Raw genomic sequence first — 576,716 nt, 5'->3', positions numbered from 1 at the left:
TAAACTTCTGAACATTTGAGAATGATATCCTCTATCGTCATGAAAGAAGTCCAATGCATAAAGGAAACAAAAAGGCAGCGAATACACGCTGTTACCGTAACTTTAGAGTCCACTTGGCAGTCCGTGCCTCCTCCCGTAGTGCAGTACAGCCAGCTTGACTGGGAGTCTTTAGGGCAGATGAGCGAGACTGTAGTAAAAGGAGTAATCCAACCAAAAGGCAGAGTAAAGAGCCAGAAGTAGTCCACGTTTCTGCCAACAGTGAAGAGCAGTTGGCTGACTGGGGGTCTTGGGGCAGATAAGCGGGACCACAGAGTTGGGGCAATCCTGCAGACAGGTAGAGCAAACGGCCAGTAGTCCGGCCGACCGGCGAAACATCAAAGTCCGGCCGACGGGCGGAACCCAAAGCCTTCGCTCCACCTGCGCGCAGAACCCACCCTCTCTGGAGACCGGCTAGGGGATAGTGCGGGCAAAATAGAAGGCAGAAGGACTGATCAGAGGCTGCTGCGGGGCCAGCAGGCTGACCGAGGTCCCAACTCCGGGAGTCCACACGGGAAGCAGGTCCTTGGGAAAACAAATAACGAGGCTTGCGAGGTACAGGAAACACAACAAGACGCCAGGAATTCGGCGTGGAGCGGCAGTTCAGGAATACTCGTACGCAAAGCGCGATATCCGGGGGAAGTCAGGCTTTTGAGCCTGCCTGACTTCCTCGCGCATGCGCAGTCCCAAGCCACCATCTAGGGTCAGTGGTGACCGCAGCCGTGACAGTACACCCCTCCTAACGATCCCCCCACAGGTCTGGGTTCATTCGGGTGCCTCCTGTGAAAAGTACGCAACAACCGGGGTGCATGCACATTACTAGCAGGTTCCCATGTGCGTTCTTCAACTCCGAACCCTTTCCAATGTATCAAATATTGTAGCTTGTGTCTGACTCTCCTAGAATCTATGATCTTCTCAACCTCAAATTTAGGTTCACCATCGATGACCACTGGAGCAGGAGTAACATGAAGGCGAGTTCCTGGTTCTACTGGTTTCAATAAGGAAACATGGAATACTGGGTGTATCTTCAGTGAGGCGGGGAGGTCTAGTTTCATGGCTACCGGGTTCACTACCTTAAGTATTTCATACGGGCCTATGTATTTGGGTTTAAACTTACAAGCCCCTCTCAGTGTCATATTCTTAGAGGACAACCATACCTTATCTACCTGTTTGTACTCGAGTTCTGGCCTTCTGTGTGCGTCTGCTCCTTTCTTATATCTAGCCTTAGCTTTCTCTAGACTCGTTCGGGTTGTTTTATGAAGAGTTTGAAGTTCTTGTAGGAACTCAACAGCAGCTGGCGTCAAACAGGAGGAGTATGTGGGACTAGGTATAGTTCGTGGATGATAACCATATGTGCACAAAAATGGTGTAGATTTAGTTGAAAAATGGTAACTATTGTTGTAGGAGATCTCCGCTAACCAAACCAAGTCATCCCAATCCCTAGGGGAGTGCAAGACCTGATATCTAATGTATTGCTCAAAACACTGGTTCACCCTCTCTGTTTGTCCGTCTGTCTGGGGGGTGGTGACTGGAAGACAAACGGGCATCTATCTGTAACAAGGCACACAACCCTCTCCAAAACTTAGAAAGAAACTGAGCCCCCCTATCCGAAATCAAAACTGACGGAAGGCCGTGTAAGCGGACTACCTGTTGCAAGAACACTGAAGCTAGTTTCTGTGAGGTAGGGAGTCGTGTCAAAGGAATGAAGGGAGCCATCTTGGTGAATAAATCCACTACCATCAACAAGGTGTTATGTCCTTTCGCAGTAGGTGGTAAGTCCACTATAAGGTCTAGGGACACAGTATGCCAGGGACAAATGGGTGTAGGCAATGGTTGCAGCAATCCCACCGGCCTTTGTTGGGAAGCATTGCCTTGGGCACATTTGTGACACTGTTGAATGAATTGCTTAGTGTCTTTTCCCATTTCTGGCCACCAGAAGTGTCTTCGTGGGAATTATAGTGTCTTTTTGTACCCTGGATGGCCTGCGAGGGGATGTGAGTGACACCACTCCAAAGCTTGTCTTTGCAACTCTGGGGTAGGAAGAACCATACCTCCTTCTACGTAGAGACACCCAGATGCCTTGGTGGCTATGTGTGTACCTATCATCTTCTTAATGTCTACAGCGGCTTGTTTTTCTTGGACCCTAGCTAGGAAGTCTACTTCAGAACAGATCCCTCCAATTCTTCTCTCCCTGGCTATAATGAGGGGTGGTTTGGCTAGGGTCTCTTCATGACCATAGCCCAGACGAGACAATGCATCCGCCTTCCCATTCTTCCTCCCAGCTTGGTATTGAATAACGAAGTCGTATTCACTAAAAAATTGAGTCCATCGCAACTGTCTCATAGATAGGGCTCTTGCGGATCTTAGGAACTGCAGATTTCAATGATCTGTTAACACGGTGATGGTGTGATTGGCGCCCAATAAATACTGCCTCCATTCCTCAAACACTTTATTTATAGCCAGTAGCTCCTTGTCCCCTATGGTATAATTGAGTTCAGCAGGGGTTAGTTTGCGTGAAAAAAAAGCCACCAGATGAAGGATTCCTGTGCTGGGGTTGGCCTGCGAAAGGACACCCCCCACTGCTACTTGGGAGGCGTCGGCTTCAACCACAAAAGCATAGGCAGGATTTGGATGGCGCATTACGGGGGCCTGAGTGAACGCCTCTTTCAGTTTCTGAAAGGCCTCTTCTGCCTCAGGAGTCCAGATAAACTTTACTCCTTTTCTTAACAGTCTGGTGATAGGGGAGACTAGGTCGGAAAAGTTGCAGATGAACCGTCTATAAAAGCAAAGCCAAGAAAGCTCTGTGTCTCCTTAACTGTTTGTGGGGCCGGCCAACGGTGAATCGCTGCCACCTTTTGTGGAACCATGCTTAGACCCTGCGGGGAAATAATGAATCCCAAAAAGGCTACTTGTTGTGAGTGAAACAGACATTTTTCTTATTTACAGTAAAGCTTGTTATCTCTCAGACGTTCTAAGACGTTTCTCACATGTCTTTCATGTTCTTGCATGGATGAGGAAAAAATCAGTAAGTCATCAATGTAAGCTATGACATAGTCGTCTATCATCCCCTTATAGAACAGGGCGCTTCGCTTCTCCTCGGGTCATCCTGCTTCTGCAACTAATCTATGAAACGTGGTGATATAGGCAGCTAAATCTTTGGTTCCCTGCTTTTAATTCAATAATTCTGTGTCAGCTGAATGAGTAAAGGTGTGCCTGTCAAACAATTTTCTGAGCTCTCTTCGGAAAGCGGTGTAATCATGTAATAAAGGGTTGTCTCTCTCAATTAGAGGTATGGTCCAATTAGCGGCTGAGCCTCCAACATATGAAATAACAAAAGCCACCTTCGCCTGGTCTGTGGGAAAACAAGCAGCCTTGCACATAAAATGTAACTGACATTGACTGATAAATGCTGTGAATTTAGCAGTATCACCTAAGAAACGTTCAGGGGGGCTAAAGGAATGGTGTGGGGAGTGGATACATGTATTACTGAAGGAGACGCGCTAGAACCTGGTCGGCTTAAATCAGCGTCCACTCCTCTCTCTCTGCAAGGCATCTACTTGTGTGGCTAGGGACTGGGTTTCTGCCTGTAAGTTCCCAATCATGTTGGCCAAATCAGCCACGTCACTTGGTTCAGTTCTATGACGCTTGAGCAGAATATATTTCTTTCTATTTCGGGCTTTGCGTTCTGTCAGGTCTGTCAGGAGCTCACCTGTATTTCTGCAGAAGCGCCCAGGAACTGAAGACAAGGTCCGCTACCTCCCCTAACCACCTATCGCGCCTATCAAACTCTAAGCCACAATGGAGATTAGGGGAAGAAGGGAGACAAAACAAGGAAAACAAGGAGAGGAATCCCTCGGCGTAATTCACCTTCCAGGAGACTTTCATCTAAAGAAAACTAAAAGAAAAGAAAGGGTGGGTTAGGTGACAATGTATGTTTAGCTGTCTGCAACCGCTATATATCTGGCTGTATGCAGCCACTATTATCCCCTTTACTAGTACCTTAATCCTCCCTTCTTCTGAATAGGCCTGTGGAAGCGGTAGTATAGTCCAGAACACTGGGCTGTGTAAAAGAAGTAGAGGGAGTAGTACATAAGCACACTAGGCCCCTTAAGTATTACACTAGTAGAGTCTTGTTAATAATAATTCTGCTCACCATTCTGGCTAAACTACTGATTGGTGAATGAAGAAAACAAGTTACTTACCTGTAACTACAGTTATCCAGTATTGGTATCTTTCATAGATTCACATGCCTGAATCATTCCCCGTCGCCGAGGCGGGAGTCCCCGGTAAATAACAAAGTAGTGCCAAAATGCTAGTAGTAGTAGTAGGCCCAAAGAAAAGGCCCAAAGCCTGTATCTTAGCAGCCTATCTACCTCATTATGCAAAAAGAACCAAGAATTTGGTAACAACCAATCAGACACCAGCACCCTTCTAGAACCCTCTCAGCAGAGCCAGTTCTCCTCAGATTTTCGTAGCACAAGTGGTAAGTGAACGTCCCAAATTATATAGAACTGACTCTACGGGGAGGAGGGTGGGTGCATGTGAATCTATGAAAGATACCAATACTGGATAACTGTAGTTACAGGTAAGTAACTTGTTTTCTTATCCAGTATTGGGGTATCTTTCATAGATTCACATGCCTGAATCAGAATAGCGAGCAGTATACCAAGTATACAGTCGTTTGCGGATGGCGGGAGACTAGTGCTGATACTCCCTAATTGCATCCACAGCTTGTTAACAAGAGGTATAAGAAAAGATCTTAAAATTCAAAATATGCCATCTATAAAGAGAAAAGCATGTTAACATGAAAGCAAATCATCATTGTAACACATTGCATTGTTATGTTAAAGATATCAACATCTTACATATTAAAATATGAAAAAAGGGTACCTGAAGGTATCTCAAAGAAACAGATGTCGTAGTACAGCTTGCCCAACTGCTGCATCATCACGATGCGTAGATTGGAGGCAGTAATGTCTGGTAAAAGTGTGGACATTTTTCCACGTCGCAGCACGGCAGATATTTTCTAGAGTCACACCAGCAAACAATGCTGTAGACGCTGCTACTGTCCTCGTGGAATGGGCCTTGGGTTTCCTCAACAGAGGCCTGTGAGCCTTGTCATGGCAGAAAAGTATTGTAGATGCTATCCATCTGGCAATGGTGGATTTTGTAACCGCCTTTCCCAGAGTAGTTTGGCCATAAGCCACGAATAATTGATCAGACTTTCTGAGGTTCTTTGTTTTCAGAAGATAGAATTTAAGACATCTCTTGATATCGAGAGAATGTAAGGCTCGTTCCACTGGGGTGGATGGATTAGGAAAGAAAGTCTTTAACGTCACTGGTTCATTAAGATGAAACTGTGAAGGCACCTTAGGTATAAACGTTGGATTAGTTCGGAGGTGCACGTAGTCTTGAGTGAAGCGTAGAAAAGGTTCCTTTACAGTAAACGCCTGAATTTCACTCACTCTTCGAGCTGATGTTAAAGCCAGAAGTAAAGCAACCTTCCATGTAAGGAATTTTAGGTCAGCCTTGTGGATGGGCTCGAATGGATGCTTCATTAACTGCAATAAGACTGTGTTGAGTTCCCATTCCGGTGGCGGAAGTCTGACCGGAGGAAACTCTCGGAATAGTCCTTTCATAAACTGTTTAATTAAAGAGGATGAACAAAGAGAAGGGCCATGAGCACCCCTTCTGAATCTTGAAAGTGCAGCTAAGTGGACCTTGACTGAAGGGAAAGAAAGCCCAGATCTTGCCAGGTGTAACAAGTAAGGAAGGATCTTTTCTGCAGGGTCATCCACCGGGTGCACCTGGTTTGCTTCACACCAGCAGCAAAACCGTTTCCATTTTAGACGGTAAGTTTTTATCGTGCTCTGAGCTCGTGATTTTGTTAATATATCCCTACAGTCCTGAGGGATATCCAGGTCCTTAAACTCTAAGAAGTCAGGAGCCATGCGTGTAAATGTAGGGACTGAGGGTCCGGGTGGAGAACCTGACCCTTGTTCCTTGACAGCATTGTGGGCGTCGGGCGAAGACTGATCGGCTGGTCCTGTGATAGCAATAGGAGCTCCTGAAACCAGTATTGGCGTGGCCATCTGGGTGCAATCAAGATGAGACGACAGCCCTCCAACTTCATCTTGCGTATGACCCTCGGTACCAGGGGTATCGGGGGAAAAGCGTAAGCACAAATCCCTGACCATCGCATGGACAGGGCATTCCCCCTTGAGCCCTGTTGAGGGTATCTGCTGGCATAGAAGCGGCATTTCTTGTTCTCCTTCGTGGCGAACAAATCCAGCGGTGGTGTTCCCCAAGCTCTGAATATTCTGAGCACCTGAGCTTGCTCTAGCTCCCATTCGTGGCAATCTGATTGGGATCTGCTGAGCGTGTCCGCTAATGTATTGCAGAGACCTCTGACATGTTCTGCTCTGAGGGTTATGTTGTGGAGTGTGACCCATTCCCACAACTCCTGAGCTTCCGTGGACAAAGTTGCTGATCTTGTTCCTCCTTGTTTGTTCACGTAGAACATGCTGGTGGTATTGTCGGTTCGAATCAGAACCGAAGAACCTGCAATCCTTGGAAGGAAAGCTTGCAGAGACAGAAAAATTGCTCGCAATTCCAGACTGTTGATGTGTTTGTTTTTGTACTCTGGGGACCACCTCCCCTGTATCTGTAAATCTTGGAGATGACCTCCCCATCCTTCCATGGAAGCATCGGTAGTGAGGACAAAGTCTGGAATTTTCTGAATGAAAGTAAGTCCTTCTGATAAGTTGGGAACATGGGACCACCAACGTAGAGCGCTCTTCATGCCTGAAGTGACTCTGATGATGTCGTCGAAGGAGCCCTTCACCTGCTGCCACTGAAGGTGTAACTCCTCCTGCAAGGGTCGCATGCGGAGCCGCGCCAGAGGAACGAGGTGTATTGCAGAGGAGCACATCCCTAGCAGCGACGCGAACATCCGGACAGAAACTGACTTTCTTTTGGAAATTCGGATTGCTAAGTTTTGAAGACGAACCTGCCGTTCGTGAGACAAGAATGCCTTGCAGCGGACGGTATCTAACAGCACGCCCAAAAAAGGAAGGATCTGCCTTGGTTGTAATTGAGATTTGCTCCTGTTGATCGTAAGCCCCAGAGAATGGAACAGACGAAGAGATGTTGTCACGGCAGTCTTGACTGATCTTTCCGAAGGACCCTTTATTAGCCAGTCGTCTAAATACGGAAAGACTTGGATTCCTTGGGAGCGCAACACTGCTGCCACTGGAGCTAGGCACTTCGTAAAGATCCTTGGGGCAGATTTTAACCCAAACGGGAGCACCTTGAACTGGTAATGGGCGCCAGCCACTGTGAAGCGAAGATACTTGCGATGCTTCGGATGTATTGGGATGTGAAAGTAAGCGTCTTCCATATCTAAGGAAGCTAGAAAATCTCCCTCGTTGAGGCAACCTAGAGTTTCCGCCAGAGTGACCATGCGAAATCCCTGCTTCTTGAGGAATCTGTTCAGATTGCGAAGGTCTAAGATTGGGCGCCACTCCCCTGATTTCTTCTTGATGAGAAAAAAGCGGGAATAGAAACCTGTCCCCTTTTGAAGCGCAGGAACCTTCTCGATTGCGTTCTTGAGGAGCATTGTTAAAGCTTCTTTGAATAGTAAGTGAAGACGAGGGGGAGGGGGTCCTTTGGGTGGTTTGTTGGGTGGCTTGGTGACAAACTCTAAGGTATGACCGTTGTGAACCAGGTCCAGAACCCACTGGTCCGACGTAATTTCTTGCCACCTGGTCGCAAAAGTTGAAATTTTTGCACCCACAGGGAGGGGAAAAGGAGTGAAAGGCGCCCTGCAGAAATCATTGCTTCCGTGAGGTGTCTCTTCCCTGATTCTGCGATCTTTTTCGTCCGCCTTGACGAGAGAAACCAGATGTATTGGTCTGTCTGTAGGAAGACTGATATGATTGCCGATACTGAGGCTGGTACCTATTTTGTTGGGTATGATAACTTCCTCTGGAAGAAAATCCACGGCCCCTTGCTCCTCTGAAGGTACCTCTTTTGTATTGCAAGGAGCCCAACGATCTTGCAGTATCAGTATCCGTTTTAATTGCTTGGAGCGCATCATCTATGTGTTTTCCAAACAATGATTCGCCATCATAGGCCATGTCCAATATTTTTGTCTGGACCTCTGGTCTGAACGTGGTAGCTTTCAGCCAACCCTGGCGCCTAAGAACCGCAGCCCCAGCCAACTGGCGAAAGTTAGTATTCGCAATATCCAGTGCGCAGTCGATAGTCTCTGAGGCTGCACGCTCACCCTCCAACAAAATCTTTCGAGCATCTTGCCTGTTATCCTCTGGGATGAGGTCGATAAAGCTTGCCATTTCTGACCACATCTGGCGGTCATAACGCCCAATTATCGCTAGGGAGTTGGCTGCCCTGATGGAAGCAGCTGCCATAGTTGAAATTTTTTTCCCAATTAGATCCAGTCGGCGTCCTTCCCTATCCGGTGGTGTAGTGACCGGTGCTGCCGGATTCTTAGACTTTTGTTGGGCTGCCTGAGAAATAACCGAGTCTGGACGCGGTTGACCAGTGAGACAAGAGGGACTGTCGGCTGGAGCACGGTATTTTTTGTCAATCCGTGGAAGCACCGCTGGTACTGATGCCGGGTTTTTCATGATTTTAACCCCTTCTTTCCAAATATAGTCAATGATAGGGATAGCTCTCGTAACCTTCCTAGACTCCTCCTTAAAATCATGCAGAAAACAGTCAGACTGCTCAATGGTAACCGGCAAGCTGAACCTGGTCGCAGCTCGCTGCATAAGGTTATGGAACCCCCCTATATCTTCTGGAGGCGAATCAGATGGTAGAGGGGTAGGTGGCGAAGGCATAGGGATTATATATGAATCCCAAGGGTCTGCTGGGTCTGGCAACTCGCCCTCTTCGTATTCCTCCTCCGAGGTTGTATCCTGATGCGGGTCCTGTGGAGGATCAGGCAGTTGAGGCATTGGGGCTGGACCCTCAGGCAGAGGCAATGGGTCCGGCTGCGGCGCAGTCTGTGGAACCTGTGGACCGTTTGGCTGCGGTGGAAAACGCTGCTTATAATCTGCAAGCATGGCCTGTAGGTCTTGTATCAAAGTAGGAGGCAGATGTGACATCTCATTCCTACGAGTTTGTGTGTAGCAGGGTCTATGATGCGGAACGATTATGTCTTCCTGATAGTAATGCCCTTGATAATCCTCATCCTCATCGTCCTCCTGACATTTGATGTGCAGTTCCGAAGGATGGCGAGCAACCCCAAAGGGCCCTTCGTCCTCGTCGTCCACATAATCATCATCTTCACACTGCACAAGTTTCCAGGAGATGCGAGGGAGTAAGCGGTGAAATGTCCTGCCTTTGAAAAGACTTTAGTTGAAAAGTCCTGGTGGAAACTGGAGTAGATATCATCGTCGACGAGGTCGTCGTCGACGGGGCTGTGGTAGACGGGATCGTCGACGGGATCGTCGACGGTATCGTAGATGGTGCTATCGTCGTCGACTGGCTCGTCGTCGACGGGCTCGACGTCGACGGAGCCGTCGTCGACGGGCTCGACGTCGATGGAATCTTCGTCGACGAGCCCTTCGTCGACGGGCTCGACGTCGACGGGGTCTTCGTCGATGGAATCTTCGTCGACGATGGAATCTTCGTCGACGAGCTCTTCGTCGACGAGCTCGACGTCGACAGGCTTTTTAATGGCGGAATCGTCGACGGCGGTACTGCGGACTTCGTCGACGAGGACTTCGTCGACGACCCCTCGACGGTGGGCTTCTTTGAGAGGATAGTAATCTTCGTAGACATAATAGGTGAGGTAAGCGCCGTCGTCGTGAATGTTTGCGTCAATGAAGAAGCAGACGAGGTGACAGAAACTGAAGATTGAGAGTAAGCCAAAGATTTTGAAAGGCTTTTACTCACAGTTTGCTTGACTGTAGATTCCTGAGGAGAGTGCGCATCAGAAGTAGAATGATGCGATTTCTGACGCTTCTTCCCATCGCTGGAAGAGCTGTCCTGCGATCTAGCTCTCTTGCTAGAAGTAGAGGCTTTGTCATCCTCCTCAGCCGAAGAGGATTTAAGCCACAAAAGCACTCTCGCCTCCCTATCCCTGAGAGTTTTTGTAGGGAAGGTGCGGCAAATCTTGCAATCTTTTGCCTCATGTTTAGGGTAGAGGCAGTAGATGCAGTCTACATGTTGATCATCAACATGGACTCTCTTCTTGGTGCAGGTCCTGCAGGACTTAAATAAAGCCTTCTTGTCTGACATGCTGAAGCAAGTTGAAAGAAAACTGAGAGGCACTAAGGGAGACTCCCTTCCACACGACGTGCGGTGAAAATCTGAGGAGAACTGGCTCTGCTGAGAGGGTTCTAGAAGGGTGCTGGTGTCTGATTGGTTGTTACCAAATTCTTGGTTCTTTTTGCATAATGAGGTAGATAGGCTGCTAAGATACAGGCTTTGGGCCTTTTCTTTGGGCCTACTACTACTACTAGCATTTTGGCACTACTTTGTTATTTACCGGGGACTCCCGCCTCGGCGACGGGGAATGATTCAGGCATGTGAATCTATGAAAGATACCCCAATACTGGATAACTAATGGGTCCTAACCTTCTTCGGGAAACAAGCTTGATGTCTAAACTTCTGAACATTTGAGAATGATATCCTCTATCGCCATGAAAGAAGTCCAATGCATAAAGGAAACAAAAAGGCAGCGAATACACACTGTTACCGTAACTTTAGAGTCCACTTGGCAGTCCGTGCCTCCGCCCATAGTGCAGTACAGCCAGCTTGACTGGGAGTCTTTAGGGCAGATGAGCGAGACTGTAGTATAAGGAGTAATCCAACCAAAAGGCAGAGTAAAGAGCCAGAAGTAGTCCACGTTTCTGCCAACAGTGAAGAGCAGTTGGCTGACTGGGGGTCTTGGGGCAGATAAGCAGGACCACAGATTAGGGGCAATCCGGCAGACAGGTAAAGCAAACGGCCAGTAGTCCGGCCGGCCGGCGGAACATCAAAGTCCGGCCGACGGGCGGAAGCCAAAGCCTTCGCTCCACCTGCCCGCGGAATCCACCCTCTCTGGAGACCGGCTAGGGGATAGTGCGGGCAAAATAGAAGGCAGAAGGACTGATCACAGGCTGCTGCGGGGCCAGCAGGCTGACCGAGGTCCCAACTCCGGGAGTCCACACGGGAAGCAGGTCCTTGGGAAAACAAATAACGAGGCTTGCCAGGTACAGGAAACACAACAAGACGCCAGGGATTCGGCGTGGAGCGGCAGTTCAGGAATACTCCTACGCAAAGCGCGATATCCGGGGGAAGTCAGGCTTTTGAGCCTGCCTGACTTCCTCGCGCATGCGCAGTCCCGAGCCGCCATCTTGGGTCAGTGGTGACGGCAGCTGTGACATTATCAATGCTTTCACAGAACATGTATGACTGATGTAATGTGAAGTCATATGAGAGGTCATAAGCAATGCATGACGAATGTGCAAGTTATAAGTACCTTATTTAACAATAACATGAATTTCAGTGTTTTCCTGACAGTAAAGTCATACATTTTTTTTTAATATATATTTTTATATTGTTTTCCAAATTAAACATACACATAATCAGCAACGACATCAAATATATCAGCACTAATGCCGTATTGCAATCAGGATATCACATTACTAGCCCTCCCCTTCCAACTTTCCGCCCCTCCCCCCTTGTCTACTGGTGCGCCGTGAGGTCTTTACAATACAATCAGTCGCGAAAGTCTCCTATGCAGCTTTGTTACAGTGTCTAATTGGAACAGTGTTGTAGTGGGGGTAGCAATACACTATCCCTTAATCGGCAAACTTGGCACAGCGCTGGATCGTCAAGCCAGTCAGTCCCGTTGTCCGGGGCTTCCCATCTCCTCCCCAGGGATATCCTCATCTGAATCTGAATCCGGTGATCTAAGTACTTCCACTAAAGCCTCCCATGCCCTTGCCTCGTACTCTTTATCGCTGCTCCCGCGTGATGCGTGTCGCAATCTGAGTGTGCTCTCACTGCTTGCCCATTTAAGTAGTTCTGCCTTCCATCTCTCCACCTTAGGACCCTGGCTCGATTTCCAATGCATAGTTAACTTCCGTTTAGCCAATACTAGCCCTAAGTCTATAAATTTACTAGTAACTTTAGTTCTGGGAGTGACAGTAAAGTCATTAATGATGTTATTTCAGATGTCATCAGAGATGTTATAAATGATATCACATAACATGCAATTACTGATGTAATATGTTAAATCAGGTGAGGTAATAAGCAATGCATACTGAATGTGCAAGTTATAATTACTTCATTTAACAACAGCCGCGATCTGTGCAGGTAACAGCGGTGGGGTGGTGCAGCGGGGTAAGGAGGGATTTCGAGGGACGATACAGAGGGAAAATTAAATAAATAATTAATTTTCCCTCTGCATCGTGCCTCGAAATCCCCCCTATCTGGCCCCACCGCTGTTACCTGCACGGACCACGGCTGTTTAACAATAACATGATTTTCAGAATTTTCTGTTAGTAAAGTAAATAATTATGTCATTTCATAGGTCATCAGTGATGCTATCAATGATATCACAAAACATGTCATGACCGATTTAATATGTGAAGTCATATGAGAGGTCATAAGCAATACATAGTAAATGTGCAAATTATAATTACTTTATTTAACAATAACATGAATTTCAGTGTTTCAAAATGTTACATTATAACTTACATTTTCAACTAACTACAACGTGACTTTCTGTTTTTTAATGTAAAGTAAGATTTTTTTTACCATATCTAACTATAATATTACTTGAACCTGTTTTGTCCAGTCCAGCTGAGGCTAGTAGCGTGAACACACAATGCAGTTTGCTGTGTGCATTCTCAAAGCTCCCAAGAGCTCACTCATATAGCGAGGGTGTTAACTGAAGATATTCAAGGACATCAGTGGCGGCTCCTCTGCTAAGGCGGACTAGTGTCGCCCCACTGCTTTTCAGCAGTGCAAAAAAGGAAAAATAAAATGATAATAGCACAATGTTATTATCATTTTATTTTTACGTGCTGAAGCCAGTTTTGGGGCGGGGATTGGCTGTTGTCACAGCCAGGTGGGTGAGAGTGGTTTGTGCACTTAAGTGCACATGACAGTTGGGCCAGCCATCTTAGACCAGCCAAACAGTCAACCGCACTTAGCATGTCCTTCACATGGCTGTATTGCACAGTTTGGGTGAAGAACATGCACAGGCTCCCACTCCCTGTCTGAGCACCAAACCAGGCCGCTCAGACCAATCACGAAGCTGCTGTCATGCTGGTTACAGCAGCGCTGTGATTGGCTAGGGGTTTCTGGGAGCCTGTGTGCCTCCGTGCTTCCAGGACGAGAAGAGGATGGAGGAGAGGCACGGGCCAGCAGTTATATTTTCTGGTTTTTTTTTGTTAAAACCCCCCCTCCCTGCCTCACCATTACTACCCTGGAGTAGCCGCCACTGCAGGGCATCTGCCATTGTGAGGGTGCCTAAAAGGGCCTTGAGACCCTGTAGCTTTGAATGAGATGTTTTTTGGAAAAATATTATTATGAACAGGAACATAGTGACCTGTGTATGATTGGGGATGTCACAAATAGTAGATGCAGTGTGCCATGACTTTTGTGAACAATGTAAAAAGAACAATGGATGGACGGAATGCAGAACAATGTCATACATTCACCCCAGTACAGAGATCTGGGCCTAAATCCATTGTTGTTTTGCTCCCATACCATTCCAGTTTGAACCCAGCCATATGCAAATCAGTCTTGGCCCTGCTCCCAATGGGAACAGTCCAGCCCGAACTGCCAGGCCAGGTCCTCCCTGGACTGGAAACAAGCATCCTAGGACCTGCACAGCAATTTGTGATGCAACTGATGTACTAATCAGTCACACCATAGAATTTGGATTTGCAGGAGGTTATAAAACCTGCCACCTAATGAATATTATATATCATATTCATTATGCAGGGTGCATTGTGCTACACAGGATAATGCCTGGGAGGCTGAAAATAGAAGTCTGCAATGAATATCAGACCTCCAATCATGAATTTACATTCCTGGCAGGAATACATATGTTGGAAAAGCCTATGTCTCTTAAATGGAGATAGGCTGCTCTTAAAGAATGTTTTTTCCAGTCAGGAATGCCATCAGGTGGAGCATTCAATTGTCACCTTGACCACTGGCTAATTCTCCCAGGCCAGCACTGACCAAAGGGGAAGCTGTCCCATGGAGACATCTTCCCCTATGTGGATTATATATAGGTGTTGGTATCAGATCGGTTTGTAACCACAACTGCAGTAGCAGATCATCGATGCATGTCATTGCAAATCCCAAATGAGATGTGGGTGCCCCTTTAACGCCCCCTCCTATTTGAGATGCAAAACCCCTATTAGGAGTCGGAAAGACTATTCTGAATTGCAGAAGGAGCTTTGTACATTGCACAATTTCACAAAACCTGTGTTTGCTTGTCTTGCAACTGCAAAAGTGTTTTCTAATTAGGCTTATAGTTTTAAAATATGAGTATTCCAACTAGTAAATTAGTTCTCAGTGCTGCAAGAGTGTGGTGCGACAAGGATGTCCCAGCAAACTTGTACAAAGTACCAAGTAATTACCTCCTTGTGCATCAAACACTGATCAATTCCTTTACGCTGGCTGGGAGTTGTATTGTGAACTGTGAGGGAAGGTGATGAACAGCTGTTTTTACAGGCAGCCGCTGGCAGAGAGGGTAGGTGCTGAATGAGCCGGCCCCCGACGCAACCCAAATAGGGCGCAGGCAGCCACGGCAACACCTAGGAAGCCCTCGCTTACACTTACGAGGGTAACACTAGCTTGGTACGCTTTCTCTGAATCTGCTGAATAGGTCACTGTACCCCGCAGCTCCGTACCTCTCATTACCTTTCATAGACGCAGGTTACCCTTCCAATCTCTGGAACCCCCATCTTCACCGTGCACATCCTCCCACATAGCTAGGTCCTGAAGAAACGCCACTGACCCTCCCGGGCTAACTAGGCGTGAAACATGTCGACCTTTTCATAAGTCACACTAGCACCTTGCGCTTAATAGTGACTCCTTGACCTATCGGTCTTTTTACTTTGCCAGGGGCCCCATAACATTAAAGTAGCACTTTTTGGACACCCCTAGGCATTTTTATTCACACACTCTGCACGCACGCAATCACCTACCTCTTGGATCCACCACTATTTTTTAAGCCCACACACCCGCACTCACCTAACGGCTTTTCTCTTTAAAAGACCTCCGATAAAGAGACCCTTCGGGTCCTCATTGATTTAACTGTTATTGGTGGAGCACGGACATTGGACCACAACCAGCTCCTGGTCCCCCTCTCCCCTTTTTGATTCAGCTGTTTTTAGAAACATTTATTGCAAGGGGAACTGGAGTCAAATCGTCCTCCATAGAGACGACCCTATCTATGAAAGGAAGCTGATACCAGTATTTCCTAAATCCAAGCTCTTCCAAAGAGAGAGGTCCACGTCTACAAACAATGCATTATATGAATAATTCCTAAATCCAAACTTCCCCAAAGAAAACTCGGTGTCTCAGAACAAACGTTTTCAATAATGTTTGAATTCTCTGAAGACTGGTCCATGTCATGCCACACGGCTGCTGCACATGCTCCCAGGTCCAGCAGCTCTCACGGCCCCTGCACCACACAGCAAGACATACCTTCCACTGCTGTATTGCATCCCGTCCACTGAGCATGTAGACACTTTGCCCCGTGGCCCAACCCCCCGTTCCTGAAGTGGTGGGGTCAAGATGTGGCTGGACCAAGGGCCTTAGTGGAAACCTCCCCCAGAGGGGAGATCCTGGACAAGTCCTGGGTAATATAGAGATGAATGTTGGGTATGCACCTTTATTCCCTGGCTGAATGGCATTCAATCATCCCCACAAGGGTGGGCTTGAGCAGGGGATCTTTATTCCTGAAGAGCCTGCCCAGGGGTCCTCCTTGTTCCAGAATTCAAGAGAAGCAGGGAACAGCTACTGTGATACTGTGCCAGGTAGCGTTGGGGAGCAGTGAGCGGAGTCATGTTGGGGCGACTTGGATCATTGTCACCGGCAGGCAGTAGAGTGCGCTGACCAAATAATATGTAATGGCATTTTATGGTCAATATGAAGAATGAACTTGCACAGTTGATACAGGTCAGGGTGATGGGTCTTCTTTGCTTAGAGGTGCATTGTTAAGAGCATCTCAGACAGAAAGGTAGAGTGGGGGGAAAACAGAACCGAGCGGCCAGATGATGGTAAAGGGGGACTTGCTGGGTGGGTTTCTTGTGAGCAGGCCTACTTGAGAAGTTGCAGCAGCTGGACGAGTGATACGAATTGGGAATATGGGCAGGTTGTTCAGGGGAGGCATTCCCCTCTCCCCATTTCTCCTTTCCCTTTCCCAACCAAACTACAGTGCTACCTTGAGGTGCCAGGCCCAGAGGCCAATAATTCCTCAAACCAGGTTCCTTAAAGAGATGCCTTTGTTGATTAACACAATTTAGGGTTCTAAAAGTTCCTAAATCCAGGCTCCTCAGAAGAGAAGGGAGACCTATGTAAAGAAGCTAGATACCAATGGGGCGGGTAATGTCGACACCCAGGATCGTTGTGGCAAGCAATGAAAAGAATGGAAAAAAATTGTAAAGATTCACCAGGTATTGGAAAGTAAACCCATTGCATGATTTGCACCGGGCCATTAACGGGGGAAGAGTGACTGAACAAGCTAAATCGAGAAGGGGAAATGTGGTTTTACCTCTGCAAGTATCACAAATACGTCATCTGGTATCTTAGTTAAGACGGTCAGTGTGCAGTCAACACAGTGCCAAGCATGGCATCGAAATACCTTTCCCTCGGACACAGCCAGCCACAAGGATAAAACAGGAAGCCTGGGAACATAGCAGAGAAAGGTCAATCTACGAGGGCTTTGCACCACGTTGTACCCACCATCAGTTAACAGCAGCCTCTCCAAACCCCTCCTGTGATAGATACAGACACTCGTCTACAGTGTTGTACGCACTCTGAAGCAGTTCCATGGTCCAGGGCCTAAAGAATGATATTACTGAAATGATACTGTTCCTACATTATTACCTTGGGGGCCATTCAGGCCGCGGTGTGTACTAGCGTTGCCACCTTTCTCAGAAAAAAAATACCATTTGTTTACGTTTGCTATTCTCCAACAGCCAAGACCTGCTAGATGAAAAGAAATTGGGTAAAATTGTCAAGATTCTTTAGCAACTTGTAATTATTCTTCCGTTTCCTCTAATAATAATTCTGAAACCATTTAGATAGCTCTCAAATACTTTTTAAATTGATTTCTTTCTGTGTTTTTTTGTTTTAGGTTTATGTTTCAGAAGGGAAAAATAGTGTTTCACTGCTTTTCCTAATATTTTTACTGACCTGGACTAAAAAATACAGACGAGGCCAGTAAAAAAGAAAAACAGACTGCAACCAGAGGGGCTTATTTACAAGTCTTTTGCGCCACCAGTGCATCACTTCTATTGACGAACTGGAAGCACAGTGGTCTTGCCCATATTTACAAGGCCACGTACAGTCACCCTGCATGACTTTTCATGGCCTTGTAAATTTGGGCCCCTTTCCCGCATTACTCTGCGTGAAAGGGGCGTTCCGTGGGTGTTCCCATTCAACATCCATGGACCTTGACATATTCCCAGATATATGTTTTGTAAAGCTGAGAATGCGTCAGAACCCTTCTCCTCCCCAGGGTAGGCGTAGGAGTGGCACAACGAGGAGAAATACATTTATTTCTCTTCGTTTTTTCCTCTTTCTATGCGTGCTCCATTATGCAGCATGCATAGAAAGAGGGAAATGGCATCAATTATTGTTTTGTGCAGGAAGGTGTCCCTTCCTGCACAAAAATAATCATCCCGCACTACAGGCACCCCTGCAGCAGGACGTAAGGGTATCTGCGTTGGCGCACAGCTGCTGTTTGTGGCAGGGGTGGACAGGAAAGGCAGATGTAGTACATTCCTGCCCTTTTATTGTGATGCTCAGCAGTGCAGCAAGAAGGTCTGTTAAAATATAGTAAATGAGGCCCCTAGTGTTTACTCTCTCACAACAGATATTATTTTTCTTAGATGATTGACTTATACACTGTGATTGCCAATGAACTACAGAAAAGATTGTAATATTGAATATCAGGGCTAACAATATCGAGGTACAGAATATTCTAAAGAAAATATTAAAGGCCACTATATTGAAAGGCTAGTGCTCATAACAGAAGCATAGACTTACTATTCATAACTGTACCTTTATGTACATTGAGGATATCTATTTTGTTACAGTACGTATAAGTGGAGTTAGGTATTAAAAAATCTATATTTACCTTTCAATATTTTGGATTTAATCTTTTTTTCTCGATATTTGTATAACTCAATATTCTAGCTTCAATATTCGAGGGGCGTACTTGCTAAAACTAAATTCCGTTCAGCTGATTTGTAAGTCTCAATTTATGCACACCTATTTTACAGGGCACTAAGTTGTAGAGAATCTAAAAATGTTTTGTCAGTGTCTCATATTCACAAGTCACAATAATGTACATTCAATATTGTCTAGTTTCATGAGGAAAAATAAAATACTGACGCTAATCAGTCATTGTGGGGTCCAAAGGTCTCATTGTGGTACTGGTGCAAGCAGAAACGGTGCAAATGTAAATAAAAGACCGATAACACTGCTTGAAGATACGCCAGCTGGCCTAGATGAAGTAGTCCAATGTACAAACATGTAGACAGGAATGTGCAATATCACTGCGGTGGACTGAAATGTTCACCTCATTGGGTTGTATGTAAAAATACAGATTTAAAAAAAACTAAGGGACATATTTACAAGCCCCTCTTGCCACAGGAACGTCACTAAACGTTCCTGTGGCAAAAGGGGCTTCGCATTATTTAGAAAGCGACGTTAAGCCACTAAATGTGGCTTAACGTCGCCTTGTAAATAAGGCGCCCTGTCACGCCATACCTAGCGTAAAAGGGATGGGCAATGGGTGCCGCGGTGGGTGTTCTGCCTCAACACCCATTGTTTTTTACGCTGCCCCCTATTTACAAGGGTGGCATAAATAGGAGGCAGCGCCAACATTAAGACCAGGGAAAACCTGATCTTAACATGGCGAAACAAGGAGAAATGCTTTATTTCCCCTTCTTTTTGCTGTTTCTATGTGTGCTGCCTTGTGCAGCACACTAGAAACAGTAAAAAGCCATGCATGATTGTTTATGTGCAGGAAGGTGTCCATTCCTGCACATAAACAATCATTACAAAAATGACGATTTGTATCTTCTATGTGTGGTGCACAATGGACCACACATAGAAGTTTCAAATCGACATTTGTGATCGTTTATGTGCAGGAAGGGATACCTTCCTGCACATAAACACTCCTTTCCTCAACCCTTGTACATTGGTGCAAGGGTTCCTGCGTAGGTGCTAGACAGCTTAATTTAGCCAGCGCTAGGGAAAAGGCAGGGACGTGACAATTCTTTGTAAATATGGCTCGTCCCTGCGTTTTCGGAATGGCGGAACGCTGCGTTAGCATTTTGTGCTTAACGCCATGCTCCGCCAGTCCCTTGTACATATGCCCCTTATTTTACAAAGCATAGACTGCAAAATCTCAAGCTTACATAAATATCTCACAACAAAATGTAGACATATCTAATTTCCACATCCAGCCAAACTTAAACCTAACGGGATTTATTTACAAGCCCCTTGCGCCGCCGGTAAGTCACTGTGGGAAAAGGTGACGTACTGGCGGCACAAGGGGCGTATAAAACAGCCCCAACAAATTTTAGAACTGTCTTCCTTTATTATTCCAAACCACAGATGTTACAAATTTTCGGTACAAGTGCTTGATAGCGGGATTAGGTTCAAATCTACATTTTTTTGCAGTGAGATATGCATGTAAGTTGGTAGGCTAGGTTTTTAGAAAGTCCCCTTTGGGAGTCTCTATTTTCACGCGCTCCCTTCACTTTGAGTTATGGTAAGCAGCATGTTTTTGCTGACAGGGCAGCGGTGTCGAATGCACTTCATCTTTTTCCACACTTTAGGATTTAGGAGGTTAACAAGGCTCCTACTAAGGTATGTTCTTTCTTTCAATCAAATTGACAACACTTTCAAAGCTTCACTTTTTAAGGTGTGCTTTCCTAAGGAAGTTAAATAACAAAGGACAGAAGGACACACAAACACCATAGCTGTAAAGGGCAAGCAGCAAAGTGAACTGCACACACTGATTGGACAAATACGAAAATCACATGGGTTTTATCTTTCGGCTACTGAGAATGGAGGTCAAGGCCAATATTAAAATAGACCTATTTAAATAATGTTTTTCCTTGTTGGTGACTTGTAACAGTGTTTGGGGCAACACACTACTAAGGCCAGTGTGAGGCTTACGTTTTACCTGGGTGGAGCTCGTCCGGTTCTTCGTCCCCAGGGGAGGAGAGGGGGGTTTACATGTCTTGTCTGCCCTCTGGTACTTGTGCTGGAATTCATCCTGTGCAAAGACGCAAAATAAGACACACCCCCATTATAATGGAAAATAAACATATGTGACTCTACGCACGTACACACCAGGCGAAATCAAGGATAGCGAAGGTATACACACTCCAGGCGGCAGTATCATAAAACATATTTTCATCTCATTAGGCGTTACTGGAGCCACCTGCATTGAGAAATGTCATATCGCACTGACACAGGTACACACACTGACACTGTGATGGCTTGACCACGGTTAATGTGATGAGAGGCGATTCGTATTTCTTTAAAAAAAAAATCATGTTCATAAAGGGGCATATTTACAAGAACTTAACGCCGCCGCAGCGTACATTTTTAGACGGTACAGAGGCTTTTTTTAATCGCCGTATTTACAAGTTGCCGCTAACTCCAGCTAGCGGCATTTTTCTCACGTCAGCATGCATTTTTCTAGCGGCACTTATGTTAGTGTGAATTACAAAAGATGAGATGTAAGGTAGGCGTTCCTGTGTAAAAATGTCCCCACAACACACAACACGGTATTTAATGGATTTCCTTGTATGTCGCTAAAGACAAAAAACGGTCGCTAAGTATAACTAGAAGCATTTTTTTAACGTCAGAAAATACCTATTCTTAAAAATAGTGCAAACACACTTGGGACTCAATTTAAGTGGTTTTGGTGCTGGACAGTGCTGCAAAGAACCTTGCTGCGCTGCCCTGCGACAAAAAAAGGGCATGAATGCGCCCTATCAATAAGATAGGGCACATTCCTGTCTTTTTTCCCCTACATTGGCACACAGTGGTTGCCATGTGCCAACGCAGGCACCCTTGCGCCATGGTGCAAGCGTTGTGGAGCTGATTGATGTTGTGCAGGAAGGGATACCTTCCTGCACAAAATCAATCAATCTAGGCGATGACATTTATCCTCGCTGTGCCTCCCAAACGCCACCTTTGGGGTGATGTTAGATTATGTCGCATTCCCATGTTTACGATTTCCTGTGAATCTGGCAATGTGTCATATTCCATGGGTCTTGCGTAGGAACGCTTATAGCAACACCCATGGAACGCCCCTTTCACGCAGTTAATGTGTGAAACGGGCACATATTTACAAGGCCATAAAAAGCCATGTAAAGTTGCTTCACCTGGCCTTGTAAACATGCTATGGCACATTGAGCTGCCAGAACATCAAAAAAGTGATGTCAGAGCGGCGCAAAAGTGCAATCTAGGGCCTCATGAACGAGACCCTTGGATACTAGAAGAACTTCCATAATTCATCATTGGCAAGGTAATTGACGCCATGGACATCCTGTCATTGCAGCTAGGAGCACCAAGGAGACCACCACCCCTGTCATGTGTCTTGAACAACTGCTTCATTCCCTTTGGGTGACGACTGGACATGATCCCCTCTAAGTGCTGAACTCGGTAGACCGGAATGTCAGCAACAGGAAGCTGGAGACTAGGAACCGCAGAAATCCAGAGACTCTCCGGAGCTGCCTGGAATCGTGGAAGGTGAGACACACAACCAGTCAACCTTAACTTAGGTCATCTGCCGTCTGAGGAGTCCCATCTGGTGCTGGTGGCCGGCCTGACTCTGCACGGATGGCCACGTCGCAGTGAAGCTATCGTCGCTGGGGGAGTGTTCAGGGGAAGTGTCAGGTCCCATCTCTGAGTGCGATCGCGCATCGTTGCCGCCGCATGCAGCACCTTCCGCCTCACTTGTAGAACCTACTCCAGATTGGGGGTGGCTTGTAGTGGCGGGGATGCCTGCTCCTCCTACGCCTCCCACCACAACTGACTCAGAGAATGACAGCTTGTTGCGCAGACCCTTCAATCCCTGTCCACAGCACCTGGTGACTAGAAGATTCCAGCCAGGTCCAGACCTGTCCAGCCACATCAAAGAATTGTGTGTCACCATCTTAGACCACTTGCAGCCTTGCCAGGAAGAGAAGGGAGTATTTGATGCACAACTCTCTGAGGCATTGCTTAACCACTAGCGATGACCCACTCTGCCTCTGCACTCCGTGATGTATTCAGGGATGAAAAGTACAGTGGTGTCACCTTCTTTGACCTCCCCCAGCTTACATACCTCCCTCAGGACAGCGTCAAGATCCCTGTAGGAAGCGGAAAAGAAAGGGTCTAGGTCCTGTCCCCGGTGGCGGACGGCTCACCGGCACTAGATGGGCCCGTTCCACAATAAAGACTGGGAAGAATGGACCTGCTGGCCATAGATCACACAACCATGTCTCAGTATATGGCACTGTATCAGCCTCTTCTGCACCCTCTGGCAGAAACACCACCCTCACCTTTTTCTGCCAGGAGCAGCACTCTGCATCCTCCGTTCTTCTTTCTAGTGACTTCAAACGTGCCATTGGCTGCTGTACCTCCAACGATTGGGGTCCGGGTAATAGGGTGGACTTTATCCAGTTCTTGCTCATTACCGTGTACCATGTCAGTCAGCTCGCGATGATCTACATGCTCCAGGGTGAAGTCAACTGTGATTTTGTCGATGTGGCCCTCAAGGGAAGTGCAGGTTTGTTTGAGGGAGGTATCCACTGTGGGTGCGAGTTTAGTTTGGAGTCCAGGGTGTCTGCTGTCACCTGCCCCTGCAGCCAGCGACCCCAGCCGCTTGGTTCACCGACACAGAGGAGCAGCCAGGTGTCAACACCTCCCACATGTGCAGCCACCTCTTCATTGCACTGTATACCCAGGCACTATGTATGACATGTGGTGCAGTGTAGTGTGGCCAGCCAGCCCCTCTCCTCCAGTTAGGTGTATGCTAACCAGGAATCTTCATTTGGGCAGCACCAATGGAAATCCCCCGTACACCCAAGAGCGCACTAAAAGGGGGCGAGGAAAGGCAGCGCCACCTGGTCGCCTCCTCCAATCTCACAGTGGCGACTGGATTCGATGTTCCACAGTGCCCCAGCGAGTAACAGCAGACCAAGTTGCGCGCCATATGGCCTGGGCCCGAACAGTTCCCTGTGCCCCTGGCACCCACCACCAACTACGACCGTTATCAGGCCCTAGAACCAGTTATTGGAGTTCCCGACCATTCTTGTGCATTGCCCTGACGACGTGGGTCCGCTGCAGTGCAGGGATTGCTCATGGCAAAATGTGCACCATCCACAGGCGCTAGGCCTTTGCCCGACATGACCCTTGGGACTCCTCCACTCCCCGTCCCACCTTCTCCTCCCCTGGATATTGACACCAGGGCTCAATCCACTGTGCTTTCTCCAAATCTGGGTACAGCAGTCGCCACCAAGACCGTTAGGGAACCTACCGATGCAGGTGATGCAACAGGGCTCTCTTAGGCACGACGTCGCGGTGGTCCCGCCACACAAGTTTGGCGCAGCTCAAGGGCCTCACCCTCCACAGTGTGTAGGCAGCACCACCACCTCCGGCCTGGGAAGTGGAGAGGCGCGGCACACCATCAACAATCTCCTCCGTGCACCCAGGTGTAGTGGTGGTGTGTGTAATGGAATGAAAACCTCCCCACGTCGGCGTGCAGAAGCACCTCTATCGATTACAGCTCCAAGGGGAGCCAGGCAGTCTTCTCAGACAGGTAAGCAATGTGTCCCCATGTGACCTGCCATACTTCACCACCAGATAAGGGCAATCACAGATGCTTCAATGTTTACTGCAGCTGCCCACCAGCCCGAGACCGATGTGGCCCCCATCCACCATCAGGCCGCATGACTCCACAGCACCGGTGCCTCCCACTCCAGGTATCAGACGCAGGCCCAGCTAGACCTCCAGACCCCCGGGACTGTTTGCGCCTCCAGGCATCGGCCGCATGCCTGTCAGTGTTCCTCTAGCTGACTCTGAGTCTGGGCGGCAGCACCATCCTCCTTTTGTGCTGTCCGACGTGCATTTCACGCAGCAGCGGCTCCCTCCGACAGTCAGAAGCCCTGTAGTGTGCACACCATGAGGGGGTGGGGGCAGGGTAAGGACTCAGACTTCGGGCGCCCAACTCCTCGGATTGCCAGCAGCTCAGTGTGCCGCCATCTCAAATCTCACATGGAACCCCTTTGCAGGCAACAACCACTTATGGTGAATACATTAAAGACAACCTTTATTGTAAGCTATCCTAGTGGTAGCTATGGAGAGCAGCCTTCAGGCTAAGTCTTGAAGGAATGTAAAGCAGCTTGTTTTACCAGTCTATAATCTCTTGAATGACCAAATGAAAGGACAACCACACCAGGTATATATTTAAAATATATGTATTTAAGATAAAACACACCCCTCTAGTCTCTTTATGAGACTGGAGATCAAAGTACTTAATTTACAAGTTAGCAATCAACAGTAATAGCACAAACACACGTTTGGGCCCTAGGGGCGTACTAAACCATATACCAATAAAGTGGTATAAGAACCACGACTGGACTAGACACAAGGCCTAGAGCCTGTAGAATCGCTGGGACCCCAAGGAACCACCCAAGGTAGTGACACAGGGCTGTGTGCAGTGTGTAAACACAACAGCGGGTGCCCGTTAGCTTCTATGGGCAATGTCGCGGTTGGAAATGTAAAGATTGGGGACACTTAGAATCGAGTCAGGACCAAACCCTTTTGGACTTAGGAAGTTCTAGGGCTAGCACCCACGGGAGCACCGGAGTACTTGTGTTACCTCACCCAGGGAAGCCGGGTGCATAGGTGTCTTTTGGTGTCGGGTCGCGTCATCGTTTTCAATGGGAGCTGGCGAAGAAGTGCTGCTGCCATGAAGAGGAGAAGTGTCCGAAGCGATCCAAGCCTGGATCTAGGGTGGAAGGAACCTGAAAGCAGAGGGGACAGAGTCTGGTTCACTTACCAGTGACCAAGGGCAGGATGGACCAATGCCCACAGATGTTGGGTGCATCAGGTGAGTTGACGGGTGTCTTGACTCTTCAGCCACAAGGTCCAGGAGGCACTGATGATGACCAGGAGCTGGATTAGAGCTGTCCCACGAAGTCTGTCGAATGCTGCAGGGTCAGCGACCAGATTGTACCCAACAAGCCTTGGCAACGGCAAGTCACTGGAAATCAGAGAAAGGAGTGCGGTGCACACCAGCAAGGTCTGTGGGACTCACCCAGCAAGGGTAAGTTGGGGCACATGTGGAGCAACCAGGAAAGCCCAATCAGGAGTTGCCTTCGTGGGGACCGACTAGCCAACGGGCTAGCGATCGCGAAGGAGCCTCAAGCGGTCGCACTTGAAACTGGCCCACGGGTCACTCGTGGAGTGGAGGCCAGCAATCTTCGGAGCAGGAGGTGCTCAAGGCTGGGGCTACTCGAAGCCCAAACTTCGAGGAAGACCAGGAAGATAGTGTTGCTGCAAAAGTTCACGGTATCCAGGGGTCATGGTTCCACGTCACCCACGATAGCCATGGGCCTCAGCTTTGCTGTGGACTCAGGGTAGCCTCGGGGAAGTCTGGAAATCCACCTCTGGTGATGCAAAGACTTCGGCATCCGGCGGGAGTTTCAGCGATGCAGACCGGTCAGTTGCTTCTTTGGTGCCTGCCAAGCAGGGGAGTCACTCCTTGACCCCAAGGGAGATTTATTCCGTCTTCTAGTCGTGATAGAAAGTTGAAGTTCCAGGCTATATGTTGCAGAGTTTCGTCCAGGGTATTCTAAAGTCCTAGGGACTGGATTCCTATACTTATAGTAAGTTTAGGGGATGGACTAACTCTGAGGCCCCACCTATGGGTGGGCTTGGAAAGAGGGGTGGTTACACCCATTTCCTTTGTCCAGTTTAGTGCCAGAGCAGGGAAAGGTAGCCCCTGGACTATGCACAGGGACACCAAGTGTGCGCCCAGTGCAGGACTTCAAAGAACCAGAGAGTGCTCCCGCCCAGCCCCAATACACATCTGCCTGTCTGGGGAGGTGGTTACACCTCCCTGCGACAGGAAACCTATTGTCCAGGCCTCCCCTGTCGGAGTTTCGGTCAGCAGCAGGAGGCCAGACCCGTGTCTGTGGCAGAGACATCCATTTTGTGATGCCAGGGCTCAGGAAAATCTTACCGGGTTTAGCCAGTGTGAACATGTCTCTCCCTCTAGAAGGGTGAAATGCTACCCCCGCCGCCAGAATTGGCGGGGGAAGTATTCCAAAGCGTTTGACACCAAACAGGATATGTTTTGATGCAGCAATCCCAAAGTTAGCATTTACCGCGAGGTTATAATGCACTTAAGAGTATATGGTATGGCTGTATCACAGAACAGCCGTAGGGAAGTATTTCCGAAAGCTGCAGAGGGGCTCAGCTTATGCTTGGGCACCCTCTCACATAAAACCAAGCACTATGCCTTCAGGATTGTCAAGGCCTGCGATAGGAGTGGCTTATAGGTTTCTATGTGTCTGTATAGGGTAGTGATATAGGTAGCCTATACCACATTAAGGTTTGCATGCACACCCTTACCCAGGCTGCAGCAGCAGACATGTGGTGCCATTTTGGAGTGCTTCCCAGGGGTGGCATAATTCATGCTGCAGCCCCTGATAGGCCTCTGAGCTACCTATGCCCTATGTACATAGTATACCATATACAAGGGGTTTACAAGGCACTCCAGAATCCAATTAGATATGTACCTAATGTACATGCAAACCATTTTTAGAAAGGAAGCAGCTAGGCTGTGGTCCTGATTAGCAGGGCCACAGCCAGACTAAGGTAAAAAAAACAGTGAAACACCAGCAAAAAGTGGGGGTATCCATGTGAAGCAGATCCTACTCCCCGACAGGCCATTCCTTAAGTATATGACTAATAACTGGAGTAATTTCAGTGCTGCAAAAAGAGTGCATGCATGCTTAGGTATTGGCAGAGTGTTGGATACGTACATAGTGCCGGATGGGTGAATCGACAAGTGCATGGGACAGACAGAAGGATTCCTAGACTGCATAGGTACGGAGTATTTAAAAGACTGTATCAATGCTATATAGCTGATTAGAGGTCTGCATGCATAGGGCACAGAATATTGTAGCTGTACTAGTATTGGTGTGTCTATGGTTTCAAGAGTGGTAGTCTGTATTTTAGGGTGTGAGGAGGTGCATCAGATGATCACGTAGGTGATGTCATCAGTGATGTCATTTGAGATGTCATCAGTAATGTCATGAGTGATGTCACTGACCATGTCATGAGTGATGCAATATGTGACGTCATCAGCAGTGCATTGCGGGGGCGCGAGTTATAGTTAGCACAACTAACTATAACGGACGAATTTCTCTTGTTTTGTAAGAGTGAAATGTCCAACTAACTATGACGTCCATGAAACCTGTGGTTTTTTCAGTGAATTTCTGAGGTTTTTAAATGCTAATTTCTAACTACAATGTCCCTGAAACTTGTGTTTTTTTCAGTGAATTTTATATATATGTATCTCCTCTCACTCTTACAAGGAAGGAATCAGCACTCCGGTTGTAGTTTGGAAGTATTTAATCTGCAAAGGACGTTATCCACGCGTTTCGGCTCGTCTGAACCTTGATAACGATACAAGTCGTCCTTGTAGCATCCTTATTTAAATGTACAAATGCCTCCAGTTGCCGACATTAACAAAGGACTACATATTACTTTAATCCAAAAAGCTGTCGGCCATATTGGCCTGGTCACGATGTGAAAATTCAGGAATTGATAAATAAAGAAAACAAGTGTTAATATGCACACAATGTCATTTCAGCATATCTTGACCAGTGACCGCCATACCTGTATGTTCGTCAATGAGACTTATTCATAATAAACATACTTAGAATTGCAAACATCAACATAAACAATGGACTACACATTACTTTAAAGTGAAAGGCTATTGGCCATATTAATCTGGGCACGTTGCGATTTATAATGGTTCTTACACGAAAGAAAAGGAAAAAAGGGGTGTTAATATACACACACTAGCCATAAATAAAGTTCTAGCGATTATAGTTCCATTCCATTCACAGCTCATTTTAGATGTCATGAGTGATGTAACTGACCATGTCATGAATGATGTAATGTCTGAGATCATTAGCAGTACATTGCGGGGGCGTAAGTTATAGTTAGCTCAGGTAACTATAACTGCTGAATTTCACTGGTTGTGTATGAGTGAAATCTGAGTCTAACTATACCATCCCTGTAATCTTTGTTTTTTTCAGCAAATTTCTAGTTTTTTTTTAACGTTAAGTAAGATGCATATCACAATGGATGGTAGGGGGTTGGAAGCAGGGCCTGGCATTGTGCTGCCCCCACCCAAGCTTGCTGCTCCTGTCTTCCCTCCTCCTAGCCATCCATTGTACAAGTACATGACCCTGCTCCCTTATTACAGCCCTGTGTGGCCGTTGTTCTGCCACTGGCCTTCCCGCCTTCTCTGAACAGTTAGCTTGCTGCCCCATCCACCTCCTCCCTATCCTCTGTTGTCTGAATCCATGGACTAGCCTCCACCCTCCTGCCATGCATGGTCTGATGTGCTGCCACTGCCCTCCATTTAGCATGATGTACCAGTCCACTCCGCCTGCCCTCCATTGCCCTATTCTATGCTCCAGCATTGACCTCCTGCTTAGCCTCTGTGCTTAGCTTGCTGCCCCTATTCTCCTTCCCCCTGCCCTCCGATGTCTTTGTGCATGCCCCTGCTCCATCCATTTTGCCCACCATGTTCCATGGACCTGCCACTCCTATCTACTCTGAGTATTCTGTTGAGCTGCCTCTCCCCTTCCACCTGACTAGCGTTGTCAGATGACTGTAACCTGTCCCTGCCACCTCCACCCTGCTTGTCCACATTCCATGCCCCTATCCTCTTCCTCCTGTCCTCCATGGTCCATTTTACTGCCATACCCCTCTGCCCTCCCTGGTCTGTTGTGCTGCAACTGCTCCTCCTGCCTGCCCGCGTGGTCTGTTGTGAGGCCCCTTCCCCTGAACTCTCTTGTCTGTGCCCAGGTCCTGACCCTCCCTTCTATCCTCCATGGTCCTTTGTGCATGCCCCTGCACCCTCCTTCTTGCCCATCATAGCCATTGTGCTGCCACTAACCTTCCCACTTGCCATGCATGGTCTTCTTTGCTGCCACGGCCCCTCCCACCTTCCCTGTGTGGTCAGCTAGCTGCCCCTGACCCCCTCCCACCTTCCCTCCATGGTCTGTGTGTATGCCATCATAGTCTCACTGTTGCTCTCCATGGTGTGTCTTGCTTCAATTGCCCATCCTGCCTGACCTCCATGGTCATCTTGCTGCTCCTGCCCTGCCCCCTTGCCCCCAGCCCTCTGTTTCAATGTGCAGACCCCTATTCCCTTCCTCCTGGCTTGTCTGTTCCATTGTAATGCCCCTGATCCGTCCCTCCTGCCCTTTATGGTCTGTTATACTTTCTCTCCTGTCTGTCCATTATGGTCAGCTAGCTACCATTGCCTCTTTCCCCTCTGTTCTCTGTTGTCCATGTGCATGGTCCTGTCCCCTCCCTATTGCTTTCTATGGATTGTTGTGCTGCACTCCCGTCCCACATGCCCTGTGTGGTGTATTGTGCTGCTGCAAACCCTGATGCCTGCCCTGTAGGGTCAGTTTGGTGCACCTCTCCATGTCCCTCCTGTCCTCTGTTATCCGAGTCCATGTCCCTACCCCAATTCCTCCTGCCTTCCATGATCCAATGTACCATACGTGCTAACATTTTGAACTTGGTAAGAGGGAGATTTTGAAAAAAAACTGGGGTATTGATTTTCCCTTTTGACTTACATTGAAAAAGAGGAGATTGTAGACAGGAGACAGATCAAATAAAGCCCATTTGGCCTTAAAAAAATTGGACGTTTCCTGGCTGAATCGGGTCTGTTGGCATGTATGGTTGTACTACCACTGCCTCTTCCTTCTGCCCACAATGGTCTATTATATTGCCACAGCCTCTCTTGCCAGTCCTGTATTGTTGGTTTGTTGCCACTGCCCCCCTTTCCACTGCCCTCCATAGTCTGTTGTGCTGCCACTGCTCTTCCTGCCTGCCCAGTGTGGTCAAATTGTTGCCTCTGCACCTTCCTACCTGCCTTCAATTTTCAGAGTCCGTGCCCCTGGCCTCTGCCTCTCAACAGTATCCTAATGAACAACTAGATTGCTAACATTCTATATTTATTACAAAAGTGTGGAACACCTGACGTCATATTGATGTAATCAAAACTGTAATAACTAGAGCATTTCCTTTAGAAATTACATATATGAGAGGGTCTTATTTGCATCAAAATTATGGTTAGTGCTCTAAAAAACAGAAATGAGGACATATTTTCTGAGTTTTCAAATAGCAACAAAGCACTTTTAAATTATTTGTTATGTTTATGTTTTTTTTATCCAGTTGACCACTTGATTAAATGTTGCACTTAGGGGAGAAGATGTGGTATTACTTCCAGAGCTGCAGACTTTGCAACTGGGGAACCAGGTTGGAGTTTCTGCTTCAGATCGACATTCTGTGATTCTGGTCAAATCACTTAATCTCCCCATTTCTACAACCAAAATCAATTTGTTCTTATGTGATGTAACCAATGCTCATGTAAAGCACTCCAATACCTGACAAGTCTGCACTATATAAAACTGCAAAAACACAAAAAATGTTTTGCATACTTCTGTCATTGGGCTACATGTGGGCTACATCTGGGTGATATTTGTGCTACATTTGGGCTTTTTTGTCTCTGGTGGCCATCTTGGGAGATTTATGTGTTATGAAGTTTCCTAATTTCCTCATTTACTGCAGTCTCCTCAGTAGGAAATGGTTTCAGTTTTTTACTTTGATTCCATCAAGAAGGTATTCAAATATGTCACACATTTGCCATAAAGTCTGAATGTTAGCACAGTAGTTGCTCATTAGATCACTGTAGTAAAGCTACTGCTCACCACGGAAGTCTGCTGCTGGAATTAAAAGTGCATGTTTCAGTCTGCATGTCAGAATTTTTTAATGAAATAGAAGAGGATTTGAGAAGTCACTCAAAACGTGCCCTAATTTTTCTTTCTGCAGCACTAATTATACTTTCTATGGCAAAATAAACCCCCTCATTTTGTTCCTTTTTAAATTAAATGTTTTAAGAGTTACCACTTTATTCCAATCAAGATGGCTTCAGGTGTGCCATACGTTTATTACAAGTAGGACTGTTAGTGCTCTAGTTGTTCTTTGGAACACTCTGGGAAGCTGCAGTAGAACACAAAGGAATCAACTGACAGTCTCTGCCCTTGTTGAATGTACATGTTTTACTGAGAATGTCAGACTTCATTCTCACATGACTGAGAAAGATAATGTGAATTTACAGAAAATATGCTCTCAGTTTAGCTTATAGATCACCTTCCAAACCTCTGTGGGAAAAGCATGAGAAAATAGTTTTCTCTCAAACATGATTCATGATATCACAGCAGAAGGCTTTTTCACATGGTAAAATCACCTTAGAACATACCACAATTCCTAAAATGAGTATGGTACCATCAATAAATGATTTATAATGTAACTAAAGTCTTAAAACCTTCTATTAACTGCAATGCTTTTTAATGAGGTGCTATCATGTATATTGGTCCCAAGATGGCTGCCAGCACTTCTTGGATGAAGTGCTGACAGCCAATCAGATCTCACGATGAGATGTGTGGTTAGGCTCCGCCCAGATATATATATTTCTTTTTCCAATAATATTTAAAGAACTACTGAACTAATTTACACCATTTAACTAAAAGGCACGACTCTGAACCAAGGGCTACCTTTTTGCCAAATTTGGTGTAATTTCGTTCAGCAGTTCGGGCTGTAGCTGCGACTGAAGGTTCCTTTGGAAAAATGCATGGGGAAAACACGTTTTGGGACCCCCCTTTTTTCTCAGCCCATGCTTGCCGAATCACCCCGAAACTTTCAAGATAGGAGCGGACCAGAGCGCCCCACGAGTTTTGAAAATTTTGCAAAGATTCGTCAATCGGCGCCAAAGTTATTGGGAATAGAATGTTGCGATTTTCCTATGGTAACTAGGTCCTAACTATAACTACCTACTGGCGACCGCCAGTAGGTTATATATGTTTCAGTATGGCGGTGACACATTTATACAACTGAGGGGTACGGCCATGGGTACCTGCTTCACCCCCAGCTATGCGAACCTTCACATGGGCTGGTAGGAGGAGCAGGTACTCAGAACCGCATACAGAAATGAGTGGGAGGGTAACATCAGGTTGTGGGTAGACTCATAGATGACCTGTTCATCATATGGAGGGGGTCATCAAATGATGCCAAAATGTTTATTCCTTCCCTGAATGTAAATACTCTGAACTTGAACTTTACTGACAACATAAGTCCTCCCTCTGTACACGTTTTAGATCTTGAGATGTTTATAAATAATGAATGTTTGCACTCTCGCACTTTTAGAAAGCCTACTGCAGGCAATTCTGTGTTGTTGTGTAGAAGTTTTCATCCCCAAAAGCTAAAACAGAGCATTCCCTATGCGAAGCAGGTTTGCACGAAAAGAAACTGCAGCGAAGCAAGCTCCCTGGCACAAGCCCAGATAGAATTGACATTGAGGTTTAAAGAAAGAAGTTACAGCCAGGCCGTCCTTGATCAAGCTCTAGTTAAAGGAGATAGCATGTCAAGGCAAGATGTGCTCTTTGGGGAAAGCAAGAGGACCAGAAGAGATAATAATGCTCAAAGACAAGATATTAGGATGATAACCGGGTACAATGCCTATCATGCCAGGGTGAGAGCCTGCATGTATAGGTATTGGCACCTGGTTAGAGGGGATCCCATCCTAAGAAGTTCAGTACCCAGAAAACCGCTTATTTCATACATAAGAGCTAGATCAATGCGGGAACAGTTAGTAAACAGCAGTCCAGAACTGGTTGAAACTGAAAGCTGGCTCAAGGCCAATCCGGGCTTTAACACATGTCTAAAGTGTAAGGCCTGTAAGCATGGGGTCAATAAAAAAGAATTACAGCTGCCTCTGATGATCAAACCTTGGAGGATTCCCAGGTTTCTCGACTGCAGGAGTGACCATGTGGTATACGTGCTGCAATGCACGTGTCCCATGGTCTACGTGGGCAGTACCATCCATATGGCCCACGTCAGGATTCTCCAACATCTGAGAGCAGTCAAAAACAAGGACCCATCCTATCCGGTTGCTCGCCACATAAATGAAGTTCACAGAGGCAGGGTTGAGGAATTAACTTATTTTGTGATAGACTCAGTACCCAAAAAGAGAAGAGCAGGAAATCGGGAGGTCGAGGTGAGAAAATTAGAGTTGCGCTATATTTTAATGCTCGACTGCAAAAGTTCAAATGGCCTGAACTCCAATGAAGGACTTCATGTCCATTTACTATAATTGGGAATACTAAGTCGAGCCTCTCTAACCTCTTGCCATTGAGACATAGGGGGTGGTAATGAATAGATCTAGTCATACACGTACTCAGAAATGTGAATCTGCTGAATGCTTTTATATGACTATTTTGTAATGAATTTGGATAGTGTGTAAATTACATATAGACATGGATGCGATCATGAGATTAGATGGAAAGCCCTGAAGTGTTTTCAAGTTTAATTTAAGCATGAGGATGAAATCCTCCTCATTGTTTTAACCGGGTGTAGGTAGGCATGATTTTATTGAATTATTTAAAAAATATATAGTGTAAGGAAAAAAGGAAAAAATTTAGTTTGCACATAAGAATTATGAAGTAAAGGAGTATGCACTTGCACTTTTATACAACTTTAGCTAGTACTGTAATCCAATTGTGCACTTGCACTTCATCCTTAGTGGCAGCTATTATGAAAATCTGCATAATTTGCACAATTCCCATATGCATTGCTATTTTGCACTATACGGACATATAGACCTTAGGGTCTGTTAAATGCGATTTTGCACATAATCGAATCTAATTGTGCACTTGCACTTTATTCGCAGTGGCAGCTATTATCAAAATTTGCACAATTTGCATAGTTCCTAAACAAACTGCTTTTTGCACGATAGTAACTTTTAGACCTTAGGGTCGGTTAAATGGGATTTTGCACTTAAGCGAATATATGTATAGGGAATAAGCACTTGCACTTTATTTCTAACTGCTGTAAAAATCGCAAACTCAATTGTGGACCCACACTTTAATTTTATTTGACAGCTGTCAGTGCGTAATCTGCGCATTGTTCCAAAATAGATTAGCTATTGACACTCAAAGCAACAAATAGACCTGTGGAAACAAAGTACCAGCACTGTTCCCTATATGTGTGGTCAGGGGTTATTCTGGTCAAAGAGAGTAAACGCTGCTATTCCAATGCGCAGTAATGACAAGCAGTGCTAGATCAAATTTTATTTAGCACAGAGACAACATATGGCGCGCGCTGCTTCAATAACCAAAGCAAACATTAGGCTGTGGTCCTTTCCCCCTTTCTGTTCCCCCCCCACCGCCCTGTTTTTTCTAAATAACAACACCCGGTTATTATGCAGTATTTGTGCATTACGAGAATAGCTGCAAGCTAAACACTCAGGAAGGGCTTGTCCTCTAGTTACAATAAAGTTCATTGAATTGAATGTAGGAAAAACAAGCAAATGAGCATGGAGAGATAATACATGAACAAAAGTTAAATTGTAATAATAGACATGAACTCGCAGCGCTATTAATTAGTGTATTATTACACTTGAGCATGTATTTACTGAATGAAATTGAAAAAACAAATAACTAGAAAAATGATGTAATAACAATGAACTTTACCGATGGTGTGCAGTGTTTTGTCTATGTCCTGTTGCATCAAGTGATGGTAGGAAAGCACTTATGCATATTGGGAGTTTGGCTCTAAATGTGATCAAGGCAGGGATCCTGCCGGAACATGTCATAGTCCACAAATGTTCAATAAAGTAATTTTGGAGAAATTTACCTTGGGTCACTGTGTCATATATATATATATATATATATATATATATATATATATATATATATATATATTCACTGAAAAAATCATAGGTTTCAGGGACGTTGTTAGTTAGTTGGACATTTGACTCATATAAAAACAGAGAAATTCGCCCGTTATAGTTAGTTGAGCTAACTATAACTCGCGCGCCCGCAATGCACTGGTGATGACCTCACATATTACATCACTCATGATGTCAGTGATAGTATATGAGTCAAATGTCCAACTAACTATAACGTCCCTGAAACCTATGGTTTTTTCAGTGAATTTCTAAGGTTTTTTAAATGCTAAATCCTAACTATATCGTCTGTAAAACCTATGGTTTTTTCAGTGTATTTCAAAGGTTTTTTAAATGTTAATTTCATATTTTAATATTTATAAAACCTATATTTAAAAAAAATATATTTTGGAACTCTATTATCCTTTTAATTTTAAATGTGAAAAATTATGTAATTTTTTATATCTTCAAAAAAAAGTATGTATATATATATTATTTTTAGAAAATTAGACTCCCATACCGGTAGTGTACCAAGCTCCATCACCACGCGAATCCTATCCGCCATATTGTGAAACTGAAGGATGGGCATTTTGTATCCGACGGCTTCGTAGCACCGTGTCCCGCCTAACATCATATACGTATAAGGTTGCGCCAGCTCCTAGTTTGGTATGCGACGGCTGCGCGGTACCAATATGCATGTTACGTCATCTACATATAGGGTCGCGCAGGCTGTGCGTTCCGTATGCAACGAGTGCACGCTGCCAGGCCATGTGTTACGTCATAGATGTATGGTATCGCACCGGGTACGCCATTCCCTCATTTATTTTTTTATGTCTCAAAACTATATCTAAATAAGTTTAAAGTGTGCATGAGAGCAAGCAATAATCTAAAATATTTTCCACATTTATATATTTCTAACTGTAATAAACTTATTGTTAGAGTCGGGGATCTCTGGTTGGCGCAAGGTTGCCCTTGTGTCAAGCAGGAACACTCTCCTCCACGTCAGGGCGCAGGATAACCCCTCGCGAATGACCCTTGCTCACCCTCTAGGTGCGTGGCGTGAGCAGCCAAGGCGATTCCTCAGGCGTTGTTGGTTAAGCACTTACAATCGTACACACAGTAAATACATCAATCCCCCCAGAAACGGACACCAGACTTGGATATATATAAAAATACGATTCTTTATGTAAAAATAAGGTATATATATCTCAACAGACTTATCACAAGACCAATAACGTTTTCGCTAGGCCACCAGGTTATACAGCAGGCAAATGTTCTTGGTTCGTAGTTTCAAATGGATAGTTCGTAGGTTCTTTACTTGTAGTTCCAGTACTCACAGAGATCGGTTCCTGCGAACGGGGAAATAAGGCGTTGCGGGCCCCGAGCCCGATACTGGAGCTTCTTTCGTGATGTGGAGAGTCGGCACAGGTCGGTGCGACTCTCAGCTTGGGAAGTGTTCTTGGGTCCTCAATCAGCAGGTGTGGGCACGTAGGCAGGCGCGGCCAGCGACCCTTTAGCACGGCGGTGCAGGAGGGTCTCCACAGCGGGGGCGGCGCGGCCTGAAATGTCCGGGGATAGCGAAGCGGGGTCGCAGGGCACGGTCAGTGCAGCTGGATGACCCGGCGTAGATCACAGTCGTCGGACGGCTTCCGGCAGGAGGGGTGATAGCGCGTTCAGCGCGCTCCAGTAGCAGGCGGTGACAGGGATGCAGGCGGCCTGGCCCGGGGACAGAGAGCGGCTCGGGACGGAGCGGGGCTCTCACGGGTTTGAGGCAGGCGAGCTTCTGGGTGTCACGGCCCTAGGAGGGGCGATGAGGGGCGCAGTCTCTTTTCCAGCGGGATGCACACACGGCTCGAATTGGAGGACGAGCAAGAAGCACAGAGAACCCACTGTTCCTGGGGTTCAGTTCAGGGGGCAAGCTCAGATCAAGCCCTTGGAGAATGTTCAAGCACAAAGTAGCAAAGTCTTTTCAGTAAGTCTCTTCCTCTCCTCTCTCAGCAAGGCAAGCAGCAGGCCAGCTCCTCCGGCGTCTTCTTCTCCTTCTAGTCGGGCAGAGGTTCTTTGTGGTAAACAGGATTCTGATTTCTTAGGAGCCAGGCTCCTACTTTTATACCATGATTCTTTTGTTCTTTAGCGCCAGGGGGCCTGGGCCTGGCTCAGTCCAGTTCTGGAGCACTTTGTTATGGTGAATCTGCTCTTTCCTTTCAGCAGCAGGGCAGAGACATCAGCCGCCCCACAGGGGGTGGCGCCGGCTTTGTGGTGGCAGAGCACAGGTCTATTCAAGAGTCAAGGTGTACTCCTCCCACCCATCCAGGTGTAATCTCTCTACCCACCACCTGGCAGTCAACCTGTCTCTGGGGATTCCCCAACCCTGCTCCTTACTGTTGCCAGGCAGAACACATACACACAGCAGAGGCGGACTGAGATGGTCAGGTCAGTAAATACTAACTTTCTAAAAGTAGTATTTACAAACCCAGGATACTAAAATAAACTTGACTACAAGAGGTATTTTATTATTCTGAGTTCAGGCATACTAAACTTGACACTCTACCATGCTCTCGGAGTCCACTGGGGTCACAGCGTTGGCGTGATCCCAGCAGCCCATTCTGGCCTATGGAGAGCAGGTAGCCTTCAATAGTGAAAAACGACAAGGGCTGTAATTCACTACTAAGACATGCCACACACATCAGGGCATGTCCTACCTTATGCCTACAATGCACCCTGCCCTTGGGCCTACCAGAGGGGTGGCTAATATGTAGGTAAGGGAAGGTTTAAGGACTGGCAAGTGGGGGCACTTGCGCAGTCAGCGCGACGGTCCCGGACCGCGCACAGGGTCTGCGGTGGCAGACCCTAGACACATTTTACAAGGCCGCTTCCGTGGGTGGCGCAACCAGCGCTGCAAGCCCACCAGCAGCATTGGCATTCACAAGCCCTGGCACCCCTGGTGCACTCTACTGGGGACTGACAGTGAATCCAATAAACCAATCATGAACATCAATTACAGGTACACTTTACCTAGGGAGCACTTGCACTGCGGCACGGATTAGCCGTGGCGCAGTGCCCTGAGCGGACAACACCAGCAAAACAATCGAGGCACACCATCAAAAAGTGGAAGGGAAACTCATGCCAAGGTGCCAGGTCTAACACGTGTCCCCTCCAGCTGAAATGTGGGGAGAACTACCCTTGCCCAGGGGGTTCCTCGTCACTAAGGCGGAAATACCTGGACAGACCGTCAGCGTTGGCGTGATCTGTACCAGGACGGTGTTCCACCGTAAAGTCCATACCCTGTAGGGAGATGGACCACCTCAACAGCTTCGGGTTTTCACCCCTCATTTGCATCAACCATCTGAGGGGCCTGTGGTCCGTCTGAACCCGGAAGTGAGACCCAAACAAGTAGGGTCTTAGCTTCTTCAGCGCCCAGACCACAGCAAATGCTTCTCGCTCAATTGCACTCCACCTACTTTCCCGTGGAAGTAACCTCCTACTGATGAAGGCTACGGGTTGGTCCCAGCCCTCCTCAGTCATCTGTGAGAGAACAGCCCCTACACCATGCTCTGAAGCGTCTGTCTGGACTAGGAATTCCTTGGAGAAGTCAGGGGCCAAGAGCACGGGCGCCGTGCACATGGCAGTCTTCAGGGTGTCGAAAGCTTTCTGACAGGTGTCAGTCCAAATCACGTTCCTGGGCTGCTTCTTAGAAGTCAGCTCTGTCAAGGGGGCAACGATCGTTCCATAGCCCTTGACAAACCTCCTGTAGTACCCAGTGAGCCCCAGGAAGGCCCTCACTGCGGTCTGCGTCTTGGGGGGTTCCCAAGCCAGGATGGTTTCAATCTTGGGTTGCAAGGGTGCCACCTTGCCACTCCCCACTTGGTGTCCCAAGTACACCACGGAACCCTGCCCGATCTGGCACTTGCTTGCCTTGATCGTGAGGCCTGCTCGGCGCAGCGCCATCAACACTTCCCAGAGGTGGCGCAGGTGTTCAGGCCAGGTGGCACTGAACACTGCGATGTCATCCAGGTAGGCGGCACTGAACGCATCCAGCCCAACCAGTACCTGGTTGACCAACCTCTGAAAGGTGGCAGGGGCATTCTTCATCCCAAATGGCATGACTCGGAACTGGAAGTGCCCATCTGGTGTAGAGAATGCTGACCTCTCTTTGGCCCCCTCGGTCAAGGCGATCTGCCAGTACCCAGACGTTAAATCAAACGTACTGAGGAACCGGGCAGCCCCCAGCCGATCAATGAGCTCATCAGCTCTGGGGATGGGGTGCGCGTCAGTCTTCGTGACTGAATTGAGTCCTCTGTAGTCCACACAGAACCGGAGTTCAGGTGTGGCTCCCGGCGCAGCAGCCTTTGGGACCAAGACCACGGGGCTGGACCAAGGACTGCTGGAGGACTCAACCACCCCTAGCGCAAGCATTTTGGAGACCTCCTCCTTAATGCAAGCTCTGACCCTGTCAGTCACCCTGTAAGCCTTGTGCTTCACAGGTAAGCTGTCTCCGGTGTCCACATCATGGACGCACCAATCTGTGACACCAGGAACCAGGGAGAATCGGTCGGAAAATTGTCCCAGCAAGTGGCGGCAATCTTCCTGTTGTTCGGGCGTCAGGGTGGGTGAGAGGTTAACTCCATCCACTGACCCATCTTTCTCAGAGGCCACTAAGAGGTCAGGAAGAGGCTCGGTCTCCTCTTCCATTCCATCATCAGTGGCCAGCAGCATGCCCACTTCGGTCCTCTCTAAGTGGGGCTTAAGGCGGTTAACATGTAGGACCCTCAAAGGGTTCCTGGGAGTCTGCATGTCCACCAAGTAGGTGATAGGACTTTTGCGCTCCACAACCTCAAATGGACCTGTCCACTTATCCTGAAGTGCACAAGGCTCCACTGGGGCCAAGACCCACACCTTTTGTCCAGGTTGAAGCTCTACCAGAGTGGCATTCCGGTCGTACCACCGCTTCATCTCCTCCTGGCTGGCTTCCAGATTTGCCTCAGCAAGTTGCCTGAAACGCCGAGTCTGGTTTCGGAAGGCCAGCATGTAACTATATACATTCTGGGGAGGTTTCCTGGGAGATTGCTCCCAGCCTTCCTTTACCAAACTCAGAGGTCCTCTTACCGGGTGACCATACAGAAGCTCAAAGGGGCTGAATCCTAGAGACTTCTGTGGCACCTCTCGGTAAGCGAAGAGCAGGCATGGCAAGAGGACGTCCCACTTACGCCTCATTGGACCGTCCAGGCCCATGATCATGCCTTTGAGGGTTCGGTTGAATCTCTCAACCAACCCATTTCCTTGGGGATGGTAAGGAGTGGTGAACTTGTACGTTACCCCACACTCCTTCCACAGGGATTTCATATATGTGGATATGAAATTGGTCCCCCTGTCGCTCACCACCTCTAGAGGGAATCCCACTCGGGAGAAAATTCCCATCAGTGCCCGTCCCACCACGGGGGCCGTCACTGTCCTCAGAGGGATGGCTTCAGGGTACCGGGTGGCATGGTCCACCAAGACCAGGATGAACCTGTTGCCCAGGGCTGTCTTGGGATCCAGAGGCCCCACAATATCAATACCCACTCGTTGGAATGGCGTACCGACCACAGGGAAAGGTTGCAGAGGAGCCTTGTGCTTCCCTCCGCTCTTACCACTTGCCTGGCAAGTCTGACAGGTTCTGCAGTAGGAATCGGAATTCTTATGCATTTGGGGCCAGTAAAAGTGGGTGACAAGCCTGTCATAGGTCTTGTCCATCCCCAAATGTCCTGCTAACGGCACATCATGAGCCAGCCCCAGTAGGAAGGTTCTGAACTTCTGGGGTACCACCAGCACACGGGCTGACCCAGGTTCAGCAGCCTTAGGCTCGGAATACAGGAGGTCACTCTCCCAGTACACGTAGTGTGTTTTGGCCTGAACACCATTGGCCTGGTCTGCAGCCTGTTGCCGCATACCTACGAGAGAAGGGCATTCTTTCTGCTCCCTGCAGAATTCCTCCCTGGAGGGACCTCCTTCTTGCTGCCAGTGGGTCAGCTCAGGCAGATCTCCCAGTTCGGCAATCTGTTCCCCGGTAGGCGCCAGAGTATCCCCCTCAGGGTCTACTTCCTCCTGGGCCGTGAGAACTTCGGGGGCCGGTTTCCCGCGCCTCCTGCGCCTTCTCCCTAAGGCCGGTTCCGGGACCTCTCCCTCAGGCTCCAGGACCCTCTCAACACCCCTACTGGCTGCCATGGACCGGGTGGTCACGCACGCCCAGTCGGGTAGACCCACCATCCTCAGATGCGTGGTCTTCTCCACCTTTTCCCAAGGGGAACTCTCCAGGTCGTTCCCTAGCAGACAGTCTACAGGCATGTCAGTTCTCACAGCGACTTGTAGAGTACCAGAGACCTCCCCCCACTCAAAGGGAACTTGAGCCATTGGACAACGACTCTCTACGTTGTCAGCATTGACAACCCTACAGTAGGCATTGGGTACAATCTGCTCTTGAGACACCAGGTGTTGCCTCACCGAGGTCACGCTGGCTCCTGTATCTCTAAGAGCCTCAACCTTCTTTCCATTGATGGTCACCACCTGCCCATATTTCTTAGTGTTAGAGGGTAGGTAGGTTACAGGGACCATCTCACTGTCTCCTAGCGAGACTAGGGTCATCTGCCCGGGACCCCCACCCTCCTGGACTGCTACTTCCTCCCCAAAGTTAACACTAGCTACTTGCCGGGGGGGAGCACCAGTGGGTGCGGTCTTACCAAACAGGCGACACTTAGGATCAGAGGCAATGTGACCCGGGTCACCACACCTATAACAATTGAAGGGCCCCTTTGGAACAGGTCTACCTGTCGGGGCCCCGTTCTGCTGCGGGGTTGGGGGAGGCTGAGAACCCTTCTGCTGGTTCCCTTGGGAATTACTTTGGGGGCCTTTTTGGAACCCCTTCTGTTTACCCTTGTCCCCCCCACTCTTCTGCTGGGGACCCTGCCCACCTTTGGCGGAGTCTCCCACTTGACCCTTGTGGACCCTGGTGCTGAGCCAGCGGTCCGCCTCCTCAGCAAGCTTCCTCGGGTTGGACAGCTTGCTATCAATCAGGTGCTGGCGTAGCTCAGGAAAACATTGACTGGACAAGTGCTCCCATGCAATTAAATCAAGCAGCCCTTGATAATCATTCACTTTGCTACCCTTCACCCAACCATCCAGCGCTCTGCAGAAAAAGGTCACATATTCCACATACGTACTCTCAGGGATCTTCTTGGTCTCCCTGAACCTCTGTCGATATAGCTCCGGAGTTAACCCATACCTGGTCATTAAAGCTTCCTTCATATGGGGGTATGAGGTTTGGAGATCTAAGGGTAAATCTAACAGTGTGTCACGCCCTTCAGCAAGGAACCTTCCCCACAACCCCGCTCCCCAGTCTTTCTCAGGGACCCGGTGTGAGGACATGGCCACCTCGTAGGCCCTAAACCACTGCCCTATGTCATCCTTTCTGAAATACTCCTTTACTACATCTTTGGGGATGTACACCTTGGACTCTACCTGCGCTGGTGGAGTGCTGCCACCAGAAGGAGTGGTGTCCAAACTTTTCGCCTTCAGCTCCAACTCCTTCAATCTGATATCATGATCCATTTGGCGTTGTTGTGCCTCCAGGGCCAACTTCTGCTTTTCCATTTCCATTTGTCCTGCCAACTTTGCCATCTCCATTGCATGCGCCCTGTCGGCTGCCCTGTCTGCCAGCTCCTCTGGCGACCGGACTCTGCTGGGCTCCTCAAGATTGTCGGGTGGAACGATGTCCCCCGCATTCCGTGGGTCTCGTGACTCCTTCCAGGCTCTCAGCGCCTTGAGGTACTGGTTCTTCTTCCTGAATCCAGCATGGGGAACTCTGAATTTTACACTGTAGCCTTTCAATTGCTCCGTTGTGTAACCTTCCAGTCTCTCCCAATCCACCTCATCGATTCCAGAAATCACAGAGAGTGCTCTCCCAGCGGAGTGTGAGCCAGGCATGGTTGCAGTAATGGCAGATGTCTCAACAAAGTTCAACAATTAAACCTGTGGCTGCGTTATTTGGTCTGCTCTCACTATCTGGTGATTAATAATTCACTGTATGCAAATTACAAGTGCAAATCCGAAATCCCAACCGCTGCCACCAATGTTAGAGTCGGGGATCTCTGGTTGGCGCAAGGTTGCCCTTGTGTCAAGCAGGAACCCTCTCCTCCACGTCAGGGCGCAGGATAACCCCTCGCGAATGACCCTTGCTCACCCTCTAGGTGCGTGGCGTGAGCAGCCAAGGCGATTCCTCAGGCGTTGTTGGTTAAGCACTTACAATCGTACACACAGTAAATACATCAATCCCCCCAGAAACGGACACCAGACTTGGATATATATAAAAATACGATTCTTTATGTAAAAATAAGGTACAGACTTATCACAAGACCAATAACGTTTTCGCTAGGCCACCAGGTTATACAGCAGGCAAATGTTCTTGGTTCGTAGTTTCAAATGGATAGTTCGTAGGTTCTTTACTTGTAGTTCCAGTACTCACAGAGATCGGTTCCTGCGAACGGGGAAATAAGGCGTTGCGGGCCCCGAGCCCGATACTGGAGCTTCTTTCGTGATGTGGAGAGTCGGCACAGGTCGGTGCGACTCTCAGCTTGGGAAGTGTTCTTGGGTCCTCAATCAGCAGGTGTGGGCACGTAGGCAGGCGCGGCCAGCGACCCTTTAGCACGGCGGTGCAGGAGGGTCTCCACAGCGGGGGCGGCGCGGCCTGAAATGTCCGGGGATAGCGAAGCGGGGTCGCAGGGCACGGTCAGTGCAGCTGGATGACCCGGCGTAGATCACAGTCGTCGGACGGCTTCCGGCAGGAGGGGTGATAGCGCGTTCAGCGCGCTCCAGTAGCAGGCGGTGACAGGGATGCAGGCGGCCTGGCCCGGGGACAGAGAGCGGCTCGGGACGGAGCGGGGCTCTCACGGGTTTGAGGCAGGCGAGCTTCTGGGTGTCACGGCCCTAGGAGGGGCGATGAGGGGCGCAGTCTCTTTTCCAGCGGGATGCACACACGGCTCGAATTGGAGGACGAGCAAGAAGCACAGAGAACCCACTGTTCCTGGGGTTCAGTTCAGGGGGCAAGCTCAGATCAAGCCCTTGGAGAATGTTCAAGCACAAAGTAGCAAAGTCTTTTCAGTAAGTCTCTTCCTCTCCTCTCTCAGCAAGGCAAGCAGCAGGCCAGCTCCTCCGGCGTCTTCTTCTCCTTCTAGTCGGGCAGAGGTTCTTTGTGGTAAACAGGATTCTGATTTCTTAGGAGCCAGGCTCCTACTTTTATACCATGATTCTTTTGTTCTTTAGCGCCAGGGGGCCTGGGCCTGGCTCAGTCCAGTTCTGGAGCACTTTGTTATGGTGAATCTGCTCTTTCCTTTCAGCAGCAGGGCAGAGACATCAGCCGCCCCACAGGGGGTGGCGCCGGCTTTGTGGTGGCAGAGCACAGGTCTATTCAAGAGTCAAGGTGTACTCCTCCCACCCATCCAGGTGTAATCTCTCTACCCACCACCTGGCAGCCAACCTGTCTCTGGGGATTCCCCAACCCTGCTCCTTACTGTTGCCAGGCAGAACACATACACACAGCAGAGGCGGACTGAGATGGTCAGGTCAGTAAATACTAACTTTCTAAAAGTAGTATTTACAAACCCAGGATACTAAAATAAACTTGACTACAAGAGGTATTTTATTATTCTGAGTTCAGGCATACTAAACTTGACACTCTACCATGCTCTCGGAGTCCACTGGGGTCACAGCGTTGGCGTGATCCCAGCAGCCCATTCTGGCCTATGGAGAGCAGGTAGCCTTCAATAGTGAAAAACGACAAGGGCTGTAATTCACTACTAAGACATGCCACACACATCAGGGCATGTCCTACCTTATGCCTACAATGCACCCTGCCCTTGGGCCTACCAGAGGGGTGGCTAATATGTAGGTAAGGGAAGGTTTAGGGACTGGCAAGTGGGGGCACTTGCGCAGTCAGCGCGACGGTCCCGGACCGCGCACAGGGTCTGCGGTGGCAGACCCTAGACACATTTTACAAGGCCGCTTCCGTGGGTGGCGCAACCAGTGCTGCAAGTCCACCAGCAGCATTGGCATTCACAAGCCCGGGCACCCCTGGTGCACTCTACTGGGGACTGACAGTGAATCCAATAAACCAATCATGAACATCAATTACAGGTACACTTTACCTAGGGAGCACTTGCACTGCGGCACGGATTAGCCATGGCGCAGTGCCCTGAGCGGACAACACCAGCAAAACAATCGAGGCACACCATCAAAAAGTGGAAGGGAAACTCACGCCAAGGTGCCAGGTCTAACACTTATATTATGGTAAATATATTTTCTCAAAATCACGTCGGGTGCGGCCTCCTTGCGCGCTCGGTGCGCGATTGCCATGTGACCTTAAAAAAAGCTTTTGATTGGTTCATAACATTTCCCATTGTAACAGTTGGAGGACCCCACCCATTTTAGTCATTCTCTCAACACCGTTTGATGAGAGACACTGCTTACAGAGCTTTTTTGAAAACTTTTTTGCTGTGTACACATGTCTTATAGTACACACAACATGCAACGATCATCTTGATCAATAATCATGCTCTGTACAGTAGCCTTCCACGTGTGATAGCCATGCATCTGTAAACGTTACATCAAAAAACAAATGTGTGTTACACAATGCCCCTGGTGTGTGTGTGTGTGTGCGCGCATTATTGTGCTGCCTTTCAGCCTAGGTATTGGTGGCTCGAAGGGGTATCATCAGCCACGGGCAGAATGCACATCCTAGATCACATGTGACAAACAGTAAAGAGTAATGTGTAGATTTGTGTTGCAGTATGCTTTGTTGTCAGGCTTTACCAGCATAGTAGTGTGTCATATGTGAGACTTTCAGATTCACGTTTGACATGCATTGCTTGACTGTAATGAGCGTTATCACTGTGTATGACGTAGCCTCACTGCTGATCCTCCCTCCATCCGAGCACATTCACATGTGTGCGCTTCGCGATAGCAACACTTTCAATAATATCGCACACCATTGACACGTGTGTCTGCACATATCCACAAGCTTAACAACGACATGTGATGTTGTCCATTCAGTGTTTTCGGACAGCATCTCATTAGCGATAGTTGCCGCCCTCCCGGTACATGCTACATTAATGTAAATTGAGGATTGTGCGACGTCAAAACTGCAACAGGAACACACACATAAGTACACTTCCTGGCCAGGCAGGAACTGAACAACGCCCAGGTCCCCGGAATAATTATTCACACCCCTACGCTGGTCTGGCGTACGCAAGCCCAGCCCACTTTGCGTATGTATAAATAGGATAACGAAGAAGCCACATGTCCCAGTTCTTCCACACTGCTTCAGGTGATATGGCCGCATCCATCTCGCATATCACAATGCGCAATAAAAAAAGGGATCTATGAGGTGTACATCATTCTGGCAATCAAAACTACATCTGAATTTTGAGCCCTGCTGGCCGTCTTGTTTGGACACACACCAATGACAGCAGGTGAGCAGTGGGGCCTGGGTGCACAGGGGCTGCAATTGAGCGTGTTGCGGCAGGAGGGATGGGGTGAATCAGCCTAGGTGCAAACAAGCGATGTTGCCGTGCGTAATGATGTGATCTCTGACCTCATTCAGTCACATCTCTGTCTCATTTTAAGGACCTGCTGGACCGTACTGTAGGCCTGAGCCAGCGGGCAGCGCTGCCCTACAGACACGTGGCGTTGGCTTTTGGGGCACTGTAGTGAGCTGACTACTAAGTGTACATGCACTCAGGCTTGCACCACTGCATTGCACGCGTACATTATGCTTCTAGCATGCGCTCTGTTCCTTTGTATGTGAACGTTGTTATAACATTATTATTTACCCTTGTCTATCATCGTCCACTCCAACTCCTCTTTGAACCACGATTACCACTAACAGTTCGTAGATCGTACTTCAAGAAGGAAGGATGCACTCAACTGGTGTTCTCTCTTAAGCCTGAAATAAACCTTCATTTACCTTAAGATGTTTCCACCATTATATTATTCCTCCCTTTTCGGACACTGAGTTAGTTGCACGAAAAAGCATGCAGCAGGTGTTCAACCAGTGCTGATGCTCTGGCCTTTCTGACGCCTTCCATTGTGGTATCAAGACACCGTCCCAGACCGGAGACCTGCTGTGCCACCCTGAGAGGCACCCCGGAGTCGGAGCTCGCACCGGCACGTCGTTGGACACACCGGTTGTGGCAGGTGAGCAGGGAAGCCTCGGTGTGCAGGAGCTGCATTTGAGCACAGTGCAGGGGAAGGGCCTGGAGTCCAGCAGCCTGAGTGCACAGGTGTAGGCAAGCAATGTTGCCGTAGATAATAATATAATCTCTGGCCTCATTCATATCTCTGTTTCATTTTAAAGACTTGCTGGACCGCACTATTTCTCGCGGACCCCAGCATCCCAGACACACGGGTGACGGGAGGTGAACAGTGAGGGCTGGGTGCAGTAGGCCGACGCTCTGTCTCCTCCTCCCTCTGTTCTTTTGACTTTGTCTCCCCTTCTCCCTTCCACCCACCCACTCGCTCTCTCTCCCACCCTCACTTTCTTCCTTTCATTCTGACTACCTTTCTTTTTCTCTTGGACATGGCACACATACTTATGTTTCTTTTTTCTCTTGCAGGTTTTGTACACTGCTTCCGGAAGAGTCCCATCCACTTCTTTCATGTTTTACTGTTGTTTGTTCGAATAAAGTTGCATTTCTATTTATTTGTGTTGTTTTAATAAAAGTTATTTTTTTTACCCATAAATAAGTGAGTGTATGGGTCATCTTTTTCTGACAACACTTGTCTGTAGTTTATTGTGAAAATCGGCAGTTGATAGGAGGTTATGAGGGAAAACATTTGTAATTTTGCGGTGCACCTACCAAATACAAACCAACAGACTATTACATAAATGAAGTCTGGGTAATTCTACAACGGCAAGGGTTCTATGAGTGTATCACTTTATAACACCATGAGTTCTGCCCGTGTGATTACAGAACCAATAAGGCACTGCCTAGGACCACCGAGGCTTCAAGGACTGGCGAGGCCCACCCTGCATATTTTAAACCTTTTTTATTTTTAACAGTACAATCAATTAAACACATTCCGTTCCACCAATATAAAGTAAAAGTGCATTCCATTAAAAAATATTATTACAACATTTCGTCTGGTATCAGCATGTAAACCCCATCCTTCAGTAACATTACACACATTAATCTTGTATGTCCCCATCAATCTCTTCTTCGGATGTCTCCCCCGACTGCGCCGTGGGAGGTTCACAGACGTATCCCCGAAATGTATTCCATGCCCCCCACACTTTATTCCATTTACGCGGACACCCTCGGTTAATGTACACTGCTTTTTCAGTTAGCAGGGCTGCGTCCATGTCTTTACATTAAGCTGTGATCGTCGGTATCTCCTCCGAACCCCATCTTTGCGCGATGATTCGCTTTGCAACCATTATTCCTAATGTAACCCATTCCTGTGCCTGAAGCGTAAGATCATTTGGTCCCCAAACATTTAACAGGCAACTCTTGAGTTCCGGCATAAGTGACACCTCCTCCACCTGTGAAATTGTCCTCATAACCCTAACCCAGTATTCCGTAATTCTCGGACATTGCCATAGTGTATGACAAAAGGTCCCCTCATTCCCACAGCGCCTCAAGCAATACGGATGGGAAGCTTTCCCTATTCTACAGAGGGTGACTCTAGTATAATAAGTACGGTGCAATATTTTAAGCTGTACCAACCTAAGCCTTGAGGATATGCCCACCTCCCGCGGGGATGCCGTTGCGTCATGCCAGTCGGTGTCATCAAGTTCTCCGACATCTCGGGACCACTTTCCCCTGAGTGCCGTAGTGGGGTCCGGTAAGTAGTTGACTAGCTTTCGGTAGGTGAAAGAAGTGGCTCGCCTTTGCATATGATCTGTAAGTAATCTATCTTCTAAGGGGGTGGCTTCTGGGACTCCGGTACCTGTTGGCAAGGCGGCTTGCAGTGCGTGTTTTACCTGTAGATAGCGAAACATTTCTGAGGGCGCCAGCTCATATTGTTCCCGAAGACGTTGAAACGGGATTATTTCCCCTTTGCTCCACATGTCGCCTACCGAGGAGATGCCAATTGCATCCCATTGAGCAAATCCCTTACTGTTCTTGAGTCGCCCCAACCGTTTGGTATCCCATAATGGAGTAAGTTGGGTTATGACTCCCCGCCAGCCTAATTTAGTGTGTGCCTTATGCCATAGAGTGATTGCGTGTTTTGTGGGTCCAAGCAAAGAGGGGGTCGTCTCTCGTTGTACAGTGCCGACATCATAACTTCTGCCCCTAGTTCATGTCTATCAGCTTTAGAGGCGGGGTCTGTTTGCGGGGCGTGTATCCACTGATTGATAACCTTTAATTGTGCTGCCCAATAGTATAACTGTATATTTGGAAGCGCTATTTCCCCGTCATACCATCCCTTAATCAATTTGCCCGGCGCAATGCGTGCTGGTTTGTTCCCCCATAGCAAACTGGAAACCTGTGCCTCTATCACTTTTAAGTAGCATGGGGGTACCAGGAATGGTGCATTCTCCAGTGCGTACAGGAATCGAAGGAGCGCCATCATTTTGAAAAGCGCCGCCTTTCCTAGGAGTGTCAACGGCAATGTGCCCCAATGTATCACATCTCGTTTGAGACGCTCCAGAGGAGGCATGAGATTCCACTTATAGAAGTCATCCGAACTTGCATTTATGTAGATTCCCAAATATTTAAATGCGCCATCTGCGACTTGTAGTGGGCAATCCTTGGGGAGCTGAGGTGGCGGGCCACAAAATATAAATAAGACAGACTTAGACCAATTTATGGTGTACCCAGACGCCCGACCAAAAAGTTCACATATGTTGAGGAGCGCCTCAATAGAGCGACTGGGGGAGGCCATATATAATAGCACATCATCCGCATACAGGGAGACGCGATCCTCCCACTCCGCTGTCCATCTGAGTCCCCGAATCATCGGCTCCCATCTGGTCCAAGCCGCCAGCGGCTCCAGTACCAGAGCAAACAGCAGTGATGACAGTGGGCAGCCTTGGCGCGTGCCACGGGAGAGTGGAAAGTCCCTTGAAATGTGACCATTGGCCGTCACATGTGCCACCGGGTTAGTGTACAGTAAGCGTATCCATGCACAAAAGGTAGGACCAAAGCCCAAATGAGTAAGCACAGCAAAGAGGAAGGGCCACTCCACCATATCGAACGCCATTCGAGCATCCAGGGAGAGGATAACTGCTGGCTCTTGCATATATGGTATGCGGGCCATCACTCCATGTAGGAGTCTTAAGTTTAATGCTGTACTTCTGCCCGGCATGAAGCCTGACTGGTCTGGATGTACCAACATCCCTAGGTGTGGCGCAAGTCGCAACGCGAGGAGGTTCGCTAGAATTTTTGCCTCCGCATTGATTAAGGATATGGGACGGTTTTGGGATCGCCACTATAGTGACCAATCGTTGATCTAATGGGAGCTCACCGCTTTGTAGACTATCACGATACATATTTAGCAGGTGTGGGGCAATTGTTCCTGCCGCTTTTTGTATAATTCTACAGGTATACCATTAGGCCCCATTGCCTTCCCAGATTGCAGCGAACCGATCGCCAATTGCAGCTCTGCAATCGTAAGATCAGCCTCGAGTTGAAGGGCCACCTCTGGCGTTAGTTTGGGCATAGCGATATCTCTAATATATGACTCCGCCTCTTCCATGGTCATAGTGGATGGCGATGTGTAAACTTGTTGAAAATGTCGCGCTAACGTGTGCACTATTGTACGTGGGTCTGTTACTACTCGTCCATCAAGCGTACGAAGTCGAGCAATACATTTCTTCCCTACATCTCGCTTATCGAGCCATGCCAGGAGTTTCCCGGCCTTATCGCCGGTTTCATAAATCTTGTGTTGCGTTGCTGTCATGCGGGACCTAACCACGTCTCTGAGGTATTCCCTGTGTTCTTGCTGTTTGAGGGACAGGCGCTGGGTCGCAGTTGGGGAGGGGTCGTGGGTACATTGAGCTTCTGCCTCATGCAGATTAAGTTCTTGTCATTTAGTTCCTGCTGTTTGTCACGCTTGTGACCAGTGATAGCTGCAATGGCTTGACCTCTGATCACAGCCTTGTAGGCCTTCCAAAGAATGGTAGGAGAGTTGACCGATGATACATTTTCCTGAAAGTAAGTATGGGTGGTAGTGGTGATAGCCTTCTTGATTTTAGGGACTTGCAGATACCCAGGATATATAGGGTAGATACGCTGCCGTATCTTGTGGCTGCTTGTATATATTAAAAGCACTGGGGAGTGATCCGAAATGCCTCTTGGTATAATTTCTACGGTTGCCACGTTTCTTAAACATTCAGCTGAGGCAAAAAATAATCTATCCTAGAGAGACTATTGTGGACCCCCGAATGAAAAGTGAATTGACGTGTCAGGGTGTCAGTACCTCCATGTGTCAGTGAGTCCCAGTGCCTCTGCAAAGCCCCCGATATGGGAGACACCACGTGTGCACGGCCTGGCAGGGTACCGATCTAGGGTCCCATCAATGGTGTCATTAAAGTCTCCACCAATCAATAGTTCACCCTCCGGCAGATCAAGTAAGAAATCACCAAGCGCTGGGAGCGTAACTGTTAGACCTGGCACCATTGGCGTGGGTCTCCCTTCCATTTTTGCTGTTGCCTCATGTGTTTTTGCTGGTGTTAGACGCTTTGGCCACTGTGCCACTGCTGTCCAGTGCCACAGTGCGAGTGCTCCCTACTGTAAATGAATGTATTGATTATTGATTCCATGATTGACTAATTTGGTTTACTTGTCAGACCCTAGTATAGGGCAATGAGTGTGCCCAGGGCTTGTAAATCCAAATGCTGCTGGTGGGCTTGCAGCACTGGTTGTGCCACCCACAGACGCAGCCCTGTAAAATGTGTCTAAGGTCTGCCATTGCAGAGCCTGCGTGCAGTCTGGTACTGTCATGCTGACTGGGCAAGTGCACCCACTTGCCAGTCTCTAAATCTTCCCTTTTCTTCATATCAGACACCCCTATGGTAGGCCCAAGGGCAGGGTGCATTGTAAGTATAAGGTAGGACATGGCCTGGTGTGTGTGGCATGTCCTAATAGTGAATTACAGCCATTTTCGTTTTTCACTATTGCAAGGCTACCTGTTCTCCATAGGCCAGAATGGGCTGTTAGATTATTACATGTTTATAATCTTATCTGACTCAGAGAACATGGTAGAAATTCGAGTTTAGTATGCCTGAACTCAGAATGATGAAATACCTCTTTTAGTGAAGGTGGTTTTAACATTCTGTGTTTGAAAATACCACTTTTAGAAAGTAGGTATTTTCTTGCCTAACCTTTCAAGCCTGCCTCTGCTAGGTTGTGTATTCCTTTGTCTGGGTTTCTGTGAGTGACAGGGCTGGGGGATTCCAGGAGACAGGGTGAGGTGTCCCAGTGGTGAATAGAGAGATCTGCATCCAGATGGGTAGGAGGAGTTGCACCTGGGACTTGAATAGGGCTGTGCCTGCCTTCCACAATGCTGGCTCCACCTCCTGGGGAGTGGCTGATGTCTCTGCCCTGCACAGTGAAGGAAGAGAAGGAACCCTGTCAACAAAGTGCTCCAGGACTGTACTTGCCTTCCACAATGCTGGCTCCACCTCCTGTGTGGCGTCTGATGTTTCTGCCCTGCACTGTGAAAGGAAAGGAGAAGTCTGGTAAACAGAGTGCTCAGGAACTGGTTTGGACTGGGCAAAGGCCCCTCTCCCCTCGGAGAACAAAGGATTTTGGGGTATAAGTAGTGGGACCCTGATCCCAAGAAATTAGATCACTTTTGGAACAAGAAGAAACCTTTACTGAGGAGCGGAACCGGAAGAAACTGAGGAGAGACTATCCCTAAGCTGAAGTGCTGCTTGGGGGATTGGCCTGCAGTGGTTTGCCTGACTGCCAAAGGAAGGAGAAGAGACTTTCAGCCTCATGCATCAAGCCAAAATCCAGTCGGTAAAATACCGATTCGTTAATAGCTCCCGGTATTGAGTTAAAAATACCCAATCCCAATGCATCAACCCAAAAGCAAAAATCGCTATTTAAGGAATCCTTAAATAGCGATTCCTTAAATAGCGATAGCATTTAAGGAATCCCAAATTGAGATTCCTTAATGTAAGGAATCTCAATTTGGGATTCCTTAAATGCAATGCATGAAAGTTAAAAAATCAGCGAATTTGCTAATAGGGGGAGCAAATTACCATGAAGATGAACTGCATGGTAATTTGCTAAAAGTTTGAAAAATGCACTTTTGTGCATTTTTCAAAGTTTCATGTTGCGCACACACATGCCCTTAGAGCATGTGTGTGTGCAACATATGTGCACATATCAATTTCAGGGGTGCAATAGGGTGTCATTTTGACACCCTTGAAATTGCATGAGCAATTTGCGAGAACCTACTGGTACTCGCTATTTGCTCATGCAATCTCCAATTCATTCCTATGGGCCTGGAGGCCCATAGGAATGATTGGGATGGCATTCCTTAATTGCTACTCGCTATTTGCTAGTAGCAATTAAGGAAAGTTAAGGAATCGCTATTTGAATAGCGATTCCTACATGCATAGCCTTTTGCTATTCCTTATTAGCGATTCCTTATTTTTCGCTAATAAGGAATCGCAAATGGCATTGTTGATGCATGTGCCCCTTTGTGTGCTTATTTCAACTTGTCAGGATCTCCAAGGGCTTGGAACAGAGCTTGCCTCCTGCTGAAGTCTCAGGGACAACAGACTTCAACCCCCAGCACCCCAGAGTTCTTTGGAAGCTCCTGCTGCTGTTTTGGGGCCTTCTGAGGGACTGCGTGTCGCAAGGAGCTGGAAGCGCGACTCAACGAAGCCGAAGCGTGTCGCCGTCGCTGCTGCTGCCGTTGCACTTCTGATCAAGGGTGTCGCCGCTGGAGTTGTCGCACTGCACCGAGAAAGCGCCTCGCAGCGAAGAGGAAGCGTGTCGCCGTCGCTGCTGCCTGCCGTCGCACTTCTGAACAAGGGTGTCGCCGCGGGAGTTGTCGCACTGCACCGCATCGAGAGAAGAGTCTTGCAACGAGGAAGAAGCGTGTCGCTGTCGCTGTTGCTGCCGTCGCACTTCTGAACTGTCGCACTGTACCGCAAAGGAGAAAAGCGCCTCGCGTCCCCGAGAAGTGCGCCGCCATCGGAGCTGCTTTCTGAACAAGGGTGTCGCCGCTGTAGTTGTCGCATCGTGCGGAAGCTTCATGCATCGTGGGAGAAGAGTGTCGCAGTTGGAGCTGTTGCCGTCGCACTTCTGAACAAGGGTGTCGCCGCTGCAGTCCACGCATAGAACCGAGAACTTCTCGCATCCCCGGAGAAGCGTGCTGCATCTAGAAGATCTTCACGTCTTTATTTCTTTGCACCAGAACTTTGCCGCATTTCCATCGCTGCGACATTGCTTGTCGTGGAAGCGCAACGCATCGTAAGGTACATTGACTCAAAGTGTCGCATCTTAAGAACTGAACTGAACTAAACTAAAAACTACCATCTTAAAGTAATAGTATTAGTAAAAGTATTGTGTATTTTTGTCGTTTATGGTCTTGTGGTAAATCTTTATAAAGTATACTTATTTTTGATATAAAGCCTGTGTGGTGTCCATTTGTAGTCACTGGATTACTGTATGTGGTCACAAATGCTTTACACACTGCCTCTGAGATAAGCCTGTCTGCTCATGCCAAGCTACCAAGGGGGTGAGCAGGAGTTATTTTAGGAGTGTACCCCCTTACCCTGACTAGAGGCAAGGGTCCCTATTTGTCACAAGTACCTACCTGTGCCAACTAGAGACCCCCAAATCTAACAGTAACCGTTTGAAGGGTCGGGGGAATGTAAACCGACACAATATTGATAAACCTCCCCTCCCATTGACCAGATATGGCCGTAAAGTGGCCGTAGTTGTCTGTTTTTGTCCGATGTATTATTAGTGGCGACCCCATCGATCCATCGCTTTGCAAGTATTACCAGTTAGATGCGTCTCCTGCAATAGAGCCACCGCTGGAGGGCACCGTTTTAAACAATGCAGGACCAAGCCTCGTTATATTTTGTCCCCCAAACCGTGTACGTTCCAGGTAACCAGCGTTAAGGGGGCCTCCTGCGACATAGGGTGCGTCAGAGGCTCCGGTTTGGATGGGCTATGTGTTGTCGTTACTGTCATCCTGGGTACGTAGTGTCATGGTCTCTCAGCCACAGTATACTTCTTGACAAAAGCCCAGGAACCATGTGCGTCTTGTTTTTGGAACGGGTGCAATCTACTTGTGTTATGTGCATCATTACAAACTCTAACTCGAACCCCCTTAACTGAACCCTACCCACCTCCCACCTCCCTGCTTCCCTGCCTAGCGGACTTTGAACTACCCGCCTCCCCAACTTAGCAGAGTGCTTTGTTCCCCGAACCGTGTACTTGCGTGAAGGGGAGAGAGCTACGACCGACCATTTTGGGTCTCTCCCTTAGGTCAATCATGTCGTCATGTCGCCGAATACTCCATGCGATAACTTTTAGTCTCAGCAGCCACGTGGACCAAAGGATCGATATCCATGTTTCACATGGCCAAGTCCAAGTCCTCTTCATCTCCGAACCACCCCAAGCATGTCCTCTTGGCTAACAACCCAGTCAGAGTCCATTATCTTGGCAGGTTCAGTCCCGGTCTAAGTTTCAGCCATGTTCGGCGATGCCCTTTCCACTGTTGCCGCCGCATTTTGCACCCCTGAGACATCTGATCCCCCAGATGTCCTTCTATTTCTGCGCCCTTGTTGGTTGGTCCCTCCGGGCTTCCTCCATCCTTCAAGCCAATCCTGGGCCTCCTGTGGGGATGCACAGAACCATGTCTTTCCCTCCGCCTCCACTCTCAATTTCGCCGGGAAGAGCATGGCGTATTTCAGGTCGTGACTTCGCAGTTCCTTTTTCACTACTATGAAGTCTCTTCTTAGCTTCGTGACCAATGCCGTATAGTCTGGAAACATCATCACTGTGCTGTTATCCACCTGGAGGGGAGGTGCTACGCGGGCCGCCTGCAGGATTGCGTCGCGGTCTCGGAAGTTAAATAAGCGGGCTAGTATAGGTCTGGGTGGCGCGCCCGGCCGTGGTCTTCCGCCAGGCACCTGGTGTGCACGTTCCACCGAGAAGAAATTAGACAATCCTCGGGGCTGCAGCTTGGACTTGATCAAGTCTTCCACGAATAAGTCAAGGCCCGGTCCTCTCACGCTTTCCGGCACTCCCACCAGGCGAACGTTGTTGCGCCTAGAGCGCCCTTCTTGGTCATCCAGCTTGGCTTCCATCTGTTTTTGTGCCTGTTCTAGTTTGTGAAGTTGACGCTGCAGCACCGCTGTATCCGACGAGAGTGTCGCCGTCGTGGACTCCACTTCTGTCAGCCGGGTACTTATTTTGGAAACGTCCGCCCTTATCAGAGAGATGTCCGTGGATATAGTTCCTATCGAGTCCTGCATTTGGGTCAGTGTCAACATTATGTCCTGCAAAGTTATTTCCTTGGAGGCCTCGGACTGGACACCATCGTTGCCACTCTTTTGTGCCCAGTGTCAGTGGCCTGGTCACTTCGGTAGGTGTATTTTTCCAGCTTGCTTTGCTGCGGTGCGCGCTGGCCTCTACCGCCCATGATAAGAGGACTTGGTGCCGTCCAGGTAGCTGTCTCCAGGCAGGTGGTAGTCACCGCTGCCTGACTGCGAGGTTCCGGCCGCGCACGGCCTTTCGGTTTTCCTTACCGCCTGTAGTTGTTGGGTGCTATGGTTCTTGGTGGTTTCCGTCCTTTCCGTGAGACCTTCCGGCAGCCAATGGAAGCGGGGCCCCAACTGGTATAAGTCCAACCGCTCCGTAACCCCAGGTAGGCTATTTCATTATTACCGGGCTCTGGGTGGCATCATTACACCCTGGGAGAGCCACAGCTCTGCTGGCACAACATGGGCTTTAAAAGTCAGGTTGCTATTTCATAATCCCCGCCACCATTTCCACCGTGCTCATGCAGTCTGCAGGTAACCCCAGCCTCCGTGTATATTTAATTGCTAAGAAGGCTCTTCACGCCACTTCGTCGCCGCTTCCGAGTTGCAGACGAGCCCCCGCTTATCTCAAGCCACGGCCGGCCGCGTTATATAACACCGCAGGAACGGCTGTCCCTTTCTTTCACCGGGGCTCCTTCTCTCTCCGGACGGGGACCAACATCGTCTTTTCATACATCTGACCAGCAGGGCGCCTCTGGCCTTCAGCTACTGAACTCTGAGGTCCCACGTTGAGGCAGGGCCACCACCGCGGCAGGGCCCCCGCCGCCCGGCTCACCTCTGGGCTTCCGGCGCTTTCCACAGTAACCGTTGGGCGCTGCTACGCAAGGTCCCGGCAGCGATCATCACCGCGGTAATCCGGTCTCCATTCCTGGAGTCAAACAACGACCCGGCAACGGATTAAGGACAGGATAGTTAGGGAGAGACTCCACCGGCCTCGGAGCTCTCTCAGGCTGCGGCCATCTTCGCTGGCTGCTAGCCACTCGCCCTGCATATTTAAGTAAAGCCCCGAAGGTTGCCGATCCCCGGTCTTGAGTTGGCCTCGAAGCCCCCCGAACAGTTCGTAAACAATACCCGGGGAGGTGTCGATTCCCTAGTCTGCGAAACGTCTCTATGCCCTCCCGCGCCTAATTTACATGTGAGATTAAGGTCCCCAGTGCTGCAGAGACCCCGCAATATGATAATAGGATTGGCCCCGGAACATTACCCACCAGTGGGCTCATTTAAATGAACAAATGAGACCCTGCTTCAATTTTTTTTCTCCATTTTTACCATCCGGATACGCATTATTGAAGCAATATGAGGTTTTCCTCCTCTCGCTTCAAAAAAGAAAACAATAATTTACTATCACAGGGTGGAAGCAATGCTCCCGCCCTGTAATTGCAAACATAAATGTCCCGCGGATGCACACCCCGGGACATTGTATGACCTGCGCCTGGGAGGTGGCACTCCATAGGGCCATGATGCATTGGTTAATGCATAACTACAGAATTAGTATAAACGCATACTAACACTACTTGCACACGTTTAGTACAGGAACCAGAGTGTAGTGAAGAGGCAGAGGAAGCCCAAAATATAAAAATATAAATCCTACCAGAGGTAGGATCACATAGTTCGATGAGCCGACGACCCTGGGATGAGTAGAAACAGCTTCACCAAGAAAACGGGTCTGCAGCAGAACGCAAGCAAGCTCAAAATCTTGGTGAGTGCTGCCTTCTTTTTACCTTCTCCCGCTCGTCGCCAAATTTATGTAGTAAAGAGGAAGACAGTAGTGGATCCGATAAGTAGATTTATTGCAGGAAAAGAAGACAGCTTAAACAGCCACCAACAGGACCAGACAGCAAGACAACCGTCTTATCCAGCAACGTGTACTAATTCCCCAAGAATCCCCTCAGATAGGTATAACTCGCGCGCCCGCAATCCACTGCTCATGACGTCACATATTACATTACTCATGACATGGTCAGTGGCATCACTCATGACATCACTGATGACATCATCCTTGTGATAGAGTGGCGGTTGCGCGAGTTATAGTTATCTGAACTAACTATAACGGGGGAATTTCATTGTTTTTTTACGAGTGAAATGTCCAGCTAACTATAACATGTGTGAAACCTATGGTTTTTTAAGTGAATTTGCAAGGTTTTTTAAATGCTAATTCCTAACTATAACGTGTGTGAAACCTATGGTTTTTAAGTGAATTTGTAAGGTTTTTTAAATGCTAAGTTATGTATGTATTATTATATTTTTTATATATTTATTGTACAATAAACTACCTATGTATATGGTTATAGATTGACTGTATCCTGTAATATGGAATGGCTCGTATAGAATGTTGTTGTTTTTTTTTTTTTAAGGTTTTTCACCGTGCGCACACCCCGCGAATTTTTGAAAAAAAAATAAAATGTTTTTTTCACCCTTCGGGGTCCTTTAGGGAACCCCTGACAAAGGCTAGGGGGTCAGGAACCCACCTTTCTTTTTCACTGTCACACACCAAACACACAAAATGGCGGCCGACACTTCCTGATTTCGACCGATTCGAATGTTGACTGACATGTAACCACCAATCAGAATTGCGCACGCGCACGGTGCGCGCTTATAGATATTTATGTACTTTTAAATGCAATTTTCTCAGGAACTACTGAACAGATTGACACCAAGGTGCCAATTCCGATCCTGGAGAAACCGGGTACGAACCGTCGGACGGAGGGTTTTCTCTGTCCGACTCGTACCCGGTTGTAAAAGTATACAAACATGCAAGTACGATTCGTACGGAAACACCATTTCCGTACGAATCGTACAAAACACCAACCGAGGAAAATAAACATACAAATGACATCCGGAAAAGCGCCGATGTGACGTCGGTACGCATGCATCCTGCGTTCCACGAACCAGGAAGTACGATTCGCACCGACGTCACCCCGCACGGAGAATATTTCCCGGGAGCCAAAAACTGCCGGGAAATCAGGACGACGCGCACAAGGAGCACCTGTACGCGACGGACAGACATGGACCCGAACCTACGTGTCATCCCGGCCCTCATAGCAGTCGACCTCCTCTACAGGTACCGACGCAGACGCCGCAGAAGGTCAGAACAACACCCAGGGGCAAAGGGGGGGGCAGGGGCAGGACACAAACCCCCCACCCAAGTCACACAGCACACATGCCCTGGACATACCTAAACTCCAGGCCCTGGTCACTTCGAGGGGGTGGGGGCGTGTCCAGCAACGCCAGCGTCCGCCACAACAGAAGTGGACGACGACGCGAACCGGCAACACAACAATACAGGTACGTACCGTACCCATGCCTTAAGAGCGTGGGTACGAGTCATACCATGCCCACACCCACGTCACCCCACAATGGCGGTACGGCCCGTACCCATGTGCCAAAGGCCTGGTGACGGGCCGCACAAGCATTCCACAGTGTGGGCACAGGTACGTACGGACCGTACCCCCACCCGTGTATGTATGGAGCGTACCCCCACCCCAACCGTGAATGTACGGACCGTACCCTCACCTGCGTATGTATGGAGCGTACCCCCACCCCAACAGTGTATGTACGGACCGTACCCCCACCCGCGTATGTATGGAGCGTATGGACCGTACCCCCCACGTATGTATGGAGCGTACCCCCACCCCAACAGTGTATGTACGGACCGTACCCCCACCCGCGTATGAATGGAGCGTACCCCCACCTCAACAGTGTATGTACGGACCGTACCCCCACCCGCGTATGTATGGAGCGTACCCCCACCCCAACAGTGTACGTACGGCCCGTACCCCCACCCGCGTATGTATGGAGCGTACCCCCACCCCAACAGTGTACGTACGGACTGTACCCCCACCCGCGTATGTATGGAGCGTACCCCCACCCCAACAGTGTACGTACGGACCGTACCCCCACCCGTGTATGTATGGAGCGTACCCCCACCCCAACAGTGTACGTACGGACCGTACCCCCACCCGCGTATGTATGGAGCGTACCCCCACCCCAACAGTGTACATACGGACCATACCCCCCCGCGTATGTATGGAGCGTACCCCCACCCCAACAGTGTACGTACGGACCGTACCCCCCCGCGTATGTATGGAGCATACCCCCACCCCAACAGTGTATGTACGGACCGTACCCCCACCCGTGTATGTACGGAGCGTCATGGCCAGACGCAGGAGGGCTGTGTGCAGAGTCCTCCCAGCAGTGCCCAGACACAGGAGGGGTGAGTGCAGAGTCCTCCCAGCAGTGCCCAGACACAGGAGGGGTGTGTGCAGAGTCCTCCCAGCAGTGCCCAGACACAGGAGGGGTGTGTGCAGAGTCCTCCCAGCAGAACCCAGACGCAGGAAGGGTGGGTGCAGAGTCCTCCCAGCGGTGCCCAGACACAGGAGGGGTGTGTGCAGAGTCCTCCCAGCAGTGCCCAGACACAGGAGGGGTGTGTGCAGAGTCCTCCCAGCAGTGCCCAGACGCAGGAGGGGTGGGTGCAGAGTCCTCCCAGCAGTGCCCAGACACAGGAGGGGTATGTGCAGAGTCCTCCCAGCAGTGTCCAGACACAGGAGGGGTGGGTGCCTATCACTACCAGCAGTGCCCAGATGCAGGAGGGGTGTGTGCAGAGTCCTCCCAGCAGTGCCCAGACACAGGAGGGGTGGGTGCAGAGTCCTCCCAGCAGTGCCCAGACACAGGAGGGGTGTGTGCAGAGTCCTCCCAGCAGTGCCCAGACGCAGGAGGGGTGTGTGCAGAGTCCTCCCAGCAGTGCCCAGACACAGGAGGGGTATGTGCAGAGTCCTCCCAGCAGTGCCCAGACACAGGAGGGGTGGGTGCAGAGTCCTCCCAGCAGTGCCCAGACACAGGAGGGGTGGGTGCCTATCACTACCAGCAGTGCCCAGACACAGGAGGGGTGTGTGCAGAGTCCTCCCAGCAGTGCCCAGACGCAGGAGGGGTGGGTGCAGAGTCCTCCCAGCAGTGCCCAGACACAGGAAGGGTGTGCGCAGAGTCCTCCCAGCAGTGCCCAGACGCAGGAGGGGTGGGTGCAGAGTCCTCCCAGCAGTGCCCAGACACAGGAGGGGTATGTGCAGAGTCCTCCCAGCAGTGCCCAGACACAGGAGGGGTGGGTGCCTATCACTACCAGCAGTGCCCAGACGCAGGAGGGGTGTGTGCAGAGTCCTCCCAGCAGTGCCCAGACACAGGAGGGGTGGGTGCAGAGTCCTCCCAGCAGTGCCCAGACACAGGAGGGGTGGGTGCCTATCACTACCAGCAGTGCCCAGACACAGGAGGGGTGTGTGCAGAGTCCTCCCAGCAGTACCCAGACGCAGGAGGGGTGGGTGCAGAGTCCTCCCAGCAGTGCCCAGACACAGGAGGGGTGTGTGCAGAGTCCTCCCAGCAGTGCCCAGACGCAGGAGGGGTGGGTGCAGAGTCCTCCCAGCAGTGCCCAGACACAGGAGGGGTATGTGCAGAGTCCTCCAGCAGTGCCCAGACACAGGAGGTGTGGGTGCCTATCACTACCAGCAGGGCCCAGACGCTGGAGGGGTGTGTGCAGAGTCCTCCCAGCAGTGCCCAGACACAGGAGGGGTGGGTGCAGAGTCCTCCCAGCAGTGCCCATGGAACGCAAAGGGTGGAGTACCCACAGATACAATGCCCACAAATGTCAGTCAGGTGCACAAAGACCCTGCAGTACATGTACCACATGTGTGCGAGGCTGGGAGTACACACATGCATAGCGCCTAAAAGAGAACATGTCCACATGAAGTCATGTCAACAGTCTACATACACAAGTACAGTGACCACCAAGGATGCCACAAATGATGCAGGTGGAGACATCGCTCAGCATGCATGTGCAAAGTTGAAGGAGTCCGTCACACACCCAGCTGATGTAGACACAGCTCAGCACCACATATTGGAAACACCCTGCAGGGAAGATGTCAGGTTACACAGAGGAAGGAACACACCTTGGGACGATGTCACCATGCAGTAACTGCTTACATGAACAAAGAAACTTAGCTAACACCTTGTGATGGCACACAGATACCAGGGTCCCCCTATGACCAGCACACTACTACATTTCCCACACACCCGACACATGATCACCACCCAACATCATGTAGCAGCCCCACCAACAGCAATACCAGAAAAGCAGAAGTGTTCTAAGGGAACAAAAATGGCTTTAATCAGCATGATCTAAAATTGTTTGTTCGTAGAAAGTTCAATATTTACAAAGCCCATAGGGCAGTCCATGAGTCACAGCTGGATGGGGGACACAATGGGACGCGTGTCCCCTAGCTTGCCTGCACAGTTCAGACCACCCTGTCTTCCACAGGGGGGGCATCATGTGAGGGGGAAGGACCAGGCACCGCAGGGACAGGAGGGGCAAGGGCAGGCGTTGTGGGTGCAGGGACGGAGGACTCCACCACAGGGGATGGGGCAGCGCCAAAGGAGGTGGTGAGGATGGCGCTGCACACGGTTGCAAGGTCCCCCAGCGTCTCCCCTGCACCCGAAGGAACCACAGGCCCCAAGGAGGGGGGGGGGTCAAAGGGATGGGTCGCAGCGCTACTGGTGGAGGGTGTGGACAGGGGGGGGGCTCAACTCCCCTGGCGGTGTCCTGCCTCCACCGCTTGCGGGGTGGTGCCACACTGGGGCTGATGGACATACTGGGCAGGACTGACCCTGTGTCCGACTCTTGGCCAGGAGAGCTGAGGGGAGTGGATTTGGAGGGAGTGGATTTGGCAGAATGCGGACTCCCACTCTGGCTGCGTGTCTTACGTTTGCCCCCCGACCCAGTGGGTGTGCCTACTTCACCCTGTGTGTGCGTGCCAGGAGGTGTGCGCTTGTCCTTCCCTGCTGGTGTGGTGCCTGTGTCGGGTGGGGTGCGTGCATGCTGACGTCTGGGTGTACGTGGGACAGGCATGGGAGTGGGAAGTGTGGATGGGGCAGGGGTAGGGGGTGGGACGTAGCACTGCAGGAGACCCACTGCTGCAGTCAGTGTCGAGTCGATGGACTTCAGCAAGTTGCGTTGGTCAGCCTGCGATGCTGAAATGCCCTCAATGTATGCCTCCATGTTGTTCAGCACTCTGCTGTGGCCATGGAGGACATTACGCATCGCAGCCTGACCAACCTGCAACTGCCGCAGGATGTCCACAGACTCGGCATTGGCGGCAGCAGTGGAGACAGGGGCAGGGGGTGCGGTGCCTGGCAGGAAGGAGACACGTGGTGACCTAGCACGCCGGGAAGGGACACGAGCAAGTGGGAGGTGGCTGATGGCAATGGAGGGGGCGGGGAGAGATGTTGTGCTGCTGTCAGCTGTTGGAGCAGCCTCCGCCCCCTCGGAGAGCTCAGCCTCGGACCCGTCAGCTTCATATTCTGTGGTGGCAGTGGACAGGTCCTCCGGCTCACTCCCCTCCGCCTCAGTTCCACTCGATGTGCCAGCTAAGATGTCACTGCTGGCACTGGTGCTCGGTCCCTCCGCCCGGTCCGTGCCGGTGTCTCCATCCGTGTCCCCCGACGATGCTGTGGGCAAGGTGAATAAACAGGAATTAATCAGACACCTGTATACATATGTCACATGAGTCAAATCTACATAGGTTACAGTGCATAGCCTGAAAAGAAAGATGAGTAACATCTACAATACAAGGTACATATATAGGCCCTGCAACACACAGTTGGTTCACCCACCATGCCACTGAGAAACTATGGAGAGCATGACACATTTGCAAATGACATGATATGGATTTGGACAGAGGAGCCAGGCTCTGGGGATAATCCAGCACTGCATCTGCACCACACAGCGTTGCCGTAACTAGGGATGAGCAGGGACCATCTCCATGAACTTGAGGCACATGCTGCAAAGGTAATACTTAAAGACATGCCCAACATGAATGGGTCACTGCACCTTGAGTGTATGTCCAGACGAACATCACACACTGGCCAGACCGAGCAATGAGATTTCAGGTGTCGACATGTAGGCCTTGCCCGCACCAACCACCCCCTACATGAGACAATTTGATGATACACAGGAAGCACTTGCATCTCTTAATCTGGGAGAAATACACATGGGCTGCAAGAAACCCATATTGGACCCAAAATACCCCATGTGCACCTGTACAACAATCTCATTTACAAATGTCCATCATCAGATAATTGTAACAAGACACACAGGCACTGGCCACCGTGAGTATGAACGCGGAAAATTAGGTCAGGCTGTACAGTGTACACTTGTAGAACACGTTACGTAAATATACATGGTGCCAGGGGACAATGGCATAGAGCACATCCTATGCTGTAGACACTGAGAGTGTCCACATATTGTGATGACACCCCTGATACCTAGCAAAATATGCCCCAGGGGACAGTAGTGGCCACAATATTCCATGGTCCTGAATGGTAATGACTGCAACACAGGCCACCATCCCTGCACTCTGCGTATCGCACACTCATGCACATCATGTCACAGGCCACAACATAGGACATGCTTGCTGTAAGGCATTACACTTCAGAGACATACTCCTATGTCTGGACTCAGCATCAGTGCCAATTGACATGGACCCCACAAGTACTGAATTGGACAGGGCACAGGCAAGGTCCCAAAACCTGTTACACACCACCCCCACACATGATGCTGCAAGCATTGGTCACGTGGATAAACTGCCAGCCCAGATGACCTTGTGAAAGAGTGACTACACACAGACCAGGGAACACATGGCAAGGAGGGAAAGGGAGGAAGGACAGCACCGCTATACTGTGGGTGACAGGACCTGCACCGCACATTTGAACACAGGCAGTGTATCCATGCAACTGCGCACTTACAAATGCTGGTGACACACAACAAACACACATTTACCTACCCCCTTCCTGCTGCTGCTTCTCCCGTAAGCGCCTGTCCATGTCAGGAAAGACCACCGCCAGCGCACGCTTGTGGATGTGGGTCAGTCGGCGACGCCCATGGTTCTTAGGGCCCACAGGTGAGTCCCCCAGCAGGACCCGTGCGATCCTCCGCGTCCAGCACCGGATATCCTGCCAGCGTTTTCTCACCTGGGCCAGGCGCCGCTTGCGACCCTCCGTCCTCCTCACGGCACTGACGGCGTCCCTCCAAATCTGCTCCTTGGCAGAGGCGCCTACCTGTGGGGTTGAAAAAGTGAGACTACATCAATACACCTGCCACATGTCACAGAGACACACCTTAGAACAATTTTGCTGGTTTCAACAAGGCATAGTATGCAGCCTAAGCATTGCAACTTTGTCATAGGGACATTTTTCTCTGGGTAAGGGCAAATGCACCACGTGCCATTGAAAGTACACAGCTGGCATGAGGGGTACGGCACAATAAATGATCCAGACTCACACTGTGCATCAGAAGGTACACCAGGATTATGTGCAGCACCTCAAAGCAGTCACATGCCACAGGCCACTGACGCTACCTCAGCAGAGTACACAGACACATACAGGCACAGGACATTCACCTGCCATTGCCAACTGCAGCTACAAACCTCACTCTGCACATGTGCCACTAGACTGGGGGGGCTCACAGGTGTGGGGCTGGCTCTGCACGTCAGACACACAGCACTGCTCCCTGCTCACATCAGATGGGCAGGGTATATCCATCCCTCATGCAGCTGGGGTGCTACACTCCACATATGCACCCACCCACATGACAGGGGACTTACACACACACCGATGTCCAGGGTACGAACACATCATGTGGACACTCTCAGCACAGGTACGCTGAACAAACACACATCTGTGGGTACAGTCACCTGTCACACTTGGGTGACCACAGAATCACATCAGGACTGTAGCAACAACATTCCCAGGAGGATTAGCCAGGCAGAATGTGGCATGCACCATGCATTGATTGTCACAGTAAGCACTATGCAAGTGAGGAGTGCACACAGGAACTACAGCATGCTCTGGCTGGGAGACATTAGGCATTCCCCCCCTGGGACCCACCCTACAGTACAATGCATGTGTGTCACACCTGGACACAATGCCAGGAGTCACAGTCCCAAAAAAGGGCCACAGTCTGTGCTAGTGGACTCAGCACTCACCTGAAACCCTGGTCGGCCATATAGCATGGGGTACTGTGGGAGGATGACATCCAGCAATGCCACATTCTCCTCGGGGGTGAAAGGCTGGGCCCTCTCCACAGACCTTGACATGGTGCCAGGGAATCACGAGCAGCAGCAGTGGTGTGGAATCAAATGATGTGCAGGCAAGTGCTCTCTCATGGGACCTGGCTGCCTTATATCTGCCTTGCTGGCCTGTTTCATGCACAGGAGTACAGAGTCATTGGTCACTCACATTTGCATCCTATGTTTCCTCCAATCCATTTAAACCTACCCCTGTGAGGGGGTTAGATTTTTTTAGTATTCAACATGATGTAATTTCAACAACAACTTTGCAACAATGTTGATTATTTCAAACCGACTTTTGCAGCCCAGCTCATTCAACAAATTCAAAGTTAAAACTCGGTCTCCATGGCAACCAGCATGCATCTCTGGCTTCCTACTTGTCCCTCAAGTGTCCCCTATGTAATTTGGAGATTCACACACAGGTACGGTGCGTTCTGGGGCCATAGGGCACCCCAGATGCATAGCAACGGGCCGTACAGGCGTGTGTACGGTCCGTATCACTATGGATACGCATACGCGAGCACACCCATAGTGATAGTGAGCGTACAGGCATGTGTACGGTCCGTATCACTATGAGTACGCATACGCGAGCACACCCATAGTGATAGTGAGCGTACAGGCGTGTGTACGGTCCGTATCACTATGAGTACGCATACGCGAGCACACCCATATTGATAGTGAGCGTACAGGCGTGTGTACGGTCCGTATCACTATGGGTTTGCTCGCGTATGCGTACCCATAGTGATACGGACCGTACACACGCCTGTACGCTCACTATCAATATGGGTGTGCTCGCGTATGCGTACTCATAGTGATACGGACCGTACACACGCCTGTACGCTCACTATCAATATGGGTGTGCTCGCGTATGCGTACTCATAGTGATACGGACCGTACACACGCCTGTACGCTCACTATCACTATGGGTAGGCCTACGGCAGCACTCCCATAGTGATAGGGAACGTACACACGCCCTCAAAGCGAATGTATGGTGCCTTTCACACATAACAGTGGTGACAGGCAGCACACAGAAGGGAATAGAGCTGACATACTTGTCCATGGATGGACATCAAGGCATTGTCTGTGCAGTACTACATGTGTGGGGCACAGGTGTGAAAGGCTGTGATGTGGCACATTACTCCTGAGTTGTGAAGGCAACAGATGTATGATGAGATGTGTACAGATGTTATGTGTGATGGTGCACTAAGTGCCAGACATGCCCTTCACTCCTTTGACATGTGTGCATGTCGTACAGAACACTTGAGATAAGCGTCACTGGCATGGCACAGTCAACAACACACGCAAGTGTCCCCTGATGCCCGCTACAGGGGTTACCACACCTGACATGTGACTACCCACGTTGCACGATGTGACTATGTCATGTATGTGTGGTGTGTTCCCATTAGCTTGATGTTGGTGTTCCCTCACATGCATCTGCAGTTGCTGCAACCAACATGTGTCTGTATGTAGATGGCCATGGCACACTGTAACGCACACCAGGCCACATGTGGTATCGGATGTAAGGTGTGTATGTATGCATGGGACACGGAGTAGCGTAACAAGGACCTGTCTGCATACTCTCAATGTATGTGTGATCAGTCATGACATATACACCTTCATGGCAAGGTGTCTGGGCTGTCCTAGTGTTATGTCATGTGACCTGTGGCTCTAGTGTTCCGCTACCTGTCTCTGCAATCAACATCCTACATCTGCTGATATGTTGATGTATGTCACTCCTGTATTGCGTCTGGCTGTTCACTTACACTGGGACACAGCTAGTCCCATGCCATGGGATGTGGAGGTTCACAATCCCCGTGTGTAGCCGGGTCTTGGTAGGAGTGTCACCTGGCAGCCATACGTGTCCAGGGCATGTAGCACATACCTGACTCCGTATGTAGCATATGTGTATTGACAGATTAACATGTGCTCAGTACATATAAATTGTTTTTGCGGTGCACTCACTCTTCCTTGTCACTTCCAAATTACTGCAGAGCGCCGCCTCTTCCCCGACCAATTCCGGACTTGGCTGACATGCGGGAGAATGACTGTATACGCTGCTACCGCTTCCCCCAACCGTTGATTGAGGAGTTGACGGCAAGGCTGGCACCACACCTGCTACCGCTGCACAGGTATCCTACGGCACTGACACCCAAGCTGAAGGTAATGGCAGCCCTACATTTTTTTGCCACGGGTACCTTTCAATATACCATAGCTCATGTTGGTGGCATGTCCCAGACCTTGTTCAGCCGTGTGCTGCATGATTTTTTAGAGGCCATGTTGCTTCACCTGGATGAGTTTATCCATTTCCCAACTCCTGAACAGTTGACAGGTGTCAAGCGTGGATTCTATGCCCTGGGAGGGATGCCCCATGTCATTGGGTCCATAGATGGGACACATGTGGCTTTGGTACCACCACAGGCACAGGAGGTAGCGTACAGGAATCGCAAGCACTACCACTCCATCAATGCCCTTGTGGTGTGTCTGTCCAAAATGGTGATTTCACATGTCTGTGCTCGTTTTCCAGGATCAGCACACGATGCCTACATCATGAGGCGTAGCAGGGTGCCTGAAATGATGACGCAGCTGCGCAACGAACGAGCATGTGTTGTTGGTGGGTACACTCTGTCTGTCCTGTATTTTGCATAGACTTCCTGCCCAACTGCTTCTCCTGTCCTACTTTTGACCATGTGGTTTCCATGTAGGGGACGCTGGCTATCCCAACATGCCATGGCTGATCACACCTCTCCGCAACCCCAGCACGCTGGCCCAGCCCCGCTACAACACCGCCCATGGCCGGACAAGGCGAGTGATAGAGAGGACATTTGGCCTCCTGAAGAGCCGATTCAGGTGCCTACACAAGACCGGCGGCGCCCTCCCATATGCCCCGGTGAAGGTCTGCAAAATCTTCATGGTCTGCTGCATGCTGCACAACATGGCAGTTGAGAAAGCTGTGCCACTCATCCTGGATCAAGATGATCAGGACCATCCACCCGTGGAGGACGAAGGGCTTGGCAATGGGGCTAGTGATGTGGAGGATGTGGAGCCGCAAGAGGACATCCGGAGTCGGCTCATACGCGACTTCTTTGCTTAGTGGTGAGTACCAGTGTCTGAGTGTGCACGCATTGGTCCTTGTGTGGCATGTGTTGCAATGTGTGTGTCCATCTGCATGTATGCCACGTGAGTCAGAGGTGTGTGTGGATGTGTCAGTCGAGTGATGGTGCCAGTGAGGAGTGTACTTCCGCAGTCATAATTGTGACCTAGCATGTTGTCATCCTTATATGTGTCGAGTACATGCACATGCAAGTGGATGAGCTTTTTGTGGCTGACTTCTTGTGTGTCTCTCATCCCCAGGTACTTGCGCATGCCGTCTGCTGGTTGCATTGTTGTGGCACTGCTATTTCTCATGGACACGTCATCGTGTGCTGACTCAGTGTTACACGCACGGACAAGTTTGGAAGTCTCCTTAGGGTAAGGGATGCATCAGGGGTGTATTGGGTGTGGCAGTTGTTTACGATGTGTGCACACTGCCCCTGTCGATGTTTGGTTCCTCTGCAGACATGTCGCATTACCATGGGACACATGACATGTAGGTGGATTCACCTGAATAGATGGTCAGACTTGTTGACAGTCATCTGTAATGGGATAGTGGATTGTGGTGAAGGCATCAATGTGTGTGACACTGTCCTCGGACACATACGGTTTGCATTGGCTTGACATGGTGTGGGACTTCCACATCAGAGGATCAATGGTGTATGGCAGCCTCTCCGTGAGCAGCAGGGGGTGTTTAGCTGTTACCCGACACTTATGTGCCAGTTCCATGGATATCAAGCATTTGTGGTGCAGAAGGGGGGTGCCAGTGTTGGACCCACATGTTACTCCACATGACCTGTGTATGTGTACTCCGAGTTGCCTCTGCATTCCGGAATACATGACTAATAAAGGTGTCCCTATGCCTCCAAGGTGCCTCTTCTCAGTTAATGCTGGTGTGTTGCCACGGTGCATACGGCATGTCTGGCATGGTTCTCAGTGATAGTGGCTATGTGTCTATGTGTAGAGTAGCAAGATGCAAGCTGTTTGTCTGGGATTAGACTCTGTATTGTGCATGATGTCCATGACTGTGTGGGTATTGTGACATGTGCCATCCCCATGCATCCAACGTTGGCCAGGCCACCATTCTCTGCATCCACCTGACTCAAGCTTGCAGGACATGGTTCTGCCACCTGTCTAACACATACCTGGGTGCCCCCCAGGACACTCCACATGATCCCTGACCTCTGCGCAGGACTGTAGCTGTACTCAATATGTCTGTCGGCACGGTTGTGTGGCCACCCCCTCAGCTGGTTGGGCCCATCATGGGTGTGTATGGTGCTCCATGTCTGTCTTGCCTAATACATTGTGACCCATGTGTGTCCTGTGCCAGACTCAGGCCCCAGGGTATGGATGGTTGAAGTAACATGAGAACTCAGGCATGGTTAGACTTTATAAGACACATGTAATGTAATAATGCAAAATGTAGGCATCATCTCTTGATCGTGTAAGTTTTTATTTGGGTTGGGGTACGTGTTGGGGGGGGGGGGGGGGTATGACAAGAGGGGCTTTCCAGGTGTGTGGAATCCAAAGTTCACTGGGGCAGTTGGTATCCTTGCCATTGGAAATCATCAGAGTCCATGCCACAGTATTTGTCAATATTGGTCAGACAGTGACCAGCAAGTCCATGTGGCAGAGAATGTCATTTGCTGATGTGCTGCTGTTGGGCCAGTGGGCCAGGTGCCAGGCCAGGTGTCCTGGGAGATGGTGCTGTTGCGCCGACCCTCACAGTCTTTTCCGTGGACGACCCGCCCTCCTTCGGGAAACTTCAGAAGCAGGCTGTGACGATACTTGGGATGCTCCGTCGGATGTATCCTCCTCCTCCTGATCCCTCCCTGTGGGTGGTGATGTTCTTCGCCTGGTGGCACAGGGAGGGTTGCCCATGTTGTCGGCTATCCGACGGAGTGAACGGTTCATTCCCGTGAGCACCGTCACGAGCTCAGCCTGTCTGTCCTCCATCCGTCCTTGGTGTCGCTGTTGACAGGCATGTTGCTCCGCATGTTGCTGGGCCTGCTGGGTCTTGATCTCCTCGAGGGTCCCCTTCATCTCGTTGAGGGTGGACACAACCTGGCTCATGCCCGTGGTGTCCTGCCGGTATGTGTCCAGGATGTTTCTTACATGGGAATATACCGGTTCCGCAGCCAACTGGTCAGGCTCGCGCCTCCGCCGTCCTCCACTCCCACCACCCCTGCCCACTTGCGCCTGGTCTGCCCTTGTGGGCACATCGGGTCTCCGGGACCCCTGAGGGGTGGCATTTGCGTTGTCGTCTGCCTCCTCCTGGGTGCCCGGTACACTGTGTCCCTCCTGCTCAGCCTGGCTGCGTTGTGGTGGTGGGGCAGGGCTCCTGGGTGTCTCCTGGGATGTGGCAGGAGTGGGGGTGGTGGTTGGCACAGTTGTACCTGACGCAGGTGCTGCAGGTGGTTGGACACCAGAGGGGCCAGGTTGGTCGGGGTCGTCCACAGAGTGGTGAGAGTCGTCGCTGCCGGTGGGGTCGTCATCCCGCAGAGACAGGTCCTGTGAGTCTTCCCCCCCAGTGTTGGGGGGTGATCCACGACGTTGACCTGTGTGTGAGAGACAATGTTATTTTTGTTCCATGCAACATCCATGTTTCATTTGTTTCAAAGTTGGCCCTTTTCCTCTGGGTATTTGGATATGTCTTGCATTCCACTCACAGTGCACTTGTGCATGGGTATGTCCCTTGGCCACAGCTTTTGAGACTTTACCTATGTGTGACACAGTCTTACTTGCTGCGTCAATTGTGACTGCAGTCAGCAGTGGAGTGAGCAGGTGTGGCGAGCCATGCATTGGCGCCTTCCGTGTTGCACTGTACGTGGGCAAATGGAGTTGTTCCACACACTTATATAATGCAGGTAGCTGGCGTTGTGCTCGTGCACAGGTTGACACATGGCCCAGTGTTTTGCCATGGAGAAGAGAGGGGGATTCAGGCACTGGCCACCCTTGTCTACATGCACGCAGTCCACCTGCTGACGAGCAGACATTCCCACACCACCCAAGGCTGAATTTGTCTCCCTGTGTCTCCCTTTCTCACTCCCTCTCTGTCCCCCTCTCCCTCCCTCCCTGTGTCAGCCTCCTCCCTCTGCCGTCTCCCTGTGTCTCCCTCCCTCTCTCTCCCCCTCTCCCTCCCTCTGTGTGTCACCCTCTGTCACCTCAGCCCAGCTTCCTAGGCACACACTGTTTGCAGATCTTTGAATGGCCCTTGGCTTGTTCATGTGAGTTTGTTTCTGATCTCCAGGCACCCATTGGGTGTAGTGTCTGTGTCTGCGCTGCTGCTGTGGTGGTGTGTGCTGCCACTCTTTCACAGTGTTGGCTGTTCATTAGCTGCTGTCATGTGCAAGAAGTGCCTTCACCCCCATGTCTTCATGCAAGGCGTCTGCCATTTGCAGGCAAGTCTTTCCTGTGTGGGGACACACTGTTTGTCTGGCTGTGACCTAGGCCATATGGGCAGAGGGCATTGTTGTCTGCTTCTGAGTTGCACTATGTGATTTTTGAGGCCCACACTCCCGCCATCCGGGTTACCGTGTCTTGTGTTGGTGTTTTCTGTGGCCTGTGACTTGGCATTGTCTAGCTGGGTGCATGGGGCATGGTGGCGCTAGTGGCATGTGCGTGTTTATGGAGTGTGCTTGAGTCATGCGATAGCTTTGGGGTGGTTGCGTACATGATTGTGAGTTTGGTGGTGGATGACGTTCCCCCCATGTGAGGTGAGTTGTTTGTGTACTCACCAGGCTCTCGGAGTCCTTCTACTCCCTCCACTCCCACCAGCGGCAGCGTGGCCATCACCTTCTCCTCCCAGGGATGGTAGTGTATCGGTCTGCGGGGCGGCCCTCCTCCAGTGATGTTGGCCTGGTTGTGGTCGTCGGTCATTTTTCTCTTGACCGTCCTCCGCAGATCGTACCACCTGGATTGGCATTCATGCCTGGTCCTTCTGGTGGACCCAACAGCATTCACAGCATCGACAATCGTCTGCCACATGGCTGTTTTTTCGGAAATGCTGGTCTGTCTGACCAATGTTCCAAAGAGGTGTGGCTCGACTCTGATGATTTTGTCGACAAGGACCTCCAACTCTCGGCTAGTGAACTTTGGATTCTTGTTAGTGGGCATGGTGAGGGGTGTGGGTGTGGATGGTTGTGGGGGGTGTGGGTGTGGATGGTTGTGTGGGTGTGGTTGTGCAGGTGTGTGTGTGAGTGTGATGAGGGGGTGTTTGTGAAGGTGGTTGTGTGAAGGTGTGCAGGTGTAAGGTGTAGTGGAGGTTGTAGTATAGTGCAGTTGTTTCTCTGTGTGGTCTGGCAGCAGTGGGTCTGTTGCATAGGATCATGGTTTGTGTGTGTTGTGCCTTTTTATTGGTCCATTGGTGGGTGTGGCTGTGTTTGAACTTTGGGTGGGTGTGTTATAAGGAGTGGTTGTGTTTTGGGCCTCTGTTTGGGAGTTTGGCAGTTGCAGGTCAGTGAATAGGTTGTATTTGTGCTTGTTGGACATGTTTTGTGGCTTTGTGCGATGCGAATGGAGTGTTCTTGTGTTGTTTTGCTTTGTCCTGGTTGTGTACGTGTGTTTTTAGCGTCTGTACGGTGCGTACATGGGCCATTTTGTTGTACAGTGCTGTCCTTGTCTCTGGCTTGGTACGACTCGTACATGCGCGATGTTGGGTGAGGGTGCTGCTGTTGGGGCCTGGGGTGCGCTCCGTACTTAGACTGGTGGGGTGTGTGTTCGCTCCGTACATACGCGGGGGGGTACGGTCTGTACGTACACTGTTGGGGTGGGGGTACGCTCCATTCATACGCGGGTGGGGGTACGGTCCGTACGTACACTGTTGGGGTGGGGGTACGCTCCATACATACGCGGGTGGGGGTACGGTCCATTTGTACACTGTTGGGGTGGGGGTACGCTCCATACATACGTGGGGGGGTACGGTCCGTACGTACACTGTTGGGGTGGGGGTACGCTCCATTCATACGCGGGTGGGGTACGGTCCGTACGTACACTGTTGGGGTGGGGGTACGCTCCATACATATGCGGGGGGTACGGTCCGTACGTACACTGTTGGGGTGGGGGTACGCTCCATTCATACGCGGATGGGGGTACGGTCCGTACGTACACTGTTGGGGTGGGGGTACGCTCCATACATACGCGGGTGGGGGTACGGTCCGTATGTACACTGTTGGGGTGGGGGTACGCTCCATACATACGCGGGTGGGGGTACGGTCCGTACGTACACTGTTGGGGTGGGGGTACGCTCCATACATACGCGGGTGGGGGTACGGTCCGTACGTACACTGTTGGGGTGGGGGTACGCTCCATTCATACGCGGGTGGGGGTACGGTCCGTACCTACACTGTTGGGGTGGGGGTACGCTCCATACATACGCAAGTGGATGGTCCGTACGTACACTGTTGGGGTGGGGGTACGCTCCATACATACACAGGTGGGGGTACGGGCCGTACGTACACGGGTGTATATGCACGGGTGGGTGTACGGTCCGTACGTACGGGGGTGTAGATGCACGGGTGGGGGTTCGGCACGTACATACGGGGGCTGGGGGGGGTGTTCGGCGCGTATGCGGGCACATGTCTCCATGGTTGCTATGGGAGTTCGGTGTGGACGGTGTTTTTTCCATACGGTTGTGACATCGGACGCACGGGATGGATCGTACTTGCGCGGTCGGACTTCACTTTTCACATTTGTACGGTAAATCGTCCGGGGACGTGTCGGACACATTTTCCGACCCGAGGACGTGTGGGGAATTATTCCCAATGCGATTCGTATGGACTTTTTCCCATGCGAATCGTACTTGGCAGTTTGTACGGCACTTGTACGATTCGTACGGTAAAAAGACCGGATACGAGTCGTACGGGGAATTTTTTTCCAGGATCGGAATCGGCACCCATATATGCAAAAGGCACATGCCTGACCTGAGGACTAACTCTTTGCCAAATTTCAAGTAATTCTGTTCAGCCGTTCGGGCTGTACCTTCGACTAAAGGTCCTATGGGAAAATGCATGGGGAAAATTCTATTTTGAATAACTTTGGCGCCGGTTAATGAATCCTCGCTAAATTTTCAAAACTAATGGGGCGCTCCACTCAGCTCCTACCCTGAAAGACTCGGGGTGATTCGTCAAGCGGGGGCCGAGAAAAAAGGGGGGTCCCAAAACACGTTTTCCCCATGTTATTTTCCATAGGACCTTTAGTCGTAGGTACAGCCCGAACGGCTGAACAGAATTACTTGAAATTTGGCAGAGAGGTAGTCCTCAGGTCAGGCATGTGTTTTTTGCATATATGGAGTCAATCTGTACAGTAGTTCCTGACAAAACTGCAGTTAAAAGTACATAAATATCTATATTCGCGCACCATGCGCGCACCGTGCGCGCACGGTGCCGTGCGCGAGCGTAATTCTGATTGGTGGTTACATGTCAGTCAACATTCGAATCGGTCGAAATCAGGAAGTGTAGTCCGCCATTTTGTTTGTTTTGGGTGCGACACTGAAAAAGAGAGGTGGCGAACGTTAAAAGGGGGCAGGGTAGAGAGTTCCTGACCCCCTAGCCTTTGTCAGGGGGTCCCTGAAGGACCCCGAAGGGTGAAAAAAACATTTTATTTATTTTTTTTAAATCGCGGGGTGCGCGCACGGTGCGCACACGGTGAAAAACCTTAAAAAAATATATATTATAATACATACATAACTTAGCATTTAAAAAAACGTACAAATTCACTTAAAAAACCATAGGTTTAAACAAGTTATAGTTAGGAATTAGCATTTAAAAAACCTTGCAAATTCAATTAAAAAACCATAGGTTTCACACGTTATAGTTAGGTGGACATTTCACTCGTAAAAAAACAATGAAATTCCCCCGTTATAGTTAGTTCAGATAACTATAACTCGAACGACCGCCACTCTATCACAAGGATGTCATCAGTGATGTCATGAGTGATGCCACTGACCATGTCATGAGTGATGTAATATGTGACGTCATGAGCAGTGGATTGCGGGCGCGCGAGTTATAGTTATCTGAACTAACTATAACGGGGGAATTTCATTGGTTTTTTACAAGTGAAATGTCCACCTAACTATAACATGTGTGAACCTATGGTTTTTTAAGTGAATTATCTACTGGCGGTCGCCAGTAGATAGTTATAGTTAGGACCGAGTTCCCATAGGAAATCTGAAAATTATATTTTGAATAACTTTGGCGCCGGATGACTTATCTTTGTGAAAGTTTCAAAACTAATGGGGCGCTCCGCTCAGCTCCTACCCTGAAAGTCTCGGGGTGATTCGTCAAGCGGGGGCTGGGACAAAAAGGGGGTCCCAAAACGCGTTTTCCCCATGCATTTTCCCATAGGACCTTTAGTCGAAGGTACAGCCCGAACGGCTGAACAGAATTACTTGAAATTTGGCAAAGAGGTAGTCCTCAGGTCAGGCATGTGCCTTTTGCATATATGGTGTAAATCCGTTCAGTAGTTCCTGAGAAAATCAAAAGTAAAATCACATATATATCTGGGCGGAGCCTAACCACACATCTCATCGTGAGATCTGATTGGCTGTCAGCACTTCATCCAAGAAGTGTTGGCAGCCATCTTGGGACCAATATACATGATAGCACCTCATTAAAAAGCCTTGCAGTTAATAGAAGGTTTTAAGACTTTAGTTACATTATAAATCATTTGTTGATGGTACCATACTCATTTTAGGAATTGTGGTGTGTTCTAAGGTGATTTTACCATGTGAAAAAGCCTTCTGCTGTGATATCATGAATCATGTTTGAGAGAAAACTATTTTCTCATGCTTTTTCCACAGAGGTTTGGAAGGTGATCTATAAGCTAAACTGAGAGCATATTTTCTGTAAATTCGCATTATCTTTCTCAGTCATGGGAAAATGAAGTCTGACATTCTCAGTAAAACATGTACATCCAACAAGGGCAGAGACTGTCAGTTGATTCCTTTGTGTTCTACTGCAGCTTCCCAGAGTGTTCTAAAGAACAACTAGAGCGCTAACAGTCCTACTTATGACAAAAGTATGGCACACCTGAAGCCATCTTGGTTGGAATAAAGTGGTAACTCTTAAAACATTTAATTTAAAAAGGAACAAAATGAGGGGGTTCATTTTGCCATAGAAAGTATGATTAGTGCTGCAGAAAGAAAAATTAGGGCACATTTTGAGTGACTTCTCAAATCCTCTTCTATTTCATTAAAACATTCTGACATGCAGACTGAAACATGCACTTTCAAAACCAGCAGCAGACTTCCCTGGTGAGCAGTAGCTTTACTACAGTGATCTAATGAGCAACTAGAGTGCTAACATTCAGAATTTATGGCAAATGTGTGACACATCTGAATGCCTTCTTGATGGAACCAAACTAAAAAACTGAAAGTATTTCCTACTGAGGAGACTGCAGTAAATAAGGAATTTAGTAAACTTCATAACAAATAAATCTCCCAAGATGGCCACCAGAGACTAAAGAGCCCAAATGTAGCCCAAATATCACCCAGCTGTAGACCAAGTATAGCCCAATGACAGAATGTCCCAGAGTGTTCTAACGAACAACTAGAGCGCTAACAGTCTTACTTATGACAAAAGTATGGCACACCTGAAGCCATCTTGATTGGAATAAAGTGGTAACACTTAAAACATTTAATTTACAAAGGAACAAACTGAGGGGGTTCATGTTCCCATAGCAATTATGATTAGTGCTGCAGAAAGAAAAATTAGGGCACATTTTGACTTCTCAAATCCTCTTCTATTTCATAAAAATATTCTGACATGCAGACTGAAACATACACTTTTAATACCAGCAGCAGACGTCCTTGGTGAGCAGTAGCTTTACTACAGTGATCTATTGAGCAACTGGAGTGCTAACATTCAGAATTTATGGCAAATGTGTGACATATCTGAATACCTTCTTGATGGAATCAAAGTAAAAAACTGAAAGCATTTCCTACTGAGGAGACTGCAGTAAATGAGGAAATTAGGAAACTTCATAACAAATAAATCTCCCAAGATGGCCACCAGAGACAAAAGAGCCCAAATGCAGCCCAAATATCACCCAGATGTAGCCCACATGTAGCCCAATGACAGAAGTGTGCAAAACACTTATTTTTTGTGTATTTGCAGTTTTATATAGTGCAGACTTGTCAGGTATTGGAGTGCTTTACATGAGCATTGGTTACATCACACAAGATCAAATTCATTTTGGTTGTAGACATGGGGAGATTAAGTGATTTGACCAGAATCACAGAATGTTGAGCTGAAGCAGAAACTCCAACCTGGTTCCCCAGTTGCAAAGTCTGCAGCTCTGGAAGTAACACCACATCCTCTCCCCTAGGTGCAACATTTAATCAAGTGGTCAACTGGATAAAAAAACATAAAGATTACAAATAATTTAAAAGTTCTTTGTCGCTATTTGAAAACTCAGAAAATATTTCCTCATTTTAGTTTTTTAGAGTACTAACCACAATTTTGATGCAAATAAGACCCTCTCATATATGTAATTTCTAAAGGAAATACTCTAGGTATTACAGTTTTGATTACATCAAGATGACGTCAGGCGTTCCACACTTTTGTAATAAATATAGAATGTTAGCAATCTAGTTGTTCATTGGGATACTGTTGAGAGGCAGAGGCCAGGGGCACGGACTCTGAAAATTGAAGGCAGGTAGGAGAGTGCAGAGGCAACAATTTGACCACACTGGGCAGGCAGGAAGGGCAGTGGCAGCACAACAGACTATGGAGGGCAGTGGAAAGGGGGGAAGGGGCAACAAACCAACAATACAGGACTGGCAAGAGAGGCTGTGGCAATATAATAGACCATTGTGGGCAGAAGGAAGAGGCAGCGGTAGTACAACCATACATGCCAACAGACCCGTTTCAGCCGGGAAACGTCCAATGTTTTTAAGCTGAAATGGGCTTTACTTGATCTGTCTCCTGTCTACAATCTCCTCTTTTTTAATGTAACTCAAAGGGGAAAATCAATACCCCAGTTTTTTCCAAAATCTCCCTCTTACCAAGTTCAAAATGTTTGCAAGTATGGTACATTGGATCATGGTAGGCAGGAGGAATTGGGGTAGGGACATGGACTCGGATAACAGTGGACAGGAGAGACATGGAGAGGTGCACCAAACTGATCCTACAGGGCAGGCATCAGGGAGTGTAGCACAACAATCCATGGAAAGCAATAGGGAGGGGACAGGACCATGCACATGGACAACAGAGAACAGAGGGGAAAGAGGCAATGGTAGCTAGCTGACCATAATGGACAGACAGGAGAGAAAGCTGCAGCATAACAGACCATAAAGGGCAGGAGGGACGGATCAGGGGCATTACAATGGAACAGGCAAGCCAGGAGGGAGGGAATAGGGGTCTGCAAATGGAAACAGAGGGCTGGGGGCAAGGGGGCAGGGCAGGAGCAGCAAGATGACCATGGAGGTCAGGCAGGATGGGCACTAGAAACAAGACACACCATGGAGAGCAACAATGAGACTATGATGTCATACACACAGACCATGGAGGGAAGCTGGGAGGGGGTCAGGTGCAGCTAGCTGACCACACACGGAAGGTGGGAGGGGCCATGGCAGCACAGAAGACCATGCATGGCAAGCAGGAGGGTTAGTGGCAGCACAATGGCTATGATGGGCAAGAAGGAGGGTGCAGGGGCATGCACAAAGGACCATGGAGGATAGAAGGGAGGGTCAGGACCTGGGCACAGACAAGAGAGTTCAGGGGAAGGGGCCTCACAACAGACCGCACGGGGCAGGCAGGAGGAGCAGTTGCAGCACAACAGACCAGGGAGGGCAGAAGGGTGTGGCAGTAAAATGGACCATGGAGGACAGGAGGAAGGGGATAGGGGCATGGCATGTGGACAGGCAGGGTGGAGGTGGCAGGGACAGGTTACAGTCATCTGACAATGCTAGGCAGGTGGGAGGGAAGTGGCAGCTCAACACAACACTCAGAGTAGATAGGAGTGGCAGGTCCATGGAACATGGTGGGCAAAAAGGATGGAGCGGGGCATGCACAAAGACATCGAAGGCAGGGGGAAGGAGAATAGTGGCAGCAAGCTAAGCACAGAGGCTAAGCAGGAGGTCAATGATGGGCAATAAAATTGGGCAATGGAGGGCAGGAGGAGTGGACTGGTACATCATGTTAAATGGAGGGCAGTGGCAGCACATCAGACCATGCATGGCAGGAGGGAGGAGGCTAGTCCATGGATTCAGACAACAGAGGATAGGGATGAGGTGGATGGGGCAGCAAGCTAACTGTTCAGAGAAGGTGGGTATTAGGAACTTTATTGTTTTTAAAATAAGTGTCTGTGCGAACTACTTAAAATATGAACAAGTATGCAGCATAATCTCACTTTTATTCAGGAAGAAGAGGACGTTTGTGACTGTGACTCCGGGCTCACTTGGAAGAAACACCCCCTGACCCTCCACCCCCATCGCAAAATGTAATGTCCGTGAAAAGGGTAGGTGTACGCAGTGTTATATAGAACAAAGTCCTGAGAGCAAGATTGAAAATGAAAACTAGATATAGTATATGGTATAAACTATGCACCAAAAAGTGTGATATAAGATGAACCGGGGCGTGAAATATAATATGCAATACATTGTGCGCAATGACAGATTCATTGGAGAGCGCGAGATAGCACAGGCACTAGCTCGTGCTATGCGATATGCGCCTTGGAGTGTAATATGCACAGGGCAGTGTTGTGTAACCTAACTAGTCTCTAAAGTTGTAATATAAAATATGTCCTGGGGAGTGTAACGTTGCATATGCACTGTGACAAAGAGATGGATCCCAGATTGTAATATGTATGGCATAGCGCTGTGCGTTATAACATAGGCATCGAGGAAGGCACGTTAGATGGGGCAATATAACCCGTGCGAAGGCAAGTGTGGCACGACATATTCACGGGATGGTGTTACAGTGCACATGGGCTAGAGAGTGTCATAGCATACGCACTAGCTGGTGGAATACAACACAGAGGTGTGAGGCACTCGGCGGGCACTGGTGGGTGTAACACAGCATTGCGCTCAGCCAGGAGCACGCTGTGACTCTCAAGTGAGGTTCGACTCCTTTCCAGAGAGTAAAATAAAAAGTATTACACATCCGGCGGTGGACGTGTGTTTTATTAACCGTGAGGGGGGTTTCTTGCATAGTTTGGTCGAATTTTTGTTGAATCCCCTTTGAATGACTTGGTGTGCGTGTATATTAAATGTGCCCGTCAATAGCTACCCATGTTTGTATAAATAAACGACAAGGGTGTCTACTGGGAGAGTACCCACCGGCGGGGGAGCCGGGATTAGGCACAGTAGGGCGTCAGACACGTCAGAGCTTCACTAGCGGTGTAAATACATTCCATGTGGATTCATTCTATGCATAGTTGCCTTTTAATGATTATCACGCAAATCGTCATGGTGATAGGTACATACGGTTTGTCCAGCATGTCCTAAGTGTTTCTATAAATATATATATTTTTAAAATAATAAAAAACAAAGGCCGGCCCCGGGGGATGGGGTCCCCGGGGCCATAAGTGGCCTGAGGAGGGGGGCAACGCAGCCCCCTCGTAAAGAATAAAAAAAAAAAAAAAGGCCATGACCCGGGGGTTGGGGTCCCCGGGGCCGATTAAGGCCTTGGAAGGGCCAAATTAATTTTTTTTAAACAAAAAAATTAGGGTGCAGGCCCTGGGGGATGGGGTCCCCAGGGCCAGTAAATTAGAAATAGAAGGGGGGCCACACAGCCCTCCTCTTAAAAAAATAAAAAAAATAAAAGACCGGCATCGCGCCGGAGGCCACGCCCCCTCCTAGCAGCACTCTGCAAACGCACCCCCTGGCCAGTTGTAAGTTGGGGAATTAATTCCCCTTCAATACTGAGGGTCCCTGAGGGCCAACTAGCCCAATAGGTATCTCCAGTATGCGCCAGGGAGCTGCGTTGCAGACAGGTGTTCTGAGGCCACGCCCCTTTTTACACCTCTATGCAACGCAGCTCTGTGGCGCTTACTAGAGGTACCTAGTGGGCTAGTTTGACCCTAGGGACCCTTAGGATTCAAGGGGACTTAATCTCTCAACTTAGAACGGCCACAGGGCGCGTTTACACAGTGGTGAAGGGAGGGGACGGGGCCTGAGGTGACATGTGCAAACACGCCCTGTGGCACGTTTTAAGTTGGGGAAATAATTCCCTTTCAATCCTGAGGGACCCTGGGGGCCAACTAGCCCACCAGGGGCTTCCAGTAAGCGCCACTGCTCTGCGTTGCAGAGAGGTGGTGCAGGCCGTGCCCCTTTTTACACCTCTCTGCAATGGCGCTTACTGGACGTACCTAGTGGGCTATTTTGCCCCTAGGGATCCTCAGGATTCAAGGGGACTTAATCTCCCAACTTAAAAAATGGCCACAGGGCGTGTTTACACAGTGGGGAAGGGAGGGGACGGGGCCTGAGGTGACATGTGCAAACACGTCCTATGGCGCGTTTTAAGTTGGGGAAATAATTCCCCTTCAATCCTGAGGGCCCCTGGGGGCTAACTAGCCCACCAGGTGCTTCCAGTAAGCGCCACTGAGCTGCGTTGCAGAGAGGTGGTCCAGGCCGTGCCTCTTTTTACACCTCTCTGCAATGCAGCTCTGTGGCACTTACTGGAGGTACCTAGTGGGCTAGTTGGACCCTAGGGACACTCAGGATTCAAATGAACTTAATCTCCCAACTAAAAACGACCACAGGGCTTGTTTACACAGTGGTGAAGGGAGGGGACGGGGCCTGAGTTAACGTGTGCAAACAAGCCCTGTGGCGTGTTTTAGGTTGGGGAAATAATTCCCCTTCAATCCTGAAGGACCCTGGGGGCCAACTAGCCCACCAGGTGCTTCTAGTAAGCGCCACTGCGCTGCGTTACAGAGAGGTGGTCTAGGCCGTGCCCCTTTTTACATCTCTCTGCAACGCAGCTCTGTGGCGCTTTCTGGAGGTACCTAGTGGTCTAGTTGGACCTTAGGGACCCTCAGGATTCAAGGGGACTTAATCGCCCAACTTAAAACGGCCACAGGGCGTGTTTACACAGTGGGGAAGTGAGGGGACGGGGCCTGAGGTGACGTGTGCAAACACGCCCTGTGGCGCGTTTTAAGAGGTTGTTTTAATCACCTACCCTATTATATATTTAAACATTACTCACTAAGCCACGTATTCTCTAAGATACACTTAGTCAGTTATACAATCAATTTTTCAAAAACAAATCATCCATTTAGACACTTATATACCCATTTATTCTTTCATCGACCTTGAGATATACATATATAAAACATATGTAATTTTCAGAAAAACACACATTCACTGAATGATGTCATCAGTGATGTCATCAGTGATGTCATTTGAGATGTCATCAGTGATGTCATGAGTGATGTCACTGACCATGTCATGAGTGATGTAATATGTGACGTCATCAGCAGTGCATTGCGGGTGCGCGAGTTATAGTTAGCTGAACTAACTATAACGGGGGAATTTCAATGGTTTTGTACGAGTGAAAAGTCCAGCTAACTATAACGCCCCTGAAACCTATGGTTTTTTCAGTGAATTTCTAACTATGCCTACAGAGATAGGACATGTGAAGAAAGAAGAAAAAACGCACAGAAAGAAACAAAAGAAATGCAGAAAGAAGCAACAGAAGTCCTCAAAGACGAAGAAAAGTGCAGGAAGAATGAAAACATGCAGAAAGAACAAACAGAAGAGCAGAAAGAAGCCTTGTTGCAAAATCATCCTGCACCCTCAACTTTTTCAGATGGATACTGGTGGTAACTGAGTCTGACTAACCAGTCCTAGAGCCAGTGCTATGTTAAAAGATACTCAGAATACAGTGAAAACACCTACATACACTAGGGAACACTATGTGTTGGGGTCCCCCTGTGATCAGCATGACCTCCTCTGTAAGCCCCTAATATATAATAGGGCAGGGGATTAAAACTACCTCTTAAAACGCGCCACAGGGCGTGTTTGCACACGTTAACTCAGGCCCCGTCCCCTCCCTTCACCACTGTGTAAACACGCCCTGTGGCCGTTTTTAGTTGGGAGATTAAGTTAATTTGAATCCTGAGGGTCCCTAGGGTCCAACTAGCCCACTAGGTACCTCCAGTATGTGCCACAGAGCTGCGTTGCAGAGAGGTGTAAAAAGTGGCACGGCCTGAACCACCTCTCTGCAACGCAGCTCAGTGGCGCTTACTGGAAGCACCTGGTGGGCTAGTTAGCCCCCAGGGGCCCTCAGGATTGAAGGGGAATTATTTCCCCAACTTAAAACGCGCCATAGGGCGTGTTTGCACACGTCACCTCAGGCCCCGTCCCCTTCCTTCCCCACTGTGTAAACATGCCCTGTGGCCGTTTTTTAAGTTGGGAGATTAAGTCCCCTTGAATCCTGAGGATCCCTAGGGGCAAAATAGCCCACTAGGTACGTCCAGTAAGCGCCATTGCAGAGAGGTGTAAAATGGGGCACGGCCTGCACCACCTCTCTGCAACGCAGAGCAGTGGCACTTACTGGAAGCACCTGGTGGGCTAGTTGGCCCCCAGGGTCCCTCAGGATTGAAAGGGAATTATTTCCCCAACTTAAAACGCGCCACAGGGCGTGTTTGCACACGTCACCTCAGGCCCCGTCCCCTCCCTTCACCACTGTGTAAACGCGCCCTGTGGCCGTTCTAAGTTGAGAGATTAAGTCCCCTTGAATCCTAAGGGTCCCTAGGGTCAAACTAGCCCACTAGGTACCTCCAGTAAGCGCCACAGAGCTGCGTTGCATAGAGGTGTAAAAAGGGGCGTGGCCTCAGAACACCTGTCTGCAACGCAGCTCCCTGGCGCACACTGGAGATACCTGTTGGGCTAGTTGGCCCTCAGGGACCCTCAGTATTGAAGGGGAATTAATTCCCCAACTTACAACTGGCCAGGGGGCGCATTTGCAGAGTGCTGCAAGGAGGGGGCGTGGCCTCCAGCGCGATGCCGGTCTTTTATTTATTTAATTTTTTTAAGAAGGAGGGCTGTGTGGCCCCCCTTCTTTTTCTAATTTACTGACCCTGGGGACCCCATCCCCCAGGGCCTGCACCCTCATTTTTTTTGTTGAAAAAAATTAATTTGGCCCTCCCAAGGCCTTAATCGGCCCCCCCGGGGACCCCAACCCCCGGGTCATGGCCTGTTTTTTTTATTTAAATTCATTAGGAGGGGGCTGCGTTGCCCCCCTCCTCAGGCCACTTATGGCTCCGGGAACCCCATCCCCCGGGGCCGGCCTTTGTTTTTTATTATTTTAAAAATATATATATTTATAGAAACACCTAGGACATGCTGGACAAACCGTATGTACCTATCACCATGACGATTTGAGTGATATTCATTAAAAGGTGACTATGCATAGAATGAATCCACATGGAATGTATTTACACAGCTAATGAAGCTCTGACGTGTCTGACGCCCTACCGTGCCTAATCCCGGCGCCCCCGCCGGTGGGTACTCTCCAAGTAGACACCCTTATCGTTTATTTATACAAACATGGGTAGCTATTGACGGGCACATTTAATATACACGCACACCAAGCCATTCAAAGGGGATTCGACAAAAATTCGACCAAACTATGCAAGAAACCCCCCCTCACGGTTAATAAAAAACACATCCACCGCCGGATGTGTAATACTTTTTATTTTACTCTCTGGAAAGGAGACGAACCTCACTTGAGAGTCACAGCGTGCTCCTGGCTGAGCCCAATGATGTGTTACACCCACCAGTGCCCGCCGATTGCCTCACACCTCTGTGTTGTATTCCACCAGCTAGTGCGTATGCTATGACACTCTCTAGCCCATGTGCACTGTAACACCACCCCATGAATATGTCATGCCACACTTGCCTTCGCACGGGTTATATTGCCCCATCTAACGTGCCTTCCTCGATGTGTATGTTATAACGCACAGCACTATGCCATACATATTACAATCTGGGATCCATATCTTTGTCACAGTGCATATGCAACGTTACACTCCCCAGCACATATTTTATATTACAACTTTAGAGACTGGTTATGTTACACAACACTGCCCTGTGCATATTACACTCCAAGGCGCATATCGCATAGCACGCGCTAGTGCCTGTGCTATCTCGCACTCTCCAATGAATCTGTCATTGCGCACAATGTATTGCATATTATATTTCACGCCCCGGTTCATCATATATCACACTTTTTGGTGCATAGTTTAGACCATATACTACATCTAGTTTTCATTTTCAATCGTGCTCTCAGGACTATGTTCTATATAACAATGCGTCCACCTACCCTTTTCACGGGCATTACATTTTGCGATGGGGGTGGAGGGTCAGGGGGTGTTTCTGCCAAGTGAGCCCGGAGTCACAGTCACAAACGTCCTCTTCTTCCTGAATAAAAGTGAGATTATGCTGCATACTTGTTCATATTTTAAGTAGTTCGCACAGACACACATTTTAAAAACAATAAAGTTCCTAATACCCACCTTCTCTGAACAGTTAGCTTGTTGCCCCATCCACCTCCTCCCTATCCTCTGTTGTCTGAATCCATGGACTAGCCTCCTCCCTCCTGCCATGCATGGTCTGATGTGCTGCCACTGCCCTCCATTTAGCATGATGTACCAGTCCACTCCTCCTGCCCTCCATTGCCCAATTCTATGGCCCATCATTGACCTCCTGCTTAGCCTCTGTGCTTAGCTTGCTGCCCCTATTCTCCTTCCCCCTGCCCTCCGATGTCTTTGTGCGTGCCCCTGCTCCATCCTTTTTGCCCACTATGTTCCATGTACCTGCCACTCCTATCTACTCTGAGTGTTCTGTTGAGCTACCACTCCCCTCCCACCTGCCTAGCATTGTCAGATGACTGTAACCTGTCCCTGCCACCTCCACCCTGCCTGTCCACATGCCATGCCCCTATACCCTTCCTCCTGTCCTCCATGGTTCATTTTACTGCCACACCCTTCTGCCCTCCCTGATCTGTTGTGCTGCAACTGCTCCTCCTGCCTGCCTCGCGCGGTCTGTTGTGAGGCCCTTTCCCCTGAACTCTCTTGTCTGTGCCCAGGTCCTGACCCTCCCTTCTATCCTCCATGGTCCTTTGTGCATGCCCCTGCACCCTCCTTGCCCAGCATAGCCATTGTGCTGCCACTAACCCTCCCGCTTGCCATGCATGGTCTTCTGTGCTGCCATGGCCCCTCCCACCTTCCCTGTGTGGTCAGCCAGCTGCCCCTGACCCCCTCCCACCTTCCCTCCATGGTCTGTGTGTATGCCACCATAGTCTCATTGTTGCTCTCCATGGTGTGTCTTGTTTCTAGTGCCCATCCTGCCTGACCTCCATGGTCATCTTGCTGCTCCTGCCCTGCCACCTTGCCCCCAGCCCTCTGTTTCCATGTGCAGACCCCCTATTCCCTCCCTCCTGGCTTGTGTGTTCCATTGTAATGCCCCTGATCCGTCCATCCTGCCCTTTATGGTCTGTTATGCTGCAGCTTTCTCTCCTGTCTGTCCATTATGGTCAGCTAGCTACCATTGCCTCTTTCCCATCTGTTCTCTGTTGTCCATGTGCATGGTCCTGTCCCCTCCCTATTGCTTTCTATGGATTTTTGTGCTGCACTCCCGTCCCACATGCGCTGTGTGGTGTATTGCTGCAAACCCAGATGCCTGCCCTGTAGGGTCAGTTTGGTGCACCTCTCCATGTCCCTCCTGTCCTCTGTTATCCGAGTCCATGTTCCTACCCCAATTCCTCCTGCCTACCATGATTCAATGTACCATACTTGCGAACATTTTGAACTTGGTAAGAGGGAGATTTTGAAAAAAAACTGGGGTATTGATTTTCCCCTATGAGTTACATTGAAAAAGAGGAGATTGTAGACAGGAGACAGATCAAATAAAGCCCATTTGAGCTTAAAAACATTGGACGTTTCCTGGCTGAAACGGGTCTGTTGGCATGTATGGTTGTACTACCACTGCCTCTTCCTTCTGCCCACAATGGTCTATTATATTGCCACAGCCTCTCTTGCCAGTCCTGTATTGTTGGTTTGTTGCCCCTGCCCCCTTTCCACTGCCCTCCATAGTCTGTTGTGCTGCCACTGCCCTTCCTGCCTGCCCAGTGTGGTCAAATTGTTGCCTCTGCACTCTCCTACCTGCCTTCAATTTTCAGAGTCCGTGCCCCTGGCCTCTGCCTCTCAACAGTATCCCAATGAACAACTAGATTGCTAACATTCTATATTTATTACAAAAGTGTGGAACGCCTGACGTCATCTTGATGTAATCAAAACTGTAATACCTAGAGTATTTCCTTTAGAAATTACATATATGAGAGGGTCTTATTTGCATCAAAATTATGGTTAGTGCTCTAAAAAACTGAAATGAGGACATATTTTCTGAGTTTTCAAATAGCGACAAAGAACTTTTAAATTATTTGTAATCTTTATGTTTTTTTATCCAGTTGACCACTTGATTAAATGTTGCACCTTGGCGAGAGGATGTGGTGTTACTTCCAGAGCTGCAGACTTTGCAACTGGGGAACCAGGTTGGAGTTTCTGCTTCAGATCAACATTCTGTGATTCTGGTCAAATCACTTAATCTCCCCATGTCTACAACCAAAATGAATTTGATCTTGTGTGATGTAACCAATGCTCATGTACAGCATTCCAATACCTGACAAGTCTGCACTATATAAAACTGCAAATACACAAAACATAAGTGTTTTGCACACTTCTGTCATTGGGCTACATGTGGGCTACATATGGGTGATATTTGTGCTGCATTTAGGCTCTTTTGTGTCTGGTGGCCATCTTGGGAGATTTATTTGTCATGAAGTTTCCTAATTTCCTCATTTACTGCAGTCTCCTCAGTAGGAAATGCTTTCAGTTTTTTACTTTGATTCCATCAAGAAGGTATTCAGATATGTCACACGTTTGCCATAAATTCTGAATGTTGGCACTCTAGTTGCTCATTAGATCACTGTAGTAAAGCTACTGCTCACCACGGAAGTCTGCTGCTGGTATTAAAAGTGCATGTTTCAGTCTGCATATCAGAATTTTTTAATGAAATAGAAGAGGATTTGAGAAGTCACTCAAAATGTGCCCTTATTTTTCTTTCTTCAGCACTAATCATAATTTCTATGGCAAAATGAACCCCCTCATTGTGTTCCTTTTTAAATTAAATGTTTTAAGTGTTACCAGTTTATTCCAATCAAGATGGCTTCAGGTGTGCCATACTTTTGTCATAAGTAAGACAGTAAGCGCTCTAGTTGTTCTTAAGAACACACTGGGACATTCTGTCATTAGGCTATACTTGGGCTACATCTGGGTGATATTTGGGCTACATATGGGCTCTTTTGTCTCTGGTGGCCATCTTGGGAGATTTATTTGTTATGAAGTTTCCTAATTTCCTCATTTACTGCAGTCTCCTCAGTAGGAAATACTTTCAGTTTTTTACTTGGTTCCATCAAGAATGCTTTCAGATGTGTCACACATTTGCTATAAATTCTGAATGTTAGCACTCTAGTTGCTCATTAGATCACTGTAGTAAAGCTACTGCTCACCAGGGAAGTCTGCTGCTGGTATTCAAAGTGCATGTTTCAGTCTGCATATCAGAATTTTTTTATGAAATAGAAGAGGATTTGAGAAGTCAAAATGTGCCCTAATTTTTCTTTCTGCAGCACTAATCATAATTGCTATGGCAAAATGAACCCCCTCATTGTGCTCCTTTTTAAATTAAATGTTTTAAGTGTTACCAGTTTATTCCAATCAAGATGGCTTCAGGTGTGCCATGCTTTTGCCATATGTAAGACAGTAAGCGCTCTAGTTGTTCTTAAGAACACTCTGGGACATTCTGTCATTAGGCTATACTTGGGCTACATCTGAGTGATATTTGGGCTACATTTGGGCTCTTTTGTCTCTGGTGGCCATCTTGGGAGACTTATTTGTTATGATGTTTCCTAATTTCCTCATTTACTACAGTCTCCTCAGTAGGAAATACTTTCAGTTTTTTACTTTGATTCCATCAAGAAGGCATTCAGATGTGTCACAAATTTGCCATAAATTCAGAATGATAGCACTCTAGTTGCTTATTAGATTACTGTAGTAAAGCTACTGCTCACCAGGGAAGTCTGCTGCTGGTATTGAAAGTGCATGTTTCAGTCTGCATGTCAGAATTTTTTTATGAAATCGAAGAGGATTTGAGAAGTCACTCAAAATGTGCCCTAATTTTTCTTTCTGCAGCACTAATCATACTTTATATGGCAAAATGAACCCACTCATTTTGTTCCTTTTTAAATTAAATGTTTTAAGAATTACCACTTTATTCCAACCAAGATGGCTTCAGGTGTGCCATACGTTTGTCATAAGTAGGACTGTTAGCGCTCTAGTTGTTCTTAAGAACACTCTGGGAAGCTGCAGTAGAACACAAAGGAATCAACTGACAGTCTCTGCCCTTGTTGGATGTACATGTTTTACTGAGAATGTCAGACTCCATTCTCACATGACTGAGAAAGATAATGTGAATTTACAGAAAATATGCTCTCAGTTAGCTTATAGATCACCTTCCAAACCTCTGTGGGAAAAGCATGAGAAAATAGTTTTCTCTCAAACATGATTCATGATATCACAGCAGAAGGCTTTTTCACATGGTAAAATCACCTTAGAACACACCACAATTCCTAAAATGAGTATGGTACCATCAACAAATGATTTAGAATGTAACTAAAGTCTTAAAACCTTCTATTAACTGCAATGCTTTTTAATGAGGTGCTATCATGTATATTGGTCCCAAGATGGCTGCCAACACTTCTTGGATGAAGTGCTGACAGCCAATCCGATCTCACGATAAGATGTGTGGTTAGGCTCCGCCCAGATATATATGTGAGTTTACTTTTGATTTTCTCAGGAACTACTGAACGGATTTACACCATGTAAGCAAAAGGCACATGCCTGACCTGAGGACTACCTCTTTGCCAAATTTCAAGTAATTCTGTTCGGCCGTTCGGGCTGTACCTTCGACTAAAGGTCCTATGGGAAAATGCATGGGGAAAACGTGTTTTGGGACCCCCCTTTTTTCTCAGCCCTCGCTTGACGAATCACCCCGAGACTTTCAGGGTAGGAGCTGAGCGGAGCGCCCCATTAGTTTTGAAAATTTCGCGAAGATAAGTCAACCGGCGCCAAAGTTATTCAAAATAGAATTTATATATATATATATTATCTACTGGCGGTCGCCAGTAGATAGTTATAGTTAGGACCGAGTTCCCATATATATCATTTTGGAACATACATTTTTTTTTGCGTGAGTCGCGCACCCTGCGCGCCCCAGCACGTATATGACGTCACGCGGGACCCGCCACCGCGTAAGCATCTCGTACCGTAATGTGCATGTGTCGCAAATGCAGGAGTCATGGACTGGTCGCATAACAATCGCGCACATCACGTAATATTAAATTATATGATGTAACTGAAAAACACGCAGCCGTCGCACACCGTACGTGGATACTTCAAGACTTTTCTAAAATGGCGGCTAGAATCTGCGCACCCACCGTGATGTGTAGGCTGTGAGTGCGCAACGCCGAAAAAAAATTGGATTTTTAAAAAAAAAAAAGAAAATAATATAAATATATTAAAATCAAAAATGAAAACCAAAAAATTAAACAATATTTCAGTTTGAATTTTTTTTACAATTTCTTTTTTGCAATTTGTAGAAAAATATATAATGTTATTTAATGAATAAAATATTTATAAATAAACAGTTAAAAAACTGTAGAAAATCAGTACAAAAAAATAGGTATAACTATAGGTATAACTACTATCACACTTAGAAATTAGCATTTAAAAAACCTTTGAAATTCACTGAAAAAAACCATAGGTTTCAAAAACGTTATAGTTAGAAATTAGCTTTTAAAAAACCTTTGAAATTCACTGAAAAAAACCATAGGTTTCAGAGACGTTATAGTTAGAAATTAGCATTTAAAAAACCTTTGAAATTCACAGAAAAAACCATAGGTTTCAGGGGTGTTATAGTTATCTGGCCATTTCACTCGTCCAAAACCATAGAAATTCCTCTGTTATAGTTAGTTCTGCTAACTATAACTCACGCGCCCGCAATGCACTGCTGATGATGTCACATATTGCATCATTCATGACATGGTCAGTGTCATCACTGATGACATCTCAAATCACATCACTGATGACATCACTGATTACACCATCCATGTGACAATCTGATACACCTCATCATACACTAGTATAACCTTTCATCACCCACTGTAAAATACAGAGTACCATATTTGAAACCATTGACACACCAATACCAGTTACTACATACCCACTCACTGATTCCTAAGTCTACACACACAACTACCCATTCAACAACAGAATCATTTATACATGCAGTCACTAATTAATAGAACACTATCAAATGCACTTATACACATATATAGACATTGACACATCCGCAGTTATCTTAGTCGGTTATGCAGTCATCCTACTCACGCATGAAAAAAATTAATCACACTTACATTTACTCACTTACACAATTATCCAACAACACCTCATTTATTCAAACACATAGTAACTCATAGTTAATATGTTAAGAAATCACCATTACAATTATACACTCATTCATATAGTTACTCTCACAATCACTGACTCTTACACATACTTATTTATATACACCAACTCTCACATACAATGCCTTTTAATTTTTTACTTTGTTGAGGATGTACAACTAAAACATATATTCGCTCACCAACACACAAATAAATACACTCAGTCACCCAAACAACTGTTTCCACATGCACTCTTAAACCTATACACCTAGTCAATCAACCATTCACACATCTATGCATAGAGTTACACACACCCCATCCAACCACACACAAACTCAATGTCCCATACAAATACTCACCCAACTAATCAATAACTAATATACACACTCATGTAGTTAGTGACCAACTGATGCATCATGTTATACAACAACAGAGACAGTGATGCACACATTCACATAGTTTAGTTACTTATCCATGTATTAAGTGAAACACTTTTAATTACTCACTTAAACAGACAGTCAGACAGCTACTAAATCCTCCATCCAGTTACATATCCACTCAATCTTCAATACAGATTGGTATATATATAATACATATTTAAATTGCAAACTAAACCACATTCACTGGATGATGTCATCAGTGATGTCATCAGTGATGTCATCAGTGATGTGATTTGAGATGTCATCAGTGATGTCACTGATCATGTCATGAATGATGCAATATGTGACATCATCAGCAGTGCATTGCGGGCGCGCGAGTTATAGTTAGCAGAACTAACTATAACGGAGGAATTTCTATGGTTTTGTATGAGTGAAATGGCCAGCTAACTATAACGCCCCTGAAACCTATGTTTCTTTCTGTAAATATATATATATTCACTGAAAAAAACATAGGTTTCAGGCACGTTATAGTTAGGAATTAGCATTTAAAAAACCTTAGAAATTCACTGAAAAAACCATAGGTTTCAGGGGCGTTATAGTTAGCTGGACTTTTCACTCGTACAAAACCATTGAAATTCCCCCGTTATAGTTAGTTCAGCTAACTATAACTCGCGCGCCCGCAATACACTGCTGATGACGTCACATATTACATCACTCATGACATGGTCAGTGACATCACTGATGACATCACTGATGACATCTCAAATGACATCACTGATGACATCATCCAGTGAATGTGTGTTTTTCTGAAAATTACATATGTTTTATATATGTATATCTCAAGGTCGATGGAAGAATAAATGGGCATATAAGTGTCTAAATGGATGATGTTTTTGAAAAATTGATTGTATAACTGACTGATTAAGTGTATCTTAGTGAATACATGGCTTAGTGAGTAATGTTTAAATGTGTAAATATCTGTATCAGTCTCTCACTTTGTGTATAAGTGGCTGCATGGGTTGGTAAGTAGCTACATGAGTGTCTATATAGGTTATTAGTTGGTTTTTTGAGTATCAGTGTGAGTGTCTGAGTGTCTGTAGGGTTAGGTGGGGGTATTACGTAGTGCATAGGTGCATGAATGAGTGACTCACTATTTGTTTGTGTTGAAGACAGCATGTGTACAGGACTGTATGGGTGGATGAGTGTATGCATGGGTGTGTTAGTGAGTGATAGACTGTCTCAATAGTGTCTTTATGAGTAACAACATATGTTTTAAACTAGTATATGTGACTATTGGTGTATATAAGAGAGTATATGTGAGAGTGAGAGATTGAAAGAGTTCCTGTATGAATAAGTATGTGTTTCTATAAGTGATTGTTTAAAAGACTAAGTATGTGTAAGTTTCTGTAGAAGTAAATGTGGTGGTGTGTGTATAAGTGTATATGCAAGTAAATGGATGTTTGATTCTCTATTAGCATGAGTGACTATGTGTGTGAGTAACTCTATGGTTGAGTGGCGTTGTGTAACAGGATGTATAGGTGTGTGAGTACATATGATGAGTGAGTACATGTATGAGTGACTGTATAGGACTGTTGGTGAATGAGTGGATGTGTATGTGGATCTTAGAATTACTGAATAGGTTGTTGTAACTGGTATTGGTATGTCCATTGTTTTGAACATTGTAGTTTCTATTTTTGAATGTGTTTATCAAAGGTTATATTAGGGGAAGAGGAGGTCTGCCACTCTATCACAAGGATGATGTCATCAGTGATGTCATTAGTGATGTCATTTGAGATGTCATAAGCGATGTCATGAGTGATGTCACTGACCATGTCATGAGTGATGTAATATGTGACGTCATCAGCAGTGCATTGCGGGCGCGCGAGTTATAGTTAGCTGAACTAACTATAACGGGGGAATTTGAATGGTTTTGTACGAGTGAAAAGTCCAGCTAACTATAACGCCCCTGAAACCTATGGTTTTTTCAGTGAATTTCTAAGGTTTTTTAAAGGCTAATTCCTAACTATAACGTGCCTGAAACCTATGATTTTTTCAGTGAATTTCATAGATTTTTAAATGCTAATTTCTAACTATGCCTACAGAGATAGGACATGTGAAGAAAGAAGAAAAAACGCACAGAAAGAAAAAAAAGAAATGAAGAAAGAAGCAACAGAAGTCCTCAAAGACGAAGAAAAGTGCAGGAAGAAGGATAACGTGCAGAAAGAACAAACAGAAGAGCAGAAAGAAGCCTTGTTGCAAAATCATCCTGTACAATCAACTTTTTCAGACGGATACTGGTGGTAACTGAGTCTGACTAACCAGTCCTAGAGCCAGTGCTATGTTAAAAGACACTCAGAATACAGTGAAAACACCTACATACACTAGGGAACACTATGCGTTGGGGTCCCCCTGTGATCAGCATGACCTCCTCTGTAAGCCTCTAGTATATAATAGGGCAGGGGATTAAGACTACCTCTTAAAATGCGCCACAGGGCGTGTTTGCTCACGTCACCTCAGGCCCCGGTCCCTCACTTCCCCACTGTGTAAACACACTCTGTGGCCGTTTTAAGTTGGGAGATTAAGTCCCCTTGAATCCTGAGGGTACCTAGGGTCCAACTAGACCACTAGGTACCTCCAGTAAGCGCCACAGAGCTGCGTTGCAGAGAGATGTAAAAAGGGGCACGGCCTAGACCACCTCTCTGCAACGCAGCGGAGTGGTGCTTACTGGAAGCACCTGGTGGGCTAGTTGGCCCCAGGGTCCCTCAGGATTGAAGGGGAATTATTTCCCCAACCTAAAACGCGCCACAGGGCTTGTTTGCACACGTTAACTCAGGCCCCGTCCCCTCCCTTCACCACTGTGTAAACACGCCCTGTGGCCGTTTTTAGTTGGGAGATTAAGTTCATTTGAATCCTGAGGGTCCCTTGGGTCCAACTAGCCCACTAGGTACCTCCAGTATGCGCCACAGAGCTGCGTTGCAGAGAGGTGTAAAAAGTGGCACGGCCTGGACCACTTCTCTGCAACGCAGCTCAGTGGCGCTTACTGGAAGCACCTGGTGGGCTAGTTAGCCCCCAGGGGCCCTAAGGACTGAAGGGGAATTATTTCCCCAACTTAAAACGCGCCACAGGGCTTGTTTGCACACGTTAACTCAGGCCCCGTCCCCTCCCTTCACCACTGTGTAAACACGCCCTGTGGCCGTTTTTAGTTGGGAGATTAAGTTAATTTGAATCCTGAGGGTCCCTAGGGTCCAACTAGCCCACTAGGTACCTCCAGTATGCGCCCTAGAGCTGCGTTGCAGAGAGGTGTAAAAAGTGGCACGGCCTGGACCACCTCTCTGCAATGCAGCTCAGTGGCGCTTACTGGAAGCACCTGATGGACTAGTTAGCCCCCAGGGGCCCTCAGGATTGAAGGGGAATTATTTCCCCAACTTAAAACGAGCTATAGGGCGTGTTTGCACATGTCACCTCAGGCCCCGTCCCCACTGTGTAAACATGCCCTGTGGCCGTTTTTTAAGTTGGGAGATTAAGTCCCCTTGAATCCTGAGGATCCCTAGGGGCAAAATAGCCCCCTAGGTACGTCCAGTAAGCGCCATTGCAGAGAGGTGTAAAAAGGGGCACGGCCTGCACCACCTCTCTGCAACGCAGAGCAGTGGCACTTACTGGAAGCACCTGGTGGGCTAGTTGGCCCCCAGGGTCCCTCAGGATTGAAAGGGAATTATTTCCCCAACTTAAAACGCACCACAGGGCGTGTTTGCACACGTCACCTCAGGCCCCGTCCCCTCCCTTCACCACTGTGTAAACGCGCCCTGAGGCCGTTCTAAGTTGAGAGATTAAGTCCCCTTGAATCCTAAGGGTCCCTAGGGTCAAACTAGCCCACTAGGTACCTCCAGTAAGCGCCACAGAGGTGCGTTGCATAGAGGTGTAAAAAGTGGCGTGGCCTCAGAACACCTGTCTGCAACGCAGCTCCCTTGCGCATACTGGAGATACCTGTTGGGCTAGTTGGCCCTCAGGGACCCTCAGTATTGAAGGGGAATTAATTCCCCAACTTACAACTGGCCAGGGGGCTCGTTTGCAGAGTGCTGCAAGGAGGGGGCGTGGCCTCCAGCGCGATGCCGGTCTTTTATTTATTTTATTTTTTTAAGGAGGGCTGTGTGGCCCTCCTTCTTTTTCTAATTTACTGGCCCTGGGGACCCCATCCCCCAGGGCCTGCACCATAATTTTTTTTGTTGAAAAAAATTAATTTGGCCCTCCCAATGCCTTAATCAGCCCCGGGGACCCCAACCCCCGGGTCATGGCCTTTTTTTAATTTAAATTCTTTAGGAGGGGGCTGCGTTGCCCCCCTCCTCAGGCCACTTATGGCTCCGGGGACCCAATCCCCCGGGGCCGGCCTTTGTTTTTTATTATTTTAAAAATATATATATTTATAGAAACACCTAGGACATGCTGGACAAACCGTATGTACCTATCACCATGACGATTTGCGTGATATTCATTAAAAGGCGACTATGCATAGAATGAATCCACATGGAATGTATTTACACCACTAGTGAAGCTTTGACGTGTCTGACGCCCTACCGTGCCTAATCCCGGCGCCCCCGCCGGTGGGTACTCTCGAAGTAGACACCCTTGTCGTTTATTTACACAAACATGGGTAGCTATTGACGGGCATATTTAATATACACGCACACCAAGCCATTCAAAGGGGATTCGACAAAAATTCAACCAAACTATGCAAGAAACCCCCCTCACGGTTAATAAAAAACACATCCACCACCGGATGTGTAATACTTTTTATTTTACTCTCTGGAAAGCAGACGAACCTCACTTGAGAGTCACAGAGTGCTCCTGGCTGAGTCCAATGCTGTGTTACACCCACCAGTGCCTGCCGATTGCCTCACACCTCTGTGCTGTATTCCACCAGCTAGTGCGTATGCTATGACACTCTCTAGCCCATGTGAACTGTAACACCACCCCGTGAATATGTCATGCCACACTTGCCTTCGCACAGGTTATATTGCCCCATCTAACGTACCTTCCTCGATGTGTATGTTATAACGCACAGCGCTATGCCATACATATTACAATCTGGGATCCATATCTTTGTCACAGTGCATATGCAACGTTACACTCCCCAGCACATATTTTATATTACAACTTTAGAGACTAGTTATGTTACACAACACTGCCCTGTGCATATTACACTCCAAGGCGCATATCGCATAGCACGCGCTAGTGCCTGTGCTATCTCGCGCTCTCCAATGAATCTGTCATTGCGCACAATGTATTGCATATTATATTTCACGCCCCGGTTTATCTTATATCACACTTTTTGGTGCATAGTTTATACCATATACTACATCTAGTTTTCATTCTCAATCGTGCTCTCAGGACTATGTTCTATATAACACTGCGTACACCTACCCTTTTCACGGGCATTACAATTTGCGATGGGGGTGGAGGGTCAGGGGGTGTTTCTGCCAAGTGAGCCCGGAGTCACAGTCACAAACGTCCTCTTCTTCCTGAATAAAAGTGAGATTATGCTGCATACTTGTTCATATTTTAAGTAGTTCGCACAGACACACATTTTAAAAACAATAAAGTTCCTAATACCCACCTTCTCTGAACAGTTAGCTTGCTGCCCCATCCACCTCCTCCCTATCCTCTGTTGTCTGAATCCATGGACTAGCCTCCTCCCTCCTGCCATGCATGGTCTGATGTGCTGCCACTGCCCTCCATTTAGCATGATGTACCAGTCCACTCCTCCTGCTCTCCATTGCACAATTCCATGGCCCATCATTGACCTCCTGCTTAGCCTCTGTGCTTAGCTTGCTGCCCCTATTCTCCTTCCCCCTGCCCTCCGATGTCTTTGTGCATGCCCCTGTTCCATCCTTTTTGCCCACTATGTTCCATGGACCTGCCACTCCTATCTACTCTGAGTGTTCTGTTAAGCTGCCACTCCCCTCCCACCTGCCTAGCATTGTCAGATGACTGTAACCTGTCCCTGCCACCTCCACCCTGCCTGTCCACATGCCATGCCCCTATCCCCTTCCTCCTCTCCTCCATGGTCCATTTTACTGCCACACCCTTCTGCCCTCCCTGATCTGTTGTGCTGCAACTGCTCCTCCTGCCTGCCCTGCGCGGTCTGTTGTGAGGCCCCTTCCCCTGAACTCTCTTGTCTGTGCCCAGGTCCTGACCCTCCCTTCTATCCTCCATGGTCCTCTGTGCATGCCCCTGCACCCTCCTTCTTGCCCATCATAGCCATTGTGCTGCCACTAACCCTCCCGCTTGCCATGCATGGTCTTCTGTGCTGCCATGGCCCCTCCCACCTTCCCTGTGTGGTCAGCTAGCTGCCCCAGACCCCCTCCCACCTTCCCTCCATGGTCTGTGTGTATGCCACCATAGTCTCATTGTTGCTCTCCATGGTGTGTCTTGTTGCTAGTGCCCATCCTGCCTGACCTCCATGGTCATCTTGCTGCTCCTGCCCTACCACCTTGCCCCCAGCCCTCTGTTTCCATGTGCAGACCCCCTATTCCCTCCCTCCTGGCTTGTCTGTTCCATTGTAATGCCCCTGATCCGTCCCTCCTGCCCTTTATGGTCTGTTATGCTGCAGCTTTCTCTCCTGTCTGTCCATTATGGTCAGCTAGCTACCATTGCCTCTTTCCCATCTGTTCTCTGTTGTGCATGTGCATGTGCATGTGCATGGTCTTGTCTTCTCCCTATTGCTTTCTATGGATTGTTGTGCTGCACTCCCGTCCCGCATGCGCTGTGTGGTGTATTGTGCTGCTGCAAACCCTGATGCCTGCCCTGTAGGGTCAGTTTGGTGCACCTCTCCATGTCCCTCCTGTCCTCTGTTATCTGAGTCCATGTCCCTACCCCAATTCCTCCTGCCTACCATGATTCAATGTACCATACTTGCGAACATTTTGAACTTGGTAAGAGGGAGATTTTGAAAAAAAACTGGGGTATTGATTTTTCCCTTTGAGTTACATTGAAAAAGAGGAGATTGTAGATAGGAGACAGATCAAATAGAGCCCATTTGAGCTTAAAAACATTGGACGTTTCCTGGCAGAAACGGGTCTGTTGGCATGTATGGTTGTACTACCACTGCCTCTTCCTTCTGCCCACAATGGTCTATTATATTGTCACAGCCTCTCTTGCGAGTCCTGTATTGTTGGTTTGTTGCCCCTGCCCCCCTTTCCACTGCCCTCCATAGTCTGTTGTGCTGCCACTGCCCTTCCTGCCTGCCCAGTGTGGTCAAATTGTTGCCTCTGCACTCTCCTACCTGCCTTAAATTTTCAGAGTCCGTGCCCCTGGCCTCTGCCTCTCAACAGTATCCCAATGAACAACTAGATTGCTAACATTCTATATTTATTACAAAAGTGTGGAACGCCTGACGTCATCTTGATGTAATCAAAACTGTAATACCTAGAGTATTTCCTTTAGAAATTATATATATGAGAGGGTCTTATTTGCATCAAAATTATGGTTAGTGCTCTAAAAAACTAAAATGAGGACATATTTTCTGAGTTTTCAAATAGCGACAAAGAACTTTTAAATTATTTGTAATCTTTATGTTTTTTTATCCAGTTGACCACTTGATTAAATGTTGCACCTTGGCGAGAGGATATGGTGTTACTTCCAGGACTGCAGACTTTGCAACTGGGGAACCAGGTTGGAGTTTTTGCTTCAGCTCAACATTCTGTGATTGTGGTCAAATCACTTAATTTCCCCATGTCTACAACCAAAATGAATTTGATCTTGTGTGATGTAACCAATGCTCATGCAAAGCATTCCAACCTGACAAGTCTGCACTATATAAAACTGCAAATACACAAGAAATAAGTGTTTTGCACACTTCTGTCATTGGGCTACATCTGGGTGATATTTGTGCTGCATTTAGGCTCTTTTGTGTCTGGTGGCCATCTTGGGAGATTTATTTGTTTTGAAGTTTCCTAATTTCCTCATTTACTGCAGTCTCCTCAGTAGGAAATGCTTTCAGTTTTTTACTTTGTTTCCATCAAGAAGGTATTCAGATATGTCACATATTTGCCATCAATTCTGAATGTTAGCACTCTAGTTGCTCATTAGATCACTGTAGTAAAGCTACTGCTCACCACGGAAGTCTGCTGCTGGTATTAAAAGTGCATGTTTCAGTCTGCATATCAGAATTTTTTAATGAAATAGAAGAGGATTTGAGAAGTCACTCAAAATGTGCCCTAATTTTTCTTTCTTCAGCACTAATCATAATTTCTATGGCAAAATGAACCCCCTCATTGTGCTCCTTTTTAAATTAAATGTTTTAAGTGTTACCAGTTTATTCCAATCAAGATGGCTTCAGGTGTGCCATGCTTTTGTCATAAGTAAGACAGTAAGCGCTCTAGTTGTTCTTAAGAACACTCTGGGACATTCTGTCATTAGGCTATACTTGGGCTACATCTGGGTGATATTTGGGCTCTTTTGTCTCTGGTGGCCATCTTGGGAGATTTATTTGTTATGAAGTTTCCTAATTTCCTCATTTACTGCAGTCTCCTCAGTGGGAATACTTTCAGTTTTTTATTTTGGTTCCATCAAGAAGGCATTCAGATGTGTCACACATTTGCCATAAATTCTGAATGTTAGCACTCTAGTTGCTCATTAGATCACTGTAGTAAAACTACTGCTCACCAGGGAAGTTTGCTGCTGGTATTCAAAGTGCATGTTTCAGTCTGCATGTCAGAATTTGTTTATGAAATAGAAGAGGATTTGAGAAGTCAAAATGTGCCCTAATTTTTCTTTCTGCAGAACTAATCATAATTTCTATGGCAAACTGAACCCCCTCATTTTGTTCCTTTGTAAATTAAATGTTTTAAGTGTTACCACTTTATTCCAATCAAGATGGCTTCAGGTGTGCCATTCTTTTGTCATAAGTAAGACTGTTAGCGCTCTAGTAGTTCGTTCGAACACTCTGGGACATTCTGTCATTGGGCTATACTTAGGCTACATCTGGGTGATATTTGGGCTACATTTGGGCTCTTTTGTCTCTGGTGGCCATCTTGGGAGATTTATTTGTTATGAAGTTTCCTAATTTCCTCATTTACTGCAGTCTCCTCAGTAGGAAATACTTTCAGTATTTTACTTGGTTCCATCAAGAAGGCATTCAGATGTGTCACACATTTACCATAAATTCTGAATGTTAGCACTTTAGTTGCTCATTAGATCACTGTAGTAAAGCTACTGCTCACCAGGGAAGTCTGCAGCTGGTATTCAAAGTGCATGTTTCAATCTGCATGTCAGAATTTTTTTATGACATAGAAGAGGATTTGAGAAGTCAAAATGTGCCCTAATTTTTCTTTCTGCAGCACTAATCATAATTTCTATGGCAAAATGAATCCCCTCATTGTGTTCCTTTGTAAATTAAATGTTTTAAGTGTTACCACTTTATTCCATTCAAGATGGCTTCAGGTGTGCCATACTTTTGTCATAAGTAAGACTGTTAGCACTCTAGTTGTTCGTTAGAACACTCTGGGACATTCTGTCATTGGGCTATACTTGGGCTACATCTGGGTGATATTTGGGCTACATTTGGGCTCTTTTGTCTCTGGTGGCCATCTTGGGAGATTTATTTGTTATGAAGTTTCCTATTTTCCTCATTTACTGCAGTCTCTTCAGTAGGAAATACTTTCAGTTTTTTACTTGGTTCCATCAAGAAGGCATTCAGATGTGTCACACATTTGCCATATATTCTGAATGTTAGCACTCTAGTTGCTCATTAGATCACTGTAGTAAAGCTACTGCTCACCAGGGAAGTCTGCTGCTGGTATTCAAAGTGCATGTTTCAGTCTGCATGTCAGAATTGTTTTATGACATAGAAGAGGATTTGAGAAGTCAAAATGTGCCCTAATTTTTCTTTCTGCAGCACTAATCATAATTTCTATGGCAAAATGAATCCCCTCATTGTGTTCCTTTGTAAATTAAATGTTTTAAGTGTTACCACTTTATTCCATTCAAGATGGCTTCAGGTGTGCCATACTTTTGTCATAAGTAAGACTGTTAGCGCTCTAGTTGTTCGTTAGAACACTCTGGGACATTCTGTCATTGGGCTATACTTGGGCTACATCTGGGTGATATTTGGGCTACATTTGGGCTCTTTTGTCTCTGGTGGCCATTTTGGGAGACTTATTTGTTATGATGTTTCCCAATTTCCTCATTTACTACAGTCTCCTCAGTAGGAAATACTTTCAGTTTTTTACTTTGATTCTATCAACAAGGCATTCAGATGTGTCACAAATTTGCCATAAATTCAGAATGTTAGCACTCTAGTTGCTTATTAGATCACTGTAGTAAAGCTACTGCTCACCAGGGAAGTCTGCTGCTGGTATTGAAAGTGCATGTTTCAGTCTGCATGTCAGAATTTTTTAATGAAATACAAGAGGATTTGAGAAGTCACTCAAAATGCGCCCTCAGTTTTCTTTCTGCAGCACTAATCATACTTTTTATGGCAAAATGAACCCCCTCATTTTGTTCCTTTTTAAATTAAATGTTTTAAGAATTACCACTGTATTCCAACCAAGATGGCTTCAGGTGTGCCATACGTTTGTCATAAGTAGGACTGTTAGCGCTCTAGTTGTTCTTTAGAACACTCTGGGAAGCTGCAGTAGAACACAAAGGAATCAACTGACAGTCTCTGCCCTTGTTGGATGTACATGTTTTACAGAGAATGTCAGACTTCATTCTCACATGACTGAGAAAGATAATGTGAATTTACAGAAAATATGCTCTCAGTTTAGAGGTGTAGAGGTAGAGAGGTAGAGAGTAGTAGAGAAAGAGGTAGAGAGTAGAGGATGAGTAATAGAGAGAAGAGAGTGAGTAGCAGAGAGTAGTAGAGAGTAGTAGAGAGAGTAGCAGAGTGAGTAGTAGAGAGTAGTAGAGTGAGTAGTAGAGAGTGAGTAGTAGAGAGTAGTAGAGAGTGAGTACTAGAGTAGTAGAAAGTGGGTAATAGAGAGTGACTAGTAGAGTAGTAGAGAGTGCGCAGTAGAGTGAGTAGTAGAGAGTAGTAGAGAGTGAGTAGTAGAGAGTGAGTAGTAGAGAGTGAGTAGCAGAGAGAGAGTAGTAGAAAGTAGTAGAGAGTGAGTAGTAGAGTGAGTAGTAGAGAGTAGTAGAGAGTGAGTAGTAGAGAGTAGTAGAGTGAGTAGTAGAGAGTGAGTAGTAGAGAGTAGTAGAGTGAATAGTAGAGAGTAGTAGAGAGTGGGTAATAGAGAGTGAGTAGTAGAGTAGTAGAGAGTGAGTAGTAGAGTGAGTAGTAGAGTAGTAGAGAGTGAGTAGTAGAGAGTAGTAGAGTGAGTAGTAGAGAGTGAGTAGTAGAGTGAATAGTAGAGAGAGTAGTAGAGAGTGAGTAGTAGAGTGAGTAGTAGAGAGAGAGTAGTGGAGTAGTAGAGAGTGAGTAGTAGAGAGTAGTGGAGTAGTAGAGAGTGAGTAGTAGAGATTAGTAGAGTAGTAGAGTGAGTAGCAGAGTAGAAGAGAGCGAGTAGTAGAGAGCAAGTAGTAGAGAGTGTGTAGTAGAGAGTGAGTAGTAGAGAGTGAGTAGTAGAGAGAGTAGTAGAGAGTGAGTAGTAGAGAGAGTAGTAGAGAGTAGTAGAGAGAGTAGTAAAGAGAGTAGTAGAGAGAGTGTAGTAGAGAGTAGTAGAGTGAGTAGTAGAGTGAGTAGTAGAGAGTAGTAGAGAGTGAGTAGTAGAGAGGGTAGTAGAGAGTAGTATAGTAGTAGAGAGTGAGTAGTAGAGAGTGAGTAGTAGAGAGAGTAGTAGAGAGTAGTAGAAAGCGAGTAGTAGAGAGTGAGTAGTGGAGAGTGAGTAGTAGAGAGTAGTAGAGAGCGAGTAGTAGAGAGTGAGTAGTATAGAGAGAGTAGTAGAGAGAGAGTAGTAGAGAGTGAGTAGTAGAGAGTAGTAGAGGGAGTAGTAGAGAGGGAGTAGTAGAGAGAGAGTAGTAGAGAGTGAGTAGTAGAGTAGTAGAGAGTGAGCGGTAGAGAGTAGTAGACAGTAGTAGAGTGAGTAGTAGAGAGTGAGTACTAGAGAGTAGGTAGTAGAGTAGTAGAGAGTGAGTAGTAGAGAGTGAGTAGTAGAGAGTAGTAGCAAGTGAGCAGTAGAGAGTGAGTAGTTTAATTTAAAAGGAACACAATGAAGGGGTTCATTTTGCCATAGAAATTATGATTAGTGCTGAGAAAAGAAATAATAGGGCACATTTTGAGTGACTTCTCAAATCCTCTTCTATTTCATTAAAAAATTCTGACACGCAGACTGAAACATGCACTTTCAATACCAGCAGCAGACTTCCATGGTGAGCAGTAGCTTTACTACAGTGATCTAATAAGCAACTAGAGTGCTAACATTCCGGATTTATGGCAAATGTGTTCCACATCTGAATGTGAGTAGTAGAGAGTGAGAAGTAGAGTAGTAGAGAGTGAGTAGTAGAGAGTAGTAGTAGAGAGTGAGTAGTAGAGAGAGAGTAGTAGAGAGTAGTCAGTCAGTATCAGTTAATCAGTGTCAGTCAGTGTCAGTCAGTCAGTGTCGGTCAGTCAGTAAGTGTCAGTCAATCAGTGTCAGTCAATCAGTGTCAGTCAGTGTCAGTCAGTGTCAGTCAGTCGGTGTCAGTCAATCAGTGTCAGTCAGTCAGTGTCAGTCATTGTCAGTCAGTCAGTTTTAGTCAATCAGTGTCAGTCAGTGTCAGTCAATCAGTGTCAGTCAGTGTCAATCAGTCAGTGTCAGTCAGTCAGTGTCAGTCAGTCAGTGTCAGCTAGAGCAGCTCTGCTGACCTGATTCTCTGGCTCTAAAGCAGCTCTGCTGACCTGATTCTCTCCCTCTAAAGCAGCTCTGCTGACCTGGTTTCTCTGGCTCTACAGCAGGTCTGCTGACCTGGTTCTCTGGCTCTAGAGCAGCTCTGCTGACCTAGTTCTTAGGCTACAGAGCAGCTCTGCTGATCTGGTTCTCTGGCTCTACAACAGCTCTGCTGACCTGGTTCTCTGGCTCTAAAGCAGCTCTGCTGACCCGGTTCTATGGCTCTAAAGCAGTTCTGCTGATATGGTTCTCTGGCTCTAGCGCAACTCTGCTGACCTGGTGTTGTCCCTCTAGAGCAGCTCTGCTGACCTGGTTCTCTCCCTCTATAGCAGCTCTACTGACCTGGTATCTCTGGCTCTACAGCAGCTCTACTGACCTGGTTCTCTGGCTCTAGAGCAGCTCTGCTGACCTGGTTCTCTGGCTCTAAAGCAGCTCTGCTAACCTGGTTCTCTCCCTCTAAAGAGCTCTGCTGACCTGGTTCTCTGGCTCTAAAGCAGTTCTGCTGACCTGGTTCTATGGCTCTAAAGCAGCTCTGCTGACCTGGTTCTCTGGCTCTAAAGCAGTTCTGCTGACCTGGTTCTCTCCCTCTAAAGCAGCTCCGCTGACCTGGTTTCTCTGGCTCTACAGCAGCTCTGCTGACCTGGTTCTTGGCCTCTAGAGCAGCTCTGCTGACCTGGGTCTCTGGCTCTAGAGCAGCTCTGCTGACCTGGGTCTCTGGTTCTAGAGCAGCTCTGCTGACCTGCTTCTTAGGCTCTAGAGCAGCTCTGCTGACCTGGTTCTCTAGCTCTACAGCAGCTCTGCTGACCTGGTTCTCTGCACTCACGAGGCACACACCCGACTTCGCGAAAATATATTTCAAAATAATATAAGTTTATTATAATTACAAATATATTATTTTTATGAATATCTTAGATAATCTCTTGCCCTAATACGTATATTTAAGACACATACATATCATTTTGGAACATACATTTGTTTTGCGGGAGTTGCGCACCCAGCGCGCCCCAGCACGTATATGACGTCACGCGGGACCCGCAACCGCTCAAGCATCTCGTACCGTAATGCGCATGTGTCGCGAATGCGCGGGAGTAGGAGTCGTGGACTGGTCGCATACCAATCGCGCACATCACGTAATATTAAATGTATATGATGTAACTGAAAAACATGCAGCCGTGGCACACCGTACGCGGATCCTTCACGACTTTTCCAAAATGGCGGCTAGAATGCACGCATCTACCGTAATGTGTACGCGTTTTTTAAAGAAAATAATATAAATATATTAAAATAAAAAATGAAAACAAGAAAATTTATCAATATTTCACTTTGAATTTTTTTTACATTTTTTTGTGCAATTTTCTGAAACGTATATAATGTTATTTAATGAATAAAATATTTATAAACAGTTAAAAAACTGTAGAAAATCAGTACAAAAAAATAGGTATAACTACTATCACACTTAAAAATTAGCATTTAAAAAAACCTTTGAAATTCACTGGAAAAAAATATAGGTTTGAGAGACGTTATAGTTAAAAATTAGTATTTAAAAAAGCTTTGAAATTCACTGAAAAAACCATAGGTTTCAGGGGTGTTATAGTTAGCTGGCAATTTCACTCGTACAAAACCATAGAAATTCCTCCGTTATAGTTAGTTCTGCTAACTATAACTCGCGCGCCTGCAATGCACTGCTGATGATGTCACATATTGCATCATTCATGACATGGTCAGTGACATCACTGATGACATCACTGATGACATCTCAAATGACATCACTGATGACATCATCCACGTGACAATCTGATACACATCATCATACACTAGTATAACCTTTCATCACTCATTGTAAAATACAGAGTACCATTTTTGAAACCATTGACACACCAATACCAGTTACTACATACCCACTCACTGATTCCTAAGTCTACACACACAATTACCCATTCAACAACAGAATCATTTATACATGCAGTCACTAATTATTAGAACACTATCAAATGCACTTATACACATATATAGACATTGACACATCAGCAGTCATCTTAGTCGGTTATGCAGTCATACTACTCACTCATGAACAAAATGAATCACACTTACATTTACTCACTTACACAATTATCCAACATCTCATTTATTCAAACACATAGTAAGTCATAGTTAATATGTTAAAAAATCACCATTACAATTATACACTCATTCATATAGTTACTCTCACAATCACTGACTCTTACACATATTTATTTATATACACCAACTCACATACAATGCCTTTTATTTTTTTAATTTATTGAAGATGGACAACTAAAACATATATTCGCTCACCAACATACAAATAAATACACTCGGTCACCCAATCAACTGTTTCCACATGCACTCTTAAACCTATACACCTAGTCAATCAACCATTCACACATCTATGCATAGTTACACACACCCCATCCAACCACACACAAACTCAGTGTCCCATACAAATACTCACCCAACTAATCAATAACTAATATACACACTCATGTAGTTAGTGACCAACTGATGCAGCATGTTATACAACAACAGAGACAGTGCTGCACACATTCGCATAGTTTAGTTACTAATCCATGTATTAAGTGAGACACTTTTAATTACTCACTTAAACAGACAGTCAGACAGCTACCAAATCCTCCATCCAGACAGTTATATATCCACTCAAGCTTCAATACAGATTGGTATATATATAATACATATTTAAATTTCAAACTAAACCACATTCACTGGATGATGTCGTCAGTGATGTCATCAGTGATGTCATTTGAGATGTCATCAGTGATGTCATCAGTGATGTCACTGACCATGTCATGAATGATGCAATATGTGACATCATCAGCAGTGCATTGCGGGCGCACGAGTTATAGTTAGCAGAACTACCTATAACGGAGGAATTTCTATGGTTTTGTACGAGTGAAATGGCCAGATAACTATAACACGCCTGAAACCTATGGTTTATTCTGTGAATTTCTAAGGTTTTTTAAATGCTAATTTCTAACTATAACGTCTCTGAAACCGATGATTTTTCAGTGAAAAAAAGAAAATATATATATATATATGTATATGTATATATATATGTGTACATATATATATATATATATATATATATATATATATATATATATATATATATATATATATATAAAACATAAAATCCAATAAACAAAACATTATAATATAAATTATAAAAATGTAATATTTAATAGTCTTTAAACTTAAATTTTGCACTCTATTGACTGCAACAGTAGGGAAAGTGTTGGATAGCGGAGGGGTAAAAATAACTATTCCCACTTCAGTGAGTGCAACAGTAGGGAAAATGTTGGATAGCAAAGGGGTAAAAAATACTATTCCCACTTCACTGAGTGCAACAGTAGAGAAAGTGTTGGATAGCAGAGGGGTACAAATTACTATTCCCACTCCAGTGAGTGCAACAGTAGGGAAAGTGTTGGCTAGGGGAGGGGTAAAAACTACTATTCCCATTGGAGTCATTTCAAAATTAAAAATATCAACTACAACATAAAAGATTTAAAAAAACAAAAAAAGAAAACATATATAAAAATATTAAATATTTACAAAAGATAAAAAGATATTTTGATGTGAAACAGATCTAACAAATACCTAGAAAGATTTTTGTATTTATTTAAATAATTTACAAACAAATAATTTTAATATAAATTATTTATAATCAAAAACATTATTACATAAATGTAATCTTTTTTATTTCCTACCCTATAACACCATACAATTCACAACACACATCTAAATTTAAAAAAAAGTACCTCCATAATCAACATAATTATCAATTAAAGAAATATAATTAATTTAAAAAAAATTAAAACAGATAATGTATTTACTCCCCAAACGTTACCCCATAAAACCAAAACCTACGCACAAAAATAAAAAATAACAATTACCATAAATATGTATGAATTGATGAATTAATATTAATGATCAACTAATTAATAATTAATTAAACATACATTACTTTCCACCCTCTACCACAATAAACACCACAACCCACACCTAAAAACCATTACACAATTTCCATAACTAATTTTAATTGTTTTAATTTATTTCAATTAACAACAACTTATTTATCAATTTAAAAGATTTTACTTCCCACCCTTCACCAGTATAAACCCCACAACTCACATCTAAAATTAATTACACAATTGCCATATTTAAATTTTAATTAACTAACATTAACAAATAATTATTAATTATCAATAAATGACTTCCCACCCAATTCCCCTATAAACCCCACCATCCACTCCTAAAAACAATTAACATAATTAATTACCAATTAATTAATGAATAATTAAAAAAGCAATTAATAAATGATAAATAATAAATTAATTCCCACAATTAACACTATAAAATATAGATTAAACAAATATTAATTGATACAAAATAATAATACATTTATTATAATTAAATTAATTCCCACCCTTTTCCCCTATAAACCCACAACCCACTCCTAAAAAAATGATACAATTAACATAATTACCAGTTAATTCATTAATAATAATTAACAACCATTTAATAATAAATTAATTCTCACAATTAACACTATATAATGTTAATTAAATTAATATTAATAAATAACAAAGATTGAGCTTTACCGAGTGTAGAAAGAGAATACAAACACTCCTAATACTTTAACAAAAAAGTCACCAAAAAGTAATCGCCCATGGGCAACCACCTTTGCAAGTGGTAGGTCTCCTAGATAAGGGTCAACCTTTGTAAGCAGAGGGAGCCGTCCTTTAGTATGCACTACGTAAATTGCATTGCCAAAGATGCAGTTAGCACTCTGGAAACCCTGACATGACAGAAGGGTATATCACAGTGCCTGACATCTTCGCCCCTTACATAATTTCCAATCATATTTTTGCCAGGAAGAGGGACAGCCTAGTTTTGTGTCAAAGTACCTTTGCTGAGCTGAGCGAAGGCATTCTCCCAACTGACTTGGACACTAACGTCCTTGTCAAGAGACTTCCTGATCTTGTTGACTACTTAGGTCACAAACATGGAAGCCAGGATCCACCTGAATGATCTCAGGTGGTACAACTGGTAATACTTGTATGTGGACACAAAGATCTGATCCTTCTCACTTTGTCATCGGATATGTCTCCATTGTCTCCATCTGTCGCGTCCTCCCTTCCCAGGTGTTCCCAGCACCAAAGCTGTCAGTGTACACTAAGGGGCCTATTACGATGGCAGGCGAACACCGTAACGGTGAACGGGACCATCCGCCAGAGGTGCGGCGGTCCCGCTGTGGCCATTAGGATGCCACTGTGGTGGTGGCATCCCCCATCCACAATATTGTGGCGGGCGGTGCTCACAGCACCACCCGCCACAATGCTGTGGATGCACATTGTGCATTGGCATGCACAAGGTGACAGGCACTGCGCGGCGCCTGCCACCTTGTCCATGCCAATGTAGGGGGGTACCATAGGTATCCCCCATGTGCACCCCCAACACTCTGGGGGCCTGCAACAGGCCCCCAAAAGCAGAAACCGCATGCCTTTCCATGGCAGCAACGCCGCCATGGAAAGGCACATTTCTGCCAACATCATGATATGGATGGCGGTGTCTTGCAGACACCGCCACCATATCATGCCCTTTTTCCGCCCGGTCGACGAGTCGACCGGTGGAAAAGCGGCGGACGGTCTTTCCGCCCGCCACGGACCCCTCTGCCGTTCTAATATGGTGGGGGGGGTCAATCATGGTAGGATGGCGGGTGGTTTGCCCCCGCCGGGCCGGCGGTGGCTACCGCCGGCCCAGCGGGGGCGATCCACCCGTCATCCTAGTAGCCCTCTATATGTCTTACAATGGCTGACCGCACTTACAAAGCCTGGAGAATCGACTCCAGGGTTTGTAGGGTTAAAACAAGCACCCTGCCCTTAAAGAGCTTGCCATAGGGGTGACTTATAGGTTTTAAGTGCCGTGATCTCAGACATAAGGAAACTTATATATGTCGTGAGAGGTGCAAGCACTAACTCACACAGGCTGCAATGGCAGGCCTGTAGTCACAGTTTAAGTGGACTCCCATGGGTGGCAGAATACATGCTGCAGCCCATGGGAGAACCCTGGTGTACCTATGCCCTGGGCAATTCAGTACCATATACAAGGGACTTATAAAAGTACACCTTTAGCCAATTGTGGAGGTACCAAAGTATGTACCAAAGCCAATTTAGGGAAGAAAGCACAGATGATGTGGTCCGGATTGTCAGGATCCCAGTAGACTAAGTCAAAAACGCACTGAAACTAGACAAAAAGTGGGGGTAACCATGCTAGGAGCCTACCTTCCTACAGCCACACTTTTAGAATAGCTGCTTAGATTTTCTGAGATCCTTTGTTTCATCTAGGTATAAGCAAAGTAGTCATCTAACAGCCATTGAATGGACTGAGCATTTTGCTGTAGTGAACAGGTTGGGGGAAAGGGGTAATGTGACAGTTCAATGAACCTGAAAATCTGAGACAATTTTTGAGAGGAAGGAATGATGCTTCCACATGACTGCCCTATTCACATAAATAGGTGTCTTTTGATCACTCTTGGAGCGGAAGTGCCAATAGAAGGAATATGCTACTTACCAGTATGCATCTGTTCTTGGCATGTAGAGCTGCAGAGTTGTACACTTAGCATAGATCGCCATCTGGTGTTGGGCCCGGATGTTTGCAGTTTGTTTTTCTTCTTGGACAGTCTTTGGAAGTCACGAGTTCGGTGACTCCTCCTTCGGTCCGTACTGCGCATGGGCTTCGGCTCCATCCTCAGATTGTTTTTCGCCAACAGGGAAATGATGGAGCGTAGTAATAACAGTGAGAAACCCATGTGTGTTGTATCTAAATAAGATGTACTGGAACGGATACAGGTAGGTATCCGAATTCTAAGATTTCAGGAGCCAGATCGCCAGGTTGAGCTGAGCTGGGTCCGGGTGCCTGATTTCTCCATGGTTCTGGGTTAGGAGGCATGGGGATAGGTGCAGTTTTTGATGTGGTACCACTGACAGTTGTAGTAGCGTGGTGTACCACGGCTGCCTGGCCCACGTCGGAGCTACTAGAATGAGTGTGAGGGAGTGTTGTTGTAGCTTCCTTACCACTAATGGAATTAGTGGGAGAGGTGGAAAGGCGTATGCAAATCTGCCTGACCAGTTCATCCATATCGCATTGCCCTTGGACAATGGGTGTGGGTATCTGGCGGCGAAGCTTGGGCATTTTTTGTTTTCGTGGGTGGCGAAGAGGTCTATCTGAGGATGCCCCCACTGTTGGAAGAATGGGTGAAGAACTTGTGGATGCAGTTCCCATTCGTGTAGTTGTTGCGTTTGTCTGCTGAGCAGATCTGCCATGGTGTTTTGTACGCCTGGAACGTGCTGTGCCAGGAGAAAGATGTTTTGGGGAATTGCCCATCTCCATATGCTCTGGGCTAAGCGGGAGAGCTGGGGAGAGTGTGTCCCCCCCTGTTTTTGGATATAATACATTGCAGTCATGTTGTCTGTGCGAATGAGGACTGCTTTGCCCGAAATCTGTTTTTGGAAAGATTTTAGGGCTAGAAAGATCGCCAAGAGCTCCAGATGGTTGATGTGGAGCGATTTTTGCTGGGGCGTCCATAGACCTTGCATTGTGAGGTGTAGGAGGTGCGCTCCCCAGCCGGAGAGCGATGCGTCCGCTGTTAGAATCGACCTGAGGAACCGGGTCCAGGAACGGCCGCCCTTTGTAAAGGTTTGTGGTGTTCCACCACTGCAGAGAGTGATGTGTGCGGCCGTCCACCAACACCAGATCCGTCAGCTGACCCTGGGCCTGGTTCCACTGTTGTGCTAGGCACTCTTGAAGTGGACGCATGTGGAGTCTTGCATGGGGCACTATGAAGATGCAAGACGCCATCATTCCTATGAGCTTCATAAACACTCTTGCTGGAAGAGAGTGTTGGGGAAGGAATGTTTTGCGTGAGGCTTGAATGCTTGTGATTCTGGCTGAGTTTGGATAGGCAATACCTTTGGAGGTGTCTATAGTGGCCCCGAGATATTGCTTTGTGTGAGATGGTATGAGGTGGGACTTTTGGTAGTTCACCGTGAAGCCTAGCTGGTGGAGCAGTTGGATGGTGCTGTTTGTATGTTGCACACATTGGTGGTAGGACGCGGCTTTTATCAGCCAGTCGTCTAAGTAAGGGAAGACGTGAATATGTTGACGTCTGAGGTGTGCTGCTACTACCGCTAGGCATTTGGTAAACACCCGTGGTGCGGTGGTGACCCCGAAGGGGAGAACCGTGAATTGGTAATGTGGCCCGTCCACCACGAACCTGAGGTATTTCATGTGAGAGGGGTGTATTGGAATGTGAAAGTATGCGTCTTTCAGATCCAAGGTTGTGAGAAAGTCTCCCTGACAGAGGAGCGGGAGGACTTGTTGTAGGGTGACCATGTGGAAATGGTCTGAATGTATGTAGGCATTTAGAGGCCGGAGGTCCAGAATGGGCCTGAGGGTCCCGTCTTTCTTTGGTGTTAAGAAATATAGGGAGTAGACCCCTAGATTTTGCTGATCGACGGGGACCTGCTCTATAGCGTGTTTTTGGAGGAGGGAGAGTACCTCCTGTTTGAGCAGTGTGGAATGTTCTTGAGACATTGGACGGTGCCTTGGTGGGATATTGGGTGGGGTAGATGTTAGCTCGAGACAGTACCCTGACCGAATGATTTGGGTCACCCATTTGTCCGATGTTATGGACTCCCATGCGTGGATAAAGTTTTGTAGTCTGCCCCCGACCGGAGTGGGATGGTCTGGGGGGAGCGGAGGGAAGTCATTGTGTGGGCGGGGTGGCAGAACGGGTGGTGTTAGTTTTGCCCCTGCCCTTATTGTTGTTGCCTCTGTAACCACCCCTTTGGTTGCCCTTTGAAAAGGTATTTTGAGGAGGGGACTTGTAGGAGGTAGAGGCGCTATCGGTGGAGAAGCCTCTGCCTGTGCCACGAAAGGAGGAGCGTCGAAAGGAACGTTTAGAGGCTTGTGTTTGGAGTGCCCCCATAGACTTTGCTGTGTCTGTGTCCTTTTTCATCTTTTCCAACGCTTCGTCTACCTTTGGCCCAAAGAGAGTTTGTTGGTCAAAGGGGTGATTGAGTATGGACGCCTGGACTTCAGGCTTGAACCCTGAGATCCTGAGCCAGGCATGGCGACGAAGCAGGACACTGGTATTTATGGCTCTAGAAGCAGTGTCAGCTGCATCGAGGGCACACTTAATGGAGGTGTTTGTAATTAGTTTACCCTCCTGTATTAGTTCATGAGCCCTACGCTTGTGTTTCTCGGGAAGGTGCTGCATAAGAGCCTCAAGTTCGTCGTAGTGTGCTCTGTCATAGCGCGCAAGTAGCGCTTGTGTGTTTGCAATGCGCCACATGTTTGCAGCTTGAGAGGCGGTGCGTTTGCCAGACGCATCTAGGAGTTTGGATTCCTTGTCTGGCGGTGGGGCTTCTCCTGAGGACTGGGAGTTAGCCCGCTTTCTAGCTGTAGAGACAACTAGGGAATCTAAGGGAGCAGGGCCCTTAATGTATGCAGGGTCTGTGGGTGCCGCCTTGTACTTTTTCTCTATTCTAGGGTTTAGTACCCTGGCCCTGACAGGGTCTTTGAACACCTCTGCGGCATGCTTGGTGACACCCTTAAGCATGGGTAAAATAGATGTGGATTTGTCCTGTATGTCAAATGTGTCCAGTAAGAAGTCGTCTTCCACTGGTTCACTGTGCATGTCCACCCCATGGTAGTGTGCTGCTCTCTGCACTAAATGATGAAACCCTAAGGAGTCCTCTGGAGGAGACGGCCTGGATGGGTATAGGTCGTCCTGAGGCATATCGGGTATATCAGGGTTATTGTAATCCTCCCATGGGTCTGGGGTCCCCGGTGGAGTGGGATCCATTGGGGCGTCCGCCGGGTAATTGTCCGGGTCCCCGTCGTCCGGATCTGGGGACGGGGTCGGAGAGTAATGAGGTAAAGGTGGCGGAGACCTGGGAGGGGGAGGGGGTGGGAGAGGTGGAGGAGGCAGGGGAGGAGGTAGTGGGGAGGGCACTCTGAGGGGAGAAGTAGCAGAGTCCTTCCGTTTGGGCGGTGGAGGAGGAGCCGGAGTATCAAGGCGTCTTTTCTTGATAATTAAAGTCAATAGCCCAGTCTTTGGATCTTTGGACAGAGTCTTTTGTAAAGGGTCTGGTGTAAACAGAGCCAATGGTGCCGAATCGTCCGTCGGCACCGATGATTTCGGAACCGAGGGCTTCGATGGTTTCTGTGCGCCATGCTTTTTTGGGGCCTCCGGTTTTTTCGGCGTCGAGGGAGTTTTCGGCGCCGGAGCGTCGGTGCCGACTGATTTGTGTTTGTGTTTGGTCGGCGCCGAGAGTCCAGGCTTCGGCACCGGTGGCTTCGGAGTCGAGCTGGATATTACTTTCTTCGGTGCCGGATGCTGTTTTTCGGCACCGGGCGTCGGCTGGCTCGATCCCGAGCTGCCGTGAGACTTTGGAGGCTTCGACACCGGGCCCGAAGGTGGGGTGATAGAAGCTTTGGTCTTGGTTTTGCCCGGGCCAGCAGGCGAGGGTGTAACCTGAGTCTCTTTGGTTTTGGGCGCGGGGGTGGGAGGGGGCACAGTACTCACGACCCGCTGCGCCGGTGTGATGTCCTCCACGTCGGAGTCGTCGGCCTCGGAAGCGCTGACGACGTCTTCCTCCTGCTCGGTGTGCATTTGCCCCGAAGCTTCGGCGCCGTCTCCGAAGATGTCCGGTGGAGCTGCAGACGATGAGTGCGCCATGCTGCGTCGAGCTCTTCGATCCCGGATGGTCTTCTTCGATCGAAAAGACTTACAGGCGGGGCAGTCTCTGGCCTCGTGTTCTGGAGAGAGGCAAAGATTACACACCTGATGGAGGTCGGTGTGGGGAAATTTAGACCCACATTTTGGGCACTTTTTGAACGGAGTCCTTTCCATCGGCCGGGACCGGAGTCGAGGAGGGCCCGAAGGCCGGTGCCGATGTACGGGATGGAGAAAGTGCCGCTTCGAGAGATGAAGATGATGATGAAGAAACTCGAAGAAACGAGGATTTTCCGTCGAGGCTGGAACCGTAGAAGTTCGAAGCCGGAGCACGAAGTATCACATCCGAGCCCGATGGCGGAAAAAAACAATCTGAGGATGGAGCCGAAGCCCATGCGCAGTACGGACCGAAGGAGGAGTCACCGAACTCGTGACTTCCAAAGACTGTCCAAGAAGAAAAACAAACTGCAAACATCCGGGCCCAACACCAGATGGCGATCTATGCTAAGTGTACAATCTGCAGCTCATATGCCTCGAACATGGCTGTTTTCCTTGAAAGGTGCTGCAATGTAGCCTTGTGAATATGCTCAAAAGGAGGGCGTAATAATTTAGAGACAACTAGGATCAGTTTCCATTGGGAAGAAAACTTACTGACTAGTAGAATCACTTTCTGTAGTCCTTTTAAAAATCCTTGATCACAGGGATTTTGAAATCAGAAACCTGGCTTAGAGATTTTCAGTAAAATGTAATTGTAGCAAGATGAGTTTTAATAGAAGTCTCTTGAAAGGCTTGGGAAATTAAGAAAGTCCTCTTATTGGTTCAGAGTTCCTACAATATGCTCAACTGTTAGTGTGATGCCTCTGGCTAAGAACCAGTGCCTGATTGTCTGCACTTCCAGGGACAGTGGACTTGACCTTGTGCCCCTGTTTGTTCAGGTAGTGCATTTTTGTGGTGTTGGCTGTTTGTATCAGAATGCTCTTCATTGTCAGAGACAGAAGGAAAGTCTTGAGGGCTAGATGCACTTCTGTCCGTTTCTGCTAGCTAGGTGATATGAACTTTCCTTGTCCGTCCATTGTCTCTGAACTGACAGATGGCCTAGTCTCGATGAGCTCCCCATCCAGTCAAACACGCATCCATTACATACATACCAATAGACCCAACCAAGTGGGGGACTCACGATTTTCACGATTCTTGAAATCAAAACTGGCATTATTTCCACCGTCTTCCAGCTGAAATTGCCTCTGCTTCAATAGAAGTCAATGCAAGAAATACATTCTACCTATATTTTGTTTTTTTATTTTCTCACTTTTCACTTCTAAAATGTTGGCATGTATGCCATTATAATCACTTGTCATGGGAACTCCTGAAAGGGAATTCCTTTGAGTTGATTCTGACTGTTGAACCATCATGAGGAATTACCTGGCTATTGTAGTTAATTGTAGTTTGTCTTCCTAATTATCCTGTTTGTGAGACTATTGATCTTCAAGGCATTGCAGAAGGGGTCCCGTATGCAGCATTGCATTCGGGACAATCTAGATACAATAGGCAAAGAACTGAAAAGGAAGGAGATCTGCTAAGCTTTTGGGTTAATGGCATTCACAAGAAGGCACTTGTCTCAGATAGAGGAAACTCTCTCTTCCAAAGGATACACTTTTCTTTGTACAGTGTCGATTGTTGCACCTAGATAGGACAGATGGCGTATTGCTGTTGAGACTGATTTTTTGGAGCGTGATTTGAAGACAAAGTTCGCAGAGCAGCTTGGAAGAGGTTTCGGAATCCTATTTCACCTTCAAATGGCTGAGGCCTTCTTAACCCAGTCATCTAGATAAGGATAGACAAAGATCTGTTTCCTTCACAGGTGAGCTTCTACTCCTGCCATGCATTTAGAGATTTAGAAATAAGCAGTTTTATTACACACATGCAGCTGTTCAGTCTAATATAAGGAGAGACCCTGTGTACCTTGAGAATCCTGAATGTCGTCCTCTTGATGAACCTCTTTGTGAACCGAACATCTAATATTGGCCTATACTCCTGCTTTTAAACCAGAAAGTACCTGGAGTAGATTCCTTTACCTTTTTTGCAGATGTGGTACCATCTCTGTTATACATTTTCTCAGTAGGACAGGCTTTCATTAGCCAGGATGGAAGTTTGCCATTTTGATGTTGGTTTCAGAATAACTGGTGGTGGAATGGTCTTGGAACATAGGTAGTATCCACTGTACACAATATTTAGCACCCACTTGTCTGTTGCAATGGATTTTCTCTCTTCTTGATGTAGTTACTCATTCCCCCACAAGAGTGGGTAACAGAAGGTGGATATTAGGCTGTCATTATCTGTTTCCAGAGGAATGCCTTTCTCTGGAATTGAATGACTTTGTGGTGGTGGATTTTGTTTTAGAGGTCTTCTTTTAATATGAATATCTTTGATCTTGATGGTAGGGGTTCTGATGCTGATAACGCCAAAGAGGAGACTGAACCATCCACAGAAAATATTTTTTTTTCTATTTGCTTGTATTGTTGCTGAAGGAACTTCTGGAGTTCCTCAATGCTTTCAAAGTTTCCGCCTCATTCTTCATTTTTAGAATAGCCTCCTCACTATGTTGTCCAAACAAGGTAGATACAGAGAATGGAAGATTCATTATCTTCAGTTGTGCCACTGGTTTCATAGTGGTTACACTAAGCCAGGAAGATCTTCTTTGGGATACGCCGAAGGCGCGCCAAAAGCAATCCCGTCTGCGACCTGATGGTGACCAGTGTCAGGAACCCTGGCCCTCCGCACCGCCAAAGATACAACCCAGCGGCACTCCACGCACTCAACCCAGGCCGCACCAACAACTGCACGCTAGCATCACCAGCCGCCACCCACGGACCCTTCAGCTGTCACCGCTGCCGGCACACCTGCAGCACCGCCAGGAACATGGACCCAGCACAACCCGCCCGCAAGAACACAACAAACCGAAGACCCTGCAATGCATCCTCTTCAACGTCCAATCACTCCATAAACACGCCACCGAAATCTGGGACCTCCTCGACAGCACAACCCTGGACGTAGCATTCTTCACCGAAACCTGGACCAACACCACCTCAGGACCGGACATCACCATTCCCCAAGGATACAAGATCTCCCAGAAGGACCGCCCCACCCGCCTGGGAGGAGAAATCGCCATCGTCCACAAATCCACCCTCTGGCTGAGCACACTCCCCGAAGAGCCCACAGACCTGATGGATCACCTACACTTCAAGATACAGGCCAGCCCTACCACCACCCTCCCAGGAACTCTCGTCTACCGACCCACCGGACCCCACGGACCTTTTCACCAACTCCATCACGGACATCATCTCCCTGCAAGCCATCACATCCACCAACTACACCCTGCTGGGAGACCTCAACTTCCACCTTGACAACCAGCTAGACCCCAACACCTCATCCCTCCTGGACAACCTCCAGAATATTGGACTCCGCCAGATCGTGGCCGAACCCACGCACTCAGCAGGACACACCCTCGACCCCCTCTTCACAATAGGAAACTCCACCACTTTTAGCCACACCACCGAACTCCAGTAGACAGACCATCGATGCATCCACTTCACCTTCAGAACACCCACAATCCACAGACACCAGCACCTGCTCCCACGAAGAAACTGGACCAAAATCACCAATGACCAGCTCCCCACCTCACTCGGCAACTCCACCCCAACCACCGCGGAAGACGACGACCCCAACACCGCAGCCCAAACTCTGCACAGATGGATCTCCGACAGCGCCAACACCATAGCCACCCTCAAGAAGAACAACAACACACACGCCAAGAAAGCCAGATGGTTTACCACTGAACTTCGAGAGTCAAGACACACATGCTGCTGCCTTGAAAAAGGCCTGGAGTAACTCCAAATCCACAAAGCCCACAACAACTTCAGAGCCATTACCAACGCCCACCACCAACTCATCAGAAATACGAGAAAAACTGCGATCAAAGACAGAATCTCCACACACGGGCACAACAGCAAAGAACTCTTCAGCATCATCAAGGAGTTCGCCCAACCCACCAGCGAGTCTACAGACATTCCTCCCTCACAGGACCTCTGCAAGAAACTCAGCACCTTCTTCCACCACAAAAATCAAGAACATTTACAACAACTTTGACAAATACAACCAACACACTGAATCCTCACCAGCAAACCCAACACCCTGAAGCCAACGATTAACAGCTTGACAGCCCTCATCACCAAAGAAACACTGAAGACGATGAAGTCAATCCACTCCGGGGCCCCCACGGACCCCTGCCCCCACCACATCTTCAACAGAGCAGCCAACACCATCGCACACATGCTTCGCCACACCATCAACTGGTCCCTGGTGAACGCTTCCTTCCCCGATGACTGGAAACACGCCGAGATGAACCCCCTCCTGAAGAAGCCCTCGGCAGACCCCACCGACCTTAAAAACTACAGACCCATCTCCCTGCTCCCGTTCCCAGCGAAAGTCATTGAGAAAGCCATCAACAGCCAACTCGCCACCTTCATCGAAGAGCACAACATCCTCGACTAATCCGGCTTCAGAAAAAAACCACAGCATAGAAACTGCCCTCCTCACTGGAATAGATGACATCCACTCCCTCATGGACAGAGGAGAAACAGTAGCCCTCATCCTCCTCGACCTCTCAGTGGCCTTCGACGCAGTCTCCCACCGCACCCTAACACTCAGACTCCACGACACAGGGATCCGGGACAAGGCCCTCGACTGGATCCACTCTTTCCTCTCTGGCAGAACGCAGCAGGTCAGATTCCCTCCTTTCCTCCCGGACCCTACACCAACCACCTGCGGAGTCCCCCACGCTCTTCAACGTCTACATGGCTCCGCTCAACCCCATAGTCAGAACCGGTGGACTCAACATTGTTTCATACGCAGATGACACCCAACTCATCCTCTTCCTATTCAACGAACCCAACGCAGCAAAACATAACTTCAAAGAAGGCATGGAATCCGTCGCCAAATGAATGAAAAGCAGCTGCCTACAACTCAACACTGACAAAACAGAAGTACTCATCATAGGCCCACACCCCGACGCCTGGAACGACAGCTCCTCACCCTCGGAAGCCCACCCACCCCCACGGACCATGCACGCAACCTTGGAATCATCCTGGACTCCGAGCTCAAGATGGACCGCCAGATCAACTCTGTCGCATCCTCCTGCTTCCACACCCTCCGCCTCCTACGTAAGACCTTCAAATGGATCCCTCTCAAGCACAGAAAGACCGTCACTCACGCCCTTGTCACCAGCAGACTCGACTACGGCAACTCACTCTATGCCTGAATAAACAAAAACCTCACCCGCAAGCTACAAAACATCAAGAACACCGTCGCAAGACTGGTCCTCAACCTGCCAAGACACTGCCATATCTCCCAGTGTCTGTGCACACTCCACTGGCTCCCCAGCGAGGCTAGAATCATGATTCTCACCCACGCACACAAAGCCCTCAGCATAATTGAACAACCAACTCAAATTCTACGCATCCCAAAGGACCCTATGATCAGCCCAGCTCTCCTACGCCGTGGTCCCTCGCGCCAGAAAGACCAGATCGGGAGGCCGCTCCTTCCCCTTCCTCATGGCCAGAGCCTGGAACACCCTACCGCTCCAACTCAGACAGACATCACTCCCATCTTCACGAGAAACCTCAAAACTTTGCACTTCGACAGACCCCCACCTTGATGGACTGAAACCTGCACCTCCCCTCCTCCCCAGCGCCTTGAGACCCTCATGGGTGAGTAGTCGTGCTTAACAAACACATGATTAATTGATTGATACATCAGGAGAGTATACATTAGTGGCTTAGTCGGCTCAATTCACTGCTGCACTTATAACATGGTTTGAGACCAAGGAGCCTTCATTCAGTATTTCTATTAAATATTGCTGCCTGAGTCTAGGCTGGTCATCAATAAAGGACCTCATTGCTTCCCACATCTCTCTACGATACCTCTACGATACCTGCTTATGATGACAGTGGTCTGGTGTTCAAGTGGGTAGCTGCTGTCCCACATACCTTTAGATCAGTTGCATCTATATGCTTACCCTCACTCTCTGGAGTGGTCATTTCTGGTATTGAGGCGTGCCTGTGTCTTACAGATGTTATTAACACAGAGACCGGTTGTGGAACCGTCTTCAGAAACTCTGGATATTGTTGAGAAGCTCTGTGTTTTGTGATAATGTGCGGTGTTGCAGCCTTCATTGCAACCGGAGTGAGCAACGTCTCCTCTGCAATGTCCATCCACAAGTCCTGGTATGAGGGGCAAGAGTGGTTTCAGGGCAACTATTCAACTTAGAATCCCCTCTTGCTAAGACATCGTGCAACACTGTGACATCAATAGGCAAACGAAGGTAAGGAGACGCTGTGGGAGAGGTTGGCAATTAAGATGAATGACAATTATCTGTGTCACATGAGATGATCCATACCCTGAAGGAAATCTATGTCTCTTATATTGTTCTGTGGTATTAGGCGATATGGTTCGTCTACTCGACGAACGTCAATGCACCATCCTTGGAGGAGATTATTTAAGGGGGCATAAAGACACCTGTAATGGGCCCTCAAAAGGAATGATGGCTATCAAAGTAAGAACAAGAAAGTTGAGGTGATCTTGAAGAGCACTCTGGAATTGTGCTATGTGTTTTCCTTGGTGCTGGAGGGATTGACGTCAAGAATATTCCAATAGATTTGTGTGATGTTGAAATGCGTTGAGGAGACATAAGCCTTGGTGAATGTACAGATGAAACTGAGCAAAGTGTATCGAGAACAATGGTGTATTTGCCATGTGCACCGACACCAAAGTAGAAAAAGTTAACCAGGGCCGTTACATTAGATGCCGATTTTCAGTGATGTTGGGAATGGTGATGTCAATGCCTATCTTTAACATGCATCATTCTTTATTTAGACCTTGTCCTGTGGAAGTCTTTTCAGGAGTTGGCTGCTTCTCAGAGGTTGGTTGAGAAAGTGGCTTCTCTACTCTCTTCTTTTTTTTCTCTCTCGTTTTGAAGCACGCCTCTGAGTCTGATTCCTTACAAGTTGCTCAAAGTCCTTGTGGTCATTGTTTGACATATTTCACATTCTTTGTAAACCTGGGAGGCAGAATTTACAAACTTGTGAGGGTCTGACACTGCCTTATTATTTCCACAAGAGAAGCACTCAACAAAAAGGGAAAGCATTTCAGACAGACAAATCCTGTCAGAATCAGGAAGAAAATCCCTTCACTTACCAGCAAGGTGTTAACGATGTCGAATGATAGTGAGAAAGATTAATGAAACCCTTTCTAAAAATCCAGTAAAAAATTAGAGGGATGAAATCGCACATGTGCTCTGGGATCCTACTCACAAGTTAGTAAAAGGAACTGGCTCTGACAGGCAGCTGCCAGTAGAATACAGCTTGGGTGGGTTAAAGCTCTTGGAACAGGACTCATTCTCACAGTTTTCAATGTAAGCCTATCAAACTGCATTTTTGCATCACAGACACTGCAAGGGAGGCTTGAATTTGGTAATCTGGAGTCTGACAGTGTACACTTTGAGTAAAATCTTTCCCTTCAATAAGATTCCAAAGGGCGCTCTGCTCATCACGTGGACACTGCCTGAGTAAAATCTTTCCCTTCAATAAGATTCCAAAGGGCGCTCTTCTCATCACGTGGACACTGCACCCTATGTTTATAATTCTATGGACAAATACATCAAAGTGAAGTGTCCTGAGTCCACTTAAGCAGCAGGAAGTAAATCTAATGTTTATGGCTATCAAAAAATATGCTACGATGCAGAACACATAGTTTGCAACTGCAAAACAACATTTTACAAAGTATCAGAGCCATTTTGAGTGGTCCAAAAGACCGCTGCCTGCACCCCTATGAGTTTCCAAAAGGAAAATGTTTTTTCGAAAGCAGTACCTGTACTATATTGGAAACGGGCTGCTTTTGAAAAAGATGTGTCCCCTTTGGGAAGGCTCATGCAGAGATAAAAGTCTGTTGTCTCTTGCATACCTCCATTTGCAGGCAATCACTGAGGTTTTAAAATTGTCACCTGATAATGAATATTTATTAAGTGGGTTGTTTTACAACCCCCCTTGGGAATAGACAATTTTCGAGGAGACCTATTGATGCATAGGTCGCTTTCCAAATTTAATTCCCGTTTACAAACAAGTCATTTTGGAAATTGCGCTTCTCTGGTTTCAGAATAGGAGTAATATATATGACCTTAAGTGCGCTGTCATGAGGCACTCAATAACCAGACAGTTCAGATTGAAATTGAACTTATACTTGACAGGCAACCAGTCTAAGGCTTTCCTGGCTGCTAACAGGATTCCCTTTATTTAAGGGTAGAGAACAGCTCCATAGAGGTCAGAAGCAAAAACGAGGTGCTATGCTGCACAGCAAACACATATAGAAATGTATATGGAAGAGGCGTGGAGACTGGAGAAGTAGAATAGGAGGACATATATCAGGTAGGAGTTGATGTAAAGGGCCATTAATGTCAGTAGGATGAGAGAGGTGAGAGATGAGAAGAAGTGATGAGGGTGAGGTAGGGGGCTACAGGCTCCAAGGAATTGAGCATGACACAACTGGGAAGGTGGCAGTGGTTACAGGGAATGGCAGCTCTATAGCGAGGCCACATGGTTGGTCCTCTTTTGGCAGACTTTGTGGGAGACATATTGGGTGGTCTGGCAACTCTCCAACAGTACGACTTGAATGTCCTCTCTTTGTGCATTTTCCCACGGCATGGATCAGATCTCGATATGTAGAGCATCCAGCTCTCATCAACATTACGGCAACAACATCCCTGAATCCTGCTTTATAAATATCTATTGTTATGGTAGTCAGGTTGCACGATGCTGAAACTGGTGTTCCGAGTTCAATCCGCTTGCCGTGCTTACCTTCCCTTGTCATGTTTTCTCCAATGAATGCGGTACATGCGAATACCTCAGTTCTGGCTTTTGGAATAGCTTGTTTTGGATGCATAAATCACCCAAACTCTAGGCTCCTTGTGCATCTTCCCATTCACTATATCTTGGACAATCCTCACCACACATGCAATGCACCTCCAATATCCGCATCTGGATTTTCAATGGCTATCCAACAAGCCAAACACCATTCTCCCAAACTCCCCTAACAATGGGTCACACTTCGACAGCGCTCGCTAGGAGGTATGGCATCAGAATACAGTTGCCTTGATATTGCCTGATATAAATATTGTGTCCTAAATATTGTTTACAAAAATATCACTTCAGTGGATTTAATAATGGAAAATCGATATCCAAAGGAGCAACATTTGTTGCAAACCATAATTCGGCCACAGCAGCCGCGGTCGGTAGTAGGAGTAACTGCAGGGCGGTGACGTGGGGAGGGGGAGGGGCATGGTGGGGGGTAGTAAACTATGGATTACGGAGGTTTACAGGTAAGTTAACAAATACATTAATAAAACGAATTTCGTTGCGTGCACAGCATCGCATTTGGGGATGCAGTGCACGCAACAAAATTTGTTTTATTAATTTATATGTTAATTTACCTGTAAACCACCGTAATCCATAGTTTACTACCCCCCACCCTGCCCCTCCCCACGTCACCGCCCTGCAGTTACTCCTACTACCGACCGCGGCTGGGCCACAGTATTTATATCAGGCAAAAAATGTGTTCTTGAAATCCTGATATACAACCCGCTAGACAGAACACCCTTATCGTCATGCACACCAAACATCATCAAAGTCACATAGCAAGCACAGCACTGTCAAATGAATCCAACAATCAAATTACGTACCACATCAAAAGCCAGATGAAACCAGCTTAAACCTAATTGACCCTCGAGGGCACATCTCATCAAAAGACACCAAAGTATATCAATATGATGCACCGTGGCGCCACAATCTCCTAATCAGGGCCTAATTATCTCCTCTAGAAGCATTCTCTTTTTAATGTATATTGTCTGATGAGGATCATTAGGTTGCAGTATAGTGTTGGCCGATGTGTGAAAAACACTGTACTGTGGCTGAGCAATGGACAATAGATTTTTTCCACTGGAAACAAATGTAAGTGATCAAAACACGCTCCCATATATATACAACACAACCAAGATAACTCAAACGTTTCAAAACGTAACACTGAAAAACTGTCTACTAACCAGACACAAAACCAAACCAAAACAAAAAAATAGAAGTCAATGGAAGAAATACATTCTCCCTATATTTTGTTTTTTTATTTTCTCACTTTTCACTTCTAAAATGTTGGCATGTATGCCATTATAATCACTTGTCATGGGAACTCCTGAAAGGGAATTCCTTTGAGTTGATTCTGACTGTTGAACCATCATGAGGAATTGCCTGGCTATTGTAGTTAATTGTAGTTTGTCTTCCTAATTATCCTGTTTGTGAGACTATTGATCTTCAAGGCATTGCAGAAGGGGTCCCGTATGCAGCATTGCATTCGGGACAATCTAGATACAATAGGCAAAGAACTGAAAAGGAAGGAGATCTGCTAAGCTTTTGGGTTAATGGCATTCACAAGAAGGCACTTGTCTCAGATAGAGGAAACTCTCTCTTCCAAAGGATACACTTTTCTTTGTACAGTGTCGATTGTTGCACCTAGATAGGACAGATGGCGTATTGCTGTTGAGACTGATTTTTTGGAGCGTGATTTGAAGACAAAGTTCGCGGAGCAGCTTGGAAGAGGTTTCAGAATCCTATTTCACCTTCAAATGGCTGAGGCCTTCTTAACCCAGTCATCTAGATAAGGATAGACAAAGATCTGTTTCCTTCGCAGGTGAGCTTCTACTCCTGCCATGCATTTAGAGATTTAGAAATAAGCAGTTTTATTACACACATGCAGCTGTTCAGTCTAATATAAGGAGAGACCCTGTGTACCTTGAGAATCCTGAATGTCGTCCTCTTGATGAACCTCTTTGTGAACCGAACATCTAATATTGGCCTATACTCCTGCTTTTAAACCAGAAAGTACCTGGAGTAGATTCCTTTACCTTTTTTGCAGATGTGGTACCATCTCTGTTATACATTTTCTCAGTAGGACAGGCTTTCATTAGCCAGGATGGAAGTTTGCCATTTTGATGTTGGTTTCAGAATAACTGGTGGTGGAATGGTCTTGGAACATAGGTAGTATCCACTGTACACAATATTTAGCACCCACTTGTCTGTTGCAATGGATTTTCTCTCTTCTTGATGTAGTTACTCATTCCCCCACAAGAGTGGGTAACAGAAGGTGGATATTAGGCTGTCATTATCTGTTTCCAGAGGAATGCCTTTCTCTGGAATTGAATGACTTTGTGGTGGTGGATTTTGTTTTAGAGGTCTTCTTTTAATATGAATATCTTTGATCTTGATGGTAGGGGTTCTGATGCTGATAACGCCAAAGAGGAGACTGAACCATCCACAGAAAATATTTTTTTTCCATTTGCTTGTATTGTTGCTGAAGGAACTTCTGGAGTTCCTCAATGCTTTCAAAGTTTCCGCCTCATTCTTCATTTTTAGAATAGCCTCCTCACTATGTTGTCCAAACAAGGTAGATACAGAGAATGGAAGATTCATTATCTTCAGTTGTGCCACTGGTTTCATAGTGGTTACACTAAGCCAGGAAGATCTTCTTTGGGATACGCCGAAGGCGCGCCAAAAGCAATCCCGTCTGCGACCTGATGGTGACCAGTGTCAGGAACCCTGGCCCTCCGCACCGCCAAAGATACAACCCAGCGGCACTCCACGCACTCAACCCAGGCCGCACCAACAACTACACGCTAGCATCACCAGCCGCCACCCACGGACCCTTCAGCTGTCACCGCTGCCGGCACACCTGCAGCACCGCCAGGAACATGGACCCAGCACAACCCGCCCGCAAGAACACAACAAACCGAAGACCCTGCAATGCATCCTCTTCAACGTCCAATCACTCCATAAACACGCCACCGAAATCTGGGACCTCCTCGACAGCACAACCCTGGACGTAGCATTCTTCACCGAAACCTGGACCAACACCACCTCAGGACCGGACATCACCATTCCCCAAGGATACAAGATCTCCCAGAAGGACCGCCCCACCCGCCTGGGAGGAGAAATCGCCATCGTCCACAAATCCACCCTCTGGCTGAGCACACTCCCCGAAGAGCCCACAGACCTGATGGATCACCTACACTTCAAGATACAGGCCAGCCCTACCACCACCCTCCCAGGAACTCTCGTCTACCGACCCCCCCGGACCCCACGGACCTTTTCACCAACTCCATCACGGACATCATCTCCCTGCAAGCCATCACATCCACCAACTACACCCTGCTGGGAGACCTCAACTTCCACCTTGACAACCAGCTAGACCCCAACACCTCATCCCTCCTGGACAACCTCCAGAATATTGGACTCCGCCAGATCGTGGCCGAACCCACGCACTCAGCAGGACACACCCTCGACCCCCTCTTCACAATAGGAAACTCCACCACTTTTAGCCACACCACCGAACTCCAGTAGACAGACCATCGATGCATCCACTTCACCTTCAGAACACCCACAATCCACAGACACCAGCACCTGCTCCCACGAAGAAACTGGACCAAAATCACCAATGACCAGCTCCCCACCTCACTCGGCAACTCCACCCCAACCACCGCGGAAGACGACGACCCCAACACCGCAGCCCAAACTCTGCACAGATGGATCTCCGACAGCGCCAACACCATAGCCACCCTCAAGAAGAACAACAACACACACGCCAAGAAAGCCAGATGGTTTACCACTGAACTTCGAGAGTCAAGACACACATGCTGCTGCCTTGAAAAATGCCTGGAGTAACTCCAAATCCACAAAGCCCACAACAACTTCAGAGCCATTACCAACGCCCACCACCAACTCATCAGAAATACGAGAAAAACTGCGATCAAAGACAGAATCTCCACACACGGGCACAACAGCAAAGAACTCTTCAGCATCATCAAGGAGTTCGCCCAACCCACCAGCGAGTCTACAGACATTCCTCCCTCACAGGACCTCTGCAAGAAACTCAGCACCTTCTTCCACCACAAAAATCAAGAACATTTACAACAACTTTGACAAATACAACCAACACACTGAATCCTCACCAGCAAACCCAACACCCTGAAGCCAACGATTAACAGCTTGACAGCCCTCATCACCAAAGAAACACTGAAGACGATGAAGTCAATCCACTCCGGGGCCCCCACGGACCCCTGCCCCCACCACATCTTCAACAGAGCGGCCAACACCATCGCACACATGCTTCGCCACACCATCAACTGGTCCCTGGTGAACGCCTCCTTCCCCGATGACTGGAAACACGCCGAGATGAACCCCCTCCTGAAGAAGCCCTCGGCAGACCCCACCGACCTTAAAAACTACAGACCCATCTCCCTGCTCCCGTTCCCAGCGAAAGTCATTGAGAAAGCCATCAACAACCAACTCGCCACCTTCATCGAAGAGCACAACATCCTCGACTAATCCGGCTTCAGAAAAAACCACAGCATAGAAACCGCCCCCCTCACTGGAATAGATGACATCCACTCCCTCATGGACAGAGGAGAAACAGTAGCCCTCATCCTCCTCGACCTCTCAGTGGCCTTCGACGCAGTCTCCCACCGCACCCTAACACTCAGACTCCACGACACAGGGATCCGGGACAAGGCCCTCGACTGGATCCACTCTTTCCTCTCTGGCAGAACGCAGCAGGTCAGATTCCCTCCTTTCCTCCCGGACCCTACACCAACCACCTGCGGAGTCCCCCACGCTCTTCAACGTCTACATGGCTCCGCTCAACCCCATAGTCAGAACCGGTGGACTCAACATTGTTTCATACGCAGATGACACCCAACTCATCCTCTTCCTATTCAACGAACCCAACGCAGCAAAACATAACTTCAAAGAAGGCATGGAATCCGTCGCCAAATGAATGAAAAGCAGCTGCCTACAACTCAACACTGACAAAACAGAAGTACTCATCATAGGCCCACACCCCGACGCCTGGAACGACAGCTCCTCACCCTCGGAAGCCCACCCACCCCCACGGACCATGCACGCAACCTTGGAATCATCCTGGACTCCGAGCTCAAGATGGACCGCCAGATCAACTCTGTCGCATCCTCCTGCTTCCACACCCTCCGCCTCCTACATAAGACCTTCAAATGGATCCCTCTCAAGCACAGAAAGACCGTCACTCACGCCCTTGTCACCAGCAGACTCGACTACGGCAACTCACTCTATGCCTGAATAAACAAAAACCTCACCCGCAAGCTACAAAACATCAAGAACACCGTCGCAAGACTGGTCCTCAACCTGCCAAGACACTGCCATATCTCCCAGTGTCTGTGCACACTCCACTGGCTCCCCAGCGAGGCTAGAATCATGATTCTCACCCACGCACACAAAGCCCTCAGCATAATTGAACAACCAACTCAAATTCTACGCATCCCAAAGGACCCTATGATCAGCCCAGCTCTCCTACGCCGTGGTCCCTCGCGCCAGAAAGACCAGATCGGGAGGCCGCTCCTTCTCCTTCCTCATGGCCAGAGCCTGGAACACCCTACCGCTCCAACTCAGACAGACATCACTCCCATCTTCACGAGAAACCTCAAAACTTTGCACTTCGACAGACCCCCTCCTTGATGGACTGAAACCTGCACCTCCCCTCCTCCCCAGCGCCTTGAGACCCTCATGGGTGAGTAGTCGTGCTTAACAAACACATGATTAATTGATTGATACATCAGGAGAGTATACATTAGTGGCTTAGTCGGCTCAATTCACTGCTGCACTTATAACATGGTTTGAGACCAAGGAGCCTTCATTCAGTATTTCTATTAAATATTGCTGCCTGAGTCTAGGCTGGTCATCAATAAAGGACCTCATTGCTTCCCACATCTCTCTACGATACCTCTACGATACCTGCTTATGATGACAGTGGTCTGGTGTTCAAGTGGGTAGCTGCTGTCCCACATACCTTTAGATCAGTTGCATCTATATGCTTACCCTCACTCTCTGGAGTGGTCATTTCTGGTATTGAGGCGTGCCTGTGTCTTACAGATGTTATTAACACAGAGACCGGTTGTGGAACCGTCTTCAGAAACTCTGGATATTGTTGAGAAGCTCTGTGTTTTGTGATAATGTGCGGTGTTGCAGCCTTCATTGCAACCGGAGTGAGCAACGTCTCCTCTGCAATGTCCATCCACAAGTCCTGGTATGAGGGGCAAGAGTGGTTTCAGGGCAACTATTCAACTTAGAATCCCCTCTTGCTAAGACATCGTGCAACACTGTGACATCAATAGGCAAACGAAGGTAAGGAGACGCTGTGGGAGAGGTTGGCAATTAAGATGAATGACAATTATCTGTGTCACATGAGATGATCCATACCCTGAAGGAAATCTATGTCTCTTATATTGTTCTGTGGTATTAGCCGATATGGTTCGTCTACTCGACGAACGTCAATGCACCATCCTTGGAGGAGATTATTTAAGGGGGCATAAAGACACCTGTAATGGGCCCTCAAAAGGAATGATGGCTATCAAAGTAAGAACAAGAAAGTTGAGGTGATCTTGAAGAGCACTCTGGAATTGTGCTATGTATTTTCCTTGGTGCTGGAGGGATTGACGTCAAGAATATTCCAATAGATTTGTGTGATGTTGAAATGCGTTGAGGAGACATAAGCCTTGGTGAATGTACAGATGAAACTGAGCAAAGTGTATCGAGAACAATGGTGTATTTGCCATGTGCACCGACACCAAAGTAGAAAAAGTTAACCAGGGCCGTTACATTAGATGCCGATTTTCAGTGATGTTGGGAATGGTGATGTCAATGCCTATCTTTAACATGCATCATTCTTTATTTAGACCTTGTCCTGTGGAAGTCTTTTCAGGAGTTGGCTGCTTCTCAGAGGTTGGTTGAGAAAGTGGCTTCTCTACTCTCTTCTTTTTTTTCTCTCTCGTTTTGAAGCACGCCTCTGAGTCTGATTCCTTACAAGTTGCTCAAAGTCCTTGTGGTCATTGTTTGACATATTCCACATTCTTTGTAAACCTTGGAGGCAGAATTTACAAACTTGTGAGGGTCTGACACTGCCTTATTATTTCCACAAGAGAAGCCCTCAACAAAAAGGGAAAGCATTTCAGACAGACAAATCCTGTCAGAATCAGGAAGAAAATCCCTTCACTTACCAGCAAGGTGTTAAAGATGTCGAATGATAGTGAGAAAGATTAAAGAAACCCTTTCTAAAAATCCAGTAAAAAATTAGAGGGATGAAATCGCACATGTGCTCTGGGATCCTACTCACAAGTTACTAAAAGGAACTGGCTCTGACAGGCAGCTGCCAGTAGAATACAGCTTGGGTGGGTTAAAGCTCTTGGAACAGGACTCATTCTCACAGTTTTCAATGTAAGCCTATCAAACTGCATTTTTGCATCACAGACACTGCAAGGGAGGCTTGAATTTGGTAATCTGGAGTCTGACAGTGTAGACAGTGTACACTTTGAGTAAAATCTTTCCCTTCAATAAGATTCCAAAGGGCACTCTGCTCATCACGTGGACACTGCCTGAGTAAAATCTTTCCCTTCAATAAGATTCCAAAGGGCGCTCTTCTCATCACGTGGACACTGCACCCTATGTTTATAATTCTATGGACAAATACATCAAAGTGAAGTGTCCTGAGTCCACTTAAGCAGCAGGAAGTAAATCTAATGTTTATGGCTATCAAAAAATATGCTACGATGCACAACACATGGTTTGCAACTGCAACACAACATTTTACAAAGTATCAGAGCCATTTTGAGTGGTCCAGAAGACCGCTGCCTGCACCCCTATGAGTTTCCAAAAGGAAAATGTTTTTTCGAAAGCAGTACCTGTACTATATTGGAAACGGGCTGCTTTTGAAAAAGATGTGTCCCCTTTGGGAAGGCTCATGCAGAGATAAAAGTCTGTTGTCTCTTGCATACCTCAATTTGCAGGCAATCACTGAGGTTTTAAAATTGTCACCTGATAATGAATATTTATTAAGTGGGTTGTTTTACAACCCCCCTTGGGAATAGACAATTTTCGATGAGACCTATTGATGCATAGGTCGCTTTCCAAATTTAATTCCCGTTTACAAACAAGTCATTTTGGAAATTGCGCTTTTCTGGTTTCAGAATAGGAGTAATATATATGACCTTAAGTGCGCTGTCACGAGGCACTCAATAACCAGACAGTTCAGATTGAAATTGAACTTATACTTGACAGGCAACCAGTCTAAGGCTTTCCTGGCTGCTAACAGGATTCCCTTTATTTAAGGGTAGAGAACAGCTCCATAGAGGTCAGAAGCAAAAACGAGGTGCTATGCTGCACAGCAAACACATATAGAAATGTATATGGAAGAGGCGTGGAGACTGGAGAAGTAGAATAGGAGGACATATATCAGGTAGGAGTTGATGTAAAGGGCCATTAATGTCAGTAGGATGAGAGAGGTGAGAGATGAGAAGAAGTGATGAGGGTGAGGTAGGGGGCTACAGGCTCCAAGGAATTGAGCATGACACAACTGGGAAGGTGGCAGTGGTTACAGGGAATGGCAGCTCTATAGCGAGGCCACATGGTTGGTCCTCTTTTGGCAGACTTTGTGGGAGACATATTGGGTGGTCTGGCAAATCTCCGACAGTACGACTTGAATGTCCTCTCTTTGTGCATTTTCCCACGGCATGGATCAGATCTCGATATGTAGAGCATCCAGCTCTCATCAACATTACGGCAACAACATCCCTGAATCCTGCTTTATAAATATCTATTGTTATGGTAGTCAGGTTGCACGATGCTGAAACTGGTGTTCCGAGTTCAATCCGCTTGCCGTGCTTACCTTCCCTTGTCATGTTTTCTCCAATGAATGCGGTACATGCGAATACCTCAGTTCTGGCTTTTGGAATAGCTTGTTTTGGATGCATAAATCACCCAAACTCTAGGCTTCTTGTGCATCTTCCCATTCACTATATCTTGGACAATCCTCACCACACATGCAATGCACCTCCAATATCCGCATCTGGATTTTCAATGGCTATCCAACAAGCCAAACACCATTCTCCCAAACTCCCCTAACAATGGGTCACACTTCGACAGCGCTCGCTAGGAGGTATGGCATCAGAATACAGTTGCCTTGATATTGTCTGATATAAATATTGTGTCCTAAATATTGTTTACAAAAATATCACTTCAGTGGATTTAATAATGGAAAATCGATATCCAAAGGAGCAACATTTGTTGCAAACCATAATTCGGCCACAGCAGCCGCGGTCGGTAGTAGGAGTAACTGCAGGGCGGTGACGTGGGGAGGGGGAGGGGCATGGTGGGGGGTAGTAAACTATGGATTACGGAGGTTTACAGGTAAGTTAACAAATAAATTAATAAAACGAATTTCGTTGCGTGCACAGCATCGCATTTGGGGATGCAGTGCACGCAACGAAATTTGTTTTATTAATTTATATGTTAATTTACCTGTAAACCACCGTAATCCATAGTTTACTACCCCCCACCCTGCCCCTCCCCACGTCACCGCCCTGCAGTTACTCCTACTACCGACCGCGGCTGGGCCACAGTATTTATATCAGGCAAAAAATGTGTTCTTGAAATCCTGATATACAACCCGCTAGACCGAACACCCTTATCGTCATGCACACCAAACATCATCAAAGTCACATAGCAAGCACAGCACTGTCAAATGAATCCAACAATCAAATTACGTACCACATCAAAAGCCAGATGAAACCAGCTTAAACCTAATTGACCCTCGAGGGCACATCTCATCAAAAGACACCAAAGTATATCAATATGATGCACCGTGGCGCCACAATCTCCTAATCAGGGCCTAATTATCTCCTCTAGAAGCATTCTCTTTTTAATGTATATTGTCTGATGAGGATCATTAGGTTGCAGTATAGTGTTGGCCGATGTGTGAAAAACACTGTACTGTGGCTGAGCAATGGACAATAGATTTTTTCCACTGGAAACAAATGTAAGTGATCAAAACACGCTCCCATATATATACAACACAACCAAGATAACTCAAACGTTTCAAAACGTAACACTGAAAAACTGTCTACTAACCAGACACAAAACAATCACTAAGAAAACACCATACACTATCAACGGATGATTCCCCTAGTTCAACTCAAGGCCTTCCATGATCTGCAGGAACAGGCGCCCAGAGAATGCAACGAGATGCCTTAACAATAGTGGTTGGTGCTAGCAAATGTAAACAACATAACATCTCTCCCTTGTAATAAGACATGATAGACATATGGAATATAGTAGTGATTACATTTAAAATGTGTTTCTTACGCTGGGGTTCCTTAAGGAGCTAAATGTGTCATAAACATGTACCTACTACTATACCTCGTATGACCACCCTATTTGTGTACAATAAAGTTTACTACATGACTCCACCTCATCAAGGACAATATAGTCTGTGCCTGGGCATGCTTTTACAACCTAACACGCTCTTGGAGTTATAGCCTTGCGTCATTTCAACTGATCTAATTGAATTAACACACCAGAAAGCAATGATTTGTGAAAAAGTGCACCGGGCTCGAACATGGTGTCCCTGAAGGCAAAGTCCTCTGGTAACTTTGTCTATAATATATATATATATATGCCCTATGGGTTATGTGATACAGCTTCATCTCCTTGGAACCAGTTACTACTGCACCTCTCTCATCACCTCAAGTTTCTCGCATCTCTCCATATCAACCTAACCAACTGAGATCTTAAAATGAATGGTTGGTGGAGGAACATTCCTAGGTAATCAGAATATACAACAGCTTCCAGTGACATGACAATTAATCAATTTGCATTCTTGGAATTTGTGGTACTATACCGTCAATAAGAAATACTAAACTATAACACCCCGAATACAAAGTGTAGAGTGTTGGCTCACAATGTAGGATATGCCTTCTAACACTACTGCCAGTGTTGTGGGTTTAAAAAACAGTACTCATTCACAACATAACCTATGAGATGTCTGAAAAGCATTTCCCCTCTGTTTTAAAACAATCGGATTCAATTAAGTATTAACAAAGACAAGTAAAGTTGAATACTCTCTACACAGATCATTCCAGGAGATAATCTGTGAATTCCACAAACAGCATTTTATTACTACTGTACGACAGTGTAGTGGAAACTACAGCTCCCAGCATTCCATGAAGTCTCCCCCTAGACCTACCTTGCTATGAGACTGCATTGATGTGCAGAACAGCAACACAGAAATGACTCTGCTGAACATCCACAAAGCAGCTGAGTGAGGAGGAAAGAAGAGAGGGGCGCGGTAACCAGGGCAACCATCACAGTGGATGGGCTTGTGATGTCATGCCCTGTTCAGTTCTGAAGGTTCTCAACATAGAAACAGAACTGTCCCACAGCAAAATAGTGGAAAAGAAAGAAAGGATGCATAGGTAAAGAAAAAGAGAATAAAGGGAGCATACAGGAACAGGGTGGGACGATGATAAAATGGAAAACACATTTCTGTCGTCTTTTAACAAAGGATTTCGGGTGCGTCAGGCTCCAAATTAAATAGAGAATAAAAAGTGGCTAATTTTCGTGGCTTTAAAGTTTCAGTTCTATTAAGGACACAGAGGCAGATAGTATTCTCTCTCATTCGCCAATGAGTCTTCACAGCAGCAAAGTAAACACCACTAATCAACTGAGAGTCCCATGAGGGACAGAGAAAAGAGCTACAATACTTAAAACAGCCAATCATGGCAGCCCCTTCAAACTGAGATAACACCGCCCTGACTGAATCTTTCTTTTGCCGTGACATCTGGATTGTAACTTGAATTCTATTCTCTGGTCAGAACCGTTTTTAACAAAAACACACACTTTGGCCACACTTTGATCCTGTTTCTGTTTTTTTCACGAAAAACAAAAGGGATAGCTGCCAAAGCCAATTAGTTGCTCGTTCTCAAAACACAAACTGTTGGGGTTAGTAGAAAAGTAACATAATATTAATCAATGTGACGTCATTCAATAGAGTTGACACAACTTGCTTTTATAATGACTGAAATAAACACAACAACATAAAATTTAGCATAAAAGAGTGGGCTAACCTTACTTCAGTCAGTCAGAAAAACTTTATTTCGGCTGTCAGCCATAAAAGTTCATAAACACACAAAAAACATAAAACTTATACAATAAATACAAAGGAACTAGTACATAATTGAAAATGTATGTATAAAAACATACAAACATGGTCTAAAAAGGCACTAAGTTTGGGATGGATGGTATCACAAGGTTTACCTTAATGTAATAGTAAACGTCTCCTGGTTAACCACATTGAAAATAGGAATTTAGCAATCACCGTGACAAATAGGGGAGAAGAGTCACACTTCAGCAGCCTGAACAAATCTCTATAGTTCCTAAACCCCATGTTTTTTGCCAACTGGATAATCCATTTTCGACGGGGGATTTTGTAGGCTGCACAGAAGAATATAACATGAACCTCTGATTCTTCTTGATCACCACACCCAGGGCAGGTTTTGCTACTAGAACCAACCCACTTATTCGTTCTTGCAAATAGCGGGAGGGAGCCATGCCTGAATTGTATATATCATTTCTTGGCAATGACCGGGTGGATCAGATCTAATGCAGGCTCGAAGCTATAGCCATTTTTAACCTCGAGGAATACCGAGGTCAAGTTGGGACTATGCACTGATCTGAAAATCTGAATCAGATTATGATCCTCCAAGGTTTTTGCCAGAGATTTTTTGGAGGATAAGGGGCATGACTCCTCGGGTGTGAGCCAAAGGTCTTCTCTCCCTATTGCCCTCAGAGATTTTTTTACAAATGCTAACCAGGGAATGGCGCCTGATTTTGGAGTAGTCAAGATAGATCTCAGTTCCTCCCGAAATACAGCAAGTTCGGGAGTGCTCCATAGTCGGCGCCAATACATAACTGGTCTTGAAGCGACCATATTAGCAATGGATTGTATATCCAAGTCCATCCTAAGCGGCTGCATAGGAGTGCTCATAGGGAGTGCAAGTAATTGTCTAAAAAAAAGGTTTACTGACTTGGTTAAAATGTCAACTTTATTGTGGCCCCATAGTTCCACACCATAGGCCACCATCCCCCTTGCTTGGGCTTTGTATACCTCTACCAGGGGGCTAATCAACTTTAATGGGCTATTTTTGTACATCTTTATAATTCCTCCAGTTATCTGTGCAAATTTAAGGTTTACCTTTGAAATCTGGGGGCCCCAGTTCATTTTATTATTAAGAGTCAAGCCCAAATAGTCAAAGATGTCCACCCATTCTAAATGCAGGCCGGCTAGTTTTGGTGTAGGGCGGTTTGTGATGTCTGCATGGAGGACCATATATTTGGTCTTACTCACATTGATGACTAAATTCCTTTTCCTGCAGAATGAAGCAAATCCGTCCAGGACTCTTTCCATCCCCATGGGCGTCCTGGACAGGAGCAGGGTGTCATCTGCAAACATTAGTGCAGGTATTTTCCTGCCCGCCAACCTAGGTGCATCTATATCTTTTATGGTCAGTATGTCCTCAACCAGCCCATTTAAAATGAGAGAAAAGAGGGTGGGGGCTAGTACACAGCCCTGCCTCACTCCCTTCTCTACTCCAAATGGGTGCGTAAGTTCACCATTTAGTCCGAACCTTACTCTAGCAAAAGTATCTTTGTGTAATCGCTCCAGTAGGTCGCAAAGATAAAGGGGGACTCCCATCCCCTTTAGCAGCTCCCACAGCTGGCGACGATCCACCATGTCGAAGGCAGACTTTAGATCCACAAACGTGAGATAAAGGCTGCCCCCTTCTAAGATAATAGATTTCCAGTGGATCATCTGTAGCCCAAAGAGTTGGTCCACAGTTGACATTTTGGCTCTAAAGCCGACCTGGAAAGGGGTTAAAATGTTGGAATCAGGAGCCTAGCGCGCAACCAAGATGGCCGCGTAGGTGCGAAGCTCCCGAGGACCTCCGCGACCTCCTGAATTAATCCTGATTATATCCTGTCTTTGACGAGGGGACTGTGTCTGTGTACCCGAGCTGAGGCGGCGCCCGTTTTCCGTTTTCGAATCGGACCCCGGACACTGGTGGGAGCACCGATCGAAGATTGCGGCCTTCTCCGCGCCGGCCCCCCGGATTGGAGTTGTGGGGCGATCCGGGGACAAAGCGAACAACAACGGCGGGCAGGGCTGGGCGACTCGCGTACCCCGCGCTTTCACTTTCGCTTTTGCGCCCTCCTTGCCCTCAAGCGAGGTAGGGTTGCGGAGCGGGGTGCGGTGGTGTGGCCTTGCCCCTGTGCCCGGCTGACCCGCCGGCTGTGAATTGTCCTGCGGTGCAGTGGTCACCCCCCCCCCCCGGAACCCGTGAACTGGTTTATCGGCCCTTTCAAGGAGATTGGCACGACTTTGGGAGTGCGACATGTCCACAAAGCAAGATGGCGACCGGGCCAAGGTGAAATCGACCCACCGCGGCCCGGCACTTCAGTCAAACAGTATGGACCGCTACACCCTCCAGAAGGGATCCCCAGAGGCACAGCGTACATCCCCCGCGGGCCCGGCTGAGGCGTCTGCTCAACCCGCGGATCTGACCCTCCGGGACGTCATGGGCGCCATTGCCGAAATGAAGGCCTCGGCGGACCAGCGCTTTGATACTCTGGCGCAGAAGATAGACTCGGCCCTGGTGGAGGTGGGCCTGGTGAGAGCTGACTTGTCTAAAACAAATGACCGGGTCGATTCCCTGGCCCACACCACCTCAAGTCTCACTACAGACGTGGCGGCCCTTCAAAAGGAGGTGCACCGGCTTGGCCAGGCGAGCGCCATGATGGACCGTCGATTGGAGGACGCCGAGGGTCGGGCCCGGAGGAACAACGTTCGTATTGTCGGGGTGCCGGAGGGACGGGAGGAGGAGGCGGCAGATTTGTTTGTGGAAGACCTGATCCTCACCCATCTCCAGCCCCGGGGGCTGAGTAAACTTTTTGCGGTGGAACGTGCTCACAGGGTCCCCGGAGGAAGACCTAAGGTCGGAGCCCCGCCGCGGCCTCTCATTGCCCGGATTTTTAACTTTCGGGACAGAGACGCTATCTTGCAGACTTCCAGGCTACAGGGACCGGTCAAGCTTGATAATATGGACGTGAATTTCTACCCTGACTTTACTCCGACGGTCCAAAGGCAGAGACTGAGTTTTCTCGGAGTTAAACGTCGCCTACGGGACATGAACCTTAAGTACTCAATGCTTTTTCCAGCTAAGCTGAGGGTGGAGGTGGATGGTCGCACGCACTTTTTTGAACGTCCCGAGGCGGCTGGGGACTGGTTGGATACTCTGCCTGGGGATCGGGGCCGGGGGGGTGGGGGGGGTGCGGTTGGCGGGGAGGGCGCGCCGGATCAGAACTGAGGGGGTAATAGTAGGCCTTGCTCTGGACAACATTTTGGTCACCATTCACTGATCGTGTATGTTCCCCTCCCATGGAGGTCGTACGGGGTCCGTTGGGGGCTTTCCCTCCTCCTCTGGGGGACTAGTTAGTTTTTCATCTATGGGGCGACAGGCACACTGCAATTTGGGGGGGCTGTCTGGGGTCATGCAGGGGTGCAGGGAGGGGGGAGTTCTGTTGGGATGGGTGGGTGGGGGTGGAGTGTTGTTTGTTTGCACCGCAAGGCGAACCCTTTACTGTATTGTTGTTTTTGAGATGCTCTTTGGGGGACGATTGATGGCTTCCATGTATGATGGGGGTAGGGACCTGACTGTGTTATCATGGAACGTTAACGGACTGGGGGATAGGATTAAGCGCGGTGTGGTCCTGCAGTATCTGAAACGAATTTCACCAGATGTGATCTTCCTGCAGGAGACACACCTTATAGGTAACTCCTTTCATGCCATGAATCGGAGAGGCTATCGCTTGGTGGCCCATTCGGGCTTCACCTCGGGCTCGCGGGGGGTGGGCATCATGATTAAGAACTCGCTCCCATTGGAGATTGATGAGGTGCGCCATGATGAGAGGGGACGTTACACTGTCTTGGTGGGTAGAATGGAGGGCAGAGTGGTCGTTTTTGTATCAGTGTACGTTCCGCCGGGGTTGCAATCTACCACGTTTGCGGACCTGGGGCGCCTCCTCCTTGACCTCCCGGATGGGCTTCTGGTAGTTGGGGGGGACTTCAATGCGGTGGCTTCAGGGTCTATGGATCGTCATCCCCCCAGGGACCTCCCCCGGGCACAGGCGTGGCTGTCCGGCCTCTTAGATACACTAGGATTGGTGGATTGCTGGCGACTAAAGCATCCCGCGCAGCTGCAATACACCTTCCACTCGGGTGCCCATGGTAGCCTCTCGCGGCTTGATTATATCCTTGTTCCTGCGGCCTGTGCTGGGAGGGTGGGAGAGGTGCGCCATTTGGCGCGGGGTATTTCAGATCACTCCCCACTACTGCTGCATCTTGATGTCTTCCCGAGGGGGGAGGGCAGGGTAGCCCCAATCAACGCCTGGTACCTGCGCGACCCCACTATTCGAGCCGAATTGATCAAATCCTTGCAGCGGTACTTTGGGGAGAATGTGGGGTCTGTCCCTTCTGCCATCTCCCTTTGGGAGGCTTTTAAGGTAGTTCTTAGGGGGGAGGCCCTCTCCCTTATCTCCCATGCCCGGAGGCGCGAGCGGGAGGAGGTAACCCGGGTGGAGGCCGAAATTACTGAACTAGAGGGTGACCTGGGGAGCGGGGTGACGGATGCCGCATTGCATGTTCTACACCTCAAGCAGGCGGCCTATAGGGCCCTCGTCACGGAGGCGGCCAGGGGCCTCAGTAGAGAGCAACAGGGGCGACTGTATGATGTGGGTGATAAGGCTGGTAAATTGATAGCGTGGTTGGATAAAAAGGAGAGAGCGAGTCGTGTGGTTCCGTTGATCGAGAGGATGGATGGTGTATGTGTCACCGAGCCGGACGCCATTGTCTCCTGCTTCGCGGATTATTTCCGCGAAGTATATTCCCCGGTTTCTCCCTGCTCGGAGGAGGATTCCCATGCCCTGCTTCGGGACATCGCGCTGCCCTCCCTTTCGGTGGAGGACAGGGATTCGCTGGACGTTCCTCCCACCTCGGACGAAATTGCCCTTGCTATCCGCTCGGTCGCATCTGGCAAGGCCATGGGCCCCAATGGCATTCCTATCGAGCTGTACAAGCTGCGACCGGATGTGCTGGCGCCCCACCTGCGCGCGATGTTCCTGGCGGCCTGCTTGCGGGGTTCCCTTCCGCCGGACCAGCGTCTGGCCACGATCGTGGTGATCCACAAGGTGGGGAGACCCCGTGAGCGGGTCACATCCTATAGGCCTATCTCGCTCTTGAACGCGGAGCCCAAAATCCTCGCCAAGGTGCTGGCCAACCGGCTGGTCGGCGTGGTGGGCGACTTGGTCCACCAAGACCAGTCCGGCTTCATACCCCATCGTAACACGGCCCTTAATCTGCGACGCTTGCACGGGGTGCTCGCGCGTGTCCCGTTCGTGCGGGAACCGGCCATCTTGGCGTCCTTGGACGCCACCATGGCGTTTGATACGCTTGAGTGGCCATACATTTGGGCGATGCTGGCGAAGTTTGGCTTCGGACCGGGCTTCATCAGCTGGGTCAAGTTGTTGTATTCCGGCCCATTGGCGCAGGTGGTGGTGAATGGACGAGTTTCGGCCCCATTCGCACTGGGACGGGGTACGCGACAGGGCTGCCCCCTGTCGCCTCTCCTGTTTGCACTGGCCCTGGAGCCCCTGGCGGAGTGGCTGCGGTGGCACCCTTCCATCCGTGGTCTCCGTTGGACCCCCGAGCATGAGGACCGTGTGTCCCTCTACGCTGATGATATCCTTCTATATCTCGTCTCCCCGCGTAAATCACTGATCGTCCTAGTTGATGTCTTGCGCTCATTCGGTCGCAATTCAGGCCTCGTCATCAACTGGGCGAAATCCTGTGTATATGTGCTTGCCGGGGAGGCTCCGGTCCTACCACGGGACTGTCCGATCCAGATCGCCTCCCAGGGGTTTCGGTACCTGGGTATATATATTACTCTGGACCCGGAGGCCCGCTATGAGCGGAATTTGCTGCCCCCCCTCCAGCGCTTGAAGGAGGACGTGGTGCGTTGGCGGCGTCTGCCGCTTTCACCGCTTGGCCGAGCGGCCTTGTTTAAGATGATGTCGCTGCCGCGCTTTCTGTACGCTCTCCAGAACACCATGGATTTGGTCCCGGCGCGCTACTTCCGAGAGGTGGAGAGTTTGCAGCGTCGCCTGTTCTGGGACGGGAGGCCACGTATCGCCTTGGCTAAATTGACGCTCCCGTGGTACGATGGGGGGGTTGCCCTCCCGGATATTAAACGGTATTACTGGGCCTCCCAGCTAGCTGCGATTAACCATGGCCTTTACGGGCCTGCCCTGAACCCGGCATTTGAAATGGACAAGATGCTCCTGCCCGGTGGCGACTACAATCGGGCGCTCTACTCTGGCGCGCCGGACCCTCGCCTGACGGGACCGACGCGTGTCATGGTACGTGTATGGCACGCGGCTAACGCAGCTATGGGGTGGAAGGACCGTTTGACCCGGGCGTCACCGCTATATGCATCGGCGAGGTTGGGCTCCTTGTGGACCTCGAAGGGCTTCGAGAAATGGGACACGATCGGCATCAGCACAGTGGGAGATCTCTGGACGAGGGGGGGATTCAAAACTTTCGAGATGCTGCAGACGGAGTTTCAGTTGCAAGGCAGTGAGTACTTCCGGTACTTACAAGTCCGCCACGCGCTGGGCTCCGTCTTCCCGGATGTCGCGTCCATTCCGGAGTCTTCCCCCCTGGAGGACAGAGTGCTGGATGGCCATGTCCCAGACAGCACGATCTCCCTTATATATAAAAAACTGATTAACGACCGATCGGGCCTGCTGACTGGCCTCCGCGAGGCCTGGGTTGCTGATGGGCTGGAGTTGGACGACGAGGACTGGATGTCCGCGGTGGCCTCTCCGAAGGAGGTGGCCATCCCGGCTCGCCTTCGCTTCGTCCAGCTTAAGATCCTCCACCGGGTTTACGTGACGGGGCCAAGGCTTCTACGTATGGGCTTAGCTGAGGATGGACTGTGTAAGCGTGGCTGTGGTGCTTTGGCAACTTTCTTGCATATTCTGTGGGAATGCCCAACGGTGGAGCGATTCTGGCGTGGTGTGCATGACGTCCTGCGAGTGGTTACGCGTGTCGTGCTGTTGCCTGAAGCGAGGAGATGCTTGCTGAATGTGTGGGAGCCAACTGACTACTCGGTTCCGCAGACGCGGTGGGTGACTCTGGGATACATGATCGCTAAGCGTGACATTGCTCAATTGTGGGGATCCCAGAGGCCTCCGGCGGTGTCGGCCTGGAAAGAACACATGGATTGGTGTATGTTTCGCGAAAAGGTGGTGTATGTTGCGAGGGGTAAGCCTGGGGCGTGGGTGAAAATCTGGGGCCCCTGGAACGCCTATCGCGGGGGTATTTGCGAGCCGCCGCTGCTGCCGGCTGCTTCACCAGCTCCGTCCCCCTAGCCGACCCCCTCCCCCAGCCATGGGCATGTGGTTCCCCAGTCCCTGATCTGTTCTCATTCCCCTCTTCAGAGTTTGGCGATTGGTTGGGGTCCCCCACTTAAGGAGCGCGTGCTGTCACTTGGGATTGTGGGTTGCCTTGCGGGTGTGGTTGTTTTTGTGTTGTTGTGTCTTGACAAAAGGAAACCGTATTGTTGGTTTGGAGTTATGTGGCCTGCACTACTGATATCTCCTGATTTACCCTTGTTGCACTGCCATGAGATTTTTCTGTATGTATGTCATATGCTATTGCTACTCTAGCGGCCGGCCAGACGGTTGTAGGCCCATACTTGTAACTATCTGAGATTGTAATAAACGGTTTAAAAAAAAAAAAAAAAAAAATGTTGGAATCGTCCATCCATGTTTGCAATCTTGCTAGGAGGACACGCGCAAAGATCTTTTGGGCGACATCAATTAAGCTAATCGGCCTATAATTTGCCGGATCAAAGGGGGAACCCTTTTTATGAATTGGTATGATCTCGGCACCAGCCCAGGTAGAAGGTAACGGCATTCCAGCTAAAATTGCGTTAAAAAGGCCGTATAGATAAGGAACCCAGATGTCTGTCTCACTCTTATAAAGGTCACCAGGGATCCTATCTAGGCCTGGGGCTTTGTTTGGAAGGACTTTGCTAAGAGCCACTTTGACTTCGTTGAGAGTGCACTTTTGAAGCATTCCCTGGGTATGAGATATAAAAACATTGGGGAGAGGGGGAGTATGGTTTGCTATAAGTGGCTTGAAGGCGTATAGGTCTTCAAAATAGCCACGCCAGATTTGTTCCCCAATGTTGGGTTGGAGTGCTTGTTGGGAGCATGACGATCCGGTCTTGACCAGATTCCAAAACGACCTTGAATCCCTATTCCTCAGTGCAATGGAGATCTCACCCCATCTATTTGTTTCCCAGTCTTTTTTCGCTTCTTTGGTGATTTCCCTGTAATGAGCCCTCGCTTCCTTAATTAGTGTGTTGTTGGCATTCTTAAGATTTGTCAATAACAGAGACTTGGCTTCCCTACAGGATTTGTTATACCAGGTGTTGTTCCCTCTTGCGGGAGCCTTGCTTCTCCTATTTTTCCGACAGAAGTGGGACTCTAGAATACGACAGAGTTCTGTGTGGGTTGCTCCTATCATATCCAGATCTGAGTGACCCTCTATCAAGTTGGGTTCACTCAAAGTCTTCTCAAGGAGGGGATAGATCTCAGTATACATAGCACTAAGGTCCCTTTGAGATTGAGCGATCTTGTCCCATCTGACTCTACGAGCACCACTGGCTTTAACCAGGGGGGCTAAGGTGGAGAGATCATTAACAGGATGGGGGCAAATAGTAAAACCTTCCAAAATTGCTACAGTGGGATTGTGGTCGCTTTCACATCGTTTCTTAACTTGGAAGTCCAGAATCCTAGGCCACAGTCCCATACTGAGCATTATATAGTCAATGATAGAAGATTGGCCATTTCTTTCAAAGGTAGGGTTGCCTGGGTTATCTGCGGGAAACCTACCATTGCATGCCCTTAGCGAGAAAGTCAATGTTATTGAAGTAAGTTGAAGGACCAAGGGTGTCCAGGCCTTCGTGGGGTAGGTATTGGACAGGGGGATGTCCCACACTTGGTCCTCTTCCTGGGAAACTGGGCAGATTAACCCATTCAGGGGTTCATAATGACAGTTAAAATCACCGCCAATTATAATATGATTGGTGTTGGTGAATGAAGTCAAAAGTGTCTCAAGGTTAGTGAGTGTACAAGACACTTGGCCATAATTCACTGGGCGGGAGTAGATGTTAATCAGGCTTAGATCCTGATTACCCCGGAAAGACATGGCTAGACACATAATATCGGGTGAATCAGTGATGACTTTCCTGATTGCACATCCCAAATGTGTTCGCACCCAGATAGTCAACCCACCCGATGGCCTCCCCCTTTTGGACCTCACTGCAGCTTCCCAGTAAGTGGCATACCCTATACGATGGTGGGGCTTCAATGCCCAGGTTTCCTGGAAAAGGCAAAGATCGTGTTTATCAATAAATTCCCCCCAATCAGGGGAATCTAGCAAGCGTGATAATCCCGCCACATTCCATGATAGAATTTTTAGCCCCTCAACCTGGTTAATAGGGTGGTTAACGAGGTCAGTCCGGTGGGGAATAGAAATGTTCTCCAAGGGGATACCTGGGTTAGCCCTAGTATGATCAGAAAGCCCTAGTTCATTGGGAAGCCCTATGGAAGTCAAGTTGGTGTGAGTGATAGCAGGGTGGAGCACACTTGGCTTTGGAAGAGATGGCTCCACTATATTCAGCTTTATTTGGTGATTTGTCCCTTTTGTACAGCTTTCGCCCGGGTTAGTGATCGGGGTCAATACAAGACAGCTTCCATAACCCCCTTCAATGCTCAAGGCAGTCTCGACTTCCCGGGCTTTTTGACATTCATGTTCGAGGGAAGCATGAGAATGAAAAAGAGCGACCCCGTTCACCCTAGTGTTCATCAACATTTGCATTGGGGCAATGGGCCCGGAATCTGAGTCGGGGATGAGTCAATCGACTGAGTCCAACAGGCTAAACCTGTTGTGGCAAGGTATGTTAAAGTATGAGGAATGTTGATCTGCCTCTGGAATTCCACTATAGCCATAGCCCAACCCCACTATTTCCCCATGTAAGTTTGCTGTGACCCTCCTATGATTGAGTACTCCCAGTGGATAAAAATGTGATAAAAAAGAAGTTTGAATACCATCAACCAATTTGGGCCAACCCCCCTCCCCCACGTATTTTACCACCCTTTTGTCTCTAAAGTTTACCAGAATACAGTCTCCCCTTCTAGATTTCTCGCCCCGGCCTACCCAAGAAATTCTACGTAGCATCATAATTTCCCCATTTAAATTAGGTGGCAGAGGTCTATGTTCATTCAGCCAATGGATTACCTTGTGCTTCAAGGACAGGTATGGTTCGGGTTTGTGTGGAGGGAGTTCAGGAACACCTGTGAGAACCACAACGTATGGACTGCAATCTGGGGGGAGGTCTATTCTTTGTGAATTCCCAGAGTTAAGAGAGGTATTTGGGGCAGGATTTACAGGGGGAGAGAGTATAGGCTGGTGAGTGGGGCAGGCCAAACGGCCGATGTCACTTGTGGCTTCAACCTGTTGTGGGGGAAGGGGAAGAACAGACCTACCATCGTTGATAGGGGGTATATCCCTTTCAGTTGGGGGTGGGTTGCGATTAAGAGAAGAATTAACACCCTGCTCACTTGATCTAGTGTTAAGTGAGGTGGGTGGTTGATGATAAGGTGCCTTTTTAACTGAATCAGCAATCGCCTCCAGGTTGGGCTGGATAGTATCAGTTATCAATGCAATTTTGCCTTCTAGGATGGTTAAACGCTTGGTTAGTGGGGACAGGCTCCTATCAATTAAAGATGCCATTTTAAGCCAAAAAGCATCCAGGGTCAAGACCCACAAGTCTTCCTTGCCGGTGGTTATAGTAATAGGGGTCGCTACTGGGTCCCGGGTAGGAGTTCTGGATGGATCGATTTCCTTCAAAGAAAGGTTAAGATCTAAATTAGGTTCTACCATGCTTTTTAGTTTTTTCCTGTTAGGGCATCTCATAGAGACCCCTTCGCGTTTCTTCCCTTTCGTAGCAGGTGGCTTTACCCCTAAACATTGACTTCTCACACTCCGGTCCGACATGGACCTTTTTGTGGCACAATTAAAGATAGAACCAGAGGGAGGAGGTTCGGTCGATAGTAAGTTAACCTCTGCAGATCTTATAGCGGAACCACTGGGTATATTACAGCCAACAGAGGGGGCTGACTCTAATAATGATGCCTCGTCTGGTGAAGCATCAAGATGCACGGGCACTGATTTATCAGGGGAGGGGGCGGACAATATGCCCCCCAGTGAGGAACGTTTCCCTAAAAGGGGGTCCAGGGATAACCTGCGTTCAGTAGCAGTGATTTCATAGGCCAGGACATTACTTGCACGGGTAATAAAATTGTCCAGGGTCCCTGCCACAGTACATCCCTTGGGGGCCAGCCTCAATAGTCCAGTAGCCATGATGTTTTTATCTCGGTAAATACTGACCAGGGGACGTGCCCAACACAACCTCGTACAGTCTCGAACGGCCTCAAACGGCCCGCTCTTTGCCCGGTCTTCGCCCCGAGCTTCGTCCCGCACGCGTCCCGCTCACGCGAGAACAGGTGTCGGTTAAATAGGCAGGGGGAGGAGCCGGGAAGAGGAGCCAGGTGCGGGAGATGAGTGGACAACAAAGCACCCTGGTCCTCGCAGTCCCGTGCGCGAGGAAATGCACAACAAAATCCCCGTGTCCTTGAAAATGAAGTTCGTCCCCAGGCGGCGGTCACATCTACAATAAAAGCACAGCCGGTGAGTACAGCAAAGTCCAAAGCCTACGAGCGGCTCCCGCGAAGCGGGGGCCGCGAGGCGTAAAGTACTTGGCGGGGGAGGAGCCGGGAAGAGGAGCCAGGTGCGGGAGATGAGTGGACAACAAAGCACCCTGGTCCTCGCAGTCCCGTGCGCGAGGAAATGCACAACAAAATCCCCGTGTCCTTAAAAATGAAGATCGTCCCCAGGCGGCGGTCACATCTGCAATAAAAGCACAGCCGGTAAGTACAGCAAAGTCCAAAGCCTACGAGCGGCTCCCGCAAAGCGGGGGCCGCGAGGCGTAAAGTACTTGGCGGGGGAGGAGCCAGGAAGAGGAGCCAGGTGCGGGAGATGAGTGGACAACAAAGCAACCTGGTCCTCGCAGTCCCGTGCGCGAGGAAATGCACAACAAAATCCCCGTGTCCTTAAAAATGAAGTTCGTCCCCAGGCGGCGGTCACATCTGATCTCGAAATCTTCATTAAATCTCAAACGGAGGGGTCTCTGGTCATCTGGTCATCTGCTCTTAGCGATAAACCTCAACTAAGCTTCCAAAGATGCAAAAACCTTTGAACAGAACTGAAAATACTTTGTTGCGAAAGCTAAATATTTTATATTTCTATGCCAAGATTTTTTTTATTTCATGCCAACGCAGGAGGCTCGTATTATGCTTGTTTAAAGCCAAATAATCAGCATAGAAGTAAAATAAAGCTTTTTAATGGTAGGGTCAGAGAATCAATTTGCAGATTTTATGAGGTCTTCTAATCTGCAACCCAAAATAAATGAATTCAAGGCCGCGGCTCTTGATTTTGGATGAGCACCCAAAGAACTCAAATCGATACATGTTTTCCCATGCGCCTGCTTTTTACTCACCTGGTAACTAGTTTAAATTGTTTCTTAATTACATGATACAAATGTCACCTATCATTTGTTCTACAGTAGCAGTACAATCTTCACAGACTTGCAGCGCACCTCACACAGCTAGGAAACTTGCCAAGTTAGACAGTTTAAATGACTTTTAGTTCTCCTGGGAATAGCACAAAAGGTGCCCTCAGGTGCAAATACTCGCTCTGCTGAGTCAGTGCTTTAATGTCAGAAGCCCTACAGCAGGATATTAAACATAACAGCATAGGAAGCATCCCTGGCAGATGTTTGTGTCTGAGGCTCACATCTTCATTAGCCAAAATTCAAAGTACCAATAGACAACACTGGCATCCTATAATGCTGTGCGTTTGGGTCTTGGTGGACAAGATAATCTAATCCCATTCAGCCAGACGTCTTCCAATTGAGGGGCGGCTGTCCTGATGGCGGCTAAAATGATCTCAGAGAGAGGCTCCGGGCACGGCCCAGAGAAGCATCATGTTGAAAACAGTAGTTTTTAGTGAACAAAACAGTGGCAATGAGCCACTCTGTAATGAGCCATTCAAAATCATCTTTTGCCACTCGTCCTAGCTGGGAGTAGGTGTCAAAAAAGTAATAAAGGGGAAGGTGGTGCTAAAAAATGCTATATTATATATATTTAGGGTTGCCAATGTTCTAGAATAATTGTGAAAAAAATGTTTTTGTCATTCTGGGAGAGCTACAATAGACTTTCTTTTAACCCTGAGGGTGCAGCATTAAATAGTTTGAAGACCACTGCTTTAAGCAGTTTACAAACAAAGGTATGTAGGTATGGCGTACTAGCAAAAGGAAGGTGGCCCTCTGAAATGGATGTTCCAGCATTTTTGCCAGGGACCCCGGAAATTCTCCATGCCATCAGGTGAAGGAGAACTGATTCCACTTGAGGATGTTCCCAATCACAATCACTGAAACCAGAGGAAGGGTTATCAGAGGAGCCCAAATCATCTCCTGGAGGACTGGAAACCATTCCTGTGTTTTTGCAGATTAGAGTCACTAGGACTAGATCCACTAGTTGCTGCCCGGCTTAAGAGGCCACTCTTGGGACCAGCAGGAAAGGGGGGAATACATATTGCTGACTCCCATTCCACTTTTGTAGTAACTTGTCTGTGTTGCTGACTCCCATTCCACTTTTGTAGCAACTTGTTTGAGTTGCGGACTCCCATTCCACTTTTGTAGAAGCTTGTCAGTGGCCGTAACCTCCAGGTCTGGCCTCCAACTGGAAAATGACATAAAGTGCTGATTCAGACGTAAAGCAATCAAAAGTATGGAGCAGGGTCTCCAAATTGTCATCAATGCCTGAAAGATGATCACTTTCAGGCTCCAACCATAGGAAACCTGCAGATAGCAGGAATTCCAGTGTGCAACAACATTCACTTGACCCAGAATATATTCTGCTGTCAAAGATAATTGGTGTTGAAAGCAATCATGCCAAAAGTCTTTCCTGATCGCCATCAGAATCTTGGAGCAGATTGTATGCAGAATAAGCCTATCAGTAACCCTAAGCAGCTCATGTGCAACTCAAGTTCATCGAACAACCATCAAACTCTGGTGGAGGGAGCCTCAACTGGCACCCCAACACAATCTACTGGCATCTGATTCAATGACAGACTCTGGTGGTGTTCCAAAAATGTCTCTGCCATTGTGGGTTTCCATATGTTCCAGTCACTGCTGAACCTCTTGTCTGGATTCCTTTGGCAAAGCTATCAGGGGCCATATTACGTAAAGGGCGCACCTTCCCTGTTTGTGCCCGGCGCAACTTAAAACCGGTGTGCCAGGCACAAACAGGGAAAGTGCACCTTATTACATGGAATGTGTTGCCCCAGGGCAGCTGCAAAATTGTGCTGCCCCAGGGCAGCACATTCCTGTGAAGCCGCTCCGTGTTTTCACAGTGCAGGCGGCAACCCACCTGAACTTTTAAAGAGCATTTAAGATCCCTTTGCAGGCGGGTGCAGTCAGCGACTGCACCCATCTCCAAGGGGATGTCTGGGGGTCCATGGGACCCTTGCCCCCCTAGAAGGCTGCCATCAGGGGGCGCACTGACAGTGCGCCACCGTTTAGATGGCGCACTGTCAGAGCGCCTCCTGAGAGCTTCTGTGCCTCTGTGCCCGCGTCTGTACTACGGTGCAGGTGTAGAGGCAAAGGAATTCCCTCATTTGCATGGGGCAACCCCAGAAAGCGCTGGCGCCCATAAAGCACCAGTGCTATCTGTATTGCAGAAGGGGCTGCACAAGCGTCTGCGGCCCCTTCTGTAATATCAAAGTACCCCCAGGGTGCGCAAAGCGGGCACAAACTCCTGTTGTGCCTTTGGGACACGTATGTAATACGGCCCTAGGTCTGAATAAGACAAACCCTTTCAAAGCTGCTGGATCTTCAGTCCCTATAGAGGCCTTTTATTGAAGAGGGCCAGGAAAGAACACCTGAACTAACAATGCCAAAGGCCTATGATCCATGCTGGGAGCACGGTTATTGATTACAGAGCAGGACTGCTTTCAGCTTGTGTTTGATAGACATAAGCTTCAACATCAGAAGTTGGAGACCTGCTGCAACAGAATCTATGCGGAACCCCAGAAACTATCTGTTGCCAGGGAGTGAGTGATGATTGTGCCTCGCTGATGAAGAAGCCATAGTCCTGTAAGAGATTGAATGCCCATTGTAGATGAATAATTGACTCTTGCTGATCTGGCAACATGAGATTCAAGCGACCCAAGTAAATTATCATGCATACTGCCTTGGCCCTTGAGAATAGCATAATTAGCTTCATTAACTTGTTGAAGTACCAAGGAGCTGACGATAGTATGAAAGTTTGAGCTAGGACTTCATACTTCTGCTCTTTCTACTAAATCTTCAGAAAACGCCAACGCTGGGGAAATATATGGACAATTAAATATGCATCTTTGAGATCTAAGATCACCAGCCAATCGCCTTATCTTTGCTGATCTCTCAGTAGGATACCTTCCATCTTGAAGTGGTGATAAAGAACCTATGAGCTCCTGTATGGGAGAAATACTTTTGAATAATCACTTGATTCAAATATGACTGGCTGAATGGTCCATTAGCAGGTGCAAAGACATAGGTAAAAAATCTGGCTTTGACGTTTAGTGAAAAGAAATATAGACTTTTTATAATTAAGTTGTTAACTTTTTTGTTGGGACAACAAATTTGTATTCATAGAAGATGTTGCCCAGGGTTTTAGTAATATTCTCTTTATTTAAGAGATGGAGACAACCTAGGAGTTAATATTTAGTTGTTGTGCAGTCTTTGCAAATAACATTGCATACATTTATTATGTTTTTTTATTGTTTTTAGGCACATTATTAATTTGCTTATATGTAAATAACCCAATGTAAAATATTGATGTGGAAGATTTCCAAACAATTGTCCTGAAGAAAGTGGTCAACAAATTACACCATCGAAATGTGAAGACAAATATTAAGAACTTACTTCTCTCCTGTGTGTATAAAATATGGAATTGTGACCTAGTCAATATATTAATTATGCGAAATGAGAAGGGGTTTCTAAGCCTATAAGCTGGATGGTGTTTCGTTTTTACTCTTCCGGATATTTATAGATTTGTGAGTATTGTCATAAATGTGTTTTTATAAATAATAAATTATATATTTTTGTGTCTCTGTTATGTTTGTTAGTTGTTTTGCACAGCTGGAACAGCAGTATGATGTTATGATGTAATTTAGTCTCATTTGATATAAGGGGAGTTTTGTTTGTTGTCTTTGGGAAGACCCTGTGCCCTTGACTCTGAGGGGTAACTCGCAATTTTGTTCAGTAGATAAAGACTCCAACCAGTGAACTCCAAAGGTTCAGGACTAATCTGCCTTTCTTCTGGAAAAAAAATAAGTTGCTAAGGAGGCCCCTAAAACAGGCACGGCCGGCACAGGTAAGAGCGGTAGGGCGGGGCATGGGGGAGTCGACAGACGACAGGATAGGTAAAATGAATTAAAAAAATAAATAAAACCACTTACCTTGCACTTGTCACTTCGCCTGTAACGTCTCCAACACACACGAATCATGAGCTAGAATGCACCATTTGTGAACATACAGTTTGCAGATGACCCCCCCCCAACTTTGGAAAAAGGGATAATGTTGAACTGTGCAGTTGGAAGGTGGGATGAAGCTGTTGGCATTTCTGCTAGTGTCCCTTCTAAATCTGCCTCATCTACCTCTGGCCATGGATGTGAAGAGTGCAACTGGATTTGCTAGTCTCCTCGCCTACGTGCAACTAGAAATAGCTGGGGTGTTGAAAGGGGGCACAGCTACCTTCCCCAAAAAAAGGAAGAATTAAAAACTTTGTTCAAGGATGAGTGGGCCTTGTTTCCTAAAGGACAATTTGCTCACTGTGCCTATCCTGGAAGAATGATGTGGTTGATCAGGGACCCCTCATCTGTGACTTGGTCCAAAGTGGGAGCCAAAGAGGAACCGTGGGACTCATCATTTTCCTTAGCAGGAATCAAGGAAACCTGTTGTTTAATAAATGGTGTTAAGGCCAGTGCAATAGGTTGTTGCATAGATTTTTGCACTGTATTCTCAGTAGCCACTGAGAGACCATCATCTAGGTAACAGGAAGATTACTCATACATCCTTGGTTGTCATCCAAGGGATAGGAATTGCCTGAAGTCATCTTATATGTGCCCAAACCCGGTCACTCATCTAGAGACAAACTCACACTCCTGTGTTACAAAGCGTCACACACCCAACAGTAGATCACAACTGGGCCACAATGGCAAATAGGGATGAGCTTACCCCAAATTAAATAATTTCTAGCAGAAAATAGTGAGATATAAATCGAATGACTACGGTGAGTGAGATTGGTGTGCCAGTCAAAAGCCCTACATGAGTGGTGCGCGGTTTGAAGAATTAGTCCGTCATCCGACACTGGGCATCAGCCAAAAGGAAGGCAGGCTGTAATGCTTTTAATTTTGTAGCTATTTCCACCCTACTGCACTACAGTTAACTTGAAAAAGGATGCAGGTGGTCAGATTAGCCCGAGGCACTGCTCATAAACTGTCAGAGGCTGACAGGACGGTGTAAAATGGTGGGCGCCCAGTCGTTGCGCAGAGAAAAAGGGCTGCGCGTGACCTTTCAAACTGCCACGTGACCGCCGCATACCTTGCGTCAAGTTTAAGTTCGCGCACGCGCATTGTGGCATAACGCCCGCAAATGCGTACAAAGGCACACTAGCGAGTCCGAGATGGGGAGTGGGCAGGGCTGCTCCTTCCGTATCATCACAGAAAAGCGGCAGAATGAGGGAGATTATGCTTTCCAGAAAATAGCGGGAACAACATTAGCCAGTGCAAAATAAATCGCGTTTATGTAAGTACAGGGCTAAACATCTTTAACGAAAGCAGCATATACAGAAACAGAGCACATTTACCTTGATGTGAAGCAGTAAAGAAATAGGAAGTCAAGATGGCAGCTCTAGTAAAGAAATAGGCAGTCAAGATAGCAGCTCTATTCAACTAATTGTGTGTGTGTGTGTGTGTGGCGGGTGGTGCTGATATGTGTGGTTGTTTTAGGCACTGTACTTCCCTTCAGCATGCCTCATGGGACTTGTGGTTGATTAGTGTTTGTTTACTAGCTGGCAGCTAGTATCTTTACTGAGTCTCTTCAAATCTGGGCCTCTGGTCGTGCCAAAGAATGTGCTCCTCATAATAATATCAATATGTTTTTAAAAAGTTTGTTTTTATATCACATGAACATGCTTCTGCCGTTTCTAAGCACAGTAAATAATAGGCATTATTATTATTATTATTATTATTATTACTCAATTTAATAGTATTCAACATACCGACCTCATGGTAATAGAAAATGATTTACTCACTGAGCCATCTTATTGACCTTTGCAGGGAAGGGTAAGACATAATAGAATGATTGTGGTAACCTCCGGGACGTAGAAACTACATTGTAACTAGTAATTAATTTTAGGGTAAACAAAATATCCTCTTAACCGGTACAATCATACCTTTCAACCTATGGAGCATCTAAGGTGTTTGTGCAGGTGATCCCATTAAAGTCAATAGATGAGCAGACATTTTGAAGGGCCAGAAATAGAAATGTTTGGGTGCCCCGCTCCCCCCACCTAAGTACATATTGGGAAGTTGAAAACGAGCCCAAGGTGTGTGATACACATACATGCCAACACTTCTGATTTAAACTGTAAACTCCCAAGTATTATAGACATAAATTGCATTATTTTAGATTTATGCTGCTTAAAACTCACCCACTTCAATGCAAGTTGGTGGGGGAAATCAAGTTTCCAGGATTATTTATATAAACTTTAACTTTTACTTGTTCCTACATGTTGCCCTGTATAAGCACCATCCAACTAAATGAGTTGACAGATATGGTAGAACTTTCATTTCAAAAGGCACTGCATTCTGGGAGTTGTAAGTTACATTCAATCCAGTTGGAGCCTGAAATTATTAATGTACAAAGAAGATGGTGTGTAAAGATGTAAAAAGATTCCCAGAGCTTAGTTGTTTACAGTTTATTTGAATCTTCATCTATATATTAACCACTACAAGATTTAATGAAATGAGGAATAGAGAGGACAAAAGTTCCCCTCCCCCCGTGTTGTCTGTAGATTCCATAAAGATGTGTAGTCTGGACAGTGCCATGCCCTAACAATGACCTGTAAACGGAATTCCCAGGACCAGTGCCAGCTGTAGGGCAGTATGACCAGTACTGCTGCACCGGGCACCATTTGCGCTCTGACCAGAGAGGACAGAGAAGACAGGTTCAGAGTAACAGGCGAAAAAAAGAGCAGCATGCAGATATCTTTGTGTGCCAAGCAATTTTCAGGGATAACAATAATGTCAAGATGCCTCTGGTGGTTAGTGTACATGCTAGTGTTTTATCTAATCACAATTTTGACTCCTCAAAAGTAGCACAGAGAGTTAATGTACCTGCTGCAAAGCAACATGTAACATGCAGGTTATACATTTTTATTTTATATAACTAGCTCAGTACGTTATTACTTTTGTCACAGAGATACTTTTGTTACTTACAGTTCTTAAGTTGCAGCCCTTCTAATATAGGCCAGTGAGCTATGAACAGGCATCAAAGAGCTGCATGCAAACTACAAGGCATAGGTTTAAGCCTTATTTTTTCTCAATGATTCGTTTATTCTAAGATTGCTACAAGTACCTCTTCATGTAGCAATAGATTGTTATTAGTATAGACAACCACTGTGTTATCGTTTAAATGCAGCGTTTGTGATTATCAAGGCCAAGCACTCGTAACATGTAATGCCTACTAGTTTGGATGACGTGACTCCTTCCCCTTGTACCCCACTGTCCTATGTAAGATGTCCTATACATTGATTTACACACTTGTATGAATTCATTGTCTCTATTATGTGTCTGCGATGTCAAGGGTTCTGCACGCCTACATTGGGATGAGTAGTGATAAAAAGAAATCAAATAAATGAGAGAGGGACTATGGAGAGAAGACGGACACCGCTGGAGGGTGACAGTAAGGGAATCCATGGAGAAGGAGGTCACAGGGTGGGAGCCAACGTAGGTGTTGCACTGGGCACCACCAACACTAAAGGTGGCCGTGCTCAGGAATTATATGGTGTCCCAGTGGCTTGGAGCCACCTGGTTACCTTCCTTACCCTACTCACTCTGGAGTATAAAACTACTACTAAACAAGGACATCCTACCACGACCAACCCCTCCTCACCAACAGCTGCCAAGTGGCCTCTAGATATGTGGGAAGCAACCAACAGTCCTTGCTTTTTAGTCAACAATTTCCATGTACACAGTAAGGTTACCAGTTCACTCCTCGTCATCAGGGGAACCGTGCTTCCAACCCTGCGCTTTACATTGATAACATATTGTATTTTGTATTCCTGGGTCCTGTCAACTAAACAACTTCAACTAAAATACATAAAAGTATGATTTGAGAATAAAAGGAAACCCCAGTACTGGTGCATGGTATCCCTGCTGATAAGGAGTCATCTAGTAACCTAACTTGATGGAATAGTGCCAATGCCTGTTTCAGCCCATAATTTATACAGAGTGTGCCCTAAATATATAGGTTTGTCATTCTCAGAAATATTCTTCTTTTTGGGCATTCCAAGTCGATATTTAATTTGGGAGATAATTGCTACTCAGTACAGAGTTTAGAAGTTGCCCGTGGTCATATGACAGTCATTTAACAAGCCCAGGTGTTTTTACATTCTGAAACTTGTAGTCTTCTTTAGCCCATTATAACATTAGGACTACAGGTACCTGGATGCACAATAACAACATTAAAACATTTGGACTGTAGGAGCTATTCACACTTGGACCTGGGACGTTTCAGAGCTCCTCTAATCATAGAAACTCCCTTGGGGTCCATGAGGCTTGGGATGCATGCACATGTGTTTGGAAAATCCAATTACCAGTCATTAAGGCAGGTGTGAACTCCCTTTTTATTATACAACACGCTCTGTCTTTATTATCGATCTAGTAACACACACACACATACCTAAAATACACAGATGTCATAACAAAGACAATTATATCTATTCAGCAGATATTCACTTGCAATAAATACTTCTATATTGCATGGAGGCACAAGAACATCATTTTATTAACAGTGGACTTTCTACATCCCAGAGTAAAATATGTTGTTTAAAGCATATATAATGTTGCAATAAGTAGAAAAGGGTCTGTGTGAAAATACTTACAAAAAAGTGTGCCTATTGTATTGGGTGCATTCCAGTTATGCTTTAAAAGTTCTCTTCATAATAATTTTCATCCTCTGTCCCTATTACAAGGCACCTGGAAGCACATCTTCCAATTAAGAAACAACTGTGATGACAGGTAGTGCATGCATCTTAAAAATGTGGGCCTCGCTTTATGAGGGACTTTAGGATCCAAGACACAAGACCTTGGAGATTGGTGCAACACGTTTGGGGATTCTTCTAATGTCTGACTGCCCATTGTTTCTTTTGTTTTTAGGTCTCACCTAGCGAACGCAGCGCATGCACTGCTTCGCCTTGTTAGGTCTTTCCTAGCGAACGCAGCGCATGCGCTGCTTCGCCTTGGCGAGACTCTATTGTCGTCGGTTTGGTGCGCGAAGGAAGACAAACCATGTGCGTGCCCGGACAGGTGATGTGCGAGTGCATGGCGTCTCACACGCTCCCACCGCGTGCTTGAATTACCTTCCAGTACATGTGCGTGTACGACCGCATTGCGGCTCCTCGCGCGCTCACACGCTCCCATCGCGCACGCGCTTGATTTGGCTTTTAGTTACCCTCCATGCCCCAACCCCCCACTTGTTTTCTTTTGATCGGCAACATTAGTTCATCCGATCTTGTAACTGGACGCCGATGCTGTCTCTACCAGGTACCCCTGCTGCCTTCTGTATCCCAAAGACCTCACTGACGTGCACTAATGAGCACAAAAACAGGCGCATTGTAAAGCCTGGGAAGGGGCTGTTTTTGTGTTCGAGGGAAGGTTCCATCATAAACCTGCCCTGGAAGATCGAGTCTGAGAGATGTCTTCGGTTCAGCCACGTGCCATGTTTGTTGTTGGCCTGTCCTTCTGATGTTTTTAGCACCCAGTGAACTGCTGTCAAACAACAATATTTTCAGTTTATGCACAAAGCAAGATCGGACATCAATTTTCACAACACACAAAAACAGTATGGCACACCAAACTTCAGAGTGCAGTAAATCCGAAATCGCCGATCCATATTCACAGTGAACACAAATGTGTCAGGCACCAACATTCTCAGTGCACACAGAGAGCCAAATAGACATAAATGTTGAAAGTGCATATTGGGACGATATCAAATACCCATAACCTGGACAAAAAATAAAGTGTGTCTCGCACAGATATGCATCCTGGACACACAGGACAGGGTATTAGACAGAAACGTGCTCAGGGAAAACAGAAGCTGACAATGTCCTGAGTGTGCAATATCAGAAGCTAATATTCACGGAACATGCGGTGGATAAGAACAAACACAATAACCTATCTGCAGATACTTTATTTGTAAACTGAGTTGAGATTCGAATGAATGGATATTTTAAAGGGCTAAAGCAACTATAACAACCCAAAGTTCGCAATGCAAAGAAAAATTAACAAGCATTGGCATAGCCAATAGGTCTCGCCTTTGGGACCTTATAAGTGTTTAGCCATGCAACAGTTGCATAACTAAATACTTATAAGGAGACCTATTGGCTATGCAAAGCGGCCGCGAAAGTATTCGCAGTAAAGCGCGGCGCGCACGCCCGCGCACTGTAGGTCTAGGCTGGCCTGGTAGCACTTTTTGGAGCCCTCTCAATAAGTCTCGCCAGACCAGCGCATGCGCTGGGTCAGGCGAGACCTAAAAAAGAACCTGGCCACACTCCTCAAAAATAGTTTAATGCCAACTAGAAAACAAAACATCACAGTGACATCATTCATTGGAACCAAACACAAGCCACCATCGAAAACACAACAGCACGAGAATAGAATCGAGAATCAACTCATTATTGCAGGGAGCAACAAATAAGGCAATCATGCAGGGGACACTATTTATAACTGGAGAGCAGGCAGGGTGCAAGCCAGTCGTGCAGAGAAATGGGCGGAGTACCGGCCATTACCTGCGAATGCATAGATAGGCCTGGCTTATTAATGAATGCCTTGTCAGTTACTGGTGAGTTTAGGCACTCAATATGTAGTCATAAATGCTCTCTGACGCGCACCCTCAGTGCCAGGATACCCTTGGGGAGGGGGGCAGAAGCTCTCTACAAATCCACTGATTGATTGATAGACTGAATGCATAGAACAATGCATTTGTGAGAGTTTGAGCAATTGGCATTGTAAATGACAATGCCTTTTATTTATATGTTTTGAAAACCTGCATGTGGTGTGTAAGTTCTCACTTTGTACTTAAAGTCATTGCTTACAACAAGCAAGGTTGGCAGTAACTGCGCCTCTTTTACTGACAGCCTTACATCTCGTGAGCAAGGACTATAAGTACATAGTCAGTGTTTATTCATTGCTTGCAAGTTTTCTGAACACATAAATAAAAGACATTATCATTTACAATGCCGATTAGCTCAAATTCTCGCAAATGCGAGACCTATTGCATTGCAAATGCTTGTTTTAGTCCTCATCGCCTTCGATACCCATAATGACTAACTGGACCAGGGCCCAAGGGGTGTCTTTCATCCATACTATTAGAGGTAGTTGGTTGGGGTTATCGTCACGCGCATAGAAGAGAAGAATAAGTGTGAAGTCTGTTTTTTAACTCATTTGAGCCTGATGGAGCAGGTAAAACAAAATTTTGTATACCTCCTCTATTTTTCATGAAGTTAATTACGTAATCATTCTAAGTATTAACTTGTACTAATTAATTTGAAGTAAGATGACTAATCAACTCTTACACCTTGATAAACCTGAGATACACGTGGGACTAAAATGCTAATTGCATGGCAAAAGAATTAAAGATATTTAACTATGGTACGCAAACTAACTTTAGTGTTGCTTTTATGATGTGTTGTGCTTCCAGTACTGCAGTGGTGAGTATTATGGCTTTAAATGTCGCTACAGGCTAGGAAAATACTAATATACATTGGGAATAGAGTGGGATTAAACATTGGAATCTTTATTTCTATATTTTAATTATTGTTTTATTATCTGTTTTTGCTTAAGTTGGCATTCGGGCCTGCTAGACCGCAGTACTTAAAATAGAGCTCCTGTGATGCTGTTGTCATGTGAGGGCAATGACTACTGCGCAGATTCGGATCGCTCTGGAGATCTCCAAGTGACCTCAGCCCCTACACCACCGTGTTCCTTGTCAAGAATAGGAGCATGGAGGTTTGCCAAGTGATGAACGGTGTGAAGTACCAAGGGGACAATGGCTTATTACTTCGGAACTTTCGCCTGTGAACCGAAGGATACTGGACATATTTTACATTTTGCTATGCCAAGTCTCATGGAAAACCAGTTGGTCATGAGAATTTCTTGAGAACTTGCAAATGGAATCGAACTAGCCAATCAGAACAGTTTCTACCCCTAAAAGTGTTGCATATTGATCTGAAGTAAGTGGGGGGGAAAAGGGTATAAAAGACTCATCTGCCAAAGGGGGTGGTTCATTGGGCTGATCTTCTATGGCGTTGGGTCTGCGTTGAACTGATGAAGATTTCCCTGGTTTACCTTGGGTTTCTTTAAATTCGGTAAAGCTATTCCATCTGATTGATTATTGCTGTGGGTTGGACAGTTTATCCTGGAGATTGTAGCCGTGACTTTGAATATTGCACCAATGTGCTCGGAGGGTCACCAACTTTGAGATCTTGGTAAATATAAATGCAAAGCGAAAAATATATGCTTCTGTTCTAAAGATTTCATGTTTTCCGGAAATAAAACGAACTATGTTATATGCTGTAGCGTCTGAATGCTAATGCGGAGAAAATTATTATTAGATAAACAAAATTTGGATTAATAAGAAATGAGTTTGTGGTTCTTTTAATTAGGAACTGAAAATTAATAAAATGTTTCCTACGCTTTAATTGTGTTTTAGCTGGTTCTAAATCGCCATCAACCAGTCCCAACTAATTGGTACGTCGACCAAGTGGTGGAGTGCCTTGATGTCAAAGTCAGGATTCTTTAGGTGCAGATGTATATAATGTAAAGAAATTTACTCCCGACAGGTAATAAGGTACCCCCACATGTCCAGCGTTTCTTCTCCTGTGTACGGATTAGAGTGAGACAAGTGTGTTTTGGTGTTATGGGCCCCACCAATGAATGAGTGTATGGATGAGTGGTTGTGATGACGAGTCTGTGTCACAGGGGAAATATGTAAATTTGCCTTTTGCGCTGGAACAAGCCGAAATGATGATAGTGTAATAATTGGGCCAAAGTCCTACCCTTACGTTGTTTGATTTAACCATTCATCCATTTGAAGCCAATAGTTAACCTTCTTGCTATTCAAGCAGTCTGTGGGCCTGATTCGCAAAGGGCTGCCGCACTCGTGGCGGAGGCCCTGCAGTAGTGGGGAAGTCTCTGCAGTCGTGGGGGAGTCTCTGCACTCGGGCGGAATCTCTGCAATGAGAATTCTCATTGCAGAGATTCCGCAGCTAGTGTGGAGACACCCACACAACTGCGACACCTCCGTCACAAGTGTTGAGGTTCTTTGTGAATTGGGCCCTATACCTTTAAGGTATATTCTATTCACTTGGTTAATCCTGTCCTTACTCTGGGGCGGATTAGACTCAATCCAATTTTGCAGACCACGTCTGCCGATAAGCATCAAATAAAACAATTTGATTTTTCTCGTTTTTTCTGAAGTGCACTGTTCATTTTGCTGGATTCCAACAAGCATTCATGAAGGGCTTATCTTAAATTCTTGACTTATCACATCAGCTCTTATCGTACTTATGTCCTGCTGAAGTACTGTCGAAGCAAGGCAGCTCTTGAAGTCACATGCTTTTGGAAGTGGGCACTTCTTGCAGCAGCCTTCCTGAGCTCCTTTCAACTTTGATAACTTGTAAAGAGTCCACTACACCCTGGCCCAGGTAAACAAATGGTTCCTCTTATGTTTAGCCAGTTTACAATAGCATAAAGAGTGTTAAAAGATACTTGCTATACATAGGTGGCGTAGATTGGAAGAATCTTTAAATCCTTAGTTTGACATAGTAGTAGCTCATATCATTTTGCAACTCATTTATTTATCCTCCCAGTGTCTTAAAGTTCTGTTTCAATATTTGAAATATATGAGAGTCGCAGTATCCTCGCACCTCAGCCCAGCAATTCACTCCGCGGTGTAGTCCAAGAAGGGCCACTAGCACTTCAGTTCACCTCTACCTGAGGGAAGCGGCGGGGGTCACCACATCCAAAAGCCACACTGAAACTCACCCAGCCACTTCTGTGAGCTGTGTACCGCCGCCTCCCAGATTTGCCTGTCTCCGGTGGATAATTACCCAAAAGTTCAAGGGGGGGGGGGGGGGGCTGACTGTGAACAGGGCATAGCCAGACTTGGTCATCTACCCCTTCCACGATCTCCTGTAGGAGGGGGGTCAGCACATCAGGTAGATTGTGGAGATTATGTAGGGAGGTGCGATCGTTTACAGGCCAGGCACTGTTAGAAACGGGGTAGCGTGGTGCGGAGCAGGTAGGCCAAACTCGGCGCATTGTGTAAAGCATCTGTGCAGCACACTCACAGGCGACACACCGGGCACACCACAAAAGGAGACTCCACACCAGGTTGCATGAAAAATAACTTGTGTATTATAAAAACACATCAGAGTGCAAACACAGGTACATATCTACCGTGTCAGCCGGCACCGGGTAACCCTTCACAGGGGACTATTTACAAGGCAGGGCCAATCGGGCCGCTGCCAGACTCATCATCAGCACAGGTTGCAAAGGATAAATGTAAAACCACCCGTGATCACCACCAATAGCTACTTGTAACTAACTGAACTCAGCTCAGCACATTAGCATGAACCCCATTAGGCATAAAGCGTAAGCATGAGGCATAAACATAATCCAACCCTGTAGGCAGTAGGAAAGAAACATTATCGTGAAGCAGGAAACCGGGTAGGCATGAGGAGGTGAGCATCTGGCATCAACATTAGCCTACACACATATTAGGTCCCCTCATTAAGCCTAAGACACATTAGATCGACACAGTAGGCATAAAATGCATACATCACAGCATTTCTAGGAGCGTCATATTCTGCACAGGGTCATAAGTGTAACTGCATCATATCAGCATGAATCATAATCATGGGCACCAAACCCATTAGCATAGGCACATTTGCATAAACAACACTAGCAGTGGGCATGCCCAAAAACCTTATTAGCATAAATGCATTAGGAGAAATAAATTAGGCATCAACCTTATTGGCAGGAAACAATAGGCATGAAAACCCTTAGGTGCCGAAACACATTACGCATTCTATCAGCAGGCGTCACATGGGGCATAAACACAGGAGGTTACTCATCTGGCATAAACAGGCAGAATGATTACCTTACACCCCCCCCCCCCCCCCCCCTTGGCAGGGCACCCCCCTCCGCAGGAACTCAATAGGCCTAAAATCGGCACTGCAAACCTGAGGGAAAAGCATTAGGCATCATCCTAGGTACAAATGCATCGTGCAACCATATTCTGCAATAAATCATATGTGGCAATAGGCCTCGCCAGCATAAACCCAGGTCGCCCCAATCGGGGGCACAACACTCTGAAACTGGGCCCAGGCCAACTGGCCTCTTTCAGGGGCTCAGAAAACCTATGTCCTGCAAAGTCAGGGCTGGCTGCAAGGGCAGCGAAAACAAAGGTTTGCAAAGCGCTAGGGCAGGAGGGTCTCTCACTCCTCTCTTTTCTCCTGAGTAATCCAATGCCCCCAATGCGTTGCAGCTGCCCACTGTCCAGCTGGGTAAACCCAACAAGCACTGGCGCCAACAATGCAGCGATCGGAGCCCCACTCCGGGCTCTAACAGGAATCTGCCCTCAAGAACACTGGCACGGTGGAGCCCCTCTTCTGGGACTCTAAAAACGTAAATGCCCATTCGGTGCAGCAACCCGCAACTGCAGCGTCTCTGTATAGCCCCTGGGGCACTGTGGCCCTGTCCGTGGTGGAGCCCCACGGGGGCTCCAAAACAAATGTGGCTGCACATGGGAGCCCTACGGGGACTCCCAAACGACTATGGCCCCCAACGTTGAAGCAGCCTGCTGTCTTGCGGGGCTGCTCAGCCACTACCGACACCCTCGAGCTCTCCAAGAGCCCTCACACTCACCGGGTCTCTCGGGGGGCGGGGGGTCACCGGGGCCCGCGATGCTCCTGTCGTCTCTGGTGGCACCTCCTTCTCCGGCTGGCAGGCTCAGCAACCCGCGGGGCTCTCTTCACCTCACGAGAGCCACGCCCACTGCGGCACCGCTCCGGACTTAGCCCGGGCCCCCTCCTGGGACCCGGGACTTTGATGCAGAGCCCGCAAGGCTCGGACCTCCGGCTTCCTGTTGCGGGGCGGGACTTCCCCACAGGCGCTTCCGCCAGCGCCAATCTCAGCGCGGCTCCCCTGACGTCACGGGGAAGCCCGCGCGGCGCTACTGGGCCGGCGGCGGTGATCCTCGGCACCCGCTTCTGGTGCCCCGGGACTCGGGCCGGCGGCAGTGATTTCCAGCAGTTCCTCTTTTCCGCATGGAGGGGTAGGCTCCTTCCTAAGTATAAGCACACACGCGGGGTGGGCTCCCACTACCTTCACATGCACAAGGCGGGGTAGACACCCGTGAGCGATGACAACGTGGGATAGGCTCCCGCTCCTTCTGGCGCAATTGCGGGGTGGGCACCCGCTTGCTTCAACTGAACATAGCAGTGGCCAAATGCGGGGTAGGCTCCCGCAGTGCTTTTAAGTATACAGCTCTCCCCGGCAGCACGCTGGGATTTGCGGCCAGCAGCGCTCCACTGCTGAGCGCTATCCAGCGTGCGCAGGTCCTGGGCAGCGGCGGTGATTACCGGCTCCCAGCTCGCCTTCAAATAAGCCGTTCTCCCAGCCTGCACAGTGCCGCAGGCGTCACACGCTCCTCACCTCCTTCTGGGACAATGCACTATGGCGCTCTCCACTTCTGGCAATTTGCATATAGCGCTCACAAGGCGCTAGGTGGCTGGAAAGTCCTGGGGGGCTTGGATACCGCTGCGGTCCCCACATGGCGATAGACAGCTGGAAGAGCCTAGTCACTCCAAATATAGTGCCCTCGCTCCTCATCTCCTTGGAGTGCAGGCGGACAACTGATAGCGCTCACGAGGCGCTAGGTCAGGAGAGCAGGCAGGCACGCTTGATCAGATCAGCAGACAGTGGGCACTCATCAGTACAGGACATCAGTTCCTAGGAATGGTCATCTCCCATAAAGTGGCACTCCTCCTGGCATAGCAGTCTATACTCCAGCGAAGGGCTCTCACTGGCCCTGTGGACAGGGAGGGGTACAGATGGGCACAGGGGCCAGCACACAGGCCCTTGCGGCGGTACCTCCTAGCAGAGTGTCCCCTCTCAAGCAAAGTCCATGCACAGTGTGACCACAAATGGAGGCACAGCCCCCCTATATATACCCCCCCTCACCCCACCTACCAGAAAGGGCTAGAACCTTCTAGAAGGCTCCTGGCAGTTCCAGTCCCAACTGTCACTGGGTGGGAGGTGTAGAGCACCCTGTCACTTCGAACACTAGACCGCCAACCCACCGCAGGCAGGCGGCACAAAGCACACAGCAATGGCGTCCATTTTAAAAGTGACATTTCCTTCACTGGTGAAAATAAACCTCTGCACACCATTGCGCAGCATTCAATCGCGCACATACAGCAAAAAGGGTAGGGGGGAAGGTGAAAAAGATTGGGATGACCCTGCAAGCAGGGCCAAGTCCAACAGGCACCTTGCAGGTACGAGCTCCGTGCACTCTCCGCGGCCCCCAGGAATAAGGGTGAGGCCAACCCGCAACACACAGTGGCAGCAAGTGTGGCACAGCGCTGCTCAAAACTGGGGGGTCAGGCAATGACCAAGGGCTTCCTCAGCTGCCCTCGTCGCTCCACAAAGCCTGGTTGGTGGCACAGCAGGCAGGACCACCCAGTCGTCCACCGTGGCCCGACCAGGCCGCCGGATCACAGAGCGGGAGCGGAGCACAGAGTCAGCCGGCGAGTGACAGGGAAAGGATGTCAGCCTGCTTGGCTCTCCACCGCGGCCCGCAATGCAGCGCCGTCCCCAGAGGAGGCGGGGGGAGTCCCAGGCCGGCGCGATCAGCCACACCGTCAAGTACCCAGGAGGCACTGGGGTCCGCAATCAGCAGGTCCGCCGCGGCTCGAACTTGCCTCCGAGGCTCCAAAGGCCACGCGGGGCAGCGTCGCTAACTCCAGGGCCCCAGGCCTCTGCCGCAGACTATCCTACCTCTAGGATCGCGGCTCTGAGGGCAGCGACGGCCGTCCCAACATGAATTATGCTCGAGTCCCAGCACAGCTCGCACTGGCCGCACACGCCGGCTCCCGCCTCGGATCACGATCGCCACACCGGAGTTTCGGTAAGGCGCTACAGAGTCTCTCCCAGCGCCGAGCTTGTGTGATAATAGGGAGTAATCAGGGTAAATGTAGGAATTTGGACGGGCTACTGGGAGCTCGGCTACGGCACGTCTTCCATGTTAGACTGCCAGGCCACTACCCGAAACCCCCCCCCGAATGCCTGTGTTTTATATCATTTTAGTTGCAATTTGCTAATCATGCTCGAAAATATCCATAGCATTTCGTCTGAGCTGAGTGTTCTGTTTACATTTTTCTTATTAAGTAGTGAACAAAGTTTCATGGAAAGCTGATAATGTTCTTGTTTTTTCAAAAGCATACACTCTTGCAGAATGAAAAAAAGTCAAAGGACTTCAGGTCACTTTCGGATAATTGTTCAATTTGAAAGATCCAACAATGACTAAATATTGTTAAGTAAGTATAGCACAGGGTGCGAAGGGTTAGAGAGGTACTTCATGCCTGGTGACGCAGACAAGACAGGCCGCACGGAATCCCATCACCTACTTTGGCTGAAGGCAAACGGGAAGGCATTCAGCCTTCACTTGGATCGCTTATTGGGCCAGCTGCCAGGACAAGATAAGAATAGCAACCTCTGCTATTATACTAAACATAAAGCCTTATTATTGAAACCGGTTTGTGGGTGTGAACCTTCATTGAAACTCAAATTAGGATTTCCATTTGGTTCTATTATTAGCTTAGTAAATAGAAGATTGAAGTTGGAACTTGTAAAGTTATACAGCAAATATATATTGGAGTTCACATTTTTGCTCAACGTTGCACCCATCATTATATTTATCTTTTATTGTAGTTTCAATTCATATCATGTGCACTAGGATTGCATTTTTATTTAAAAAAAAATCTTCATAATATATCCATTGTTTCGTAGTGTTCGTGACTGTGTTATTTCTTATTGAAAGGGAGTTTGGATCCCACTTACTATCCCTGCGGCTCCTCATAGGATTGTTCATTACCTGAAACACATCTCACTCAAAAATTGCTCAGTGGGTTGCAGTCCAACTGTTTTTCTCACTCAGGCTGGCATATAGAATAGGCCTTAGTGCCAGAGGTTACAGAAAATCGAATTCTGGGTTGTGTTGTTCAAGAGGACTGTTAGATCTGTCAGCCTTAGGGTGGTCTTCCCCCAAACATTTTGCCTTCCTCCTACATTTTTTTTAAGCTCTCGTATTTGTTGGCCTTGGGCCTCTGTGCACTTTACCCCTGCTAACAAGTGCTAAAGTGCATGTGCTCACTCCCTAAAACATAGTAAAATTGGCATACACTGAACTGGCACATTTAATTTACTTATTAGTCCTTAGTAAAGTGGTACTACAAGTACACAGGGCCTTAACTTAAATGCTAGTGGTGTGCCTGCAGCAGTAAATTGTGCCACCTACTTAAGTAGTCTGTCAAACATGTCTCAGGCCTGCCATTGAAGCCTGTGTGCAGTTTTTAACTGCAATTTCGACCTGGCATGATACTCTTGCCAAATTTCATTTTTAATACATATAAGTTACATTGCCTAAAAGGTAGGGTGCAGTGCATTTAAAACGTTAGACATGTACTTTTCAGTTTTACATGTCCTGGTAGTGAAAAAAGATCTTTGTTACTTACCTGTAACTCTCGTTCTATGACCAATCCGGCAACAGAGCCCTTAGAACACTCCCAACAGAGGCATCTTCCCTCAGATTTTCACCACACATCGTGTGAAGGGGAGTCTCCCTGAGCTCTGCTCAGTTCTACAGATTTCGTGATTTTAAAATTGATTATTTTCTGTTCCAGAATGTCAAAACTTGTCAAGAAAGGACTGTGCCACTTGTGGTAAGGAAAGGCTTCACTAGGAAGATCCTCATGGAGTATGTATTTATTGCCTTCATCCATCCCACAAGGTGAGAGACTGCAAAATGTGCAGAATCTTTTCTACTAAAACCTTCAAAGACCACCAGGGAAGACTTTTATATGGTTGCAGAAATTAAAATCAAAAACTGCTGTTGTTTCTGAGGAGGAAAGTAGTGAGTCTTCTACTTCTTTACATACATCTCCAACCCACTCAGCAGAACACACGCTCGACCCCATTATTTTCACATGCAACAACATCTACATCAGCCGCACCTCCAAGTCGAACTGGAACGACCACCACTGCGTCCACTTTTCCTTCACCAAACCCACCATACGCCACCACGCCCACCGCAATCCTCGCACAAGCTGGAACAAGGTCACTGAAGACCAGCTTACCAACTCCCTCAGCCAAACCCCACCACCAACATCGACTGATGTGAACACCTCAGCACGCAACCTCCACTGTTGGATATCCGACTGCGCCAACACGCTGGCTCCTCTCAGAAAACCCTCAGGCAAGCAGCCCTCCAAGAGAGCCAGCGGGTTCTCACTCACCCTACAAGAGTCCAGGCGCACCTGCAGCAGCTCGAGAAAAGATGGAGGAGCAGCAAGATTGTGGCAGACCATGCAACCTTCAAAACCGCCATCACCGCACACCACCACCTCATCAGAGCAACAAAGAAAGCAGCCATACAAGAACGCATCAATGTCAACGCACACAACAGCAAAGCAATCTTTGCCGTGATCAAATAATTTGCCACACTCAGCACAGAAACAGCAGACATTCCCTCCTCTCAAGATCTCTGCAAAAACCTTGCCACCTTCTTTCACAGCAAGATCAAGGAGATCTCTGACAGCTTCGCAACCCACGACCCTCCACCCCACCCTCAACCACCGCATCCAATAGCTCCAGACCCCAGCAGACCTTGCCCAACTGGATCACCCTCCCCTCTGACGACACCCTCAGGATCATGAAGAGCATCCACTCCGGAGGCCCCTCATATCCCTGCCCTTACCACATCTTCAACAGAGCCGGCACCTCCATTGCACTTGAACTCTGCCACACCATCAATGGCTCCATCAAGTCTGCTACCTTCCCTGAAGACTGGAAGCACGCAGAGATCAACCCCCTGCTGAAGAAAGCATCTGCTGACCCGACGGACCTCAAGAAGTACAGACCCATCTCTCTGCTCCCCTTCTCAGCCAAAGTCAATGTGAAAGCCATCAACGCCCCCTCCTCAACCGAGGCGAAACTGCTACCTTCATACTCCTGGACATCTCAGCCGCCTTTAACACACCCTGTGTGCAAGACTCCACAATGCCGGCATCTGCAAAAAGGCCCTGGAATGGATCCACTACTTCTTCACCGGCTGAGCATAGAGTCAGACTTCCACCGTTCAACTCAGAATCCACAGAGATCAGCTGCGGAGTGCCTCATGGCTCCTTTCTGAACCCCGCCCTCTTCAACATCTACATGGCCCCCCTTGAAGCCATCGTCAGAAGCCACGGATTCAACATTGTCTCCTATGCCAACGACATCCAGCTGGTTATCTCCCTCACAGATGAATCCACAAACGCCAAGAGCAACTTCCTCAACAGGATGAAGGCAGTCGCCACCTAGATGAAGGACAGCTGCTTCAAGCTTAACTCAGACAAGACCGAAGTCCTTATCCAGGGCTCCACCCCTTCCGCCTGGGATGACTCCTGGTGGCCTGCAGCACTCGCCAAATCTGAGCCTTCTACTCTATCTACAGCCCTACCATTAAAACCTAGATCCTCCTCTGAACGCGTTTCCAAAAAGAGCACACTAGCTGGCAAAACTTTGTCAACGACATCGAAACCATCATCAACAGCATTTAGAATTAAGATATAGATGACGGCTGGCATTCCATCTGTAGGAGAGTAGGATCTGCTTCACATGGGTACCCCCACTTTTTGCTGGTGTTTCACTGTTTTTCGACCTTAGTCTGGCTGTGGCCCTGCTAATCAGGATCCCCGCCTAGCTGCTTCCTCTCTAAAATGGTTTCCATGTACATTAGGTACATATCTAATTGGATTCTGGAGAGCCTTATAAGCCTCTAGTATATGGTATACTATGTACCTAGGGCATAGTTACCTCAGAAGCCTACCAGGGGCTGAAGCATGTATTATGCCACCCCTGGAAAGCACTCCAAAATGGCACCACAGGTCTGCTACTGCAGCCTGGGTAAGGGTGTGCTTGCACCCCTTACAGTGGTATAGGCTACCTATATCACTATCATTGCACACACATATAAAACCTATAAGTCACTCCTATGGCAGGCCTTAACAATCCTGAAGGCAGAATGCTTGGTTTTTATGTGAGAGGGGGCCCCTGCATGAGCAGAGCCCCTCTGCAGTGTTCGGAGTACCTCCTCTGATGCACTTTGTGGTGCAGCCTGACCATATACTCTTAAGTGCATTATAACCTCACGGTAAATGCTAATTTTGGGATGGCTGCACGGAAACATGTCGTGTTTGGTTTCAAATGCTTTGGAATACTACCCCCCTCCCCCGCCAGTTCTGGCGGCGGGGGTAGCATTCCACCCTTCTAGAGGGAGAGACATGTTCACACTGGTCTACCCCGGTAGGACTTTCTACAGCCCTGGCACCACAAAATGGATGCCTCTGCCACAGACACGGGTCTGGCCTCCTGCTGCTGACCAAAACTCCGGCAGGGGAGGCCTGAACAATAGGTTTCCTGTCCCAGGGAGGTGTGACCACCTCCCAAGACAGGCAGATATGTATTGGGGCTGGGCGGGAGCACTCTCTGGTGCTTTGAAGTCCTGCACTGGGGGCACACTTGGTATCCCTGTGCATAGTCGAGTTCAAACCGGTTGCAGGGGCTACCTGCCCCTGCTCTGGCGCGAAACTGGACAAAGGAAATGGGTGTAACCACCCCTCTTTCCAAACCCTCCCATAGGTGGGTCCCTAGAGTATGTCCAACCCCCAAACTTAGTATAAGTATGGAAACCCAGTCCTTGCGACTTTAGATTACCCTGGACGAAACTCTGCAATATATATCCTGGACCTTCAACGTTCTATCCTGACTAGAAGAGTGAAGAAATCTCCCTTGGAGTCGAAGAGTGACTCCCCTGCTTGGCAAGCACCAAAGAAGCAACTGTCCTGTCTGCAATTCCGAAGCTCCTGCTGGATGCCGAAGTCTCTGCATCACCAAAGGTGCATTTCCTGACTTCCACAAGGCTACCCTGAGTCCACAGAGCAGCTGAGGCCCGTGGCTATCGTGGGTGACGTGGAACCGTGACCCCTGGACACCGTGAACTTTTGCAGCAACACTATCTTCCTGGTCCTCCTCGAAGTTGTGCTTTGGGCTCTGAGTATCCCCTGCCTTGAGCACCTCCTGCACCGAAGATTGCTGGCCTTCACTCCACGAGTGACCCATGGGCCAGTTTCAAGTGCGACCGCTCCAGGCTCCTTCGCGATCACTAGCCCGTTGGCTAGCAGGTCCCCACGAAGGCAACTCCTTTTCTGCTTGGGCTTTCCTGGTTGCTCCAGACGTGCCCTGACTTACCCTCGCTGGGTGAGTCCCTCAGACCTTGCTTGTCTGCACCGCAATCCTTTCTCTGAATTCCAAATGACTTGCCGTTGCCAAGGCTTGTTGGGTCCATTCTGCTCGCCGACACCGCAGCACTCGACAGACTTTGTGGGATAGCTTGAATCCGGCTCGTGGACTTCATCAACGGCTCCTGGACCTCGTGGCTGAAGAGTCAAGACACCCGTCAACTCACCTGAAGCACCCTACATCTGTGGACATTGGTCCATCCTGCCCTCGGTCACTGGCAAGTGACCCAGACTCTGTCCCCTCTGCTTTCAGGTTCCTTCCATCCTAGATCCAGGCTTGGATCCCTTCGGACACTTCTCCTCTTCACGGCAGCAGAAGTTCTTCGCCAGCTTCCATTGTAAACGACGATGCGACCCGACACCAAAAGACACCTATGTACCGGCTTCCCTGGGTGAGGTAATACCAATACTCCGGTGCTCCCCTGGGTTCTAGCCCTAGAACTTCTTAAGTCCAAAAGGGTTTGGTCCTGACTCGATTCTAAGTGTCCCTAATATTTAAATTTCCAACCGCGACATTGCCCATAGAAGCTAACGGCACACGGCCCCCGTGGGTCCCCTGTGTCACTACCTTGGTTGGTTCCTTGGGGTCCCAGCGATTCTACAGGCTCTAGGCCTTGTGTCTAGTTCAGTCGTGGTTCTTCTACCACTTTATTGGTATATGGTTTGGTACGCCCCTAGTGCCCAAACGTGTCTTTGTGCTATTACTGGTGATTGCTAACTTGTAAATTAAGTACTTCGAACTCCAGCCTCATAAAGAGACTAGAGGGGAGTGTTTTATCTTAAATACATATATTATAAATATATACCTGGTGTGGTTGTCCTTTCATTTGATCATTCAAGAGATTATAGACTGGTAAAACAAGCTGCTTTACATTCCTTCAAGACTTAGCCTGAAGACTGCTCTCCATAGCTACCACTAGGATAGCTTTCAATAAAGGTTGTCTTTAACCTATTCACCATAAGGGGTTGTTTGGACTGATACAGGGTGCCCACTATAAGTAGTGGACAGCATATATCAGGCCAACTTCTCACACCGTCGATAATCTCAGAGTCGACTTTCACCGTCCCGTCGACCACATGATCAACGACTGTATCCGCACCGATGAAGACCACTTCATTGACGACATCCATCTCGCCGACAATGTCCACCTCGTCGATGATAACAGCGACGTAGACGGGAACTGTTCCGACACTGTTGACGACCGCATCAGCGTCAGTACCACCATTGTCGAAGGCCTCATCGATGACGCAACTCTCAGAGAAGGCTTCATTGTCTTTGAATCTGAAACAGAAGAAGCCACCCATGTTAGGTTTGACTGCACCATTGATGCTATCGTCGAAGACTTCGTCAACGCGACTTTTATCATCACCAGAAAGTATTTGTTCTGAATGTACATCTCGTAGTAAGGTGTTCCACGCTACCACCCAGCCACTTTTTGGATCTTGAAGAATCAGCGGATAAATGAGGATCAAGGACCTTTTGGCGCAGTTCACAGTCCTTCTGAGTAGCACGTAAAGTATTAAGATGAAGAGAAAGAAGAAGACTAGATAGAAGAAGACCCGTTTATCAACGTCATCAATATAAGGAGCAATACCATCACTGTACTCCTGTTCCATCACCACAAGGAATGGTCCAGGTTTCTGCAGCTTTAGTACAAGGTTTACAAAGCATGCTTCAGGATTACTACAAGCCTGTTCCAACACCAGCTGAAGCGCAATAACCATCTGCAGTGGTGTCTACGCCTGCACCAGGTCACTGAACCATATACCGCCTCCACCTACTCCAAGAATAACACGACAATGTCACATTGCCATGACTCCTCGATGATGATGATGGAGATAGTGAAGAAGGTGAAATACCCGACAATCTAACCGTCACCAATGAATGGGATGATTACCTTTCCCTTCACCTACAGCACCACAACCTGTGGATTCTGCACCAGAGGATATTGGTAGTTTTCACACGCTAATGCAGAGAGTGCCAAACGCTTCCAGCCCCCCATCACTGTCAAGCAATCAGACTGCTTTCTGTATGATTTCAAAGAACAATCCAGAAAAACAGTCACAGCAATACCGTTTGCATTTTTTATTTGGGGAGGAAGGATTTAAAATAATAAAGACACTAGCTACTGTCACTGGTGTTCTTTGTAGGATTGACATGAAAATAAGGCAGTTTATCTCAAAAAGACCTGACATACTCGGAACAGTGAATTGTAATTCAAAGACCAAGGGTGCATATTCTTCAAAGAGCTACCCTCACAGGATAGTACAATCGTTACTTGCCTGTATGTCCCACTGTTAAAAATTCCCACTGAACTCCATCATGTACCACAGTTCACAACAAGCCTTTTTAAAGAGGAGAACCTGTCACCACAATAACTATGTAACCTTATGCGAAAAATGTGTGGAAAGGTTGGAAACCACCTCACGTTAGTTACACCAAAGGGGGCTGCTGGCATATGTTTACCAGTATGCCCACACTATCATCATCGGTAGCTTTCCACATGGAAGAAAAAGTGAAAATAAAGAAATTCCTCGTAGGTGAGAAATCAAAGAAAATCAGTAAAAAGACTGCACTACTAGTGCAAGAGTCGCCGAGTGCCCACCAGGTCCCAAAAACAATAAAGTGAGGAGATGCAATACTCAAAGTAAAATGAGGTACCGTTCACCTGCGCAGGAAAGTTTATTAAATGCAGTGAGCGTCCTCAAATAAAAATTGCATCTATTAGGCCATTCACAAATATAAAGGCCAACATGTTTCGTTGTCTACTTTCATTCTGGAAACTTCGTCAGGGCTGATATGGGACCATTCATCACCTCGCTTGTTGGTCACTCAGACCGCGTGGCTGCTGTAGTCCTTCGTACCTGCACACCACCGCCGTAGGCTCCGTGCCAAAAGGTCGCTTCCATCAGTCTCACTGCTTCCGCGGCATCTGCAATCGCCTAGTGCTCCGTCCTGATGATGTTCATCGAGCGATTTGAGGACGCTCACTGCATTTGATAAAATTGCCTGCGCAAGTGATTGGTACCTCATTTTACTTTGAGGGTTGCATCTCCTCACTTTATTGTTTTTGGGACCTGGTGGGCACTCAGCGATTCTTGCACTAGTCGTGACGTATTTTCACTGATTTTCTTTCTTTGATTTCTCACCTCGGAGGAATTTCTTTACTTTCACTTTTTCTTCCGTCTGGAAAGCTACCAACGATGATGGCATACTGGTAAACATATGCCAGCAGCCCCTTTTGGTGTAACTAACGTGAGGTGCTTTCCGACCTTTCCACACATTTTTCACATAAGGTTACATGGTTTTTGTGGTGATAGGTTCTCCTCTTTAAAAAGGCTTGTTGTGAACTGTGGTACATGACGGTGTTCAGTGCAAATTTTGAACAGTGGGACATAGAGGCAAGTAACGATTGTACTATCATGTGAGGGTAGCTCTTTGAAGAACATGCGCCCTTGGTCTTTGAATTACAATTCACTATTCCGAGGATGTCAGGTCTTTTTGAGTTAAACTGCTGTTGAGTGGGGGGTGACCTGACTACATACCCCCTGGTGCTCCTTTTTTGACTAAATGAAATATAAGGCACCAGAAGACTTGCCTGCCTGCCTGCCTTTATAGGACATCCAAAACCTGATTTGGTGATTACCCAAGCTGCACAACGCCGATCTAAAAATCCTTCACCCCAATCTGTACCACACCTGACAGAGAGGGAAGGCGTCTAGATAATATTGATAAGAGATTTACAGTAATGTCAGGAACAGCTGTCCGTGCAGCAAATTCTCTGGCTACTCTCGGGCGATATGATCGCCAAATGTGGTCGGACATTGCCTCATATTTTGGATTTCTGGCTAGAGGACAAAAAGTCTGAAGCTACAAATATCTTACAAGAATGGGAAAGATCAGCATCTAAGATCATTGACTGCACAATGGATATTGCATCCATAGGATTACGGCAAATAGCAGGATCATCTGTCCTTCAACACCAGGGTTGGCTCAAAGCTACGTCATTCTGCCCAGAAGTGCAAACTAAATTCTAGATATGCCCTTCAACTGCGATTTTTTTTTTTTTTTTTTTTTTTTATTTGGTTAACACATCAATGACAACAGGCAATAAAGTCGGATACTGAGACAGCGAGGTCTCTAGGAATGATCCAGTTCCATAAAACTCCTTTTCATGTAGCTCGTGGGTGAGGAGCATATTAGTATCGGGGAGGATAGAAAGGTATCAACCACATTCTTACCTGCAGCCGTTTGGCCCACCTATCAACAGCACCAGCTGTATTGAGCACCGCCACCAGCACTCTATCCCAAGCAACAGCCAAGAAGACAACAGGCTGCCTGTGCCAGAGATACCACCAGAAAGCAGTGACAACATCAAAGTGTCGGCTACACCACTTATACATCATCATTTGGTGCGAGCCAGAAATGTCCAATACCTACATCAACGGAGGAAGATCACTACGGAAAGTGGGTCCTGGATCTCATTGCGTATGGTCATACCCTGGAGTTCATTAAGATATCACCTCATACTCCACCAACAAAATTCTTGCCATCTCATCTTCATCTTCTCCGCAAGGATGTATTGGCTATGTTATCAAAGGGAGCCATAGAACAAGTTCCCCATCCTCAGAGAGGAAAGGGTTTTTACTCTTTTTTTCTTTGTAATAAAGAAATCAGGGGAGTGGAGTCCCATTTTGGATCTCAGGAAACTCAACAAGTACCTGAATAAACAATCTTTTCATATGATTACCCACAGGAAATCCTCCACCTCGTCACTGAGATATTTTAACCAGGCCGATCTCCAAGATGCCTATTTTCGAATCTCCATTCGCCCCTGGCATCGCTAATTCCTTAGATTCACAGTAGACGGCACCCATTACCAATTCTAGGTACTTCCCTTTGGTCTCAAATCCGCTCCCCAGATATTTACAAAATGTCTCGCCCCAATGGTGGCCTACCTGCGACAAAAAGGTCTTCAAGTTTTCCCATACCTCGACGACTGGAAATAAATGCTCCATCCTTCCAGCAAGCGTTGAGGGATACCTCAACTTGTCTGCAACTCTTTCAAACTTTGGGGCTTATGGTCAACTTTCTCAAAGCTCTCCTTTCTCCTTCAGCGAAAATAACCTTTCTGGGAGCAACTCCGGACACATTGCTAGACAAGGCATTCTTGTCTGCAGATAGGCAAAAGAAACTTTCAACTCTAGCCCACTCTTTCAAGAAGAAAGTGTGCTTCAGTTCGCCTGGTCAAGTCTCTACTCGGCATGATGTCATTGGTCATCCTCCTAGTGCCTCATGCGCCTCTCAAAATGCCTCCTTTCCAGGAGGAACTGGATGCACAGTGGCTCCAGGTGGAAGGACAATTCAACATCATTCAGATCCCCCCCACTGATGAATACAGTTATTCCTTGGTGGACAAGCTCCGACAATCTCTCAGCATGATTAACATTCCTTCCTTCCGTTTCGGAGTACATGATTACAACAGACACTTCTCTAGCAGGGTGAGGAGCTCACTTACAAGACCTTCAAATTCAGGGCAAATGGACTCTTGAACATTCCAGGATGCATATCAACTTCCTGAAGCTCCGAGCAATCTCGCTGGCTCTCCAAGCCTTCTTGCTGAGGATTCAGGGGTCATCCGTGTTGATAAGAACAGACAACACAACAAGTGTGCATTACCTCAACAGACAAGGAGGTGCAAGCTCTCTGGCAATGGGCATTACATCATAAAATGACCATAAGAGCAGAATACCTACCAGGACTAAACAACTCTCTATCAGACACTTTGAGCAGAACAGCCCAGATATGTCACAAATCGGAACTGAACCAACTCGTTCTGGATGCCATATTCCAATGGGGCACGCCCAAACTGGATCTTTTCACATCTCAAGAGAAAAAAAAATGCTGTTTTCTACCTCAGTTGATACCCTCACAAAGGGTCCTGGGGGAATACTTTTTTGATAAAAAGGGTCCAGGATTTAGGCCTATGCCTTTCCCATGATCCCTCTTATTCCTAGGCTTCTAAGGAAAGTAGAAAGGGAACCATGACAGTTGATACTCATTGCTCCACAATGGCCGAGACAACACTGGTTTACGGAACTCCCCATGTTGTCGGAGGACAACCACATTCAGCTGAAGCCCCAGTTGGACTTTTTGACAATGAACAACAAGCAGGTCCTTCATCCAGCCTCTTATTTCTCTGCATTTTTCAGACTGGCTCCTGAACACCATGAGCTCTAGCACCTAGCTATTTGAGAGGACTGTAAGAATATTCATGCAAGGGCCAGAGCTGAGTCTACCAACAAAACATATTGCCTCAAATGGAAACGATTGTGTCTGTGGTGCAAGAAATCTAATGTATATCCTGTCAGATCGCCTCCAGAACAGGTGTTGCCTTATTTGCTATCTTTAGCTAAATCTGGTTTGGCGCATTTCTCTGCCAAAGTGCATTTAGCTTCTATTTCAAGGTATAGATGAACCTTAGGATCTCATTCCTTGTGGTCTCAGATTAATTGGCGGCTTAACACTGTATTATCCCAATTGATTTAAAGCCTGTTTGAACCTATCCACAGGGCTGAACTAAAGCTCCCAACTTGGAAATTGGCTTTGCGGCAAGCTCTTACTTCTGCCAGAAGAGTGAGGGAACTCCAAGCTTTCACTATTGAGGAACCTTTTTTGCAATTCAAAGATAGCATGGTAATTCTTAGGACTAATCCCAAATTTATACCAAAGGTTCCCACTGATTTTCATCTAAATCAACCAGTTATGCTAAAGACTTTCTTTCCCAATCCTCAAACATAGGCAGAGACAGCTCGTCATGTTCTTGATGTTAAGAGGTGCTTAAAGCTTTACTGACATCGCACAAACTATCTCCTTACTACAGATCAACTTTTCATGGCCTACAGAAACAATAACAAGAATGGACCCATTTCCAAACTGACCATAGCACGGTGGATTTCAACAGCTACACAGTTTTGCTATTCTAAGGCAGGTAGACCTTTAAGACAGAAATCAGAAGCACATCCTATAAGAGCAGTCTCTACAACAGCAGCCTTATTTGCTAGAGTGCCCATCAAGAGTATATGCCATGCTGCAACCTGGAAGAGCAGGCACACTTTCACCTAGCACCACTGTCTGGATTTGGCACAGAGCACTAGTACAGCTGTGGGTCAAGCAGTACTTTGGCATCTTTTCCAATAAGGTGAACCTGTAACCATACAATTTATAATGTTGCACCTACCAACCACAGCCATATTTGTCTTATTTTATTGCTTATGTTTACAGTGCTAGCTATTCTGATTCAAGCATGTGAATCTATGAAAGATACCCCGATACTGGAGAAAGAACTTGTAATTTACCTGTAACTCCCATTCTCCAGTATTGGTATCTATGATTGATTCACATGAGACACACCCTCCTCCCTTTAGAGGCTCCCCTTCTTGGAAGATGGTGACTATTCCCACCAGTGCTTAAAAATCTGAGGGAAGATGCCTCTCTTGGGAGTGTGCTAAGGATGCTGTCGCCTGATTGGTCATAGTTCAAGTTTGGTCCTTTTTTAAAAAGGACATAGATAGGCTATGAAGCTGACGTTTGCATTGTCATTATAGCTCATGATACTAGTACATACTGCTTTACTATGGTATCGTGGGACTCCCACTTCGACAACTGGGAGCGATTCAAGCATGTGTATCTACGAAAGATACTCAATACCGGAGAACTCTTAAATATGTTTATCATTACTGCAAGGCCTATGTCTCTTATAGTAAAACATTAGGTTACATTATTACATTTAACAAGTGGGAGCAGGCAGAAAATAGATTTTGGTGTGTAAAGCAGTGGCGGCTCCTCTGCTATGGTGGAGAAGCGTTGCCCCACTGCTTTTGAGCAGTTTAAAGTAAAGGAAATATAAAATGATAATTTTGAGTTATCATTTTATGTTTCCTTTGCGGGCGGGGCTTCTCAGCTCTCGGAGAAGGGCAGGAGTGGTTTGCCCACTCTTAAGTGCGCAATGACTGTTTGGTCCCCCCAATCGGCTGCCCAAACCAGTCATGTGCACCTTCTGCATTCTCCATGCAGGCTGCATAACAGACTGTGTGGAGAACATGCCCAGGCCCCCCCCTTCCCTGGTTTAGCGTCAAACCAGAACGCTCAAAACCAATCACAACGCTGCATTGCAGCGTTGTAATTGGTCAGGGGATCCTGGGTGCTTGCCAATCACAATACTGTATTGCAGTGTTATGATTGGTATGGGAGGCATGGCTGTTCTTCCTGGCTTCCTGTTCCTCGAGTCCCTTGAGGGGAGCAGGAACAAGGCGCAGGGATGTAGGACCCGGCGGTAAGGTAAGTGTATATATAAATGTTTTCATTTATTTATTTTTTCATCGCGCAATCCCGCGTTCCCCCGTGACCTCTCTCACCTGCCACCACCACCCACGAGTCATACCGGTCACCACTAGTCTAAAGAATTGTAATTTAAGACCCTCCTTAATGATAAAAATGGATTTTAAGTCACAATTCTGAAACAGTCACTTTAAGTAAGTTTTCCATTTTCTTGTCCTAACCATTTGGTGCCTGCAGCCTGTATCATGGGTCACATGACTAGGTGTAGCTAGAAGTTGGTCATTGTGTATTACCCCCAGACAACAAGACAAAGGGGGAATTGTTGTTGGAAGGATGGGCCATCTATGAATTGATAAGGGCTGGAGCAGTCACCTACCACACTTGCACATTGCAAAGGCTCTATTTCAACACAGTAACAAAGGAGTTTCACACCTGTCTATTGCGCCCCCAAGACAAGCTGGGGCCTGGTCAGGGAGGCAGGAAATTCCAAACACCTCTGGGAGAGGAAACTTCCATTACCTTCTCCTACTTCAAACCTGGCACCAAGTACAAATATTGAACCCTCAGACTCAACTCTTCAGTACACTCCTGGATCTGTGGATAGTACAGAGGAAGGACACTCTCCTGAACAGCTGCTTGAGGCCTGCCCTGCTTTCTGAGAAGGAAGACTGGACTTGCACCCTTCTTTCCAGGCTGATGTGACTCCAAGGGTCAGCTGACTGACCTCCTGTTCTGAGCCAAAGGGAGATAACAAGCTTCTGAGGCCTCACTGCAACTGCCTAGCTAACCTGCTGCCTGGACCTGCAACTGGAACTTTCTGAGCACTGCTGTTCTCTGCTGGAGTGAGTTCCTGATCCCCAAGAGGTGCCACTCAGGTCCTGTACCCTTGATATGGCATCAGTTGAGCTGCTTCTTGAAGAAAAGGAGAAATCCTGAAGTGTTGTGCTCTTAGCGATTGTGAATGAGCCCATTTGCGCCAAGATCTTACTGCCCACACTGACCACCAACGCAAAGATCCAGTGAACCCAACTCTTTGTGCTATAGCGACTGCCAATGATGACCGGCGACGCAAAATCTGCACTTCGTGCTACAGCATCAACAGCCAGCAGTGACTGCCAACGTGAAGCTCCAGCAATGACTGCCCACGACACCCACCAGGATCTTTTGTGCTACAGCAATGACAGTATGCGATGCCTGGCCTGCTTTTCGTTCCTACAGCAGCGGCCATCCACGATGCTCTCACTTCTCCTCATGACCTACTCTCCAGCGCACGAAACCTTTCATGCCGGACTCTAGATGGTAACTTTTTCAGCTGGACTAACTTGTTCACTGTATCCAGCCTGTACTCCATTGCATTCCGCATGATATTGTGACTTTCGCACTGTCTCGCACAACCAGCTAACCTCGAGTGGCGCTTGGTTCTTTTACGCGCTATACTTACCTGAAATCTTTGAAACTGCGTATCTACAGTTCTACTGATTGAATTTTCACCCAGTAAACCAATTTCCTGCAAGGATAATCTAGAAAACCTATGAAAAACTGAGAGTAATATACAGCTCATCCGTAGCCCACCCAACACAGTTAGCATATCACTGAGAGCAGTGTGCAGTCCATATTTCCATGGCCCACTCAACACATGCAGGTGACAAGAAAGAACATCATACAACACATGGTCCACCCTACACAGGTGGCAGATGGGTGAGAGAAATGCATGGTTCTTATGTTAATTTCATGTCTATTTTACAAAGGCAGAACACAGGGGAAAATGATATAAAGTACCTTGCCAGCAATTTCTATTTAAAATAATGGGAATATTCTTCTTGTTGCTGCCATAGAAGAGGCCATAAATCAGAAGAGACAGCAATTTTCCCTCTGCATGTTCTCATCTTTGTCTAGACTGCTCCCCTCGCTCTCGCCAGATGCAGCACGGGGTCACTGGCACTATACTGTGTTTATTGTATCGAGAACCTGATATACATGAAGGGAGTAACACTAGGATACTCTTGTTTTAAACTACAAACAAATCTTAAGTGGACTGTGGTTAATCTACAGCTTTTTCCAGATTTGTGTGATCTCTGCTGTTATCTTTAATTTGTTTTAATCTGTTACTGGTTTTATACGTAACTGAAACCACCCTATTGTACACCGCTTGCAGGAAGATATGTTTGCATGTAAAACCCTCTGATACCCTTTTAGTCACGTCCACACTATATAAATCCACAAATAAATGAGAACAATAATTTCTTTAGAAGACTGGAGGCTACCATTCTGCATTATTCCTTTAATGCCATTCCACGCAGCACTTGAAAGAACATTACATCATAAAATAAAAGCAATCTAGAATAGAAGTGTGGCTCAATGATTAGAGCGGCAGACCCTGATACAGAGGTCTAGCCCGGGACCAGGGTTCAATTCACCGCCTCAGCGGGTCTTGGGCTCAAAAATTCCACGGACCTGATAATTCTCGCCCCGGTGCCTATTCCAATCATGGAGTCCCACTCTGCAACTCTGGGCAATAGCTTGCTTAATCTCCACAACGGCCCCCACAACGCTAAGGATGCCTGGCCTCCACCTTGGGGGTGCCCAGGAGTGGACGCCTCACAGGGAAAGCCAGGATGGGTTCCACAGCGGTATTCGTACAAGCGCCTTGAGACCCTTGCGGGTGAGTAGTGCGCTATACAAGTATCAAATTTACATTTAACATCCACACATTACGTCCATGCACTGAGCAATCTTCCTCTTTTAAATGCTGCTCCTCGCTTAGATAAGTACTTCTTTATCTTAACAAGCTTTTCATATTGCTTTTGCTACTAACATAGTTTAACATTACTTTGATTCCCAATCTATAGGAACATCTTCCCATTTATTCCCAGTTGTTTTGGTGTTATATAAAATAGCATTGAACATTAATGAGCCGGTTACAAAGCACAAGGTACAACGTGCAGGTCAAAGATTTGTATTTTATGTAGACAACTCGGTGGCCAGAAACTTATGCTGCAGAGATTCATGTGTTACCTGCGGGTCATCGGTTTTAATTCTTGTAAATTAGCTCAGGGAGTTATGATCCAGCGTGAAAGAACTGCATGCAAACTATAAGGCTTAGGAGTAGAAACGTACTGTTTTTCCTTAAACTTCCTTTATTGTAAGGTTGTTAAGATGGGTCCTTTAGATAGTAATAAGTACTTATTAGTAAGTGCTTGAGAAATGGTTATTTCTATAATTATTCATATAGACACATATATGTGACCTACCTATACCGCATGCATACCTCTTATATGAAAAGCTTGGAAAACCCAAAAACTTGCCTTCAAATCATAGCTTCCAGCTATCCCGGCAAGCAGCTAATCATCTGGCAGCATCGCAGGTGACATCCTGCAACTTTGTTCCACTAGGGGTTAATCTCTTTTTACTTCCATAGAATACCCTGGTGATCAGATATGGTGAATAGATATTCTTTAAGGCCAATTTACTGGGCTTATTCCTTTTAAGCTTTCAGTTAAAGCCCCTTTCAATGTTGGAGATTTTATTCATTTGGGTTTGCCTTAAGCCTATAACTTGTGCCTATTTTTTTTTAATAAACATGAGCCATATATATATTACGTCTGAGAAGGACAGCCTATAAGCTTACGCCTTATTTACAGTATGCCTGAGAAGGACAGGGAATCTTCTGAGAGCCCAGAAAGGAAAGTTAATGAGGAGATCTTTAAGTAATCATTCCAAATTGAGAAGCGTATCTGTGTACGCGAGACCATTGGCAAGTAATGCTCAAGAAGAAAGGTAAGAGTGGTTCTGACAGTGAATGGTGGTCTATTTCTGAGGAAGTCTCCAATTGTGGGGATAAAATAGGTATGAAAGGAAGACCAATCATATTGAGAAAGGGTCTATACCCTTACAAAGGAGGCCCAAGCACCTCAAAAGGGAATGGTGTCCTATGTGGCACAAAAAAGAGAGGTGTCCGATGTGGCACAATGGAGGAAGTGTATCCTATGCGGCACAATGGAGGAAAGGTGCCCTATGCGGCACGAAAATACGGGGTGTCCGATGCGGCACAATGGAATCATGGTGTCCCATGCGGCACAAAAAAGAGAGGTGTCCGAAGTGGCACAATGGAGATGGGTGTCCTGAGCCATGTACAAAACATGGATACAATGGTGATGGGTGTCTTGAGCAACACACAAACATGGACACTCAAGAAATCGAGTATGGGGAGGAGGAACTCGAGAGAGAGATGATGATGAGCTATATGAGGGGTATGTACTCGATCTCCAAGGGAATGTTGATAGAGATGACCTCTTCAGTGAGGATCAAGTTCCTTCTACCCCCAAACACGACTTCAAGAATCCATTAGGAGAGAACATGTTCTTGCTCCACAGTATTAAACATACCAGATGCGCTGAAAGGTGGCCATTTGAACATGTGGGTAAATTCTTTCAGAGGTGGATCGGATTGCCACTAGATAAAGAAGGGAGGGATGTCCTCAAGGTCAAATGTTCAAGGTCAGTCATCCATGACAAGTATGCTTGAAGCCCAATTGGCAGGGATCCTAGGAAGGGTCTTGAGAGATTTCTCAACAAATGACAAGATCACCTCCTTGACATTGTCGGCCCACCAACAATGATCATTGATGTGTCCGAAGAAGCATATTTTAGGGGCTTCTGTTAGACTTTGAGGCTGGTGCCTGCCCGCTATGGTTCTCCTGGGGAACGTGATGGCAGGGCTACAGGACGAAAGTGCAAGGCAGCTCTAAACAAAACCAACCCCAAGGTGGGTTATTTAGGTGAGAAAGAGACCACAGAGATCCCTAAGGGGCTCGTTTTCGGCAAAGACATGGTGAAAACCCTGGACAAGGGGCCATGGTCACACCAGATACCAGGGTGAGTACTATGTTTTCTCATTCTTCTTCTCAGGAAAGAGTGGGTGGTTGCCTCAAACATTTTACCCAAGTGTGGGAAACCTTTACACAGGATTCATGGATTTTAAGAAACCATCCAAGGTTTCCGATTAGATTTCTCAGAAACCCCCCTTTAGAGTACACCTCCAAAGGAGTTGGTATTGAATGCAGATAAACAAAGAGTAGTACACAAGGAGGTAAAATCTATTTTGTTAAAGGGAGCGATTTTAGAAGTGTGCAAAAAAAGAAGAGTTTTCATAAGTGTACTATTCCAAGTAGAGAAAAATGACAGGGTAAGAATATCTGTTTTAAACGCAAGAGATTTGACCCGATTCCTGGTGTACAGACATTACAAGATGGAAGGGATCCATCTTTTAAGAGGCATGCTGCTCAAGAGACAATTAGTTGGTAAAGTAGGATCTGAAGGATGCCTTTTTTTTTTTTTTTACAATTCCCATGGTGAAGAATTACCAACCTCATTTTTAGTTCACTAGGCAGAATGGACTTTACCAATTTTGTTCACTTCCATTTGACCTTCCTTCCGCATCATGGTGCTTCACCAACGTTATGAGTTAGCGAAAGGGACGTACATATGCTTTTCTTAAGTGGACGATATTCTGTTTATGTCCCAGTGTCAATCTCCGTTATTGTAAGAAAGTCTTCAGGTAAGTCTGAGGTTCATAGTGAACACTGAGAAATCGATCCTCATCCCTTCACACTTTCTAGAGGTTTTTAGGATTCACAATAGGTACGGTCAACATAGTTCTGCCTCAGGCTACAACTCTAAAAAAGCTTGAGAGGCTACGAGATCTACTATCTTCTTTAATTCAGGCAACATTTTGTGTTCTGTTACAGTATTTTGCAAAGGATAAAGCTAGGACCCTTTGGGGAGGTTTATGGTATGGTGACGAGTTATCTCTAGATCAGGAAGCAAAGAAGGAACTGGTTAGGTGGTTAGAGAATTTAGATGTCTGGTATAGCTGAGCAATCTTTGGATGTTTGCCAGACTTCATTCTGAAATCAGATGTAAGTTTAACTGGTAGGGGGACACCCAATGGGTGTACAGAAAACTGATGGAATATGGTCAAACTCAGAAAGATAGCATTATGTAAACTATTTTTAATTAACTGCAGGTCTTTATCCTCCCTAGAGTTTCAGACATCGTTTACAAGGCAGAGCATTTATTTTTTGTGAATGGTCTATGTTGGTGAGGTGGCTTATATAAATTTCTTCGGAGGCTCATAGTCCTTGGATCTTTCAGTTTAGCCAAGAAACCTTGGATGTTTTTGACTAGAACTCAAAATGCGTTTGTGGGCAGAGTAACTGTCTGCAGACTGGAATTCAAGAATTTTGAAGGATTACAGCGAGTGAAGATGGAAGAAGGTTTGTTTCAGGGAATTAGCTTGGTTTTGGGGTCCTCTGAGCATTTTGCACGCAGACTGACATTTCAACTGAAAAAGTATTACGGTTGGGTGCCAGATCCAGAAGCCCTAGCAGCAAATGCATTCATTCAGAATTGGCAGGGAACGAACGGTTACGAGTTTCCACTGGTAGCAATAACTGAGAGAGTCCTTCAGAAAGTGAGCACAAGAGAGTTGCTCAGTTATACTGATAACTCAGTTTTGGACTTCTTAAGTGTGGTTTCCAGTGATTTTGGAACTCGCTTGCGACATTCCACTTTTCTTCTTCCTGCTATGGAGGGTCTGTTGAAAGACGTAGATGGAAAGGAACGTCCTCTGGTACAGTCAGGGACTTTGAACTGTCTTGCATGGAAAGTATCAAGAGATCTTCCCAGATGCCAGGGTCCAGGAGCCTGTTAGTGGTGACCTTGGTGAATGAAAATGAACCTGGATCCCGTAGAAGGTCCTATAAATGAAGTAGATATCTTCCTGGTAGATCAGTGTGAAACTAGAAATGTTTATGTTTGCGCATCGCCCAGTGCGAGTTAGCATTCGCTGCGTCATTTTCTTTGCAGGCGCCATTTTAGGCTGTTTTGAAACCGATCTAGTTTAATTCCGAGAAATGCTCCAGTCTGAGTTTAGTTTTTGCCATGTAGATCTGTTTCTGTCATGAGTACACTGTTCCTATTGGCGCCTACCTTTCTCACTAGAGAGAAGCCCTCTCCCAATTGTCTTGTGACAGGCCAGACAGGCACAACCTTGGACTTCACAACTTTGTGTAATATATGAGCGCTGAGACTGTTTTCTTTGTATTCCATTGCCTAGCTGCACCTGCCTGGAAAATTCCACTATGGCCGTGTTTTAGCCCAGTTACGAAACGTACATAATGTATCTTTATGCTTGTTGATTTCAGTCCCTCTGTAGTACTCCTAGTGACTGGGCACTGCTCTGAGTGTATATAGTAAACAGTTATTGGTTTATATTCTCTGCTGTCTGACCGACTCTTCATTTGGTATGGAAGGCTGAGAGGTGGTCATTAGTGACCCTAATCGGGCCACTACCTTCAGTTGAACAGGGACTCCTTTGGATGATTGATCCATCCCCTTTCCGCAGACGGGGGAGGCGGAGGACATCGTTGGGTTGGTTTGACGGCTCAGGGATCCCTGCACAAGGGGAATATTTGCCCGCAGCTGCCCCTTCTGTCCTACCGGACGGTGCCTTGCCCAGTGGTCATCCCGACTGGAGTCCTGAACGGCGAAACCCTTGGATCTGACCGTTTGGTCTGAAGAGTCGGCAGTGGAGAATTGGTTCGTTTGTGCTACTGATATAATGTGAGTTTGTTTTGGTTCTTTGTGGATATGGTACCGTTGTGGTTTGAGTTTGGTACGGTCTGAGGACCGTTTTTGATAAATGTATTTGCAATTACTCTGCTAGGTAAAAATAACAAACTTGTTTTCCTTTTAAAATGCCTAGTCTCAGTAAAATCTTGTATTCGTATTGTCGTTCTGCAGATGCTCGATTGGAAGAAGCTCAGCCGGTGCCTCCTGAAGGCAGCCCTAATTTTGATATGTATGTGAAGCAGAGCCTTGGCCCTATTATGTTTAGTACATTATGGCACAAATATATGAGGGACAATGCCAAGTAGCAGTGGCCGTTGACGGGCACTTTTGATGTGCAAAAAATTGTTTTTTTACAGGAGCAATTATTCAGGAAAATAAGTAGACAGTCCATGTTTGACTCCCTCAGAACCTGGCAGAAGGAGGCTAAACAGAGATGGTTAAAAATGGAGAGAGATGCACATAAGGGAAAAATACAAACATTAACTCAAAAGGCTGTGGCATATGATAGGGAAAAGCAAGAGTCTGGAATTGAATGTGAAGATAAGAGATTTCAATTACATATTGAGAAGTCTTATTTGGTTAAAGAAGAAGATGATGCTTTTGTAGAGGAGTTGTTAGTTCTCATCCAGGGGATACTCATTAATAGTCATAATCTATGAATAATCCCCGCCCACGTGCGGTATCCTGGAGCATATAGAAAATACATATATATACATATATATATGCATATGTGGAAACATATACATGCAGCCTAAAATGTTTCATACATTGCAAAAAATGCTGAAAATTACATACGATTGCATTGTAATACCCCTAACCCATAAGGAAAAAAGGAAGCACTAAGCCAATTGTCACACAACAATGCTTTATTGCCATAAAGCAAACTTGTAATTGCAGGCATTTGCCTGTAGGCTGCAGTAGAGTATCAAGAAAACAAAGAAAACTGACACCTTGCCTTTAAGGCATTAGAGTAGGGGGACCATGCCTTTAAGACCTGCAGGAGACCCCTTGCTTCCATGATGCACCACAGGTGACAGTTAGGTCAGTTCTTTTTTCCGGCTCCTTCTATGAGGATCCTGGAGCTTGAGCTCTTCAGTTAACAGAGTTAACAGATCAGCACGGAACAGTCACTAGACGGGCCGCGGCCGCTCGTGTCCAGGAGCAATGGGTTTATACTCCGTGGAAACTGAGGGAGGTTTTAGCCCTTAAGGCTCATTTGCCTGACCCTAGGAAAAATCCTACAGCTTATTATAAAGAATTGACAGAGGCTGCCTCTTCTACTGTAATGACTCTTGCTGAGATCAAAATGTTTTTTGGTCTCCTTGTTACAGTTGATGTTTGGAGACAGGTACATACTCAAGACCATGTCGCGGAGTTGGGTGGTACGTGGTATGTGATTAAAGCATGGGATCAGGAAAGGAAGCCAGGTGATAAACCCAGAGCAGAGATACTTGCTTTGCCAAGTCGTATTATTACATATATGTATTCCCTTATTCCACCTAAGAAGGTAAGCTGGGAAAAATTGATGGCTTATCGGCAGAAGAAGGATGAAAGTGTGTCAGATTTCTTTCCCCAGTTTGAAGATACGTTTTTGGACTATAGTGGGCAGGATATGTCTGTTGAAGGAGGAGTTTGATTGTTCGTTGACCGATTTGTTTCTAATCGTCGTCCTGAAATTACGACTCGTTTACAGGCGTCTGAGAGTGCTTGGTCCACCTTTTCCCCTTCTGTTATTTTGAATATGGCTCAGTATTACAAACTCCGAGATCAGGAGGAAAAGGATAGGACTGATAAACATAAGGATTTGAAAACGAAGGTGCTGTTGCAGCAGACGTTTAGGGGAAATAGTCGGGGACAGGGTAGTCCTTCTATACAGCTTCTATGTATCAATAGAAAGCCTTCAACGACACCTTTAGGGCTGAATCAGTGTGCATATTGTAAGGAAGAAGGTCAATGGCGTAGCCAGTGCCCTGTGCTTTTACAGAAAGTTGCAGCCACTAGAGGGCAAGGTTCTGGTGGGAGAGGTCGTGGGACAGAGAGAGCTCAGACTGCCACTGTTTCGCAGGGTCGTTCTAATAATAATTACTTCGATGACCCTCATGATGGCCAGTATTATCATGATGATTACGATATGGATGAGGTGACAAGTATGTCCTATAGCTAGGACATCAGAACAATAGCACTTGTGTGAAGGACCAAGGGAAAAAAAAATTTGACCAGCAAGGTGTATTTCCCCTTTCAATTAAACATTACTACCACACAACACCTTGGGTCTCACAAAAGTAGCTAGCAGTTTCTCGAACTCACATTACAGTCAACAGTGACATCTCTTTAAGAGAGAACTCCCTTTCAAAACAGAACCCATCACTCACAGAAGGTGATTAGTTTCATCATTTGGGTCTGTCCTCTCCTCTAAGAGGTACCTTGGTCTATAGTTGTGGCCAAAGTAACACTAGTAGAGTAAAGAGCAGGAAGATGGCTGTCAACAGTTGGCATATGATGTACAGCAAAAGAGTTCTCAAAGAAAGGAGGATTCTAAAGAACTATGTGCAGCGCTAAATGATAATCAAAGTGCTGTAGATAAAAATGGCTGAAGGAACTCAAAAAATATTTATTGGCAGAGTCCCTTCGTCATGGTTAAAAAGCAGTATGGAGACAGTATGAATTTTTTAACTGTCGTCAAATTCCAAAGGTCGACATGTTTCTGCCCTAATTGATCATCCTGTATCTGTGCATTCTTCAGGACCAAAACTAGATTTACAGTTGCTGCTATTATGTGAAAAATCAAAATCACTTATATACAAAAACTTTTTTTTCAAATACTACACCGGTAATTCCTGGATTCAGATTGGTATCATTACCGGGCACCTAGGGGAAAAAAACACAAACAATGTAGAACTGTAAGTAGTCCATTGATATCCTGTTAGCTACTAGAGATGCCACTTAAATAATAAAGGCGCATTTGTTTAGTCTTGATTGTGTAGTTCACTATTTATTCAGGCAAAAATACACTCACCCATTTCTATTGGGTTGCAACCTCGCCTCTACCTGGTCACGAATCAGGGAAGGGGGCCCGCTCTGTGAAAATTCGAGACAGGATCAGAAAAAAACACAAAGAATAGTGTGTCTAACTGAGTCTCATCTAAAGACTAATCCGTTGCACATATTGTAAAAGCTTATTTGGTTTTAACAAAAAGAATAATTTTTGTTTTAATGTTTATCAAAAAATTAATTCTAAAGATGAAAAATGTTGTCTTGTATTAACAAGATTACAAATAACACCACTAAGTACTGTGGTGAATGTTCAAAGGCCCGCTTAATAGGAAAGGTATCAAAGCATAAGTAAGCAAGGGTTCATAGCTCTATTGACATTAACCCAAAGAGAGGTAAACTCTGAAAACGCAGTCGCTGCCAAGCACTCACCTATCCGTCGGTACCCCGGGGTGGTCATTGAGTAATGACCGGAGGTATCGACGCGTAGGGAGAACTCCGTATTTATAGGCCCATAAACAGGGAATTGTTCGTAGGTTTGTGGGGTCCTTGTTTAGTCCTATAAACAAGCCGTTTGAACGTCGGTGGCCCGTAGATTGTACTGCGCATGTGTATAGTTCTTTCACTAGGTTGTGTACATAGCTGCATTGTTAAGATGCGCATGATGTAAACATGCAATTGTACAGGTGTGTGGTCAAGCTGCTATGTCGAGAGCAGTGCTTATATAAATTTTTAAGCAATGCTAACTACACGCATGATATGTCAGTGTTCATGAACAAGGTAGCGGACTACTCAGGAGAGAATTGTAGTGCGCAAGTGTGTAAGCGAGCCATCACGACATGAGTGGCGCGCATGTCTAGTGTGCTTATGTGTAATAGTGTTCCTATATACTGTATATTGTGACATGCCCCTTCGACATCAGAAAAAGCGCACGTGTCAATCACGTATATTCAGTCTTATCACTATAGCGTGAAATGTTCTCATGCATATCCTATTCGTTATGGAGATGCTAATGTCTTCATAATCAACCAGTATTCGAATATCCGATGAACCAGTTGAAATCAAATCATTTAGCTTTTTACAATGATAGTGATCTATTCGGAAGACACACCCGTACCCAACCCCCAACAAATGTTGGTCGAATTTATATCTCATCAGCAATATAACTACATGGGCATGATACTCGCGTAAGGTGTTTATAGTAAAAGCCATGGAATTTCATCATTCAAACCCACTACGTAGCCTATGTACCTATCTCTGTTCCCTATACAATAGGAAACGTTGTACATCTGTTATGTGTACTGGGATATACGGTTGTTCTAGGACTAACCAGTGTAGATCTTTTTCTGTGTGTTTAAATGAGATGAAATGATTGGTAAGTTTAGTAGAGCTTTTTTTGCAACGTATTGTACTTTTGTGTTCTGAGATTCTTGTCTTTACTTTTCTTGAGGTCATTCCCACGTATCTTTTGTTGCACGGGCATGTGATCAAATAAATCACCCGCTCACTATTGCAATTCGTGTGTTTGTTGAGAGTCCAGGGTGTTGTTGTTCCTATTTCTACTTCTTTAGTGTGACATGTCTGTGGACACACCGAGCAAGAACCGCAGGGATAATGTCCCTTCACAGGTGGTAGACCCCATAATGATGCTGTCAAATCAGACTGATCCTTCTTTCTCGGGCATGTGTGCACCAACTGGTCCTTAATATTGCCACTCCTCTTAAAGGCAAAAAGGGGTGGAGGTGGTAATTCACCGTTTATCTTAAGGACCTTCCAGTTTTTTAGAATACTTTTCTTCAGGGCATTTGAGTAACCACAGTAGGTATTAACACAGGTTATTCTTTTGTCCTTGTTGGATGTTTCTCTCTCTGGTCTTTTTTCTATCAGGGCATCTCTATGATTGTTGTAGGCCCTTTTCATAGACAATTTGATTGTTTTCTTTGGGTAATGTCTATGTCTGAGTTGTTCTGACAGTATATTAGCATGTTCTTGATACTTTGAGAGTTCTGAGCAGTTGCGACGCACTCTCAAAAATTGTCCAAAGGGTAAATTTTCTCGTAATGCCCTTGGATGAAAGCTTTGAAAATGCAACAAGGAATTCCTCGCCATAGGTTTTCTGTATAATTCTGTACTTAAATATCCATTATCAGGACAAATCTGTACATCTAAAAATGGCAATCGGATCTTAGAAAATTCACAGGTGAACTTGAGGAACTCATTCCTTTCATTAAGCCAAAGATGAAATGTGTTGTTGGATTCGGCCGACCCTCTCCACACCACCAGAATATCATCTATGTACCGTTTCCATGTTACAATGTGACCTAAATATGGATTTGTCTCATTGAGTATTGTTGTCTATTCAAAATGATGTACATAGAGATTTGCTAAGGAAGGCGCGAAGACACTTCCCATAGATGTTCCGGAGATTTGGAGAAAAAGTTCTTCCTCATATTGGAAGAAATTTTCTTTCATGGCTAGCGTTGCACATGACATGATTAAGTTCAATGGTGTATGTAGGAAGGTGGAATCTGACTAATGGTTGCCCCCAACTTTTTGCCTGGTATTTGAATGGTTTTTTGACTAGTCTGGCTGGGATCCTGCTATCCAGGACCCCAGCCTATCTGCTTTCTCCCTAAAACTAATGTGAAGTACCCTAGGTACAAACTAATTGGATGCTGAGGATGCCCTGACAGTCCCCTGTAGATGGTACCCTAGGTACCCAGGGCATGGGTCCCTCAGTAGGCCTACCAGGGCTGCAGCACTTATTGTGCCACCCTGGGACAGCCATACAAACTGACACCACCAGACCACTACTGTAGTCTGGGTAAGGTGGTGCTAGCACCCCTTACAGGGATATAGGTGCCCTATATCCCACCCCATTACAACACATATACTCTCATAGGTCACCCCTATAGCAGGCCTTGGTAATCCTACAAGGCAGGGTGCTGAGGTATGTGTGAGGGGGGACCCCTACGTGAGTAGGGCCTCTCTGCAACCTTCGTAAAATCATTGCTGGGTTGTTTGTAGTGTAGCCATACCTTCTACTCTTAACCGCATTATAAGTCTATCGCGATAACTTGAGAATGGCTACACAGAACCATTTCGTGTTTGGTGTCAAACATGTAGGAATCATACCCCCAGTCCAGCCATGGGCATGAGGGTACGATTCCCCCCTGCTAGAGGGGCGATATGGGAAAAGCGGCAGAATTTAGATACCAATTTAAAAGTGCACAAGTAGCACAAAATGGCTACTGCCCGCCACCTACACGACCCTGGCTGGCTGTTGCTGGGGAAAACCCCAGCCTCGCCAGCTGGACAATAGGGCTCCTGTGGCAGGGAGGTGCTAGCATCTCCCCAGACAGGATAATGTGGATTGGAACAGGGTGGGTGCACCAAATGTCCTTTCAGAGTTGCACGTAGGCAGCTGCAGAAGCCTCATTCTGCATACACCGCTTGGAACCGGTTCAGGGGCATCCTGCCCCTCGCCCAGGCGGGAAACACACAAAGGGGAGAGGGTGTAGCCACCCTTTCCCGCCTCACCAGCCATTGGTGGACACTACTCTGGACACTCCCCTAATCTTGGGGATAAAGGTGAATAACGTGGCCCCAGAGCCTCAGATTACTCTTGAACTTTACAGTCTTGATCTTCGACTTGCTGCTGCCCAGCTGACGGAAGAAATCTCCCTTGGGGTAAAGGAGTTACCCCCCTGCTTGGCAGGCACCTGAAACACTGCAAGTGACCCGGTTGGAACTTCGCTGCTCCTTCGGACTTCGTCGACTCCCAGCACCCTGAGGTGGGTTTCCTAAGCATCCCAGAGGCCAGTGAGTGTGCCTAGCCGAGCTGAGCACCGTGGACCGTGTGGGTGCCGAGATCCCCAATACCCCAGGACACCCGGCCACCTCTTGCGTAGCACACGACCCTGACCAGTGGGGAAGTCGTGCTTTAGCCCAAACTTGAGCCAACCTTTAAGCAGCAATTGTGCCAAAGACCAGCGCCCTAGCTCGCCCCGGTGGCCCGTTGGCTCCCTTTTACGCATGCCAAATTGCTGCCTTCCGCGGTCCCTTGTCTCTCGACTTGTGGGCCCTGGCGGAGGACAATCTTCAACTTTAAGAGTTCCCCTGGTTGCTCCAGGCCTGCTCTCCTGTCTCCTCGAAGGAGACCTCTCACAGACCTCGTGGGTCTGCACCAGTAGCTGATTTGTTCATCTTGCGTGGGTTGCGGTTGCCAAGGCTTAGTGGATCGAATCCGGACACTAACACCGCAGCGACCCTCATCCGACGTGGGACAGTCGCCCTCCCGAAGCTGGCCTTCCTTGAAGCCTCCCGGAGCCCGTGGCTGCAGATCCAAGCTACACCTCTTTCCACTTGAAGCACCCGACATCGAAGGGCTCTTTGCTTTGAGCCTCCTGGTCACTTTGCCGTGACCCAGACTCTGTCCCCGCTGCTTTCAGGTTTTCCCTACAATCTTCACATCTTTGATCTTCACGGCATCATCGACGCTTTTGGCTAGCAGAACTTTTGAACATTTTCCTATAGAAAATCAGCCCGCGACCCGACGCCAGAATCGACCTATGCACCCGGCTTCCCTGGGGCAGGTAACAGTGGTACCTCGGTACTCTTGTGGTAGTGGGCTCCTCAAAAGCTTAAGTCTAAAGTTTTAACTTTGTACTCCTGCTAGAAGTATTTTTAAACTGTTTATTTCCAACCGCGACATTCTCCATAAGCTGTAATAGAGATCCCGATAGCAGCTTCTTGCACTGCACGCGCCTCCCGTGGGTCCCCTTCCTCATAACCTGGGGTGGATTCTTAAGGGGCCAGCGATCCTGAATGCCCTAGGCATTGCCTGTAGAATTATCGTGCTTCTTATACCACTATTTTAGTATATGGTTTGGTCCCCCCCGGGGCCCAATGTTATTAGTGCTATTTATTGTGTCTATCAATGCTTGTTTGATATTGTAACTTTGCCACAGCTTCATAAAGAGACTGTGGGATTCTGTCTAGAATAAATACATATATTTTATATATATACCTGTGTGGGCTACTCTTTCATTTGGTTATTCAAGAGGTTATTATGGTAAAACAATAAGCTTAACACTCCTTCAAGACTTAGCCTGAAGGCTGCTCTCCACAGCTACCACTAGGATAGCTTTCTTTAAAGGTTGTCTTAAACCTATCATCAATAAGAGTCGAATTGGACTGGGGCAAGGTGTCCCTATAACTAGGAGACAGCATATGCCAGGCCAACTTCTCACAGTGTAGTATTACCCAGATCTTCTCTCCTGAGTAGAGTCTCAATGACCATCAGTGTCTCATTTTGGGGAATGCAGGTATATAATGACTCAACGTCAAAAGTAACCAAATAATCAAGGTCTGCATCGAACCGCATCCCATCCAGGATCCGTAAGAGGTCTTTCATATCTTGTATGAAAGTAGGCATTTTATTGACAATAGGCTTCAAGAAGAAATCCACAAAAGTAGATAAAGGTTTTAGTAGAGACCCAATGCCTGAAATAATTGGTCTCCCCGGGGGTGGAGATATCCCTTTATGTATTTTAGGCAATACATAAAAGTATGGAACCACTGGATATGAGGACAGACCCAAATGATGATACTAATCACCTTCTGTGAGTGATGGGTTCTGTTTTGAAAGGGAGTTCTCTCTTAAAGCGATGTCACTGTTGACTGTAATGTGAGTTCGAGAAACTGCTAGCTACTTTTGTGAGACCCAAGGTGTTGTGTGGTAGTAATCTATAGCTAGGACAGCCAGGGACAGGGAGCGGGACCAGTTCAGATACCTGTAGATCAGCGTGGTCCTTATGTCACAGCGGATTTGCCTGGCTAGACTAAGGAATTTTTGGTGGACACAGGTGGAACGAAGAGTTCTGTTTCTCGACATATGGTCCCTGGGGCAGCCCTGTCTGGCCACAGTAATGTTTTGGTAGGTTTTTTCAGGTGTACCGTTTGTAAACCTCATTTCCCGCCCCCTTGCTTTGACTGTTTGTCCTTTTACTGTGGAATCTCAATTTTTGTTGACATCGAACTGTGGTGAGAATTTGATGAGTTTGGATTTGCTGAAGAAGTTGCATGCTACTATCTATTGTTCTCCTGTGGGTGGTTATATCACTATGGATCCGGATGTGAGTACTAAACAGTGTTTGTCTCAGGATGCACCCTTCCAGCTGAGTATGCTGATGTCCCACCCACTCTATGGGCTACAGGTGACATGATTGTAGGGCTGTTGTATATACCACCAGCTTCTATACAAGTTAAGGAGAATGTTGTTTTGCCTCGTATTCCTCAGTATGAGATACCGCAGGCAGGAGAACGGGCTCTTCATAATATTCAGGATTTTATACAAAAGGGAGTAGTTGAGGAAACATCTGGAAATATATGTAATAGTCCTATTCTTCCGATTCTTAAAGGGGCACCCTCAGGCTCCTCTGAGGACGGTGATGATGTTTATCGTTATGTGATTGATCTGCGCAAGGTTAATAAAATAGTGGTTCCCAATATTTGCACGTTTTTGACGATAACTCCTTCTACTGCTAAATTCTTCTCTGTTATTGATTCGAAAAATGCTTTCTTTAGCATTCCTACCCATCCGGACAGTAGATATTTGTTTGGGTTCACACAGGCTGGTAGGAGTTTTAGATTCTGTTGCGCTCCTCAGGGCTATACGGAAAGTCCTAATATTTATAGTGAAGCTTTAAAAGGTCAGTTGGATTCCTTGTCGCTTCCCTCAGGTAATGTATTGGTGCACTATGTTGATGATCTACACATAGCTTCTGATACGGAACAGGGTTTTAGAGATAGTACAGTTAAATTGTTGTTGCATTTGGCCCATCATAGACATTCATTTCTGTCTCTAAATGTCAGTATTGTCGACAGGAGTTCAGCTACTTAGGTCACCTACTGTCGAAGGATGGTAGGTTAACCCCGTGAATGCATCAGTACCATCGTTAAAATGCCCCTTCCACAAACTCAAAAAGATGTGTGCGCTTTTATAGGTATTACTGCCTATTGTCATCAATGGATACCTTACTATTCCCTACTAATTGCATTAACAACGAAAGAAGTGCATGAGCTGTTGCCTTGGACGTCCGAATGTCAGCAGTCTTTGGAACAATTGAAAACTGCGCTTTGTTCAGCTGCATTGCTTGGTACTCCTAACTAAGGCAAGCCGTTTGTGCTCTATGTCCATGAGAAGGCTGGCTGCGCGGTTTCTGTCCTAACACAAACATTTAGGGATAAGCAGCAGCCGTGTGCTTATTTCTCTTCTGTGCTTGATCCCGTCGCAAGAGCCCTCCCGAGTTGTCTGAGAGCGGTCGTGGCTGTGGCCACTTCAGTCCGACATTGGCTGGACTCGTACTTGATACTGACCTCACAGTTATGGTACCCCATGCTGTGGATATATGTGTAAAGAACAGAGGGTTACCCCTAATTGTTTTTCCTAAATCAGGGTAAGACAGAACTGAATGTGAAGAAACATGGATTTAGGAATGTAGGTTAGATAGCAGAAAACAGCATAACTCTTGAACCCAAAATTAGTAAGAACTAAAGTGCTTTTTATGCATCATTTTATTTTTATAAATTTGTAGAAAAAATATATATATATCCATATTTACAATTGCATATTTTGTATTTGCTATTCATCTGTAAATAAATCACAATTCTTCAGATGGTTTAACATGTGTAAAGATATTTGACACAGTTAACAAGGGAAATCTCCTCAATGTGAACTGAAGTACAAAGGTTACAAATGTGGTAAGCAGATATTCAAAGACTGTTAGACAAAGGGTTAAGCGTTGATATGGCCTTAGGATGTATCCACAATCCTACGCGCATTTCGGCATGTGCCTTCATCAGGGGGCCATACAAAGTTTTTCACCGGTACAATTACTTGTTACTAATTGACTAGTGATTTTAATTGTTCTGCCATAGAAATTGTTATGATAGGAGACTCATTATGATCTCTGGTTTGTTTTTTAACATTATTACGCAGCATACTCTTGATGGTTGTTCATGTTCTCACCTAGGTACCGGTGAAAAACTTTGTATGGCCCCCTGATGAAGGCACAAGCCGAAACGCGCGTAGGATTGTGGATACATCCTAAGGCCATATCAACGCTTAACCCTTTGTCTAACAGTCTTTGAATATCTGCTTACCACATTTGTAACCTTTGTACTTCAGTTCACATTGAGGAGATTTCCCTTGTTAACTGTGTCAAATATCTTTACACATGTTAAACCATCTGAAGAATTGTGATTTATTTACAGATGAATAGCAAATACAAAATATGCAATTGTAAATATGGATATATATATATTTTTTCTACAAATTTATAAAAATAAAATGATGCATAAAAAGCACTTTAGTTCTTACTAATTTTGGGTTCAAGAGTTATGCTGTTTTCTGCTATCTAACCTACATTCCTAAATCCATGTTTCTTCACATTCACCCCATGCTGTGGATACACTTTTGAATAAGACACAGCACCAGCACCTCACCAGTGCACGTCTCACCGGCTATGAATTGACCCTCTTTGCTAAGCATATTACAAGTAAAAGATGTACCACTCTGAATCCAGCCACGTTACTACCCCTCCCTTCTGAGAACGATGCAGTTGATAAACATGATTGTATCTTCAGGACGGAAGAAGAGACGAAGGGATAGGTAGACCTGACTGATGTTCCCTTATCTGACCCCCAAGGAGAACTTTATGTCGATGGCTCTTGCTTTAAATCATCAGATGACACCACAACATCAGCTTATGCTATCACTACGTTGCGCACAGTGGTAGAGACATCACGGGTCCCCTATCAGTCGGCTCAAGCTGCTAAGCTCGCTGGTCTCATTCGAGCTTGCGAAGTGAGCGAGGGACTGTTTGTCAATATCTATATTGACAGCCAGTATGCCTTCAGGGTTGTGCATAATTTTTGGTGACTCTGGGCAGAGAGAGGGTTCCTTACTTCCCATGGTACCAAGATTTAGCATGGGAACCTTATATTGAGGCTTTTGTCCGCTTTAGCGCTCCGCAAGAAATTGGCTATTATTAAATGCAGTGCCCACAGGAAGATTACTGATGACGTGGGTAAAGGAAATGCATTTGCAGATCAGACAGCTAAGGAAATAGCCTGAACAAAGATGAAACGCATGTTTGTAGCAGGTCCAGCTAGGTGGGTTCCTGAAGTTGTTATGTTTGAGAATACCCTTGAAAGTGTAAAACAGATACAAAGTGAAGCCACAATGGAAGAATTAGTGAAATGGCAGGAAAGCACAGCACAGTTGAATGAGGAAGGATGTTGGATTGATAAATCAGGGAAACAGAGATGGATGCTGCGGGATACATATGTTCTTCCTGTCGTTACTATGGCACATGGTCCAGCTCATATTAGTGCAAAAGGCATTTGTAAGTTGTTAGACCCTGTATGGCAGAATGACAATATCACTAAGACAGCGGCGCATTTAGTGAAATATTGCATGGTTTGCATGATGCATAATCCAGGGAAAGGTACCCCAACACCACCTGTCAAATTTGCACAGCCCACTTTACCTTTTGAGGTCCTTCAGATGGACTATATTGAATTAGAGAGATGCAACAATCTTAAATATGTTTTGGTGGTTGTATGTGCATTCAGTAAATGGTTTGAGGCTTACCCTACTAAAGATAATACAGCCATTACGACTGCAAAGGTACTCCTGAAGGAGTTCTTTCCTTATTTCAGCTTGCACCGAGTTATCTGAAGTGACAATGGAAGTCATTTTAATGCTAAAGTGATTCAATTGATTTGTGAGGGTCTCCATGTAAAGCAAAACTTCCATGCTGCTAATCATCCACAGTCAGCAGGTTTGGTTGCGAAGTACAATGGTACTCTCAAACCGAAGTTGGCAAAGATACAGGAGACAAACACAAGGAGATGACAAACGGAGCACTGAAACTTTTCAGACAGTCACCCCCAGTCACAGATCTGGGTTAAATACATCATCGTTCTTTAGCTCACTTCGCCGCCCCAGTTCAGACACAGCTATATGCAAATCAGTCTTGACCCTGTGCCTCATGGGAACAGTCCAGCCTGAACTGTAATAGTGCCTGCATGGCCCAGACAATAAAGCTACATCTCCTGTCAGAATGTGCTCACGTTCCTCTCAAACTGACAACAACCCAATTTAAAAAACTGAAGTTGGCAAAGATTCAGGAGACCACAGGAATACAAAGGCCAGATGCTTTACCACTAGCTCTTTTGTCAAAAAGAACGACAGCACATTCTAGGGCAGGATTGTCTCTTTACAAGGTCGTGTTTGGGCACCCAGCAAACGTCCGGGGCGTAAGGCGTCCTCGAAGATTTTCTGATATTGAATATATGTTTTGCTCGATTACCTTGGTCAGTTAACAGGAAGTTTACGTTCTATTCACCAACAGGTGCGAGAGTACCTACCGTCCACACCAGAGGCACCCGGCCACGATATCCAGCCCGGTGATTACCTCTTGTTCCGCAAAGTCTAGAGGAAGAAAAGTTTCGAGCCGCGCTTGAAGGTCCTGAGCAGGTTCTAGTGGTGACGCAAATTGCTGTGAAGGTTGCTGCCCGTAAGAACTGGGTCCATGCGACCCCCTGTCGGAGGTTTGTGTAGTGTCCATACTATGAATGGTCACGCGGTAGTTGGGAATGTTGTTGCTCATGCTGGGTTCTACGTTCTATGGTGGGGCGGTTGAGGGATGTGCTGTGGGGAACGGACCGTCGTGGTTGTGTAAGCTGTCTTCTCTGCCATGAATAAAACTACTGGAACCTAACGTGTGTCCAATCGAGTTGCTTCAGTTTCCCTTGCCCTTACCCTACGACCAGTGTGTCAAGGACGTGATTGGGGACTCGGAGTGCCAGCAGGAGCCCAGGTTTGTCCCCTTCAGCGATGCCCAGCTAACGTGGACGCAAACATATAAACGGAATGAGAATGTGTTGAACTAGGCTGTTCCTCCATAAATACGAGCTATCCAAGAGCCTTTGTTCACTGATCATACAGTGCCTGAGGCTACCAGGTATAATCTGCGCCCTCATCTGAGGGAAACTGCATCTAAGGAGAAAAGAAATAAGGGATGGACCGCGTAAGACAGGTTGTACTGAGTCATAGTACCAACGGAATTAGTTGAGATTAGTGAAAGATTTCTGCCTATTTTATTTTAGTAGTCTGAACATTAGATAGGGAAATCTGAAGTCTACCCTGAAGGTATACCATACTGATATACGTGGGATACGAGCTTAGGACAGAGCAAGCTCCACCGCCAGTGCTCAAGAGTGCCAACGTATTGATGGACAATAGGAGCCTGGACCAGTGAGGCTCTGACGGACACTGGGAACTTATATATTCTCCTTGCATTTTGATTCCCTCTTTATCATTCGTTATGCATCCTTTAGGTAGACAGATTGCTGAGGAAGAGCAGCCACTGATTCTTGTTGCTCAGCATAATATGGTGTGGACACGCAAACAGAAGGTAATATGTGTTGCTCTTGTGGTTTTGCTGTTAATGATATTATGTGGGGTGTCATGGGTTTTGGAAAATGATCAGGATGTGCCTTTACATACCAAGGTTAAGGTTATATTCCCAACTAGGAAGAAGAGGACAGCCCCAAGTAACGTATTTTTAGATACCCACAAGAGATTCTTTGTAGAAGAGACTGCTTGCTACCCCACCGAATCTGTTACTAGTTTATGGACTGCATATCCATTGTCACTTGTCAATTATACATATACGAGTCCACCGCAATTTATAGAAGTGAAGGGAGTCTTTGGTTTCGGCTATCTAGGACCTTGTTTATATTATAGAAAGCCTATGGGAATGGGTTATGCAGGTTGCGATAATATCACATATGGCGACAACTTTTATATGAACAGAATGTCACACTTGTGGCTTGGCATTACAAGGAATTGATGGTTGCCCAGGAGGCTGGTTATTATCCTGCTTGTTGTCCCATTGTAAATAGCACAGACACTTATGTGTATATCAATTGTTCTGGAATAGTGTTGTACAAAAATACGATCCCCTTAGTGAATGACAAAGATCCGAGTACTTTTGGAATGAACACCAGATATGCTGCAGAAGATTATGAAGGACCAATTTATGCACACCCGGGGTTCTACTTTCTGTCTAATGGTACATATTCTAACGTTCATAATGGCTCTTGGGATGGTGTTGTCTTTGGGCGTGCCCTGTAAACACGCTAAGCATAATGTCCACTGGGTCAAAAGGACTCTGACCAAAGAATTCTGTGAGGGAGTGACCGATATAGAGGTCAATAATTCTAGAAATGGGATCACTTTTGGATACATCCTTTCTTCCATTTCACTTTTGGTGGTACCTCTATGGCCAGGGGTGAAAAAGCTAGAGAATATTTTGGGTGCAAGTAGCAAATTTTATCCATTACTACCGTGGCAGCTTTGCGCGACATCACCACTCAGTTGAAAAGTATGCGAATATATTCCGAACAGACTAGATACGTGGTTGATTTTATTTTAGCTTCTAGTGGTGGTGTATCCGCGGGAGTGGGAGACCAATGTGTAGTCGGGATCAAGAATATGTACAATAATATTACCAAGCATCTTCTAGACATCCTCGAGAATGTCAAGGGAATGGAAAGTGGAAATTGGAGTTGGTCTCTTTTGGTGGTTGGGGTTGGGTTCTTGAAAAGGTAATTTACCTGATGGTGATCTTAGTGTTTTGTTGTGCTCTTATTCAATGCCTCCCCTTCTGTTGCTCCTATTTCTCCACTGTTCTCACCCCTAAAAGGAAAATATTGATTCATGATACTAATGCTGCAATTATGGTACAGAAAGAAATAGACGACCTTATGAATGTTGATGAGGGCATTTTCGAGACTTCTTCCCTCCTCACAGTTTCCTTCCCTGATGCTGAAAACATGGAATGCTCATATGGGTTATTTATCATTTTGTGGTTTCCTGTTTTACAAATTTTCTGTTTTGCTTGCTGCTGTTTGAAAATGTTTTAGCTCATGCTAAAAGAAGAGTTTGTTAATCTAGAAATGTTTTTGTTTGTGCATCGCCCTGTGTAAGTTAGCATTTGCTGTGCCATTTTCTCTGAAACCGATCTAGTTTAATTCCGAGAAATGCTCCAGTCTGAGTTTAGTTTTTGCCATGTAGATCTGTTCCCGTAATGAGCACAACAGTTCCTATTAGCGCATGCCTTTCTCACTAGATAGAGGCCCTCTCCCACTTGTCTGGTGACGGGCCAGACAGGAACAACCTTGGTCTTCACAACTTTGTGTAATATATGAGCGCTGAGACTGTTTTTCTTTGTATTCCATTGCCTAGCTGCACCTGCCTGGAAAATTCCACTATGGGCGTGTTTTAGCCCAGTTACAAAACATACATAATGTATCTTTATACTTGTTGATTTCAGTCCCTCTGCAGCACTCCTAGCGGCTGGGCAGACTGGGCTCTGCTCTGAGTGTAGATAGTAAACAGTTATTGGTTTGTATTCTCTGCTGTCTGACCCACTCTTCATTTGGTATGGAAGGCTGAGAGGTGGTCATTAGTGACCCGGGTGACCCTAATCGGGCCACTTCCTTCATCAGTTTGCAAGGGGCCTTAGTTATAGAGCTTTTATTTAATACAGATCAGCAGTCTGTGGGTCACAGTCTGATTAATGGCAAGAGTGTAGGGTATTATGTTTTGTTTGCAGAGTCCATAAGAGCATCAGATTAAGAAGACCTCCTAAACCAAGATATGAAACCCTGTGGTATGTTAATTTGGTGATTGTCCTTATTTACTAGATGGCCAGGTAAATTATATTTATATTAGAAAAAGTGTACTATGAAACTTGCCTCTTTTTTTTATGTCTAACCTCCTGTCGTAGAGCTTCAGATATTTAGGCACTGGAGGTAAGTAATATGTGCTATGACTCTCTTTGGAATAACGTTATCCAAGAGTTGATTCGTGCAAGAAATTGTATGTGGTCGATTGTATGAGAGAATATTATTCTCGAATGAGGGTTTCGACCTGATGGTATTGACCAATTTTTCATTTGATTTCAGAAACCGTTCAAGCAGTTACCACAGTTTCTATCGCAACATGGGTGAAATGTTCCATGCAGCAGACTGGTGTATTTGCAAAAGGTTCACACTCATTCTCTTTGGCTACTTAAACCTTCCAGAGAGGTGGAAGTATGGAAGATGTTATGAGAACAGATTGGTCTAATGCCAACTGAACACGTGTCTGATGTGGTATTAGAGGGCTACCAACATGCATAATGGTAGCCACCGGTCTTGTAATGCTTTAGCAACTCTCCAAATAAAATGCCAAGAGAATCTGAATTTCATTAAAGACACAGATGCTAACATTATCCCACCCTCCCGTCCCAATCTGGTGGGATCTTTTTTCTTGATTATATATATATTTTTTAAATATATATATAATTTGGTAAATAAAGTATTTAGAAATGTATAGATTTATTTGCGTGTGTAAGGGATTATCTTTGCATTTGAACGTTTTTATTGAAAACTTTGTTTAGATTGAGACTTTAACATTGCTTAGTCTTTTCAGATAATACTCAATGGCACAGTTCCTGTAAGAAGTTACACCACTGCAGTTTACTCCAACCTCGTTTAACAAGAAAGGAGGAAGCAAGTTTTCAATTTTAAAGAGGAAGATTGTTCAGTGCATGGGCTACTCATACTGTGTGGATGTACTATTCTAGATTGCTTTTGTTTTATGATGTAATGTTCTGTCAAGTGCTGCATGGAGTGGCATTAAAGGAATAATGCATAATATTAGCCTCCATGTCATTAATGAAATTTAGATTCTCTTGGCATATTATTTGGAGAATCGCTATTCATGTTCTTATGGTCCACCCAACTAGGGCCGGCTTTAGCACTGGTGGCGCCAATCTTGTTTGCCCACCTCCACACTCCCCACATGACCTCTTCCTTGGATTCCATCATGACCACCTAGCAAACGTGCCCCTTATCTCTCCATAGCCCCTCTCTCACATACATTTAATTTGTTTTAGAGCACTGGTAAAGGCTGACTTTACTAATAAGAATGTATATCTACCCAAACAAACACTTTTCAGCAACATTAGGAATATATAATGAAAGACTGGGGGAAAAAACAAAGTCCTAACTATTTTATGCAGTTTGCATGGAGCTCTTTGATGATAGGTCGCAACAGTCTCTGTTCTATATTAGGGTTGTATCATATGAACTGTGATGACAAAATAGTCTCTGTGACAAAAGCAGTAACCCATTCAGCTATCCACAGAAAACACAGATCTGTGATCTACACTGTATGAGTTCTTTGCAGCAGGCAAATTAACCCTCTGTGCTACTTTATGGTGAGTCAAAACTGCCACTAGACAAAACTCTGATCTCTCTCTCCAGCAGGAACATTAATCACAAGAGCTATCTTGACATTTTTATTGGTTGCCTGAAAACTGGAGGCACAAGGAACTCTGGAGCAGGTGTTTTTAAATCATAAGTTATTGAAAACACAGTGCCCCCCTGAGGTCAGGCTACATTTGCAATATCCCTAAAACCGTCCCTGCACCCAACACAGGAAGAGGCAGGTGAGAGCGGAGAATAGGTCATCATCCGATGGCTCAACCTATAAATGCAAGAACAATGTACAGTTAATGGTCTCACGGCCCACAGACAAAGGCAGAATGGAGGTAACAGCATCGACAGTTTATTATTACGATGTTAGGTTGTGCGGGGGTTCTGTTGTGGAGTCTGCTGAATCTCACATCTGCGCCACAGTATCTTCCTCTTGAACCTGAGGGCACACAGAGTGGGTGAGAGAGATTAGAGTTGGATTTGTATTAACTGGTCTTGGCTCAAAGTCTGAAGCTAACACAGGCTAAAAAGGGGTAAATGGGACGAGTACCCACTTCAGAGTGGATGTGTTCCTGCACAAAAATTGGTAGGATGGGCTCATATCATTAGAGAGGCTGCTTTATCTCCTGAGATGCCACTATACCTAATAAAAAGGCTATACCTCAGGAAAACAGCTATCCCACAAAAGAGGCCCCACTCCCTCGCAAAAGATGCACTATGTCAGGGAAGGTCATTGTTCCTTACTATAAAATACTGTGCTTCAGGAGAAGCCACGAAAGATTATATGACTCCTCTGAGCCTCCTAAAAGGCCACTTAGGAAAGACAGCAGTCGCCCTCGCAAAAGGCCTCAATTTATCAGAAATGGACACAATAGCTAAAGAAAGCCCACTCTAACTCAGAGGAGGCCACTATGACACGGGTAACACTGCACTCCCTCGCAAGAGACCACAATATGTCACAAATAGCTACATTGTCGCACAGAAGACCTATAGCTCCTGAGAAGCAACTATGCCTCCCAAACGGCCACTATACTAGCACTAGCAGTCCCAAGACACCACCTTAACTTAAAAAAGGCAGTTATGCCTCAAAAGACACCACTTTCTGATGGATACATCTGCCAGTGGATTCCTCACCTTGTGAATATCCCCTGCGCCAGCATTCCACTGAATTTTTCCTAGCTCTCCACGCCGACGTGGACGTCATAATACCACGGCTTCGCTCGCGACTCCGTATGACGTCACCGGAGCCATAAGAGAGCCACGTCGGCGTGATAACGTCAGTTCCCTGTTTTCCGCGCCGTCGACGCGTAACGGGTTTCTAGCACGCTCCTTCGTTAAAGAGTTACTTTGTAGTTATCTTGTGAGTTACTGTTCTTAAGTACTCATGTCTTCGTCGAGGAAGTCAGGATTTAAGACGTGTTGGGAATGTGGGGGTCACATGTCCATCACTGACCCCCATGAAGATTGCTTATGGTGTCTGTCGTCGGATCACGACGTGGAAGACTGTTACTGTTGCAGGAAAATGAACCCAAAGGCACTTAAGGAACGGGAAGCGAAGCTGTTTATGGCCAAGGCGAAGAAGGAAGGTAGAGGTCGCAAGCGGGACAAGTCGAAGCCGGAGTCGTCGACTTCGCACTCGTCGAAGTCGAGAAGACATAAGAAAAAGAGGAAGCATGAGTCTCGGCACCGATCGACGAAGAGTAGGGCTTCGAGGTCGCCTTTGCCTCGACGTCGCAGTAGGGACTTGGTTTCACCTTCTCCTCGTGTCACTCCGGAGAAGTCTCCTTCGCCAAAGGTAACTCCGACACAGTCTCCGGCGCCGAGGGATTCACCAGCTTCCGACGCCGAGCTGGATCAGGATGCTGAACTCTCTCCTGTGCCTGAAGGTGAACCAGTGAATCTGATAGAGGATCTGTCGGCTCTGACGCTGGTTACTCCCCGGCTGGATACAGGTTTGAATACATACCTGCAGGTCACGACTCCAGGGCCGGATCCGTCGCATTTTTTAAATGCAAAGTATGGAGTTTTTCAAAGGGCAGCCTTCCCAGCCGGTGCACCTTCAGGTCCCGTGGGTCCGCTGGCATTCAGTTTGGGCGTGCCACAACACTATGCTCAGGCACCTTTTATGCCCTTCATGCCGATGGCGCCGTCATGGCAGTTCCCGGCGCCGTCTGGAGAGCCTTCCTCCCAGCCTCGTCTGGATCGTGTGCCTTCGTCAGAGCCTCCCTCGACGCCGGCGCCGGCTCCAGCTGCGCCGCGTGTGACACTGCCGACTCCATCGGCTCAGCCGACTCCACGAACGGCGCCGCCGACGCCGTGTCCACGGATTTGTTCTCGAAGAGAGGCTCAGAGACTTATAGAAGAGGAGCAGTATCGTGCAGTGGAAGTGGAGGAAGGTGAATTAGACTCAATGGATGAGTTTGAAGGTATTCAGGAGGCAAGCGGATTAGACACCACTCCTGAGTGGGAACTTTCTTCTTCAAGATCTTCTCTGCCTCAAGAACTGGCTCCTTACCATTTGGTAATAAAGAAGGCTGCGGAGCTTTTAGACTTACAGTTGCCTTCTGCTGAATATAAGCCTAACTTATTGACCGAGGTTCTTCATTCGCCTTCCTCAATTGTTGAGCCTGTGTTGCCTTTTAATGAGGTCATCCTGGATCCGATTATGGATGTTTGGCGCAAGCCACTTTCTTCGCCTGCTGTTTCGAGGGCTGTGGCTAGAAGGTATAGAGTAGCTCCAGGAGATCCGAGCTTCCTTTCTTCTCATCCTTCTCCAGAGAGTTTGGTAGTGCAAGCATCCTTCTCCAAACAATCTTCGGAGGCTTTTCCACAAGCACCAGCTAACGGAGACTCAAAGAAAATTGAACAGTCAGCTAAAAAGGTTTTCTCATCAGCTAGTATGGCACTGAAATCAACTAATGCCACTTGTTTGTTGGGCTGCTACATTCACGCTTTAATGGACTCTGTAAAGCAATTGGCCCCCAAATTGCCTGATGAGGAGAAGGGTTGTTTCGTGGAGGTTCTATCAGATGCTCAGGCTGCAGCTAGGCAGGTAATCTAGTCAGGCCTGGATATGGCTGACTCTGTCTTTCACCTGATGTTCAGGCAACACTTGTTGATTTACCCTTTGATGGGACAAAGCTTTTTGGAGAGAAAGCGGATTCTGCCTTACAGTGGTTCAAGGATAGCAGAGCGACTGCAAAATCATTAGGATTGCAGACACAGTCGTAGGGTTTTGGCTTCAGAAAGTATAGGGGGGTCTTCCTTTCGCACCTTCTGTCAACCTCAACAGCAGCAACAGCAGCAAAATCCTCTCTATAAGTCCTATAGAGGAAGACAGAGGGGTCGACGTGATTCTGGCCGCAATCTCTCCTCCTCCTCAGCCTCCTCTGCTCCCAATGATGATACAGGGAAGCAGCCCTAGATCCCCCATCCTGGATCATGTGGGGCCTGTTGGGGGTCGGGTGTCCCATTTTCTGCAAGGTTGGAAATTGGTCACGACGGACCTTTGGGTTTTATACCTTGTGGAGAATGGGTACACCCTTCCCTTTCAGGAATTTCCTCCCCCTTACCCTCCTTGCCAAGGTTTTTGCTCAGAGGACCATCTGCTTCTTCTGCAGAAGGAGGTGCATTGCTACAAAAAGGTGCGATAGAGGTGGTTCCAGTTTAGGAAAGGGGTCAGGGATGCTACTCCCGGTATTTCCTGATTCCCAAAAAGGACGGCAGATTGCCTCCGATTCTGGACCTCAGAGTCTTGAACTTTTACCTGAAGCAGGAGAAATTCAAGATGCTAACCCTTGCTCAGGTTCTTCAGGCATTGCAGCAAGAAGACTGGATGGTGTCGATCCACTTGCAGGATGCGTAGTTCCACATCACAATCCTGAAGTCGCACAGGAAGTATCTCCGTTTTATGGTTGGGTCACAATACTACCAGTTTGCGGTCCTCCCGTTTGGCCTTACTACTGCACCTCGAGTCTTCACCAAGGGGATGGCGGTGGTGGCTGCCCATCTCAGGAGGTCGGGATTCCAGTTTTCCCCTACCTGGACGATTGGCTACTGAAAGCAGAGTAGCCGGAGATGGTGCAACATCATCTGCAGGTAACATCTCATCTGTTATTCAACTTGGGTTTTTCAATCAATGTGCCCAAATCTCACCTGGTGCCCTCTCAGCGCAACCTGTTCATAGGGGCGGTACTGGACACTACTGTGTGTCGAGCATTTCCTCCTCCACAAAGAATTCTCGACATTGAGGAAATGATCCCTTTATTCCACAATGGAGCGGTTGTTCCAGTTCTGAAGGTCCTTCGCCTGCTCGATCTGTTCGCCTTCTGCATTCTGTTGGTCAACCATGCAACCATGCACGCTGGCACATGTGCGTGCTCCAGTGGTGTCTCCGTAGGCAGTGGTATCAGCACAACGGGGATCTCAGGGAGTCAATCAGGATCTCCAGAGAAGCTGCAGCGGATCTGTCTTGGCGGAGCGTGGAGGGCAATCTGTCTCGAGGAAAGCCCTTTCATCTTCCTCCAATGGTGGCCACAGTGATAACGGATGCCTCCACCCTAGGGTGGGGTGCTCATCTGGGGGATCTGGAGATCAAGGGTCATTGGTTTCCAGAGGAAAGATTGTCTCATGTCAATCTTCTAGAATTGTGGGCGATATGTTTGGCGCTCAAGGCTTTTCTCCCTTCCCTTCGCCATCTGTCGGTTCAAGTCCTGACGGACAACACTACCGCGATGTGGTATGTCAACAAGCAGGGAGGAGTAGGGTCGTACCGTCTCTGCAGAGAGGCTTTGCGACTCTGGTCCTGGGCTCAGGACCATCGGATTTGCTTGATAGTGAATCATCTGGCCGGGGTGCTGAACGTCCGTGCGGACAGTCTCAATCGACGGTTTTCCGCCAACCACGAGTGGAGGCTTCATCCAGAGGTAGTTCAGCACATCTTCCGGATGTGGGGGACTCCTCGGGTGGACCTGTTTGCCACTCAAGAGAACGCGCATTGCCCTTCATTCTGCAGTCTCCAGTTTCCGATGCAGGGGGCGTTGGGGGACTCGTTTCAGTTGAGTTGGGGCACACAACTCCTTTACGCGTTTCCTCCTATACCCTTGATTCCTCTGGTTCTGAGGAAGATTCGCCAAGACCGGGCCCAAGTTATATTGATCGCCCCGGATTGGCCAAGAAGGGTGTGGTACACAGATCTACTTCACCTTTCGTCGCACCCTCCGCTCAGTCTCCCTCTCAGGGCAGACCTCCTCTCCCAGTCGGGGGGGGGGCAGGTTCTTCACCCCCACCTCAGAGCCTGCACCTTCATGCCTGGAGATTGAACTGGGCGACCTGAGTTCTTCCTCTCTCCCACCGGACGTAGTGGATGTTATATTATCATCCAGGCGACACTCCACTAAGTCAATTTATTCCTATAGATGGTCTAAGTTTGAAAAATGGTGTGGAGAGAGATCCATTGACCTTTTAATGGCCCACTTGTCTAATGTGCTTAAGTTGGCTCTTTCCTTGGCTCAGCAAAGTTGTGCTGTGGCCACGGTTAAGGGCTATTTATCAGCCTTATCGGCTTTTCTGTGTCTTCCAGATCAGCCGTCATTATTTAAATCTCCTATTGTATTAAAACCCCCGTTTTTAACCTTACATGCTGAAAGGACGGTTCTCAGTACCAGGGCTGCTTTTCTACCGAAGGTAGTTACTCCTTTTCATCTGGGGCAGTCTATTACTCTCCTTGTGTTTTATCCTCCCCCTCACCCTTCCAAGGAGGAGGAGAGACTTCACCGTGTGGACCCTAAAAGAGCAGTGAGCTTTTATTTGGACAGAACAAAAGATATACGTTTGGAAGATCAGCTCTTCGTGGGCTATGTTGGATACTCAAAAGGCAAAGCTGTGCACAAGCGCACTCTGTCCAGATGGATCATCCTAACCATCAAGATCTGCTACGCCCTGGCTGGTAAGGTTCCTCCTCAGGGTATTAGAGCTCATTCTACTAGAGCTAAGTCGTCTACCTCTGCTTTGGCCAGGGGTGTTCCAGTTGCAGAAATTTGTAAGGCGACGACTTGGGCCTCCCTCCATACTTTCGCAAAGCATTATTGCTTAGACTCTGAGATGAGGAGGGAGGGCGATTTTGCGCGCTCTGTCTTGCAGGACTTTTTGGTATAGGAAAGGTGGACACCCTCCTCCGGGAGGGGGACTGCTGTGAGAATCTATTCACAAGGTGAGGAATCCACTGGCAGATGTATCCATCGGAAGAACAAGTTACTTACCTTCGGTAAAGCTTTTTCTAGTGGATACAGTATCTGCCTGTGGATTCCTCACTGTCCCACCCGCCTCCCCGTTGTCCACCTTTGTATTCCTAAAAAGATTCCTTTTTTGACTGTTTGTTTATTCATTGTTATTTCTATCTAGTACATTTATAGGAAATGCTGATGATTTTAGCTTTCCTTTTTTGGCTTGTGTTGTATATATTGGTTCAAATGTTGTGTACTATGTATACTTGAGTTTGTGTCAGTCCACCTGTTTGCCTCGGAGGCACGGAAAAAATGGGTGGAACTGGCATCATCACGCCGACGTGGCTCTCTTATGGCTCCGGTGACGTCATACGGATTCGCGAGCGGAGCCGTGGTATTATGACGTCCACGTCGGCGTGGAGAGCTAGGAAAATTTCTGTGGAATGCTGGCGCAAGGGATATTCACAAGGTGAGGAATCCACAGGCAGATACTGTATCCACCAGAAATAACGTTACCGAAGGTAAGTAACTTGTTCATTACTGCCAAAAGAGAAACAACTGCATCTCAAACAACTGTATCTCATTTTGGCAGGCAATATTCCAGTTGTGGCTGCCACAATGAAGAGGTGGTGGGGAGAGTGGTTGGGGCGTGGGGGAGCGTGGGAGCGGGCTTAGGGGTCGAGGGGGTTATAATAAAAAATACATTTAAAAAAAAAAATCTTACCTGGAGCTGCCTCCCGCGTCTCACTCGGCTTTGTCCTTCCTGGTCCCAGCAAGCACTGGGGCCACGACAGGGACTCCCATCAATCCCTACGCTGCTCTCGCGTGACAGCAGCGCGGTGATTGATCTGAGCGGGCAGAAAAAAACGCCCTGCTCAGACCGGGGAGTCTGCGGGGTTTCTCCAACCCGGCTGCTCAATGCACCTGGGCTGGAGAAACCTTAAGTGGACTGCCAGCCAAACACATATGTGCACTTAGGGAGTGGAGTACACATCGCGCTACTCCTCCCAATGCCCCGCCCCTCCCTTTGCAAGCTGGCTCAAAGCCAGAAAATGAAAAATTAAATGATGACATTGTTTTAGTTTTCATTTACTGGCTCTGAGCCAGGCAGTGGGGCAATGCTCCTTTGCCATTGCGAGGAGTTGTCCCAATGCCAGGTGCTTATCTCCCACCACTGACCTGAACACTAATCTTGGCTGGAGGGCTATATCGAGAGCACTGCAGCCAGGCAACCTCGGTTGTAATCCTAGCTGCCGTTCTTGATCACAATTGTGCTACTGGTCGAATCATTTTACCTACCTGTGTCACAGTGACTTTTCCTGATAAAATGTGAGCCCTTCGAACCCAAACCATGCAAGGCTCATCAAGTCTCCTCTGCTGGACCAGTTCTCTCCTCCAAGAGTTTGCTACTGAATAACATTAGAAACCCTCCAACCCCTCTCCCTCCCCTGCTGTCAAGCCTCCAAATGTTTTCCCATGAATTACTCTTCACCACAGTTGTCTCCCCCTAATGTACCCTCGATGCATAGCATCCTTTGGTGGCATGAGCCCATACTAAAACGTTTTGAATAAATAAATGAAAATAGGAGAGAAGAAATAAGTGAGATGGGGAGGTTAATGAAAAGCAGTACCTTTCTCTATTAGAAGCATGCCCGTTCTGGGGTACCCCTGCCCCCGCAACTACCGCCGCCACCTTCACAATTCTTTTGGTTTCGATGCCTTCGACCTGTGAGGTATAAATAACATTGGAAGAGGTTCGTAGGATCAGGTTAGTATCATAGAGTTCCATATACCATGTCTGTTTCTGGGTATTCCGTCCATACACACGAGTAATCCGTCCTCAACACCATTACTGGTGGCCATCTCCCAGAGTACCCCATCCTACTTACAGAATACACTATTGTATTCCACAGTGCCACATCCTTATTTATTTATAGCGTTTTATATTGTGCCCTTATACCCTATCCTCGTCCCAGAGTACTGCTTGCGTATCTCTAAGCAGTCTTTTCTGATCCAGGATACTGTTTCTTTATACTGGAGTAAACATTATCCCAGAATACACTGGCCTAATCTCCAAGTACCCAGTTGTTATCTTTAAGTACTGTGTTTATTATCTCTAACTATCCTTAACCCAAGGTAGACCTTCCTTATCTAACGACAACCCTGTCCTTATTTAGAGTACCTGTCTGTATCAAATAGTAAGCGTCTTTATTTTGTGTACCATTTTTAGCCCAGAGTAGAATATCCATATCTCCATGTACCTGTTCTTTCTTTAAGTGCACCATCCATGCCCTTGAGTACAACATCCTTGCACTCATTGCCACAGTCCTGTTAACAGAGTACCCTACTCTTATCCCATAGTATTTTTCCCTTATCGTAGTGTATGCTATTATCCTCAAGTACACCTTTGTTATCCTAGAGTACCCTATGCTCAGTTTTGCATCCATACTGCACAGTATCCCTTTGGTATCTCAAGTACGCTCATATTATCCCTCAACACATCATCCCTAGCCCACAGTATTATGCCCTTACCTTACCTGCCCTTCCTAGAGTGCCCGCCCTAAGACACCATCCTTATGTCGGTGTATACTATCCTTTCTCCAGAGGAACCCAGTCAGATTCCCAAGTTATTCCCAACTAAGTGTGCAGTTATTCCTGAGTAACCCCATCCGTATTCCTCAATAACCAAATTCTTCTTCCTGAATAACCCCTTCCTTATTCCTCAATAACCCCTTCCTTATTCCTCAATAACCCCTTCCTTATTCCTCAATAACCCTTCCTTGTTCCCCAATAACCCCATCCTTGTTCCTCAATAACCCCTTCCTTGTTCCTCAATAACCCCATCCGTGTTCCTCAATAACCCCATCCTGGTTCCTCAATAACCCCTTCCTTATCCCTAAATAACACCATCCTTGTTCCTCATTAACCCCATCCTTGTTCCTCATTAACCCCATCCTTGTTCCTCATTAACCCCATCCTTGTTCCTCAATAACCCTATCCTTGTTCCACAATAACCCCATCCATGTTCCTCAATAACCACTTCCTTGTTCCTCAATAACCCCATCCTTGTTCCTCAACCCCATCCTTGTTCCTCAACCCCATCCTTGTTCCTCAATAGCCTCATCCTTGTTCCTCAATAACCCCTTCCTTGTTCCTCAGTAACCTCTTCCTTGTTCCTCAGTAACCCATTCCTTGTTCCTCAGTAACCCCATCCTTATTCTTGAGAAAACCTCTCCTTATTCCAAAGTAACCATGTCCTTATTCGAGAGTGTCAGTGTGGTGTTCTCGTGAACATGCATGCCTCATGTCACGCAATGATATGGCATTGTGTGGGTTCTAGAATGTAAGGGGTGAGAGTCAGTTGATGCCGTGCGGCAGACTGGCTGGGGTGCAACGAATAAACCTACTTCAAACTTAATTTGTGTAAGTGTATACTTTGTGGTGTATACCACAGTCAATCCATATTCCTCACCCTTATAAGGTGCCATGTTCTAATACCCGAGTACTCCCCCTTAATCTCCAGCCCTACTTCCTTATCTCTGAATGCGCTAATCTTATGCTAGAGTACTCCTTCCTTATGTCAGGGTGTATCATTCTTATATGAGAGTTTCTTTCCCTATCCCACAGTTCATGTCCTTATCAGAGTACCGTTTTATCATAGAGTACCATGTCCTTATCTCCAAGCACCTGTTCTTCCTCTCAGACGCACAGTCCTTATCCTTGAGTAAATCAATGTTATCCTTGAGACACCCTTCTTATCCCAAAGTACCCCACAACTATCTCATAATATCTTGTCTCTATTCAAAGTGCAGGTATAGTTCCCTAAGACCTCCTTATCCAAGAGCATTTTTTCCCAAGAACGTCATTATCTCAAAGAACACCCTCCTTCTGCGGAATACAGTGTACTTATCCTGACTGTTTCCGCCTTATCCCAGAGTACTTTATCCTTGGCTTCTAGTACCCCATCCTTCTCAGAGTGCCCCATCCCATCACCTTCCCCATTTCTTATTTTACTACGCTTAGTCCTGAAAGCTCTGTCCATATCCCAAAGTACTCTGTCCCCATCTGAGTAATAATTATTACTATAATATGTTTAATATAGTGCTTCCTGCTACACCTGCTGTTGCTAAATGTTGTAAATAACAAGTCTTACTCTTTCCTAAATTAATGGTACTCTGTCCTCATCCTGCAAGGTTCCCTTCTTTGGCTCTGAAGGCACTACCCTTGTCTAAGAGACTCCGTCTTTCTCCCCATCTGTGTCCTGATCCCAATTAACTACGCACCTTGATGCCCTGTCACACGTTCACTTGCGTACCTTGATGCTCTGTCACACGTTCACTTACGCGCCTTGATGCCCTGTCACAGGTTCGCCTTATTTCTACATTGCACAACCATGAAGTAAGCCTGCTGCACACACTCCACTTGAGTTACAGTTATTCACTAACCTTTTTGCCTAGTCACTCACTCTATTCCTCCCATTTCACAGTCCTTTTGTGACCAACCCCTTTACACAGCACATTACACACTCACCTTGCACGGTGATCGAGCTGCCCTGTCACATAGTACCCTGTTGCTCTGCCACACACGCTCACCCCATTCCCCCGTTACACAAGCACTTGATTGCCCCATTAGACACCCAGCCTGTGGCCTCAGCAGTTAGTTGTCTAATGGATAGTGTACTCATAGACAGGGTGAATACACACGGACCCTTAAAATGACACAAACAAGGGAGCGAAGAAGTGTACACAGATTAACGTAGAAACAGCACACTTGGGGTCAGGCAACACCATCAAACCAGGGACAAGTTCACAAGTTGATAGGCGAAGGTCATGAAAAGAATGCCTTCCCCTGAAGAAGCTATTCGAAATGACAAAATGCTGCACTATTTAAACAGCTCAAACTTAATTTGTTGCCTTTGTTGAACATTCCGTTTGTCAACACTTTACACTCTCACCTTATCCCACTGTATCCGCACAATGTTCATTCCCCTTCACTCACTCGCTTTGCCCTGCTCTTGGTGAAGCACAACGGGCCACACTTGCACAGTGCCTATCCTATACATGCACTTTGCCTTCATACACTCAACATTGCCTCTGTTACACACCTTGTTCCCTGTTACTTACTTTACCCCTCCCAGACGGGCGGGTGCCCACGAGCTCCCCGGTCATTAACATGTACACCACTGTCCCTTGTGGTAACAGATGAGATCAGTCTTTGATGAATCGAAAATGGCTGAAGCTTTTCTTTATTCACATAAATGATCAAACTACACAGTTCAAAGGTTACCAAGCAGAAATGCCATGATCGCCAAATTGACTGTAGATCAAGTCCAGTTATTAGTCCATAACAGCACCCTGCGATAGCACCCTGAGCGAATGCCCCATCTCAGCAAGGGTCTTGCATCCCCTGCGACCTCTAGGCTACACCTTGCTGCTAAGTGTTGTGGGCGGCCCTTGTGCTTAACCCGGGCTGCAAGTGCTGTGTCTGCCCTGTGCTGACCCCTTGCTGACCACTAGCCTACTCTCCGTGCCCTTGCTGTAAGGCATCCCAAGGGTACATGCTTGAGCGGCTCCTCCTTTGGCTATTGTGTTGCCTCTGCTGTCCCTTTGTGCTGTCCCCGTCATGCTGCCTGTGGTTTACTGACCTCAGGCTGCTCCCTCACATGCTCCTCTCCTTAAGCTCCCTTAGTTGAAGCCTAGTAGCTCTAGAGTCCCCACGATGTTGAGTAGGAACAGGCCCATGCCCACGTCCGTCAAGTATTCCCTGTCCGGTTCGACGTACCCCAGCGTTTTGAGGTTAATGAGTCCATGCCTCACGAAACCCCACCTGTTGGCTTTGCACACTCTGGGCATGGTGATGCTCAATTTTTTTTCTTGACCTTTCTACTCCTGGTTTATCCAAAGCCCCCCTCCATAAGACTCATGGTATGATCTTGGAACATACCAGCTCTGCTTGTCTAATGAGTCTGGCAATGGGTCTCAGTCCGGCTATCATGACCCTGATTAAACATCTCTGGTCAGCTAAGACGTTCCCTCCCAAATGCACTACTAATGCATCAGGCTTCCCTCTAACCTTCACCACATCTTGCACGATAGGCAGCAGGTGTTCCTATCGCATCCCTGGTTTGCCCATCCAGGAGACTGTAGTGTTGAAAAGATGCATTCATTCGTAATTCTTCCGCGCTGGCACCCACTATTGTGTCCTGGCGACAAATAAATGACCCAGTACCCATACCCTGCTCACCCGACCAGGGGAACCTGTCATGATAAAATACTTATTTAAGTCGGTCGGATATAGACCTAAAAGGCCCCTGAGGCCCACTGTCGTATCTGTTTGATGCATTCTGCATTCAAGCCGCTGACTGCAGCCGTCGTAGCGGCGCTGATGAGTAAGGAATGTGATACATATTATGTGGGAGTCCTGCTGCACTAATGGTCATTCTAAAGACTGCATTAAACTGAAAGCAGCTGGGAAACGAGCCATCCTCCCGGCAGAAAAGCGACTAATCGCCCTGGGCTCCATTCTTTAAGTAATCGTGCATGCAACAAACGGGGATGCATTCACTGTCTGCTAAGCAGTACAGGTGTGTGCACTTGCATCTGCCCTCTTGATCTGCTTTAGAGCTAAGCAAGTATATAGTTGTGGCGCTGTCCCCCACGTGCAGAGCTCTCATTTTTAGACATGCCGACTCAGGGTTGAATCTGGCCGGGGCTAACAGCTCACTGATCCTGTATGCCCCAAAGAATGCAAGTAAGAAAGCTGCCCAAAAGAGCAGTAGCTCATGCCTATGTGTGCAGATGCTCAAGAGCTCCTTGAACACTTTTTTCAAGGTGCTGAAACATATGGTGTGTCTCTTGTATTACTGCCTTGTTTGGAGTCACCCCCATCCTTTCATGGCTGCCTTACAGTAGAAAGTACTGGCTGGGTCACTATTACCTGCTAATTTTGCATAATAAGAAACCGCTTGATTGTGATTTTGCAACCAGGATCTAAATATGTTTTCAGAAAAGACCCACTTGTATAAATTCCTCTATGTTCTGTCTGGACACTTTGTCTACTCCCGGGCACCAGTTATAGCCTGAAAGGTCTCCCAGCCCTTTCAATACTTATTCGCTGTCTCGGGGGCTAACACATTGTCAACAAGCATGCTCAAATCAAACCTACCAGGTGCCAAAGTTCTCATGGTGCCACTGACTTGTCAGGGTCTGCATGAGGTGCCAACTCCCTGAATCTTTGCCACTGAAAACGAGACACTGCATCATCCACTGCACTCTCAATGCCCAGAATATGCCTGGTCCTGACCACAATATTAACCCAAAGCTGACTGTCTACCAAATGCCTTGCAAGTAGACTACTATCAAACAATGCGCTGTCCCCAAATTCAAAACTTGGACTATCGGTTGACTGTCTACCGATAAAGTAATTTGCTTGTTGGTGAGCTGTTCTTCCCATATACAGAATGCAACAATGTTGGGAAAGAGTTCCAGTACTGCCAGCTTCTTGGTGGTTCCTTTCTCATGCCAACTTGCTGGCCAGCAGGTAGCCGCCCAAGCCGAGCCTAAGATTGCCCGAACCAGTCACCCCCACCTACATCAGCAAACCGTTCCAGCTGCACTGCTGTAACCCAGGTTTCGCCGCCAGATCAAGGTCCCATTGAAATCGGCTAGGAATGCAGCCCATTGCTGGAGATCCTCTTTTACCCCCTTGCCTCAGCCTGACCCTCTGCCTCCTTGTCAGCCCTCTTGTTAACCATGCCAATCCCCTGGCGAACAGCCTCCCTACTGGTATCACCCGGTTGGTGAAGTTAAGCTTGCCTAGCAGCTGTTGAACCTCACCCAATGTAGCTTTTTTCAACTCCAGCAATGTCCTGATCATGTGTCTCAGGTCATCTACCTTTGCTACATACATCCTGCACTGGCCCTGCCCAGTGTCTAACTCAATGCCCACAAAGGACAGTTGTGTGGTTAGGCCCTCCATTTTAATCTAAGCCAGGTGCACCTCCAGTTCATCTACCATGCCACAAACTGTCCCAACAGTCCTGAGCATTCATCAGAGCAGATGCCGATGAACCGAAAATCATCAGGTTGTGTATACGGCACCCTGTTGAGTGATGTTCCCCCAGGGCCCACTCTAGAAAGCTGCTAAAGGCCTAAAAATAAGCACAGGAAATTGCACATCCCATTGGCAGGCATCTATCATGGAAGTATTCCGCCCCCAATTTGAAACCTAGCAAATGAAGCATTCTGGCTGCACAGATAGCAGGTGGAATGCCGATTCGATGTCAGCCGTAGCCAGCTGGGACCCTCTTGCGCTTTTCCTGATCAGGTCTATAGCATCATCTATAGTGGCATAAGATACTGAACAGCTATCCTGCTCCAGCCAGTCATTAACCGATTCCCTGGCTGGGTGTGACAGGTAATGAATGATTCTAAATTGACAGGCTCCTTCTAGGGTACCAGTTCTAGTGGTGATATCACAAAATTGTTGCAAGGGGGCTCTGAAAAGTGGCCAGCAACTCTCCCAACGTGTACCTCTTTATCCACTTTTTGCCTAGCCACTGACAGGTTGTCCCTCCATGACTTCAAATTTTTGCTAACCCACTGAGTTAAAGGGCCTTGGAATGGTATTTCGAACCCTACCCTACAACCTTCTGCCAGTAACTCCCTCTCATTGACCTTAGGATAGATGCCCACAATCCTCATCAATGCTGTAGTTCTTATGGGTGTGGATAAATGTGTGGGAGACCAATTGTTTGCTTCTGCTGCCCCTATTTCTGTGCCCATACTTTTTAGGTCGAGCCTGGGCAGCGTATGCGCTGCTCTGCAAGGCATGCTGTATTGAGGTAGGAACTTGAAGCTCTGCCCACTCTCCTCCCACATTTTTCATTGGCTTGTGTCATTATCCACTGTAAACTGTGGCTGTTCATTGGTCAAAAGGTTTAGTAGTCCCTCCTTAGTACCACCTTGTCTCATTTTGTAACCTCCCATGGGGACATCCCTGGTTACGTGTGTTGTTGCTCATAGGCTTTAATTACAGCCTCCAAGCACTATTTTCTCACATAGCTTTGTCAACACTCTCTCTCCTAACACTTTTTTTCATAGCACGCATTTGCAATGCCATAGGTCTTGCATTTGCGAGAGTTTAAGTTATTGCGATTGTAAATGACAATACCTTTTATTTATCTGTTTTGAAAACACAAAAATAAAAGGCATTGTCATTTACAATGCCAAAAGCTCAAACTCTAAAAAATGCAAGACCTATTGCATTGCAAATGCTTGTTATTGATGGAGTTTCTGTCGTCCCCCTGACCTTTGGCCTTTTTGCACTCGATGGCCGGATGTGCACCCCCGCAGTTGCTGCAACTGACAGGACTGTTCCCACTTGCAATCATCCATGTCATTCCTCCAGCATGCCATGCTGCAGCTTCTCACACACACACACATTGTTCCCTACACACGTACACTCACCTTGGTTTCCTCGTTGGCACTCAGAGTTGGACGTGTTCATGTTCTGCATATCGTTCTGTAGGGAGCTCATTGCGCACCTGGAGAGGAGACATTTTCAGGGTCTATGCTACTGAAAATCACTCTTTCCAGAAACAATTACATGGCTGGCTTGCTACCAGTGTGATGTTGGGGTATTGAGAGCAGCTCCCATTATGATGTCATTGCTATGAAGGCAGCTCTCAGCGTAATGTCACTACAGTAAAGGCAGTGCAAAGTATGATGTCATTATATTGAGAGCATCTTTCACAGGGATACCACTCTGGAGAAGGCAGCTCCCTGTGTGATGTCACTGCAGTAGTTGCATCTCCCACTATGATGTCACTGCTGTAAAGGCAGTGCACAGTATGATGTCATTATATTGAGAGCATCTTTCACAGGGATACCACTCTGGAGAAAGCAGCTCCCTGTGTGATATCACTGCAGTAGTTGCAGCTCCCAGTATGATGTCACTGCAGGAGCTGCAGCTCCCAGTGGGGTGTCACTGTCGGGAGAGAAGCTCCAAGAGTGATATTGCTACAATAATGGCAGCTCCCAGTCTGGTGCTACTTCAGTGATGGCAGCTTTCAGTAGAGCCTTCCAACAGTAATGAAAGCTCCAAACCTGATGCTGCTGCTCCCTGTGCCACAGGTCTGAGGGTGCACTCACTGAAGAGGCCCAACTATGCCGAAATTGGCCTGGTGCAAGTTGTGTTCCCATTTGGAGGGGGTGTGGCCAGGCAGTTAGGGCTGGACTGTTATTATTGGAGAAGGAATAAGGCTGTTTTCATATCGTTGTTCCTCGTCTAGTGCTGCGAGGACCAAAACACAATCGACTTGAATGGGGACGGACTCCAGAGCAGTCATCAGTGGAGGAGATTAATTTAAGCACAGGCCCCATCACTTTTTGGTTTTTCCTACAGTGGTAACAGCAGCACTCAGTATGAAGTCACTGTAATGAATGCAGCTCCTACTGTGATATATAAATAGCTGCGTAAAGGGTTTTAGTGTATAGGAAGTAATGGCGTTCAGCAAATTTACGTATAGTGTGTTCGTGCAACAGAGTGAGCATGGTGCTAAACAGGAAGGGGATGTGAGAAGTTGGCCTGGTATATGCTGTCCACTAATTATAGTGGGCACCTTGTACCAGTCCAAACAACCCCTTATGGTGAATAGGTTAAAGGCAACCTTTATTGAAAGCTATCCTAGTGGTAGCTATGGAGAGCAGCCTTCAGGCTAAGTCTTGAAGGAATGTAAAGCAGCTTGTTTTACCAGTCTATAATCTCTTGAATGATCAAATGAAAGGACAACCACACCAGGTATATATTTAAAATGAATGTATTTAAGATAAAACACACCCCTCTAGTCTCTTTATGAGACTGGAGTTCGAAGTACTTAATTTACAAGTTAGCAGTCAACAGTAATAGCACAAATACACGTTTGGGCCCTGGGGGCGTACCAAACCATATACCAATAAAGTGGTATAAGAACCACGACTGAACTAGACACAAGGCCTAGAGACTGTAGAATCGCTGGGACCCCAAGGATCCACCGTAGGTAGTGACACAGGGGACCCACGGGGACTGTGGGCAGTGTGTAAACACAACCCTGGGTTCCCGTTAGCTTCTATGGGCAATGTCACGGTTGGAAATTTAAAGATTAGGGACTCTTAGAATCGAGTCAGGACCAAACCCTTTTGGACTTAAGAAGTTCTAGGGCTAGCACCCACAAAACCACCGGAGTACTCGTGTTACCTCACCCAGGGAAGCCGGGTGCATAGGTGTCTTTTGGTGTCGGGTCGCGTCGTTGATTACAATGGAGGCTGGCAAAGAACTGCTGCTGCCGTGAAGAGGAGAAGTGTCCGAAGAGATCCAAGCCGGGATCTAGGATGGAAGGAACCTGAAAGCAGAGGGGGCAGAGTCTGGGTCACTTGCCAGTGACCGAGGGCAGGATGGACCAATGCCCACAGATGTCGGGTGCTTCAGGTGAGTTGACGGGTGTCTTGACTCTTCAGCCACGAGGTCCAGGAGGCGTCGACGAAGTCCACGAGCCGGATTCGAGCTGTCCCGCGAAGTCTGTCGAGTGCTGCTGTGTCGGCGACCAAACTGGACCCAACAAGCCTTGGCATCGGCAAGTCTCGTGGAAAGAGAAGAAGGACGTCGGTGCAGACCAGCAAGGTCTGAGGTACTCACCCAGCGAGGGTAAGTCAGGGCACATCTGGAACAACCAGGAAAGCCCAAGTAGAAGAGAGCCTAGCCCACGGGTCACTCGTGGAGTGGAGGCCAGAGATCTTCGGTGCAGTCTGTGCTCAAGGCTGGGGCTACTCGGAGTCCAAAGCAGAACTTCAAGGATTAACAGGAAGTCGATGTACCAGCAATAGTACGCGGTGCCCAGGGGTCACGGTTCATCATCACCCACGATAGCCACAGGCCTTAGCTTTGCTGTGGACTCGGGGGAGCCTCTGGGAAGTCAGGAAATCCACCTCTGGTGATGCCGAGTCTTCGGCGTCCAACGGAATTCGGAATTGCAGACCGGACAGTTGCTTCTTTGGTGCCTGCCAAGCAGGGGAGTCACTCCTTGACTCCAAGGGAGATTTCTTCCGTCTTCTAGACGAAATAGAAAGTCTAAGGTCCAGGATATATATTGCAGAGTTTCGTCCAGGGTAATCTAAAGTCACGAGGACTGAGTTCCCATACTTATACTAAGTTTGGGGGTTGGACATACTCTAGGGACCCACCTATGGGAGGGTTTGGAAAGAGGGGTTGTTAAACCCATTTCCTTTGTCCAGTTTTGCACCAGAGCAGGGGCAGGTAGCCCCTGCAACCGGTTTGAACTGGACTATGCACAGGGACACCAAGTGTGCCCCCAGTGCAGGACTTCAAAGCACCAGAGAGTGCTTCCGCCCAGCCCCAATACACATCTGCCTGTCTGGGGAGGTGGTCACACCTCCCTGGGACAGGAAACCTATTGTCCAGGCCTCCCCTGCCAGAGTTTCGGTTAGCAGCAGGAGGCCAGATCCATGTCTGTGGCAGAGCCATCCATTTTGTGATGCCAGGGCTTTACAAAGTCTTACCGGGTTAGACCAGTGTGAACGTGTCTCTCCCTCTAGAAGGGTGGAATGCTACCCCAGCCGCCAGAACTTGCGGGGGGTAGTATTCCAAAGCGTTTGACACCAAACACGACATGATTCCGTGCAGCCATCCCAAAGTTAGCATTTACCGCGAGGTTATAATGCACTTAAGAGTATATGGTCAGGCTGCACCACAAACAGCATCAGAGGAGGTACTCCGAACGCTACAGAGGGGCTCTGCTCATGCAGGGGCACCCTCTCACATAAAAACCAAGCACTCTGCTTTCAGGATTGTTAAGGCCTGCCATAGGAGTGGCTTATAGGTTTATATGTGTCTGTATAAGGTAGTGATATAGGTAGCCTATACTACTGTAAGGGGTGCAAGCACACCCTTACCCAGGCTGCAGTAGCAGACCTGTGGTGCCATTTTGGAGTGCTTCCCAGGGGTGGCATAATACATGCTTCAGCCCCTGGTAGGCCTCTTGAGGTACCTATGCCCTAGGTACATAGCATACCTGTTAGACCTGTCAGCCCTTTTGGCTGTTCCCTCCCCTTTTTTTTTTTTTTTTTTCCTTTTCCTTCTCATTTTTTTCCTGTCCACTAACTACTTTTTGGGTGTTGATGTAGAGGCTCTGGGCGCCTCATTCTCAATAGCTGAGGGAGAGGCGCAAGGTGCTTCACTGAAGAAACAGGAAGGGGGAGGTTAGTCTCACAAAATGGTGGTTCCAACTGTCACCTCAGCACCTGGGCCATAGACTGCCATGAGAGGTTCCGGAACCTTCTGGGCCACTCTGGCCAGTCAGGCCCCAGGTGATAAATAGAGGTGAGGGCAGGGCGGCCATTTTAGGACTTGGTTGAGCTGTGAGGTAGACAGGAGTAAGGCACCTGAGTGGGGAGGGGGCTGCGCTAGATAGGGAATTGACAGGTCTTAGGGTCTGCGTAACTTCCCTCATCAGCTGACACCACCCTCAACCTTCTGACCGGTCCCTGAGCACAGCCAATGACTTGGGGGGTCATCGTTACCCTGGGAGCCTCCATGTATTCAGAATCCTTGAAGGTCTGGACCAGGGAAAGAATCGCCGTCTGGAACTACCTTCCTCACATCCCTGTTGTTGCCTGGGGTTTCTAGTCAAACTGGCCCTAGCGACTGTCCACTGTCCCTGGCTATAGGGGAGGTGCCCGGGCCCTATTCTGCAGAGATTGGCTGGCTTACTCATCGGCTCTGAGGTGAGCCCTGCATCCTTAATTTCAGCCCCCTCGTCATGAATCCTTGCCTTGAGTACTCACCGCCGCTACCCCGGGGTTGAGAGATTGCCTGAGATCACCAGGGAGTGGCCTGTACTCACCAGGAGGTCTGGGGAAGGGTCGGGACTCCTTGGTGTGGGCCAGCGAGCAGCCGTCGCGTCTGATAGCTGAGGAGAAATTGCATCCCGGAAGTCGGGGACGTGACAGGCCCTGAAGCCGCCGTCCCGGTGTCACGTGAGAGGGGCCGAAGCACCGCCCCACTGTTGCCGGTAGAGGTTGAAGGCCGCGCCCCTGCAAGCCGCGCTGCTCCTGGCGGCTGCGGGCGCGCCTCCCCAGCAGACGCGGAGTTACCTTGAGACAGCGCCTGGCCTTCGGAGTCCATTAGGAACTTGTTGTTCATTAGGGAGTGAGACCAGCGGGCTGTGGGGAGTGGAAGAGCAAGGCTCCGCCCGCGGAGGAGACCCACCAGCAGGGTAGTCCTTGGGGGAGGTGGTCGAGGGGGTGTGCCCTGTGTTTCGCCCTCCCCTACTTGAAGAGATCTCCTTGCCAGCGCGGGGAGCCCCGTCTGTCCCAACGACGAGGGAACTCAACTCCTAGCTCTGCTGAACTTCCCCAACGGAGGACACCCTGAATACACAGTAAGCTGGGCATACAAAGAAGGGGGGAGAGCCCAGGAGAGCACGCAGTTACGGACGGTTGATGTCCGGTTATACCCGATTGCCGGTCCCTGGGAAAGCCAGGTTCTAGGTTAATTAAACGGGTACACTGACATAATCACCCGTGAGACTGAAGTCTACGTACTAAGAATCTTAAGTATAGTGTTGGAAATAGCAGTTTAATCTCTAGTAACAGCCAGAGTTCATGTACAATGCCTAAATGTAATGCATTAATGTCTAGTGCTAAAGTAATTTACATGTACACTGCCTAGAGGTCACCGATTGTTTGCCAGTAACAGAGTGAATCTCCCGCTTAGTTCCTAAATGTATTAGTTTGATTATTTGCGACAGCGTAGGGTCCAAGAAGTATAGCGGTTAGGGAAACCATCTGTCAAAAGAGCATTGTGTAGTCTAAATAACCAGCTGAAATCCAGAGAGATGTAAATGTTATGGGAAGTGCTGCTGTGAGGATTTAAAGTGGCGCTCCAGAGTCAAGGTGCTGGGTTGTTACAGCAGAGGGGGTGTAGATATCTGCTATACTGAAGTAACGAAGGGAATGGTACTGTCGATTTAAATGTAATGAAATGTTTTACCCTGAGATGTGAACCTGATTAACCACGTTTGAGAAGGGAAGATAAAGATTTCTGGTAAACTTTATAATTATTCAGTGTAGCGTCATTTTTCTGTGGTGTATCGCTAGAGTGTGAGTTGGGTGTGATGCAAGCACGATATGCGCTTCTGAGTAAAAGCCTTTCTACCGGAGCCAAGCTACCTCTAGGACGTTAGGTCCAACAAGTTGGTGTTCAGCCGTGGGATCCTGAGTCTGTGCTTGCATCCACTCATTAGCAGTTTAGCGCGCACCACGCCCTACACTTGACTGTTTTAATTGGAGTTTTCTCCAGGTTGTCTCCCTGATTAGAATTTTTCAAAATTGTCCTGTCCTGTGGTGTACTTCCTCTTAAAGGAAGGGTCTCCTATTGTGAAGTTTTCTTCTTCAGAGTTGGGTCCCACCTGGTAGGATGGAGTTTGAGTTGGGTAAGCTGGAAGAGTATACCGTAACCCAACTCAAGGAATTCTGCCAGGAGAGGGAGGTATTTTTTAAGCAGGGGGCGAAGAAAATAGAACTCCAAACTAGCTTGAGAGCCTGGGTTATGGCCCACCCTAGTGGAAAACGGGAGGAGGAGGGACAAGGACCGGACATTACGGAAGGGAGCAAATTACTTTTTCCCCCTGAGAGCGGCAACATGGACGTGGGACCTAGTGCCCCTTCAAGAGTGGGTAGTAGCGCTTCGGGGGGAGCCTGTCTTCAGCTGACTTAGTTGACAGGAGGGAGGAGAGGCAGTTCAAAATGGATCTAGCCCGCTTAGAGAAAGAAAGGGAGGAGAGGAGGTTCCTCCATGAGCTCCATTTAAAGGAATTGGATCTCAAGGCCCTACAGTTTGGAACCCCCAGCAGTCTCATTGGTGGCAGCGTACATAGAGAAATCACCAGGGAGCCCAGACCCTATCTGCCAAAAGATGTAGTCGCCAGCTATGGTGTCGGGGATGACATTGCTAAATGGTTGGCTGCCTATGAGGTCTCCTTACGAGCCCATGGGATCCCCGAAGCTCAGTGGGGGGGTGGTCTGTATAGGTATATGCCTCCGATGGGGAGGTATGCCCTGTTAGCTCTGGAGCAGCGAGAAAAGACCAATTACCCCACCATGAAGGTCGCCCTAATTAGAAAGTTTGGGTTGACCCCTGAGAAATACAGGCAGAGGTTTCGGGGTAGTCAAAAGCTGGCCACCCAGAATTGGGTAGACTTCCTGGACTACGCCAAGAAGGCCTTGGAGGGCTGGGTACAGGGCAGTGAGGTGAAAGACTACGAGGGGTTGTATGACCTGATTTTAAGGGAGCACCTCCTCGAGAAAAGTTTTCCGGAGCTGCGTCAACACCTGGTGGAAAGCAAGCTAACTAATCCTAGGAAGCTTGCAGAGGAGGCGGATATCTGGGCAAGTACCCGAGTATCCTCAAAAGGGACTGGAGGGAATTTCCAAAGGGCTGGTCAGGGCGCCCCCCAGAAGAAAGAGGGGGGGAGACAAAAAGAAGGAGTTCTCTAAAGGCCCCCAAAAGAGTTCGCAAGGGAAGGGATTAGGATTCCCTCCTAAGGTTGGCCCCCACAAACCCCCTTATCCTGACCGTGGTCAGCAGCCTAGGGTTGTCCGTTGCTATGAGTGTGGTGAGATTGGGCACTACAAGGGGGATGCCAAGTGTCCCAAGAGACCACACCCTCCCATTGGAGGAAAGACCCCTGGGGTGGCGAGTGTAGTGCTCAGGGAGGAGTTGCCCCTAGATAAGGGAGGTGAATGACCCATGTGCCCTCAAATACTAATAAGTACAGGCAATGGGTCACCATCAATGCCCAGAGGGTGGAGGCTCTGAGGGACACAGGAGCCAGCATGACTATGGTAAGGAGTCAGCTGGTGTCCCCAGAGCAGGTGGTTCCCAACATAGTCCACCCGGTTGTGATGGCTGACAACCGAGAGGGTCACTATCCGGTGGCCCAGATTCCCTTTGAGTGGGGAGGGGTTGCGGGTCCTCTACGGGTTGCGGTAAGCCCTGCCATGCCGGTCGACTGTCTGTTGGGAAATGACCTTGAACATACGGCATGGAAGGAGGTCGAGTTCAAGGCTCACATGGAGATGTTGGGGACGCCTGAGTGGACTTGTGCCAATACCCGGTCCGTGACTGCCCGAGGGGGGAGTTCACAGAGGTTGGAGCCTGGAACAAGGGCCCAACCAGCTGCCAAAAAGGGTAGAAGGGGCCAGGGGAAACCTACCCCGGTATCTGCACCTCAGAAGGTGGAGGGGGCCACTGAAGTGGTCCCGGAGTCCACAGAGGGGGAGGTGACTTCCCTGGAGGGCTTACCTACCCCTGCAGAATGTCAGGTGGAGGGAGGACCCACTAGGGAGGAGTTTTGTTGGGCCCAAAAGGAGTGTCCTACCCTTGAAGGTTTACGGCGTCAGGCCGAAGCCCAGGCAGCGGGTAACGATTCGGGGAACTTCCACATATACTGGGAAGATGGTCTCCTTTATAGCGAACCCAAGGCTCCGGTGCATGGATCATCCCGGGCCTTGGTAGTTCCCCAGCCTTACCGAGCCTTCCTTTTGAATTGGCTCATGAAATACCCTTGGCAGGACACTTGGGACAAGACAAGACCTTTGCTCGACTTGTCCCTCATTTCTACTGGCCTCAGATGAGGATTACGTCCGACACTTTTTGTAGGACGTGTGTAACCTGCCAAGCTAGTGGGAAAACAGGGGTGAAGCTGAAGGCTCCCCTGGAACCACTGCCTGTCGTTGGCACCCCCTTTGAAAGGGTGGGCATCGACATTGTTGGGCCATTGGATCCACCAACGTCTGCCGGTCGCAGGTTTATCCTGGTTCTGGTGGATCATGCCACCCGGTACCCAGAGGCTATCCCTCTGAGGACCATTACTGCACCGGCGGTGGCGCGGGCTCTTATGGGAATTCTCACCCGGATGGGGTTCCCCAAGGAAGTTGTGTCGGACAGAGCTACCAACTTCATGTCGGCATATATGCGGGCTATGTGGAAAGAGTGTGGAGTCACTTACCGGTTCTCCACCCCTTATCACCCCCAGACCAATGGTCTGGTGGAAAGGTTTAACAAAACCTTAAAGGGCATGATCAGGAGTCTGCCCGAGAGCCTGCGGAGGAAATGGGACGTCTTCCTACCTTGTTTGCTGTTTTCTTACAGGGAGGTACCACAGAAGGGAGTGGGTTTCAGCCCCTTCGAGCTGTTGTACGGACACCCTGTGCGCGGACCCCTCAGCCTGGTGAAGGATGGATGGGAAAAGACTCCCAGAAAACTTCCCCCGGATGTGGTGAGCTACATGCTGGCCTTTCGTAGCCAAATGGCTAGGTTGTGGAAGCAAGCTTCTGAAAACCTAAAAGCCAGCCAGACGGTCATGAAGGAATGGTATGACCGAAATGCTCACCTGGTGGAGCTGGAGCCTGGCCAGAAGGTGTGGGTGATGGAACCTGGAGAGCTTAGCGCCCTCCAGGATCGCTGGTCAGGCCCCTTTGAGGTGATTGAGAAGAAGGGTAAGGTCACATATGTGGTGGACCTTAAGACCCCCAGGCAGCCCCATCGGGTGCTCCATGTCAACCACCTCAAGCCTCACCAAGAGAGGCCCGAGGTCACTTTAATGATGGTGACTGATGGGTCAGAGGAAGAGGGAAGTGAACCTCTTCCTGATCTTTTTGCTTCCCAAGAGAAGGATGGGTCAGTGGAGGGGGTGATCCTCTCACCATCCCTAACTCCCGAACAGCGGAGAGACTGCCGCCAAGTTTTGGAGCAGTTTGCTTCCTTGTTCTCGCTTATTCCGGGAAGGACTCATCTGTGTACCCATGATGTGGACACAGGGGACAGCCCACCTGTGAAGTCCAAGTCCTACCGTTTGTCGGATAAGGTGAAGGCTAGCATCCATGGAGAAGTCACCAAGATGCTAGAGCTGGGAGTGATTGAGCCTTCAAGCAGTCCCTGGTCCAGTCCGGTGGTACTTGTACCCAAAGCTGCCCCGCCGGGCACTACCCCAGAACTCCGGTTCTGTCTGGATTACAGGGGACTGAACTCTGTGACCAAGACCGATGCTCATCCTATACCGAGGGCGGATGAGCTCATTGACCGGTTGGGAGCTGCCCAATATCTGAGTACCTTTGACCTTACATCCGGGTACTGGCAGATCTCCCTGACAGAAGGAGCAAGGGAAAGGTCAGCCTTCTCCACACCTGAGGGTCATTACCAGTTCTGTGTGATGCCCTTTGGGCTCAAGAACGCCCCTGCCACTTTTCAGCGGCTGGTGAACCAGGTCCTCTCTGGGATGGAGGCCTTTTCGGTTGCGTACCTGGATGACATCGCTGTCTTCAGCAGCAGCTGGGAGGACCATTTGTGTCATCTTCAGGCTGTCCTTCAGGCTTTGCAGCAGGCGGGTCTGACGATCAAGGCCAGTAAGTGCCAGATCGGGCAGGGGTCGGTAGTGTACCTCGGTCACTTGGTGGGTCGGGGCAAGGTGCAACCCCTCCAGGCCAAGATTGAAACCATCATGGCCTGGGAACCCCCCCAAGACTCAGACGGAGGTCCGAGCCTTTCTGGGCCTCACTGGCTACTACCGACGTTTCATCAAGGGATACGGTACTATCGTGGCTCCCTTGACTGAGCTTACTTCTAAAAAGCACCCTCGACGGGTAATCTGGACCGAGGGGTGTCAACAAGCCTTTGACACCTTGAAAAAGGCAATGTGTGCGGCACCTGTCCTCAGGGCCCCTGACTTCTCCAAGGAGTTCATCGTCCAAACGGATGCGTCGGAGCATGGCATCGGGGCAGTGCTGTCGCAACTCAATGAAGAGGGTCTGGACCAACCGGTGGTTTTCCTGTCTAGGAGACTACTCCCCCGGGAACAGAGGTGGAGTGCAATTGAGAGGGAGGCTTTTGCGGTGGTGTGGGCTCTGAAGAAGCTGCGGCCATACCTGTTTGGCTCGCACTTCCTGGTTCAGACCGACCACCGGCCCCTCAGGTGGCTGATGCAAATGAGGGGCGAGAATCCCAAGTTATTGAGGTGGTCCATCTCCCTACAGGGAATGGACTTTAGGGTGGAACATCGCCCAGGAGTGGACCACGCCAATGCCGACGGTCTCTCCAGGTATTTCCGCCTTAGTGAAGAGAACTCCCAAGGGATTGGGTAGCTCTCCCCACTTTCAGCTGGGGGGGACGCGTGTTAGACCTGTCAGCCCTTTTGGCTGTTCCCTCCCCTTTTTCTTTTTTTTTTTCTTTTCCTTCTCATTTTTTTCCTGTCCACTAACTACTTTTTGGGTGTTGATGTAGAGGCTAAGGGCGCCTCATTCTCAATAGCTGAGGGAGCGGCGCAAGGTGCTTCACTGAAGAAACAGGAAGAGGGAGGTTAGTCTCACAAAATGGTGGTTCCAACTGTCACCTCAGCACCTGGGCCATAGACTGCCATGAGAGGTTCCGGAACCTTCTGGGCCACTCTGGCCAGTCAGGCCCCAGGTGATAAATAGAGGTGAGGGCAGGGCGGCCATTTTAGGACTTGGTTGAGCTGTGAGGTAGACAGGAGTAAGGCACCTGAGTGGGGAGGTGGCTGCGCTAGATAGGGAATTGACCGGTCTTAGGGTCTGCGTAACTTCCCTCATCAGCTGACACCACCCTCAACCTTCTGACCGGTCCCTGAGCACAGCCAATGACTTGGGGGGTCATCGTTACCCTGGGAGCCTCCATGTATTCAGAATCCTTGAAGGTCTGGACCAGGGAAAGAATCGCCGTCTGGAACTACCTTCCTCACATCCCTGTTGTTGCCTGGGGTTTCTAGTCAAACTGGCCCTAGCGACTGTCCATTGTCCCTGGCTATAGGGGAGGTGCCCGGGCCCTATTCTGCAGAGATTGGCTGGCTTACTCATCGGCTCTGAGGTGAGCCCTGCATCCTTAATTTCAGCCCCCCCCCCGTCATGAATCCTTGCATGGAATACTCACCGCCGCGACCCCGGGTTGAGAGATTGCCTGAGATCACCAGGGAGTGGCCTGTACTCACCAGGAGGTCTGGGGAAGGGTCGGGACTCCTTGGTGTGGGCCAGCGAGCAGCCGTCGCATCTGATAGCTGAGGGGAAATTGTATCCCGGAAGTCGGGGACGTGACAGGCCCTGAAGCCGCCGTCCCGGTGTCACGTGAGAGGGGCCGAAGCACCGCCCCACTGTTGCCGGTAGAGGTTTGAAGGCCGCGCCCCTGCAAGCCGCGCTGCTTCTGGCGGCTGCGGGCGCGCCTCCCCAGCAGACGCGGAGTTACCTTGAGACAGCGCCTGGCCTTCGGAGTCCATTAGGAACTTGTTGTCCTTTAGGGAGTGAGACCAGCGGGCTGTGGGGAGTGGAAGAGCAAGGCTCCGCCCGCGGAGGAGACCCACCAGCAGGGTAGTCCTTGGGGGAGGTGGTCGAGGGGGTGTGCCCTGTGTTTCGCCCTCCCCTACTTGAAGAGATCTCCTTGCCAGCGCGGGGAGCCCCGTCTGTCCCAACGACGAGGGAACTCAACTCCTAGCTCTGCTGAACTTCCCCAACAGAGGACACCCTGAATACACAGTAAGCTGGGCATACAAAGAAGGGGGGAGAGCCCAGGAGAGCACGCAGTTACGGACGGTTGATGTCCGGTTATACCCGATTGCCGGTCCCTGGGAAAGCCAGGTTCTAGGTTAATTAAACGGGTACACTGACATAATCACCCGTGAGACTGAAGTCTACGTACTAAGAATCTTAAGTATAGTGTTGGAAATAGCAGTTTAATCTCTAGTAACAGCCAGAGTTCATGTACAATGCCTAAATGTAATGCATTAATGTCTAGTGCTAAAGTAATTTACATGTACACTGCCTAGAGGTCACCGATTGTTTGCCAGTAACAGAGCGAATCTCCCGCTTAGTTCCTAAATGTATTAGTTTGATTATTTGCGACAGCGTAAGGTCCAAGAAGTATAGCGGTTAGGGAAACCATCTGTCAGAAGAGCATTGTGTAGTCTAAATAACCAGCTGAAATCCAGAGAGATGTAAATGTTATGGGAAGTGCTGCTGTGAGGATTTAAAGTGGCGCTCCAGAGTCAAGGTGCTGGGTTGTAACAGCAGAGGGGGTGTAGATATCTGCTATACTTAAGTAACGAAGGGAATGGTACTGTCGATTTAAATGTAATGAAATGTTTTACTCTGAGATGTGAACCTGATTAACCACGTTTGAGAAGGGAAGATAAAGATTTCTGGTAAATTTTATAATTATTCAGTGTAGCGTCATTTTTCAGTGGTGTATCGCTAGAGTGTGAGTTGGGTGTGATGCAAACACGATATGCGCTTCCGAGTAAAAGCCTTTCTACCGGAGCCAAGCTACCTCTAGGACGTTGGGTCCAACAAGTAAAAAGGGCTTATAAGGCACTCCAGAATCCAATTAGATATGTACCTAATGTACATGCAAACCATTTTAGAGAGGAAGCAGCTAGGCTGATTAGCAGGGCCACAGCCAGACTAGGGTCGAAAAACAGTGAAACACCAGCAAAAAGTGTGGGTACCCATGTGAAGCAGATCCTACTCTCCTACAGGGGAGACCCTTGTGTAACCCCTCAATGTGTGTAGGGAAGACCCTACAGCAAAACAGTACAACTATATCCTGTGCACACATACAAAATGAAACAAGTGGATACAACAGTACACGTAAGCAATATGTACAGAGTTCTTGAGTGATACTGGATATTCTTTATTCTTTTGAGAAACTCAACCAGCCGACATGTGTTTCGTCAGGGAAAAGTTATCCCACAACTCTTCAGGGCTGTAGAAAGTTGTGTGAACGTAGTAAAGTCCCAAAACCGGTGATAATTCCAACCCGGCTGGGTACACAATTGGAAAGTAGAATTTATAAGACAGCAAACTTAGTCTGCAAGGAGTCTTGGTATTGTATTGTATTCGGAAAGCCGGTGATAAATTCCAACCCGGCAGTCAGCACACGTCATGAATGATTACAAACGGATCTGATGTGGTGGGCTTGGTTCTAATATCACAACAAAATAGTACCGCGAGTAGGTGATGAATAAGAGTCCAAATGAAAGTCAATTAAAGTTCTACGAAGTAGATGTCAAACCAGAATACGGTAAAGTATTAGGCCAAAACGATTGTCAAGAACGGGCAGAACACGTGTGTGTGTTCCCCATGTCTTTGTGAGTTGAGAAACGATCGTGCGTCCTGGCGGCACCAGTTCTATCGCGTGTGTGCATTCATTCATGACATGTGCTGACTGCCAGGTTGGAATTATCACCGGCTTTCCGACTACAATACACTACCAAGACTCCTTAAAGACTAAGTTTGCTGTCTTATAAATTCTACTTTCCAATTGTGTACCCAGCCGGGCTGGAATTATCACCGGTTTTGGGACTTTACTACATTCACGCAACTTTCTACAGCCCTGAAGAGTCATGGGATACGTTTTCCCTGACGAAACACGTGCCTACTGTGATATATCACTGCATGGAAAGCAGCTCCCAGTATGAAGTCACTCCATTCAACACACTTTTATATATGATGTCACTGCAGTGAGGTCAAGGACTTGAGAGCTGCTGCTAGTGTGACATCACTGCAGTATTTTATTTTCTAGTGTGATATCACTGTAGTGAGAGACCGGGAAAGTGATGGGTGGAACTGCTTGACTGAATCTGTCCACTGGTGATCACTCTGGATGCATTCCATGCCCTGCCTTCACAGAAGCGGGCAAACCATATTAAAATCGGGTTTCATCATGCACATTAGGAACAATCTAGCCAAAATGATATTACCCTCTGAACAGGAGAACAAGGAATCGTAGACCAATTTCTGCATTGTTTGGCCTCTTTAGTTAAGTGCAACTGAAAATATATATATATACAGCGACCATGAACCCTTGTCTAAGCAACCCCATACATTCACTCAACAGCAAAAAAGTTATGAACGGAAATGCTTGACTTAGGCGACATTTAGAGTTTGCTGTAAAATGATGGTGCTCTCACCCCATCAAACCTGTAGTTCTCCCGCTCTATTTAGATCCGTAGGAAATACTAGGGTTCCCATATGGGAGCCTCTGACGACTCCACTGTGAGAATGCTCAGGCCTGGCAGCCCATCTGCTAGAAAACCGTATGGTCATAGTGATCTAGGGATGGTGCGACTGTCATTATATTTCACTGGCCAGAGCTGCCACCTGAGGGATGGTGTCCGGGCAGGGAAATCTCTCAATGACTCCCACATGCGGGGAGAAAACTCTCTGAATGTCAGGGATCATTGTATTTTTTGCTATTCAAGAATAAACTCTCACTTTGGAAGGTTATTCTTGAAAAATAAAAAGTGACAACCAGTTCCAACAAACATGGTTCGCGCACATCAAAACATCAGAGCCTTCACTCCCATCAATAAAGCCGCAGCACTGACAGCTCCACTGATGGCACAGAGATCCCCGCCTGCCTGGCAGGGTCTCTAAGTATGGTGGGGCAGTCTTTCACCTGGAAGGTGGGGGTGATGGCCACCGGTGACCTGGTGGCATGGAAAAGCAGACTATCTCTCATACTTTAAATGACCACCTTAATCTAGAGATGCTAGATATCAAGTTTGCAGGTAAAAACGTAAAGAAATAATAAAAACCAAAAAAATTTGCATACTTAAAATGTAGGCTGTAAAAAGGTTGTGAACATAATAAAACAGACAAATGTGTATGTAAAAAAATGGTGAATAAACATTCATATATGGTCGCAGCCCTAGTGTTAGTTGGAGGGGTAGAGAGGTCCCACAGAAATCTAAGGAAAACGAATCATCGCTGAGGCTTGGACACAGATGTGTAAGGTGAGCATACAGAGTTGTATTAAGAGGAACAGAGAAGCTTATTTGGAGAAAAAAAGAAAGCGTGCGAGCTGGGAGACATGGCAGTGAGGGACACGGGAATGTCCAAAAACAGTCAAAAAGTAAGCTAATCAGAGGCAAGAGGTGGGGAAAACAGCAAGCTGGTGAAAGGGTCTCTCGATGTTTTTGTAATGAAGTTGTGTGTAGCACCCCCGCACTGTTACTTCTAGCGCTTGTGGAATGGCACAGAGGACACAGAATCTCGCGCAAAAGCAACACCCAATAACAAGAAAGATAAACATTAGCAGGCTGTACCATATATTTTCAAGCTCCTTGTCCATCTGCCGGCCGCCATTCCCTGGGCACTTGGAGACTTCCACGCAATCCGAGTCAGCAGAATTCCCAACCAACTGACGTAAGATCTGCAGGAGACCAAAGAAACCTCCACTACATATTGCAAACAAGGTAAACAAAAGTTTAGAATTAACTGAAGGCCCGGGAGGGAATACACACTGGTGCAGCGGCGATTCTGTCTCACAGTGTTTCTGTACAGAATTATAAACAAGGTTGCCAAAGACGGGGGTGTAACGCAGGATCCTGCAACCCCTGCAGCGCAGGGGGCCACAAACCTCTTAAGGTGCCCCAAACCCCAAGGGGGCCCCCATTCGGCTCATGGTCAACGAATATCTGTGAGATAAGCAAGACTCAGGAGCCTCTCGTCGCTTTCTGCAGGGAGGGCAGCCATTTTACGTTACATACTGACCAGAGGTGGCTGGCTTGTCCATGGTTGCTCAGCTCATGCAGTAAATGTGATGACATCTCACCGCATTTTGGGGCTTATTTACTAGCCCCTTGCGCCGCCGGTGCGTCACATTTAATATGGAAAAAAGTGACGTACCGTTTACAAGTACCGTGTGCCATGTCTGAAGGAGGAGGAAGGCTCTGCTGGCTTGAGGCCCACGGCGCATGTGTGAGGGGCGATCACAGCAAACCAAAATACACACACACGCCTCAAGCAATCTTTTTGTCACCTAAATCTGCTACAATGAACGTTGCCAATTGTGCATCTCATGCCCTGTCTGATACTAAGTAAGTTAGAGGAGAGATGGGAGTGAAGGCTGAATAGCCCACATGTGTGTATATGTGTGAATGTACATGTGGGAAAGGGTTTGTGTGACTCACTCTGACCTAATGTTATTCACATCTGACATACTGCAACTATTCAGAGAAACATTCTGGCTATCCCTCGAATATTGGTCACCAATCAGTGACACACCGTGGGCATTCATGGTGAAACTGTGACTATTCCTTTCATGATAAGGCCATATTCATGACATGCTTTGGGCATTAATAGTGACTTCTGGCTATCCCAGGCGTACCAGTGGTCTCTCCTTTACATATTGTAGGCAGTCAGCACAATATTCTGGCTATCCCTCTCATAAATATGGCCCAGTCTTCATACCTGTGACATTCAAGCCATCATTTAGTAGAGGCCGATCCATGACATGCAAAAATATGCGTGTCTCCCGCATAATAGGGCCACATCCACTACACAGGGTGGGCAGTTAAGATGGCACGCTAGCTATCCTTGGAATAATGGCCCAACCTTGACATACTGGTGGCATGCAAGGTGGTATTCTTGTTAAACCTGGCATAGTGCTAAACCTAGCTTCTTTAATATATTATAGGCACTCCTGGTGAAATCCTGATTTTCTTTCCCATAATATTAGTCTTTGACGTATTGTGGGCATGCCTGAGTATATTCCGACCATCCTCAATAACCTAGTGGCCCATCCACGATCTATTAATGGCATTCTTGATGACACTCTTGCAATCGCTTCAATAATGATGGACATCCATGACAGCATTTTCGCTATTTAAAACCTATATGTGACGGCCAATTCAGGCTGAGTAGGGGGAGACGTTGCTGATTGTTGTTCCTTTGCCCAAGAGTGCACATACTGCCATGGCTGTTATTTTTTGCCTTTGGTGGCATTTCATCACCTATAGTGGTATTATTAATACTGCTGTCAGAGACCTGAGCATGTAAGATTTATCTAGTTTAGCAGTAATTGCCTGTGAATCTGAGATGTGTCTAACGTTTGATTTTTCCACCTTGCTTTTTCCAAGTAGATTCTTTGTCATAACATATGACAGAGAATCTACTTGGAAGAGGCCGTATGGAAAAACAAAGTGGAGAATGATCTTAAATACTTTTGAAAAATGATAGGCTATATGTGATCACAAAGACAGAATTTTTAAATTTCCTACAATACCTTTACGTCTTTAGACAATATGTAAGAACATTTTGCTGGAAAAACCACAGTTATACGCCCATTTTTTATTACTGGGGCTGGCGAGTCTCATAGTCCCTGAGGAAGGCATGCCAGAAAAGCCTTGTATTATATCAGTAGTGCTCTTCAGATCCTCTTCCTTTCTAGCAAATGTATGTAAAAAGCGTATCTTAAGATTCATCTTTTGATTACTCTTTTTAAAAAATCTTTAGGGGGGCTACTGGAAGTCAGCCACCCTTGAATTTCAGGCAGATATTTACACCTCAGTTTTAAAGTTCACCAGCTTACCTTATCAACTTTAGGAGTGACACCTGGTGTCTTATTTGAGCATAGCATTGACTGAAGTAGTGGCTAGAGCAGCAAACACTAAAGCAAAGACACCCAGTGTTCATTCTCTGGATGGCATTAAATAAGGGCCTGAGGGACTTGGCACTAGTGAAAGAGTAACAGTGGTTGAGATGGTGGAGGGGCAGACAAACACTGATTCATCAGTGGCACCCACTTTCAACTCACAGTATGGCGCTGTTTGAAATCCTGGCACGGGCGCAGCAGTGTTTCTCAGTGACCAGTCACAGTGTGTGATTGCCTGCAATTCTGTAAGGGGGCATCAACACACACGTGCAATAGAGAGCAACAAGGCCCATTCACAACAGACACTGGTGTAGGTAATAAGCAGTGCAATATGTCGGCAACAAACTTTCATGCAGCAGTGATATACTTTAGACAGACACTCTATGGAACTGGCTGGTGTTTGTTTTGAAGAAAGCTAAGAGATACCAGTGCTGCAGTGACACCCACTGGCAAGTGAGAGTTGGTATGAATTAAGGTCCCGCTCAGAATATGTTAGGAGTTCTTATTGGGAAATGGACCCAAAACTAATACAGGGAAGGAGAAGGCACTGGGAAACCATGACGCACAGATAACGCTTCTCAAAAGTCTCCCTGAAATATTAATTTTGGGGGCAGTTTGCTCATATTTGTCGGCACAGAGTAATTTCTCACCTTTTTGGAGTTTGCCTGAATGTCTTTTATTTTTTCAATGTCCATCTGATGGTTCAGAATTTCGTTTTCTTGACAACCTGTAAAAAACAGAGTTTAACCAACGATTTTAAGTAGAATATTTGATTTAACAATTCTGAGATGTGCATATTTTTCGTCATGATACTGAAAACCAAGAGAAGATTGAGAGATACCTGTAGACAGTAGCGTTTTAACAGGTACTGGCAAAGCCTACAGGTTTTGCATGCGCAAGAGCTATTGGCTTTGCCAATGTTTTTCAGCCCTTTTGTGCACCAGCATGGCTGCTGTTAAGAATGGATAAAAGTTAGTGGAGAGTGGAGTGAAGTGTCGTAGAGTGGAGCGGCGTAGAGTGGAGTAGAGTGGCGTGGAGTACAGTAGAGGGGAGAGGAGTGTTGTAGAGTGGAGTGTCAGAACGGAGTGTCATGAAATGGAGAATCAAAAGTGGAGTGTTGTAAAGTGGAGTTTCGTAGAGTGTAGAGGACTGTTGTAGAGTGGAGTGCTAAAGTGGAGTGTAATTGAGTAGAGTGTCATAGAGTGAAGTGTCATAGAGTGAAGTGTCATAGAGTGGAGTGTCATAGAGTGGAGTGTCACAGAGTGGAGTGGAGTGTTGTAGAGTGGAATTGAGTGTTGTGTAGTGGAATGTCGTGGAGAAGAGTGGAAGAGAGTAGTGTAGAGTGGAGTGTTGTAGAGTGGGTGGCATAATGTGGAATGGCATAAAGTGAAGTAGAGTGTTGTAGAGTGGTGTGGAATGAGTAGAGTGGCGATGTACAGTGGAGTGGTGAAAAGTGGAGAGGTGTAGAGTCAGGTGCCGTAGAGTGGGGTGGCCTAGAGTGGAATGGCATAGAATAGAATGGCATAGCATAGAGTGAAGTAGCATAGAGGGGTGATGTGTAGAGTGGCGTAGCGTTGAGTGGTGTAGCGTGGACCTGCGTACCGTGGAGTTGCCTAGGGGAGAGGGGTGTAGCTTAGATGGGTGTAGAGTGGAGGGGAGTAGCGTGGAGCGGTGTAGAATGGACGTAGAGTGGAGGAGCATAGTGTGGAGTGGCCTAGAGTGGAGTGGCATAGAGGAGTGTGGCATAGAGCAGAGTGGTGAGGAGTCAAGTGGCATGGAGTGGCATCGAGCAGCACAGAATGGAGTGGAGTAGAGTAGAATGGCATAGTGTGGAGTGGCGTAAAGTGGAGTAGCGTAGAATGGAATGGAGTGGCGGGGCGTGGCATAGAGTGGAGTGGCACAGAGTGTAGTGTAGTGGCATGGTGTAGAGTGGAGTAGAGCATTGTAGAGTGTGATAGAGTGGTGTAGAGTGGACCAGAGTGGTATACAGTAGAGTGGCGTAGAGTGTCATGGAGTGGTGTGGCATTTAGTGTTGTAGAGTGGAGGGGTGCATAGTGGAGTGGCGTAGAGTGTAGGGGCGTAAAGTGGCATAGAGTGAAGTAGATTGTCATAGAGTGGAGTGGCATAGAGTGGTGCATGCATGCGTGGTAGTGCACTTCCATTACAGACAACACATTTTCAATTGACATGACCATCACATTTGCACAGACATACAGCTTTACTGATAAAACTGTACAGCGCACAACAGATTATGTGTGGAAATGGTATAATCTAGCGTATGGATTTGTTTCAATTGAATTAAAATATTTGTTTCCAGCACACTTCAGAATTACAAACAAATTTCCTTTATTTGTACTTTACTAATTTTGATTTATTCTGGAATATTTGCACAGTTTTACATACATTTATATTTTGTTGTGTGCTAGAAAACCTTTCACCCCAGCCCGATTGTCACATAAATCCTCGCACTTTGAAGAAACACCAGGCTCCCTCAGAAGACACAGCTTGACATTTGACTTCTGTCTCTGAATGCACAGTAAATGTGACAAGATATAAGTACAAGATTTAAAGGTTTGGTTACAGAAATCAAGTTTGTGGAAGAATTAAGTAAACAAGGTTTGGGCAATTTGTAGGGACAAACTCAAGCTGGACAGCCTAAAACAAATAAAGCTAGCAAACGAAAAGCAAGCAAATGTGAGTTAAAAACCACAAAACCAATGGTAAGCAATGAGTGGAATGCATTCTTAGGTCAGCTTTCAGAATGTCCCCATGAATTCTTTAGCAATCAGACAGCTGTGATGTCTGAAAGGGTTCGACCTAAAATGTACGACACTTTGTTCCCCGTACATTTGTAGCAATTTGCTGTGGTAGGTTACACCACCGTCTTGCCTATTACCTTCCAATATCCACATAATATGACGCCCCCCTTCTGGCTAGACTTCAAATGGATTCTATTATTAAAAATAGAAGTGAAGTGAGATTCTGTGCATGTGCAACCTTTCCCACACATACCTTAAGTTGTTTTCCACCACACCCTGTTTACTGTAACCTGTTTTCCACATAAACATACATGCCAACATTTCAGAACAAGAAAGTGATAGATTTTGAAAAAATGGGGATTGCATTTTCCCCACCGACTTTTATTGAAGCAAAGGCAATTTCAGTAGTGAGACAGCTAAAAGAAGGGCATTTTTGGCTTACAAAATCGGGTGTCTCTCGCCTCAGTTGGGTCTGTTGTTGTATAAGCATAAGCATTCTCAATTGCATTTGAGGTTCCTCTTTCTCCAATACAGCCCACAACTTGGTATTTGTGAAGCTTCTGATCCACTATCTGCTTTGTTTTCTGTACTACTTTACATACCTTTCGCCTTTTTAGGTCTCGCCTAGACAGCGCTTGCGCGGTCTCTCCGAGACATGCAGTATACACTTTAGTGTGGAAGCTTCGTTTAAGCTCCGCCCACTCTCCGCCCATCATTTTTATTGGCTTAGGTCAGGAAATGCTGCCTTCCAATTGGTTTAAGGCTTGTTAGTCCCGCCTCATGATGATTATGTCGTCATTTGTATCCTTCCAAGGCTACTGGCCCCTTCACTCGCGCACTTTGTTCTGGCGTGCAGCTTTATCACAGCGTTGCGCACGCGATGACGTGCTCTCTTCCTGGCCGGTGTTGTGTTGTTTACAGCTCCCCACCTGTAAGCGCTCCCCCCGCGTGTGTACGCATGCCCATCATGCTTTTCCCCGGCTCCTCGTAGACCACTCAGTGCCCAACTTGTTCTGGCGTGCAGCTTTATCATGACGTCGCGCACGCGATGACGTGCTCTCTTTATGGCCGGTGTTCCATTGTTTTCAGCTCCCCGTCTGTAAGAGTTCCCCCTGGTGTGTGCGCCTGCCCATCATGCTTTTCCCCGGCTCCTCGTAGCTCACTTAGCGCCCAACCCAATTGGCTGAAGAACAAAATGCAAACAATGGCTGCTTGTTGGGGCCCGGACTCTTGGTCAGTGAACTCGCGACCCAGGCGGGGTTGCGGGATTTGTGCTGCTGCTGCTCTGCACTTCCATATATCTGTGTCAACAGCCCGTTCCTATTAAGTATGTAAATAGTGACTAATCTCTTGTTTTATTAACCCTTTCGATGCTTGTGACGGAGCGGTTCCGTCATGCGCGTCGGTCGCGCTGTGCGGATGACGGAACCGCTCCGTCACGGCCCCACCCGCGCAAGAACCCTTCAGCACAGCGCGGTAATCCGCGCTGCGCTGAAGGGGTTAACATACCAGGCTCGGTTTGTTTTCCTCCTGATAATTGCTTTCGTTTCATTTGTTAATTTATAGTGCCTTGTTTTCTTTGCTATCCTGCGATGCTCTGGTGCATTAGGAGGCAGGAGCCGGTGTGCGCGAGGGGCAGGGCGGGCAGCGCGTGCTGCTTGTTTTCAACTCTATTCCCTGCTCCTCTGACCTCCAGCAATATGCCCAATGCTTTGCCGGGCTCCTCGTAGCCCAATCAGCGCTCAACCCGCTTGGGTGAAGAACACAATTCAAACAATGGCTGCATGCTGGGGCCCGGACTCTTGGCCAGTGAACTCGCGACCCTAGCAGGGGTGCAGGATTCGTACCGCTGCTGCTATATAAACCAAAGAGCGCTGGCCATGTGGATCAACTAAACACAGCTCCCTCTGCACCCTCGCCCACACGTTGCGCAGTAGATCTGGCCACACGGCAGCGAACGCACTTGCATATAGCCATGTCAACAGCCCGTTCCTATTAAGTATGTAAACATTGACTAATATCTTCTTTTATTAACATACCAGGCTCGCTTTGTTTTCCTCCTGATAATTGCTTTCGTTTCATTTGTTAATTTATAGTACCTTATTTTCTTTGCTTTCCCGTGATGCTCTGGTGCATTAGGCCATGGTGTTGTTTTCATTGGATTGGGTCTGACCCTAGATTAAATGCGTGCATGTATAAATGATGGAGGGGTGTTCAACTGCCTCTCTCCTAAACTGTCTTTTTGTTTTCTTCGTTTATGCACCCCACTACCCCTTTTCGTCTACTGAATCCTATCTTTTATCGCAACTTTGGTGCTCTTTTTAACTTATTTTAACTGTCGCCTGCCCAAGATCAGGAAGCAGGCATACCCAACCGGCACCTCCTCACCACTTTCCATCAGCCAACAGCAACCCCCATGCACGGCGTGCACACAGTACTACCGACTGCCTGTCTTCCTGCTCCCGCATTATTACCCCACGGTGCAGCCACAGTGGCTACATTCCCCGCGTGTGCCCCACAACATGTTTTTCCCACCATGGAGGTTTCCCACAGCCAGGTGCAGTTAATCAGTACAAGGACCCAAAGGTATTTGGCATTGCAGAATAAGAACGGACGTGAGACAGATAGGCTTTTTTTATTTATTTATTCCTGAGAATCCATTTTAATCTTCCCAGTCCTTGTCATCCACGTTGTCGGGGTCAGTCTACAAAGAAGCTGCTTATCTCCCGCGGTGCCATATTATTTAAAATTAGAGAGACGCATGTAATAAAACAGTATCTTAAGGGGGACTACAGCTGTTGACCACTTTCTAACTGCCTGTTCCCATTACTAATGCCAGGTTATGTCAGTAGAAGGCTAATGATGAGGGTGTGATGTGGATTTATGGCTAGCAGTGGAGTGCTGCTGGCGCTTCCCGCTCACCCCTTGTCATAACAGACGCTGTTTACAGCCCCGGGCCTGTAATCGACTAATTCATTGCTATAGGGTATTTGAGTCCAATGTAGTGAAAGGAAGCCCAGACTACAGCACCCACAATGCAATGTATTGTCACAGGAATGTCCACTGCCTGTAGTGGCCTAAGGTGACCACCTGGTTAGTACTTCAGTAGACCCCCTTGCTAAGGGTGGATTATTAGGGTCGTAAAGCTACATGTCAGAATATAGTAGTGGTGTTGTTGAAGGCTTTGGATGGGCTACTGAACTCTGGTGGGTGTAGGAAACAACTCTTATACTGCGTGCTAATTACGTGCACATGTAAATATGAAAGGGCGATTAGGCCTCAAGCACCTGCAACTCTGTCTCCTTGCCAATGGCCTAATAATCATTTACCAGTCCCAGGCCGGTGTGTCCAGGCCTTCGGTTTCCTTGTTCTAGTAAGTTCTTGCCCTGTTTGTTTTTCTGGCGTTGGTATTCCTATTCACAGCTCCTCTTCTCACTTGTAATTTGTGATCGATCTTAAATTGTAGATTGTGTCCCCTGGTCCTACTGCATCATCCACTGTGTTTCCACTGACATTGCTTTCATGCTCGTGAGTTCATTGTTGCTTTCAGACTTTTTTAGAGGAGTTCCAGAAATGTGTATCATTTTCCCATGTATTTATGACTGCTTCGAACTGGTGGCTCGCTGCCAAACCACAGTGTGGGTATGGGCAGTGGGTCTTGTGCAGCAGTTGTGATTGCCTGTGGTGTTCATTCAGTTGGATAGATGGGTATGTCGTGGAATGTGTTGTCATCTGCTTCATTAGTTGTATGGCAGCTTTTCTCTAAACCTAGTTCTTAGTTGAGGAGGGTTTTAATGAACAGAATACAAAATTCGTAGATCACTCTACTGAAAGCAAGTACGGACTTGTCTGCTTCCGCTTAGCGACTTCTTTCTTCTCTTCAACTGGCTCTATTTAACTGTCTTGATAGGAAACAACCAGTAGAGGTCAGTAAAATAGCAAAATTGCTTTCTGCTGAGGGACTTTCTTTTTAAAAATTTTCTGGCAACTGCCTCTATTTAACTTTCTTGATAGGAAACGACCAGCAGAGGTAGGTAGAATACCAGAATCACTTTAACATTCTCTAGATTCCAGTCCATAGAAATTGTCCTCCACGAGCACCCGTAGACAATAATATATATATTTTTTAAATCTTGTATTTTCAGTGATATGACCACTAAAGGTCCTGGTTTTATATTAAAAACAGAGCTTTGGACTATACCATTTCCCACTAAATGCAATATATCTCTCCATGTGTTCCCATAATTGGCGTGTCACGCAGTTTGGTGCTTACTTTCCCTCCGTGTTAAAGAATAGTAGATGTTTCAGCACCCAGGATTATGTGCTTCACAGCTAAATACATATAAGGTCCCAAAGGCGAGACCGATGCATTGCAAATGCTTGTTTTCCGTGTTGTCAGTTTATACCATTACCTTTTGTTATTCTTTCTAGGGTAGCCAACTTTCCATTACCATAACCGCAGGACACTTTACACATGTAGACACTTTGGATGCATGGAAGCTCTTTGTGCTTGCAGACACTTCAGAAGATATTTGTTGGGCAGCGGTTGGTGTGTGGGGGGGGGGGAGTATGAGTCACAGGGTTTGTTTGGTGGGTTTAAATCCATAATCCCCTCCTCTAAATCAGTTAATTTGAAAATATAAAATTCAACAGCATATTGAGTTTACTATGTTATAGTGTATGAGAGATTTTATAATCAACCCAGAAGATGCCAGGAGGTTTGTAGTAATACCAAAGCAACAGAAAACTGGTCTGGATGTTAATTTGGGGTAGGGTGGATATGGTGGTAAAGTATTAGCATTTGCTAAAAGCAGTACTACATTACAATCTCAGCTCTACCACTTAACCACACTCTTTAATCTTGGGTAAACCATACTCTCCCTATGCCTCTGTCACTAGATCTGACAATATGTGTGCACCTTGAGGGGGACTTAATGGAAGAAACACATGGGGCTCATTTATGAGCTTTGTGATGCAGTGCAGCGCAGCAAGTCACCTTGCTGTGCTGCACTGCATGACTGGTAAAGGGCAGTAATGTGCCGTATTTAATGGAATACGGTGCATTCCTGTGTTTGACATGCAGCGGCGCATAATGGGCTGACTAGCACCAACACAGGCCCCCTTGAATCATGGTGCAAGGGTACCTGTGTTGCATGCAGGATTGTTTTTGTGCAGGGAGAGAAATCTTTTGGCACAAAAACAATCTTGGGAGATATTCAGAAGAAATGAGGAAAAAAAGAGATATTTCTCCTCATTACGCCACCCTTGGGAAGGTGTAAGATTTTCCCCAGGTTTACAAGTTCTTATAAACCTGGGGATGCATCAAAATCTATGAGAGTTGCATGTGAACGCCCACACAATGCCTTCCCAGGGCAGAGTAACACAACTCTGCGATTTCCGCTGCCTTGCATTACTCCAGGTTTTTGGAGCCACTCAGAGCATAAGCAAAGTATCTTTGCATGGCTTCAAAAATCTGTCTTATGGTCTGCGTCGCTCTAGCGTTCATATTGCGCGGTGCAAGAGCAACGCAAACGGCTTCATAAATAGGCACTCAAAGGCATATTCCTAGCATGGTTTTCAGTCATACATTCAGGGTTGTTTTACTGCAGATGTCCAAATTCCCTATGACCATCTCTTAAAGCGACCTTGCCCTTAAGCTGCATTGTGCGGGACCCCTCTTCTGCCGCAGACCCACACTCCCAGCCACAGACAGGTACATCTTTCACAGGTCATATGTGACTGAAAAAGTGAGATGTGGTCTCCCTGCCAGGCAGCTTTTGGTGTCCAGTCAGGCAGCTAGGCGTGATCAGCAAAAAGAGGGGTATTTTCTTCCCACATGAGCTGAGTGCAGGGAACGGGACAAGCCACCCAAATGTGGTACAAACCTTCAAAAACCAGGACGATTATCACGCTAATCACAGTCCTAATATATGATGAGGTTCTACTGCTGCTTCACAAGCATTGGTAAGCATCCAATAACAAACAATGTTTTAAAGCATTGCGTTCTTCCCCTTTGATAGAAGCCCTGTCTGTTTTTTTACCTGTTCCTACTGAAGGTACATCTGGCAGTGGGGCAAAGGTACGGGTAAGGTTAACTAATGATGGTTTCTTCTTTTAGTTTCTGAAGATTTGATTTGAATTCTCTAGTTGCTGCTTCCGCTTTGCAGGATCCTTTGGCAGTTGGCAACATCTGAGGACACTGGCCAGTAAGAAGACACTGTGCAGGTGCATTATCCCAGAACTGTTGCCTGTCATGTTGAGCAGCTGCCAACCCTCATGTTACAAAGAAAAGAAGAGTTGCTTCTGGGTCATGAATAATTACTTCTATACAGAGGTCAGATTGGAGAACGTGGCTTCAAAAGAAGAACGCTGCATAGGAGGGCGAGTATTTCTTTTCTCTTGCTGACGCTATGCATTCAAGGGCCATGAACGTTCTATGATGTTGAGGAGTGAAACCTTGTCCCCAACTCATCTATAGGGAGGGGAGGTTCCGTTCATGCTGCAAACACTGTAAGAAGCATCAACGTTCTCCTTCTCCTGTTAAGCAACCAACCTCGCCTGTACCTGACTCAGTTCTGGCTCCTGTCTCTGAGCCCCAGTTTCTGTCCTCTAAGTGAGAGGAGCCTTAATTGAAGCCACAGTGAATGCTGCTCTACACACCGAATAACCCCTCCCTCCTCCTACTGTAAACCAATCCAGGACCCCACTGCGGACCCCACAGGCTTACACCGAGTCCCCCTGTCGCGGCTAGGTTCTCCGTCACACCCTCCACCCCTCGCCCAACACTCAGACTTGGCGGCGCGCCTAGATGATATATCTCTACAGTTGCACCTTCTCACTTCAGAGCTACATGACCTGAAAGCCCTCTCAATTGATCTTTTCCCAGTGATCAGCTCTCTCCTCCCCTCGGCAAATTGACCCAAAGCCTCCACTTGGGAGAGTGAGTACATGGGTCAGTCGTTAGCCCCCCCATTTCGAATTCTATTCCCTTTCCAAACTCCCCCCTCAGCCCCAGAAGATGTGAGACCCAACCGGCATCCACTGATCTCTATGACCGTCATATCTCCTGCTCTACCTGGTCCAAATCTAACATGACCCCACCGAGGCAAATACATTCCATCCTTTCCAACCCGAACAGAGAACCTCCCCGCAATCTGAGAAGCAGCAACACTGACAACCTCACCAGGGTGAACATCACCCATACTACTTCCCCTCCTAATCCACTATGTCTCAAATGTGTACTACTAAATTGCAGATCAGCCAGAAAACACGCCTCAGATATCTTCGACCTCATTCAACACAATGATTTAGATATTATCATCCTCACGGAAACTTGGCTAAATCTCGCTTCCACTCATATCTTAGACCTCCTAGTACCTCCCACTCATGATATAATCAGGCTAGACAGAGCTCTGAAGTTTGGTGGGGGCCTAGCCAGTATTCACAGGAACACACTATCGATTTCTCACTTGGAGTCCTCTTCCCCTTCCTCCTGTGAATACCTTTACCTCAGCATCTCAAGTAAGAACCTAATGATTTGCAAACTACACACCTTCTACCAACCTCCAGGAGACACTCTCCCCTTCATAGGGTAACTATGGAAATCATCTCTAGCAATGTCGACTCAGACGTGTTCCAAATCTTCCTTGGTGATTTCAACCTGCATTGGTCTAACCCCAACGACCCCACGGTATCTTGCCTTAAATCATTTCTAAATGATCTAGAGTTGACTCAGCATTGTGACCAACCAACTCATACTAAAGGAGAAACACTAGACCTCATCATCTCGAAAGGGCAGACCATCACCTTAGATTCCATAACCCTATGTGACTGGTCCGACCACCAAAGCATCCTCTTTTACATTAACAGGGGGCTGGTGATGAGGAAGGCTCAACCACTGAAATCAAAGAAATGGAAAAGGGACCTCAGATCAATAAACCCTGGCAACCTCGCTGCCCACTGTAAATCTGCCTTCTCCTCCCAAGCTGACTTGATCGAGGTGCAATCACTCACTGACACCTACAATTTGACCATAGCCAACATCATGGATGACATTGCTCCACTCCAACTTAAAAATGCCTCAACAAAAATATCCAAACCTTGGTATAATGACAACCTAAACACGGAACGCTGCAACCTTGGGGTAGTTGAACGCTCCTGGCAATCCAATCCCTCCTCGGACCAACTAAAACTCCTTAGAGATGTCAAGAGACTCTACAACAAACAGATCAAGAGCGCTAAGGCTGACTATTTTCAGACTCCAACTAGACCAAGTGGCTAACCGCCCCATGAAGCTTTTCAAATTGGTCAAAGAGCAATCAGTTATAGGGCCAAACCTCCCTAACCCACCCTCCTGCGAAGAATTTAATGCTTTCTTCACTGAGAAATCCAGACTCATCTCCACTGACCTCGCCTCTAAGAAGGCACTATTGCCCTCCCCTAGTGCCGCCTCACCCTTGACATCTTTGAAAAGTGCAACTCGACCATCACGAACACCAAGAACAATGTGTCATGGGGCACCTTTACCCCATATAGTGAAAAAGACATCCACAAGATTCTTCAGAATATCAACCCTTCCAACCACTTCGGCGACCCGTTGCCTCCGGCCGTCTTCAAAGAAATCAAGAATGCACTCTTTCCCACCTGGACAAGGATTGTAAACACTTCCCTATCTCAAGGCATGATCCCCGACTGCCTAAAAGCCGCTCAGGTATTACCTATACAAAAAAAAACAACGCTGACAAATCTGATCTCAATAACTACCGCCCATCTCCAACATCCCCACCCTAGCGAAACTCCTAGAAAAATGTGTTCCATCCCAATTTTGTGCTCACATAGAGAATTACCAACTCCTAGACCAGTATCAATCCAATTTTCAAAAGGGGCACAGCACCGAATCGGCCCTCATTCACGTTATGGATGACATTTTAAAAATGCTTGACCAAAACGAATCCTGCCTCCTGATCCTCCTTGACCTTTCCTCAGCATTCGACATGGTTAATCATGACAACCTCCTATCCATCCTGCAAAACAGAATAGGGTTTTCGGATCTGGTGCTACAATGGTTTTCATCCTTCCTTCATCACCGATCACAAAGATCATCATCTCACTCAACACTAACCTAACGTCTACTCAAAATTGGATAACGGAGAACCATCTCCTGCTCAACACCTCCAGAACTGAATTCCTGCTCATCTCCCTCCGAACCACATCCCCAAGTTAGACCTCTGGCTGACTCACCTCACTACTTTCAACTGCAATCCGATCATCATAGACTCAGCCAAATCTCTCGGAGTCACCATGGACAAGCACCTGAATATGAATAATCATATTAGCAATGTATGCAAGGGAGCAAACCACTTGATGAGAACGCTCAGAAATATGAAACGTTTCCTGCCACAAAGTGATTTCAAGCAGGTGGTCCAAGCTCTTGTCTTGCCGAGGCTAGACTATGGCAGTGCTACCCCCTGTGGCCTTCCCAAATACGCCCTGGTTCCACTAAGGGCCTCACTAAACACTGCGGCTAGACTGGTTACAGGCACCAAACGGAATTAGCACATATCCCCAGTCCTAAAATCTCTCAAATGGCTACCCTACGAAGCACAAATTCAGCTAAAGATTGCCGTTCTGGCGCACAAAGCCCTTCACTTCAATACTCCCAGGTACCTGGCGCAAAAACGTGAACTATATTGTGGGGAGAGAGCATCAAGAAGCACCACTACGTTCCTCTTGAAACCACCCATCCTTAGCAAAAAGAGACTTATCACCGAGCCTTCTCTGGTGCTGCCCCAAGGATATGGAACTCTCTTCCGCCGGAAGTACGCAGACTCTTCTCGACGACTGCGTTCAAATTGGAAGCTAAAAGATTCATAATGAGCAAATTCTTACCGTAAGAAGGCTAGGCCCACTTTGCTCTGTGTCATTGTTCCTGCTACCATGGGACTTCCATTTGATATGGCTCCTCTTTACTGCTTATTATTACCCCCTTTTGTTGCCCGCTTACACCTATTTATTGTATTTCTTTCCTTTTCCCACTCGATGTCCGTTATTGCATTTATGTCCTCCCTTCCATCCTATTGTAAAGCGCTCTGATATGATATCCTTCGGGATCTTGTTCGCGCTATATAAAACTTTATAAATAAATAAGGTGAGGAATGTTATGTCAGATGCAGAGGAAAAGGAGGATTATGATTCCTGAAGCAAAAATATTAAGAGAGACGTATTTGCAGAGGTTCTTTACAATGAGGGCTTTCAGGATGCTCTTCAGCCTTTCCAATCTTCTGATCCCACAGCTGTGGATGATGCATTTCGCAGATGAAGACCCATACCACGTGCAGTAATTTTCGGAAGAGTTTGCAAAACTTTGATGGTGGATTGCCTTCCCCCCAGCTTGGCAGGGTGCACCAACGTAGCTACGAAGATGCAGGTACTATAGATCGGGTTGACAAGAGAGAGAAGTTTGCCCTTAAACATGATCACTCAGGAGCCATCTTTTCCGTACACTCGGAAACGTATGGTGTCTAAACAGCCTGTTAATGAGGAATTTCCATTCCTTGCTTGTTCTTGAGGATGAAAATAAGGATTGTGGCACAATTCATCAAACTATGGAGAAATATCTGAAATTGGCATCTGTTAAGAGATTCGGATGGCCTCAAACCAGCAGCTCGTGTGGCAGGTTCTGAAGTGGTGCCAGGACACCAATATTGTATGTGGTCATGGAAGGGTGATGCAGCATCACTTTTGAGATTTACAATTTAAGTCAAACACTCTTTTGCTAGAAGTTGACGAGCTTGTCAAACAGGAGGCTAAAGATAAGAAGCTGATAAAGTCCTTTTATGAAAAAGCTCTGACATTACCCTGGAAGTGTCCATCCCTAGCGTAAAGTCTACAGTCTCCATCGCCCGCCAATGTGGATCATCATTATGTTTTGTTAGTGTTTAGGAGACTTCTATTTCTGACAATTGGGTGGCTACACACTACAGTTTTCCAAGATATAGGGACAAATAAAACTCCCTGGCAAAAGCAACTTCTCTAGAAGCAGGCAGTTCAACAGGGGATTTTCAACCTCTAACAAGAAGCCCTAATCGTCCAAGTTACCCAAGAGGAATGGGGGCTGAGAGTCTTCTAACCATCATAATATGTACAAGATCCAGAGCTAAGGCAGCCACAGACACAGAGTTGCAGGCAAAGATACTGAAAGCCTGGCTGGACTAAGAGAGTGCTAATTCAAGATCATCCCTCCAGTCAACAGTTTAGTCTGACTTGACCCATGTTCCAGCTTTGCCCCTCCCCTTCATCCTCCTTCAGAAAAAGAAAACTCTATTGCAGGTTTCTACCATCTCAACCTTTTCGGTTGAGAACTAAGAAAATCAGCTTACAGCCTGATTTATAATTTGGTAGACAGCCCGTCTTCCCCCAGGGCAACAGAGTAAATTACTTTGGCACCCTGATGGAGGTGCCACCTGCCAAATTATGAAATGTCCGCTGGCACAACAGGCATTTCAATCATTGAAAGGAACTGCCATAATGGCGGTTCCGGCCAATGCATTGCACCTTTGCCAAACGGCTCCTTCAAACATGACAGAACCATACCTCAAAGTTAATTCTTTTTTCTATTTTCAAAAAGAAAATCTCAAATCATGATTTTCTTTTTGAAAATTAAAAAAACAATGCCCTCCTCGCCATGGGAGTTTCCTCCCAGGGCAAGGGGAGAATTAAGCACTTTTCAGTGCCTCTAACCTCCAAGTTTATTCATGGCACTGAAGGAAATCGAAAATGGCTATATGTCTGCCCATCTAAATTAAGCAAACCTCCGACCGCCCTTACTCCGTCGAACCATCAGTGGAGTTTGACCACAGTGGAGAGTGAGTAGTCTCCGCTGTCGTCAAACTGCTCTGCCTGAATTTAAATTGGGCGATCAGACCATAATCTTTGCAGGGAGGGCACTCCATCACTGTTGCAACAGAGTTCTCTCTCTGCTAAGATATATATCAGGCCCTTAGTCTTTAAAGGCAAAGCATATGATTGATAGGGAATTTCAAGAGCAAACCTTGTTAGGAGGCATATTTTCACATTCTGTTCTAAAACAGCGTCACTATGTTGTAAAACGGAACTATGCCCAGGACCACCAAGAGTGTACCTGGAACTTCCTGTTGGAATGCAGACAGTGCTAAGCATGAAGCAGAGTGCTTGCCGGACACTGCCAGGGGGTGTCTTGTCTGCTCAGTTAATGCTGCAGATGGCTTAAGTTGGGTTAGAGACATTCTATCTAATATTAGGTTCATGGTGAACACCTCAAAGCACTTAGCTCTTTCCCTCTTGAAGATTCAACATTTAAGGAATTCACCAAATGTCTCAAGGTTCAACCCTTCCCTCTCCAAAATGTATTCACTCTTCTCATTGACAGACTACTCTCAGGAGGATTCGGGAGCTTTTGGTACCTCTGGCTTCTTGATTGTTTGAGGAGGTAGGTTTACATTGTTTCACCTCTACCTCTATGAGCTCTGAAACATTATCAGAGGCATGCCCACCCCTTGCTTCTGGACTAGTCTGAAGCAACAGTCAGCAATGGTCAACAACAGTTGGCTTACACCTCAGATCTTCATTGGGGTATACATTCCCTGAATGTATGACCAGGAATCTCAATCACCACCAATTCTTTGGAGTTGGGTGAAGGTGTAGCACTGTGGGTTACTGTAGACCAGTGGCCTCTAGCCAAAAGAGGGCAACATGCTCCTCAGCAGCGTTGGGCATCTGAAAGCCACTTACTTCCACCCTTAAATATTTATTACCACTTCTAGAAGAGAATCTTGTGATTAGCACAGAGTATGTGTACACTACATAAGAAATCAGAAAATGAGAAAGTGCTCACTCTGCTATCTTATATTGGCCTGTGAGGGGGGTGATGCTTCCATCACACACAATAGGTAGAGCAGAGGTAGCAGCAATGCAACCCCCAGCCCCCACTCACAAAAGAACACAAACAATGTGGACATAAAGGCTGCAAGCTTCCTTCACACACAGAATCAGAATGTCCCTCACATACACAACAGATACAGCACAGGCACCAGCATTTAATTTTTAATGGCCGACAAAATCTGTTGAGAACAGACAAAAGCAATATAAGCTTCCCTCACACACAGAACAGGGCTGCATGTGCAGCAGTAGTGCAATCTTTCCTCTGATGCAGAACAGGCAGCGTACTCACAGCAGTGCCATCATTTCTTCACACACAAAACTGGGACCTCGCAGGCAGCAGAAGTGCAACTCTCGGGCCCGTGCCCAAATGACATGTAAAATACTTGCCTAGTTTCACTTGAACCTGCTCCAGGTCAGCTCGCAGACTCTCCAGTTCCTCCCATAAGAATTTCTTGCTGTGCATCAAAAGATGGACAGGGGGGAAAAACAAAAATAGAGGACAGTCATTGGATTGAGCAATAGTAGCTTACAACAAATTATGTCACAGATGGCTACACAGGCGCGTGTCAGGGGTGGACGAGCAACAGGTGAAATGGAAGGCGTAGCACTAGATCTACCCACATGCATGATGGGTAAACTAGACCTACTCTCATGTGAGATAAGAAGCTCTAAGAGGAGATCTACACATAGCTGAGGCAAAATGATTCAAATGGAGATCTACCCACAGGTGTGTCATGAGCATATACTGGATCCGCCCACAGGTGTAACGTGAGAATCTAATGTAAGATGTGGATCAGCTGCAGAGGTGACGATGATCCGAGCAGCAGATATGGTATGCACCTAATGTGATGGGGATGTTGGAAGTGGATATCAGGTCTAATGCTTGTTGGATGAATGAACACAGTAAAGGAGATACTATTCCTCTCTTCTCTAACTCTTACTTTCAGTGAGTTTGTATACAGCACAAGACTCTAGCAGAATAATTCCTCTTGTGGATTTCATGTGTAAGATTTAGTTTTTGAATGGTGGTCATTAAGGGATTCAATACCTGAACCTAATTCTAATCATCAGTACTTAAACATTGGAATGATAACGTCTGTTTATTGCTTCGGGGTCTATTTTCTCCTGATTCACCCCAAACATATCCATTAGGTTGGCGCCCCTATTTTGAGGTCCCATGCTATGCGTCCATTATAGTTCTTTGAACAATTTTTTACAGGATATTTTGGTAGCTAGCATTTCCCAGTTCTCAAGCTTCCAAGTTTTTAAGCTTCCTTTTGCTTGCAAGCACCAAGGGTTTTTGGTTTGGTATTTTAGCTACAAATTCCATTCCATGTGCTGGCTTGGCAGTGATTAATTCTGTTCTAGTTCTAAGTTTGTGCTGAGTTGGTGGCCATATCTGCACATTAGCTCCTTCACATTCCCTTCAGGATTCCAATATCCTCACTATCTGCACCTTTTAGCATTTTCTCAATTTGTTTCCCACTACCTGTGTTCCTTGTATCCATGCTAAGCTGTCTCACTTCGATTCAAACCCAACTCAACGAGTAGCCTTGTTTCCCTCACTTCCCTTCCGCTCCATTCACTCTCTCAAATGTGTTCTCACCTGGCCCTAGGACCTAAAGTTTTCATTGTTAGAACTCAAGAGACCCAGCGTGGAGCAAACGCTCCAATATGGTTTAGTTGTGTCTCCAGCTGGTATTTGTCCTTGTGTATGTATGTGACTTTGTCCTAACTGTTTTTGTGCAAAGTGTCATCCAGGTTGTAGCGCAGTCGTCCTAGTGGAATCTCTAATATTCAGCAACCACACTGAAGGATTCCAAGTGACTAACTTTGCATTTTTACTAAACTTCTTATGAGCGGCGCTGAGTCCATCACCTTGGTATTACCTAGTGAAGCTTGCAGTTGGCGTTTAGCTTATTCCCTCTGTACAGCACGTCAGAGGGAATAAGCCACACCCCACAGCCTTGGTTCTTCTGCCTGTTATGTACCAGTCGCTGCCAGCCACCCTACACTTATCCTGTCTGCTGCTCCTTTCTGACATTTCCTTCTTACTGCAGTATGACCTTATCCCTAGCCCTTCATTGTCTTCTAGTCCCACTTCTATGGGTGTCATTTCTCTCCTTTTCCTGTGCTGTCTGTTCTAAATGTGCTGTCTGTATTTACATTTCTGTGTACTCTCATTCAGTTGCTTGGTAACAGACAGCAGACTAGCAGAGTAAAACCCCCTCCCCCCAAAAAAGTATCACCTCTCCTGGATTTCCTGGGACAGGTTTTCTACAGCTTCGTTCCTGTTGCATTGCTCAATGTCGGCTCTCTGTTTGATGTACTCCTGCAGGTGGGACACTTCTTTCGCCATGGACCGCCAGACATCTTGAATCTTTTGGTCCATGAGGCATTCCAACTTGTCTTCACTCGCTGGGCTCCCTATCCGCTTCACCTCCTCTGGGAACACATCATGACAGTGAACAAGACAGGAAGGATTGCAAGGTGGAAAGGAGAAAGGTTAATGAAAACTGTGATGGTCCTCAATGTTGAGAAGCTGTGGGGCAGGGGGTTCAGAGATGTTGATTTCAGTATGGAAGCAAGAGGCAGGATCAAGTCAGGCAAAAATAGTAGAGGAGCTGCGAGGATCAACAGATCTAAAACAATCCTTTGGGGGTGGGAGAATACATTTTGAGATGGGGTTAAGAAGAAGGAAATTATAACTAGACATGACAGAGTGATAAAAGGAGGGAGACTGAAGGTTAATTCGCAAAGGAACATATTACACCTATTTCACCAATATACTATGCATGGCGGTACTGGAAATGTAGTTAACAGTGAAAGCGGGTGCACAATTTGGCTGCAATCGTTGACCACAGTGACTTCAGCTGTGAAGGGAGTCTCAAGTTTGATCAAATGAAAAGGCTTTGACCAATCAGAACAATTAGTCAAATACCTGGGAGGTCATGGATGACTGGCTACAACACCAGTGCCTTCATTTTTCTTTGATGAAAAGGGGCCCTAGATGAGTGGCTATATATTGGCCATATTTCATGAACCACCACTCTAAATCTGGAATTACAACAGAGCTCCAAATCTGAAATTGTTCCAGTGCTCCAAAATCAGTAATTTTACCAGTGCTGCAGATCCGACATCCAACCAATGCTTCAAATCTTATATGCAATCACTACTTTAAATTTTAAATTCAAACAGCGCTCAATATGAAGAACAACCAGCAATACAAATCTGAAACCCAACCAACAGTTTAAATACGGAATACAACCAGCGCTCAGTGCGAAACGCAACTAGCACGGTTTCATGTGTTTATCTCAGGATCAATAATCACTTTGAATTTAATCAAGGGTGATTAATCTCAAAGCAATTAATCTTGGGCTTTCACTTTGAAAATTAATTTTACAATAATATAAGAGCTTTTATACTAGGAATTCTAAGATAAATCGCAAAATAACCTTTTTTCCATTTATTTATCAGAAAGTGCCCCATACCTCGTTTGCCTGTTTAATCTTTTGCTTTTTGCTTAACCTTTTCACTTCTATTTTCATTGTTGTTCCCTTTAATCCTTATTGTCTACCCACATCAAGCTGAACGTTTTCCCCTCTCAGTGGTTATGCTGTTCCAATTTAATGAACCTGAATTGTTTTGTATCTCAATGTAATTAAACTGACATAATGCCAAGTCACCATGAACTCTAAAATCCAACCAGGTCTCAAACTAAAATCCTTCAAGCGATCCAAACCGGAAATCCAACCACTGCTTGAAATCTGAAATCCATTCACCACTTCAAATCTGACATCCAAGTAGCATGCAAGTAGAAATCCACCAACTCTCTAAATCAGAAAGCCAAATATTGCTCCAAAACTGAAATGCAATTAATACTACAATTCTGAACACCAAACAGAATTTCAAATCAGAAATTCATTCACTGCTCTAAATCTGAAATCTAACCTGCACTTTAAATCTGAAATTCAGCCACAACTCCAAATTTGAAATAGAACCAGAACTCCAAATATGGACTACAAATAGCAAGGTTCTACATTTTTTTCAAAGGATGATTAATCACTTACATATTAATCATCATTATAATTTTAGGGTGATCAATCTCAGTATTTTAGGTTTTTTTTAAACAATTTTACAATAATTTAACGAATTTTAAATCTGGATCTTTGATATAAATGTCTAATTGTGGGGGTTCTATTGCCTTAAACTAATAATTTCCCATTTCTTTTTTAACCTATATTTTTCCTTAAAATATAAACTACCTTTTCTGCTACCATTACCTTTAACCCTTAGTACTTAACTTAGTGCTATTTCTTCTTCTGGAGTTTTAATGTCCTGATGTTTGTATCCCAAACTAATTAAACTGAGGTAATTGCGTGATTCCACCAGCACTCCAAATATGAAACTGAACTTGTACTCGAAATCCGAAATACAACCAGTGATCTAGATCTGAAACACAACCAGTGCTCTAAATCTGAGATTCAACTAGTGGCCCAAATTTGAAATCAAATCAGTGTTCCAAACCTAAAATCCACTCACTTCTCTACACCTAAAATCCAGCTACTGTTACAAATTTGAAACCTACCAATACAAGTTTCCTGTTTCCAATGGTTTGTCTCTGGGAAATGAATCACCTCGATATTAATCATGTGTAATTAATCCCTGGCTTCTATTATTTTAGAATTAGCTATACAAACATTCCTGGACTTTAAAATCAGGAATGTTAAGGGAAATCTTAGAATTTCCTTTTTTCTTTTATTACCATTAGGAGGATAGGCTTCCCTTAACCTAATACTTCCTTTTCTTTAACCTGTCACCTTCCCTTATACCTTAACTTATACACCACTATTTGGCTTCACCTTTAGAATTTACTTGCAACTTACTCCATTTTTTTTAAATGTACCTGATGTCCTCGCTTTATTACTTTTAGGATTTTTGCATCCCAAAGTAATTAAACTGTGATAATGATATGTCACCAACAGCTATTGAAATCCAACTACAGCTTAAAATATGCAATTCGCACAGCATTCGATCTGAAATCGAACCAGTGAATCAATTCTGAAATCCTACTAGTTCTCCAAATCCAAACTCCATTCAGAGCTCAGAATCTAGATTCAGCCAGTGCTCAGTCAGAAATCTAACCAGCTCCTCAAATCTAAACTGCAAACAGGCTCCACATTTTAAATGTAACTGCTGCTCAATGTGAAACCCAACTTGTGTTTTTATTCCCCAATCGAATCACCACTCCAAATCTAAAATCCAAGTAGATCTCCAGTTCTGAAATCCAACCAGCATTCACTCTGGAATGCAACCAGTGGTCCAAATCCAAAATGTAACTAGGGCTTCCAATCTGAAAACCTACCAAAACACTATTTTTTTAAAACAATTAACAAGAGTCCACGTGTTTGTCTCTGGATGATTAACTTTAAGAACAATCAAGGTGAACATTTGCATTGTTCTTCTCTGAATATAGGGTGCCTTGGAGACCCAGACCTCTGACACAATGTTTTCCCATTTCTTACTCTTTGAGCAAATTTTGAAGTACCTTGGGCTAAAAAGATGATTTGCTGTTTGGCTTTTCTCCGTACCCCTAACATCAGGGCTATATAAGGCCTTTTCTTTCAATCAAATGACTTTGTTTGGGTGAGCCATAAGACAGTTGCCTACAGTGGCCTTCAGCCCTGACCACAGTAAACAGATAGAGGATTGGTCCATATATTGACAAAGTGTTTGACATACAAATCTTTTCCCCACCCATGAGTGCAATGGTTTTGGGGAGAAGATAGGAGGGCAGTGTGTGGTTGGGATATGGCACTTACCTTCCAGACGTTGGATTTTGCGAAGTTGCTGGCAACTTTCTTGCTGGAGCATGGCGATGGACTGGTTCAGGCACTCCACCACCTCAGGATGACACAACGGACATGAACTATGAGTGGCGTTAGCACTGTTGTGGATAACTATATTGAGATTGAAAATAATGACCCACAATAATATTTATGCGACCTACCACTACACTGCAAAATGTGTATATAATTAATATGTATAAAAAATGAAGTTACTTACCTGTAACTCCAGTTCTCTAGCTTTGCCATCCTTCATAGACTCACATACTTGAATCCTTCCCCATCGTCAGACTGGGAGCCCTCGTAACAACTAAACCACAGCAGCGGACCCATACACTCAGTAGAATTACATTCAAACTTTTCTATCCTATCTACATCGTTCTACATGGCTCAAGCCCCAGCCTCACCCAGATGTTCCTCTGCCTTAGGCTTTCAACTGCCAGATGTTCTATATTGTGTGTGTATAACAATAAAGACATTAAGCCTTTTAACAAGGGGAGGTGGGTGGGTTGCATAGGAAACTATGAATTATGCCAATGCCGGAGAACCGAACTTACAGGTCAGTAACTATATTTCTTCTCCAGCATTGGATCTTTCATAGATTCATATGCTTGATTTCAGTTTATCAAAGCAGTACCATATATACTATACAAGGGTGGCTCATCCGCAATGGTTAAGTAGCGTCGCCCCACATGCACAAAGCCATCAGGTGAAAAATAAAACGATTTACTAAAATCTTTTTATTTTTCATTTGCCAGCTCTGAACCAGCGTGTGCAGGGAGGGGTGGGGCCGGAGCCATGGGAGGAGGACTAGTTTGTGCACTTATATGTGTGCATGTGTTCTTTGACTGGCCGTCTCAGACCGACCAAACACACATGGGCACTTAGGTTTCTCCAACAAGGCTGTATTGAACAGCCCGGCTGGAGAAACAGCACAGACTCCTGAACGAGCCCGCTCAGACCAATCCCCACACTGTTCTCATAGCAGTGCGGGAATTGCACAGGGAGTCTGTGATGTTGCCTCTGTGCATGCTGGGACAAGGAAGCAGCAGAACACAGAGGAGCGATGCGGTTGGCAGCTTTGTGAATACAGTATCACCTGATTTGTAGATCTTAAAAATCTTGAAATTGCGGCTAAATGGACTTTAACTGAATTAATAGATAATACTGATCTTCGGAGATGCAATAAGAAAGGGCACAAATTAATATGGTGCCATCTTCAATGGGTCTAACGTCTCTGCTCGTGCCCACACCACAAAACATTTCCATGAAAGATTTATGTTTTAATCTTGGATGATGTTCAGGTTTCTTTTCATTTGCTTATAGTCACAGGAATATTTAGATGACCAAACTCTAAGTCCTGATGAGCAATGCCGTTATGAGAAGTTACTCTGGGTTGTGGTGAAGAATTAGTGCCTCGCTCTTCGAAAGTAGGTTGATATCTAGCTTGAACAATGCAGCTATGCTTAACTCCCATAGATCTGCATACACATGCTGACATGCCCACACTGGTGCCACTGGAATCAACTTGCATCTCTCTCCTCGTTTTGCATATTACTCTCGATATTAATGGAAGTGGTGGGAATGCATACACAAACTTCCCAGTCCAGTTTATTGTAAAAGCATCTCCAGGGGTGCCTGGGAAAACATCTGCCTGCAAACCTCTTGCATTTGCAATTCTGATTTGTTGGAAACATGTCTCACTCTGGCGCTCCACATCTTTGAAATATTTTCAACTGTTTGTCATCTATCTCCCGCTTGTGTTTCTGCATACTGCCTGCTCAGCTGATCTGCTATGTCACTGTGCATCCATTGAATGTGCTCTATTGAGAGCTCTTCATTGTTGCCAATTTCCAAATATCCTGAGCTTCCTTTGAAAGAACCATTGGCTTTGTTCCACCTTGTTTTCAAATTGTATTCCTTGTTATCGTATTGTCTGTTCTGATCATGACATGCCGATTCCTCACTATGGGCAAAAAGGTTTTTCAGTGCTAGATTAAGGGCTCTCAACTCCAATAGGTTTATCTGCAAACGCTCTTCCTATTTTGTCCACACACCATTCATGTGATCCTTTTCTAAATCGTCTCACCATCCCACTAGAGAAGCCTTCATTGTCAGCCATAAATGTGGTTTTTCTGGTTGTAACACACAACACTTGAAGATGCTCTCTTCCTTCATCCACCACTGCAAAGCCTTCTTCATGAGTAGTGGTACTCTGATTACATTGTCCCATTCTCCAAGTGCCTGCTGCCACTGCTCGTCTAGCTTTCGCTGTATCACTCTCATTCGGAGGTGACAATGTGGTATCACCTGAATGCAGGTGGACATTGTTCCCAGCATTGCCTTGAGCAATCTCCACAAAGCATTTTGCTTTCCCAACAAAATAGCTACCTGTTGCTTTGCCTTGCTGCCTCGTTGCTGAAAAGGGACTGCCATCCCTCGCTCTGTCATTATTCTTGCTCCCAAAAGCACCAGATCTCTGCTTGGTTGTGTAAAGAATTTTGATTTTTGTTGTTGGCTTATCCTAGCCTCAAAAGTATTGTAATTGTGAAACTAGTCATAATCTTCACACTCTGAAAATTGTCCACTTCACAAGCTAGTCCTCCGGGTTTGGGTATACCATACCTCCCGCTCTTCTTATGTATGCTGCTATTAGAGGCATACACTTTGTGAAAACTTTAGGAGCCGACCTCAGTCCAAATGGAAGGGCATTTAAGATAAATTGTGGATATTTTCTGTGACCTTTGTGGATTGGTTAATTGAAGGAAGCATCTTCCAATTCTATTAACTGCATGAATCTCCCTTCCGTATAAAGGGCAATCTCTCTTCCAAATGTGACCAACCAGAAACTCTTTTTACTTTTCAACTTGTTCAGCCCTCTAAAATACAATATTGGGCATCAATCTCCAGATTTGGTTTTAATATAAGAAAGAACCTTGAGTAGAAGCCTGTGTTCTTCTCCTCTAACAGTACTCTCTTGATAGCTTCCTTCTTTATTTGCTCTAATATCTCTTGCTTCAATGTCTGCGTTTCTCTGGGATTGGTGGTAGAGATGGGGTTTTCTCCAGAAATTACAACATATGTCCTTGAATCACAATATCTAGGACCCACATGACCGTTGTTATTTTCTGCCATTCTTCTAAAAAATGCTGTCTTCTTCCTACCACTAACAGTTGAATCTATGAGTGAGTGCTGGCTGTCAAGTCATGCTGTTCCTCCCTTTGCTTCAACTTTGGAGGACTGGTTGCCTCTCTTATGCCTACCTTGAAGCATCAAACTCTACATTGCATGTGGCTGATATGCAACCTCCCTTTACACTTTTACAATGAACGTTTTTTGGTTGCATTACAATTTGGGTAGACCTACTAGCTCTAAGATTCAACTTGGGAATTAATTAATTTTACCTCAAACCGAGTTGATATGCAACTCTCTTTGGCTCTGTGGAACCCCTATTTTTAAACTCTGAGTGTTGTCTGCGCTTAGGTTGCGATTCATATCACGCTTTGTGCCATCCTTTCGATTGCACCTAGAGGAGTTTACATTCTAGCCCTCTAACAAACTAAATGGCGTTGTCCATCTTCTATGCCGATGCAGACGTCTTCCACGCTGGTCACGTGACTTGCTGGCCGGTTTCAGGAAGTCGAGTGTCATCGTCTCGGCATTTCTCAACACTACATAAACTCGGACTTTTCATCGTCCGATGTCTCCGGGCTCGGTGGTACTAATGAGGTTGATCTGCCTGGCTGAGGACTTGGATGAAGTGAGTACATTGTTTCACTCGCTATACAGTGATTTATGCCGGGTTGTGATGTTACAGGGATAGTAATGTTATGTGGTTTCCCTGTTTTCTTCTCTCCCGACTTCAGCTGTTCTGTAGTCCCGCCACCCACCTTCTTGCCTAAGGAGCAAAGTTTTTCATTTTAATACGTAAGCCTTGTTTATTCTCCATTTTACTTCATGTGCCACAGTTTAAGTGTCTGTTAATGGGCATAATTGAGGAGATTCACTCGTTTTATGCATGATGGATCGGAATGTCTTCTCATAAAAGATTTTGAATTCCTTCACGATTCTGTAAGCATGGATTAACGAGAGATGTTGTCAATGTACAAAAGTAACTCTCTAATGTTAGCACACCAGGTGTCCACGTGCTGTTAATTTTTCATTTAGAAATGTACTAATAGCGGTTAGATGATGCTGCGCTTTAGTAATACAAATAATAGAAGTACTCTAGATTGTACTCTGTTTTCTTCCAGATATCCTGAGGCCTTTGTGGATTTTTCGAGGCCCCGTATGAAACCGTGAGTGTATCCGGTTCTCTGAACCTTAGGTCAGGGTAAGCCTTAGAGAGCTTATACCGCCAAGGTGACGTTTTGTATTGTCTATTAGGTCCTGAAGAAAGCTTTGTGACTAACAATAACAAGCTGAAACATGTCGACCATTTGTTTAGATACCTAATAGGATGTATCTGATCAATAATTATCAGTATTAGTCATCCTACACTGTTTTTAACCAGTGCCTGGCTTGTCATTATTAAAATTGTTTTTGGCAAATTTTTGGGCATTTTTTAAACTTCACATTCCCTATCACATACGAGAATTCTGTTTGTCCGATATCTGCGCTCCGCTGTAACTAAAGCGTTGAAGCACACCAGAGGTGCAGTAGGCACCCCTGGTGGAACCCTATGATGAAGCATGTCACCGACTAGGTCGGTGAGTGAGGGTTCTACGCAAATATCTGATTGATTTTTTTCGGCAGCACTTCGTCAATTTACATATGCATATACATGTGTATATACTATTGTATGCTTATATGTGCATATATACATAATTTTACCACTGGTATTTTATGTACACACTCTTTTGTTGTTTAAAGTTCTAGCATAGGGGGAATAAGAGTGTGACTCAACCCTCTCTCTCTTGTTGTTTTCATCTATGATCCAGGCAGCGTGCAGCTGTGAGAGTTTTTCACTGATTTTTAGTGAGTTTTGACTAGATTTTAGGCTGTGGCACTAAAATGGAGAACACAGGGCTGTCTTACACTGATGCAGAGGTTGACGCTCTACTAGCTGATTCCTCTCTCTTTTCGGACCCTTCTATAGCGCAGACAATTTCTCAGACTACGGAATGGGAAAACTTAACAGAACAAAAACGAAGTCGCATTCGTACCATCCTTCATGGGACTATACTGACTGAATATTTACGTAATAATATAGCCCCCAAGGGTCTTTTGGTTACGAATGCACCTCGCATTTTCCTTGAAGACCCTATATTCAGGAAGGACTGGGCCCAGATCGCGTGGCATTGTACCCGTGACTGGCTTGTTTTAATCATTAAAACTGCCTTAAGACTCTCTGAGGCTTTGATGGTGGAAATTCAACTGACGGAAACGCATTTTAGAACGACTCTAACTGGTTATAAAAAGAAACTTGACGAGCTTAATAAGGAAATCACTGAATATAAAGATACACTAACTCAATCTAAAGCTCAAAAATTCCATAAAGATCTGAAACGTTTCTCCTTTACCAAGATTTATCCTTATGCTCATCCGGATTACATTCCCACTACAAAAAACGAGGATCAAATTGATATGACTGATGACAATGATTCGTTCTCAAGTGGCTCCAGTAATGAGAGCACAAAGTCTAAACAACGAGGGAGAGGCAGGAACAGATCTTATCAGTACCAACCTAATGGGCAACCTTCTCCCAATCAAGGAGGTTTAAGTTATCATAACCAGTTTCTACCCCCTCAATTTTCTTTTATGGGTTGGAATCCCGGTTACATGCAACCACCTCCTTTCCCACAGAATTCCTTTCGCCCTCCTTTTTTAGACAGAGGACGGCGAGGACGAGGGAGAAGGAGAGGAAACAATCAGGTACACTGGGAGCAGGAGGAGGGGATAGGCAACCACACACGCAGCAAGGCCGGGACCAGCAACCAAAGAGTTTAGTGACTAATCTATCCTCAGTTATTCTTACTCAGTCGGAGAGTGAGGTACTAGAGAGGGTATTGGGTTTCGACCCTACTGCACGACTTGATCGTTTCCGGCTACATTGTGAACTTTCAGAATTTTTTAGAAAACTAAAGCTGAAGTTCTTCTTTGAGAAACATCAGTCTGATATCACTGTAGATCATCCCAGTGACACTGGTTTACGTCTAAAATCGACTTTCACTCCTCCCCCCCCATCTGATTCCAGCAGAAATTACTGCTTTTGAGCAAGCGGTTTTTAATGATGTGGAGGCATTTCAGGACAAAGGTACTTTTAAGAACATGAGCTCAGTGGAATTCCAGGCCCTACAGTCTCTACAATCCAACCCCTCGATTGTGATAAAACCAGCAGACAAGGGGGGTGGTATTGTGATTCAGAACGCTACTGACTACGATCAAGAATGTAGACGCCTTCTGGATAACCCTAAAAATTACCAGGTACTACTTAGTGACCCCTCTCTGTGAGAAGTTGGCCTGATATGTAGTGCTCACTATTCTAGTGATCACTGTGTATCATTCCAAACAACCCTTATTGATGATTGGTTGTAAGTCAACCTTATAGACCAGCTATCCTAGTAGCGTGGACAAGAGCAGTCTTCAGGATAAACTCTAGAGGGCGTGTTAAGCCAGCTGTTTACCATCACATATACCCCTTGAACGCCAAGTGAAAGGACACCACACAAGTTGTTATGAAAATAAAGGATATTTATTTATAACAAGACTACCCTGGCTCTTTATGAGTCAGGGAGCTAAGCACAATACAAAACTCTTAGGAAAATACTTCTGGTTGCACAATCTACACAAATGCCCGAAGGGCACGAAACTATTACACTGCAAGTGGAATGGGAGAGGTTAGAAAGTTTAAAGTTACTGATTCCGGAGGAATCCGATCAGTGGGACTAAACGAAAAAGGAACTGGACACTTGTAGAGTGAACCTACGATGGAGCACCGAGATGCTCGAGTTACCTAGCCCAGAGGCTGCGGCTGCGTGGGGTTCAGCAAGATGTCGGGAGTCCTCGTTGTAGTCTCAGGAGCCTGACAGAAGAAGTTGCTGGCAGGCGACCAGTGTCGATGTTCAGCGAGATCCAAGCCTGGATCGGTGATGAAGGAAACCTGAAAGCAGAGGGGACTCAGTTCTCAACCGCTAGCCAGCGATCGTGTGGGTACCAGGAAGGTACCGGATGAAGTCACCTCGACCAGGTGAGTGGATGACGTCGGACTCGGCTGTTCCTCGGACCAGGAGGCGCGGCGGCGACCAGGATGGAGGGCGAGCTGTCCCACGAAGGTGTCTGCTGTCGATGATGCTGGGCCCAGGAGTGGGGCAGCAGGTCTTGGCAGTGGCAAACCCACGCGGTGGAGTCAAGATGGCGTCTGGGGTGGACCAGGAGGGTCCGAGGTACTCCTCTGTTGAAGGGGAGCAAGAGCCAGTCTGGAGCAACCAGGCCAGTGATGAAAGACTGTCGTGGTGCGTCGTGAAGAGGGCCACAAGCCGGTCGGCGAGTGGTCGGACAACGCGGTGAGCAGCAAGGAGCAGAAGGGCCCCCACGCAGATCTCGTGGATGCTGGGGAGGCAGACTTCGGTGCTGGAGCCGCTCAGGGTTAGGGCTTCTCAAACCCTAGGTGCACTCACTCGAGGGTCCCTCGGTGGGCGTGCTAGATAAGCGTCGTGCAGGTTCTGAAGATGGCCGGTCCCGCAGGTCTCGTCACACCTACGAATCTCAGCTGGGCTGACGATGTAGGTAGAGGTCAGAGATGGCAGGGAACCCGGGTCTCGTCGAGCTGGGCAGTCTTGATCCGTGGGAGAGACGTGCAGCAAACCGCAAGCGCTTAGGTGGTGCCTGCTGGTGCAGGGTGGCTACTCCTTAGCCACAAGGGAGAGTCTTCAGAAATAGTCAAGAGTTCCTTTCGTGGAAAGTAGTTCAAGATTCAGAATTATCCAATTTGGGAAGGGGACTCGCTCCTACCTTTATTCTAGGAAAAGGGGCTGGCCCGTGACTAGGTCCTACCTATGGGTGGGGCCAGGAGGGGGGTGGTTACACCCCTATCCTTTGTCCGGCTTCGCCCCAGCTCAGGGGCAGGGTTGCCCCCGAAACTGGTTTGAGCCGGGCTATGCACAGCGAGCACCGGGGTGCCACTTGCAATCACCTTCCTTTCAGCCCTGCCTACCTGGGATACACAAACCCTGTCTGGGATGGTGCTAACACCGCCCTTGACAGGAAACCCTTTGTCCAAGCTCCCCTCGCTGGAAGGTCTCCCAGCAGCAGGAGGTCAGACTTGTGTCTGGTGGCAGCATCCATTTTGTGATGCTGAGGCTTGAGTCAACTTTAACCGGGGTTCAAGGTTACTTCCATGTCGTGCCCCTCTAAAAGGGGGGAATGCTAACCCCGTCGCCAGAATTGGCGAGGGGTTCGTATTCCAATTCGTATGACACCTTACTCGACATGTGTGGGTGATGCGATGCCAGAGTTAGCAAGTAACCGCGAGGATTATAATGCATTTTAAGGTAGTTGGCACGCGTCACCATGGAACGGCTATTAGGACTTGGTTCCGCAAGCCGTCGACGGGCTCAGCTCGCGCCAGAGCACCATCCCACATGATTCCCCGCACTCTGCCTTCAGGATTGATAAGGCCTGCCATAGGAGTGACTGATAGGAATCCATGTGTCCATTTTAGGGTTAGGTATAGGAATACTACACCTACAGCAACGGGTGATTACACCACCTTGCCCCAGCTGTCGTGCAGCCAGTTGTGTCAGATTTGGGCGGCCATCCAGGGGTGGCATAATACATGCTGCAGCCCCTGGTAGGCCCTGGGTACACCGATGCCCTGGATACCTGTGGTATGCTGATACAGGGACTGATAAGGCGGCCCAGTTCCAATTAGTGGATGCACCTAATGTACATGTGTGTTAATTTCGAGAGAGAACAGCTAGGCTGTGGGTCTGATTGGCAGGCCCACAGCCAGGGAAAGTCGTAAACCAATGAAGCAAAAAGCAAAAAATCTGGGTGATCATAGGATTGCAGACCCTACTCTCCTACATGACCCCCCCCCAAACTTTGGGACAATAAGCTAACCTTGACCAGGTGAGTCTTCTTGCTCTAAGTGGAAATACCTGGAGAGCCCATCTGCATTGCCATGATCAGTGCCAGATCTATGCTCCACTGTGAAGTCCATCCCCTGTAGGGAAATGGACCACCTAAGTAGTTTGGGGTTTTCACCCTTCATTTGATTTAGCCACAAGAGGGGCTTATGGTCGGTCTGAATCTTGAAGTGAGTGCCAAACAAGTATGGCCTCAACTTCTTCAGGGCCCAAACCACAGCAAAGGCCTCCCTCTCAATAGCTGACCAATTCTTCTCTCTGGGGGTCAGCCTCCTGCTAATAAAAGCTATGGGCTGGTCATGACCATCAAAATTCAGCTGAGATAGAACAGCTCCCACACCCAACTCCGAAGCGTCTGTTTGGACAATGAATGTTTTGGAGTAGTCTGGAATCTTTAGGATAGGCGCTGTGCACATGGCCTGCTTTAGGTCATCGAATGCCTTTTGACAGCTTGCTGTCCACTGAACTTTTTTTGGCATCTTTTTACTTGTCAGATCGTTTAGCGGGGTCACAATGGATCCATAATTTCTGACAAATTTCCGGTAATAACCAGTCAGGCCCAAGAAAGCTCGAACCTGAGTCTGGGTGGTTGGAGGAGCCCAGTCCTGGATGGCCTGTATTTTGCTCTCCAATGGCTGAACCTGGCCTCCACCTACAAGGTGGCCCAGGTATACAACCTGTGTCTGCCCTATCTGGCACTTAGTGGCCTTGATAGTGAGGCCTGCCTTTTGCAGGGCCTCTAACACTTTCCTCAGGTGGACCAGGAGATCCTCCCAGGTGGAGCTAAAGACAGCGATATCGTCCAGATACGCCGCACAGAAGTCGTCCAACCCAGTGAGAACTCGATTCACCAGCCTTTGGAAGGTGGCAGGTGCATTTTTCAAACCAAAGGGCATTACCACGAACTGATAATGCCCACCCGGGGTAGAAAATGCTGTTTTGGGCTTGGCCTCCTCAGCTAACCTGATTTGCCAATACCCAGCTGTCAGGTCAAATGTACTTAAGTAGTTGGCCGAAGCCAACCGGTCTATAAGTTCATCTGCTCTTGGTATCGGGTGGGCGTCAGTCTTAGTGACTGCATTGAGGCCTCTGTAGTCCACGCAAAACCTCATCTCTTTCTTACCGCCCTGGGTGTGAGGTTTTGGCACAAGAACTACTGGACTAGCCCAGGGGCTGTCCGAGGGCTCAATGACTCCCAGCTCCAACATTTTCTGCACCTCTGTCTTGATGCAGTCTCTGACATGATCAGGCTGTCGATAGATTTTACTCTTTACGGGCAGACTGTCCCCAGTGTCGACCTCATGGGTACACCAATTGGTCTGACTGGGTGTCAGAGAGAACATATGTCAAAAGGATTGAAGAACCTGTTTACAATCCTGTTGTTGATGTCCAGAGAGGCTGCCACAAAAGACAACACCATCTACTGACCCATCGTCAGGGTTCTGAGAGAGCAGGTCCGGGAGAGGGTCACTCTCCTCCTCCTGTCCCTCATCTGTGGCCATGAGCAAGCCCATGCCCTCCCTGTCGACATATGCCTTGAGCCTGTTTACATGGAGCACCCGGTGGGGGCTCCGGGGAGTTCCCAGGTCTACCAAGTAGGTGACCTCTCCCTTTTGCTCAATGATTGTGTGGGGCCCAGACCATTTGTCTTTGAGTGCTGCTGGGGCCACTGGCTCCAGCACCCACACCTTCTGTCCAGGCTGATACATAGTCAGGACAGCCTTTTGGTCGTGCCAAACTTTTTGTAATTCTTGGCTCGCCTCAAGGTTTTTAGATGCCTTTTCCATGTACTCAGCCATCCGCGAGCGGAGACCGAGCACATAGTCCACAATGTTTGATGCCGGCTTTTTGAGAGGTCTCTCCCATCCTTCCTTTACCAAACAAAGGGGTCCCCTTACAGGATGTCCGAACAGAAGTCCAAAAGGGCTGTAGCCAACCCCCTTCTGCGGGACCTCTCTGTAGGCGAACAAGAGGCAGGGTATCAGGACATCCCATCTCCGCCGAAGCTTTTCAGGTAGTCCATGAATCATCCCTTTTAGGGTCCTGTTGAATCTCTCAACAAGCCCATTGCATTGTGGGTGATAGGGTGTGGTGAATTTGTAGTTGACACCACACTCCTTCCACATAGCAGTCAGATATCCCGACATGAAGTTTGCATCTCTGTCAGAGACAACCTCCTTAGGGAAGCCCACTCTGGAGAACACTCCAACTAGGGCTCGTGCCACAACGGGTGCTGTAGTGGTCCTAAGGGGAATAGCTTCAGGATACCTGGTAGCGTGGTCCACCACCACCAGTATAAACTTGTGCCCTGATGCTGTCTGGGGTTCCATTGGTCCGACGATGTCGATCCCCACCCGTTCAAAGGGTACCCCCACCACCGGCAGTGGTATGAGGGGGGCCTTTGTCGTGCCACCTGACTTACCACTGGCTTGGCAAGTGACACAGGAGCGACAAAACTCCTTCGTATCTTCGGACATGTGGGGCCAGTGAAAGTGTGGAACAATTCTGTCCCAAGTCTTATTCTGGCCTAAGTGACCTGCAAGGGGAATCTCGTGGGCCAAGGTAAGAAGGAAACCTCTCAGAGACAAGGGGACGACCAGCCTCCTGGTCGCGCCAGGCTTGGGGTCTCTTGCCTCGGAGTACAGGAGTCCATCGTCCCAGTACACTTTGTGGGTACCTGTGGCGTTCCCTGCAGCCTCAGCAGCAGCCTGCTGTCTGAGGGGTTCAAGTGAGGGGCAGTCTAACTGTGCCTTTCCCAGGTCTTCCCTAGAGGGTCCCCCTGAGCCCAGAAACTCAACCTGACCAGGTTCAAGCTCTTTTGGCTCAGTTTCCCTTAGTTCTTTAAGGTCAGCCTCCTCAGAGACTTGATCCACGACCTGGGGCAAGGGGGAAGGCGAGGCCTTACCCTTACTGCTCCTTTTCTTGGATGGTGTCTGGTCCGTTCTTCCAGGATCCAGCACCTGTTCAGTGGGGCATCTTTTGGCCTGTGACCTGGTCACAGCAAGGACATTTGCTGGCAAGCCTAACATTTCCATGTGAGTCCTCTGCTCCACTTCTGACCATTGTGACGTTTCCAAATCATTGCCCAACAGACATTCTACGGGGAGGTCTGAACTAACCACAACTTTCTTCGGGCCACTTACCCCTCCCCAGGAGAAATCAACAACTGCCATACTGTGATTGGTAGTGACATTGCTGGCATTGGTCACTAGGTAATCGGTACCTAGCATGATCTGTCCAGGGTCCACAAAGTTAGGCGTCACCATGGTGACACTGGCCCTGTAGGCCTGAGCCACTTTTCCATTGATCAAAGGCGTCTGCCTGTATTTGCCCAAAGTATTGGGACTGGCATCAGGGGACATATCCATATCCCCTGTACAGACAAGGACGGCCTGAGTGAGCGTGCCAACTAAGTCGTCACTCCCCTCAGTTCCCAAGGTTAACCCAACTAATGCCTTGGGAGGCGCACTACCACTGCTGACTGTACTAGGGGGTGCAGGTGCCTTAGGGGCTGCAGTGGCAGGAGTTTGCCCTCCTTTCTTGGTGCACTCACTAAACCAGTGAGTCTTACTTTTACAGTATTGGCACCACCTTTTTGACTGGCCTTCTGGAGTCTTCTTTTTCTGCTGTGAAGCCTGACCCCCACCCTCTTTGGTTTGTTGGGGGCCTGTCGAAGACTTCTGGTCATTTTGTTCGTTCTTGTTACTACCCTTTTGGTCTGCTTTCTTCTGACCACCCTGGTTCTGAGTCTGGTTCTGCTTGACCCTTGTTCTGACCCATCTGTCTGCCTTCTTTCCCAATTCTTGGGGAGAGGTCAGCTCCGAGTCGACAAGGTGCTGATGCAACAATTGGTTCTGACAGTTGTTTAAAATCTGTTCTCTCATGATAAGATTGTACAATCCTGTGTAATCAGTAACCTTGCTACCCAGCAACCAACCTTCTAAAGCCTTAGTGGCACAATCGACAAAGTCAGTCCAATCCTGAGACTGAATTTTCTGGGTGTCCCTGAACAGCACCCGGTACTGCTCGGTGGTTAAGCCGAACCCATCAATCAGTGTATTCTTCAGGACTTGGTAGTTGTTAGCATCCTCAGCTCTCGTAGTGAGGAGCTTGTCTCGTCCTTTACCTTCAAAGGAGAGCCACAGTATAGCTGCCCACTGACTTGGGGGGACGCACTGGACAGTGCAAGCCCTCTCCAAAGCAGTTATCCACTTGTGGATGTCGTCCCCTTGTTTAAAGGGGGGCACTATTTTACTCAGGTGTCTAGTATCTATACCCCTGTCTTTCTCTCTAATGAGAAGGCTGCCACCAGTGGGATCTAACCCACTCAATTTCTGCTCTCGGGCCAAGGCAAGTCTTTCTTTGGCGAGGGCAAGTTCTTCCCGCTCGATCCTCAGATTGACTTCCCTCATCTTCGCTTCGTGCTCCCTTCTCTGAAGGGACGTCATTCCTCTCTGAGAAGATGCCTGAGAAACATGTGTTCGAACAGATCTGTTAGAGCCTCTCGAGAGAGACCTAGCTCGTCCGTTCCCTAGGTTACGCCTGCTTGAGCGTGGGCCTGGGGCTCCCCCAGTTCCATTCTCATGCCTGCTTAAGTTGGTCCTTGTGAGCCTACTGACTACTACGGGACCTCCGTCTGCCTCGTCTCCTGCTAACTCTTCTTCCTCTTCCTCCTCACCATGGAGGTCGAGGTCAGGGTCACCAAGGGTTCCCTCTAAGGGAGGCATGTTCCCATCAGCATTAGGGGGGCCTGTGTTAGAGGACCTCCTAGCATCGTAAGTCTCTAAGAGACCTATCAGAAATGTGATGGTAGGGTTAGAACCCTGGTTTAGCTTCCTGGAGGCACACAGCTGTCTCATCTCCGTGAAGCTAAGAGTTGCAGATCGTGACATGACCTGTGGAGGGTCAATGACCACTAAGGGAGTCTCTGCAGACTCTCCGTGGACCGACATGCTTTCTAGTGAGGTGTAAGTGATGCACCTACCTACACTATGTGTTTACCTACTGATCCCTTGCTAAGAGTTGTAGTCAGGGTGTGCTAAGCCCTGTTACACTACAACAGCTGGTTCAGTAGAACTCAGAGTATTCTAAGTTAAGTTATATGTACCTGGGTACTTATGTGATCTTTCAACTTGATGTTCTTCGGATACGTGTGTGGTAAAACAACAGCAAGCTCAAATCCCAACCGCTGCTCACCAATGTGAGAAGTTGGCCTGATATGTAGTGCTCACTATTCTAGTGATCACTGTGTATAATTCCAAACAACCCTTATTGATGATTGGTTGTAAGTCAACCTTATAGACCAGCTATCCTAGTAGCGTGGACAAGAGCAGTCTTCAGGCTAAACTCTAGAGGGCGTGTTAAGCCAGCTGTTTACCATCACATATACCCCTTGAACGCCAAGTGAAAGGACACCACACAAGTTGTTATGAAAATAAAGGATATTTATTTATAACAAGACTACCCTGGCTCTTTATGAGTCAGGGAGCTAAGCACAATACAAAACTCTTAGGAAAATACTTCTGGTTGCACAATCTACACAAATGCCCGAAGGGCACGAAAGCATTTACACTGCAAGTGGAATGGGAGAGGTTAGAAAGTTTAAAGTTACTGATTCCGGAGGAATCCGATCAGTGGGACTAAACGAAAAAGGAACTGGACACTTGTAGAGTGAACCTACGATGGAGCACCGAGATGCTCGAGTTACCTAGCCCAGAGGCTGCGGCTGCGTGGGGTTCAGCAAGATGTCGGGAGTCCTCGTTGTAGTCTCAGGAGCCTGACAGAAGAAGTTGCTGGCAGGCGACCAGTGTCGATGTTCAGCGAGATCCAAGCCTGGATCGGTGATGAAGGAAACCTGAAAGCAGAGGGGACTCAGTTCTCAACCGCTAGCCAGCGATCGTGTGGGTACCAGGAAGGTACCGGATGAAGTCACCTCGACCAGGTGAGTGGATGACGTCGGACTCGGCTGTTCCTCGGACCAGGAGGCGCGGCGGCGACCAGGATGGAGGGCGAGCTGTCCCACGAAGGTGTCTGCTGTCGATGATGCTGGGCCCAGGAGTGGGGCAGCAGGTCTTGGCAGTGGCAAACCCACGCGGTGGAGTCAAGATGGCGTCTGGGGTGGACCAGGAGGGTCCGAGGTACTCCTCTGTTGAAGGGGAGCAAGAGCCAGTCTGGAGCAACCAGGCCAGTGATGAAAGACTGTCGTGGTGCGTCGTGAAGAGGGCCACAAGCCGGTCGGCGAGTGGTCGGACAACGCGGTGAGCAGCAAGGAGCAGAAGGGCCCCCACGCAGATCTCGTGGATGCTGGGGAGGCAGACTTCGGTGCTGGAGCCGCTCAGGGTTAGGGCTTCTCAAACCCTAGGTGCACTCACTCGAGGGTCCCTCGGTGGGCGTGCTAGATAAGCGTCGTGCAGGTTCTGAAGATGGCCGGTCCCGCAGGTCTCGTCACACCTACGAATCTCAGCTGGGCTGACGATGTAGGTAGAGGTCAGAGATGGCAGGGAACCCGGGTCTCGTCGAGCTGGGCAGTCTTGATCCGTGGGAGAGACGTGCAGCAAACCGCAAGCGCTTAGGTGGTGCCTGCTGGTGCAGGGTGGCTACTCCTTAGCCACAAGGGAGAGTCTTCAGAAATAGTCAAGAGTTCCTTTCGTGGAAAGTAGTTCAAGATTCAGAATTATCCAATTTGGGAAGGGGACTCGCTCCTACCTTTATTCTAGGAAAAGGGGCTGGCCCGTGACTAGGTCCTACCTATGGGTGGGGCCAGGAGGGGGGTGGTTACACCCCTATCCTTTGTCCGGCTTCGCCCCAGCTCAGGGGCAGGGTTGCCCCCGAAACTGGTTTGAGCCGGGCTATGCACAGCGAGCACCGGGGTGCCACTTGCAATCACCTTCCTTTCAGCCCTGCCTACCTGGGATACACAAACCCTGTCTGGGATGGTGCTAACACCGCCCTCGACAGGAAACCCTTTGTCCAAGCTCCCCTCGCTGGAAGGTCTCCCAGCAGCAGGAGGTCAGACTTGTGTCTGGTGGCAGCATCCATTTTGTGATGCTGAGGCTTGAGTCAACTTTAACCGGGGTTCAAGGTTACTTCCATGTCGTGCCCCTCTAAAAGGGGGGAATGCTAACCCCGTCGCCAGAATTGGCGAGGGGTTCGTATTCCAATTCGTATGACACCTTACTCGACATGTGTGGGTGATGCGATGCCAGAGTTAGCAAGTAACCGCGAGGATTATAATGCATTTTAAGGTAGTTGGCACGCGTCACCATGGAACGGCTATTAGGACTTGGTTCCGCAAGCCGTCGACGGGCTCAGCTCGCGCCAGAGCACCATCCCACATGATTCCCCGCACTCTGCCTTCAGGATTGATAAGGCCTGCCATAGGAGTGACTGATAGGAATCCATGTGTCCATTTTAGGGTTAGGTATAGAAATACTACACCTACAGCAACGGGTGATTACACCACCTTGCCCCAGCTGTCGTGCAGCCAGTTGTGTCAGATTTGGGCGGCCATCCAGGGGTGGCATAATACATGCTGCAGCCCCTGGTAGGCCCTGGGTACACCGATGCCCTGGATACCTGTGGTATGCTGATACAGGGACTGATAAGGCGGCCCAGTTCCAATTAGTGGATGCACCTAATGTACATGTGTGTTAATTTCGAGAGAGAACAGCTAGGCTGTGGGTCTGATTGGCAGGCCCACAGCCAGGGAAAGTTGTAAACCAATGAAGCAAAAAGCATAAAAATCTGGGTGATCATAGGATTGCAGACCCTACTCTCCTACACTCTCCACATCTAAAGGCTGTAATCCACAACCTTGTTGAACATGCAGAGTCCAGTAGGTTTATTACCAAACATGAGGCAGATGTCCTTACGAAAGGGGCAGAGAAAACTCCATACTTTTATACTCTGCCAAAAACACACAAAAACAAGTTACCACCTCCAGGTCGTCCGATAGTTTCGGGTATAGGGTCCTTGCTAGAACCCCTTTCAATCTATTGTGACTTCTTTTTAAAACCCATCATTCAGAACACCTCGACTTACTTAAAAGATACAAAAAGTTTTTTGGCATCTTTACAAGATCTTAGGGTAAATGAGGATATTACCATCCTCGTATCATTGGACATTGAGAGTCTATATACGAACATTCCCCAGGACGATACCATCAAGGTCATTGGGGAAGCTTTGGACTCGGTCCCTTGGACTTTTCAAACACCTAGACAATTCATTATTGACTGCGCAACTTTGGCACTTAAGAAAAACTTTTTTGAATACCAGGGAACATTATATCTCCAGTCCACCGGCACTTCGATGGACAGCACTTTTGCGCCGAGTGTGGCTGGGATGTATGTCTATGATTTTGAATGCAAACACATACTGAGTGCGTCTAACCCCTTTTCCTCTTATCTTTCATTTTGGAAGAGGTATATAGACGACGTTTTTATCATTTGGCAAGGCCCTGAGGATATTTTGCTTGAATTTTTCCTTTGGATCAATACCTGTGATCCTAATTTGCTCTTTACTCATTCTCACAGTAAGGATGAGATGGTTTTTCTGGATGTGGTGGTTACTATGACAGAAGGGAGATTACTGACTAGAACTCATTATAAGCCCACTGCAAAGAACAACCTTTTGACCTTCTCTAGCTTTCACCCACGACCCCTTAAAGAGAACCTGCCTTATGGGCAATTCTTACGAATTCGTCGTAATTGTAGTGAGGTGGATGACTATCGAGCCCAGTCAAAAGAGCTGACACAGAAGCTACGAGAGAGAGGTTATCCTGATAGGATCCTCTCCAATAGTTACAAGAGGGCTAGGAACCAACCTCGAGATATTCTTCTGTAAGACTTACCTAAACAGGCAACTAGCATTCCATTGACATGTGTAACTACCTATAATGTTGCATCAAATGCAATTTCAAAATCCATCAAAAAACACTGGCGGATATTAGAGAGCAATAACATCCAATGGGAGAGACCTTTGTTCTCGTATAAAAAGGCCAGAAGTTTAAAAGATTCCTTGGTCCACACTAGACCTAGAAATCTGAGGAGTTCCACTGTATCCTCTGTTCTTAGTACATGGGGTTTACCACCAGTCTCGGGGCATTTCCCCTGCGGTTCGTGTAGTGTCTGCTATTTGACCTCAGCCACTAAGACACTGAGCTTGGAAAATGGGAAGTTATGGACACAACGCGAACACACTAATTGTAATACCACTGATGTGTTTATTTAATCACCTGCCCCTGTAAGCTTAACTATGTGGGGATGACTACCAGGAAGGTCAAACGGCGGATTGGGGAACATCGTAGCAACATCCGCTGTAAGAAAAACACTACAAAATTGACTGAGCATTTTGGACGTTTGAACCACACTGTGGATGATCTACATTGGACCGTAATAGAGCAAGTCAAAACAGGGTCCAATTCATCGAAGTTACTGTTCGAAAAAGAACAGCGTTGGATTTATCGTATGTCCACACATCTTGTTGGGTTAAACGTTAATATCCCCTGGGGATCGGTCATGAGACGCAGCAACTGAATGCCTGCAGTAACACTCTTTGGCGAGATTTGCCCCTTTGCTAAGGTCTACTGGACTGTCTTTCCATCCAACTAACGAGGCTTGTTTGTAAAACCTCTATTGGGATTGATTTTTTATCACCCGCAGCTAAGTTATGAAGCATCAAACTCTACATTGCATGTGGCTGATATGCAACCTCTCTTTACACTTTTACAATGAACGTTTTTTGGTTGCATTACAATTTGGGTAGACCTACTAGCTCTAAGATTCAACTTGGGAATTAATTAATTTTACCTCAAACCGAGTTGATATGCAACTCTCTTTGGCTCTGTGGGCCCCCTATTTTTAAACTCTGAGTGTTGTCTGCGCTGGGGTTGCGATTCATATCCCGCTTTGTGCCATCCTTTCGATTGCACCTAGAGGAGTTTACATTCTAGCCCTCTAACAAACTAAATGGCGTTGTCCATCTTCTATGCCGATGCAGACGTCTTCCACGCTGGTCACGTTACTTGCTGGCCGGTTTCAGGAAGTCGAGTGTCATCGTCTCGGCATTTCTCAACACTACATAAACTCGGACTTTTCATCGTCCAATGTCTCCGGGCTCGGTGGTACTAATGAGGTTGATCTGCCTGGCTGAGGACTTGGATGAAGTGAGTACATTGTTTCACTCGCTATACAGTGATTTATGCCGGGTTGTGATGTTACAGGGATAGTAATGTTATGTGGTTTCCCTGTTTTCTTCTCTCCCGACTTCAGCTGTTCTGTAGTCCCGCCACCCACCTTCTTGCCTAAGGAGCAAAGTTTTTCATTTTAATACGTAAGCCTTGTTTATTCTCCATTTTACTTCATGTGCCACAGTTTAAGTGTCTGTTAATGGGCATAATTGAGGAGATTCACTTGTTTTATGCATGATGGATCGGAATGTCTTCTCATAAAAGATTTTGAATTCCTTCACGATTCTGTAAGCACGGATTAACGAGAGATGTTGTCAATGTACAAAAGTAACTCTCTAATGTTAGCACACCAGGTGTCCACGTGCTGTTGATTTTTCATTTAGAAATGGACTAATAGCGGTTAGATGATGCTGCGCTTTAGTAATACAAATAATAGAAGTACTCTAGATTGTACTCTGTTTTCTTCCAGATATCCTGAGGCCTTTGTGGATTTTTCGAGGCCCCGTATGAAACCGTGAGTGTATCCGGTTCTCTGAACCTTAGGTCAGGGTAAGCCTTAGAGAGCTTATACCGCCAAGGTGACATTTTGTATTGTCTATTAGGTCCTGAAGAAAGCTTTGTGACTAACAATAACAAGCTGAAACATGTCGACCATTTGTTTAGATACCTAATAGGATGTATCTGATCAATAATTATCAGTATTAGTCATCCTACACTGTTTTTAACCAGTGCCTGACTCGTGATTATTAAAATTGTTTTTGGCGAATTTTTGGGCATTTTTTAAACTTCACATTCCCTATCACATACGAGAATTCCGTTTGTCCGATATCTGCGCTCCGCTGTAACTAAAGCGTTGAAGCACACCAGAGGTGCAGTAGGCACCCCTGGTGAAACCCTATGATGAAGCATGTCACCGACTAGGTCGGTGAGTGAGGGTTCTACGCAAATATCTGATTGTTTTTTTCGGCAGCACTTTGTCAATTTACATATGCATATACATGTGTATATACTATTGTATGCTTATATGTGCATATATACATAATTTTACCACTGGTATTTTATGTACACACTCTTTTGTTGTTTAAAGTTCTAGCATAGGGGGAATAAGAGTGTGACTCAACCCTCTCTCTCTTGTTGTTTTCATCTACCTTGTTTATATCTCTTTCTCTGTTGCTTTTGTTGTCTTTGTTGGCCATACGTTCTATACTAACCAAATTATCCATACTGTCTAAAAAATGATCCTTTCAGTTTGTTACCTTTTCTTAGATATTGTCTTCTTAATCCTCTCTTTGGTTGCTTATACTGTATCTGAAATTGTTCACCCACCTTTACAAAGTCATTATTCCCATCAAATAGCATGTACTTCAGCTATCCAGACTGCTTCATGACAGTGTCATTTCTTATTTATTTAAATGCATATGTAGATGCATCCATTGGAGCATCTATCAATGTCACAGATGCTTGCTTACCATCCTTCAATATTGCTCTTGCCTTCTCCTTATACTCTTCAGTCAGTGTTTCAATAGACTGGGCCATGTCAGACCATAGTTACGTGTCATAACTTGCAACAATTGCTGATGCATTTGTAATTTTAACAGTATCAGCAGCAAACACATTTATTCTTTCCCTTGAGTCCCACTAACTGTCTTCCTTATCACTTGAGGCTGTACAAGGAGTCAATGGATTTCTTGACCTCTGCTATCTCCTGCCAAAAACAATGAATATGTCTAACTCATTCACAAAGCAGCCATCTGCAGTATCCGTTGCATTGAATTGTTGTCTATTCTTGCTAATTGTACAGATGCCGTTGCTGGATATTCCATCATGGTTCGACCTTCCTCACACAGGTGATCTAATACCGGGATAGAACTTGCACTCCATTGTGATTTCTCCTTAAAATCAAATAGAAAATAAGTTTTTTCCACTTCAGATGTAGGAAGACTAAAACGTTCTCATCCTTTTCAGATTAGAGCATGAATCCTTAAGATAATATCCAGCAGGGAATTTCTGTGCACTGGTTCCGGGATGGCATCTTTTGGAACTATACGAGTCATCATCATCATCATCAGGAGGTCCTTGTTTATCCTCCGTATCAACATCCTCATCCTGATCATCATTATCTGAGGTCAATGGTGAAGTTACACCAACAACATAATTACCTTGGCTCCCTTGTCTATTTTCCTCATTAAACATTAAATCCTCATTTATTTCTTTACCATGTTCCCTTTATAAAAATTGTCTTCTTTTTAATTTGACCATGCGGCTCCATTGGATGCAAATTTAGTGGTTGCAGTGTTTTCTAACATTCCAGTTCACAGTTCAGTCTGTGTTGGTTGTGGAAGCCTCTTACTGATATCACTAAACAAATCCTGCAAATAATTGAGCATTTACAGTGGAACTTGTACCAGCCTCTGTGATGGATAAACTCATTCATCCTTTCTCTTTTCATTATCTAACGCTCTTGGTGACCATTGCTATTTTTGTGTCAGACATCCATACTGACCCCCATATTCATTGTCATCATAATCAATGTATTTTGTATTCAGTTGTTCAGGATGAGTTGCTCTTCCTTGTTCCTCTGGACCTTCTTCACTGAAGTCCTTCATTTGAAGTATCAAATCCCTCATTGACGACAGAGTATTCACTATAGTCTTCTTTTCCGTCAACGGCAGTATAGGTGTCAACTTCTTCTAAGTTGTTGATGACATCTCCATCATCAATGGTTTCCTTGTCGACGGTAAAGACCCTGTTAATGGTACTCTCCTCGTCGACAGTGATGTTATCCTTGATGGTAACTTCATTGACAGTGGAGTCTTTGTTGACAGTTCCAAACCAATTTTTTAACATAGTCTTCAGGGACAAGCTGGCCACATCACCACTTTTGAAAATATTTTTTTATTTGACCACGGTGAGTCCTTCTTCACCTATGCCCTACCGTCACTGGCCTTCGAAGATGACTCATTACCAGTCCCTGAGGTTAGTTTATGCCTCTCAGCTGCAATCCCCTCATCACTAGAAATCACACTCTTATCTTTGTGCGTCTTGAACATCATGCTCCTTGCATCTTTCTCCTCCAGAATGCAGCTGACCAGTAGTGTGACCTTTACTGGCAGGGTCTGAGGGTCCTTTAGTCTGCTTAATCGTCACTTTGATTAACTCCTCTTTACTGGATATTGAAGGCTCACCTTGTTGTTTAGAAGAAGCCATATCCATCTTTTTCTCCAAAATTGTGAAGGCTAAATGTCTTTTGCGATCCTTCAAATTCTTTTATTTTTTTTAAGAGTTTTATATAGCGCAAACTTGACCCGCATCCAATTGGGTATCAGAGCGCTTTACATAGCACCAGTTACGTTACAAGAGGACACACCTTCATTTTTTGTTAGGCACAGGGAGATTAAGTGATTTGCCCAGAATCACAGGATGTTCAGCGTCATTACCGAGACTTTGTTGAAAAAGTCTCACACATGATACACTCAGGTGGCCTTTGGTCCAGATATAAACAATACAGACACTTGGAGTGTGCCTCATCAACATATATATATTTCTTTCCACAGGATTTACAAGCCGTAAACAAAGATTCCTCGCTTGGAATCTTAGTCATGTTGTTATTTAGCTTCAATTTATTGACAGTAACTGTAAAAACAAACCTCTAAATCAAAAGAGCCGTAAAAGGGTTCCTTATTCTGAACATGTGGTAGAAAATCTGACATTTGGAAGCCTCAGGCAGGGGAATAGCTGGGGAGGTAGGCTCTGATTCGCTGGAGTTTGGGTCATGTATAGAGTTGTGAATAGGACACAAAAGTTTTAATGTATTTCAATATTACAGTGTATGGGTACACTGCTGTGCTATAGTTGAATGACTTATAGCAGAATGGCTTTTTGCTGGATTGTATTTACCATTAAATATCTAAGATGAGTATTCATGTCCTTGAAAAAGGGCTGACCACAATCGTCTTGTGCCCACTATCCAAAAGGTTTTCCAGGAGACAGAATCTCTTTTGGCACCTTGTGAAAAATAATATTCCACTCTTTCAGACATGGCAAAGAGTTCCTCTAGCAAGCCATTTGTTACTACTGTGCACTCTCCAATAGGACATGAATGGCACCCCTATATTCAGGTTTACCTCTGTCCACTAACCCTGAAGACAATTGCTCCCAGAAAGGGTCACTGAACCTGTGGCAGAAACACCACAGTATCCCTGCATTACAGCATTCCTAATGCAGGCTGAGATGATGACCTCTGACCTCACTCTTGCTGTTACACCTTTCTGCTGATCTCTACCCTTGTACCTTCTGCTGGGCCTGAAGGTATTCTCAGATACCATAATGTCCAGATCGGGTTTGTGAACACCTGGACTGCATCTTGTACTTTAAGCAGTTCTCTAAATTCTGTTACTTGTTCTTTCTCCTAGTTCTGAACCTTATCTCTATTACCTGCCTCTTTATCTGAAGTTAACTTCGGTCCAGGTATCTCCCGCTGGGCCTGCTGTAGTTGGTAACAAAAGCTGACATTTCACCTGGATCTGATTACTTTATTCAAGGCTTAAAGCAGCAATTTACCCCATCTTGCCCTTATAGCTTTCAGTGACTTCTCACCCGTGTACCTGTATCTGCCCTTTAACAACTGATCATAAAGGTGATCTTTGATACCACTTTTTGTAAGGGGACAGCTTTCTAACCCTATTCAGCCCCCAGTGCGTTCTGCTGACTGCAATGAAGTAAACAAAAAAGGGATGGGTGGAATGCTTGAATTAATCTCAGCCCTTAGTAAATACTGAGGGCTGCTTCCCAGTCTAGCATCTTTTTTTTGCCCACCATGTCACCTCAGATTGGACAGAGCAATGTGAAAATCAGTCATGCTCCACCTCCAATAAGAATAGTTCAGCATAAACTGCTGTTAGAAATGGAGTTTCTGGTTGGCTAGGCTATGCACCTAAGCAAGGTAGAACCCACCACTCTAGTCAGGGCAAGTCAGTTAACACACCAAGATAACTTTGCTCAACCTCTGGTAGCTTGGCGCAGAGCAGGCAGGCTTATCTCCAGAGGCAATGTGTAAAGCATTTTTGCAACGTGCTGACACAGCAACACAATAAATTCACCACAAAAGAGATTCCACACAGGGTTATATAAATATTGTTTTCTATATTTTAAAGACATTGGGACCAAAACAACAAAAATACAAGGTACACTTGGCAGATATATACGTTTGCAAACAGTACTCCTTCTTCTGTAGAGAGCAAGATCAAAACGATTACAATCTCATATGTGTACAATTGGAGGTTTAATTTTAGCAAATATCACTTTAAATACATATAAGACACGTAAGGACTTTTCAAGTTATGCCATTTAAATAAGTATCACATTAAATGCCTAAAGTAACCATCGGATACATAAACTCCTGCACTTCTATTAGAATCTTTATGGTACCTTCCTAGTGCGATTCCCTGATCCTGCTCGGGGATCAACAAAATAAAACTCTTGGAGCATCGATGAACAATGGTAACAACGTTCTGGGTAGTTCAGGGTCCCTACACGGGTACAAAAGAGAAGCAAATTAACTTCTTCTTGGAGGGGGCACCAAAGCGGTGCACAAACATTCCTAAAAAGGGGGGTGGGGGAATTGGCCCCCCAGAGACAGTAGGTTTCTAATCAGCTGCAGCCGTTCAGGGACTAAACCAATGATCCCAGAGGCACTACACGAGAGCCTTTCTGCGGGTCCCACCAGGATCGGGGAAACTTTGAACAGCTCAATCGCCGCAAGTGTGGGGATCTGCGATCGGACCATCAGAGTTCTAATTTGCAAAGAAAGCACCTTCTTTTCCCTCTAAAGCAGCGTGGTGACAGGTGGACTGCGCTGGGCTACACTGGCTTTTTAAAGCAGTCTCAGTGGTCTGGGAGTTTCTCTGAAAGATCCCTGAGTCGGCGCTCTTGCTCTCGGTCAGGCCCCCACTCGGGGCTGCGGCAGAAGTGCTGCGTCGGCTTCCTCTGCCAGAATGGCAGGGGCACCAATGTCATGGGGGTGTCTCCCCCATTGCCCAGGCAACACATCTGGAAAAATTGTGGTACTCTCGCTGGTACACAGCCCGAGGCACCATTTCAGATACAACTCCATGCTACAATGCTGGTGCTCAGGTGAAATGAAGCCCTATTACCAAACAGAAAAAAGCACTGATTTCTGCTGGCCTCAATAGCCGCACTCACGGGTTTCCAAGTCCCATGACAGTTGAGGAAAAAGGACAATCTTTGATGGCCCTGAGATTCCCACAGAACAGGGGGCAAGCCAACAAGCCCTTGGAGAACACTTGGGGAAGAAGCAGGAAGCAGGTAGCAGGACAGCTTATCAAGGCAGTTTGCAAGGTGGCAGTCCCTCCTGCAGCCCAGCAGTCAGTAGGCAGCAGGCCAAGACAGCAAAGCAAGTAGCAAGAATGGCGGTTTCTCCTGCCAGCACAACAGTCCTGGCAATGTGCAGATGTAGCACCAGCAGCGTCTGGTTACAAGTCCCATGCAGTATCTAAAGATATGGGGTCAGAGCTGTGGTACTTATACTACAAAAATGCCTTAGATGTAGGGTGTGACTTCAAAGGAACCCTCAGAGGTGCACAAAGATCCATTTCAGTCCAGCCCTGGATCTCAGTAGGGGGTAAATCAGCCCTTTGGGTGAGGGCAAGACACAACCTATTCAGATGTAAGTGTGAACCACCTCTCCCTCAACCTGCCCAGGAAGATTATTAGTATGCAGATGTATCCCTTGTCACACCCAGCATATCCTGTGTTGTGGCTGTCTAGAGAGAATGCACAAAGTGTAGCTGTCACCCAGCCCAGACATGTATTGGAGACAAGTTGCAAAGCACAAAGAGTTACAAGCACAGAGAAATGTCCACTTTCTAAAAGTGGCATTTCTAAAATAGAATGTGAAATCCAACTTTACCAGTAAGTAGGATTTATCACTACCATCGTAATAATAACAAACATGGCAACACCACAACTTGCTGATCCGGAATTACCACTTAAAAGTATATAAAGGAATTCCCAATGCTAGCCTATGAGAGGAGTTGTCCTCACAGTAGTGAAAAATGAAATAGGCTGTTTGTCACTACCAGGACATGCAACTAATAAAGACATATGTTCTACCTTTTATTTACACAACACCCTGCCCATTGGGCTATCTAGGACCTACCTTAAGGATGCCCCATGTGTAATAAAAGGGGAATGTAAGGCTTAGCAAGTAGTTTTAAATGCCAAGTTGACGTGGCAGTAAACTGCGCACATAGGCCCTACAGTGGGAGGCCTGAAACAGGTTTGACAGGTTACTTCTGTGGGCGGCGCAAACACTGATACAGAAGACCCACTAGTGACATTTAATTTAGTGGCCCTGGGTATAAGGTATACCACTTTACAAGGGACATATAGGTAAATCAAATTTGCCAAACAGGTGTAAACCAATCATACACATGCACTTTAGCACTGGTTAGCAGTGGTAAAGTGTGCAGAGCCCTAAAGCCAACAAAAAGAAGGCCAGAAAAATAGGCGGAGGAAGGCAAAAGTTTGGGGATAACCCTGCAGAAAGGGTCAGGTCCTTCAACTGCAAAGCGAGATCCTCTCTGAACCAGAACCCAGGCAGACCAAGAACGGTTTTACCCTAGTTGGGGCTCTTCAGTCAGGTACAGCTTGGTTCCAGGGCCACAGTGAGCACAAGATCACCATCTAGGCATAACTGTCGAAGTTAGGTTGTTGCACTGAAGTAAACAGAAGAGTGAGGGGTGGAATGCTTGAACCAATCTCAGCCACTGGTAATTAGATAGGTCGTATTCTAATCCTTTAAAACAAACAGAAAACCGCAGGTCTGGAGAATCACACAAGACCTAAAAAACTGTAATACCGAGAACAGTTAGAGGACAATCTTCTACAGACGATACCTTCATAAAGAAAAATCCTTAACAAAGGATGGATTCCCATCACTCACCTAAGTGACATGCTTCATCATCTGGGTCTCCTCCTGGTGACATGCTCGTGTGACCAAGGGCTAAAACCCTCTCATGTGTAGAGGGGAGCTCACGGATGTTTTCAAAATTATATAGAACCTAATCAGGAGAGAGAAAGCTCTCTAAGGGCTCACAGATGTGAAGACAAGATAATGTAAGAATGATGGGCGCAGTGCATGAAAGTGAGAGTGAGGTTAAAAATGGATCACAAGAGACATTTTTTTTATTTGATACCTCTTGATATCCACATTAAAAACAGTGCAAAAGCAGTTTTGACAAAATAACTGCAATGATGACTTAGCTCGGTCTACATGTTTCAGCCATACGGACGATTAATCCTCTGCTTTCTTCAGGGCCAAATGAAATTATATTGCTACTGCGTAGTGAAAAAACATATAAAAACCATACAAGGTTGGAAATCAATGCAACCACTGTAACCTGACTTTCAGGTCTTCAAGTTCTCTGTAATCCATGGGATGCTGTTGTTACCTGTGGAAAAAATACTTATGTTCAAACAGCGAAACAACAGTATAAGTCTAGTGCATTTGTATAATATTTCTATGCTGTTGTGCAAGAAATCAATTTCAGCTATACAAAGTATCATCAGTATACAAGAACCCATAGCAATTAATGCTCACCCGTATCTCACGAGGAGTGGACCTCACCTCACCTGGCGACAGCTCAGGAAAAGAGGCCCCACTCTATGGAAAAAAGGAAGAACCGACAATGATCTGCAGACACCGAGATCTACCTCACGTCTGAACAATCATTAGCTCAAATAATCCAAAAATCTACGTTGTGCAAAAAATGTCTAAATGTTTTTTTTCTTTTTTTCTAAAATTACAGGAAACTAGCGGCGCAGAAATTCTGTAAGGCTTTGATGCATAGTGTCTCTAAGTATCTTTAAACTCAGACCAACAACCAAGATGACATCTATAGTACTTAGTGGTACACAGCCTCGATGATACCCCTTAGCATGTAATTATGTGTCTGTTTCACCTTTATCACAGAGGGAGACATGGTGAAGAAGTCTATTATGTAAGTTCAGTGGTCTCTATCTGAACATCACTAACTTCTGTTCTATATAGTAATGTACAACGGCATATGCTACTTTGGGGAGCATCAGCATTATGTAGAATTCACGCTCTCCAGTAGTGCAATGAGTGGCAATTAACGAATGAATAAAAAATGTTGTCTTATGACTAAGCAAGATAAATTAAAATTAACAAATTCATCTTAGTACCCATCGGTATAACTCTCATCTCTGTTAGTATGTTAGTGAGCAAGTTCGTGAGAAATAGTTCAAATACCTGGAAAGCGTTATTAAACCCGCCAAGGTTCTAGCTTGCAAGTAAAACAAAGCTGTGCTCGGCATAAAGTTAAAGCTGTGCTCGCATAGGGGGCCCTTACCTGTCCGTAGGTACCTCGGGCTAAAACTGAGCCGGAATACGGAGGTAACGACAACAGGGAAACGCCGATATTTATTTTCGTGTGATGTTCAGGGGTAGCGTATTGCGCGTAAGTGTAGCGCTTTGCGATGACGTCATCTGTCTTAGAACTACAGAGTGACGTAGATAATGATGGGAATAGTAGTTTTCTAGGTTAAATTTATTCAGCATACTGTGCTGTCTTAGAACTACAGATTGACATAGATTAGGATGGGAACTATAGTTTTTCAGGTTAAATTTATTCAGCATACTGATTTTGTTGTTTGATTAAATGACTTGAAACTACGCGATGACGTGGATACTACGGGAAGAGGTAGTTGTCTGAATCAATTACATTGTTATGGCTCCACTCTTAGTATCTGCAGTTATATTGAAGGACTGCCGTAGATAGAGATAGGAGTTGTAATTCACAGGAAACAGTGTAATTATTATGGCTCCACTATTCCTGTCAGCAGTGATGTTTGGGGACTGCCGATTAACGTGGGTACATATGGAAGTTATAATTCACGGGAGAGATATTATTCAAATAGATTACTCTATTTTTGCTCCACAGTTAGTATTGGCATGACAATCTGTCTTCATGGTGCCAGTTGGTATCGCTCAGCCGAGGACTACAGTTTTATTTGAAAGTAGTATCAGGGAAGCTGGCTCCGTGAGAAAAGTATTTTTGCAATTCGGTTGTTAGCACATGACTATATGATTGTATCTTGCTGGCTGATCTAGACATACAGCTTGCAAATGAATCCATTCTGGTTCAAAGTATGGTCCACGGTATTTCATCATTCAAACCATGTTTGTCACTCTGTAACTTGAACACCCATTTCTGCTCCGTGATAAACAGGAATTTGGTCATGTCGCTTATATGGTTTAGTATAAACGGTTTCTCAAGTACAGTCCAAGTAAAATCATCAGCCTTGTGGTCCTGATCTATGAAGTGTTTAGTCAACCTTGTTGACTGCTTCTTGCACCTAACAGTGCTCTTGGGTTCCAAAATCCTTGATTTAACCTTGTGGATGGTCATTCCTACATATTGATATTTGCAAGGTACATCCGATCGGTCGGGATGCTGTGGGATCTCTCAGCAGTCCAAGGACATTTTCCATGCGGGTCATGTATGGCTTGTCCTCAAACCCAACATTCCGCAACTATGGACATTGGCAACAACAGACCCTGGGCGCAGAAGAGTTTCAAGAACTGCAATAGTGAGAAACTGATCTACCTAATAACAGGCCTTCGCAAATATCAATATGTAGGAATGACCACCCGCAAGGTTATTCAAGAATTTTGGAACACAGGAGCACTGTTAGGTGAAAGAAGCAGTCAACAAGGTTGACTGAACACTTCATAGATCAGGACCACAAGGCTGATGAATTTACTTGGACTGTACTTGAGAAACCGTTTATACCAAACCATATAAGCGACGTGACCAAATTCCTGTTTATCAAGGAGCAGAAATGGGTGTTCAAGTTACAGAGTGACAAACATGGTTTAAATGATGAAATACCGTGGACCATACTTTGAACCAGAATGGATTCATTTACAAGCTGTATGTCTAGATCAGCCAGCAAGATACGATCATGTAGTCATGTGTTAACAACCGAATTGCAAAAATACTTTTCTCACGGAGCCAGCTTCCCTGATACCACTTTCAAATAAAACTGTAGTCCTCGGCTGAGCGACACCTACTGGCACCATGAAGACAGACTCTCACGCCAATACTAACTGTGGAGCAAACATAGAGTAATCTTTTTTAAGAAGATCTCTCCTGTGAATTATAACTTCCGTCTGTACCCACGTTAATCGGCAGTCCCGAAACATCACTGCCGACAGGAAAAGTGGAGCCATAATAATGAAACTGCTTCCCGTGAATTACAACTCCTATCTCCATCTACGGCAGTCCTTCCACATAACTGCCGATACTAAGTGTGGAGCCATAACAATGTAGTTGATTCAGACAACTACCTCTTCCCGTAGTATCCACGTCATCGCGTAGTTTCAAGTCATTTAATCAAACAACAGAATCAGTATGCTGAATAAATTTAACCTGGAAAACTATAATTCCCATCGTTATCTACGTCAATTTGTAGTTCTAAAACAGCTCAGTATGCTGAAAAAAGTAACCTAGAAAACTACAATTTCCATCGTTATGTACGTCAATCTGTAGTTCTAAAATGGATGACGTCATCGCAGAACGCCACACTTATGCGCAATACGCTGCACCTGACATCACACGAGAATAACTATCGGCGTTTCCCTGGTGTCGGTACCTCTGTATTCTGGCTCAGTTGTAGCCCGAGGTACCGATGGACAGGTAAGTGGTCCTCTATGCGAGACCAGCTTTAACTTTATGCCGAGCACAGCTTTGTTTTACTTGCAAGCTAGAACCTTGGCGGGTTTAATAACGCTTTCCAGGTATTTGAAATATTTCTTACGATCTTGATCACTAACATACTAATAGAGATGAGAGTTATATTGATGGATACTAAGATGAATTTGTTATTTTTAATCTATCTTGCTTAGTCATAAGACAACATTTGTCATTCATTCATTAATTGTCACCCATTGCACTACTGGAGAATGTGAATTCTACATCATGCTGATGCTCCTCATAGTAGCATATGCCGTTGTACATTACTATATAGAACAGAAGTTAGTGATGTTCAGATTGAGACCACTGAACTTACATAATAACTTCTTCACCATGTCTCCCTCTATGATAAGGTGAAACAGACACATAATTACATGCTAAGGGGTATCATCAAGGCTGTGTACCACTAAGTACTATAGATGTCATCTTGGTTGTTGGTCTGAGATTAAAGATACTTAGAGACACTATGCATCAAAGCCTTACCGAATTTCTGCGCCGCTAGTTTCCTGTAATTTTAGAAAAAAAGAAAAAAAACATTTAGACCGATTTTTTGCACAACGTAGGTTTTTGGATTATTTGAGCTAATGATTGTTCAGACGTGAGGTAGATCTCGGTGTCTGCAGATCATTGTCAGTTCTTCCTTTTTTCCAGAGCGGGGCCTCTTTTCCTGAGCTGTCACCAGGTGAGGTGAGGTTCACTCCTCTTGAGATACGGGTGAGCATTAATTGTTATTGGGTTTTTGTATACTGATGATACTTTGTATAGCTGAAATTGATTTCTTGTACAACAGCATAGAAATATTATACAAATGCACTAGAATTATTCTGTTGTTTCGCTGTTTGAACATAAGTATTTTTTCCACAGGTGCCATCAGCATCCCGTGAATTACAGAGGACTTGAAGACCTGAAAGTCAGGTTACAGTGGTTGTATTGATTTCCAACCTTGTATAGTTTTTATATGTTTTTTCACTACGCAGTAGCAATATAATTTCATTTGGTCCTGAAGAAAGCCGAGGATTAATCGTCCGTATGGCTGAAACATGTAGACCGAGCTAAGTCCTCATTGCAGTTATTTTGTCAAAACTGCTTTTGCACGGTTTTTAATGTGGATATCAAGAGGTATCAAATAAAAAGAAAATCTCTCACAATCCATTTTTAACCTTACTCTCACTTTCATGCACTGACCCATCATTCTTACATTATCTTGTCTTCACATCTGTGAGCCCTTAGAGAGCTTTCTCTCTCCTGATTAGGTTCTATATAATCTTGAAAACATCCGTGAGCTCCCCTCTACACATGAGAGGGTTGTAGCCCTTGGTCACTAGAGCGTGTCACCAGGAGGAGATCCAGATGATGAAGCATGTCACTTCGGTGAGTGATGAGAATCCGTCCTTTGTTAAGGATTTTTCTTTATGAAGGTCTCTTCTGTAGAAGATTGTCCTCTAACTGTTCTCGGTATTACAGTTTTTTTAGGTCTTATGTGATTCTCCAGACCCGCAGTTTTCTGTTTGTTTTCAAGTATATATTTTGGTCTTAAAACATTCTCTGAGACCCCCCACTCCCTTGTTTGGTTGTTTTCGTATTCTAGTCCACCATTTCTTTGCTCACCGTGCCACTACAGATTGGAACAAGCAATATGCAATTCAGTCTTGGTCCCACCCCAATAAGAACAGTCCAGCCTGAACTACCAAGCCATATCCTCTGTGAATCTGAACACAAGCAACCCAAGGCCAGTTTCACCCTAGTTTTAGATGCAGTATGGTTCCAGTGGCATGGTGAGCAAGGGCCCCATGTCTTGGCATACCCGTCGCACTTAGGGCCTTGCACTAAAGTAAACAAAAAAATGATGGGTGGAATGGTTGAATTTATCTCCGCAACCGGTAATTTTTCAGGTGACAACCAAGTCCACATTTTGTTTGGCCCACCATGCCACCTTCAGTTTAGACCCAGCATTATGCAAATCAGTCTTTTCCCTGCTCCAATAGAAATAGTCCAGCCCAAACACAAGCAAGCAGAGACTGTTTTCACCCTTGCTGGGGCTTTTCAGTAAGGTGCTCTTAGTTCTAGTGGCACAGTGAGCATGGCACTTACGTCTGTGCATACCCAATAAAAAACTTGATGGGTGGAATGCTTGAAATAATCCCTGCCACTGGAAATTACTCCGGTTGCATCCCAGACCACTGTTTTTGCACACCATTTCCCCTTAGGTTAACCTAGCCATATGAAAATCAGTTTTGGTCCTGCTCCAGTAGGAACAGTCCAGTTCAAACAGCCAAGCCAGGTCCTCAGGAACCGAAGCACAAGCAGCCCAAGAACAGTTTCACGCTAGTAGGGGCTATTCAGTCAGATTCTGCTTGGTTCCAGTGTCACAGTGAGCATGGGTCCCAAATCTAGGAATACCAATTGTACTTAGTTCATCGCACTGAAGCAAACAAAAATGCTTTGGAATGCTTGAATTAATCTCAGCCATTAGTATATAACTTGTGGCCACATCCCAGTCCACCATTTGTTTGCCAACCATGCCACCTCAGATTAGACCTAGCCATATGCCAATCACTTTTGGTCCTCCTGATAAGTCCCAAGTAGGGCAAAACCAGCCTATGGCTGCTAGAGGTACCTTCTGGAGGGGTCTCACCTAGCCGTTTGAGACCGAGTGTTTCCATGAGGGAGAGGGGCAGTACTGATTTGCACAACGTGGACTTTTGTTTAGAATTGCATGGTGTGTTAAAAACAATGGAATGGGGCAAGGGACTGCAGGTGACCGAGATTAATTCAAGCACTCCATCCATCAACTTGTGAAGTTGCAGCTGGCACCCGGAATGAGATAGGTATGCCCAGGCATGGGTCCATGCTCACTGTGGAACAGGACTCTAGTTATAGCCTATTGACAGGCTTCAAGTAGGGCGAGACCAGTCTGGAGGTACTTTCTGGATGAGGTTTCACCTAGCAGTTCGGGACAGACTATTCCCAGCAGGAACGGGGTCAGTACTGATTTGCATAAGGATGGTCTTTGTCTAGAGTAGAATGGCAAGTGAAAAATGATGGACTGGCATGCAGCCCGGAGTGATTATCAGTGGCTGCGATTAATTCAAGCATTCCATCCATCACCTTGTTGTTGCGGTTTTCTGCTGACTGCAATGCATAATTGTCGTACTAAGTTCTGGCACTGTAGCAGACCTCTAACCTCACGCTTCTTTGTATTTAAAGCTGATGTTGTATCCCTTACTCCTTATACCTTCTACAGGAACTACATTGGACACCCCTGTGCCTCTTGAACTTCAATATTACCTCAAGCTCCTGCTCATTTGATCCTTCTGCTGCTCTCTAACTCGGTGTCCCCTGGACTTTGGCTGACCACTCACCTCTGATGCCTCCCTTGCTTACCTTCTGCTGACCTCTGACCTCTACCCATCATGACTTCCGGTGATCTTTGTCCCATTAACCTGCAGATGGCCTATAATGCATGACCCACATATTTTGAGCTAACGTCTGACCTCTGCACTGTATACTTTCTGCCAACTGGACTTGTGTAACTTTTTTTGCTGGCCTCTGTTCTGCTTACCTCCCGGGAACCTCAGCCTTGCTTACCTCCCAGTAACCTCTACCCTTCATACCTTCTCCTGATCTCAGCCATTCGCACCTTCTGCCGACCTCCAGGTTCTTCTCTGTGTACAATCTGCTCAGCATGAAGTTGCCATTTTCTCCCTTCTGCTGACCTTGGCCTTTGACCATCTGCCCCCTGTACCTTCTGACCTCCATCCCACATATCTTCCATCAACCTGTGCCACACCTACTTCAGCTGGTCTGGAGCTGACCTCTGCTGCTTCTATCTTTGCCTGAACTTTTACCTCTCCCCCACCTACTTTCTGCAGGGCCTGACCTCTGTTCATTCTATTTTCTATTTTCTACCCTGTATATCTTCTGATCTCTATGCCTTATACCTTTTACTGGAATCTACCCCCTCATGCCTTCCACAGACCTTTACCTCTCCTACCTTCTAACCTGTGCAGCACCTACCTTCTGTTGGGCCTGAAGCTGTAGTCGGAGCTCCTCCACTTCATTTTTCAAGTCCTTCTGTGAATCTTCTGCCAGGTTCTGCAGTACACCTACAATAAAGAGCAGGCACTTCAAAGCGCTGTTTCCCTACATTATACTAATGGGGCAGAACTGAGGATCCCACGCTTGCATCATGGTGTGCTGTGCCCCTTGGCGTGGATAAATGTAAAGGGATTCCTGGGTGGCAGTATATTGTGACGTCTGCAATGTACAGTGTACTTTTCAAAGCACTATTTCCCCATGGAAGCGTAAGGGGGCAGGTCTAGGATCAAGTGATGACAATACCAGAAAGCCTTTCAGTTTTGCATCCTGGTGCATGGTGCCCACAATGAAGGGGCCTTGATCGTGGTGTAGCGACACTGCCAAACTCAAAACCCATTGGCAGACCCTCCCACGGTGAAGGCACTCATAAGTGGGCATCTGTTAATTGATGCTATAGAGATCAGTGCCTTTCAGAATAGGACACTGTACTGGCGGTGTATAGCTCATTCTGAGATCTTCCCAAAGCACCCGCTATGGAGTGCTCCCTCTAGAGACATTGTGGGTAGGTGGGCATACTGGGGTGGAGAGGCAGCAGGGCGTTCTTGCATTAAAATACCCATGGGTCTGCCAGCTTCTTGTGCCACCGGTCCCAGGTGGCATGCAGGCCCGGTATTCAAAGCACTCAGGTGAGTACCAAACCCCCCACTACTTTTTCCTCATATATAAGTGGTCTTCAAACTTTTTAAAGTGTGCCTTCCTTCATAATTAACAAAAACATTTCACACTTATTCTATTAAACTGTCAGCTCGAAATACATTTAGCAGTTCAAGCATTGCAGTTGTGATCAGTTATACAGTAAAAAATGCAATCAAAGGCATGACTAACAACAGACTTGGGGCAGCCTGGTCTCCATAGAGTGTAAGAATATCCAGTGTTATTCTTTTTTAGAAGTAGATGAAGAGACGTTGAGGCTTATTTGGACCCCTCCTAAACACCACTGACACCACTCCAAGCCAGGACATGAGTGACAACAGATGCTACTGATGGCTCAAACCAATTACATAGTGGCTCACTCCCGCTCTATATATTTCACTAAAAACATAGCACAATTTTCATTATAATGTTCTTTTTAGCTAGTGCACATAGCACAATTTTCATTATAATGTTTTTTTGGCCAGTGCCTGGCATCCCCCTTGAGCCCAAACCAGCGTTACCCCCATGAGGCCTGCCTCTCAGTTTAAAGACATCTGCCCAAGCTTAACACAGACATGATGGAAGTATCATTTTTGGCTAAGATACTTCAATCTGGGACTCCACCTGGTAGCCTATCGAACTTGGACCCACACCCCTGCCAGAAACCGACTCCAAGAACCTCAGAATAGTATTCAACAACCAACACACCATGCAGTCTCCGTCTCCTGCTTCCACACACTCAAGATGCTCACTAAGATCTTTCAAATGGCTCCCCACCAACACTCGCAGAACAGTCACTCAAGCCATGTAAAGACATGATATTAGCTAGAACTAATTGGTATAATTAAGCTCTTGCCGCAACCCAAAGGATTTTTTTTCATTTTTATTTCTGTTTGTAATGATTTTTATTAATAAACAATAAAGAATTTCTTTCTTTCTTTCTTCTTTCAGTCACTCAAGCCCTCATCACCAGCAACCTGAAATACGGCAACGCACTCTGAGCAGGAATCAACGCTCAACTGACCAAAGACTCCAATCCATACAAAACTCAGAAGCTAGGCTTGCCCCACCCTCCTACTCGGCACTTATATTATCCCACACCTCAAAGAGCTCCAGTGATCCCCAATCAACAAACAGGCACTCTTCAAATTCCTCATGCATACTTACCAAGCCTTACACAACATTGGCCCTACATACCTCAACAACCACGTAAACTTCCACTAACCTACCAGACACCTTTGCTCCGCCGGATTCCTACTCGTGCACAAACCATCACATTAGAAGAGCCAGGTTCGGTGGTCGTGCCTTCTCCTACCTCGCTCTTGAAGCCTGAAATGACCTGCCCCTGCACGTTGAAGCCTCCTCAGTTCCGCAAGAAATTGAAGACCTGACTCTTCACCTAGCCCCGATACTTTCTCGGCCCATACAGCTCCTGCTTCATCACCAGGTTGAATTGTGTGTATACCAATATACAGAACAAAATTGAACACTAACATATAAACTTGAATCACATCATTCCTACCTGCAGAGAATGGAAATCAGCAGCTGTGCCACCAGCCAAGGAGTTCCATCGTGGCCTGACATTTACCTGGAGAAAAATGTGCACATGGAGGCTGGATACCCCTTCCAGTATAGCAACACCCCACCTGCTGAGCACACACAGAGGCACTGTGAGGTTTTGATGCTGTCTGTGTGAAATGAAAAGTGTTGTCTGCAGTGTAAAGTTATGGCTAAAGCTTCAAGGGATATAAGTGCTGGGGATGTCTCCAAATGGTGTGTGGTACCATCTGTATGTACGTGTTGCATAAATAAAGCAATTTGTAATAGTTTGTGTGAGCTGCTGCATCAATAAATCGACTTTACAATTAGCGTATTTGCAAATCCTGGTATGACCAAATGCAGATGCAGTGAAACCTAGGGCTGGGGTCTGGGGTTTGGGGATGAGGGGGCTCTTACTGTACAGCTTCACTGTCTCCATCTGCGCTTCATCCTGTGAAAAATACAACAAAAAGCTTTTTATTAAGTATTCTCTGTATGCAGGCTATAAACAGGCAGCCTTTATTCAATACAGTCCATCATTAAACATTGCATTTGTCTCCTGCAACCTTGGTGGCTGCTTTGAATTTCAACCCATCAGCGTCCCCAGGGAAGCTGTGGCACATTACAGACTGAGACCTCCACATTACAGGACAATAACAAGCATTGGCAATGCCAATAGGTCTTGCATTTGTGAGAGTTAGAGCTATTGGCGTTGTAAATGACAATGTCTTTTATCCATGTGTTTTGGTTTGGAGTGTAGTGGATGTAAGTGGTGTGGAGTGGAAATATATGGGTTGGATTGGAATTATTAGTTGTGGAATTGTGTGGGGGAATTGTGTGGTGTGGAGAGGATCTGTGTAGTGGAATTATGTGGCATAGTGAATAGAGAGGGTGAGAGCTGCACTGAATTGATAGACAGAGATGGGTAGGTAGTTTATGCGTGAAATGCTGAATGAACTCCAGACAGAGGAGCAGAAAGAGTGTGTGAGAAAGAGAGATACAAAAGCGACAGACGCATAAAGAGGGAGCGCCTGTGTACGTAGAAGACATCCCAAAAGAGGAGGAGAGCATGGGATTGGGGGACAGAAACCTTGAAAAGGCACAGGAAAGAAACTGTACTTGAAGACCTAAAGTCGGCCACATGAGAGAGGCAAGAAGGGACCGTGAGAGCAAGAGAGAGGGGCGAAAGAGAATACGAGAGAGAGAGAGAAGGGCTGGTTCTCTTCCCAAAGAAACCTTATTAACCTCAAAGTAAGGCTGGTGTTCAGAGAAGCAATGACCAGCGGGGCACAGAGCATGCACACCAGATTGAGAGAGGCCTGTGAGTCGACAGAGCAAGGAAAGAGATGGGCAGGGCACATCTTCCAGTTTACGAGAATAAGTGAGAGCAGCACCGAGATGAGTGGGAGGGGCACCCAAAGGGAGACGGGGTGAGAGGTGCACAGCGTGACGGGGTACAGGAAGGCAGCATATGTGAGCAGACAGTACAGAGAGGAGACAGGCAGTGTGAGGAAGGGATGAGATGGGGCATTCGGAGTGCAAGATGAGAGGGGCAGAGGGAATGTGAGGGAGAAATTAGAGGGACAATGGGGGTGTGGGAAAGAGATAACAGGGTCGGTGGAATTGTGAGGGAGGAATGAGAGGGGATAGTGGGATTGCGAGTGAGGGATGACCAGGTTGGTGGGAGTGCACGGGAGAGACGAGAGGTGGCAGTGGGAGTGTGAGGGAAAGGTGACAGGGTTGGTGGGAGTGGCATGTCCCAGCTTCATTTGCCTAACCCTGCTCTTCCTCATGGGCCTCACCACCACAGCTGTTGGATTTGCTGGGAGGAGACATACAAAAAATACTGATCCTTGCCACACATAATTAGTCCAACTACCTTTCACTGCTAAGCAGCGACTGATAGTTTGATACAATACATGTACCCATATTTGGTTAAAATGTTTAATTTGGACTCTGTGTGTGCCTATATATATAGATGTGTACTCACAGAGGTGCATTCAAAGTCAGATTTAATCATTTTAAGCAGACGTCAGCAGGCATTTACATATATATGTGCACACACTGTTATTATCTGCGCCACCCCCTAAATATCACTTTTACTGATGCCACGGAATATACTAGATTGGAGCAGAAAACATCTCTCATCCCTCGCAAACGGTTTTATGGTTTCGAAAAAACATTTTCTACTGGAGCCAGTCTGAGGGGGACTACAAACCTTGCTAAAAATATTTAATACCCAATATCAGAAGGTGGCCTGATCTTTACTGTCCACTAGTTCTAGTGGGCACCTTGTATCAGTCCAAACAACCCCTTATGGTGATAGGTTAAAGACAACCTTTAATTGAAAGCTATCCTAGTGGTAGCTATGGAGAGCAGCCTTCAGGCTAAGTCTTGAAGGAATGTAAAGCAGCTTGTTTTACCAGCCTATAATCTCTTGAATGATCAAATGAAAGGACAACCACACCAAGTATATATTCAAAATATATGTATTTAGGTTAAAACACACCCCTCTAGTCTGAGACTGGAGTTTGAAGTACTTTGTTTACAAGTTAGTAATTATCAGTAATAGCACAAATACACGTTTGGGCCCTAGGGGCATACCAAAACATATACCAAAAAAGTGGTATAAGAACCACGACTGGAATAGACACAAGGCCTAGAGCCTGTAGAATCGCTGAGACCCCAAGGAACCACCCAAGGTAGTGACACAGGGGACCCACAGGGACTGTATGCAGTGTGAAAACACAACCGCGGGTTCCCGTTAGCTTCTATGGACAATGTTGCGGTTGGAATTTTAAATATTCGGGACACTTAGAATCGAGTCAGGACCAAACCCTTTTGGGCTTAAGAAGTTCTAGGGCTAGCACCTACATGAGCACCGGAGTACTCGAGTTACCTCACCCAGGGAAGACGGGTGCATAGGTGTCTTTTGGTGCCGGGTCGCGTCATCGATTGTAATGGAAGCCTGCAAATAACTGCTGCTGCCGTGAAGAGGAGAAGTGTTCGAAGAGATCCAAGCCTGCATCTAGGATGTAAGGAACCTGAAAGCAGAGGGGACAGAGTCTGGGTCACTAGCCAGTGACCGAGGGCAGGATGGACCAATGCCCACAGATGTCGGGTGCTTCAGGTGATTTGATAGGTGTCTTGACTCTTCAGCCACGAGGTCCAGGAGGCGTCGATGAAGTCCACGAGCCGGATTCGAGCTGTCCCACGAAGTCTTTCGAGTGCTGCGGTGTCGGTGACCAGAATGGACCCAACAAGCCTCGGCAACGTCAAGTCACTGGAATTCAGAGAAAGGACTGCGGTGCAGACCAGCAACGTCTGAGGGACTCACCCAGCGAGGGTAAGTCAGGGCACGTCTGAAACAACCAGGAAAGCCCAAGTAGAAGAGGAGTTACCTTCGTGGGGACCTGCTAGCCAACGGGCTAGTGATCACGAAGGAGCCTCGAGCGGTCGCACTTGAAACTGGCCCATGGGTCACTCGTGGAGTGGAGGCCAGCAATATTCGGTGCAGGAGGTGCTCAAGGCTGGGGCTACTCGAAGCCCAAAGCACAACGCAGCACTCGACAGACTTCGTGGGACAGCTGGAATCCGGCTCGTGGACTTCGTCGACACCTCCTGGACCTCGTGGCTGAAGAGTCAAGACACCTATCAAATCACCTGAAGCACCCGACATCTGTGGGCATTGGTCCATCCTGCCCTCGGTCACTGGCTAGTGACCCAGACTCTGTCCCCTCTGCTCTCAGGTTCCTTACATCCTAGATGCAGGCTTGGATCTCTTTGAACACTTCTCCTCTTCACGGCAGCAGCAGTTATTTGCAGGCTTCCATTACAATCGACGACGCGACCCGGCACCAAAAGACACCTATGCACCCGTCTTCCCTGGGTGAGGTAACTCGAGTACTCTGGTGCTCCCGTGGGTGCTAGCCCTAGAACTTCCTAAGTCCAAAAGTGTTTGGGCCTGACTCGATTCTAAGTGTCCCTAATCTTTAAAATTCCAACCGCGACATTGCCCATAGAAGCTAACGGGAACCCGCAGTTGTGTTTTCACACTGCATACAGTCCCCGTGGGTCCCCTGTGTCACTACCTTGGGTGGTTCCTTGGGGTCCCAGCGATTCTACAGGCTCTAGACCTTGTGTCTAGTCCAGTCGTGGTTCTTATACCACTTTTTTGGTATATAGTTTGGTACGCCCCTAGGGCCCAAATGTGTATTTGTGCTATTACTGATAATTGCTAACTTGTAAACAAAGTACTTCGAACTCCAGTCTAATAAAGAGACTAGAGGGGTGTGTTTAAACCTAAATACATATATTTTGAATATATACCTGGTGTGGTTGTCCTTTCATTTGATCATTCAAGAGATTATAGACTGGTAAAACAAGCTGCTTTACATTCCTTCAAGACTTAGCCTGAAGGCTGCTCTCCATAGCTACCACTAGGATAGCTTTCAATAAAGGTTGTCTTTAACCTATCACCATAAGGGATGTTTGGACTGATGCAAGCTGCCCACTAGAACTAGTGGACAGCATATATCAGGCCACCTTCTCAAATTGGTGTGCAGTGTGTGGGATTCCAGATTGCTATTGTTTTACCAGATAATCTCAATTGAATTGATGAACTGAAAACCACTAAAGGTACCTGAGCTACATATAATATCAAGTTTAGCTACAGTAAGTTCTACTGAACTTAGAGTTGTGTGTTAAGGGATAGCACACCCTTTCTACAACTCAAGAGAGTTTAGTGGGCCACACTAGTGTAGGTAGTGCAATACACCACACCAGATTAGTAATGTCTAACCAGCCAGGAACCAGTGGGTCCTTACCAGGAACCAGTGAGCTCCTTCCCCGTAAATATGAGGATCTCTCCTTTGCTCAGCTTAGGGCCTTATGTTCCATTAGGAAGCTGAAGACAGGCAAAAGTCCATCCACCCAGCATCTCATAAAGATACTTAAGCTGTATGATATCACAGGGCCTAGTGGGCCTGATGGGATAGACAGTGTGGGTGGGGCAGCAGGTGAGGGTGGGCCTAGGGTTAGTAATTCCCCTGACCCTACCTCTAATGCTGACCAGACTGGTGACAATGACCAGACTCTGGTAAACACAGATCTCCTGGATGAGGATGAGGAGGATGACAATAATGCTCCTTCCATTATTCCTCCAGGTAGACCTGAAAATAGGGCTAGAAGGGATAGATCTCTGTCAAGGGGATCTGTCCAGTCTAACTCCTCTATAGGGACCTCTGTCTCTTCTCACAGAGGGAGGGAAACCTCCTAGGAGAGGAGAGAGAGACTGCTGAAGTATGAGCAAGACAAGTTCAACCTCCGAAAGCAGCAGATGGCCTTAGATAGGGAAGCCCTAGAGCTCTACAGAACTAGTAAAAAGGAGGGACTAGAGTCCCTTGGTGGCAGCAATTTCCCTAGAGATAGGGAGAGGTCTTATGACCATAGAAACCCAAGTAAGATTGCCCCTCCCTACCAGAGTGGGGATGACATCCAGAAATGGATAACTGCCTTGGCGAGGGTCTGTAAAGTACAGAAGGTCCCTCAAGGTCAGTGGGCAGCAATCTTATGGCTCTCCTTTGCAGACAAAGGTAGAGACAAGCTCCTCACTGTAAGAGAAGAGGATGCTGATGATTACAAGGTCTTGAAGAGTGCTCTGATTGATGGGTTTGGCCTAACCACTGAACAGTATAGGTTGAAGTTCAGAGACACCCAAAAAGCTCAGGCTCAAGACTGGGTAGACTTTGTTGTTTGTTGATTGTGCTATTAAGGCTCTAGAAGGTTGGATATATGGCAGCTAAGTGCATGACTTCACAGGATTGTACAATTTGATTATGAGGAAGCAGATCCTTAGTAATTGTCAAAACCAGCTTTTACACCAGTACCTGGTGGACTCTGATCTGACCTCTCCCCAAGAATTGGGAAAGAAGGCAGACAAATGGTTCAGAACCAGGGTAAGGCCTAAGAATCAGGGGGGTGACCAGAAGAAAGATTGTACCAAGCCCCAAGAGAAAGGTGGGGACAAATCTAAAGATAAGTCCATTACAGGGCCCCCAAAGTCCTCTTCTGGGGCTGGGTCTCAAACTGCTTCCTCTCCTGAAAAGAAACCCTATTGCCATGTCTGTAAGAAGCCTGGGCACTGGAAAACTGAAACTGTTCAGATTGTAAGTATGTTTTCTCCCCAGAAATTGATCATTATTTCCTTTATTTAATTCCATTTCCATATTATTCACCACTTCTATTTTCATTCTTTTTCAGGTGATAGCACTGTTCATTTTGACTGATTTTATCAGTTCCTCTTTTTCATTTTCGTCACCTTTTTTATTATTTTTTTATTATTTTGTTTACATTTTATCTTGCACTATATCACTCATTTGATTAAATTTTTCGTTTCCTCTCACTGGTTGAACACACAGGATCAGTTTGCACCATCTTTTCATTTTTTACAATACACGTCATGGGTTGCAGGATTTTAATCAACATTGCCGGTTTGTCCACTTTTTCTTGTTGCAGTAGACACAACATTTTTTATTTTTTCATTTTTTATTCCTCTTCCAAGATGGCGCTTACACTTGCCAGCAGTGAGTCCCTCTTCTTTGTTTAGCTAGACTGTATGTCATCGTGTGCTACGCGATCAAGGCAACATTTATAAACAGCCTTTTTTTCACTTTGTTTCTCTTCTGTCAAATTCTACTCATCAGCGCTTTGGATTTAAGCGAGAGCGGCAAACATCCAGTGGTATTTTTGGGTAAGCATTATTCAGCTCTGTTAGTCATTCTCTAACCGAGAGTGTAGAAGTATGGTCACATTGACTGAGCGTCTTTCACTCATATCTTCAGGTTCCGATATTGTCCATTAAGGAGCAGTGTTTGGATTGCACTTTTTACATACCCCTTGGTCGTTGGACTTCACTTTGAGTTTCTGGAACCATAATCGTTCAGACTTTGCTGATTACCATTCTCAGGTATTTCACAGTCAAACTAGGTGTATTTCACTTTGTCCCCGCGCAATTTAGGCAACATTCACTATTTTGTTTTCAATCTACAGCCCCACAACAGTTGTCGCCCACACTGTTGAGCGAGTTGTTTTCAGTGGTCGCTTATTACCTGTAAGTTTATCTCGCACAGGGTGTTTTTTGTCTCACCACTTTTTGTTTTAAACACTCCACAGTATACAATGTACTTCTTTTTTTCAGAGCCATAGTTGGTAGAAACGTTCATCTTCAAATTTCTAATAGCCTACAACTTGCAGCTATCTTTAAGGATTTTTCTCACAAGTAAGTGCTGTATCACCAGTACTAGACAGACCCTTCACTAGTGTGTTTCACAATCTCGGTTCGGTCACTGGTTACGTGTTTTTATTCATCTGGCATTTTCACTTTTTGTTCGCCTGTTTCACAAAAAATTATTTTCACCGAGCACTAGTTTCCTTTTCTTGTTGCTGTTTTTCACTCTCAGTCGATAATTTTTCTGGGTTGAATACGTACAGGAACCACTCTTATACCTTGGTCATCAACGAGGCATCTGTAGTGTTTTTTATAGCTTCATTCAGTGAACGGTCACATAAAATGTATTTTGTTTATTTTCCTTGCAGTGCCCCCTGAAGAAGGGATTCATGGTAATCCCAAAATGCTTTGGGCGTGATTTGTAATTCCAACAATACTTGATTTCAGCTGCAGTGTTTATATATGTCCTTTTGATGCATACAAAAATGTTAACGTCACATTTTTTGCTCTTTGTGTATATATGTTCATTCTTTGTTTAATGACACAACATTATTTTCGGATGCTTGAACAAATGAATGAATAGATAAAAAGTGTCAATCCAAACTGTTTTTTGATGATTTTGGTCTCTTTGGTTAATGTATATACATGACTAACATATTGTTCAACGCTGTGCATCCAGTACACTGGTGGTAATCCACCTGATTCTTTATTTGTAACATATAGGTTGGCTACCTTTATTCTGGATCGCACGCTATCCTATGTATCAGCAGATAAAGAATTATCAATTTTTATTTAACTTATAGGTGTGCGCTAACTACCTCCAGTTTTCATTTTGTATCACAGAACAGCCATAAGGAAGGATTTCCGAAAGCTGCAGAGGGGCTCAGCTCATGCTTGGGCACCCTCTCACACAAAACCAAGCACTCTGCCTTCAGGATTGTCAAGGCCTGCCATAGGAGTGACTTATAGGTTTATATATATCTGTATATATATGTGGATATAGGTAGCCTATACCACTGTAAGGGGTGCAAGCACACCCTTACCCAGGCTGCAGTAACAGACCTGCGGTGCCATTTTGGAGTGCTTCCCAGGGGTGGGATAATACATGATTCAGCCCCTGGTAGGCCTCTGAGGTACCTAGGCCCTAGGTACATACTATACCATATACTAGGGGCTTATAATGCACTCCAGAATCCAATTAGAAATGTACCTATTGTACATGGAAACCATTTTACAGAGAAAGCAGATAGACTGGGTCCCTGAATAGCAGGGTCCCAGTCCAACTAAGTCATAAACCAGCAAAACACCAGGAAAAACGTGGGGGCAACCATATAGTCAGATTCCACCTTCCTACACCCATAATAAAAAGTTTTCCTAAATCTAGCAGGCCCAAGTAACAACCAAAGGCAGCATTGTGTGCATGTAAAATTAAGTGTGGCGATCATCTCTGGTCTGCATTAGGAAGCTACTGCACACTGGAGAGAAAATAATGTTTTTGATATAGCAGGAATTCGATCGAAGGTATTGGAACACATTAACACTAGCTTTATTAAACAAAGACATATTTATTTTTGTTTTGTAGGCACGGGGAGATAAAGTGATTTGCCCAGAATCACACAATGTTGAGCAACGTCGAACTCGAACCTGCTTCCCCAGCTCCAAAGACGGCAGCTCTAGCGTTTTTAATGTCCTTAATGGTTACACGTTCTTAGTGTATCTAAGCATGTTTTCCTGCCACACCTGAGACCATTGGTGATTTGGCGCTTTATAAATGTAAATTAACAATAACCTGTATTTACAGATTACAAAAGCCCGGATAATTATTTTCATTTATTATGTCCAGGCAGGCATGCGGTCAGTCTGGCACACGTCACGTTTTGTAAAATGGAGAATGAAAGTCACAGAAAATAATGCTTTATATGTGTTTTATCAAACTTTTTTTTTTAAATAAAAAGGTTTAATAAAATTAGAGTTAGAGTATCTCCAAGCATATTTTATGATACTTACTGAAACCAATAGTGTGTTAAAAAATACATCATGATTCCAAAGGTGGTGTAACGTAGAAGCAGACCACGGCATTGCGGCTGGTAAGTGGATGCACATATATATTTACTGCAACCAAAGAAAATGAGATGCATGTAAAGTACAAATAAAGTCAGGGGGGAGTCCGATTGTTCTAATGGAACATTAGTTCCCAATATACTGTTCTGTACTAGATGTCAACCTTTCGATCCTATGCAGGCAGTGCCCAAATGCCCCTATCTGCATGGAGGAATCTTCAGTCAAAAAATGGCTGTGAATATTCACGAAAGACGTCCAAAACAGTCCAAGTGGTGACGAACAAGTCCTGAAATGGAGAGGCTCTGATTCTTTTCTGGGTAGATGCCAAAGGGAATGAAGGAATGTCTTCAGAGGCTGATCATTACTCATGGCGCAAAACTAACATCTTTCAGCAGGAGCCAAAACACTGAGGTCAGTAACTATCTTTTGAGAAAAGGGAGGAATATATCCAGAGTGGTTAGGAGGGTGTTCTAGTGTTTCTTCGAGTCGCTTTTGGAACCAAGCCTACGATTTAAAAACACACCAAAATAAAAGAAAAAACGGAAGTGTATCTTACCCCAATACATACTTTCCAGTAAAATATCTTATTGCACCATCTGTAACTTTCATCCTAAAACGACTGACAAAATGAGTGCAATTCTGCTGCTAAACAAAGGGTAATTCAAACGCCTAGCACCATCCATGTCTGTAGGGGCGCTGCACGGTCAAAACAATTGGCTTGTGGTTTAGAGTGTATTGCAGTTCAGTATTTAGCAAGGGAACCTTTATAAAAAATTATAAAATAAATGCACCAAATAGTACCATTTGGCGGCAACACTTCACTAACTCCATAGCCCATGATCCGTAAAAGAGTCCAATATGGTAGGGCTTTTAGTCTTTCTATTAGTATAAAAGCCCTCAATTTATTGGATGTTTGCAAAACAACCAGCAAAGAAAACGGCAAGCTGTACAGTTAACCGAGTCTGGGGCAACTGGACCTAAATACACTACATGAACCTAGCTACTTACTAACAGGACATAAGATCGGGAGGGTGTTCATTCTCTTTAAAAGTGATAAAACATGTCAACACATCGAGCACATGGCACTTCACCCTCAGTATGCTAGACGAGGCGAACGACTGCAGCAAAACATTTTTCAAATAATGGGAATCGAAACTAGGACATGGCTGGGTATTGCAGTTCAGCATTTAGCAAGGAAACAATAATAAAAACAAGCGAGGCTCCTGCACAGACAGTGGTAGTCAGTTCATCTTTCAGCAAATCCAAGAAAACACACTGGTCAGAGAAACCCAACCACAATTTCTGGTTCTCCTCATATTCTGCTAGAAATCTTGCTGGCCAATTCAAATGTAATAGCTCTGAACCACAAAGGGCTGATATAAAATAAAAAAATGTGCACCGATAAAGAAGAGAACACGCAGAGTGCCAGATCGCACTTAGGAGCAGAAGCTGAATATCTAGGGTGGGGTTGGAATGAGGCCTTTGAAAGCCCTCCACTGCTTTTAGCTGAGCCTACTGTGAAAAGAGGCCCAGGACCAGCCTGCGCTGCCTAAACACCCATCTGAGCGGCCACGGGCTGGAGAGGTGGGCAGCTCTAGCAGCACCTCCCACTCCTCCGAGGCATTGTTGCCCCACTGCAGACCCAGGCTGCTTAGCACCGTGAAGGGGAGTGCTGGGGAATTGGTGGAGGGAAACTGCCAGCCTGCAGCACTGCCAGGAGTCCAGTTCCTGTTACAACTGGCGCAAACACCTACCTGCTTCAGAGCTGGATGCTCGGCACTGAGAATAGTGGAATCAAAATAAGTCCGGTCCGAGCGTATGTGAACCACATACAGAAGTGATTAGGTCAGCAAAGGGGAACCAGGAAACAGAAGTAAACAAGTACGCGTTTCTGTCCTCTTTTGTTCTGTACCACCTCACTCCGCACGGTTGCCCTGTAGAGCCAGTTGCAATGGGCTGGACCAAGCCATCAAAAGGCTGGACAAATGGGAACAATTAACCACAGAAATTAAAGGAATTTAGAAAGCCACACAAAGGAACGAATGGAAAGCGACAGGCGTGGTGAAAGCCCACAGAGCAGATACAGCATGTCTCTAACTAGACAGCGCGTTCACTGCCTAGGCGAGACCTAAAATGTAACATTACAGATTAGAACCCTGTCCATTTTCACACATTACAGACCAAGGTCATCTGAGAGACACAACAGACCGGGCCTCCCTGCTGCTAGACATTACTCTACTGTGGGACATTACAGACGGAGGCCTCCCCCTATTGTGGCTCAATACTGACAACCCTGCCTGCTCTGGCGTATCTCTGACTGTGGTACTTTCTATTAAAAGACATAAGAGACTGGGCCCGCCCCCTGGGACATCACAGATAATGTGAGACATTCCATAACAGGCACTGCATGCTGTGAGACAGTACAGACCAGAGCATCTCTACTTCGGGACATTACCAGAAGGGTCACTTTCAGCTTTAAGGATAGGTGCACAGTCTATCCGCAATATGGCCAGGGCGAGCACATAGATGATCAGGCACAAGCCCAACCAATTGCGAGGGTCGAAATGCACCAGGTGGAGCCAACACATTTTCTGAAAGCACGGCTGTCTGAATCCTGCTTCTCAAAGCAGATGCCATTCTTGGTCAGGCTATTAAAGGTTCTTTCCTGATCTGAATCACAAACTCACGTTTTTTGAGTCACTCAACAATAAAGAACGTCGGAACACTGGGAAATCAGCAGTTCGAGGCCATCTCCCTTACATGTAATGTTTGTCTCTCTCACTTTCTGAGACTTGTCTCAATGAAGATTGTTTCTTACCTCTCTTCAGTCAAGTACACCTATAGCCCAATGGACAGGTATTTTTCAGTAATGGTTACTTATGTCTGAAACTTGTGGTGAGCAAAAACATGGGCACTTCTGGAAATATCTGTTTCTGGCTGGACTGTTGCATATCTGTCCATGTTCTATAACTTACATCATCCAAATAATTCTGAAATCTTTAGTCTTGGTATCACTTCCTAATGCTTTCTCCATCATTTAAGAGCACTTTCTTTATGTTATGTGTATTTGTAAAGTGCACTATCACTCGCAAGGGTGTACTGGTGCTAATAAGTTGTGTGTGCCTAGCCCTGTCTGCAGTAGGTTTGTTAACTGAAAGCCAGGTCTTCAGTTTCTTGCAGAATTCAAGAAGAGAGGAGGAGGCTTTGATGTGGAGCGGAAGGTCGTTCCATGCTTTAGGAGCAATGTAAGAGAACGCCCGTCCTCCTGATCTGGTTCTGTATATGCGTGGGCTGAGTGCGAGTCGGAGTCCTGTGGAGCGGAGGTGTCTGAGTGGTTGGTTAGGCAGACAGTTGATGCAGGGGAATACGCAGCTTTGGTGCTGTTGGATCTCTCTGCAGTTTTTGATACCATTAATCAGAAACAACTGCTGGATTGTCTTGATGAGATAGGCATAATTAGAGAGCTTTGGCTTTGCTTGAGTCGTTCTTGACGGATCGAGAACAATTTGTTGCATTAGCCGATTTTAAATCGTCTACTTTTACACTCCCTTGTGGTTTTCCCCAGGGCTCCTCACTGCGTCCGACCCTTTTTAATATCTATGTTGCCCCTCTGGCACAATTGATTCGATCCTGGGGTTTCTCAGTAATTTCCTATGCTGATGATACCCAAATATTAGTATCTGTGGCAAGCAATTCTTCTGACCCAGCCTCACGGTTTTACAACTGTCTTCTCCAAGTCGGGCATTGAATGGCCTCAAATGGTTTGAAGCTTAATTCCAATGAAACTGAGGTCCTTCTTTTTGGAAATAATGTGTCCTTTTGGTTGCCCTCTTATTGGCCTCGCGAATTTGGCTTTCTCCCTTTACCACTAAGCAAGGTGATGAATCTGGGAGTTACCTTTGACTCCAAGCTCACGTTTGAGGGTCATGTTAACACCATTACTTCAGCTTCGTTTTACACACTAAAACTTCTTAGTAAAGTTTTTCCATTTATCCCTCATAATCTTTAAAAACTGGTCATCTCAGCCCTGGTGTTGTCCAGGGCCGACTATTGTAATGGTCTTTTTGTTAATTTAAGGAAAAAATGACTCACCAAAATTAAAATTGTGCAAAACGCTGCTGCTCGATTGCTGTTGGGTATCCCTAAGCACAAGTCTGACGCTTCTGCGCTCAGACAACTTCACTGGCTCCTAGTGAAAAAAGACATCAACTTTCAGGATCTTTGCATTGCCTTTAAAGCGACACATGGTGTAGGTCCGAGCTTTTTTAAACGGAATTTCCAATGGTATGTTCCAGCTCGGACGCTGAGGTCTACTTCTGCTTACAACATGGTGGTTCCCAAGTTCAAAAAAGCTGGCTGGGGCGGCAGACGTTTTCTGGTAGGCACCACCAGACTGTAGAACTCTCTCCCTTTAGAGCAAAAAGGGGAAACCCAATTACTGGCTTTTAGAAAATCATTAAAAACCTGGCTGTTCAATCACTGCTCTCGTGGGTCAGTTTCAGTGACCCTGTGTTAGCCAATGGGGCTACTTACTTTTCCCCAGCAAAACGACACTTTCGAAGTATTGCTGTTAAGGCATATAAATAGATATATGTCTTACTTAACAATATGCAGCTCCCTGCCATAGGATTTCAAAGGCCTCCCTTTGGAGAGTCTTATACAGGTTAAGGGAGTGGTGACTTTGCCATTTTTTTTTTATGGCAAAGTTGTGCTAGTAGTGTATACACTGTCCTTCCAGTCTGCAGGGCAGGCTGGGAGCCATTTTGTTCCTTGTCACACCCAGGGTGACACAACCAGAAATGCAGCCCTGTTTGGACACTCTGCCATACATGCCCTGGGTACCATGTACTAGGGACTTATAAGTAAGTCAGTACTTGCCAACTGGGTAGAGCTAATGCAACATATTTTTGTTAAGAGTTAGGAACACTGGCACTGAGGTCTGGATAGCAGGCTTCAGTGCACACTCGGAGTCGAAAAACGAGCAGCATCAGTCCAAAAATATGGTAGTGACCATGCGAAAAGAGGCATTTCCTTATATATATATATATATATATATAATCTCCTCATACTAAGAGAGAGAGAGTGACAATATTATCTGATATATACACAAGAGATAACTGCATATCATAGGGCTAAAATGGCAACATGGATTCCACCGACAATTAACAAATTACTGAAGTTTTAACATAATTATTTATCATGTCACTAAAACTCATTAACAGAATTGTATGTTATACCCATATTGTTCTTGTAACCGTTTGTACCCTCTGATTAAAAACTAACTGAAAAAACCTTAGTCAGCATTAAATTCAGTTGGCCTCTATTAAACAAAACCTAAAAGCACCTGAAATTTGCCAGGTACCAATTGAAACTTAACCCTGTCTCTCTTAACGTATTATGAAAGACACACATATACAGATCGCCTTTGGGTATTTACCTGTGCTGCTGGGGCCATGCACACAGGCTGACAGGAGGGACCGCTTTGACATGCCTTGCCGAAATCCCGAGGCCTGCGATGACATTTGTCCTGTGAAAGATCAAACACAAATATAAATTAAGATCTTAACAGAACGAGTGCAATGACCCACCCTCAATCTCCCCTTGACGTCAAAGAGCAACCATGTCACCAACCCTCGAGTGAATGTCATCTTGAGTTACCAACCACCAATGTTGATGGTTAGACCGTTGTTTATGCTGAAGCAGGGCTTGCACATGGCTCAGATCAGCAGAGGAAGCCAGTGGAGATCCCTAAGGGTGAAGTGATTTGGTTACATTTCCTGAGCTCTTTGAAGAGGTGATCTGCAGTGTGAAGGACACTATTCAACTGAGTCAGAGTTGAGCTGGTAATTTTCTTGAGTAGAGAGTTGCCACAGTCTAGGGGTGATCCCTGAATTGTGCTATGGAAATCTGTTCCAAATAGGAAGCGTTGCGTGTTTTGTAAGGGTGATCACCATATTAAGTTCTGCTCTTATAACAAAATATTGATTACATCTAGATTCTGTGCTATCTTCCACACTGCACAGCACTTATTTTCTCAATTGAGTTAAAGTACCTTGGCAACTGCTCCTTTTCGCAAAAATATTTGGTAAACATTTTGGATGTGCAAAGCCTTGCTGAGGTGCAGTGTGCAAGATCATTTTAGCATTTTCGCTCCACACACCCCACTCCTGTCTATGAAGCTAATATTAATATGAACCACTTTGCATTTACCCGAGAATTGCAATATTTGTTAGTCGTGCAGTGCCGTGGGACACCATCACATAACTGGTCCTCATCCATTTTCCAAGGTGAGTATCTGTCCTGTGATTGGAAATGAAAAGAAAATAAGTTAATGCTGTCTCAAGAAGGAGGTCGGATATTTGGAGAGATCTTCTTATTCCTTTCCACCATTCTTTACCACTGAGTGATAAGCACACTCTTCCCTCACATCAACCCTGTCTCTTCATTTACCTCCCTGCCTGGTAACTTCTGCAGCACCATTTCGCATCTAGTCAACACACCGCAAGATGCTCACAGCAGACTTGCTCTATAGTATTTATATCTCCACCATAACTCCCTCACGCCCACGATTTCATTCCTTAATCATCCTTCTTTCCAACTACCACAACACCAATGAACCTTATAGCCACCTCAGTCTCACTATCCGTCCCAGTACACAGCCGCCTACCTGCTGACTTACCCCCACTCCCTATGCCACAGCCTGACCCTGCCTCCTAAAGGCATGTTATCAAGCCACCGTCTGTATTCTATGCATGTTGATCTCTGCACCATAACTTGGTAAGCAGTTGGCATATTGTAGTAAATTCATTTCAGCTAGGATTCAGTTGTGGTCACAGATGTGCAGTGGAAGGATTAGTTTGGACTGCCCATAACCACCTTGTCTTGGTGTCTCTTTTGTTGATTTTGCCAGGCACATTTGCCACATTTGATACCGCGTACAACAAAGTGTAGATGGACCAACTTCTGGACGTGTCATTCTTGTATAGTCTTGCCACCATATGAGAGGGTGATGAGACCACAGAACTGAAACCACAGCAGGGACTCTGTCCAACTGTCCTGTTTTCCAGGTGACTGCTTTTTGAACTATTGAAAAATAATGGCACCCATTTCCAGCTTCTCCTGACATCACCTTGATAGTGGTCAGGATATACTCAGCATCTATCTACCTCTCCTTTCATATGGAGTAGCCACCAGAGTCACTTATTCAGAGATGGTATTAGGGCCTCCACAGCCCCTGTGGTGGAGGAAGCACCTACCACATGTGCGTAGATTCAGACAACAGACTTTATGTATACTAGGGAGGTGGACCAGAGGGCTCAGTCTTGGCAGTTAGGAAATTCCATTGTGGGTGGTGGAACTGTTCCCCTGCTGCTCAGCAACTTTTCTGCAAGGGACCATTTTGTTCTATGCCACAATGACACATGGATTCATCTGCATGCTTCCCAGGCAGAGTGTGGTATGTACGTGTGTGTGTGTATATATTAATAGGGTCAATGTATTGAGCACATTCACTTAGCACTAGGCCACAAAGCAAGGCCTTAACATGTAAGCAGTTTTCATAATTCATGCAAAGCATGCAGAATAGTGATTTATTGTGTGTGTGTAAATTGCCACATGCCTCTTGTTCTCTGCTGCTTGGTCTGAAAGTACATTTTCCATTCCCTTCATTGCTTAGTATTTACAGTGCCTAAAGTTAGAAGTTAAAACTTTTTCATGCAGAATAACTTGGAGTCCTCACTAACAGGGCTCAAATACTAATATGCAAATATTTCTGAATGCTTTACATGAAAGCATTGTGCTCAACTAGATTTTGCAATATGGGATTTTGAGTGTGAAGGTGCCCTCCATCCAGCTCAATATAATCACAATGTAAGGAAAGGAATACACACTCTTTGTAAGAAATTGGGTTATTAGTTGCAAAGGTTTTGAATCCTTTCCAAGTAATAAATCTGCAATTGTCTTTTTAGTGGCAAATAAACACCCTATTGTAGCACTTGACTCTATCGGGGTACGAAGCAGAGCAGCCCATGACCTACTCACAGGAGGTGGTGTAGACTGACAGTCCTGATTCGCTGGCATGCAACAACCCTCAAATTATTGCCCAGTCAGGGCTTTTGCTGTTGAAAAGGAAAAGTTCATTAATTACACACACACTGTTGGGACGGAAAAGTCCTCTTCAAGTTAATGGACGTGAACCCCTGCACTGAGTGGCCAACTCCACTGATGTCTGAATCCCTAATGCTGATTTGTGTTGTTATAGGCAAACACGGATCATGCGTATGCGCCATGTCATAGGCTTTCTCACGGATTGTGGTTTTGTTAAACCAGGATGGGTGCAGAAAGCACTACTCTCCCAGTGATGCAAGGTCACTTCCTTCGGTACAAGTTAAGCAACACAAGCTCAGTGGTGGCAGCATACCGTGTAGAGATTAGTAGGAGTGAACAGGTCCTTTTTAACCAGTGTCACTCAAGTGAGGTCTACAGGCTCACTCGGTTTTTAAAGGTTCCACTGCTGGAATGTTTAACTCACTCTTGGCCTACATCAGGTTTGTCTGAAGGGCTGCATAGCACAGAAGGAGTGTATCTGCACTGAACATATGTGTGCCTGGGAATTTGCCATACAGGGATAATGCAGTACTGAGTAGTGCGTGCATGGTGTATGTACATGCTGGAGGTGCATGTGCCTATGAGTGCTACAGTATCTGAATGATGTAGTGCTGTGCGTGCAGGATAAGTGCATATTCTGGTTATATGTGTACCTGTGAGTGGTTCAATACACGAGGGATACAGTTTGTGCATGGTAGATGCACATGCTGGTTTTATGTGCACCTTTGAGTGGTACAGTACATAAAGGAAACAGTGCATGTACTGGGTGTATGTATGCCTGTGGGTAGTACAATACATGGAGGGCACTAGGCTCCATTTTGGGAGTCCCAGGACTGTATAGTGAAACATGGAGTGGAGTTAGAGAGATCCACCCTCAGACAGATTTGTGGATTCTTGCATTCCTATAAGCTCGGTGGGACAGATTCTGGGGAGGGGAGGGAGGGCCATGCCTCCCCTGTACACTTCAACAGGTGCTCTTTGATTAAGTGAGAGGTCACTAGGAAGGGGTCTGGGTACATCTTAGGAAGGATATGGTCTAATAAGAAAAATGATAAACAATAGGCTAGGAGCCCTGGGCTAAGCTTCAGAGACGCTCCTGCTGTGACAGATGAAACGGAATAGAGAAGTAAATACCTCAAAAGAAGCAGAACCCTCAACATAAACCTTCAAAGACCCAGACCCTAAATCACATTTGGTGTCTGAAAATGGACTATAAGAAGGGAAGGTTGAGACCCTAAATATTGTCATCTGTTCAAGAAGCCAGACAGCATGTGTGAGGGTGGGTAGCTCGGCAAGACTTCTGCCTGTGACCAGGACTGGGGGCCAAGGCCTGTTAGTCTCCCTGCTGGGTGAGGGAACATCAACCTGGGATTCCAAGACCATCTGCCCTGGAGCCTGGAGCACCCGAGCCTGCCTGCTTGCCAAGACCAGAGTGCCCTGTGAGGAAGAGGGGAGTACTGGAGGAAGCATGGCCGAGTGGGAATCCCTGTTGAGCAGACTGTGTGTGCAAGATGTGAGGAAATGGCTGCTGCACCAATCAGGTCACTGGCCTGTGTAGGACTGAATCGGTAACCCCTGTGTGCCAGGAGTGGTCCAAGTGAAAACCGCCATGGACAAGACTGCCATGGGGTCAGGGCTGAAGCTTTGACCTGTAATGTTGTGGTGACCCTGTATGCCGGGGGGACCGACATGATAGAGATTGCATTGCGGTAAGGATTGAAGCCTTGTGTGGCAGCTGTGCGACAACCCCATATGCCAGGAGGGGCTGATGGAAATACTTGTGCCATGTTGATATGGCTGGAGCCTGTAGACTGCGAGCGGTGGTAACCTGTAGGTCACCAGGAGCAATGAGGACTGTAGCTGGTCCTATTTTGTTAAGCAAGTGAGGACGCAGGCGAAGCATTGTCACACAATTTCGCGATCGAGGATCAGAGCCTCAAAATCACTCCCCTATCGGGAGCGTGGAGACACTTACCTAGCCGGATGAGTACAGGAAACATCGCTCTGGACAGCAAATGCAAGGGAAAGAGAGTCTGCACCTACCGATTGCAGCAGTTAGGTTAGCGTGCAGCTGACTCACCTGAGCGGGACCTGGACTGCAGTGAGCGCCCGCAGGCGGGGCGTACTCCAGGATTCTGCGTACTTCAGTTCTACCGGAGTGGGTAAGACTTGTTTCAAGCCTATCAGACTCAGGGTAACTCACTATTAAGAGCCCTGCAGTGCTTGGGCACTTTTTACTTCAATTTAGGAGTCAGAGTGGACTCTTGAGCCACGGACTGCTAGTAGGGCATTCCCTGGATGTTGCCAATAGTGAATAGGGAATACCACAATAGCTAATGTGAGGAGGAAGTGGGACAGGGAATTGACATTGAAACACTAGAGTCTCAACCTCAAGGGGAATTGTGTTATCATTTGAAAATGTCATATTTTTCCTTTGTGTGGTTAGTGGTAGGAATAAAATACTTTTCTTTTTTCATAAAAGCAAACATTTGTCTGGATATTAATTTATTGCTACTGCTGAGTGGATTTTGAGTGGTGAGCCCATGTTCACAGATCTGTATCCACAGCTGCCCCTCTAACACCCCCCCCCCACCCCTGCGACAAGGAAGCCTTAGACTGCTCAACCACATTTAACACTGAGAGGCAAGTGCAGAAGAAGTACTCGTCCTAGTTACTCAGAATCCGTAATAGACTGTGACCCAGGACATCAAGCGTACAAGGCCTCAACCCTCTCGTTTGGGCCCTTTAGGCCCTGTGTGCCTGTGGCCCTCTGAATTGGGTTCTAAGACATACACTACTAAATGCTAGGCATTCAATTAAAAAATATATACATCAACAATATGGTGAATACCTTAGTTGACACCCTCATATTATATTATCATAGTCACAATACCCTCCACCTATACCAGATGCAACATCGCAATGTAAGCAGATGTCATTTTAAATAAGGCCTACTGGCCTTGTCAAGGTGTCACTACATAAGTATACTCAGCCGCAAGTCATGTTCCAACCTTATAACACCACTAAATCATTGAGCACAGTAGTGATAATCCATAGCATTCATCATAATGGTAAACATACAATGTTCAATATAAATATTGTCAATAAAGCTTATCAAATTCAAGACTATGTGTGCAAAGTCTTACTTTTACAATCCACAAGCCACAAAATGCAGTCATAGAAACAACGACAAGGGTCCACACCTTCCAGAGCTTCTGCTCAAAAGTACAGTCTCCAAGAGCTTTAAAACAATGGTAAACCTCTCCTGGGGTCTTAAGCCCCGGGAGACTTAGGGATAATTCTCTTAATAGTATTATGTGGGAGGGGGGAGCTGCTGTCCTTCTGCAGTCCCCCCAAATATTCCTTTGGAAACGTTGGTGGTACCCCTGCTATTGTGGGGCCATCACAAGCAAAATAACTTATATAAATTAACTTGCAAGGGGCAATATGGGGTGCATCAGGGCAAACGATGTGCATGTTTGATGAGCAGAAAACCACTCTTACATTGAGGCTTCATGCCACAGCATTCTTGTTTTCTTATCCTTCTTTTGTTTGTGAATGCCCACAGGTTGGGGGCTCATCGCGGACTGCAGGGCAGGTCCCCGCGACCCTGCATGCTTCCCAGCGCAGCACCCGCAGCCACGGAGGAGCCAGCAACAGTTCTTTCGGCCCCTGCTGGGGTGGGACATCCTTTTTCCTCAGCTCCTGCCTGTGGCGGGAGTTGTGCAGACTTTCCCCGCCCACTCCGTGACCTGAGAGGTGGGAGAGGTCAGAGGTCTGGAATCTGATTATGAGCTGAGCTAGAGAAATATGACAAATCCTAAAGTCCAGTAAGATGTGTATGTGGAATGAAGGAGACTGGAAATGGATACTCGGGTGCATGTTTTACCCCAGTTTGATACCTCACTGGACTTTGTAGTAATACAGTGAAAACACTATAGACCTTTAGTAAGCATTACCGATCTACGCTCATAATATCAGGCCTACCCCAGGGCACTACCAATACCTGAACAATCCCTTCTGCACCAGTCTACGTGCGCACAAATACCTGGCTGCATACTATGGTTGTCTCTAATGTGCAGCCAGCACACAAGTGTGCTCACGTGTATTTGTGTAACCAGTCCAGTAACCCTTACCCTATTTTATCTTCAAAGGCAGAAATTGGTGGTTAGCATGCTGTGGGAAAGTGGGTTTCTGTTGCCCCTTCCCCACACTGTTTTCCAGGTTTCTGATGCACTTTAACTTGATGTGCCCTAGGTCCCTGCCAATCAGGTTCCCAAGGCGTCTGTTCTCTCCCCAAAACTGTACCTTTGTACCCCAAATTGGCACCTCTCTAGCCACAGGTTAACCCCTTGTAACAGGTACCATGGGTACCAAGGGCACTGTGACCAGGGAAGGTCTCTAGGGCTGCAGCACCTATTGTGCCACCTTCACCTTTAGGGGATCTTCACCCTAACACACATACACTGCCATTGCAGGCTGTGTGTTTTGGTGCAGAGAAAAGTGAAGAATCGACATGGCACACATCCCTGTGTGCCATGCCTGCAACCCACTGCCTGGGGCCTAGGTAAGTCACACCTCAGGCAGGGTGCTCTAGCCCCCATGTGAGGGTACAATTGCATGAGCAATGTACCCCTACAGTGTCTAAGTCCATTCTTAGACATTGTAAGTGCAGTAAAGCCATAAAGAGTATATGGTCTGTGAGTTGGTCATTAAGAACTCCACAGGTCCCTGATGGCTTTACAGGAATCTGGGAAGTTTGGTAGCAAACATCTCAGCAAATTAAACCCACACTGATGCCAGTGTGGGATTTAATGTAAAATGCACACAGAGGGCATCTTAGAGATGCCCCCTGAAAAACAACCAGTCCTGGTGTAGTTCCTGAATGGCTGCCCGCCGTTTGCCACCACCATACAGGTTTCTGGACCCCGGGGTAGAGAGCCCCCACTCTCTGTGTCCAGAAACAAAAGCCGTCCTGGGCAGAGGTGTCATGCCTCCTCCCCCTGCCTTTTGCTGCCCCCCAGCAAGTGGTTCCACCGGTTCTGAACCCACTTTGGGCAGGAGGATCAGCGAGAAAACCAAGCTAGGAGGAGAGGTGTGGCCACCTTTGCCAACCATGCCCCTCAGGTGGGGGAGGTGAGGCGAACCACATATCTAAGTCTCCTCCATCTTGGAGATGAGGGGATCCAACCAATTAGGAAGAGGCTCATGCCCCCCTCCCACTGGAGAGTGGCATAATAGGGGGTGTACCCATCCCAAAGAAGGAACCCATTGGTCCCGACCTGCATACCCCTTTAACGCCCCTAAATTTAGTATTTAGGGGTGACCCTAAACCTGACTCGAGGAAGAAAGAAGGACTGAAGAGTTATGCTGACCCAGGAAAAAGAGAACACCTACTGATTTGGCCTCAGCCCTACCAGCCTGTCCTGACTTCAAAATGCCTACAGCGAGAACCCCGGGGGATCCAGCAGCCAACAACCCCCCAGAGCCTCGAGGACCTGCCCTGCACTCATCTAACAGACTCTGTCTTCCATGAGCACCGCATTTGCTCAAGCAAGATCTCAACCATGGAATCCGGATCCAGGTGGCACCACTCAGCAACAGATGCCCGCTGTCCCAAGTTTGAGTGGTCCAACACCACGAGGAGGTCTCCCAAGCGATCCTGACCTGAGATCTGGTGAGCCCCGACCTCCCTCAAGCTTCAAGCCGACACCTGCAGCCTCAACCTGAAAGGTCCCTGTGGGCTGGCCTGGATAGAGGATAGACAGGCTCGAGACAGTGAATAGGTACAGTACTTTTTCTTTTCTACTTTATTTTGGGAAGATATTCCACACAAAAAAAGAATTATAATGCAGTCATAGTGTGTCCGGTCGGGTCTACTCTAATTGTGAAACAGTCTCTTGTTCCCCATGCACTGGAGTCTCCCTTCCTGTGTTCCCAATACTCCAGCCTCTTGTTTCCCATGCACTGGTGTCTCCCTTCTACTCCATCCTCCCAGGTTCACAGGCTTCAGGCATCCCTCAAAGGCAAAACAACAACAAAATAATAGCCGTCAGATCGGAAGTTACACTGTTATCCTCTACCTTTCACCGTCTGCCCGTGAACGAAAAGAAAAATGGTTGTGAGTGAACTCCTCTCGCTCTTATTAACCACTCTCCCATGCAGGTGCCCTTCACTCATGTAGCCTGTTCTTCAGAGGTGTGCTCCCCCTCCCGTTTTAACCCACCTCCCCTTCGCAAACCCCCACACTTCGAAGGTCTCTGTATCCCCTCCCACCACCTCCTTATTATGGCCCTCCTGCCCTACAAGACTAGCCTAGGGCAGCGACACTCCTGGGCCGCAGCAGAAGGAACCCCCGCGTCCGCCTGCTTTCCAGGTCAGCGTAGCTCCTCTGCGTTGTCCCCTAATCTTGGGTTGGCTGCTCTGGAAGGACCTGTTTCTTCCGGAATCTATGTCGGTGATGGGATCTCAGCGTCTCTCTCCCCCGTTTCCTCGGTCACGTCCTCCTGCCGCTTCCATCCCGCTGGCTCCGACGTCTCCTCCCCTTCAAATGCTGTTCCGGCTCGCTATTTATCCCGTTCTGTAGGGGACATGATGACGTCAGCAGTGCAGACTAGACCACAGCTACTGTTCGTTCCGGCTTCTATTTCCCCATGAAGAGGAGAAGGAAGGGCCACCACCGGACTACAGTCGCCTGACCACGACCGTAGCTGTTAAGAAAAACCCAGCACCAAAAGACACCCCTGCACCCGATGCCCCACGGTCTTGGGTGGCCCAACCGACGGTGTCCAGGCATTCCCCAAGTTCCCAACTTACCTTTCCAGCCAGAGGTCGCCTCCAGGAAGCCCCCGTGCCCGAGCCCGCAGCATCTTTACTGAACCGAAGATCTCCATTGACATCCACGGGGTCCCCGACGTCACCTTGGCACTCTGCACCCGGCCGTCTCTGTGCCACTGGTTGTTCAGCTCCTGTGCTGATTGTTGGCCCCTGCAGTGCTGATCTTAACCCCAGGAGCTTTGCTCCCACACCCAGGTGACCTGCTCGTAAGCAGCCCCTGACCGAAGGCCCCCTTAGCCCCCTTGGCTAACAAAGGGCCTCTGCACTCTTCACCCGGCCGCCCCAGTCCTGCTGGTGTTGCAATTTGAGTGCCTACCTGGACCTTGGAGAACCTTGGTCCTAACCCCAAAAAGTCATACCTGCAAGTCGAGTACTTACCTTTAAAACCGATAACCATTTTTCTCCCATGGGAACTGATGTTACGGGTTTTTGTTCCAAAAATGTTCCAATTGTTGAACTCCTGTTTTGTATGGGAAGAAAGTAACTATGCTTCAAACTTACAATTTTTGTACTTACCTGTAAGTGACAAAGTCTAGGGTGTGATATCTAGGCATATCACCCGAGTAGTTGATGTATTCCCGCAGTAATGAGAAAGTAATCCAAAGTAATTACTGTGTAATCCAAACTTTTTCGAACCAATACAAACCTGTAGCAATTGCAAATCCATTCAGAATTGCACTTCTTGAAATGTTCTATGATTGAAAGTATATTTTACCTACCTATAACAAGACCTGCTTGGTTCTAGAAAAAAAACTTTTTATACTTACCCAATTGGTCTGGATTCAGTCTCTGAGCGTGTACCTTCAGTCTTGATGGAGTGAATACAATAAATGCCTAACACACCCTCTGGATAAGCCTAACTGCTCGCCCACACTACGACAAAGAGACCTGTTAGTACTTACCAAATTTCGCCTCTGCTGTACCTCTGGGGACTCCTTGGACTTTGTGCACAGTATACCTTACCTTGGTATAGCATATGCAGAGCCAGCTTCCTACACACACTCAGTTCAATTACAGTGAATTTACCTTGAATTTATGTATTTTTTTGCCGAGTTTTATATAGCGAGAACATTACCCGTCCGGGTATCAGAGTGCTGTACATATAGCAATCAAGCCATACATAATGGGAAAAGAGGAAAACAAATGACAATCAGAGTAGGAATAAGCATGGAGCGACATATATACAGTATATCATTAAGTAGAGCTGTTCTAAGATCCATGGGAGACTTGTTTACAGTACAATTCCAAACACCAGGCAGCAATCAACTGTGAAAAATCCTGGTAAACTAAATAGATGTCACTTGTCTGCTACACACTCCCTAAATAGAGAAAGACAGGGCTAGAAATAAGGCAATGGGGGTGGGGGGTGCTCTCCTTGTTGGAACATTTAACTGGTGACCCTCTGGTTCACAAGAAGTATGCAGTAGATAATACACCACCACATAATAATAAGATGCTGGAAGGCATAAATGGAGTTCTAGACCAATTAATTCAAGATAAGTGTTGATCAGTGTTTGGGGGTTTATATTTTCTTCACTTTGAGAACATTCATGATCACTGAGTTTTCTAACATTATGGTGATATTCATAATTCATCAGATTTCTTTTAGATTAGCCCCTTATAAACATCAATTACTACAAAATGTTAAAGTCTGTTTGTGTATGCTGGTTTTGTGGTTGTGGAGGGTGGGGGTTAAGGGCATCGTCCCTTATCAATAACCTGTAAGAGTAAGAGTTTTCCTGATTCTAAACACACCTGTATGCTTGTACGACACCTTTAAGCATAAGCCAGAGAAAAGTGTAGGGATTACTTGTCCATTTTCCTTTTCTCCATGGCGGCAAGAACCACTTTTGGGGGCTAAGACAATCTACCAGAATGCGGATCCCAAAAACAGGTGGTTTCACAACAAGCAGTTATTAACTTCTTGGGTGCTATGGATGTGCTGGACACATCCATAGCACCTTCTATCAGGCAGTAATGATGTGACCAGCTTGTCCTAGCACTAGAGGCAGGAACTCCCTCTTGTGTGAACACCAGAGGGATATTTTTGTTGTTTTGAGATTAGGCTGCTGAGGAAGAGCTTTCCTAGAAGCCTGATGCTTTTTTTTGCTTGTAATGGTGATCAGTGCACATGGTGGGCTGACTTCATTCCATTGAAAGTGAAAGTTAAATGAGTCGATCAGCTCGTTTCACTTCTATGGCATCAGTGATCAGGGGCATATCTTTGCCCACATGCACTGATTTGTATGGTGGTTAACATTGGAAAGGGGGAATCTCCCCTGCCCAATGTTATCCCTCCTTACTGGATCCTTGCTTGCTTGCCCAATGTTATCCCTCCCTATTGGATCCTTGCTTGCGGATCGCTACAGGAAGGCAATCTCCAAGCAGGGATCCACCATTAGAGACCAGGGAGGTATTTCTGATGAGAGGAGTGGCCCACTGGCAATGGGCTTGTGCCCTCCCCTCCTCCATGCCATAAAGGCCTTTCTGCCACCCCGGCCTTTACCTCCAATCTGATCCTCGTGGGGGCAGAAAGCCCTTTGGACACTAGAGAGTCTCTCTTAGTTGCCAAAAGGGGTAGGAGCGGCCTACCCTGACACTGGGCCAAGCTCCCACCCCCAAATAACCCCAACAGTCTTTAAACCCCCTTCTCCCCCGGGGCAAATAGAGGACTTTTACCTCCAATATACACCTGGAGGCTCCAATGAAACTTTAATGATTGCTCAAAAGTGGGGCGGCCTGCCCAACTATCGGGCCTAATACCCACTACGAAATGTCCCCAACAGTCGGCCCGAGGGAGTCAGAACAACTGTAGTAAGGGTAGAGCGCAGGGGTAAGGCGCAATGCCTGGGTGAGCCACACCCAACCCCAAGCATGCACATTTGGCATGGATACCTGATGTTCAAAAAAGGTTATGAAGCCGTAAGTACCCCAAACAGCAAAAGAAGGGCTTAGTACTCTTTGGGGGAGACTGCTTAGCAACCAAGGGATGGGATCTAAATCAATAATGGAGACATTATTTACCCACACCACGTGAGGGAATTCCATCTACTTTGCTCAAGTCCATGTTGTTAGGTTTTCTGCACCCATGTGCAGGCCACATGACTACAATCAGTGTGACCTGACATGAGGCATACCTAAGGGTCTTTAACTGAAAAATGTCTGAATCTTCAGTGCTGAGAACCCTAACTTGTAGGATAGTATTTTGGAACAGACTGAAGAGAAATGTAGCAAGCAGTCAAGAGTAAGATCTCTGGTAGAGCACACACCCCATTCAGATATAGCAATGATTGATTGAAAAAGCAGGAAAGAGGAAACAAGCCATCAGACCTTCTTCTCTACACCAAGGATCTTGAATGTAATACTAGTGCAGATCTACCAGCCCCCTTCCCTTCTTCAGCTCCAGAGGTAGCTCCACACATTTTGGGAGTCCAAAGCTTTACAATTTGGATGTGAATCAGTGTGAGCTCAACGCCCTGATTGGTGGTGAAGGGATCGAGGGGGGGGGGGGGGGATGCCATCCTTCAAATCAGAGCAAAAAATGTTGTTTGCATTTTGTGAGAAGGTGGCCTGAAATATGCTGTCCACTAGTTCTAGTGGGCACCTTGTATCAGTCCAAACAAACCCTTATGGTGATAGGTTAAAGACAACCTTATGTGAAAGCTATCCTAGTGGTAGCTATGGAGAGCAGCCTTCAGGCTAAGTCTTGAAGGAATGTCAAGCAGCTTGTTTTACCAGTCTATAATCTCTTGAATGATCAAATGAAAAGACAACCACACCAGGTATATATTCAAAATATATGTATTTAAGGTAAATCACACCCCTCTAGTCTCTTTATAAGACTGGAGTTCGAAGTACTTCAGTTACAAGTGTTTAAGCATCAGTAAAACCACAAATACACGTTTGGGCCCTAGGGGCGTACCAAACCATATACTAAAATAGTGGTATAAGAACCACGACTGAGATAGGCAAGGTGCCTATCACCTCTAGAATCGCTGGGACCCCAAGGAACCACCCAAGGTAGGGACGTCGGGGACCCACAGGAGCCGTATGCAGTGTGGAAACACAACCGCAGGTTCCTATTACTTTCTATGGGGAATGTCGCGGTTGGAATTTTAAAGATTAGGGACACTTCAAATCGAACTAGGACCAAACCCAAGTCTCAGGAAATCAGAGAGAGGACTGCAGTGCAAGGTCCGATGGACTCACCCAGCAAGGGTAATTAAGCACAAGTCTGGGGCAACCAGAAAAGCACAGTTAGAAGTGGAGTTGCCTTTGTGGGGACCTGCTAGCCAACGGGCTAGTGATCGCGAAGGAGCCTCGAGCGGTCGCACTTGGAGCTGGCCCATGGGTCACTCGTGGAGTGGAGGCAAACAATCTTCGGTGCAGGAGGTGCTCAAGGCTGGGGCTACTCGGAGCCCAAAGCACAACTTCGAGGATGACCAGGAAGGTGTTGTTGCTGCAAAAGTTCACGGTGTACAGGGGTCACAGTTCCACGTTACCCACGATAGCCACGGGCCTCACCTTTGCTGTGGACTCAAGGTAGCCTCGAAGAAGTCTGGAAATCCACCTCTGGTGATGCAGAGACTTCGGCGTCCGGCGGGAGCATCAGTAATGCAGACCGGTCAGTTGCTTCTTTGGTGCCTGCCAAGCAGGGGAGTCACTCCTTGACCCCAAGGGAGATTTCTTCCGTCTTCTAGTCGTGATAGAAAGTCAAAGGTCCAGGATATATGTTTCAGAGGTTCGTCCAGGGCAATCTAAAGTTCTAGGGACGGGGTTCCCATACTTATACTAAGTTTAGGGGATGGACTACCTCTTAGACTCCACCTATGGGTGGGCCTGGGGAGGGGGTGGTTACAACCCTTCCCCTTTGTCCAGTTTCGTGCCAGAGCAGGGGCTGAGTGCCCCTGCAACCAGTATGAACCAGGCTATGCACAGGGACACTTTGTGTGCCCCAGGCAGTGTCTCAAAAGCATTCACTGAATGCGCCCACCCTGCCCCAATACACATCAGCCTGTCTGGGGATGTTGTTACACCTCCCTGTGACAGGAAACCTATTGTCCAGGCCTCCCCTGCCGGGGTTTCCCCCAGCAGCAGGAGGCCAGACCCGTGTCTGTGGCAGTGGCATCCATTTTGTGATGCCAGGGCTTTGAAAGGATTTAACCGGGTCTAGTCAGTGTGAACATGTCTCTCTCTCTAGAAGGGTGGAATGCTACCCCCGCCACCAGAACTGGCGGGAGGTAGTATTCCAAAGCGTTTGACACCAAACACGACATGTTTTGATGCAGCCATTCCAAAGTTGGCATTTACCGTGAGATTATAATGCACTTAAGAGTATATGGTATGGCTGTATCACAGAACAGGCATAAGGAAGTATTTCCGAATGCTGCAGAGGGGCTCAGCTCATGCTTGGGCACCCTCTCACATAAAACCAAGCACTCTGCCTTCAGGATTGTCAAGGCCTGCCATAGGAGTGGCTTATAGGTTTATATGTGTCTGTATAAGGTAGTGATATAGGTAGCCTATACCACAGTAAGGGGCACAAGCACACCCTTACCCAGGTTGCAGTAGCAGACCTGTAGCGTCATTTTGGAGTGCTTCCCAGGGCTGGCAAAATACATGCTGCAGCCCCTGGTAGGCCTCTGAGGTACCTATGCCCTAGGTACATAGTATACCATACACTATGGGCTTATAAGGCACTCCAGAATCCAATTAGATATGTACCTAATGTACATGGAAACCAGAGAGGAAGCAGCTAGACTTTGATCGTGATTAGCAGGGCCACAGCCAGACTAAAGTCGAAAAACAGTGAAACACCAACAAAAAGTGGGGGTACCTATGTGAAGCAGATCCTACTCTTCTACACAACCCCCCCCCCCCGCCAAATATCAGGACATTAAACTAACCTTGACCAGTTGCATCTCCATGTTCTAAGTGGAAATACTTAGAGAGTCCATCTGCATTGGCATTGTTACTCCCAGGTCAATGTTCCGCTGTAAAGTCCATCCCCTATAGGGAAATGGACCACCTAAGCAGTTTGGGATTTTCACCCTTCATCTGTTTTAGCCATAAGAGGGGCTTATGGTCTGTCTGAACAAGTAAGTGAGTACCAAACAAGTATGGCCTCAACTTCTTCAGAGCCCAAACCACAGCAAAGGCCTCCCTCTCAATAGCTGACCAACGTTTCTCTCTAGGGGTCAGCCTTCTGCTTATGAAAGCTACTGGCTGATCCTGACCTTCTTCATTCAATTGTGACAGTACAGTCCCAACCCCCAATTCAGATGCATCAGTTTGAACAATGAATTTTTTGGAGCAGTCAGGACTCTGCAGAATGGGAGCAGTACACATGGCCTGCTTCAGGTCATCAAAGCCTTTTGACAGCTAGCTGTGCACTGAACCTTTTGGGGCATTTTCTTAGAAGTTAAGTCATTCAAGGGTGTCACTATTGATCCATACCCTTTGTCAAATCTCCTATAGTACCCAGTCAGGCCTAAGAAGGCTCTCACCTGAGTCTGGGTAGTTGGAGCAGTCCATTCCATTATGGTCTGGATTTTGCTCTGCAATGGTTGAACCTGGCCTCCACCTACAAGGTGGCCCAGGTACACAACCTGACTCTGCCCTATCTGTCACTTAGTAGCCTTGATAGTTAGGCCTGCTTTTTGCAGGGCCTTCAAAACATTCCTTAGGTGGACCAGGTGATCCTCCCAGGTGGAGCTAAAGACAGCAATATCATCTAGATATGCTGCACTAAAGCTTTCCAGGCCTGTGAGAACTGTATTCACCAACCTTCGGAAAGTGGCAGGTGCATTCTTCAAACCAAAGGGCATTACCACAAATTGATAGTGCCCACTAAGGGTAGAAAATGCTGTTTTTGGCTTTGCATCATCAGCTAGTCTGATCTGCCAGTAGCCAGCTGTCAAGTCAAATGTGCTAAGATACTTGGCTGAGGCCAAAGTATCTATAAGCTCATCTGCCCTTGGTATTGGATGGGCATCAGTCCTAGTGACTGCATTGAGGCCTCTGTAGTCCACACAAAACCTCATCTCTCTTTTTCCACCACTGGTGTGAGGTTTTGGCACAAGGACCACTGGACTAGCCCAAGGGCTATCTAAGGGCTCAATCACACCCAGATCCAACATTTTCTAGACTTCTGTCCTGATACAGTCCCTGACATGGTCAGTTTGCCTATAAATCTTATTTTTAATATGCAGACTATCCCCAGTGTCCACTTCATGAGTGCACCAGGTAGTCTGACTTGGAGTCAGTGAAAACATATGTCTGTACTGATTGAGAACATGTCTGCAATCAGTTTGCTGCTGGGCAGTGAGGCTGCCTGCCAAGGCTACACCATCAACAGACCCATCATCAGGGTTCTGTGAGAGGAGGTCAGGGAGTGGGTAACTCTCTTCCTCCTGTCCCTCATCAGTTGCCATGAGCAAGCCCATGTCAGCCCTGTCCACATATGGCTTCAACCTGTTGACATGGAGAACCCTATGGGGACTCATAGGTGTTCCAAGGTCTACCAAGTAGGTAACCTCCCCTTTCTGTTCAACAGTAGTGTGGGGTCCACTCCACTTGTCCTGGAGAGCTGCTGGGGCCACAGGCTCCAACACCCACACTTTCTGTCCTGGCTGATAAACAGTCAGTACAGCCTTTTGGTCATGCCAGGCTTTTTGCAGTTCCTGGCTAGCCTCAAGGCTTTTGTTTGCCTTTTTCATGTACTCAGCTATCCTGGAGCGGAGACCAAGTACATAGTCCACTATGTCTTGCTTTGGGGGCTTGAGAGGTAACTCCCATCTTTCCTTCACCAAACACAATGGACCCCTGACAGGGTGACCAAACAGAAGTTCAAAAGGGCTGTAGCCAACCCCCTTCTGAGGCACCTCCCTGTATGCAAATAAAAGGCAGGGCAAGAGAAGGTCCCATTTTTGCCTAAGCTTCTCTGGGAGTCCTTTAATCATGCCCTTTAAGGTTTTGTTGAACCTTTCAACTAAACCATTGCATTGTGGGTGATAGGGTGTGGAGAATTTGTAATTCACCCCACACTCCTTCCACATAGCAGTTAAGTAACTTGACATAAAGTTTGCATCTCTGTCAGATACTACCTCCTTAGGAAAGCCTACTCTTGAGAACACACTCAAGAGAGCTCTTTCCACTACAGGTGCTGTAGTGGTCCTTAGGGGAATTGCTTCTGGATACCTAGTGGCATGATCCACTACCACCAGTATAAACCTGTGCCCAGATGCAGTTTGAGGATCCATGGGACCAACTATGTCAATCCCAACACTCTCAAAGGGAACCCCCACCACAGGTAGTGGTATCAGGGGGGCCTTTGTAGTGCCACCTGCTTTGCCACTGGTTTGGCAGGTTACACAGGAGCGACAAAACTCCTTTGTATTTTCAGACGTGTGGCCAGTGAAAGTGAGGAACAATTCTGTCCCAAGTCTTGTTCTGGGCTAAGTGTCCTGCTAGGGGAATATCATGGGCTAGTGTCAATAGGAAACCCCTAAACTTCAGAGGTATAACCAACCTCCTGGATGCACCAGGCTTGGCGTCTCTACTTTCTGAGTATAGGAGTCCATCATCCCAATAAAATTTATGGGTGCCACTAGCATTCCCAGCAGCCTCATCAGCAGCTTGCTGTCTGAGGGTTTCAAGAGAGGGGCAGGTTTTCTGCTCCTGGCTCAGATCAGACCTGGAAGGGCCCCCTGTCCCTAAGAACTCAACCTGATCAGGTTCAAGCTCCTCTGGGACAGTTCCTTCTTCAGGCTCAAGATCATCTCCCTGAGGAGACTGATCAGTTTCCTGAGACAGGCGGGAAGGCTCTGCCTTAACCCTACTGCTCCTCCTCTTGTGAGGCACCTGGTCCATTATTCCAGAATCCAGGGCCTGTCCAGCTTTTGACATTTTAGCCTGTGACCTAGTCACAGCAAAGACATGCGCAGGGATCCCTAACATGTCTGCATGAGTCCTGAGTTCCACTTCAGCCCAAGCTGAAGTTTCCAGATCATTGCCAAGCAAGCACTGTACTGGTAGGTTTGCACTTACCACAACCTTCTTAAGGCCAGTTACCCCTCCCCAGGAGAAGTTAACAACTGCCAGAGAATGGTCTGTTCTGACATATACTACCTCCTTAGGAAAGCCTACTCTTGAGAACACACTCAAGAGAGCTCTTTCCACTACAGGTGCTGTAGTGGTCCTTAGGGGAATTGCTTCTGGATACCTAGTGGCATGATCCACTACCACCAGTATAAACCTGTGCCCAGATGCAGTTTGAGGATCCATGGGACCAACTATGTCAATCCCAACACTCTCAAAGGGAACCCCCACCACAGGTAGTGGTATCAGGGGGGCCTTTGTAGTGCCACCTGCTTTGCCACTGGTTTGGCAGGTTACACAGGAGCGACAAAACTCCTTTGTATTTTCAGACGTGTGGCCAGTGAAAGTGAGGAACAATTCTGTCCCAAGTCTTGTTCTGGGCTAAGTGTCCTGCTAGGGGAATATCATGGGCTAGTGTCAATAGGAAACCCCTAAACTTCAGAGGTATAACCAACCTCCTGGATGCACCAGGCTTGGCGTCTCTACTTTCTGAGTATAGGAGTCCATCATCCCAATAAAATTTATGGGTGCCACTAGCATTCCCAGCAGCCTCATCAGCAGCTTGCTGTCTGAGGGTTTCAAGAGAGGGGCAGGTTTTCTGCTCCTGGCTCAGATCAGACCTGGAAGGGCCCCCTGTCCCTAAGAACTCAACCTGATCAGGTTCAAGCTCCTCTGGGACAGTTCCTTCTTCAGGCTCAAGATCATCTCCCTGAGGAGACTGATCAGTTTCCTGAGACAGGCGGGAAGGCTCTGCCTTAACCCTACTGCTCCTCCTCTTGTGAGGCACCTGGTCCATTATTCCAGAATCCAGGGCCTGTCCAGCTTTTGACATTTTAGCCTGTGACCTAGTCACAGCAAAGACATGCGCAGGGATCCCTAACATGTCTGCATGAGTCCTGAGTTCCACTTCAGCCCAAGCTGAAGTTTCCAGATCATTGCCAAGCAAGCACTGTACTGGTAGGTCTGCACTTACCACAACCTTCTTAAGGCCAGTTACCCCTCCCCAGGAGAAGTTAACAACTGCCAGAGAATGGTCTGTTCTGACATTGCTAGCATTGGTCACTTGGTACATTTCACCAAGTATAATCTGCCCAGGATCCACAAGATCTTTTGTCACCATAGGGACACTTGCTCCTGTGTCCCTGAATGCCCAAGCTTCTACTCTATTATTAACGGCTGCTGTCTGTATTTGCCCAGGTTACTGGGGCTCACAAAGGGGGACATATCCTTGCCCCCATCACTGACAAGCACAGCCTGAGTTGGTACTCTGACTAGGCCAGAGTCCATCTCAGAAACCAGGGTCAACCCTACTACACCCTTATTCTGTGTATTTCCACCACCAATTGTAAATGTACTAGGGGAAACAGGTGCCTTAGGGGCATTGGTGGTGGTTGGAGTATTTTCTTTAGCCTTGGTGCAGTCACTGGTCCAGTGAGTTTTCTGCTGACAGATTTTGCACCAGGGCTTATTTTGGCCTTTTCCCTTTCCTGACTGGGAATCACCCCCTGAAGAAGATTTTTGGGGCCCTTGTGAAGGCTTCTGGTCTATACCCTTATCCCCACCCTTATCAGAGTTTTTAGAATCTTGCTTCTTAGGGTCACCACCTTGGTTCTGTACTTTCTGCCTCACCCTGGTTTTGACCCATTTGTCTGCCTTCTTTCCCAATTCTTGGGGAGAGGTCAGATCAGAGTCTACCAGGTACTGGTGCAACAGCTGATTTTGACAGTTATTAAGAATCTGCTCCCTCATTATCAGATTATACAATCCTTTGAAGTCACACACTTTACTGCCCAATAACCAACCTTCCAGAGCCTTAGCAGCACAGTCAACAAAGTCAACCCAGTCCTGATTCTGTGCCTTTTGGGTATCTGTGAACTTTAACCTGTATTGTTCAGTGGTTAGGCCAAACCCATCTATCAGAGCACTTTTCAAGACTTTGTAATCGTCAGCATCCTCTTCTCTTACAGTGAGGAGCTTGCCTCTACCTTTGTCTGCAAAGGAGAGCCATAAGATTGCTGCCTACTGACCTTGAGGGACATTCTGTACTTTACAGGCCCTCCCCAAGGCAGTTATCCATTTGTTGATGTCATCCCCACTCTGGTAGGGAGGGACAATGTTACTTAGGTTTCTATGGTCATAAGACCTCTCCCTATCTCTAGGAAAATTGCTGCCACCAAGGGACTCTAGTCCCTCCTTTTTAGTAGCTCTGTAGCGCTCCAGGGCTTCCCTATCTAAGGCCATCTGCTGCTTTCTGAGGTTGAACTTGTCTTGCTCATACTTCAGCAGTCTCTCTCTCCTCTCCTGGGAGTTTTCTCTCCCTCTATGAGAAGAAATAGAGGTTCCAATAGAGGAGAGATCCCCTTGACAGAGATCTATCCCTTCTATCCCTGTGTTCAGGCCTACCAGGAGGAATTAAGGAAGGAACATTATTCTCCTCATCCTAATCCTGATGGTCTGTGTCCACCAGAGTCTGGTCATTGTCACCAGTCTGGTCAGCATCAGAGTTGGGGTCAGGGGAGTTTCCACCTCTGGACCCAGTCTCAAGTGCTGCCCCACCCACACTGTTTCCATCTACAGGCCCACTAGGACTTGTAATGGCATCCAGTTTCAGTATCTCTATAAGATGCTGTGTGGATGGACTTTTGCCTGTCTTCAGCTTCCTAATGGTGCATAAGCCTAAGTCTAGCAAAGGAGAGATCCTCATACTTGTAGGGAAGGAGCTCACTTGTTCCTGGTAGGGAATCAGAGGTTCCTGGCTGGTCAGACATTACTAATGTGGTGTGGTGTATTGCACTACCTACACTAGTGTGGCCTACTAAACTCTCATGAGTTGTAGAAAGGGTTTTCTATCCCTTGACACACAGCTCTAAGTTCAGTAGAACTTACTTTAGCTAAACTTGAGATTATATGTACCTCAGGTACCTTTAGTGGTTTTCAGTTGATCAATTCAATTGAGATTATCTGTTAAAACAATAGCAAGCTGGAATCCCACACGCTGCACACCAATGTGAGAAGGTGGCCTGATATATGCTGTCCAATAGTTCTAGTGGGCACCTTGTATCAGTCCAAACAACCCCTTATGGTGATAAATTAAAGACAACCTTATGTGAAAGCTATCCTAGTGGTAGCTATGGAGAGCAGCCTTCAGGCTAAGTCTTGAAGGAATGTAAAGCAGCTTGTTTTACCAGTCTATAATCTCTTGATCAAATGAAAAGACAACCATACCAGGTATATATTCAAAATATATGTATTTAAGGTAAATCACACCCCTCTAGTCTCCTTATGAGACTGGAGTTCGAAGTACTTCAGTTACAAGTGTTTAAGCATCAGTAAAAGCACAAATACACGTTTGGGCCCTAGGGGCCTACCAAACCATATACTAAAAAAGTGGTATAAGAACCACGACTGAGATAGGCAAGGTGCCTATCACCTCTAGAATCGCTGGGACCCCAAGGAACCACCCAAGTTAGGACGTCGGGGATCCACGGGAGCCGTATGCAGTGTGGAAACACAACCGTGAGTTCCTATTACTTTCTATGGGGAATGTCGCGGTTGGAATTTTCGGGACACTTCAAATTGAACTAGGACCAAACCCTTTTGGACTTAGACAGTTCTAGGGCTAGCACCCTCGAGAGTACCGGAGTACTGGAGTTACCTCACCCAGGGGAGCCGGGTGCATAGGTGTCTTTTGGTGTCGGGTCGCGTCGTCGATTCCAATGGAAGCCTGCAAAGAACTGCTGCTGCCGAGAAGAGGAGAAGTGTCCAGAGAGATCCAAGCCTGGATCTAGGATGTAAAGAACCCGAAAGCAGAGGGGACAGAGTCTGGGTCACTTGCCAGTGACCTAGGGCAGGATAGACCAATGCCCACAGATGTCGGGTGCTTCAGGTGAGTTGTCGAGTGTCTTGACTCTTCAGCCACGAGGTCCAGGAGGCGTCGATGAAGTCCACGAGCCGGATTCTAGCTGTCCCACGAAGTCTGTAGAGTGCTGCGGTGTCGGCGACCAGAAAGGACCCAATAAGCCTTGGCAACGGCAAGTCTCAGGAAATCAGAGAAAGGACTGCGGTGCAGACCAGCAAGGTCTAATGGACTCACCCAGCAAGGGTAAGTAAGCACAAGTCTGGAGCAACCAGAAAAGCACAGTTAGAAGTGGAGTTGCCTTCGTGGGGACCTGCTAGCCAACGTCTAGTGATCGCGAAGGAGCCTCGAGCGGTCGCACTTGGAGCTGGCCCACGGGTCACTTGTGGAGTGGAGGCCAACAATTTTCGGTGCAGGAGGTGCTCAAGGCTGGGGCTAGTCGGAGCCCAAAGCACAACTTTGAGGATGACCAGAAAGGTGTTGTTGCTGCAAAAGTTCACAGTGTCCAGGGGTCACGGTTCCACGTTACCCACGATAGCCACGGGCCTCAGCTTTGCTGTGGACTCAGGGTAGCCTCGGGGAAGTCTGGAAATCCACCTCTGGTGATGCAGAGACTTCGGCGTCCGGTGGGAGCTTCAGTAATGCAGACCGGTCAGTTGCTTCTTTGGTGCCTGCCAAGCAGGGAAGTCACTCCTTGACCCCAAGGGAGATTTCTTCCGTCTTCTAGTCGTGATAGAAAGTCGAAGGTCCAGGATATATGTTTCAGAGGTTCGTCCAGGGTCATCTAAAGTCCTAGGGACGGGTTTCCCATACTTATACTAAGTTTAGGGGATGGACTACCTCTAAGGCTCCACCTATGGGTGGGCCTGGGGAGGGGGTGGTTACACCCCTTCCCCTTTGTCCAGTTTCGTGCCAGAGCAGGGGCTGAGTGCCCCTGCAACCAGATTGAACCGGGCTATGCACAGGGACACCTTGTGTGCCCCAGGCAATGTCTCAAAAGCATTCACTGAATGCACCCACCCTGTCCCAAAACACATCAGCCTGTCTGGGGAGGTGGTTACACCTCCCTGTGACAGGAAACCTATTGTCCAGGCCTCCCCTGCCGTAGTTTCCCCCAGCAGCAGGAGGCCAGACCCGTGTCTGTGGCAGTGGCATCCATTTTGTGATGCCAGGGCTTTGAATGGATTTAACCGGGTTTAGTCAGTGTGAACATGTCTCTCCCTCTAGAAGGGTGGAATGCTACCCCCCCCCCCGCCAGAACTGGCGGGGGGTAGTATTCCAAAGCGTTTGACACCAAACACGACATGTTTTGATGCAGCCATTCCAAAGTTGGCATTTACCGCGAGGTTATAATGCACTTAAGAGTATATGGTATGGCTGAATCACAGAACAGGCATTAGGAAGTATTTCTGAATGCTGCAGAGGGGCTCAGCTCATGCTTGGGCACCCTCTCACATAAAACCAAGCACTCTGCCTTCAGGATTGTCAAGGCCTGCCATAGGAGTTGCTTATAGGTTTATATGTGTCTGTATAAGGTAGTGATATAGGTAGCCTATACCACAGTAAGGGGTGCAAGCCCACCCTTACCCAGGTTGCAGTAGCAGACCTGTAGCGTCATTTTGGAGTGCTTCCCAGGGGTGGCATAATACATGCTGCAGCCCCTGGTAGGCCTCTGAGGTACCTATGCCCTAGGTACATAGTATACCATATACTAGGGACTTATAAGGCACTCCAGAATCCAATTAGATATGTACCTAATGTACATGGAAACCATTTTCGAGAGGAAGCAGCTAGGCTGTGGTAGTGATTAGCAGGGCCACAGCCAGACTAAAGTCGAAAAACAGTGAAACACCAGCAAAAAGTGGGGGTACCCATGTGAAGCAGATCTTACTCTCCTACACATTTGAAAAGAGGACTTCATTTCATGAGTGAATGGTCTACAAACCACGGTGCGAAGAGCAAGAATTTTAAAGTTGTATTTTCTGCTTTGCAGCGTAATGGTTGTCAGTATTGGGCGTATTGGTCCTAGCAAATAAAATCGGAAGAGACCAATCCCTTAACAATGCTTCTTGAGCACTGTGACCGGTTCGGTGAGCAACCAATGACAAGGATTCATTAATATCTAAACACACTGTAGACCTGGGCAGAAGGTACTTGGTTGTCAGTACCTCTCCATTTTGAAATTATTCTTTGGCACAGGCATAGATGCCAAGTAGCCCAATTTCATGTGTGACACATTTAGCCATTTGTAGCTTTGAAGCCAAAAGCACTTTGTATTCTGGAACTTGATGTTTCAACTTTGCCATTATAGGTACAGGCTTAAAATGTCAGCATCCAAAGGGATGTTGGCCAGAAAGTAAGGCTGACAGAGATGCCACAAAATTCATACCCGGGGAGACCCGTACGAGTCCACTGACCATTCAGAGACCTTCAGAGGATACAATCTTTGGCCCATACAAATTAAACAAGCATTGGCATAGCCAACAGGTCTCGCTTTTGGGACCTTATAAGTATTTAGTTATGCAGCACAATATCCTTGGTGCAACAACATCAACTGTTGCATGGCTAAAACACTTATAAGGTCCCAAAGGCGAGACCTATTGGCTATGCCAATGCTTGTTTTTATCGTTTTCTTGCTATACTCCAGAGATACCCAGGAAATGTGTCACTCTCGCACAGGAAGCAGCATTTAGGACGGTCAAATGGAAAACAAATGCATGTGCTATAGAGGGATCATGCTTTTACATGTAGGTAATGGTGGGAGGTACTGTGGTTCTAGACATCCTAATGTGAAGTGCGATCTATCTACACCAGTACTTTCTGACCTGTAGATTTAGAGCTACAGGTAGTTCAATATCTGTCAACCTTAGCAGTTTTGCCTCATGAATATGGCAGGAGACCGCATCAGTAAACTGCAGACCCTTGAAGTGACTGCTAGCGAAGCCATTGGCGGGCGCGCACACGCACACGCGGCCGCCGCCACCGCACCCCCACAGGGCAGCAGAGTCGCTCAAAAGCCTGGCAGGAAGTGTTTGAGCTTATTGAAAATGACTATCTAATAACCTTGTCCGATGTGGTAAATATTGTAAAAAATGTTATGCATATGTTAGTTACTTATGATCATCACAAACCTCTCAAGACAGAAGTTGGAGACCTGTGATCTACATGTGTACCAAGCAGTCTTTTCGTGATGATATTATGCACGGAGAATAATTGACCTGTCTTTCTACCGATGGAAATAATGGGGCAAGCCTGCACAGAAAGACTTGACCTGCTACCTTATGCTGACTCAGACAGAGGTGTCCACAAGCTCTTGGAACACAGGCAGTGGCCTCAACAGTGCAGCTCGAAGTGGGAGGAAGGTAAGTGTGGATCCGCTCACAAGCAACACAGAGGGAGTTTCAGTTCTTAACAAACCAGAGAGAATGTTGAGGCCCCTCAACTAATCAAGTCATTCTTCGAAAAGCTAAAGTGTAGGTTAAAGAGAGAAAGCATTGTTCTAAAGAAGAGAAGTTCCTTCCCACCAAAGAACAAAGGTGTAAGCTGCTGTACTCCGATTGTCCAAGTGAGAGCATGCGCTGCCAATGTAAAGAAGCAGTTGCAGCCACTGAACCAGAGAAAGCAGTAACAATACTGAGACTCAGATACAGCTCACAAACCAAAGAACATACTTGTACAAAGGGAAGAGGAAGTGCAACGCAATCGAGAGAGGTACCACACTTCCAAAACAGAAATGATTATGCCACTCCCAAAACAAAGAGGGGCGCTTCTCGTGGTTATAACTGGATAAGTGTTAGATCAGACACAAAGAACTGTGCTCAAAGAGTAAAGGCACCATAGCCTCTATATTAAAAATAAAAATGTCTCTGTTTTCTTCCTCCCTGAACGCTGATGCCTTTTGAAGTTCTGAAGCGAGCTGAAGGCACTGAAAGAGGAAGTCTGGAAGAAACTATTGAGAAATGTTGCTCCATCTGATCAAAGAAATAACGTCTGACAGCCCTGGTCAAAAGAAGAAATGGCTATTCCCTTGATTAAAAGAAACTTCTGTACCCACTGCCCAAAAGAAGAAACGGCTGTACCGCTTGTCTACATGAAAAGCGAGGCTATTACAGAGATGGTCTTAGTAGGAAGACCCCTCGTGAGACATGCGGAACAGCCACATGATATGTGAAAGTTGCCTGGCTCTTTGTACGGGCCCACTTGGAAAAAACAGAAAATGCTTGGTGTGCCGTGCAATAATGCATTTTGCCATTGGAATTATCCCCATACTTGAATAAACATGCATTTTTAAAAATATTTTTAATTTGCTACCACCTACTGGTGGTGTTATACGGAAGAGAAAAGAATTCCCCGAATCATTGCTGGAAACAATCAATGCAATGAAATACGATGTTCAAAATGTATTCACCAAAATTAAGCTTTATAAAAAATAAGAAAACGTGCGTTTTTCCGTTGCGATGACCGAATCAAAGAAAAATAAGCACGCCCGCGCTAAAAGTAAAAACAAAAGTGTCGGCAAAAGTGAAAGCGCCAGGAGCGATAATTGCTACCATATGGCGCCACTCGCTCCCACAAGTGAATCGCCAGATGTGCACGCGTTGCCATTGAAGGCAATGGAATGCGTGCACGTTTTGGCTGAAAAGCCGAAGCGATAGCTAAAGGTCTTTTGCCTATGCCCGCATGCGCGCTGCGTAGGCGAGACCTAAAAAGTACTGGACACTGGTGGACCACTATGCAGGGCACGCAATTTCAATGTAAGCCGGTTTCAACACTCCCATGGACACAGAAGACGAAGGTGCAGCGGGAGTCCGTGGTCTCATGGGATTACCTTATCCAAGCCAACTCTGCTCTTGGAGCCAAACGATTGTGAAGAGTTCTTACATGTCATCTCTCGCTTTAGGAACCTGTGTGTTGATGTACCCTGCAGAAGGAACCAAAATGTGAGAGAAGTCAGTATCTTCAGAAGGGACAGCACTACCAATAGACATTTGGAATTTAAGAATCAGGTTTGTGATACAATGTATGAATTAAGTGCGTATCCTAGGTAAATGTTCTCTCTTGTCTACATTTCAGTGGTCAATAGTAAATATCAGAACATTTTCGCTCTACAAAATTTATAAATGAAGGTCCCAAAGCTAGATTTGTTCCTTTATCTTTGTGTCATTTTCCACTATTTGGACTCTGAACTACAGCCCACCCAGCTAACAGTATTATTAAGCTATCACACAGATTTGAACTCTGCATTGTACAGGAATCTCAAGTAGTTTTAAAGTCAGCTTCAGAGTAGTTACACATATGAAGGAAATATAACATATCTCACCAATACTAGGAGACCTTTGAATATGCCCCCAATAGAAAGTAGATGAAGTCTCAGAACAGCATGAAACGCCCTACCTGACAGCCCCCTAACAACCCTGAACAGATATAAACATACTATAGGAAAACAGAAATTCAAGAGGCAAGGGAGAGAGGGCACTAAAGCTTTAAAGGTTTTAAGAAAAAACTCTCAACCAAGTCTTCTCTAGTGCAGGTTGTTCCCATCTCTAAAAAGGAATACCTAGATCTGCATCTGTGCTCAGGTTCTCTCTAGCCCACGCACCGTTTCTCTTTTGGCTATCTTTCTAGAGTCCTAATCCTAGCGTGGGGACACACCGGCGGTGAAACCAAGCGCTTTAAAAAATGCTAAAATCAAAACCAGGCACCAGAATATGAACCTACATCCAACCTGAGCTCTGGGAAGCCCCATCTTATGCTGCTTAGAAGAAACGAATGAGATATATATTGGCCACCAGAGAATTTATTTTCTCTCTCTCTGACTCCATTTTTGCACAAAATGAGAGTGAACTACAAAATATGTGCTTGTCCAGCTCTATGACAGTACCCTGAGGCAAGAATTATTATTTCAAAACCTTCTTTACAACATTGACTATGGATAGCAGCCAGAATAAAAACAATCTAAAGTAATCATCAAAATCTCAAAACTCAAGGGCTGAAACTACATATCTCATGTTTCAGTAGACCAAGCAATACAACAGTAGCCCCACAAAAACGCTTGAGCCCTTCCATCATCCTGTTTCTTTGCTTCTGGTGGCAGCTGAGACACACTGCCTTATATCTCCTTCAATTTTAATACTTTCATCATAACATACTGCTTCTATTAAATGAACGCGTTGTATTTTCTGTCACACTGACAGCAGCATCTGTGCAAACAAGCATTTGCTCAGGAATTGGAATCTAGCGCTGAACTTGTAATGGGGACCTTACTGTTATAGCTGTGCATCTCTTATTCCCTCTACAGGCCCTACTCACTGTCCATACCTCAAGGCTTTATGTTTTCCTCTAGCAGGGAAGGGTCAGCGACTGAGCGTTTTGAAGTTTATCAGCAGTCACTGGGATGTAGCATTGTATTACCACATCCTGGTTGTCAGGCTTAAGTTCTTCCCCACTCAGCTTGAGCCATCCAATGAATGAACAGGGCAGTGAGCTGGCACGGGGATGAGGAGTCCCTCCATGTACTAGATGTCTGGGGGAACTTGTGAAGGCGGGGCGTGTGCCGTCCATTTTTTTGTACCCATACACTGCTTGAGGGCCGTGTTGTGGGTGTAGGGCCAGCTCTAGGGCAGTTCTACCAGTACCATGGCACCAGGCTCTGACTTTGGGGGGTGCTGTGTTTTCAAATATATTTTGTATGTAAAAGCCCCTGATGCAGCTTCTTTGCCTCCAGCAATTTCCAGGCAACAATAAAAATGTCAAGATAACTCTGGTGATTAATGGGTCTGCTGGAGAGATATTGGAGTTTTATCAAGTGGGAAGTTTTGACGTATCACAAGGTAGAGCAGAGGGTTAATATGCCTGCTGCAAAGAACATGCACCATGCAAATTACAGAAGTGCATACAATGTAAATAGTTCAGTGGGTTACTGCTTTTGTCAAAGAGAACCTTATGTTACTTGCAGTTTATAAGTTAAAATCCTAACATAGACAGTGAGCTATTAACTGTCATCAAAGAGCTGCATGCAGACAGCAAGGTATAGATTAGAACGTTATGTTTCTTTACCAGGTCTTCCATTATCCAAATGTCGCAAACAAAATATGTGAGTAGGAATCAATTCTTATTATTAAAGAGATCCCCAACCATGGTGTTACGCTTTAAATTCTGAGTTTGTGCTTCTCCAGACCAAGCACACAAACTATACTGCCTACCAGTAGGGATGACATGTGACTCCTACACCTTGTGGTCCTCTGTCTTCTGTAACATTTCCTATACACTGATTCACACACATACGATGTATTGTATCTGTGTAAGGTGTGTGTGATGTAAAGTGCTCGGACACTCTACACTGGCATGAGTGGTGCTAAAAACAAAAGAAATGCATGTGAGAGAGAGTGGTTATGGAGACTTGAGAAACACTGTTAAAGGGTGGTAGGGAATCCGTAACAAAGGAGGTCATTGGGGGCACCAACAAACATTGTCGCACCGGGCGCCACTGGCGCTAAACCGGCCCTGTGTAGGTGAAAGGGCCAAGGCATGCTGAACTCAAATCATGGATTTTGTCGTTAAACATTTCTATGTTGTGAAACAAGGATTTGGAGTGGAGTGGAGTTTAGGTATTTACAAACCTTTCCCCCTTGAATAGGGGAGGGGTAGTAGTTGTTATGTTGATACTGCTAGTGCAATTGATATAACTGATATATAAGGACAGATATATACCTAGGTCTATTTACCATGATGGATCACTGATACAATATGCAAGCTGAATATGTGGCGGAAGAGCATAAGCCCTAGAGTGAGGCCCTGGATTTTGCATCCATGTTACACTGAAGAAATATGCGGAAATGCTGTAAAGACAGCTGGAACCAATTGCAGAATCCCACAGCCCAGCCTCATAGAACTTGTTGAGTACTAGTCAGGTCCCCACTAGAGCCAGAGAGATTCAAGGGAGCTCCAAACGATGGAAGACGTGTACCAAGATCCTTTGGAGGAGATACCGAGGCCCACAGGCATGCCTTCCCCTGGAGTAACGATAAAGTACAGGATGCTCGTTCTAATCAGAGGGCTGAAGACACAGAAGTTGACACGTCTGGGGACCCAGATCAAGGGTCCAAAAGAGCAAGATACTGGCATCCCTCGAGGAGGGGTAAGAAAAAATCTCATTAGTTAGTTGCCCAATTCTCCTAGCAACATCAAGTACCTTCTCTCAGCTGAGCAGGAACCTTAGCCTACAGGGACTTCTACATCGAGAACAGATCCATTGAAAGGTTGGTCAGGAACTGCTTTCAGGCAAAGTGCCTTAGACTCTCTATTGAGGGCAAAGTGATTGCCACACTTGAGTTGGATGCAAAGATGGTGACCTCCTTGGATAAGGATACCAAGGACTCCAAAAGAGATATGACAGGTCCTGGTGTGCCTGAAAAGATGTATGACAGGTCCCAATGTGCCTGCCAGGACAAACTGTTAGATTTGCCAGACGCATTACCAACGTTTCGGAACTGATTAGGGGGTTAAATGAGATTTGGAAACCAGTTGAGCCAGAGACCCTCTAAGGGGCAGGAAGGGCGCAGCCAGGCATCTGTGGGCTATGGAACATGAATTGTTCAATGTCTGCACAGCACAGATGTTCAGCTCTCCCTCAAGTGGACCCAAACTTGTAGGAACTAGGTCCCTTAGTGGCAGGTCCTGGGGCCTTGGAAAGTCTGTTAGGAGTAGGCCTGGGCAGTAAACTCCGATCCGCTTGTGGAGTTTTTCCCACTCCACGCTCTGTGTAGAGTGCGGAGTTCCAAAAAACCTCTGGGTAGTGGTGCGGAGCACAGTTTTTCCTCTCTCGCAGCTCACCAAAGTTATGTCAGCAAGCACAAGCAAGGAAAATCCAACACAAGACCACCTCCTGGTGAGATTTCCCAACGCAGGTGGTCACGGCAGGTCACTACCGCTTGCTTTGAGAAACCTGCTACTTGCATTGAGGAAGCTGCCGCTCAAGCAGAATGGCAGAAAGAAGCTGTGCCCTCTTGTACCGCGCATGGTACCATTTGTGCGGATTTTAGAGCGCGAGACAAATGCCTGGCACTAAAAATCAGCGCGAGCAGCAGGACTTACCTCACTCTGCCGCTTGCGGAACTCCATGGATCGCGGAAGAGGTTTTTGTTACTTTCTAGTGTTCCGCCCAGGTCTAAAGTATAAATGCGGGAAGACAGCATATTTATGCTATTGTCCACTACTGAAAGTACCTTCTCTAACTTTGCTTTGTCAATTTGGTGCAGACGGAACTCTGCCTCCATCTCAGATAATTTACATATTTCATTATAAGCAGCGTAGATGAATCTTTTTGATCTGGGAACCCTAGGACCCATGAGAAAATCAGCCAAATTGATGTTGCTTGACAAGAGTGACAGGTGTTGTTTAACTGACAACAGAGTGGAGTGTTCCAACCATTGTTGACACAATTTTCCCACTGAATATGTGGTAACCAAATGTGAATGTGGGTATCGAGGATCAGGTCCAGCATGTGTGAAACTGGTTGTCGCATTATAAAAACGTAGTTGACAAGCATTAGAATTGGTTTGCCACAACAATCACCCTGTAGGGCCAACATCAGAGATATTGAGACTGTCATTTTGAAACAGAGCTTGTATTGTATAATTGGTGTGTTTACACCAATTATCATACTCAGCCAATGACGGAATAGAAGGAGTATTCACATTGTTGGCAGTAGCCAGGCCGTAACAAGTAGTTAGGTGCACCGTATCATTAAAAATATTATTTGAGTTGGAATGAGGCAAGCACGATGCAAAGTTTAGGTTCCCTGGACCTGCCAAATCTTAGTGCCCCAGATCGATTTTAAATCAATGGTATCTTTCAAGTGTTCATAACCCTGTATGGCCAATTCAGTTCTAAAAGAATATGAATATATTAACTTTGTGTGTGTCAAGATAAATTTAGATTGAGATGGCAATTTCAATGTAAAGAAGTAGGAGTCTGGATTGGACGTGTTGTAATCAGTGAAATAGGTAAACTTATTTCTTAGTGTTTTTGAGCTTCCCTGTAAGGGAGTTGGACAATGTTCCCACTGCGTTTAATTAAAAGTAGATCTTAACATGTTTGTTTTGTGCAAGAAATGGTGGCCATAATGTTGATAACAGAATAAATCAGTATAATAGGCAGTATTTGAATACAAATCTTCAGCATCAAAGCAGCATAATACCTCAAATCTGAAAACAATGAATGTACTGCTTGTACATCCCAATCATCAGAATGTATGTCCTGTGTTATCACATCTCCTAAGGAAACGAGAAACACGTATGGTATATTGAGGACCTCCGTCGGACCATGGATTTTGAATGCCACTTTATCCCAAACTATGCCATCTGCAACCGGGAAAGCGGAAATGTTCACAAGGGCTTGATCACGTTTTATGATATGGGACGATGTATGGGGGGGCAGAATACCATCAACCAACTTTACAGCAGAGCATTCTGGCAAATAATGACCATTGATGAGCAAGATAAATACTGTCACAAATCCAATCAACATGAAGAGTAAAATGAGGATAAGTACCAACCAGATGTAGGTCCAGGGCGGGACCAATTAAGTCTTTTTGAACCAAGAGATGAAAATACTTGTTTTTGTCAGTGGAAGTGCCAAAGAGGAAGACGAGGAGGAAGAGTCTTAAGAGAAGCTTGTACAGTCACCAAATTAACCACTTGCTCCCACGTTCATTAACCGAGGCAGCGCAGCATCAGCTTGATGTTGTAGAGGACTGTCGGCACTTCAATGTGGGACTTATCCGCAGGATAAGCATGCTCGACGTCTGCGTTGGAAGAGGATGAAGGCAGAACAGGCAAAAGGTCAACTTTCGTTCCCATTTCACCCTCACCAACACAGGGAGTAGTCGAAGAGACCAAAAGCACCGGATTCAAAGAAATAGCAGTGCACGAAACAGCAGGAGTTACACTATTCAGAATCAGCCAGACGATGTAGCTTGCTATTGTCTACTGAAATGTATGTGTTTTCTTTGTAACCAGACAAAGGCGGTAGTATTACTGTCGGAGTACCCTTCAATCCAAGTACTGGGACTGGTGCACGATAAGAGGGACTAAATTCTTTTTTGTTCTCCAGCTTTTGTCGTACCGGATCTCCAATTTTAGGAAGCCAGACGGCAACAGGAATCAGCATCACCATGTTATTGGATGAGTGTATATGTTCTGTTGTGAAGCTGTCACAGGTCTTTTGTAGGTCCTGTAACATAGTAGAATGCTTATCTAATTAAAAGATTGCAGCAGCCGCCACAACGTCTAGACCATCAAGGTCTGGCACAAACATTTTAATGCCAAAGAGCATCTCGTATGGGGTCCGCCCACCTAGAGATCTTCTAGGGAGATAATTGAGTGCACGTTGAACTCCATACAAATGGGCCAGCCAGTTCCTGCCAGTACTTAAGACTCTAGCTGTCAAAGATTGCTTTAGTCATGGTTCATTTGCTCCATAATAGAATTGCCCTCAGGCCTGTATGGAGACGAAAACTGCACCAGCACCCCCAAAGACTTCATTGCATCCTTGTACGCCTCAGAGGAAAACGCTGAACTTTGGTTAGAATGGAAGGTGCCACAGGCAAACATCCCGCCAAAGACACTCTAAAGATATTTTGAGCGTCAGTGCAGCGTTGTGGCTAAACCCATAGGAACCTAGTGCACAAATCAACTGCAACAAAAATATATTTATATGCAGTATCAGAAGTCTGTGGACCGCAGTGATCAAGATATACACAGCCAAACGTCTGATTTTATATATATAGCTGTGTTTGTGGTGGTCGTGAAACCGTAGACGGTTTGATTTGTTGACAAATGTCACATGAAAGCACATAATTACAGGTTTGTTTATATAAACCACGCCACCAATAACGTTGCTGTAAACTAGAGACAGACGCAGACACCCCGGCATGTGCAGAAGCCATGCCCTCAAGTGGGCTGTGATCAAAGGAAGCCTGTTGGGAATCAGCCGATACCCAACTGACAGAATTGTAGCATAAGGAACTTGTTCGGGAGCTATAAGATAAGAATACTTCGAAGGGAATCCCTGTGGATAAGCAATTCCATCCTTCGTAGCAGCTATAGCTGCCAAAATGTCATTATCTATCTTTATCATGGATCTTGTAACTGCTGCAACGGAACACGTGGCTACTGCAGATTTGGCTGCCTCGTCAGCCAAATAATTACCAACAGCAGGCGCTCCCACACGCTGATGGCCAACAGTATGAATAACTTGTACGAGTGGCAGAAGTCTTTTAAGCTACGCCACTCGAGCCCAGAGCGTTTTATGCTTTATTGCTCAGCCTTTAGAGTCTCGATAATCATTATGAGACCAAAAGAATAAGTTGTCATTTAAAGATGGAACACAGTAGTAAGAATCACACACAATAAGAGTATTCACATCAGGATCTGCAAACTCAAGAGCTAGAATAAGAGCAAGCAGCTCAGCCAATTGTGCCGTACAGTCTCCAAGCCCTTGTGTATGGACATTCGAAGACTTAATTTCACCATTTACTATTGAACCAGCAACCTTTACCACTAGTAGACAAAGGGGTGGGTTGGCATCCACAGCGTCAAACCAAGAGACCAGGCGCAGCCCAGCCCAGCCTCCTCCAGTCGAAGACAGGTGCAGGACGGGCCTGGGATTTGCCCGGGCACGTCCTGTGCCTCGGGAACAGTGATGGCGCTATGAGTGCTACAGGAGGGGTTCTCCCCCCTGCTTCAGCTGGGTCGCGTGAAGATGTGGTGCTCCCTGGGACTCCAAGTCCCACCAGGGAGATACTGACAGCAAAGCGTCCAGAAACAGTCCCTCGCGTGGGATGAGTGACGGCGCTATAAGCGCTTCAGGAGGTCTCCTCCCCCCTGCTTCAGCTGGGTCGCGTGAAGTTGCGGTGCTCCCAGGGACTCTGAGTCCCACCAGGGAGATACTGACAGCAAAACGGCCAGAAACAGTTCCTTTTCAGTAGACTCCAGTTCTCCAAGTCCAAGTTTTCCTCGCCACAATCTAGTTCCTCATCCCTCCAGCCCAGGAAGGGTACCAAATCAGATAATTGGAGGTTTTGTTATTTAAAAAGGATATACAAGAGGGTGACTTCTTTTTATACCAATTAGAGGGAGGGAATAGTTCATCTTTGGGGAATGGAAAACTAGCACGCTAACTTATGCTTTGACAGTCTGTCCACAGGAGCTATTGCTCATTATGTAATGACTGTGGCACGTAAGGCTTAGACTCAGAGTAATGAAGATTACCAGTAAGCAACCGGAGCATTATTGTTTCTTTTTTTTAACTATTTTTTCAGAAGTAAGTAGTAGTGTGCCACCCAGATCCTTCACGGTTATTTGTCACTGATGCATGCACACTCATAACGGGTGGGATTGCAGGTTATAAAGATGGTCTAAACAAACTCAGATGAAGAATTAGCTGAGGCTAGAGTTGCCACCTGGCTGTGTTTTTTATCGGCTTGACTGGTATAACTGTACGGCTCCCGTGAGCTAATGGGCTGACGAGCCCTGGTTCTGCACCTGCGCGCCATGAGAAGTATTTGACCTGTTTTAATTACATTTTGGCAGTTCACTCGGCACCCCGTTACACTGTCCTGCTCCCTGCTGACGAGAGGCAACTACCTCGAAACACGTGTCCAGGGATGGCTAAATGCAACACATACTGTTTTCTTTTTACACATCGTGGCATAGGCGTACCCGCCGTCGCCACTACATTCACCACAGTCCTTTGGGGCAACTTGCTGGTGTGACGAGCAGTGTGCGACCAACTTGTGTTCAAATTATTACGGCTCCCGTGAGCTAATGGGCTGACGAGCCCTGGTTCTGCACCTGCGCGCCATGAGAGGTATTTGACCTGTTTTAATTACATTTTGGCAGTCCACTCGGCACCCCGTTACACTGTCCTGCTCCCTGCTGACGAGAGGCAACTACCTCGAAACACGTGTCCAGGGATGGCTAAATGCAACACATACTGTTTTCTTTTTACACATCGTGGCATAGGCGTACCCGCCGTCGCCACTACATTCACCACAGTCCTTTGGGGCAACTTGCTGGTGTGACGAGCAGTGTGCGACCAACTTGTGTTCAAATGGTATAACTGTATGACTGTACAAAAATGTGGAAAAGCACCTAAAGTCAGTATTTTTTCCCTTATCAGTACATACTTTAAACTTTAAATGTAAGAAGAAAACACTTAAAAATGTGTTGAAATGCTGCCTTAATGATCACTGGCTGATAATTAAAGTAAACAATGACCGAAAGGCCATGTCAAAAAATGAATACTGAAGATTTCATATAAATGTATACTTAAAAATCACGTCAGGGCCTCTGTAAAATCTTAAAACGTGAACAGGTGGGCGGTATTTTTCTCTGGCAAAGATGGCAATCCGAGCTTTGACACTGCCTCACTATCTTTCTTTGGGCAGCGATCAAGAGAGTGTTCGAAAGCCAGGGCTTGCTGAAGATGTCCCACAGAACATTGAGCCACTTGACAGCTGCATACACAGGTGTTTTCAAGGATGGATTTGCAGAACATCGTCTCTGAACCACAGCTCCGAGCATACCCTGGAGATCTTAAAACGTATTTGCTACTTATACTGATTTAGAACCATAGCTTTCTGCAGGACCTGTTTGTGGGGAAACTTTAGAATGCCTCAATTTGAAGTAAACTACAACTCCCAAAGGGCCAAGCAGGATAAAAGCCAATGAGATCACACAGTCATAAATTCTCCTCTCCCAAAAAAGCGTTCACCCATTATGTCATACTTGCGCGTTACTTAATCTCTATCCACACATACCTTCTTATTTGTTCCCGGCCCTGCACTGGATCCGAGAGAGCGCGACAGGGACGTAACCCTGGCGGGCACCCATGAAGCAGCTATGGTGCGCCGGGGGGCGGGGCTAATACCGGAGCCACCATCACAGAGGACTGATGATGTCGTCACGACCGCTCTGCGAGTGATACAGTCGCCCGTTACTATGATGACTATGTTCACGGAAATAAGAGCAAGCCCACAAGTAAGAGGGGGAAAATGAAGTAGGTTGGCCGACTCATGAGCATAAAGCATACTTTAGTGTCAGTGTTATTTGGGGGGGGGGGGGGGGGGGGGGGGTGCGAGAGTGGGTTGCGGTAGCTTAATTTTGTATTTCATTCTAATTTATATTCTTGAAGCATATAGTCCCACAAGCTAGTCCGGTGCTAATTATATATTTACTTTTGAGAACGAACCGCATATGCAATTTCTTGTTTTTACTTGTGTTATAGAGACGGACAATTCTTCTTTTGAGTGACGTCACTGTTTGCTCTTTGTCACACATGAATCTATTAGTCGTTGTTTTTGTTTCTACACCCATTTACCAGGCCTGTTCTCGTTGTTCAAAGGTTTGTTACAGTAATAAAACCTTGGATTTTGCAAACCTCTTGTATCACAAGGCATCATGTGGTCACCCAATGGATAGACTTATTCATAGTGTGCACTAGGAGTAGCAGGAAACCTTAACATGGAAGTCGTTTCCATACATGCCAACATTTGACAATTCTTTAAGAAGGATAATTGCAGATTCTCGTAGCCAGTTGTAAAGGAGAGTACTGATTTTATTAAAGACAAGGAGGTGAGTATTATGCACATGGACGTCGTTTAGGGGTGCCCCATGTCACCCCTGGCACTGATTTTCTGACCCTTGGCCTCAGAGGTAGCAAAATCAGTGCCAAGAACACAGGTGTGGCTCTGCGTTCTTTATTTTCTGCCTATATTTCATTATACTAATTGTGAATACTATTATTTTCCCTATTAGTGCAATAAAAATGGAGTACACTTTGCAGAAACAGGAACATTGGTGGTAGGTGTGGTAAGTCAAAGTGGTTTTAAATGTATTTTGTGTGAGTGCTTGTGGGTGAGAATGGGCTTATGTTAGAGAGAGCTCTTGTACGTGTGAGCATGTGTGTCTCTATGTGCGAAGATGTGTATGTGATGAGTGACATTCTGTGAGAATCAGTGACTGATGGTGAGAGATATTGTGTGAGTGCATATTAGTAAATATGTGTGAGTGAGAAGGATTGAGTGAGATTAAGAGTGAATGCAAGTGAGTAAGTGAGAATGAATAAGAATGAGTGTAAGGTAGTGTAAGAGATTGTGAGAATGAATGAGTGAAAGAGTGTGAGTGAGTGAGTGCGGGCGACAATGTGATGTGATGCTTGCAAGTTTGTCGTGGACTCTGGCATAGTGAAGGTAAATATTGTCTGATAGAGACACCCAGGGCATAATACTGCCACTTGTGGCAATTCTTAGCATGACAGACACCTGTCACAAAATACTGGCACACTGGGGCTAATTCTTGGCATAAAGGACACCATTGGTAAATACTGGTATACCAGGGGTAATTCCTGGCATATTGGGCACTGGTGTAAACATTCTGACATACTTGAGGAAATTCTTGGCATTTGGGCACCAGTGGCAAATTGCTGGCACTAGCACAATGGAGATAATTCTTGGCATAAAGGTGGATAACCTGGCATACGGAATGATGACAACCATGACAAAATGCTGGCTCAGACATTCTGAGGTCGTTTTTGACATCAGGGTCACCATTGGTACATGGGTAGCATAAAATGTAAAATTCTGACACAGGCATATTTTATGCCATTTTTGATAAAATAGGCCTCCCATGGAATATTTGGGCACCCCATGACAAAATGCTGGCCCTGGTACAACTGAGGTATTTTTACACATATGGGATCACCCATAGCACATTTTCAAAAATAAATGGAGCCAACTCCTTGGGAACGTTAGGTTTCTTTGGCTTGGCTCAGCATGAAAGATTTTGAATATTTATTGAGTGCCCTTTCATTGTATGTAAAAACAACAGTTGATGGACAGAATGCAGAACAATGTCATACATTCACCCCAGTACAGAGATCTGGGCCTAAATCCATCATTTTTTTGCTCACCATGCCGTTCCAGTTTGAACCCAGTCATATGCAAATCAGTCTTGACCCTGTGCCTCATGGGAACAGTCCAGCCCGAACTGCCAAGCCAGGTCCTCCCTGGACTGGAAACAAGCATCCCAGGACCGGTGGGTCCAGTGTTCTCCATGCCACTGGAATCAAGCTATCCTGGCTGAAGAGGGGCGAAACCCCGAAACCGGTCCTAGGATGCTTCTTTCCAGTCCAGGGAGGACCTGGCTTGGCAGTTCGGGCTGGACTGTTCCCATGAGGCACAGGGTCAAGACTGATTTGCATATGGCTGGGTTCAAACTGGAACGGCATGGTGAGCAAAAAAACGATGGATTTAGGCCCAGATCTCTGTACTGGGGTGAATGTATGACATTGTTCTGCATTCTGTCCATCAACTGTGGTTTTTGCAATGTCACCCCGAGTGGGAAGGGTATGCCCAGACGTGGGTCCCGTGCTCTCCATGCCACTGGAATCAAGCTATCCTGGCTGAAGAGGGGTGAAACCCAGAAACCGGTCCTAGGATGCTTGTTTTCAGTCCAGGGAGGACCTGGCTTGGCAGTTCGGGCTGGACTGTTCCCATGAGGCAAAGGGTCAAGACTGATTTGCATATGGCTGGGTTCAAACTGGAACGGCCTGGTGAGCAAAAAACGATGGTTTTCGGCCCAGATCTCTGTACTGGGGCGAATGTATGACATTGTTCTGCATTCTGTCCATCAACTGTTGTTTTTGCACTTTCATTGTATGTGGCATTTTAAAAAAGTTATGTGAAAATTGTCATATAAAATGCACTATTTCAGGGGCATGTCCAAGATGGTGACCAAGTAAGTTGCATCTCTCGGAGCTCCACTGGATTTACAGGCCCCGAGCTGCAGCAGCCGCAAAGGAGTATTCTTGATGCCGCATCCATCCCGATCCACCTGTGGGACATACGTGCCTCTCTCCTGGAAGTTTTACGACGTGCGGAGGAGAGTGAGCCATCCCCGTTTGTAGCTTTGAGGCACCCCGGAGCAACGAGAGGGTCATGCCTGAGAGGGATCGGCGGTCGGGAGCTGGGCAATGGAGTGCTGCCCCTGGCCAGCCTGTCCGGCGACTTTCACTCCGTGGAGGATGGTGCCTCCGAGCCTCCTATGGGTGAGTGACCAGTATAAGCACCCGGGGAGGGGAGGGGGGATGCGTTGCTGCAGCCTAGGATTCCCGAGATGCGGGCTTGTGGTTGCTGCCTGCTCCAGACCTTGCAGCCTCCCGGACTGATCTGAGCCACCCCCGCTGTGGGCCAGGCCCGTATTGCAGTCGGCACGGCGTTGTCCACTCCTCCCGGCCATTGCCTGCCCCTGGTGTGCGGTTCCCTCGAAGCCATACGCGTGGCTTGCGGGCAACTGAACGGCACATGCGGCAGTACAGTTGAGTTCGCCAGGCCCCGTGGTGCCTTGGAGAGGGACGTGGGTCACTCATGCTGGCGGCCCTGACTGCGAGGCTGCTTTCTGCTCACTTACAGCAGGGGGCGCAAGATGAGGGTCAGTACTTGTGACCTTCTGCGGCCCATCGGTGGTGGGCCGGCCTGTCTCGGTGGTCCCCCCCTTCTCATTTTGGTTTTCTGTTGGTGGCGGCACCTGTGCAGGGGTGCCGGGAAGACCTCCCTTGCTACTTCCTTCTTGGGGCCCTAGCAGCGGCGGGGTGCAACACAGGGCCACCTTAGACGGACGCCCAATAGAGGTTTCTGTGGAGCTGTGAGAGGGTTCTTCACTCTGCAACAGGGTTCGGCAGTCCACAAATTTACATTTAGTGTTTGATGGTGTGCAAGCTGCTCCCTGGGAGTGGTGCTCCCCTTGATGGATATCCTGGAGGCTGCACCGTTGTGGTCGCTGTGAATCTGTCTGCCTGTGGGTTCTTGAGACACTTCTGCAGGGTACTACCCGACTGGTGTTGAGGGTCTCCAACATGATGGTGTGGTGGCTTACACACACTGTGACCGCTTTGAAGTCCAGTCACGTCTTTTCACAGCATGGTGAAAAAAGACCCTTCAGTGAAGGACATATTTGGTAATACTGCTGCTGAGAAAACAAACACAGCACTTGAGATCGAAGCACCAGAGTTATCTGTGGATGACACTCGAGTAGGAGACATGGCCCGAGACGAATCTCCCATCACCAAAGCATTCCTGGAACAACTGATTGGGACTTTGCGAGATGACTTTGCAGGGCTCAATCTCGGATATTGCAACCGAGATTGGAACTGCATGACCAGAACTTGGAACTATGATATCAACTCAAAGACCTTGAGAATAGGTCCAGTCGATCCAATATAAAAATCAAAGGGGCCCCGTCGCAGGTTATTCTGGGCAGCATTGATGAGTTTGTCATTTGTCTTTTCAAGCATGTGGCTCCCTCCCTGCGGGATCAAGAGATCGTTCTAGATCGCACGCATTATGCTGGACGGACAGCCAATTTGCCAGGCCAACCCCAGGACATACTTACTTGCCTTCATTATTACCGGCAGAAAGATGTCATTATGGCAGCTGTCCGGTACCTGAAAATAAACGACTTTGAGGGCCTTAGGCTGGGGCTCTACCATGACTTTTCCCCGCTAACACTACAGCGCCAGAAGGCTCTCAGGCCTCTGAACGATTTCCTCCAGGCCCAGAACATTAGATGTAAATGGGGCCCTCCCTTCCGCCTCCAGTTTGTATGGCAGGAAAAAAAACGTATGATACGCACCCTTGAGGATGCCCAGGCGTTTCCTGACATGCCAGCCCTGCAGTCCGCCGCACACATGGCCACGCCGATGCGGGATTCATTGTCCGTGAGCCCCAACTCACGGCGCTTCATCAGATGGAAGAAGAAAACATTGAGCAAATCATCAGAAGCGGACAGCTGTGAGGAACGTTCCCGACTACTCCAGCAGCTTCAGCGGGGGGGGGGCGGCCCGGTGACCACTGCCAGGTATTGTGCTTCCTCGCATAAGTTTACAAACCCTCCTCGGCCCTATTGGTGGCCGCGGCCACGGACACTCTGGCACCGAACCTCCTCTGCTACAAGACCGCTGCTTCACCAGCAGAGTTCCAGTTGTGATCGCCTACGACATGGACCCTTCTCCTCGATTTCTGTTGTCCTCAGTTTGGGAAAGTTCCTGATATACTGTTTCTCATCTCTATCTTATGTTTTTCTATTTCCCCTCGCTCTTTTTCCTTCCTTTATTCATGAAACCCCTGCACACCTCCCCTAGGAGGCCTGGCGCGTTGCTTCTATGAAGGTGTAGCGTAAAACCCACTACATGGGTCTCAATGGTACTATCTATACTAAGCTTCAATGTTCGGGGCCTTAATGCACCTGCTAAGTGCTTGGCTCTCCTCTCCTTCCATAAGTACACTTAATGTGACATCTGTATGTTGCAGGAAACCCATTTGCTTCAGATTGACTGGCGACGGCTATGCTCTTGCTGGTTCGACCGCCAATATCTCTGATCAAGGGTGTCTGAAAGGGCTAGGATGGCGATTCTCTTCGCTCCCCATTTTCCAGGGCGGGTGGAGCTGGTCTTTGTGGAGATCCCGGGCAGACTCATAGCATTTAATGTTTTTAATACAGGGAACCAGGTACACTGTAGCCACGGTCAACGCACCCAATGAACGTCAGAAAGCTTTCTTTAGGGACTCATTAGACTGACTGCTGACCTCGCCAGACAAGGAACTGGTGGTGAGTGGGGACTTCATTATCACAAAGGAAACACAGAGGGACAGATCTACTTTGAGGGTGGGCCAGGTCGGGGGACTCACACTAGGCACTAGACTATTGGTTGGGAGAATGACTAACAGATATATGAAGGCCTAAGCACCCCACGACTTTGGACTACACTTTCTTCTCGGCTGCCCACCAGACATATGCGCGGTTTGACTATTTCCTCATGTCCCCTTGGTTTGACTCGAGGTACAGTCTTGGTGGACATTGGAGAGGCAGCTCTCTCTGACCACTCCCCAATTGTCCTACTGTTGAACCCCGGTGGAAGTTCATGGACTCCTCCTGGTTGGTGATTTAATGTAAAGCTCCTCACTTATGTCCAAATACGAGCAGACACCCTGACAGCCATAACCACCTTCTTGGAAGCCAATGAAACGCCTGACATCTCTGTTTCCACATTGTGAGAGATGTTGAAAGTCGTGAACAGAGGCCAATTTATTGCCCTGGCCACGGGCTACAATAGGGAGAGGCGGCCTCAACAACACCAGATGGAGTCGCAAGTTATGGAACTAGTGTTCGCTCAGGCCCAGTCTGGTTCGATAGCAGTCTGCCGTCAATTGACAGCTGCATGGAAACAATTGTGGGCATTGGACATGGGGAAGGCGGAATATGCCTTGCTTAGAATACGCCATAAATACTATGCTAGCGCACTGCCTCGGAGCGCAAGCAGTTAATCGGAGGATCCCCGAACTACGGGCCTCGCAAACCTACCTTACAGAGGTGAAAGGGGCAGCGGCACAACAGCGTAGCTGCTGGGGCGGAGAGCTAGGTCTCTGACCAGGAGGTCCGAGGTATATTGTGGAATGGTCTCGCACTCATACGGAGAAACACTGGTGTTTCATAGACCAGGCGATTGCGGCCATCCATATTTAGAAGATACTCTGCCTACCAAATCCTCATAGGCCAGCCGGTGTCTATATCTCACCAGTAGTGAGGACCACAGTTTGGGTTTTAGGACAAGGTACAACTGAAGCACGACCTCTCTACACCAATAGCCCCTCAGACACCACTGATAGGTAACCTGGACTTCCCACCCGCCGCCACGGGGTTCGTCGTTTATGGCCTGGCAGTAGGCCATCTGTAAATGAGTGAAGGACTTGTTTGATGCTGAGGGGCTCATGGACTTCCCTACATTGCAGTTGTACTATATCCTTCCTGACACAGCAAGATGGCAGTACCTGAGAGTTGCACATAGGGTGACTCAACCCTGGATTCGGCCAAACGCTAGTAGGATACTTACACCCTTTGAGAAGTGGCTCCTCACACGCTCCACTGACAAGAAACTCCTGTCCGACCTCTATGACTTTTTGGTTATACCTCAGATACCATAAAATCACTCACAGGGGCCAGATGGGAGGGGGAATGTGGGCGCCCTTTCACAGACAGAGAATGGAATGACATCCTACATCGCTCACGAACCTCGGCTCTTAACACTACTAGTAAAAGAATGCTCCTGAAGATAGCCCACTGTTGGTACCTGACCCCTGCCAGGGTCGCCGCCTGTAACCCCACGGGCGGTGGAAACTGTTGCCATCATTTTGTACATCAGGGTACCCTTACCCATCTCTTATGGCAAGGCCCCAAACTGGGGTCTTTCTGGGAAGGGGTCTTGGAAGCAGTAAACACTATATTTGCAACAGATATTCCCAGGTTTCCTAGCTATAGCCTTTTGGGTCTCCCTAACCTCCTCACCTACCTGTTACGGTCCAATAGAGGCAAAATTATCACTCTAGCATTGGGAGCGGCTAAACAGATTAGTCTTACTAGATGGGGTACAGATGCCATACCTACACACTTGGACTGGCTACATATATTATGGGACTTATTGGGGATGGAGAAGTTGACAGCAGTGGCTACACATCACCTCCTCCTCTTTGATCAGATGTGGCAACCCTGCCTCAAGTACCTGTCTGATGAATTTCGGGAACTGTCTTGCCCCCGATATTTGTGAATATTGCATTTTACCTTAGCAGATGAACCTGATGCACACAGGACCACTTGAGCTCACCCCTGTATGCTTTGACATCATCGCAAGCCCGAATGCCACCTCCTCCCTGATCTAAACCCCTCCTATCTCATCCTTCTCCACCTCTATCCTCCCTTCTCTAACTTTCTGCGATGCATGCGTACACTGCATATCTCTAAAATCACCACCGGCCTCTGGATGTAGGTGGGTAGCTCTGTATCACTTGACCCTTAAATAAAATAGATCTAAATCCTAAAATGCACTATTTCACTCCTTTCTTTTCAAAGTTTTCTCCCCCTTTGAAGAGGACTGGTTTACTTGTTTGGCTCAATGACTACAGTTTAGGGCAAGCATTATGCCCCAGAACGTTCAAAGATCAAGTCAGCACCCTAATATAGGTAGTATCCAAAATAGACATTTGTCAGTGTTATGTTGTTGTTCTAATCATGCAGTTATTATGATGCTTCAGCTATGCCAATTGTTGTGATATTAGGGTCATGTGACATGCCTTCCTGGAAAAAATCAAGGTCCAGGGTCATATGATGTCACTTCTTGTGATGTGATTAAAATCAAAGGGAATGTAATGGAATTTCCACCACCCCTAGTGTTTTGATGAATTGCCCGCCATGATTATGTGTCTTTTTTCTTACTGTTTATCAAAGCATCTTTAAAGCACTACCTTTCCCATCATTCAATTTTTTCTATACAAGAAATAAAAAAGGAACGCTCCCTGATCAGTATAAATAGGGGCATTCCACATTTAGCTTCCTCTTTTCTTGATCTGCCATGCAGCTCAGATTTTTTTTGTAAACCTTAAAAACTGAAATAACAAAACTAAATCCCAGTAATAGCCACATCAAGTTCTACATTTATTTACAGATACCATGTTGAAATGTCTGTCAAAGTGCCAAAAGAACAGTCTTTTCCATGCCTTCTTGATCCTGCCATCTCAGTTTGAGGTTTGATTGGTTGAAAACAGCATGAGGATTACCAAAAAAGATACATCAAACATCACTTTTGGGGAGGATATCTCACAGCAGTAGGAAAATATTCACCTCCTTGTCTTTAATAAAATCAGGACTCTTCTTCACAACTGGCTAGGATAATCTACAATTTTTTTTCAAGGCGGAGGATCAAATTATGCATGGTAAAAGCATATTAATTCTCATTGACGCATGCTGTACAGGTTTACGATTGTAGAAGTGAATTGCAAATTAATAATTAAGTGTAGTGTGTTTAACATGAATGTAAAATAAATTATATTATTTTTGTGTTCCTGGTGTCCTGGAGGATGGAGCTCTCCTCTGCACAGCTGTATCTTTACAAGGTAATTTGTCTGGCTAATGGAGGCTGCATATGTCATTTCAGATGTGCCATTCTTTGCTATTCACTAGTTTTTAGGGTAAACGGTATTGCTCTTAATTCATGCAGGATGTTGGGCTTATTTTCCATGTGATGTACTTTCTGATTTACCATCAGATGTTCTGATGTATCATTTGTTTCACAAAATGTTGACAGTGCAGTTTTTCAGTTTCAAAAGGTATATACCACACTATATTTGGAATGTGAGCCACACTCTTTTGTCTTTTCCTAGAGACCAACTGCACATTAGTCTGTCTTCATCTCAATACTTAGAGATTTTTCAGAATTTATATTTGCCTTTAAAGTATGCAGGCTTCATGTCTGTCTATAAGCCTCTACAATTTTCATTTATTTGCATTTTAAACATATATTAACGGTTAAATATCAAATAACTATTTTTGCCTCCTGTAATGATTCTAAACTTTAAATAAACCTTCATGGTTTGTACAGTGAATCTCTTCCCGTGTGGATTTTCCTTTGTGTATTTTCCTATGTGACTGTTCTTGTTAATAAATGCCTAAGGCCCCCATCCTTTGGGAGTCCCACATGACCCGATCCATCTTATCGGCCCTTTCTTGATAAAAAGCGCTGGTACAATAAAATGTCTTAAAAGTTGCTACCCAGGACCAATATGCATAGTTCAGGATGTCCTCCAACCAACCCTCACCCAAAATGCTTTATAAGCCATAGCTGAATGACACAAAGTGAGCTGTATCCATTTCGGCCAGATCCTCTCTTTTAACCCACCTAATCGACATAGTTGATGTTACTGGAGCAAATGGTGTACACAAAGCTATTAATAACTACAGGGCTGATGTTCTCACATCTTTAGTCACATGGACATACTGCTTAAGACATCTCACCACATACAATTTTTGGCATTAAGGAAAACGTGGAAATTCCACAAAATTAAAAGCGTTTTTAGTACACTTTGAAATGTTAAAATGAACATCCACTGATGAAAGCTGCTTATAAGAAATATCCAAAGGTTTGACATCTGACACCCTCTTAAAGGATACCATGCATAAAAGCAGATAATGACTTAAAAGAAAGACAGTCATTGTCTTTTAGTGACTTTAAAAGACGCAATACCAGATTTACACCCAGCATACTTCAATACCTTGGCTTATAGGGATTCATTATTCATAGACCTTTCATTAACCTACATACCAAAGGATTCTCCCCCACTGGCTTACCGTCCAATTTCTCATGCTCCGACAATATGGCTGACCTAAGATGACGGCTAAGGATGCCAATAAATTCAAAACCCCTGTGACAACTGTGGAAACAGGATCTTCACCCTGTACCACACACAACTACTCCATAACTCTGAGGCTGACGTGTACGCTTTGACTATGCCCTTGTCCCAGGAGGCACCAATATACCCTGAAGGTGCCCCCAAAAGCCCTGGCACATCTGTGAATACTCTGAATGGTTCCAAACCACCATGCCTAACCTGCAGTGAATGACAAGACCATGATTCTGCCTATAATGGCTCCTCAATATTAGTGTGGATACTGGAAGCAGGATTCCAATAACATGGGGAACCAAGTCTACCACCTCCATAGTGCGGTGGTCACTATCACCTTCGCTGATTGCCTGTGTATCTGGGTCAGACATCCGGAAATGATCACAAAAGGTGGGAAAACATAGTGCATCCCTCCTGACCTCTCAGAAAAATTCTGGAGAAAAGCATTTGTTGACAAAGCCTCCAGCTCTGGTCTCCAGCTTAAAAACTTCTTCAACTGTGTTGTAAGTCTGGAGGCAAAGAGATTTATATCGGATGGCTCCCAAACTTTGTGCAACTCCCTGAAAACCTGTACATCCAAAATGCACTCACTGCTGTTGTAAAGAATCTGTATCAATACGCCTCCTTGTTGGATGTTCCTGGAATAACCTCAGCATTTAGAGGAATTCCCAGTTGGAAATAAAACTCGCATAGAGCCCTGAACATTTCTGCTAGCAATTTAGACCGTGTCCATCTTAGAGTGTTAATGTACCTGATCGCAGTCAAATTGTCCATACAAAGGAGCACTGCACATTTTATTCTGCCTCTTACTAGGCTCTGAATTGCACACACATTAGCCTGCAAGAAGCTCTTAAGACTCTGTGCATTAACAACTCCTGGACCATCTTCCTCCATTTCAGCAGGTTCCACAACTTGCTCCCTATCCCCAGATATTTGCATTGATTTTAACTCTAGATCGGGGTATGTATGGAAGATAGCTTGCCCGTTATATGCTTCTATTTTTTTTCCAACAGATTCTATTAGCTTTTTGGTATTTTGAACATTGCAAGTTACAATTGTTGTAATTTCTGATGATGTCTGTACAGCATAGTTACATGTAAGTTGCATTGTAATACAAGGGTGGTTGTTTCTACTCAGGTAAAGCTCAATAAATGCATTCAAACATGTGTCACAGTACACTGCAATGGCAATTATAGCACACAGAAACCTGACAATGATATTTTTTATCACACATGTAGAAGTAAGGCCTTTAAAGTCGCAATTGTTATGAAAACATAGATAAAGTACAAAGTGTAGCAAAGTGCAATGCTTTGAAAAAACTGCCCTCGCCCACAACAAATTGTGGCATGCTTCATCATAGGGCTGCTACGACACCTCTGCGCAGACCAATGCTAGAGGTGGAGCAATAGGGTGGGGAAGACAATACAAATACACAACAAAGGAAAAGGATCCAAAAAGTAGTAAGTGCGGATCATACGTCTAAAACTAAGGGATATCCTCATAATAGTTTTTTTCCTGGATTCCCTTGTTAGGGTTAAAAGGTATATCCCTACCAAAGGATGATGGTGAAGTGAGTGTATTAGACACCCATCACCCCTCCGTATGAGGAAATCATGCCTTTAATGGTAACATGCAGAGACCCTCGTGCTAAACGCTTATGTACTAATATAAAAAAACTCAGTGCATCTTACTGAGTTTCATTTAGTGTATCACTAGAACTGGCACAAGGGGAGAGGGCGACACTCTCTCACACACTAGTTGGGAGAATAGTCATTATAACTCCTCGATTAGATAGAGGCAATACACACTGTTGCACGTTTAGAAGAGAATTAACAAAAATAGAAAATTTGGGCATGAAGCCAATACCAAAACCGCAGCCAGCCAAAGTCTATATATTTCAGTCTAAAGGGAACAAAGTTCATTATATTTTTCGCAGACTTCGTGTGTCTTTCCTATACGTCCGGTACACTGTTCTACGGTAATTCCGGGTACATATACTGTTGGATTTTAGGTAAGGAATAGATCCAAATATGGCTCTTTTCCGCTTAGCATGCCTATACCTGCTGAATACTTAGAATGGATCTGAGACACACTCTCCTTGGGGACCTAAGACTCTCTCTCCTAACTTATTATCCATCTTCCACACTTGTTTCATCTTTGTACTTGACAACGTTCACAGTAGCACGACAATGGTGTTTTTCTTGTCTTTGGGGATCTACTACGCACAATATAACTACGTCACGGGATGTCTTTCTCGCACGTATGGCACTTTTGGGGGGAGTGATTAGCTACTTTGGACCTTTTCCAAGAGGGCATTGCATCAATTCTATATTTTTAACTGTATTTTCTATTGTATATTGAAAGATTTTAATTGCATTTAAATTATTCGCAGCCTTGAAAAAGTCCTGCTGGACGAAACACGTGTCGGTTGCCAATGTGTTTTTTTGTATTTGGACTTTTGAAAACCAGAAGAAAATAAAAGAATAAGAAATATCTGATGGACTCACTCTGACTACTATCTATGATACTACCTATTCTACGATGTTTTGGGACTGACTGTGTGCCTCGGCATTTGTGTATGGCGTTTATGAACTCGACAGGGAATTATTTCCCATAGAGTTTGTTTTTGTCTCTCTGAGGGTGGAGGGAGACTCTTTAGCTTGGAGAGCACCACATTATACTTTACAGGAGTGTTAATATCTGCCAGACTTCTTACTGGGATGTGCATTCGCAATTAAGCATTGCCACCTTTGTGCTACTGTGAAATGACTATCTTTTGTCCAGATGTTAAGTTACACTGCAAAAAGTCTGGTTGATCAGATACACATTGTTTGCAATGGATTTTGTGTCCATTCCAGGAAATCTGTAAGCAAGGACAAAAGATGGAAGTTGGTGTTGCAGGGATTCTGCTTATGCACAGAACTATGCACAGGAAACCAGGACCTCAGTGAATTGTGGTGTACCAAAAACTCACCTCAGAACCCAGAACCCCTTATCCGACCAGCATCAGTGTCCCATTCGTTATCCGAGTTTTATTTCGGCGGTCCCAGTGTATAGACAACCCAGAACAAGCGACTTAGCGTATTCTCAGGAATGGTGGGAATCAGAAATACCTGTTTGTAATTATTCTCATTTCAGTCCACAACAAGAGTAAACAGAGACATGGTAAAGTTTAAAGAGTTTATTTTATAAACCTTGTGTCCTAAGATGCAGTACTTTGGCTAACATAAGCAGACAAATGATTAAGATCAAAACCATCAGCATAGTTACTATACCATAGAAAATGAAAGGAGAAATCATAATAAAATGACAGTGGATTACAGCCACCTTCCTTTCGCTAGTAAACTAATAATATTATTATTATTAGACTAATAGAAGGTCTCTAGGCTTGAATGGGGAACCCCATACCGTAAAGATCAGCTTAGTGGAATCCCATCACAGGATCAGGTATACTCTGCTCCTGGGAAAGCTCTTCTTCCGAATGTGTATAAAGCATGCAGCCTGCAATATTAAAAGCACTCGACTTTCAGATATTTGCAGCTGCGTGCGTGTTATGGCTAAATAGTGGGCCGATCAACCTGAACCCAACAACATGCACCGTCTAGCGACCCAGACTGTTTCTTTACACAATGTTCAGACCAAGGTCGCAGCTCACTGTTTGGGATGTGAACAACAGACAGTTCTCATGTGAAGCAAAGGCGAGCAAGCATTTCTCGAATAATAACATGTAACTGCAGTGTCGTGTGCAAAAGCAGCAAAAGTGGCAAGATGGCTTTCTAACATCTAACGCGGTTGTGCAAACCTAGCAATGTACGTATATAAATAGCAGTCCTCACTACACCCCTCCTTGATCGGACCACTAACCAGTAGGGGCGCATATTTAAGAACGCAGAGTTCAAGTTCGATAGAACGGAACTAAGGGCACAAATTGTGAATCCATATAAGGTAAGTGAAAAGTGCGAAGAAAAAAAGAGAAAAAAACAAACCATTTAAAGGGTAATAAAAATATCATCGATGGATTTTAAACTAGAAGAGGAAAAAAAAAAGGGCATCCCACAGGAATTTCGGATGACTTCCAAGTTAATCCATCAAGGTATAAGCACAATAATTTGCAACGGCTTCCAAGAGGAAATCATTGGAACGTTCTGCAAAAGTATCTGCCATCCAATTCAGCAAGGCAAATGAACACACATGTTCCTCGACAACCGGAGCCTCCAGTACCATCGGAGGACAACTGGCGTGTTCTTCAAGATAACTTCTTGCCAAGAATTCAGCTGCGGCCGTTCCGATGTCCCAATTCCCTAGGACTCCATGTGCTGCTCCACAGGCCATAATCCTGACACCAGAACAGTCCAACTCATGAGCCACTAAGGGGCTCATTAACCGATCATAATCCGGGGCGGGAGACACCGAGTTCGACAAGCACAAATCCAGAGCCCATTGGAACGGACACTCTAGGCAATGAAAGACAGGCTGTACGCAAGTAAAGTAGGGAAACCGGAAGGACAACCCATAGGCTATGCTCAAGGTTGCCAGTGGTAATGTTCCATAGTACTCAAGCATCCGGTTACGAAGATGGAGTAGCCGGGACAAGCTGTCCTGTGACGCAAGTTGTGCATCCATAGCGTAGTACGCAGATCAACAAAAGCACCCCAGCTACAAGGGCGAGAATCAACGGGAGACCTCCGAAGACGCTGGAAGAAAATAGAATGAAAAAATGCCGGGATCACACCAAAAATAGTTTGAAAGGAGGTCACGAGGCCGGAGCCCACAATTTTGAAAATGTGCCAGGCCACTTGTTGACGAGGCATTAAAGATAGTCTGAATTAGGGCCCCAAAATGAAGTGGGAGATCAGTATTCAAAAGCGCTTGCACCTCGGTGCGCGTGTTTGCTACGTGAAGGACAAATGTTTCCCAGGATGAAGCCAACGCGACTTCTTTTTGAGACAATAGAGCCCTTATTCTGCTCATCTTGTTGAACTCTGCTTTCAAGGTTGGAATGGAAGACCAGATGGATACATCAAGCCATCCATGCGGGGGTGGGAAAAGGACGTTATTACAGCAGACTACTCTCTGTGATACAGTCACTATGTAGGGAATTCCCACTAACAGCCCACAGCAAGCTTCATTATTTAATAGCAAATAACTACCGTTAGCCAGCAGCGTAAAAGACAGTGTTATAACTGGCACCGGGATCCCTTTCAGGACGCAAGCTAAATTAGGAGCGTGCACATTACATGCACCATGCAATTGAATGTGCCGACACACCACAGAGTGATCCGGAGTGGAAGTGCACTCTTCACCTTTTAAGTAAACCTCTTTTCCGTCCCTCACGCATCTATACGTGAATGGGAGTGACCAAACTTCGTGCAGGAAGGCAGTACCCAGTATTTCATATCTGCCTAGGGCATAATGTTTCATGCACAAACTGAACTTAAACAGGGGGAACGGTAATGTGATTAACCAGTGGATAAGCCACACAGCGGAGTTTAATTCGGCAACAGAGAAAGGTAAAGGTTCTAACTTTTCAATGTGCAGCAATGAGTATGTTGCATCTTTCATGGACATGAACTCTTGTTTTGCAGTTAAATTAAAAGGAAGGAACAAAGATGAAGTATTCATGTAATCCCAGCCTTTAGCGTTTGCAATGTCCATGCAAACTGCATAATAGAACGCAATTGATTTTGACCATGATACAAAACAGACAAATCATCCTGCACAATGTCAACCACAGATGAAACAATATTATCTAACGTATAAATTCTGGAAGACAGGGTGTTAATGCTATTATCTATAACAGCCAATACTTTCTCCATATTGGCTTGATCAATAGCTCGTAATCTGGATGCAGCTTCAATCTGTGATAGCTTCCAAACTTCGTTGTAAACAGCATATACCCATCTTTTGGACCTGGCAACGGCAGGACCTTTAAAAAAATCATTCAAATCTATTTTGTCGTTCAATTGTGATAAATGAAGTTTAACAGATGCTAAGGTGGAATGTTGCAGCCAAGATTGGCATAACTTCCCTACTGAGTAGGTAGTTACAGTGTGAGAGGATTCAAAACGGGGGTCTACACGAACTTGTGTATACCCCGGAGTCAAATCCTGAAACCGATGTTGACAGGAATCTGAGCTCGTTTGCCATATTAACCACCCTTCCGGATTTAATTTGGAAATATTGAAGGATGTGTTGGAAATGTATGACTGCAACGTAGCAAGGGACAGATCCGTATGATTATCCCAATTAGGATAAGCACCCAGACCCAGAGTGGAGGGAGAATTCAATTTTTTAGAAGTAGCCAATCCAAAACAGGTGGTCTGAAAAATTGACGAATTCAAAAATAACATGTGATTCGGGATGAGGCAGGCAGGATGCAAAGCGTCTGTTCCCTGTACCTGCCACGGTTTAGAACCCCAAACCGATTTTAGATCGATTGTAGCTTTCCACAGATCCTAACCTCCGATTGCCAACTCGTCTATAAAGGTCTTGGAATACAACAATTTAGTGTGTATCAGTCTAACTTTCGAGGCAGACTCAGCCGCCACTTTAAAATAAAAGGAGGTCGGATTCGACACACTGAAATCAGAAAAATATGTGAATTTGTGCACTAACGTGGTGGAGCTGCCCAGCCTAGGTGCTGGACAGTGTTCCCATTGGGTATAATTTACAAAATTTCTAAACGTATTTGCTTTGTGTAGGAAATGATTGCCATAATGTTGATAGCAAAAATGCTCATCATAATTAGCAGTATTTAATAAAAATCCTCAGCATCAAACGCAGCATAATATTTCAAATCAGAAAACAGTGCTTCTATGGCTTGAACATCCCAATCATCCGAGCGGATGTTTTGCTTAACTACATCACCCATAGAAACACGAAATACATTTGGCACATTGATTACTTCAGTGGGACCATGAATTTGAAATTTAACAGCATCCCAAGCGATCCCATCCTGTACGGGCCAGGCAGTAATGTTCACAAAAGTCTGGTCCCTTTTCATGATATGTGATGAGGAGTGGGGAGCCAAAGTTCCATCAATTAGTCTAATTGTAGATCTTTCTTTCAGGTAGTGTCCATTTATAAGTCTAAAAAACACTACCACAAATCCAATGGACATAAACAGAAAAATACATATGAGCACCAGCCAAATGTAAGTCCAAGGGGGAATTAAAAAATGTCTTTTAAACCAGGCAACAAAAATTGAAACTTTTGATGGGGCAATGGAAGTCATTGAATTAGTGTCAAAGGAGTAGCGCGACTGGTTAACTGTGGTGGATTGTAAAACAGGCAACGGGACATCCGCAGGATAAGCATACTCAATATCTTCAGGTAGACCACCAGCTGTCGGTGGCAACAAAGGACCAGTAACTGTATGCATCTCGATGGCAACATCAGGCAAGGTGGTAGAAGCCGGGGCCAAAACAGAATTTCTCAGCATCGCAGGGCAAGAACCGCTGGAGTCATACTAAGAAGAATCGGCCACTCGCTGTAGCTTGACATTGTCAATAGAGATGTACCTGTTATCCTTGCGACCAGGAAGTGGAGGTAAAATGACTGTACGTGTACCCTGTACTCCAAGCACCGGAACTGGTGCACGATAAGAGGGGCCAAACTCCTTGTTCTCCACCTTTTCATGGACCAGATCACCAACTCGAGGTAGCCAGCTGACTACCGGAATCTGAAGCGCAGCATCAGATGTGGAGCGCACGTGTTCCTTCGCTAGACTGTCTCTGGCTTCTTGTAGATTCTGCAATACATCACAGTGTTCATCTACGTCAAAGGGTGCGGCTGACGCCGCCATGTCTAGACCATCAAGGTCCGGGATAAAACATTCGTATGCCAAAGAGCATCAGGTATGGGGTCCGCCCACCCAGAGACCTTCTAGGGAGATTATTAAGTGCACGTTGTAGGTTATACAAGTGGGCTAGCCAGTTCCGGCCAGTACCTAAAACCCTAGCTGTCAAAGATTGCTTTAAGTCACGGTTCATTCGCTCCACCACACTATTACCCTCAGGTCGGTAGGGAGACGAAAATTTGACTTGGACCCCCAAATTTCTCATGGCTTCTTTGTACGCCTTAGAGGCGAACGCAGGGCCCTGATCAGAATGAAAGGTACCACATGCAAAACTTCCAACAAAGACACGCAAATCCCTGATGACAGTACGGGCATCAGCACTCCTTTGTGGCCATTCCCACAGAAAACGTGTGCACGAATCCACTGCAACCAAGATGTACTTGTACGCAGTATCAGAGGTGAATGGACCGCAATGATCTAAATAAACACACCCTAGTGGTTTATTAGATATGTACAACTGAGTCTGAGGTGGGCGCGCCGCAGTTGAAGGTTTTATCTGCTGGCAAATGTCACAATTAAGAACATAAGCGCAAGCTTGTTTATATAAACCGCACCACCAGTAACGTTGTTGTAACGGAGATAAAGTAGCTGCAACGCCGGCATGGGCAGACGCCATGCCCTCGTGAGCCGCTAATATCAAAGATGGTCTGCAGTCCGCGTTGGGAATCAATCTGTCACCAACGTCGTTAATCCTCACTAACGGGACGTTATCAGGACTTAAGCGATAATGGTAACGAGAAGGGAAACCTCTCGGGTAATTTGTTCCCTTCTCTGTAGCAGCAATAGCTGCCAAGATGTCATCATTGATCTTACTTTGTGATCTTGTAACTGCTGCTACTAAGTATGTCGCCACTGCTGTTTTTGCTGCCTCGTCAGCTAGGCTGTTGCCGACAGTATGGACACCAACTCGTTGGTGACCAAGAGTGTGAATGATCCTAGAGTGTTTTTTTCTGAAGAATCTGGGTCGGTGCTGACCGCGGAAGATAATATCGACCTTAATGGCTCTGGTGACAGAATTTTACCCCTAAAGGCAGTTTATGGCGAAGGAATTAGTCAGATAACTTCTGAGGTGGTCCAAGTAGACGAGAGTGAAATAGCTCCTACTGGTACAACGGGTAACGTGACCGTCACGGTTCCTGTAAATAGTGAGGTTGGTGATTTTCAACTCCGTTCATTGAATCCGGTGAATTTTGAGCCACAAGAGAGGGGGCGGGGGGGGGGGGGTAACCTCATCAACAAATAAAATCAGGACTTTGTCGTGGAATATTGCCGGCCTGCGAACTAAAAGAGGCGATACAAACTGGAAGGCTTTCCTTTCTACCCACCATATAATTGCCCTTCAAGAGACGTGGGAAGCTAAAGATCCCTATTATTTGGATGGGTATCAGTCCTTTAATAAAAACGCTGTACCCTCCTCTATGGGGAGATCTCGGGGGGGTCTTTCATTATTATTTAGCCTCAAGTTACTGTATAGTACAGTACTATTAGAAACCAGTTCTCCAAATATACTGGCGGTTAAACTTGAAGGTGCTAATCTCCCGTCATTATTAGTGGTGAATTTTTATAACTCATTTACTAGGTCTGATGAAATGGAGCACCTAAAAGCACTGATTACATTCTTGGAAGAGTTTGATGCAAGTAATGTTACACCTTATTCTTTTTTACTTTTTGGCGATTTTAATATTCATGTATGTCATCTTAATTGTTTTGAAAATATTAATTATGACCATTGCCCTCAAGAGGTAACTCACTTTGAACACTCTAAGGGTGGGATGTACCTAGAGTGTATTGTATCTGCCCTTCATTTATTTGCTCCTGTACAAGATTCCTTATCTCCTGTCCCTACATTTACTGGACAGGGCCATTTTAGTACGATTGATTATATTTTAGTTTCTTGTCTTTTGAAGGACCTTATAGGTTCTTTTTGTGTCACTCAAAATGCCTTAAGTGATCATAATCCTCTCACTATGGAAATTAATATTAAGGCTGTGACTAGGATAAACCCTCTGCCTATGATTGCTAACTCAAACTTAGTTTCTATAAATCAGGGAAGACGTTTGAGATGGGACGTCATCACCCCGGCCGATTTCCTCGAGAATTTGTACAATAGTAATTTCGTGGATTTAAGTATATGTTTGTCAATAGAGTCACAACCAGTGGAAATCCTTAGCGCTTTCGAGAGAATAACAAAACAGGTAGTGGGCAACTTAACCCACCACGGGAGACCAAGGCCTAAGAAATTTAAAAACTGGTTTGATCATGCATGCTCGAGTGCGCATTCTGTACTTTTGTCGGCATTAAAAGAAAGTGGGAAAGTTGCAAGTAAGATTGTGGAGGCAAGAAGGTCTTACAAAAAAGTAATAAAGGCAAGGAAAATTCAATTAAAGTATATGGCTTGGGAGGAATTGTCAGAAGCAAGTGTTTTAAAAAATAGCACACAATTTTGGAAAGTGATTAATAGCCCACTTTTTAATGAGCTGGAGAACACTAACAAAGACTGTCTTATTCCACCAGATAAATGGGTGGCTCACTTTAGTGATCTCTATTCTGAGATTCTTCAACTTAACCCAGTAAACTACGAGGATATTAACCAGGCTTCGAAAATTCATTTTAAAGAAGATGAAGTCCAGGAGGCCATTGAGTCAATGGCAAAAGGTAAAGCACCAGGTCCGGATGGTGTCCCCGCGGACCTTTATAGGGCAGATTCAAGGTATTGGGCGAAGCTTTTAACTTCTGTTTTTAATGCAGTATCTAAGGCGGGTGCTCCTAGTTCATGGGGCAAAGCAGTCATAGTACCATTATTCAAAAAAGGCTCAAGAGAGGATCCGGCATGCTATCGGCCTATCTCTCTCTTGGATTCTGCCATGAAGATAATGGGTAAAGTAGTTCTCGCTAGATTAACAAATTGGCTGGAGGATAAATCTATAATTTCTGACCTACAATATGGGTTCAGACAAGGAAAGGGCACTGTGGGTCAATGCCTCAATTTACATTTTCTCATTGGGAAGTACACGGTCGCTAAGCAGGGGGACTTACATCTAGCTTTTATGGATTTGTCTACTGCTTTCGACCTTGTAAATCGCCAAAAACTATGGGCCTCCCTAGTGGCACTGGGGCTTGACCCGGTGTTGATATCCTTCTTGGCGCTTATTCACGAGGACACCACTGCAGTCGTCCGCTACAATGATGACGGGAGTCTGTCAGAAGCTTGGCAGGTGAAGCGAGGGGTAAGACAGGGGTGCATTCTTGCTCCCCTGCTTTTCTCGCTTTACATTAATAATCTGGGTGATGCTTTAATTTCGACCAGCAAGGATATCCCCAGAGCCGGCATAAAATTGATCCCCGCATTATTGTATGCGGACGACACGGTTCTGCTGGCAAGAACCGCGAGAGGCCTACAAGCCCTTTTAAACGGATTTAATGATTTTATGGTATCTTTAGATTTACTAATAAATTTTAAAAATCACACTCCATGTCAATTGGTTGTGGGGGGGCGAAAAGGGCTAAATTCTACTGCAATGTGCAGGAGCTTACAAAAGTGCAGACCTTCCCATATTTGGGGATTGTCTTTGATGACAGGAGAACATGGGTCATGCAATGCGCCCAGAAAAAGAATATTCTTGCTAGAGCAACAGGAGCCCTGTTGGGCTTTGCAAAACGTTTGGGCTGTAAACCCCTGCCCGCTCTTATGAAGATATATAGCGCCAAGTGTGTTCCTATGGCCCTATATGGTAGCGAGGTATGGGGTTATAAGGCTTCGACAGAGATCCAATCAGTAGAAAATGCCTTTTCCCGGAAATTGCTGTCACTCCCCACATCTGCTCCTATTTTTAATATTCATGAAGATTTGGGGGTAGGTTACCTTACTGATCAAATTTCTGTGGCCCCATTATTAGGCTGGCTGAGAGTTTGGGCACAGCATCCTCCGAACCTAAATCAACTCATTATTCAAGACTGTTTGTCTCTTGATAAAGCCATGTGTATTCCTTGGTTGCGTTATATCAAAACTAATTTGAAGTCACTCGGCTACCTCGATCTATTTGATAAACCAAGCACGCTGAGTAAAACAGAAATAAAAGCCTTCAAGACTCAGTTTGTGAGTAGAGCAATGTTGCTGAGGGAAGGAGGGGAACTGGGTAAGCCGACAGTCAGGAGATTTGTCATGCTAAGTATAGGCAGAGAGATTCAGCCATACCTGACCTATTTAAGCAAACCATTCCATCTGTTTTTGTTAATAAGGTTCAAGCATGGCATGCTTCCCTGGCTTTTAGCTTACCCTAAAGGTTTTTTCAAAGAGGGAAGCCTGGGGCCCTGTCCCTGTGATAACACCTCAGAACAAAACACGCTGCATATGGTTTTCTTTTGCAAATTTTACACTTTGCAGCGTAAGAAATTTATCTGCCCTATTTTGAAGAACCGTAATTTTGAGCAAGTGAGGCCCGCATTGGTTTATCTGCAAATGCTAGGGTCATCATTGGTATGTTTCGGGGTAGCCAGCTATATCACAGGGACCATCAGGTGTAGAAATAGGGTGCAGTCCTCTGGGAACCTCCCTCATTTTTAGTTTTGTTTGATAGTTGGAGAACGTGGATTAATGAATTAGTTTTGGTTTTATGGGATATGTAAAAATTGTAGAATTATTTGGACGACATACTTTTTATTGTGATTATGTGCCAATTATATTGTATTATTTACTATTTATGAAACATCGTTAATTGTGTTTATTTGGTATTGTATTAATGGATTTTTCAGATTACTGTAATTGTAACTATTTGCAACATGATATACTGTCGTATGCTTTGATGGTTTTAAAATGTTTAACCGAATAAAGCTATTCTTGACTTGACTTGTGAATAACATTCACGAGAGGCAGATGTTCTTTAAGTTCTGCCACTCGAACCCCAAAGCGTTTTATGCTTAATTGTGCCACCTTTGGAATCACGATAATCATTTTGAGACCAAAAATGTAGATTGGCGTTGTAAGATTGAACACAATAAAACGAGTCACTTACTATAAGAGTAGTTACTCGAGGACCAGCTTTGTCACAGTGAATAAAGGATCATTCATCGGTGACACACATGTTTCAATAACACCTTGATATTCCAATTGTTCAAGGATAGCCGCGACGTGAGGTCTTGCTTCGCGACGCATGGGATATTGGGGTTGTGGCTGGGGCTTGGACCGCAACGGAATCTCATGGCTGGGGGAGAATTTATCACAGTCTACCTGATTACGATACAAAGCAGGTGCAAGCACCAGAGCCCACTCCTCGGCGAACTTCTTAGCTTGGTCCTTCGGCACTGTGTGCGCAAAGGACGGGAGGATCACTTCCTCCCCTCTAGGAGCATCTAAAATGAAAGCCGGGGGCCAGTCTGCCTCCGCCAATAAAATATCGTATGAAGAGGTCAGATTATCCCAAAAAATCCCTTGAATCGTGCGTTGTATGTCACCTTCAGTGAAAAGGACTATATTATACAGTCTGTCAGGGGGAGCCACTCTAGTGTCAGCAGTTTCTACAGTTATGAACGTATCAGTTGCTGTCGCCACCAGATATGGACGCAGTGCTTGTCGCACTACTGTAACTTCCGCCACGCTGTCGAGCAGCGTTAGTGCCCATGTCAGGTTCTGAAGCTGCGTCCGCACTATCTGTGGCATACCTCGCTGTTAGCGCAGCAACTTTCTTCTTCTGAAACGGGGGTCGTTGACGTGCAGACTCGTCCTGCTTGCCTTTGCCGTCAGTCTGACGGGGTTGCTCACGACCTTGGTTACCCCGTCCTTTCCCATGGTCTCCGCCACCTGACTGTGAAGCCGATGTTTCCTGTGAAGAACGAGCAGAACGTTGTTCAGAAACCTGAAACCTATCAGGTGACTTAATACTAGATCACGCAAATCATATGTGCGTTCACTAGACGACTGTACGGGTGAGGCAGGACGAGACCCCTGTTTCTGTTGCTGCTTCCCCTGTTTCTTTGCCCGCCAATTTTGTTTAGGAAAATGTGGGCGTTCGTCTTTACCAGACGAGCTCACCTTAGTTTGCTGTACTATATCAGGAATTATTACAGTTGGTTTAACACCTAAGGCACTGCGGCCTATGGTCCTATAGGCTTCCGCGATTATTTTAGCGAACTCCTTAGGCCTTTCGAGTTCGTCCACGCGGTCCAGCTTATTAGCAACTTGGAACTGAATGGCATCGCCTTTGAGGTTGCCCATTACCATGGAAGCAACCACATCGAACACCCCGACAAGCCTTATTCCCAATTCAACAGCAGCCTCCGCACCGTGATTCTCTTGAACACATTTAATGACGGAGGGTAGTACAGACATAGACGGAGTGCCGAAGCACTTGGAGTAGGTCGCGGCAAAGACCTTGCCCCAGTTTGCACAATCGGCCATATCGGGGACCAAGTCTTTTGGCAAACTAATGGTGAGAATCCTGTGTTTCTCCACAGGAGTGGTATGCGGATAAACCGCCTCCAGTTGTTCAAATTTCTCAGCAAGCCAATAAGGCAAATCATCCTTATTTTGGGGGTGCTTGCCCATCACCGAATTAACCATAACGGGACTAATAACCACCGCGTGGTGGTCCGTTGGTTGTCCCGCAACAGCAGGTGCCCCCACCTGCACGTTGCGTGACACATACTGCACTAAAGCCCTATGCACTGTAATCAGGGCAGTGTGTAGTACTCGCAACTCAGCCACCACCACCGTGAGATAGCGGGGATGAGGTGTAAATCCGGCCAGCACCGGCCATGTGGCCCCTGCAATCGACAACAGGCCCATTGTAGCCGGTGCAACCGCATGGGGAAGGGCGCCATTAAACCAAATGGTATGCTGCCAGGCAGAAATAGGAATTTCTTGTGTCCTATACGGCGTATAGACTGCAGGTAGCTGCGTGGGAGTAAAGGAATGAAACGTATCATCGTCTGCATCCACCGCCGGAAAAGTCACCCAAGAGTAAAACAACTCATAAGGGTAGGACGCATCAGCGCTCGCCACAAAAAAACAGCCCATCATCTGGCACCCCATACATCGTCAAATGACGGCGCAGAGGTGCACGACTATGTGCAGCAATGTCAACCGCCATAAGGACACACAATAGAGTAACAACGATTTTAACAGTAGCACTAGGGTTCAGAAGAAACCTTTTTAATGATCAAGCTTGAAAGAACCTATTAGTCGTGAAACAGGTAGGTTAAACCTGTCACTCCCGTTATCCGGAAACAAGAGTGAGGGAGTCGTGGACTAATATAAGCACTACTAAGGCGTTTCAAATCAATCAACCAAACATAGGTGCGCCATGTTGCAGGGATTCTGCTTATGCACAGAACTATGCACAGGAAACCAGGACCTCAGTGAATTGTGGTGTACCAAAAACTCACCTCAGAACCCAGAACCCCTTATCCGACCAGCATCAGTGTCCCATTCGTTATCCGAGTTTTATCTTGGCGGTCCCAATGTATAGACAACCCAGAACAAGCGACTTAGTGTATTCTCAGGAATGGTGGGAATCAGAAATACCTGTTCGTAATTATTCTCATATCAGTCCACAACAAGAGTAAACAGAGACACGGTAAAGTTTAAAGAGTTTATTTTATAAACCTTGTGTCCTAAGATGCAATACTTTGGCTAACATAAGCAGACAAATAATTAAGATCAAAACCATCAGCATAGTTACAATACCATAGAAAATGAAAGGAGAAATCATAATAAAATGACAGTGGATTACAGCCACCTTCCTTTCGCTAGTAAACTAATATTATTATTATTATTATTAGACTAATAGAAGGTCTCTAGGCTTGAATGGGGAACCCCATACCGTAAAGATCAGCTTAGTGGAATCAAATCACAGGATCAGGTATACTCTGCTCCTGGGAAAGCTCGTCTTCCGAATGTGTATAAAGCATGCAGCCTGCAATATTAAAAGCACCCGACTTTCAGGTATTTGCAGCTGCGTGCGTGTTATGGCTAAATAGTGGGCCGATCAACCTGAACCCAACAACATGCACCGTCTAGCGACCCAGACTGTTTCTTTACACAATGTTCAGACCAAGGTCGCAGCTCACTGTTTGGGATGTGAACAACAGACAGTTCTCATGTGAAGCAAAGGCGAGCAAGCATTTCTCGAATAATAACATGTAACTGCAGTGTCGTGTGCAAAAGCAGCAAAAGTGGCAAGATGGCTTTCTAACATCTAACGCGGTTGTGCAAACCTAGCAATGTACGTATATAAATAGCAGTCCTCACTACATTGGGGGTGGCAGGAGCAGCACATATGGTCTAAAGACGAGTGTGGTACAATTTGTAATGTAACACCATATTGAGATAGTCTTTAGAAGGTGGGATCTCATGCTAATGCATTGACAGTCATAGACTCACTTGTGGGAATAAGGGTTTGGATGCGTGAAGCCATACCTTGTTATGTGTCCCAATTAGGCCTAGTGGGAAACACTGCTATTTTTTACATGTACACAGGTTTCTTCCTAATGTTGCCTTCTCTCTCGCACAATGAGTTTTGCCACACATTTGCAACTGTAACAATGCGGATTAGTTTCTAGGAAACTATACTTGCTTGCAAACCAACTTTGCAAGAATACTATCATGATACCTTGACACATCATGTACAAGGTTAATACATACATTGTGCAAATGTGATTATTTTTTTCATACATATGGCGACAGAGCTATCTATAACACATTAACAATGGCGGCCTGACCAAGATCTTGGCCCAAGGCAAGGATGCCTTTTGTTATAAATAAACATCAGTTTCTGAGTGTTGGCAGCCGAGCGCTTTGCTGTCATTAGCGAGGTCTTTACATGCTGGTGCTTCGGCCCAGCTGCCTGCTGATATCTCTACGAGGAGTGTCCAGCTCGTGACCACGACAGGGACATACATTCACCACCTTCAGGCAACAGGTGTCGGATCATCCAGCACAGGATTCTTGGCAGAACACATGCACATGCCCTAGACACTTAGGTTGGGGGACGCATAGTAGGAGTATGCCAGATTTCTATATGTTTTTTATGCTTGTTTTAGCACAATAGTGGAGCTTTTCATTCTGTTCACTGTTCTAATAACTTTCATTTGCTTCTGTCTATTGATCATTGCAGTACCTATATTGTACACAAGAATCACGTTGGTTCAATAAATATTGAAAATGACCCACTGTGTATTCCTTGCATATTTCTCTGAGAGAAAGAGAGCACGAGTGACTGAGCAAAAGGATTTTCGATCTGTTTAGATCTGTTACTAGAATTCCTGGGGAACCATGTTCACTAGTTGCCAGAACCATTTGCTATCTGCCTAGGGTAAGGGGATTTGTGGCTCTGTGAGCTAGCTGGCCTATAGGACAACATATGAGGGGGTGTAGAAGCTGTAATTGAAATAATAAGTAATAATACAAATAACACAAGTCTCTGTCAGCACAACTGTTAGCAAGATTTATTTGGGAACAACAAATAATACAAAAGTACGTGCAGCACGGAGGCAGACAATAAAGATACTGAATGCCCAAAGATGTGACGTTGGTGACAGCTTTTGTAGGCCAAAACCACAAAGGATACGGCATCATCACATACGTAGCACAAATTAAGCCCTATCCATTTGACCAATTAGCAAAGGCCTAGATTGTGCTGTACCTTTTAAGGTCCGAAATATACTGTTGCTAACCACGTGTCCCAAGTGGGCAGCTATGGGGACTTTCCACTGTAATGTAGTCTATCAACCTTGGTACCTTCCCAGTTAATTATTGCAACATAATAGAAAGGACCAGACATATTGCAAAATGTGCTATGCTGAAATGTCTGTGTCTACGTGAGCATCTTCCCTGTCACGTATTATTCTTGATCAAACCTTGTGTTACAAAAGCTGTGTCTCTGAAGCGAATGGAAAAGTACAAGCATTTTGTGCACTGCTTTTCATGTCAACTTAGCAGGGCCTAAAAGCTTACAGCATTTGGTATCATACAAGAAAGATGGCTTCGACATTGCCCCATCTGATACCAAATCACTATCTTCTAACCCCTCACCTCCCTGCTGGCCATTGATGAACAGTATTTCAATGTCTTTTGCAAATATTATTATCAGCGCAGTCACTATTATCCCTGGGACTGGTGTCAATATGGCTCCTAACACTGACGGCCATGTTCTGTCCGTTCTTCTTGTACTTGGCATTGTTCCTTACTTTCACTTGTTTAGTTAATGTCTCTGATAAGACCCGATCAGATCTCTTCTATTGCATAAATCACACAATCCAAAATGTCAAGTCACATGTCTGCGATATCTTGTGCTGTTTTTTTGATGTCCAGAAGTGGGGAACGAGATGTCTTGCAAGATCAGGTCTCTTAACCCACTCAATAGCAGAGGATTTGGCACAGTTAGTTCCAGAACACTATTTAATTTTATTCCAGGACACAATAACCTCATATGAATTATTAGTTGTGACTCTTCTACCCTCACTTGTATAGATCTAAGCCTTCCAGATCTTGTTACTGGCATTTGCCGTAATTGCGGTGTACTTAGGTAGTTACATACCCTTAACCAAGTGTTCAATTCAGTTCTTTGATGTTCCAAAGCCTTGTCCTTGATATCTAACTAGCGGGTGATGCACCGCTATGTGCCTAATTGGAGCATCACCAGCAACTCTAACTAGCAGGCTCTGCACCTCCTAGGGGTCTATTGGTGCAGACACCAGTCAACCATTTAGAAGAAAACGTTGGTGCCTTGATGGTGTACTGTCAGAGGTTACTAGCACATAACAGTTGGCACTCCCTTGGAAAGTAGCTGGTACAGACGTCTTTGGAGTGATGATACCCAGAGGCCTGGGCTTGTTGTGCGCAGTAGGTTACTGCCTCTGGTGTCTTCTGTTTTCTGTTGGAGGCCTAGCCTGCCCCGAGCAGGTGTCTGCCTCTTATTTCCCGTTGGTCTTGTCTTGCGTGGTGGATCGAAGGTTATACCTGCGAGGTGCCTCAGATGTCGCTGGTGGTGCTGGTAGAGCTGGTTCTCTGCTGTCTGGTCCGTCTGCGTTCTTGGTGTGGGAGCTGTGGATCCAGGATGTCAGCCCTTGGCACTTGACTGCTTTTGCTGTGCTGAGGATGATCTGGTGAGGTCCCTTCCACCTTGGCTGGAGGCAGTGCCGCCGGGTGTGGGCCTTTACCCAGATCCAGTCACCAGGCTGTAGGTCATGTGGCGGTGGAGTTGTTGCCTCTGGAAGAGCCTGCCGAACCTGGTGGTGAAGATAACGTAAAGTCACTGTTAATTTCTTGCAATAACATAAAAGCAGATCATCTGTAACTGATAGTGGGGCCGTGGACATATGGCCTGCAATGTTCATGGGGCGGCCAAACACTATCTCGTGGGGGCTGAGTTTGGTTACTCTATCTGGCGTGCTCCTTATTGCCAGCAGGGCTAGTGGTAGTGCATCTACCCATGAAAGTTCAGTTGATGCACAAATTTTTCCCATCTTATCTTCAACAACCCATTCTTCCTCTCCACCGCGCCCGCTGCGGGCGGGTGATAGGCGCAGCATAGTTTCTGTGTGACCCCAAGTCCCTTACATATTCCCCCTATGACATGGGAAATGAACGCTGGCCCATTGTCGGAGCTCAGAAGGGCTGGTATTCCAAAGCGTGGGATAAGTTCCTGTAGGAGGCATTTGGCAACCGTATGTGCATCACAGTTCTTTATTGGGTATGCTTCGGTCCACTTACTGAACATGCACACAATTACCAACACATGTTTGTACTTGTGGGTGGGGGGCATGTCTATGAAGTTCATCTGGAGGCTTTCAAATGGTCTGTGGGGAGGTGGGAAATGACCAGGTGCAGTTGGTGTGCCCTTTCCAGTATTGTATTGTGCGCAAACAGTGCATTGTCTGCAAAGTCTTTCTGCTATTTGGCGGAACTTGGAGTTGTACCAAAATTGGGAAAACAGTTTATTCATGCCATCTCGGCCAATATGTGAGAGACCGTGAAAAAGGCGTGTGATGGAAGGAAGCATTGCTGAAGGCAGGCATATCTTCCCATTGGGCCCTGTCCATAACCCCTCCTTTGTTTGCACACATCCTCCTTTGGCCCATTTCTCTTTTTCATCCTCCTCTACCTTCCTCTGAATATAAATTGGGTCAGAGTGTAATGAGTCACTGTTATCTTTAGTGTTCTTCTCGCTGCTTGTTATTTGTACCATTGCTAACTGGCAGCCTGTCAGTGCTATTGTCTTTTTTTCCCCATCAATAAATGCGTTGCCCTTCGATACATAATCCTTTGATGATGTGTGCACTGCACATTTTATTATAGCCACTTTGGTTGGTCTTAGTAATGCTTGGAGGAGGCCACTGATCAACTGTGCATGTCATATTTGTTGGCCTGTGGGTGTGAGGAATACCCTCATGGAGAGAGAGGGAGAGAGACAAAATGTTAATAAACACAGAAGGTCACTGTTAATGCCAGACCTAATTAGGGGCCCAGTTATGAAATAAAGTGCACCCACGTCCTTTCATTAAGTGCAGATATACAACTGTTGTTAATTCACACGACTTTACAGAAGTAGGCCAATAAATAGTATTCCTAGAAAATATTTGTGAACTGCATTTAAGCATGACAAATATGCAGGTGTAGATCTGCTCATGCGCAAATCTGAGTGTTTGCAAGCTCACTTTTCCTCCATCCACTTTTATCCAACCTTGGAAGAAGTATTATGTCTGCCATTTTCAGGAGTAAAAATCCAACCTGTCTCTAGTATTCTTACCATTACCTTCAGCCCCTGTATGTAGATCTGCGGAACGTGGCAGCATAAGGTAATAGTTAGTATTCAAACCCTACTATGGAAGGAGCCCTGGCATAATCAGAAATGCTATTTTAGAGATCTTATATAATGATATTGCTGCCATAATTTGTCTCCGCATTGCATGGCACAAAAGGGACAAGTGGTTTTTGTTACAGGACACCTATTCACAAACACCCTTAAAGACTGCACCTGTACATTAAAAGACATAATAAATCTGTACACATTGTATACTTAAAACATCATAATACGAAGCACAGTTATTCAATGCACACTATCCTTCTGCATTGGCATATACTCATTACTAAAGATCAATAAATAAACATAATATTACGACTCTTTGTCCAATCCTTTGTAGCCCCTGGCGAATGCACTGCTTTAAAAAGCATTTTAGCGCATTCCACCTTACAATATAATTCGTTATATTTCCTGCAACTCTGAAGAACCTAGAAATGAAAAACATTAATATACATACACAATATTTCTTTTAGATGCATACATAAAATAGTACTTCTCCTTACTCCATTTATTTAGGCAAAACCCTTTAAGAGCTCAATATACCTAGTGCTATTCTATATGTGCTTGTGAGAATGGTGAGAAATGGGGAAAACAAGCCAGCTACCTAATATGACCTAATTGTGTTATCCTGGGCATTTCATTTTCATCTTAGCAACTTACAATATCTTTCTTAATAATGGGAACCCAGGCCACCCAGATCATTCATCTTTTAGCTCAATTGCTAATATGTTCAAATGCACACTTTGAAAAACTAGCACTTGAAACAGGGACAATACCTATAAATGCACGGAAATAACCTGATGACTGGCTGGAGGGTCCTATGTTCCCCCTGCTTTTTAATTAAGTAGCCCTTGCCCAATGTAATGGAATCTTTTGTTCTTTAAAATAGCAAATGTCTCCTGTTGCAAATGACTCTGGGAGATGGGGTGGGGGACCTGTGGATAACATTACTCTGGCCCTCACAATGTCAATTGATAAGACACCAAACAGACACGTACGACACACATCTTTTCTCTGACGTTCTTGCATCTGAAAATGTTGCACCAAAACTTATTAACGTGCATATACACAAAATAACATTTCCCTTCATCAATCTTTGAATGCAATCCTATTTTGTTAATATACATTTAAGAATTTGCATTCCCTTCCATTCTCCGCTGCGAAGAATACATTTCTGTTTTTAACCAGTTCTGTTCATACCCACAGAAAACTGTTGTAGTGTGTGGTTTAGTCTTGGCGCAATGCCCAGAATCTGTGGCCAGCCCACGATCATTATTTCAAAGCCAGTCCAAAAGAGTTTTCTTTAACCCTTTAATGTATCATATAATCAAAGGCCGTGCTGGCCATTTCTCAGTAACTATTGCTTTATTTTTTTCACTCTTTCTACTCTATAAAATTATCAGGCGTTCCCTTCCACCTATTTGTCTCCCTTCCTGTCTCATTAGTTCTATGTACCCTCTTCTTTGTTCTACATGTAATTTCAGAAAGTCGTTGGTAAAGGACATGAGATCTGCTCTGGACCATGGGACATGTACAAATGCCACTTTATTTTCCTTTTCCCCAGGTGGAGGGGGCACATTTCACAGGGGCATTATCAATGTGGTGCGTTGTGGGCACTTGGAAAGAAATCAGGGAACGTAAATTTGGCTACATCCCAACTATAACATGGAGAGATGGGACTGTTCCCATATTCCGTGTTTGTCTTAGGGCCGTGGCTTGCGGTTCATAAGCACAGTGGGCCTCAGGACCTTAGCCCATTAAGACGCTGTATTGTATTTTATTTTTCTGCGCATAATTTTAACAGCTCATTTTTCTTTCTGCAGAACTTGGAAGGCGCATAGGCTGCGTCCTGTCCCATTGTTATAAAAGAAGCAGTATTTGAAACATCCTGTCGACAGTTCTATTTCGTTAACTTCCCCATTTATGAGTTTGTGCACGAGAAATTTGCAAAAGGTCTGCTCATCATGGGACAGCTAGGTGCGTTGTGCCCCTGTGGTAGAGAATACCAGTGCATACATATGTGTTCGGCACGGGCAGATGTATCCTTTCCAAAAACACATTTACTTTGCACTGTAAGGGTAAACACACTTCAGCGCGCCCCCCACTTCCTCACAGAGGAGAAGCGTGCTCACTCATGTACATTAATCTAACTGAAGGGATGTGTCTATTTCTATCAACCCCTTACGGATGATAGAGTGGGCCTGCCCAAAATTTGTTGTGCAAGCTCAGGGTCCAAGAGCTCTGTTGCTAGAGTATTACAAAACAAACCCATAGTTAATCAAAAACAGCATATCAAAAATAAAAGCACTTCAAATAAATGCATACAATACAATAACAGCGCTTCAAATGAATACATATAATGCAATACCAACACCAACACCCTCCTTGTTGTGAGTAGGTGGACACCTATTCACATCTGGAGAACACCCTTGGTATCCAGCAGGAGGCAGTGCACTAGAGCCAACTGATCTCTGGACACAACTTCCCAAAAACTAGTCCCACACCGTAATCTTCCATTCCCTTCCTTCCAGGAGAATAATCACAGTCACAAGAAAGACATTGCAATCTAAACGAAACACAATATCCAGTCCTATGTCATAATTGTATTCCCCATTTTCAATAGATGGAAACAGCAATGCAGTTGTGTTACCTGAAAGGAACTCGTACCCCAATTATTGCTCTTTGTAAGTGTATGTGGGAAGGAGTCATCTGTCCCTCTTGCAGTAGACAAACTTACAGGCACACTTCGGTACAGTGACACAGAAGGTAGTCAGCAGACTATTTCTGGCTGCTCATTCCTGAGGTGTGGGGGTATGGATAACAGATAATACAGATTGATAACAGATACTAATCATGCAGCGATCAAACAGCCAGCTGCGCATTGTTAAAATGAAGCAGAGCAAGCGCCCATCATCAGACAACGTGACATGAAATGGCATTTGCTACAAGTTCACCGAAAATATCCATAGATAGGAAGAAAAGAGACAGAGGTAGAGTAAGATATTTCGTCCCCTTCCTTTCTCTCCAGGCCACGCAGACCCACATAGGTGCTGCTGAACGAAATGTTTAAAATCACATAAAAGATGAGACAAAAACAGGTGAACTAATCCCAAAATAGTGTGAGTGTAATGAGTGTAATCATAAGGAGAGCTGGAATCTGACATATCATAAGTAGCAGTGCACAGACTTAGGGTAATGTGCAATATAAAAACAATGTGAAAGTGTCTATTTGAGTAGTCTAGAAATATTATTGTATGAAAATGGCAACAGAAATCGGTGTCCTCGTGTCAAAGTCAGATCAGTCAAAAATGTAGATGTACAGTCAAATTTGATAACTGATGAACACCGGTATTGAAAACAAAATTCATAAAGCTCAAGAAACTTATTAATGCAAATCAAGGAAACAATAAATCACGTATTCCTTCACTGTTTGAAACAAGGCGTTCACCCCCCTTCCTTTTCTCAGCATCCGACACCTTCCACCCCTGGAGCCAGTGAGTGTCACAGTCAAGACAGGAAACTGCAGAATTTCACCCTCCCTGAAATATCAGTAGTCTTGTGCTGCCTATTTTCAGGGAGTTACTGCGTGGTCAAGGAAAAAAGGCGAATATTTGCCCTCACCGAACCCCAGTGGTGAAGGTGACAGTGCAGCAAGTATAATCCCAGTACAAAGCACATCATCAAGGAGTGAGTTGAACCCTGAATCATAGACAGCGATAGAATACCAGTGGAGTATCTGCAGTTACAACCCCTCACGACGCTGGGTGTGCTCAAACTGAGACATCACCCATGGGCCCACTTCCGAGAATTCCCACTGAATCCTCCTGACCCTGCTCCCACTGAGCAGGGTCCCCGGACCTATTAGTCTGGTTGGAGCGCCACTGGCTGCCTAGAAACAGAAATGTAACTCTAATCTAAATTCTGAATGAAGCCCCATCTGCAAACAGTTCACACTTATAACTAATATGTAAATCTGGAGGAGATGCTAATCACCAACCCTCCACCAGTACCTCCAACCAAGGTCCTAAAGGGGCTCGTCAGCCCACTCTTGACTGAGTTCCCTCAGAACTCAGGCTAGCCAATAGGGGTGCTCCAGCTGCAATGCCACCCAATCTTCCCTGTTCTGTCCCCTCAGGAACAAACAGATGCAGGCCCCCTGGGGACCAGAAAAGAAAGCTTGGCAAAGAATGCCCACGCACAGGGCAATAAAAAGAATACACAGAGCCACTGTGGAAACATAGTTACCCAGTGGCAACGACAGCAGACGGAAAAAGAGAGGGAATAAAACAGAGGACAACACAATTGGAGGATACACATGAGAGGAAACTCGAAACCGAGACCAAAGCAAACACTCCTACCCCTTGTAACTGGCCCACCGCCAGGAACAATGGAAGAGAAATATGCAAGGAGATGGCAACTGTGTCCCTCAGACGCTAGAGGCAACAAGATGGTGCAACACTGGCCCAGCGCCAGAAGTGCCCACCAGAGAGAGACAGAGGCACCAACAGAGCCGTCAGTGACATCGTGGCGACAAACCCAAAAATACACAGAGGACACATGTGTCAACCAAAAAACCAAATCACAACATTACCATGGTACCGTATCCTAACACCAAATATACGATATCGTACTTGCACCTGAAGTATGCGCAGCCGCTGCACCTGAACCGCGTGCAGCCACAGGGGTGCTTTCACCGCAACCACCTGCACATGGGGAGGGAAACTGCCACAACTCTAAAACGAGGGACTACCTGCTGCAACCCAACCAGGAGGGTGTAAACCCTCAATATGTACTCACCGAGTGATCACTAGTCTGCCAAAGCGTACCGACCTCAGTTGTCACCAGGGGACCGGGGGCGAATGGTCCTCCACCCCCATAGACCGGAGACTCTCTGCAGACCAGACAAAGGGGTTTGCAGAAGTACGCCCTCCTTGGTCCTAGTTACAGCAAAGCGCTGCGTAGCACCAGGGAGTGACTGCGTGCATGGAATCGAGCAGAAGGACACCATCGCCGGTCTGGAGGGGTGGAGATGAGGACCAGAAACTACAAAGGAGATCAAAATGCACAGTAAAAGACAGCTGAGAGTCGGCAGCAGTGTCAGAGGTCAAAACGCAGAAAGAGCTTTGAAGCAGAAACAGAGTCAGTGGCGCCGAGCAAACGTTAAGAGGAAGCGGAGGAAATGTCACAAGCAGAATGACGACACAGTGGAAATTATCTGAGATAGAAAAAAGGAGAACAAAGAAAGGAATGAGGACGGCCAGTATGACAGCCAAGAAGTACTTCGGTAAACAACCAATGGAGCTATCCCCTAGACAAAGGCACACCGGCCAAAGAAACACTGGCAGTGGCATGAGAAGAGGACCAAGAGAAAAGGAGATAGGAGGAGAGCGCTTAGAATCCGGTAAAAACAGTGCTATACAAATGTGCTGAGAGAGAAAGAGCAGGAGCCAAAGAAATGACACAAGCAACTAACGGTTAAGCACTGGTGTCGTCCTCCAACAGCCAGAGAGCGGAGATAGAGAAGACAAATTGAAATGTCACCACCTCAGGTCTCCGAGCTCCCGAGGAGTTGGAGTCCAGCAGCCGGTGGCCGTTGAAGCCGTTCAGATGTTTTGGGGCTGCATTCTCCACCAAATGTAGAAGCTGAAATAGAAATAATAAGGAATAATACAAATAACACAAGTCTCTGTCAGCACAACTGTTAGCAAGATTTATTTGGTAACAACACATATTGCAAAAGTACGTGCAGCACGGAGGCAGACAGTAAAGATACTGAATGCCCAAAGATGTGACGTTGGTGACAGCTTTTATAAGCCAAAACCACAAAGGATACGGCATCATCACATACGTAGCACAAATTAAGCCCTATCCATTTGACCAATTAGCAAAGGCCTAGATTGTGCTATACCTTTTAAGGTCCGAAATATATTGGAGCTAACCACGTGTCCCAAGTGGGCAGCTATGGGGACTTTCCACTGTAATGTAATCTATCAACGTTGGTACCTTCCCAGTTAATTATTGCAACATAATAGAAAGGACCAGACATATTGCAAAATGTGCTATGCTGAAATGTCTGTGTCTACGTGAGCATCTTCCCTGGCACGTATTATTTTTGATCAAACCTTGTGTTACAAAAGCTCTGTCTCTGAAGCGAATGGAAAAGTACAAGCATTTTGTGCACTGCTTTTCATGTCAACTTAGCAAGGCCTAAAAGCTTACAGCATTTGGTATCATACAAGAAAGATGGCTTCTACATGGAATCAGACTGGCACCATTCCAACAGTTATGCTCTCCACAAACGTGCAGTTCTTACCATAGTGTGGAAACTACACGATATGGCGCCGCCAATGTTGGTTAGGTTTTTATTTTTATGTATTGCCTGAGAAGTTCAATCGTGCCTTCTCAGAGACCCCTACTTACCTCCTAACCATAGACGTCCATGGTAGTAGGCAATATTGGCTCTAGGCTATTCAAGTTTGAACTCTGAAAATATCTAATTCCCACTGTGTTACCCGCTCTGTAATTCATTTTTAATTATGTCTGAAGACGAAGAAGCTCGGGCATCAAACAATGCTGAGAACTGTACACATGCGACTACTCTGAAGTTATTAAAAAATGGTCTCACACCTAGGGGTGGAGATGTTACCTTTGTGGTTGAGGCACACTAAGTATTTAGGACAGGAGTGTTCTATTTTTGGGTGACATCCCCAGCTGCAGACACCACGCAACTATTTCACACCTACACAGAGGATGAAATGCCGAATAACTATACTCCTATGAAGAGACAGAAATATATCTAACCTACCAAGAACTACCCTCCCACACACAATAGCAAATGTTAGACTTGGTCCTCTCAGCAATGAGGGAGCAACATGGCCAGTCTGAGCTGCCTACACACCGCATCCTAATGTTGACAATTTTCCAACAGCAGAGGTGCAAACACTATACAAAGACTTAGTAACAATATATAGATGTCTTACTCAGTTCATAATGCAAACATTAACACTAAACCGTGCGCTGACTGCTCAAGCTGCACAACCACAATTGGCTATCCTGGACATCATCCCACAAACGCTAAATGAAGTAATGGGAGAAAGTTCCTGTCAGACAGGAGGAGATTCTATTCTAGATTGCACAAAAAAACAAGCCAGCTTGAAGTGGTGTTTCCCCATGTGGGCCTCCAGGAAAAACACAGAATATTTACTGTTTGCTTGCCTATGGGGATGACTCCCTCTGTGGAAGACTGCAGAACTTGGGGTACAGTCTTTGCTGCAGTATATACCAGAATGCATGGTATCCCTTCCCTGGCTGTTTTGCCGGAAGTGCTGAAACAGCTCCAGAATGAGTACAGGGCAGCACTTGCCCTGGACTTGGGGATGAAACTAAACTGATGAACAATTTTGCTGCAGTATCTACCATTAAGTTAAGCAACATAAAGGGTGAAGCAGCAGCATTGGCTATATGCTAGCGCATACAGGATTTGAATCCTGCACAGCAGGAGTGTGAATAACCTACAATTATCGAATAAACCTGTGTTACGCTAGATAGAGATAATTGTGGAGCCAGACTTGGTAAACCACAATTGAAGAGTAATTCTAAAAATAATAACTCTAAGTAAGCACCTGACTCTTCAACAAAGAAGAAGTGGGACAATTAACCAAAACATTTAGACAAGACAAAATCACGGGGTGGGTCTCCTCAACAGGAAGCCACTAAAAACAATATAATCTTCGAAACTGTGATATTTGACCACCTGACAGGTATCAGGATACTGATCCACATTCATCTTGTTCCTTTCGGGAGCTATCCAATAAACGTTCGGATAGAGGTGGTCGATCAGAGTGAAGATCGGAGGAGCATGTGAAGCCAAAGAAGGACTCACAATGCTCATCTGACTACATAATTAACCAGGAAGATAAACCGAAGCCTTCAAAGCCTCAATTAAAAAAGAAGTTATTTGTACTTAAGGTGAGGCATGCCTTTGATATTAAAGACTCTGCGTCTGAGCGGGGAATGGGCAGTGTTGGACTTGGCCCTTTTTCCCTAAATTTTTCGCTTTTTCTGGGAAATCGCATAATGTGTGAATGCAAAGCTTGAATGCTGTGTGATAGTGCATGCAGACTGAGGTTTCCCCATTTTAAAACATAGAACTTAAAATGGATGCCAAAGCTGTGTGGTTGCGCCGTTTGACTGAGCTAGGTTGACAGTCTAGGCGTTATTTCCCAGCAGCCCCAGCTTTTGGAGGGAAGCCTGGCACCCAGGGTGCTCTACCCCTCCCCCTAGGCCAGTTAGAGCCAGTTTTCCCCAGACACTTCTAGAAGCTTCTGGCACTGTCTGGAAGGTGGGGTGAGGGGCATATAAACGGCGGAGCTGGGTTGCCATGCAGTCAGTCAGAGGGTGGACCAGGGAGAGAGGGGACCTGCTGCCAGGGGTTACCGCCACATAGGCCTGTGTGCTGGGCCCTGAGCCTACCTACCCCCCCCTACTGTCCACAGGGCGAGGGAAAGATATAGTGGTGGCAATTCAGACCTGGAAAAGCCTTCGCAGGAGTTTAGGCGGTAGGATTAGTCAGGGACCTATGCCTCTGAAAGTGACAGGGCTTAGGTGCTGCCTTTCAAGTGAGTGAGGGATCCTGAACTACCCACTGATCTGGCCCGGCGAGGGGAGAATCCAGGGACGACAGGCAGAGACGAATTAGTCCACCTGCAGCCACCAACGCAACTTCCCCCCCCTCAAGAAACCCTCCACCAAGGGGCAGGAAAGAGAGAGCGCTATTTACAAGCCGCCTGGAAGGAGAGCGCTATTTACCAGCTGTCCCTGGAAGGAGAGCGCTATTTACAAGCTGCCCCTGGAAGGAGAGTGCTATATTTGGTGAGTGCTATCTTTGAAGTGACTGTGCACTGCCCCTAAAGCTGGTGGGACCGCCTTGCGCCTGCAAAGCGCTATACCTCGTGGCCCAAAGGAGGTGAGGAGCGTGTGGCCAGAGAGAGCTGGGCACGGAAAGATATATCGGGAGCCTACCCCGGGTGCCAGCCTAATTAGGAGCCCAGCGGGAGCCCACCCCGCGTGTGTGCCACCTTTAAAGATTTAATCTCATCGCGGTAGCCTACCCCGTATTGGCGCTGTATTTGAAAACGGGAGAATACCCCGTATTGCCCCCGCAAGAAGTTTGCCCGAAATCACCGCCGCGGCCTGAGCTGTCAAGCGCGCCAGGAAGCGGGTGCCCACCCCGCGCTGTGCAACCGCATCGCGGGAGCCTACCCCATATTGCCCCCGCTCGCAAGAAGAAACTGACGAAAGTCACCGCCGCGACCAGGGTGCAGACGAGGAGCGGGCCGCCGCTCTGCCTGCGGCGACCCGGAAGGGGAAGTAGTGGCACGAGAGCCAGGCGGGAGCCTACCCCGTGCTGACGTCACCCCCAAGGCTCGACGGAGACGTCGCTCCGTGGCGAGGGGCTCTCCGGAGGTGAGGAGAGCCCCGCAAACCATGCCTGAGAGTCCCGGGTCCCAGGAGGGGGCCCGGGTGAAGTCCGACGTCGGGGAGAGCAGCGAGGGAGAACGGGAGCCTATCCCGCCTCCCCCAGCCGAAGACGTCCGCAGCCTTGCTGAGGCTGCCTCTAAGTCCCGGGTGAAGTCCGGAGCGGAGGGGAGCCCCGTGTGCGCTGCCTGCCCCGAGAGACGCCCGAAGACTGCCTCGAGGACTGCCGGTGAGTGGGGCTACATGCGGAGACCGGTGGGGGCCGTTCGAGGTACGGGGTCGGTACCTGAGGCCCCCGGGGGCCGAGCGAGTGCCTGCACCAGCCCCAGCCCTCACAGCTGCACCGTGGAGGCGGGCGGCTGCACCGAATAGGCCTTTTGTAGGAGCGGGGGATTGAGAGGGCGACGGGGCACATTGTCGGTGCCCGCCCCCCCCCCCCTTGGCACCAGGGTGACTCTGTCTAACGGCGGTGGACACACCTGCCCAGCCCCCAAGGAGTGGTGAGTGGGGCTGGGCTCTGACTAGTGCCGCATGGGTTCCCTGCACAGCTGCCCCACCTGACAGCGGGCAGCTGCAACGAGGGGGGGGCCATTAATCCCCTCCCCGGGTCCCCAAAGAGGGGCCCCTGCGCTCCCAGTTGACCAGGACGGAGTCACCTAGACTCAACGGCCCCGCCGGACAGTGGGCAGTTGCCACCATGGGGCATTGGCGCAGATGGAACTAGGGATCCCCTGTTCAGCCATGTTTGAAGCGCTAGGGAGCTGATATGTGCAGCGCTATATTCAAATGTCATGTTCTTAAGCGCTGTGCCAACTGCTATGTTAAAGGCTATGCTTTGGAGCGTTAAGGCCTTGCTACGTGCAGCGCTATTTTTATTTGCCATGCTCTGCGCACTAAGGCCTGGTTTTGTGCAGCGCTATGTGTATATGCCTGATTTAAAGTGCTAGTTATTTGTTATGTGCAGCGCTATGTTAACAGGCTCTACGTGAAGCGCCATTGATTCGTTATGTGCAGCGCTAGTTTTAGATGCCAGGGTTTTATGTATTGATGCACTGCCTACCCTAATTTCTGCCGCAGGCGCAGGAGTCAATCATATTGGTGATGCATACGGGAATGCCATGAGGTGTTTTATTCCAGGTGTCCCGGACTTTTGCTGATGTTGTGCCATGATGCTTTTATTGCAGGATTGAGGCTGATGGATTTATTTTCATGGTTTTCTATGTTGCAATGATTCCGGCAGGGGCCCGATTGGCCCTGCCCTGTACATAATTCCCCCCTGTAAATGTTAACCGAGCGCCAGTTGGCGCAGTACAAAGATTGCCTATTGACACCTTGTGGTTTTGGACAATACAAAAGTTCTTTTTACCTAAACTGGTGTGGTGTCTCTTTTTGTAGTGTGCCTTGTGTGTCGTCTGTGTGTACTGCGTGGATGCTTTGCACATTTCCTCCGGAGTTTGGCCCGCCCGCTCTGCACCACGCTACCCGTTTCCAACAGGCAGTGACACTGCTGGACAGCACAACAGAAGTCATGATAGTTCACCAGAACCTGATGTATTGTCTGTGGCAGCAGTGTTCGTATCACAGTGGTAACACCTGATTCCAGGGTATGTGTCCAACATCGTTTATACGAAATACAACTTCAGTTGGAGGGGGACATACCCAGAAACATCAATGTTCTCTTTTGGAAGGACAAAACACAAAACTGAAAAGGATTTGCCACCTGGTTTGGGAGTGCCCAAACGGGTAAATGGTAATTTTAGCTGCTTACCCCGACCTCGTTCCATGTGGGGTGAGATGGCGGTTCCCCTTATCATGCTATCCCATTGAGGACTACCCCACAACCTGAACGACAAAACCCAATTAAACATGAAGCTAAAAATTAAGTTAGGCACATCCTAGAACAACCTGAATACCAAGGGGTAATAGAGAGTTGCACCTCATCTATGAATAATCATTTGTTTCCCGTAACGAAACCGGACCATTCATATCATCTAGTATTAGATTACAGACACTTAAACACAGCTACTCGCACATTTGCATTACAGAATGCACACAGTGCTCCACTAATGAACAACATTGTGTGCAAGAAATACAAAACGACACTTGATATCTCAAATGGATTTTTCTGCCACAATATAGCGTCTGAAGGCAGACATCTGACTGAATTTTCAGCTCTATGCTCTCATAGGCAACTCTGTCGCTTGCCCCAGGGGTAGAAGAATAGCCCTGGGCTATTTTCAGCAAGAGTAACAGAGCTCCTACAACATTTTGTTGACCAGGAATTGGCCTTTGTCGATGACATATATCTGACGTATGATGACCTAATGGAACACTTGACAAGAGTAGATCGTATAGTATTAGGATTTGCTCATAAAGGTTACAAATTCAATTTAAAAAAAATCATAATTTGTCCACCTCAATGTCACTTTTCTGGGATATGAGCTGTCAAGTGAAGGCAAAAGCATTGCGACACACTTAGAGGAATGTGTGCTGCTTCAACCTCCAACGACATTGGAAAGATTACAATCCATATTGGGATTCCTAAATGTTGGCAGAACATACATTCCAGCTTACGCAGAATGGGTTAAACCATTCTACAACTTGATACATCCAGACTTCTAAAGCTCACATTAGACACAAGAACACACAAATATTTTACGTTCTATGCAAGCTGACATGATAGCTTCCAAACATTTACACACACGTGTGAACACAACAAACCTGTTGATCTGCATCATTGTGGGGGCGTCAGGATACCCTTATGTCACATTCAATGAAGGTACATTGCATATAAATCGCATTCATACACTAATGGTAAAATGCGTTTTGCACCTACTGAAAAAAACGTGACAGCAGTATAGACTGCTGTGGTGAGAGAGCAAGCCCTAGCTCAGGGTAAAAAGCATAATTGTCATGACCCTGGTGCCAACCTTAGAGGCCTTCACTAAAGCAAGTGTTTCAAACACTAAAGCTCTACACCCACGATGGATACAAAGGCTAGCTTACTCACTGCAACAGATGTAGACAACAGATTTGATTCTGCTCTACAAAAAAACAAGCTTTTCTCAAGTACGAACAAGAATATCCTCTGTCTATTGAAATAATTCTTTTAAATTGCCTTTTTAAACAGATTTTAGATTGATTGTTTTAGTGTAAATTTTGGGATTCCTTTTGCATATGCTGCTGAACTTTTAGCAACAGGATTTAGATTTAGATAACTTTTTAGTTGCCTTGTGTCCTCGGAGTGGATATCGTGTTCCAGTTAGGCCTAGAGGAAAACACTGTCATTTTTTACATGTACACAGGCTTCTCCCTATAGTTGCCTTCACTCTCAAACAATGACTTTTGCCACACATTTGCATCTGTGATAATGCGGATTAGATTCTAGGAAACTATTCCTGCTATACTATGGATACCTGGATACTATTATGGATACCTTGACACATCATGTACAAGGTTAATACATGCACTGTGAAAATGCAATTATTTGTTTTGTGTGACAGAGTTATCTATAATACATAAACAATTGAATCCTGGCTGAAATCTCGGCTCAAGGCAAGGATGCCTTTTCTTATAAATAAACATCCATCTCCGGGAGTAGGCAGAGGAGCGCTTAGCTGACATTCGCGAGGTCTCTATATGCTGATACTTTGACCCAGCAGCCTGTTGATATTTCTGTGAGGGGTGTCCAACTCGTGACCACGACGGGGCCCTACATTTTTCCACTTCAGGTAACAGGGGTTGGATCGCCCTGTACGGGGATTCTTGGCTGAACACTGTTAGAAATTGGATTTTTGGTAGGCTAGGGCGTGGGCCAAAGCCAGGCAAAAACCACCACTCTAGTCAGGATAAGGGAGTTACACTTCTAAAATAACCCCTGCTTACCCCCTTGGTAGCTTGGCATGAGCAGCCAGGCTTATCTTAGAGGCAGTGTATAAAGCATTTGCACATAACCAACAGTAATACAGTGTACGCCCTACAAAAGGACACCACACCAGTTTCGAAAAATAGCCAATATTTTTTTTATAATTTAAGACAAGACCAAATACGATAAAAATCCACAATCTTATACTTAAAACTCTGCAGTTATCAAAATAAGTTTTAAACACAGTTCCTTGATGTCGATAGTTCAGTCCGGGGCTATAACGGCGTCGTGAACAACAAATCCAACAGTTCTGGCTGATCGCGGGGTCGCGGGCCAGCTATGGTGTCGGGAAGACCCGCAAACAGTACCTGTGAGAAATGCAGGGTGTAGAGGCCCTTGCAGTCACTCGCGTTGCAGGTCGAGCTCCTCTCTGGTGGAATCAGCAGCGCTGGCGCCGGCCGGCGTCAGGTGCTGTGGTGCGAAGTGCAGTGGTGTGGCGTGCGGTGCCCCCAGGTCGCGGTGCAAGCATCGGCTCGGTGACAGCATCAGATGGTGTTATTGGTGAGGCCAGAGTCGTGGTGCGAGATGAAGGAGATGCTCGCCACGGTGCTAGCAGGTCACGGTGCATGCAGCAGCGTTGTTGTTGAAGCGCGGTCGTAGGCTGACGAACTGGAGTCGATGGCGCCGGCGTCGGTAGGCCAAGGCTGCAGTGCGGGATGAGGGCGGTGCGTCGTGTGACTTACGAGCGGTGCCCTCGAACCACGATGCAAGCAGCGGCGTCTATTTCAGCGTGGAGCGGCGACGTCAGGGAGGCCAAGGCGTCCTCGTGAAGCAAGGCGGTGCGGAGTGCAGTGCCCACAGGTCGCAGTGTGAGCAGCGGCTACGTGGCGGCATCAACAGGCATCGTCGGTGAGACCAAGGTCGCGGTGGGACTTTGCGGCGGTGCTCTCTGCGGTGCCAAAGCTGCAGCGTGAAGCGCGGCGGTGCGGAGTGCGGTGCCCACAGGTCGCGGTGCAAGCAGCGGCTCGGTAGCAGTGTCAACAGGTGTCGTCGGTGCGGTGCAGTGCGGTGTTGCAGTGGTGCCCTCTGCGGTGCCTTCAGGAAACGGAGCCGGCTGTGGCATCGTAGACGTCGTCGAGTTGCTTTTCCTCTGTTTGCAGCACAAAACACACAGTCCCCAGTGCTGCGGGCAGAAGTGCTTGAAGTCTTTGTTGTTCCCAAGACTTCGTGAACAGGGGCAAGCTCTACCTCAAGCCTTTGGAGAGACTCACAAATTAGGTTGCAGAAAGTCCAGTCCAAGCCTTTCACTGCCCAAGACAGAAGCAGCCACTGCAGGTCAGCCCAGCAAAGCACCCAACAAAGCAGTCGTTCCTTTTCGCAGCTTCTCCGACTCTTCTTCTTGTTACAGATGAGTTCCAAAGTTCAGGGGTCTGGGACCTAGTATTTGTATCTGAAAATCCTTTGATCTTTCAGGCAGAGGGTGTCTGTGCCCGGCCAGAACCAGTCTTACCTTCTCTGGAGTGATTTCCTGGCAGGAGGTGGAGACAGTATTGTCAGAGGCAGACCAGGCCCTTTGAGGTGCAAGGAAATCTCCTCCCTCTTCCCCCATCGCAGCCCAGGTCTATTCAGCCCTTTCCTGACCTACCTAGACTATCTGGAGCCACTCATGCTCCCCAGCCTTCTGTCATCCAAAACCCAGACAGGTAATCCACATTCCAGCAGAGGCACACGGGATAACTGAGCAAGAAAATACCTACTTTCTAAAAGTGGTATTTTCAAACACAGAATGTAAAAATCACCTTCACTAAAAGATGCATCTTTAGATTCTGAGTTCAGGCGTGCTAAACCTCATTTTCTTGCCTAATTCACCGGGCTTGTTATGTTTGTAAGATGTTATAAACAAACTTCCCATTCCGTCCTATGGGGAACAGGTAACCTTGCAATAGTGAAAAACTAAATTGGCTGTAATTCACTATCAGGACATGCCACACACACCAGGGCATGTCTTGCCTTTCACATACACTGCACCCTGTTCTCAGGGGTACCTCGGGCCTACCTTAGGGGGGCCTGACATGTAAGAAAAGGGAAGGTCAGGGACTGGCCAGTGTGTGCACGGGCCAAGTCGACATGGCAGTTACAAACTGCGCGCAGACTCTGCAATGGCAGGTCTGAGGTAGCTTTTACGGGCTACTCACGTGGGTGGCACAATCCGTGCTGTAGGCCCACGAGTAGCATCTGATTCACAGGCCCTGGCACACTCAGTGCACTTTACTAGGGACTGACAAGTAAATCAAACATCCAATCATGGAAACACCAATCCATAACACAATTTACCCAGAGAGCATATGCACTTTAGCACTGATTAGCAGTGGTAAAGTGCCCAGAGTCCTAAATCCAACACAAACAGGTCAGGAAAAAATAGGAGGAAAAAGCAAAAGGTCTGGGGATAACACAGCTAAAAGGGCCATTTCCAACACAACCCCCTTCCAGCCTAAAGCCAGGGTAGACCAATCCATACCTCGATGGGTTTCCCTGCTTGGGGCGATAGAACATGGAACCTGGCCCCCAACAGCAGGGTTTTCTTCCCGTTCTACACCTTCCTGAACCTAGTTGGATCCCTCTATCCATACTCTCAGGGCCCACTAAGCCGACCCATGGGGAACCATTCTCCTCACCTGTGGACCCCATCTGTGCAGCACCTAAACTTACTTGGCTCACAGATGTGTCCCAACAGGCAGACAGTACCCTCATGGCCAACACAATTATGTGGCCCAGTCCAGTCCACCTTCGGGGTGTGACTCCTTTCCTCCTCCCAGGGGCAACTCTGTCCCTCAGGACAGCCAGCCACAGTGGTCATTGCCAACTGTCCGTGATGAGAGCCAGGCCTCATGCCTTTCAGGCCTCTCCAACCATTGCGGCATCAGAGTGGGGGGCGGTAGCCCCAGGTGCCTGGCACCCTGTCTCCACTGCCAAGTCAGGTATGGCATAGTGACACTGGCCCACCAGGCCCACCAGCCCAGGGTCTGTACCCTGCGGCTGGACAGGAGGCGGGGGTGGGCTCTCTCACACCCGGTCCTCCTCCCTGGGGCTCTGTACCCTCCCACCTGGAGCGGTACCCCCTTCCAGAATTGTCTGGGCACCTGTGGCAGGTGTCCTGCACAATTCGCCCACCATTTCAGGGGTGCTATCCTGCAACTGGTACACCAGCCCAGGGTCTGTCCCCTGAGGCTGAACAAGGGATTGGGGAGGGCTCTCCCACACCTGATCTTTCCCCATGGGGCTCTGTGCCCCCCCGCCTGGAGCGGCACCCCAAGAAGACAAACTGGTAGGGGCACTGTTAGCAGTCGCCCCTTCCACCAGGGTAGGGGGGACCCCTGGAACCTGGTCCTCAAACCCAGGGTCTGTACCCTCAGGCTGAATAGAGGTCTCGGGCGAGGCTCTCCTTCCCTTACCTCTCTTTCCGGGGTACTGTACTCTCCTCCCAAGAGAAGCACCTCCAGAACCAAAAACTGCCAGGGTGCTGGAATCAGACCTCCCCAACAATTCTTCCACCAGCTCCGGGCCTTGACCCTGCAACTGATCCACCACCCTAGGATCTAAACCCTCGGGTTGAACCGGGGTCAGAGGCGAGAACTCCCTTCTTCTGCACCCCTTCCAGAGTTCTGCACCCTCTTCTGGAGTGGTACCCCGAGAAGGCAAACCGGTCAGGACGCTGCTTACAGTCGTCCTTCCCTCCAGGTCAGGCAGGACCTGAACCTGGCCTCCCAACCCAGGGACTAACCCCTGCAGCTGAGCACCTGCCCGGCGCACCAGGACTTCCTCAGGAGAACGCATGCCCCCCTCGAGGGTAACACATGACTCATGTGTTGTGTGACAGTTTGCCTGGGGCAGATCTCTCGCCCCTGTCCATCTGACAGTGCGTGAAGATCCCCCAAGACAGAAGTGGTGTCGCCATGGCCACTGCAAGGAGGCTCAGCCCTTCTGGCTGGCCCCTGACCCGCTGGTTCTCCCACTGGGGAAGGCATCCCCCTCTCATCTCTCCGTCTGGACTTCTGCACCCTCCATTTAGGAGCGGCACCGCCAGACACCAGAACCATTGGAGCTCTGTTTACAGACACTCCATGTTCTCTTGCCACTAGGAGATCCCCCTCAACTGACAGCCTACCAGTACAGCCTAGGCTCCCCACCTGGTGTTCCCTCCTGGCGCCACCCAGGCTCTGGGACTGGGTTTTGGGCACCTTGGGCCACAGCCCATTCCCACTCCTTCTCCGCAGAGAAAGGACGTGAGTCCCTACACCCTTCCCACGACACAGGGACCTATCTGGGCTACCATGAACCTTTCCCACCACAGTTGGTTGGGAAATACCTAAGCCATTTCCTTCCGGGTCACCCCCAGTTGCTTCTCCAGACCCTAGGGAATCCACCAAAAGGTCTGCCTCCAGTGCAAGCTCCCTGGGGTCTCACCCTCCACTTGGTGTTCAAATAGCTCTGGAAAACAGGGACTTAAAATATGCTCTCCAACCATTGAATCACACAGCCCCACACAGGTGTTAACCAAACTACCCTTCACCCAGTGCCTCATAGAAGTAACCCACATCATTCTCACAAGACCGGTGAGACAGTGTCTGACTTTTGCTGTCTCTTAACCCATACTCTTCTGGCTGGTCTCCATACTCACTTACTAGGGTTTCTATCATGGGTGAACCCCTCTCCCTGCACCTCTCATCTAGAGTCAGTAGAGTGTCCCTCCCACTACCAGGAAAAGGATCCCCTGTGCCAATTCCCCAATCCACCTCAGGGGCACTGCGCACCACTGGAGTAATCTCATAATTCTGAACCCCCAGATGTATGTCAACCCCCTCCTTGGAGCAGGGCCCCAAATCTGTGTGTGTGTGTACCTCATCTTCAGTACTGGACCTAACACTTTTGCTGCCACTGTCTAGGCTGGGCCAAGCTCTACTAGCTTCCCAATCCAGCTCTCTCATTTTAATGTCATTGTCTAACATCATTCTTTTCTCCTCCATGGCTAACTTACGCTTCTACAGTTCCACAGCAATTCTCCTTGCTTCCCACCTGTCCTCCAGCTCCTCTGGGGACAAACTGCTGCTGCCTGGTTTAGAGGGTGCCACCCCTTCCCAAGGGCACACCCACCCTTGGAATAGGCTCCTCTGCCTCCATGCCAAGATCCCCAGACAGCTCACTAGCATGTCTGGCTGCTACCCTGGCCCTCAGCGCCTTTTGTAGCTCCTCATTTCTGGTGAGGCCCCTTATTTGGATTTTGAGGTTTTTGCAGATCGCCTTCAATCCCTAAACATTGTAGGTTTCTAACCTCTCCTCCTCAAAGGCCACTTCCAAGGATGCAACAGATGATGCAATTGATTCAGGCATGTTGTACTGGAAAGTTCAAGTTCAAAACCAATGGAAAGGCAAAAATAGACACAAAAAAAACAGTATGTGGTACGTAATGGTCTGCGATATGGTAGTAGTGCACACCAATCACTGTAAGTCAAGTGCAAACGCAAGTTCTATCCTCACCGCTGACAACCAGTATTAGAAATTGCATTTTTGGTAGGCTAGGGCGTGGGCCAAAGCCAGTCAAAAACCAACACTCTAGTCGGGATAAGGGAGTTACACTTCTAAAATAGACCCTGCTCACCCCCTTGGTAGCTTGGCACGAGCAGACAGGCTTATCTTAGAGGCAGTGTGTAAAGCATTTGCACATAACCAACAGTAATACAGTGTACGCCCTACAAACGGACACCACACCAGTTTAGAAAAATAGCCAATATTTTTATATACTTTAAGACAAGACCAAATACGATAAAAATCCACAATACTATACTTAAAAATCTGCAGTTATCAAAGTAAGTTTCAAACACAGTTCCTTGATGTCGATAGTGTCGTCCGGGGCTATCACGGCGTTGTGAACAACAAATCCAACAGTTCTGACTGGTCGCGGGGTTGCGGCCAGCTACGGTGTCGGGAAGACCCGCAAACAGTACCTGTGAGAAATGCAGGGCGTGGAGGCCCTTGCAGTCACTCGCGTTGCGGGTCCAGCTCCTCTCTGGTGGAATCAGGAGCGCTGGCGCCGGCCGGCGTTGGGTGCTGCGGTGCAAAGTGGAGCGGTGCAGCGTGCGGTGCCCCCAGGTCACGGTGCGAGTACCGGCTCGGTGACAGCATCAGATGGCGTCATCGTTGAGGTCAGGGTCGCGGTGCGAGATGAAGGCGGTGCTCGCCGCGGTGCTAGCAGGTCACGGTGCAAGCAGCGGCGCCGTCATTGCTGACGCGCGGTCGTCGGCTGACGAACTGGAGTTGATGGCGTCGGTAGGCCAAGGCTGCGGTGCGGGATGAGGGCGGTGCGTCGTGTGACTTAAGAGCTGTGCCCTCGAACCACGGTGCAAGCAGCGGTGCCGATTTTGGCATGGACGGTGACATCAGGGAGACCAAGGCGTCCTCATGAAGCAAGGCAGTGCTGAGTGTGGTGCCCCCAGGTCGCGGTGCGATCAGCGGCTCGGTGTCGGCGTCAACAGGCATCGCCGGTGAGACCAAGGTCCTGTTGCGGCGTTGCGGCAGTGCTCTCTGCGGTTCCAAAGATTTGGCGTGAAGCGAGGCGGTGCGGAGTGCGGTGCCCACAGGTCGCCGTGCGAGCAGCGGCTCGGTGGCGGCGGCAACAGGCGTCGTCGGTGAGACCAAGGTCGCGGTGCGGCGTTGCGGCGGTGCCCTCTGTGGTGCCTTCAGGACACAGAGTCGGCAGAGGTGTTGTAGACGTCGTCGAGTTGCTTTTCCTCTGTTTTCAGCACAAATCACACAGTTCCCAGTGCTGCGGGCAGAAGAGCTTGAAGTCTTTGTTGTTCCTGAGACTTCGTGAACAGGGGGCAAGCTATACCTCAAGCCCTTGAAGAGACTCACAAATTAGGTTGCAGAAAGTCCAGTCCAGGCCTTTCATTTCCCAAGACAAGCTGCATCTGCAGGTCAGCCCAGCAAAGCACCCAGCAAAGCAGTCGTTCCTTTTCGCAGCTTCTTCTGCTCTTCTTCTTGGCAGTCTTCTTGTTCCAGTTGAGTTCTAAAGTTCAGGGGTCTGGGACCCAGTATTTGTATCTGAAAAACGTTTGATCTTTCAGGCAGAGGGTGTCTGTGCCCGGCCAGAACCAGTCTTGCCTTCTGTGGTGTGATTTCCTGGCAGGAGGTGGAGACGGCATTGTCAGAGGCAGACCAGGCCCTTTGAGGTGCAAGGAAATCTCCTCCCTCTTCCCCCATCGCAGCCCAGGTCTATTCAGCCCTTTCCTGACCTACCTAGACTATCTGGAGCCACTCATGCTCCCCAGCCTTCTGTCATCCAAAACCCAAACAGGCAATCCACATTACAGCAGAGGCACACGGGATGACTGAGCAAGAAAATACCTACTTTCTAAAAGTGGTATTTTCAAACACAGAATGTAAAAATCACCTTCACTAAAAGATGCATCTTTAGATTCTGAGTTCAGGCGTACTAAACTTAATTTTCTTGCCTAATTCACCGGGCTTGTTATGTTTATAAGATGTTATATCAACAATCAAGTGAAACCCTGGGGTCTAATCTGAAATTTACAAGATGTAAAAAATTACAAAATGTAAAAAAATTACAAAATGTAAAAAACTGCTATATCATTGGTGGATCAAAGGATCCCAAGTACACAAGTGAAACACCGCCTAGGGGCAATAATGGGCATATCCCTTAAAAGGACGAAATCCCTCACTCACCAGAGGTGACATGCTTCATCATTGGGATTCTCCATCCCAGAGGAAACCCCTAGTTCCTCTGGGGGCTACAACTCCCTCACTGTGAGGGAGGAGCTCACAGATGTTTTGTTGTTCAAATAAGTGGGATGTACTAAATCCACAATGGCGAGCTAATAGTATGAGTGAGAGCGCAGCGCAGAAAATATTTTTGTTATTTATAATTATGTGAGATAAAGTGCAAGTGAAAGTAAAATTAGCTCAAGAGCGTCAGAGCACCGCTTTATTCATAGTGCGTCCTTGGCTAAAATTAAAATGTAAGTGCACCAGTAGTCAACAATTTTTTAGACCATGGTGATAGTGATAGTTGTCAACATGTTTCAGCCTTAACGCCTACAGATATGGCACGGCTTTCGTCAGGACTCGAAACAGCTGCTGCGTACAAGAAAACCAGAAAAGGATACTCTGGGTCCAATTCCTTAAGTCAAGTGCATCATAATGCCGGCATCGGGCTCATTCAGGCCTCGGTGTACCGACGGACAGAGCGGTGCACTTGTCCTGAGCAGTTGCCAGTGAGAGGTTGGCCGACTTACCCAGTATTCACGGGTGGTCTTTACTTATGATGCACTTGACTTAAGGAATTGGACCCAGAGTATCCTTTTCTGGTTTTCTTGTACGCAGCAGCTGTTTCGAGTCCTGACGAAAGCCGTGCCATATCTGTAGGCGTTAAGGCTGAAACATGTTGACAACTATCACTATCACCATGGTCTAAAAAATAGTTGACTACTGATGCACTTACATTTTAATTTTAGCCAAGGACGCACTATGAATAAAGCGGTGCTCTGACGCTCTTGAGCTAATTTTACTTTCACTTGCACTTTATCTCACATAATTATAAATAACAAAAATATTTTCTGCGCTGCGCTCTCACTCATACTATTAGCTCGCCATTGTGGATTTAGTACATCCCACTTATTTGAACAACAAAACATCTGTGAGCTCCTCCCTCACAGTGAGGGAGTTGTAGCCCCCAGAGGAACTAGGGGTTTCCTCTGGGATGGAGAATCCCAATGATGAAGCATGTCACCTCTGGTGAGTGAGGGATTACGTCCTTTTAAGGGATATGCTCATTATTGCCCCTAGGCGGTGTTTCACTTGTGTACTTGGGATCCTTTGATCCACCAATGATATAGCAGTTTTTTACATTTTGTAATTTTTTTACATTTTGTAATTTTTTACATCTTGTAAATTTCAGATTAGACCCCAGGGTTTCACTTGATTGTTGATTCAGTTTTTTGGGGGGAACAAACCATGTGTGGTCTTCATAAATATTCTCCCTCAGATCCCCTGGTTGTTAAACCATTATTTGTATTTTTTTTATAAGATGTTATAAACAAACTTCCCATTCTGTCCTATGGGGAACAGGCAGCCTTGCAATAGTGAAAAACGAAATTGGCTGTAATTCACTATCAGGACATGCCACACACACCAGGGCATGTCTTGCCTTTCACATACACTGCACCCTGCCCACAGGGGTACCTAGTGCCTACCGTAGGCGGGCCTGACTTGTAAGAAAAGGGAAGGTCAGGGACTGGCCAGTGTGTGCACGGGCCAAGTCGACATGGCAGTTAGAACTGCGCGCAGACTCTGCAGTGGCAGGTCTGAGGTAGCTTTTCCGGGCTACTCACGTGGGTGGCACAATCCGTGCTGCAGGCCCACGAGTAGCATCTGATTCAAAGGCCCTGGCACACTCAGTGCACTTTACTAGGGACTGACAAGTAAATCAAACATCCAATCATGGAAACACCAATCCATAACACAATTTACCTAGAGAGCATATGCACTTTAGCACTGATTAGCAGTGGTAAAGTGCCCAGAGTCCTAAAACCAACACAAACAGGTCAGGAAAAATAGGAGCAAAAAGCAAAAAGTCTGGGGATAACCCTGCAAAAAGGGCCATTTCCAACAAACACATACACACGTCCTAGACACTTAGGTTAGGGGACGCATAGTAGGAGTATGCCACATTTCTATTTTGTTTTATATGCTTGAATATATACATGCATGTAATAACTTTAATTGCTTCTGTCTATTGATCATTGCAGCACATATATTTTGTACAAGAACCATGTTGGTTCAATATATAATGAAAACGTCCCACTGTGTAATCCTTGTATATTTTTCTGAGAGAAATAGAGCACGAGTGACTGAGTAAAAGGGCTTTGGATTTGTTACTATGATTTCTGGGGGATCAGGGTTGTCCTATTCAGTGGTTTCCAGAACCATATGCTACCCTCCTAGGGTTGTGGAGGCTTATGGTAGCACTGTGAGCTAGCTGGCCTATAGGACAGCATATCCTGAGTGGGTGCATGGAATTAGTCTGGCACCATCCCAATGGTTATTCTCTCCACAAATGCCCAGTTCCTACCTGTAGGAAGGTAGGATCCTTCTAGCATGGTTACCCTCACTTTTTGCTGGTGTCCGTATGTTTTTTTGACTAGTCTAGCTGGGATCCTGCTAATCAGGACCCCAGACAGGACTGGGGTGGGGACGCTTCCCAGTGCCACCAGGCTGCTTTGAAGGGCACATTTGGTGCCCTCCTTGCATACTCTAGTTAGAACCAGTTCTGGAAGCCCTTGGCTCCCGCTCTGGCACTAAACTGGACTAAGGACATGAGAGTATCCTCCCTTCTGTCCTGTCCCTCCTCTGGGAGGGGCCCCTGAATCGTCCTAACCACTTTCCTAGGGTATAAAAGGGCTTACCTGTGGTGGGTCCTCAGATTCGTCGTCAGACAAGACTCAATCCTGAAAACAAGTCACTCTTTGACTGCCTGGACACTTGGACTTCGCTGGACTTTGCCTGGGACCGTGACTGCGTCAAGGAAGACACCTTCTGCTCCTGGTTTCACTGTTCTGCAAATCATCATCTGTGTCTGTGCTTCATTCAAGATCTTCAGCAGACCTGTGGGCATCAAGGACACCCAAAGTGATCTTCCTTGGAGTACAGGAGTTACTCCCCTGCATCTGAAGGCACCACAATGAAGCTGATCGGTCTGCTGTTCCTGATGTCCCATGGACTTTGAAAGGCTCAGCAACACAGGTGGTGGTTCTGCAACTTCCTAGAGGCCTGACCTGTCCTCGTTGCCAAGGTTTGGTGGCTCTGCACGCCAGAGATCTTCGGGCTACAAGAAGCTCCTGCCTCCAGCATATTTTCCTGCCAAGATCTTTGTCCTCACCACATCCATTGTACCTTGAGCCTTCATCTTTGATGAGCTGCTCGAGGTTCTATTGCGACTCCTGTGCCTTTGGCCTGTGGGTCTTCTCGAGGGTCTTCTCTTGCTTCAGTGGACTCCCCTGCTTGCTTGGGGCCTGCTCTGAATCTCCTGCACTTGGTGAGTCCCTTGGACCTTGCTGGTCCCAAAGTTGCTCCTTCATCGTTTTCCACGTTTATTGTTGCTGCTAAGGCTGTTGGTGCTCCGGCCAGACACCAACCCCCTGGTTCTCGACTTCCAACGTGAGACAGCTTATGAATGGCTCCTGGTCTTCCACAGCATCTCCTGGTCCTCATAGCTGCAGTGACAAGGTCACTGTCATTACTCCTGCATCTTCTGTCATTGTGGTCATTGCTCTTCCGTGCCTCCTGGTCACCTTCAAGTGGCATAGACTCTGACCCCTCTGCTTGCAGATTCTCCTCTTCAAGAATCCACACTTGGATTCCACTCGACTCTTGCACAGTCTTCACCAGCGGCATATTTTCTGAAGTCCTCCATTGTGGTCTACGGCAGTTTCCGACGTCACTTCGCACCTATGCACCCAGCTTCCCTGGTGTAGGTATCCTGGTTCCTGGGGTATCCACAGGTGGGGTGACTCTCCAACCTTCTGTCTTCCACAGGGTTTCTTTAGGGTCCACTGGGAAGGGTCCTTCTTCAAAACTGCAACTGTGACTTTTCCATTGACTTGTACTGAGTATGGGGGTGTGTTTCCACTCTGTACACAGCCTCGCGGTGGGGGCCTGGGTACTTACCTTGGGTGGTTCCTTGGGTCCCCTGCTCTTCTGAGTCTCCAGGTCCAAGTTCCGACTTCGGTCGCAGTTCGCATTTCACTTTCTTAGTATATGGTTTGGTCTCCCCCTGGAGACTACTGTATATTGTGCTTACTTACCTGTTTCCAATCGAAGTATTGTGTGTTTTTGTGTTTATAGCTCCGGGTAGGAGATATACCAATGTGTTAGTGAGTGTTGTATAATAAATAGACATATTTATATAAATACACTGTGTGATTCTTTTTTGTTTAATCTACACTATATGATTAGATCTGGTAAAACAAGCTGATTAACACTCCTTCTGGACTAAGCCTTAAAACAATTGATGGACAGAATGCTGAACAATGTCATACATTCACCCCAGTACAGAGATCTGCGCCTAAATCCATTGTTTTTTGCTCCTCATGCCATTCCAGTTTAGACCCAGCCATATGCAAATCAGTCTTGACCCTGTTACCCATGGGAACAGTCCAGCCCGAACTGCCAAGCCAGGTCCTCCCTGGACTGGAAACAAGCATCCTAGGACCGGTTTCGGGGTTTCACCCCTCATCAGCCAGGCTAGCTTAACTCCAGTGGCATAGAGAGCACAGGACCCATGTCTGGGCATACCCGTCCCACTCAGTGTGACAAATGCAAAAAGAACAATTGATAGACGGAATGCTGAACAATGTCATACATTCACCCCAGTACAGAGATCTGGGCCTAAATCCATCGTTTTTTTTGCTCCCCATGCCTGGAAACTACACAACAACCTTGGCACACTCAAAGGCATGCATACAAAATGTCCAAGTTCAGCTAGACCATTTGTTTACTAAGTAAGCTTATGCAATTAGCAGAGCCAGGAGTGTCTGTGCAGGCGCAACCACAGTAGTTTTTTTTAAAAACCCAGTACTCTCCCACGCCTTTTGACAATGCTGTTTTTGTACCAACTATGGTGTTCTTTGTACCTATTACATGGTTTTCTTTGTGACAAGTAAATTAATGGTTGCATGCTTCATAAGTCCCAATAGACCCAATACAGGCAGGATACTCACAATATTTTAAAGCCAAAAATGGCTTCGTTTGGCTGCTTCCCACCTGAAATGGCCTCAGTTTCAATAGAAGTCAATGGGGGAAATATATTCTCCTGACTATTTTTTTTAATTGCCCACTTTCCTCATCTTAAATGTTGGCATGTATGATGCTCTGGCCACCTGTGTCGGCACGCTTTCTCTACCTTATGTACCATTCATGGAGCACACCAACAACCAAGAGCGGTGTAGTCCCAGTACGGACATGGTGCTCCCCAACTGGAGCCATCACTCTCAGAAGTAGGTGATAAACATTTAATAAGAATGACAGACAAGAGTTGTAAGCTCATATCTTCATTTTTAGGTAGGTTACAGATTATCATTAAGGCAATTTAGCAGCAACACGTATAAATCATAAGTATAAAGAACTCAGTGAGTTCTAGGAGAAATCCAAGATAGATTCTCCTTCTAGAGGTGGGGAAAGGGCCCCATTACTCCCCAGGATTGACATCCTTTTATAGGACTTTAAACAAAGATAGGCATACAGCCTACATGTATACAGGTTTCTCGGGATATACACTAATAGGGAACAAGCAATAAACAATTTACTACAGAATACATTTGAGGACTCTCATGGGAGCACATTATTGAATGTGCAGACATTCTTGAAGGTTGGTTCAGCAGTCAAATAGATACATTGTGTGTGCATAGCTTGGGGCAGTTGAGGCGTCCTTGAAGTGTAGCAAAAAGGTCTCTGAGATGGGTTTTTGGTTTATTTGTGTGAGTTTTGCAATCTAGTATTTATAACAAGAAAAACAACAACAAAGGGCCAGCGCTGCCAAGTACCATGCATCAGGCGTTAGACTAACGCATTTCACTGTGGTAATCCACATTACCGCACTGAAATACATTGTCATGCATATTTGTGTTGTGTCTCAGCTAACACAGCACGCCACCCATGGCATGCATTGCATGTGCTGTGCTCCCGCAGCAGGCTTTGGCTCTCGCACTGTGAGTTATATCAGTACTGGCAGGCTCACACTCACAGTGACAAGGGAACTGCAGTGCCGGACCTATCTTGGATAAAGTTCACGTGATCGGATTCCTCGTGGCGCGGCTGACTGACAGCCTGACATCATGACCCCATGAGCTGGAGTAGTTAATGACTAGTCAGGCACTGAGGGGGACGTCACTCACATCCTGCTGCTGGAGAGCGGGAAGTTTTGAGGAAGGGCCGGCATCGCTCCAAGCTAGCTGGTTTGCGAGCGTCGTCACAATAACAGAAAGAAACCTGTTTGCAAGAGATTCTCTTGCATGAAGGGAAAAGTCATAACTATGACAGTATCTAACTGGAAAAGTTGATATCTCTTCAGAGAGCACTTACGGAGATGGAGTCCTGACAGCAGGGGACGGACGATGTACTCTGCATAAAATTACATAAATGGTTTCTGTTTTCTACAGAGTACACGCTGTTCTTTTAGTTTATTAACTCGTGCAAGTAAGTGTTACCTATCTAAACTCGCAGTTGTAGCAGGGGGCGCACCGGACACCGGGGCCACTCAATAAATGATACGGGTGTGAAATGTTTGAAATAATAGCCTGCCTGTGACAGCTATGTGTGTCTCACAGGCTCTCCTAAGGCTTCACCAGCAATCATGGTATCACACATGTGCGGACTGCGGTGGCCAGAGTCAGCTGACTAATTAATTTATGGCATAGGCCAGAGGCAGCTTTACAGTCTGGGTCCAGGTCCCAAGTTGGACAGAGACAGCGGCATGGAGTTTAGTGATGCTCCTCGCATGGTTTATTATTTGCGCTCTCTCCAAACAGCTGCAGTGCCCTCAGTTCGCAGACAGGTACTCTCATCAGCCTGCGTCATGACTGTCACTCAAGAAAGACTACTTTTGCACTTAACTGTGTGTGTCTGGATCTGAAGGCGGGGTGTTGGATTCAGGAGTCTTTCGAGACTTGCTATTCTACAGGCTTCAAACAGCAATACAGGGCAGACAGAATACCCAAATGCAGATCATACTTCTACTGTGCTGTTTACATGCTTTCACTTCCTGCCCATGGACGGAAAACACATTTCAATCTTTGCCAGAAGTGTCATCTGGTGTATTTACACTTGGTGTGTAACTTATCAGTCGCTAGATCATGCAGAGACACTGTGTGACACTAGAGATATTTATGCCAGGGCATCAGGGCAGGCTCTGGTGATGCTCAGGCCCACACCACCTCTGAATGCCTCATGAGCACCCATCAATACCCCTTCTACATTGGTAGGGCATGTTGCAGTAAAGATCTGTGTTCTCTACTAAACTGTTGTCTTGTATTGTCAGTGGCGCTTATTGCACAGCTTTACTCCAGTGGTTCTATAGTCTAAACGCAGGTCCTTGCTCTTTTTGGTGTTAATTCTTAGTGGAACCATGTGACCTTTTTTCTAGATGCCCATAGCTGCCAAGGTTTTAGATTGCTATGTGTAACATTTTCATAATTTCATTTTAATTATGAATCAGCTGCTGCAGGCGTTTGAAAAAGTTTTATGATCTTCTAATGAGTTTAATTTCTGATATTTATATGTTTCGCTCATCATCAGTGCTTGATTTTTGCTCGCAAGAAAGTATAACTCATAGTCATTGAAATGTCAGGTATAATTACACTGAAATTATAAAAATGTCACACATAGCAATTTGGAACCTTGGCAGCTATGAAGGGCATGTGATCTTGGTGACGTGAAACAAGAAGGGGAACACTGTAAGCACAACTTGTGTTAGCATAAGCCACAATTGGTCTAAAGGAGAAAAAATTAGCTCTCACAACCTGAATTTTCTTAAGGGCAATGTGTTGAACAATTTAAGGGCCCAGTCTCATGCATGCCAATAGACCTGTTTCAAGCGGGAGACTAGCGATTGTTTTAAAGTAAATATGTATTTATTTAGCAATGTCCAGTCTGAGATTGCCCCTGCTTCATTAGTCAATTCCCCTGGGTTTTTTTTCTTCAAAATCTCCCACGTGTCTTTTCTAAAACATTGGTATATGTGCAGTCTAGGTATTTTAGGGGCATATTAGCAACGGCCAGCGATAATTATCGCTGGCCGTGCTTAGCGATAACTTTTTTATCGCAGTCTATCTCTGGAATGTATCGCCCTGGTAGCGCGTTATTAACAACGAGTTTCTCCAGGGCGATAAAAATTCCAGAGATAGCGAGCTTATCTCTGTTTTGCAGGGAACATCGCTGGTTTTCCAGCGATGTTCCCTGCAAAACGGCGATAACCTTGCTGATACGACCCTGTGGTTGTATCAGCATAATCCACCCCCTATGTAAAGCATAGGTAAGTCTGGATTTTAGCAGACGTTAGTTTTTGGCGAAAACAGCCGTTTTCGCCAAAATCTAAAGTGTGCTAAAATCCTGTGGGCTGCCTTGTAAATATCGCGATGTGAACATCAGCGATAATTGCACGGTGGTCCATCCGGGGAACACCCAGTGATGCCCACTTTGCATCTCATTAGAGATGCAAAGGGAGGCGTTGGGAAAAAGGGTGCTAACATGCGATTATGCATGTTAGCACCCTCTTGTACATAGGGCGATATTTTTATCTCCGCTTTTTTGGCTGTGTAAGCCAAAAAAGCGAAGATAAAGCCCTTGTAAATATGCCCCACAGTTTCCTAGTACCGTTATTATTGTGACGCTAAAAATAAAGGGTCATCTCGAGTCTGTGAACAATGTTTGGTACATTCTCGGCTCCCTGTCGTGGCTTGAGGTGATTGTTTTGCATTTCAGAGACGTAAAATCAACCGTTCAAACATGGCCACGAAAAATATCCGTTTCGACCTGTACTACACAGATGCTCGCCCCAGTCCACTATGGCTTTCTTCGAATTCTACAGGCAGCCAGAACCCTTAGCTTACGCGCCGCCATCGCCACAATACCGCTTCTCTTCCCTTCCCATAATAAACATTTCTAGCACAAGAGTGGCCGACAATACCTGAACTAATAACAATTTAGTTCAGGTAAAGTTTTGCCCATTTCAAAATGGCGCCCAAGCAGGCAGTAAGGGAGCTCTTCCCATTTCTAGATCAATGCTTCTGGGGGGCGGTACTGCCCAGGACAGAGTTGAAGTGTAATCCCTGGCACTGTCTGCTACTTGCAAAGGATCACAGGGTATTTGTGCAGTAGGTGAGTTCCGTTGTTGGTAAGTGTACATGCTGCTTGGCTGTTCTTTGTTGAACCGTCTGATCAAAGATTTCACTTCTGGCGAGAGAGCTCCGCAGGTTGCTGCAACATATACACATGATACTTGTCAAGCTCTAATATTCTCCCGTTTGTTGAAGGAGCCAGTGCAGAATATGAGAATAATCTACACATAGCCAGGGTAGTGACGGGCGTATCATCGTAGCAGTCAGGGCTTTAAGTGGGATGAAAAAACGGGGTTCTCAAAAAGGGGCGTGGCCAATATAATTAAGGGCGTGGCTTAACACTTGTAGCTAAAAAATCTGTGCTTAGCATAGTGTGCCGCCCGACTGGTATTTTGCTGTTTCTGTCATTGCATACAGATATATGATACAACAATTAACATTATACCTACAACAAAGAAGGACTTTTGGCTTTGTCAGTGGTTGTTAGTTGCATAAGATAAACAAGCAGCAACTATGGCTTGTATATAATATTGAAAAAGCTTCCACTGAAAGCCCTGGTGAGTGACCCCAAGACAATGTTGCTGCTCCTGAGTTCCAAAAAGAGAAGGGAAATCCAGAGAGAAAATGACTCTCCTAAGGATTTCCCTTTCCCTACAAGGCTCACCTGGCATGACCTCATGCAGCACCTTTTCCACTAGTGAGAAGTGAGCACGCGCACATCCATGTGCCTGCTGTCACTGCAGTCCGGAAAAAACTGACCACCTGTGCCAGGGCACGAAACAAAGCCCATTAGAGACCCGTTTCGAAGCCCCCCTTTAATAAACTGCCTGTGCTGAGCACTGGTGAGACCCGGCCCACTTAAAGCCCTGGTAGCAGTACTATTGTTTTATATTTTAAACATGCATTCGATATCGTAGTATTAAAACAGTTTATTTTCGAGTTTGACAGTTGTACTTCATTCTCCATGAAAATTTACTCGCTGTGTCCTGTCATATGTAACTACTCATAGACAAGTTTCATTGTCGTTTTGCTTCCGAAGTGGGCACACAATGGGAGTTTTATTACTGTGTCCCACGATATAATTGTTTCCTTCAGACAATTGTATAGTTTGTTTTGGTTTTCTTTTCCCAAAAAGCGAAGACAGTTGTTTTCTCTTGTATATATCTATTTTGGGAGTTAACATACTGCTTTATTGGAATTTTCGATTATTTTCTTAGACTATAGCCCCTAATAGCTTTCCGTTCCATCCCAGCACTGTAAAAGGAGGCAGCTTAGTCTGGAATTTTAGTGAAACCAATAGATACCATTGTCTCCTCGTGCAACTGGTATGTCGCATGTACACCGCCTCGTCGTTTTGTTGGCTGGTGTTTGCTATTATTTAAAATGAAAGTTCTCTTAGCCTAATCTGGGTCTCAGTGGTACAGAGGTTTGTAATCTTGCCAGTATTGGGCTCTACCTTTCCCCCATATACGACCAGTCACTCATTAACCCAGCTCTGGAAACCAGGCCTGCATGTCTCTCACTTCACTGCAGACACACCTTAATGCGGCTACCTTACCTTCAAATACTTCGTTACGCGTTTTCTTCCCTTTTATATCTTAACGTTGAGTTGGTTAAACACCTGATTTGATTTTTAGTGTAGGTGTATCTAATTACGGCCATATATCTCAGCTCTGCATCTGGTGCAGACAGCTTTGTTTAACCTTCCGGTTTTAGGCATTGCACGAAATGACCATATCTGGTGTGATTAATCCTCCCCCCCCCCCCGTTTGTGCCTTATCTGTTTTGCTGGTATTAGAACTCTGTGCACTTGACCCATGCTTAATAAGCGTAAACTGCCTGTGCTCTCCCTTTAAACATGGTTAAATTAGCTTTCCCCAGATTGACACATTTAACTGGTCTTTAAGTCATCATCAATATCTTTATCAACTAGGACTTGTAAAAAGGTGACTAATCACCCGTGAGGGTATCCAGGCGCTGAGAACCCTGCTGCTAGGGAGGGATCAGTTGAACAGCCTGATTTTGAGTCCTTTCCTGAATTCCAACAGATTGTATGAGGTCCGGAGGTCAAGGGGGAGGTCGTTCCAGACCTTCGCATTGAGTTGGAAGGAACTTTACTGTTGCGTCAGGTATGTAGAGAGCATGGGTGAGGTAGAGGGAGGCTGAGCGCAGGTGTCTGGAGAGTTGGGAGACGTTCAGGCGGTGCTTGATGTATGCTGGTCCTTGGTTGTGCAGAGCCTTGTAAGTGTGGATCAGTATCTTGAACTGGCGTCTCTTCTGAATGGGTTACTAGGGTAGCTTCCTGAGGTGCAGGGGGGGGGGGGTAAATGTGGGTTCACTTTGGGAGGTCGAGGATTAGTCTGGCCGCTGAATTCTGTCTGGTCTGCAGTCTCTTCCGGCGGTACAATGTGATTCCGACTTATAGTGCATTGCTTTAGTCCAGCCGGCTGGTGACTAGGGTTTGAGTGATGGTTCGTCTGGTGTTGACTGGGAGCCATTTGAAGATATTACAGAGCATGCGAAGAGTGAGGAAGCTGGCGGAGGAGACAGAGTTGATCTGACTTTTCATGGAGAGCTTGTTGTCTTGGATGATGCCAAGGTTGCGGGCATGGTCTGTTGGAGTGAGTTTGGGTTCAAGTTCGAAAGGCTACCAGGTGTCGTTCCACGGGGACGCTTTTTCCCCCGAAGATAACCACTTCGTTTTGTCTGTGTTGAGTTTCAGGCAGTTGTCTTTCATTCAGTCGGCGATGCTCGATATGCATCTTCAGAAGTTGCCCATCATGTTGGAGGGGTCTTCTAATAGTGAGAGGATAGGTTGGGTGTCGTCTGCATAGGATATGATGTTTAGTCCGTGGGTTCTGACAATGTTGGCCAAGGGGTCATGTAGGTTTTGAGCAGTGTAGGGCTGAAGGACGAGCCTCGAGGGACACTGCAGATGATGTTCTTGGGTTCCAAGGTGAAAGGTGGTAGGAGGATTCTCTGGGTCCTTCATACTGCAGCTGGAACAAGGTCACGGAAGACCAGCTCATCACCACCCTCGCTCGAGACCCACCGACAAACACCACCGATACAGCAGTCAGCAACCTCAGGCAATGGATCGACAACTGCACCAACACTCTCGCCCCGATCAAAAAACCCTCAAACAGATGCACCGACAGAAAGGCTAGCTGGTTCACCACCACCGACCTCCAGGAAACCAAGTGGACCTGCCGAAGACTTGAGAAAGGGTGGCGCCATGAAAAAACACCAGAAAACCACACAGCTCTTTAGAGCGCCATCCGCAAGCACCACCAACTCATCCGAGCCACCAAAAGGACCTCCTTCAAGGAACGCATCGACAACAACGCACACAACAGCAAAGAGCTCTTCAAAAAATCGCCTGTATGACCCATAAGGCATTGCATCACAAAACCCCAAGGTACCTAGCGGAGAAAATAGTACTATCGGGTGGTAACCGATCTACCAGGAGTTCTGATAATCTTCTACTTAAACCACAACGTTTCTCCAAGAAGAAAACATGTAATCGTACCGTCTCAGGAATGGCTCCCAGGATTTGGAAAGCCTTACCCCCAGAAATAAGACTTAATCCATCCGCTGCCTTTTTAAAAAAAGAAGTGAAATTGATACTCCTATCTAAATTCATTTGAACTTTTTCTTATACATTCTTGTAGTTGTATGCTAACCTCTAATAGTTATCAGTACTGTATTCTCATAATTTTGTTTTTTTATATGTATATGTCATCCACCTATAGTTGCCCGTAAAGCGCTCTGATCCCCGCAATGGTCTTGTTCGCGCTATACAAAACCGTCAAAATAAATAAAATAAAAAATAAAACCCCAGCTCCAACGACATCCCGCCGTCGCAAGACCTCTGCGACTCCCTAGCCACCTTCTTTCACTGCAAGATCGCAGACATCCACGACAGCTTCAACACCCAGACCCCACCCCCCAACAGCTGCCAACACTGCAGAACCACCGCCCTACAGCCTCACCAACCACCTGCTCTCCTGGACTCACGTCAACGACGACGACAACACCATCAAGACCATGAACACCATCCACTCCGGCTCACCGTCCGACCCCTGACCTCACCACATCTTCAACAAAGCAAACCGCATCATCGCACCTCAACTCCGGAAGATCATCAACAGCTTCTTCGAGACCGCCACCTTCCCGGAAAGCTGGAAGCACGCCGAGATCAACGCCCTACTCAAGAAACCCACAGCGGACCCAAAGGACCTCAAGCACTTACGGCCCATCTCCCTCCTCCCGTTCCCGGTGAAAGTCATCGAAAAGATCGCCAACAAGCAACTGACCCACTTCCTCGAGGAGAACAACATCCTGGACCAGTCCCATTCCTGTTTCCGTAACAACCACAGCATCGAAACTGCCCTCCTAGCTGCCACAGACGACATCAGGACCCTACTGGACAACAGCGAAACCGCAGCCCTCATCCTCCTGGACCTCTCGGCCGTCTTCGACACCATCCGCCACCACACCCTACGCACACGCCTACACGACGCAGGATTATGTGACAAAACCCTGGACTGGAGCACCTCCTTCCTCACCAACAGAACCCAGAGGGTCTGCCTCCCGGCCTTCCGTTCCGAAGCCATGAAGATCATCTGCGGCGTACCCCAAGGATCATCCCTCAGCCCTACCCTCTTCAACGTGTACATGGCTCCACTCACCAACATCGTCACTCGCACAACCTCAACATCGTCTCCTACGCCGACGACACTCAACTGATCCTCTCACTCACCAAAAACCCTGCCACCGCCAAAGCCAACCTCCACGAAGGAATGAAGGCAGTCGCCAGCTGGATGCAGATCAGCCGCCTGAAACTTAACTCTGACAAGACAGAAGTCCTCATCCTTGGATCCACCCCCTCCGCCTGGGATGACTCTTGGTGGCCAGCCGCACTGGGAGCCGCACCTACACCCACCGACCACGCACGCAACCTGGGAGTCATCCTGGACTCATTGCTCTCAATGACCCTGCAAGTCAACGACGTCTCCTCCTCCTGCTTCGACACCCTTCGCATGCTCTGCAAGATCTACAGATGGATCCCCACGCAGGCTCTCGTCAGCAGCAGGCTGGACTATGGCAACGCCCTCTACGCAGGAACCACGGCCAAACTCCAGAAGGGACTCCCAACGCATACAGAACGCCTCTGCACGCCTCATACTCGACCTACCCCGCCACACCCACATCACTGCCCACCTGAAGGACCTGCAAGCGCTCCCAGTCAAGGAGAGGATCACCTTCAAGCTCCTCATCCATGCCCACAAAGCACTACACAACACCGGACCAGCATACCTCAACAAGCGTCTCACCTTCTACACACCGAATCGCCAGCTGCTCTCTGCCGACCTCGCCCTTGCCGCCGTCCCACGCATCCATAGGACCTCCACCGGTGGCAGATCCTTCTCCTACCTCACGGCCAAGACGTGGAACACCCTCCCCACACAGCTGCGACAGACCCAGGACCTGCTGACCATCAGGAGACTTCTCACGACCTGGCTGTTCGAGCAGTAGCGTAAAAGAGGCCCCCTACTGATTAGGATGCGGTTCCTTAAAGTAGGGAAATTAACAAATGTACAGATTTAAGGCAACCAGTCAAAACACAATAATACATTGTTGATTAATAGACAATGGACAGTCAGAACGAACCAAAGACAACAGATTATTTATCAAAAATACAAAAAGAACATTTTATTCAATATTAAGTGGTTAAGAAAAATGTAACAATCAATCATTCACTTGCATGTCCATCATGCATACTCACAGACATACTTAAGACAGATTAAAATCCTAGTTGGTATAAAACAATTGCTGGATAATTTACAATAATAAGAACACTTTCAAGTTGAAACAATTTGGCACGAATTTAGTTGACAGGTGGTATTCTACGTGCGTTTCAGCACATCAAAGGTGCCTTTGTCAGGAAAAAGGGGGGCCACAGTAGAAAGCAATGATGAGTCTGTGAAATAGAAGTTGTCTTATCAGTACCAAAAGTTTTATCATGACTGTATTGAACACAAGATATATAATAGTATGCATTGAAACACAAGGAGAGAGACTTCACATAGGTGGAAAAGGAGAAATGACTGAGTATATATATTTCAATAAAGTAATACCTTTGACCTCCTGAGGCGGAAGCCGGGAGAGACGCTTGCCGAATTTTAAAACTTTTGAATGTATTCTTGTTGTGATTTTAATACAATACTCACCTTTCACTCTCCCCTGGGCACCCCCGCGCAGCGGATTCTAGCGCTGCCGCGGGATACTTTCTCTTGTTGCTGCCATTCCCCGGGACACATAGGCCACGCCCACTACCATCAGGCCACACCCCCCTTCCTGCATACTATTTAGCATATGCATCTTCCGGACGCGCAGCGGACGAGCGCAGCGGGCGCGCCTAAGGCAAGCCCGTCTGCGCCCGTTCGCGCCTGGACCGGGCCGAGGGCCAAACCCCTTACATCTCAGTCACAAAAGACCAGACAATATAGCGCGGAAACTCTCCGCAGCATAAGGCCCTTAGGAACTGATTGTGACTTGCACTGTTATCATGCTACAGAGCTCCCAGATATCTGTCCAAAATGTAAACTATTTCTTAAACCTAAGCAGGTCCAAGATGCGAAACAGGAGTACTGTATGTTTCTGTTCTGGAAATTGCCCTTTTGTTAGAGGAACGCATGCCAGATGCAGTGTTTCTTGCTGAAACGTGGCTCGCGTCGGACTCTGACCCTGTCTTAGTGACAGCCCTCCCTCCAGGGGAGAGGAGGAGGCTTAGCAATTGTATCTAAAGAGCAATACCACTGTCGAATTATCCCTGAAGCAATTCCAGACTGTGAGAGCTTAGCTTTTATTCTGGAACCCTCCCCTAACAACTGCTTTTCAGGAACAGTAATATATCCCCCCGGGCCCCCCCAAACAGTTTCACAATCTCCTTCCTTCGATTGTGGCTGAACGCGTTAGCACTGCCTCTAATTATACTTTGCTAGGGGATCTCAATTTTCATTTTGATACTGCACTGGACCATACAGCTACGACACTTGCAGACAACCTAGATGCTCTACAATTAGTCCAACGAGTGAAGGCCCCGACTCACGCCAAGGGCCACTTACTGGACCCTGTGTTCAGTAACTGTGCAGACCTCATGGTTGGGCCACCAATCTCCCTCCCGTGGACTGATCATCTACTGGTGCCTTTCACCTGGACCACATTTAAGCCACCCCCCGTGAGACCCACGGTAAGACACGCCAGATCCTGGGCAAGTAGACTCGCGATTGACCAACCCTCCTACAATGAGGATCCATGTTTGGCCAACCAGAATTTTGAAGACTGGATCACACAATCCCTTGAAGCCACTCTCCCCCCTGAGTAAAATAACGCTGAAACGTTCCCATAAAACTGCCCCCTGGTACTCAGAGGCTCTCAGGGAAAAGAAACGCCAATGCAGGAAAATAGAAATACAATGGCGTCTAGATTACTCTTTGGAGGAAAAAACCTGATACCGAGAGGCAATTAATACCTACAAAGCCGAGGTCAAAGCTGCCCAATCTGTATACTTCTCTGATAAAATCATACTAGCTAAATCCAAACCTAAGGAAATTTTTCAAATACTGAAAAAACTTCCATCTTCTAGCTTGCACGAGGAAAAAACAACAGCCCACTGCAACGACTTGGCAGAATTTTTCCACCAAAAAGTTAATAAAATCTATTCATCATTCTCCTCTACAGCTACTGTCCCTATAGCTCAGCACCAAATAAATCTGGGAGACACTTTATCAGAACCCCTACCAACACTGGACCACTTCCCCCCCCCCCCCCCCCCTCTAGACCTTGAATCCTTGGAGTCCATTGCCCGCAAGGTAAAATCTGGGTCTCCATGCGACCTAGCACCTCCAGAAGTCATGATGTTAGCATCTCAGGTCACTTTACCAACCATTATGGACCTCCTGAATGCCTCCATCACCTCTGGCACTGTCCCTCCCGCTTGGAAGCGGGCCATGGTCCGGGCGCTGCTAAAAAAAAAAAACAATCTGGATCCCTCTGACTTTAGCAAGTACCGGCCGATTTCTCTGCTCCCCTGGGTGAGCAAAATCCTTGAGAGGTACATCAATCTCCAGCTGGTGAATTTTCTCGAAAACAACCAGCTGTTAGATGCCACCCAGACGGGTTTTAGACCCAGACACGGAACAGAGACTGCCCGCCTATCAGTCACTGAGGAAACCAGAAAAATCCTAGATCTGGGGGGGTCAGTGGCAGTGATCCTCCTTGACCTAAGCGCGGCATTCGATACGGTCAGCCATGACACCCTGCTGAGCCGCCTCTCGAGTGTCGGAATAGTGGATGGAGCTTGGCTATGGCTCAAATCCTTCTTGAGCGACAGATCATTCAAGGTATTTGAGGGAGAGACAGTGTCCATGAGTAGGCCGTTGAGGTGTGGAGTCCCACAAGGCTCCTCTTTAAGCCCTGCGCTTTTCAACATCTATATGAGACCACTGGCTGAGCTTGTTCGTCCATTTGGGGTTAAGATAATTTCTTACGCGGACGACACCCAGCTGGTGGTCTCCTTGGCGCAGGAGGCCGACCTGCCGTCGTCGAGGGGGTTAAAAAAGTGCTTAGAGGAGGTAAAGGGCTGGATGACCTCCTCATCCCTTAAGCTCAATGGGGACAAAACGGAGCTGATGCTCCTGGGCCCCTCAAACCCCACCTTCTTCAACTCCTTGTGGCCTCCTTGTCTAGGCACCCCCCCCCAGTACCCAAGGACAATATTAAGAGCCTTGGGGTGTGGCTGGACAAGACCCTCTCATTTAACATCCAGGCTACAAAACTCTCGGCTACCTGCTTCGGACTTCTTAGGATGCTAAAGAAAGTCCTCCCTCTTTTACCTATGGAGGCAAAGCAGGTGGCCATCCAGGGTCTGATACAGTCCCACTTAGACTTCAACAATGTCCTCTACCTTGGCGCCCCGGAGTACACCTTGCGTAGACTACAGATAGTGCAGAACTGTGCGGCCCGCACATTGTTAAAGAAAGTCCTCCCTCTTTTACCTATGGAGGCAAAGCAGGTGGCCATCCAGGGTCTGATACAGTCCCGCTTAGACTTCAACAATGTCCTCTACCTTGGCGCCCCGGAGTACACCTTGCGTAGACTACAGATAGTGCAGAACTGTGCGGCCCGCACATTGTTACAGCTCCCACACAGACAATCAGCCAAACCTGGTCTGATCAGCCTGCACTGGCTTCCAGTGCGACAGAGAATCATCTTCAAGGCCATGTGTATTGCCCATCAGGCCTTTTGGGACACAGGTTCTATGATTACCCACGACCTAGCAAAACAGTACCAACCCAGCAGAAACCTTCGATCTAGCCAGGCCTTTATGGCTATAGCTCCGAGAATAAAAAAGGCAAGGACGGGCGGCAGGACGTTCACCTATAATGCCGCCAAGACCTGGAACTCACTCCCTCTTCATCTTAGATCCAACCCTAACCTCTCCTCATTCCGAAAACAGCTGAAGACTTTTCTGTTTAACCCCCCTCAGTAATTTCAGCAAGTTACCTCTGTCAAGCTATTTCTATTCTGGTCTCTAGCCCTTGGACGCCCCTGGGCAGCAACCGCGCTCTATAAATCTACTTTTCATTTCATTTCATTTCACAGTAGTGTTGGATGGTGGTGGAAAGTAGTTAAGGTGACCCAAACAAGAAATTTAGACGGAAATGAAAACAGGGGGAAAAGACAGCACCAGAAGATTTGTGTATTTGCACAACGGTGACCCGATTTTGTGTTGATATTACATGCTTCCTTTGTTAAAAAGAGGGTTAATCTAACATGTACCTATATTCAGCGGTTTCTGGAGGATCGTTTAAATTAAACGGTCAGCGGTGGTACTGCGAGTCTTGAAAATAACCTAAACCATAAATGAGACACATATTTATCCTAGTGGAGATCTTATTTTTTTTATGTTATATTTCTTTTCTAGTGTCTAACTAGTAATTACCTTTTTTTTTTTTTTGATTTTCAAAAACCTTTATTGACAAAATTGCAGAGATATAATACATACTTGCATCGAATCAGAGCACTGTATACATTAGTACATTGGCTGTTAAATTAAAAAGCCAGTAAGACAGATCAGCATGAGGAAACAACTTTTACAGACACCACGAGGGCACATTTGGGCAACAAACCACTGCAGTGGAGGTTCATATAGACTGCGGGAAAAAGGAGCAGGCCTGACCGGAGGGGAGTAAGGCCAGGGGAAGGGATGGCTACTGACCATCACTGGCGGCTGCCGCGGGCAACATGCCGGCAGGGAGCACGGGAGAGGCAGACTGGCTCTGGGGTGCACGAGTATGGAGGTATGTAACTAGGGGGCCTCAAATATCAAGCGGGTGAGATCCCAGAATTCAGATAGTAGGGTCTGGCAATGTGATGCATCCTCGAGCCATTGGGCGAAGGTCTACGGCCCTAGCACATTGACACCCTATGTCGCGCGAGGACAAGTAGCGGGAGGGGACTGGGCAATATTTAACAAAGCCAAGGAGGCATAGCGGGGGAATCGGGTTGAACAGGAGCAGAGGTGATGTCGGATATTGCAGAACAAACCTCCCGCCAGTAGTCGAAGACCTTTGGACACAACCAAGCAAGATGGGAGAAGTCTACGGCAGGAGCAGAACAGCGCAGGCATCTGTCAGTGGGAATGAGTTCTAATTTGTGAAGCTGAACAGGGGTGCGATAGAGCCTGTGCAAATATTTAAAATGTATGAGGCGCAGGCAATAGTTTGGAGATAATCGCTTCGTTTGGTTGCAACAGTAAAGCTAATCGGCCTGGGAAATTTCCATACCGGGGTCCTCGCCCCATGCCAAACAAGCACGGTCTGTGGAAATAGAGGTGGCCGCAAGCGTGAGGGCATAGAGTTTAGTAACCAACCTCCGAGGAGTGGGAGACGAAAATAAGAAATCGAGAGTGGACATCAAAGGAGGGGGCTGGGGGAACGTGGGATGCAGCTCCCTACAGATGGCCCGCAACTGATAAAAAAAGTAGTGTCCATGGGACCAGAATCGGCAGGGGGAGAATAGAACGTGTCACCCGGGTAGAGGTCAGCTAAAGTTGTCCGGCCTAGGCGGGCGGTGTGCTTAGCCATACCGGAGGACTGAAGAGGAAGGAAGGCAGGGTGCTGAACAATCAGCATCGTATTTGCCGATAACAACAGAGCATCGGACAGACGGCGTAAACCATCCCAGGCCCAGCGCAGGGTCTCAACCATGTCAACTTCAGTGCGTGGGTGTTTGGCAGAGGCAAACAGGGTGGTAGCGAGCGGCCACGGGGCCGCAAGATCAGCTTCTACCGCCACGTGCAGCTGGAAAGGAGTGGGGTGGATCCAAAAATGCAAACAATTGGCCTGAGCACATAATGCGTGTAGCTTAAAGTTAGGAGCACCTAGGCCACCGCACGACATCAGGAGGGTGAGAATGTCATACGCTATCCTTGGTTGCCTACCAGCCCAAGCAAGAGAGATGATCAGCGAGCGGATCCTACGAAAAAAGTGGGCTGTGAGAAGGATAGGGATGTTCAGGAAGAGATACAGGAATTTTGGGAGTACCACCATCTTGGCAATGGCAATACGGCCAGCTAGCGAGAGAGGAAGCCGATTCCAGTGGGGTATCTTGGACTCAAGCCAGTCAACCGCACGACCAAAGTTAGCCCTCCAGAGTTCGTCCACATCCCTGCTAAGCCAGATACCCAAATAGCGAGTAGGACCAGACACCCAAACGAACGGGTAATCCGGGGCAAAGGGCGCAGTGGCGTCCGTGAGAGGGAAGAGAACTGACTTACTCCAGTTCACTTGGATACCAGAGTATCCACCAAACCGTATGATCTCATGCACTAAGGGGCTGAGATTTTCATGGGGGTGACGAACATATAATGTGATATCGTCCGCGTACATGGAGACCAAGAGGGTGCGGGCGAAAAAGCCAGTCCCCCTCGGAGTATGGTGTTGACGAAGTCTGGCGGCTAAGGGCTCCATTGCAATGGCAAAGAGCATGGGCGTGAGCAGGCACCCCTGGTGGGTGTCACGCCCAATAGGGAAGGGATCAAAAATATGTCCATTAATCCGAAGACCGATGGTGGGGAGAATCTAGAGGAGCAAAATCTTGCGTATGAATATAGGGTTGAAGCCAAGGCGTGGGAGAAGAGAGAATAGGAAGGGCCACTCCAGGGTATCGAAGGCCTTGGTGGCATCGAGAAGAGCCGCCACCGCGGGGAGAGCTAGATTAATCTGATGATGGACGGAGAATATGGTCCGAAGATTGTGTGAAGTGGCGCGTCCGGGAATGAAGCCGGACTGGTCAGGGCGGGTAATGGGAGGCAGGAGAAGGCGCGAGGTGATTCATTTTACAAAGATTTTATTGTCCGTGTTGATAAGGGACAGGGGGCGGTAGGAGTCACGGCATTCAGGGGGTTTGTCCGGTTTGAGGAGAAGTGCGAGCATAGCCTCACGGAGCGATTGTGGGAGGAGACCACTCTCGAAGGAATCATTATACATAGCAGCCAGATGTGGTACCAGAAGAGGGGCGAAGGTCTTGTAGAATAAAATGGGAAGACCGTCCAAACCAGGGGCCTTGTAGCCCGGCATACTATTGATGGCTGCGAGTATTTCGTCTTTAGAGAAGGGCTCGTCAAGGAATTCACAATGATAGTTTTCAAGCCATAATAGCTCGAGAGTGTCAAAATATTGGTTAAAGACCTCGCGTGATGGGGAGGAGCCCGCAGTGTATAGTTGCGTGTAGTACTCCGTAAATCGCGGGAGTATTTCTTCAGGAGAGGTAGTTCGAGCAGGGCCACCATCCTGAAGTGCGGTGATGAAGGATGTGGCGCGAGGAGGACGGAGGAGGTTGGCAAGGGTTTTCCCAGGCCGGTCGCCCTCGCCAAACCAAAGTGCCTGGGCCTTTCTGCAGAGGAAAGAGAGCTCTCTGTTGGCCCCCTCAGTAAATTCAGAGTGTTTCTCGCGAAGGCGAGCTAAAGTGTCAGAGCTGGGACAGAGAGCCTGGGCAGAGTCCAAAGACTGTCAAGAGTGCTGCGTATGTTGCACAAAACCCTGGATTGCTTAGAGACGCGAATAACAGCCTTGAATCCCTCCCAGAGTGTGGAGGGAGAGTCCACAGAGCCCTCGTTCAGCTCAAAATAGTTAGTAATTGCGATCTGGACCTCGGCACAGAAGACAGTCACTAAGCGCATTTGGGGGGAGCCGCCAGGTGAAGGCCCACCGGGGGGAGTGAGGTAGTCGAAGGTTAAGCTGAAGCGGTGCATGATCCGAGAGGGTACGCGCCAGATGGTCTACGGAGACGAGCCAGGAGAGGGTATCAGGAGTGGTGATCCAAAGATCTAGACGGGACCAGTAGCCGCGAGTACCAGTAACGGAAGTGCATCAGGACGCAAGTGGCGCCAAGCATCATAAAGGGAGTTTTCAGAAGGATGGAGTTAAGAAGAGCCATGGAGTGTGGGTGGGATGCATAAGGGCCGAAGCAGTCCAAGACTGCGGAGAGTGTAACGTTAAAGTCCCCCCCCCCCACCCCAAAGGAGTGCGGCAGGGCCTAGGGACGAGATAAGGTGCCAGATGTGCGCAAAAAAATCTGGGTCATCCGTGTTAGGACCGTACACCACAGCAGTCGTTAAAGGTTGGGTCTGAAGGGAGCCATGAATAATAACGTAGCGCCCCTCAGGATCTGTGAGTGCCTGGGTGGTTTGTCAAGGGAGTCCCCTGCGTATCAAAATAGACACCCCCAGAGAATAGTTGGAGTAGACAGAGGAGTGTGATTCTCCCCAGTGACGAGAATGTGATCTAGTGGCAGTTGCAGGTAGCAGGTGGGGTTCTTGTAACAGGCAGATGTCCACTTTGTACCGAAGGAGGTGGGCGTGGATAATCCTGGCCTTGTGGTGGCCATTTAGATCACGGATGTTCCAGGTCCAAAATATAGTATCTGTCATACTGTGTTAATGTAGGGAAGGGAGGAGCGCAGTGCGGTGGGAGCGGTCAGGAGCTTCGGATGCGGACGCATGATGGTGCAATCGAACTGAGAGAGTGAGGAGTGATATAGCAATGTAGGGTGTACAAAGGAGCCAACAAGCGCCGGCCTGGGCGGGTGCTGTGCATAAAAGGAGGGACAGTTTCCACAGGCTGGAAGACGGCAGGTGGAGTTGTGTCCAAGAGCGTGGCCCCAGGACTGTGTGGCGTGCAATGCGCCAGGGTGGTGCAGAAAATGTATGGCGGAGATGTGATGCAAGCAAGATGTCAATGGAATAATCAGACATATAAACAACAGCGCCTCAGAAGGAGGCAGAACATTCCCCAAGAGCCCCCCACCCAAACTAACCCCCCACTCGAATTGAAAGGCAAGAGCATAAAATATGCAAAAAGACAACAAAATGCAGTCAATCAAGGACAATAGCGACTCATAGGGAGGTCGTGAACACCTACAACCCACCCTCCCCCCGCCCACACCATCCCCCCAAACAGGTTGAGAAACCACCCACAGCCACCCCAGGAAACCGCAACTTGGAAAGGAGGAATCAATAGCGAGAGTGGGATTTATCCCGTGGAGGCATGGCGTCGCTCAGTGTACACCCCTGCCGGGGAAGGCAGGGTGACCAAGCCAGAAGTGGATTCAGACTGCAGGATACAACTTAACAGACTGCAGGATACAACTTAACATTGCAAGGGGAACCACTATGCCCGACCTCCAGGCGCAGCAGAAGGAGGCGAACATTCAAGAGGACAAAGGGGCGCTAAGCTGATGTGTCCAACAGGTGAACGCACAGTCAAGTAGGGAGAGATGCACAGCCAAGGGCACATGAGAAGATCAAGTCAATCCTGCTTGACACAAAGTTTGGCCGGGTAAGCGAGAGAATATGAGATCTCATGTTTCTGTAGAATGCGCTTTGCGGGCAGGAACTCACGTTGGGCAGCTTGCACAGCCAGGGTATAGTCGGGGTAAAAAGACAGTGAGTTGCCCTGGTGGCGAATATCACCTTTGTCCCTGGCAGCCCGGAGAATTGCGTCACGATCGCGGAAATTAAGGATTTTGGCAATGATAGGACGCGCTGGCAGTCCAGGGACAGGTTGAGGGCCAAGGGAGCGGTGCGCTCCTTCCACAATGAAGACTGGGGAGAGCAGGTCACCGAACAGTTCGCGCACAATTCTTCCACATAGTCCTCCATCCGCTGGATGTTGGTGGACTCGGGCACCCCCGCAATACGGAGCTTACTCCTACGGGAACGTGCCTCCAAAGTCTCATTCTTGGAGCGAATTAGTTCCAGGATCTTGTCCATTTGGAGGAGTTTTTGGCGGTCCTGAGTGGCAGCATCTTCAGCGTCGGAGACCCTCGACTCGACATGCATAAGGCGGTTGTCGTGAGAGTCCACACGGGATTTAACCACATGGAGGCGGGAGGACAGCTGTTCGAACTGAGTAGCGATGCCAGAGACCGCGGATTTGACCTCCAACATGAGGGCCTTGAGGTCATCTTCACGAGAGACTGCCATCTCAGCGGGGGCAGTCTGGGCGCCCCGTCGGTGATTGCGCCCTCCTGGCGCGTCTGTATGCACTGGTCGAAAGTGAGCCAACTAGTAATTACCTTAATAGCCAGAAGAAGAAGGAAAAACGATCTCTGTGTCAGTCGAGGAGGAATAAGGTATGGGTCTTCACGGTATATTAATAGAAGTATAGTAAAGTTAAAGCATATATAGATGTTATTAATGAACATTTAAGATTAAAATGGTTTATATAGCCAAATTGTTAATACCGATACTTTATCTTGTGGTTATACCTTTGTCTATCGCAAAACAGGAGACCAATGCTGGAATAGGCCTATATGGCGATTTGCTAAAATCGCGGTTCCTTCAGAACATGACTGTATGTCACAGAAGTGTTACTGGGGCTAAAGAGTAGAGGCACATAAGATGCACAGCTCTTACAGCTTTAGATAAGCTCTGCAACTGCAAGTTGCAGACCCGCCGCCAACCATTTCTTCATTATATCCACAAATGGGTTTTCTTCGATAATCAGAGTTTTCTATACTAAAGATATCTGTTCCTTTTTGAACAAATCAACCCGGCCCCTCTCTATTCCTTATGGACTCACACTTAGCCCTTATAAGGAATAGCCAGTCCCTCAATTAAAAGTTCCACTGATGGGCATATAAAATTGAGCCTGAATTTGGGAAAATGACTTTATCTCCAACCCCCGAATACAGTACATTACACCGTGATGTATTACATTGCGTGCTTTTACAACGCGGTTTTTACAACGACCGTGTTGTTAGTACGCGATGAATTTGCGTTGCATGTCATTAGAACGACTTGCTGTAGTGGGTGCGCTGGACTTGGGAATAGTATTAATAACTATTCCTACTCCAGTTTGTGCAACAGAAGGGACGGTGTTGGAATTCATTTCCAATACCTCAGCCCCTCTACAGCAAGTCGTTGTAATGACTTGCGATGTAAATGCATCTCGTACTAATCAGTGGCGGCTGGCGACATTTGAAAGTGGTGAGACGGAAAAGTTCTGGATGAGTTGCTGGTAGCGTGCGATCTCAACCGTCATAAGGGGTGTTCGGGTGGTGCACCTCTGCGAAAAGTTTGAAAAAAAAAAGTAAGCAAATGGTGAATTTTCAAGCAAATTTGAGAAAGCAAGTAGGTCAATAAAGCGCTATAAAAAACTGAAAAATAAAACTGTTATTGCAATATGTAAAGCCTTTAGATATATTGCAGTAAGCACTAATTAACACATAATGACATGCAACCCAGTCGCTGCCATTCATTCCAGTCCAACAAAATTAAAATGTACAACTATTTTTCAGAAGATATTCTATGACTTCTTGCAAGTAAAAAGCCACTTCAGTTCTGCATCTTATATTGGTAACGCATAAATTATAGTATACAGATCAGATGATAACTGCAAACTCCCTGTCCTGGTCACAAGGGTTGCATCAAAGACCAGACTGGGCCCTCCTTTGGGATTTTTCTTTCCAAATGTTGAAAATTACACAGACTGCAACCTGAGGCTAGACATGCTTCATTCCGTGCCAATCTGCTCTGTTGTCCACCCTACCAGGTCCCGTGTTCATGCCCTCACAAATTACTTCAATGTATTGCTTGCATTTGGGAGGGGCTGTAAAGGCTGCTTTCCTCAAAGCCATTTGTCAGGCCATAAACACTGAGCTCAGGATGGACATGAGCCGTTAACCACTTTTTACAGTTGTGGAATGCATGGAGGCATATGTCGAAGTTGAGAACATTTCCTGCAAACAATTCAGTTTTCAATGCACAAATTGCCCATTCATCATGTTGCATATCAATAATCCATGAAAATAGCCCTGCATGATGCTCCTGCATCATGCTTCATTGCAAAAATCAACACATTGCAGCTGCGCTAAGTTCACTACTTGGCGCCCCTTCACTATGACCACTGCACAAAACTCCTGGATCGATGCTGCTGTCTATGCCCATACAAAAAGTCTTATGTACATTACTCCTTCATTATACCTAGTCACCACACCTATGCATAATAGCCATGTGTACAATAGATCTTTAAATTTTCCTAGGACGTCGAACTCGTACAGTGCTACTCTACATAACACTGCCCTGCACGGTGCTCTGTACATTAATCCTCAGCGCAATGGTTTTACACAGATTGGCATGAACAAAAAGCACAGTACAATGCCTCATCAATACGCCTCGGTGCAGAGCCCACGCAACATGCCCTCTCACAAAGTGCTCTCACACTACCCCCTGCAAGGTATCCCTTCCCACCGCCCCGGCAGAGAGCCTCCTGCATGGATCTCCAGTTCGGAAACACTTACTTTGGGTGTCTGCATGCGGTCCCTCACTGGAAGCTGCACAGATGGAGGCCTGCAGTGATAGATGCTGGTGGGGGTACGTGAGGTGACACTAAAGTGGCAGACTGTCTGAGTTGTCCCTGGGATTTTGGCATCCGCGTGTAAGGCCCTCTTTTTCTTTGAGAAGCACCCTACCTGCACACCCTCCTCCCGGTGATTGGTGTGCCATGCACATAACAATAATGTCCAGGTACCAGGACATATATGGGTGCCAACGGTGCAAGCAGAAAGAGGCTGTGCCCACCTAACACGAGTGTCTTCGGAGCTGCAGTGACCTCTTGGCTAACAGGGGGCTCCTCGGACCTGCAGTGACCTCTGGCTAACACAGGCAGGGGGCTCCTCGGACCGGAGGTTCAAGTCCCAAACGACAACAACTCATCAGACGAAAGAGGCCGCCAGGACAGTAAAGCCCGGGGCAGATCCTGTCCTTGGGTCGATTCAAGAAGGGTCAGTGTGGGGCCTGACTGAGTTGAAAGATGTCCACCTCATGGCTATCACCTGCTGGTGGTAGGGGTGGGGGGCAGGAAGAGGCCCGGTGGGTCAGGGCATAGTGGACTCGTTTCACCAACACCAAGCGCAGCGCCAGCAGCAGGGACACACTCGCATAGCGCTGCGGGGCTGTCACCACTATTCAGCCTCCCCACCCCCAAGACCCTCCTTGCCCCACATGAGTCTCACTAATGCCGGACATCGCTGACTAAAGAAATACATACTCCAAGCGGAGCGGGCTCTTTCACAAGCAGTCGCGGCTCGCATCGCAATACTCGTGGGGGGGGTCGCAGTCACGCTGGGGTGGGGGCCGGGGAATTCAAATTAAAAAGAAAGAAAACGTACCTGACCGCTGGTCCGCGTCGCCTCTGCTGGGCCCTTGGCACCTTCACTGGAGTGGCAACCCCTCAGCCAATACTCGCTGCTCCAGCAGCGCCAGGATTGGCGTAGAGCAGGGTTAGTCGCCGCCTGCCTGCCCATTAGGAGACCGAGGGCTGAGCCTTTGATCAACCCTCGCTCTCCTAATGGGCATGCGCGAGCCAGAGCAGACACTAGTGCGCATGACTGGGCACGGCGGAAAAATTCACCGACATTTACCAGTCATGCGCACTTGTGGTGCTGCCTGCCCCTGGTCTGACAATGCATCATGCATGTCAGTCAACATGACGCCAGACCGCTCGCCCCCTTCAGACTCTGAAGGGGGTGGGCGGTCCGACGTCATGCTGACTGACATGATTGTCAGTTCTCCCTCGGCATCCCTGAACTTAAGTAAACTGAGTCAGTTTACTTAAGTTCACAGCCGCCGGGGGAGCTGCAGTTGCGGGCGGCTTGTGGGGCAACGCCCCAGCACCCTAATGGATGCACCGCCACTGGTATTAACAACACAGTCATTGTAATGACCGCGTTGTAATAATCTTGCGATGTAATGACAGCGTTGTAAACGCTGTTTCCTCCAACCCCCTGCTTTAACCCTCCTACTTTGATAATGTATTTTTGCTGCCAAATTGAGCTAAGCTGACTACTGTCATTTCTGATGAATCGAAGGAGAACCAAATAGAGAATAGCGTATAAAATTGGGGTATTTTTTGTTAAAATTCGCATTGTCTCAAAAATTCGAATGTAGCTCTATAAGACTGTATATTAGATTTGGCTTCGAAGAGACTATTCTTCATGTCCTTGTTTAATACTTGATTCGTGAATCTCCTTAAATAGCTTGGAGAGAAAGCTGTGTAATTTTCTTTAATATCCAGTTGTAACCACCCATCTCAGTGTGGTACAACATAGCTGTCTACGGCTACTGTGCTAATATAAACTGGGCATTTACTCTGTTTTCATTTGGAAAACAATCTTATTTACGTTACAGAGGATTGCTTTAAATAGAAATATGTATTTAGTTAGAATAGTGATCTTATTTCAACTGATTCTGCAAGTAAGTGAGAAATTATATTGATCCCATTTACACAAGTGCAAATTAATTCATAAAGTTTTCAAATATCAGAAGTCATGAGCACTCAGATACCTTAGTGCACAATTTGTCGATATCCTACTGAGCTCTAAGGGCTAAATTACAGTTTTTATCCTAAAGGGTGAAATCTTAGTTTTGAAGTGTTTGACTCTTTACCTAGACACCAACAAAAATTATTGGATGATATTAAGAACATATTCAATATTATTAAGTCCACATTGTCTGTGTAAAGGTTTTTCTTTGCCTACCCCGAACCCCACACCTGGAAGGCAGCTTGTTGAAGCTTTGTGCGTGTGTGTCTTAATAGCATATGGTTCAGTGCACCCCTGTCTTGTCTCACAGCTGACCGTTATTGCCACCCCTGGTATCCCATTTATTGTGAGTCGTAGCTGTGCCTCAGTATATGCATGAAGTTAGCAACCTGATGAACTAGGATGGTATTTCATTTTTGGAAGCACTTCCAATAACCATTATTGGTTCCCTAGATTGAAACCTTTTTTGGCAACTAAAAAAGGTCTATTTTCAGCAGAAAGATAAGAGATAGCTTTGATTAGAAAATGTCTGACCAGCTAGTTTACAACTGTGTACAAATCCCGTCTGATCTGATCCCACCTTGCTCCCAAAAGAACGGGGCTAATGGAATTTTCGTATTTTTTTTTTTAATAATCTCTATTCAGGAGCATGAAGTGATGAGTCACTGAGTTGCAATGTTTTATATTTTTACTGGCCTACAAAAAGCTACACACTATGCTTACTTTAAAGGAAACACTTTACTTTCCTGTTTGGCAAACGTGGTTAAAAACTTCAATTAGCTGTAGTGTTAATACTTTCAGAAATGTTCTATATATCACACCGCACATGGTCCGTACTGAGGGCCTTTCCAGCCAGTAGATCCTTCATAGTGTGCTCCATTTTGTTCGTGTTAATCAGAGATTCCGGGTTAGTAGCTTGTTCCGGGTCTACATAATGGGTATTAGTTCTTGTTAAAGGATTAGGATTTCCTTTGTCTTCCTCTTTTCAGTATGCAGTTCCTGAAAGAAGTGTTGAAAAACTGCAGCGATTTCCTTTTGTTCATGAACAAATTCTTTACTTCTGTGCTCTGGATATCATTTTTCACTGTCTCACTTTTTGCTTTCCCTGCAAGTATTGTACTTACTTCATTACATTTGTCATATACACGCTATCAGTAATTGCGCTCATGAAGGTCCCTGGAAGGACCGTTTCAAAATAATCCAAGATCTCTTGCACTGGAGCACCGTTGGAATTTATTTGAAGAATTTTTATTTTTTTAATCCGGAGTGTGAACTTCAAATTCAATTCAAGCTGTGTTTCTCTAAGTGTAGTGCCCATCTACTCAAAGTGTTATTTACTTAATTCGCTACCACTGCAACACTTTTATGATCAGAGAAAAACACCATTTTCATTTCTATGGACTATATATTAACATTGGTCAAAAATAATCCAGCCTGGCAGACTCGGTAAATCAAGGGTGTATCTGCTGGATGAACCACTCTCCATATATCTATTTTATAGGTGATGTACTTTAGTTCCGAATTTATTTATTTATTTTAACTGCCCTCCTGTTATTTTTGGCCCAATAGCATATACTAGAAAAACCAAATGATGATATAACATTAAAATCTCTTCCCATAATTATACTGTGCAGATAAGTCGTAAGAGTAGTTTAAGCTCTATCAAATCCTCTGAATCATTGGTGGTGGGTCCACAATTAGAAAAAAGGTGATGAATTTCCCCTATATATTCACGTGTCATTACTCGACTCCCTTTTAATCCAGATTCTTATTTAATTATATGCCAGTTCTGCATTCAGCAGAATAAGCTTGCAGTGCTTTTATGAGCGCTTGGCACAGGAAGGGAAGACTCTTTGAATCCAACCATACTTCTCCTTCTGTTTGAGCTTTAAAACTTTGTCTTGAGTCAGCTGAGTGTCTTGTAACATTGCAATTTACGCATGGGTATTTTTTAAATATGAAAATATTAGACTACATTTGCCAGTTGTATACAAACAGTAACATAATTTTTTTTTTGTTTAACTTTGTTTTTGTTGTTTTATTATAATCTTTGCATTTTACATTGCATTCAATGACAACGGTATTTAATACAATTCAGATCCCCGCTTTATATCATCAAAGCATTTATAACATTCTACATGTTGGTTATCAACTTCTGTTACCGATCTCTTGTACCAGCCATTGGCTTAACAGCTTAGCATACCTCTTTGATGCATGAGAAACTTAATCAAAAACCGAACATGGAACAGTTTCCCCTGCACCTAGAACACTTACAGTAAAGCTACACATTTACCCATGTGTCACCCCCAAGACCTCCCCAACAGCCCGCCTGTGTACCTAGTTTACCATACCTATCCAGTGCACAACATTCACTATGCATTTGTTGTACCATGATGTGAAGGGGCTAAATGTGTGGACGGGAGGGCGGAACAGGGAAGAGCACTCATAGGCTTATGTAGGTCAGCTAAGCAGAGTGCTAATTGCTACTCTTTAAATCCTGTATTATAGGCTATCCTCTCTCGGCCGTTCGTCGTCAGCCGCGGGAGTTCCCGTCAGTGTCTCCGAACGATCGCGCCAGGCCATTCGAAAGTCTGATAGTATAGCGTCCCATGCCGCAGCCATTGGCTATTTACGCAGCCCCATGGCGTCTTCCTGGCAGAGTGCTACGTTTTCTGCCCGCGCCCAGCATAGTAGGGATTGATACCAGGCCACTGCTACACAAACCGTAACATTCATGAATAGAATCTGTATCCTAATCTTTGTTTTGATACAGTCTTCTTTACTACCTTTTTCATCTTTGCCCCTGGCCTTTACTTGAGACCCTCACCCTCCCTCCAATTTGAATGAACCATTTTGTCTCTAGGAATGCTTTGATAGCATTCCAAGGCAGTGGCTGTTCTTGTTCCGTAACCCAATCTAGGTTCATGCTGTTGGCCAATTTACCCATAATTCGTATCTGAAACACCTACTAAACCATTTTTTAGTGTCATGCAAAGTTTTCCGATTCACTTCAAAGCCTCTAACTCTCTTTTACATCCCTTTACTGAAGTATAACACGTTATTGAATTCCCATTTTATTAACTCTGTATAATTTCTCAGTCACTTAAAGGATGCAGACTCTGTTTTCTGCATCTTAGTTAGGAAACAACGGATATCACCAGCCTCATAACAAATTCAACAATCTACCTTTCAAGCTACTTGATGTCCTTCAAGACTACAATAAAGTCCGATACCCCCAAGTTTTTTGTTGTTTTTTCATTGAAAAGATCTAACTTCTCTCAGACACTTCATAGTATTGGACAATAGATTGGGGAAAATTTGAAAATATGGACCTGGAATACACCTTAATGTGTTCAATTACTTGCACATTGGATAGTATATTTTTTTTAATGGTAAAGTCTTGACAAAAAAAAACAAATGTCCTTGGCAGGTGCCCCTCTTTGGTGTTGAAAGTTTTACTCCGTGATCTCTGGATATGGACGTGATTTCTGGATATGCTGCTTTTTAGGTCGAGCCTGTAGCAGCGCGCATGCGCTGCTCTGGCGAGACTTTATGTAAACAGTAAAAGGGCTTTGGAAAGCTCACCACACGCTCCTGCGTGTGGTTTGTTTTCCTTCAGAGGCTATTCGCCTTTGCGTGCGTCTTTCTGAGAAAAAGACAGCACGCAATTGGGCAAAGGCGGGTGCATGTCCCACCTTTGCTCCGCCCACGGCCTATTGCTTGTGGTTACCCGCACAGGCCACATCTGTTTTGAATTATCGTGCACAGATGCGTGTGCGATAATGCAAAACAGATGTCTCGCTGTGGCGCACGCGCGTACCTCTCACGTGCTTTTTTTTTTTTTTCACATTTCGCGGTTCGAATCATAGCCAGGGGTTTACACCCTAAAAGGCCATGTACAATGCTGGTAGAGAGCTTCAGGTCTGACCACCGGCTCGGTAGTTTAAGCCCCCCCGCCTCTCCCTTTAAAGGGGCCGTCACTAGGATGTGCTTGTTCACGGACAGCAGACGAGACAAGATATTGCAGGCGAGACGCCCTCTCAGCCGCCCCTGCCCCTCAAACTCTCATTAAATATTGCAAATGTACCAAAAGCTGGGGCCTGCAGCCTGGCTTAGAGACCTCACCAGTTATAGCCCGAGGGGCGGGGACTATGAGTGGGGGGTGCGGGTTGTAAGTCAACCCGACCTCCACCTGTCTAGCACAGACGTGGCATGGCTGCCTCGCGGCTCCGTCTACACCCCGCTTCCTTATTTTAAAAAGACTTCACCAAACATACTTTCATCAGGAACCTCGCTTTGAGACCCCACTCGCTTCCACCCCGTCTGTCATAAGAAACTGGGACAGAACAGAGCGAGTTTAAACAAGAAGCTCTTCACGTCCTGCTAAGAACAGCCTGTTTGTAACAGGAAGTACGTGGGTGTGCGCACGTGCACCCTCTTGCAGCTATCAGGCTGCTTGGCCCCAGGCTCCCCCCAGAGTCGCCCTCTTCTTTTTTATTTAATCACAGGTGTTTCTTTTTTTCCACATTTATCTCATGAAATGCTAATGCCCCCTCATGTTCCCTCTTGCATTGCCAAGTTCGGAGCTGGCTTTTCCTTGCACGATCCCCAAATGGAGTCCTATTAATGTGAAAATAGATACTCCCCTCCCGCACCGCAAAAAAATAAAATCCCTGATCCGAGAAGGTCATTGGCTGACACGCACAGATTCAGAGCGAATGTTCTTTACAACTCAATTTATTTGGCAGAAACGTCAGACCCGTTACTTCCACGGTGCACCGGCAGCAGCTCCGTGGTGACTACTCTGCAAAATGTGCGCCTGTGCATGTGGGGCGCAGGGCTGAATATGTCCTACATTAAGGGTGTCCAGCGTGGAGCCAGGAGGGCCGCACGCATGCAAGTTCCAAGCTAACCAGTGACGAGTAAAGGAGTGACGTCATATTCAGTGTGCGTAGGTTGATCTTCTTCAAATGTATTTCAAAATCTGGTTTGTGTCAAAGTGGGCTTCCCTTCCCTATATGTTTGAGGGTGCCCTATAATATGCTGGCCCGTAGTTTCGTGCGGGCATGTTGATGTTGTTTTTTTCCCTTCTACAGTCGTGCAGTTTCTGTTTGTCATTGCATCTAGATATATGATACAACAAGTAACATCATACCTACAACAAGTCAGGACTATTGGCTTTGTCAATGGTTGTTAGTTGCATAAGATAAATAAGTAGCAACCATGGCTTGAATATAATATTGAAAAAGCTTCCACTTACAGCCCTGGTGACACCACAACAATGTTGCTGCTCCAGAGTTTCAAAAAGAGAAGGGACATCCTGAGAGAAAATGACTCTCTTTAAAGGATTTCCCTACCCCTACAACGCTCACCTGGCATGACGCCATGCCGTAACTTCTCCACTATTGAGAAGTGAGCAGCGTGAGCACGCACATACCAATGTGCCTGCTGTCACCGCAGTCTGGAAACAAACGACCGCCTGTGACCGGGCACAAAACAGAACCCGATAGAGACCCTTTCTGAGGCCTCCTTTAAACAAGCATTGGCATAGCCAATAGGTCTCGCCTTTGGGACCTTATAAGTGTTGAGCCATGCAACACTTGTTGTTGCACCAAGGATATTCTGCTGGATAACGAAACACTTATAAGGTCCCAAAGGCGAGACCTATTGGCTATGCCAATGCTTGTTCCTCTTGAAGCCAATTCTTATGGAGTGCAGATAAGCTGCAGTATAAATCGTCCTCCAAACGCTGACTTTGTGTGGACAGACGTCTCTCTCAAAAACTATGCTGCTCTTTGCCTTTACTTCAGATTATGGCGTTACCTCTGGGGTGGTCAGTGGGGGAGCATTCCCTCCTTCCGATTCTGACCTGATCTCGGCGCTCTGTACCTCAGCATGGCCTGCAGATGTCCTTGCTAATCTGGTGGCGGTAAGGCTTTGAACGCATACATTCATTAGCAGGTGGGGATTTCAGTTGAATATGCTGTTTCATAATACAGGATACGAAAATGCCGAAAGCTCAAGCTGCCTCACAGCGACACTCCTGGCCACCAACCCTTCATCTACTCACTGGCTCATTCCTGCACTCATCTACTCACTCATCCATTATAAACACACTAAGTTCGCAATGGCATGCACAGTGAATAAAAGGAAAAGAAAAAGGAAAACCACAACCAAACGAAATCTGCTGGCATATGTTTGCAATAGAAAATAGGTTTGAAAAAACATTAAACATGGCAGGTGGCGTCCAAATTGGAATGATCTTGTTTACAGTGCATCATCTTGAAACAGTAAAACAATGTTACACTATGCACTGGGCTGCCTTCTTCCAATGGCAGTGTAATTTTTGTAAAATTCGGTGGCCATCTTTAAATGTTAAAACAGTGATGCTCTGTGAACAGTACTGTTCTAAAAAGGCCACCAGTTTAGAAGCAGTGGCCGCATATATTGCAACAAACTGGAGCTAAAATGAAGAACAAGTGTGCAGACATGTAGCACTGTATGGGGAGCTGCTGTGATCACTTAACGACAAAATAAAACAACATGCAATGGCAATACCAGTAGATCTGGTTTATTACTACAAGTGTCCCTTCACTCATTGATTAGTTTGGGTACTCTATAAGTCAAGATGCTTGCACTTGGTCTCGCATTCATGCGCTCATAAAACCATTCATCCAACCACTGACTCGTTCTTCCATTTACCCACTTACCCATCCGCGGTAAAAAAGACACAAACTTCCACATGCATATAAACAATGAATTAAAAAGAATAAAAGTGGAACATGGGAAACATGCCACCACCTAAACTTGGTGAGAATATGCTTGCAATACAAAAAATACAATTAAACATAGTAGCCAGTGGCCGTCATGCAATGGTATTGTACACAGTGTATCATTGTTTCAAGGTTATATTGTAGCTGCCACATTTAGAAGCAAAGTGTTCACCATCTTGGAGCAGTAAAACGCAATGATACACTATGCAGAGTACTATTCCAATTTAAACACTATGCAGAGTACCATTCCAATTTAAACACTCCACTGGAGCGCCACCTTCGAGTTCTAAAGGGTTTAGTGCATCACTTTTGTACTAAGTCAGGCTGACACACATAATGCTTCTAAATATGGTGGCAATTTTGGAATGGGAAAACAATGATGGACAAAGGATGCAACACACTGCAGATGAAGTCTGGGCCATGCAAGCAGCCTGGTAGCACTGTCTTGGGAGCTGTAGAACACTCGGGGGGGGGGGGGGGAATAAAAAGGAGAATGAAAGGGAAAACGGGAAAATGAAGGACTAGCCCCCACTCACACTGTGAAGCGCACCCCTTTTCAGTCAGATGTGAACGTAAATTGGTCAAATGCTGTTACAGGGCAGTAGAGGCAATGGCAGAAATAGGCTAATAGACTTCTCTATGCAGTATGCTGTCGCACAAAGAAGCAGAATGAGAAGGACACTTGAACAGACAGAAGAGAGCTGGCCCAAAGTCCCTATAAGTAGTTATATAAATGGATAGTATTTTTTTTTGATTAACAATTTTAATGGTATTTGAACAGAAAATACCAGCAAGAGTCAAATATAGTGTATCACAGAATTCGTCTGACATTATCATTTTACATATACCGGGGGAGATGAATTTGCAGTACACGGTCCCCCAGATCTCACACGGTGCACAAAGTTTCAGAAGGAAATAAGTTTACTCAATCTGCCCCAGCTATTTGCTCCAAACCTTATGCTATTTAGCTGGACACCCTCTGGCTTCGAACAACGGTTTCTCTTGTGCAGTGCACCAGCCCCCACCCCCTGCGCCATTTTGTTATGCCAGGGGATTTCAGATTTATCCAGTTGGTCGCAATGTCTCGATTGGCCACCATTATGTTAGTAGTAAGAAATAGCTTGTCAGCCGGGAACCATCTAGCCCATCCGTAACCCAGGAGTATATTTAAGGGGTTATGCGGGACCTCCCATCCCAGGACCTCTGTGAGTTCTTCTTCTATGGAGTCCCAGTAGCGTGTGATGACAAGGCAGGTCAATACCATGTGAAAGAAGTCTGCTGGGTCGTGGGCACATCTCGCACAAGATGCGTTTGACTTCATACTTGGGCTAAAGAGGCGTTTGGGTGTTAGGTAGGAGGCATGTAAATAGTACAGTTGGGTTTAAAAAAAAAAATTACAATGGCCTTTTAGACACTACCCAATTTAAGAAAATCTACCGAGTATTATCACAGTACTAATCTTTTACCCAGAGTTTTTTTCTGAGAGGGTAACCAACACGAAAACCATTGCTCACTAAATTAATCTCCAAGATTATGTGTAAATAATACCAATCTACAGCCCTCAACACTGAATAATAGCAATCTACCCTTAAAGGCCTATTAGGTTTAATAAATGCACTTCACAATAATTAAATCATCACTACTACCTCTATCATCCTTCATTTCCCTGATAAACCGCTCAGACTTCTGGCATCTGAAATAACTTTTCCCAATTAGCCAATCGAGTCTGTAGGACAAATTATTGGTTTATTGCTATAACAAACTGAGGCCTCCTTTATTGCACATAAGCTGGAACCCATTAGAAATAGGCCTAAATCCCAAATATATGCGAAATGACAGCTGGCAAAACAATGGACAACCCCTGTGAAAAGGACCTAACAATGATTATCACATTGCAAATGTTCAAAAGTTTGTCAGAGGGGTAACCAGCATCAAACACTTGCTTACTGTGGTAGTCTGTGGGATTCCATGTAACAAAATATATGTCTGCAGCTTTACCAAAGTGTAATGATAATCCACCCTTAAGGGTCTAATGGTGTTTAACGCTTTTCACAATAAATTGGTCCGGCTAACAGTTTGTCGTAACTTTTCATTAAAAAACATGTTTGACTTATGGTGGCTAACCTACATTTTCCCAAATGCTTCAATTAGGTCCAGAGCCCTAATCATTGGCTTGTCAACATAACCATTTTAAGATTACTGAATTCTGTATAGGCTTACCCACAATGCAACCCTAGGGTATACATTCCGAAAATTATATACGTCTGCACAAAATGACAGTTGACAAAACAATATTTAATGACTCCTAAAGGACTAAATAGGATTATTAGAGTGCAAATTGTCTATCTTCAGGGTTTGTCAGAGAGGGAAACCAGAACACAAAACTAATACCACAACCCTTGCTTACTACAGTGAATTGGGAGAATTTATGCAATGTAATACCTGTCTATGTGCTTAAACACCATGTAATTTACAATCCGTATTTAAAGGCCAATTGGTTTTAACATTTTATTTTCAGAATAAATAAGTCCGGTCTACTGCTTGTGTCATAAATGTTGTAGTAAAATGATTAGCCCTATGACATCTGATATATTTTCTAATAAACCAATCGGACCTGTAGCAATTTATCCCTGACTTTTCAACATAAGCACCTCAAGCAAACTGTATTCTACATAAGCTTCTCATCAAGACAACTATCAGTTTAGAGTCATTTTACATTATAAATATGTACAAAATTACAGCTGTCAAAACTCTTCCTCAAATGGTATCGCAAGGATTCTCAAAGAGCAAATCTTTCCAATGAGGTAAAAATTGCAATACAAGCTCCCTTTTTCAGCTGAGGCTCACAACGTCTGCCCATTCAAATTCTGTTATCGGTGAAATGAAAATTTGGGAGTTGCCAAAGCCCCTCGGTGGTCATAAAATTATAAACATGCCCACTATTTCAGTTGGCAAAATGATATACGACCCTTCTTAAAATAGCTTAACAAGGATTCTCAAACTGCAAATCCTTTTCCCTTGGGGTTTGTCACATGGTGTAATCAACACTAAAGCTTTTGCTTACTGTGTAATGACAAATGACAAGCCAGCCTTAAAGGCCTAATGGGTTTCACATAATATTTTTACAATAAGTAACGTGGGCCTACAGTATGTGGTGTTGTAACTTTTTTCATAATACACAAATGAGACCTATTGCTTTTGTCAGTGGTTTGTCACCATAGCCAACTCTGTCCTGATGTGTCAAGCATAAGCTTTCCCTGGTGTCAAAAGTGGAATTGAATCACATTTTTCTGTAGAAGCATTCCCCTTCTGCCCAATCGCAATCTCTACACAAGGGGATCAACATTTGGGAGGTTCCAAAACCACTCTCTCAGTAGTCCCAAAATGACAATTGCGTACAAAAGTTCAGTTGGCAAAACAATATAGAACTTTTCCTCAAAACAGTATAACAAGGATTCTCAAAGTGAAACTCTTTTGCTCCTAGGTGATTGTCTAAAGGGCAACCAACACGACAACCCTTTCTTAGTATGGTAATCCGTGAGATTCCCTGTAACAAAATATCTCTCTACAAATGTCTTGTATTCTATCTATTGCATATTTCTATGTCTGCCTTTACCCACTCAATGCCTTTCTAGTGAAATGCTTCAGCACTGTGATGTACTACGGAATGTTGGGTGCTGATTGAAGATAAGCCACAGTTATGATGGGGCTGAGCTGCCTGCTGGCTGCTCCTGGTGGGGCTTATTCCAGGATACTTAATATCTTACAATAAATCCTCTTGAAATACCTCAACCTGTCTGGACTACATTACTACAAAATGTTAACACAGTGTAATGACAATCCACTCTTAAAGGCTTATGCCATATGTGTTATGTCATAATAAGTCCGGCCTACTACCTTTATTGTAATCTTTCATAATAAACCGAACAAACTGATAATCTTGATCAATGACGACGACGAGTTGATCTTACCTACGTGCTCAACTAAAGAAGACTAATTTCAAGAAGGCAACTAAAGTCAAGTTTCAAGAAGTCAACTAAAGAAGTCAAGTTTCAAGAAGGCAACTAAAGAATACTAATTTCAAGAAGGCAACTGATGAAGACTAATTTCAAGAAGGCAACTAAAGTCAAGTTTCAAGAAGTCAACTAAAGAAGTCAAGTTTCAAGAAGGCAACTAAAGAATACTAATTTCAAGAAGGCAACTGATGAAGACTAATTTCAAGAAGGCAACTAAAGTCAAGTTTCAAGAAGTCAACTAAAGAAGTCAAGTTTCAAGAAGGCAACTAAAGAATACTAATTTCAAGAAGGCAACTGATGAAGACTAATTTCAAGAAGGCGAGTTAAATCTTCATCAATTTATTTCAAGAAGGCAAGAAATTTCAAACCTCATCAAACATCAAGCAAAGACTCTGGCTTCAGAGCCCCACCAGTGACCATCACACCGGTCGCCCTTACCTGTTCAAGCCAGATGCTGCTTCAACATTTCATTGACTCCTGTGCTTTCTCAACACTTTCAACGAAAATCTACAATAGTTCAATCTCAGCACCTCAAGATCTGTTGCTTCTACAGCGTCCCACATGCAAGGAACAAGGATTTACAGCTATTAATTAAATGCAGCTCAAGCATATCGACAAGCAAGTGTTTCAACAGATATGTGACATGTGGACATGTGCCTTATGGGGATTTTTCAACTATCCATTTGTTTTCATCTGCATTTGCGGTGTTTCATTTTGGTGAGGCACGTTTTTTGAGATATTGCCCAAGCTTTCCAAACAAATTACAATGAGGAAAATGTGTGTTAACCTCTTTTGTACTAGCGCCAGTTTGTCTGCCTTGTCTACAGTTCAAGAGTGCAGCACACAGCGCGTTGGATTACTCAGAGCGTATGCAACCTCATATTTTCTTGATTGTTTGGGCCATGACTGTGAGTTTGGATTTCACTCAATATGTTGGGCATTGACATTGTGTTGATCGCGCTATCTGCGCCATACTTATTTTAAAATAACCGTCATTTTTTGACAAGCTCTCACCAGCGCGAGCCATACCTTTTGAATGTGGCCTCACGAGCGTTTTCTCCTCGTTGTCTCTTCCTGCTTCGGAGACTCTGTGACGTGATGCCTTCTTCGATACAACACTGGTGCCGGTATAATTCACTGCACAGTTATGCCGGGAGCCATCCGGCGCGGCGTCATCGTGCGTGCCTCCATTTTTTTAGTTAGTAGGAGACAAGTGTTTCAAAACGTTGTGTGCATTTGCGTGTGAGGTTAAAGAAGCTTCATGTTCATCTACGAGGTATTTTCAAGGTTATTTTACATCTGCATATGGGTTTCTCACGTTTTGCCTACCAATTACTGACAGTGTTGGTTGAGATGGTTTTTCCATGATCGTTCTGAACACTGTTGGGATGGTTTGCCTGAGCGACGATGTTTTCACGTCTTATACAGTGTTTTTTTTTGTTCTTGATGGCTCAGTTCGACTCGGGTGCAATTGTGGTTTGTTTTTTAATACTATTATGCCATCTAGTGGCCATTTAACTCCTTTATGGCATCTATGTCTGAGCACACTGGTGGTTTTCAAGTACTTTATTTTACTATGGCATGTTTTCATGAATATGCTCATTTTCAATTGCCATATTTTTTTTTTTAAGTTTCAAGAAGGCGAGTGACAGTCTCTCAAGAAATCGATTGTTCAATATTTTTTATTTATCAAAATACTTGCAGGTTCACTGTGATATATTAATGCACTGTTTTACATTCCATTTACAGTTTGCATGTTTGCAGGTTTTCAAAAATTCAATTTCTCAATTTTTCTCTAGTTTTCAATTTGTGCATGGAAAGTTTCCTGTACAGAGTTGCATGGTAAACTTTAACATGCGTGCAGCATTCCCTGTAGGAATTGCACATATCAATTTATGTACTGAATTATCAATGTATATGCATGCGTCCAGTATTTCTTGGTAAGAAATGTGTATCTCTATCGATTTATCAATTTGCATGTGTTATAGTTGTTTTCAAAAGGTCAAGTTTTCAATGTTTTTCAATTTCTGACCTTTTTGAGGTTGTCAATTTGTGCTGCTTCCTTTCAACTATTCAATGTTTTTCAATGTTTTTAAGGTTGTCGATTTGGGGTTTATCCCTCTCAAGGTTTCATTGGAATTTCTATCGAGCCGCATTTTTTCAATGTGTAGCCATATTACGAGGTTGTCTCTGTATGGGTTTATATCTCTCTCAAATGTTCAATAATTTTCAATCTAATTTTTTAATGCTGTTTTACAGGGCGGTGTGGGGGATCTTTGTTTATTCCTCTGCCTCTCTGTTTGATATTTTCTATTCTCTTTTCCGTTATTTACTGAAGAAGGGAATAAGAGTACTGTTTTGTGTTCGTACCTTTAGGTGGTTTCCTCTAAGTATTTCTATCTTCCTGTTTCTTTTGTGTATTCATTGGAGAAGGGAAGAAGAGTACCTATCCTCTCAGTCTAACTTTTCTTCTTGTTCCTTTTATGTGTTGGTTGGATGAGGTAATAATAGTGTCTATTTATGTGTTTGTACTTTTCGGTTTTACTTCTCAAGTCTTATTGTTCTATTTTCTGTATATTTGTATTGCATTGTGTTCTCTGAGAAGGAATGTGTCTGATTTTATTCTTTCACTTCTTTTCTGTATTTTCTGCATGCTGTGCATTGCTTTCTGTCACCTCTGTCTGGCCAGTGGGTGTGATAGAGGGTAATGATTGGTACGCTTTCTTTGACAGGTGTTCCTATACTTCTATGTTTAGTTTTCTGTTGTGGAAGAAAAGGAGGTATGTTGTATTCTATCTATTGCATATTTCTATGTCTGCCTTTACCCACTCAATGCCTTTCTAGTGAAATGCTTCAGCACTGTGATGTACTACGGAATGTTGGGTGCTGATTGAAGATAAGCCACAGTTATGATGGGGCTGAGCTGCCTGCTGGCTGCTCCTGGTGGGGCTTATTCCAGGATACTTAACATCTTACAATAAATCCTCTTGAAATACCTCAACCTGTCTGGACTACATTACTACAAAATGTTAACACAGTGTAATGACAATCCACTCTTAAAGGCTTATGCCATATGTGTTATGTCATAATAAGTCCGGCCTACTACCTTTATTGTAATCTTTCATAATAAACCGAACAAACTGATAATCTTGATCAATGACCTGTATCAAAGACCTGTCACTATAACCAATTCAATGTTGCTGTGTTGAGCATGAGTGTTCCCACAGGGCAAAAACTGCAAAACATGCACTTTTGTAGCAGGTGTACATAACCTCTGCCCAATAAAAATCTGTACTCTGGCGAAAACAGTTTTTGGACAGAGGCACAGTTCCCTTCCGTATAGTACTCTGGAAAGCTCTTTTCTCTGTTTATCATATAAGTTCTGGTGCCAGCTGCGCTATCAAGACATACCTAAAAAGGAGAAAGTAATTGTCAGACCCCATTCAAGGGGGTTACGGTTCAAGCAGGGGCTAGTGGGCTTCAACTATAGGGCCTGGTGTCATTTGCCTCTGAAGTCCGAAGGTTAGTCCCACTATGGATCTGTACTGTAGTGTGTGGGTGTTCAATCTCAGACCTCTAGCACCCAGCAGCACAACATCTGATTGTTCAACCTAGTGCTTTTCTTCATAAAAGATACCACACAAGTAATACTAAAAAAGTACAATTTAGAGAAATGGGCGCTTGCGCTTCTTGAGACTCAATCTGCTCTCCACCTCTCTTTCTTGGGTTTCCCGCTCAAAACCTGGATGCCAGATTCTCGCAGTCAGGGACTCTGGGCATGTACACCATGTAGGAGACATTTCCGTCAAAGCAGAAAGAAAGGGCAGAGGACACATAAAAGGCGAAATTTCAAAACTAAGGGACTTGTCCACCAGCCCTGTCACTGAAACACACTCCTTTTTAATTTTCAATGATGTCATTTGCGATGTCATCAGTGAAGACTTTAATGATGTCATAGAACATGTAATGAGTGATGAAATATGTGAGGTCATAAGCAGTGCATGGCGGGGGTGCATGTTATAGTTAGCTCTGCTAACTATAACTTAGAGCTAACTATAACTGGTGATTTTTTTTTTAAAATGTTTTATTCTAATCTTTAATGTTGTCACTGACAATGTTGCCACTGACATTTTCACTGGAAACAACAGAGGTTAAAGTAACATTACAGTTCGGTGATTATGTCAGTGACAACATTAAAGTTTTGAACTACAAACACCATAGAAATTCACGCAAAAGTTCAAAAGGGGTAATGGCCCAGTTTGTTTAGTCAAACTTGAAATCAATCTAAATTTGTGACGAGCCCCTTATCCATGGTGATGGGAAACGCCTTGCCCATTAGTTCAGAAAGTAGAAGAAAAGCACCAGGACAAGTAGGTGAATCATTAATTCTTCGTTGGAAATCCAATTCAGAGACCACCTAGGTCCTAACTATGAAATAAGGTTGGAAACTCATCTTCTCATGAATTCTCCAAAGTTTATTTGAGGTATGCAAAAATACGATAGTAGAGTTCTTTTTATGCACAGCCAACAGGTGTTTCGCCTCCTGTGGCCCATGAGCAAGGCTTTTTTCAAGGAGTAAAATCGATTTGTCATATAAGGTCAAGCACTATCGTATTTCAATTGAACACTCTATAATGACCAATTAGCACAGGAAAATAAGCTTGAGTCAGTATGGAGGAATTACTTAGATGTAGGCAGAGGAAATTCACATTCGTGATCTATCGTCCTTGTCCATTTCTGTTGGCAGGCACCAGTTATAATGATCTCATATAACTAAAGCTCATGCCCTAATCTAACTATAACTCTCACATTGTCAGGCACAGTTTTGTCAGCAATAATTTAATTGCAAATGTTGCAGTGATATTATCAATGGATGTCATAGAAGATGTCATGAGTGATGTAATATGTGCGGTAATTAGCAGTACATCACAAGAACAGAAGTTATAGCTACCTTGGGGCACGAGTTATAGTCACCAGAGCTAACTATAACTGGTGAATTTCAATGGTCTTGTATGATTCAAATATTACATTCTCACTGAAATTCAGTCCTAATTGTAACGTTACTTTAACCTTTGTTTTTTTCAGTGAATTTCTAAGGTTTTTTTCTAATGCAGAGTAAGATAATATTATCATACCTATAGCGTCACTTTAACCGTTTAGTTTTATTCAGTGAATTTCTAGTTTTTTTTTGCGTAAAGCTATATTTCATTACCACACGTAAAGCAAACCCCACGCTGTGCATTGCCTTTGGCCATGTGCAGCTTGGTTTGACCACATGGACTGGTCGCCACAGTCAATCCCCCTCCCCTTGGGCACCCAAACCCCTTCCCCTCGGCACCCAAGCCCCCTCATTACGTTCCTCCCCCTCAACACCAAAGTTCCATCCCCTCGTTACCCAAGCGCCAATATATAAATCAGATGTATCATCTTTATCCAAAAATTAATATTAGTCAAATGTATATTTCAATAATACAATCATTGCAATGTTTATTAATATTGATTACTCAAAAATATGTAATAACGTTTTATTAAGCTACATATCAGTGTCTCTTCTTTTTACATAGTTTTTATTATTACATTTTGGAGAGTGAAAAATTTGAAAATAAGCAGTCAGAGATTCTGTTTTTTCTTGAAGAAGAAAAAAAATAAAACCAACATATCTCTGAGTCTGTCTTTTAACATTTTTCACCCCAAAAAGACAATCGTAAAAACAGCCACAAAATGGCCTTTTATTTCGTTACACGTCCACAAACCACATCAAATGCAATCATACAACCAGCCCTTAGGTGACACTGCATTCTAATACTTCAAAAAAAATTATATGATAAGCTCTCCTGGGGTCATGGTTTCAATGACCCAGGAGACTTGAGTATTTTTCTAGTGTTTTGCCGGGGCAGCTGCAGAACGTCCTGCATTTTCCCTCAACCCCCCCCCCCCCCCCCCCCCCCAACAACATTTAAAAAATTGGTGGTGTCCCTTCCCCTTCTAGGGACATCACCAAAAAAGAAAATGTAAATAGCCCTCGCAGAGCATTATGGGGCGCTCCTTGAAGGAGCAGTGACTAATAAGTGAGCGGCTGCTGCTGCTCATTTATTGTTCACCTTTTTGTTTTTGATTTCATGTTTCTGGGTGTCACGGGACACCCACAGGTTGTTTTTTAAAGTATACAGGGCCTCAGGTGGAGCCCCTGCCAATTCTTTGCAAGCTGCACAGGAGATGGCATTTTGTTTTTATTTACTGGTTGCTTCAGGGTCTACCCAGGGTACCCCAGACAATTATTTCTATGGGGGGACTGCAGAGGGAGCCCCAGGACCCCTGTGGCCCAGCCTGCTAAATGCTTCTGCAGGAGCCAGCATTGGCATCTTTTAAATTATTTGTAATTTGTTGTACGGCCCTGGGGTCCCCCGAATTCTTTTTAGACTTTGGGAAGGGACCTCGTGCCCCCCCCCCACCTCGCATTTGTTTATGGCATGGGGACTGGGACAACTGGGCCTTTTTGGGCTTGGGCAGGGGGCCATGTGTCACCCTTCCCCTAACATATACACCACCCCCCTCGGATCCTTGTTTTGGCCCACACCAGTGGAGGGCGTTCTATGAAAAATGACAGGAGCCCGCTTTTTTTTGTTGAGAATTTTACAGCAGATTTGTGGATCCTCTGCAAATGTGTGCCAAGTTTTTTTTTTTTTAATGGAATTTTTAGCTCCTACCCTGCTTGTTGTTGATGACCCTGTTGGGAGTGAACTTGATTTAAGGGACACTGAATGTGTACAAAAGATTATTACAGAAAAGTGTACCTAATCACAAGAAAACAATATATCAGCTTGGAAGCGATATATTGACGACATCATTATGCTGTGGACTGGGACTGAGAATCAACTGATGTCTTTCTTGTCTTGGCTCAACTCTTGCAGTACGGACATCCAATTTACCCTAACTCACAATAAAGATTCCATTCCGTTCTTGGATTTAACATTAGAGGAGGAGAATGGTAAAATAATAATGAATCTTTACAAAAAACCAACTGACAGAAACACCTTGTTACAATATCATTCACACCACCCTAGGAACCTCAGGGATAATCTCCCTTACGGACAATTCCTGCGCCTACGCCGTAATTGTAGCAGAAGGAAGGACTATTTTAAGGAGTCTGATATCCTCATTGTCAAATTAAGGGAGAGAGGTTACCCAAAGGGACTCCTCAACAGAGCCAGAAAGAGAGCCTGGTATAGACCCAGGGAATCCCTGCTGGAGATACAACCCAAGAATCAAGAGATGGATAAGTTGGTATGTGTTACCACGTTTAACACCCGCAGCAATGAGATAAAGAGGGTGATCAAGAAATATTGGAATTTAGTTGGCTCGGAGATTAACATGCCCGCACCCCCTTTATTTGCTTTTAAGCGTGCTAAGAATATCAAAGACCATGTGGTGTCTTCGTATTTAGAACCACCTAGACACTCTGACACTAGATCATTACTCAGTCTACCACCCGTAACTGGTCATCATAGATGTAGTAAATGTAAAGTATGTCGATACACTGTGCCTGGAAATAATTTTACACATCGGGGTAAAACATACAGCCTTGATCAATTCACGAATTGTAATAGCCAAAATGTCATCTATGCAATCAGATGCCCATGTTCCATGATTTATGTAGGACAAACGACCCAGAAAGTGAAGAACAGAATCCAACAACACACAAGTAGAATAAAATGCAAGACACAAGGTGCTCCCCTTGTGGAACATTATACCACTATGGGTCACACTCATGAACAAATTGAATGGTGGGTTATTGAAAAACTTATTATCCATCAGAGGGGCGGTAATGTGGCTAGTTCCCTCAACTACAAGGAATGTCGTTGGATACATACCCTTGAGGCTGTTGATCATGGGCTCAATGAGCATGAGGAGACCTACATTCAAATGAATAGATTGTAAGTTTCGACTGTATACTGTGAACTTACCCCCACACATTTGTTTTGCCTAAATTCAACTGTCTTTCAACGTTGAGCTTAACATGTGATCAAAGCTGTATCCTATTGTTTCCCAATTTGGCTTGTTTTCCAGACAAACTACATTAATGTAAATATGTGAGCTTGGATGGATCTGGATGGATAACGCCTTCGATTCCCCGCTCATGGAAGATTTAATGCTTCCTTGCGCCGCGTTTTCACTAATGTGTTCCACGGGTAATTGTGTGAATTCCTCATGCAGTATAAATACTGTTTATAAAACATTATATGTCAACATCTATGATACGATTACACGTGTCAATGTCTTTATTGAATATATTCCCTAGAGAAATATCTTTTGTGAATCAGTTCACAATAAATCGGGCGCTGATATTTTTCATGCGGAAGCGATGTATAAACATACATGAGAATAACTTTCCAATCCCTATTCTACCCAGGCCCCTTTTTTGATGTATTATTCTGTTTTCCTAGTTGGAGATTACACTTCTAGCAGGTCATTCTGGGACCCCGGTTTGCCTTGATTCCAGGGCCTTGGAGATTCCGCATCCAGTTCACGTTTTTCGAATAACACCTGACTCAGCCTTAGCCCACGATCCATGTCGTGTTTTCGATTTGGCTGACTCAGATTTTTCGCGCGCGTTTACTTAAACAGCTGATTGTATCTCCAGGTTCGGCTCTTTGTTTGTCCGGACTGTGAGAGATTGGAAGCGGATTCATTCTGCTCTAAGTAAGTTATGGAGCATTTACATGTAGGTCATAGATGCACGTTTTTCAGCGGCGGGCATTATTCACTCTGTGCTGCTTTTGTCCCTGTTTTAGTCAATTTCAGAGCTTTCGATTGTAACGGGTTGTTGTAGGGCGTAAATGCACGTTTCTCAACCGAATCGTTTCGGTTTGTTCAATTTCATAGCTTCACAATATAGAGGCCACGCAAACTCGAATACTTTGGTTGCGTATTGGCAGTTTGAGTATGCCATTTATCATGACGTTACTAAATTTACTTAATTTACGTTCATGGGGCACTGTAGACATATGCATCAGCCCGCATAGGATCTTGTCATCATTCTGTGAGTTACCATTTATTGCTGATACCAGTCTAAGGATGGTATCTTAGAATCAGGCTCAGACCTTGATAGTGCATTTAAGTTTATGAATAGGTGGCTATTTAATTTAATTTCTTTGTTTACTATGCCACTAACGAAATCTAAAATACGTTTGTTTGTAGAAATTGTTGATCGCCTTGACGGTACTTGTCTGCCCTGCGCAGGAGCTTCGTAAGGTATGTGTCGGCTATAAGTCACCTTACGGACTATGACTATATAGTATATCATACATGATAGTTAATTTGCGTTATTTATTGCAGGAAATTTTGCCATGTCGCAGTGATATTTTTGATTGCTTTCACCGTATGCGACACAAGGATATATATTCATACAAATTGATTCTTAGTCCTCAGGTGAGCAGTAGCCACGTAATCTCTGTAGAATAATTACTAAGACACACACATAACTTTGAGTTTTTGATTATATGTTCTGTAATTACAGACTGACCGGTTGTTGTTGTCCTGATGAAGACCCGTCTTTGATGCGTATAAATCTACACGTATTCCTAGGGTCGAAACGTCGACGTTATCTATCTGATTGATCCATGCAATTCCACCATTGAAATATTGAATAATACATATTGTGGTGTTATATGCTACGAACCTCGGATCATCATTCTTTTAAAGTGTTTTTTGTCTAAGTATATGTTCATGATGTCAATTTTATGTTGATTGTTTATGTTATTGTACACTATTGATCACTAAATGTGTTTATGTATTGTCTTTTGGGTCAGTTCTATATTGCAATAACAATCATGTATATTTAAATATATTGAGAATGAAAATCACTTTGCGTTGGTTAGAGTAATGTTTGTTATGTGTGTGTGTTTTCTTGTGATTAGGTACACTTTTCTGTAATAATCTTTTGTACACATTCAGTGTCCCTTAAATCAAGTTCACTCCCAACAGAACCAATTTTTCCTTTTCATATACGTACCCAGGTTCTGAGGGTTACTGGGTTACCCCATTAAATCTAAATGTTGTTGATGACCCAGCAGCCAATCAGATCTCCGCTTGAGATCTGTCTGGTCCTAGAGAAAGATTTTGAGCATTAATTGCAGATTTAGACCAAATCACAAATGCACTCTTTCTGGACCAAGTACTAGCTTTCTACCGAATTTGGTGTAAATGTGTTCAGCTGTTTGGTCTAGCTGTGTATAAAAGTCCTATAGTAAAATTAGTGGGGGGAAACGTGTCGTAGGACCTTTCTTTTTCTCGGCCCCCGCTTGACGGCTCCTCCCCGAATCTTTCCAGTTAGGTGCTGAGGTGGAAGAACGTTTTGTGGAGAAAATAACTTCCCACTGGAAGGTGTATATATATATGTGACAGTCGCCACTTGGTAGTTCTAGTGAGGTCTGCTTTTCCACAGGAAAAGCATTTTTTGTTACCCTAATAACTTTGACTCTGACAAACTTCCCCTGTAACAATGGAGAAAGTCTTTGTCCCTTTCTAGCTTGGCTTGGATGGCACTGTGCTAATCCTGTGCTTAAAACTCTGCTAGAAAATGGACATTTGAGGTGAGCAGGTTCAGAGTGTCGCTGGTGTAATAGCGTGCTCCATATAAAGTAGCTTCTCTCCGCCTAAACTTGGGAACTACCTGGAGTAACTCAGTTCATATTTTACATGCATATATATTATAGATGTACTTATTATTATGATTTTATTTTTTACTGAAAATATGGTTAAAGGGACGTTGTTAGGTGAAAATGTCAGTTAAAACATGTTTTAAACAAATGAAACCACCAAAATTCACCGGTAATAGTTATTGTAGGAGAGTAGGATCTGCTTCACATGGGTACCCCCACTTTTTGCTGGTGTTTCACTGTTTTTCGACCTTAGTCTGGCTGTGGCCCTGCTAATCAGGACCCCAGCCTAGCTGCTTCCTCTCTAAAATGGTTTCCATGTACATTAGGTACATTTCTAATAGGATTCTGGAGTGCCTTATAAGCCCCTAGTATATGATATACTATGTACCTAGGGCATAGGTACCTCAGAGGCCTACCTGGGGCTGAAGCATGTATTATGCCACCCCTGAGAAGCATTCCAAAATGACACCACAGGTCTGCTACTGCAGCCTGGGTAAGGTGGTGCTTGCACCCCTTACAGTGGTATAGGCTACCTATATCACTACCATTGCACACAGATATAAAACCTATACGTCACTCCTATGGCAGGCCTTAACAATCCTGAAGGCACAGTGCTTGCTTTTTATGTGAGAGGGTGCCCCTGCATGAGCAGAGCCACTCTGCAGCATTCGGAGTACCTCCTCTGATGCTGTTTGTGGTGCAGCCTGACCATATACTCTTAAGTGCATTATAACCTCGTGGTAAATGCTAACTTTGGGATGGCTGCACGGAAACATGTCGTGTTTGGTGTCATACACTTTGGAATACTATCCCCCCCCCCCCCCCCCCCCCCCCGCCAGGGTAGCATTCCACCCTTCTAGAGGGAGAGACATGTTCACATTGGTCTAACCCGGTAAAGACTTTCTACAGCCCTGGCATCACAAAATGGATGCCACAGACACGGGTCTGGCCTCCTGCTGCTGACCGAAACTCCGGCAGGGGAGGCCTGGACAATAGGTTTCCTGCCGCAGGGAGGTGTAACCACCTCCCCAGACAGGCAGATGTGTATTGGGGCTGTGCGGGAGCACTCTCTGGTGCTTTGAAGTACTGCACTGGAGGCACACTTGGTGTCCCTGTGCATAGTCCAGTTCAAACCGATTGCAGGGGCTACCTGCCCCTGCTCTGGCGTGAAACTGGACAAAGGAAATGGGTGTAACCACCCCTCTCTCCAAACCCTCCCATAAGTGGGTCCCTAGAGTATGTCCAACCCCCAAACTTTGTATAAGTATGGGAACCCAGTCCTTGCGACTTTAGATTACCCTGGACGAAACGCTGCAACATATATCCTGGACCTTCGACGTTCTACTTTGACTAGAAGACTGAAGAAATCTCCCTTGGGGTCAAGGAGTGACTCCCCTGCTTGGCAGGCACCAAAGAAGCAACTGACCGGTCTGCATCACTGAAGCTCCCGCCAGACGCCGACGTCTTTACATCACCAGAGGTGGCTTTCTAGACTTTCCTGAGGCTACCCTGAGTCCACAGCAAAGCTGAGGCCCGTGGCTATCGTGGGTGACGTGGAACCGTGACCCCTGGACACCGTGATCTTTTGCTGATCCATCATCTTCCTGGTCTTCCTCGAAGTTGTGCTTTGGGCTCCGAGTAGCCCCAGCCTTGAGCACCTCCAGCACCGAAGATTTCTGGCCTCCCCTCCACGAGTGACCCATGGGCCAGTTTCCAGTGCGACCGCTCGAGGCTCCTTCGCGATCGCTAGCCCGTTGACTAGTAGGTCCCCACGAAGGCAACTCCTCTTCTGATTGGGATTTCCTGGTTGCTCCAGACGTGCCCCGACTTACCCTCGCTGGGTGAGTGCCCCAGACCTTGCTGGTCTGCACCGACGTCCTTTCTCTGAATCCAAGTGACTTGCTGTTGCCAAGGCTTGTTGGGTCCAATCTGGTCGCCGACACCGTAGCACTCGACAGTCTTCGTGGGACAGCTCGAATCCAGCTCCTGGTCATCATCGGCGCCTCCTGGACCTCGTGGCTGAAGAGTCAAGACACCCCTCAACTCACCTGAAGCACCCGACATCTGTGATCATTGGTCTATCGTGCTTTTGGTCACTGGTAAGTGACCCAGACTCTGTCCCCTCTGCTTTCAGGTTCCTTCCACCCTAGATCCGGGCTTGGATCTATCCGGACACTTCTCCTCTTCACGACAGCAGCACTTCCTGAGCAGCTTCCATTGAAAACAGCGACGCAACCCAACACCATTTGACACCTATGCAACCGGCTTCCCTGGGTGAGGTAACTCGAGTACTCCGGTGCTCCTGTGGGTGTTGGCCCTAGACACCTCTAGGTCCAAAAGGGTTCGCTCGTAGATATCTTCTAAGTGTCCTTAAACTCTAAATTTCCAACTGCGACATTCCCCATAGAATTAAACGGCGATTCGCGGCTGTGTTCTCACACTGCACGGGTCCTCCGTGGGTCCCCTGTGTCACTACCTTGGGTGGTTCCTTGTGGTCCAAGCACTTCTACAGGCTCTAGGCCTTGTGTCTAGCTCAGTCGTGGTTCTTATACCACTTTATTGGTATACGATTTGGGACGCCCCTAGGGCCCAAACGTGTATTTGTGCTATTACTGTTGATTGCTGACTTGTATCTTAAGTACTTCGAACTCCAGTCTCATAAAGAGACTAGAGGTTTGTGTTTTATCTTAAATACATATATTTTTTTAATATACCTGGTGTGGTTGTCCTTTCATTTGGTCATTCAAGAGATTGTAGACTGGTAAAACAAGCTGCTTTACATTCCTTCAAGACTTAGCCTGAAGGCTGCTCTCCATAGCTACCACTAGGATAGCTTTCAATAAAGTATTTACATAAAACAAGAGGTGCACCACAGATAATTGGTAGACATGAAAGTCCTTTGTCGTTAATTAATTTTCTTCAACAGTCATACCTTATAAACATTTTATTTTTCAATTTAAATAATAATTTCAAAAAACATGAGCAGACAGTTCGTATGACTTTACAAAACAGACCAGCCGACGCGTTTCGTCCTGAAACAGGACTTCTTCAGGGCTGTCGAACAATAAACAGAAAAAAATATACATATAAATAACATACACATAAAGAACATATACATATTATAAAAAAACGTATACACAAATATAAACACCATAAGTATAAGCTCCATAAAAACAATGACAAGACAGAACGACATTATTTCCTAATAGTTAGAAACACTCATTTCAATTACAAGGTACATTTAAACCTAATAATCATTTTGTTTACACCTACAGACTTAACTTAAGGCATTCCAAATAATGTATCACATTACAGTCTAATCAAAGTACTACCACATTTGCAGGACCAGATCAAAGAGATATGCCTTTATTTTTGAACTAACAAACTTAAGACAAATAAAGACAAACACAAATAGGTAACAAAGATACCAATAGACAAAAACCAAACAGGAGGAACAAGATGAGGGAAAAACTAACCTACCACTAGAATCGTATCGTCAGATGTAGAGGGACGAGTCCTCATGAATTTCTTCTAGTTCTTAAGTTGAGTAACGTTGGGAGACGTTTGGGCACAAAATGTCATTTAACAAAATCTAAGAAACGCCGTTTTCTTGTGAGTTATATTTGGTTTTTTAGGTATATACCATTTACTGAGTTAATTTCTGTTCTGTTTCTTTTTACTTTTCTAAGCATCATGATTGACCCTAGGTGTTCTACTTTCTTTCTTTGCTCCTCTCCCCCTCCCCTTTTTCTCTATCTTAGATTTTGTTAAATGACATTTTGTGCCCAAACGTCTCCCAACGTTACTCAACTTAAGAACTAGAAGAAATTCATGAGGACTCGTCCCTCTACATCTGACGATACGATTCTAGTGGTAGGTTAGTTTTTCCCTCATCTTGTTCCTCCTGTTTGGTTTTTGTCTATTGGTATCTTTGTTACCTATTTGTGTTTGTCTTTATTTGTCTTAAGTTTGTTAGTTCAAAAATAAAGGCATATCTCTTTGATCTGGTCCTGCAAATGTGGTAGTACTTTGATTAGACTGTAATGTGATACATTATTTGGAATGCCTTAAGTTAAGTCTGTAGGTGTAAACAAAATGATTATTAGGTTTAAATGTACCTTGTAATTGAAATGAGTGTTTCTAACTATTAGGAAATAATGTCGTTCTGTCTTGTCATTGTTTTTATGGAGCTTATACTTATGGTGTTTATATTTGTGTACAAGTTTTTTTATAATATGTATATGTTCTTTATGTGTATGTTATTTATATGTATATTTTTTTCTGTTTATTGTTCGACAGCCCTGAAGAAGTCCTGTTTCAGGACGAAACGCGTCGGCTGGTCTGTTTTGTAAAGTCATACGAACTGTCTGCTCATGTTTTTTGAAATTATTATTTAAATTGAAAAATAAAATGTTTATAAGGTATGACTGTTGAAGAAAATTAATTAACGACAAAGGACTTTCATGTCTACCAATTATCTGTGGTGCACCTCTTGTTTTATGTAAATACACTTGGATTCCTAAGGGAATAGGCATTTCAACAGTGGGTGCCACTGAGTGTGCACACGTTTCTCCCTCACACACAGGGTCATTATAGACAGAGTGATAGTAGGTTAGGTGCTGGTCAAGTGAAGGTTCCACTGTTAGTCCTTTTTTCTTAAAGCTTTCAATAAAGGTTGTCTTTAACCTATAAACCATAAGGGGTTGTTTGGACTGATATAGGGTGCCCTCTATAACTAGTGGACAGCATATATCAGGCCAACTTCTCATAGTTGTTGCACGGAATCTATATCTTCTGCCCTAAAGTAACTAAAACTAGACCCGTAAACTTTGTGGAGGGACCCGTCTTGCCCAAAAAAAGTATTTGATGGCTCCAGTGGAGCAAGCCCAGCCCACGTGTGGTCTTCTGGGAGCCAGCGCGAAAATAAGTGTGTATATATATATAAATATATATATATATATTTTTTTTTAATCTTTTTTATTATTACAAGTAGCAAGTAGACCGCTAAAGCTGTCTGGGAAGACTTAAAGAAGATTGTATATGCACACAGGTAAACACTATATAAGGAATTACAAATATGTATACAATTGTGGTTTTCAAAACAATTCATAGCCCTGCTTTAGAGGGTCTACCAAGGAGCAGAGCAGGTCTTCTACCCCCAGGGTTTGTCCGAGGAAGTAATCGACTCCAGAACCTTTATGTACTGGTGTAATCCGTCTGATTGCATGTAACACGAGATCTGTCAATAGGCTTTTACTCAATGTTCGTAAAACGCCTTTCCATTATACTTGCAGGGAACTCCTGAATCCGCCCTTGAGCCGCAGGTGGAGGGTGAGCCTCTCTTGTAGTGCAGGGTGATCTGGAGACATATGTGGACTGAAAATGTTACTTATTCTGTATAAAAAATGTAATAAAAGATATTCCGTTCTCTCTCGGAATTTGAATGGGACTCATTTGGGAGCCACATACACTTAACATCCGGCACCCCCCATCCGGCGCACAGTAACACACCCTCTCACATGTACCTGCTCTCCCACTTCCCTTCCCTCGCTGTCTTTCGACCCCTCTCTCCATAGCCCTCCCTCTCTTTCACCTTATGTCTGTATCACAATTATACTTACGTACATAAACCTTAATATCACATTTAATTACAGTGCTGATTCTCATACCGAAATTATCCTCTGCCCCTTCTATCTCGCCGCTCTTTACCAATCCCTCTCCACCTCTTACTCCCCCTCCACACCACCACTATATTGCACCCATCTCCCTCTCTGTATCAGCACTTACATTTCCTCAACGCCCGCTTTTATCTCCTGTTTACTCTCGCTCTCATTGCCCATTTCTCCTCTCACTGTCTATCTCCATGCCACATCTCCCTCTTACTACCTCCATTCTCTCTTCCCACCCTTCGAGGCCTATTGACTTTAACACGTTGTTCCCCCACATGGGAGGGGGGGGGGGGGCGCGCTGTGATTAGCAATAACTTACAATTTAAAAACCGCTTCTGCCCAGTTCCTTGTGTGTTCAGCTTTCTGGCAGCAATAAAAATGCCAATATCACTCTTGTGATTAATGTTCCTGCTCGAAACAGAACTAAGAGGTTTGTCTAGGGGCAGTTTTGGCTCACCGTATGGTAGCGCAGAGGGTGAATATGCCTGCAACAAAGAACCCATACCGTGCAGATCACAGATCTGTATTTTATGTGGATAGGTGAGTGGATTACTGCTCTTTTCACAGAGATCATTTTGTCACAGCGGTTCATAAGATACAACCCTAATAGGGAACAGTGACTGTCATGAACTGTTATCACAGAGCTGCATGCAAACTGCATAAAACAGTTTAGGCTGTAGTGTGTTTTTTCCCCCTGGTGTTTCATAATCTATTCCTAATGTTGCTAAAAAGGAACCCTTTTGGGTAGATCTACATTCTGCTTTAAAACTACGGAAATGAATGTGGAAAGGGGCTATGGAGAGATGGGGGGCACATTGCCCCGGGGGTAGTGAGGGAATCCGAAGAGGAGATCATGGGGCGGAGGGGGCGCCAAAATGATTGTCGCACAGGGCGTCACCCGCGCTAACGCCGGCCCTGACCAAATGCAAACTTGGCAAGGGTAGCGCATTGCAGTGACTCTGCACTTTGTGGAGCTGAGTCATAACTTGTTGCTGTGGGCAGTGTGTCCCCTCCCCTTCTTTTTCCCAACTCCTCCTCTCGCCACACAAGCTCTGTGAATAAACAGGTCCTGCTGCTATTTTGGGTGTCAGGAATCCGGAAGGTAGGTGTAAGGTTTGTAACTGTGAGAAAGAGAAGCTGTCCTGTGCGTAGAAGACATGCCCCCCTTTAAATGCTGTGAGGGATGGGGGAGCCTATCTCTTTTAATATTTTCTATCACCTGCCACCTTCTCCATTCGCCGCCTACCATCCTCCCTTCTTCGTCACATTCCATCATCCTCCTCATGCATCTTTCACCCCTGCCACAGCCTCATCTGCAGTTCCTCCTCCCCCTGCTTCCTCCATTCCTGCACCTTGCATCTCCACTACCTCCCCGCCACTTCCCTCGCCGTGCACCCACCACCACCACTGCCCCATCTAATATGCCGCCTTGTACCTCCACCTCGCTACTCCCCGCCCACCTCATTCCCCTCTACCCCACACGGCTTCGAACACTCCGATCCCGCCCGTGCTTGGATCTCCAGCCCCCTGCCCTGGAGTACTTGTAGCTGCACTCCCTCCCTCCCTATCTCTCCTCCCCCTTCTGAGCCCTAACGAGCCCTCCACTACTCCCATCTACCCGCCTCCGTCGCACCCAGGGCACAAGTCCTAAAAAAAGAAGTGGGGGGACGCTGTCACCGGAAGTGACGTCACGATAGGAATCTCCTGGGTATTCGTATGTAAAAGAAGTGGGGGGACGCTGTCACCGGAAGTGACGTCACGATAGGAATCTCCTGGGTATTCGTATGCCTTTAGATGAAAGGTGGTCTGCACCCTACCTCGCGGAGGCTGCGTTTAATCCCCCCGCAGTGAATGCAGGTAGATGAGCTCTGATCTCGCTCCAGAGAGGCCAAAGAGTGAAGTCCAGCTTTTGGGCAGGGGGGACGGCGTCCACCCGGTAAAAACCTGGTAAAATAAGTGGGGGGACGCCGTCCACCCGCGTGGTACCCCGACTCGAGCCCTGGCGCACCCTACTGCTGCTCTGTCGCCCTACAATATCTCCCCTAATTCACCCCTAATTCACCCCATCTCCAACCATTCACCACTGAGCCCTCACCGCTTCCATAAGCTGTGCGAATCCCAACACCTGGCATCAGCCCTTCAGGTCGCTGCACCGTTACTAAACTGACCCCCGCACATACTGTCACTCCGTGGCAACCCTACCCTATCTAGCGTTTGCATTAAGGCAGGTGTTCCCGTGAGCTAGTGTCTGTACGTTAGGTTATAGCCCTGCATAGATCGGTAACCTTGAGCGAGAATCGGTCGGTGTGCGTCAGGGGCGCTTTGGTCGAAGGAAGTAATGCAATGTCTCCTTTTTAGTCCTCTACCTGTGAGAAAAAACTGCCCCTCGCTCGGCAGTAGGAGTGAATTTGGTGATAACGCATTTTGTTATTGCTAGTGATTGCCATAATTGTTGTACTATATATAGACCCGATGACTGCAGAGATACTTTTGGGAGAAAAAAGAATGCACGCAGTACTAAATTACCTACGGCTATGCGTGATTTTTAATATGTCACTCCTTTCCAGCTGCAGCCCAGGACAACACAGTCACCTGTCTGAAATCACACCGTGCGTCCGCGAGGAGCTGAGGTAGGAAACTTCAAGCCTGGCAATCGTAAGTGGCGCGAGCAGCATGCCACCTGTCACTGTGCCGTCCTGGAACGTTCTCAACTGCGCCGAGCCACTGTTAGCTCTACCATCCGTCGACTGTCTGCTTCACGTCTAACTCACCCGTCTCACGGGATCTGCTTTAAGTACAACAAAGATTGTGCTTGCTTGTGTCTAGGTTGACGTCTGATGGGCACTCTTACACCTGGTGTCCTCAGGAAGCTCTGTTTCTTTATTCCAAACCTGTGTCCTTCGGGTTAAGTACACAAAGAAGTGACTTTCTTTTGTTTAGCTTGACTTGTCATGCAGGACCTATTTTTGCGCCCCCAAGATGCTGCTATTGCCACTTGTTTAGCTTACCCTTTCTCTTGTGACCACCCCCCCCCCTCCTTATCACGTAGGCTAAGATAATGGTTTTGTTTTGTGTCTGGCTCAGTCTGCATGGCAGTCTTTTCTTCATTCCTTGACTCTAAAAAGATATCTTAGTCACGCCTAATTTGTCGGATGCCTTAAATTATTTGTACCCCAAGCAAACTGGCTTTGTCTCATGCATAGCTGAACCTTTCATGTTGGGGCCTTTTCGATCTCTAAGGGGTCTTTGTTTCCTGTTTAGCTTTTCTGGACTTGAACCTGGTAAGATGGTGACTGAAGGGGAGCCGGCTGCCCTGGTGAAGGTCGTGCACCTGATGATCCTGTCCTCTTCGTGGGGCATGCAGCTCTGGATGACATTCATTGCTGGTAAGCACTGGTGCTTCTGAGACTGACCTATTTGAGTTAAAAAATGTAGGCATAAACCTAAAGATTCCACTTTTCCAGAAGAGCCTCGATCCAAACTTGAGGGCGTGGCTAAGAAGTCTATGGCCGCTGCCTGCAACCTCTGCATGCAACAAATGATCGCCTTGTTTAGAGTTTATACCCTACAGATTAACCTTGCGCCATCATTGCCACAGACTGATGCTAAAGCTCTGTCTGTAGTGGTGATCTCAGCAGGGGTTCCGTCAGGCCCAGTCCCTGGATTTGTTTTCTGAATGGGCCGTCCGTGCATTTGGGAGGGCCCAGTGTTCGCTCAATTTCAGGTCAATCTGGGGCTAGATTAAAGGCTTAGATTTACATCAAATGAGCTTCCAGAGAGCCAGCATGATACAAACAATGGATCCTGGTTGTATAACGAGCATCTAGGAGTTTATTTAGGATTAAGAGCAGATGGAGGTCTGTAATTATTGGTCCCAACCCTGGTAACTTCCGGCATGCTTCGTTAGGTCACCAGCACCACACCCAAACCTTGACATCTTCACACAAGAAAGCTTGACTAGCTGCTTCTTCTTTCAATTTGTCCACCATTTTATGATGTAAAGGAAGAGGTTGAGATTTACAGGTTTCAAAACTACTAAGGAATATAATGATGACTTCACCAGGAATTGCAATGAAAATACAAAAAATTGGAGTGTGGACGGAATGCTTGAATCAATCTTTAGCCACTCGGTCTGCCTCTCTATATGTTTTATTTGCCCACCATGCCTCCTCATATTGGACCCAGCCGTATGCAAATCAGCCTTGGTCCTGCTCCAATAACTTAATCAATTCAAAAATCTTTATTCTCGGTCATTTAGACCATCAAAGATAAAAATACATTACATTTGTATTTGTTAAAAAGAAAACTCTGAAAGTTAACAATGTTTTAAGCAAATTCAATCACTCAATAACCTTCAAAAATGTCATGATTCAAAACATTTTAAAAAAAAAACATTAAAAGAATCATAAAAAATACACCAATGTCTTGATACTTTAAACAGAGGCCCCCGCTTTCAGAATGCGAGATCGAACATACCACATGGCCATTAGATACTTTGATAGTGCAAAAACGATCGGGGGTGACAGATCAGTTTTGAGGATTCTAAACGCCGGCAAATATTTCCTAAAGCCCATGTTTCTAAGAATAGGTAAAAGCCAGTATCTCCTCGCTCTTTGGTAAGCTTTTCAAAAGAGAACCACATGTAGGTCATTCTCACAAGGGTGTGTGCAGGCAGGACACTGCTCTACCCCCGAGGGCCTGGACCAAGAGCTCGTGAAGGCCCTCAGAGGGAGAGATCCGTATCTCTATTGTAGGTATAATTTTCTTGCCAGCACAGGACCCATTCCATCCAATACACTTTCCATTTGGTAGGAATCTTTCAGTTGTATAAATATGTGGGTCAATGATCCCATCCGTGTATTAACTATACCATTTGTCAGCTTCGACTGGTAATAGAATTGTGAGAGTGCCTTTCGCGAGGTCCTCTTGCATGAGTTAGCAGGGTCGGTCCATAGTTCGGAGAGACCTAGGCTTTCACATATACTCCTTATATATTTTAACCAAGGAATATTAGAAATATTTGGTAAAGCCATAAACTCTTGGAGCTCTCTTCTATAATCTTCAAGATCCTGGCTACTCCATATTCTTCGCCAAAAGGCCAGGGGCTTCAGCCCTAACTCCTCGGCAATTGGCCTTAGACCTAAATCCAATCTCAGGGGAAGCAGTGGGGTGCTCGAAGGAAGGGCCACTAGTTGCCTGAGAAACCTGTTCTCAGTTGTTGTTAAATTATCTGCAGATACATGGCCCCAAAGCTCCGCCCCATATACAACTGAGCCCCGGGCTTGAGATTTATAGATCTGTATCATAGGGCCCAGTGGGCGATATATAGATTTACTCACCATTCTTAGAATTCCCCCCGTCTTCTGTGATAATTTCAAATTTGCCCTAGTCAAATGAGTCCCCCATGTCATTTTCTCATTCAGGGTAACCCCCAAATATTCAAATGTAGAAACCCTCTCCAATCGCACCTTGCCCAGGAGTGGGTTTGGACGTGTTGAAGGTGTTGGGTTCAAAATCATGAACTTTGTCTTGGAGGCGTTGATTTCTAAGCCCCTCTCAGTACAAAATTTCAGGAACCCATCCACTATCCTTTGAATTCCCATGGGGGATTTTGAGAGCAGCAGGGTGTTGTCTGCAAACATTACAGCAGGCACCCTGCTGCCGTTCAATTTGGGAGCGTCAATGTCTTTTAGCCCGGACAAATGGGCGATTACCCCGTTGACAAAGAGGCAGAACAGGGTAGGTGCTTGTACACATCCCTGACCTGCGCAAAATTGTCCTGGTGTAATTTAATCAGTATAGCCAGGATGTCTGGCGGGACTCCCATATCGCCCAGGACCTTCCAAAGTTTAGATCTAGGCACCAGGTCGAAGGCAGCCCGTAAATCCACGAATACCGTGTACAGGCTGCCCCCTTCCAAAAGCGCCGTCCTCCAATAAATAAGACCAAGGCGAAAAATTTGATCGGTAGTGGATACCCCCTTTCTAAACCCAGCCTGGTAAGGGCTCATAGTAGAGGTCTCCTCTATCCAATTCTGGAGACGGTCTAGAATAAGCCTCCCGAAGAGTTTTTGCGACACATCTGTCAAGCTGATGGGTCTGTAGTTGGATGGGAGCAGAGGTGAGCCTTTCTTAAAGATTGGAACCACCTCTGCGCCCAGCCAAGTACGAGGCACATCCATGCCCTTGAGAATCGCATTAAATAGCGCCAAAAAATAGGGGGCCCATATATCTGGCTCCTGTTTGAAGAGATCACCTGGGAGACCATCCAAACCGGGTGCCTTTCCCGCTGACAAGCCTGTTATAGCAAGCCGGACTTCCCTTATGGTGAATGGATCCCCTTCCTTGCAAATATGGACCGACGGGATAGTAATGCAACTGCCGTGGCCTGGCACCTCTGAATACAGAGACTGGAAGTGCTCCTGCCAGGTCTTAGAAGAAATATTTGGCTCTATTGCCGAAACAAGTTCCTCGGAGCCTGAGTTGACAATTCTCCAGAACTTCCGCGAGTCCATGGAGGCTAGAGCACTCGCAAGTTGTTCCCATTTGTTCTGATCCCAGTCAATCTTAGCGTTGGTAATTAGTTTCTTGTATTCACGTCTCTTGGTTTGGATCTCCGACCTACTATTGCGGTTCTTGATGCTCGACAAGAGATCTCTCCTTGCCCTGCGGCACGCCGCATTGTACCAGGTGCACTGGTTCCTTCCTCTTCCCCTCCTTGGACCATAATTAAATAGATCCAAAGATAGGGTCTTTACAAGTTCTTCATGGAGCAGCCAAGTTTGTTTATTATTGGCCCCTGTACTAGGTTCAATACTCAAAAGCGCCATTTTTTCCAAAATGGGAATAAAGCTATTATAGAGCCGGGGGAGTTTATCTGCGCCTGTTACTATATTTTCCCACTTAATTCTTCTCCTATTGTTTTCTAAAACCAGGTCAGGGTGTGTCTTATAAGGTTCGACTTCCCCACAGCCCCGACCGGGGAGGAGAAAGTCCAATTCTAGGGCGTTATGGTCGCTGTCTTCTCTGTCGGTGACCTTGAAATCAATAACATGCGACCATGAAGATAGTTGCACTAAGATGTAATCAAGTCTTGATTCCCTACCTTTCCGATTAAATGTAGGTTTACTCGGGATATCAGACTTGGCTCGCCCATTACAAGCCCTAATTCCATGTCTCAAGGTTAGGGCAGTAATCTGTACTGCCAGCGGGCTCCAGGCTTTTGGCGAAATGGATTCTATCGGTGGTACTTGCCATCTTGCCTCTTCCTCTAGACTTGCCCCATCTAAAAGACCTGGTAGGGGTTCATAATGTGAATTCAGATCCCCACCCACTACAAATGGGTACCCCCTGGGCAGTTCAGCTAAAAGATCTGTAAGTTTATCAATGGTAGGGGATTCCTGCGAGGTGGGAACCGGTCTCGAATAGAAGTTCACCACCGCTAGTCTACAGCAGTGGGACCATTCCAATAAAACCACTAGTATATCTTCTGAGTCCACTGGAAAGCGCGTAGCTTTGCATCCCAAATGGGCAGCGACCCATGTTTCAAGACCACCTGATGGGCGCCCCCTTCCCCCCCATTTAGCGGGAATAGAGAATACTGCGAAACCCTGTCTCGCATGCTCCTCTCTCTCCCAGGTTTCCTGGAACATACAAAGGTCTTTGGAATCAATGTATTCAGTCCATTCATTACAGTCAGACTTATTTCCCAAACCCGCCACATTCCACGATAATATTTTTAGTGGCAGTGGCCTATCACTCCAGGTGGTGTTAAGGGTGCAAATGTTCCCTTTGTCATTAGTCATAATCTCTATGTGTGACAGGGGGATACTTGTTTCCTCCTTTGCATTCTGAGATATATTACTGATGGAATTGCTCGTGGAGACATAGTGTTCCAGATCAATGGGGTATTCTGTTTCTTGATTTGTTTCATCCTCAGTCTCGTGTGCTACAGAATTAGACTTCCCACTGGAGTCTGTGGGCAGTCAATCAAACATGTCTAGAATGCTGTAGCTATTCCAGGTTGGAAGATAGAATTGCTGGTGGGGTCTCCAAGAAGGATGATTGTACTCGCCTACACCCCTGTTGCCTCCTTTCCCGTGGTAGATTTCCCAACCCTCTTCAGCCATGTTGGAGGTATGATGGGCTAGCTCCTCTCTTCGGAGGTTGGGTGATACTCTCCAACCTCTAGGTGGACCCCCGCCCAATCTCTCTGGGTGTGAGTACACTGTGTTGGTTTTGGGATACCCTTGAACTGTCTACTAGGGTGATGGAAAACTCCCCTTTTATCTTGGACTCCCCACCCAACCGATCTTTGTGACTGAGTCCCCCAAGTCTCACCTTCCCTGTCGTGTGTTAGGGGGGGTAGAAAAAAGAGAGGGGTAGGGATTGAATGGTGGTCCCCTCTTCATTGGCAGCCCATCCACAAATATAACGGACTGTCCTTTGATCTTTAAAGTTAACTATAACGCAGTCGCCGTTAATAGATTTTGTTAGACTGCCCAGCCATGGAACCCTTCGTACCATAAGAACGGGGCTTGATATACCTTCGGGAAGTGGTCTATAGGTGCATAGCCAATTAATCACCTTGTTTTTAAGGGACGCAGTAGATTCTTTGGAGGAAGCATTCAGTTCCGGTACCCCTACCAGAACAACAGTATATGGGGCTGCTTCTGGAAGGAGGTTTATTGGTCCGGGATTTGGCCTCATACTCGCTCCCTCTGCCCTTGGCTCCATATTAATCAGCGAGTCAATAGGGACGACGTTACTTTGCCCAATTTGGTCTGCCCTAATTGAAGGGGGTGATAAATGATTGAGCTGGTCCGCGTGATTTTTTTGGGCATCTGCCCTCGATTTAGTATTGGTATTTGTGGGCAAGGTGGATAATGCCTGCTGTGTTGTGTGTGTGGCACTTTTAGCCCGATTGATAGGCTGGGAGGGACCTAATTTTGTAACCCTATCGGTACCCTTTGTTCCACCCTTACTGGCTATTTTCAAATTGTCAGCTAGTTGGACTGTAGATTTTTCAATGACCACTAACCTAGCTTCCATTTTTATTAGCCTTTCCTCCAGTGGACTAAGGAGGTTTCTTATAAGGGTACCTATATCAGCAAGGGTGATATCCTCCTCAATTGGCTCAATTAAATTTAACTCTGGTTGGTTGCTTGTCTCCCTTGGTGGATTGGAGCAGATGGCCCCAGCTCTATCCATTGGGAATTTTTCCCTAGCATTCAGACCAGAGCTTCTTGTTATCGGGTTTGTGCAAGATTTTGTAGTAGTTGGTTTGCGCACACCCTTGGTCTTGGGACCTCCGCTCTTTTTGGGGATGGCTCCTTCCCTAAACCCCTTTCGCTTATTCGCATTAGCGACTCTGGAGTTGGTATTATCAATGTCTGGCGTGGGATTTAAATTAATAGATATGGGGTGGGGTTGTGCAGGCGGGAGAGTTAGCATGCTGAAATCAGCACAATCACTAGGGTCCTTTCTGCTTGACTGAGAAGTACAATTTAAAATATCCAGGGACCCAGAAAGATTGTTCATACCATCCACCCCTGTGTCCAACAGAATAAGTTCCGAGCTTACCACGGGAGATTTAGCCTGGGCCAAGGGGCCCATAGACGATCTCCGCACCCAGTCCAGCTCTTGGGATATTCGTCTTTCCAGGAGCGTGATGTCCTCAATTAGCAGTGACCCGGCTTTCACAAAGTATTTATCCAGTGTACCCTTAGATGTAGGTGCAACAGCCGTAGCACTTTTACTTCTTGTTTCGATTGACGACATCTTTGCAGGGAAGTGCCGGTAGCGATCCTCTGAGTCCGACAATGGGCTGGGGGGTCCAGGGGGGATGGCCCAGGCCCGACCTCTCCCGTCCTCTAACGGCCTCAAACGGCCCGCTCTTTGCCCGGTCTTCGCTCCGGGCGCGTTCCGCTGGCGCGTAAGGGCGGGGCACTTAAGCAGCACGGTTGGTGGAGAGAATGGGGAGGGGCCAGGAAGAGGACACAGGTGTGCCGGCTCAAGGCAACAGCGAGCACCCTGGTCCTCGCAGTCCCGGAGCAGCGGTGTAGTTCTACAGCCTCCCAAAGTTCAAAATCCGTCTATTTCAGCAGCCCCGAGCGTGGGGGAGACAGCGGCTTCAAGGTCCACCAGGTTAGTCCAGCGAGCAGCTCCCGCGAAGCGGGGGCCGCGAGATGTTATGTACTGAGTGGGGAGGGGCCGGGAAGAGGACACAGGTGTGCCGGCTCAAGGCAACAGCAAGCACCCTGGTCCTCGCAGTCCCGGAGCAGCGGTGTAGTTCTACAGCCTCCCAAAGTTCAAAATCCGTCTATTTCAGCAGCCCCGAGCGTGGGGGAGACAGCGGCTTCAAGGTCCACCAGGTTAGTCCAATAGCGAAGGAGAGGAATTGGAGAGTAGCATTATGCTGCTCTGAAACAGACTGCTGACTGATGTCCCTGCGTGAGGGCAGCACAGCTGAAGCAAACGAGCACTGGCAAACAGGTCAAGGGCGTAGCTTCAGGGGGTGTTTGGGGTGTTACACCCCACTAATCTATTTTCTGGTAAATAGTTGGGTACAGGTGCTTTCAGTCGGTTATGGTGAGGTGTCTGTTGGATTTCACCAGCAATTTGTAATCACACACACAGATAAAAAAAACACACACACACACACTCTCACTCTCTCCCTCTTTGTTTTAAAAGACTTCAAAAATGTTGGTTATTTTACAAAATATAGTTTTTTCTCTCTCTTAGTACTCTTACCAATCCACTTTTGTCTCCTTTTCTACTGCCCCTTTAGCCCCTTTGCTTGGTGTATAATATGTTTTAACATTATGTGCCAGGGTGATAGTTGGAAAATCTAATGCTCCCTGCCCCCCCTCCCATCTTACTGACCCATCTATGCCCATGGACCAGGTGTGCAATTCACGGAGCAGAGCTGTTGGACTCAGTAGCATTAGGGAGTCTCACTAAAGCAGTAAAAAATGTTTGGAAGTCGGACACGAACACAGCAGCTGGAAGGCTATCAGAGGATGGGGATGGCTGGGAACAGCAGCAAGGCGAAGAGGCAATTGCTTGGCAGATGTTTCCTTGGTAAAAAGCCGTGTCGGCTGCCTCGGAACAGGGGTGGTGGTGGGGGAGGGGGGGTTGGATTAAAAAAAGATACAAAAAATAAACTTGCCTTTCGCCACCTCTCATCTGTCCTCTTAGAAGACTTAGATGAAGAGCAGCAGATGGCTTGTAGCACCGGAAGCACTCAGGCTCCCGTACTCTCCCAGCAAATTATGACACTGCATGGGCAGCGTCGTCATTGGTCTGAGCGGCCTGTTTGACCGCTCAGTCAGTACCTGGGAGCCTGGGCATGTTATCAACGGGGCTGTGCAACCCTGCACCATGGAGAACATGCTAAGTGCGCATGACTGTTTGGCTGGCCCAATAGGGCCGGCCAAACCGTCATGTGCATCTAGAGACGTGCAAAACACTCCTCACTCTGCTCTGGTGACAGCCCTGCCCTGGCTCTGAGTCCCGCATAGAAAAATACAAAGATAATAATGTCCTGTGATCATTTTATTTTTACACTGCTGAAATAGCAGTGGGGCGACGCTCCTCCGCCTTAGCGCTACTGGTAAAAAGATCCATGCCTCTGATATACCTGCAAAAGTGGGTGGGGACAAAGCCCACCTCTGGAAATTGTGAAGTGTCATTGGTCCTCTTCTCAGAGAGACCAAGGCCTAATCATGCCGCTTGAGGGAAATGGAGGAGGGTAACATCCGTTCTGCTTTCTCCGTGGACGTTGCTGTTGTTGATGGAAAGGTCAAAACTCTTATTTGGACTGCGTTTGGCACACAAGGCCCCTCTGCTAAAACCAGCCCCAGGGCACGAGGCTAAATTCGTGCCATATTTTCAGTAACTATGCTTACTTAACGACTGTTGCTCTGGGCTTGACATGGGTATTATATTGGTTTATTTAAGAAACGTGTTTTTGCCACCCTGGTGCCACCTCCAAGTATTGAATGTTGGCCAGAGATATTAAAGAGAGAGCTAGGAGAGAGGAAGGGAGGGTGCAGGGTAGGTGACCAGAGTAGGGGGGTTTGTCTTGTGGGTGCGGTGGGGCATTATGCGGTGCAGGTGTAGATTGTTATCTAATCCTCGTCGCCAGCCAAGTAGGAAATGTCCACCGGTAACTTCAAGTTGGGGCTTTTCCTACTTACAGGCGAACTCTACAGCAATGCACCCCAATAGGAGCTATGTTGACACCCGCGCTCAGCCTATCCTCATTAGAGCGTTACTGACTGTCTTTGGTGGAATCTCTAGCACAGCGAGTCCTCCTCCATCGTGCTCACTCCAAGACAGTGACGTCACTGCAGGACACAAAGGATACAGAACACAGCACCATATAAGTTCCCAATATCATAATCTTTCACGTATGATTTATACGTTTCCTGCTGCAGCGGGACCAAATCAGAATGTTAATTTATTTTGACAGAGGCGTGGTGAATTGCATGCAGTTGCAGTACCTCACCGGGCTCTTTTCATTTGATTTATGGTTGCGTCAATATGTGCGGTTTTGATTGGCCCCACACGAGGGCAGTGTTTCACTTCCTTTTATCGAGTGCCCGACCTATCTTTGCAGCTCATCTACAGATGGTGTGATTTGAGGGCATCTGGCAGAAGCCACTTCTCTCCGCACATTGTTCCTTTGAGTTTGCCCTCTGAAAACCATCAGGTTTGTGCCTTTTGCAGCCTTAGAAGTGGGATATGCAGAGTGATTGCGCCTCATGGAGCCGTTCCTGGTTTCTATCCTGGCTTGTCCATTCAGAATTTATCCATCAGAGGTCAACAGAATAACCTCCGTATGCTGGGTAATAATAAACCTATTTTATCAGCACCAAGAAACCAGTGTGGCAGCGACTGGGTGCTTTTACAAAACAGATTGTCTTTGTGTTAAATTTGTATTGTACATAGAGTAAAAACGCGATGGGTGAATTAGTTTCAACCCCTGGTACTTACTCAGAGTACATCCTGCCCAATGATTTTAGCTCATATATTCTATTACAAACAGGAGGTATGTGTAAATCAGTCTTGACCCTACCGTAAAAAGTACATTCCAGCCAGGTCACGTCCTCTCTGAGAGCGCAAGCAACACCAGATGTGCTGTAGCCTTGTAAAGTGATGGCAGTGAGTGTGGCCAGCCACCCAGTTATTTTCAGGTTTCTCCCGCATTTGTTCAAAAGGGGATTGCCCAAGGGCACACACCTTAGCCAAATGAGGAGTTCAGCATAGTTTCTTCGAACCACAGTTTCCAAGTCCAACTAGCCCACTAGACCCAACTGGGGTGGAAGTGATGCTGATGGAAAGGCCAAGGGACCACCTTCCCAGGGACATGTCACTGATACCAATCCCCTTTCTAAATAAGTGGGTCCTTTTTCTGTTCCTCCTTTCCAACCTTCACCATCTGTTATGTCAGACCATGCACCTCTATATTCTGATGATTATATCAAAAAAATCTGCGAGGGCCCCTCACTTTTCTCAGACTCTGTAGAAGGCCCTTCCTCTACCAACATATCATCTGCAGAACAATTAGAAAAGTGTAAAAAGAAACAAGTACGCCTCCAACTAATGACCCGCATGCTTACCGAATACCTTAAAGCAGAAACCATCCCCACTGGTTTACAAGTACGTAACATTCCTGGAATCTTTACCGATAATCCAAAGTATATCAGCAATTTCAGCTACATAGGTACAACCTGCTTTAGACACTGGTTAGTACTGGGCATTGACACCGCCACAGAAGCCCTTAAAAAATTAGCGGAAGAAATCGAAGAGATTGAAAAACAAATTAAAGATACATGCCCAATCGCTGAAAGTAAGAAACTTTTGGAACAAATCCAAAAGACAGTCGATGAATTCCACAGAATAGAGCAAAACAAAAAAACTGTTAAAGTAAGAAAAGATATCAGATCATACAATATTGAACGTACATACCCGTATTTACAAAAAGATTTCTACACGAATAGGTCTTACTCCAACCCACAAAACAGCAGACCCTGGGGCCGCTCCAATAGACGCAATAATCTGGTCGGATTCTCAGATACTTCGGCTGAATCTTCCGATAACTCCGACGCAGGTGAAGGTACGAGTACATCAAACCGTACCCCTGGCCCCAACTTCCCAGCCCCAAGCAGTAATTTTTTAGGACGGGGCCAAAACGAACCACCCAGTCGCGGCCGTGTCAAACAGGCCCAGAGATGGTACAACCCACCAGGGGAGCGCCAAACTCGCCAAAAATTTTACCAATGGTAACTGCTGACAATCTACAATGCATACCCATCTTCAATCTTTCACAACACATACTTTCAGACCCTGAGTTATCCCTACTGAGCAAAGGTTTATCATTTGTCCCCACTACCCATCCCAATTTCTAGGAACTTCATACGGTATTACTCCGATTTTTTTTTAGACGTTTACGTCTACACACATTTTTCCTCTTAAATCCTTCCCCTTCTTCCTTCTCCAATACTCCCTTCAGACCTCCATCTACTTTCTCACCCTCCTCCAACATGATTCCCAGCGAAATAACCACTTTTGAAAAACTGGTTCTGAATGATTTTTCCATCTTGGAATCAAAAAAACGTTTCATTCCCTACAATATTTCTCTTCCTGAAAAGAAAGCCATCACTTCTCTGAAAACAAATGACTCCCTAGTCATTAAATCAGCCGACAAGGGAGGGGGCATTGTCCTTCAAGAAAGAGTAACGTACAAGGAAGAAATCCTACGCCAATTATCAAACACAGATCATTATTGCAGACTTCCCACAAACCCTACCAAAGAACTACAAATGGTTATCTTGAAAATCACTACAGAAGCCAAACAGGAGGGTTTTCTTAGCCAGAAAGAATTTTCATTCCTCAATGTAAAATCACCTCGCACACCAGTCATTTATACCTTACCTAAGGTCCACAAAAATCAGACCAATCCACCGGGACGGCCCATAGTTTCCGGTTGTGGTTCTATCCTAGAACCCCTAGGTCAATACATTGACCACTTTATTAAGGATTTCGTACCACTCACCCAATGTTATATCAGAGACATTATGGCTATGATAAACCTCATTGAACATCACCCCTTTGATCCTTCCTCCGATATTCTTTGCACCATGGATGTAGAATCACTCTACACTAACATTCCCCAAATCCCAGCACTTCTCGTGATCCAAGAGGTCTTGGATTCCAGACCACGCCCCCACCCTGTCCCCACACTTTTCATTATCCAGCTACTTGAACTCTGCCTGACCCGTAACTTCTTTACCTTTGATAATGAATATTACCAGCAAGTCAAAGGTACGTCGATGGGCTCAGTTTTTGCACCGAATCTAGCGATCCTCTATATGGACCATCTAGAAATGACAACCATCCTTGATTCCACCAACCCATTCCTTCCGGGCATAACTATATGGCGTCGTTACATAGATGACATTTTCCTGATATGGCATCAAGATGAGGATACACTTTCCCAATTCAATCATTGGCTCAATAATAATTGTTCTGGCCTCAACTTCACCAACACTTATAATAGATCACAAATCCCATTTCTTGATCTAACCATATATCATTCTGACGGCGAATTATTGACCAAACTATACAGAAAAAGCACGGAGAGAAATACATTACTCAGATACGAAAGTCACCACCCCCGTGCACTCAGATTCTCTGCCATACTCCCAATTTCTCCGCATTAGACGGAACTGTTTTTCCAAAGATGATTATTTTTCTGAAGCCCTCATTCTCACCAACAAACTGAGAGCCCGTGGTTACCCCAAAAGACTGGTAAAAAACGCTCAAAAACGCGCTTGGTATTGTCCAAGGGAAATCCTGTTATCACCAAAGGACAAAACCAATGCAAACCGCTTAGTTTGCGTGACCACATTTTCCCCAGCGTCTAACCAAATACGCAAATCCATCCTACAACACTGGCCAGTAGTCAATGCAGGTAATCTCTCAATAGAGCGACCCATTTTTGCATTCCGTAAGAACCGGAACCTAAAGGATCATCTGGTAAGAGCCGCTTTACCTTCCCCCAGCCCATTGGTCACCCTTGATGCACACTGGGGGTTAGGCCCCCTCATTGGACATGCCAAATGTGGCAACTGTAATGTGTGTAGCACTACTATGGAAGGTAAAGACTTTGTATTTAATAATGTGTCTATCACTCTGAATTCCTTTTCGAACTGTAATACTTGCAATGTTATTTATCTTATTTCTTGTCCATGCAACAAGATTTATATCGGACAAACAACGCAAAAGGTGAAATTACGTATTGGCCAACACAAAAGTAGAGTGCGTTGCAAAACCCCAAATGCCCCCCTTGTTGAACATTTTACCGAAATGGGGCACAAACATGTTGACATTAAGTGGACAGTTCTGAAATGCATCAAACAGCCGCCAAGAGGTGGAGACATTGCCAAAATCTTGAATAAAGAAGAACTTAGAATGATCATCCGCACTGACAGCATCAGGAAAGGCCTGAATCGGAGTGAGGATTGGACTAACCTCCTCTGACATCTTGTTCTCTCACCCTAATGTTACATCTTGCTTGTTTTCACAGCGACTGTCAAGGAACAGCTGGTTTCCTTGTTGTTTTTCCTTATTGAATGTCACATTGTCATCTGGCTTCCCCTATGTATACATCGCGTGCACCTGTGTATCTCTCTCCCTGGGTCTACCTTTTCTTGACCATGACACTGAGCTACAATTTCCCTCAACAGCTCTCTTTATTAATAATTTTCCGATTGCTCGTGTTTCTAATATTAGCTGTATTTCATTTTATTCAACCTTTTACAACTGTGATGCAACCAGTTTCTTTTCAAAGTAATATATGAAGTTTTTGGTCTGTCTACAACTGTCTTAAAGAACTTCCACTATCTTTTCTTTCTTTCTATTATTCTACTCCAAGATGGCGCCGCTCTTTACCCGCTCTAGTTCTAACACACCTTCCGGTATTTATTGGTTTCCGGCGCGCGCAACGCTATCACTCGGTTCACTGTAACCCGCAGGAGCAGGCTGGATCACGGTAAGCGTCTAATCTCACCACCTTCCCCTCCCTCTCGTGTCCGGGGCACCAGCTACGTGCTTACACCTTGTTTTCCTTTGTAGTGCATTGTCACGCCGCCTCGATTATCGACAGTTTTCACTTGGACGGTTAGTCGTACTGGCATTAACCTCCCTTCATCCAGGTAATTATTATCCCAGTTTTGCCTACATACTCACGACACTCCCTTCCTAGTAATGCAACCTCTCCGGTTTTTTCAGTGGTCGCTCACCGACAGGAATTACTTCGCGTGACTTCGACCTGGTCTTATTATTAATCCTGCCCGGCTCAGACTCTCGAGCCTCCGCAGCTGCCCCCGTCATTGTACGGTTCTCGTTCTCCAACGAGTACAGGTCAGACCCTTCCCTCTGCCAATAGACCCTTTTTCACTTCCACATTCAATTTAGTCCTTCAACACCCACTTGTCGTCCGGTCCACCATCAGTTTCTGATTTCGCATGCTCCCGTAGCACACGGCTCCCTTCCGCTTCCACCTCGTAATTTTTCACCACCATAGACCATACCTCGTTTTTATACCACCCATTTAGACCCTTCCTTAAAGCCACTTGCGCTTATATGGCATGTCCACAATCGGACTGTTCACTACTCCTTACCGCTGTTTGCCTACACATTCGCGTATTTCCTATGTGCATGGCATTGATACCTCGAACCATTCTCTATCCACCTTCGCGCTGTACCACCGCGCATATCACGTTCAACCCGTGTTCTGTATTATTTCACGCATGCCCACAAAGTCGCATGCACTTGTGGAAACATACTTGCCTTTTTGATTCCACCACTAGCGGTTAGCCAAATCTTCCTTGTTATATATTTCCCTCTCTATTTTCTCTACATCTACTGCTTTTTGTTTCTCCACAGGCAATTTCGTTCACAATCAGGCATGTACACATCTAAGTCCTGATGATGATCCTGTTATTCCTTTAAAAAGGATCGAAACGTTGTCGACCCCTTTAAATAGCATGCACGTTATCCCATTGTGTTAAGAAAGTGCATTCGCTGTTTTGAAAAAGCTTTTCACACTGAATAATCTAAAAAAGCTCAATTTTTTGTCTTGCCTGAAATGCCTTGTTTGTTTTGTTAATGTCAATGTTTATTCTGGACACAGGACTGTGTCCCACACGTATTGTAAATTGTATATGTATTTTCAATTTGAATAATTAAATCGGTTGTCCGGCTGGACTTCCAGAATATAGTATCGATTCTGAACTATATTTATCTGTACATCATTCTATCCATTTGATGATCATTGTTGCTTGTATTGACTGTTGTGGGCCAGGCTCTGATTTTATAGTTTAGGGTTTCTTTTGGTAGAGTGGCAGAGCCAGGATTAGATGTTACACTTTGGGGTGGTGTCTGCCCACTCCAGTGAATTGCTGTCCTTGTTATGGGTCCTGCCTAGTTTTAAGCACCACTCGCTTATTTCTAAGATTCCCCACGCCCCCGTGTTTTCATATTATGGGAAAAACACATTAAACAATTCTGAGACCTTTTCTTTAGGGCGTAGGGCAGGAGCTGGTTACTGGCTAGTATCCATGGCTACTATTGGTGTTTCAGGACTTAAGACTACTTTATTACATTTGAATGAGGCAGCTATTGCTTTTGTAACATTTTCTTTCGAAAGGTGTCAGTAGTGAGCATCACGGCTTACTCCAGGAGGTGGTGAGGGAGTTGGAACTCAAATACAGTATCGCACAGTAATCAGACTTGGTAAGCTTAAAATCCAGCGGAGTGATAACTTTTAAGAGGGCCTCTATTGAAGAAGGGCATTATGGAATTTAACTCCAAAAATGCACCCTGCAACTCAAAATCCTTCCACTGCTCGCTGATGAACATCTTCTGATGTATCAGTGCGCGCTACTGGTCTCCTTGCACGCAACATGTCTAGGCACGCTCAAAGTGTCCTGCGGAGTGATAATGGAAAGCGGCCACTGTAAGAGCTCTGGACCTACGGTGCGCATTCCCGTTCCTCTTTCAGTGACTTACTGGGAGAAGCAAGAAGTGCTGTATGGAAGTCAGGATCCTTTTAACATCCGACATAATTCATTCTGTGGTCCTTTTTTTAATTTTTTTAAAATTTTTATTATTTTATTCACTGTAACAGAGCAACCATATGACATCATTCATATTCACCCTGCAATGATAGTCCAGAGGGAACTGCAAGGTCCAGCCTCATCTGAACAGAAAACCAGCAACCACAGATGGGTTTCAGCCTTCTTCGGCTTCATCAGTGATTCAGATTAATTCAAGCATGTCCATCTCTCTCTTTTAGTTTGATTATGTTATACATAGACCACAATGAAGGAACTGACACAATTGTAAACTATGTGCTTTCCATGCATGTCTTTAAGTGGTGCCTACCACCATGTTCGTAACAAAGTTGTTTTTTTATGTGTTCCTTAGGGTTTGTGCTGATCCGGGGGGTGAGTCGACACACGTTTGGGCTTGTACAAAGCAAGCTATTTCCTTTTTACTTCTATTCAGTGCTGGGATGTGCCTTCCTGAACTTGTCTATCTATGCAACCTACCATCCAAGGGAGCTGCTGAGCCCAAGCGAGAGCCTGCAGGTATAAAATGTGCCGGGGTGGCAAGCCCACATAAAATAAATACAAATAGAGTATGTGAACATGTGAATTAAAAAAATATGCATAACAACTATGAATAGAAACCGAGTGAGTTACACTTACAAAGGTAAGGCACAGTACACAGCCACATTACACGGTTTTTAGAACCAATAATGTTCGGTGGAGCTAGTGAAGCCACGAGTCTGCACACTACTCACTCCTGATACAGTAAGAGAGAGAACAAGGTTTGGCTGCACAGCAAAGTTAAGCCTTAACAACTGCCTGCAGCTGAGACTAACTGTTGTATTAAAAAAAAAAAATAATAATAATAAAAAAGCAAAAGGTGAGACACTTGACACACAACAGGTCACGCACACTGCCTGCCATCATTTGGAGTTTTTGATGTCGAGTGATGGCCTCGAGGTATTTTATCTAGAGTTTCAGGGTTACATGCAGGTAAGAAGCAACCCTCCCGCCCCCCCCCCAAGTTTTAAGGCACACACACATGTATATAAACACTTATAGACATGTGTAGATCATTGCATAGCATGTTGGGCAGAGTTGTCATTTTAGTTGTGTGTGCTAGATGTGTTTTTGCTTTGAGCTACGATGATTGCGTCCTAGCACTGTACAGACTTGTTTCCTGCCTCCTCTCTTGCAGATTGTGCTTTTCTTCCTCTGCCTTGTCCTAGCTGCTGTCAACGCTCAGTGGCTGTCTCAGAGCACCAACAAGGCCATGCTGAAGATGCAGGAGATCGAGCGGGAGCATGGCCTGGGTGATGAGGTGGGACGGAAGGAGAAGCGGGATGCCTACAAGACCCTCCAGGAGAAGGACCCCAAGTACAAGGCTCTGCGACACAAGTTCTTCCGCTACCATGGCCTCTCCTCACTCTGCAACCTCATCTGCATGATTTGCAATGGAGTGAACTTGGCCTACGCCGGTTTGCAGCTTTCTGAACTTTAGGCTTGGAGTGCGGCTCCAAGGTCGTTTCTGTTCTCTCTAAACCTGTGATTAGGAGAATCCTGTCCATACCAAACTGCAGCTCTTTAAGTAGATCTGATCAGCAAGTTCTTGACCTGCAGACTTTATGTGCAGCTCTCACCTTTGAGAGCTGACATACATCAATTGGCCTGTAGGAATGATGCATCTCTTGTGCCCTACCGGAATTGTGCAGTATTTCCTCTGTGGGCAGGTCCTTACGCTTCAGCGCTTCCTGTACCATCCATGGGTACAAATATTGTTCTGGAAGTCTGATATGCAAATCTCCGGCTCCTAGCCCTTATGTGCACTTGAGCTATCTGCAGCCTCTGTTCTTCTTTTGGTGCCTGTCACTAGAATCTATCTTTCCCCTTGCCTGATAGTCTCAATAGGGCCAAAGTCAGAAGGGGCTAAGCAAAGATCTCCCCTCCTGAAATTGTAGCACTGGCTCCGAGGGCCGCCTTAAGTAGGCCTTTGGCTAGCCATACGTGCTACTGTGAAACATCATGCTGCCCCAAAACGTAGAACATTCCCAGTGAATCTTCATTTCTTTTTCATTATATTTTTAGTATTGCCTCCCTGCAAACCAGGGGTATCTGAATAGCTTACAATTGCAAGACTTAAACCTGCTCCACACATTCTAGACAATGTATGGCGGGTGGGACCATTCCTTTTCTCAAGCAGTGGGGACCTTGAGTTTCTGTAAGTTGTTTTTCATTGACTGTCACTTTTTACACAGCTCATGGGTGGGTACAAACAAGCTCCCCCACCCCTGCAAGTTAGTAAAGCGCGCTGTCCATGAGCTCCAGTACATGCCTACTTGGATGAGAGAAAGCTTACCCCACTGATGAGGCTTGTACTGAGTCTTCAGTTTCCTAAGTAGAGCTGCTTTGAGAAAGAGTGATATGAGAAATGTTGTGAGTGACTTAGTCTTACAAATGAGTACATTCCAAGTCTGCGTGATCATGGTGGGACCAGGCCCCTTGAGAAGGCCTGTGCTGTTATTCCTGCCCAAATGAATGTCCGCAGAAGTCTCTGGTGATCTGTGGTGGGCTTGTGAACACGACATGTATATTTGGTGTTGCCGTAAGTTACCTAGAACCTCCCTAATGCGATCAGTGTGGTTTTTCCTAGACAAGTATGTGACACAGGCCCCTTATATAAGATAGAGAAAGTGGTTGCTATGTGTTTCATATGCCATGGTATTCAGAAGTCCCTTCTTTGGTTGGCAAAGTAAATCTGTATTTTTCTCCTGGCCTGCTTCAACTTGTGCAGCTTTTCAGAGAACGGATTTAGAATATATTGCTGCCTATTAATACTTTGTCTATGGTCTGCAGTTCTAGGTAGAGTATGTTCATCCCCAGCCGTGTTGCCATTCATCTGCAGGTCGTTCATGTACACAGGTAAACGCACTTTGTTAGAAAAGAATATGAACTCCACACTGGCGATCGCGGTGCGGAAATGACCTTGGGTTCGAAGTTGTCCTTGATTTTGTAAGGCTCGAGGTCAGTGGGGCACTGGTTATCTTGATGCGGTGGTAACTTGTAGCTTCCATTGGGTTAGAAACATCAGCAGATGAAGAGATGTCGGTTGACAATCACCCCCTGTTAGAAAATATCTTCTTTTTGTTCCAGCACAAAGAAAGGAGTTCAGTCCCGTTTGTAAAACGCCTGTCCGTCATACTTACAGGAAGCTCCCGGATCCACCCTTGAGCCGCAGGGGGAAGGCGAGCCTCCCTTGTAGTGTTAGGTGATCTACAGACACCTGTGTACTAAAATTTTTACTTTTACTGGAAAAAAAGGTATTCCGTTCTCTCTCCGTATTTGAGTGCGACTCATTTGGGAGCCGCATCCACATACTCTTTTAACATCATGCACCCAGTAACCTACCCTCTCCCATGCACCTTCCCTCACATCTCCCCTCCCTCGCAGTCTTTCGACCCCTCTCTCCATTTCCTTCCCTCTCTTTCGCCTGATCCCTTTGCCTACGTACATAAATTTTAATCTCCCAGCCATTTACAATGATGATTCTCCTACAGAAAGCACCCTCTGCCTCCTTCAGCTCTCCACTCTCCACCAATCCCTCTGTACCTCCACCCGCACCACCTCTATATTTCATCTATATCCCTCTCCATATCGGCACTTCGTCTCTCTTCCCACTTCTATTGTCTTTCTCCTGCTCAGTTTCTCTCTCCTCCTTGCTTATTCTCCTACTTCCCTCATTCCTGCTTCTTGACACTCCATCTACCTCTCTCCACCGCACACTTTCCATCATCACAACCTCTCTACCCCCTCTTAACAAAACCACTCCATTTTCTCTTTTGTGTTCCCATTTTTTGCCTTTCCTTCCACCTAAGACACCCAATTTCCACCAACTGCTTTTGCTGTTTTCTCTTTTGCCTATCGTGCCCCAACCGAATGTCCTTCTCCAGATTTGTTTCCCCAGAACATCGCCTTCTTTTGCCCCCCCCCCCTCCTCTTGTTTCTCATTCTTCCTCTCTACCCTAGCAGCCTTCAGCTCTCCTTTCCATCTCTGCTCCTTCTGTCCTCTTGCTCGGCTCACATCCTCCCTTCATCCTGCTATAACAGTCATTCTCTAAAAGTCCAGCCCTTCACCCATCCTTTCTCCCTTCTCAGATTGATACTCAGCGTAGTCAACCACATACCCACCTCCACTCTCCAAAACGACACCCTGTCCACTTCACCACAGGACAATACAATCTGCAATACAGTATACCACCTCCACCCTCCAAAACTACAATTTGTCTACATCACCACATGAGTACAGTCTGCAAATGCACTCTACCACCTCCACCCTCCAAAACGACACCATGTCCACATCACCACATGACAATACAGTCTGCAATACACGATACCACTTCCACCCTTCAAAACCACACCTTGTCCACATCACCATATGACAATACAGTCTGCAATGCACTATACCACCTCCACCCTCCAAAACGACACCTTGTCCACATCACCACATGAGTACAGTCTGCAATGCACTTTACCACCTCCACCCTCCAAAACGACACCACGTCCACATCACCACATGAGTACAGTCTGCAATGCACTATACCACCCCCACCCTCCAAAACTACAACTTGTCCACATCACCACATGACAATACAGTCTGGAATGCACTATACCACCTCCACCCTCAAAAACGACACCTTGTCCACATCACCACATGAGTACAGTCTGCAATGCACTCTACCACCTCCACCCTCCAAAACGACACCATGTCCACATGACAATACAGTCTGCAATACACTATACCACTTCCACCCTCCAAAACTACACCTTGTCCACATCACCACATGACAATACAGTCTGCAATGCACTATACCACCCCCACCCTCCAAAACGACACTTTGTCCACATCCCCACATGAGTACAGTCTGCAATGCACTCTACCACCTCCACCCTCCAAAACGACACCATGTCCACATCACCACATGACAATACAGTCTGCAAAACACTATACCACCTCCACCCTCCAAAACTACATACTGGCCACATCAGCACACGACAATACAGCCTGCAATATACTATACCACCTCCACAACTACACCTTGTCCACATCACCACATGACCGTAGTCTGCAATTCACTATACCACCTCCACCCTCCAAAACTACATCCTGGCCACATCACCACATGCCAATCGTCTGCAACTCACTATACAGTAGGAGTGAGCTGTTTCTCCAAACCAAACCACCACACTTCCCCAGCACATCCTCGCAAAACCACACACCCATAAGTCTAAACTACCCTTCTGCACTTTACCCACCAACTCTATCCCATCATTCTGCACACCATTTTACTACATTGCTAACCATAACAGCATAGCACATTTGATATACACACCTCACAGTTTTCACTTTACACCCAACACGTTAAACCTAAAAGAATGAACTGCAATAGCACACCTGACTCTCCTGCTTGCTAGTACTCCTCACACTTCCAAAAGTAACACCGTAGAACTCTTCCAGGGCTCTCTCCATCTCACATACCCCAGGTGATGTCACATCCATCAGCACACCAACAAACCCCACACTGAAAGATGCTTGACCTAATATCCAGAACTCTGAGTCAAAGTGGGATGCTTCCTTGCAGCCACAGGTACGGGGTAAACTCCTTCATGCTCGTTGATGTATGTGCACCCGCCCTTTGAATTACACCTCAAATGCAAGAATTCCTACTGCATGAAGTATACGTGATGCATCTTAACCAGAATTTAGGTGTCCTCTTCTGGGTAATTGAGCGTGAGAAGCTGGGAGCAGGGAAACTAGGGCCATGGAATTAAACCCAACCACACACAGTAACAGATACTCAGGAGCTAAGTGGATAGTCGATGACAGTGGTTCAAAACCTGGGGTCAGAGGACTCCTGGGGGTCCGGGACATATTATCAAGTGTGTATATAGAAAGTATTAAAATGTGCTGTATATGTGAAGAAATTTAAAACTGAAAGCTAAAAATGAAGTTGGTATAATTATCTTGATTTGTGGAAGCAGCTTGTAAACTGAATTGAAGCAGCAATGTTATGTGACGACATAAAGAAAGCATGATTTGGGAGCCAAAAAGACAGTGATGTGATAGTCTTTCATATCACTTCTAATTTTACTAAGAACAGTAGATTTGAAAAAGCTCCAACTTTCCCATTAAAATGGACTTTCGATTGACACTTTTTTTTGTTTGTGAATTAAACAATTGCTGTAATTTGGTCATCTGTTTGTGCATGTGTTTTTGTATAGTGTTTTGATGTTCAGATCTTAGAAATATCTTATGCAGGGCTCCACGGCTTTCAGTAGTGATTTATTGTGGGTCCATGGCAGTCATAAGGTTTAGAACCGTTGTGTTAGAGGATGCAAGACTGGCTAACTACCTGACCCAAACTTGCGTAGAGTGAAAATAAGGTAACGCAGAGTGCAGCGAGACACTGTGAACCACCATGCAGAGATGACCCACTACATGCTCCAGGTGTAATTTTATAGGAATTATACTAATTGTGGTACTGATGTTTAATTTTTTTTATAATGCCTATAATGCTTTTATGATTCATATATGAAATCGAATAAAGCTTGTTTGACTTGACTACTCCACGTGCACATGGGTTTATTTGGAAAGTCCCAAAGCCCAGCCTACCCTTATGGAACATAAGGACAATCCATACCCTCCGATCCACCAACCCAACGCAAATCTGGCTTGGGAATGAATATGCCACAGTAAAAAACCTGCTGGATGAATCGCAGTGACATTCCGCAGTTTGTATAAAACCTCATGATGTCAAGTAATTACTATTTAAGGAATGTCGCGCAGGATGCACTTTGCAAACTGCTAAGGTCTGTCTGCCTGTTAACACTTTACAGTCTTGTGGGTGGCACTTTCTGCTTGGTCTGTGAATGTGAAGCGGGTGGGTTAGGAAGGGGATAGGGATATTTGAGGTGGTGGTCTTCAAGATGGCTGACGTTTCCTGTGATCCAGTCTCAGCGTGAAGTCAATGCCACGTGAGAGGTGAACATTTACCTTTCATACGAGGGAGAGGGACATGTTTTAGAAGACATCTCTGCAAAGGAGGCAGGAGCTAGGCCCCAGTTTTACTGTAACTGCAAGGAAAAGATTGAAAACTCAGTAACGCTGTTCAGAAGAACTGGGCGAGTAGATTTAAAAGAAAAGTGAGAAAAGCAAATGCGTCACACAGAAACTGAGATGTTAAAGTAATGGAACAAATTAATGTATCATAAAATGACGAGGTGGTTTACATTTTTTTATAATGTTAGTTAAGGTAAGTCGGAGAAAATGTAAGTGTTATGTTTAAAAGAGAATCACAACACCATTGTTAGGGTGTGGTAATTTTTTTTTAGTTTTTTTTGTTTTGAACATAGCGCTTTCCCAGTTGTATGTGTGCATTACATTAATAATGCATGTTTAGGGGTATGATGTGGGGCAGAGGAAGTGAGCGCTTTATGTCGGTGTCAGTTAGCCTTCGGTTTTTCATGATACAGAATTAATAGCTGTTTGACCAGTCTGAGACAGAAGGGGTTTCAGAGAGTACGTCGGGTTGGGGTTCGATCATTTCTTTTTTATAGCCTTTAAATGAGAACCATTAGTCTTTATGTGCTCAAGGTTAGATAGAGGTCAGCAGAGGTAGCTTCGAAATTTGGATAAAATGATAGACGTTTTCTTTATTCAAATAGATATTATGACTTTGCTTTTCGAAAACGTGTACAGCAAATTCCTTAATGAAACCAATTTTAATTTTCGAATTTGGAGTATTTCGAATTTAGTTCTTACGTATTCACTTACCAGTACACAAAATGCTTCTTTTCCGTGTATTTTATAAACCTACTGATTTTCAATTTTCCTTCAGATTTTTTCCCCACTATCCCAGTTAGTTCCCAATGGCTAGCTAGACAGCTATGTCAAAGAGTAGCAAGTCTAAAAAGGCTACACTAGATTTAAAGGGAGCTAAACGACAAGTAAAGTATTCCATTGTAGGGTAATCAGGCAAAATGAGAAATTTGTAGCCTGGAAAATGTGTAAAGTTCCAATATCCATAAAGTCCTGCTGGAAAAGAACTCCCCAAAGACATAGAAAACTGAGAAATGCATTATTTAAAAAAATACAAATAAATTAGAGCTGTAGACAAATCTTTACGCCCTTAAAGACCCGAAGCCTAGCTATGTTGCAAGCAGTGGAGGAGGCCCACAGTCTTTCTACTGAAGTCTAGCTTTATCTTGAATACCCAGCAGTCACTTGCCGATTGAAAAACTTTTACTGAGAAGCTGCAGAGCTGCCTTTCAGCCAACTTTTAGGCGACTTCCAATACACATTACCTCCTCGGCCCTCCCTCGCTTTCCTCCCTTACAGTAAACGGTAATCCTGCCTCACCATATCTCAATAGCCACACCTTTATCGATAGAAAAAAACCCTCTTCCCTCCACTTCTGTTTATCTTTGTCTTACAGGGCTGTCTACAATGTGCTCAAGATAAGAACCCGAGCACCCTAGGAGGGTCACAACTTTTATTTTTTGCAAGGCATAGTCCTTCGCTATCCACTATTTGGAGCAATTTTAAGCATAAGTGGATTCGATTTTATGTGATGGAAACCTGCCTCTTGGATTATGCCTTAAGGTCTGGTTAACAGTATTTTAAGCACTCTGCCAGGCTCAGTTTTGTGTTGTCACAATGGAGGGCAAGAATAAATCCAAGAGGAGGCATGTTTCCTCTACCTCCTCTGATGACGAGGGGCCTATACCTGCGAGAAGAAGCCAGGCCTTGGTATTCGCTCCTGCTTCTGAGGATGAGCCAGCTTTAATGTTCACTTCTGAGTCCAGAAAATGATTGAGGCAGCAGTTGCCAAGGATAGAGAGAAGCTTAAGCCAAGAGGGCCTAGAGCTCAAGCTATGGCATTCATTCTAGGAGATTCCTACAGGACAGAGGTAGAAACAACATCTATTTCATCCAGCAAATATATCGGAAGAACTTATATATGCACTGAAGATTGGTCACTTCCTGATTCCTCAGATAAAAAGGTGGTGAATATGTTCAAGAAGACCTTCATAGAAGAGAATCTATCCTTAATAGTGACTCTTACCCTGCCTATGCTGTTTAGTCACTGGTAAAGGATTTTGATAAGCCGACAGTGGCTGTTTAAGAGGGAACAGACTACTCGGATCTGTTGGTGGAATTGGAACAGGAGGACAACATCCCAGCAGAAGTTTCTTCAGATGTTCTCAGGTCTGCTGCAGTGGCTTGCAGTGCAGTTGCAGCTCCTTCGCTAAGGTGGAGAAGCGTTGCCCCACTGCTCACTGAGCAATTCAAAAAGGAAAAAATAAAATGATAATAACTCATCCTTATTATCATTTTATTTAACTGTGCTGGGCTGTTTAGAGATGGGGAGGAGTGGTAGGCACTTCCTAAGTGCGCATGACATTTTGGCCGGCCATCTCTGGCCGGCCAAATAGTCATGCGCACTTTGCATGTTCTCCACCCTGGTTTCATTACAGTCTGGGTGGAGCACATGCACAGAATTTCAACCCCTGTTGAGGTCTGAGCGCTGAACCATGGTGCTCAGACCAATCACAACGCTGTTGTAAGGCAGTGTTGTGATTGGCCCGGGTAGGCTGTGTGCTTCCTGCTGCCCAGGAGAAGAGAACGGAGGAGAGGTAGCAGCCGGCCACCTGCATCCAGGTGAGTTGCTTTTATTTTATTCCCTCCCCCGTTCAGCTGCCCTGCCTCCACCCCTCCCCTGCCATGCCTGCTTGGTAGCAGCCGCTATTGGTGCAGTGGTGGCTCAAGAAGTCTTCTCTGGATGAGAGACTGGAGGGCTTGGCCTTCTGAAAAGGCTACATTACTTAAGATCCTTGAGCAACAAACAGCATTTCAGAGACCAGATGGCTGCCTCGATTACCAAAGCATTCAAGGAGAGAAAACCTGCTCTTCCATACAAGGTGAAGTGTTCCACTGCTCAAAATTACTGGTCGCTCACCTCGAGATTCCCCCAAAAAGAAATGTAAGTCATCTTTCTGTCTTTGGAAGACATTTTGGCCCAAGCAGGCGGAGAATTAGAACAATTTTGCTAGCCATATAGGGTCCTCCAAACAGGTCCTAAAAACTACAGCTTTGTGGTAATTCAAGATAATATTCTTCTACAACAAAAAAACCATTAAAATGGTGGGATAGAAAATAAAGCACCTATAGGGTTCCCAAATCGATAGCTGCTAAAAGGAAGTACCTCAAAGGTACCAAAGATTCTCACAAAGGGGTTTCTGTAATCCCTGCAGTATCAGTGTAAGGTCCCATTAAGGGACAAGATGTAGGTGAATTTGTCTTCCAAAGCGAAAAACATTTTAATAGCTTGGAGGCTAAATAATAGACTGGCTGGACCTCTGTTTCTCTGTGCTAAGTTGAGGTTGCAAGGCCTGAAAAAAATCCAACATTTCAGAAAGCAGCCAAGTCAGCGTTTGTAACTTGTTCCCAAAACACCAATTTTGTAAATATTTCCCCTGCCTAGCATAAACCTTGATAATAGCCGGCCAACAAGAAAGTTGAATACTAGCTGCCACTCTGCCAGAGAAATTAATGCTTCCAGCCTTCTCCTTTCAACTTCCAGATCCTCAATTGAAGTCCCTGCTGAGATGTTTCTAGCAGAAGTGAAACTCGAAGGGAAGATTGGACTACCGGACCCAAAAGTGTGTCCCCCCCCCCCCCCCCCCCCCCGGGTTTGATTCAACAACAGAAGTAGGAGTTGATAGTAGATCTGTCATGGCTAATAAGGCATTAGTAAGAAGACCTCCATTCCATCATTCTGAATTTTCCTCAACACTTTGTGAAATGACAGGAGAGAGGAAAGGAATTAGGCAGTGTTCCTGCCTCATTCGATGAAAGCGAATCTTGGACAGTGTTTGGCGAGATAATGGCCGACTGGCGAAGGCATATGATGTCCTGTGAAACAATGACTCTGGGTCAAATTACATCTTCATCCTTGGTGCATCATGTCCTTCACTGATAGTCTCCAGTATCAGAGAACTGCAAAGCATTGATTCCAGTGTCACACACCAGACCAGGCTAGAACATTAATTGCACTTCAGACAAGAAAGTTTGGATCGAGGTTGTCTGTTCGTTTCCTCTACTTCAGTAATAACAACTACCAATGTGATTAGCAAAGGTTGGTGGCAACTTAGGCAGGCCGGCACTGGGATGATGGTCCAGAGATGAAAAGTAAAGTTCTTTCACTTGAAAAGAATTACCGGCAGTCCAGGGGGCTGATCTACATTTTCTCCTCTACTCCAGAACCAGGCAGGAGAGGCCACAATAGACCATACGACTACAGTCTCATATGTAAACCAGTAGGATGTCCTCGAATCCCAATGTTTATGGTTCTGGCTCAGAAGATTGTGAGTTCGGCAGAGTCCAGTCTCCTGGATCTCTCAGCAAAGTATCTTCTGGGGAGGGAGAGTGCGCTTGTGGGCTGTCAGAGGAGGGTATTCCCTTCCACTGTGACCATGTGCCTGTGCCCCGGTTTGTCCCAGCTAGTTACAGTGAGGTTTGGAACTCCATGGCTCTAGGTTTTCTTCAAATTCCCTACTGACCAGATTCTGCTCAGTAGTCCCATGGCAAGTAGCTTTGGTGGATGCCGTTTCTGTTAAGTGGTCAGCATGTCTAACACTTAACCTACAGCTATATGAAAACATGCTCCAGATGACCTGTAGTCACTGTGTTGGTAAAAGCTGCGATTTTTATTTATTTAATAGAAAGCCATGCATTTGGAAAGTGTTGCCCACTCCAGGGACATACTTGCAACTCTAAGAAAAGAGGAGGAACAAATGTAACCAAACGTCAAAAGACGGGTAGACCTGGATGCCTTCAGAGTGAAGTATACTCCGCAACGGTGCTAGAATCTTGATAAACACCCTGGGAGCTAATGTAATCCCAAAGGGGAGCATTTCAAATTGCTAGTGGTTCTCCCCAGCAAAACCAGAGACGCTTCTGGGAGTCTTGACACACTGGTACCTGAAGGTAGACATTAGGAGATTTATTGTCTTAAAAAGATCTTTTGTTTTGATCAGCGTTATTATGGATCTCAAAGTTACATTTTTGAATATCTTATGTTGTACAAACGTTATGACCACTTTTAGATTGGGAACTGGTTGAACATCCGTTCTTGGTTTCTGCACCAAAAAAAGACTTGTTAATGTTCTTCCACCTCTAGGATTATGCTTTTTTCTAAAATATCCTGAACACCACTTTGAAGTGCCTGCTGATGCAGAGGGACATATGGAACTGGAGTGGGAAGAAGCATGTCAAAGGAACTCTGCTGAACTTTTTGATACCCTGAGCGGATTACACCCACCACCCATTTATCCAAGTAGTTGAATTTCAAATTTTGAAACAATTCTTTAGCTGACCCCCACGTTTCAGAGTAGGATCCATGCCATACACAGATCTTGGAAGGAGGGGTTCATTGGGAAGTTGAAACTTGTGGGAAATTATCTGAAGAAAGGCTGCCCTGACCACGACACCTGCCTACAAAGTGTTTCTGCAGCAGAAGCTGGACCAGAGACTCATAGTGTTATACTTTTATGTATATCAATTTCCTGTCCGATACTGACCTTTTCACAAGCTCCTCCAACATTTGGGATAGACCACTTTGTTCCTGAAAATAGCAAGTGCACTAGGAGAGATTATTGTCTGCCTCCCAGGCTCTCCTCCACGTGTGCCTCTGAGCGCCTATCACTGCAACAGACGTCACAACATGCCATGCACCGACTGTCAAAGGAGACATCCAACAAAAAACGGACTTGTTGCTCCATTTGTGGCAAAGTTGGAGAAGAGCCTGAACCGTACTGCAGCTAATCTGCCTAGGATTATAAATTGCACAGAAGATCTTGAGCAGCATAGGCAATATAGGCACTCGGTCTAATCACAAATTTCAAAGTGGCATGGGTTTGTTTCACGCCATCTCCATCTTCTTAGCCACTCAGTCTGAAGGTGCTGAATATGCAGACATAGGAGCGCCTTAAATGGAGAGGCCTGCCCTGAGGGTGTCCACCTTCAAAGTTATTGGAAATTCTTCAGCAAACCCCTGCCATGGGTATTTTTCAGCAGAAACTCTGGGAAGATGAACTTCTCCACTTCTTTCCATTTCTTAGTTAACACATTTTATGGCTTTTATGCAGGGGCACTGGACAGGTTTTCTGGATCTCGTTTTCTGGAGGGCTGAATACAACTTATCTTCTGCCCCAGGTGGCTCTGGAAAACTTAGATTTTGCCTCAATCGCTGGAGCACTTCTACCAGTTTGTCTCTGGACAAAACAATCTCTGAATTCTGCCTCCTCCTCCAACTCTTCACCATCATCCTTTGGAGAAGATGCTCTGTGTTACTTTGGGGTAGAGCTCCTCTGTTCATGAGTGCAGCCGCCACTGCCAGGTCTGATATTTGTAATATCTGCCTGCAGGCCTGAAACGCTTACGTTTGCAGGCTGCTCACCTTCCTGCGTAGCATGTGCTTCTTGAGAGCCCTCCTGCTCCAAATCGCATAGCCTCCTAGAGCCCTTCCTCAGCTCCATTGCCATCCTGAAAAGCGCCAACACAGTAAGCAAAAAACACCCCCTGAATCAGGCAGACACTCATTCGGGAGAAGGTCACAAATGCAACAATAGTGCAGCCAGGATAGAAAAATTTATTAATGAACATGACCTATAATTAACAATAAATCCACCATAGCAGCGTTTTCTTTAATCTGATCCCTGCACAGCACATCATGGCAAATGTAATGTGTCTTGGGACTCCTTGAGCAGGACCAGGTATGGGACTTAAATCGTACCTTAATTTTACCAACCACCAATAATCTCGCTAAAACAGGTGGCAATTTAAGTGAAAAGAAACATTAGGAACCAAAATACCAAGCATTGGCAGTGCCAATGGGTTGCCCTTTTATATACAAGCAAGACTGATTTTTATTGCCAATGCTTATTTATTGTCTTCAATGTCTATCAAGATCGATCTAGTATCTTCCATGTTTTCTTTGGAATTTTTCTAGTGATCACTAGGTAACACTAAAATGCAGCTAACTGGTGTTGCTCAAACGTGGCTGGGTTTTTAGGTTTCGTCTGTGGACTGCGCTTGTAGACTAGAAGCTTAAAGCAGGCTTGGAGTATGCCCATTACTTACTATTGGCTAGATTCAGCATCATTCTTGTTTCTTGCTTCTTATTGGTCAATGCCTCCTGCTTCCTCTTGAGGCCTGGAATGTTTGTCCCTGCTGTGGAGCATAGGCCAAGTGAAGCTTCTTGTTAGTGTCCAGTGCCCTTTAACTTGCCGCATACTTCTGCAGGTACTTTTTCGTTTTACTTTTATTCATGCACTCTTTTATAGTGCATGTGGCTGCAGTCTGTCCCTCCTCTGCTGTCCATAATTTAGTTTGCTCCCTCCAGTCTTGCTCTGTCCTCCCGCTGTCTATGCTCTTGCCCCCCAACTTCCCTTCCCTGTTTTGCTTCCCCCCCCCGCTGTCCATTGTGTTACTGCTCCCTCCCATCATCTGTGCTCTTGTGCCTCCTCCACCTCTCCCTCGTGTTGGTTGCACCTCCCATTCTGTCATGTTGCTATCAGTTCCTCATGTCCCCTCCAATGCTTCCGTCCACCACAAAATCTTTTAACAAAGTCAAATAGCACTCACATACGCTAAAGCAATCTGGCTTTGTTAATGTGTTTAGACATAGTGCACAACAATACAGGCTGCTGTGCAGCATAGCTTAAAGTAAAGGTAAAAAATACATTTAACTCGGTCAACACTGGCCGCGTCATTGTGCTTTGTTTTTTTTTACTTTAAGCATGTTGCACAGCCCCCCACCCTGCTTTGAAACGTCCAAAAAAAACATTGACAAAGCTAATAGATCTCGCAAAGGCGAAACTTATTGGCTTTGCAAATGCTTGTTTTTAAATGCAATGATACTTGCGGAGCAGGACTAATGGCGAATCTACAGACAGTGAAACCTAAAAGTTCCTGTGGGTGGATGGGTCGGTTAAACAGAAAGGGAGGAAAACCAGAATTAGGAGCAAAGTAACTGATACCAAAGCCAATAAATCTTGAGAGAGGATTTGCTCTGTCGAGTATTGTATACAGTGCTGTCTGTGACAGACAGCTGTAGTGAGACTGCAAAAAATGCTTTACCTGTGGGGCACGAGTCGGGGGTACATGCAGGTACACGGTGTCCACCCACTCATTTCACAGGGTAGACGCTTTTCCCTCTGCCAAGAAGTCAGCCCACAGAAATATGCTGAAGATGTCCCGGCAGAATTTTATGACACTGGGACACGTTCAGCATGTTGTCTGCTTTCGATTCTCATCAGCAGCGGACCATTTTTAGGTCTCGCCTGACCCAGCGCATGCGCTAGTCTGGTGAGACTTATTGAGAGGGCTCCAAAAAGTGCTACCAGGCCAGCCTAGAGCTACAGTGCATGTGCGCGGGCGCGCACGCTGCGCTTTACCGCGATTACTTTCACTTTCGGGCCGCACGGCCGCTTTGATGTTTGATCGCGATTACTTTCGCGGCCGCACGGCCACTTGGCATAGCCAATAGGTCTCGCTTTTGGGACCTTATAAGTATTTATTTATGCAACTGTTGCATGGCTAAACACTTATAAGGTCCCAAAGGCGAGACCTATTGACTATGCCAATGCTTGTTTCATCTCCAGCTGTGCCGGAGTTAAGGGGCCATCGGGCCTCCTTTTGTTTAAATATCCTGACTGGAGGGGGCCTGGAACCTCACACTTCAATGCAAATGCCAGGGAACAGAAACAAAGGCACACAGCTTGTTATATCTTCACAAGTACTTAAGAGAGGCAGCTTTTGCACAAGTAACAATTTCAATAGCACTATTTTATTTCTTTTATAGCGCTATGCAACCCAATGCAGGATTTCGGAGCTTTTTACATAACATACACATTATACATAAACAATAAATCATGTACATGTGTAAATGTATAAGATGAGTTACATGAGACAGTGAGAGTTTCAAGGTGTAGGAGTCATATACCATTTATACTTCACTGTGGTCTTTCAGAAGGATTACATTTTATGAACTGCAGGTAACAAAAGGATATCTGTGTTAAAAGCCGTAACCCACTTTACTATCTACATAAAAATCTGTCATCGGCGTGTTAGATGATGTGCTTTGCAGGAGAAACATTTATCTTCTCTACTACTTCAAATCTGGGACTTCACAAAACACAGATCTCTCCAGCAAGTGCATTAACTACTAGAGTTATCTCACCATTATTACTATTCCCTGAGATTTACTGGGCACCTTCACAGAAGATACCTTAACCTAATAAAATATTTCAAAATGTATACTTTGCAACCAATTAAGCATAACCTCTACTACCATGCTTATCCTTGTTGCCAATTTCTTTGTGGCAGGGTTTTAAAAAATGTATGTATTAGTTGAAGCCCAGATTTTGCGTCCGGATTTCGCCACTTTTTTGGCACAACTTCAACGTCAAATCTCATTTGTTAAATCTCCTCGTACGCTTAAATCTACTCATGATATACCTGATAAAGATATGTGTGAGGTCTTAATAGCTGATGTCACGTCTTGTTATGTCACTTCCAGTGAGGTTACATCCTGTGATGTCACGTGCAATCTCACGTGTCGTGACATCATGCGCTGTGTTGGCACGAGTCATGATTTCACTTGCATACTGCTTAACCTGGTTAGTCCCCCCACTTCTTTTTTTTTGTGGGACTTGTGCTCTGTTTACCTGACATGGAAAACGGCGTCTTGAACAGAAGAAAAACCACAGGAAGTGATACGGGTGGCTTTGCTTTTTAGGAAGGTGGATGTGGGGGTCGTAAGAATAGGCTTTTACTTTACATTTCTTTTATTGGTGAAAAGAGTTGACTTGGCTAGTGAGATAGCAGTGTGAAAAAAAAGCCTTGTTGGGTTAGGACTCGGATGAGGATGGCTGACGAAGATGTAATGATACTTGCCTGAATTTGGCTTCTCTGGAGACCACGGACACAGCAAACTGAGGAAAGCAAATATATATTTCACAGCCCAGGAGATTAATTCGCCTTGTGGTCATATACGATAAAAGACCAGACGGGAACGTTCTGTAGTGTTATCACCTGTAGTGATCTGCTGATCACTGATCTAGTGTTCCAATGTGCTAGCCACTCCCTGAGCGCTGGCTTACACCCCACCCCACCCCACCCTACACCCATCCAGCACAGACGTCACTGGACATGTGACCCTGCCAATAAAAGGGGCCAGGCGCACGTGCCCTGAGCCAGTTCTACCAACTAACCATCTGTGTCTGTGTAATAATTATGAATACATGAGGGCCTTGGGTCCTACAACATTACAATGGCGACAAGGGGGCTGTGTCTGTGCGTGCAGCAGCCCAGAAGATTTGTGTGAGGGGAAATAATGACCGGGTCGAGGAAACCCCCTGCCTGCAGCAATAGGAAGCGCCTGACTTCCCGTAGGGCATGTAAAGTGTCCACGGGGGGAAGAAGGTGATTGAGAGCTCACCCCGCACCTGACGTACCCGCAAGCGCATGGCGGCACCCAACAGAAGGAAGATCATGCGGCGAGTCTAGGAGCCGGTGGCATGGCCCTGCCACCAGCCTACTGAGGCCCCAATGAAGGAGGAGCATCGGGAGCAAATGCCCAGTCGTTGGGCATGTGGCGAGCCCCACTAACGGAAGAGGAACGACGTGTATGGGGCCGGTCTGCTGAGACGCCAGCCGCCGCCACAGACAGCACCTCAAGGTGGAGGCAGGCCCGATCTGCTATCAGGCGTAAGGTGAGCCCTAGACTGCAACGAGTGCCAGATCGGGCCATCACAAAAGCCCACAAAGAAAGTGAAGTTGGTCCCTCAAGCCCCGCAGTGTAGGTACACGTCAAGGCTGCCTGTCGGGAATAGCGGAAGCAGTCAAAGACACTGTGAGTGGCGTGCCGCTGCATAATCGCGCAATAAACAGACCACACCGTGTCTTTAGCGTAAAAGGCCATTTATTAGGACCAGGCTGCACAACATTAAACAATAACCAAACATTATATGAATAAACTTTCCCCCAACACTCTACCATCCTTCACTCCTTTCACCCACTCCACACTCCCCTTTTGTACCACTCCATGCCCCTTCCGTTCCTCACCATTCCACAAACCTCCTTGCATCCTCCCGGCTCTCCTCGGCCATTCCACTCACGCCTCCAATACCCCCACCTCGTTCACTCTTCCCCCCCCCGAGGGATGGGTGTGCCCGCTAATGACTCCCCCCACCCCTCCAAAGTACCGCCACCCCGCAGCCTGTCCTAAACTGGCACGCTGTAGCCAACCCTGGAAACCCAACCCTCAACTGCAGGGCGGGTGGGTGGCCTTTTCTAAACCCTCCCGATGGTGCCGAGCGCAGGAAGAGGAAGTCGCCTTCCTCCCCTGCGCTCATATACCCACCCCCTAACTCCACCCCTTGACCCTACCTGGTCCTACCCTCGCGCGAATGACCCCGGGGGAAGACTAGTCTGCGACTCTGCTTCCCCCGGGGCCCGGCATTTCCCCGAGACTCTGCCGAAGCCTGCTTGGTTCACCCTCTCTCCCTGCTTGCCTCAACTGAGAAAGAAAAACTTGCCGGGAGATGGGAGAAGGTGCCGCTGTCCGGCGAGAGGGCCTCCTAAGGTGTGTGTTGGGAGCAGCCTCCGGCATCAGTGCCCTGCCCGCATGCAGAACGAGCACGTGGCCGGCAGGTACAAAGAGACTAGGCCGGCCCGTGCCCACATGCTCAGAGGTCCCTGCACGGCCCGGGGAAAAGGAGAGACCGCAGGAGAGCGGCAGTAGCGGCCGCGAAATGAAGGGGGCAGGAAAGTGAGGCCCGCAGCGTTGAGAAAACTGCCAAGGCCGATCCGTTCACGGCAAATGCAATCCCAGCCCAGGCAGCCTGCAATGCAAAGTGCCAAAGAGCAAGTGGGCTGCCGGGGGTAGAAGTAACTGTAGCAAAGAGGTGCCCAGGTCGAGTGTGCACAAGTGAAAAATAAAATGAATCAAACAAAGCAAATAGAGAAAAAGAAAGTAAAGCACCTACCTTGTTGCGAATGCTTGTGCCGTGTGGGTAAAGTCACTAGGAACAGACGAGGTCATGAGAAAATCCTGGTACCGGCACGCCTAGAGAAGAATGGTGAAAGCGAGAGGCATCGGTTTCAGAAAAACAGCCTAGGCCCACGTTTCAAATGAAGCAACACTGTCATCTAGTGGCCATGTAGCAGTACTGCACCCGCTAAAGAAAGGACTGCAACACGTGAGATCACAATAAAGACTGCAATCCAATCTCACCACACAGTGAAGACTGCCAGGCCATGCCGACACTGCAGAAGGAGAGGCAGCTCCATGTGTGTGTTTGGGAAAGGAGAAAACACAGCACCAAGCAAATGCGCAGCAGCACAAGAACAGCTGCTACTGCTCTATGGGATTGAGAGAAAGATGCAACTCTGTGAAGAGAAGTGGCAGAAACCCCCCGAGACTGTTGCATGAAGGGATGAAGAAAGGACCACTGTGTCAATCAGCAAGTCAGCACTGAACATAGATGAAGCGGAAAGCTGCCAGAGCCTGAGACAGAGAGTGCAGTGATACCTGGTGGCCGCAGGTTGTTGCTGCTGCAGCAGGAACATAGGAAGGAGCGCCACCAGAAGAACAAGGGTGGTTCATGACACAAGACTAAAGCAGCAAGTCCTGGGAGAACAGAGGAAGTGCACAGCATGCGCGCCCAGTGTCAGAAGGACGTCACCGCAAGTGGAAGATGAGGAAAGAGCGCAAGGAGGGAAGTTGTGCCGAAGATGTACCCCAGACACGGACGGTATGGACTAGAGTAAGAGTGTCAGCGCCCTGCAAGGAATAGGGCCCAGGTGGTCACACGGCATGACTCGTACTGTGAAGCCGGCCCGAGAGGACGCTGCAACGAGAGAGCCACGTCAGTGTGGCGTTGAGGCGCCTGGAGTGCATCCTCGAGAGCAGAAAAGACGACCTGCCAGGGGGTCGCAAAGAAAACGCCCTGCCAGAGGGTCGCAGAGAAGATGACCTTGCCAGTAGGTCATGGCGAAGATGACCTGCCAGAAGGTCACGGAGAAGATGACCTGCCAGAAGGTCATGGCAAAGATGACCTGCACGAAGGTCACGGTGAAGATGACCTGCAGAAGGTCATGGAGAAGATGACCGAGAGGTCTGACAAGATGACCTAGTAGAGGTCCTTGGAGAGGACCAAAGAAGAGTTCAGAGACGAAAGACCTGGAATCAAAGAATGAAGACTGAGATTGAGTATTGACAGGAAGAAGGTCGTGACGACAGGTCTGGTCACCGAAGGAAAAGAATGCACTGTCCTAGGGTTAGGACAAGACCAGGGAGACCCGTGTGACGTGCACGTCACAGGGGAAGGCCTGGTCAGTGAAGACAAGTAAGAAGATGGGACCAGTCCGCGAAGCGAAAGAACAAGGAGGAGGAAATTGTGTGGCATGACGCCACTGCAAAGAGACACGAAAAAGAAAGCTCAAACAGAAGAAGAGAGGAGCGTGTGATATGACCACTCACACACCAGAAGGCAAAGGTGACAAGTGCAAGAACATCTGGCATGGAGCACAGCACCTGGAGAACACCAGTGGCACTTGGAGAAACTACCAAACTACTTTTCCATAAGTCTTCAGAAACCTGGTGATTGCAGATGTGAGCAGGTTGTACCATTCGTGATATCCACCTTTGGGGTCGCACAGGAGACTGGACAATGAGACTGCTCGGACATCCTGAAGAAGAGGATCCGACCACTCTACACCATATGGAGGCGACCCAGGGGCAAAGGCCTCAGGGATGACGGTGAGAGCTGGTCCCAACAAGAGAGATGAGTCTACAGCTACCCTTCCACAGGCCCCAGGAAGATGAAGATCTTTTACTAAGTGGCTGGAGTAAACAACTACCCTTCAGGTGGAGCTAAGCGCTTGAAAGTGGGACTCGTAGTGCTTCCTCCACACACCTTGCGAGTGGCGCTGGAGTGACACAGTGTGAAGTACACCCATTCCAGTGGAAGCCTGGTGAAGAGGGCCTCCGGAATATCCTGTGAGAGGGTAACGCCTGCGAGAGGGGCATCGTGGTGAGAGGGATGTCTTGCAACTACTCAACCATTTCGTAGAGAGAAACAATGCTGCCTGTGTGGAGATGCCACGACAACCAGGACTGATTTGTGGAAAGTAACCTCTATCTGATCCACCATCACTCTACCTGTTCCGTCACCACGAGAGCTATGCCGAGAAAGACAGTGATGTCAACTTCCATGCACCGAGTCGAAAGAAGACTGGACCTGCAGAGCACCAATGAACTGTGCGAAATAGACCTGGTGGTCCCAGCTGCTGTTGTACCATCATCTTTGTTTTGTAAGCAGCTAAGGAGACTCAGAGGAAGTTTCTGTTATCTTGTTTTATTTTGTTTTATTCTCTCCCACAGGTTGGACTTTGTTGTTTTCAAGTTTGAATAAAGTTTGGGAGGGATGTAGTGATCTGCTGATCACTGGTCTAGTGTTCCAATGTGCTAGCCACTCACTGAGCACTGGCTTACACCCCACCCCACACCCATCCAGCACAGGCATCACTGGACATGTGACCCTGCCAATAAAAGGGGCTGAGCCAGTTCTACCAGCTAACCATCTGTGTCTGTGTAATCATTATGAATGCATGAGGGTCTCGGGCCCTATAACAATACAATACCGAGGACTGGACTTGAAGTTAGAGGAATGTGAAGCAGGGCATTTACCTCTAAGGTGTTGCTACCACGGACGGGAAGTCACTTGCATGATAAAATGCCCAGGCACCACTTGTTTTGAATTTGTGAAAGACTGGCATCTCCCAGATCCCCCTTGGCAATAAATTGGCTTAAACAGAACCTGATGTGAGAGTTTAGGATACATGTGCTTAAATTAGAAGATTTGTCCTCCGACACGTTCTGGGTCCAACAGAGGGTGCCATTTCTGCTACGGGCAGGCTTAATTTCCTGCTGTACTGGTCTGACTGACGGGCTGCCTGCCCCGCTGCAAAATTGGTTGCTGACACAGCGTTGATGTGGGCAGGTAATTGTCATTTTCATTCACTCTCAGAGTTATTTAGAAGGAGGGTTCTTGATGTGCTCACCAGGTGGCAGCCTCTACCTCCACACCCTAGGCTGCACCTTCATAATAACCGACTGCTCTGGGGGAAAAATAGCACCTTGAACATTTTTAGTCTGCGGTGAATGGTGAATGATCTGTCAAAGGTTATTGTTGTATCCTAGCAACATGTGCATCGGTATCCTAGTGATGCTGAACCTTCCAATTGCATTGGAAGCTAGGCAGAACTGGAGCTGCTGTTGCCTGAAGAGGAGTCTTCAGGTGTTGCTCTCCTGTACTTAATAAACCTACATTTGATTCAATCCTGCGTGTTCCTCTTCTTAGAAATGGCGACGAGGATGGTATGTAGAGGCCTGTGAAGAAGGAGAGGAGTAAAGAAGTAACTTGGAAAGAAGAAACCTGCAGGAACCGCTTTTACTTTACTCCAAGTCAACCCCTGAATTCAAATCGCCTGCAATGGATTGGTTTGCCTCACAGTACTGCCTAATTGCCTGCTGTACCTGTTGGCCTTACTGTTTCTGTGACAAGGAAACGTTAAGGTACTGTGTATTTGTGACTTGAAGTCACAAGTTTGACTTTGATTGTGAAGGCAGTGACTTTTATAGCAATTTGGCTGATTGCAGTGCCGTATGTACAAGTGTCCATTGCGAGGAATCTGTGAGAATTTGCTTGAAGTGCCCAGCAGTGAAAGGCAACAACGTAAAGCAAAGTTTGTGTTTTTATTTAACTTACTGCGAAGTGCAATGGCCGGTACACGGGAGCTGTGCGCGCCCTCATTGTCTTCGCGCTCCTCGGCAACACAGCGGGTCCATTACTACAGGATGCTGAATGCGCAGGCAACGCGCGTGGGGTTAGTGCTCCTTCTTGACTCTTGGATTCTTCAGTGTCAACAGCGTATAGGCGACGGCAATTCCAGCATTGTCGCGCGCATTTGTGAGCATCGGTGCATAGCGTCATGACGCACGTCAAGTAAGGATTTGGTTGCCTAGCAACGGGGAAAACTCAATGTTCCTGGAGGTGTGGAACGAAGTGCGCACATCGTTTAATTTGTGAAGTTTATGAGGGCAGAAGTTGTCACCGCTCCGTTCCAAGCTGCATTGTTCTATCTTTGTAGAGTTTAAAGGTTGGTGTTCCAGCTATGACCAACAATTCAAGCAGCTGCCAGAAATAATTGAAGGCATAAATTTTGTTTTTGGTTCGCACATCAGGAAATGAGCAGCGCTGAGTTCATGTGATTCCTTTTTGAACTAGTGTCAGTTTAACAAGTGACACGTGTGGTTAGTGCATCCTTACGGTGAAGTACAGCTTCCAGAGCGTCAACGGTGACTACTTCATTTATTTTATTTTATTATTTTCAATAATATGTATATTTCATGTATTCCAAACCAAGTGTCATCTTGATCTGCACTGTATTAATTATTTACTTCAATGTTCATAGGGTTAATTGGATTCTGCATATATTACAATAGTCATACTATAATATGGATTTATCAACCTTCTTAGCTACACCTAAGTTTTTGCAAAATCCTGGCGAGTTTACATTACCTTGGGAAGATTGGCTGGAGTCTTTTGAAACTTATCTTGAGGCAACTGGTGGATATGTCATAGCTTCTCACAAGGTTGCTTTATTAAAACATAATTTAGGGATTGAAGGTAGGAAAGTACTTAAAACGTTACCTATACCTTCTACTACTTCTACTAACAGTGAAGGTGGAGAAGGAGATTCTGTTGATGATACTCGTGCAGTTAATGTGGACGAATACTTAGTAATTGTAAAAGCTTTAGAAGAGAACTTTGGTAAAAAAGTCAGCATAGTTGTCGAAAGACACAATTTTTTTTCCAGAGCTCAAAAACCAAGTGAATCAGTTGAGCAATATATTTATGTTCTTAGCACCCTTGCATCTACTTGTAGGTTTCGGGATTTACACGAAGAAATAATTAGGGACCAGTTTATCAACAGAACTAGTAGTGTTAAAATTCAAGAAAGATTATTGGAGTTAAAGGAGCCTTCTTTACGCAGAACGATAGAAATTGCCAGACGCATTGCAAACACTTCTAGGTATGTTAAAGAATTGAAATCAGACCAAAATCCTGATAAAAGTAATAAGGATGATACTACCAAGGTTTGTGCTTTGGAGAAAGGTAGTGTTGAAAAAGGTGATAAAAGTGTGAAAAACTATTCCAAGCATAGTCGCATGTGTTTCAGATGTGGCAGTACCAGACATTTTGCTGATTATGACCAATGTTTTGCACTTAAAGAAAAGTGTCACAAATGCAAGAAAATAGGTCACTATGCACACATGTGCAAGGCTAGTACTCCCAACAGTTGGAAATCATCTGTTCATGCTGTAACAGAACACAATGACGATAGTTCATCTGATGAAGTTGAAATTTTAGTAGTAGCTGTCGATACTATCAATGATATTAAGGAAGGTAAAATCCTCCTAAATGCACATTAGATTTAAATGGTACTAAGGTGACTGTTTGGGCCGATTCATGTTCTCCTTATACTATAATCAATAAGAATATCTGGGAAAAAATTGGCAAATATGAATTGAACACTCCTGATGTACATCCTGTTGGTTACTGTGGTGTTAAGTTACCACTATTAGGTTATTTCATGTGTAGATTGTCACATAAGGCCAAAGAAGTCACATGCAAAGTATATGTAGTAGATAAAGGCAGATCATTACTGGGGTGGTGTGAGCAGAAAATGTTGGGAATAGTGTTAGACCCCAACCATCCACAACAGGTTTTGGTAACTGAAAATGATGAAAAAATCAAATGGAGTCTCAAGTATCCTCAACTTTTCAGAGAAGAGGTTGGTTGTTTGAATAGATTTGAGCATCGGATTGTATTGAAGACCAATTGTGTACCGTGTGTACATAAAGCTAGGAATGTGCCTTTTGCTCTTAAGGAGCAATTAAAAAAAAAGAACTGCAAAGACTTTGTGATGCACAAGTAATTTACCCAATTGAATCGTCACAATGGCTAAGTGAGGTGGTGAGCCCACACAGAAGGAAGTAGAATAGGCGCAGACTTTAAAATTATGTCTAATGCAGCTCCATTTCTTAAGACCTCATCCTACAACCAACAGCAACAACTGATTGTACATTCAAGTGTTCACATTCTATATCACCCAGATTCCAATAAGGAATGGTATTACATAGCAACAAGTAAGAACAGGAATGTTACATTGGTTCACGAGATAGCTAATACTAAGAACACCACACCACCTCCCCCTTTTCCAACAACAGCTAGAAAAACGCAGTATATACACACCACAATTTTGCATACTATGAGGAATTTCTCTCAAAATTCCCAGTTAAGAAATACAAGAAATACAGGAAATGCAATCTTGCAAACGTTGAGGAACTTTCGTCATCCTACCTGATCTCCTTTCAACAAGTTGTGGAGGAGCGGCAAGCTCACAAGAGGAATTCCCCTCAACACATTTTGGAGGGCACTTGACAATCCTGTTGAGATTCCATACCCTATGATCTTGGGTTTTTACAGCATTCCCAAAAAGCTTGATTACTTTTATTGGTTGTCCAAACTTGGACTTACCAACCCTCCTTTCAGGGAGTTTCACTCTAACCCAATCACCAACCTGGACAACAGTTTTCTTTCTCGCATTGAACTCTACTTTCCTTCTCTTCATCTTCTCTAACTCACAGTCTTTCCATCCCACGGTGTGGTCAATCACACCACCTACTTCCATTCTTTTAGAGGTCACCCGGAGAGGATTGACTTGTGTATTGCTACCCTTCCTTTAAATAGCGTAAAAGGATAAACTCCGGTTGAAGAATGAGGTGTAAACCTGTATTCACATACTTTTTCTTTAATAGCTTCCTCCCAGTTACAACTAGAGACAACTGCCAGTTGCATGGCTTCCTTGAGTACTCTCACAAATCTCTCGACAACACCATTGCATTCAGGGTGATATAGCGCGGAGCGCTTATGGGTGATACCCCTCACTGACAAAAACTCTTCCACTGCACTGGAGGTAAACTGCACACCATTGGCCGTTAAGATAGAACCAGTCCCTCACTCGCAAAAAGATCATCCAAAAAACCAATCACAGCAGATGAATCAACTGTATTGACAATTTTTATAACAGGCCACCTGGAAAACATGTCCACACACACCAATACATAGCGATCTTGGGTTCTGACCTTAAACTGACCCAAAATATCCACTGCTATATCAATCCAAGGACCACTGGCTTGCTGTCTGATAACCATGGGTTGAGTCCTCCACTTCAGAGTTTTATCACTGTTAGTGCATTGAGCACAACCGCGTACAAGTCTTTCTATCTGGACATCCATTGCAGGCCACCAATAAGTTTCCCTAAGCCTTTCCTTTGTTTTAGCTATGCCCATGTGACTGGAATGGGCATACTCTACCAATTTGTCACGTAGGACAGAAGGAACAACAAGTCTACTCCCTCTGAAAAGTGGGCCATTAGAGAAGGACAACTCCTTCACAAACCAAAATCCTTTGACCTGATCATTACATTCACGCTTTTCACACCTGCCCTCACGTACAAAGTTGATGACTTTCTGCAAGACAGGGTCATTCTCTAGACTGGTATTCCATTCTCCTTCAGTCACCACTCCCTCAGTCACAACACATAGTTTTAAGTCTTCTCTCAAGTCCTCACCAGTAAGACAGTCATCGTCACAAGCATCAGGAGTAGCTGACCCACCAAGCCTAGATAAACAATCAGCAAGGATGTTGTAAGTACCAGTTAAATAAGAAATGTGAAACTCAAAATCCTGCAGAGCAACAACCCATTTTCTTATCCTATGGGAGACACAATCAACCCCCTTTTTCTCAAATACTTCTTTTAGGGGCTTGTGATCAGAGATTACTGAGAAGTGTTTGCCCCACAGAAACTTTTTGAGCTTTTGAACAGCCCAGTAGACACCCAAATAAACAAAATGGGGTTCTCAACTTTTCCACCAGGTTGCAAAAGAACAGCACCTAAGCCCTTACAACTAGCGTCAGTCATGACAAAAGATTTTTTTGAAGGGTCAAAACTAGACAAATTAGGTGCCTTATTCAAACAACTTTTGATGAGATCAAATTAATCACAACAGGACTTATCACATATAAACTCCCGTCCCTTCTTCAGCAGCCCTCTTACATTTTCTGTTTTCTGTGCAAAACCAGGGACAAATTTATTATAGAATTCCGCCATCCCTAAAAATTTAACAAGTTCATCCTTGTTCACAGGATAGTTGAGGTTGGAGATGGCCTCAACCAAAGATGGCTTTGGTCTGATGCCCAAGCCAGACACCAAGTGACCAAGATATTCAATTTCTTTGATGTCAAATTTACACTTGGCTAATCTAAGTATAAGTCCTGAGTCTTGTAATTTAGACAAAACCTCTTTTAGTCTTGAATCATGCTCTTGTAAACTCACCCCATGAACAAGAACATCGTCTTGGTACACTTTGACGCCATCAATACCAGCCAAATAATTTTCCATTACTCTTTGAAATACTGATGCGGCTGATATTAGGCCAAACGGCATTCTGAGGAACTTAAAAGTGCCAAACGGGGTGATGAAAGCCGTAAGATCTTGGCAGGAGGGGTGAAGCTTGACCTGATGATAGGCCGAGGAAAGGTCCAACGTTGAGAAGTGAGTGGCGCCACCTAGAGAGGATAACATTTCAGCAATGTTCGGGAGAGGATATCGATCAACAACTACAGCCTTGTTAAGTTCTCTCAGGTCAATGCATAATCTTGCCTCTCCGTTGGCCTTTCAGGTCATAACCACCGGAGAAACCCATTCAGTGGCTTCAACTTCTTGAATGACTCCATTCTTTAACAGTTTGTCTAATTCCGACCTCATTTTGTCCTTGACTAACAATGGTACATTTCTAAATTTCGCCACCTTGGGTAAAGAATTATGTTTCAGCTTGATTAGGTGTATATAATTCTTTTAGACAACCTAACTTATTATTGAAAACTCTAGGAAAATTAGCAATCCAGGTGTTGCGATCAGTGACAGCAGCCACAGAGTGTGGTTCTCTTAAACACACAGAAGGAGACTCATTGGGATCAAGATAAACACCAAGGTCATGTTGATGAGACCAACTGATCAGGGAATCCCCCTTCATGGACACATATATTTTCCCTGCAGTGATCCTCCCTTTAAAATCTATGGTACCCATAAAATACCCTAACAGATTGATGATTTCTCCTCCATAGCCTCTTGGCACTATGTCTGGTTTAAATAGCTTTACCTTTCCAGACAGGTGTTTCTCGTAGAAGGTTTTAGGAATTAGAGTGATCTTAGCCCCTGAGTCAAACAATATTTTGACTGCATTATCATTGACCAGGACATTTTCCATAGGTCCATCAGACACTTGATCATTGACCTGACAGACAAAAAGATTTTCGTCATCTTGGTCATTAATATCCACCTCTCTTACTTTCTTTTGACCCCTATTAGATCTGCAGCACCTAGAAAAATGCCCCTTTCTTTTGCAAATCGAACAAATTGTCTTCCAGCCAGGACAATCTTTAAAGTTGGCTACATGACCTGGGTTCCCACAATAAAAGCATTGTATTGGAATAGATTTAGTGTTCGTAAAAGAACGTAAAGGTTTTAAGACATTAGGGTCACCTTATGAGGAAGACTTGTGTGATTTGTCAGAGGAAAGCGTTTTAATTTCCTTTACTTCAGTCGTGGCATTCTTATGAGCCTCAGTATCCTTGCGAATAGCCTCAATGCAGGCTTTGGAGTGCTCATGCTTTTTTAACATAGTGATCACATCTTGAAGAGGGGAATTGTCTTTTTGCCAAAGACTTTCTTTTGCTTTATCAACAGAGCAACCTAACATAAGTTGGTCTCTTAGCCTTTCATCAAGACTGCCAGCAAAAGAACACGTAGAAGCAAGCTTACGTAGAGCTGTGACATATTGCTCAAGAGGTTCATCTTGACTTTGCATTCTCCTCCCAAAGTGATAGCGTTCTAAGATCATACTCATTTTAGGAAGATAATGCAAGTCCATCTTTTTAATGCAGATCTCATATTCATTGAGAGAGTCAGCCTCACCATCAGTAAGATCCGGTAAGTGTTCAAACACTTTCTGTCCCTCAGATCTCAAACAATGTAGAAAGAGAGAAGTTTTTCTCTCTGCACTTAGTGATGTACCTCACACTCTGGAGTAATTAATCAACACTTTTTTCCACTTCAACCAGGGTATGGTAGGTTCACCAGGAGCAGAGAGAAAAAACGGAGGAGGAGTAACATTCTGCATAGTAACAATAAAAGACTAACACAAGATAATACTACTAATGCAAATAAACAAATAAAGACCAAATACAAATAAAGCAACCACTGTGCAGATAAGCGTGATAAAATACTAGTGACAGAGAAAACCATTTTGTAATGTCCAGTAGTGTTAAATGTCTATAAAGAAGAAAGCTGTGCAAATCAGCGTAATGAATGAAAGCAATGATCTGCAGCACCAAGAACAACCAAATGAAGGAGCTGTGCAGATCAGCGTAATGACAGCTGTGCAAATAAGCGTAGTAAATTAAAATAAATACCTGCAGTCCAAAGACAACCGTGTATGAAAGGCTGTGCAGATCAGCGTAATCACCTTACCCCTCAGTATGCAGGCAAGTAATAGTTGAGGGGAAAACAGAGATAGAAGACCTCTGCCGGGATAGTAATGGCTGATGGGCGTAGAAACAAAGTGTGAAACACACCGAAGAAGTCGCCTCAGAAGCGTCACATCATGACGTAAAAGTGACTGGTGTGAAAGTGACGTGAAGGCCGAAGAGAAACTCACTCAAGATGGCCACCGTACGTGGAGTAGCGCCGCGTCTTGACATAGATGCAGAGGCTTCTAGCGCTGAAGACAAGCAGAATCAGACAATGAGGAACTCAAAATGGCCGCCGTAGCGTCCTGACGTGGGGTCACGCACCAAGGCAACGCGCACACATACCTGTTGAGAAAGTGGCGTCAGTAGAGAGTAGCGCTCAAGTTAAGCAAAGTCAAGGTGGTTGCCAAGCAACAAGAAACGGCCACCACGTAGGCCTCTACAGCTGATCTCCAAACCCGTGGGCCCAAACAGCCGATCCGCACCCCAGGGAGAAATGGATTGGTGATCCCGGAGCCGCAAACTGAGGAGAAGATCAGACGGACAGGAAGGCACTTTTGGTGAGGTTCATGGTTAATAAATCTTCGATGTTTTCATCTTTTATGTAAAGTTACAAAAGGTGTTGAGTTGAGGTCTCTTGAAACCGGTGGGTATGTTTCCGCTCGTCGCCAAAATGAGGTGGTGAGCCCACGCAGAAGGAAGACGAATAGGCGCAGACTTTAAAATTATGTCTTTACTGCAGCTCCATTTCTTAAGACCTCATCCTACAACCAACAGCAACAACTGATTGTACATTAAAGTGTTCACATTCTACATCACCCAGATTCTAATAAGGAATTGTGTTACATAGAAACAAGCAAAAACATGAATTTTACATTGGTTCACGAGATAGCTAATACTAAGAACACCACACTAAGTCCCATTGTTTTGGCGCACAAATCGGACGGAAATTTGTGCATGTGCATAGACTTAAGAGACCTCAACCGTAACATTTTAGTAGACCGTTTTCCACTCCCGCACATCAATGAAATGGTTTCCTCTGTGATTGATGCGAAAATGTTCTCCTTAATTGATTTATCCAGTGCTTACCATTAAATTAATTTACATCCTACTTCAAAACATCTTACCTCCTTTATTACACCAGAAGGTGCTTTACGCTATGTACGAATGCCTTTTGGATTGGCATCCGCTTCTGCGGTATTCCAGAGAGTAATGTGCAAAATTCTTAAGGGGTTATCTAAGGTCATGGTTTTTCAAGATGATGTACTGGTATGGGGTTCAAACTGCGAGGAACATGACAAGTTTTTTTATGTTAATCTGAGCAAGTTGGAGCATGCTGGTCTGGTGGTAGGTATGCACAAATGCAAGTTTGGCATTGAACAAATAGACTATCTAGGTCACACTTTATCTAAAGAGGATGTGAAACCAAAAGACAAATTGTTGAATGCTATCTCAGATGCACCTGCTCTTAAAGACGAGGAGCAGTTACGGTCCTTCCTGGGACTAGCAGAATTGTAATCAAAGTTTGTTCAACACTTCACGGACAAAGTACATATTTTAAGAGTTGTAATGAAGAAAGGCAACAAGTTTGTGTGGTGTGGGGAATGTCAAAATGCATTTGATGATATTAAGAAACAAATTGTAAAGGCTGTTGCGCTCAAACCTTTTAACCCAAGTGATCAAACTATGATAACAGTTGATGCTAGTGCATATGGTTTAGGTGCTGTTCTAATGCAGAGGCATTTAGGGCATGAACAAGTCATTGCTTTTGCCTCACGGACATTGAAGGGGGTTGAACCTACATACTCTGTAATAGAGAAAGAGGCTTTAGCCTGCTGGTGGGGAGTTGCCCATTTTAAAACGTATTTATGGGGCACTCACTTCGAAGTCAGGTCAGACCACAGACCTCTAATAGATTTATTCACCACCAAAGGTGCAGGTGAAGCCACCTCTAGAATTGTGAAGTGGTTGTTCAGACTTCAAGGTTTATGACTTCACACTAAACTATGTTCTTGGCATTCACAATATCAATGCAGACTGTTTATCTAGGTTGCCTTTACAATGTAGGGATGATGAGGCTGAAGTGAATGATGAATTTGTAGTTGCGGATTTTTCTGAAGCATGCAATGGGGCCATATCCGTGGAAATCTGCCTTGGTGGAGGATAAAATTCTTATGGAAGTTTTGAGTGAACTATCATGTCCATCTCTGTCTAATACCATGTTAAAAAGGAAATTTGTTGAATTTTGGACGGTTTGGTCTGAACTTTCAGCATATGATGGGGTATTACGGAGAGGTGATCGGTTGGTTGTACCCAAGGAGTTACTTACCAGATTGTTGAAATTATTACATGAAGGGCATAATGGAATGTCAACAATGAAAAGAAGGACTAGAATGACTTTTTGGTGGCCTGGGATGGACAAACAAGTTGAGGAAAGCGTTTGTGGATGCATTGACTGTATGTGTAGTGACAAGTCGCATCAGGTTGAGGAATCCACCATTGCTCCTATTGGATTTCCTAGCAGACCTTCGGAGAGAATAGCTATGGATATTTGTGGTCCTTTTTCTGCCAAGGGGATTTCTAACAAGTTTGCCATAGTTATGATCGACTATTATTCCAAATGGCCTGAAGTAGAGTTTTCTAAGGAAGTCAAAGCTGCTAATGTGATTGAATTCTGTGACAAGGTTTTCTGCAGAGAGGGTTGCCCAAGTTCCTTGGTGAGTGACAATGGTCCCCAATTTGTGGCTGAAGAGTTTAAAAATTATCTAAAATGGGAGTGGTACATCACACCACTGCTGTTTATAATCCCAGAGAGAATGGTCTCGTTGAGAGATTTAACAGAGTTTTAAAGGAGTGTGTGCAGTTAAATGAGAGCAGTGGTTGTGATTGTAAGGAAGCTGTCAAAGAAATGCTGTGGAGCTACCGTACTACTTCACATTCTGTTACATTAGAAACTCCACTCATGCTTTTGAAGGACAGGCAGCCAAGTACCTAGGAATCTCCTGCTTGGATGCTCAAGGGACATACGTGTGTGTTGGACAAAGTGAAGTTAAAGGAAAGAGTCCACGAACATCAAACTAAGTATGTGAGTGGACATAACGATAAAATAAGGAAAAGTAAAAGAACTTTTAAAGTGGGTGATTGGGTCAGAACTAACAGTCTGGGCACTCAGAAAATATCAAAATGGTCTACACCCAAAAGAATCACAAAGGTGGTTTACAATAATGTGTGGTTGTTTGATGGAAAGAAATGGAATGTGCGCAGAGTCACCTCATGTAATGCTCTGGAGCGAGAACTGTGGGAAAAGAACATTTGTAGTGATCCCAGGGAGGCTAAAGTTGATGATGAGTCAACTATCAAGCAAAGCAATTTATCAACCAACAAGTCAGTTGTTGTCTTGGTTGACAATTCTAATCGTAATGGTAGGTTTTTGGTTGAACCGCGTGTGAGGAGGAGGCCTATCTGGCACAACGATTATTTGTGTAAATTATCAATTGTTGTTTCCTTGCATCTATAGGATCTGTTTTTATTGTTCAACTATCTTTTAGGTTTACTTCTTCGGTTATATTTTAAGGGTCATTTTCACAATTATTTTTTATTTATTTATTTATTTATTTGTTATTGTTTGCTATTGTGTTTGTTCTGTATTAGTAATGGAGATGTGTTGTATCCTAGCAGCATGTGCATCGGTATCCTAGTGATGCTGAACCTTCCAATTGCGTTGGAAGCTAGGCAGAACTTGAACTGCTGTTGCCTGAAGAGGAGTCTTCAGGGGTTGCTCTCATGTACTTAATAAACCTACATTTGATTCAATCCTGCGTGTTCCTCTATTTAAAAGTTATGGTGCCTGTAAGACCTGGGGTCTCCAGGCCCTAAGGGGGTAACGTGACACGAGCGGCTGGGCACCCAAAGGCCTGTGTGTTAAGCGACCATACAACACACGCATCCTCTGAAGCAGTAAACGCACACAATAATGGACGCGACACAATAAGGTGAATGCAAATTAATCAGATTTTATCTAAACAAAGGAGCACACACGGTAATCTTGGAGGGCAATGTATCTTAACTTGTACACATTAACATTTGCATTACAGCTTCTCATTAACTGTACCCTTTAACATGTGCATTACAGCTTCTCATTACCTGTACACTTTAACATGTGCATTACAGCATCTCATTACGGTTACCTCAGCAATCCCTGCAGTATGAACTTCCCTAGTGTTGCGGGCCGGGGCCTGCACACATGGCGCTACTGGTGTCTATGAAGAAACAAAGGCACATGAGCATAACTTGCGGTCGTATAATGTTTGCCTAGCACCCTGATCATAAGCGTTGTGGGTACAGGAAGCGCCTTGCACTTGGGACCTCCACTGGCGCATGGAGCGCTTGAGACCACAAACTGAGGTTACCCACTAATTGGACTTAGCACGCTCTGAGCACTTGTGAATGCAACACGTGGGATCAGCGCTCCTTAGACTTAGAACGCATTGAGTACTGGTGAATACACAGGAATGATCAGCGCTACTGAGACATAGAACGCATTGAGCACTGTTAAATATAATTGAACGATCAGTGCTACTCCAACATAGAACGCATTGAGCACTGTTGAATACAAAAGAATGATCAGCGCTACTGGGACATAGAACGCATTGAGCACTGTTAAATACAATTGAACGATCAGCGCTACTCCAACATAGAACGCATTGAGCACTGTTGAATACAAAGGAATGGTCAGCGCTACTCCCACATAGAACGCATTGAGCACGGTTGAATACAAAGGAATGATCAGCGCTACTGGGACATAGAACGCATTGAGCGCTGGTAAATACAATAGGACGATCAGCGCTACTCCCACATGGAACGCATTGAGCACTGTTGAATACAAAGGAATGATCAGCGCTACTGGGACATAGAACGCATTGAGCGCTGGTGAGTCCTGCGAACGGCAGTCCCCAGGAGAGGGTAATCCCACGGAGGGGAGACTCACAATTACGGCGGGAAATCCCACGGAGGGGGGAACGTCACAGTCTCTGCATGCGGTGTCGTTCCCACTTGGCAGGGGCGCACCGGGCCTTCCCACGACTCCCGGGGAGCAGGGGGGGGGCGAGTCTCAGGCCGCCACACGGCCGCGCTACCTCCCAGCCCCCAGGGGTTACCTTGGTCTCGTCGCTCGGGTCCGCTCCGGGTTCTTCTTCCGATGCGTGCAACGGCGCGGGACACTCCCGGACACTCGCTTTTCCTTCTGGTGCTGCGACGGCAGCGGCGGGGCCCCGGGCTTCTCCGCAGGCCCCGACTTGGCACGGACACTTCCCTGAGGCCTACGGTCCGCGGCGGTGATCGCGTTGCGGGTCCTCGCACCAGGGGGGGTCACAAATTAAGCGGGAGCTCGGCCAGCTCCGCGCTCGACAGCAGATCCGCACAGGGGGTCACAGGTCAGGTCTGGCAGTGCAGGAAACACAGCGCCAGTACCTGGTTGATCCCCAGCAGTCAGGCAATCAGTCGTTTCATGAAGTTACATTATTCAGCTTTGGCATGAAGTTTCAGGATGTCGCTTCTGCAGTTTCAATATTCAGTCTTTGTGGCACAGATGATACTGGCGCCCTTGGGGTTCTGTTCCTTGGGGGGTAGGGGATGAGTTGGCGACTAGGTCCTTCCTAGTCAGGCTGGGCAGAGGTTCCCTGGGTCCTCCTACTGCTGGGCAAGATCAGTGGGTTTCACAGGATCCCTCACTCACTTAAGAGGCAGCACCTAAGCCCTGTCACTCTCAGAGGCATAAGTCCCTGGCTAGGCCCTACCGCCTACACTCCTGCGTGGATTCTCCAGCTCTGCTTCCCCCCAACTGGCCAACTAACTGGAAAAAGTTCCCTCCCTCACTTATGTATCCCTGGGTCAGGTGACCTCTAGCCAAGGCGGCAAAAGTAAAAACCACACCTCCCTTCTAGAAGGTTCCAGCACATTCCAGGAGCTTCCCCATTCTACCTATGGGACAAAAAAGGTGGGCTGGTGGCGCAACATTGTTGTGGGGTTCCAGCCAGCTCCTGGCAGCTAGGGTGCTACTATGAAAGACCACTCTGCAGTAGCAGGGGTCTGTGGCAGCCATCTTGGGAGAAGGGAGCACCTGCACCTTAACACTGGTTGGCAATGAAAAGGCGCCCGGAGACCTAAGTCCAACATCAAAAATGAGGGTGGAAAAAATGAGGCACGATCAAAAATAGATGGGGAGACTACCCTAGGGCTGACAGGTCCAACAGTGCCCACTAAGTGCTAAGTGCTAATAGTCTGGCTGCCTGTGCTCTGTACTGACTGTGTAATGCTCCTATATTGCACTGTCTCCTTGTTCCTGGCAGCATAGGCCGTTTCCGGCCATAATTTCCTGTTCCCGGCAGCATAGCCTGCTTCCGGCCCTGATTTCCTGTTCCTGGCAGCATAGCCTGCTTACGGTCCTGATTTTCTGTTCCTGGCAGCGTAGCCTGTTTCCTGCCCTGGTTTCCTGTTCCTGGCAGCATAGCCTGTTTCCTGCCCTGACTGCCTGTGCCTTAGCCTTACCTCCTGTGCTTGATGCCCTGGCCTTCCCTTGATGCCCTGATGCCTCCAGTGCGCGTCCCTGCCTTCACTGGAAGTACTCCCCAGTGTTTCCTCACACTGCTCTCGGGAAAGCAACCTGCTCTTTGTGAATTAGGCCTTCTTTTGACGCCTGGACCTCTCCTTCTCCATGCATTTATCGCCCTGCTTTTGCTGTCTCCGGACTTCTCTTATTTACTGTGCCAAGGGCTGAGCCCAGCAATAGGTGAGAGCCAGACTGTACCATACAACAATAAATGATGGCCCTTTTAGCAGGGGTGAGGCGGCGGAGGGGTAAATAATGTAATGTTGCATTAGGTGGCAAAAAAATCCTTGTACTAGTCCTCCTCCTTTACTTCTTACACCCTACTCTCTCTGTAGGGTGGCCAACTTATCATCATCACTTTGCAGGACACGGCGTACACCGAAACCTCAGAAGACGTTTCTTGGAGACAGGGGCGTAGTTTAGTCAGTGAAATTCAGAGGGTGTGGATTTCAAATTTTCCACCTAAAAAAGCAGTGGGCTGAAGGGTGGAGTGGTGAGATGACCAAGATTTGGGATGAACTGTTCCCGCGAGATTCAGGATCAGTACTGATTTGCATTAGGTGGGCCTCTGCCTAAAATGGCACAGTGGACGAAAAACAACGACTTGGAATGCTACCTCAAACGATTGCTCCTGGCTAGACTATTTTCAAGCGTTCATCCCATCACCTTTTGGGGGTTTGATTGCTAGGAGCACTCCTGGAAACATGAGACTGGCACCGCCTTCCAAGCCTACTACTGCCAATGTGTGTTTATTTCAAAAAGTAGTACATTGCACCCATTCAAGGAGTCCATCTGTGGGTGCAGAATTACTATTTTATGGGTACCTATACATATTTAAGTTACCACTTCAAAAAATAAAAGCTCTTAGGGAAATGAGAACAGTGAGAAACAAGCATTTACAATGCAATGGTCTCTGCATTGTTAAAGTTAGAGCTATTGGCATTGCTCATGACATTATTTTTGTTTGTTTTTGTTTTTAAAACATTTAAAGAAACGGCATTGTTATTTACAATGTCAATAGCTTAATCTCTCTCAAATGCGAGACCTATTGCATTTGCAGCCACACACACAAAGCCACCCACACACACAGAGCCACCCACACAGAGCCACCTACACAGAGCTATTCACATAGAGCCACCTGCACACAAATAGAGCCACCCACACAGAGCCACCTACACACACACAGTTACCCACACACAGACAGAGCCACCCACGCATAGAGCCACCTACAAAAAAAGCCACCCACACAGAGGCACACACATACATATACACACACACACAGACACATAGAGCCTACCACACACACATACAGATCTTAGAGTGGCTGTTGGGGAAATCAGGGACTAAAGACGTTAAAGACTAAATACCGCTCTCCTGGGCCGGTATCCCGCAACACTCGCTCTAGCTGCGGGAAGGTAAATTCGGGCAGCTCCAGCAGCGTCCCGTACCGCTCCAGGAATGAGCAGACCACCGCGAAATCCGGCAAGGAGCCCGGGCAGGTGTCTTCTTCCACGGGCGCCTGCGTCTCCGCCGCTGCCTCCGCGGCCGCCATCATGGACCTGCTGGGGAAGGAGGGGGGCGAACAGGCTCGAGCCTCCGGAGGAGCCCGCCGCGATTCCACAATGCACCGAAAGAGGCAGCAAAAGCAGCACAGGTTGCGGTGACGCTCCTCCCCGACTGCCCTCTCGCTCTCCCTCCCCCCTTCCCCCGGGAGCGTTCTAGTCTGGCCTCATGTGACACGAAATGAAAACAAAAGAGCATAGAGATCTAGTGGTTTGAGAGCGGAGATCGAGTGGAAATAGACAACGGACGACAAGCTAAAGATTTCGTTCGTTGGTCTACAAGGTAGCCATCTTGGGAATAAAGCGGGGGTCCAGAAACGCGTCAGTCAAGAAAAAATAATTATTTAAAAACTAATTTTGGGAACAAATCCAATTCCAAGAGACTGACATATTTTAAATGTTTATACAAAAGCTCGCAAAAGCATTTTTATAAGATATTGTACCTTTTAAACGCTACTCTGTTTTATATGAGCTGAAAGCTTAGATGCTTACACACACCCTGCCCAAGTCAACTGCTGAGAGGCGATCCTAACCCCCTGCCCTGTGATGTAGGTTGCTTGCCACGTACATTGTTGTATTTTTTTTTTTTTGCTGTTCTTTTTTATATAGCGCGAACTCGACCCGCAGATATCAGGGCGCTCTATGTGATCACCAGTTGCCTTGCAGACACATGTATGTTTAGGCACGGACCGATTTGTCCAGCTTCACAGGATGTTGAGCTTCGCACGAGACAGCGACCCGGTTCCTCAGCTTCAAAGTCGGCCGCTCTAGCCGATAACGCCTCTATTCAAAGCCTCTGCTAGTGACGCTAGAAACTATTGCTTCTGAGAGGAATGAACAATAACAGAACATCCGACATGCCTGTAGTGACATGGGGGCTTAGTGAAAACCTGAACCAATGTCGCGACAGTAACGCTCACTACAGTGATGGGAATTCCGTGCATCTTATTACTCCGGCTTGTGTAAGCAAAGACGGTAAAATAACAGTCCTCCTTAATGCGTAAGTAGCGTAAACCTCATTAGACCTGGCACTAGACAGAAAACCCCGGTGATTAACGAAGAGACACAGCTTTAAACCCCAACTCATCCCTACGGTTTAGTCTGAGAAGACTTTGCAGCGCAGCAGCGCTAATCCGGGTTTCGAGGCTCTTAGCTCTGACTCCACCAGCAACCCCATGCTAGAGCACTCAAACCTATACATTATTTCTTTCCTCGCAAGGGTGGACTGCTGGCCCGTAAAAACGAGAGGACGAGCACACCACTGCCTTTCTCCGAGGTGAAGCAGAAATGCCTCGGAGAAAGGCAGCGGCGGTTTCGGATTCGGGGGCGTGTTTTTCTTTTTCTCTCCTCTTGCCATTGGCTGGAGGAGAGAAAAACACGCCCAGCGAAAAGTATCGAAAAAAAACGCCCCCGAATCCGAAAAGGACGGGGCCTGTTTTGCGAGACAAACCTCTTCTCCAATGGCTGGCCAGCATTTAAGAGGCCAGCCAATGGAGAAGAGGAGAGAAGAGGGGCGGGTTCAAGCCCCTCTTCTCCAAGTCATTAAATCTCGTCAGCGAGACTGCGCAAGCGCAGCCTTCGCTAGCCGAGACCTAAAAAGTGACAGGGACGTAGCGGAATGGACTTTCGACCCCTGGACACAACTACCAAGCGTAAAATGCATTTGGGGAGGTGGGGGGGGGGGGGCACATCTGAAACACCTAAATGTGCTTTCTTTTGGTTGTTTTTCACACATAGCGGCAGAATGCCTTCTTTGAGCATCTGGCCTAGAACTAAAGGCCCAGTTGAGTGGGCAGAGGGGACAGCCTTCTTCGCAGAGCTGTAAGTATCTTTGCATTAGCGGCCCAGGACATACTTGCTGTGCCAGTGTCTCTGTGAGCCTTGGAGCAATAACCCAATGGTGGGGGAAAAATTAAGCAGAGAAGACACCTTGATCTGAGGAAGAGGGATGCTGAGATATGGGATGGAGAGGGATGATGAGAGATGGAAGGGAGAGGGATGCTGAGAGATGGAAGGGAGAGGGATGATAAGAGATAGAAGGGAGAGGGATGATGCGAGATGGAAGGGATGGGAGGGGGATGCTGAGAGATGGAAAGGAGAGGGAGAATGAGAGATAGAAGGGAGAGGAATGATGAGAGATGGAAGGGAGAGGGATGATGTGAGATGGGAGCCCATGTTGTTAACAAACGTCAGAGGCGACAGCAAGGGGTTGCCTATCATTAGTGAAACATGTGCAGTGACACTTATGCCCAGGGGCCCTCTGCATCACAATTATGAAAGTTTTACGCTAAAAAGTGGGCATGGGGGCTTATTTTCCTTTCTAACATTATTACAGATAGCGCCCTTGGCGCTAGCAAGATGGTCGGCATGCAGTAGCTCATTTTCTTTCGGAAAGAGTCCGGACTTGAGATGAACGTAATGGTTAGACATGTTGAGAAAGGAATGAAAAAGAGGAGACAGCCTGCTTCTCAGGGCTACAGCCATCATTATTGAAGCTGGTGGAGTGCATTGGGGCCCACAGCACCCCAATTATGGGCAGTAGTGTTTTTGGTCCATTCCGTTCTTGTTTGATGCTGTTTCTTTTTTATAAGGACTACATTTAGTGTGGATTACGAGCTACAGAAAGGCACCCCAGAAATGATCTGATGATCCCCGCCTCCTGTGATCATCCTTCCCCAAATCCTTGCCATATACTTTTGGACGGGGGCCCAACTTCAAAATATTTTGCTTAGGTGCTGGGGCTCAGAGCAAAAAGGTTTAAAGACCTCCGACCCAATGTATAAGGACATGTTCTAGTAGGGTACTCTTTAGCCATGACACTAAGATACTTGACATCTATGCTCCGTGTTAACACCTCACCTAAGTATGCTGAGATAAGCACTATATTCTAAAGATGTGTAGAGCCCACAACACAGTGATTTTCCTAGGAAGGGCAGCCTATTGGCCTTGTCAAAAGAATCACTTCCACCCCAATTGTGGTCTATTGGACTAGTTGGAAATGTAGAAATAGGATACCCAATTTTTAATCCTGGCCTCCCAGTTGGCAAAATTGCGTGCTCTTGGGGGCAAACAATTTTTGAACTTATCCCACTGCTCCTATTTGGCAAGATTTGGACTATTTAGAATTATTGTAAAAGCTGCTTTTAAGTGTGCAGTTTAAAAAATGGACTAGGCCTTAATCACTATCACACTACACACAACTGGTGTCACTCCCACTCCACCGCGATGGTGCTTGCGAGAGGGGCTATTACACCAACCGGCGACAGTGAAGGAAATTCGGGGGCAAATTGTGGAATATATCAAACACAATGATCGAGACGACACGTCGCTCGCTGCAATTTGGGAAGCCCTGAAATTGATGATACGGGGGGAGCTCATGGCCATATCCTCTGCCGAAAATAGAAAACGCAGGGAAACAAGACAAAGCATTACACAAGAGGTGAGGGAGTTGGAGGGGATCCATAAACGTACAGCAGCGCCGAGGGTATGGCAGAAGTTGGAAAGAAAGAGACTCATTCTAAAGCATCTTGACTGGGATAGGGCGGAGTTTGCACTGCTGTGTTTACGGCGTTAGTTTTACTTAACCAGTGGCAAATGTTGGAGGATGCTGGCTCATCGGCTGAGGGCTCGGACTCTAGCGGAGGCGATACCCATGATAAGGACGCCGTCGGGGGAGGAAGTCTATGCTGACAGTCCGATAGCATCCACGTTTAAACTATTTCATCAATCATTATACACCGCAGAGGATGCAAGGCAGCTAGCTACTGGTGCAATATCACACCCCTTGCAACGTGCAATATCACACCCCTTCCCAAGGCTCAGGCGAGTCAACTGGACGAGCCCACCCGACCGAAAGAAGTCAGAGCGGCCATAGCTCGGTTGAAGGTAAACAAGGCCCTGAGTCCTGACGGGTACCCCGCCTTGTTTTATAAGACCTTCTGTGTAGAATTAGCTCCTCTGCTTACGAGACTCTTTAACTCCTTCTTGGACAGTGGCACGCTCACTGATTCTATGATGGAGGAAGCGATCTCAGTGATCCCTAAACCGCATTAGAATCCTAGTCAATGCTGGTCATACCGCAAAATCTCCCTCCTTAACCTGGACGCAAAGCTTTTTACGGGGGTGCTAGCTGCACGGTTAGGCCCGATAATGACGGGGCTGGTAGACCCAGACCAGGCAGGGTTCATACCCACTAGGCAAGGCGGAGATAACACGAAGCATCTCCTACACCTTATGGACAGCGTGCACCGGTCTGGGAGGGAAGCCCTATTCCTATCAGTGGATTCAGAAAAAGCGTTCGACAGGGTGCGGTGGGACTACCTGTTCGACACTCTCAGTCGCTTCGGTTTTGGGGAACGATCCATGACATTGATCCGGTGTGTATACCAGACCCCGCGAGCGTTCGTTGGAGTCAACTGGACGTCCTCTATGTCCTTTCGGATAGAGCGGGGCACGAGGAAGGGGTGCCCGCTCTCTCCCCTCCTCTTTGCTCTCTATATGGAGCCCCTGGCCCAACGGATTAGAGACCACCCTCTGATAAAAGGGTTGCGCTTTGGAGGGGACGTCCATAAAATAAGCCTCTACGCGGACAATGTGATTCTGTCGCAAGCAGAGCCACTCACCTCTCTGCCAGCTCTCTTTGAGGAGATGGAGACTTTTGGGTCTTTGTCAGGGTTTAAAGTCAATCTGAACAAATCTCAAGTGCTCAACCTCACTACCCCACCACAGCACGAGGAGTCCCTATGGGAGGGGTTCCCCCTGCATTGGGCATCACAGCCAATAACCTATTTAGGTATTTTACTGGCCCCGACGATCTCGAAGACGCTGGAGCAAAATGTGGGCATGGGGTCTCTACTCCTCAGCAGTTACAGCAGCCACGATGAAGGTATGGGATGCGGTGGCGCTTAAAAGGGGTCTGACGACCTTTCCATCCCCACTGTCCCCCATAGTCGACAATCCGGACTTCCCCCTGGGATGTAAATCTGAGGTTTTTCAGAGATGGAGAGAAGCGGGGTGTAAACGGATTGGCTCGCTATTTGACACCCAGGGTATCATCCAGTATAAATGTAAATGTAAATGTTGTAGACTTGTAAAGCGCACAGCTGCCCCAGAAATGGGGCGTCCCGGCGCTGTAGACCGCTGGGGAACCCGTCCTGGCTATCCCTGTGAGATGGTCCCTTTCTGGGTATCTCCAAGGTGAAACCAGGCATCCCCGGCGTCTGTGGGGGGGCCATTGTAGAGATGAGGCAAGCTTAATGCCCAGAGTTGCCGAGTGTGTTCCTGTTTAGAGTAGGTACCGAGGTGAGAATTATCGAGTCCGTTTTGACCCTGGTGCACTACCCTGCCGCGTCGGGAATTGAACCCTGGTCTCTGGCCGATTCTCTGCTTACGGATCTGCCACCTCTAACCAGTGAGCCACACCTCTCCACTAAGCAGCTGCGACAAGACTATGATTTGCCTAAAGCTGATGAATTCCACTATCTCCAACTCCGACACTGGGTCACCTCCCCATCATACATAACGCAGGCTTCCAGACTGCTTACAGCATTGGAGAAATGGCTGGTAGGCAAAACAGATGATAAGAACCTCATCTCAGACCTGTACACTCTGTTGGCCACGGGGCAGAGGGAGGGAAGGACTAAAGGACGATCCGATGGGAGGAGGAACTGGGTAGGACTTTGACTACTACGGAATGGGAGCACATACATTATAGGACTCACCACACAGCTCACAGTACAGCTGGCACTGAATCAGCTTTCAAAGTCACATCCTACTGGTATCTAACACCAGCACGTATTCATAGATGGGACAAGAATCACACGGAGTAGTGTTGGCAGGGTTCTGGTCTCACTGGTTCTCTAGCACACTTGCTGTCGCATTGCCCTCATCTGGAGCGCTTCTGGGAGGGAGTGTTAAATGACATTGACAAAGCCTTTGACACAGGAATCCCCCGATTTCCGGAGCATCCTTTACTGGGTCTCCCAAACGCTCTAACATTTCCTCTACTGAGAGGCAGGCAAATATCGCTGGAGTTACTGATGGCCCGCCAGACGCTTTTAGCACAGTGGGGCACCGCGAATGTACCAGACCACACTGCATGGCTACATAGGCTCTGGTTAACCCTTGCCATGTAACACCTCTCCATGATCCAAGAGCACTAGTGGGATAAATATGTAGAGTTATGGGCCCCCTTTATACGAATACTGTCTAAAGAATTTCGGGGGGTAACATGCTCCAAATTTCTCCAAATACTGCATTTACTTCCTGAGGAGAAAGAGGCTGAGCCACCCCATAAAGGAAGGGTTGGATCTAAAGTGGCAGCTCACTGAGATGAAGGATAGCTCCTGCGCTATTCAGAATACTGACCGGTGCAGATACCCCTTTTTCTAGCTGGTTTTGTGGAGGGGAGGGGAGATTCTTCGTTTTTTTCTTTCCTTTCTTATGGCATATATATTGAAACCTTTTTTAGCATTATTATGCACATTATATTTGGCATCAGCGTTTTTTGCACATATCTTTATGTCCATGCTGCTAAAATTCTATTAGAACGTTAAGGATATAAATTTTGCATTCTCTACAACAGTGTTTTTTACATTTTGACATATTATATGCGTATTTATTATTAACATTGTAAGGTACATGAGATGTCATAACTATGTGATTTGTCTTACTACGATGGATAGTATTTTTTCAGTATCTTTGATCACATCTCCCACGTGATTGCCAGTATTATGCACTGTCACTTTAAATTCCTCACTCTCTAAAAATACATTGTCATGTGAGCGAGGCTCGGAGGAGCCGAAACGTTATGGCAGCATACTTGAAATAAATTGAATTTGCACTTACCTGAGGTCTGTGTCCGTTGTTCGCGGTAACGAGGAGGACAAGGTTCTACAAGTGTATCTCATGTAAGGCCTGCAAGTATGCTAGTAATAAGTTCTCATATGCAACGCCTTTCAAGCCCAAACCGGTTCAGATAACTAAGATGCTTAATTGCAGAACAGAATTTGCGGTGTATGTGCTGGAGTGTTCGTTTGGCCTGCAATATGTGGGCAGTACCAAGTTACAGGTCCACAAACGAATACTCCAGCACATAAGGGCCATAAATAATAATGACGTGACCTATCCGGTTGCACGGCATTTTAATGAATTACACAACAGACGATTGGATGATCTAAAATATTATGTTGTGGATTCCATCCCCCCATTAAGGAGGGGAGGAAATCGGGAGGCCTTACTCAGGAGGCTTGAAACAAGGTACATAGTAGAGTTAGACAGTAAAACACCGTCTGGTCTCAACTCCAGTGAGGACTTTTACACTTGTTTATAATTGTTCTTAAAAGGCATCGTTTCTTAAATACTGCTTTTACATATATATATATCTTTTCCAACTGATATATTGCTGCTGCTGATATTAAATTTAGCTTTCACATAATTTTGCACATTTGCACAGACTAAATCACGGCTGTGACTTAGCATTTCTAATATTATTTGCACTTTAGGCACTACAGTGATAGGGGTGGGATGTATCAATCATGGCCCACTATGGGCATTAATCTATCAAAAACCCTAATTATTCAAGCAATGGATACATCCAAGTTGAATGGACAAACCAAATGTTTACAATTTACAAATGTTATTGTTGACAGTTTAATCATTTAATTATATGTAATTTTATATAGATGCTTATTTATGGTTGTATGGAACTGATTATGTGATTCCAACCGGCCAATATGAGAACAATTTTTTTATAAAAAAACTTTTAAAATATATATTTTTTTATATTGTATTGGCCAGTCCGTTATCTTGAAACACTGAATTTTGTATGTATTAACTTGCTTACTGTGTTTTGAATAATTTGGATGTATTTTAAATCTTGCTAATGAATTAATGTATTACACAATGATTTTTGGGTTTAAGAGAAAATAGACTATGCTATTAATAGTATGTTTTCTATGGATATTGAACATCCGTATCATGTGATTAGCACTTGCACTTTAAGACGGTGAGAGCACTCCCTTAGCGTGTCATGTGATCAAGGCCTCGGGTAGGCTGAAACGCGTAATGGCGGAGGTGCAGGGCGTTCTTCAATAAAGAAATTTGCACAGATTTCCGGGTCTGCATCCATCATTTCGAGACAACGAAAGTTGGAGGAGTAAACTTATATATATATATAAATATATATATATATATATATATATATATATATATATATATATATATATATATATATCTTTTTTACCGCATCGAGACTGCAGGAATCCTCCATATCGGCGAACATCGGACACGGACCTCAGGTAAGTGCAAAGTTAATTTATTTAAAGTAAACAGCCATAACGTTTCGGCTCCTCCGAGCCTTGCTCACATGACCATATATTATCTACTGGCGGTCGCCTGTAGATAGTTATAGTTAGGACCGTGTTTCCATAGGAAATCTGAAAATTCTATTTTGAATAACTTTGGCGCCGGTTGACAGATCCTTGCAAAATTTTCAAAACTAATGGGGCGCTCCGCTCAGCTCCTACCCTGGAAGTCTCGGGGTGATTCGTCAAGCGGGGGCTGAGAAAAAAGGGGGTCCCAAAACTCGTTTTCCCCATGCATTTTCCCATAGGACCTTTAGTCGAAGGTACAGCCCGAACGGCTGAACAGAATTACTTGAAATTTGGCAAAGAGGTAGTCTTCAGGTCAGGGATGTGCCTTTTGCATATATGGTGTCAATCTGTTCAGTAGTTCCTGAGAAAATTGCAGTTAAAAGTACATAAATATCTATATGCACGCACCGTGCGCGCACTGTGCGCGCACGGTGCGTGCACCTTAACGTGCGCGAGCGTAATTGTGATTGGTGGTTACATGTCAGTCAACATTCGAATCGGTCGAAATCAGGAAGTGTTGTCCGCCACTTTGTGTGTGACAGTAAAAAAGAAAGGTGGAGAACGTGAAAAGGGGGCAGGGTACAGAGTTCCTGACCCCATAGCTTTTGTCAGGGGGTCCCTGAAGGACCCTGAAGGGTGAAAAAAACATTTAATTTTTTGTTAAAAAATCGCGGGGCTCGCGCACCGTGCGCGCACTGTCGCGAGCTGCGCCCACGGTGCACGCACGGCAGAGAAAAAATTATCAAAAATAAATAAATAATTAAATTCAAGTGTTTAGATGTTAGGTGGCTCTAAAAAGAGCCATTGTGTTAATTGAGGAACAGAGGAGCAAAAAAATGAAAAAAATTATAGGGTGCCGCATGTGTGCTGCTGTATCTTGCTCTCTATTAGGAGAATGCTGGTGTCCCCATAAGAGAGAAGAGCATTGCACGCATTGCACCGTATATGCACCCTCTTGAAAAGAGGGTGTATATCCAGAGGAACAGAAGCAGGTGAAGCTGCCGCCGCAGATGAAGTGCTCGGCTGAGCTGCCGATGATGTGCTCGGCTGAGCTGCTGCGCATGTGCTCGGCTGAGCTGCTGGAGGGTTGTCTCTAGCAACTCGAGCAAAAGCCACAGGATGTACTCCTTTAACGTGCCTGATCATAGTGAAGATACTAAAAGAGTATTTCTTTTTAGGATCTCCTCTTGATAAGACAACACCACAAATAGTGCAGGTGACTTTTGGAGCATTCACCTTCTTCTGCCCCTCTGGAAATCTAAAAAATTGCCAGATAAAAGAGTCTTTCTGTTTCCTCTGTCTCACAAGGGTCTCCTGCTCACTCCCAGAAGATGACTGCTGCTCTGCCATTCTCAAGTACTGGAGTACTGGAAAAGCTGCTCAGCTCCTTCTCCCAGGGAATCAGAAGAAATAATGAGGGGAGTGGGTGTGGTGTTGGAAGTTTCTGGAACTGAAACTACTATAAACCAATGAAAAGTGTTGTTTCTTAATCACATGACCTGAAACTACTATAAACCAATAAAAAGTGTTGTTTCTAAATCACATGACTTGCCGTGCGCGCACCGTGCGTGCACGTAGCACGCGCGCATGCGCGTATGGAGCACACGCGGACGGGGCATGTGCGCATGCATGTACGGAGCACGCGCGTACAGAGCACGCACGACGTACGCATGCGCACGTGGTACACGCACGCATGCGCACACGGAGCACGTACGCATGCGTGCACCGTGCGCGCACCGTGCGCGCACGGTCTTAAACCCTTAACAAAAAAAACAATTTTAAAGTGTTTATAAGATATTAACTATGCTGTTCAACTTTATCCAAATTAAAAAAAAAAAAGAGCTGAGCCATTCCATATTACAGGATTAAGTCAATCTATAGCTATATACATAGGTAGCTTATTGTAAAATAAATATTTAAAAAATATAATAATACATTCATAAATTAGCATTTAAAAAACCTTGCAAATTCACTTAAAAAACCATAGGTTTCACACACGTTATAGTTAGAAATGAGCATTTAAAAAACCTTGCAAATTCACTGAAAAAACCATAGGTTTCACACACGTTATAGTTAGGAATTAGCATTTAAAAAACCTTGCAAATTCACTGAAAAAAACATAGGTTTCACACACGTTATAGTTAGGAATTAGCATTTAAAAAACCTTGCAAATTCACTGAAAAAACCATAGGTTTCACACATGTTATAGTTAGCTGGACATTTCACTCGTAAAAAACCAATGCTGATGACGTCACATATTACATCACTCATGACATGGTCAGTGACATCACTCATGACAACACTGATGACATCTCAAATGACATCACTGATGACGTCATCCATGTGATAAATTACCACATCTTCTCACACCCTAATATAACCTTTGATACACCGACTCAAACTTTCAGAGTTCCATTCTCAAAACCATACATCCTGCAATACCAATAACTACATACCCACTTATTAACTCTTAGGTCTACATACACCTCTACTCATTCACCTGTACAGTCACTCATACTTACAGTCACTCCATACAAGACTATCATATGCATTTATACACCTATATAGACACTCACACACCACCAATCATCCATAGAGGTACTCTCACACCTAGTTAGTCATGCAAATAATCACACTCCCATTTACTCACCTATCCGGCTATACACACTCAAGTTCACTTACTCATAAAAATAATACCACATTCTTACGCTCTTATAGAATCATTGATACAAGCACACACTCATCCATACAGTCACTGTCACAATCACACACTCTCACATCTACCCACTTATATACTCTTACACGCATATATACTGCCTTTCAAATATGTAGTTAGTCACAAATGTACCACTGAGATATACATTCAATCACAAACACACCCATACATACACTCACTCAACCATACAGTCCATCACAGATGCACTCTTAAAACCATGCACCCATAGAATCACCCACTCACACATCTAGTCACAGAGTAACACACACCCTACCCACACAAACACTCAGGAACCCATACAGATACTGAGACAAGCAATCAATAACTCATATAGACACTCATATAGCTATTCACAAAACCATGCAGCCACTTATACACCAACATACAGACACATACAAACATTTACACAGTTTAGTCACTAGTCTGCAGTAAGATACATTTAATGACTCACTTATAGAGTCAGTTACGCACCACAGAAAATCATCCATTTACACACTTGTACACCCACTTATTCTTCAACAGGCCTTTCCCTATATATATTAAACATATTAAAATTATTCAGAAACACATACTCAATCGATGATGTCATCAGTGATGTCATCAGTGATGTGATTTGAGATGTCATCAGTGATGTCATGAGTGATGTCACTGACCATGTCACGAGTGATGTAATATGTGACGTCATCAGCAGTGGATTGCGGGCGCGCGAGTTATAGTTAGCTGAACTAACTATAACGGGGGAATTTCATTGGTTTTTTATGAGTGAAATGTCCAGCTAACTATAACATGTGTGAAACCTATGGTTTTTTCAGTGAATATATATATATATATACATATATATATGAAGCAAAGGGTGTCCCCAATGGAAAGGTCGCACACAGTAGGGTATCCGCACAACATCTCCGGCAGTAACCACCACCATGGGCATACGCAGCCATCCTGATTGCAGTATGCCAAACGTTTCAAGCCGTAGCCCTTGATCACCGGCCTGCAATCAACACAAAGAGGCATCCACATGGAATAGGAACTTTTTATTGGCTAATAACAGTCCCGCCCCTATGAGGCATCCAATCCACTGGGGTGTATAGGGAACGTCAGTTTTTAGCAGATGGACTGCATCTACCAGAATGCCATGCCTGCTTACGCCCACTGGGGCGGAACTGTTATTAGCCAATAAAAAGTTCCTATTCTATGTGGATGCCTCTTTGTGTTGATTGCAGGCCGGTGATCAAGTCTCAACTGGATATCATTTAAAATAGCAAGTTTCAAATCAGTGATGTAAATCACAAAGGGAAGGGGAAAAAAGGAAGGGAGACCACAATAAAAATAGAAAAGGGATATATATTGTAGGTAGTTGTTACAGCACTACAGTACAATAAAGGTACAAATGACCAAAACACACAAAAGTGAGCACTGGGCGTGCTAGTGATAGTGAACGGCGCAGTGACACAATGGGTGAAGACAGCGTGAACGGCGAAAAATAATTAATATAATCTTTCCTCCTAGCCACTAATAGGTACCCCTCTCACAGCTCAAAAATGACTAAATGAGAAAGTGGCTTGTCTCTTGAGAGGGTTAGAAGTGGCAGGGAACAAAAATGTGGGGCAATGGGTGTCATGCAGTCTATATGTCTGGGCAGCAAGAGAGGAGCCATGATTGCAGTACAAACTTGCGAACATGTAGACCAGCCGACCTCGCTACCTTTGTCTTGTACTCCGCGACTGTGACCTACTTTGCGGTAAGTGCACTTTTTGGTGGTGTGACTGTGCTTTCCTTCTTGCCTGTGACTTTCCTCTTTGTTGGTGTGCCCCCAGGGTGCCCCTCTTCTCTCTCGCTGCCCTTCACCCTGCTCTCTGTCTTTTCTTTGAAACTTGCTGTCTGTTCCTGGTCCTCTACCTGTTCCTGTCCCCCTGCTTCCTGCATCCGCTGGCTCTTGCTTTCCCAGAGTGCCTTGTACACTAGTGCTTAATTTGTAAAAGAATAAGTGCCAGGGCCCTGGCCAGGATGCCACTACAGCTTGCACCACCCATCGCCCTGGTCATCGCTGCCAAAACAACTACTAACCATCTCTCTCCTGCAAGTGCAACAGTTCAGAATATTCCAGGTCCCCAAAGGTAAATGAATGGTTGGGGAAACCGGTATTACTAATTTTAATGTATGTTGCATTCACAAACAACCGTTGTTCTGCTCATCTCTAAATTACATGAGCAGTGCTACCCTGTGGCAGACTGTCATAAGTACCGTGTTGACAATTAAGTGCCGGTGCTGAGCACCGAAAGCCACAGGCTCAAATTAAGCAGTGCTGTGCACAGCACTCTCTGCACACGCCATATCCTATACATTCTTTGTTCATGCCGTGCCTACTATGCCCTGCACACTTTACTTTCGCCACATCCCATGCCCTCCTCCCTTGCACCGGGCTTGCGAGCAGCTTTTAGAGCCAATGGTGTGTTTCAGGAAGAACAGTGTTGCAACCCTGGTGAAGAGAATGAGAATCTCTGCTTTGCTGAAGCAATCCCCCTTTGTCCGTCTGCTGTTCCTCTTTTGTGCACTTTTACCACAAGCTTGACTTTCATCCTTCCTAAGTAATGCACACTGTTGTTCAGAGAGCATGTTTCGAGGTGTCTTGTATTCAGTCTCTCTGTGGACATCATAGCTTCTGTTAATTACTTTGTTACTCTAGTTTTTTGAGTGACTCAATTTTTAGATCTGACTTGACAGTGTTACTGTCGCCATACATTATGCCACTAACACAAGAGGACTTCATGATGGCAGGGAGAGATTTGCTTTGCCGAAAGCTGTTTTTCTTGAGTATAAATTTTTACTGGGCACAAGTTGTATGCTTCAGCTGAAAGCAAGTGCTTGTATTTACTTTTTGCCTTATGTGAAAGTTTATTCTTAAAACAGCAAGTTTGAACTGTTTTTCATAAGCTGCTGATCAAGGCTAAAAGCCTGATTGGTTCATTTGGGAAAGTTATGTCAGCTGCCATAGGCCTTATCGGTTTATTATGAAATGTAACGGCAAAGTCAGTAGGCCTGACATTTACATTAAAAAGCCTATGTGAGCTCCAATAGGTGTTCAAGGGTGGATTCGTATTACTATGTGTTAAAGCTTGTATTTTGTTACTTGTAATCTCACAGATTACCACAGTAGGCAACAGGTTTGGTGTTGGTTACCCCTGTGACAAACCCTCTGGGTATAAGATTTGCACTATTCGAACCTTTGTTCAGCCTTTTTAGAAAGGGTTGTATATTGCTTAGCCAGTGGCGTAACAAAAGCCCCCACATCTCCCACAGTGCGTGGGGGGCTTCCGAGCTCAAGCGGCGCTCTCCGGCACTGACAGGCCCCAGGGCTGTAAGGTTTGGACTGGGTCCGGAGCTTGGGGGAGATCCCCTGCATGTACTTTGCAGGGGTGCACCATCAAGTTTCATTAGGCCACTGGGCTTAGCCAATATGTTTTTGTGAAAAACCACAAAAAAGGAAGTAGGCCTGGCTTATTTATTGCAAAAACATGTGTTAAGCGTGGATTGTCATTACACTGTGTTCAAGCTTGTAAGCTTGTGCTTTGTTACAGGTATTCTCACCGATTACCAAAAAAGGCAAGGTTTTTATTGTTGGTTACCAACTATGAGAAACTATTGGGCTAGAATATTTGTACTTTAAGAATCCATGCTAGGATATTTTAGGAAGAGTTGTGTGTTGTTTTGCCAACTGTCATTTTGTACATATTAGTAATTGTATGACTACTTAGAGAGGGGCTAAGACTTTGCCCACATGTTGATTCTCTTCAGTACGAATTTTGATTGGGGAGTTGTGTGCTTCTGCTGAAATAGAGCGCTTTTGTGGCATTTTATGCTTTGTGAGAAAGTGTATGCTCAATATAGCAGGACGACCAGCCCTCCTTTATAGTTACCTACAACGGTTGGATGCAAAAAATAAAGAATGTTGCATCTTTGGTGTAAGATACAGTTTTCTTGCCCACACGTACATGCACCGGGTTGGTGGATATCTTTGACAGCCAGTTCTCTCTGAAAAGGAATGTTCTAATGTTTGTTAACAGCTGTTGCTGTAAACGAAAGGCCTCACGGAGCCCGAGGGGATTTAATTCCCCTCTGGCTCCTTGAAGTCTTTGTTTTACCATTTAAAACATTCTGCCCTCTAGAGGCAGACTGTTCAAATAGCCTTAGAGCCCTCAGTAGTGGGCTCCACCGACCATTAAAGGCCCGCTCCTTTGTTAACCGCTGGAGCAGTCCTATAATGGCTTGTACAGCCCGTTATGGCGGGCTCCAAAGCTATATTAGAACATTGGCATGTCGAGAGCTCCATTGAAGACAATGGAGTTCTAGACTTATAATGGCTGTTAGAAGCCTTCTGCTAGAACATTCCAATGTTTTTCTTTCTGTTTCTCCATTTCTAATTCAAAACATTCTACCCTTAGTGCCATGAAATCTTTTTGGTGTACTTGCGCTTTGATAAATTTGCTGTAACATTACATAACATTAGTTGGTGGAATGTTCTAATAGCTTTATAGCCCTTCTGCCTTCAGCTATATTATAGCCTTGTAGCCAGCCGTAGAGGGCTATACCAGCTATTAAAGGCCCGCCCCAGCGTTAAACGCCCGCTCCAGCATTGAAGGCCCGAGCCGAAGGCGAGGGCCTTTAACGAGGGAGCGGGACTTTAATAGCCGGTTTAGCCCAGCTACAAAGGGCTAGACGGATATTAGAACATTCTGCCACTAGAGGGCAGAATGTTCTAACAAAAAAACAAAGGCTTCAGGGAGCGCGAGGGGATTGAAATCCCCTCAGGCTCCCTGAAACCTTTGTTCACAGCCGCAGCTATGAACAAAGAAACGTTGGAATGTTGGATCCCTGGGCTTATACCAGCCATTATAAGCCTGGAGCTACTCCTTTGTTTTCAATGGAGCTCCCAACATTCCAATGTTCTAATTGTTGATGAAGGCCTTCTCCCTCATTATAGGCCTTCACCTGTGTCTCAGGCCCATAACTCCGGATCAGGGCCTTTAACAACTGGTATAGCCCTTGACTGTGGTCTATAGGGCTATATTGTGACAATCCAATGATAAATGATGTAGGCAGGGCCGCTGGAATTTTGCATCTGCGCTGATTTTCACATAATTATGAATTCACCACATTTGCCACAAAATCCAGCATTTGCTGCATAAACTGCAGATTTTAACAAAAAAAATGTTTCTAGCACAAAAGGATCGAAAGTCACTAAAACATGGCAACAAGTGTTACCACACACTGGAAGGATCTTCGAAAATGTTGACGGGTCATCCTTCAGGCTCTTATTGCTGTATATGGTTATTTAACGGGCACTAATGAGGTGAAATTTATGCCCAGACATTGTTGTTATGAGTAGATATTACAAACTAATGAAGTAGTAGTATCACAAAATGTGCCACCTTAAGCTGCATAATTTGCCTTTCCTTGCTGCATAATTCAGCCAACCCTGCCACATAATTTGGTCCTCCCTTGGCACATACTTCCAGTGGCCATGGCTGTAGGCTTGATTGGTTCTCTGAAAAAAGTTATGTCAGAGGCCGTATGTCTAATCTTTTTATTATGAAAATTTACAGCAAATGCCATAGGGCTGACTTACTTATTGTAAAAAGCATATGTTAAAGCCAGTAAGTATTTAAGGTATGGATGGTTATTATACTGTGGGAAAGCCTGTAGGTAGGTTTTGTGTTACTTGGATTTTTACAGATTACTGTACTATGCTTGGGTTTTGCGATTTTCCCCTCTGACAAACGCTGCAGTTCGATTTGTACTTTGATAATCCATGTTAACCATCTAAGGAAGGGTAGAATTTTATTTTGCCAACCCTGATTTTTTGTACATTGACAATTTTCTGACTACATGTCTGTTGGTTGCCTTGTAGGAAATCTTATGCAAAATTCAGTAGACTCAAGTTGATTATGGTATCAAGGCCAATGATGAAGGGTATTGGACTAATTGGTTCTTTGAGGACATTTTTGTCAGATGCCATAGGTTTGCTATGGTTATTATGAACGGTTATGACAAAAGTAGTAACTCCATTGTGAAAAAGGTTGGTAAAAACCAGTAGTTTTTTTAAGGGTGAATTGTCATTGCATTGTTAATTGCTGTAAAAAGGTCTTTTGTTACATGGAATCTCACAGATTACCAAGCAGGCAAGGATTTTGTGTTGGTTACCCCCGTTGACAAACACTTGGATTTGAAGATTTGATAATCCTTGTTAGTCCATTTTTAGAGAGACTGTATATTGTTTTACAAACTGTAATTGTGTATCCATGTTTAATTTAATTTAATGTCTATGTGCCTGATGGGTGCCATTGTATGTGTAATACTGGAGGCCTCAGTTGGTAATGAAGGCAAGTGGACACCAAATGTCCCTACATTTGACTCATGGCTACATGATATGTTTTAAATGGCAACATTTGGGGGAAAACCTCATATTAAAACTCAACGATCAGATTGAAAATGTGTGACAACCTGTGATGGCTTCCTCAAAAATTGAGCTACAGTCTATACATATATAAGCAGTGATGTAGGCAAGACCATTGGGCAGGATCAGTGGATGGCTATATAAAACCACTAATAACAGCATTTAGAATACAAGAAGGAGGCGTGGGTCTTGGGATATTTAGAGCTAAATACCCACTATCATACTTCTAGTCATAATGATGATCATATATTCTTTCTTTATCATACTTTGATAATAATAAAACTGTTAAATTCTATGTAATGGATCACTGTGCCCCCCCCCCACAGCACAATAAAGAGATATTATGGAAAGGTAGGTTTGACTTACTTAGTGTGAAATTAATTTGTTGCAACCAATAGGCATTTAGAGATTGATTGTTATTAAATTGTTTTGAAAACTGTAGACTGATATTTTGCTACATGCAAATCTCAGAGATTAATTTAGTATAAAGGATTTTGATGTTCGTTACAATCTTGGACAAACATTTAAAGTAGAATCATTGCACTGTGATGAGTAAAGAGAGAGTCTTAAGATGGTTTGTATACTGTTTAGTCAACTGTAATTTTATATCTATTTATAATTTTTCTGTCTTACCCTCGATATTAGGCCTGGGTTGGTGATGTTGGCAAGCTAATGATAAAGGTTACAGATGTGATTGGTTCATTTGAGAAAGTTGTGTCAGGTGCCATGTAAGGGATCTGTTTATTATTGGATGTTATAACAAAGACAGTAGGATTGGCGTGTTTATTGTGAAAAGCATATGTTGAAGCCAGTCATCGTTTATGGGTGGATTGTCATTACACTGTGTTATTGTCTGTGTACAGGCACTTTGTTAAATGGAATCTCACATGTTGTTACTGAAGAAGGCAAGGCTTTTGGTGTTGATACTTCCTGTGACAGATTCTAGGTGTAAATGATTTGCTCTGTGATACTCCTTACTGGACCCCCTTGGAAGGGCTGGGCAGGTGTAGTAGGCCCTTGTTAACCCATTTTTGCCATATGCTCTATTGTCCTGCGAGTAACAACATTTTGCCCAATCACATGTTCACATCTGCCTGCAAAATGAGTGTGCTTCAGTGTCAGGGCAGATGGCCTGTATTTTAGTTTTCCTTTTATCAGTCTCCTTTTATTTATGTCCTTTATTTTTTCAGAGCGTCCTGCTGCTCCCCATGGCTGCCCTACCGGGCCACTTTCTTGCCGCTCATATCATCTGAAGTATGCTGCATCCCATGTGACCACTATTTGTAAGCTGGGCTGCCATCTTTCAATGTATTGTCCATAGTGTATCATTGTTTTATACTTCTAAGATAGCCACTATATTTAAAAAGCATTATTTTGGTTATCTTGGATCAGTACAACAGTGGTACACTATACAGCTTAGCATTCGAAGATGCCGCCCAGTGCAGTTTACTTAGCAGCATCTTAAAATGGTATTGTGCATCATTGATTTTACACTTCCAAAATGGCCAACACGTTACTCCTAAATGCAGCAGCTATGATGGAACTTTAAAAGAATGATACACTAAGTACAAGACCATTGCAAGGCAGTCACTTGCTGCTATGTTTAATTTTATTTTTGTATGGCAAGCAAAGTCTCGCCAAGTTTAAGTGGTGGCATGTTTTCCTTTTTCCACTTTTATTCTTTTAATGCATGATGACTTACAGAGTGCTCAAACTAATCAATGGCTGAACAGACGCTTTCAATAATGAACCAGATATACTGGAATTACCATTGCCTGTTTTATTTTTTATTGTCTTTTGAAGAGCTTGCAGCAGGTCCCTAGGCAGTACTACTGCTCTGCACACTTTTTGCTAATTTTATTTCCAGTGCATTGCAAAATGCATAGCCAATACATCTGAACTGTTGGCTGCCTTTGAATGATAATATTAAAAAAGCATTGCTGTTTGAACATTCATGTTCATGTGCTTGTTAAGTGTGTTTGTCTGTTTTTTTGCATAGGGGTAAGTGGGTGACTGCACAAATGCGACAATAGATGTGTCAGTGCAAGCAAAAGTGTCAGTGTGTGTATAATGACGCAACCGCATCAAGAAACACGGAGGTGGAATAGCCATCATCCACAAAGAAAGCATCCACCACTCCACTGCTGCAGATGACACCACCCTGATCATGGAAGAACCTCAAGTTCCAACTCCAAATCACATGCAAAACCACCAACAGAGGCACCCTCGCCTACAGACCTCCAGGACCACGCACCAGTTTCTGCGACGCCATCCCCGAATTCATCATCCCGCTCGCCATTGACTCCGAACACTACATCTTCCTCAGAGATCACAATTTCCACCTCAGCAATGCCAACACCACCAACCTCCTTGAAAACATGAACAATATCAGTGTGAGAAGTTGGCCTGATGTATGATGTCACTAGTTCTAGTGCACACCTTATATCAGTCCAAATACCCTTATGGTGATTGGTTGTAAAGTCAACCTTATAGACCAGCTATCCTAGTGGTAGCATGGACAAGAGCAGTCTTAGGCTAAACTCTGAATGGCATGTGAAGCCAGCTGTGATACCATATATAATCCCTTAAATACCAAATGAAAGGACACCACAACAGGTATATATATAAAATAAAGTGTATTTATTCTAGTCAAACCCTCAGCACTCTTTATGAGATTAGAGGTAAGTACAACACAGTCTTATTTAGGCATACATTAAGTCACACAGGTAAGTAATACAGTTAGGCCCTAGGGGCCACGCAAACCATATACTAAGTAAGTGGTATAAGGACCACTGTCCCGGAAATAGAATAGGCCTAGGCCTAGGGAATCGCTGGGGCTACACTACACTAGCGTTAGTTAGGAAGTGGGAGGCCCACGGGATTCGTGTGCAGAGTGGAAACACTCACGCGTAATGCGTAAAAGTCACTAGCAATAGTACAGTTTAGAAAACGATAGATTTAGGACACTTCCGGAGTAGCTAGGAAGTCGAGACTGGAAAACTAGACACTAGGATAGTCACTATCCTGATGAGCACCGGAGTACCCAAGTTACCTAGCCCACAGGCTGCGGGTGCATAGGGGTGAAGTTGCGTCGGTTTTCGTCGTCGACTCATATGGATGCCTGAAGAAAGATGCTGACAGGCAGTCAGTGAAGAGTGTCCGGTGGATCCCAAGGCTGGGATCAAGAAGAGAGGAGACCTGCAAGCAGAAGGGACAGAGTCAAGGTCACTAGCCAGTGACCACCTGGAACCAGGAAGGAACCAGGCGATGTCGTGAAGATTGCAGGTGAAGGTGAAGCTTGTCGCTGCAGCCAGGAGGACCAGGAAGCGTCGAGGATGACCAGGACCAGGAGGCGAGCTGTCCCACGAAGGCTCTTGCTGTCGGCGGCGTCGAAGTTGGACTAGGACTCACCAAGCCTTGGCAAGCGGAACCCACGAAGAACGGAGGACTTGCTTCTGGTGCAGACCAGGAAGGTCTGGGGTGCTTCTTCTTTGCAGAGAAGCGGGAGCCAGTCTGGAGGAGCCAAACCAGCGCAGAAGATTTCAGGGTGCGTCGTCACAAAGGCCACTAGCCAGCGGGCAAGCAACCGGACAGATGCGGCAAGCAGGAAAATGCAGAAGGGCCCCACGCAGGACTCGTGGAGTGTGGGGGGCTGATCTTCGGTGCAGATGGTGCTTGGGGTGGGGGCTTCTCAATCCCCGGTGCACAACTTCGAGGGTGTCTCAGAAGCTGCGCTTGAAGTTACTAGCCACTTTTCCCAGGTAGCCGGTCCCACGTCGCTCGTCGCCTCCACGGATCTCAGCTCTGCTGTGGATGTGGATCGGGGTCGGAGAAGTCTGGAAGTCAAGGCTCTGGTCAGGCTCTGCAGTCGGTTCCTCGTAGAACGTGGGCAAAGCAAAGGGTAGTCTCTTGATGGTGCCTGTTTGCACAGGGTGGCCACTCCTTGGCCACAAGGGAGATTCTTCAGTCTTCTTCTTTCGTCGAATGTCGAAGGTCCAGAGTTTCTGTTCAAGTTTGCAGGTTCAGGATAATCTAAAGTCTTGAGGCCCAACTCCCACTCTTATACTAATCTGGGGGCTGGGATACCTGCTAGGTCACGCCTTATGGGTGGGACCTGGGAGGGGGTGGTTACACCCACTTCCCTTTGTCCAGTTTCGCACCAGAGCTGGGGCTGGAGTGCCCCAGCGCCAGTTTGAACTGGACTATGCAAGGAACACCTTGTGTGCCCCAGGCATGTCTCATTCCTTTCAGCCCACCCTGCCCCAATACACTAAAGGCTGTCTGGGGAGGTGCTAGCACCTCCCCAAGCAGGAAACCTATTGTCCAGGCCTCCCTGGCTGGGATCACTCCCAGCAGCAGGAGGTCAGACTTGTGTCTGTGGCAGCAGCATCCATTTTGTGATGCTGAGGCTTTGGTTAGAGTTAAACAGCAAAGTAGGATTTTAACATGTCTCTCCCTCTAGAAGGGAGGAATAATATCCTCATCACCAGAAATGGTATGGGGGTATTATTCCAAAGCGTTAGACACCTTACACGACATGTTTTGATAAAGCCAAACCATAGTTACCATAACCGTTTAAGATTATAAGGCACTTTAAGAGTATATGGTAGGCTATATCATAGAACAGCTATAAGGACATGGTTCCGAAAGCTGCAGACAGGCTCAGCTCATGCTAGAGCACCATCTCACATGTTACCAAGCACTCTGCCTCCAGGATTGTTAAGGCCTGCCATAGGAGTGACTGATAGGTACCCATGTGTCTATATATAAGGGTAGATATAGGCATACTATATCTAAGCAAGGGGTGATTACACGACCTTGCCCCAGCTGAGTGATCAGCCAGTTGTGTCTGATTGGAAGGCCAGACCAGGGGTGGCATAATACATGCTGCAGCCCCTGGGAGGCCTAGGGTACACCTATGCCCTGGGTACCTAGGGTACACTGTACAGGGTCCAATAAGGTGATCCTTACCAATTGGTTATGTACCTAGGGTACATGGAGTCCATTTTAAAGAGAGAGCAGACAGCCTGAGACCCTGAATGGCAGGATCTCAGGCCAACTAAGTCGAAAAACCAGCTAGACACTAGGCAAAAAGTTGGGGGTAACCATAGTCAGATATCCACCTTCCTACACAACCCCCCCCCCCCCCAAACAAAAGGAGATAAGGCTGGCCTTGACAAGGTAAGCCTGTATTGCCTAAGTGGCCATATAAGGAAAAACCAGCACTGGCATGGTTACCCCCTGTCTCATGGTCCACTAAGCAATCCCTCATCCTAAAGGTATCATAGGGTCTCCATCATAGGGAATCTCTACCTTTGGGGTGTCTTAGCAAAGTAAAAGGCTGGTGTTGAGATGGAGTACTGAAGTGAGTGTCCTCAAAGTGAGGCCTCAGCTTCCTCCAATCATCCTCCACCATGGATGCCTTTCTTTCTTTCACTGAGTTGCACTGTGCTCTCAGGGTCAGCCTCTGGCTACCTAAAGCTGGAGGCTGGGTCCCTTTTGTGGGCTTACTGGAGGGACAGGTCAGGTTCGGGGCCCTAAGGTCCCAGGTTTGCCTGTGCCCAACAGAATCCCTCTGGGGGAGGTCCCTAACTACCTGTAAAGGGGATCCCTCAGGAATGTTTTTACCAGTGGCGGCTCCTCCATACGGGCGTTTGGGCGCCGCCCCCCTGCTTTCTCGCAGTGCGAGAAGGCAGAAACATAAATGGTAATAACTACCATTTATGTTTCTGCCTTCTCGCACAGCGAGAAAGCAGAAGTGCCTGATCGGGGGTGGGCGGTCCTGCTTGAGGGCAGGGGGGAGTGGCTTGCCCAGTGTTGTGCATAGGGACTGTTTGGCCGGCCCTGGGGCCGATCAAACAGTCCGTATGCACAACACTGGGCAAGCCACTCCCCCCATGCCCTCGAGCAGCACCGCCCACGGCGCCCACTCTACATAGCGAAAATGGTCCCGGCTGGGGCGCTCTCTACTGCGCCTCAGCGTTGTGATTGGCAGAGCGGAGGGAGGGAGGCTGCCTCTCATTCATGACGACATGACGACGAGAGCTTCAGGACGGCGGGAGCGGCAGTTTGGACGCATCCAGAAGCTGCGGTGTGCAGGACGGAGCGGGAGTTGGAACGCATCCAGAAGATGTTGCAGGACGAGGATGGTAAGTTTTATAATATTCTTTCATTTACCCACCCGCCTCCACCCCCCGTGACGACCCCCACCCCCATCATGCCGGCCGTTACTGTGAAGTTATGAATGTACAAAACTATTTTAGGCCCTCCTTAGGCCTAAAATAGTTATGTACATTCATTACTATTTTAGACCCTCCGGTGCCCTATCAATGCCAGTCAGGGCCGGCTTTAGGGCGATGCGATCGTTGCCACCGCGCGGGTGCTGGCTTCCTGGGGGCGCCGTGTTTGAAAGTTTATTATGCCTTTGAAGCACCTGCTGCAGCGTTTCTTTCACCCCGCAATTACCAGGCCTCACATAAATGTCAAGATAACTCGTGTGATTAATTATCTTCCTGGAGAGAGATCAGTGTTTTGTATAGTTGTGGTTTTGACTTAGGTGAAGTTAGTGCAGAGGGTTAATATGCCTGCTGCAGAGAACGTGTACCATGTAGATTACAGATGTAAACAGATCAGCAGGTTACTTGCAATGTATAATTTAAAGTCCTTAGTCCTAATATAGAATAGTGAGGTATTAACTTTCATCCTAGAACTGCATACACGCTGCAAAGTACAGAACATTGATCAATGTTGCAAAAAGGGTTAATTTGGCTAGAAATCGATTCTTATTATTAAAGAAAACTCCCAACTATGCTGTTTCTTTTTCGACTCCGAGTTTGTGCTTCTCCACACCAAGCACTCTTAAACTATGCTGCCTACCAGTATGGATGACATGTGACTCCTACACTTTTAGTCCTTTGGCTTACGTAACATTTCCTACACAGTGATTTACACATGTATGATTGAATGTCTGTGTGTAATATGCGTGTGATGCAAAGTGCTCAGACACCCTGCACTGGTATGAGTGGCGCTATATGACTAATTCAATGCATCTGAGAGAGTGTGGTTATGGAGACTTGGTCACTGTTTTCGCCACCCAATCTTTGGCCCTAATGGAGACCTGAGGTGACATATAGTTCATCTTTCTTTGGCAATAAGGTCAGGCGGCTAACGCCAATGTTCCCTATTCTTTTAAAATAATGCAGTCAGGCTTAATGGATGGCACGGGTGCAAGCAGGAATGAAGCACGATATGGGACAGTTTTAAATGTGTTTAATTATTTCAAGTCTACATATCCTACCTACTTTTATAAATATTCTTGCTTTCTGAAATGTGGTTTAACCTGCATCCTTTGGGCCTTTTTTTTTTGTTCTTCAAAATTTCCTTGGCGTGAGGGTCCTGCAGTTCCCCTTTAGTCAATCAGTCTCGCTATGACACAAAACACATTTAGACCCTTTTTTTACGCCCCACCACTTTCAAATGTCACCAGCCACCACTGGTTTTTACCCATCACCTGGCTAGGGCTACTAGCCAGGCAATCCTCATTCTTTTGATGGGGGGTTCTTGTGGACAGGGGCCCTCTTGGGGTCCACTGGTCTCCCTGACCTCTGCAGCCCTGGGCTGACTGAGGCAGGGTAGAGAGAGGCAGGCTACCTGCACCAGACTGGGCCCCACCTTGGAAGGGGCCACTGACATCAGAGGCTCTGCCAGGCCAGGCCTGGCTACCTCTGGGGCAGTTCCTTCACAAGGGGTGAGGTCAGATCCCTGAGGAGGCTGACCTTTTCCTAATGTCTGGGGAGAGGGAGACTTTTCTTCCTCCCCACTACTCTCTGTTTGTGTGGAGTGATCCATAGTTTCAGGCTTCACTACACCTATGTCAGTCTGAGTATGGGCTGAGACCATTACAGCCTTGCCAACCTTTTCAGGGAGGCACTCAGTTTGGGTTTGAGCTGTGACTGTCACAGCTCTGCCAGTCTCTACAGGGAAGTCTGTCTTTGCCTGGGCTGTGGCTACCACTGCCCTTCCAACCTTTTCAGGGAGGAAATCTACTTGGCCAGGGGTTGTGGCTGGCACAACCCTACTACCCTTTTTTGAAAGGCCTACCATTTTAGAATGGGTGTCTTGTTCAACTCCAGCCCAAGCTGAGAGTTCTAAGTCATTCCCCAGTAAGCAGTCCACAGGCAAGGTTGGAGACACTGCCACCCTTTTAGGGCCAGTGACACCTCCCCAGCTGAGACATACCTCTGCCATGGGATGACTGTTCTGTTTGCCATCAATTTTAGTTACCTGATATGAGAAACCAGGCAAAAGCTGCTCAGAGGGAACTAGCCTATGGGCCACCATAGTGATGCTAGCTCCAGTGTCTCTGTAGGCCTCAGCTTTTCTACCATTGATGTAGGGCTCCTGTCTGTACCTACCCAAAGTGTTGGGACAGGCAGTGAAGTTGGCAAACCCCATGCCACCATCACAGACAAGAGTAGCTGCTATAGGGGGATTGGCTAAGCCAGGATCCCCCTGTGTTCCCCAAGAAAACCCAACCAAATTTTGGGGGGCACTCCCACCACCTGGGGGATTACTGCTGACAGTAATAGGTGGTGTGACAGGAGTAGTTGGAGGAACAGTTTTGTTTTTAGCCCTTGGGCAACTGCTGTCAGTTTTCCAATGCCCAGGAGTTTTACACTCATGGCAGTAAGGCTTTTTAACTGTTGTAGAGGAGGGAGCTTGGGACCCACCACCCTGTGTGGAGTTTTGGGGCCCTGAGGAAGATTTCTCTTTTGCTTTATCCCCACCCTTCTCTTGAGGCTTGGTGGTATCTTTCTTTTGGTCACCACCCTGATTTTTAGGCCTAATCCTGGTCCTGGCCCATTTATCTGCCCTCTTTCCCAGTTCTTGGGGAGAGGTCAAATCTGAGTCTACCAGGTGTTGATGGAGAAGCTGGTTCTGACAATTACTAAGGATGTGCTCCCTCATAATCAAGTTGTACAATCCTGTATAGTCCTGCACCTTGCTGCCAGTTAACCAACCTTCCAAAGCCTTAGTGGCACAATCCACAAAATCAGACCAGTCCTGTGTCTGTGTCTTCTGGGTGTCTCTGAACAACAACCTATATTGCTCAGTGGTTAAGCCAAACCCATCTATCAGAGCACTCTTCAGGACTTTGTAATTGTTAGCATCCTCATCACTGACTGTGAGGAGCTTGTCTCTACCTTTGTCAGAAAAGGAGAGCCACAAGATAGCTGCCCACTGACTCTGGGGTACCTGCTGCACTTTGCAGGCCCTCTCCAAAGCAGTCATCCACTTGTGGATGTCATCCCCATTCTGATATGGGGGCACTATCTTGCTTAGGTTTCTATGGTCATAAGACCTATCCCTATCTCTAGGAATGTTGCTGCCACCAGTGGGTTCTGACCCACACAATTTTTGCTCTCTAGCCAGAGCAAGCTTCTCCTTGGCAAGGGCAAGTTCTTCCCTCTGAATCCTCAGATTAGCTTCCCTCATTCTGGCTTCATGCTCCTTTCTCTCAGGGAAAGTCAATCCCCTGTGAGAGGAAGCACTAGAGATGCTAGAGACATGGGAGTGGATGGATTCCCTTGAAGGGGATCTGTCCCTCCTGCTTCTCTGGTTAAGCCCACTTGGGGGTCTGTATGGGGGGACCCCATGCAAACTCCCATGTAAGCTTAGGTTAGCCTGGCTAAGTCTTCCTACTTGGCCCTGGCTGTCTACGTCTTCATCTGAAGTCCCATCTGACTCCTCTGTGGTGGGTAGACCCTTATCTACAGCTATGGCACCATACTTGGCAGCTCTTTCAGCATCATAGGCCTCCAGAAGCTCCACTAGCTGTCTAAGGGTAGGGTTGGAACCCTGTTTTAATCTCCTGGAGGTACACAGTTGTCTCATCTCCTGGAAAGTGAAGGCATCATATCTAGAGGGAACCTGTCTAGGATTCTCCTCTCCTGAGGGAGCATCAGTGTGATCTCCATTCAGGGACATGATTCTAGTGAGGGTGTGGTGTGTGCACCTACCTACACTAGTTGTTTCTACTAAACCTCTCTAGTAGTTGTAGTCAGGGTGTGTTACTCCCTTCAACCTACAACTACTAAGTCCAGTAGGACTTAAGTATTATAATCTATGTTATATGTACCTAGACAATATCTGTGTGATCTTTCAATTTAGTATCTCAAGATTACAATGGTATTACAACAGCAAGCTCAGATCCCAACCGCTGCTCACCAATGTGAGAAGTTGGCCTGATGTATGATGTCACTAGTTCTAGTGCACACCTTATATCAGTCCAAATACCCTTATGGTGATTGGTTGTAAAGTCAACCTTATAGACCAGCTATCCTAGTGGTAGCATGGACAAGAGCAGTCTTAGGCTAAACTCTGAATGGCATGTGAAGCCAGCTGTGATACCATATATAATCCCTTGAATACCAAATGAAAGGACACCACAACAGGTATATATATAAAATAAAGTGTATTTATTCTAGTCAAACCCTCAGCACTCTTTATGAGATTAGAGGTAAGTACAACACAGTCTTATTTAAGCATACATTAAGTCACACAGGTAAGTAATACAGTTAGGCCCTAGGGGCCACGCAAACCATATACTAAGTAAGTGGTATAAGGACCACTGTCACGGAAATAGAATAGGCCTAGGCCTAGGGAATCGCTGGGGCTACACTACACTAGCGTTAGTTAGGAAGTGGGAGGCCCACGGGATTCGTGTGCAGAGTGGAAACACTCACGCGTAATGCGTAAAAGTCACTAGCAATAGTACAGTTTAGAAAACGATAGATTTAGGACACTTCCGGAGTAGCTAGGAAGTCGAGACTGGAAAACTAGATACTAGGATAGTCACTATCCTGATGAGCACCGGAGTACCCAAGTTACCTAGCCCACAGGCTGCGGGTGCATAGGGGTGAAGTTGCGTCGGTTTTCGTCGTCGACTCCTATGGATGCCTGAAGAAAGATGCTGACAGGCAGTCAGTGAAGAGTGTCCGGTGGATCCCAAGGCTGGGATCAAGAAGAGAGGAGACCTGCAAGCAGAAGGGACAGAGTCAAGGTCACTAGCCAGTGACCACGTGGAACCAGGAAGGAACCAGGCGATGTTGTGAAGATTGCAGGTGAAGGTGAAGCTTGTCGCTGCAGCCAGGAGGACCAGGAAGCGTCGAGGATGACCAGGACCAGGAGGCGAGCTGTCCCACGAAGGCTCTTGCTGTCGGCGGCGTCGAAGTTGGACTAGGACTCACCAAGCCTTGGCAAGCGGAACCCACGAAGAACGGAGGACTTGCTTCTGGTGCAGACCAGGAAGGTCTGGGGTGCTTCTTCTTTGCAGAGAAGCGGGAGCCAGTCTGGAGGAGCCAAACCAGCGCAGAAGATTTCAGGGTGCGTCGTCACAAAGGCCACTAGCCAGCGGGCAAGCAACCGGACAGACGCGGCAAGCAGGAAAATGCAGAAGGGCCCCACGCAGGACTCGTGGAGTGTGGGGGGCTGATCTTCGGTGCAGATGGTGCTTGGGGTGGGGGCTTCTCAATCCCCGGTGCACAACTTCGAGGGTGTCTCAGAAGCTGCGCTTGAAGTTACTAGCCACTTTTCCCAGGTAGCCGGTCCCACGTCGCTCGTCGCCTCCACGGATCTCAGCTCTGCTGTGGATGTGGATCAGGGTCGGAGAAGTCTGGAAGTCAAGGCTCTGGTCGGGCTCTGCAGTCGGTTCCTCGTAGAACGTGGGCAAAGCAAAGGGTAGTCTCTTGATGGTGCCTGTTTGCACAGGGTGGCCACTCCTTGGCCACAAGGGAGATTCTTCAGTCTTCTTCTTTCGTCGAATGTCGAAGGTCCAGAGTTTCTGTTCAAGTTTGCAGGTTCAGGATAATATAAAGTCTTGAGGCCCAACTCCCACTCTTATACTAATCTGGGGGGCTGGGATACCTGCTAGGTCACGCCTTATGGGTGGGACCTGGGAGGGGGTGGTTACACCCACTTCCCTTTGTCCAGTTTTGCGCCAGAGCTGGGGCTGGAGTGCCCCAGCGCCGGTTTGAACTGGACTATGCAAGGAACACCTTGTGTGCCCCAGGCATGTCTCATTCCTTTCAGCCCACCCTGCCCCAATACACTAAAGGCTGTCTGGGGAGGTGCTAGCACCTCCCCAAGCAGGAAACCTATTGTCCAGGCCTCCCTGGCTGGGATCACTCCCAGCAGCAGGAGGTCAGACTTGTGTCTGTGGCAGCAGCATCCATTTTGTGATGCTGAGGCTTTGGTTAGAGTTAAACAGCAAAGTAGGATTTTAACATGTCTCTCCCTCTAGAAGGGAGGAATAATATCCTCATCACCAGAAATGGTATGGGGGTATTATTCCAAAGCGTTAGACACCTTACACAACATGTTTTGATAAAGCCAAACCATAGTTACCATAACCGTTTAAGATTATAAGGCACTTTAAGAGTATATGGTAGGCTATATCATAGAACAGCTATAAGGACATGGTTCCGAAAGCTGCAGACAGGCTCAGCTCATGCTAGAGCACCATCTCACATGTTACCAAGCACTCTGCCTCCAGGATTGTTAAGGCCTGCCATAGGAGTGACTGATAGGTACCCATGTGTCTATATATAAGGGTAGATATAGGCATACTATATCTAAGCAAGGGGTGATTACACGACCTTGCCCCAGCTGAGTGATCAGCCAGTTGTGTCTGATTGGAAGGCCAGACCAGGGGTGGCATAATACATGCTGCAGCCCCTGGGAGGCCTAGGGTACACCTATGCCCTGGGTACCTAGGGTACACTGTACAGGGTCCAATAAGGTGATCCTTACCAATTGGTTATGTACCTAGGGTACATGGAGTCCATTTTAAAGAGAGAGCAGACAGCCTGAGACCCTGAATGGCAGGATCTCAGGCCAACTAAGTCGAAAAACCAGCTAGACACTAGGCAAAAAGTTGGGGGTAACCATAGTCAGATATCCACCTTCCTACAATCAGCTCCACCCAATTAGTCACCAACCCCACACACTAAGCAGGACACATGCTCAACCCCATCTTCATGGCCAGCGACAGAATCAAATACAGCCATGTCACCAAACTCACCTGGACAAATCATGCCACCTCCACTTCATCATCACAGGATCCCCTGGCACCGCCAATAAGCCTCCCAGCACCTCACACCACAGTTGCACCAAAGTATCAGCCAGTTTACTGACACTCTTAACACCTCCTACCCTGTCACCACAACCAACTTAGAACAGACTGTCAAGAACTTCTCTGCCTGCATCACCGATTGCACTGACAAAGTCGCCCCTGGCAAGCCCACCAAACTCGCGAGATCCACCAAACAGGCCAGTTGGTAAACCACAGAAGTGAGAACCATGAAACACAATTGCAAGCAACTAGAAAGGAAATAGTACACAAGCAAGGAGCCCACAGACGAGCAACCTTCAAGTTGTCCCTCAACCAATACCAATAACTACTGAAAGAGAAGAAGAGGCGCGCCGTGACCGACCGCATCACAGCCAGCTCTGACCACAGCAAAGTACTCTTCAACATCGTCAGATATTTCTCCAACCCTTAAGCCACTGAAAACATCATCACCTCTTCTCAGGAACTCTGTAACACCCTGGCGGACTTCATTCACGACAAGTACTCCACCAATTACAAAAACTTCGAACCCGCACCCACCGCCACCAACATCGTCAGCCTCTTCGCTCCCATGGATGCAAACCCTGATGTTATCTCCAACCACCTGCTCTATGCCTGGGACCAGCTCGCAACAGCCATCATGAATTCCCTCCACTCTGGAGCACCCATGGACCCCTATCTCCACCACATTTTCAACCTCCGGAAAAAAAAATGCTGCAGCTAGCACACTGCGGTACAAAAGGGGGTGGTGATGGACGGAGCATCAGAACCAATCAAACACTCACACCCAGTCAACAGATCTGGGTTTGATCCATCACCGTTCTTTAGCCCACTCTGCCACCCCAGTTCAGACATGGCCATATGCAAATCAGTCTGACCCTGTGCCTCATGGGAACAGTCCAGCCCGAACTGCCAAGCCATGCCTTCCCTGGACCGGAAACAAGCTTCCTAGGACCGGTTTCTGGCATTTCAGCCGTCTTCAGCCAGGCTTGCTTGAATCCAGTGGCAAAGTGAGCAAGGGACTCACGTCTGAGCATACCCTGCCAACTTATGGCGAACAAAGCGGTACAAAAGGGGGTGGTGATGGACGGAGCATCAGAACCAATCAAACACTCACACCCAGTCAACAGATCTGGGTTTGATCCATCACCGTTCTTTAGCCCACTCTGCCACCCCAGTTCAGACATGGCCATATGCAAATCAGTCTGACCCTGTGCCTCATGGGAACAGTCCAGCCCGAACTGCCAAGCCATGCCTTCCCTGGACCGGAAACAAGCTTCCTAGGACCGGTTTCTGGCATTTCAGCCGTCTTCAGCCAGACTTGCTTGAATCCAGTGGCAAAGTGAGCAAGGGACTCACGTCTGAGCATACCCTGCCAACTCATGGTGAACAAAGCGGTACAAAAGGGGGTGGTGATGGACGGAGCATCAGAACCAATCAAACACTCACACCCAGTCAACAGATCTGGGTTTGATCCATCACCGTTCTTTAGCCCACTCTGCCACCCCAGTTCAGACATGGCCATATGCAAATCAGTCTGACCCTGTGCCTCATGGGAACAGTCCAGCCCGAACTGCCAAGCCATGCCTTCCCTGGACCGGAAACAAGCTTCCTAGGACCGGTTTCTGGCATTTCAGCCGTCTTCAGCCAGGCTTGCTTGAATCCAGTGGCAAAGTGAGCAAGGGACTCACGTCTGAGCATACCCTGCCAACTTATGGCGAACAAAGCGGTACAAAAGGGGGTGGTGATGGACGGAGCATCAGAACCAATCAAACACTCACACCCAGTCAACAGATCTGCTCACTTTGCGACTGGATTCAAGCAAGCCTGGCTGAAGACGGCTGAAATGCCAGAAACCGGTCCTAGGAAGCTTGTTTCCGGTCCAGGGAAGGCATGGCTTGGCAGTTCGGGCTGGACTGTTCCCATGAGGCACAGGGTCAGACTGATTTGCATATGGCCATGTCTGAACTGGGGTGGCAGAGTGGGCTAAAGAACGGTGATGGATCAAACCCAGATCTGTTGACTGGGTGTGAGTGTTTGATTGGTTCTGATGCTCCGTCCATCACCACCCCCTTTTGTACCGCAGCTAGCACACTGCCATCCTCATCTCATCCATAACCACTGCCGCCTTCCCAAAGTATGGAAGCACACTGACCACAAACCCCTTTTCAAGTAACCTTCCGCTGACCCCTGCAAACTCAAAATCTACTATCCCATCCCTCTGCTCCCATTTCCCGCCAAAGTCCTCGAAAAGGCCATCAACTGCCAACTCACAGAAGACCTGGAGATCAACAATCTTCTCGACCACTCCCAATCCGGATTCCACACTGAAACAGCCCTGATCGCTGCCACTGACAACATCAAAATCCTCCTTGACCGGGGAGGAATGGCGGCCTTGATCCTCCTTGACCTCTCAGCAGCATTCAACAGCATATCCCACTACGCCCTTATCAAGAGGTTTCATCACATTACAGTCCAAGGAGAGGCCCTCAAATGGATCACATCCTTCCTCACCCGAAGAACCAAATGACTCTGCTAACCACCTTGGAACCCAAGAATGTTATCTGTGGCATCCCTCAAGGCTCATCCCATAGCCCTACACTGTTCAGCATCTACATGACCCCCTTGGCCAACATCGGCAGAGCCCACGGCATGAACATCATACCTTATGTAGTTGACACCCTGCTCATTCTCTTACTATCAGAACACCCTTCCACCAAGGAGACCAACTTCTACAGGTGCATGATGGACATCACCTACTGGATTAATAACAACTGCTTAAAACTCAACACAGACAAAACGGAAGTGCTGATCTTCGTAAATAACACCTCCCCATGAAACAACTCTTAGTGGACTACCGAACTAGTACCAGCACCCACTTCAACAGACCATGCTCACAACTTTGGCACCATCCTGGACAGCAAGCTCACCATGAAAAACTAGATCAACTCAGTCTCTTCCGAATGCTTCCTCATTCTTTGCATGGGCCATAAGATCTTCCACTGACTCCCCGTCAACAGCAGATTAACCATCACTCAAACCCTCGTCACCAGCTGGCTGGACTACAGCAATGCACTCTACTTAGGAATCTCCACGCACTTCCTGAAGAGACTACAGACCATACAGAATTCAGTGGCCAGACTCATCATCAACCTCCCCAAATGACCCCCCCCCCCAACCACAAGAAGCTCCATTGGCTCCCCATTCAGAAGAGATTTCAATTTAAGGTGTTGATCCACATCTACAAGGCCCTTCCGAATCAAGGACCAGCATACATCAACCACCACCTGAAATTCCACCAGCCCTCCAGACACCTGCTCTCCCTCGCATCTGCTGACACAACAGTGGAGAATGCTCCTTCTCCTACCTCCCGGCGAAATCCTAGAACTACCTTCCCCTTCACCTACAGACCTCACCCTCTCTTCTGGAATTCAGGGAAGGGCTCTTCTCAGCTATGTTCTCAGCGCCTAGATACCCTTGCGGGTGATTAGCTGCGCTCTATAAATCCTGTTTGATTGATTGATCTACTGCCTACATTCATTACACATTTAGATATTAGAAGCGAGTGCAGGGATTCAAGATGTGCCCTGCCTGGGCATCTTCTTGGGATATTCAGTAAAATCCAGGCCGAGACGTTCTGTGATTAAGTATGCCACAATTCAAGGAGTTTCCATAATCGGACCTTGGACTACTGTTTTGCACGAAGAGATGGCTATAAAAGGAAAGATTTTATTAAGAGTTATAAGAGTTTGAAAACAGATTGCTGCTATGTGTAATATTTGTTTTAAAAATGAAAGCAGATTATCAAAGTAGAAAGCAGGTTTTCTGGCAAAAGGGTGGGAACTGGAGGAGTACCAAGTTCTTCCTGCCACCATTGAGGTGTCCAAATTGGGGAGTTTTTACCAAAGTGCAGGATTACAGTCTCCTGCCGTTCAGTTTTTGGCAATTTTGTTTCATCCAGATTGGAGCTACAGTCATACAGTTGCAGAAGGGAGATTTATTATCTTCTAGATCTTCAAATACACAATATTATCTGTATATTATCAGGGTATGAGACAATGTTGAAGCTCAATGATTTTATTAGAGCGTGCAAAGAGGACGTATATATATTGAAAAGGGTAAGAATGAGGGTAAATGCCACACTGAAGAGAGAAAGGTGCCAACTGAAAAAAAGGGCAAGTGATATTATGAGATACCAGTGGCGGCTCCTCCGCTAAGGCGTCGAGAACCGTCCATCAGAAAGGAGCAAAACCAATTAACAGCATATCTACAAATATCTCAGTCAAGCAGCCTAGAGATGAGGATAGAATGAGAAACAGTCTCAAAGGCTGCTGAAAAATCTAGGAGGATCGGGGTAGCTGATACTCCATGGTTTAAGATCATCTGTAACTGTTAGCAATACCTATTCAGTGCAATGATATTGTCTAAAACTCGAATAAAAGGGACCAAGCGAGTTTTCTATGGAAGCTGCGAATGAATTGCTTTATCGAGGACTTTTTCTGTCAAAAGGAGTAAAGGTATGGAATGATAATTTGAAAGAAGGGTAGGGTCAGTTGATGGCTTCTTCAGCAAAGGACAGACCATAGTTGATTTCCAGACGTTAGGTACAGAAGCTGTCTACAAAGAGAAGTTACAAAGGCTGAAAAGGATAGTCGCAACATCACTAACAGCAAATTGTATGCATGTGGGATACAAGGATCTTGCGGTGAGCCTGATTTAATAGCTTTGAGCAGTTCAGAGACCTGAGTATCGAACAGTGGAGGGGATTTCTCTAAAGATGTCTCAACAGGGGAAGTAGAAGCTCTATTGCGGAACATGAAACAATCTGATGAGGGGAAGTCAGAGAAGACTTTATGGATACTTTAAATCTTTACCTTGAAGAAAATGGCAAGATTCCTACAGTGCTCTTGTGAAGGCTGAATGGTATTTCCATCTACATCAGGTTTATTAGGTTGCCTTCCTAGGGTAAACAGCTCCTGGGTGGGACATTTAGAGTTAGTAATTAAAGAGGTGTAGCAGGATGATTTACAGCTATACCGAGCTGCGTATATTTAGTAATAGCATCCTTGTAATTGGTTTAGGATATTTCGTAATAATGTTTTCTCTACTTCCTCTTGAGTGTTTTGCACTCTTGTTTAGTCATTGTAAGTTCATCTGTGGACCAGGGAGTAGAAGGCTACTCTGTTTTTGTCTTGAGTAGGTGCTTGAGGGGTAGGTTATAGTATCAAGAGCTTCATTTTACCAATGATCGTACACGGAAACGGGTCGGTACCAGTAGTTGGAGTACAGCAGTGCAGGAGAGTCTATTCTCCTCGTAAGATAGATTCTATATAGGTGAGTAAGGGATGTTATTAAGCACTAGTAGATCTTTCATAGACATGTGCGTACAAATCATCGACAGGACAATCTCAGACGTTTGATGATGGTCTGTTGAAAGGTTCGTAGCTTTTTGAAGTACTTTGTGGTTGCAGTAGTTGTGTCCATAGACAGATGGCCCATATATGTTCCATTTATCCCTTAGCCGTGCTAGCCTTACCCTTTCAATGAGAGCAGAGCTCAGTTGTGGCATCTCAGTCTAGTTGGGGAAATAACATGACATTTTACAAGACCCTGGCACGAGAAAGCTATTGTTACAGGGAAGTAACTTTTTCTGTACGCTACTCGTGGTCTTCAAATGCTTCCAAGTACCAAAATGTTGGCATGATCATGGGGAAAAAGTTAGAGGGAAACCATTCCTCATTCTTTTGTGATTGCTGGGCTTTGCACGCTGTGGTAAAACAGGCAGCACAGTTAAGGGAGAGGTCCAGCAACCAGCTGCCTGTCTGTGACAGCTCCTCATCGCAAAGCATTACCTCCATGGAGTTGGATTAGCACCAGTGAAAATTTGTAAAAAAAAAAAAAAGTGCTATGGCCCTTGTCAGGAGGCCACGGCAGCTTGCACCACATATTGTCACTGTCAGTTCTGCCAATGGCAGTACCTACACAACTCCTAACCATCACACTGCTACAAGTGTGACAATTCAGACTGTTGGAGACCCCCAAAGCTATAAGAATGGCTTGGGAGGTAGGTATTAGTTGTTTACAATGTATATTGAATTAGTAAACAACTGCTTTTGTGTTCATTTTTAAATTACACAAACAGCGCCACCATGTGGCAGCTGTCATAAGTGCCAAGGGTGGCAATTAAGGGCTGCTGCCCAGCACCGGAAACCACCAGCTCAAATTAAGCACTGGTTAGCACCTCCAGGAAAGAGGAATTCATCAATGGTACTACACACAGGTAGCTGACCTGCCCCTGATCACGAGAAATGCGCACTCTACATTGCTGTACACCAAGGTGTACTGCGGTTCCTTACTCAACATTGGTGTGCTCTGATCTTCACACTCTACACTGTTGCTGTTATTGTCACACTCTACACTGTTAAGCATCACTATATGTTACCATTCTGTACTAGTGTAGAGAGCTGCCCCCTATTATACAGTTCTGTGCACTGCTGATCACTGTTTTAGGCTCCTGTAAAAGTTCAGTTGTAGACAGCAACACGCCCCTGTACAATGCTTTACACAACTGTACACTTCAGTACAATTCTTTATAATTTCAATCTTCTGTACAGCGCCGCATACCGGTGCACTGCCCTAAACAACTCAACATCCCTGTACTCTGGGCAGTTTATCAGACAAGGCTATATCCGTAAATCCATAAAGACATGGAACCTCGCGTGTTGGCTTTACTAAGGTCTGAGATACCACAAAAAGGCTGGTATATATGTAATAATTAGTATTATTATTATTGCAGTGCTTACTGTCCCATCCTTGTAGCTTAAAATATTTATAAATAAAAGATGTAATTATTATGCCAACTCGGCAGTCCTTGATTTATCGACATCAGAAGGATAAAACGCTGATTTAAGGCTTATTTAATGTTATGATCTACAGGTTCTCTGAAGTGTAAATTCAACCAAATTGGCAAAGAGGGCCAGCTTTAGAGCAGTGCAACTGGTGCGGCCACACTGGGCGCTGACCTGTGAAGGGGGGCGCTGTGACCTTAAGGGGGCACTGTGTTTAGCAATATCTTATGATAGGAGAGATGAGGGGCACTTCTGCAGGTGGTAGTGAGAAATTCCGAGGAAGCGGTCATGGGACGTGAGATCGCCAGTGATTGTCGCACCAGGCGCCACTAGCGCTAAAGCTGGCCCTGTTGAGAATGCCAGATTAAGCCTTAAGTAAAGGCCCCTAGGCAGTCAAAATTTCAGGGCCCCCCCTCACAAATTATCTCCTAATACCCCATGCACCGGATTGTTTTTACAAACTAACAGCTGCCAGAAGATGAGCTTTTAAGAGACAAACTGTTATGTGAATCTTATGTCTCTGGTTTATGTACTTCAAGTTGTTAATGGTACATTAAATTAAGACAGTATTTTCTCTATAGTCTTTAATGTAAAGTTTTCGTTTCTTTGAGTTGATTCATGTTTTTCTATATTTTGGAAACAATATTTAAGAAAGTTTGATTGTAATTTTCTTTCAAGATCAAATCAATATTATTTCGGGGGCCCCTAAAAGGAGTGGGGCCCATAGGCCGGTGCCTACTTTGCCTATTTGGTAATCCGGAACTGCAAATTGGCTAATTTACCAGTTATGGAATCTGTGGTTTGCTGTTTGCACACCAGTCTCCGCAGCAGGGTTGTTACAACACTGAGCTATCTTTCTTTGCAGCAGTATCGTTGAACCACTGAACTACTTTACCAGGATCAGATATTGGGAGAGGAGTTGGCCAAGGGCTAGGGCGGTCGGCCTTGAATCTGGGGAACCGGGTTCGAGTCTCGGCAATGACGCTGAACATCCTGTGATTCTGGGCAAATCACTTAATCTCCCCGTGCCTAACAAAAAAAAACCAAAAAAATGAATGAGCCCTCATGTAACGTAACTGGTGCTATGTAAAGCGCTCTGATACCCGATACCGGGTCAAGTTTGCGCTATATAAAACTCCGTAAAAAAAAAAAAATATATATATATATATATAGCTATCTTACCAGGATGGGGGAGCCTGTGACCTAAGATGTGCGCCAGTTTCAGCAGCAGGATCCTTATACCACTGAACTATGTGTCAGGACTAAACCTGTGAGCTGAGGCGCACACACCAATCTCTGCAACACAGGCATGTTAAATCCCTTCACTCCGCTCTCTTAGCCTGCTACAAAGGCACAAAAATGTGTTGAACAGCTGGTAACTCAAAAACGGGTGTTACCAGTAAAACCTGTTTTCTGAGACTCCAAGAGACAACGCTGTCTGGTTGAGAGTATGTTAAAGTAACACGACAAAGCACCATTGAAAAATGTGTGCATGCAAGATTTAGAACAAGTGCCCCACCCCCGGTTGGTGTGGCACTGATGTCAAGTGGGTGCCTGGGGGGAAAAAGAGAAATCCTAGCCCCATTATGCAGTACGCTTTGCTGCAGTTGTGCTATGCAGTGCTATGCACGCTGTGAAGCATGGCTATAACAGTACTGGTGGTAGGCGTACAATTCCCGTGGATATATGTAGAGATAAAGAGCAGGATCACATGGGACAGGGCTAAGAATTAATGTACTGGTTGTGGGGTTTGGTGTCGGCAGTGCTTAATTTGTAAACTGTTAAGTGCCAGGGCTCTGACCAGGAGGCCACTGCAGCTTGCACCACCTATCGCCTTGTCATCACTGCCAAAATAACTAATAACCATCTCTCTTGCATGTAAATGCGACAGTTCAGATTATTCCTGGTCCCCAAAGCTAAAGGACTGGCTGGGGAGGCAGGTATTAGTAATATTTGTATGTATATTTTTTTCCTAAACAACTGTTATACTGCACATCTCTAAATTACATGAGCAGCGCCACCTTGTGGCATATTGCCCTAAGTGTGGTGTTGACAATTACGTGCCGGTGCCAAGCACCGGAAACCAGTTAAGTGCCGGTGCTCAGCACCAGAAAGCACTGGCTCAAATTAAGCACTGGGTCGGCCAGGAGAAGTGGATCTTGTCCGGCACGGTTGGTGGCGGTCTGTTACTAGGGGAAGTGCACACAAACGGTGGAGGTCATTTATAGCACTTGGGTGTCTGCCAAAAAGTGTTCATTATCATATGTGCGGCTAAGCAGAAATTACGTTGTTGTTTTCCAGGTCATGAGAAGTGAAGTGGGGTCGTGTATCATGGCATCCCTGAGGAAGGCGCTGTACGCCGAAACGCGTGTTGAACAAATTCAATTCAAGCCACAAGGAAGAGATTGAAGTAAAGTTGTAACAATATGTGAATTCCAAAGATTTATCTGTGAATGTATAAAATATCTGATGGATTGAGAACAAGGATTCTTTAACTGACCAACAAAATTGAAACACGACCAAAAAAACGAGTTTTTCTCATTGTAACCCTTGAGTCCAGAGGTGACCTAGAGAAAAAAGATTATAACCGTATATACATTCTAGTGATCTATTATTGTATTGTTTGAACGAATTTCAAATTAAAATTGTCGTAGACGAGGGATATGTTTTAGTGTATGGATGCATGTATGTATGGATGTGTGGATGTATATAGGCTCGGATAATTGGGTTGATGTAGGAAGTGTGAAGGAGAGAGGGTTTGAATGTCATGTTTTTAAGCTTTACAGTTGTGTTGTTTAGGATGACCTGTTTTTTTAATCATTTACGAGATGTATTTACACGAATGTAAACAGGAGAAGTATTTTGTGAATCTATTGATTATGAAATGGTTATTGCACAGATTTAAAAAAAAAGAATACATATTTAATACACCACACAATTCCTTGGGCCGTACATTGATGTGTGAATGGGAGACTGAAGAGAGCATTATAAAGTAAAGAGTTAGGTTGTTGGTGACGTTTCAAAGATATTCCAGCACTGGTGTCTTTGGTGCATGTGTTAAGTCAGTATGAAGGAATATTATTATGAAGAAACCACGAGAAATAAGGTCCTACAAATGTTATTTGTGTCTAATTAAAAAATAAAAATAACTGGACAGGATAAAGATTACTAGTGGTTTATGTTTTTCAAAATGTTATAGCTAGTGACTAAGGAATAGGGGTAGTGTCTGGTTTAGTGTACATGAGGGTTTGAAATGCATTTTCGTCCAAAGGAATTTGTTACATGTGTTTTAGTTTTTGTAATCCGTCTAATGCTAGTTAAAATGTTTGTTAACGAGGATGCCATAAAAGTATTTTTCATTACAACATTGATCATTTGCAAAAACTATTGCAGAATGAGTTTCTGAGATCAAATCCTGCATCTACCAATGAGAGACTGGTGCAGTGGTGCTCAGATATCCAAAACTGCCATTGAATTTCCTTTCAAGTGCCAGGCAAGTAAAATGAAGAATGGTGCGCCTTATTTAGAAGCGTTAGACGCTTGGCAGCGACACATGTTGCTTTTTAAAAGTCAAAGATTAGATGTAAGCCAGAGGGTACCTTACAAAAGTGTGTATGGAAATTAATGGATTTTAATAGATATGTCAATTTTGTGTGCATGGGTTAATCAGCAGCTGATGGTGCTGTCGTGCCTTCAGAATATGAGCTCCATTTTGCTAGAAAATATTGCATTGTAGCATTTATATTGCGCTTACTACCACTATGTGGGGCGCTCACGTGCTTACCTGCACAGGTAGCATGCTACACCATGCAGGGTGTGTGGTTGAAAGACGGTTGGGTTTTGTGAGCCTATGTTGGAAGCGTTTTGTTGTCGGTCATCAGTGATGTGTGAGGTGCCCTCATCTTGTCTAGGGTCACAGCCCTTAATAGTGTTATGGTGGGAAGAAGTGTGAGAGATAAAGTGCCCTCAGTATACATTGATTTGACCCCTCAATTTATTTTTAAAGCAGCCATGATGTATATATATATGGTGCTGGGCCCATACAGAGTGTTACAGCAAACAAATGATGGACGAAATGCTGACAATGCAAACATTCTCTCCCAGTCAAAAGATCTGGGTTAAATCCATCGTTCTTTTGCCCATTACGCCACCCCAGTTTGGACCCAGCCATATGCAAATCAGTCTTGACCCTCTGCCCCATGGGAAGAGTCCAGACCGAACTGCCAGGCCAGGTCCTCCCTGGACTGGAAACAAGCATCCTGGGACCGAATTCAGAAGCCTATACAGAAGCAACCAAGGTGTGTGAGCACTATTAAGCAACCAGGGGATAGGTTATCTAGTTTGGGTGGGAGAAAACGTGCTGAAAGGGGACTAAATCATGGAGGCCCATCACTATCCTAGCCAAAGGGGATATTGGGTGCCATGCGCATAAAAAGGGAAATGATCGTTGAAGGATCCATTTATTTATTTGATGGTTTTATATAGCCCCTTGTGGGTATCAGAGCACTTTACACATGTTAACGAGTAGAGAACATAATATCAATATTAAAGAGTCGAGATACAGTACAAGTCCTAATCTGAAAGAAGAAATTTCCAATGTATTGATATCATCGATAATTGATGAATATGATACAGTTGGCGTAAATGACACACTCAGACGATCTCGATGGCCTTTCAAACCTATGTTGTCATATATAAATCAAGACAGAACACAGTTGGAGTAAATACACTCAGATGATCTCAGTGAGTTCATCTGGTTGTATCATTTACTCCAACTGTGTCATATTCATCAATTATCGACGATATCAACACATTGAAGTTTGAATTTTCTGTCATATGTTCTATCTTGATTTATATAGGACAACATAGGTTTGAAAGGTCTTCTTCCAGATTAGGACCTGAATATCTTGTAATTGTATCATGTGTTTATTAAGTATCATTTATGTATGTGTGTGGGTTATAACAGATGAGGATGATTGCATTGGAGTGTTTTAGAGCTGTATTTATATAAGTATTTATGTATATGTTAAATGTGTTTACAATATCTGTACAGTAATAATACAATTATTTTGTCATTTCTTGAACATTGACGGGTGTTCGAGCTCTGTTAAATATGTAAAATTATCACTTACAAGTAAAGATGTATGATGTCTGAGGATTTACACTATAGTTGTTCTTTTCCCTGCCTCAGGAACTCTCCATTTGTGCAGGGGGTCCCCTTTATATATACACTGCCTGCCAACAGTGCGCATGCTCCAATTTCCAGAAATTGAATGCGCTGTTACAGCTGGCGGCACTTTACCTCGTGCGTTGACCCTGAGCATCAAGGACTCTGCTTTGTGATACGCTAGTAAGATTCCACACACCACAAAAATTATATAGGATTTTCTGTGTAAAAGAATAGCTACCATACCACTTTTCCTGATACTCACCAGATAAAAAAAAAAGTCTCAGTTTCAGCCTTCGGAGCCGGCAACGCATAGCTCCTGCTATACAATATGTTGTAAGAAGAGGTCATAATCTCCTCCTGTTTCCCCACTGACGCATCACGCCACCATTTTCCCTGCTTACCACAGAAAGAGCCCAGCGTGATTGGTAAAGATCCAAACCTGACAGGGTTCCCTACTTCCTATCCTCGTCTCAGCCATGAGACATGAGAGGAAAACTAGAGGTTTTATGGCTAGGGTTAACCTTATATGGCCATAGGGCAGGCAGAATTTTATATTTTACTACCTGTTCTTTCTCGTATCTGAAGAAAAGTCATCTCAAAAGTAAAGACTGGGGCGAGGACTAAGGATGTAGGGATAGTGAAACATTAAAAGGTAAGGGGCTGTTCCTACAAAGCAAAAGGGGTTTCTGTCCACCACTCTCCATTCATATCACTTCAAAGGCCTAGGAATGCTTCATGGTTTTAATTTAAACCAATTCCCACCCATCAGGGAGGCTAATTCCAATCCTCCATCTTGTTATCCATCCACATACCAGAGTCACAAAATGGATTCTTTCTCGCACTCAGTAAACCAGAGCGTGCCCACACTGCTTCACTCATATAGAGGAAATATAAATGAACCGTCCATGTCCTATAAGAATGGAGTGAATGACCCGATTGAAAAACTAGTAGAACTTTTTTAACCGGATAAAGGCAGGTTCCTCACTGAAGACAACATCTAATAAGCATTGGCATAGCCAATAGATCGCTCTCTTTTTAGCCATGTTGTACAGCACCATGACTGAAAGTTAGGAAAAAAAGCACTATGATCCGGCCAGCACTGACCACTAGGGGCAGTGAACCCTTTTCTCAGTATGGGATTCTTCTCTGCCTTCACAAAAAAGCATTTAATGATCTTACGTCCGAGCTAAATTTTACAGCGTTGGCCCCGCATGAAGAGAGCGCCAAAAAGGCCATACAGAGCTGGGAGCACAGCACCGTCTGAGTCTTTGTAGTATCTTGAAAATCGTTGGCACGACTTTTGGGTGCTTTTTTATCTGATGGGATGGCAGGGGGCAAACAACAAAGGGGAGTGTTGGGGCTGATGGGGCAAGCAACAACGCAGAAGGAGGGTGGCAAGCAGCAATGCAAAAGGAAGGGGGTGCAATAAAAAAAAAACTCTGAAAGCAGCGACCAGTTGAAGAACAATAAGCAAGGGAAGCAGTACTTTGGCCATGTTCCAGAGTAGGGACAAACACGAAGAAGAAGTGAAGCCAGCACTTACTGACCAAAGAGAAGCCTCCTGTAACTAAATAAAATGTCCTGCAAGCTACAGCGCATGAGCTTTTCTCGGGTAAGACCCAAAGTATAGGGTGGGGGTGGTGGAACAGGGACAACTGTCAAAAAGGGGAAGGTGCACGCCAAACAAACTAAAGGGCATAAATCAACCAACAATGCCCCCAGAACATTTACGGATGGTAGGGTTAAGGACGAAGAGTTTTTAAGGAAGGGGCATGGATGTGCCCCGCTTAGGGGGGAAACAGCCTTTACCACGCTGGACCTTTATCATACCCGTAAGTAGTTGTACCTTTAATATGCAGTACTTCACCAAGTAGGCAAGAAGTTTGGGGGGGGAATAGCATACTTTTTATGCTTTAAAAAAAGATTTTAGGGTTTAGGGAAGAGTAGAGGTAAAGAGAGGTGAGAGTGACTATAGAGTTCATGGATAGGTAGAAGTATAGGAAGGTAAGGGTGACTTGATGGTTTAGGGTGGGTAGAGGGAAAGGGAGGTGAAAGTAAGTAACACTTTCTAGAGTGCCCCATACCGAGGTGTCTTGGTGCTAGCGGACTTAAACGGCTTATGAAACAACCCAGGCTACTTATAACAGCGAGAATTCAGCCATGTCTTTGAAGATTTAATAAAATGGACATGGCAGGGTTCTGATCTTAGAGGCAAAGGCATGGAATTCCACAGTTTGCTAGCTAAGAAAGTAAATCTTCTACCACCCCAACTGGCCTTTCTTATTTTTGGGATGGTTACCAGATTAGTACAAGAGGACCTCAGTACTCTCCATGGACAATTCAACATAAAAGTATTTTGGAAGTAAAGAGGCCCTGATCCATGCAGGGCTTTATGCATTGTGCACAGTGCCTCTATCCTTTCAGGCACTAGCAGCCAATGTAATTCCAATAACTTCTTTCTGACCAAGCAAAACTTGGGTATCTTGTATAAGAGCCTAGTTGCCGCATTTTGTAATGATTGCAGCTTGGTTTGCAATCACTTGTTATCCCAAAATAAAGGGTGCTACAATAATCCATCCTCGAAAGGATCAGAGCAACCACCACCATGTTTTGCAGGTCGCATGAAATGAAAGGAAATATCTTTTTTAACATCTTCATTCTTAGAAAATAGGAGGATGTCATAGAGTTTATCTGTTCTGAAAAATTCAGCTGATCATCAACTACAATCCCTACATTTTTTGCCTTCTGAAAAAGCAAGGATAACGGGCCAAAATTATCAGGCCACAAGGACTTATTCCGGACTGATGTGTTTTCACCGAATAGAATCACCTCAGTTTTTTCTGTGTTTAATTTTAAGCAGTTATCCTGCATCCAGGCTGAGATTTGGGTCAAACAATAATTAAAAATGTTGCCAGCTACGCCTCCCTCTGCGGCAATTGATACAATTATCTGCGTATTGTCTGCATAGGATAAGCAGAGAAAACAAATGATTGAATCAATTCCACAAAGGGTGTGATATACATTTCAAAAGGGTTGGGGACAGAGAAGATCCCTGCGGTACTCCGCAAGGAAGGGAAAAAGGGCTAGATTTAAAACTGACCATCTTCACAATTTGTTCTCTCTTGGTTAAAAAGAGCTAAGTACGGCCAAGGCAGTATCCCTGATCCTTACCATTGATAGCCGATTGATTAACAAATCATGGTTCACCGTATCAAAGGCGACAGAGAGGCTTGAGGGGTCAGAGATGGGTAGAGGTAAAGTGATGTTGGGTGACTTGAAGGTTCAGGGGTGGGTAAAGGTAAATGGAGGTGAGGATGATTTGAGAGCCGAGAGCTCAGAGGTGGCTAGAGGTAAAGGAAAGTGGGGGTGACTTGAGCGGGTCAGGGGTGGAATGTGGTAAAGAAAGGTGAGGATGACTTGAGGGTTATGGAGTGGGTAAAGGTAAAGTGAGGTAAGGGTAATGTGAGGGCTCAGGGATAGGTTGTGGTAAAGGGAGGTAAGGGTGACTTGAGGGTTTAGGGGTGGGTAGAGGTAAAGGCTGGTGAGGATGATTTGGGCGTTCAGCTGTGGGTAGAGATTAAGGGAGGTAAGCATGACTTGAGAGCTTTGGATGGGTAGAGGTAAAGAGAGGCAAGGGTGATTTGAGGGCTGGGGTGGGTAGAGGTAAAGGGAGGTAAGGATGGTTTTAGGGACAAGGGTAAAGGTAAAGGTGAAATATAAAAAAAAATGTATCACTGTGTGTTTGATGATGAATAGAACATCCTCTAAATTATTAAAGAGATAAACAATGAACAAGTAAATGTGAACCAGCTGCAAACTTTAATTCATTATAACACATATTGGTTGGCAACAGTCTTTAACGAAGGGAGTATGTTTAGAGCCTCATCATTAATTAAAGTAACAGGCGACTGAAATGTATGTTTTGGAAACTGGTTACATGCCATACAGGCTCATTATTGCTAGTGGTTTGCTTTCAGTTCTTGGAATATCAGGAATTACAAGCTTTAGCTCTGATGGTTTCAAGCTTTTTTTTTATTTCCATGCGCAAGCAGTACGGAAGAACACTAATCAAAAACATCAATCAGTACTTGGTCCATGCTCCAGGGAAGAAAACAAAAACACACAGAGACAAAGTGAAGCCAACATGGGCTGACGTGCTTATCAATGAAAAGGGAGAAAATAAGACTGACAATGAAGCCAACCAATAAGTAAAAGAACCTTTTACCTTTTTTTTTTTTAGGAACAATAGATTGTCGCAAGCGACAGAGCATGCACTATCTCAAATGAGACCTAAAATTGCCACATCCTTCTACTACAATCAGTTGCTGCTACCACTGCTAGTTCTTATGATCCTGGTGGGATGACATTTGTCACTCTCAGCAAGCAGTAATGCATACTTATTGCATCCCTCCAGACTGTACCGCCCTCCTCTGGGCTGCCTGCCATTTCCCCAGAAGGCCCACATGTGTGATTGCTGTGTGTGCTGACGCATAACATCAAAGACCTACAAAGACATGCCGTGAGGTTAACTCGGAACAGGGCTGCAGGCTCTTACTGAGCCAGGCAGAGGGAATTTCCATCCCAACAATGCCCTTACTTTTCCTTCCTTTTATTTCCCATATAGGCAAGTTTGATACCCAGGTGGCGTTTTGGGGGTCCTATTCAAGGATCCTGCATGATTTCACCATTTGAACTGTTATTTATTTGGAGCATTATTTTAAAGAGCTGCTACACATTTCAATACCTCGCCTAAGGTGGTAAGCGCTATATAACTTCAATGTACATGTTTTTTCCAGTTAAGAAACCCCATCCAGCTTGGGAACTGTAAGCCAAGACTGCTTTTTTAGTGCCATCACTGTGGCTTTCCATGTTGGCGTGCTCCAAGCTCTTTCTTTTCAGAAGTTTCACACCTTTCCACAAGAAAGAGGGGACTGTAGTGACTCAGAGGTGGTTTGTCTTCCTGGGTATGTTCTGTTTCTAGAATCTGAGTCTGAGAGGACCCTTCACAGTTTGGATACTCAGAGAGTACTCGGGTTCCCCTGACTGTTTTCCAGGAGTAAGGTGAATAACAGACTTTCTTACGTGAATGGCGCATGCCGCTAAATCCCATCAGCTGGCTGTGCATGGTACGTGCCTGACATGTTTCTGGTGCTGACCCGCGCAGGGCCTTCCTTACCTATTTTGTACTCATACACTAACTGATCCCTTACTTGTACCAAAATCGCCTTGCTGCTTTCAGCAGATGTTGCGCATAGAGAAAATTAAGTTGTTGGGCTTAGATGTCACCAGTGGCCCTAGACCAGAGGTCTTCATTCTGTAGGGTGCGACTCCCGGGGTGGCGTGGACTCCTGGGAAAGGGGTTCGCGCATTCCTCAGCTTTACTTGTGCTTTCGTTTTTAAAAAAAGACAGCTGTCCTGAGACGGCAAATTTCGATCGTTATCTGCTGACGTTTCATCAATTGAGTCTCCTGTGCTGTGAAAAGCTTTTGTGCCTGGGTCCCTGCTTGCCTGAATGAAATGCATATGTGTGCTATTAGTTAATCAGCAAATGTAAAGGGTGCTTGGGAGACGGTTCTGGCTTTGATTGGTCGAATCACTCCAAGCTTTGTGATAACAAATATTTTGATTTTTGAGTGGTAGTGCAAAGAGTTAACAACTGTGCTGTGAAGTGCTTGCTTTTAATTGTAACTGTATTTACACAGATCTTAGTACCTCTAAGAAGGTGTCGAAGGGACAGTTATGTAAAATAGAAAATGCATTATATACGCTCTGGTATTACTAAAATCTAAATTTTGGAAGCACCATTTTATCGTAAAACTATTTTCACATTTTGTATCGGTCTATCCTATACTGTGTGTAATGCAAGTCTACAATAATGAGTTACGTATTCACAGTGCTTTCTGTCACAGGCTGTGACCTTGTAGCACTAAAAATACACAAGTCACTATTCTCCACTGCACCAATCATGATTTAATTCTGTGGCTCTCTGGTTACACACAGACCTCTGCCGTGCATTAACTAATAGAGGTTTCATAATGTACTACAGTGTGTTTCCCACTGAGTAACAACTTGTTTTTATTTATTTTTCATTTACACTGCCCATTATTTTATATGTAGATACCTGATGGTGAAAGACCTAAAAAATGTGCAGAATATTTTGGGGCTTATTTATGAGAGACTTGCGCCACCAGAGCGTCACTTTTTTTGGCGCTCCTTTGACGCAAACGTTTCAACCATACCCATGAGGAAGTGCAAAGTCACCCTGCATGGCTTTGCATGGCCTCATAGATATGGAGTAAGACAGAGTCACTGTGCTGCCTTACTCTGCATCAAGGAGGTGTTCCATGGGCGTTGCGTGAGGTTCAGGAGCGGCCGGTGCAGGTAAGCACAGTGGGGGTGGGAGGGTAGTCGACAGACGACGACGAGGGAATATAACATTGAAAAAAAGAAAACCACTTACCTTGCGCTCACCGCAGCGCCGAATCAGCGAGCGCAAGGTAAGTGTTTTTCTTTTTTTATGTTATTTTTCCTCATTGTCATCTGTAGACTCACCCCAACCTTGCCCCACATTTCTTACCTGCACCGGTCGCTCCTGGTGGGGTTACCACTTAACACCCATGGATTTTGATGCTGCCCCATATTTACAAAATCATGTCATCCTGGGCCAGCGCCAAATATGTACGCCTCCCCAGCGGGAGGCGTAACGAGGAGAAATGTTTTTGTTTCTCCCTCATTTCATATGTGCTACATTCTGCAGCTCACATACAAAGAGGAAAATGCCTCTCTAGATCGTTTTTGTGAAGGAAGGTGCCCCTTCCTGCACCAAAACAATCCTGCCTATGGTGGTGCTAGGCAGCAATTTGTGCGCCAATGCAAGGGGAAAGAACAGGAATGCACCGTATTTCATAAATACGGTGCATTCCTACCGTTTCACATTGGCGTAGGGCAGCATTGTAAGAAAACTTTCGGCTCTACCCAATGTAATTCCTCATAAATAAAGCGCTTTGTTTTTAGCCACATCTTTGACCGCGCGCCTCCACGCTCACTGATCTTTGGTTTGCTTAACACTGTTTAATATTATTTTTCCCAACTGTAAAAATGATTTGCTGTGAGAATTGGGGCGTTTATGGTTGTCAATAGTTCTCGATGATGAGGAGTACCAGGTTCTACACCTTTTTGTCAGGTGGGGTCCTTACACCTAAAAAGGTTTGACAAGGGAGTCACAGCATCAAAAAGTTTTAAGACCTCTGCCCTAGATGAAGATACACAAGCTGGAGGACCCTTGAACTGGGTGTGGGCCACAGCCAAAGAAAGCCTGTGAACTGAGAAAGGAGCTCGCTGTCTCTTTGAGGACCCTCTAGAGTAGTGCTTGAAATGGAAATTTAGAAGTGCAGGTACTCTTTATCAGAGAACCTGCTTGTTTCTGTGAAGTGCCGGTACTCTCCAATAAAAAATATTACATTTCTCTTAAGAAGTGTCTGTACTCTCCCTCTCAAAATAAAAAGTGCCAGTACTCAGTACCGACCCATTTAAGGCACTGCTCTAGAGTGCTCTAAGTCACTGGAGCCCATGTGTCTGAGAGCAGTCCTAGTTTAGTTAGTCTAAGGAACTCTGCCTTTGATGTACTGTCTCCGCCCTCTGCTCCCCTCTCTTCCTCAGCTGCCAATCTAAACCCCCCAGGGAGGCCATGGCGGTTAGGCCCTGCTCTGCTCCTACTCAGCTGGAGTCAGACTGACTTTCATACGGTGGGTCCCAGGCGCGCAACACCCATTGGACTCAAAGGGCTTCAGCCCCCCTTCCCCCCGTCGTGTGTGGCAGCCCGGGCTGAGACAGCTTCCGGGCACACACACAGCCGCACCCGAGCACTTCACAGGTCTTTAAAATACCATTTGCATGTTAATGAGGCCTTGCTGTTTCACCCCTTCTAGGATCCCCCGCAGCTCCACTCTGCCTATTGCTTAAAGATACAGCCCCCCCCCCCCGAAATTTTTTCTTAGCCCCCCCCCCCCGAAATTTGGCTCTAGTTGCGCCTCAGGTCGGTCCTTCATAATCTTTCCTGCGCAGCACTAAAGTGATTATTATTGCAAAGGGGCAGCGGCAAGGCTCATGTATCCTCGCTTCTAAGGACGGTTGCTGCGTAACCCTGCGTGGGACTGACGTTCAGACGTGCCTATCCATGGGCTCGCGGCCTGTGACCTCAAGATGCACCTCACTACTGCTTCTGTGAAGGGAGGGTGCGGCCCACAATGGACCTTGGACGGCTCCTCATGGATGTGCGTGTGATTGGTCCTCTCTGACAGGCAGGGACTTCCTAAGGATTTCGGGGGCGTATTTTGGGAGGCCCCGATTGTAACAGTTTTGAATTTATGATACAATTTTTGCACTTTCATGCCCCATGGCCAGGTCACTGGCATGCACAGGCACACTTGTCCTAATTCTAAATGCGTTTACATCTAATTTTCAGGGATAGGGACGTGTGCTTTCAATTTTATGATTCAGCAGCAGCCCACTAACATTATTGTTAATAATCTTTGAGACCTCCTGCATTTCTTATCTGTGAGGTCCTGTTTTGATCTAAAAGAAACTGTTTTTATGGCTGTTGCATGGTGTTGAAAAACAAACATTTCTCTGCCATATGTCTGCAATACACTCCAATACATTAACCACACTGAAAATAAAAATAAATTAAAGGAAAACGTATTTTTAAAAATCTGTTACGAATTATTCAGGGTCATTGGAGCAAGCTGGCTCTATCAGGGATCACTTTGCCCATACCTTAAAACGCCTCTGCTGACAGGGGCGTTTGTAGCGCAGTAAACAAATTAATATATATGCGAGACTTCCGATTAATGGCTCGGCTACAGTTCACAATACAAAGACCTCAAATATACCAAGGTTGACCGAGTCCCCCTGCTGCACCGTACAGGGAAGGAAGCTGAGTTCCGCCGAACGAGAGAAAGGGAACAGCAGTATTAAGAACACGCTAGTCTTATATAACTGTAGAATTGCATAAGAAAACGTGTGGCCCGAGAAGACACGGAACCCGAGTGTTGGAGGGCAGGGCCGGACTGGCCGTAGCGGGCACCGGGCAATGCCCCGGTGCGCCGCACGGGTGGGGGCCGTTTTTGGTACAGGGCCATTTTTGCAGCATAGCTGCAAAATCGGCCGTGTAGCACAAATGGCCGAAAACCGGCTCGGCGCCCCCCCCCCTGTCCCCCTTCCCCCAGGGGGTGGGGGCAAGCACTCTGCCAGGGCCGGGTGTGGTTCCCAGTCCGGCCCTGTTGGAGGGAGCCAGGGTGCACCACGGGGAGTCTGTCAACAATTCAGGGCTGGCTTTAGCACTGGTGGCGTCCAGTGCGACAATGTAAGGCTGCCCGGGGGGGGGGTTGCGCAGCGGCCCGCCCCTTTGAGGGCGGCCGCCTTAGTGCCACAGGAAGGCACAGGGGTGGGAGGTCGTGTCCCTGGGTTTGACCAAGGGAGACCCCAGACAGGTAGCTGCTTCCGGCGGGGAGGAGCAAAGGGGGGTACATATGCTGTCCCCGCCCCCTCCTCGCCCTCTTGTCCGCTCGTTCGCCTTGGGTTAGATCGTCGTCGCGAGTCGTCGTACCGTTGCGCCTGCTCCTTCTGATTTCGGTGAGTTGGCCGGTTGCATTCCTCGCCCCGGCCCTGTCCCTGGGCAGTGCCAGGCGACGGGGCCCTGTGGTAGGCGTACCACGGGCGGGGGGTGGTCGTGCCCTGAGCTGAGGCCAGTTATTGCCGAGGCGTGGGGGGGGGGTACGAGGTCGGGGTCGCGTTTTAACGTGTACGGTGGGGGAATGAGTGAACTGAATACTCGCAGCTCGGCATGGACTGCAGTACACGGGACACGGGTTTGGTCCTGGGAGTCGTGTCTTCAGCTGTGTTCATAGGCAAATCTCACCCCCCACCACTATCCCGTCGTGATGGCTTGGAGCAGGGAAACAAGTCTTGTCTTGGGGGGGGGGGGGATCGCGCACGCCTCCGGCGATGGGCTCGGTTTCCCCCGCGCTTACAGGTGTCAAGGGAAGGCTGGAGCCTTCTCGGGGCTCGTCTCTTACCAACGCGCCCATCGGAGCGGGGGTTGTTCGGTCTACCACGTTCACCGGCGGGGGGCAGGAATCCTCGGTCACACGAGGCGGCTGGGAGCCCCTTCCGGGTCGCCGTGGGCAGCGCGGCGGAACAGGGCTCCCGGCGGCCGCTGAAAGTACGGGGTAGGCTCCCGCGTAATTTACCTATCGCGGGGTGGGCACCCGATATTTCGTTGTCAGCGTCAGGTCCCGGACGGGGTGGGCACCCGCTAAGGACAAGCACTCTTGCGATAGTTCCCGGTTCGGACCGGGCGGAAACGCATTCAGGCGGGGTAGGCGCCCGCGATTGAGTTGCTGTGGCAGAGGGTACGGCGGAGGCTCTTCCCTTAAGGGCACAGTGTTAAGTTTTTTCATTATTTCTGGTATAGAGGCCGGGTGGGCTCCCGGATGGACTACGGCGCCGTGGAAAATCAGGTCGGGGGCCACTGGCCGCAGGCATCCGCCTCGCACCTACGCAGCGTATGCAAGGGGCCTCTCGCGTATCCGGCTACGGGCTGATTCGCGTCAGGGCATATGGGGCCAGCGGGCCGGGAGTTCCCTCGCTTAATTTTACGTCGCTTGGCCCGGCAGGAGTGGGCAGTCGGCTGCCGGGGGTGCAGGTTGCAGGCGACTAGACTGGGGGTGGTCTCAGCAGATAGGGTCCCTGGGCAACTTATACATTTTACCCCCTCTTGGCGCCTGGATACAACCGCCGACGTGCGGGTTTGCGGTAGCCTACAGTTGTTGTTTTACTTTAGGAACGACCAACGCTGCACACTAGCAATTGCTATGGGTGCGTTTGCCTACCGGCTTAGATTGTTAATGAGTGATTTACACCGGTATATGGTTCATATCTCGTATTGAAGTTGATGAGTTGTAGGAGTCATTCCGCATTTCAGTGTTATGTTCGCCGACGCTGCATTGTCAAGCTACGCTCTTTCAGAGTACCTTGGACCCTCGTTGAATGTTGGAAAACCCGTGCAGCTTTCATCTTGGTCGGTGAGCTTAGTTGGTTAGATCGGGGGCTAATTACGCCAAGGTCGTGGTTGGACCCCGTACGGGCCAGAATTAGGTATACTTCCTCATGTATTTATTGTTACATTACTTGTGTCGCGGTTCCAAGTACGTAGATAAGGACTACACCGGTTTGTGACTTTGCGTATTTCGGGCCGGTTGGGTCTTTACGTTAGTTATCGCCCCTCACCTGTATGCGTAGCGTATTGAGGCTTCTTAAGCGCTACACTCATCGGGTTGTTTCGCGCCATATAATTATTCGTATCGGACATCGTGCTTCTCTATCGTTTACCCTCGGCCGGGAGGTGCATTGCTTATTGGGGCCCGGCCTGCGCTCCAACTTCTTCGGGTCCCGTGCGCGACAGCTTGTTGGCCCGTGTAGTGCTTAAACCGGGGTTCGAGCCTCTCGTTCGAGCGTTCCTTACCTCTGGGTCGCGCGCGCGCCCACATCATATGCATCTATATGAGCGGCATATTGAAGTTGCCGTGGCATCCTGTGCTTGTATGTAATAAAACAAGTGCCCTGCCAGGCGCGCCATTCCCTCGGGTCGCCACCGCGTCATGATGGCGTGGCGCGGGGGCGAGGGCAGTGGGCGTGGCTAGAGCAGCACAGAGTGTCTGTGCGAGTCCCGGAGGGGCCTTTGGCAGGGTAGCCTTGCATACGCAGTTGGGGGACAGGAGGCGGGTTGTCCCGTGTAATCTACAAATAAGCAAGGCACCTATGCACTGACGTGCAACTGCAGTCATGTATTTATTCATCATCTGAAGAAGCGTTTGATGAGTGGGTAGCACGCATCTCCACACGCTTCAGGGGGCGCAGGTGTAGGGTAGCTTTCTGACAGGGTGTTGAAGTGAGGGAGACTGCATTACTGGGGCACAACATTCAATATCGCCGTGACTGAATATGTCATATGGTCCGAGTCCCCTGCTGTCAGTTATTTTCAGCTAGGAATACAATTGCAGATGCTCTTGTGAAATGAGGCTGTACGCACTTTGGGTAACACAATCTTGCAGTGGCAAGCATTGTTCACCAAACCCCTCTGGGTGGGGTGTTGGCGCGCCACTGTAAATTACAGTATGATTACTGCTTGAAAAGTGCTGCCAGGGGTAATACCAGGCCTGTAGCGAGTGGCTGGTGAATTTGTTGTTAGGCCCCTCTGTTATGTTTTCGTAAGCAGGGAGGTTAGCATCTGTTATAAAAACGTATTGTAAGTTTTCTGGCACAGCACTGGCTCAGGTGCAGTGCTTTTAGGTTCCTCCGGTCTCTTTGTAGTTTTATTGGTGTTCTGACAGCCCTCCCGGTAACTCCTTGGTAGCTGTATTGTTGTGGCCGCACATCTGGTTTGGGCCGGGTCCCATTAGAGAGAGAGAGACACAGGAGTCCACTAATACTAAGAGCATCAATAAGTAAGTGAGTTTGGGGTCGCAAAGTGAGTCACTTGGGTCCCCCCCCCCCCCCCCCCCCCCCGGCTTGCTCCTATGGGAGCACGCTCGTTCTCGGCCCTGGGCTGCGCAGCCCTGGTTCCAGTCTCGGCGGGGGCAAACAAATCAGTGAATCGGGGCAAAATCCTTCGACCTCCCCTTGTCCAATAAATAAAACGTGTGTAATGTAAATGGGCCTTATGTAAGTGCTCCATGTTGGGGCCACTGGGTGGCATTGGCTCGCAGGAATGTTCTCCCTGGACTTGTGATTTATTTGTATTATGGATTACTTCCAGAGTCGATTGTATGCATGTACTAGTGGCTGATGCATATTTTCAAATTGCACTTTTCACTCCAGCAATTGATACTACCACCCCAGGTGTAGCTATCCACCCTGTAGGGCATATTGGGAGTGTAAACGTCACTATGTTTAGCTAGTAGAGTGCTTTAATCATGAAATAAGTATGCATCGCGGACCCTGGCTCACACGGATGTGGGCTAAGATCACACACACCACTGGTGCCGAGGCCTGCTCTGTTGCCTGGCATAGGGGTCCCGGGTACTTCTGAAATGGCCAGCCCTTCAGATACTGAAAGGATGTCCGTTGTTAGTTACTCGATTGTTAACCGATTGGTCACTTCCGGGGCCATCCGCGGGTGTAGAGCGTTAGGCTCTTGTTGTCCTTCCAGCGGGTCGTTTTGATGCGGGTTCAAGTTTTTTGGGCACAGCCACGTGGTGGGTCCTTCTGTGTCTGACTGGGGTTAGCCTCCCTTATCTCCCGGCTTGTCACACACGGTTGTATGACGGGGGGGGCTACCAGCCCTGTGCTGATTGAGTTGTTACCACGGTTATTGGTACTAAACACATTAGGTTCTCGTGGGACTGATATTTGCACCCAAACAATAGGTACTCCAGGACGCATGTCCTCCATTCGCACATCTCCACACAGTCAGCCCCTCCCCCCCCCCCCCTTCAATTCTGGGAGCTTAGGGGGACATTTTCTTGTGGGGGTTGGCAGGCTTGGCCAAGAGGTTGGTGGGGCTCCCACTTCATTCGGTAGGAGGATCTCATAGAGTCTTGGGGCAGGTCACATGCCGCTTCCTCCCGCTGTGATCGTTCTGCTAGGTGTGGTCGGGTCAAGTGTCGGAGGAGAGCAATCATCGCATGGTTTATCTGGGCATAAAGGAACGACAGGCAAGATGGTAGCGTAGGCAGATAGTGGTACTCAGCGGATGTTGGCAATGGCATGCCGCCAGGCAAGGGGACCATGTACCTAGGTCACGTACACCAGGCAGTGACAGGTGAACTGGGACCATCGGACTAGAATATACAGGAGTGGTTCCCACCACGGTCGGTCAGGTGGGCAGCTGCCATCTGGATTCTCACTGGATACCCTTACTCCATCACGCCTATTGTAAGCTGAGGATGCCTGTCGACGCTGTTAGACCTGCTATTCCACTTACAGTGCAGCTTCTTTATAGGTGTGATTAAAATGGTATCTAAAAGGAATGTCGTGCCATGCGGCTGATCACATACCACAGTCAGTCTGCCCTTTCAAACAGCAAACTTTTCGCACCAAGGGCCCTCCTGCTCCTGGTGCCTTGCGGCAGGGGTGCGATCCTCTAGGGGTTTTTGTTTCTCAAACTGATGCAAGTGCTGAGAATTTTTCGCCGTAGTCTTGTTTGGATTACGCTCGCGATAAAGTGTCACTCATAGGTGCATTCTCACGAATTACACTGACTTCGGAAACGGTCACACACAGCAGTCTAAACTCTGGCTGCTTTGTGCAATGTGTTTGAACCCAGATCCTCTGTGTAGGTCGGGCTGATGCGGCTATTGCATAGCACCCAATCTTTGCCCACTGGTCACACAGCAGTATAATTGTTCTATCTGCAGCAGTCTGTGGGGAATGTCTGAAGTTTTGCAGAAATGGTGAGGGAGGTCAGGTTCGGGAACCGGTCCCCGGGACATGGGTGGGCCATTAATCACGTTGAGGGTTTCTTATTTAAGGGCACATTACGGCCTTGGGTACAGTAGCCACACGTACCTCTGCTTTACTGCTATATTTAATAACGCACAGACGGTAGGTGCATTATGTGGTGTGCAGTTGATAGGCGGGATGCATTAGTGTTAGAGCAAATGTTTGTTCTCACGTCCCCTTCCCTTCCACAGAGGTCCCAATTCTGTCGTAATGCTTTGCTCCAAGCTGAGTTCACCAATTTCAGAATTCATCAGGTCAGACTTCCACAGTTGACAAAGAGTAACTGAGCAGAACCTCAACCACTCTGCGCTGCAGGTCACGGTTCGTTGCTGAAGATAGATGATAGCTCTGGCTCACTGAAGGTACCACATACTGGTCCAGTGGCTACCGGGCTGACCACTGCCCAGGATGTTTGTATTAATTGGGGGTTTCTGAAGACCTCGAATAGTCGCACTTACACACAGGTACTTGGCAGCGTTGGCACTGGGA

General features: G+C 46.4%; 3 protein-coding genes across 10 annotated transcripts in view; 1 reads left to right on the top strand and 2 right to left on the bottom strand.

Annotated features, from left to right (window-relative positions):
* Positions 1-156,350, bottom strand: part of LOC146832993 (coiled-coil domain-containing protein 159-like) — a 704,530-nt gene extending 548,180 nt beyond the window's left edge. Inside the window, exons 1-2 of the mRNA XM_085599880.1 lie at positions 155,250-156,350; positions 20,441-20,533 (exon numbers count right to left, since the gene is read on the bottom strand). Coding sequence (XP_085456006.1) covers positions 20,441-20,533; positions 155,250-155,297 — 141 coding nt within the window. The 5' untranslated portion in view covers positions 155,298-156,350. The remainder of the gene's footprint in view (positions 1-20,440; positions 20,534-155,249) is intronic.
* Positions 156,351-209,066: 52,716 nt separating this feature from the next.
* Positions 209,067-353,737, bottom strand: CCDC159 (coiled-coil domain containing 159). The gene is made up of 14 exons (XM_085600529.1): positions 353,590-353,737; positions 343,597-343,689; positions 317,081-317,170; positions 316,308-316,397; positions 301,999-302,032; positions 299,329-299,417; positions 264,215-264,296; positions 260,642-260,837; positions 258,780-258,847; positions 243,366-243,442; positions 240,386-240,492; positions 224,691-224,767; positions 216,855-216,949; positions 209,067-209,438 (listed from the first exon to the last, which is right to left on the bottom strand). Exons 2-13 carry the CDS (start codon positions 343,654-343,656, stop codon positions 216,864-216,866), a joined length of 1,056 nt encoding a protein of 351 aa, XP_085456655.1. The 5' UTR covers positions 343,657-343,689; positions 353,590-353,737; the 3' UTR covers positions 209,067-209,438; positions 216,855-216,863.
* On the top strand, positions 353,737-487,702 carry TMEM205 (transmembrane protein 205). Of its 8 annotated transcripts, none has more exons than XM_085600535.1 (6): positions 353,737-353,809; positions 362,733-362,769; positions 464,534-464,596; positions 465,228-465,352; positions 481,463-481,626; positions 482,285-487,702. In XM_085600535.1, exons 4-6 carry the CDS (start codon positions 465,253-465,255, stop codon positions 482,585-482,587), a joined length of 567 nt encoding a protein of 188 aa, XP_085456661.1. In that variant the 5' UTR covers positions 353,737-353,809; positions 362,733-362,769; positions 464,534-464,596; positions 465,228-465,252; the 3' UTR covers positions 482,588-487,702. The 8 variants fall into 8 exon arrangements, with proteins under 8 accessions (XP_085456661.1, XP_085456657.1, XP_085456658.1 ...); XM_085600531.1 differs by lacking the exons at positions 353,737-353,809; positions 362,733-362,769 and adding exons at positions 414,897-414,994; positions 448,369-448,416; XM_085600532.1 differs by lacking the exons at positions 353,737-353,809; positions 362,733-362,769 and adding an exon at positions 414,905-414,994.
* The last annotated feature ends 89,014 nt before the right edge of the window (positions 487,703-576,716 follow it).

The sequence above is a fragment of the Triturus cristatus genome, chromosome 4_2 (genome assembly GCF_964204655.1).
Source record: "Triturus cristatus chromosome 4_2, aTriCri1.1, whole genome shotgun sequence".
Lineage (NCBI taxonomy): Eukaryota > Metazoa > Chordata > Amphibia > Caudata > Salamandridae > Triturus > Triturus cristatus.
This window is presented reverse-complemented; position numbering and strand designations above follow the sequence as displayed.

What these genes read in the sequence shown, in the direction of transcription:
- CCDC159 (XM_085600529.1), bottom strand. Translation starts at nt 343,656, where the DNA reads ATGACATGTAAGAACTCTTCACAATCGTTTGGCTCCAAGAGCAGAGTT. An exon ending in GGAGACAGTGAAGCTGTACA is followed by an intron (nt 299,418 to 301,998) that starts GTAAGAGCCCCC and finishes TCTTTATTGTAG; the next exon opens with GTGTACTGCAGAACCTGGCA. An exon ending in GCAGGTTCAAGTGAAACTAG is followed by an intron (nt 243,443 to 258,779) that starts GCAAGTATTTTA and finishes TGTTTTTTACAG; the next exon opens with GTTGTCAAGAAAACGAAATT.
- TMEM205 (XM_085600531.1), top strand. Translation starts at nt 448,385, where the DNA reads ATGTTTAGTTTTCTGTTGTGGAAGAAAAGGAG. An exon ending in CTGTTGTGGAAGAAAAGGAG is followed by an intron (nt 448,417 to 464,533) that starts GTATGTTGTATT and finishes ACTCCTTTCCAG; the next exon opens with CTGCAGCCCAGGACAACACA. An exon ending in GCCCAAGCGAGAGCCTGCAG is followed by an intron (nt 481,627 to 482,284) that starts GTATAAAATGTG and finishes CCTCTCTTGCAG; the next exon opens with ATTGTGCTTTTCTTCCTCTG.